This window comes from Mesocricetus auratus, unplaced genomic scaffold (genome assembly GCF_017639785.1).
Source record: "Mesocricetus auratus isolate SY011 unplaced genomic scaffold, BCM_Maur_2.0 Super-Scaffold_100028, whole genome shotgun sequence".
Classification (NCBI taxonomy): Eukaryota; Metazoa; Chordata; class Mammalia; order Rodentia; family Cricetidae; genus Mesocricetus; species Mesocricetus auratus.
This window is the reverse complement of record NW_024429209.1, coordinates 9,801,152-10,322,326: the sequence shown is the minus strand read 5'-3', so window position 1 is coordinate 10,322,326 and position 521,175 is coordinate 9,801,152. Positions and strand designations below refer to the sequence as shown.

At 47.6% G+C, this 521,175-nt stretch overlaps 11 protein-coding genes and 5 long non-coding RNA genes across 31 annotated transcripts; 6 read left to right on the top strand and 10 right to left on the bottom strand.

Annotated features, from left to right (window-relative positions):
* Positions 1 to 4,000: 4,000 nt before the first annotated feature.
* Positions 4,001 to 29,218, bottom strand: Pabpc1l (poly(A) binding protein cytoplasmic 1 like). Of its 2 annotated transcripts, none has more exons than XM_040732988.1 (14): positions 28,904 to 29,218; positions 26,695 to 26,888; positions 22,578 to 22,693; positions 20,231 to 20,370; positions 19,973 to 20,067; positions 16,992 to 17,129; positions 15,856 to 15,951; positions 11,648 to 11,896; positions 10,486 to 10,576; positions 9,793 to 9,909; positions 7,774 to 7,880; positions 6,590 to 6,683; positions 4,890 to 5,020; positions 4,001 to 4,552 (listed from the first exon to the last, which is right to left on the bottom strand). In XM_040732988.1, the coding sequence occupies exons 1-14, from the start codon at positions 29,094 to 29,096 to the stop codon at positions 4,484 to 4,486; spliced, it is 1,830 nt and encodes a 609-aa protein (XP_040588922.1). In that variant the 5' UTR covers positions 29,097 to 29,218; the 3' UTR covers positions 4,001 to 4,483. The 2 variants fall into 2 exon arrangements, with proteins under 2 accessions (XP_040588922.1, XP_040588921.1); XM_040732987.1 differs by having other exon boundaries at positions 4,890 to 4,994; positions 28,904 to 29,217.
* Positions 29,219 to 35,313: 6,095 nt separating this feature from the next.
* Ywhab (tyrosine 3-monooxygenase/tryptophan 5-monooxygenase activation protein beta) lies at positions 35,314 to 56,752 on the bottom strand. Its single transcript, XM_040732945.1, has 6 exons — positions 56,573 to 56,752; positions 43,005 to 43,306; positions 40,820 to 40,943; positions 39,355 to 39,518; positions 38,447 to 38,542; positions 35,314 to 37,645 (listed from the first exon to the last, which is right to left on the bottom strand). Exons 2-6 carry the CDS (start codon positions 43,302 to 43,304, stop codon positions 37,589 to 37,591), a joined length of 741 nt encoding a protein of 246 aa, XP_040588879.1. The 5' UTR covers positions 43,305 to 43,306; positions 56,573 to 56,752; the 3' UTR covers positions 35,314 to 37,588.
* Positions 56,753 to 64,502: 7,750 nt separating this feature from the next.
* LOC121134429 lies at positions 64,503 to 70,827 on the top strand. Its single transcript, XR_005871508.1, has 3 exons — positions 64,503 to 64,782; positions 69,852 to 69,969; positions 70,457 to 70,827. It is a non-coding gene; the product is annotated as an uncharacterized LOC121134429 (long non-coding RNA).
* A 16,552-nt stretch (positions 70,828 to 87,379) lies between these two features.
* On the bottom strand, positions 87,380 to 87,807 carry LOC101828409 (NADH dehydrogenase [ubiquinone] 1 subunit C1, mitochondrial-like). The gene has a single exon (XM_040732733.1). The coding sequence runs from the start codon at positions 87,780 to 87,782 to the stop codon at positions 87,552 to 87,554; it is 231 nt and encodes a 76-aa protein (XP_040588667.1). The 5' UTR covers positions 87,783 to 87,807; the 3' UTR covers positions 87,380 to 87,551.
* Positions 87,808 to 122,411: 34,604 nt separating this feature from the next.
* Positions 122,412 to 183,590, top strand: Rims4 (regulating synaptic membrane exocytosis 4). 2 transcript variants are annotated; one of them, XM_040732772.1, is made up of 6 exons: positions 122,412 to 122,615; positions 162,663 to 162,798; positions 176,952 to 177,064; positions 177,302 to 177,403; positions 177,897 to 178,036; positions 179,319 to 183,590. In XM_040732772.1, exons 1-6 carry the CDS (start codon positions 122,519 to 122,521, stop codon positions 179,535 to 179,537), a joined length of 807 nt encoding a protein of 268 aa, XP_040588706.1. In that variant the 5' UTR covers positions 122,412 to 122,518; the 3' UTR covers positions 179,538 to 183,590. The 2 variants fall into 2 exon arrangements, with proteins under 2 accessions (XP_040588706.1, XP_040588705.1); XM_040732771.1 differs by having other exon boundaries at positions 122,417 to 122,615; positions 162,660 to 162,798.
* On the bottom strand, positions 183,118 to 190,153 carry Kcnk15 (potassium two pore domain channel subfamily K member 15). Its single transcript, XM_040732769.1, has 2 exons — positions 189,480 to 190,153; positions 183,118 to 185,149 (listed from the first exon to the last, which is right to left on the bottom strand). The coding sequence occupies exons 1-2, from the start codon at positions 190,009 to 190,011 to the stop codon at positions 184,467 to 184,469; spliced, it is 1,215 nt and encodes a 404-aa protein (XP_040588703.1). The 5' UTR covers positions 190,012 to 190,153; the 3' UTR covers positions 183,118 to 184,466.
* A 14,238-nt stretch (positions 190,154 to 204,391) lies between these two features.
* Positions 204,392 to 279,295, bottom strand: Ccn5 (cellular communication network factor 5). Of its 2 annotated transcripts, XM_040732913.1 has the most exons (6): positions 279,225 to 279,295; positions 238,557 to 238,891; positions 213,531 to 213,623; positions 209,638 to 209,854; positions 206,599 to 206,853; positions 204,392 to 205,430 (listed from the first exon to the last, which is right to left on the bottom strand). In XM_040732913.1, the coding sequence occupies exons 3-6, from the start codon at positions 213,588 to 213,590 to the stop codon at positions 205,216 to 205,218; spliced, it is 747 nt and encodes a 248-aa protein (XP_040588847.1). In that variant the 5' UTR covers positions 213,591 to 213,623; positions 238,557 to 238,891; positions 279,225 to 279,295; the 3' UTR covers positions 204,392 to 205,215. The 2 variants fall into 2 exon arrangements, with proteins under 2 accessions (XP_040588847.1, XP_040588846.1); XM_040732912.1 differs by lacking the exons at positions 238,557 to 238,891; positions 279,225 to 279,295 and adding an exon at positions 213,822 to 214,108.
* Positions 279,296 to 279,388: 93 nt separating this feature from the next.
* Ada (adenosine deaminase) lies at positions 279,389 to 303,613 on the top strand. 2 transcript variants are annotated; one of them, XM_040733102.1, is made up of 12 exons: positions 279,389 to 279,539; positions 291,540 to 291,601; positions 294,384 to 294,506; positions 297,012 to 297,155; positions 297,738 to 297,853; positions 298,820 to 298,947; positions 299,523 to 299,594; positions 299,676 to 299,777; positions 299,989 to 300,053; positions 302,188 to 302,317; positions 302,771 to 302,870; positions 303,378 to 303,613. In XM_040733102.1, exons 1-12 carry the CDS (start codon positions 279,507 to 279,509, stop codon positions 303,389 to 303,391), a joined length of 1,089 nt encoding a protein of 362 aa, XP_040589036.1. In that variant the 5' UTR covers positions 279,389 to 279,506; the 3' UTR covers positions 303,392 to 303,613. The 2 variants fall into 2 exon arrangements, with proteins under 2 accessions (XP_040589036.1, XP_040589035.1); XM_040733101.1 differs by having other exon boundaries at positions 303,375 to 303,613.
* Positions 289,355 to 295,340, bottom strand: LOC121134593. Its single transcript, XR_005871697.1, has 2 exons — positions 295,273 to 295,340; positions 289,355 to 289,665 (listed from the first exon to the last, which is right to left on the bottom strand). It is a non-coding gene; the product is annotated as an uncharacterized LOC121134593 (long non-coding RNA).
* A 638-nt stretch (positions 303,614 to 304,251) lies between the features above and the next one.
* Pkig (cAMP-dependent protein kinase inhibitor gamma) lies at positions 304,252 to 369,824 on the bottom strand. 6 transcript variants are annotated; one of them, XM_040733105.1, is made up of 5 exons: positions 369,557 to 369,693; positions 369,342 to 369,472; positions 328,504 to 328,573; positions 309,650 to 309,819; positions 304,252 to 304,913 (listed from the first exon to the last, which is right to left on the bottom strand). In XM_040733105.1, exons 4-5 carry the CDS (start codon positions 309,794 to 309,796, stop codon positions 304,830 to 304,832), a joined length of 231 nt encoding a protein of 76 aa, XP_040589039.1. In that variant the 5' UTR covers positions 309,797 to 309,819; positions 328,504 to 328,573; positions 369,342 to 369,472; positions 369,557 to 369,693; the 3' UTR covers positions 304,252 to 304,829. The 6 variants fall into 6 exon arrangements, with proteins under 6 accessions (XP_040589039.1, XP_040589037.1, XP_040589038.1 ...); XM_040733103.1 differs by lacking the exons at positions 369,342 to 369,472; positions 369,557 to 369,693 and adding an exon at positions 369,740 to 369,824; XM_040733104.1 differs by lacking the exon at positions 369,342 to 369,472 and having other exon boundaries at positions 369,557 to 369,686.
* A 64-nt stretch (positions 369,825 to 369,888) lies between these two features.
* Positions 369,889 to 370,440, top strand: LOC106022408. Its single transcript, XR_001197405.3, has 2 exons — positions 369,889 to 370,131; positions 370,246 to 370,440. It is a non-coding gene; the product is annotated as an uncharacterized LOC106022408 (long non-coding RNA).
* Positions 370,441 to 384,011: 13,571 nt separating this feature from the next.
* Serinc3 (serine incorporator 3) lies at positions 384,012 to 405,264 on the top strand. Its single transcript, XM_005085003.4, has 10 exons — positions 384,012 to 384,168; positions 389,837 to 389,998; positions 392,337 to 392,530; positions 394,465 to 394,544; positions 395,902 to 396,039; positions 397,108 to 397,277; positions 399,531 to 399,621; positions 399,954 to 400,134; positions 403,195 to 403,419; positions 404,301 to 405,264. The coding sequence occupies exons 1-10, from the start codon at positions 384,130 to 384,132 to the stop codon at positions 404,437 to 404,439; spliced, it is 1,419 nt and encodes a 472-aa protein (XP_005085060.1). The 5' UTR covers positions 384,012 to 384,129; the 3' UTR covers positions 404,440 to 405,264.
* Positions 405,265 to 409,310: 4,046 nt separating this feature from the next.
* Positions 409,311 to 427,345, bottom strand: Ttpal (alpha tocopherol transfer protein like). Of its 3 annotated transcripts, none has more exons than XM_005085004.4 (5): positions 427,248 to 427,345; positions 421,536 to 421,998; positions 417,126 to 417,319; positions 414,691 to 414,801; positions 409,311 to 413,189 (listed from the first exon to the last, which is right to left on the bottom strand). In XM_005085004.4, exons 2-5 carry the CDS (start codon positions 421,981 to 421,983, stop codon positions 412,911 to 412,913), a joined length of 1,032 nt encoding a protein of 343 aa, XP_005085061.1. In that variant the 5' UTR covers positions 421,984 to 421,998; positions 427,248 to 427,345; the 3' UTR covers positions 409,311 to 412,910. The 3 variants fall into 3 exon arrangements, with proteins under 3 accessions (XP_005085061.1, XP_005085062.1, XP_021091549.1); XM_005085005.4 differs by having other exon boundaries at positions 421,536 to 422,001; positions 427,248 to 427,341; XM_021235890.2 differs by having other exon boundaries at positions 421,536 to 421,871; positions 427,248 to 427,320.
* LOC121134459 lies at positions 423,505 to 426,297 on the top strand. Its single transcript, XR_005871541.1, has 2 exons — positions 423,505 to 426,032; positions 426,146 to 426,297. It is a non-coding gene; the product is annotated as an uncharacterized LOC121134459 (long non-coding RNA).
* Positions 427,346 to 451,760: 24,415 nt separating the features above from the next.
* On the bottom strand, positions 451,761 to 453,186 carry LOC121134572. Of its 2 annotated transcripts, none has more exons than XR_005871672.1 (3): positions 452,881 to 453,186; positions 451,995 to 452,178; positions 451,761 to 451,855 (listed from the first exon to the last, which is right to left on the bottom strand). It is a non-coding gene; the product is annotated as an uncharacterized LOC121134572 (long non-coding RNA). The 2 variants fall into 2 exon arrangements; XR_005871673.1 differs by lacking the exon at positions 452,881 to 453,186 and adding an exon at positions 452,259 to 452,556.
* A 6,587-nt stretch (positions 453,187 to 459,773) lies between these two features.
* Positions 459,774 to 520,792, bottom strand: Hnf4a (hepatocyte nuclear factor 4 alpha). Of its 4 annotated transcripts, none has more exons than XM_040732843.1 (10): positions 520,633 to 520,792; positions 480,772 to 480,946; positions 479,783 to 479,877; positions 473,516 to 473,622; positions 472,695 to 472,850; positions 469,335 to 469,422; positions 467,817 to 467,972; positions 465,851 to 466,087; positions 463,598 to 463,750; positions 459,774 to 462,656 (listed from the first exon to the last, which is right to left on the bottom strand). In XM_040732843.1, the coding sequence occupies exons 1-10, from the start codon at positions 520,679 to 520,681 to the stop codon at positions 462,514 to 462,516; spliced, it is 1,359 nt and encodes a 452-aa protein (XP_040588777.1). In that variant the 5' UTR covers positions 520,682 to 520,792; the 3' UTR covers positions 459,774 to 462,513. The 4 variants fall into 4 exon arrangements, with proteins under 4 accessions (XP_040588777.1, XP_040588778.1, XP_040588776.1 ...); XM_040732844.1 differs by lacking the exon at positions 520,633 to 520,792 and adding an exon at positions 485,280 to 485,372; XM_040732842.1 differs by lacking the exon at positions 520,633 to 520,792 and adding an exon at positions 484,766 to 484,944 and having other exon boundaries at positions 463,628 to 463,750.
* Between the last annotated feature and the right edge of the window lie 383 nt (positions 520,793 to 521,175).

Below are 521,175 nucleotides of genomic sequence, written 5' to 3'. Positions count from 1 at the left end.
TATAGTCCCAAAGGATAGCTAGATGTGGCCCCTGCTGTCATATGGCCCTGTGAGAAGACAAGGAGTAATAAGATAACTACCTTAAGTATAAAGCTGAACCTGGCTTAGGCATCATGAAGGAGCTACCCAGCAGTCAGCTGTTGCTAGATGAAAAGGTTTGCACAATGGAAAGGTAAAGGTCTGTTAGTAGAGTATGAACTGAGTTCAGAAGAAAATGCTAAGAGCTGGGGATGTAGACCAGTGGTAGAACATTTGCCTAGCATGCACGAGGCCCTGGGTTCAAGTCCCTGCACCACAAAAAGTGAAGGAAAAAGCTGCCCGCTGTGGAAATCAGTATAGAGTTTTCTCAAAAAGTACCCACGGTAAGTTCCGGGGATACATAAACCCTGTCTTGCAGGGGGGACGACTAGCAATTACCACTCCCTTAAGACATGGTACATCCATGCTTATTGTGGTAGCATTCACATAAGCCAAGATCTAACAGATCAGCACAAACAACAGATGAATGGATAAAATACACACATACGGTGGGTGTCTTACTAAGTAGCATGTGTAAATGTATATGCCACAGTACACATCAGAACAACTTTGTGGAGTTGTTTCTCTCCTTCCATGAGGTCCAGGTATCAAACTCCGGTCACCTGGTGGATCATCTTGTAGTTTTATTTAGGCATAAAGAATGAAATTCTGGCTGGGCGGTGCACGCCTTTAATACCAGCACTCAGGAGGCAGAGGCAGGTGGATCTCTGAGTTCGAGACCAGCCTGATCTACAAGAACTAGTTCCAGGGCAACCTCTAAAACCACAGAGAAACCCTGCCTTGGGAAAAAAAAAATGAAATTCATTGCAGGAAAACAGATGGAGCTGGAGATCATGTTAAGCAATTAAACCAGATTCATGCTTTCTTATATGTGGAGTCTAGATTTTTATCTATAAATAAATCTGTGTGTTGAAGTGAACATTTGAAAAGAGGAAGGTCCTGTGACAGGAGAGCATGAGGGTGGTAAATCAGCAAATAACTGTGATGATGAAACATTTTGTAAGGTAAATATATGCTGACAATAATGGGAAAATATCCCAAAGGTAATATTAATAGGTGAGAGGTTGGACAAGAAGAACGTGAGTGCTCCCTACTCAATAAGGGAGGCTAATAAAGTACCATTCACAAAGTTCTCAACATGGGACAAGGCTGCAAGTTACATTGTTCTCACCTTAGTGACACAGAATGAAGTAGACTTGAATAAAAGGTGTCAGATTTTCGTTCTGATTGCTTGGAGGAAAGCACCACCAATACAGTGAAGTCACCAAGGGCTGCAGCCAGCTAGAGTCCAGGTGAGCTCACACAAGGATGACAATGAAGGATTTGCAGAATAGCGACATTGAAGAGTCGGGGTGAGATGATAGATTGCATATGGAAGATGAGAGATGGGAAGGGAGATAACAGTGAGAGTGGGGAGACCTTGGTTTTAGAATAGAATGAGGGGGAAGGCTTTCCTGAGAACACTTGAAGACAAAAACTGGAGGGACAGGAAACTAAGCCATAAACTTGCTTAGTTGTGCATTGGACTTGCTATTGACGGTTTGAGAACTAAGGGTAAATGGGGTGTCAGATCTGTAGTCCAGGAGCTTCCGCAAGTGGGTAGAGCTAAAGAAAAAGGACACTAGAGTCTTCGAGTATGATTGAAAACGGGGTTGTACACTCAGAGGGCAGGTTCTGTACATTGTGTGGGCAGCACAGTAGAACCAACCCCATTTAAAGATGAAGGTCAATACAATAGGGAATACAATATATTTATATACCAGAATATGAACTTACAAAGGATGGGGCGTCAGAAGCGCGTCCATCTTCCAGAGGAAGAAGGAAAAGAGTCATTTCTCTTTCACTTCCTTTTATCCTAAATTTCCTTATCCCTGCCCTAGGGATAGCTTTATGGGGTTCATCCCTACACCCATTGACAGAGGTGTGGACAAGCCAGCCCTGATATTGTGAGCATTGAAGAGCTGTCTCTGTTATTACTCACCTATCATGTGGTAGCATGGGTGGGTGAGAGATGCCCCCCCATCAACACCAGAGGCAGGTGGCAGAGCTGGCTCTGAGGTCATAAGAGTGGGAGAGCTAGTCGACTGTGGCTCTCGGGAGAGTGACCCCTGTGCTGGACAACACAGTAGAACTGGCCCTGAAGGTGTAAGTATGGGAGATCCAATCCTGAGGACATGAGGGCAGGGGAGCCGGCCCTACACCCTAATCGTCTCTGCAAGGGGTAAACTAGCCAAGGCAATGCAGGAGAGCTCACTCTGGTGAGGACAAGAGAATGGGCAGGCTGATCAACCCTGCAACTACCCAAGCCCAGAACCAAGGTTATGCGTTGGCCCACCTCAACATCCACCCCATCTGTGATCTGCTGGAGCATGTACTGAGACCGGTCGGTCTTGCAGACTGAAATCTACAGGATCTCCACAACACAGGGCAACAGCAGGATATCCTACAGGAGTCCCAGTGAGGGCCCAGCATGGATAGGGTAGCAGAAACCAGAGGCCTCGAACCAGACCAATGACTCTTTGCAATGAACACTTGCAAGTAAAGCTATATGGACCAAAAAAAAAAGGGGGGGGTTGTAAATTAGATGTGAGGAGGAGAACACAGAGAAAGAAAAAGGAATGAGGGTCAGGCCTGAAGAAATGCCAGCATTGAGCATCTGAGGAGAAGAGAGAGAAGTTATTTGGGGACCGGTGGTTGGAGATGTGAAGAGTTAAAATAGCATTCATGACGGGGTGGGGTGTGCAGGTGTTTCCTCACCACTGCTCTTTGGGCACATGGGTATGGAGAAGGCAAGGAGCTGAGGTCGGAACCCCTTAAGAAAGTGAACATGAGGGCTGGAGAAATGGCTCAGAGGCTAAGAGCACTGGCTGCTCTTCCAGAGGTCCTGAATTCAATTCCCAGCAACCACATGGTGCCTCACAACCATCTGTAATGAGATCTGGTTCCCTCTTCTGGCCTGTAGGCATAATGCAGGCATAACACAGTATACATAATAAATAAATCTAAAAAAAAAAAGTTAAAAAAAAAGAAAGTGAACATGAACTTCCCTGAAGAACCTTGGGAGCTCCCTATCTAGGGATGGAAACTCTTATCAAGAATGGTTATCTAGCTCTCGGCCTTAGCGCCATCTTCCTTGGGACTCCTGCGCCATGAGAAGTGGAGGAAGAAGCGAATGTGCAGGCTGAGGCCAAGAGAAGAAGGATGAGGCAGGGGTCCAGGTAAACCGGCGGGGCCACCTAGAGAGGCCGAGGAGCAGAGGTAAGGGATGCCGAAGGCCAGGACGAGATGCTGGTACACGCTGTTGGACTGTGTGCTGTGCAAGTCTCAATGGACCTGGAACCTCACCGTCTGCTCGCAGAGACACCACCTCCAAGACTTGCCGGCCTTCCTTGCAACCTAAACAGTCCCACTGGCCCTCCGCCCTGTCCTGGACCTGCTGCGTTCTGGACTCGTTCTGTTCTCACTCTGTGGCCAAGTGTAACCCATGAACAATAAACCATCTTTCTCGCTGTCTCAGCTGAAGAATCAAAAAGAAAGGAAAGGGAAGGAAAAGAAAAGAAAGGTAATCAAGTATTTTTCTATAGGATTCCTATTGCATTATACAACATTTGGTCAGCTGGGACTCACATGCAGTTGCTGGCTTCTGTGGTATTTATCTGGCCTGCAGAAATGCCACATACTTCAGATAGGCTGCCCAGAGCTTTAGTCCATTTGCTCAGCCCATTGCATGATGGTACCCATTTAACCATCTGTTGTTGACGGCCAGTTTGTAGTTTGGAGCTGTTACATGCCTAAAGCTCCGTGCAGTTCTCCTGCTCTAATATGCACACTGTCTGTGTATTTCAGCACTTGTTTGGGGCTCGGGTTCTATTCCTTAAAGCCGAAGTTCCAATCCAGTAAAATCTTTTTCTCTGCCTCCACCCTCCCTCCGACACAAGAAAGCCCCCTGGGAGGCAAGACAGATTTTGCAACGTTTTTTAATATACAAAGGAAAAAGATTAGCAGTGGACTGTGCGTCCAGCCTTCATTTCACCTCTAGAGCTCAAGAACAGAGAGGCCAATCAGGAAATAAGTTAGGGTTCACAGGACCTTAGAACCAAGAGCAGAAATGCTGTACTTGGCAGTCAAAGGAGTGAGGGTTCCATTTTCAATGGGGGAAGGAAAAAATTGTTCCCAAATATGTAAGACACCCAGTCATAAGAAGGTGGGCTATCTCACAGCAGACCAGGCCTTCAGACGGGCAGAAGGAAGCCAGGCAGTAAAGTCTGAGGCCTGGCAGGACAGCTGCGTGTGTCTCCTATGACTTCAACTTCACCAAACTCCTTGGCGCTTCAGTCACCAGCACATCACAAGTGAGTTTTTGGATGTCGGCCTCGACAGGGTCTCCTGAGAAGAGCTCAGCTGCTCTGTCGTGGGTCCTTCCGCCCCCAGCCACCCACTGTGTTCAGTTCCTGTTGCCTTCGGCTGACTCCGTTTCCTGATGCGCCCGCAACACTGCCACCGCCTCTTCTATCTAGGGGACGCAAGAGAGAGGGGCTTAGTGCAGCTGCCCAGTAGGGCCCCAGAAGAGCCATGATTTCACTTGCCTCAGCATGATAAAGGATTCATGGAGAACCTCATCCTCTGCGGCTCACAAGATCCCAGCCCCACTGCTACCTTCGCAAATAGAGGTAGCATTGCTGGACTCAACTCTGTCCAGTCAGAACACAGCTACTAGTACCGAAGATTCACTAGGGAGCTACCCAGAGCTTGTCTGTGGAGAGGCTGAAGTTGCAAACACTCAATCCAGCAGACTGATGGCAGCTGCCACACCCTAGCTAGGACAACCCTGCCACCCAGCCTCCACCTGCCTTGGCATGGAGGGACTCTGGGGACTCCAGCAATAACAGAAGCTCCAGGTTGTCCATCTCCAGCAGCATGCCCGTGATCTTGCCAGTCAGTGGGGCGCAGGTGTCCTGGATGAGGGAGTAGAGACGCTCCCCTGTGTGAAACAACCTCATAGCTTATGCACACACCTGCCTCAAAGCCCAGGACCCAGGAGTGGAGACATCACGGAGTGCAGCAATGAGGGCATCTGGGATCTTGTCCTAGAACCTGTCACCCCAAGCAAGCTATGTCATTTAACCTTCCTGAAAACTTCTCTTTCCACTTCTATAAAGTGGGCATAGCAAACCCACCTTGGAGGGCAATCTGAAGGGCCGAGTTGAATATTATATGTAAGGAAATCTGCAGCAAAGTCAGTTAAGTTTCAAGACTGTGTGTTCCTTTTGTGAGAAGTGGTTCTCATTGGACATGCTGGGATTCCAGATAGATGTGAGTCTCGACTTGAGACTTTGAGGTGTGGGAGGCAAGCACACAGAGTAAGTTTACCTTCCATTATTACAACCTAGTTTTGGTGTCTGCCTACCTTGACAACGCATGGAGGGACACTCCAGGATGGGGGTGCTTGAGTGGGAGTAGAAAGGTCTCCCCATAAGGAAATGACAGTGTTTACAGACAAAAGCCAATTGAGCCTACATTAGGCATATGTAATTTTCTTGTGTTAAGGAGGGGCATAAAGTGACAAAGTCTAGTAGGTAAGCTAAAGAAACAATGGAGTAGTCGCAATGAGGGCCTTCAGTGAAGGGGCTCAAGGTCTACATGGCCATGAAGTGAAGAGTGTGCCGACCAGGAGCAAGTTGCTCATTCATTCCAACATTAGCAACATCACATCCATGCACATGTGTGTGCATACGTATGTGTGCCTGCATGCCAGTATGCGTGCACATGGAGGTCAGAGGAGGACATCAGGTGTCCTGCTCCATCACTCTCCACCTTACTCCCTGGAGACAGTGTCTCTCACTGACCCTGAAGCTGGCTGTTCAGGTGGGTTGGCCACCAAGTTCCTGCCATCCTCCTGTCTCCATCCCCCAACACTGAGTTACAGGCATGCCTAGCCATGGCCAGCTTTTATATGGGTGCTAGGGATCCAAACTCAAGTCCTCAAGCTTACACAGGGAGCACTCTTACCTACTGAACAGATCCCCAAGCCCCATTAGTGCCAGCTTTTACGGGAGCCTGTCAGAAACTCTAGGGCTGGAGAAGGACTGCGCTTGGAGCTCAGAGTCCAGAGGGAACCACCTGTGTTAACCCAGCACATGGTTAGGTTATTTCCCCCCTCCTGCACTGGGCACCAGGAAACAGATGAAACTTGACCAGGGCTTCCCCTGGAAGAGGTGTGAAGACATGTAATGACATTCTGAACCCTATTTCCCAGTAGAAACCCATGGGCATTCTCCTGCTCTGCTTCTTGGCCCTGATCCCACATATCTCCTACCTCAAGTCAGAGTCAGATACCAAGCTGGAAAAAGCCTTGGGAGCATCAGCCCACCAGTACTTTAAGACAAGAGGACAAAGGCTTAGGAAGAGGCAGCCGGGGTGAAACTACCTCATACCTCAGTGAGGAAACTAGACCTTGTTCCCAAGTCTGTCTTCACTCAAGCTGTTCCCAGCAGGCTAGGCAGCTCTCAAGCCTCCTACCTTCCCCAGTGTAGGAGAGCCAGCCACTCACCAATCATTTGCTTCTGCTCATGCAGGGGTGCAGCAGCCAACATGGACACAGTCAGAGGCTGATGGCCAGGGACATACACAGCCGACTCCTGGACCTGCACACGGTGCCAGGAACACATTCCTTAACCACATGGATAAGAAAGGCCTCACACACTTACCTCATCGAGTGAATATAAACATCCAGGGAAGGTTCTGGAAGAGGGAAGCAACGTCTGCACAATTGGTTGGGACAGAGAATTCCTAGCAAGGGCATGGACTAGAAGACAGAGTTAGGCTCAAACAGAGATGCTGGGAACCAACGAAGAAGGCCCTTTCAAAAACACTGTCATGCTGGGTGGTGGTGGCGCATGCCTTTAATCCCAGCACTCGGGAGGCAGAGGCAGGCGGATCTCTGAGTTCGAGGCCAGCCTGGTCTACAAGAGCTAGTTCCAGGATAGCCTCCAAAGTCACAGAGAAACCCTGTCTCAAAAAACAAACAAACAAACAAAACAAAACACTGTCACATGAGAGACACACTTCACTAATCACTTTGCACTCAATAAAGCACTTTTCCCAGCAAGCTTTATGAACACATCAGCAGTAGGCATACATCTCGACAGTATGTGTGAGTGTGTTGAGACAAGATCTACATAGCCCAGGATGGCCTAGAACTCACTATTTAACCTAGGCTGGCCTAGAATTCGTGCCTCTTCCTTCAGCCCTCTTATATCTTGCTAACTTTTAAAGTACTGTTGCTATTTAAAGACTGTTGTTCATTTTGCAAGAAATCATTCAAACAAGACATATTGACATCCTAGACATGTTTCAATAATGTTGAATATGAAACCTTTGAGGGGAACATAAGGAGATACAGAGATAGCCTTTGTTTAATTATAATAAACGTTTTTAGTCCTATTATGAAGCTTTAACCTCATTCCTTCAGTACTCAGTATATTCTTAGAATTCCTACTTACAGAAAGTTCAATTTTCGTTTTGATAATAACCCAGACAAAAAGTTTGTAACCAGTCAATAAAATGTGATGATGGTTCCTTTCCCCCTCAGTTAGTAGGAATAATCTTTGACTGATTGCACATATTAGTAAATGAAATTTTATAAGCCAAGAAAAGCAAAGACCAGAGGGAAAACACCTTAGCCAAAGTTACAAGCCAAGATACCTAGAACCTACAGTGAGTAGGCAGCCTTACCCCATGGGCACTGTGTACAGCTGAAGCTCCTCTATGTGTCAGGAGAGGCTGGCCTGGAATAGAGCATCCCTCCCCACCTGATCCTGTAGTCTGGGTACCAATGTTGACTGTATAAAAAAAAAAAGAAGAAGAAAGTGGTTTCAAATAGCCACTTAGAAAAAAATAGATAGAAAATTTTGGTGGAGCAGTAAAGAAATTGAAACCTTTATGTACTGTAGACAAGAATATCAGGTATATAGCAACTATAAAAATACAATATGAGGGTTTCCTGAAAAAAATTAAAGAGTCAACGTATCTAGCAACCTCAGTTCTGGTATGTACTCAAAAGAATTGGAAGCAGGGTCTCAGGAGGTTATCTCCAAGATGTCTGCCAGCATTCATAGTAGCAGTTAATGTACAAGAGCTCACGGTTGGAAGCCAGCTGTGTGTTCATCAACAGCTCAATGCATAACCAAAATCTACATCTGCAGGAAACAGCACCATGCTAGGACACCACTGAGTCTTGAGGACACTGTGCTGGTGAAAGCAAGTCACAGAGGTCTGGTAGCCTGATTCCACTTCCGGGAAGTAACCATACTCAAACTCAAACACAATCGCTTCTCAGCCTTTTAGCTAAGAGCCACTGAAAATCCAAAGAGCCAATAGTGGAATGGTGGTCTTTTCAGGGACTAAAAAAGGACAAAATGAGGAACTATGGCTAGTGGGACATTCAGTTTTACAAGCGAAAGCATTTTAAAGATGATGGAGGCGGCCGGGCGTTGGTGGCGCACGCCTTTAATCCCAGCACTCGGGAGGCAGAGGCAGGCGGATCTCTGTGAGTTCGAGGCCAGCCTGGTCTACAAGAGCTAGTTCCAGGACAGCCTCCAAAGCCACAGAGAAACCCTGTCTCGAAAAACCAAAAAAAAAAAAAAGATGATGGAGGCAAATGCTGAAGTTCATACTCCACAATGTGAATATATTGTATGAAATTAAACTGTAACTTAAAAAAGTAAAGCTCGGGCTGGAGAGACGGCTCAGCAGTTAAGAGCACTGTCTGCTCTTCCAGAGGACCCGGGTTCTATTTCCAGCACCCACATGGCAGTTCGCACCTGTCTGTGGCTCCAATTTCAGGGCTTCTGACACCCTCACACAGACATATGTGCAGGCAAAACATGAACATAAAAGAAAAAAGAACTAAAACTCTCTCATTGTTCTTGCAGAGTACTGGGGTTCAGTTCCAAGCACCCAACATCCAACTGACTGTAACTCTAGTTCCAGGTTATCCAACACCCTCTTCTGACCTCTGTGGGTCCCACATGCGTATGATGCACATACATTGATGGAGGCAAACACTTATGCACATAAAATAAAAATAAAACTTTAAAAAATAGTAAATTTTGCCGGGCAGTGGTGGCACATGCCTTTAATCCCAGCACTTAGGAGGCAGAGGCAGGCGGATCTCTGTGAGTTCAAGGCCGGGCTGGTCCTACAGCCTCCAAAACAATACAGAGAAACCCTGTCTCGTAAAACCAAAAAAAAAAAGTAAATTTTACATTGTGTGTCTTTTACTGCAGTTGAAAAGTATAACAATGAACATGCATGTTGAAGCCTGGCAATACGTAAGACCAGGGACTTCTTCATCTGGCTCATTCATGCAGAATCCCGGGAGAACCCCCTGTGCTGAACACAGCGCCAGCACAGAAATACGAGGATATTGGCCAATAGATACTCTGGTCTTCCAGCCACAGCAGCTTCAATACTTGCTAAGACTGGAGTCCTCCTATCTGTGAACTCACCAATCCTCACAACAAAATGGGTCCTACTTTGAAGATTAAGTCGGCAGAGACAGCAATCAGCAAGGGACACAAAGTGACTCCCAAGGGCTGGAGGCCATGCTAGCGTTTATGTTACAGACAGCCTCCAAAGCTGACCTGGCTCAAGACAGCAGCGTCACTGCGGAGCCTGGTCTAAACTGCCCTCTGCTGCCAACCCCACCGACACCCTTCCATTCCGTATCCTGGCCTTGCTGATCACACTCACCTACTCTCTGTGTGTGAGGCACCTGGCTGGAGGCCTGGCTGGCACTGTTGAGGTGAATGCGGGGATGTTGCATCGTGCCGAGAGGCTGGACCACTGAGGCGGACGGAGGGCAGGTAGCTTATAGCACAGAGAAAAACAGAGAGAGGTTTGGGGTGATGGTCAAAGAAGCACACTGTGACCTGAAGCTCCCAGGGTTGGGGAGAAACTAGACATTCACAGCAGAGAAAGAGAGTCAATTTACCTAGACCAAGAACTCTGGGGAGGATGTATAGAAATCTGCAATGACAAAACCAGTCCGTATCTCCCCCACTTCCCCCCGGGCCCTGAAATTCTGATCTCTCACTTTAGTCCCAAGGGACTGAGTGCAAGCTTGGCTCTTAGCTATTCACCAATAATTTAGACAGAAGGGTTTCATTTCTTTTCCTCTGTTCTGCAAGAACTTTCAGCCACAAATCAGAGTAGCCTTTGGAGATAACTGACGATGGCCACTCTGTGTGTCCTTGTCAGGGTTGTCACAGTGCTTCATGAACATGTAATTTGGTCCCAACTTGGGAAGGGGTAACTGAGGCTCAGAGGAAGAAGCCAACACCGAGAAACGCAAAGCCAGGCTTGACCCCGTAGTTATACATCACCTTTACTCTTGACTCTCACACCCAAAGGCCCGGCTGAAGGTAGCAGGGCTGGGTTACTTACACGAAGGTCCGTGTGGCTGGACTGTCCACCTGGGGTCAGGCTGCATTGGAGCCATGGAGCCAGAACCATAGTACACAGCCTGTGCTGTAGACTGTGGGAGAAGAGGGCTCAGGGTGAGAGGGCCTTCGTATCTTTTCAGGGCTGCCACTGCAAGAACCACAGCATCCCCTGCAGGAGATAGCTCAAGCCTACAAAGCTAACACCAAGGCTCCGTTCTCCCATCTCAGGATGCCCTTTATCCCTAATGCCCTCAGAGCAAGTTCGCAGATTTATTTCAACCATTTGAGCCCAGTAACCTAGACAAACTATGTCACTCCAGTTTGTACAAGCATAACCAATTGCTAAAGGATGTTAGTAAGCCAGTGATCTTCAATCAGGCACATCTTCCTACTGCATTAAGTTCTATGATGTCATTCTCCTAGCCATACTTCTCAGAACACGAATAGCCAGGTCATGCTAAGGTGCGTGAGCAGCTATCTGAGTTGGGAAAATACTACAGGCACAACGGCTGTTTAAGAGAGCCAATACCCAGGCGGTGGTGGCACACGCCTTTAATCCCAGCACTTGGGAGGTAGAGGCAGGCGGATCTCTGTGAGTTCGAGGCCAGCCTGGTCTACAGAGTGAGTTCCAGGACAGCCTCCAAAACAATACAGGGAAGCCCTGTCTCAAAAAAACCAAAAAAAAAAAAAAAAAAAGAGAGAGAGAGAGAGAGAGAGAGAGAGAGAGAGAGAGAGAGAGAGCCAATAACTGGAGAAGATAATGTATACAATAAAGTAATTGAGGTTTCAATACTTTTTTTTTTTGAGATGGGTTTCTCTGTGTAGCCTTGGTTGTCCTGGAACCTGCTCTGTAAACCAGGCTGACCTTGAACTCACAAAGATCCACCCACCTCTGCCTCCTGAATGCTGGGATCAGACATGCACCACCACCGCCCAGCTTTAGGTTTCAGTACTTAATATAAGACCTCCCAAACTCATTTAACCAGAGAGCCCCTTCCACACAGCCTTCAGGAATCTCACACCGACGGGAAAACAAGAAAGCCCCTTTAAAGATGGGGTGGATGAGGCTTCAAGGGATTGGAGCAGCTTGCCCAAGGTGTTTTCAACAGAACCTATGTTTGTGAAGTTCTATCCCCCTGCGGGAGCTGCAGGCACACTGTCACCTGGGATACGGCAGACAGTACGTAGTTGGGGGGCTGCGGGAAGGAGCTCAAGACAGGGCGAGAGAGCTGCCGCCTGTACTGGTTGGTCAAGATGGCCTTCCGCTCCTCCTTGCGCTGCGCCAGGGCCACATACAGAGGCTTAGTACCCACAATGCGCCCATTCATCTCCGTCACAGCCTTTGTTGCCTCTTCTGGAGAGGAAAAGCAGACAAAGCCAAAACCCTTGCTGTGGCTACTTTCTGTCATCACCTAAAAGCAAGACAAGACAAGGGTTGCTGGGTACAGAGAGGCGAGGCTCCTGGGATACATACCTCTCCTCTGGGACTGCACCCATCACTGAGCAGACCCTGTGACATGCTGTGAGAGAGCTGTGCACCCCTCACGTCCCGAGGCCTACTGTGTGCCACACGCTTCAGCAGTCTCTGTCACTTACATCCAGACTCCTGAGGAGGGAGGGAGGCCACAGAGTTTCCCCTTCACAGGGGACTCAAGAGGAACTTGTCCAAGGCCACCGACCTGACGCCTCAAACACAGCCAGGACTCGAGACAATCTGGCGATTTCTACTCTTCCTCAAGGTGTGGGGCCAGGTTCTTCAGAAGTCTGCAAGAATTTCCCAGCTGCCCTTTTACAGTAACCGTATTATTTTGGAGGCTGCAGACTTCCAGAAAAGCTTAAAGAGCAGCACAAGGAACAAGGCGGCAGTGCGCACCTCTAACTCCAGCGCTGAGGAGGCTGAGGCCAGATGAGCAGCCTATGCTACATGCTGAGTTCAAACCCACCCTAGTTACACAGCGAGACCTCGTCTCCTACCTAACATCCCCCAATCAGAAAAGAAAAGCAGACATGGCTGTGTATCTCAGACCCAGTCGCTCCTCACTGCTGTTGACTATGCTACCATTAGCTTCTGCCAACTACAATGCTACTATCCCAACTTCAGGCTTTGCTCAGATTGTGGTTGTTTTTGTTTGTTTTGTTTTTCAAGACAGAGTTTCTCTGTATTGTTTCGGAGCCTGTCCTGGAACTCGCTCTGTAGACCAGGCTGGCCTCGAACTCACAGAGATCCACCTGCCTCTGCCCGCCGAGTGCTGGGATTAAAGGTGTGCATCACCAATGCCCAGCTAGATTGAAGTTTTTTAATTATGTATCTTCATCACTTCCCAAATCAGATGTATAATACATTCTTGACTCTTTTTAGGCCGGAGGCACAACAGTCCCTTTAAATAACCGCTCCAGTAGCGTTTATGCTGAGACACAGTGACTCTCAAACTGCCTCACCTCTTGGTTATAAAACTGAAATGGGGGTGGGTGATGGGGTGGGTGGGCATTGAGAGAATTGTGCAACAGTGTCTTTATTTTCTTCAGTTCAAAGATGGGCAACAAAAAATAAACATAGCAGTATTGCCTGTGACTTGCTGGTGAAATCAAATATTTTATGTCACACTAATGTTGATCTCAGTGTGCTATTTATTCTCACTGCTATTGTGATGGATCTTAGCTTAACACATTAACCACACAGCACATAGTGTTGTTGCTTTAGTATTTTTATAATTAGATTTCAACACAATTGGCTTTCTGACGATCTTATGAATTTTATTCTATGCAAATTATTCTTAGAAGGGAACCAAAAGCTCATCAGGACCAGATGTCACTGTGTGTGTGTGTGTGTGTGTGTGTGTGTGTGTGTGTGCTGCGCGCACATTGAGGCTGAAGAAGGATGTTCCACACCCTGTTCCAGAACTCTCTACCTTATTCCTGAGAAACAGAATCTCTCACTGTACCTGAAGCTAGACTGGTAGCCAGCAAGGCCCCGCCATCCTCCGGTCTCTACCCAACACAGCACTAGGGATACAAGCACATACTTGAGCAGAGTTAGGTTTTTACATAGGTTGTGGGGATTTGAACTCAGATCTTCATGTTTGTATAGCAAGCGCTTTTACCCACTGAGTCATCTCTCCAATCCAGGAATGAGAAGTCTTGATGCAAACATATTGTTAAGGACTTCTGTTAGCAGATAGTTTTTAAAAGGGAACAATAAAGTTAGTAAACCTAACACTTAAGTGGAATTTACTGTGAACTTGGCAGTGGCTTATTTACAGTAGACAATATATTTACCTTCATTTGATTTTTATCATATTTTGTATAAAATAGACATATATATATATATATGTATGTGTACATATATATATATATGTGTGTGTATATATATCCAGGGCTGGAGAGATGGCTCAGAGATTAAGAGCACTAGCTGTTCTTCCAGAGGTCCTGAGTTCGATTCCCAGAAACCACATGGTGGTTCACAACCATCTATGAGATTTGGTGCCTCTTCGGGCATGCAGGCAGAACACTGTATATATACATAATAAATAAATCTAAAAATAATAATTAGATAAATCCCCACTATACAACCTCTTCCTATCCCTGTTCCCTGTCTCCTCATAGTCGAGTCATTTTCATCCCTCCAGGAAGTCATCTCCTGTGCCAATGAGGCCCATCTTTCTCCATCACTGCCTCCCATCGTGTGGGTGTGTGCATGTTTGTATGTGTGCTCCTGTGCAGAAACACATGTTTGTATGTGTGCAGGTTAACATGCACGTCTCAACGGAGGCCAGAGGACAACCATAGGTATCATTCCTCAAGTGGTATCCACCTTTGTTTTGTAACAGGGTCTCAAGTTCGAGAGGATGACTGACCCTCAATCTATCTGGGATTACAGTACATAGCACCAAACCACTGCACACAGAACCGCACCACTGCACACAGAACCGCACCACTGCACACAGAACCGCACCACTGCACACAGCACCAAACCACTGCACACAGAACCGCACCACTGCACACAGAACTGCACCACCGCACACAGAACTGTACCACTGCACACAGAACTGCACTACCGCACACAGCTCCAAACCACCACACACGGTGCTGTGCCACTGCACACAGAGTCGCACCACCACACCTGGCCTTTTATCTTACCTATGCCCTTAGGATAGAACTCAGGTCCTCATGCTGGCAAAGCAAGCACTTTAGCAACTGAGCTCGCCCCAGTCCAGGCCTCCCATCTCACAACAGTGATGCATCTGATCTCATCACCAGGCCAGGAAGACCTCAAAGGTACAGATCATGGCTTAAGTATCTGTATATGCTTGCCACAGAACCTAGCATGAAATGAATAAATATCAGGCTATCTTACAATCACCTGGGCTGCTTTTATAAAGTCAAATGTCCCTAGGTCTGGAGAGATGCTCAGCAGGTAAAGGTACTTGCTGCCAGGCCTGATGACCTGAATTAGAACCCTCAGAGCCACACAGTGGAAGGGAGAGAACTGGCTCTCACAGGCTGACCTCTGAACTCTGGGCATGTGTGTACATACACATACTTAATAAAATGTAATAAAAAATTTTTTTTGGTTTTTCGAGACAGGGTTTCTCGGTATAGTTTTGGAGCCTGTCCTGGACTCACTCTGTAGACCAGACTGGCCTCAAACTCACAGAGATCCGCCTGCCTCTACCTCCCAAGTGCTGGGATTAAAGGTATGCACCACCAACGCCCGGCAAATGTAATAAACTTTTAAGTAAAAATAAAAGTCAAATGTTCAGGTCATGCCCTCAGAATTGTACATGCATCTTGTCTGACCCAGATGAGAAGCCAGGGCAGAGAAGCACACAGTCTATGCTGCACCTTCATCTTGTGAATGAGACATGGACTCTAAGCCTCCTTCACAGTCATGGAATTGCTGAGTAGAATGGCCATTTGTCACATCTTAGGTACTTCACAGGACTGGGCACACAGCTGGAACTCAACAAATGAGGAAGAATGAGGGAAGAGTGATGAGTGACAGCCTGGCTGTCTCATTTTCCAGAAAAGTAAACTGAGGCTCAGAAACTGTAAATTTTTTGGAACCGACATATAGTAGGTGTCAGTGGATGTTTGTTGAATAAAACAAGGTTATAGTGCATCAAGCCCAGCCCTCCAGCTAGATTATATGTTTGATTTCTTCCCGTCCAATCCAGACAAGACTGCTGGTGGATCTCCAAAAGTGTTAGCCAGTGCCAGAAAGAAGAACTCAACCCAAAGTGCCTGGAAGCCAAGCAAGAGGCTGGGGGCTGTGCAGGGGTGAGGAGCTGGGGGTTGTGCAGGGGGGGAGAAGCTGGGGGCTGTGCAGGGGGGACAGCGTGAAGGGCAGGGCAGGGAGTGCTGCAGTCCTCACCTTAGCACTGGTGATCACTCCATAGGCAGAGAAAACTTCCTTCAACCTCTCATCATTAATGGAGTCATCCAAGTTCTTTACATAAAGGTTCACACCCTGGAAGAAGGGACAGTGCTCAATGCGCCCTCCCTCTCCTCCCAGACAGCGTGGTGTGGGGTTGGATCAGCGGCTGGAAGAGCCACAAGGGACATGCAGGGCCCAGCCTCATGTAACTACTCAGTCTGTCCATCCCCAGCTACTGCGGCTCCCATGACGTGTAAGGCCTACAACCGCTTCCACACACCTGCAGAGTCTAGCAGCATCTCATCCCACACATGGGGACCACAGAAGGAGGTCTCAGACCTACCTACAGCAGGCTGTGAGGCTCAGAGCTCAGCCACACAGCTCTCCGAAGACTGGGTAGAACAGCTGTAGGCAAAACTCCTGACGGGCCAATTGTGCTTTAGTCAGAGTATAGGATAGCTGCCACTCTTCCATCTTACGTGACGCAAGGTGACACTCTAAGCCCTTTCATACATCAACCCTAAGATGAGGAAACTTCAATCCCCGTCTTAGAGATGTCAAAAACGACCTCTTGTGCCAGTTCTTTGTTGTGTGAGCTGTGTTGCCCACCATAGGATGTTTGCCAGAATGCCCCCCAAACCCCGAAATGTGGTAGCTGAAAGACATTGTCAAGTGTCCCTGCAATGAGAAGAAAGCTGTCTCTCACTGGCAACTATTACACATGGATGCATTACAATAGAGTATGCATGCATACACACACACCATGAACATTCTCCATAAAATCTAGTACTTGTATTTAAAAAATTTAGAGGGGTTCATCTCTAAAAAGTTACACTGCATTGATATACACTATTAGGTTTAATTAGTTAACTTGTAGAATATAGTGGCTCATAGCTATAATCCCAACATGAGAGAGAGAGAGAAGAGAGAGATTATTCCAAACAGCCCTTTGTGGTCCAGTTATATGCTACTTCTCCTCTGTCACAAGCCAGGTGGTGACATCTACCCCATCTGATTCCAGCCCCAAGCCATGTTTCTAGAAGGAGGGTGGCTGTGGGAAGGACTCTCATTCAGAGTGCCCCTCCACCCCACTTTCAGACAGAAGCCACAGCCTTTGTGAGGCCTGTCCTCACCTGGTAGCGGCTCTGCCTCTCCTGCTTCATCTGTTCAAACCTGCGCTTCAGCTCGCTCTGCCGCTCTGCCCGCTTCTGGGCCCGACCCACATACAGCTGCTGTCCCCTCACATCCTTCCCATTCATGTGGTCCACGGCCTGGAAGGCAGGAAGAGTACACATGGTGAACCATCCGGATGTGGCCCCATCTCCCATTTTGCCTTTGGGGCCAGAGGAGGCAGCTTACAACTAGGCTGGTCTTCCTAGCTGGGAATAAATACCAGGGAAAGGCCTCATAAAAGACAACCGCTTTTAAAAGATATTGCACAAGAGTCTAGAGTAAATTGTGGATTTTAAATTTTTCGTTACATTTTTATTTTGAAAAGCAGAATAGAGAAGCCTGTGTGGCAACAACATGACTGTAAACCCTGGCACCAGGAGACAGGAGCAGAGGGATTCAGTTAAGTACACAACTAGTTTAGTCTACTCTAGGGCTATAAGCTGAGACTCTGTCTTGAACAAAAAGAAAAGAAAAACAAAACCCAAACACAAAACTCAGAATTAATGTTAAGCTTTCCATATTAAAAAGTTTGAGGTTTTTTTTTTAAAGTATGTGTAGGTGTGTTTATCTGGGTGAGGGTATGAGTACCTGTGTGCAAGTGCTTACAGAGGCCAGAAGAAGACATCAGGTCCCCGAGAGCTGGAGTTACAGGGATTGTTAAGTCTCCTAATGTGAAGGCTGGGGATTAAACTTGGATCTCTCTAGTCCCATATTTAAATACCAAATATTTAAATGGATTACACTGAAAGGAACCAAACAGTAAAGGGCACAAGCTGTCTAACTCTATCCAAGTGACATTCTGGGAAAGGCAGAACTATGAGGCCAGTGAAAAGCTCCGGGGGCTAGAATATTGGAAAAGATGTTCAGAGCACGGGTTTAGAGAGTGAGAACACTCTCCATACTCTTCTACATTCATCCAAACCCAGAGCGTGAACAACACCAACCAAGAATGAACCCTGCTGTAAACTAGGGACACTCAAAAGGTGACAATGGTGCATGTGCCAAAGTAGGTTCATCAGTGTGACAAATGCGCCACTCTGGTGGGGGATACTGATACTGGGGGGGCTGTGTGTGTGAGGTGACAGGCATACGTATGAACTATCCATTCCCTCTATTCAGTTTGGCTGTGAACTTTAAATTGTCCTAGAAGGCCTATTACAAAATAGGCTAGACCTATTCTAATGCCACAACATGGGCTAATTTGAGCAAAAAAAAAATCATTCTTCCAAAATAACATCCTTCATGTTATAGTTTACAACACAGAACAATTCTTTTTTCCTTTTTTTTCTATAAAGATTTTTAGAAACATCTGCACTTCAATTCTGATTTTTCTTTTTAAAAGTATCTTTAAAATTTCTTTAAAGCTATTTTATTATTTTATGTGTATAAGTATTTGCATTTGTGTCTGTGTATGTTGCCCATGGGGGCCCAAAGAGGGTGTCCAGATCCCCTGGAAGTGGAATCACAGGTGGTTGTGAGCTGCCGTGTGGGTGCTGGGAATTGAACCTGAGTCTTCCTTAAGAGCAGCCAGTGCTCTTAACCACTGTGCCATCTCTCAGCTGCCTCAATCTTGTTTTCAAACATTAAAAAAGATTTTTTAATGTATGTGTTTGGTGTCTATCTGTGTCAGTATGCCACCTGTGGGTAAGTGCTTAAGAGGGCATCAGACCTCCTCCCCCCCAAAGCTGGAGTTACAGGTTGTGAGCTGCCTGATGTGGGTGCTGGGAACTGAACTCAGTGGCCTCTGGAAGAGCAGAAAGTGGGGTTTTTGTTTGTTTGTTTGTCTGTTTATTTTTTGGTTTTTCGAGACAGGGTTTATCTGTGGCTTCGGAGACTATCCTGGAACTAGCTCTGTAGACCAGGCTGGCCTCAAACTCACAGAGATCCACCTGCCTCTGCCTCCCAAGTGCTGGGATTAAAGGCGTGCGCCACCACCGCCCGGTGCAACAAGTGTTCTTAACCACTGAGCCATCTCTTCAGCCCCAAACTTTTTCTTCTCTTAAATGGCATGAACCTGTTAGATAACATAAAATCCTGCATCTTCGGCCAGAACACCGAGGAACCAAGCAGGTTCTCTCTGTAATCCACTTGAGAACTGAATTCCCCTTGTCTATTCACAGAAAGCATCGGAAGTCAGGTCCAAGAGCATACTGACTCAGTGTTCGGGATTTTTTTTTTTTTTTTTTTTTTGCTGGTGTGGGAAGAAATATTTGAGGGAGAGGAGGCTTCTTCTTAAAAAAAGGAGTCAGTTATTAGGCTACAGAGATGGCTCAGCAGTTAGGAGCACTGGCTGCTCCTCCAGAGATCCTGAGTTCAATCCCCAACAACCACATGGCGTCTCACAACTATTCATGAGATCTGGCGCCCTCTGCTGGCCCCTAGGCATGCAGGCAGAACACTGCATACATAATAAATAAGTGTATCTTTAAAAAGAGAGAGAGAGAGAGAGAGAGAGAGAGAGAGAGAGAGAGAGAGAGAGAGAGAGAGAGAGAGAAACCCTGTCTCATAAAACCAAAGGGGGGAAAAAATGAGGTCAGTTGGCCGGGCGTTGGTGGCGCATGCCTTTAATCCCAGCATTCGGGAGGCAGAGGCAGGCTGATCTCTGTGAGTTCGAGGCCAGCCTGGTCTACAAAGTGAGTTCCAGGACAATCTCCAAAGCTACAGAGAAACCCTGTCTCGAAAAACCAAGAAAAAAAAAAGAGTATTAGCAAATATGTATCCATAGTGAGGACTTTTGCTTCCCCACCTAAATGTTCAATTCTTTGAACTTCTAGGCTTAGAAGCCAACACAAACAGATAACCCTAGAGCCTTTGATCCTGGCATCCTGAGCCAGGGGAGGGTGTTTTCTTGCCCTCCACTTGCAGGCCCGCTCCTGATCTTCTGGCTTCTCAGTCCTGGCTTTGTACCTCTTCACTGGAGCAGGTCCACAGAGGCACCTACCTTCTGGGCTTCCTCATGCTTCTCAAAGTTGACAAAGCCGAAGCCCCTGGATTGGCCATTGCTGTCTCTCATCACCTTCACACTCTGCATCTTTCCTAGGAAGGACCGAACTGGCTTAGCAGGGGGTTGGGGAAAAAGGCCAGCGTGTTTACTTCCTTCCTATAAATCCCCAGGAAATCCTAGGGAAGTCCTCCTCCCACCAGACCTGGGCATGGAAGAAGAATAGTGTCCCCCTCCTCCTTTGGAGAACATGCCCACCAAACTGGGAGAAGAGGTCCTGGAGGCCCTGCTCATCCAAGTCCATGTGCAGATTCTTCACATAGATGTTGGTGAATCCCAGGGCCCGAGCCCCCAGCTCTGCCTCCCGCTTTTGACGAGACTTGAAGTGGCCTACAAAGCTGTGGACACATCAGCAGAGTAAAAGCCCAGGTTCATCATCCCTTCATCCAGTCCAAGCTCATCATCCCTTCATCCCCGTCCAAGCTCGCCTGGCAACCCTGGGTCACTTGGACCGATTGCTGTCCTTTAGTTTCCTGTCTGTTGTTGGGAACCCTGGCAGAGTCATACTCCATGGAATGCATCCAAAGCTCAGCAGTTTTCAATAGGCAAGAAGCCTAGAGCTCCACCTTGCACAAGGTTACAAGAACTTTCGTCTAGTGGCAAATGCACACAGAAGCCCGAGCTTACAAGAACGTTAATCTAGCAACAAATGCATACAGGGCAGATGCTCTAGACGGGGTAGCTGAGAGCACAGCAAAGAAGAGAGAAGAGCATGCATTTGGAATTGGACACAAGTTCGGATCCTCACTGTAGTTGCCTAGCTGTGTGATCCTAAGCAAGTTACTGAACCTCTCTGAGCCCCAGAGTTCATTTCTGTGAATCTGGGGTCCAAGTCACACCATGGGGGCTTTAATTATTCATTTAACAAGCATGGAGAGTACCAGAGAAGCGAGGGTGAGCTAATCAGACATCGTCAGTGCCAGGATCACTAGAGATGGGTGAAGACAGACTGTCATCATTTAAATACGACATTTATTTTAAATCTGGAGTTTCCCCCATGGGAGGCCTCACCTTCTGTGAGGAGTGGATGAGAGGTAGGGTGGAGGGCACAGGAGGAGGGGAAGGAGAGGGTACTGGGATTGGTATGTAAAATTTTTAAAAGTTCCTTTTAAAAATTTAAGTTTCTGAAAAAAAATTGGAGATTCTGGGCTAGGGATATAGTTTGCTGTTGGTGGCAGAGTGTTTGCCTAGCACGTGTGAACCCCTAGTTTAATTCCAAGCACAGCCAAAAAGAGGAAAAATCTAGAAATGTTTAAGTTTACATAAACACATCTAAGAATCATTTTTGAGAGAGAGAGAGAGAGAGAGAGAGAGAGAGAGAGAGAGAGAGAGGGAGGGAGGGAGGGAGAGAGAGAGAGAGAGAGAGAGGGAGGGAGGGAGAGAGAGAGAGAGAGAGAGAGAGAGAGAGAGAGAGAGACAGAGAGAGAGAGAGAGAGAGAGAGAGAGAGACAGAGAGAGGGAGGGAGGGAGAGAGAGAGAGGGAGAGAGAGAGAGAGAGAGAGAGAGACAGAGAGACAGAGAGACAGAGAGACTATGAGAATCTTGTTATGTCACCCAGAAGTCTGTGAAACTCCTAAACTCAAATAATCCCTCTGCCTCAGCAGCCGGACTACAGGCGCACACTACTGCACTTGGCTTAAAATAACCCTCGGTTAACAAATGCCAGACATAAGAAAGGCAGGTGGTATGTGGAACACAGGTTTCTTGGAGCAGACACCAGGACTTGAACACCAGGTGCCAGAGGTCAATACAGAAAAGTGGTTGCTATCTGAATCCAGGGAATCTCAGAACAAAGCAGTAAGATCAGTACACAGCTCCCTCCCCAGAGAAACTCCAGATCAAATAACCCAGTGCCTCTGGCAGCTCAAAACTCTCCTCTCTAGGCAGGGCTAGTCGTTCACACATGTAATTTTAGTACTTGGGAGGTGGAGGCAGAAGGCTGGGGAGTTCAAGATCGTCTCCAGCTGTATAGTATGAGGCCCCTGTGTCAAAAAGAAAAAAAAAACACAAAACAAAACAGCTGCCTTCCCTGCACAGTGCTGAATGTGGTGATTGGGCCACCAGATGGACAGATTCCAGACTTGGAAAGAAGAAGCCAGAGGCAGATTCTCCCCGGATCTGCGGCACAGTTTTCCCATCTGTAAAGTGGGATGATACCAAACTCGGACAGGCCTGCTGCTTGTCCAAACAGATGCCTGCCTTCCTGTCTGCCCCCAGATCCCATGGAACAACACACAAGACAGAGGAAAGAAACAGCAGCAATATGGACATTGAAAAATGGATGAAGTCATCAAGCCCATCGATGATTCGGCCATCAGCTATTCCCTCTAGAAGTCTTATCCATGGTTCAGAATAGTCCTTTGATGCCTACCAACTCCAGTTTTACACAAGAGTCCCAGAGAGGCCGAGCCACTCACCCAAGGTGACATTCCAAGGAAGAGCTCTGCCAGCACCTCGTGCCCATAGACAGTCGCAGAAGCAACACTCCCTATTCCACAGTTCTGCCCCTTCAGCCTCTGCCCTCCCGCCAGGGCCGGGAACTCACACTTTTCGGTCATTCAGCAACATCCCGTTCATGGTGTTGATGGCCTTCTGGGCAGCCTCATGGGTCTCAAAATGTACAAAGCCGAAGCCCCGCGATCCATGTTCATTATACACTACCTGGGTCACAGGGAGGAAGGACAGAGAGACCACCCGACAGGGACTTCAGGGAGAAAACGAGGACAGAGGGGTAATGACTAGTACATGAATGTTCGTTGGTGAGTATAAAAGACAGCTGTGTAGCTGGAGCTCGGTGACAGCCTTCTATAACAGGCACTAGACCTTGGGTTTCATCTGATGGGGGGGAGACAGATTTAACCTCAGAACGGCCCCAGTTTAGATTTGGAGAATGAAGTTTAGAGAGACCAATCCATTTGCTTGAGGTGACAGCATAAGGAGGAGCGGACTTAGGATTTCAACCCCATAGCTGCGCCCATCCTGATTGCAAACTGGAGATACTGTGAGCATCTCAGGGGAGGCTAGTGATATAAGCTGTGTACAGTTGTCCTGGTCTACTGCACACGCGGCTGGAGAGAATGTGGTGGGTTATGAGGCTGACGGTTATTTGAAAGAGATAACTAAGGGGCAGGCAGAAACCAAGCCTGTTTGGGTTAAAGTGGGATCTACAAATAGGAAGTTTTGAAATACGCAAACACACACACACACACACACACACACACATGTTGGCTTTTGTTTGTTTGGGGGATTTTTGAGGTAGGATCTTACTTTGTAGCTCAGGCTGGAAAGGGCAGAGCCTTATATTTTAGTTTCTTTTCCTAAAACTCAATTGTGACTAGGTCCCTTTAACTTCCAATGGTTTCAGCCATGCAGAGGAACCTGTCAGCTTGACAGGTTTAGGCTCCTCTGATGGGCCCTGCACGACAAATCCTGCATGGAGTTGGGGAGAAGGTCCTGTGGTTATGAGCACTGCTGCTCTTGCAGAGGACCTGTGTTTCATTCCATACTGGAGAGCTCACAACTGCAAGTAACTCTAGTTCCAGGGAACCCAACACCCTCTTCTGGCCTTCAGGGGTACTGCCTGCTGCACATAATGCCCACAGAGACAAGCAGGCACAAACACATACATAGAATAAATACAAGCCTCAAACTCCTACCCATCACAAACTCCTCTACCGCTCCACCCCCAAGCAGGGCCTTTTCACTTTTAGTTCAAGGTCAAGCCTTCCAGACTTAGCCATGTTGACTCTCCCCCACCCACTCTGGATTCATCACCAGCTAAAGACATATACTTATCTTGTTCCATGTTCCAGGAGAACCTCTCCAGGCAATTCTTAACTTCTGAGACTGGGAAGATTAGGGTAAATGACTGGTCCAAGGTCAACTATTCCGTAGCAATTTCATAATTGTTGTGTGTTCATATGGACGTTTCATGTCCCAGGCACCTTTTCATAGGCTGCACATAACTCCCACAGCCCTATGAAGGGAGTGCTACCATGGCCCCTTTTCAAGGAAGCCAGAGTAGGTGCAGAGTCAAGAAATGACAATCTTTGAACTCAGGACATCCGGCCGTACGAGTCCTCTTTCTGACCCAATGTATTATATTTCCTTGTTGCTATGCAGTTGGCTGTGCACTTAGGTGACCTGACTCAGATCATGTGTTCTTCTCATGGTGCCACAGCAATCTTTCCTGATTGGCCTAATGCCCCCCTCCTTTCTGGGCCCCTGACTCCTTAAGAACCTCAGTCTTCCCTGTTAGCCCAATTTCCAGTCATTCCTACTAATCTCAGCCAAGATCCCTGGAATGGAGGTAGAGACCTCATTGTAGGGACCTTGTTTCTAAGCAAGCCCACAACATAGTCTCCCGAGGCCGACAAGGACTTGCCTATGTCACACGAGGGTTGCTATCCAGTCTTTAGTAGCCCAGAGGACTCAAGGCCTGAGGAAGGGGGGAAGACAGATTTCCCCTTGCTTAATCTGCTTCAGTTAACTGGTAAATTTGAACCCACTAGTTCAAATTGGCTATAAAGCCAGGCACAGTAGCACACAGGAGACTGAGACAGGATAACTGCTTTGAGTTTGAGAGTAGTTGGGCTACACAGCCATACTAACTCACGGTCAGCCAGGCCTGAGGAAGACCTTGTCTCAAAAAGCAAAACAAAACAAAACAAAAAAACCCCAGGTAGTGTTGGCACATTAATCCCAATAGATAGAGGCAGGTAGATCTCAGAGTTTGAGGCCAGCCTGGTCTACAGAGTGAATTCCAGGACAGCCATGGCCACACAGAGAAACCCTGTCTCAAAACAAAACAAAAAACCTGAAAACAAACCAGGTGGTTGTGATGCAAGCCTTTAATCCCAGAACTCTGGAGGTAGAGGCAGGTGAATCTCTGTGAGTTCAAGGCCAGCCTGGTCTGCAAAGCTACACAGAGAAACCTTGTCTGGAAAAACCAACCAATCAAACCAACCAACCTTGAAAACAAACAACAACAACAACAAAAGCCCCACAAAATCATTCAAACCCAAAGCTTTTTTTGTTTGCTTCTGAGACAGAGTTTCTCTGTGCTGGAACTTCAGGCTAGCCTCGAACTCACAGAGATCTACCTGCCTCTGCCTGCAGAATGCTGAGATTAAAGGCATGTGCCACCAACACCTCCCTAAACCCAAAGCTTTTAATGTTAATCCTATGCATGTACTGCACTGAACAGCGGACTCGCAACCTTATTGCTCCAAACCTGAGGCCTCAAGCAAAACTCAGAATCCTCCTGGGGACACCTTAAGGAGTGGTAGGGAGGAATCCAGAGTGCCTACAGAGGCAGACAGCCAAGCACACAGAAAGAATGTGCTGAAGGTACGTAAGAGCTGACCCCACAACTAAGCTTCTTCCTCCCTCTGGTCATCAAAGCAAGGAGCAACACAACCCACCCCAGGTGTCAGTCTGCTCCTTTGAGTGGCAGACAGGCCCTCTTCACAGGGAAGGTGGGAGGGTCCAGCTGAGAGCTTAGGGACTGCAGGGGCTCAGATCAGTGTTCAGGAGAGGCTCAAACCCAGAGATCATGGTTCCTCTGCCTTTGTCCCTCTAGAGACCTCTTGGGGCACAACTGGCCATCCTTGGTGACATCTAGGACACCTAGGCTCTATCCACTTAGCACACACTGGCCTGCTGTAAAGTCTCTAGTCCTGTGTAGCCTCATATATAAGGTTGGAGAACTAATCAGAACCTTTCTCAAATCATAATTCATCCAGTACTTACTGAATGTCACAATGGGGGCAAATTAGTGTCCCCATGGATGCAGAAACTGAGCACATAGGAGACTCAGAGACACAGCAGTGACTAGAAATAATAACGACACTCAAATGGACTTTACGTTCTAATGTAAGAAAGTTCTTAAAAACATGACGTGGTGGGGGTTGGGCATGATACTCAGTGGTAGAGTTGGTTCCATCTCCAGCAGCAAGGGAAACCAGAAGCAAGATGTGTCTGCCAATTGCTACAATGTCCCCAATTAATAACTTTATCATAACCAGACACTTAATTCTGTTTTGTGGTTGCTGTTAACCACCCCCTCGCTTGAATGTGGATTGGTGTGTGACTGGCTTTGGTCTATAGAGAACAGGAAGAATAAAGGGGTCCTGATCCTGAGTTGAAGTTACAGGTAGCCTGGTGAGTTTCTGCTTCCAGTTTTCTGAGACCTGGCACAGCTGTGAGAAAGGCCTGGGCTAGCCTACAGGAGCATGGAAGACCACCCAGGAAATCCCAGATGTTTCAACTGACAGCCGCCCAAGCCCATAGGGCCTCCTGAGAGTTCCCACCAGGTTCAGGTTGCCTGGGAGGGAAGCCAACCAAGGCCAGAAATGCTCTCCAACTGAGCTCAACGCAAATCACCAATTCAGAATTATAAATTAAATAACAGTGTTGTTGACAGCCATGAGCTAGGGTGATTATTCCATGAGCTAGCTATTGTGTGTGTGTGTGTGTGTGAGTGTGTGTGTGTGTGTGAGTAGTGTGTGTGTGTGTGTGTGTGTGTGTGTGTGTGTGTGACCTAATGATTCTAAGAAGACAAAACCTGCTGTACCCAAAGCCTGTGAATGGGGTGCCGGTTGGTATCCCTCTACCACAGAGGTATCTGACATCAACTGACTCTCCTAGAGGGCCACACCCACCTTAGAAGAGAGGATGCTCCCGAAGGTGGAGAAGGTGTCATAGAGAGCCTTGTTGTCAATGGAATTCTCCAAGTTTTTGATAAAGATGTTGCCCATGCCAGACTTTCGAAGCCCTGGGTCTCGGTGGGACCACATGATTCGGATGGGCTGGCCTTTGATCATCTCAAAGTTCATTGTATCCAGTGCCCGTTCCGCTGGGGAGGAGGCAAGGAGGGAAAGGGGGGAGTTAGATGACATTTGTGACCCTGAGTCTCCATGGTGCTTACTAGGAGCGAGGGAAGGAAAGCCATAATCTGGTTCTCACTTGAGATATGAGCCTGGAGACTGAGGTGGATTAAAGCTGAGGGAATTAGTGTACATGGTACTCCCTGGACATTCTGGAAAGATCAACTCTCAGCAAGTAGCATGGATCCTGTCTTAGAGATGGGGAGACTGAGGCCTGGAAAGGCAGACCCAGGCTATTCTAGCCTTGAATGGACATTTCATGGATGAGCAGGTAAAGGAAAGGGAAGCAGCCCCCTCACCAGTCCCTCATCCCCACCTGTGAAGTAAGGAGATGGTGGTACCTTCCTACCCACACCTAACTGAAGCAATGGCACCAGCTGCTGGGCGATCAGCTGGTTGGGAAACAGAGCATGCATCTAATGGTACTTGAGTTGTGTACTACTTGGGGAACAGGTGTTTGGTAAATGGGGTGTGTCAAGCCACCTCTGCCTGCCATCCACCTACTCTGACAGCCTATTTTTTTGCACATAATGTGCTAGCTTCAGAGGCACAGAAGGGGCAAAAGGAACAGAGTAGAGGGAGCACAGAAATCTGTACCAACATACCCAGTCAGGAACAGAACCCTACAGTTCAGATCTCCCATCCCCGCACTGTCCCGGAGGGTCAGGTCCTGTTTCACTCATGAGCCTTGCAGAGGCAAGAGGAGGCAGAAGTGGGGTACAGTAGAGGGAGAGAACACCCTGGATTCTGGGAACCCCTCGACTCACCCAGGATGCCTGAACTACGGGGTCTTTCTTCATTTTGAGACAGGGTCTCAATACATAGCCCAGGCTGGTCTCAAATTAATTTTCTTGCCTGTAGCTGGGGGAGGCCAGTTCTTGCTTACTTTTCTGGAATGGTTCACAGGCTGTCACTTAAAGAGTACATCCAGTGTCCCAAATGGTCCTTCACACTCCAGTTCTCCATCCTTCATGCTACTGAGGAACAGGCCTTGGTCCCACTAAGGCTGATCCTACCTAGTGACAGCTCCAGCAAAACCCATGGCTCTTTTTTTTTTTTTTTTGGTTTTTCAAGACAAGGTTTCTCTGTATTGTTTTGGAGGCTGTCCTGGAACTCACTCTGTAGACCAGGCTGGCCTCGAACTCACAGAGATCCGCCTGCCTCTGCCTCCCCAGTGCTGGGATTAAAGGCGTGTGCCACCAACGCCAGGCTAAACCCATGGCTCTTAACCCTTGTCCTCCATTCTCAGCAGAGGCCCAGACATGCTCAGCTGACAACTACAAAGCAATCCCCTCCCCCCAGTGGCCGACAAAGCCGAGACAATGAAGCTTTTCCGGAATCAGGAAGGTGAGGCACCTGGTGTAGACCCCATGTCAGGCTACACTGGAGGGCAGAGATCCTAGGCTTCCCCATTCTCCACCTGCAAGGCTTTGGGCAGCCTCCTTCCAGGTGCTGTCAATCTCTGATATAGCCACTCTGGAATGGAGGCAGAACTCCAGTTTTCCTTCCACTTAGGCAACTGAGTTCAAAATGGTTGAACCATTTGCCCAATGTCACACAGATCCTGGATTCTTTTTTTTTTTTTTTTTTTTTTCCGAGACAGGGTTTCTCTGTATGATCCTGGATTCTTAATCCAGGTCTGCTCAACACCAAAGCCACTCAGCAACAACTGGCACACCCAGCAGTAATTGCCAATTCTCTAGATGCCTGCCTTCCAACTCCCAGTGTCTGGGTCTCAGTTTCCCTAATTGTGACACAGAAAATGGAAACAGGCTGCCCTTCTTCACCGGCTAGGATATGTTATACTAAATATCAACAATTAGTTACAGGCCCATTTCTGCCTAAAAGATAGAAAATCACTATTACTTAGCTAAGAGAAGTTCATTTGAAATAAAACCTTCCAGTTCAGAATAGGGGTTATCAAAAGGACATTATTTTGCCCAAGGATGTTAAAAGCAAGGTTTTACTCTTCTCTGGGGCTCACCGTCAGCAGGCTGCTGGAAGTTGATGTAGGCATAGCCCAGCGAGCGCCGGGTGGCCACATCCCGACACACGCGGATGGACAGAATAGTGCCGATGGGGGAGAACATCTCATAGAGCATAGCTTCGGTTACATCGGGGTGCAGATCGCCCACATAGAGTGAGGAGAGTGCGCAGGCCTGGCCACTGGGGTCCATGGTGTTCAGGGCACCCAGAAATGGGTCACCAAGCAGCCCCAGCACTGGGCGTGGCAATCGTGATGGTGGCTGCAGCCGGGCTCTGCTAGTCGACCTGCCTGCCTCTGTCAGCCCCTTGCCTTTACCACGCCTGGAAGCCAATCCCAGCGCCCAGCCCCACCCACCTGGGAGTCCTCAGGCTGGGAAATGCACAGGTGGCAGGCATCTCCCACCTTGCCTAGGGGGAATATGACAGGTCAGCAAGGCCTGGAGCAGGGCTGCGAAGAGTCATTTTGTCTTTTGGTTTGTTTTTGTTTTTGTTTTTTCAAGGCAGGTTTTTTTCTGTATTGTTTTGGAGACTGTCCTGGAACTCACTCTGTAGACCCAGCTGGCTCGGAACTCGTAGAGATCCGCCTGCCTCTGCTTCCCAAGTGCTGGGATTAAAGGCAGGCACCACCAACGCCTGGCTGGTAGAGTCATTTAGAAGATGCAGACAGAATTCAGGTTTGAACCTCAGGTTATTCGTTGTCTCTCTATATAAAATGGGGACAATTGCCTCTTGGGAACAATTAAAGGAGTCAGATTTTTGCCTTTTAGTTCAAACCAGAGAACATCCCCCCCTTCCCACCCCCCTTGCTCTGTCTCTTTGGTTTTTCTGTGTAGCCCTGGCTGTCCTGGAACTCATTCTGTAGACGAGGCTGTCCTAGAACTCAGTCAGAGATCTGCCCATCTCTGCCTCCCGATTGCTAGGATTAAAAGCATAAACTACCGCCCAGCTAAATCAGAGAATTCTTACAGAAATACTCTGTTTCAAGGTTTTGTAAAGAGTCTGAGGCTGGGGAGATGGCTCAGTGGGTAAAATGCTTCTATGCAAGCAGCAGGATGGGTAGGGGGCAGACCCCCAAAGCCCATGTAAAAGCTAGTAAGTATAATGGCAATGGGCACCTGTGACTCCAGCCCGGAGGAGATGGAGACAGGTGGATCCCTGGGTTTGCTGGCCAGCCGGTCTAGCCAAAACAGCCAGATTCAGGGTCAGTGTGAGACTATCTCTAAAACAGGTGCTGCACACCTGCACACAAAATCACATGCAGGGGCACACAGACAACTTTATCTTGCCTCCAGAAAAGCCTTCTCTCAGAACATCCCAGTCCAGTCTCTTCTGCACTGAGGGTACAAACCGAACAACTTTGTGTCAAGGGACTGAAGGTTGCATGTGACAATTTGGGGCCTGTAGGCTGTTACACAGGAAACCACAAGGCTCTGCTTCTGTATTATATATTAAGTGTTCATGTTTTATACATTGATTGAACTTAAACACATACAATTAGATATCTATATACTGTGTATATTTAACGTAGCTGTACAATATATTTTCAAATCTGCTCTTTTCTGTGGCTGTCCACTTCCCATCAGTCCCCCATCCCATTGGGCCATCTATAGTCAAGCCTCTGGAGAGAGCTGAAGGGTGAGTCTCATCCACATTGCTCTGAACTCAGCCCCTGGCTGCTACTCCCGTCCTCTCCCTTGTCACTGGGCATCTGTGTTCAGTGCGTCACTGTAGCACCATTTCTGGCTAGTGACCTTAGTTGGGCCATCATCTTGTAACAGCAGTCTATGGGTATGGGTGGCATCCCTTTCAGTACCTTTTTGAGTTTGACTGTTGGTTCAATTACTGGGGGGAGATTCAGTGACTCACAAGAATCTCAGCACAGCCTGCATGGCATTGGTGACAGGGTTTGCAGACACCACATGGTGTTGTTGTAAATGTGTGTACTGCCTCTGCAGTACTGGATGCTGGGTCATCCTCACAGAGTAGGCCACCAGGTTGTCAACTCTATCCTTACTGGGTAAGTTGCTTTAACTGTTACTGAAGTGGAATGAGTGGCAGATTCCAGCTGTCGCAGTGCTTTGTCTGTGGTTGGCAATAGCTGCTCCTTTCCATGATTAAGGCTGGGATCCTACTCAGACAGTTTTCTCAGGTTGGCTCTGCCGAGCCCCCAGGTGCAACCCTCTGTAACTTGCTCAGAAGCCTCAGGTATTTTTGTAAAAATTCCACATGGAACCCCCTTTTTTTTTTCTTTAAAAAACAAGTTCTAAAGAAGTTGGGGTTTAAATAGCAGTTGCAGAGGACCCATGTTCAATTCCCAGCACCCCCATGGTAGCTCAAAACCATCTGTACCTGCTGTGCTAGGGGCACCGGTGCCTTTTTCTGGCCTCCAGGGTCACTGAATTCTCATGATGTACATGCATGCAGGCAAAGTAGTCGTACACTTGAAATAAAAACAAGCAAGTCTTTTTTTGTTTTGTTTTGTTTTTCCAAACAGGGTTTCTCTGTGTAACAGTTCTAGCTGTCCTGGAACTAGCTCTGTAGACCAGGCTGGCCTCGAACTCACAGAGATCTGACTGCCTCTGTCTCCTGAGCGCTGAGATTAAAGGCATGTGCCACCACTGATTGGCTGCAAGACTTTTTAAATCTAGAATCCAGTCTTTTAAAGAAATAATTTATTTAACTTTATTTTATGTGCATTGGCGTGAGGATGTTAGATCCCAGGGAACTACAGATAGCCCTTAAGCTGCCATGTAGCTGCTGGGAATTGAACCTAGAAGAGCAGTCAGTGAGTGCTCTTAACCACTGAGCCATCTCTTTAGCCCCAACAAACAAGTCTTAATAAAAATAAAATTAAAATGCATTGGCACCTGAGGAGATCCCCAAACACCCACATCTGCTTACATCCTTAGGCATAGGCTATTAGAGAATTAAAAAAAAAACTATTTTTGTTTTAGTTTTAAGCTTATTTTTTAAATTATGTGCATATGTTTGTGGGTAGATATCTACATGTGAGTGCATACACTCATGGACGTTAGAGTTGTTGGTCCCCTGTGCTGCTGGAGTTACAGGAGGTTGTGAACCACTAAAAATGTGGGTTCTGGGGACCAAACATGCCCTTTGCAAGAGCAGTATGTACTCTTAACCACTGAGCCGTCTCTCCAGCTTTTTTTTTTTAACTTATTCAGGATTTCATACATGTATTCAATGTATTTTAATAATATCCTCCCTTGCTGGGTGTTGGTGGTGTACACCAACACTCAGGCAAGTGGATCTCAGTGAGTTCAAGGCCAGCCTGGTCTACACAGTGAGTTCCAGGACAGGCTCCAAAACTACAGAGAAACCCTGTCTCGAAAAACAAAACAAAAAACAACAACAACAACAAAATCCACCCTCACTCCCCGCTCCAGCTTCCCCCAAACCCTACCTCCATGTTCCTGACTTCATGTCTCCACTTTTAAAAACCCACTAAGTTCAACAGTGCTATCCATATATCTATGGATGTGTACCCATCTACTGGAGCATGGCCAACTTACCAGGGACCACACCCCTAAAGTAAACTGACTCTCCTCTCCTAGTAGTCATTGTGCTAGAGGTTGGCTGGCTTGATCCTGTGCATAGCTGCTGTGAGAGTGCAAGTCATGTCCACGACACACTAGAATTTGATCAATAGCCTCGTCAGGGATCGATCATAGTGTCTTACCCACCCTTAAAATTCTTAAGAATGGGGCTGGAGAGATGGCTCAGAGGTTAAGAGCACTGACTGCTCTTCCAGGGGTCCTGAGTTCAATTCCCAGCAACCACATGGTGGCTCACAACCATCTACAGTTCGATCTGGTGCCCTCCTCTGGCATGTAGGCAGAACACTGTGTATGTGATAAATAAATCTTAAAAAAAAAATTCGTAAGAGTGTCTGAGCTGGCTTTCACACTGTGCGGATTAACTTCCCACTCTTTCCTTTAGGTTCGGTTTGCACTCTTCAATGTTTCTAAATCTATAAAATACTCTGAGGCTATATGATGAAACCATCTTGCAGAGGGCAGACAGTACAGTAGGGTCCTGACGCACCATCATGTGACCAAACATTGGGTTTGCATCCTGATGACTGTAGAGCCAAACATGATTTTTTTCTTCCCTGCCCATAGCAGGGAAGAAGTAGGCTGTTCCTAAAGCAATGCCCTCCTTGGATGAAGGAAACATGGAGATTTTATGTAAGACTACAGCTCAAGTTGCACTATAAAATTTAACGCCACATAAACATTTTGAAAGTACGTTAATCTAGGATTACATCCCTGAAGGTGCCCGCCTTGTTTATTAGCTAACAATCCCATGACAGTGGGACTCTGGAGGGAACCTTGATGGTTTCACTCCTGTCGAATGAGAGCTGGTCTGGGGATCCAGCAACCAGGGGAACAGTGAAGCAAGTATTGGCAAGGGGAGAGCTCATCATTTGAACTGTTTTCAAAAGATCAATCCTGGGTATGGCAGCGTGGACAGGGGTGACATTTCTCTATTTAGTGCTCTATAATTCAACCATTATTCATGAGCTGTTCGTCTTTTTGTTGTAACATCAACATTATCTATTGTCAAATTACTCGTTGTGTGTGTCTATGTACAGGAATGTATGTGCACTCTATGACATCAGGTAGGGGTCAGGGGACATTTGAGAGTTGGCTCTCCTTCCACCACCATGTGGGTCTCGTAGATCAACCTTCAGGTCCTCAGGCCTGGCGACAAGAAGCCCCACCAGTTGAGCCACCTCAATGGACCCATATAGCAGACTACAAGGTCTATGTAGTCCTGGCTGTCCTGGAGCTCACTATGTAGACCAGGATGGTCTTGAACTCACAGAGGTCCACCTTCCTCTGTCTCCCAAGGGCTGGGATTAAAGGTGTGTGGCACCATGTCTAGCCTCTGTCTGGCTTCTTTACTGACCACACTGGACTGCTGAAAGTGTTTGGGGCTGGGTGGATACTTTATCCTTTAAAAATTCTTCATGGTTTCTATAATTTTGTCACACACATCCTGGGCAGCCTATACTGTTTGGTATTTATTGCCCCATGGCAGGGAGGTTAAATAACTTTACAGTACTCATGTCACCCAACAGGGCATGTCTGTGTGAAATTCACACCAAGTAGAAACTTTCCAAAGCGGCATGCAGTGTCCCTAGCGATACAGCTGCCACCCCACCTGGGGAGAAGTGTACAGTGCCTGTGGGCAGACAATTAGCCCTTAGCACAAACTTAGCACTCACCTGTACCAATCTCTTAGTCTACTCGCTGCTGCTCAGTTCTTGGCACCTTTGAGGGTTGCCAAGGTACACTCCAGTACCCACGACAGTCCATGTTTTAAACATTAATATGGGGCAGATAAATGTACAACTCATGGAGCTTCTAGTTCCTTCATATGCTCATTTTAATCTTTGCCAGTTCTGAGGTCGGCTGAAATGGTTCCACTCCAGAGCTTCCTCCAAAGCAGGGGGTGCAGCAGGAAATACCTGGCGTATCTTCTACCATCATCCGTCACACCCTGAGTGAGCTGATGCTTGGCTTTGAAGCCTTCCGACCCCTTAATACAGTTCAAGTTGTGGCCACCTCAACCATGAAATTATCTTTTTCACATTCCAATCCCAGTTTCCCCTGCCTCCTCCCCCCAGCCATTGCTCTCTGAGTCATCTCTCCAGTCCCCATACTTTTTTACCCATGGAGCCATCTGTATTTCCCTATTCAAGCTGTTCAGAGGCAGACTATCTTATCATTTTCCTATACTGACCCATCACTAAGGCACCCGCATGCTGAGTCATGGATCTTCCGTTCCTCTGTATTACCAACTCTTCCCATGGGTTCCCAAGTTTCTGGACCCCAGTCAACAGACTCAATTTGTAACTGTTCTAGCAGCTGTAGAAGACGAGCACTCCTGCCACTTCCCCTTCCCTTTCTCCCATTTAACTCAGAGCAAACAGCAGGTCACATCCATTCTTCCCCCTGCAACTCCTCAATGAGGAAATTCGGGGCTGACAGTCAGCAGCTTCAGTTGCCATGCCTTATTACCTACAGCACAGGTCATGCAACTGTCACTACTGCGTACACTCTGACCCACAAATGCTTTCAGGGACTGTAACATACTTCTTGTCCACCAGCTGCTTGTGGGGGGACATCTCTTATCTGGCAGACCCTATCTATTACAGAGGGAAAACTACCACCTGATGGTTTCTCTGACACTTGGCTCAGTTGTATGCCTTATCATCTATAGCTGGGGGCCATTAACTGTCCCTCCTAGACTCGCCTTTGACTTTTTGTTGCATGGGGTATCACAGGGCTTTTTCCTAAGGAGATACAGACACATCTATTCATTATAGGCCAGGAAGATAAGATACTAAGAGACTAAAGAAAGGATTCCATCCAAGTCCAGTTTGACAAACCAGTTAAGTTTTATTGGGGCACTGACAGGAAGGAGCATGGGCAGGTTCAAAGACAGCTGCATCACTGTTGAGTCCCCTGCACCACTTAGAAGCAGTTATGCCACCAGCAGTGTTGCCATCTGTGCCCATCAGCAGCCAAAGTGCTTACATAATCTTGTGAAATATGCCCTGCCCCTAAAAAAAGGAAAAAAAAAACCAAAACAAACCCAGGCCCATGCTGGTGAGAGCCCTGCACAGGTGATCACAGTTGCTCTGGTTCAAGATGGCAATGATCACACCCAACCTGACAGTCATACACATTCTTACTGTTGGCTCTAAAGGGTTAAACAAAACTACTTCTTAAAAACATTTTTTTAAAGAAAAAGCCCCAACTAGGTGTGATCAGAATAGTCCTGAGTGACAGATAGTGGTGACACATCAATCCACAGGCAACTAACTCATAAAATGTTTTATTTCACTTTTGAGTTTTTACATTTTCCTGATTACTCCGTGTAAGGTAAAACTAGAATGTTTAAAAGACATACACGAATCTAGTACATCAGTAACTGGGGGTTTTCTTTTTTCTTTTTTTTGCTATACTATTTTCACAACCACAGGTGTGCTTGCTAGGCAAATATAACCACCACAGAAGCAAACGTTAGGCAGAATACTGGTAAGGAAAAAACAAAGCAAAGAGCTACCAGATATACAGACAGGCTCGGTTCCACACTCACTACCGTGTTGTCAAGCGCCAAGTATTAACTGCACATTTTTCTTCAGCTAGAAAGGAATATTTTTTTGGTTTTTTTATTTGTTTTTTTTGTTTTGTTTTGTGTTTTGGTTTTAAATCAGTGCATGAGTTCTTTTCTCATTTCAGCAGATGGACAAACAGATGGACTCTGCAGCTACATGGAATGTCAAGGTAGAGGTGAGACTGTGAGACTGACAGGCCTGGCTGTTCTTGGTTCTCTCTATTGTAGTGTCCATGCAGCTTCCCTGGGTTACAGGTCTTGTTTAGACATGTCTGAGAACTAAGCTGGATGAGTACACTGGGAGATCTGGTCACAGGTACTAACAAGCATTATCAGGGCTGGTTGCAGTAGGGAGAAATCATGGATACTTAAGAATACTTTTTTTGATTTGAATCATGGTATGAAAAACAACTGTGCTGATGACATGAGGAGGAGAGGGGGATGGTGCTAGCAGGCCTTCTTTCCCAACACTGTGAAGCAAGGCTTTGCTCACCAATGTGCTCAATGCCTTGTCCCTGTCCATACAGTAACAACAGAGAAAGGTTTCCAAAAGAAAACACCCAACAAAGCAGAAAGCTGTAAATTTAAAGAGAAGCAAAGTCAACATTCAGAAGGACAGGATGGAAAGAATGTTAAATCTCAACGTTCCCACATTCCCAGCTAGGAAGAACCCAAGACTTGGAGCATCCTTCAGGCGTGAGACTGTCTCCTCAGAACATTATCCTTAAAGGATTCATCCAGCAAGCTGGTATGGCCATTCCTAAGATACACCACTCCCTCTCTCCTTTAGCTAGGGGGTTAATAGAAACAGATCTCTGTTTTCACAAGTTGCTAAACAGGGACACACTGCTGTAAGTTAAGGGGTTTAGTCACATATATGGTATGAGCAGGACCTTTTTTGTGGTGTCACAGCCCAATTATCAGCCAAAGAATTTCACTTTCTGGTTTTGAGTTTCCTCAGGAGAAGACACTGCAGATATCTGTGGTCATGAACTTGAGTGGCAACAGCCCATACTGATCAATAAGCCCTCAACCACAGGCAAACTTACCTTGAGTTACCAAACTCAGGGTGCCAATGGTGAGCCTCTCACCCTAAGTCCTGGCATCACAACAGAATGTCTACAACTTTCTGTACAAGTTTACAACAGAATTGTATTTTCAGTGACTATTTTGATATCAGATTAAACTTTCTAAAAAGTTATACATAATTCAGGTCTATTTTTCCTACCAGTAAGAGCTTTGCTAAGTTACAAAACCCCATAATCACAGTGTTCAGTTTGTAAAAATTAAACACACACCAATCCTTGTCAATGCTGATCAAAATCAAGACTTCAGAAATGCCGTGGCATTTAAGGGACCAGTCTGAGTTTCAGGTACAAATACCAGCTGTTTATCCCAGGGACCATTTTTGCTAGGCTTAGGCTGTGAAAAATCGAAAGTCAACATTCGATTTTTTTGTTTTGTTTATCGCACAAAGAGATATAATGTGGAGGATACAGAGCGACACCAAACAGATCACAAAGCATGACAGACATTAGTTCTCTCCCTCTCCAGCATCTCCTTCATCTCCCTGGTTTTCTGACGTCCAGAGCTGCAAGAGAAAAGGAAACAGAAAGATATAATAAAAGGTCATTAAAAAATTTCGTCAGGCCAGGCAGTAGTGGCGCACGCCTTTAATCCCAGCACTCGGGAGGCAGAGGCAGGCGGATCTCTGTGAGTTTGAGGCCGGGCTGGACCGACAGCCTCCAAAACAATACAGAGAAACCGTCTCGTAAAAACAAAAACCAAACCAAACAAACAAATAAACAAACAAACAAAAACAAAAAATTGCCAGGCGATGGTGATGCATGCCTTTAATCCCAGCACTCGGGAGGCAGAGGCAGGTGGATCTCTGTGAGTTCGAGACCAGCCTGGCCTACAAGAGCAAGTTTCAGGACAGCCTCCAAAGCCACAGAGAAAACCTTTCTCGAAAAACAAAAAACAAACAAACACAAAAATCAAGGTGACACAATATATTTTACCTCAACTACTAATTTTTTTAAATTTCATTTTACATGTATGGATGTTTTGCCTGCATGTATGCCTGTGTATCATTTACATGCCCTAGGAGGCAAAAAGAGGCCACCACACCCCCTAAAATGGGAGTACAGACGGGTTTGAGCTGTCATGTGAGTGCTGGGAACTTGGGTCCTCTGGAAGAACAGACTGAGAAGCACTGAGTCATTGTTTCCAGGTCCCTCACTCAACCTCGTCATTACCAGACAATGGTGACTGTAAAGACATACAGTTAGCAGTCAGATACAGGTTAAGGTAACAATGTAGAACTGTACTTCACTCTCCAATCTTGGATAATAGTAGACTAGGTAGGTAAGCAGTCTCTAGAGGTACTTACAGTGAGATTGTCCCTGAGTAGCTGCATGATCAGGGTGCTGTCTTTGTAGGACTCCTCATTCAGCGTATCCAATTCAGCAATTGCTTCATCAAATGCCTAAAACAAAGAACTATTAGCAAGGATCTGGACATTCTCTGCATTAGCTCTACTCTTCCTGCAGTTAAGAGGATGGGAACTGCCTTGCTCTCTTCTTGTGTGTCTGCCAGCTGTTTCGAATACATGACATGTATAAATCAAACCCCCACTAACAGTTACTCTTAATACATTTAATCTACAAGCTCTTTTAAATAATTGAATTTGCACGGGTATTTTGCATGTATGTCCATGTGAGGGTGTCAGATCTTGCAGTTCTACACAGTTGTGAGCTGCTATGTGGGTGCTGGGAATTGAACCCAGGTCCTCTGGAAAAGCAGTTAGTGCCCTTAACCACTGAGCCACCTCTCCAGCCCTGCGTAAGTTTTTAATTGCCAAAGTGGTTTCTATTTTTGTTCAACTAAAAGGGTCTGTACAAAGGTCAAAGGGGAGACCAGCAAAGCTCATCTTACTAAGCTTGATTTGTCTCAGGGGTTCAAGTTGTAGAATTAAGTGCAGGCACCCTTTCCAAATTAAAGGGATCTCATTTTCTTTCATGATGTCCTATCTTGGCACAAAGAAGATAATGCCTAATGCCCAAAAGCTTGTTGAGAACTACCACTTTTACCTTGACGGTTCTATCAATGACCCTAAAAGTAATTAAACTAAGCAAAACGAAGGTCAACACACATATCCAGATGAAAGCACCAAGTAATGGTCTTATTTATTTTCTAAAATCCCAGCTGCTAGAAAATGTTTAAAAGTCCAAGATAGTGCGGACAGCTCATAAATAGAAGGAAGTTCTTGGAAATAGCAAAGGGTCTTTCTTTGCTCACCGTCTTGGCCAGGCTGCAGGCCTTTTCAGGAGAGTTTAGAATCTCATAGTAAAAGACTGAGAAATTCAGCGCCAGACCAAGTCGAATCGGGTGTGTAGGCTGCATTTCTTTCTTACTAATTTCAAATGCTTCTTGGTAAGCCTGCTGGGAGTTCGACACAGTGGCTATAAAGAAGATAAAAATGTTAGCTTCTTAAACAGTCTGCATGACACATGGGATCCACCATCAAGTCACTTTAGTAAAGAAGGCTAAAGCAAGTGCGCCAGCAAAACAAAGGTCAGTGTCTGCACCATCCACCTTAAACACTTGCTGGTGCTGACACTGAGCACACTATTAAATGCTTTGGGAGGAAACGTCCATTATGATGAAGTCTATTAAAGCAGTCAAGAAATACAGAAACAGCCTTTCATAAGACTAACTGTGGGAAATACATTCTAGTAGAAAAAAAGGGGGGTTTAAGGTCAGCATAAATAAGCTGAAATTCTCAACTCACCTGGTATGTGACCTAGGGCAAGTAAAAAGCCCACACATGAATTCTGGTTTCTTTATTGGAAAAACTGGAGACTCACACCCAAATTCAAAGTGCTAAGAGGATAATGCAACCAGCCCCAATTACTTAGCACACAGCAGTGAGTAAAGCAGCTACAATCACATCACAGTAAGCCATGTGTTGAGAGAAATGCATCCCTATGGTGATCTCACACAGTGGTCTCCCCTCATCTGTGGATGCCTGGAACTAGACAGTACTGAAACCTATTATACATGCTCAAGGTTACTCACACAGGAGATTAACAGAACAGTTCAATCAACATACTGTAACGTAAGCTTGTACTTTGGAAATCAGTAAATTACCTGAACACAAGCAGTGCCATACTAGAATAGTCAAGTAACCAATATGGCTACTAGGTAAGTAAACCGTGGCTAACTTGGGGCAAAATATATGACTTGCATATCTTTGGAATTTTCCATTTAGATTTCAGACTACAGTTATAGTAACTAAAACCGGGTAAAGCAAAGTCATAGTCAAGGTGAACTAATATATTTTAGTTTTATCTATAAAAAGAGAACCATCAATTCTCAGGCAAGAGTTCACTAAATACATTACATACTAAACTTCTAATACCCTTCATATTTGTCCATTAGACATATTTGCTAACCTTGTGACCCCATGCATGACAATTCTATGGTCTCTGAAATTCTCATTGTGATCTTAATATATATAGTAAACAAAATAAAAATGGATTTTGTTATGAAATATTAGCCCTCCTACTATTTCTTAAAAACATTACTTACTGCCGGGCATTGGTGGCGCATGCCTTTAATCCCAGCACTCGGGAGGCAGAGGCAGGCGGATCTCTGTGAGTTCGAGGCCCGGCTGGACTGACAGCCTCCAAAACAATACAGAGAAACCCTGTCTCGAAAAACAACAACAAACAAACAAACAAAAAAAAAAAGCATTACTTACTTTGTTTATTGTCTCCAGATGCAACCTCAGAAAGATACCTAAAATAGTCTCCTTTCATTTTCAAGTAGAACACCTTGCTTTCTGGCTGTGTAGCATTGGAAATGAGATATTTGTCCAACAGCTCCTAAAAAGTGATTCACATTAAGAATTTTGAGTTGCATCTGAGATGTTAAAATTACATTTGAGATTCAAGATATAGACTACTGCTACTACTGATTTTTCTGAAGACTAAAAACAACAAAAAACCTAAACAAACAGGAAAACCTAACCAATTTTAATCCAAGCTGCTAAATACCGTTTAGTCAAATTCTAAGAGCAGATGCCTGGTTCAGGTAAAGTCGTTCTGAGCACCGTAAGGGCTGGCTATAATGCAACCACTACAGTGGGACGCGATATAAAAAGGATGGCACAGAGCTACACTGCTAACACAAATTAGCTGGAAAAGACTATCAACAAAAGAATCTCACTTTAGTATTAAAGTAAGTGTGGGTGCATGCACACAAAAATGTGGGGAAAGCCTTGGAGGATTCTAGGAGCAATGCTTCTCTGCATAATGGCATCAGAAGTGACTTTCACTTCCTAACTCTTCTGTCCATCTCTTAAAAACAAACAAAACCCCATTTAAACTTGTATTACTTCTGTAATTGTGTGTGGGTTTTCCATTCTGGGGGGGAAAAAAAAGCAGCAATAGAACAGCCAAGAACTCAGTTTAAAATTGATCTGACCTGGGTAGAAAACCTTTTTCTGATGCTTACTTTCTGTTTCCTCATGACCTGGAGAGGCTGAGGACCCCAAGCGCCAGATTCCTTGGCTGTACAACAGGGAGAGGGAGGGGGAAGGGGAGGGACCAGCATGGCCACCTTCTAAGGCAGTTATAAGGACAAGCAAGGTAACCTACATCTAGTGCTTAACACGTTGCTTGGCACGTAGTAAGCACTCAGAGAGTCTAGTACTATTATTAATAACAAATTCCTTTAAACATTTATGCTTACAACAAAAGTAGTTCTGAAGGAGTCCAAGCTTCGTATACAGAGCAATATTTTCGAAGAGTTGTTTTAGAATGTGGCATCCTGAAAAACTGGTTAAGAGGCAGTAAGTACCATGCTCTTCTTCATACTCTTTCAGATGCTCTTAAAAGCTGGTCTACATTTCAGGAATTATGAAACTCGCTTGCCTTTGGAATGCATGCCATACTTCATCTGAATACCAGATGTACCTAACATTCAGGAATTAGTGCACCAATTAACAAACCTCCAAACAATCGACAGGCAAAAAAGTTTAGCCATGAAACTTATCTTATACTAAGAATCCAATAAAAAGGGAGGCTCAAAGCAAAGCTTAGCTACCAAGGACTTCATTAATCAATGTCAGAGTGCGCAAGAGGCAGTAGTTGTTAACTCCTGTGGGTTAGGAGTGAGGGGTGCTGCATGACAGCTGATAGGTTTTCAAAAAAGGATGTCAAGGGAGGTAATTTGGGGAGACAGACAGTAAGGCAGGAAGGAAATCAACAAGTATTAATTCCTTTCCCTTCAAAGCAGCCCTCCTAGTTAAGTTTTACCTGATTTCAGATAGAAAATAAAATTCCCAGTGCACTCCAGGTATGAGGGAAAGAATACAAGCATGAAGTGCTTGAGGACTGGCAACCCTTCCACCCAACCCCACATGTAGTTAGAAAGATCTACCACCTGACCAGAGTGTACATAACACATGGGAGAAGCCCCATACCACCTTTGGTTTGGCTCTGGACTGTACATTGTGGTTGATAGAATGTGCCTAACCTTCAACATCAGATTGCTAGACTTTGCGAGGGCCAAAAGGCCTTTCTATCTCTTCCTTTCCAGAGACAATTCACTACCGAGACTACTAGAGCAGTCCACTAGTGACTGCATCTTTCTAATTATCCTCTCCATCTGGCCTCAATTTCTAAATAAAAATGGAGGAATGTTGATGAAATGTTCCTGTTTGTTGCAGACATTTTTGAGAGGAGAAGGAAAACATCCCAGAAAAGATGGACTGATCAGAAAGGACGATGAAAATGCTACCATATTCCTTAGATCAAGTTACACATGGTTTTCAACTTTTGAGTATAGCAGAGCACCTCCACGCTTTCCTAAGTTGTCTGAGAGTTTGTATCTGGACCATTATGCCTAGGGATGAATGTGAAAAGCAGAGGCGCTGCCCTCACCAGTACGTCATTGCAGATGTCCTGCAGCTCAGCCTCTATCTTCTCACGGTACTCTTTGCCCATCTGTTGCTTCTTCTCATTCCTCTCTGTTTTCTGTTCGATGCTGGAGATGACACGCCAGGAAGAACGGCGGGCACCTACCACATTCTTGTAGGCAACAGAGAGCAGATTTCTCTCTTCATTGGAGAGTTCATGTCCCTGTTCTGTTACAGCCTTCATAGCTGCAGCCATATCATCGTAGCGCTCAGCTTGCTCAGCAAGTTTGGCTTTCTGTACCAGCTCACTTTTGTCCATGGTCATTCCTAGAACAGCAAGAGCACAGAGAAAGCAATGTCAGGCTTCCAACATACTCAGAAGCATAGCCCCCAATGCCATCAAGAATGTGGATCATGTACTGAATATCTAGTCAGGACTGGGCTGAGGTCTTTAAACTTTAAATCATTTTGGTAGTTTATTATCAACAATCCTACATGGTAGGAATATTCCCACCCTTCCACCTTCTTAGAAAGTATAAATATTAATAGAGAAAATAATGTACCCAGAACACAACAAGTAAGCATCAAGGCTTTCTAGCCAGCCCGTCTCTTCTAGAGCTTGTTTGTTCCATTATCTTATCATCCCAACACACAGAAACTGCGTAAAAACTACTTGTTTTAAAACACTTATGTGTCTGTGCAAATGGAAGAGTGCACACATGGACACGTATGAAGAGAGGACAATTGCCAGAGCTGGTTCTCTCTCTGCACCATGTAGGTTTCAGGGACTGAATTCAGGTCATCAAGTTTGGCAACAATCTCCCTTTCCTGCTAAGCCATCTTGACAGCACCCTCAACAACTTTTTTTTTTAAGTTTACGATACATACATGTTCTTTAACTTTTAAAAACTGACCTCAATTTGGGGTTGGAAGATGGCTCAGAGGTTAACAGCACTGCCTACTATTCCAAAGGATATGCATTTAATCTCCAACATGTACACGGCAGTTCAAAACTGACTGTATTTTTTTAGAAGCAACCTTGCTCAACACCCAGCAATACAAAAGTCCCTTCTCACTGTCCATTTCCCAGTACCCCACAGCAGCTATGAGTCAAACTGCAAGCACTTTAGTTACAGTTCTCCAGGTCCAAAATGTAAAAACACTCAGTACAGATTCCTGGGCCCTCTTCTTTTATAGTAGTCACCTAGAAGTCCATGTATTTTAATATGTACAGTCCTCAAATGGTGACCTTCTATTAGCCCAAGTTCCTGAGTGACTCTGTTACACTGGACATGCAGTACAAAAAATAAACTTTTGGGAGGAGAGATGGCTCATCAGTTTAAGAGCGCTGGCTGCTCTTCCAGATGACTTGGGTTTAATTACCAGCACTCCATGGTGGCTCACAACCACCTATAACTCTAATTCCAAGGGATACAATGCTCTCTTTGGCCTCTGTGGACAACACATACACACACACTGCATAGACGTATATGCAGGCATACACGCATACCTATACACATAAATAAATATGAAATAAAATGGAGCCTTTCTGGTTTGGAACTATTTAAGATTTTTCGACACAGTCACACAGTTCTTTGACATTAAAAACCATCATGTTACCTTAGACTAAATTTATGTCCTTAAAAAGGAAATGGATACTCATTTATCTATAGTTTCTAAAACTTTCAATTATAAACACAAAGAAACAAGAAAACACATTAACTAAAGGTCCTGATGTCTGCTGCTTATGTAACTCTAGACTTATATAACATGGATTTTGGAGCAGCTAGGCCAATTTCAACAGGAAATGGATTACACAACATCTAGTCATTTGGAGGAAGGCACAGACAAGGAAAAATGAAACAGTTCCTCTTTCTGCATCTACAGCAACACCCACCTGTACTTCGGGTCATCACCTTTAGCTATTTCACATCTGTTATCAGGCCCATCCTCTGAAATTCCCAATAGAGACACTTCCTGATCTAGCATTTTCACAGTCCCTTGCCTTGGGCAGTAGAGACAGTGAAAAGAGTAGCAACTGACAGCAAACCCCTCTTCTTACAACATGTCCTTCTGCCAAAACAGTTGTCTTCATCCAAGTCTCACTTGGCCATGGCTCTCCTTCCACAAAGCCCCTACATCGACTTCCCCAAGAAGATCCAACAGTTGGTAGCCTCTAGAAAATGTGGCTGGTGCCACCTTTTGAAACACGATTATTTTGAATATTTAAAAATGTTATTTCACTTGCCTTTTGGTATCTATTTTTAGAGACGGCTGGGCTTGAACTCAGGGCTGCATGTGTGTTACACTCCAGCAATGCACAGCACCCCCAGACTTGTGTGCCACCAGCATCCAGCTATTTTTTTTTTAAGCCTGTAATGGACCTACCAAAAATTTGTTTTTATTACATTTGGCTGATATTTTATTTCTAACGTGAAAATATTTCTGGAAAGAATTCTGTCTATACCTGCTGGCTAATGTATGTCTTCAGTACTGAAATCATTCATATACGCTCCCAAATTCCTTCCTACACTGTGAGTTCCCACTCTCCCCAGTATCCTGCACACAACTAGTATGAGTGAACAGCTACTAAATGAGGAGCTCCTGAAAAGAAACCACCCCCTACAAGTTTGGTAGTATTCTCCCCTTCCTCAAATACAAGAATCCAAAGTTCCTGTTCCTTAAAAGCACACTCCCTCACTCCACAGATTTCTAAACTAGTGCTTCAGCCACACCTTCTCCTTAACTCAATACTCCTAAAGTCTCCTCTTTGGGTTAATCCATCACCTGAGTCTAAACCTTAGCTGGTTGTTTTCAAAGTCCTTCAGAACATGGCTTGTAAGGTTTTCTGATCCACTGATCTTCAACAGGTCCCTCTTCTCAGGTACACATTCCCATACACCCTGTAAGTACTGTGCTCAAACATGCAGGCCTCTTCTTCTAGAATGCTCTGCGGGCTATTTTCCTTTCTGCCCATGCAAACGCTATCACAGTCCATGCTGGTCTATGATACAGGACTCTCAACACACACAGAACCTGCTACACAGTCTAAGGCTTCTTTCTTTATGCTGGTCTATGGTAGATGGTGAAAGCTATCCCACTTAGTTTCCCACACACTATTCTAAGGAAGTATGCACATGTAATGCCTAAACTGCTCAAGTAAGCATCTGTTAAGTTTTTGAACACACATGACCAGGAGAACAAAGAAGACACATAAAGGCAACAGCACTGTATGCCAAAACACATTCTGCCATCACACAGAAAGGGATCCTGTTAAACTCAAGTCTTATGATTTACAAATGAAGACAGCAGACTCCTTAGGCAGAGTTGCTGTGAGCACAGGAACAAGGCATTAAAGAACAACAGATACGAAATCTTTCTTAGAAATACATGCTGCACAAACAAGTCTGAAGATCATTATTAGTTCTCCCCACGTGTCTATAAATCATTTTAAATCCAAAGTGTGAGCTTTTAAAAACTTTTAAAAAATACACAATTTCAAAAAATGCTAGGGGTGTTAGCTCAGTGGAGGAACACCTGTTGTGTATATACAAGGTCTTGGGTTCAACCCCCAGTATCAAAACAACAAACAAAAACCCAGAAGGACGTGAGTTAGGATTGATGTTTGCACAGAAAGTAGTTATATGCTAATACGAGAGTCATTTTCTCAGTGAGTTAAAATGGACATACATGTTAACTGTGACATTTTAGCAACTGCAAACCACATTTTTCTGAAATTACTAGGTAGTGGAAGCCTATCAGAAAGGAACGCAATTCTTCTGAGGCTCTAAATGAGGGTCACAGTCTTTATCTTTTTTTTATCTGCTTTCTACCAGGACAGATGAACTCCGTAGAGGCCATGGCCATGGCTGGGGAGGAAGGCACTGACATGCATGAGAACAGCATTTCCTTGAGCACCCACACGGTAATGATGGGTGTCAATCTGTCTGTTATAGGCCACTGGAAGCATCAAGTCATAGTACTGGCAGGCATTTGCTAATAAATGTAACAAATGCTTAGTGGCATACTGAAAACAAGTCAAATATCCAACAGTAGAGAGCTGCTTAGTAAAGATTGACAGTACAGACTGCAGGAGCCTCACCTCAACAGGAAACTACACAGGAAAGACACATTTAAGATGTACATGGCTGTGCAAGAAGGGGCTCATAGTACATTCCTAAAATGTTCCTAAAGAGCATATAAATATGATTAGAAAAGCCAACACCAAGGGGCTAAGGGTAGCTAGGTGGTGGTGGTGTACGCAGATCTCTGTGAGTTTGAGGCCAGTCTGATTTACAGAGTGAGTTCCAGGACAGCCAGGACTATTTTACAGAGAAACCCTGTCTCAAAAAACAAAAAACACACAAAAAAATTAAAATTGGATTCCATTGTCTACTATATGCCAAGAGTCACCTGACTGTATAGAACAGGAAACTATATAAAACTATATACAAGTGAATCCCCCATATTATGATACCTGTTTCTGCCGTGTTTAAAGTAAACATTAACAACAGCCAAATAAGATAACACACACTAAATGCTTAGACAGTGCTTAGAGTAAAAGTTCGTGGACAAGTAATTCTGACTTTTAAGATATCTCACAAAAACAAAATGCCTACAATCCAGTGTTGAAACAACCACAGAAATGACCAGTATGTCCAAGAATTCTTTGGATTATTCTCTCAGAGGAGTTGAAAAGAACTACCAGCAGAGTGCCCCCACACTCAAGCTAAAGCTATGATAAAAACACAGTGGGCAGTGGTGGTGCACGCCCTTAATCCCACCACTTGGGAGGCAGAGGCAGGTGGATCTCTGTAAGGTTGAGACCAGCCTGGTCTACAGAGCAAGTTCCAGGACAGGATCCAAAGGTACACAGAGAAACCCTGTCTCAAAAACAAAAACAAAACAACAAAAAACCCACCACAAGAAGGCAGTACATCCAAATCTTCTTGGAAAAGCAACCAACTATACTTAGAGGGAAGAGGTTAAAGGGATGTGTATTCGGGAACTGGAGTAAGAGTTCAGAAGTTAAAAGCACATAACGTTCTTACAAGGAATCAGTCTGACTTTCAGAATTCATTTCTGGAGCTCACAACTCCCTGTCACTCCAATTCCAATTCCGGGGACCTGATGCCTCTGGCAATCTGGGGAACGGGAAGCCACTCTCATGAGAAAGCATGTGCACACAAGCACACATAGAAATGCATCTTTTTAAAAAGGTAGGTGTGCTAGCTCCTTTTATGAGATGGTAGAAGAACAAGGAACTACAGTGGCAGAAAAAAATCCAGGCTCAGAAGTGTGAGTGGGTGGGGGCTGACCATTCCCTGATGCACCAGCCAGAGCAACCCCAGCACCATAAAGTAGATCAGGGCTGAAGGAAACTATGTCAAGCTACCTGCCTTGGGAGAGGGAGAAGTCAGGGTGATGATCAGCTGGTTGGTGGGCGTTATCCTGAACAAGTGAAGCTCTCCTGGCTCTCAAAGGAAACTACACCCTGAAAACACCTACTCTAAAAATGTCTGTGTGCCATTCCACACACAAAATGCAGTTTTGTAAAACTTTAATTTCATTCAAATGTGCAGAGTCTTTGCTGGAAACAGAGACAAAATATCTAAATACAATAGCTCTATGCCCAGCAAACACTGAATTGTGAAGAAAAACCACTGAATTGTGCTTCTTCCACAGCAACTGTGAAATTTTGTTTTTGTTTGTTTTGAGGTCTCATGCAGCCCAGGTTGGCCTCAAACTCCCTATGAAAATATGAGAATGACCTTGAACTCCTGATCATCCCATTCCTGAGTGTTGGGATTACAAGCATGCCCAGCCCCCATCTTTCACATAAGTTTTCAAGTTATCATTACTAATTATGCCCAACAAACCAACACTTAACTTAAAAAAACCCGCCAGTGTTGAAACTCTCTCAAAAAAACAAGCAAGCAAACAAAAACCAAAAAAAAAAAAAAAAACAAAACAAAAAAAAAAAACCCACCGGTGTAAGTGGTATGTGTAAGGATTCAGGCATTATGCTGGCCTGTCCCTGTTGGCCTGGTGGAATGCACTCAGGCAGTACTTTGGTCAGCCCCGGGTTGCATGGTGGCATAGTGCAAAGGACCCCTTTAAAAGAAAGACACCCCCCACACCCACTTACGCTCTCTTTCCCTCTGTTACCCTGGGCAGACAGGTCTTTCCCTGTCTCCCTCTTCTCCTCTGTCCTGTTTCTGTGTCTCTTTACCTCTTATCTCTTTCCCTTTCTAATAAAACTCACTAAGTTCTGTCTGCCTGGCATGTTTGTTCCCAGCCTCGATGACCCTTGCCTGCCATGGAATCCACCAAGTTTCTCCTCATGCTTTATCATAACAGTGTGTCCAAGTGAGAATAAATAACATGCACCACAATAAATTGATCTGCTGGCTATAAGTGATCAATTCAAAGACATATGCTAATTCTGATTCATAAAGGCAGCCCAACTGACTGACCTAAAGAACAGATTTCAAAGGTTTACCCCACCATTATAATGAAGCCACAAAATACAATTTACCAATTTATCTTACCACAGAGACACTTACACATCCATATTCACTGCTACTGTATTTACAAAACCTACGAAACATTCAGCCGAGGTATCCTATACTAAGCATACATACATGCGATAAATCGTATTCTGCTGTGAAGAAAATACAATACCAAAATTCACAGGGAAATAGATGAAAGTGGAAAATATTACACTAAGTGAGTTAATTCAGGCCCAGACCTCATCTCTGAATTTTTGGATTTGTGTTTAAGTGTCTATAGAGGTCAGAATGCTAGGAAGGGCCATGAGAGAGGGTCAGAGACTTTAGGGAGGAAGGGGGATAACATGGAAACAGGAGTGGGACTACTGGGGTGGAAAGGGTTAAGAGGGACTGGGGGAGAGAACTTAAGCTGAAGAAGCCTTTTCCTCCTCTGCTGCTTTTTGTCAGGCGTCTTATCACAGCAAGAGCATTACAACAAGAGTAAAACCACTTTCTGCATGGATTCTGCAGGAAGGAAATCATGCTGGGCTGTAACCCTGGTCAGAAGCCCACTGATAAAGGAGGTTCTAGACTGGGGGGAGACTACTATTGCTTTATTAAATAGACACGCTATCAAACCACCTTCTAAATGTCTATGCTTATACCAACAGATTAGTATTTGTCTCAACCTTGGCCAGAGACACTTCTTTTCTGACAGTGGTTAATGCAAAGACTGGTCAAAGTGCTGAAAAATAAGTGACCACTGCCCAACTGGGTCATCCCCAAGGCTCAGGGACACTGAAGACATCTGAAGACTTCCCATCAGAGCAGAGAAGAAGTGCTGTGAAACGATGTCTTCTAGATTTGAGGTGGCTGTTGCACTCATGATCCCTATCCATTGTAGTTACCTGTACAATATGAGCCTGCTAACATCTAGCATGGATGGGGAAGGGCAATGAGGCCCCACCTCCAGCTGAGGAGCAGTGAATAGCTGTTGGGGTAGGGGGATTTATTTTGCTTCAGGGGTGTAGCCACTGGTTAAATCATGTCTGATCCAGTAAATAACACACATCCATGGGGATGGGGATCTCCTTACTAGGAGACTATGGTATGGTACCTGTAACTTTGCACCATGTTCAAACAGTTGACTTATACATAAAGAGAACTTAGACACTTTTTAGCCTATGGTAGCCACTTTTCATTTTAACTGTTTAAAAAATAAATACCCCACCTACATTTAACTAGTTTTGAAAGCACATGGAGGCAAACATGGTGATAATTCAAAATAAATTACTGCTCCAGATACTGGAGCCCTATTTTATACTCCAGCACCAATGTTTCTAATGTTACCTGCAGGAATCGGTGATAATAAACAGTATTTCCTATTACCAAAATAATTTTAAAGATATAAATCATCAACAACCATACTACCATAAACACACCCACTCATTTAGGAAGAATACATCTGGTTTATGATGCTACATGTTTAGGAGTTTCTGTAAGCACACAATTCAACAGCACTGACAACGATTTCCACACAAAATTTAATGGTCAATGAGTAAAGGACATTCAATACACACCCCATTTCTCTTAAATCTACCTTGTTCCCTTTAAAACAACAGCACATATTAATTACTTAAGATTATTTCTAGAATATGACACTCAAACTTTACTGTAAACACCTTTATTAGCACCTGCAGTGGGCTGTAAAGCTTAAGTTAGGAATTCAGACTATTAATTGTCCTTTGGACACCCAAAATGCAATATGCCCACCACACTGAATTTCAAGCCACTTGATCACTGATGATTTTTTTTTTTCGAAACAGGGTTTCTCTGTATTGTTTTGGAGGCTGTCCTGGAACTCGCTCTGTAGACCAGGCTGGCCTCCAACTCACAGAGATCCGCCTGCCTCTCCCTCCTGCGTGCTGGGATTAAAGGCATGTGCCACCAATGCCCGGCCACTGATGAACTTTTAAAAGGTGAACAAGCTGTTTTTTCCTGTGGACAGAAGCAGGTAAGTCACATCTGTCCTATACAGACTGTATATACAGCCTATCTTAGACTACTTTTTTGGTTGCTGTTGATCTCACTCTATAACTTAAGTTGGCTGGGAACTCACTATGCAGCCTAGCCTCAAACTCTTGGTAGTTCCCCTGCCAGAACCTCTTGAATGCTGGGGTTACAAGGTGTGAGCCACCGTATCCAACTGGACCTTTCAAAGCACTACCTCAGCTCAAAACAAGACACAGCCCTAGGTTTTTTGATCACTAAATTTTTTCAGTTACCAATCATACTTAAGAGATTCAAAATGGGTGCTGGAGAGATGGCTCTGCAGTTAAGAGCACTGACTGTTGTTCTTCCAGAGGACCAGGATTCAATTCCCAGCACCCACATGGCAGCTCACAACTGCCTGTAGTTCCAGTTCCAGGGGATATGACACCCTCACACAAACATGCAGGCAAAATACCAATGCATATAAAATAAAAATAAATAAATCATTTAAAAAAGATAGATTCAAACTGGATTCCAACAAGTTCCTAAAATATTTTCAAACCATATCCTGCATATAAAAATATCAATTACCCATACAAAACCCAGAACAGCTAAAAGGCTAAGTAACAACACTCTCATTTATGGAGGAAGCACTTAGGAATTTGTATAAATTCATATAACACTAGATACCAATGATACATGTGGCACCATCTCTTCACATATGTAAAGAATAACTTACTCAGGGTCACACAGATAGCTATCCATTGCAGAGCTGGGATCCACCTCAATATTGTGTGTGTGGAGATCACAGGCTCATAGCTACTTTATTTGGCTTTTCATGCTAGTCAAGGCCATTCAGAAATAACTCTTCTAGTTGAGTCTTTTAAGGAAAACAATGAAATAAACAACCAGAACAGGAAAACTTACATAATCAAGAACTGGCCAGAACTTGAAGGGAAAAAAGTTTACTAACATTCTGCCAGAATAGCTTGTTTCTGTGAGGCCACCACTCACTTTCATCTCATTACAAGTTTCAGAAACATGTAACCGCCTCTCAGAAAGCAGCCTTATAAGTTGCTTTTAGCAGACATATCAGACCAGGAAAGGACTTCAATTCTGTATCTCCTCCTTTAACATTTTCCTTAGGAAAATCCCAAGTCTACCTCTAACTGTTTCTCATTTGAATGCAGATCTACTAGAACCTAGTAGTGAAGACAGACCCAAAGTTAAAGGGTTATTATGTAACTATATCCTCCTGGCCCCTAGCTAGTGTGAATTCTTATCTCTTTAGGTAAATGTAAAAAGCAGGGATTTTTTTTGAGGGGGGGAGCACGACAGTCATCAGAGTCTTACTATGCAGCTCTAACTATCCTGAAACTCACTATGTAGACCACACTGTCCTCAAACTTACAAATATCAGCCTGCCTCTGCCTCCCAAGTACTGGGATTAAAGTCAAAGCTGTGCTATAGTTTCTAGGGTTCCTCAATGACACAAGTGCTTTTGCCTGATGCCACTGATAGAGCAGGGGGCACAATTCTTACAGATGGAGTAACTTAGTAGCTTTTCTCTGACAGAGGACAGATGGTCCCTCTCTTCCTTCTCCCAAAGTAAGACTTGTAGTAAAAGTAACAATGAACAAGAACCCAGGAGGTTTTCTGCAGAGTGCCTGCTGGATTTCCTTCCTGATGTAAAGCAAGTTCTAGAAAAACTGGACTTTTCAGCAGCTTTCATCTGATCTATACCAGCAATATCAGCCTACAACAGCAGCATTGTATACACCTTTAAGAGCAGATGAAATTCCCGCTTAAATACATAAATAGGATGCATGTACAAAAAAGTAAGGTAGCCATGGAATCTACCACAAGTAAAATCCATCATTACCCAGAGTCAAGCGACCTGGCTATGACTCCTGATTTCAGCATTTATTTCCTCATCTGTGCTACATATATGTATATACTCAAACAAATTCAAATTTCTGCATCTCAATTTCCTCATCTGTACAACGAGGCTAACAGTATTTACCTTTCATTGGCTGAAGACTAAATAATTTAAGTGCTTACAAGAAAGTCTGGCAAACACAAAGTGCTACAAGTGGTGACTAGTGTGATCATACACTAACTTACCTGATGATACCTCGGTAGGTAATGATTAAGTAACAATGGGTAGATTCTGTATGTCTATGTTATAGGCTCATATGCTATATCTAATTTAAATGTTGAATTAAGTACATGTACAGTCAAAAACATTGATTACAAATCTACGAGATAAAGGCTGATCAACGGCTACTAAGTTATAGCTACATATGTCTTGCAAGTTCAGTTGTGCTATGCACTGCACCCTGACTACACAAAACATGTACCCTGTGTGCTGTATTTCTCAATGGGCTAGAAGAAAAGACTTTATTTTTCATCACAAAGAAATCATGTCTGGCCAGGCAGTGGTGGTACATGCCTTTAATCCCAGTGTTCAGGAGGCCGAGGCAGGTGGATCTCTATGAGTTCCAGGCCAGTCAGGTCTACAGAGTATATTCCAGGGCTGTTATACAGAGAAACTCTGTCTTGAAAAACCAAAAAATCAGCCGGGCGTTGGTGGCACACGCCTTTAATCCCAGCACTCGGGAGGCAGAGGCAGGCGGATCTCTGTAAATTCGAGACCAGCCTGGACTACCAAGCGAGTTCCAGGACAGCCTCCAAAGCCACAGAGAAACCCTGTCTCGAAAAACCAAAACAAAAAGCAAACAAACAAAAAACAAACAAACAAAAAAAAGAAAAACCAAAAAATCATGTCTGAGGAGATAGGCTGTTTAAACACCCCACAACATACACATATATCTTACATATTTAAACATCATGGTATGTATCCACTTACATTGATTTGTTTAATAGTTTATTTATATTAAGAAAATCTACATGCCAGAAGCTTATTTTAATTCAGTCTGGCACCACACATCAAAAGCTGTATTGCCAGCCCAGCACAGAGATGCACACCTGTAATCCCAGCACTAAGAGTCAGAGAGAAGACTAAAGCAGTGAGTTTGAGACCAGGCAGGGCTACACAGTATAAAGGTGGGAAAGAGGAAATACCGTTATCATTTGTACAGTCCAGATTAGAAAAAATGAACCTGCTATATGTACAGTTACATAATGATCATTTTTAATAGCAAATGGACAGAACAAGACTGTGTCTTTTCAGAAAGGGAGAAAGAAGAAAGTGAACTCAACCATTAAAATACAACAAAATCAAGGTTTATACTTAACAATTTACAGCTTACAACTGTGAAGACAGGGAAACTAAGAACCAGAGACAATTAACTTCTCATGATCACTGCCAGAAAACAGTACAGAGAAAGAACTGAATCAAATTTACCTAACATCATCTTCACTGCTCTGTTTTTGGATCCACAGCCAAGTGGGAAAAATGCACTTTTTGCAGCAGCCCAAATCTCTGGAGACCCTTGCCTAGGGAACAAGCATCAAGGGAATGTGCTCGGCCTGGTTTCACACAGGCTGCCTCCCTGATCCATACAGCTCCAAGTCTAAAATGGCTTCAACATAGCACAAGCACTGCATGATGGGAGACGTACAGAAGATTAACAGGGTAAGAGCCATACTCCAGGGGCTGGCAGTCCATAAATACTTGCCATAGGTGAAAGAGGATATTCAGTCTGAAAGTAGGTGTGTGGTTTAGGCCAAATCACCTCATTTCTCACAAAGACTTCATTTGTAAGATGGGTGAATGGTTTATCCTGTTTGAAGGCTGAGGCTAGGAAAATAATTCAGCAGTTGGTACTGAATTTTCAGCCTTCCATTTCTAAGGTCATGCTTAAAATTCTAAATTAGATGGAGAAAACCAAAAAAAAAAAAAAAAAACCAACCCAATATTCTCCAGCTGTATGCTGCTATGGCCATTGATCTTCAACAACAACAACAAAAAAAAAAAAAGAAGAAAAAAACCTCGGACAACCCTAAGAAATGAGGTTCGATGTATGGAGGTAATCAAGAAGAAATCCACCAAGAACCAAGTTAATATTTGTATAAATTCCCAGCAGCTAAATGTAAAACGCTGAGTAACCACGTGTTCAGGCCTGTAAACTGTCATGTGTGGTTTCACAGAAACACCTGAGATACGGTGAGAAATGTAATTTTCATATTCTCCTTAGTGCTGCACCTTTCTGCATTGGCTCCTGTGATATTACAGATTCTTAACATCTTGCAGATTGCACCTCCCACATCGGACAAGTAAAATCAAGAGTCGAATGCTATCTGGTCTCACAAAAGAGAATGTACTGAAGGCAAGGACAAGACTTATTTTTGCAGAGAGATTGGCAAATTCTCACCAACGCTGCCACCTTTGGAATCCAAGTTCTCCATTTGCAATAGACCCAGATGCAATAGAAAGAAAAGGGTCCACATCCCGCCCACTCCTTCCCCACTAACAAATTTCAAACAGTAAAAAAACAAAACAAACAAAAAGTGTTTGGAGGAATTTGGGGCGCAGACACACGAGGTTATGGCAGTAAATGACGACAAATATCATGAGAAGCCTCAATTCTCAGCCCGATCTCCCACCCACCCCATTGGGAATCCGGTTTGGGTCAGTAAAACGATTCCGATTAATCCATTTCTTGGTTTAAACCTCAACTCCGCTGTCAAGAGAATCTCAGGTACAGCCGAGTCTCCCACACCAGCGATGATGAAACAGTTTTACTGCAAAGTGGGAGAGGGATTCGCCCCAGCTGTCGCCAAGGTTAAACCCTTACTCATCCAGGGGAGTGCAGCAGGGACGTAGGGGCTCGGGGAATTCGCTCGCCTTCGGCTACATTTCAATTTTTGAAAGCCACAAAGGAGCGAGGTTGACAGGCCCAGAGGGATGGCTCCGGGCCCGAGGGGAGCAGGCAGGGGCGGCGCCGAGCAGAGGAGGTGCCGAGAGGAGTCCGCGGCCCGGCCGTCCCCAGCCGCACCCCGTACGGCTCGCCGAGAGAGAAGCCCGGGCTTCCCGCGGAGACGCAGGCCCGGCCGGAAACGGGGAGGGGCGGTGGCGAGACGGGCCGCGGCCGCCGCCCGAGAAGGGGCTTCGCGCTGGGGCCCCTGGGAGCCGCGCCGCACTCACCGTGGATGACTATAGCGAGCAAAGGCGCTTCCGGGAAGCTCGGAGGGCGGCGACTACGTCTTCCCAGGCCCACTCCTCAGGCGGTAGTGGCGGCAGCGGCGGCGGCGGCGACCGTAGCTGCAGTGGCGGCGGCGGCAGCGGCTACCCGGCTCCGGAATCGGCGGCGGCGGTGGCGGCAGCTGCACTTCCGCTCCGGCCACCACTTCCGCTCTAGCCCCAGTCCCGCCCCACCCTGAGTCGGCTCCTCATTGGGTGAGCGAGGCACGGGGTTGCCTCGTCCTCCCGAAAAGGGCGGTGGCAGCCTGAGGAGGGGAAGTCACCGAGAGCCTGGAGGGAGCGGTCGTGGGAGGGCGCAGGGCCTGGGTGGGAGCGAGGTGGGGGCGGACGCAGGGAAAGGAAGTGGGGTGAGGAGCAGGAAGAGGAGAAAGAAGAGAGGGCGGAGCTGAGGTGACCGCCCCAGGGCCGGGATGTGTGAGAACAGGGCGGCCTCCAGGAGGGAGGGTTCGGAAGCTTGGAGCATTCTTGGTCCAGGTTCGGGGTCATATGTTCCCACCCCACCCTGAAAATAATCCTCACGGAATCGGAGGCCCTAGCAGTCCCATTAGCTGTGCGCTAAGGGAATGCTTGTAACCAAAGGAGAACAGAAATGGCTCAGCCCTACATTTTCAGTTAATTCATATTTCATTCCTAAAGGTACTTACTGTTCCTTTCCTAGACCCAGGAAGCTATGTAAAGTGTCAGGAACAGAACACCCTCAAGATCTTAAAAAAATAAAAATAAAAAATAAAACCCTCTGTACATGGCGTTTTTCACTGAGATTCCCTGGTCCCCAAGTATCATTTATAGGAAAGCCTCAAAGACAGGAATCCGGGGCTCTCCAGACGGTTTTCACCGTTCCTTGAATTTTATTAATACTCCACTCAAGCCTGTTGACCCTTAAACCTAGCCCTTCAAAGTACCGCCATCACCACTCCCTCACTTTTCACAAATTCTGTGTGGCAGCTTTCTGAATGCTGGAAAGTACAGCAAGGGACAAGACAGACGGTTGCCCTGCTGTCTTGAAGCTTACAGTCCTCAGGAGAAAGAACAAATAGACCTTTGTCGTTTCTCCCTTACTTAGCTTAATGATAGACTTGTAATTCACCACTTGACTCAGAGCCCTGCCCCCACCAAGTGCCAAGTGATCTTTTTTTCAATGCCGTTCTGTGTGTCCAGAGATATAGACTCAGGCGTATAGTTCCTTGAGACAATCAGAGCTCCCCAGAAGCTGTCCTTACTGGTTGTCAGCACCCTAATTCATTTATGGAACTCCTTATTCTCCCAATGTACTGTTCCAGTATTTATAAACAGTTTGAGATTGTTGCTGAGGCTTTCTATTGTTGTGATGAAACACCATGACCAAAGCAACTTGGAAGGAAAGGGTTTATTTGGCATACACTTTCAAATCACTGTTCATCACCAAAGGAAGTCAGAACAGGAACTCAAACAGGGCAGGGACCTAGAGGCAGGAACTGATGCAGAAGCCATGGAGGGTGCTGCTTACAGGCTGGCTCAACCTGCTTTCTGATAGCACCCAGGACCATTAGCCTGGGGATGGTACCATCCAGGATGGGCTAGACCCTCCCATCAATCACTAATTAAGAAAATGCCCCATAGGCTTGCCTACAGTCAGGTTTAATGGATGCATTTTCCCAATTGGGACTTCCTTCTCCCAGGTGACTTAGCTTGTGTCAAATTGACATAAAACTATCTAGTACAGTTGCTGATTTTTTTCTTTTTCGTGTGTGTGTGTGTGTGTGTGTGTGTGTGTGTGTGTGTGTAGGCCTGAGTTTGATATTGGGAATCATCCTCCATCATTTTCCACCTTTTTCATTGAGGCAACTGGTCTGGGAAAACACCCATGTTGGTGAGTTCTGGGTTTGATAGAAAAACCTTGTTTCCTGGAAGCTCCTGCATTCCAAGGCAGGAGTTAGAGGTGGGAGGGCATGTCCCACCTGGAATGTAGGTGTTGTTAGGGCTGCAGAACCCAGACTTCACATTCATGTGGCAAGTGCGGTAAGCACCAAGCCACCTCCCCAGCACCACTGGTGCCTGTTTGTCTCATATATCCTGGGTTGGTCTCCATCTTAAAGGTGAACTTGAATTTCCGATCCTCCTGTCTCCAGATCCTGAGTGTTGAGACTACAGGGTTGTGCCCCAATACTTGTTTATAGGGCCCTGGGGATCAAACCTAAGACATTATGAATGCTAGGCAAGGGCCCTATCAACTATAGCCCCAGTCCAGTTGCTAACTTAAAAAATATCAGATTTCTGTGTGCAGAAATTGCATCTCTGCCTTGTCTGGAAATTCTGTTCATATTTCTGTATGGCAGCTGGGACCATAGAGTGGAGTAGCTATTTACTTTCGATTGGGTATGTATGCACAGATTTCCCAGGGAGTAAGGGTCCTCTCCCAGTCTGTGGGTTGTTTTCATTGACTTCATCTGTTGTAGAGACATTTGTTCTTAAGACTCAGACTGCATTCGATGGCCTGAAACAAATACAGCAACTTTTAACTTGAACAAGATGGGGTGTGTTGTGTAATGTAAAAAAATAATAATAGGTTTTAATCAAAACCACTGAACTAGAATACTGGAGGGGTTTCTTAATACCACAAGTATCCCATGGGGGATTTGTCTTTGGTAGACCAAAGACCAGTCACTAATGCAGAGTCTGTGCAGATTGCACCAGCTTGACTGTGGCAGCACTGTCTTATGCCCCCATCTAGAGAGTGGCCTAATGGGTTAGAGGTTTATAATGATTACACCACAGGTTACATCATCAGTACATGGAATGAACAGAAATGTTCTTTGTTGGGCCTTCCTGGTGCCTGCTAACGGGTTGCATGGATTAAGCCCTTTCGTCATCTCTTCATTCTAGGCCAGGGGTCAGCAAGGCACAACTGTCAACTGTCAGATTCAAAGGTGAAATATGATGTGTATCCCAGTTTGCTTCTTTCTTGCTGAGATAAAACACCATGACCAACACAACCTAGGAGGAAAAGGTTTATCAGGCGTACACTTCCACATTGTAGTCCATTGTGGTGATATATTGTTTATGATTTAATAAAGCTTGCCAGGGGATCAGAATGCAAAGGTAGCCACACTACTTAGCCATAGAAGCTGGGCAGTGGTGGGACACACCTTTAATTCCAGAACTCAGGAGACAGAGGCAGATGGATCTCTGTGAGTTCAAGGCTACCCAGGGCTACATGAAAGGGAATCAGTCTAAAAGAGAAACAGAACTCATGCCTTTAATCCTAGTGCTAGAGAGGTATATAAGATAGGAACAGGCATTCAGTCTTAGGCAATTAGTCTAATTAGGATCCCTCCCCCAGCTGAGGTAGAGGTAAGAGCTAGTAGCTGGCTGTTTTGCTTTTCTAATCTTCAGTTTGAATTCCAATATCTGTCTCTGGGTTTTTATTATTTGTGCTATAGTCTATCATTGAAGGAAGCCAAGGCAGGAGCCTTGAGGGAGGAACTGAAGTAGACATCATGGATGACTACAGCTTACTAGCTTCCTTCCCATAGCTTGTTCAACTGCCCACAGTAGGCTGGGCCCTTCCACATCAATCATTAATCAGGAAAATGTCCTCACAGACAAGCCCACATAGCTAATCTGACGCAGGTGATCCCTCAATTGAGGTTCTGTCTTTCTAGGTGTCTCTAGTGTGTGTCTAAGCAGCACAGTGTGGTACAGGACTAACCAAATGAGCCAGTGATTATGGGGACTTGGGAGAAGGACACATAACTATCTTGTGAAGAGAGAATGGAAAGTACATAATTCTAGGATCTCCCTATTCTAATGTGCATCCCCCTTGATGATAACATGTTACATTTCTGTGATACATCTGTGACATTTGGTGAGACAGTGTTGATTTACCTTTAACTGGTATTGATACATTACCTTTAACTGATAACATGTTATATTTCTGTGATACATCTGTGACATTTGGTGAGGCAGTATTGATACATTACCTTTAACTGGTGTTGATACATTACCTTTAACAACACCTAGAGTTTCACATCCAGTTGCTTCTATGTATTTTTAAAGTCTCATAGATCCTGAAAAGCAGGGCAGGTAATGTATACACCACTATCTTCCAAAAAATTTACTACCCTAAGAGTTCCCTGTGTTTCAGTCATTCATCACTACTCCCATACCCCCAACTTTTGGCAACTTCTGACATTTTATACTCTTTATAGTTTTGCCTTTTCTAGAGAGAGTTGGATCATGTAGTAGGTTGCATTTTCTGATTGATATCGTCCATGAAATGATATGGTTTAAAGTTTCTTTGTGTCTTTTTGTGGCTTGATAGCTCATTTCTTTTTATCATTGAATAACATTCCATTGTATGAGTATACCACAGATTGTTTATCAGTTAACCTATTCTTTTTTTAAAGACAGGATTTCTCACCCTATAGCCCAGGTTGGCTTTGAACTCACAGCTGTTCCCCTGCCTCAGTCTTCCAAATGATAGGATTACTGGTGTGAAACATCACATCTAGCTCCCATAACTCATTTCTTAAAAATTGACTTGTGTCACTGTGCGGTGGCGGCACATGCCTTTAGTCCAGCACTCGGGAGGCAGAGGTAGGCAGATTTCTGTTAGTTTTAGGCCATCCTGGTCTACAGAGTGAGTTCCAGGACAGGCTCCATAGCTACTGAGAAACCCTGTCTTGAAAAAACCAAAAAAGAAAAAAAATGACTTGTGTCTTCCATAAAGATATATTGAAATCGAAATTTTAGGTACTACAAATATTACCTTATTTGAGAATTATATGCCTTTAGTTGGGCGTTGGTGGCACACGCCTTTACTCCCAATAGGATAGGTATCTGTAAAAGGAATCTATCATGTGGATACAGAAGCACACAGACGACACTATGTGACAACAGAGGCAAGGAGCAGAGTTATGTAGCTACAAGCCAAAGAACACCAAGGAGTGCCGGCAGCAGTAGAAACAGAGGCCTGGGAGGAGTCTGCCCAGAATCTGAGAGAGAATACACCCCACAGATTTCAGACTTCTAGACGAAAATCACTGAATTGTGAGATAATAGATGTCTGTGTATCAAAACCACTTAGTTGAAAACACTTTGTTGTAGAGCCCTGGGAAACAATAGAAGCATTGAGGGAGCTCTTGATCTAGCCTTTGGCAATTATGACTAACACCACTGTGGATATGTAGCTGGACAAATTATGGTACATGGGAATGAGATGAAGTAAGTTAATTTTATTGAATAGAAAATCACTTACATGAGAAACCGATATCCCAGGGTCAGTACTTCGAGCATGCAGTATCAACTGTCTCCAAGACCCAACTGGAACCCCAAGAGAGCCAGACCTGCCTCTTCCCAGGTCTGTAACCCACCCCATGTACTCACCTGTGGCCATGTCCAAATGGGCGTGGTCAGAGCCACAGGTGTCTAGTAAGAGCTCTCACTACAATTTCCCTTTTAGTTTAAAGAAAAGATTCAGACTTTATACAAAACTATATACAAAGATGGCAAAATTCAAGTCTGCGCTAGGAGAAGGAAAAGGAAGAACACACTCCCTCAAGATCCAAAGCCAGTAGACAACAAGAGCAAACGGGAAGAACTACAGACGCTTATGTGCGAGTTTTATGTGGGCATCAGTTTTCAACTCATCTAAGGAAATATGTAGGAGCAAGACTGTTAGACTGTACATTACTATACATTAAAACTGTGTCTAGCCCAGCAGTGGTGGCATGCATCTTTAATCCCAGCACAGAGGCAGATAGATCTCTGTGAGTTCCAGGCTAGCCTGGTCTACAGAGCTAGTTTCAGGACAGCCAGAGATACACAGATAAACCCTATCTTGAAAAACCAAAAGAACAAAACAACAAAAACTCTGTCTAATGTGTGTGTGCACAGTTAAATGTACATGTGTATGTGTATACATTCAGGTTACAGGTGGACATTGGGTGTCTTCCTTTTTAAAATTATATATGTATAATGTGTATAGGGGTTTGATCTGCACATGTGGGTGCTAGGAATTAAACCAGGGTCCACTGGAAGGGCAGCCTGTGCTCTTAACCCCTGAGTCATCTCTCCAGCCTTGCATATCTTCTTCAATCACCTTTCACCTTGTATTTTGAGACATAGTCTCTCATTGAACCGCCACTCACTGATTCTTCTCTGCTGTCTGACCAGTGGATTCCAGGGATCCTCCCATTTCTACCTCCACAGTCCTGGGATTGACAATGTATACTATGCCTGGGTTATTGCATAGGTGCTAGGGATCCGAACCCTAGCCCCCAAACCATCTTTCAAGGTAACCGTATATTACAGCAGCAGTAAAGAGTGCTTCTCCCTGAGCATGCCTATATCTGGTATGTAAGACTTCAGTTTCTGTTGTGTTGTTTTCTAGATTTGCCATTGGTATTAGTGTGCATTGGTGTCTCATTATTGTCTTAATTTACAGTCCCCTAGTGTATATTTATTGCAGTGTCTATTTCCTTTTCTCCCCTTAAAAAAGAATTGACTTATTCTCTCTCTCTCTCTCTCTCTCTCTCTCTCTCTCTCTCTCTCTCTCTCTCTCTCTCTCTCACACACACACACACACACACACACACTGTGCAGTACTAGGTATAAAACTCAGGGCCTCACACATACTAGGCAATTGCGCTACCATTGAGTTATAACCCCAGTTCATGCTCTGTTTCTTCAGGTTTTATCGTCTTGCTCTAAGCATGCCTTATAATTTTTTCAGTAGGCAGACATGATGTATTGTGTAATAGACACTGAGGTAAAAAGGCCTGTGGTGAATTTATATCTTTCTGCCTGGAGTTAGGCTGTGTTTACTGCTTACTGTAACTGTGTCAAAGGCTTCAGTTTCCTCTTTAATTTGGCTCCCTTGTCAAAGTTTCCCTGGAAACTCTTTTGAGTGACAGCTTGTCTCTCACAGCTTTCTCAGTTGTAATTCCCTGTGTTTACATTGGAGACATACTGATACTATTTCCTATAGGGGAAACTTTCGGTAATCTTATAATAAGTCTCTTTCAGGTGGGGGCCTGTATTTCAGTAGGCCAGAGTCCCTAGACTGTAACTTCCAGATACGTTTTAGCCTTTCCTCCTTCTCTTTGGTGGGACAGGAAACTAAAGGCTGGAGATGTCTAACTAGCTTTCCGCTGGGTAGATGAGGTTCTGATAAACGTATTTTCCTTTGAAAGGGGGCCTCTGCCACAGCGAACACAGTGATATGGAAAGGAAGAAAAAATTCCCCTCTTCTCTTGTCTAGATCTTTACGGTGTAGTGGCTGAGCTCAATGTGGAGTGCTCTGGGAATGGGAAGTCCTCGCTCAGCCTCTAGAGACTCCCAACCATTGTATAAACACACTACTGTGTCCAGCTAAGGCTGCCCCGTGGCCGAGGCTGTCCCGTGGCCGAGGCTGTCTCGTGGCGGATGCTGCCCCCTGGCCGAGGCTGCCCCCTGGCCGAGGCTGCCCCCTGGCCGAGGCTGCCCCCTGGCCGAGGCTGCCCCCTGGCCGAGGCTGCCCCCTGGCCGAGGCTGCCCCCTGGCCGAGGCAGCCCTGTTGAGAGTGATTAGAGAGTCGTTTCTGTGACTCTCTAGTCACTCTCATTTTCAGCAGTAATTTCCCTCTTGATTCCAGTTCTCCACGGGCTCCGAGAAGAGCTGCCGTCTTCAATTTGTTCCTGCTTCTCTTGTGAAGATGGAGCCATGCCTTTTGAGATTTGGCATACAATTTGAGCAGAAAGTGGGAGTCATTCTATTGAATTTTTCATTGATCTAGAGGAGAATTTAAAAAAAAAGCTCAACCTCTTGTCTGAAGCTAAATGTTAGATTCTGTACATGTTAATTAGATGCCCAGCCCATCACTGGCCCGGAAGTTCCTTGAGAGCAGAAATGGTTCCCACATCCGAGCCTATGCTGGGTACAGAGGATGCTGCGTCCGCTCCAAATGAATGAAATCGGGGACAGGCGCTCCTGTCCTGCTGTGAATCCCATAGCTGTAAAGTTCAGACCTGGAGACTCTACGTGTGGAATATGACCTGGAGATGACATCATAAGGATTTGGAAGACTGCAGAAAGTGAGACAACCTCAGGGGAGGTTTCAGCCAAAGAATCGTAGTTTTGCCTCTTGTCTTCCATTCCTGAGGTGGCATCCAACAACAGGCTCCAAGCCTCTAATGGTAGGTTGGCTGGTGACTCGAAAACATTGTCTTTATCTGTGAACTACGGCCAGGAAACAATGTCACTCTATAGCAGTATTATTACTTTACTGTTGGCTGTAGATTCTAAGGGATGTGTAGTTTCCTTTTTTTTTAAAACAGTATTATTTATAAAACAGTGTTTTTTATTTTAATTAGCTAGCTAACTAATTAATTTTGAGACAGAGTTTCTCTGTGTATCCTTGACTGCTCTGGAACTCGAGCTTGTAGACAAGGCTGACTTCAAACTCAGGTCCACCTGCCTCTGCCTCCCAAGTGCTGGGATTAAAGGTGTGCATTACCATACCTGACTTATTTTAGCTTTTAAAAAGATTTATTCGCCGGGCGGTGGTGGCGCATGCCTTTAATTCCAGCACTCTGGAGGCAGAGGCAGGCGGATTGCTGTGAGTTCGAGGCCAGGCTGGACCAACAGCCTCCAAAACAATACAGAGAAACCCCGTCTCGAAAAACCAAAAAAAAAAAAAAGATTTATTCATTTTTACTTTATGTGTATGAGGGTTTGCTTGCATGTATGTCTGTGCACCATGTGTGCCTGGTGCCTTTGGAAGTTGGAGAGTTATAGACGGTTTTAAGATGCCATGTGGGTGTTAGGAATCAAACCCTGGCCTTCTGAGTGCTCTTAAATGCTGAGCCATCTCTCTGGCTTCCTGCTTTTTTTATTTTTCAAATATATACATATATTTGTGGTTGTTAGGGCCTATGCTGATTAGTTTTCTGTTAATTTGACACAAGCTAGAGTCATTGGGAAGGGGGAACTGTGAGGGTCAAAGCTACATTTTAAGTCTAAGAGAGCCATGAAACAAACAAAAAAATGCATGTGATCTGCAAGGCCCTTGCCTAAGGACAGATGTTCCTGAAATGCTGGAGGCTGTTGTTTATGGGAGACAACAAGTCACATGTTTTCACTTCCCTAAACAAGCATGTGTGTGTGACCCCTCCTCCTTCACTGGATATGCTTGGTCACCTGTGGGCGGGAGGTTCCTAGGCAGGATGTATGCTTGCCCCTGTTTGGACCTAAAGAGGGAACACTTAAACCTCTGCAAACCATGGCTTTTGGAAACCAGGAGATGAACCTGGCCAGAGGCCATCAGCAAGCCAGAGCTTGCTGCAAATTGTGGTAATGGTCTTTTTCTCACCCGTGGGATTAACAGAACCTCAGCTGAGAAAATGATCCCACCAGATTGGCTTACCTGTGGGTAAGCCTTTGGAACATTTTCTTGATTGATGTGGGAGGGCCAGCTCACTGTGAGTGGTGCCATCCTTGGTTGGTAGACCTGGGTTCTATAAGAAAGCCATTGGTGCCCGAGTGGTGGTGGCGCATGCCTTTAATCCCAGCGCTCGGGAGGCAGAGGCAGGTGGATCTCTGTGAGTTCGAGACCAGCCTGGTCTACAAGAGCTAGTTCCAGGACAGCCTCCAAAGTCACAGAGAAACCCTTCCTTGAATCCCCACCCCAAAGAAAGCCATTGAGAGTAAGCCAGTAAGCAGTACCCACCATGGCCTCTGCATCAACTCCTGCCTTCAGGTTCCTGCCCTGCTTGAGTTCCTGTGCTGACTTCCTTTGGTGATGAACAGCGATGTGGAAGTGTAAGCTGAATAAACTCTTTCCTCCCCAACTTACATTTTGATATGGTGTTTTGTTGCAGCAATAGAAACCCTAACTAAGATACAAGGCAAGGTCTCTAGTTCAGGCTGGCTTGAAATTTATTATGTAGCCAAGAATGACTCTGCTTCTGATCCTCCTGCCTCTACCTCCTCATACTGGGAGGAATCTAACCCGAGGTTTGTGCTGTCACCTGAGCTACATCCCTAGCCCCCAAAGAAAAATTATATATATATATATAATATACATATATTTATACTCATATATTTGTGGTCTGATTTATGATGTATGTTTTTAAAAGTCTCTGAGCAGTTACCTTCTGCTACTTATTCCAAAATATGCATTTTGTCTGCAAGATCATGACTCACAAGCTTTTAGAAATTTCTATTGAGTGGTTTGTTAACTAAAATGCTCAGTTCTTTCCCATATATCCCACATAACATTCCTTCAATTCTCCCAGTTTAAAAAAAATAAAAACAAAAGACTTGAAACAAATCTCCCAGGTAAATACCTATTTTGCCTCCTCCATATATTTCCTTTCACAATAATTATGTCATAATTTTAGCCAAGTCCATATTCAGTGTTTAGGTGTGTGTGTGTGTATGACTAAAAACAAGCAAACAAAATCATGCCTAGCTGTATTTCCTTGGTAGTTTTCTCATTATTGTGCAAATTTCTGTTGTCCTAAAGAGAAGCAAAGCTTTTGTTTCTTTGCTCAATTTTCCATATGCTCATTGAAAGGAAAAAAATATCATCTCAGGACTCCCAAGACCAAATTCTCAGCACAAAGATTTATTTATCCTAGAAGGACAGAGGACAGGAATAAGGGACAAAAACAGGAGCTAGAGGGAGAGGGAGAAGGGGGAGGGAATAAAGGAGAGGGGAGGAGGGGCAAGGGAGAGGTTAAGGGGCATTTGTCCCAGAGGGACAAAGGACTGTCTCTGGATATAGGGTAGCCGGATGTGGCACATAGGGAAATGGAGACTTATAAAGGTTCAAGAGGAAACCCTGTGTTACGATGAGGTGTTTGACTGTTGTGTTTTGTTTTGTTTTGGCACAGGGTTTCTCTGTAGCTTTGGAGCCTGTCCTGGAGCTTGCTTTGTAGACCAGGATGGCCTTGAACTCACAGAGATCCACCTGCCTCTGCCTCCTGAGTGCTTGGATTAAAGGCATGTGCTACCATTTTAATTGGGCATGTTAATTAGGTGAGCCAAATTAGGCTTTTGATTGCTAGGCTTCAATACTTCAGTAGCTGGACTTTGGTAATCAGCTTCAGGAGGAGGAGGGAATAAGGGAGTATATCTTGGTGGCTAGCTTTAGGACTGGAATCTGATGGGTTTTGGCAAGGTAGAGGGAATGGGGGAGAAGGACAAGGCCTGCCAGAGCCATACCAATCACACTCAAGCTGACCAGAGTCCCTTCACTCATCACTAGTCACCCCTTACTGTATCAATTTCCTGTGATGGTTACAGTTAGTTTTCAACTTGACAAACTCTAGAATAGCCTGGGAGATGAGCCTCTGGGCATGCCTGTGGGTTTATCTCCATTAATTTAGTTAAGGTGTGAAGAAAGTTAAGGCCCACTGTAGACCATTCCCTGGCTGAAGTGCTGAACTGTACACTCGGAGATGGGAACTGAGCATAGGCCGGTTCTCCGCTTCCTGACTGTGGGTACCAGTAGCTTCAAGTTCCAGGTCGCTTCCCTACCGACACACTGTATCTTTCTTCCTCCAGTTGCCTTTGTCAGAGTATCTTATCACAGAACCAGGAAAGGAAACTAAGACATTTCTTACAGCTGCACCAACAGTTTCTTACAAAATTTGTTCCTTGAAACAGCACCTATTTCTCCATCTCTCTCCCTATCTTTTCTGGCAGTGCTAGGAACTGAATACAAGGTCTTATGAATGTTAGACAAGTGCTGTGCCACTCACTGACAGACACCCTTAGTCCCAAAAACCCATTCGTTTCTTATCTCATGGTTCAGTAGATAGGAAAGCGTCTGGTGTGAGTCAGTTGGATCCCTCCCCTTGCTTTGAGACTCTACAGTGAAAGCGTGTCAGCTGAGGGACAATCCTTACTGATTTAGGTCTTATATTTGAATCCATTTCTAGGCTCAGGAAGTTGTGGCTTGAGTTCTAATTCCTCCAGCCACTTCCCTCTTGGCTGTGTTCCAGGCTCTTTGCTCCTGGGAGCTGCCTGCATTCCTTTGTATCCGCCCCTCCCTACACCTCACCCCAATGAGGGTGAGCCTGGAATCTTTGCCCTTTCCACTTTATGCCATCTCTCTGCCTTCCTCTTTTGCCATCTCCTCAATTCAGTCATGGTGCGTTCGAGTATTAGACTCAGGCAAGGTGAAAGTTGAGGACCAACACCCAAGGCTGTCCTCTGACCTCCACGTGGGCTGCTACACACACACACACACACACACACACACACACACACACACACACACACACACACACACACACTCAGTATTAGAAGCAGAAAGGGCTTGAACACAGGGAATTAGGTCTTGCAAACTCCGGAAAGAGCTGCAATCTAGGGGAACTCGTTTCCGAGTCACCACAGCTGTGTCTGAGAGGCCCAAGTTGTCATTGCCGCTTCTGAGGCTGTCACCATATGTGTTAGGCAGTTATGGCAATGTTCTCATTTTGCTATGCAGAAAAGCTAAAATTTCAAAGTAGCCTATGACACGATAATTTACAAGTGGTCTTTTATGTCTCTCCTCTCTGGTTCAGAGAAACCCACAAGAGGAATCCAAAACAGTTTTATAGTTCTTACCAATGTTACTAGGCAAGAGGATGTGGTGCTGCAGAGACCAGCATTCTCCTAGATTGCCTGAAATGACTTGTCATGAGAATGTCTACTGGAAAAGTAGACATTACATTGTAAAAATGAATAAATAAAGTTAGAAGATCCTGGGGGCTGAAGAGATGGGCTCAGTAGTTAAAAGCACCAACTGTTCCTCCAGAGGACCTGAGTTTGATTCCTAGCACCTGTGTTGGGTGGCTCGTAACTGCCTGTTACCTCCAGCTCCTGGGGATCTAGCGCCCTCTTCTGGTCTTCGTGTGCACCTACACACAAAAAGCATTCTAAGACAATCATGTTTCAATTTCATGATAGCTAGACCAGAAGAAATACATTTTCCAGGGTGTCTAGGCGTGTAGATTTCTACCCGAAGAGAGACTGACAAGGCACTGGCATGCTCCGGCTCTTCCTCCTGCTCTAGGAGCTTCACAGAGCTCTCTGCCTCTAGTCTCCCTTTTCAGAGCACCAGATGGGCAGAAAGAACCATTAATTTATAGGGTGTTTGTGTATGTATTTTAAGAATGATATTTTTTAGCATTTCATTTTAAGTAAGAAAACACCTGCCATATTCCTTTTAAGTGATTTATTTTTATTATATGGTGATGCATGAATATATTTTCAGTGTAAGAAAATGAAAATAAATATATAAGTTTCCTGTGCTCGTCAGCCTCCGATGTGCTCTCCCTGCTCCGGAAGTAACTTCAGATCAAGTATATAGCAGCACCAAGTAAGCGTTGTAGGTGAGGCTGTGCAGCAGTAACAAACATCCCCTAAACCTCAGGGTCTCATAGTCACACGGGTTTATATCTCTCTGTGTCAGGGGAGGGTGTACATGCGTGAAGGGGCCGGAGACTGGATTTATATCTGTGTCAGGGGAGGGTGTAAATATCTCTCTGTGTCAGGGGAGGGTGTACATGCATGAAGGGGCCGGAGACTGATGTCGGCGTCTTCCTTGATTACTTTCCACTTTATTCGCTGAGGCAGGGTCTCTCACTTCGAGCCAGAGCTAGTTGGCTACCCTAGCTAGCTAACCATTCCCAGGGATTCCCCTGACACCTCCTCCAAAGGGCAGGAGTACCAGGCAGCTGCCGTTCCCAGCCCAGCGTTTATGTGGATCACGCTTGTATAGGGAATGCTCTATCCACTGAGCAGTCTCCCCAGCTCATATTTACGTCGTATTCTTCACATATTTTTATGAGTTAGTTTCAGCTGTCTTTCTGGACACAGGTTGAAGAAGCAGCTGGTACTGCTGGGCTCATGGTAGGCGAAAAGGAAGAATGATGGAGCCTCTTGAAACTTCTGCTTGGAAGTCTCCTATGCCACTGTCACTCACAGTCCCGTAGCCAAAGCAAATCCGATGGCCACACCCGGCTGCCTTTGGTGGTGGTGGTGATGTGTAATCCTTCCTTGTGGAGAAGCAGAGAAAACGTTCCCATACTTCTTGTGGAACACATGAAATTTATTATGGTTCTGGTCTTTCTTCATGTAGTAGCTTGTCTTGAGTCTTTCAATGTTATACAAATAGACTCTGCCTCCTTTTTAGTCAGCTGCACAGCGTGCCGTGCAATATGAACATAGTTATTTTATTAATAAAGTTTGTCTAGCTGTTTTCTATTTGAGGGCATCTAGGTGACTTTTAATTTTTGACTCTTGTAAGCAAGGGTGTTGCCAACAGCCTTCCACTTGCCCTTTGTGCAGATATCTGCCCGTGTGTGTCTGATGTGGGTACAGAGACATGACATTGCTCGTGGACAGGCATCCATCCGCCCTGAGCCCACTCATCACACCAAATGCAGTATCCACACTGGGGGAATGTTGAAGGCCGTGTGAGAGGGGGCTGGTCAGAGTGGGCGAGTTATCATGCCTCCGAAAGCTTTGGAGGCCAGGGGAGCAGAGACTCCGGCAGAAGACAGTCACGTGGGGGAGCGCAATGTGGCCCCACAGGGAAGGCGCTATGGGAATGTCATGGGTCACCCTTTCCCTCCGTCTCCTACTGGGCTGACCTCAACCAGATGGCAGCAGAATCTGGTGATGTAGTCCATGCAAGCCTGCCTCCTGGGGCACAGAGGAACCTGAGGAAGACAAAGAGCAGACATGGAGAGGCAGACAGGAGGTGTCACCCCATGCCACCACCCCCCCAGAGAAAAAGTTCAGTTGCATGTCAATATCACAGGTGAAAAGTGGAACTTCACTAAAAAATCCAGTTTGCATTGTTCTCTCCATTATGACGTTGCATTTTCCTATTATTGTGTGATCATTGCCCTCTCACATTTTCTAGCAACTTCCTAATTTATTGGCAGTTTGCTTGCTCTGACTCCTGTGCATACACTTTGCTGCCTTCGTTTAAAAAATGAATTGTTTTCTGATGATGAGATGAATGAAAATATTTTATAGATCTGATTTTTCAGTGTCACTTGTACGCTAACAGTGTACTCCTGGCTGTGCTGGCACTAGTTATACAGCCCAGGCTGGCATCAAACTTGTGATAATCCTCCTGCTTAGCATTTTGGGGTAAGGTCGCAAGTGTGTACCACCATACCCACCCCAAAACTTGGTTGTTGTATACATGACGGTTTATATTGATTATCAACACTGTTAGCATCATCTTGGACAATCTCTGGGTATTTCTGTGAGGGGGGGTCTCTTGATTAGGTTAACTGAGGCAGGAAGATCGACCCAAATGTAGGTGGCATCAGTCTACGGGGGAGGTCCTGGGTTACAGACAAAGGAGAAAGCTATCAGGGCACAAGAACTGATTGCCCCCTGCTCCCTGACTGTATGCAATTAATCCACTGCCCCAAGACCTTGTGGCTAGTCCTTCCCTGCCATGATGGGCTGTACCCTGGAACTTGAGCCAAATGAAACTTGTCCTTTTCTAAGTAGTTATTGTCAGTCATTTTGTCCCAGCAATGTAGAAGTAACTAATATAGGATGTTTGGTCAAACTGCTAAAATCTTTTCATTCCCTGGTGATTGGCATGGGTTTAAATGTTTCTCTTGCCTGCCCACTTGCCTCACTCTCTCTCTCTTCCTGTAATGTGAGAGTGCCTCGGGAATGTTATTGTCTGGAAGCTGGGAGAAGAGCCCTCACTAGAACTTGGCCATGCTGGCACGCTGCCCTTTGATATCCAGCCTCCAGAACTGTGAGAACTTCTCTTGGTTAAGCCCTCAAATATTTTAAATTGTTTAGTGATAGTATTTTTTACTTTACATATTTGTTTTTTGTTTTTCTTAGAAGTAAAAAAAATTCTTTAGACTCCCTTGCAGCTAAGGTATGCAATCTGCTACTCATCTGTTTTCTTCGCTCAAAGCACAGAGAAGTGAGCAATGTCAAGAACCAACACTGTGGAGAGTTAGATTCTTCCAGCAGTGGCGGATGGAGAGTATTGGTTTGGGCAGAAGTTCCATCACTCAGTTATAGCATTATCTGATCCAGGAGTGGATGTCGAAGGACTGTTTTCTTGAGGACTGTGTTTTGGAGTTGGTGCTGGCCAGGGTGCATTTTTTAAAGATTTATTTATATTTATTATGTATACAATGTTCTGGCTGCATGTGTGCTCACAGGCCAGAAGAGGTACCAGATCTCATTACAGATGGTTGTGAGCCACCATATGGTTGCTGGGAATTGAACTCAGGACCTCTGGAAGAACAGCCAGTGCTCTTAACCTCTCCAGCCCATGGGTGCATTTTTTCTACTGATAGTAACAGCACCAGCAGAGAGTCCTCTCCCCTTCACCTAACATAAAGACTATGAAGTGTCATTGCTTGGGTGCTGTATTCAAGCTACATTCATGTGTGAGTAAGAGATGGTAGCTATCAGTAACATTCACAAGTTAGAATTTGGAGGCAGGAAGTTCAGAGTTGGTTTGGTGGCTTATTCCATGCAGTCTTCTGAGATTTGGGCTCCTTTAATCCTGTGTAAGCTGCCCTTTCTTCACTCACCCCATGCTTGAAACGACTACATCAACCCCAGCCATTCATTATATCTGTGCCCAAGACTGAAAGAAGGACGAAGAAACCAGGATCCAAAAGTGGAAGTGTGGGGTGAAGCCCTGATGTTTCTTTTTTGTTTTGTTTTGTTTTGGTTTTTCGAGACAGGGTTTCCCTGTGGCTTTGGAGGCTGTCCTGGAACTCGCTTGGTAGACCAGGCTGGTCTCGAACTCACAGTGATCTGCCTGCCTCTGCCTCCCAAGTGCTGGGATTAAAGGCGTGTGCCACCAACACCCGGCATCCCTGATGTTTCTTTTGGAAGGTTCTAGAACTTGCTATGTGACTATTTGGTTCATACCCTGTTGGGCAAAACTCAGCTTCATACCTCACATGTGGCCTATAAAGTATTTGGGAGATCTGCCATATATATATATTCTCGAGAGGTGGACCAAATTCCTAGTAATGAGAGAGATGACTTACCAATATATAAGTCAAAGCTCATGACTATACAGACATAGCTCTCTGTCAGTCAGTCTGGCTTTCCAGGAGGGGTGCCCTCTCCCATAATGCCTGGCTCTGCCCTCCGGGAGGGTCTTCTTCACCCAGCATCTTCAGGGTGAGAAGTAACAAAGTTTCACAGGTTTTGTAGCCTCGTTTTGTATTTTTTAATTATTTTACATTTTAAACTTTAAAAAAAATCTGTATGACTGTTTTGTGTGTATGTAGGCGTGAGCACTACATGCATGTCTGATTCCACAGAGGTCATGAGAGGGTATCAGATCCCCTAGAACTAGAGTTATGGTTTGTGTGGGTGCTGGGAATCGAACTTGGGTCCTCTGTAAGAGCAACAAGTACTCTAAATGGCCGAGCCAACTCTCCAGCCCCATTTCTTGATGGTTTCGGGACTCTGGATTTCTCATTGTTTTGTAGAAGAGAAAGGGAGAGCTTTCTTAGGGGACACTTTGTAGTGTCTGCCGCAGATGTAAGAAAAGTGCCCGGCTGTGTGCTCAGACCTAGGCTGGACAACATGGTGTAAGAGGGGTGGAAAGAGCGTAAGAGTGGGAGGCTGGGCATGTAGGGACCCTGCGTTCATGCACCTGTGGTTGCCTGCAGAAGATGGGGTCGGTCACTATTGGGACAAGAATGGGGGGAGGGGCACTTAAGGTCCTAGCCATAGCTGAGGCACTTCCGGGAACTGATGTGAAGGAATTGTTTTTATTTAGGAGTGTGGCTGCTGGTGGGCTCCCATGCTCTGGAGGCTGGCGCAACACCCATGAAGACACAGGCAGCACTAGACTCAATGCGTCATCAAAAGCAAAAGCAGAGGCCACGAAGGTGGGGGCTGTTGAACGGGCCAGTGGGGAGTGGAGAGGGGCATTGGAGACGGCTGTGATTGAGATACATTGTATACTTGTATGAAAGCATCAAAGAACAAACAAAAATATCCTTTGTTTTAGGAAAGGAAAGGAAAGTGCCTGGCCCACTTCTTTATCTGTGTAAAAAGCATTGGAGTCACGTCTAGAAGGAACAGTTCTAAAGACAGCCTTTACCAAAAAAAGAAAAGTCCTGTGTTACCCTCTAAGATCTTATATTCTAATATAAGATGATGTATAGCAGGCCACCTCAAAGTCCAGTGACCTACACTAACAACCATGTATTCTCATTCATGCTTCAGCAAGTTGACTGATCCTTGTGGGCTCAGCAGGCTTGGCCGGGCTCGGCCCTAAGCTGTAGGCTGGCAAGGAGGAGAATGGGCGGAGCGAATTGTTTCTAGACAGTTTATTGAGGCTGGTGGCACGCGCCTGTAATCCCAGCAGTTGGCAGGTGGATCCAGGAGGATTAGGAGTCCAAGTCCATTAGCAGTCTCTGTTATGAGACAGAGACAGAGAGAGAGAGAGAGAGAGAGAGAGAGAGAGAGAGAGAGAGAGAGAGAGTTGATCTACAGCAACACAATTGATTGTTTTACCCGTTTACTCTAATGTATTCATTTATTTATGGGGTTCAGATTTTCTTTTACTATTTGAGAATGTTGAACAATTCACCACAGTCACTTGCATATGCGCTTTACCTTTCTCTTCTTTATCTATATATTACTTCACTACAAACTGACCCAGATTCATTGTACTGTAGCAGAGTGGGTCTGCGTCATTTCACTGGGTGGATATGGACAGATCATTATCATTCTTTTTTCAATTATTTTATTTGTGTGTGTGTATGTACGTGCATGTAAGTGTGCAGGTGTGTGTTTGTGTGTGTGTTCATGTATGTTTGTGTGTGTATGTGTGCATTCGTGTATGTGTGTGCATGCATGTGTTCTCGTATGTATGTATATGTATGTGGGTACACACGTGTACAAATAATGCTTTCATGGCTGTCAGAGAACAACTTGCAGGAGTCAGTTCTCTCCTTCCACAGTAGGCTCCAGGGACGGAACTCAGATCGCCACACTTGCCTGGCAAATGCTTTTACAATTAAGCCAGCAGCTTACTGTCTCCATTACAACTCTTTAAAACCATACTCCACAACCATCGGAACTGTCTGTCAGTTTAACAGCCTCCCTCATGCCTCATGCAGGCAATCTCTGGACCGGTAGGACATAAGCACCAGCTCCATAAAGAGCACTGTGGCACACTGCCCGGATCTCCTGCTCCAGGACTCAGGCTTACTCGCCCAGATGTCAGGGGCACTGGCTGATGACAGCTCTTAGCTTAGTCTGTCTAGCTGGGGAGCTGACTCAGATGAGGACAGCAACTGATCCGAAGTCACACTCCTCTCCCAAGACAGTTTATGATGTATGAGTCAAGGTCCTGCCTCTTGCCATCCCACCTGGTATTAGCTGGCACCCGAAGGTACAGGCTTCCTGCTTGCAGATCTCCACGCTGGAGTCTTACTTCTGTGAATCCCTATTGCATTCTCAAGTGTGGTGGGCCTGGTTTTCTGTCCTTGCTCAGACAGACTGTCTGTGTGACCTTCAGTATTACAATAAACACTGTAAGGTACTGTAAGCCTCTGTGAACCTCGAGGCTTTGATATCTAAAGCTGCACTAATTACAGGATCTGCCTTTTGTAGTTACTTTGAGGATGAACCATGGCACACATGTTTAACTCAGTTGTGCTACGAACAAGCAATAACATGCCTATTTTGATAAAAATGTTTAATAAAGCTAATAGTGACAGAATAGCCGAGAGATCCAGAGCAGAGGAGATGGGGTCGTTTTGTTCTTTCCTGTTTTTTCATTGGCTTGCGTTTTCAAAACTTCTTCCAACCCTGCGGCAGAAATGGATCTGTTATGCTAACTTATGTCCAGCAGGTGGCGCAGGAGCACAACGCCACAGCCCTTGCCCTTTTATGTGTGCGCATTATGGCCTACCAGTCTCCTCCATCAACCATCCATCAAAGGCAGATCATTCCGTCACTTATTCTTCCATCTTTGCTCTCAACAAATGCTTATCGAGCATTGACTACAGCCAAAGAGCAGTTTCAAATCCTGTTTAAAGTGTCATGGTAACTAGAAAACATAAAGGAAAAAATATATTAAAATGTCCCCAACAGCCAGCTAGGCTGTTGAAAGATATGAATAAGTTCTAGCCATGGTTTTATTTCTGTTTCTGGGGTGGTGACAACTCATGCTCTGGGGTGCTTTAATATAACTGAATAAGTTTATTCCAGAGAAACTGAGTCAGAGAGCAAACGATTCCTTTGCAAAACCACCCAGGGCTTCCCAGAGACTATCTGCAGCTTTTCCCAAAGGTCATTGCTCTGAGACTCACTAAAATTGCCAAGTAGGAGAAAGAAGAGGAAAATCCATAAAGGGAAGGGGAGGGAGCGATGAAGGGATGAGGGGGAGGAGGGGTGAGGGCACTGGGTTCTAGAGCTCCATTCAGAGGTGACTTTGCAGGTCCTTGACCTGTGCAGACAGACCAGCACGCCCACCTGGATGCCAGGATACCAGGATGCCAGGCCCGATGGAGACAGCGAGTGCCTACCCTCCCTTACACCGACTCCCAAATTCTGGGAGACCAGCTTGCCTGAAGGTCACCTTAGCAGAGAAGTTTGGGGATATCAGGAAGGACACTGGGGATGGGGTTGTAGCTGGTTGGTTCTTGCTTAGCATGCATGGGGCCCAGGTTTTATCTAGTGCCAAATAAATCAGGTGTGGTCGTGCATGCCTGAAATCCTAGCACTGGGAGGGAGGTAGAGGCAGAAGGATTAGAAGTTCTAGGCCTTTGTTTTTAACCTAATGAATTTGAAGCTGGTCAGGGCCACATGAAATCTTGTTAGCGAGAGGAGGGGATGGATGGAAGAATTCTCGATGTCTAAGCGAGAGTCCCTTCTCACAAACACTATTGGAAACCCACTGTTTAGTGTCCTTTAAAGTGAATAATGCAATAAATTGGGCATGGTCCCACACACCTGCAACCCCAGCCCTGGGGAGGCTGAAATTGAAAGATCATGAGTTCAAGTCCAGGCTGGGTAACATAGCAAGACCCTGTGTCACAAAGGAATACAATCAAATAAATATGAATGCTGAGATGGCTCCGTGGGCAATGATACTTGCCACTAAGCCTGGTGACTTGAGTTCTATCCCCAGAACCTACATGAAAGAAGGAGATAACTGCTTTCTGAAGTTCAAGGTTGTCCTCTGACTTCCAAAAGCATGCTTTGGCACACACACACACAATAAATAAATAAATAAGTGTGAAAAATAAAATGCATGTTCAAGGAATTATGTTGTGGAATATTGCTTTAACTATACAAAGATGAGCTGTATTTGTTTAACTATGTAAAGATGTGTCACATTTGTTTCTGTTTCATTTGTTTAATTGCGCAAAGATGTTTTACCTTGCCTGCCTAAGGCACATGATTGGTCTAATAAAAAGCTGAACAGCCAATAGTGAGGGAGGAGGTATAGGTGGGACTTCTAGGCAGGGAGAGTAAGTAGGGGGAGGAATTTATGTTCAGGGAAGAAGAAAGAAAAAGATGCCAGGGAGACTCCAGGGGCCAGCCAGACATGGAGGAAGCAGGAAAACAGGACGTACAGAATGAAAGAAAGGTAAAAAGTCCTGAGGCAAAACGTAGATGAGTAGAAACAGGTTAAATTAAGTTAAAAGAGGGACAAGCCTAAGCTCAGCCAAGCATTCATAATTAATAATAAGTCTCTGGGTCTTTACTTGGGAGCTGATTGGTGGCCCAGAGAAAAATCTACCTATAGAGTTATGAGCAGAATTTATACATAGATGTGTGGAGTGGGGGAGGCAGACCTTAACATATACACATCAGTTGTCAACTGAACAGGAGGGGTGGAGTAAGTTTGAGAGATGGGGCTACAGAAATGACTAGGCAGTTAAGAGCCCTGACTGCTCTTTCAGAGGACCTAGATTCAATTCCCAGCACCCACATGGTGGCTCACAACTGTGGTGATACCTTGCTTGTACAAATAAAGCTTGTCTGAAGTTCAAAGGGTGGAGCTTGCCCCTAGCTAACCATAGAGGTCTGGAGGTCTGTACAGACAGACGGAGAAGTGAGATGGCTGGGCAGACAAAGGATATAAGCAGAACAAAACAGGAACTTGCTCTTTTTTTCCACTGGGAAGCTAATGACGTAAAGGTGGCTTTTGCTTGCGCCTTCTCTCTGATCTCTCAGCATTTTCCTCTATATCTGACTCGGGCTTTTATTGTTTAGGCCAATTAAAAACTCCATTGGCCTGGTGGTGGTGGTGCACGCCTTTAATCCCAGCACTCGGGAGGCAGGGGCAGGTGGATCTCTGTGAATTCCAGACCAGCCTGGTCTACAAGAGCTAGTTCCAGGACAGACTCCAAAGCCACAGAGAAACCCCGTCTCGTGGGAAAAAAGAACCCCATTTACACATAATCATTGGTAACTTCAGTTCTAGGGAATCCCATATCTTTTTCTGGCCTCCATGGGGGTCCAGGCATGCACAAGATACACAGATATATGTGCAGATAAAACATATATAGAAACTTTTTAAAAGTTTGAGAAATTAGGTTGAGCATCTAAGAATGGCACCCATATTTACACTGACCCTGGCATATAGGTGTCCCCTAGCTCCAAATATTATGCTACCCCCTAGCCTGATTGCCATTGAATCACAAGAATATGACCTCCCTGCCTCTAGCATATCTGCCAGATAATGTCTTCCTCTGTAGCTTTCCAATCCAAGTCCAAGGAAGACACAGCCAGCTGGCAGAGCCTGTTGCATGTGCATGTTACTACAGCTAGGGATGCTTGTGCGCTGGGAATGTAGCATTTCCTGGCATGCTTGTTGGTAATTGACTCTGGGTCCTAAGGAGTCCAGAGAAGTTGTGTAGAGATGAGAGGGAGTGCAGAACATCCATTTAACTGGCCCAACAGTAACATTGTTTCAGTCCTGGCACTCAAGTTTTCCCACCTGCAAAATGGAGTTAGTATTACTTCCGGAAAGCCTGGCCTGGAATACTAAAGAACGCTGCACCATTCTCAGGGTCGTGTTGTACTCCCTCCCTGAGCTTTTAGTTACATAAACCCACACCCTTCAGCCATTGGGAAGCCCCCTGTTATCCTGTTGGTTTTCCTACTTGGAACTGATAGCCGTGACCACTGCCAGCGTGGGGGATGCCTCCCAGAGTGGTTTTAAGCCATGACTGAGAAATGAGATGTACAGTTTCTGATCCATAAGACTTCAGTTCCTGGCAGCCACTACTGCCAGTTTTAACACCAGCCCCAGTCAATGATTCTTCGTGATGCTCTCTGACAGAGTTGCTGAGGCGGGTTTGTAAGAAGTGCCTGAAATAGCATCTAGGGAGTGGGCTTCATTATTTGGGGGCCATCGGAAGGGGTGGGACACCAAAGATAACAGAGCACTGTGGGTTTGAAGTAGGTCCACAGACAGCCTGGTGATTCTCCCTGTCCCCATCCTCCCTTTCAGTGCAGGGATGGACCACAGGGCCCCAGCAAGCTAGGTAGACTCTTTACCACTGAGATACATGCCCAGTCCTGCAAGTATCTGTTGAGTGAATGTTGAAAGGGGAGTAAGGAATCCAGAAAGAGCTCATGGAACAGTAGTGAGAGTTGCCCTCATCCTTCCAGCAGCCCACTGCAGGCTGTTAGAGCTGCAGATATGAACAAGGCTCCAACTCTGTCTTCGAGGACCAGCTAACCTGGCCCAAGAGAGGGGAGCCCAGGCACCCGCAGGACTGAGTCTGGTGATGGGAAATCTAAGAAGTGAGGGAGGAACACGGGCAAATGGAACCACTAGTGTAAGAGAGACCACTAATGCTGGTGTGGGGACACCCAGTCTTTGACACGAGGCTCCTTTACCAGGGAGACAGTAGGGTGTGGTGGGGACTGTGAGCAAATGGAAAAGGTACATTCTTTTCAAAGGGACACTGCTCTGAGGGCAGAGAAAAAAAGTCCGTGTTGCCTGGTTTTCAGTAATTTGCCAGGAAAGCCAGAAACTGAGGTTTTTATGCAAAATACTCCTGCGGCAATGAATATAAAACATTTAAAAATCATCATGTAGGCAAAGAAGACAAAAAAAAAAAAAACCATGTGTAATTCTTTCTGAATTCCTGGCCTGAGCCCGAGGCCCAGGATGTGACCTCCAGTCTTCCTGGGACGAGCAGATGGCTCCGCAGGGCACTTGCCACAGTTGGTTAAATGCAGTTCAGGAAGACGCAGTGCGACGTGCCAGAGAACACAAGGCATCCGAGAGGAGGCCACTGAGCTAGGTCCAGACAGGGCAGTCAGAGGGGACAGCCTGAAGGAAGGGGCTGGCAGAGCTTGGGTGAGAATGAAGGCGGCGACAAGGCCGCAGGGGCTAGGACAGACTGGGTGTGGCCTTGAGTGCCTGGCCTGCCTGTTCAACCATCTCTCAGGACTCGTGACTACAACTTCCGCTGGTTGTGACAGAAACACGGAGGCGGTTTTTATGCCCTCCCTAAATGATCATTTCTTGTAATTAGAAGGCCTTTTGGCTATCAAGCTTGGCAACGCTCTTCCCCCCACCTCCTCCTCTGCAGTTTTCTCCTTTGTCCCACCCCTCCATTTGTCCCATTCCTTTCCCAGGAATATTGAAGAAAACACATACTTTTGACCTTTATCTGAACACCTTGCGCTTGCCAGTACAAAGAGAAGCAATTTGCACAGGAGGGAACATCTCCCCCCACGGCTCTCTTTTCCCTGCACCCCGAGCCAAACACAACCGATGACTCAGACATGGCGGGAATAGCCAGCAGGACCTGGGCTGAAAGTCAGGAGTCGGGTCCAGGCCTAGCCCAGCAGTCTGATTCCTCCTGTGGCCAGGCATAAGCCTGGGCTACACAGGCTCAGCTGTCACATAAGCAGAAGGTTGGATGAGCTCCAGGTACCTAAGGTCACTGCTTCTGCGCCATGACTCAGGGCCCAGATCCCTCCCACACAGAGTGGGTCTGAAGTCAGTTCGGGTGTCGTTCACTTAGCCAGCGTTGGTCATGTGACAGTCATGGTGCCAGGCTCCCAACACATGTGGTTCTAGCTGAGACTGGAATATTGGTTGTTTTTCTTGCTTCTGTGACGAAACACCTGACAACCATGACTCAAGGGAGGGATGGTTTATTTTGTCTCACAGTTCAAGGTACAGCCACTTAGTTCATCATGGTGAGAAAGAGCAGAGCACGTCCCATCGTGTCCAGCAGGAAGCAGAGACAAATGCTCGTGCTCACTCACTTCCTCATTTTTACTCAGTCAGAACTCTCGGGTATGGAGTGGGGCTGCCCCCTGTTCAGGGTGGGTTGTCTCACATCAGCTAAGCCTCTATGAATGTCCCCACAGCTATGCCAGGACATTTGTCTCCTAAGTGATTCTAAACCCCCATCAACATGACAGGATGAAACATCGCAAGTCTACCACTTGTTGATTTGAGAAATAAACACATCACTTAATTATAGCATTCCAATTTTGGCTTTCCTGTTCACTTGTAGTGTTAAATGCATTTAGGACATCTCTGAAAGTGTTCACAATCTTTACCATCCCAATACCATTCAGATGCCAGCCATCTCTCCTGAGACTGAAGGCCATTCGTGAGCCTCAATAATATAAAAACAAGTTGAATGCTTCCAACATACAACAGTGCAGAGTAAACATTCCCATTCTAAGAGACAGAAACTGGAAGTTAGCAAAGAAAGTCAGATGAATCAACCCTGAAACAGCAGAGTCATTCCAGACTCTCAGCTCTGTGGGCTCTTGGTGGCATCCTCTGGGCTCAAATGGGCTTGGGCAGTGTGATGGCTTGAATGAGACCTAGATAGTGTGGCGGCTTGAATGCTTGATCCCTGGTTGGTGGAACTATTCAGGAAGGATTCGGAGGTGTGGCCCTGTTGGAGGAGGTGTGGCTTACCACAAAGTGGTCTTTGAGGTCTCAGAGGCCCATGTCACTCCCAGTTAGCTCCTCCTGCTGTGTGGTTGTGTCTCAAGATGTATGCTCTCAGCCCGTGCTCCAGCACCATGCCTTCCTGCCAGCCTGCCTGATGCCATGCTTCCTGCCTTGATGGCCATGGACTGTAACTCTCTGAAACCATACCCCTAATAAACATGTTCTTTTACAAGCTGCCTTAGACATGGTTTCTTCCACAGCAGTAGAGAATTAACTAAGCAGACGGCCCCACCCCTTGGCACTGCAGCCTATGGCATATGGAGCCTGTCTCTTGGGTGGCTCTTCTCTGTGCCTACAGCTTTCCTCAGTGGATATCCTGTTGTCCTTTCAGCTACAACGCCCTGGAGCCTCCATTGCCACTGGCTTTACCTTTACAGCTTCATGCAATGGCCTCCCTGGGACTTCTTGTAGGGACTAGGACCCTGATACACATTGCTTGACCTCTGCAGCTTTCTGGGAGCTTGGAGCAAGCCTATGTGACAGCATCATCACTGTATTCTACATGCCTGCAAAACTGGAACCACATGGACAGTGCACACTCTGTCAGCTCCAAAGGGAATTTGGTCCCCTTCTACCATCACCGTAGTGATGTGGGCATTGTACTGGTTGAACCTGGAAAAATCCTTCCCAAGCATCATTTCCAAGCAGGGGAGGCCCTTCTATGGTGCTCTCAATCCAGGCTCTCTCTTCTCAAATGAATTTGCATATTACACGTTGGAACCTTTGATGGGTAGAGTCTAGCCCCCAGAGCGTTTTCCTATTGTTGTAGTGTACAGCTCAAGATTTCTCTTTAAGGATACGAACAGACCTCTTTATCAGTTATAGCTGGTTTCTGCATGTCTACCTTGTTAGCAACTTCAATTTGCTTATGTTTCTTTCTTGGCCAAATTACACTTTTTTTTTTCAAAACAGGGTTTCTCTGTGTATCTTTGTAGACCAGGCTGGCCTGGAACTCACAGAGATCCACCTGCCTCTGCCTCCCAAGTCCTGGGACTAAAGGTGTGCACCACTACCACCGGCTTCAAATTACACATTAAAAAAATATGTTTCTACTCTCTCTCACAGTAGATCTGATTAAGAGCAGTAAGCAGTAACCATTCCACAGATGGGATGTTACTTGCTCTTGGAATTTCCTCTGCCAAATTAATCTGTTCATTACTTCTGAATCCAGTTTCACTCAGATTTTAAGGCCAGAGGCTCAATTCAGTCAAATCCTTTGGCAGAAAATAACACAATGGCCTCTAGTTCAGTGAGTAGGGTCCCTGTCCATCTCTGAAATCTCAAGTTGGGCCTCTGTCGTTCACATTTCTCTCAGCATTCTGGTCTTCTAAACTCCCACCAGAAGGATACCTTAAGATCTCCTTAGGACATTCAGGCCCTTCTCCAGCTTGTGGTTCAAATGCTTACACATTCCTCCCCAAAACCAGATCCAAAGGCCTGTAAACCTGGCCAGGTCTAGGAGCAACAACCCCATCCTGGGGTCAATTTTCTGCATTAGTTGCTTTTCTTATTGCTGCGATAATTACCTGAGAAATCAGTTCAAGAGTTAATTTTGGCTTGCAGATTGAAGGTACAGCAGTCACAGAGGGAAAGGTGTGGCAGTGGAAATGTGAGGTGTCTGTCACAGTGCGGAAGTGTGAGGTGTCTGTCACAGTGCAGGAGTGTGAGGTGTCTGTCACATTGAAGAAGTGTGAGGTGTCTGTCACAGTGCGGGAGTGTGAGGTGTCTGTCACAGTGCGGGAGTGTGAGGTGTCTGTCACATTGAAGACGTGTGAGGTGTCTGTCACAGTGCAGGAGTGCGAGGTGTCTGTCACATTGAAGAAGTGTGAGGTGTCTGTCACATTGAAGAAGTGTGAGGTGTCTGTCACAGTGCAGGAGTGTGAGGTGTCTGTCACATTGAAGAAGTGTGAGGTGTCTGTCACAGTGCAGGAGTGTGAGGTGTCTGTCACAGTGTGGAAGTGTGAGGTGTCTGTCACAGTGTGGAAGTGTGAGGTGTCTGTCACAGTGCAGGAGTGTGAGGTGTCTGTCACATTGAAGAAGTGTGAGGTGTCTGTCACAGTGCAGGAGTGTGAGGTGTCTGTCACATTGAAGAAGTGTGAGGTGTCTGTCACAGTGCAGGAGTGTGAGGTGTCTGTCACAGTGTGGAAGTGTGAGGTGTCTGTCACAGTGTGGAAGTGTGAGGTGTCTGTCACAGTGCAGGAGTGTGAGGTGTCTGTCACATTGAAGAAGTGCGAGGTGTCTGTCACAGTGCGGGAGTGTGAGGTGTCTGTCACAGTGCGGGAGTGTGAGGTGTCTGTCACAGTGCAGGAGTGTGAGGTGTCTGTCACAGTGCGGGAGTGTGAGGTGTCTGTCACAGTGCGGGAGTGTGAGGTGTCTGTCACAGTGCAGGAGTGTGAGGTGTCTGTCACAGTGCAGGAGTGTGAGGTGTCTGTCACAATGCGGGAGTGTGAGGTGTCTGTCACAGTGCAGGAGTGTGAGGTGTCTGTCACAGTGCGGGAGTGTGAGGTCACTTTGCACCCACAATCATGAAGCAGAGAGGTAATGCTGAAACTCCTTAGCTTCTTCCTATTTATTTAGCAGAAGTTCAGAGCACATAGAATGGTGTGTTGTGTCCACAGTGGAAGCATTCTCACAGGCATGCCGGGAGGCTTGTTTCCTAGGTGATTCTAAATATCCTCAAGGCAGCAATCACAGTTAACTGTACACCTTGTAAGGGTCCAGTCTGTAACGGGAGTTGCTACTTTGTACACCAGGGAGATGGGAAGCGCTAACACTCGCTTGCTGTGGCAAGGCTTACAGACGACATCTCAGAGAGGGTACTGTTTGAACCAAATGGATACAAACACCATCAGGTGTTAAGAGAGGGTACTGTTTGAAACAAATGGATACAAACATCATCAGGTGTTGGGCCTGCAGTCACAGTTACTGGGGAGGCCCAGGCAAGAGAACTCACAGTTCAAGGTCAGTTGGACAATGTAATAAGGACTTGTCTCAAAACTTTAAAAAAGTAAGGAAGTTGGCTGAGTACATAGCAATGGCAGAGCGTTGCTTCCCAGGCACCAGGCTCTAGGATCAGTCCCTACCATCCCCTTAACCGCTAACTGTATACAATAGCGCACTAAATAGCCCAGGGGAATTTCGTGTGAAAAGCACTCAGCATTTTCCCAGCTCTGGTCCCATTCCCCCAATTCCTCTGTTGAAATCCTAGAGTCCTAGGGCCAAGGCGTGGTATTGGGGATATGGAGCTTTGGAAGGTGATGAGCTCATGAAGGTGAGGATCTTACAAATGGAATAGGTCTCTTAGGAAAGAAGACCACTAGAAATTATTCCTTCACCGTGTGCACTTGAAGGTGAGACACTGGATTTTGGATTCCTGGTCTATAGATCTGTGAAAATAAAAGTCTGTTGTTTATAAGGCATGCAGTTTATGATAGTTTGTTATAGCAGCCTGAAGGGACGGAGACAAACCACTAGGCAATACATTCTGGCTACACCCTGAAGTTCACTTACCCGCACATCTTTCTCATCTCTTTTGACATTTATGCACTTATTTGTAGTTCTGTTTCTTCTCATAAATTTGGTAAACGTAAGCCTTAGTTTCTTGTTTTCCCTTTCCTTTTTTTGCACAGAATCTATTCCGTTGTGAGTTTATATCGGACTTTGTTTATTCATTCATTCCCGATGAACCCTTGGGCTATTTCTATGTGAGCAATGCTGCTGTGATGTGGAGGTAAAAACTCTTCCTTCAAAAGCTGTTTTGGTTTCTTTTTGTAATTACATTTCATTGCTGGGGACCGAATACTAGGCAAGTGCTTGCTCTACCACTGAGCTAATTCTTCCATCCACAGAGCTCAACTCTGTCAATTTCTGAATTGGAATTGATGGATTATATGGTAACGCACGCGTGCGCGAATGTGTGTGTGTGTGTGTGTGTGTGTGTGTGTGTGTGTGTGTGTTGGTACCTGTAGAGCTGGAGGTCTGGGCCATTGGGAGCTACCCTATGAGGGTGGGAACTGAACTTGAGTCCTCTGGAAGAGCAACAAGAGCTCTTAACTGCTGAGCCACCTCTCCAGTTTCTTCTATTTTACTGTGTGTGTGTGTGTGTGTGATTAACCATTCTCTTTTCTTTAATGACTGTTTCATTTCCAACACCAGTGCCAAAAGGCTAAATTTTATCTACATTATCTACATTCTCTCATGCCTTTATTATTTTGTTTTATTTTTTGGTGTGCACGTGTTATATGTAAGTGTGTATGTTTGTGTGTGTGTGTGTTGCATGCGGGACTGCATGTGCACATGTATGCACACATGGTTGTAAAGGGCAGAGATTGATATTAGCTGTATTCCTTGATTTCTCTCTACCTTGTTTCTTGAGACAGGGTTTCTCACTGAACCTGGAACTCACTGATTTGTCTAAATAGCTGGCTGGAAAGCCTGAAGGATTTTCCATTCTTCATCTGTGGTTACAGACGTGTGCTGTCACGCCAGGCTTTTATGTGGGAGTTGGGAAGCTGAACTCAGGTCCTCACAGTTTCCCATCAAGCCCATTACTAGCCAGCCCCCCACCCACCTTTATCCTAATCCATATGAAGTGATCTCACCATAGTTTTGGTTTAAATTTCCATAATGTCCAGCTCCATTTTAAAAAATTATTTCTTTGTTATGTACACAGAATTCTATCTGCATGTATCCCTATAGGTCCAAAGAGGGCACCAGATCTCATTACATATGATTGTGAGCCATCATGTGGTTGCTGGGAATTGAACTCAGGACCTCTGGAAGAGTAGCTAATATTCTTTTTTTTTTACATGTGAAGAACATAAGTATTTTTATTTGTTTAGTAATGCAAAATGGACATGTGAACTTGACTGACACATGTTCACATGTAACTTTCCCCTCATATCCACAACTCCACAGACTGGTGAATCCAGAAGAATGGCTACAATCATCTTATGAAGCAGACTATATTAATATCTCCAAAGGTTATTCCAATCCATTTCTTCTTTTATACTCCAAAATATCTTCATTATGTTGTTTGATGAGATAAACCCACAGGAAAACTGAGGTGCCCAAGGTCAGCCCAACTTTCAGCCAGTTAGGTTTGGCATTGGCCGGCTCCCGGACATAGAACTTTGACCGTGTTGGAGAGCAGCTCGGGAGCCGGGTGGGGGCCAGGAGCCGCGAGAACGGGCGCAGAGCAGCGGACAGCGCCATCTTGCCCCACAGACTCCGCCCCTTCTCGGCGTCAGCTGAGTAGCTAATATTCTTAACTACTGAGCCATCTCTCCAGACCCCAGCTTCATTTTTTAAAATTAAAAAACATCTCATACACAGAACAGTGCCATATCTTATAAGTACAGATGAAACACTATGTAAGTAGTTTCTGTGGTGATATCTTGCTTGTTCAAATAAAGCCTGTCTGAAGGCTAGGAAATGGAGCTTGCCACTAGCTAACCATAGATCACAGTATACAGAAAGACATCCCCATCAGTTTCCACGTGTGAAAAACCACTAACAGATGAGGTTTGAAACATTCCCAAGGCACCAGAGGCTTCCCCCATGCTCCTCCTAGTTAGCAGCCCTCACAGGTAACTATGCTGCAGGACACGTGTATCCTCAATACAGTCTGTGGCTACTGCCCTACTTTCCAGCCTCATACAGTGTCCCCTTAGACTCACAGAAACATTAACATCCTGTGCAGCCTCCTCATCTTCGTCTTGGAGAGGGTGATTCCAGCGTTGAAAGTTCTCCAAGTGTTGACATTCTCCAGGCCGCCTCCCCTCCCCTGTGGGTCCCCTTATCACGTCCGCTTGCAGCTTTCACTTTTGTGACCAGGATGCTGCACAGCGTAAGAGCTGCTGTCATTTCTCAGAGGTGAAAATACATAAGCCAAGCCCCTGGGACTTGAGTGGAAAATTGGAATGTCAATGTGTTTGGTGATAACAAGAAATACAATTGTTGAGCAGACAGGAATCATCTCCTCAGCCTGAAGGCAGAACCAAGGGAAAAGCCAAATGGCACTCGGGAGGGAGCAGGTGGGCAAGAGACTATTTCACAGGGTCAGCTGAGAGCTGTCGGGTATCAAACAATGCTCTGGATACAGGGAGAAGAATGCGTAAGAAGGATGGGCCCTCATCCATAGATCCCAAAGTTCAGGGGAAGGCAGGCCCTGAATGGATGATCAGACTTCTGGGTTCAAAGAGAAAAGATCTTGCATATGTTAGCCTTTGATTTCTCTCAGAACTCATTAAGATAACAGCCATAGATCTTGTAGAAAGGCAATTCACTAAGACAGCGGTCAACAAATGTTGACCTGTGGCCTGAATCTAGCTTGCTGCTAATTCATCTACAGTCTGTTGGGTGAGGATGGTTTTACATTCTCAAATGGCCATAGAAAAGCAGTCAACGGGGTAGTGATATTTTACGACATTGAAAATGATGTAAAGTTTGGACTTGAGGGTTCCTAAATCAAGTCATTTTGGATTACAGCCACATGTCCCAGCAGGTGCTCCATGCCTTGTTTGTGGGTGCTTTTCTGCCACAGTGACAAACACGTGCAGCAGAGGGTTTGCCAGCACCTGCTCGAGAGCAGCCATGTTCCATAGACCTCTATGCAGATAGGACGTGTTATACACTACCCAGTACAGCAGTCAGCCACTGCTACATGTGGCCATGGAGCACTGTAAAGGCATGTGCTGCCATGCCCAGCTCAACTGTCCTTTTCTTTAAAGATGTCTTAAGAGTCTTTTCTGGAGAACTTGACCAACTCAAAAGCAAGAACTTAATGATCCTTGGGCACTGGGTAGACGGATCTCCAAGACCCATGTGAAAAACTGGGCAGGTCGTGCGCCTGTAATCCCAGCACTGGGCAAGTGGAGACTAGAGAGCTAAGCAAAGTGATGAGCTCCAGGGTTAGTGGGTGACCTTGTACACACACACACACACATACACACATGTGCACACACATGCACAAGCACACACGTGCACACACACATGCACAAGCACACACGTGCACACACACATGCACACACACACACACTGACACTGAGGATCTGTGGTGCATGGATATATCTTAGCTCAGGGTTATTAAGCTCTGCACATGTACACAGTTTTCAATAAGTATTGGTCAATGTGCTTCACACAGACAGTAAGGATTGGCATGCATTTGGGGAAAGTGTGGAATAAGTCAGGATGAAACCAGTTTGAAGCTTCTGGCAAAGGCCCATGGGAAGGTTTCTGATTCAGTTAGGAAGCTCATGACACTGTATGAGAAGTGCAGACTTCATTTGCACAAGGTCTGACGGCTTGTAGCATTTCCACAGACTGCGACCATGCGCAGCAGCACGCAGCAGTGTCTAGCAGACTCACTCACAGACAGACACTGCATTTAATCTTAGCTCATTGCTGGTTTGAGGTTATTTCAAACTCTCAGCTATGCCCATCATGACCTTGAATTATGGTTCTTCTTAGACATGCTGTTCAAACACCTATAGGAGCACATGTGTTGTTATGTGACAGATTTGGTTTTTTAAAGATTTTGATAACTATGTCTCAATATGTAGGTGCTTTTCAGCTTACAATGGACCTTGCCTGGTAAACCCAGTACAAATTGAAAATATCATGAGTCAAAAATGCATTCAAGATGCTTAAGCTGCAGAAAAATCCCAACTTAGTTGTGAGGTCCACCATGGAGGACCTGAAGTTTCCTCCGGAGATACCCTGGGAGCTTTGGGTCACTCACCTGTCCCAGCAGAGAAAGAATATCATAGCACTAAGCACTGGCCTGGGAAAGAATCAAAATTCAAAGTGTGGTTGCTGCTGAGTACTTACTTTTCCACCATCATAAAATTAAAAAAAAGTGGGGATCATCTGCAAATTATTTCTGTTATAAGTTTATGTATAAAATCTTGTTTTAAAATATAGCAGAAAGGGGTTGATAGACTTCACCAGACTCCAAGGGGTAAAAAGGGTGAAAAAAGAAACCAGTGAAATATATCATTTGGTAAAGGGTTTGTCATCAAGCTGATGGCCTGTGTTCAGTCCCCTGGGTCACATGGTGGGAGGAAGGAATTAACTCTTGCAAGCCATTCTCTGACTTTTACATATGTGCTATGGCATGCTCATGCCCCCCCCATAAATAAGTAAATGTAATAAATAATGGTTTTTTCTCTTTTTTTTCCGAGACAGGGTTTCTCTGTATTGTTTTGGAGCCTGTCCTGGAACTCGCTCCCAGAATTCCTCTTGTCTCCACTAGGGCTGCCCGCATATGTGGTCACACTTAGCTTTTTACCTGAGTTCTGAGGTGAGGACTAAGGTCTTCATGCTTACTCAACAAACACTCTTACCCTCCGAACCATTGTCTCAGCTCTCAAACTGTACATGTGTTATAATTATCTTTTAATTTTATAATTAATCAATACATTGTGTTGACCTTTCAAATGAATAGGAGTCCCAGCAGGTTAATGTTATTATTGATTAATTATTAGTTGTTCTCAATGCATAGGAAAGAGAGCTGAGAGGCAGAAAGCTAAAGCCCAGAAGAACTCTGTCTTTAAGGGTGTCATCTCAGACAGTGGCAAACCCTGCTGTGTAGCCAGGACGGGCAGCCTCCTCCTTCTCCGTCTGTTGTGTTTACCTGTAAGCCTGCAGACTTGGTAACTGTAGGGAATTTACAAGGGTGCATCCAGTCTATACACTAAGGTCCAGCTTCCCTGAACTGCCCAGGTCAGAGGCAGCAATCTGGATTCTCGCTTTTTTGTGTGTTATATGGGATCAGTTGACTAGTCATTATACTAAGCCCAAAGACAGCAACTGACCAGTAGGTGTCTCCACGGGGCCCATGTGTACAGCCTTCAGGAGGAGCAGGAGCTATTCACATTGAGCCTGTCCTGGAACTAGCTCTTGTAGACCAGGCTGGTCTGGAACTCACAGAGATCCGCCTGCCTCTGCCTCCTGAGTGCTGGGATTAAAGGCGTGCGCCACCACCGCCCGGCCAGTTCTTTTTTCCTAAAATTGTTAAAAGAATCACTAAGCAAACATAACTGTGGCTTTCATAATCAAACAACAGATCAATGAAGGGGCAGGACCTGATTTCCTGAGTCGCCACATTCTAAGCGGAATGTCCTGTTTCACATTTTTATTGCAGTTATTTTCTCATTTTGTGTGTATTTGTATGTATGCTGATGCACATACATGCATCACAGCACTTGTGTGGAGGTCAGAAGTCACCTTGCAGGAGTTTATTTCTTTCTCCCACCATGTGAGTCCTAGGGATCCCAACCAGGTCACCAAGCCTAAAGGCATGTGCCTTTAACCACTGAGCAACCTTGCCAGCCCCAATTGTCCAGTTTTAGCAGAAAAACACATATGTGTACATACATGTAACCTTAAGATCACCAGGCATACAAGGAAATGGAACAAGAACCTGCCTGGAAACAAAATAAAGTGACAGAACCTGTCTCTAAGGAAGTGCAGTCTTTGACCCCAAAGACTTTAAACCAACTATGTTAAGCCAGGCATGGTGATGTTCACTTAAACCAGGCATGATAGTGCACACTTAAACCAGGCTTGGTGGCACACACCTTTAATCCCAGAACTCAGGAGGCAGAGGCAGGCAGAGTTCAAGGCCAGCCTGTCTACAGAGTGAGTTCCAGGACAGGCAAGGCTACACAGAGAAACTCTGTCTCGAAAAAGCAAAGAAAAAAAGTCAACTATCTGAAATGTGCTTATGGTGGTTTGAAAGAAAATTGCCCTGAAGGGAGTGGCACTATTAGGAGTTGTGGCCTTTTGGGAGTAGGTGTGGCCTTTTTGGAGTAGGTGTGGCCTTTTTGGAGTAGGTGTAGTCTTGTTGGAGGAAGTGTGTCACTGTGGAGTCGGGCTTTGAGGTTTCATATATGCTCAAGATACCACCCAGTGTCTCAGTTCACTTCCTGTTGCCTGCAAAGCTCTCAGCTATTTCTCCAGCACCTTGTCTGTGATGATAATGGACTAAACCTCTGAACTGTAAGTGAGCCAACATAATAAAATATTTTCCTTTATAAGAGCTGCCATGGTTGAAAGACAAACATTGTGTAGCAAATATTAGATGTAAAGCAAAGGATAACCAGACTACAATCCACAACCCCAGAGAAGCTGGGTAAAAAGGAGGACCCTAAGAGAGACACACATGAGGGCCCCAGGAAGGGAAATAGTTAAGATCTCCTGGGTAAACTGGGAGGGGTATAAGAGAGGGGATCGGGGATGGGAACATGAGGGTTTGAGATGACCGAGTTGTATGAGGGATGGAGAGGGAGAGCAATGAGGTATCTTGACAGAGGGAGCCATTATGGGGTTAGGGAAAAGCCTAGTGCTAGGGAAATTCCCAGGAATCCACAAGGATGACACCAGCAAACACTCCTAGCAATAGTGGAGAGGGTGCCTGAACTGGCCTTCCCTTATAATCTGATTAATAACTACCCTAATTGTCATCATAGAACCTACATCCAGTAACTAATGGAAGCAGACGCAGTGACCCACGGCCAAGCACCGGGCTGAGCTCCTGGAGTTCAGTTGAAGAGAGGGAGGAGGGATCGTATGAACAAGGGGGGTCAAGACCATGGTGAGGAAAACCACAGAGACAGCTGACCCGAGCTAGTGGGAGCTCCTGGACTCTGGACTGACAGCTGAGGATCCTGCATGGGACCAGACTAGGCCTGAATGTGGGTGACAGTTATGTGACTTGGTCTGTTTGGTGGGGGGGTGTCAGTGGGACCAGGACCTACCCCAGGTGCATGAACTGACTTTTGGAGTCCATTCCTTATGGTGGGATACCTTACTCAGCCCTGATACAGAGGGGAGGGGCTTGATCCTACCTCTAGTTGTTATGCCAGACTTTGTTGACTCCCTAAGGGAAGCCTTACCCACCCCCAACTTTGAGGTGGGATGGGGGAAGGGAAGGAAGGAGAACAGGGGTTGGTATATAAAATGATAACAATTTTAAATAATAAAGAAAGAGTGGCCATAGTCATGGTGTCTCTTCACAGCAATACAAACCCCAACTTAGACAGTACTCAAAGGGACAAAGGAGATAAGCCAGTGTGTGGAATTACACAGAAAGTCTGGAGCTCAGGAGCCAGCCAGATGGTTCAGTGGGTAAGAGTGCTTGGTACTGAGACTGACAGCCTGAATTTGGTACTGGGAACCTATGTAGTAAAGAGCCAATTCTTCCAAGTTGTCCTCTGACTGCTACACGCATGACATGGCACCCATATGCAGAAGACTGAGAGGTTCTTGTGCTCACAGATAAGCACTAGGGGAACCAGTAATGCTAAACACACAAGGTTGTCTCTTTATAGGGAGAGATTGATAGCATTTTTCCACCCAGAAGGCTGGGTGTGGATGTGGTTAATAGCCCAATGTCCTTTGCACTATGTAGCCAAGACCACACTGGGCCCTTCCCCAGACTGTTACCATGAGCTTGTTTCTCTCAGTTGATCTATAGAACCCATCTTTATAAAAGATGTCTCATGTACTTTTTATGTAATAATGTCTTAAGCTTTGTTGTGCACATGGAATTGAGTTAATTATCACCAGGAAAATTCTCACCAAATTGCACTGTGCTTAAATCTGGCTAAAATACACTAGGCAGTGGTGGCAAATGCCTTTAATTCCAGCATTTGAGAGGCAGAGGCAGATGGATTTCTGTGAGTTCAAGGCCAGTCTGGTCTACAGAGTGAGCTCCAGGACAGCCAAGGCTACAAAGAGAAACCCTGTCTCAAAAAACAAAACAAAACAAGCCTAAAATAAACAACTTGGAGTTGGACTCTTAAAGCATGAACCAACATCGTCTACTGAGTCAGGCTGAACTGAGCTACCTTCTTGCCTTCCTTGGATCATTACTCTGCAGGCTGTAGTGGTTGCAGAGACACCCCCACACCCCTCCACACACTTAAAAAGTTGCCACCCTTTGTTTCTTTTAAAAATGGAGCTTAAAAGTATAGTAGAAATTAAAAATATAATGTCCAAGCCTCACCTGGTCTAATTTCATCAAAACCTCTGGTGGACAAATTCTGTCACTGGTCTTCTTTCTGTTTTCCCTTCCTCCTCTTCTTTCTCCTCCTCCTCTTCCCCCTCTTCCTTCTTCTACTTCCTCCTTCTCATCCTTCTCCTCCTTTCTTCTTCCTCTTCCTCCCTCTTCCCCCTCCCTCTTCTTCCCTGTATAGCTCTAGTGGGACTGGAGACAGCTAGCCTTGAACTCACAGAGATCTGCTTGCCACTGCCTACCTAGTATTGGGATTAAAGGTGTCCTCATCCATTTCTGGTCTTCAACACTGACTATAAAACTCTGTTGGCATTGAGAACCTGTGTCCCACAGCTCTGGCTTAGGAGACAGAGAGTGTGGTTCTAATGTACAGGCATACTGAAAACTTGGGAAACACTAAGGTCTAGACTTCTACCCCAGGCTACAGGAATGTTCAAGGGTGTAGTAGGTCCTGGGTGTGGGTAGCAGCATTTTGAATACACTTCTTTTCCAGTTTTGATGACCAGAGAAATCTAGAAGCCACAGAGAGTCCCATGCTGTCTAAACTTCATGAAAGATTTTTAAACATAAATATAGAGGTTCTTTACCCACAGTGTAGGTTAATAAAATATCCTCTGATGTTCACCAGTGAGGATGCTGATCCTGGGTTCATGCCACCCTGATTTGTGATGGCACAAATTTACTTTACCCTGCAAGCCAACCACCTGCCTCAGAAATATTCATAAAGCTTCCACAGTGCGGATGCCCCCGGGCAGCTCCCCGCCTGGGGCAGCCCACTCCAGTCTCTCTTTGGATGTTTACTGTGCCAGATAAACTGTTGCTCAAACTGTCTGTCTTTTCACTGCATTCTTTTCTTCAAAGAGGTAAGAGCTGGGAGGCCCAACTAAGATGGTGCTCTCTGGGAAGCTCAGTCTTCCTTCCGGGGTAGGGAGCGGCTGTTCCATGACAGGATCATGGTGACAACAGCTCCTCAGCCAGCACAGCCCAGGACAATATTCATTTTGCTTTTACTCTTGTTTCTGTCTGGAACGTAGGTGAGATTTCTGGAAGTGAGGCAGCCATCTTGTGACTGTGAGGACAAGAGCCCCTCTCCTGAGGACCTAGGAGAGCAGCAGTGGCAGAAGTAACTTCTGTCCTACAGGATTCCTTTCAGCCTCTGCACCTCTCAAGACTGTCTCATTCTGTGACAATGGGAATGCTACTACTTGGTCAGATTTCTGTTATGTGCCACTCACTATAATCCTGACTGATATATTATCGCAGAAATGTCTCTTCTCCAACCTATAGCCTTGTCAGGTGGCATTAATAAGTACCTGTGGTGACCCAAAAATAGACACGAGGGAGGAGGGATTGGCCGGGACTCTGATCCTGAACTTGCTGAGCTATCACCTGTCCTGGCTGGGCTGTGAGCAAGTGTGCAGTGATTAGCACCCTCCCCACCAAGCAAGAGCGCAGGATACTGCACCTGCATGTTCACAAGGAAGCCCAAGTACAGCGCAGACTCTGACACCACTCGGCCTGTCTGCGGTCCTCATGCAGAACTGGGGAGCATTGCTTGGGAGGTTCTAGCCTGAAGAAGAGGCGAGAGAGCTGGGAAGTTGGCAGTGCTTGGCTCAGGTAAATGGTCTCCTTTCCCTGTCTTTCTGTGAGGCAGGCGCTAAGTGAGGGGTGGCAAGACCTGCTTGGGGCCCATGCTGGAGTGTGGAGGGTGCATTACTCCATCAACCCAGGTACCGCATTATGTGCGACAGAAGCAAAATATCGCTTGGTAGAAGAATCACAGGCAGGTGCACAGAATCATAAGCAAAGCTGGGGGACAGAGCTTGGCTCACCGGAAGCCCCAGTTCTGGGAAGTCTAGACAATGGAAACAAGTGTCAAACGGTGTAGCCTCAATGAAGGAAGGCAGCTGGTACCTTCTAGATGGCATCTTGGAGAGTGGTTTTCTAAAGCAACTAATTACCCCAGTACCAGAAGAATGGAGGGAGGAGAAGGGGGTGATAAAACAAGCAAACAAGCAGATGGATAGACAGACAGGCAGGCAGGCAGGCATGTTGGCAGACAAACTGTCACTGCCCAGTATGGAATTGTTGACAAGTAGGGTTATGGGGATGAGGCTGACCTCAGTTTTACTCTTAGCTCTGACCTTTGCTCTCTGACCTTTATCAGGTTAATTAAGCCTCAGTTTCTCTATCTATGATCAGAATGGGTCACATTTATTTATTTACTTATTTATTTATTGTCTTTCAAGAGAGTGTTTCACTGTGTAGCCCTGGCTGTCCTGGAATTCACTCTGTACACCCAACTGGTCTCAATCTCACAGAGATCTGCCTGCCTCCGTCTCCTGAGCACAGGGACCAAAGGCATGCGCCACTACCACTGACCAGCAAGGGTCATATTTAAAAACCCACTAGACTGTAACTCTGGGAGGCCAGGGATTTTTGCACCCCCCCCCCACTGCTCCAACTGTAGTGTCCTGCTGCCCACCTATCCACTGATGCTCAGTGTACGGCATCTGTACGTGGTGGGTTCTTGGAATGGTAGTGAATATGGCTCTTGCCCGGCTGTGTCACTTTGGAAGGGAGAAGGGAAGGGAGCAGAGACCCTGGTGCACACTGTAAAAATCCCCTATCAGATGCTGACACAGTGGCCTACACTGTAAACATACCCCATCAGATGCTGACTTGCTGGCCCTCAGGTACAGTCCACAGCTCTCATATGCCCAAACAGGATCATTGCAGCTAGACACATAGTTTCATGTCATGTGTGGGGTGTCAGCAACTACAGGGCTGCCTGCACAATGCGAGCATGTTAAACTCCACCCCTAGGTTTGACATGTTAAAGAGCCTGAAGTCACCACACCCCTATAGTTTACAGTGAACCATGACACACAGTAGCAAATAGAATAAATGACAGCTCCGGGAATGTGTGCATTATTTAAAAAATACACAGCAGGGTCTGCACAAGCAGGAGGAATGCATTTCTATTCTCTCTGTCATGTTTTTTATCTGCGTGTCTTGACAAGATGAAATGTTAAGTCATTCTGATCCCCAGGGGCACTGAAGAAACACAAAGCACGAGAGAAAGAGACAAACCTTGAAGAAACAGGGACGTGGGCACTTGTGACCTTTACTCCCACCAGTAACCAGCACGTAGACCTAGTCATTGTCATTCCCATGAACACCGCCTCTGTGGTGCCACAAACCCCCTTCACCATCTCAGCCCCAACAGCAGCAGCACATCTAACATCTCTGTCTCTATCACGTTTCCAAGAAAATGGTCGTCAGAGTGGTGACCACTGGAGGATGACTCAGACTCTTCCCCACATAGCCTGCCCAGCCCCAGTTTCTGTCACACTTGGTAACTGAGAGATTCCAGCTGCCCTCTTCTGAGAATTCCCCTCAGCCAGTGGAACTTTCTTGCGACTCCCATCCCCAAACACAGCCTGCACCTTGACTGAGTAGGGCTGAGAAGTCCTTCCCGACACCTGGTGTCATGCCTCTGCAACCCCGTGGAAGTTAGTGGGCACGCAGCGCCCTCTGTGGGACTAGGGCTCAGCTGGACCAGTAGGTTTTGTTTTGTTTTGGTCTTTTAAAATCACATGTTCTCTTGTGTCCTTCGCTGCTGATTAATATTTATCACCAACTTGACAGAACCCAGAGCCATGTGGGAGACAGACCTTTGTACATGTCTGTGAGGGAGTTTCTAGATTAAGTTAACAGAGGATGGAAGACCCATGCCTTGGTGGCATCAACCCTTGGGCTGGAAACTGGGACTGAGGAAAGAGGGGAACACAGCTGAGCACTGGCCCGGGTGAGCACTGTCAGTCTCTCTGCTGGTTCATCCCCTGGCTAAGGATGCAACATGACCAACTTCCTCCTCATGCCCCCGATGCTCTGGATGCTGTGCCTTCCCTGCCACGATGAACTGAACTCCCAGGCTCTGAGCAAAATGAAGTCTTCCTCCCTGAAGTTGCTTCTGTTGGGTATTCTGTCACAATGATGAGGAAAGGAACCCTATCGTGTTTGTTGAGAAGGCACTCAATAACTCATTGTATGAGAATGCCATTCCTACAGCATACAGCTGGGTACAGACTATACAATTCTAGTCCTTGACCACACTTACGAGGCTAAGACAGAGCCCAGCTCTGGAGAGACTTCTCTAGAGGTTTCCAGTGGTATATGAATCATATAGAAAAAGAAATGGTCCCAGCCATTCCAGGTGTCTTGTGGAATCGGGAAACAAGTAAGTTACAGGCACTTGGCAAAGAGAGTTGAATATTAATCATGGCTACGATATAGTGACACTCAGCTGAATTTGGGCCATGCTGTGCACTCCCCTTGTCTCATACGTATGACTGTCTTGAAGTCACCATGCCATCCTCATTTCCACATGGAACAAACTCAAAGAGCTGAGGTATGTCCAAGGCCACTTGGCTTGACTGGGCTCCAGTCCCTCATTTGTTTGCACCCCAGAGGCTGTGCTCATGAGACGGATCTGGGGGCCCAGACAGGAGAAGGACACAGGCACAGTGACACCCAGGAGCGGAGAAATGAAGTGGACAGAAAGAGTCCATCAGGACATGTCAGGTTTCAGGTTGCAAAAACAGAACTAGAAGTAGCTTCAATAAGCGAGGCTGTTTCTTTAGCTAAAATCCAGCCTCTACAGGACAAAATGCAACCTGGCATTGTGGCTAAGCAGAAAGAGGAATCTGAAAGCCACGTGTTGTCTTTGGGTCTCTCTCTCTCTCTTTCTCCCCACCCACCTACTTTTTCTATATTTTACTTATTATTATTACCGTGTGTATAGGATGTGTGTGAGAGAGAAGGGGCACGTGTGTCAGAGGAAGACAATGCTTACAAGTCAATTGTCTCCTTGCACAGTGAGCTCAGGGATTGGGCCATTAGGTTTACATGCCGAGTACTTTCACATGTTGGGCCTTCTCACTGGCCCAACCCTACTTTCTGTGTTTCCCCCTGAATAGAGGTGTCCTGCCAAGAAGAGTCAGGGGAAAGCTGTCCTAGCTACCTGGGGCTCTTTGTCTCGTCTAATTGTAGATGGCTGTAGCTTCTAAGGTTTCCAATAGACAAGGGCATTCTAATCCAGGAACTCATAACAGGTGATGAGTCTGTGAAGAGGCCAAGAGATGATAAAGACTATTCTAGTTGGGAGAACAGTCTAGACTCACTGTCCTTGCCCATTGTTGGATTCCTGCATCCCTCAGGGCCCTTCCTGGGAAGCATGTGGTGTGATGTGGGAGACGCATAGCACAAGTTTGACGTCACAGACACCTGCATTCAAACAGTGACTTTGCTGAGCCCCCCAGATCATAGCCTACTGGATCCTCAACTGCCAAAATATATCTGGTTTGGGGAAAATCATTTACCTTTCTGAGTCTGTTTCCTTATGAGAAGGGGAGGGCTGCCATAGTTACCTAGCAGAACTGTGGAGACACAGCAAACAGGGAGACACCTGCAACATAGTCGGTGCTTCTCCATCTCTGGCCCACCTGACTCACTCCTGCAGCAGAGTCAGCTAGAAGCTAAAGAGCTAGCGGGTAGCCATATCCTCACTCAGGGAGACAAGGTAGCAAGATATTAAAAATATCCCCAGAAAGCCCTAACTTCACTCTGCCGGCAGTCATGTAATTCTCAAAGTCATCTCCACCTACCCTGGCCAGTCTCCAGACCCATTAAACATTGATGGAACATCTATACTTATCTTCCCTTCCTCCCTCCAGTCAAGCCCTGAGCATCAATTCCCTCTCTCAAATAAAAAAAATTGAACCCACCACACCTCGGTGGAAGTCTCCAGGCTTACTCTTCTCAACTCTTGGTGAGCAATATGGAAAAGCATGAAGAACAGAGAACAACAACATGGCCAGTGAGGTGCCTGTGTGTACTGTCATGCTTCCGTGCCGTGTGACGAGGCGAGCCTGTGTGTACTGCCCATGCTTCCGTGCCCTGTGATGAGGCGAGCCTGTGGCTCCCACAGAGTCTTCATTCCCAACACCTGACACATCAAAGTTAGAGACATTCTAGAAAAGATTGGATCACTACTCTTCAAAAGTGTCAAGGGTTGAAACCCGAGTTAATTGAGAATCTCATAGGCCAGAGGAGACCAAGGAAATGGACATCTACACATAGGATGGTATTCTAATTAAGGAACTGGAAGAGAAAAAGACATCACAGGGAAAAATTAGAAAATCTGAATTAAATATGTAGAGTAGTTAATAATAGACATCCAATCACCAAGTCCATCTTTCAAGTTTTGCAGATGTACAATGCTTATGTAAAATGTTAACGTCAGAGAAAGAATAAAGGGCCAGTGGGAAGTTTGGGCCCTATTTCTGTAACTTTTCTGTAAATCCGCATTTGTTTAAAAGTCTAGACTTTAAAAGCAAAATCAAAAAGTCTGGTGCTGGGGAGATGGCTCAGTCAGGAAAGCGCTTACACACAAGCATGAGGACCTGAGTTTGGATCCGCAGCACCCACATCAAGAAGCCTGGTGTTGGGCTGGAGAGATACCTCAGCTGTTAAGAGCACTGGCTGCTCCTCCAGAGGACCTGGGTTTGATTCCCAGCACCCACATAGCAGCTCACAATCACCTGCAACTCTAGATCCAGGGGATCTGATAATCCCTTTCTGGCCTCCACAGGCCCAGGCACATATGTGGTGCAGACATCAATGCAAGCAAAATACCCATACACATAAAGAAGTAAATAAATGAATAGCTAAACAAATAAACGCAAAGACGCCAGGCACAGCCTTTCATGTCTGTAACCCTAGCATGGAGGCTTGGAGTGGAATGTGGGGGTGGGGACAGGATATGAGCCTATGAGAGGGTGTGGGTGGATGGGTGGAGACAGGCAGGTTTGGGAATGCATCCATCAATCAGTCTGGGGGCTGTGAGAGTCCCTGTCTCAGAATGATAATGTGAGAGCCATGGAAGGAGACATCCAACTCTGGCCTCAACGAGCCTGTGCCCCCCCCTCCCAGAGAGATATTATCTCTTTAAGCATGCTTCTAGAATACATTAACAGGCTGAAGCTGACATTGCTTTTACTATAGATCTCCCCTCTCCTCTTTCTCTCTTCTATTCCTCTTGGCTGTGGGAATTGGACCCAGGTCCTCGTGCATCCTAAACCATACATTCTGGTCTTAGGTGATGAGTGACTACCTGTAACCCAACATTGGTGCAGTTGAGCTGTATTTTTTCATCTTTCTCCAAACATCCTATTCCATATTAACTACATTAATCATTTTGTATTGTTGAGTGAGTCAGTTAAAGGTTGCTTTAGCCATGACTTATAGAAAACCCATGTACCCAGTGACAAATAAACAGCTAACCAAGAGTGAGTTAGGCAGCCATGATGTTTTAGTCAGGGCTACTATGGCAGCAATGAAACACCATGACCAAAAGCAAGTTGGGCAGGAAAGGGTTTATTTGGCCTACACTTCCACATCCATAGTCCATCACAGAAGGAAGTCAGGACAGGAACTCAAACAGGGCAGGAACCTGGAGACAGGAGTTGATGCAGAGGCCATGGAGAAGGTGCTGTTTACTGGCTTGCTCCTCATGAACTGCTCAGCCCGTTTTTTTGTAGAATCTGGGATCACCAGCACAGGGATGGCCCCGCCCACAATGTGCTAGGTGCTCTCCCCCGTCAATCACTGATTAAGAAAATGTCCTACTTTTTTTTTTCCTTTGGTTTTTCGAGACAGAGTTTCTCTGTGGCTTTGGAGGCTGATCTGAAAGTAGCTCTTGTAGACCAGGCTGGTCTTAAACTCACAGAGATCTGCCTGCCTCTGCCCCCGAGTGCTGGGATTAAAGGTGTGTGTCACCACCAACCTGCGAAAATGCCTTCCATCTTATGGTGGCATTTCTCAATTGAGGTTGCCTCCTTTCAGATGACTCCAGCTTATGTCAAGCTGATGTAAAACTAGCCAGCACACATGGCTACTGCTTCTATACCTTGAGGATAGAAGTTGCAGTTCTCCTTTGGTTTTCCTCATGATTGCAAAACCAACATCAAAAACAACTTCAGCCATCATGTTCTGCCCCATCCTCAGAAATAATGAAAAAAATTATATCAGAAAAGGAAAGTTTCCCACTAATCCTGGTCTGGATCCCATTGACCATAACGATTATATGCTACCTCTCGCTGCAGCAGAGGCTAGGGAATGTGTTTCTCTCCCAAATTAGACACATTTGATGGTTCTAAAATTGTTACTACTTGAGAAGATGCACAGGGGCTGAAGACATGGCTCAGTGGACCCATGTTTGGGTCTCAGCACCTACGTGGTGGTTGTCAGCCATCCATGACTCCAGTTCTAGAGGACCTGATGTCATGTTCTGGCTCCTATGTGCTCCTGTGTGCACATGGTGCACATAAGACACATAACATTATATATAAATACATATATATATATAATACTCGCAGTTGTAATTCCTCATTTTATAATTTATTTATTTGTATTTTGTGTACATTGGTGTTTTGCCTGCATGTATGTCTGTGTGAGGGTGTCAGATCCCCTGGAACAGGAGTTAGAGTCATCTGTGAGCTGCTATGTGGGTTCTGGGAATTAAACCGGGCTCCTCTGGAAAAGCAGCCAGTGCTCTTAACTGCTGAGCCATCTCTCCAGCCCTGTAAAATTTCTCGTTTTACATTAATCATATTTATTATTTACCAGTAATCTTAGATACCAAAGCTTTGGTGTATCCGAGAGAGAGTGATATGTGCATGCTTGCATGTTTGCATGTATGTCACATGTGGTTCATGTGGAGATTGTGTGTCTTCATGTTCCACCTTAGTTTCCTGAGACAGGGTTTCTCATTGAAACTGGAACTTAATTTGGTTAGTTTAGCTCACCAATTTGCCAGCGATGCCCAGTCCCTGCCTGGGATTTCAGGTGAGCTGTCATGCCTACGTAGCTTTTACATGGATTCTGGGGATTGAATTTTAGTCCTTGGGCCTGTGCAGCCAGCATTTTAGCCACTAAGATTATTGTCTGTCTGTCTGTCTATCTGAGGTAGGGTCTCAGAGCCTCAAACTCACAATTTTTCTGCCTCAGCCTCCTGAATGCTGGGATTACAGGTGTGCTGCTATATCTGGCTGTTTCTAAATGCTGTTTTTTTTTTTTAAATCTTCCTCTTCATTGTCAGTATTCCAATGCCATGCTTAAATACCAGGCTTTAGGGAATTATAGCTAATAGCTTCCCTCATCTCTTTCGGTGTCTCCACTGCCCTGGAATCAGACTCTTCAGAGAAAGAGAGCATCAAGGTGACCCAGCCTGGCTCCCTCATCCAGGCAGAAACGGTCCCTTTAAAAGAGAGAGGAGCAGAGATGGCTCACTGCCTTGAAAAGCCTTCTGATTGACAGCCAAGGGCTCCCAGGAGGCCTGATGTCACCACAAGCGAGCAACAAGCCATCCAACCAGCAGCTGAACGGTAAGTGGGCTCCTTGGCCAGGAAGGTTCCACGCAGCACCTGCTCAGCAGGACTTAAATGTCGGAGGGAGAGTGGTAAGGGCGCTGCCTTATGTCCATCCCAGGATCCCCAAGGCCTCTCTTGCCTCCTTCCCTACTAAGCCAGCCAGAGATGGCCTTCTCTCCTTTTTTATCTCTAGCCTTGGACCCTGACATTTAGTTCACACAGAGCTGAAGACCTTGAATAGACTTGACCACTTCCAGGGTTCCAGGATTAACTGACTTTCACGAGCATTCCTCCCTACCCCCACCCCCAGTTCTCACGAACCCAACACTATCCTTTTCTAATATGAGAACAATGCAGCTCACTGTAAAAGAAAAGGGAAATGTCAGCTAGTATATGGAGTATCATGTAATTTATGTTATGGCTAGGACTCATCATGGCTGACACTGTTCTGTTCTTTGCTTCCAGGATATTTCTATGCACCTAAGCACTTCTTTTAGGGAGACATAAATGATGTAAACCTATATAAAGCACACATAACTATACAACTGGGTTAATTTGTACTGTGTAGACACCCATTTGATGACAACCTAGTTGGAGACTCATTATATTCAAGCACCCAACGGCTTCCTGGTCCAAATGCTCCCTCCTCCGACCTTGACACCCACTGACCCGGCATTCCAATTTTTGAAATGGCATGGAGGCCTTTCAAAGATGAGAATGAGAGCTGGAGAGACAGCTCAGCAGTTAATAGCACTTGCTGTTCTTCTGGGAGACCTTAATTCAGTTCCCAGAAACCCACATCGGGTGGTTCACAACCGTCTATAACTCCAGCTGTAGGGGATACATTGGCATCCACACTATGTGCACACATATACATGTTGATACACACACGCCTACACATAATTAAAAATAAGTCTTTAAAAAGTAAGAATGGGATTGGGGCTGGGACTGGGGAGACGGCTCAGTTGATAAAGTATTTGATTTGCAAGCACAAAGATCCAGAACCCTCTCTCTGCAGCGCCCCTCTCCCCTAAAAAGCCAAGCTGCTTGTGGCAGTATGTGCTTGTATTCCCAGTGCTGAGAAGACAGATAGGAAGATGCTGCCTTGCAGCCCAGCCAGTCAAACTTGCCTAACTGTTGAGTCCCTGTCTTCTGTCATGCATGGTCATCCATAAATACATGTTCACCGCATACACACAAATATACACATAAAATAGATGCAGGTGTTTTAAATCATCTTTTACTTAGTAAGTCAGGGATATTTCTACAGTTGTTACTCCTTCAAGGTATTTTATTTTGTAATGGTGGGGATTCAGGGGGATTCAGCCCAGGGTGTCACGCATTCCAGGCAAGCACTCTACCACTGAGCTACACTCCTAGCCTCAAATCTTATTTTTCAAAACCATGCATTTTAATCATACGACTCTACGCCATTTCTTGCACATTGTACTCATTTCTGATTGGCTGTTATTTTAATCAAAACGGTGTGCAGCATCTTTTTAGTTCAGTGTCCCAGAAAACAGGACAAAAACTTAATCCAGAACACGGGGTTTCCAGTTTGGGGATTAGAGAGACCAGGGTTCAAGTCCCAGCCTGTTACTGGCCAGCTCCCTGAACTTAGCAATTGACACCATCAGGGTCTCAGTTTCCCCTTTTATTTCATCTCGGTCTCAGTTTGTACACATAGACACAGACCTGGCAGTACTTGTCACATCATTTGTTACTCTAAGGGTTGAAAGAGTCAAGAGCAAAGTGCTGACATATTGCTTGGCGGGGAGCGAACTCTCCATAAATGTTAAGCCACGCCAGGCGTTGGTGGCGCACGCCTTTAATCCCAGCACTTGGGAGGCAGAGGCAGGCGGATCTCTGTGAGTTCGAGGCCAGCCTGGTCTACAGAGCGAGTTCCAGGACAGCCTCCAAAGCCAGAGAAACCCTGTCTCGAAAAACCAAAAAAAAAAAAAAATGGTAAGCCACTATTATTCATCTTTGTATTCACTTCTAATTATTTCCTTAGGAAAAATTCCTAGAAGTAGGATTGCTGGATCAAAAAGAGCACTTGTCTTTGGGATTTTTTTTAATAGTCTGCCAAATTGCCCTCCAGAAACGCTGTGCCAATTCATAGAACTACCAGCTGCACTCGGAAGTGCCCTTACCATTCTGTCAACAGTGAGTATCTAGGAACAAAGAAATGAGTGAAGAAGAGGAAAGAGAGAGGAGGAGGGGGGAGGGGGAAAGTCTAACCCTTGCTAACCAGACAGGAGACATTCCCTTACTGTTGCGTAGCTTTCCCAGTCACGTTTTCCTTTTCCATACTGGTTGTTTGTTTCTCTTCATGCGGATGTCTGATGACCCATCTCCTCCCATTTCTCCCGTGTTGGGATGTGGGCTGGTGTTTCATCAACTGGACTCTACCCAATCAAAGCAGTCTGCTCTATTCAGCATGGACCATTGTTCCTGTGATGGGGTTTGACCTGGGTCTCAAGTTTCTACCATGCTGTCTACATGATTTCCTGTGGCCTCTGGGTTTGTTCTTACCAGCGCTGTCCAATCATCCCACCCACCCCAGATCTCGCCATCCTAAAATGGGCTGGTGCCCAGAATGACTGATAAGCTAGTGACTAATTTTGCTCTAAATGTTTGTTCGGTCAAGTTTAGAAGACAGTCTGAGTTGCGCATGAGAAATAACCAAGAAGGAAGTCTTGGGATGACACTTAGCCTTCCTTACTAAAAGCGATTCATCTCTGGCTCCAAGTTCCCATAACTGGCACAATGGAGCCAGTCTGTGGTTTTGCACACGTGCCTTCCTTAGGCTTCCATTCGACATCCTCCCCTCTCATCGTGTTTAAAATCTTATCTTCAATGTGATAACCTCGGGAAGATTTCAGGTCGGTATGATTTTCTGAATCTCATTTTGTTTCTTGAGTTGTTTTCTAGTCCCAGAGGTGCTTGACACCTGCCTTAGTTTGACATTCTTGGCAGCTGCCTTTCGGCCTCATGTCTCCCTGGTTCTGCCCTGGCCTGTCAAATCCACATTTCTGAGGTATTTGGAATCACCTAGACAATGAGGTGATGCAGGACAGTAAATGTCTTAAAACCTATCACCTCTACAAGAAGACACTCCCACTTATTTATATGGAAAGAAGTATTCTTAGAAAAGAAGAGTGGTGGTGCACGCCTTTAATCCCAGCACTCAGGAGGCAGAGGCAGGTGGAGCTCTGAGTTCGAGACCAGCCTGGTCTACAGAGGGAGTTCCGGGACAGTCAGAGCTACACCAAGAAACCCTGTCTCAAAAAACCAAAAGAAGAAGAATACAATGATGATGATGAGGGACAAAAGGCATCACCTAGAAAGCTACTGAACACCAGAGAAAACTTTAAACAAGATAGAATAACTGAATAAATGAAAAACTACCATGTCTATAGATGTGAGAAGTTGCAATGTTGCTGAGGTTTGAGTGGTCTCTAACTTTAGGAGGAAAGGGGTTGTATTAACTAAATCTAAACTTTCCATGGAGATAATCAGGGATGTAGCTCAGTGGTAGAACACATGTTGGGTGGACAGTGTGTGCTTACAATCCTAGCACTAGAGAGGCAGAGGCAGCCGGATCTCAAGTTCCAAGTTAGTTTGGACTATAAAGGGAGGACCTAGGTTTAACTCAGTATGGAAGGGAGGAGACGGGGAGGAGTTGCATGAGTGGTTGCTGAGACAGCTGTTTTAAAGAATATGAGCAAAGCTGAAAACTATCTTTCTGCCAGATATTAAGGAACACTGTGATGTTGTTTAATGTTCTTGGAGCATCTAACATAATCTTACCAAGGACCACACCCGGCAACAAAGCTAGGTGTACGGGATAGACATTTGGTCTATGAAGAAGCAGCCAGAGAAACCAGTAGGGAAAATGGATTATGTTAATGGTGTTGGTGAAAGTGGTTCTGAATGGAAACAAATACAAATGATTTAACAAACAATAAAAATTTAAAGGAAATCTTTTTGATATTGATTATGGAGATCTCGATTAAATAAGATACAAAAAGTTCAAACCAGGGGGCTGGAGAGATAGATAGCTTAGAGGTTAAGAACACTGATTGTTGGTCCAGAGGACCGGGGTTCAATTCCCAGCACCCACATGACAGCTTATAACTATCTGTAATTCCAGTTTCAGGGGACCCAACAAATTCACACATATAGGCAAAACATAAATGCACATGAAATAAAAATAAAGAAATCATTAAAAAAAGTTCAAACCAAGTTGGGTGTGGCAGTGCATAGCCTGGAGGCAGGAAGAGCTGAAGTTCCTAAACAACACACTCTCACAAAAACAGAAAATAATTATTTTCTGCACAGTAAAAGACATCACAAAGCTAGCCAGTGGTTGACAGAGAACACTTAAAAATTTTATTATTTATTTTCTATATGTACATGTGTGTGCATGTATGTGCATATATGCCATGTCATAGGTGTGTGTGTATGTGTGTGTGTATGTGTTTGCTGTGGCATGGGTGAGTGTGTGTGTGTGTGCATGCACTATGACATGGGTGAGTGTGTGTGTGTGCTGTGGCATGCATGGGTGAGTGTGTGTGTGTGTGTGTGCACATGTTCATGCATGCACATCATGGCATGGGTGTGGAAGTCAGAGCACAACTCTCAGGAGATGGTTCTTTTCCTGCACCTCCTGGTCCTGGGGACTGAACCAAGGTCATCAGTCTTGGCAGCATGCACTTTTATCACTGAGCCATCTTGTAACTTTTTTTCTTTTTCCTTTTGGTTTTATGAGACAGGGTTTCTCTGTATTGTTTTGGAGGCTGTCAGTCCAGCCTGGCCTCGAACTCACAGAGATCCGCCTGCCTCTGCCTCCCGAGTGCTGGGATTAAAGGTGTACGCCACCACAACCCAGCATAACTTATTTTCAACAATAATTGAGGATTAAAATCTGTAAGATATAGGAAACCCAGCCATCAAGAAAAAAATCTGCAAAACTTAATTTACAAAAGCAGGAAACTTATTCAAAGAATAGCAGGAAACTCAATAGATAACTATATAAAAAAGTGTAACTTATTGGGACTCAGAGAAAGAAAAATGAAAACAGAAATGACCTATTACCTAATACTCATCAGATTGGAGAAAAAGAAAAAAGACAGACATCACAGTGATGCTTGAGATGTGGAGAGGAGACTCTAACATCTTATAAATTAGTGTATTGATGAGCTATCTTACAGTATTCAGTAAAACCAAATTAATGCCTTTTAACATGGGCTACAACCTATTACTATATTGTGAAATAACATGAAGTTGAATAAACAAAATGAGACACATTGCAAGGCCCTTCTTGCAATAATGTAATAAGGATGATTAGTCCATGAAAAAAATGTACCCGCGTGTGTAGGGAGCCTTACCAGATGATGATGTAAATATATTTCTTTCTGAAGGTTGCAATATAAATTTTGAATAAAATAATTAAAAAATGACTGTTATCTCCACCCTCCCAACAGTCCCGCTTCTATATAGAAACTCTAGCAAAATTAAAGAGACAGGTATAGACACAGTGAGTTCCAGGTCTGCCAGGGCTGTGTAGAGAGACCCTGTCTCAGATAAAGAAATAAAGATACAGGAATGAAGATGTTCAACATGCTGTCATTAGTGATAACAAAGTGCTGGCAGCATATTACACCAGTCTGAAAATAACTTTCAATAGTGAAGAAAAGGTTAAGTAGCAGTTAAAGTGAATACATTAGTTATGTAAATTAATATAGATCTTAAAAATGGTATCGTTCGAATAAAAGGCAGCAGAATAAAATATATAGTGCAATAGCAGTAGCATATGTGGCATTTAAAAATGCCTTTTGAGGGCCTTCAAGATGGATTAATGGTACAATTGCTGCTCTACAAGTGTGAGGACCCAGTCCCACGCACACCCATGGAAAAAGTCCCATGTGATGGCGAGCGCCTGCAATCCTGGCACCGGAGTGGCAGAGAGAGGCTGGTTCTGGAGTTCACTAGTCAGCCGTCTAGTGAAACAGCTAGCGCCAAGTGCTGTAGGAGACCCTGTCTCAAAAATAAGGGAGAGCTGGCTCAGTGGGTAACAGCACTTGCTACCAGGTCTGGTGATTCAGGTCTGATTCCTGGGGTCTGCATAGTGGAAGGAGAGAAGGGACCCCACAACATGTCCTCTGGTCCCCACGTGTGCCAGGCACTCACATGCTTGCACCCTCACAAACACACCATACACAATAAACAAATGTGAATTTTTTGAAAAAAAAATAAGGTGAACATTGATCGAGGTAGATACTCTACGTGGAGCTCTGGCTTCCATGCGCACACACCAGCACTTACCCATTCATACACACACACACACACACACACACACACACACACATGAACCTTTTACAGTAATATTATATATTGTTTATGAATACACATATGTAAATAGAGGTTTTGGAATGGATTGTCTAAATTCATGAATTTAATAGATCCAGAGAGAGAGAGAGAGAGAGAGAGAGAGAGAGAGAGAGAGAGAGAGAGAGTGTGTGTGTGTGTGTGTGTGTGTGTGTGTGCGTGTGTGTCTCAGTGGTGAGGAATGAAAAGTTGCAAGTCATGGGGTTACTGATGATAGATTAAAAAAAATCACAAAGCAAACTGCTAGATTTTTGAGTGTGAGCAAGAGAAATAATGTCATCTGCTCCCAGAGAGAGGGGAGGTTGGTTCACATTAGCAGAGGAAATGCGTCATTTCTTATGAAAAGCCTTCAATACACTCATCGAGTTGGGCCTACAGTTGCTCTGCTGGGGTAGTCAGCACCCTTGTGTAGTAAGACTATTTTTAAAAATTTTATCGGGAGAGCAAAAGCCTGGGAATAATCTAAGTATCCAATGGTAACAGATACGCTAAATAACTTGGAATTATTCAATTGATTTAAAACAGTGGCAGGGAATTGTATTTTCTGCGGGAAAAGGTGGATGGTGGAAAAAAGACAAAACATGGGTCATGTAACCCTAGCAGGATGCTGTTATTAAATGTGACCTTGGATGATTGATGGACAAAAGGAAAAGGAAGGGTAGGTGACAGTAGTGGCGATAATGTGACATTTCCAGCAATGTTCAATGGGCAATATTATGGAATGACTTCCTATTCCCCCACTTTGCCATTCTCTTCATCAAACCACAGGGGCTGAGAAGGCAGCAGAAAGGGCACCAGTAGAAGAGTTCAAGCCATCATCTGATGCTGTTCACACCCCTGCTTCTCTGGGTTATCCATCCTTCACTCTATGTGTACCAGACACGGCTCCTAGTCTCTGCAACTCCTCTTCAGTACTCAGTGATTAATGTATTAGCCAGAGCAGGCAGCAGGTGCTACAAAGGGGTTATGGGAATAACAGGCACAGGTTAATTGGTAGGATGTGGTGGTTTGGAAGAAAATGGCCCCCAAAGGGAGTGGCACTATTAGGAGGTGTGGCCTTGTTAAAGTAGGTGTAACCTTGTTAGAGGAAATGTGTCACGAAGTGGGTGGGCTTTGAGGTCTCTTTTGCTCAAGCTTCCCTTGGTGTGACTATCAGTCAACTTCCTGTTGCTTGCAAGATGTAGGATTCTCAGCTATTCCTCCAGCAACACATCTGCCTGCATGTGGCCTTGCTCCCCATCATGATGATAATAGGCTGAACCTCTTAAACTGTAAGTGAGCCCCCCCAATTAAATGTTTTCCTTATAAGAGTTGCTGTAGTCATAGTGTCTCTTCACAGCAATAGAAACCCCAATTAAGACAGAGAAGGAAAAGGCTAATACAGGAGAGGAAAACAGGAGAAAGTAATAACACTAATGATGTCTGAAAAAGCTGCAGGGAAACAGTATTTTATAAACTTATATATATGTATGTATTGCATACATTTGTGGGCATATATATGCACGCACACACACACACACACACACACACACACACACACACACACACACAATGGGGTTATGCCACATGGGATGATGGTGCTTCTCCCAACAACTATGCACAATCTAACAAACTCCCAGTGTCCAGCATGAAAACCTCTCCTGGTGTTGTAGGTTAGGGGAATGTAAGAGTCTCCCAAAGCAATATGGGTATTGCCATTGCTCTCAGTTGCCTTCTAGAACTTAAAGTTAAAAGCCTATTGCAGAAGACACCACATTAATGGGACACAGAGTTGGAGGACCCCAGCTGGAGCTGACCCTAACCCTCTTCCTCAAGGAGTGGTTCTCATGGTTCTGCAAGCTTCCAAGGAAGGGGCGCAGATGGCAGTGCTGGCTGTGCCACTGTGTGACTTAAGACGTAATGATCTGTCAGAGCTGGGGGCTTCCAGCAACCGTCTTATCTATTCCCTTCTCAGATGTGGTGAGATTAAGGTCTAAAGAGAGTGGTTTCTTCAGAGTCAACCACAGCCTCACTGGGTATCTTGGTTTTGGGGAGTCTTTAAAGGGTAGGTTCAGAAAATTGCTTTATGGGGTGAGGGTGTCAAAGGTTCTGGACCTTGGAAAGAAGAGCTGACCTCCTTCACCACTGGGGCTCTCCCTGCTCAGCAGAAGAGAAGAGTGATGGCTTGGAAACAACAGATGGAAGGTCTAGGCATGCGTTCCCATTGGTAGAATGATCCCAGGGTGTTTGTTCTACCTGTGCTCCCATTGCCATCAATCCCTCTGAGGTTGCCCTTTATGTTACTGAAGTCACAGACAGCAAGAACCTACCCTGTACCTTGGCGCCTGTGCCTCAGTCATTCAGTCATTACTGACACTGGCATCTTGGTGCTGGGAGACAGACTCTGATTCTCTGGAAGAGTCATACCTGCTCTCCACAGCTGAACCATCTCTCCAGCCTCACAGAAACATACGTGCATGCACTATATTTGTGCACATGTGTAAGCATGTCTGTAGAATGCAGAATAAGTTCCTGGAAGGTTGCTGTGTTAGATGGCGAATTGCTCAGGTGAGTGGTAATCAGATTTAAGTGTTTTGATAAATATTAACAAGCTAGTCTTCAAAGTTTATTGTGTGACTGTTTTGATTTCACTGCTCTTTGTTATACAGTAGTTTCTTTTCTCTCAGAATGAAGGACATGAAATGAGCACAAGGGAGTCCAGACAAGAGCTAGCAATCGATTAGTGCTGCTCTCGGCCTGGGTCAGAGAAGTTTCTGCTTGAAGAGGGTAGCAGTTAATGCTCATAAGATCCCGAGAATAAATGACACTGAGTCCTTAGCCCTAAATGGGACATCTCTTTCACTCCCTCCAAAGCTCGGGGAAGACTGTGGAAGACAGGGCAGGAGGAAGTAAGGGATGGGGGCAGGAGGAAGCAGAGGATGGGGAGGGGTGCTGTGAACTGCTGTCAAGTGCGTATGGCGTGACCTTTGCACTCATGAGCTCTCAGTAGCAGTGGCCAGCTGCACAAGGCCTGGGCAAGACTGGGCCCACCAGCTGTCTATCACGGAAGTGGAGGGGTTCATGAGGCCCCGACCCCCGCCCTGAGAAACTATTGGCAGTGAATGGTTGCTGGGGAAAGAGGAGTCATTTCTCTTCAGTTATGTTACCACTGGTAAGCTGCCCATGCCTCGGTAACACCCAGTCCACGCTCAGGCAAGCAACCTTAATCAAACACAGAGGCTCACAAAACAGCAGCAACAAAACCATGGCCATTATTTCGGGGCTGTACCTGGCGGGGCTTTGTTTTGTGTACCAGAGCCACCATGGCTGCAGTGAAGCCGGACTCCATTCCCTTCCTCAAATAGTGAGTGATGGGTCCAGCACTAGAGATGAGGAGAATCTGTGTCCTTGCCCATGGCTTCTCACCGGTGCTGGAGAGCAGAGACTGGAGTGTTAGGAAGGAGGCAGCCAGAGGCAGTGGACTGAGTCCTGCAGTAGAACGGGTCCAGCTTTGTCCATACTCTTCCTGACCGTCTAAATGATTCTAAATGGTCCTTGTCAGTCTGAGGCTTTGGAGCATCCTCTAGACTGCATAGCTCTTGGTGCATTGAAAGTGCAGGTGCTCTGGAATCTCCCAAAGGAGGTAGTTATCCAAGGTCACACAGAGGGTGGTGACCAACATCTAGCCCAGAGGTGGCATTGAGTGAACTGCTGAAATGTCCTAACCACCATGATGTGGTAGCAATGGTCAATACAGGGCTGGGGAGACTGTGTAGCTGGTAAGGCATAATCGTGAGAACCTGAGTTCTGATCCCGAGCACCCACGTGAAAAGATGGATACAGCAGCCGGGCTGCAACCCCAGTACTGGGATGTGGGGTGGAGACAGGCAGATCTTGGAAGCTCATTTGTCAGCCATCCTAGCCAAATAGATGAGTTCAAGTTCAGGGAGAGACCCTGGCTCAAAGACTAAAGTGGAGAGTGGTCCAAAAGATGCTTGATGTCAGCTGCTGGCCTCCACATGTGCACACACCCACAGGAACATGCATAAACACACCCAAAACGTAAACACAGTGAGCACTTACGGGAGCATACAGCACACTAAGTGTTTCATATGTGTTGTCATGCACCCCAGCCCTAGCAAGCAGCTTTGCCTTTATTGCCCTCATTTTATGTTATTTTATTTTGTATGTACGAGTGTTTTTCTTGAACGTAGGTGTGTATACTACATATGTGCCTGGTGCCCTTGGAAGTCAGAAGAGGGCATCAGATCCCTTGGGAATAGAGTTAAGGGAGATTGTGAACTACTGTGTGGGTGCTGGGAATTGAACTAGGTCCTCTGGAAGAGCAGCCAGTGCTCTTAACTGCTGAGCCATCTCCCATCAAGCCCATTTTATAAATAAGAAAACTGAGGCATTGGGTTTAGTGATTTACCAGAGAGATAACTACAAAGTAACTATCAGTGTAGTTGGATGGATGAGTGGATGAAAAAATAATTCAGTAGATACGTAGTTAGAATTGGAGTTTATAAAAGTTCTTAATAGTGCCATCTAACCATCTTTGAGTTGTTTTAAACATTTTGAAGGCAGATATTACCCAAGAAAACACTTGTGTTCCCTCTCTAGCTGTCACCCTCCACGGTCAAGGTCACACACAGCAGCTTTCACACATAGCTTAGGATGCACTTCCATCAGCCAGGATGCAGAGAGACAAGAACAGAAATCTTACACTGTACATAAATATAGCCAACCCAGCCAGTTACACCCACACAGACACTGATACACTTAGAGACAGGCAGACATCGAAAAGGACATGCCATCAGGAGGAGACACTTAAGGAGACACAGAACCACATAAAGACCAGAATTCATGGACTATATGCCCTCAGATTCTCTCTCTCTCTCTCTCTCTCTCTCTCTCTCTCTCTCTCTCTCTCTCTCTCTCTCTCTCTCCCCCTCCTTCCCTCCATCCATCCCTCCCCCCTCTCTCACACAAATACACAAAGTACATACAAATGCCACGGTGTACATTGCATCTAAAACCAGACTGGACACACTTAGCACAAGGGTACAAACCTTGCAAGGACATATTTAGAGACAAGGTCATTGCTGCACAGATGAGGACATAGGTCTGCACACATAAGCAGACCTCTCTCTCTCTCTCTCTCTCTCTCTCTCTCACACACACACACACACACACACACACACACACACACACGAATGAACACAGGCACAAATGCACTCACACACACCTCTACCCCAGCAGGCAGAATACAGACACCGCCAAAGTCTGTCTTTTTCTTGCTGACCTAGCTGCACACAGACTCACTTTAGGCTTAGCTGCATTGCAGCCCCTTCTCATTTTCTCTAGGCCAAAGCCACTTCCTGGATTTTGTGAAGCTGAGGGCTCCTCCCCTCAGCTTAGGGAAAAGGGGCCTGAAGAAGAGGGACTTCACCTGCATGTCCTTTTTGTCTCTGGACATTTAGAAAATTACCATGTCTTTGTTCCTAAACCAATTTAACACATCACCTATTTCTGTTTATACAGTCTTCTGGCCCGGACCGTTGCTGCCCCCATACAAGTCTTGACCACATCCTTCCATATGGCCCTCCATGTCTCCTGCCAGAGGGACATTCTGTCTCAGCTGTCTGCCTCTGTTGAGATGGCATTTTGGTTCAAACCAAGACTTAGCTGCTAAGAAGAGGGAAGGTGTTCCCTCTGAACTCACTCCAATTCACCCCACCCCCAGAGCAGCCCAGGGATTGTTTTAAAATGTGGCCGGCTGGAGAGCTACTTCAGTGGTTAAGAACATTCTGCTCTACCAGAGGGTCTGGATTTGGTTTCCAGCACCCACATGGCAGATCACAACCACCCATAACTCTAGCTGCAGGATATTAAATGCCCTCTTCTAACCTCCGTGGGCACCAGACACTCGTGGTGCACAGACAGACATGCAAGCAAAACATCCATGCGTGTAAAAACTATAAATCAGAGGCCACCGAAGGTTTTATTTATTGCTGCAGCATCGGGGTCCAAAACAGTGCCAGGCTCCTAGTAGATAACATTCCCAGCTTGAATATCACTTCCCCAGGACAGGCTATTTGAACCCTTGGCAGACTTATGGTCTTCTTACCCCCTAACCCCCATAATACTATAAAATAGAGATATGATACATACCTTTCATTACAGTTGTAATTCATCATAATCAAATGTTGACAGAAGTTTCTGTTTCTCACAATTTTTGGAATTGTTTTGGAAATTTTGGAAGTTCTCGGGTGTCTGAGGGAGTTGAAAACTAGATAGTATAGTTACAGTTTTCCTTGTTTATCAGATTCAGTAAATAAACTCACTAAAGATGTGTTAAGTGTAATAGGTTTGAAAGAAATTAAAAGATAATTTAATAATGAAAATTAGAATAGAAAGTATATTAGGTACAAGACATTGGACTCGTCAAGAAAGAATAGATATGGTGTATTTTCTCTGCATTTGTCAAGTGCTAATGGACTAGACATTGTTAATGTATTTATTGCCAGTGTATATTTTATATACTTTAGTTTTTAGTTTTTCTTAAATTAGTTATAACTTTAAAAAATAGACAAAAAAGGGATCTGTGGTGATATCTTGCTTGTACAAATAAAGCCTGTCTGAAGGCCAGAGAATGGAGCTTGCCACTAGCTGATCATAATCAAACTATTGCATAATGTCAATAATCATTAGCATGTTGTAAACCCCACAGAGGCAGGGGCCAGGGCTCTTTTATTCACCCCTGTATCGTGAGTTCTTGATATAGACTCATATGCAATAGGCACTCAGAACTTCCATTCAGTGAATGCTTAGTAAATGCCATGCCTACTGTATACACTGATTTCACTCTGGTGTGTGTGTGTGTGTACACGTGTGTGAGCACCTGTATGCGTGTGTTAGTGCATGTATATGTGGAGGCCAGAGGTTGACCTTGGCTGTCTTCTTCAGTCATTCTCCTCCTTATATCCTTAGTTTTTGAGACAAGTTCTGTTCTCCAATTTGGGTAGACTGACTGGCCAGCAAGTCCCCTGAAATCCTCCTGTCTTCACCTCACCGGTGCTGAGAATATAGGCACATGTCTGGGAGTCTGAACCCAGGTTCTCATGCTTGTGCAAAAAGCACTTTACCAATCCAGGGGAGCCATCCCCAGATTCTTTATTTCTTTATGGAGAATTCCAAAAGGGCTCACCCAAGACTTCGTCTTCAAATTAAGGAGGGGCATTTAAGTTCAGTGGGCAGTGCTTCTTCAGCTCCCTTCCACCCATGGGCTGTGGAATTCTGCATTTTTCTGGTCCCAAAGCTTGTCGTAGTTTCCCAGAGGGCTTCCTCTCCCAGGGCCACACCCACTAGTCCCCATCCACAATCTCAAGTCTCCCCCTTCTCTCTAACTTGTTCCTCAAACATCACTCACACGGATCCAAGAATCTAGCCAATGAGACTTCTCACGGGGAAACCGAATATTTATAAGGGATCAAAGATTTGGGCTTATAAACCCAAACCCTATTCCTGGAATATTAGCCATGAACTAACCCAGAAAGGAGAAATCACACTAGAGGCTGACTAGACTTTCTTTTCTTAAAACAAAAATAGAGCCAGGTATAATGGTGTACACCTTTAATCCCAGCCCTTGAGAGGCAGAGGAAGGTGAATGTCTGAGTACAAAGTCAACCTGGTCTACAGAGCAAGTCCCAGGACAGCCAGCCAGAGCTACATAGTGAGTGAGAGACTGCCTCCAAAACAGAACAAAAATCAGTTTGTGCACATGGTGGGGGGGGAGGGTTGTGTGCATCTTGAACTTGTTCTTAGAAACCAAGAACAGGGGTTCTCTCCTTTTACCACGTGGGTCTGCGGGATCACACTCAGGTTGTCAGGTTTGGTGGTGCTCACCTTTGCACCCTGAGCAATCTCTCTGGCCCCCAGGCTGGGTTCTCTGGGGCGGCCTTTCTTCTCCACAGTCAGCTTCAACTGTGCTTTTCACCAGCAGCCCCCAGACTCTTGTCGGTTGACCAGGTGACCTGGATCTGACGAGCCGGCACAGGTCCAAGACAAGAGGCCTCTGTCTTCACGGCTCTGCCCACATGTGCCATACGGCACTCTCCAAGCCTGTTTCCTTCTCTCCAAGGTGAGCCGGTTGGTGGTATTTCAGGTCCCGTTGCTTGTTGTGTTCGGCACTGACAGGTGTGGACCTTAGAGCATAAACTCACACATGCAGAGCGCATGCTGTATCTGAAGCGACTGCAGAGCGCCAGGCCTAGGCACTCGTTTGATGGCAATACCCACTTGGTGAGATGCTGTCCCCATTTTACAGCCAAAGAAACTGAAGCCCAGAGAGGTTAATTCACTTGTTCAAAGTCACCGTTCCACTGTGGCATAATATATGGTCTCTAGATACCAACATGTGCTCGGGAAGGGCTCAGAGGGGCAGCAAATATTCAGTGTCTCTCATTGGTTGCCAGCAGGTGTCAGTTGTGGTCCTATCAAGTTCCATCTAGGATGGGCTCCAGGATGGTTCTCACACGGACTGTGGTCCAGGCTGGCTGATCGCTGGCAGCTCCATGGGGCTTTATTATGACATCTCCTGCATGGAATCTTCACTTAGCTAGGCATCTTGGGCAGAGGCTGGCTTTTCTCAGGGTGTGGAGCCTGAACAAGCCAGTAGGAAGCAACAGGACTCTCTGACCAACCTGCAGAAGTTCTATATGCTGTATCCCCCATTGTTTTACTGGTTGCAACATAGATATAAGGGGAGGGCTTGGAAAAACACTGTTACACATGTTTCTAAGAGTAGCACCCAGGTCCTGCTAATCAGTGGCGAGGCTGGAATTAGACCCTCCAAAGTTTAGCTCGGACCTGCATGTTTGATTTCACGCATAGCCTGCTTTCCATATTTAGGCTTGGATATTCCTCTTTGGGTCTCTGAGATTTCTTCTCTGGTTCCAGGTCAAGTTCCATGACCTCCCACAGTCCCTTCACATGTGCATCCCTGAATTAACTTGCCCTGGTGTTAGGAGGCCAACAGGGCAGTGGAAAAGACAGCCTTTGGAGCTGGATTGCCCCAGGCTCCAATCTCATTCCTTTCTTGTAACCTTGGGGACATCAGGTCCCCTCTATATAAGTCTCAGTTCTTTGTAAATATGGGGGAGGAAGCACTAGGATACCCTCTTCATAAGTTAGCACGAGGGTTCTTTCATCCAACCTACAATTAGTTAAATGAGTACCACTCTTTTGCCAGGTAGCCTGCTAGGCTCTGGGGTGGGCAGATAGAATGAATAAACAAGAAAGACATCTATCCTCCACAGACATGTGGTGAAGATTGCTGCTAGAGCTACACAGGAAACCAAGGGAGGCCATCCCAGGGAGGTGGCCATGAGGGGAGCCTTTGCTGCAGAAGTGACATTGGAGTGGACATCCGCGAGAGCAAGCCCTGTGGCTTTCCAGAGAGTGTTTCTGGCAGAAGGAAGAGAAATTCCACTGGGTCTGAAGCCAAGTGAGCCACAGGGAGGCTATGTGGGAGATGAGGACAGAGAGGCGTCAGAGTATGCAAAGTTAGGGCCTTGTAGACTCTGGACTCCAACTCTGAATGAGATGACAACCATGGAGGTTTGTGACAGGAAGTTTTCTAGGTATATTTTGGGTGTAGAGGAGTGGAGTCACTGATGGACATGGATACACATAAGAGAGAGAGAATGAGAGAGAGAGAGAGAGAGAGAGAGAGAGAGAGAGAGAGAGAGAGAGAGAGAGAGAAGAGAGAGAGAGAGGGAGAGAGAGAGAGAGAGAACTAAGATATATGGTGTCTGAATGCCTATAAAGAGTGAAGCTTCCAAGGCAGGGTGAATATATGCAGAACATGCTAACATTTCTGTTGCTCTCAAGGTGGGAATATGATTCTAGGAAAGGGAAAGAGGCCCCAGGAATGCCTTCTTTGTGTCAGGTACTCAGCGAGGTGACAGAGTGGAAAGGATGGCCCAGGGATCCCCACCTTGCATAATTCCCTTCTGTTTGACTATGTGTGGAACTAGGAAAAAACATCGCTGCTATGATCAAGATATAAGGCAATATGAAGGATAAAGGAGCCAGGTGGTGGTGGTGCACGCCTTTAATCCCAGCACTTGGGAGGCAGAGGTAGGTGGATCTTTGTGAGTTCGAGACCAGCCTGGTCTACAATGCGCGTTCCAGAACAGGTTCCAAAGCTGCACAGAGAAACCCTATCTGGAAAAATAAAACAACAACAAAAAATTATAAAGGAGGGCTGACCCTTGGGAGATAACCCAGTGGGGAGTTAGAGGAGCAAAGTGTGAGAAGGGCTTGGCATTCCTGTGGTGGTTTTGAAGATGGAGAGCCCATGTGCAAGCCTAGAGGGCCATTTGCAGACGCTGAGCTGCCAGCAGACATGGCCTTCGGTCCTACAGCCACAAGGAACTGAATCCTGCTTGCACCGAGAATGATCATGGAATCAGATTCTTCCCCAGAGCCAGCACTAACAGCCTTACCTGGCAAATACTTTGCAAGACTTTAAATAGAGAACCCAGTTGAGCTGTCCAGACTTCCCATCTAGACAGATTGCACTCTGATAAAGATCTGTTGCTTTTGGCTATTTGGCTGGCTATGGAGAAACAGAACAAATACACACACCCATCCAGAATGGAAGGATCCTGTTGCCATCACATGAATGAGGAAATAGATCAGTGAGATGGGGAGGCTTGTCCCAGGCCTCTTGGAAAGAAGAGACCGAGATGTCTTTCTGAAGCCACCTCTGATTGTTGCTTCAAGGAGAGGATGGGAGTCGCTGGAAAAGGGAGCCACTTCTGGTAGAGTGAGCTCTCAGGTAGGGAGGGCAGCAGAGAGTTGTTATTGAGCTTGTCTGTCTATACCCAGGCTCTGGGTGTCTGAGTCTGCCGGTGTGTGTCATTCCAGGGACTATGGAGTGTTTGCCCGTGTGAGCCTGCAGCCGTGTCTCAGGGCCTTCAGTCTGAGGGTGTCTGCCTCAGAAAGAATCCATCCCCGTGAGTGACTCAGACTATATGGCTGTGTCTGTAGGTGTGAATATTCTGACGGGGACTGTCCCAGTTTTTGACACACCGGTCATCGTGAGAGGAGGGGTGCTAAGTGTCTGAGGTGGTCATCTGGGGCTATGTTCTGCATGTGACAGACGTCCAGGGTGTCTGCAGATTTTAAGAGTATGTGAATGAGAAGTTGTGTGTCTGTCTAAACTTATGTGGGGTTTCTGGCATCTGAGGGTCTCTGCTGTGTGGGAAGACATGTCCCACCTGTTGCTCCCTGTGACTCTGCAGGTCTCTGTGTACCCTCTGAAGTTGACGATTGGTGTTATCAACCGCCTTGCCTCTAGGAGTCTCTGTGTGTCTGTCCAGGTGTCCCTCCGCTCTCCCCCCCCACACACACACAGTGTGAGGGAGCCCGAGATCTCTTTCCGGTGAATACATCTTTGCGGGTTCTTGTGTATCTGAGGGTCTCCGTGTGAGCTGGAGTCTTAGGGGGAATCTGGCACGTTTTTTGGATTTCTTGCACTGTGTGTCTCTGGACACATCTGGGTCTCTGGGTGAGGCCTGCTTGAACCCGGGTGACTGGTCACCCGCCTCTGGAGCGAGCCTTAGGACTCACAGTCACGGGTCAGAGCGGCCACTGGGGGGGTTCAACCGCAGCAGCTTGGCTCACACAGCCTTGTGCCGGGCTCGTGCACCTGCCTGGTTGGCAGCGGCGACGCAGCCCGCACCCTCGCAGCTCCCACGCCCCGCCCGCGGCGCCCCCTCCCCCGGGCCGCGGCGATTGGTTGCGGCGCTCGGCTCCGGCCCGCCCCGCGCGGCTGGCAGGCTGGGGGCGCCGCGGGCCAGAGCGCGCTGCGCCGCCACCACCGCCGCCGCCGCTGCTGCTGTCACCGCCACCGCCGCGAGCACCGCGCGTCTCCAGCTCCACGCGCCGCCAGCGTCCGGCCCTCTGCGCCCCGCCGCCAGCCCAGCCGCCCGCCCGCGGAGCCCCGGGCCGCCGCCACCACGCCGCGCGCCGTACTCCGCGTCAAGAATGGGGCGGCCAAGCTGCCCAAGCCGCCCGCCGCCGCCGCGGCCGAGGCTCCTGGCGCGGGCGCGGGCATGGAGCGCTCGCAGAGCCGCCTTAGCCTGTCCGCCTCCTTCGAGGCGCTCGCCATCTACTTCCCGTGCATGAACTCCTTCGACGATGAGGATGCAGGTAAGAGCGCCTCGGTCCACCCACCCCGGGAGGCTGTCCCGGGATACAGATGCCAGGGACCCTTGGGGACCCGGGGCGCCCGGGAGAGGCGGCCACTGTCTTCACTGTACTCCCCGTCCTGCCCGGATAGACAGTCAAGGGCCCCTTTCACTCCCTCGGATCAGCAGGGGTCTAGGATAAGCTCTGGTCCTGCCCCTCCGCCCCAGGGACCCCTCTATCATCTGTATTCACCCTTCTCGCGCAGGTGGGCCTTTGGGTCGCCTGGACTCAACTCTCCCTATTTATGTGTACCTACAGGACTTCCCCGCGACCACCGTCTTGTTTCTCGACCTGACTTGCCACCATCTAAGTCTGGTTATATGTCCCCTAGTCAGATCTTAGGGTTTAGGCCGCCTCACCCTGGGGCTTCCGACGTGTCTTCCAGCGGTTGGAGGTTGTGCGCAGACCTTACCTCTCCGAGGTCTTTGTCCTAGCTGCCTCTGGAGGCTTCCTGCCCAAGACCCCTGTTTAGATGCCAAAGCCTTGAGTGTCCCTATTTGCCTCTGTTCCCTTCCCCCACAGGCTGAGGCTCCAGACTCTAATCAGATTGGGGCGGGCCGCGCAGAACTGGCCCGGTGTCTGCTGGCCTTTCCTCTTTCCTCCCCAGGGAGGTGTGAGGCCGTTTAAGTGCTAACAACACCAGAGCACCCTCCAGTGTGTGCCTCTGACTCAGGTGTTCTTGTCCCTGGAGTGGCCTTTCTGGATGGGCTGAACCCGGTTGCCATCCCTCAACTCAGGTCTTCTGCTTCTGGGTCTAAAAAAAATTCCCAAAGGTAGCCACAGTCCAGGGGTGGGAGAGGAAACCAGCTCTCAGATATGGGGCCAGGCAGAGGATACAGAGACCTGTGAGTTTCGGTTTGGGGGTAAAGAAGGGGATCCAACAACAGGTGGGGTACCTAGGAGATTTGGGTGAGAGGTCCCCCAGAGAGTGCCAGGATTAGGAGTTGGAATCAGATTCATCTGTATTCCTCTATTCCATAAGCTGTGACCTTGGACAAGTCATGCCATCCGGAGTCTCAGTTTCCTCATCTGTAAAATGCAGATGCTGCTGCCTTAGACACAAGGCTCCCATGTGGTGGGAGGGTGGAATGAAATGGTTTTTGAACTGATAATTTAAGAGTATTTGAAGTCAATGAGGGGCGGGGAAGAGGAGTGTGTATGTGTGTAGGAACGAGTGGGTTCAATACTGATTAAAATACGAATTATCTCTCAAAAGGAAAAAAGCATATATGCACTGCCCCAAAAATTTCCTGCACAGTTTAAGGAATTCAAGAGCTCAGGTTCCAACTCCCCGATGGCTGGAGCTTTCTGGGTAGGGGATGTTATGAGATGGAGTGGTGGGTACCAGTGGGAGACGAGAAAAGGAGAGTTCCCCAGAGTGACTGGCAATAGTTGAGACCAACACCTGATAGAATTTTCTACTGACCTGGAGGCAGGAGTTGGGGGTGAAGATGGTTGTTACACATCAAGTCTCTGTACACACCATTTCACGCATCAAATAAGTGAGGCCCAGAAGCTCAGCTTCTTCCTCATAGCTGAGGAGTGTTGTATTATTCTAGGCAAGACCAGGTGAAGTGGAACTGGGGGGGGAGGGGTCCCTAATGTAGTTGCCTCTACTGCAGCTAACTCAGAGAGAGAAGACATCAGGCTAGCTGTAGAGGTGAAGGGGGAGTCTTGGGGTGTCTGTGGAGGGAGAGTCGGCTTGCAGGCCTGAACTGAACTCGAGAGTCACACCGGACAGATGTGTAGAAGCATCAGAGACAGGCATGGTTTGGTTTTTCTCCAAAGTCATGCTGCATGTTGTGGGTCAGGCACCTTGGTCTTATTGCAGAACTCACTCTAGTCAAAGATAGCTTCACTGAGAATATTAACAGTATCTCTAAACATCCGTCTATCTCCCCCTTCTAAGTGAGTTTCTTTAAATTCTTGTGTTTCGCTTGTAAGAGGCCCTCTTAGGCCCCAAATGCATGAGGATAGGGGTTGTATATCTGTGAGAATGTGTGTGAATGACTGAAGCCCTGGTGTGTGTGTGTGTGTGTGTGTGTGTGTGTGTGTGTGTGTGTAACCCAAGGTCATCTGGTGTCTTGTGCATAAAGCTGAGAGCAGAACCAGGTTTCCGGCTCTCTTCAGAACACCAGTAGCTTCTCTTTCTGGAGGAGGATTTTTTAAAAAGCCAGATCTCAGTGCAGAAAATGGTCCCCAGGTGAGGAGGCCTTGGGGAGCAGTTGGCAGCCTTGAGCTCTGTTTGGGCATCTCAGGCTCACTTCCTGCTCATCCCCAAGGCTGTCTCCAGCTTGGGAGGGAGGAGGGAGAAAGTCTACTTTCATATCTGGAAGAATAACGATGGGCCGGTGAGAGATGGAAGTAAGAACCATTGTCCTGATGCTTATTTTCTCTTGATTGTCTCGTTCATTCATTTTCTCCTAGAAGAAGAAAACTGGGTTTATTTCCTTTAAAACAGCACTGAGCTGAACTAATTCTTAAAGGCAGTCAGAATAGGTTTAGGGGTTGGTTTAGCCAAAGGAGGCCATCACAGACTTGGCTCCTCCTGACTCCCCTCTCCCACTGGCCCCTTTTACTGCCTATCTGTCCTCGGTGGCTCCATTTCTGAAGTGTGTCCCTGACAGGCTTCAGGCTCATCTGGGAGCCTCCCCTTGTTGCTGTTTCCAACCCATGTCGATACATCCTTCCCCATTCATTAGATTAGGCCAGAGCCGTCTTCAAGACTCTCCTGCTGTCTCCAGCTAGCTTCCTGAGTCATAAACTGAGGAGGAGACTTCCACTGGCTCTAAATGGGGCCGTGCACATCCCTGCCTTGGGCTTAGGAGTGTTGGGCAGTGGGTTAGGAAGAAGCTGCCTTCTCTTCCTGCATCTCTCCAGCACCCTTGAGCCCAAGAAAAGGATCGCTGCAGGTTGCTACGACGCCCGTCAAGAGGAATCTTCCCTCATATGTTCTGATGCATCTCTTATGATGCGATGCTGCTGCCTTGCCTTGTTCCAAGGACGCTGGGGCTTTAGAGAGGCCGCACTCAGGGACACTTGGGTATTTGTGCCCATGTCTTTGTTGCTCAGCCTTACTGGCCATGGATTTGCATCTAGGGTGGGGAGGAGCCAGACATGTAACCCTGTTCTCACCTGCGTGAGGACCAGAATATTAGTGCTCCCAGTAGACTCTGTTGGGTCAGTGTTTTAAAAAATATTATATGATGCATGACTTTCCAGGTGTTTAAGGTGCATTATTTTAGCCTTTCCCCATAACATCCCCATTTTCAGATAAGAAAACTGAGGTTTAGGCAGAGTAATTTGTTCAAGGTCATTTAGCCAGGAAGTGAGGGGGTTGGGGTTTAAATCTGGGGAAACTGGTTCAAGTACACTTGCTTTTAGGTATGTTGCTTGCTATACAATGAATGGTACCTGGCGTGAAGTGGGTCTCAATATTTGTTAGTTCGGGTCTGTCTCATTAACAAGTGAGAGTCATCTCTGAATGTGGCCATAAAGATTGCTATGTGTTTGGGCAAATCCCGAGTCTCAAAATGTTAGCCTTTGTCCTTTTAATGGACTAATTATGTCGTAGTTTGCAGAGGTAGAGCTGGGCTCACCTCCTTTGAAGTGCCTTAAAGGTGGGGACATCAGGGGGTTTGTAAGTCAAAGAAAGGTGGGAAGCTCTCTGGCTTACCATTTCCCTCCTCTTTCTAATGAGTTTAATTGCAGCGGACCCACAGGCGGTTTCCTTGGGGGATAGTTGGAGAGCTGGGATGTATCCCCTTCCTAGTAGATACCAAAAGAAGTTGTTACATCAGGGTCTGGACCTGAGGCTAGTGTTCCTGAGCCTGACCAAGTGATTTGTCGTCTGGTTCTCCCCCGCCCGCCCAGGAGAAGGGCGGAGAAGCTGGAGGAGCCAGCTCTGATTTGCCCATAGGATGGATGCTTCGATCCAGCTCAGGGAGGAAGTTACCATGGCAACACCAGCCGGCTACCAGTCCCTCTCCTAGCAGTTAAGGCCACATCTCGGGGCTGGAAAGCCCTTCATGGCACCTCCCTCTTCCGTTCAGACCAAATCTTTTTGAGGGGGTGGGATCCACAAACTAGTACCACAGCCCTCATCCCCACCCCCGGTTTTGAACAGAGGGAAATGGAGGTGGTTGCTTGAGTTACTCTGAGGTTGTGAAGCTACCCATTTCCTGCCAGACAGATCTTGGCAGGGGGAAACAGGGTTCCAGTGCCTGCCAGCACCCCCAGGCACCTGGAATGACCACATTGAAATCTCACCCTCCCTCCCAAATTTACAGGATTTGGGGGAGTTTTCTTTCCCAGGCCAAGTGCTAACTTTTGTCCTTGAAATTTGACCCGAGCTTCATCTGGGAAACAAAATGTCCTGCTGCCCGGCTCCTTCCCCTAGAAATGGTGGGAACAGAGTGAGTCCTTCAGCTCCAGAAGGGGGGCTGGGCTGTGTGCATGATACAGGGAGGCTCCAGTATATGACATCTTCATGAGGAAGGTGCCTTAAACCACGAGTCTAGGCTCTGGAGCTCCTCTCCCTCCCTCACCCCAGGGGAGGCCACATCCTGTATCCCTTTTCTTTTCTGTCATCTATTACCCACACCCCAGTTTACCACCTAGAGCTGTAATCTCCTTGTTTGTTTTTGAGAAAAGTAGCCCTAGCTCGCCAGGCATTCACTGTGTAGCCCAGACTTTCCTCAAACATGTGATGCTCCTGCCTCAGCTTCCTGAGCACTTGGAATACAGGTCTGCATCACCACAGCCTGCTTCATAATCCCCTGTAAGTTTGGGAGCTGGGCAGAATTCTTCTAGATTTGGAAAACTGAGCCCTGGCAGGGTGTCAAGCCCAAGTGCCTCTGTAGTTCAAGTTGAGCAGTAAGGTGAGCGTGTAGATCAAGGCACCTGAATCAAATTATCCTGAAGGAATCGCCTGAGGAAAGCCAGGTGCAAGGCACACACATGCACACGTGTGTGCGCATGCACCCCCCTTGTACATGCCTTAGGACTGCTGCTAGGGTTTCCTCTGACCCCGCCCCCCCAGCTCTTTTCTTTAGTACCCTCCTTGGGTATGTCCCCCACCCTCTAGTCCAGCTCCAACTTCCTTGGTTTACAGACCCCCCTCCAGCTCTGCTAGGTGGGGAAGGGGGAGGGGGAGGAACGATTCATCTACCTTGGTTCCCTTTGGGGGATGAGGCCCTAACTCCCTCTCTGCTTCTCTCCAGTGCCCTGGCTGGAGGCAGAGTTGGGGCGGTTGGACTGTGGAGGAAAGCAGAACTGGAAGGCAGCAGCCCCCCCCACCAGTTATTATTCTCTGTCCCCAGCCTTTCTTCTACCCAACAGCCATCCAGCATGCCCTTTAAAAACTATCAGGAAAGAACCCCTTCCTTTCTCAAGGTCTACACCATTCACTGTCTTGTCTTCTCGTGAAAAAAAAAAATCATAGAGTTTGAATTTAACTTCATGGCCTGTGGCCTCAAGCAAATCCCTTCATCTTCCCGAGTTCAGGGTTGGGGGAGGGATAATGATCTTGACCAGAGACATTTTTTATGTCCTTGATCTTTCAGGGAAGTAAAAAAGAAAGAAAGAAAGGAAAAAAGAAAGAAAGAAAGAAAGAAAGAGAAAGAAAGGAAGGAAGGAAGGACTGCAGGACTTCCTTGGTGGTCCCCTGCCTTCCACAATCTCAACAATCTCCTAGATTTCTATATCAACTGAGGTGCTGACTGCTGCTACATATATACCCATTTTACAGATGCTGAACCCTAGTCAGCTGGAGACATCCATGGGTGGTGATCTCAGTCCAACTGTGCTTGCCTGGAGGCTACCTTCCATCTCCGGAGATGAATTCCCATATGGAAAGAGGCTGTCATAATAGCAAATGACAAAGGCCAGGGTACAGGGGCCTGTTTGGCTTACATAAGCACTCCAGGGCCCAGCAGCCTGCTACAGACCACCATTCCTAGATGGTCCCCATCAGTTGGCCAGCAGCAGTGGCTGTGTGACCTCCTTGAAGGATCCAGTTGTCTGCCCTGGCCCTGAGGGCCCAGCCATCACCTGCCTCTGCAGGACGATGTAGGCCAGGACTAGATTATATTTAACGCTGTGCTATTTCTACTTGACAGCTCTGGAGCACCACTCCCCTCCTCCTTCCTCCCCCCTCCCCTTCTGATTCACTTGGAAACTGATGTCAGCGCCTTATTCTTAGCCCCCGTAATTGTAACTGCATCGAGCAGTGCGCACTTCATTAACAGTTTCTGCGGTGGGGGAGTGAGAGGGCTGGGTTGGCTGGGCTGGGACACAGGTGGAGGTGGGGACAGGGTAGCCACTGCTGGGACCCTGGCTAGCTGCCTGCTTTGGATGGACCAAACTGGGTGGGTTCCAGGTCTGGCTTTCTAAGACAAGCTGTCCTGGAAGGACCGTTGGAAAGTAGTGAATGGTCCCTTCTCCTCATTAGGCAAAGAAGGAAAGTGAGGCTCAGACTGGCAGAATGGCTTGCCAAGGTCACATGTTAACAATGGTCCAGAGTTTTGGCTCCTGAGTTGTTCCAGCATTTATTCACTAAGTTATTCAGTGCCAAACTACATTCTAGGTGCTAGAGATGTACTGGGGAGCACAGCAGACCTGGTTTCTGCGCTCATGGAGCTATGTCCTGGCCTGAGGCATATAGACAATAACTGTGTAATCAATTAAAAATACATATTTCCAGCCGGGCAGTGGTGGCGCACGCCTTTAATCCCAGCACTCGGGAGGCAGAGGCAGGCGGATCTCTGTGAGTTCGAGGCCGGGCTGGACCGACAGCCTCCAAAACAACACAGAGAAACCCTGTCTCGTAAAACCAAAAAAACAAAAACAAAAAAAAAATACATATTTCCAGATTGTGTTAGGTGACAGGAGAGGAGATAGCATGAAGCAGTCAGGGAAGGCTGAGGCGCAGTGACGGCAGAGTTGAAGCCTCCATGACAAAGAGCCCAGCTTTTCCTGGTAGGTGTTTCAGGACAAAGGCCCTGAGGTCAGGGTGACTCAGGGAACAGAAAGCAGACAGAAGTAGGTGGAGTCTGGCTAGGAGCTGGATCATCACAGCCTGGTAGGGAGTGAGCAGGGGTTTCTGGTGGGGGAACTGAGGTCCAGAGTGGGGAAAGAAATGGTCCCTGTGTGAGGAGGGACAATCGAAGGACTAAGAACTCCTCAGACCCATCTTTGGGGCAGGTGGCCATGACTCTGAGTGTACATCATGGCTGCCTTGGTGCTAGAGGTGGGGGAACTGTGGAGCCAGGCAGGCCGCTTGCTGCTTGCCCTGCTCGCCCTCCTCCTCTTCCTCACTGGACCCAGATCTGTAGCTTCTCAGGCTACAGAGGACTGAGAGGGATCCCCGGGGGCTTCCAGGGAGGGGAAGAGAGAGTGAGGCTTGGGGTCTGCAGACTGTTCCTTGCTTTTGCCCTACTTTTAACTCTCGTTGACCTTGGGGACCCTGCACTTAATTTCCTCCTCTGTAAGATGGACCACGACCATAGGTGACACCTCAAAGATTGCTGTGAGGGATGAATTATATAATGCACTTCTCCAGAGCTGGACACTTAGGGTTTTGGCCTTCGTGACTGTGCGTCCCATACCCAGTTTACAGCAGGTTTTAGCCAGTGGTGACTGCTCTGGTTGTCCCATCAATTTGAGCAATGAGCCCAGGAGTGCCTAGGTCTGTTCACAGGCAGTCTGTAGACACTGCCCAGATCCAGGGTTTCTTGCTCAATCTGGGACAGTCCTTGAGAGCCTTGATTCTCACCATCTCTCCACTCAACTCCCCCTCTCTCCCTTTCTCCCTCTCTCTGTCTCTCTGTCTTGTCTCTGTCTGTCTGCATATCTCTCTCTGTCTCTCTCTGTCTCTGTCTCTGTCTCTGTCTCTCTCTCTCTCTGTGTGTGTGTGTGTTTGTGTATGTGTACCTGTGCATGAATGTAGAGGCCAGAGGTCAACCTTAGGTGACATTCCTCAAGCACTATCTGTCTTGTTCTTTTGAGTCAGGGTCTCTCAGTGGCTTGGAACTCACCAAGTATGCTAGGTTGGCTAGCCATTGGACCCCAGGAATCTGCCTGTGTGCACTTTCTCAGCCTTGGGATTACAAATGTGTCTGCCATATGTGACTTTTTAATGTAGCGTCTGGGGATCAAACAGGCTCTCACACTTTTGTGGCAGGGGCTTTTCCAACAGAGCCATCTCCCCAGCTCAAAGGAAAACCTTTGAATGCAGCTCCCATGCCCTGGACTTCAGTGCTGCTGCTGTCTGCAGGCCCTCTTGTTTCTTCATGGTCTCCAATCCAGAAGAACCGCAGCTGTGTGAGGCTTACAGTCATCTCCCTGCATCCCCTGGGGAGCCATGTGGACAATGATGAACGCAGCGGTGTGACTTAGAAGATGCCGCAGGCCGAGGGCCGGACACAGGCAGCCCTGGGGTCTCCTAGGTCTAGCACCTTCTACCAGATGGAGCAGGGCACTGTCCTGTCCTGCACTGGTGAAAAGTAGGCAGGGCCATGTGTGCACACGCACGCACGCACGGTTCATTCGAGGACAGCCTCGACTGGGAAGAAATAAGTCAAAGCGATCATGGGTGTAGAGCGCTGCCAAGGGGCCGGCTGAGTCAGTTTATTGAGAGCTTCTGAGGCAGGACGGCCAGTTTCCAGGGAAGGGCTAGCAGGAGGTGGACCCTGTGAAGTAATACATTTCTTATCTGGCCCAAATAAAACTCAGAAACGGGAGACAGGGTGCCGAGAACTCTGAGCTGATGGAGTGCTCTCTCGGAGGGGTGGCTTGGGATAGCAGTGACCTGGGTCTGCATCGCTGCACCATGCCAGTTCTGAGTCCATTGCAGGTGACCGGTCTGAGCTTTGGTCCTGTGGGTTACAAAATACTGCACAAAATTGAGATCCTGTGAGGATTTGAGGTTGTTTGTACCACATCTGGAGAAACAGGAGCTACTGCCTTTCCTGTCACTGTAGACTTCCTAGAATGAGGCGACATGCCTTTATGGTTGGTTGGAAGGTGGGGGGGTGGGAGCAGGCCCCAGGCTGGAGTGGCAGTGGCTGGGCCTGGCTGGATGATGGTTCACTGTGTGCCCATGGAGCCCGAGAGGCTGTCTGAGGGGTCCGACGGGAGGAGTCTGAACAGCCATGAATCTTGGTGTGTCCTCTGGTCACGTCTGGTGTGTAGGTGTTCATGTGGGTGCATGCATGTATGCACAGGTGTTCATGTGGGTGCATGCATGTATGCACAGGTGTTCATGTGGGTGCATGCATGTATGCACAGGTGTTCGGGAAGCCAGAGGGCAACTGCAGGTGTTGTTCTTGAGGAACCATCTATTGTATCACTTCGTTTTTAAGTCGAAGTCTCTCATTGATCTGGAGCTTTCCGGTTAGGATAGACTGGCCAGTGAGCCTCAGGGACAAGGAATTACAGGGGTGTACATCACACCCATGATTTTTGTGGGTGTTTTGGGGTTAGACTTGGGTCTTTACATAGCAATGTTTTGAGCCCTCTTCCCAGGTGCCCCTGTCTCCCAAACAAGAGTCTGTTGGGCTTCATTTCCACACGAGCAGAACCTCCTAGAGAGAAAAGGCCTCACACCCCACTTATTTCCCACTCCAAGTTCCTTCATCCAGAGTTTCTCTGTAGCTGATCTTTGGTGGATGGATCGTTGAATAATTTTAAAAATAAACTCTCTGGAGGCAGAGGCAGGCAGGTCTCCGAGTTCAAGGCCAGCCTGGTCTGCAGAGTAAGTTCCAGGTCAGCCAGAGCTACAAAGAGAGACCTGTCTCAAAAACCAAAAACAAACAAACAAAAAACAAAAAAATAATGAGCATTTTGGGCATTCATGTATGAAGTTTCTAGAATTAAATGTATGAAAGCTATCCAGAGAGAAGTATCCTGAGCACACCATCACTGATCTTCCTGCCCCCAGATGTGCATTGGTGCCGACTGCACAACCACATCCCAGATGTGCACATTGATACCAGACTGCACAACCACATCCTAAATGTACGGATTGGCACCAGACTGCACAGCCACATCCCAGATGTGTGTATTGAAGCTGGACTGCACAAACACATCTGGGATGTGCGCTTTGGTACCAGGCTGCACAACCACATCTGTCACTGTTGTGAATGAGAGCATCTGTGTCGGAACACGCTGAATAGCACAGAAGGCCTCGAGAAACTGCCCACCCACCTCCCGCAGGCCCACTCCCACAGTCACCACGGCAGTTTTAATTTTTTCTTTTTTTTTTCTGAGACAGTGTTTCCCAGTGTAGCCCTGGTTGCTCTGGAACTCTCTCTGTAGCCCCGACTGGCCTCAAACTCAGATCTGCCTGCCTGTGTCTCTCGAAGGCACGCACCCACCATGTCCGGCTCACTGTAGCCATCTTTAAGACTTCCAGTGTCTCCTTACCTTCCTGTATCAAATGGAATGGAGTGCCTATGGTGGGTCCCTTTCTGAGCCAGGCACTGTGAGGGCTGCACAGGAGCCAGATAGTCCTGGGTACCTGAAAGAACAGTGGGAAGAGTCAGAGTTCACAGTCAGAAGGTGTGAGTTTGAATCCTGGTCCTGCCATGTATTCCTGAGTGACTGGGGTAGAGATCTGGACTCTGAGCCATCTGGAAAATGGGTTGTGTATCTGAGCCCCTTCCCACTGCAAAGGCACCATGAGGATTAAAGGAGTCAGTATTTATAGACAGCCTGGCGCACACTAAAAGTGAAGTGTGCTAGCGCTTCGTATTATAGGGTTTTTAAACCCTGAGATTGACCCTGGCTATCTTGGATAAGGACCAGAGAGACACCTTCGTTTGTCCAAAGCCTCACAGCAGGTGGCTAAGAAAGTCAGAAACAGTGCCAGTGTTCCTACACTCATGACTCAGCCTTCCCTGACCCCAGATGTGCCATGTGCTATGATGGATGGACCCTGCCTGCACCTGAACCATACATTTCCAGCACTCAGTGTCCCTGGAAAATGCCACTAGCAGTCACCCTGGGGCCGGGTGGGAAGATGTGTCACTGATTGGGACCTGCCGTGGAAATTAATTAGTGCCTCAGAACACGCCTTGAGAAACATCTTTCACGTGCCTGGGCCCAACACTGTGCTGGACCAGGAGTCTGTGGGGCCTGGGTTAGGCCACCCTCAAGCCCTCTGGCTCCAGGTAGCTGTAGCTTGTGGTGGGTATCAGTGCTGGAGAGGAGGGACCCTCAAACTCAGCAATGCACTGGGTGTCTCTTGCAAGGGAGGATTTAGCACATAGATGACACTTAGGACCCTTGAGGTTGTTTCTGGTGGAAAAACAAAAACTCTCCCTCCTGCTTCACGATTTAGCCTGAGCTTTGGGTTTGGCTGATGATGGGTAGTAGGTACAACAGAGAGGCCTATGGAGTAGACAAGAAACACAGGAGCCACCATGGTTGTTCAGCTGCTTGTACCAAGAGTGGCAGTGTCCTAAGCCAGTTTTCTGATCTCCTCTGTCAATAGCCCTCCAGCTGCTAAGCAGACGTACTTCCAGGGCCAGGCAGTTCCCATCAGCCAAAAAGGGGCTATAAAGTTAGGACAGCCACTTGGGGAATGAGGGTGATGCTTGGTAAAAGGGTATATCCAGGTCTCTAATGGGGTCCAGACATCTGCTGTCAGGGAACCTCTGACTAGAGTAGGGGGGAGCAGATGAGCCCTGCACTGTATTGCCCATGCCCAGGCAATGGCATGTCACCTGTCCATTCTGTGAAGTGGGCCTGATTATCTGGAGAGATCTATTTATGAAATGAGTCTTTGGCTTGACTGCTGTCTTGACTAGGGTTATTCACCACATGAGAGCTGGGGCCTAAGCCTGAACCCAGCCCAGTGGTCTCTTTTGCATTCTGTACTGCGTTTCTAGTTCTTCCAGAACATATGTGCATCGGATGCTTCTTTTTTTTTTTTTTTGTCTGAGACGGGGTTTCTCTGTATTGTTTTAGAAGCTATCCTGGAACTCACTTTGTAGCCCGGGCTGGCCTTGAACTCACAGAGATCCACCTGCCTGTGCCTCCCAGGTACTGGGATTAAAGGCGTGCGCCACCACCGCCCGGCTTCTTCCCCAGTGCCGCCCTGAAGGGCATCTGCCTTGACTTCTACTTTCCATCTTCCAGGCACAGAGTCCTCCATGCTGAGAAAGAATTGTTTCAGTCTACTCAATCTCATGGAAGCCCATGGAACTTTGGCCTGAATTGGAGAAGTGGGCAGGCTGCCTGAGGGGATGTGACAGCTTACAGGGAAGCTGATCTGTCCTAGGGTGACCTGGATTTGAGATCTCATTTCTGCCAGTTTGCTGGTTGGATGACCCCGGGGCAGTCATTCTCCTCTTGAGCCTTGGTTTCCTGGATGGCTGAACAAGGGCGTGGCTGTAAGGCAGCAGCTAGCCTGTGAGTTCAAGATGCTGCGTGAACCCAGAACTTGGCAGGGGTCTGCTCCGTCAATGGTGGAGAAACTGAGGATCTACAATGACCCCCTTGCTTGTGGAAGGAGCAAAGTATGCATAGAGAATGGTCTCAGTTTAGGGGTCATCTGCAGAGCAGCACTTGCCCTGCTGTCCATGTTTGGGTTTCTTCAGATGTAGACTCTGAGATGAGGATTCAAGCTTAAACAGCGGAGGAGCCTCATGAAGCTGTTGTTTGTTTGTTTTTTCCTGAGTTGAAAATCAAATAGCGATTGTGTATTGTTTATATAGTTTACAAAGGTGGTCTGTGATGCCTGGAAGGGAAGTGAGAAAGCAAGGCAGGGAAGAAGCCGACCTCTGAGTGACCTCTGAGTGAAGAAGACTGGGGCATAGCCTTGCTGGAGATTGTGGGCCCTCTCTAGTACAGGGCCGTACTGTGGGAGGCCAGACAGCAGATGGCTCTCGGTTGCAACTTTCAACCACACTGACTGTATGTAAACGAGCAGAGACTGGGTCCTAATAAAACTTTATTGACAGGTGAACTTGGTCTAAGGGCTGTAGCTTGAGAAGCTCTAGAGTGGAAGTCATGCTTGAATTGTCTACCGAGAACAAAGGAGCTGGGCTGCTTAGGTTTCAGCTCCCGTAGTAATGGGAGCTGTGGTGGGTGCCAAGGGTGGCTCATGGCTGCGTTTCCAGCCGGCTAGGCGGCGCTGAGAGCGGCCCATAGTCATTGTTTCCAGCAGAATGGGGGTAGCCCTCAAGCAAAGCAATGCAGGTGCTGGTAAGGGAGGTCAGGACAGCAGCGTGAATGGAGGCGTTGACAACAGCTCCCTGTAGCGAGGGATGGGGCACGCTTGACCACTAGAAGGCAGTGTTGGAGAGAAGGCAGGACAGCAAGTTCATGACGTGGCTTCATCACCTCCTATTTCTGTCTTTCCCAAGCATTCGATGCTTCTTGGCCCGAAATGGCTTCTCTTCACCTGACACAGTTTTGTTGTTTTCAGCACTCTGGATGGAACCCAGGCCCTCACACATGTTAAGGAAGTGCTTTTCCAGTGAGCTATTTCCCCAGTTTCAACTGATGATCTTGTTCTAGGTTTTCATGTCTGTGCCTCTGCTGGGCTGTCCTCTCTGGGGTGCCTCTTCCTCCTCTGGGGTGCCGCCACTGCCAGACTCCTCCACTTGCACTGTGAGTTCCCATGGTCCTTTGCTTTCCCCTTTCTCCAGGGACTTATGTGACCCCGTGCCCCACCCAGGGCACTGGTTTAGGACAGGCAGCTCTGGCTCCCAAGCCTCTTCCTCCCTTTCTGTCTCTAGTGGTTGCTGTTGCCACGCCCTGTTCTGGAGACCCAAAACAAACTCCCTCTCATTGTCTTCGTAGAGTTCGTAGTCAAACCGAAACAGGGCGTGGCAAGGGAGCTGACCCTGGGAAGAACAGAGGGGACGGCGCAGCTGATACCTGGGGAATGAGTACGGTTGGTCTTGTGCAGGCAGCAGAGGGTTAGAGTGGACAGGAGGCCACCGTGCCAAGCTCTGATAGGCAGCTGTGGGAACACGGGTGGAGTCCTGGATTCTCACAGTCCGTGTGACTCTTTGGCTTATCCCACTCTGTCTCTGTCCCTCTCAGGCACACACACATAGAAATATTAACCTAAGGTCTGTCTGTGATAGAACTATCGGCAGAGTTTGCTCTCCAGTTTGTGTCTTCCAGAGGTTCTCCGGTAAGATGGTGAAAACCGAGGGCTTCACAGTCAGGAGCCCCAGTCAGGCTTCCACTGGCAATCGTGACCTTAGCTATGTTATTTGCCACTCGGAAGAGATTCTCTTTCTTGCTGTGGAAAGGGGCGATGCTAATTAGCCCTACTCACATGGTGCCCATCACCTCACTAATGCATTGAAGCCCCGTGGCAGTCCTCAGGAGGAGTGACAATGCTCATTATACTATACATGGCGGTCCTAAGGAGGAGGAGTGACGATGCAGTGACATTGCAGACGAGAGGACTAAGACACGGAGTGACCGGCCACAGAGGCTGCCCAAGATCATACAGCAGCAGAGGCAGGATTCCTGTCCAACTGCCTGGCTCTGGAGTCTGAACTTAGCTTCTTGGCTTTGCTGCCATCTCGTAGGTTAAGGGTTAGGAGAGAGGAGCCTTCACCCAGCGCCTGAGACACAGTGCTCCAGAAATATTGACTCTTGTCATTGTCAGCAGCTGTTGAGGGCCCTGAGGTGGGAAAAGGACTTGGTCTTTGAGAGTCCAGAGAAAGGACCATGCGGCTGATGGGGTAGCACATTGGATCACACTTCATGGTCACCTCTTGCACCTCCAAGGGCAGTTGGAGCCCTTGTTGACTTTTTAGCAGGTATGGGATGTGACACTTGGGCTTGGGGTTTGCAAATCTTCCAAGACCTCTTTGGCTTCATGGGGAGGAACGGAGTCAGAGGTCAGGGTTGGTCCCTTTGCACATAGTGATTCTCCTCACATGGATGGGCCCTCAGCCAGGCCTGTGATGGGCCAATGTCCAAACTGCTGCGTGGGCCAGAGCTCTGGAGAGAAGGCAGGAGTGTGTCACTAGGCTGGTCTGGTGATGCTCGGAGGCAGGGAAGTACCGGCTGGAAGGCAGAAACAAATTACTCTCCCAGAGCCGAGGCCGGGCCAGTTCCTGCCGTGTTACATTATTAAATTTGTAATCTTCGTTCTAATACTTTCCAGCAGTGAATAAGAACCGAATTTAAAATGCCGGCATTACATTTCGGGAATGGGGTTCTTTGTCGAGAGCTCTTGAAACCCATAATTTCTCTCCAGAGGTGACTGTCTAAGTCTTTTTTAAAAAATTAAAATAATAAATAAAAGGAAAACTATTCTTTAGTTAAAGGTTGAAGCTAGAGGGGTGGACCCCAGCCGCATGGCTCCAGCCCCAGGAAGGGCTCCGAATCAGGCCAGACCTGCAGATGCTCAGGTCCGTCTTAGAATTTGAACTCCCAAATCTGGGCTTTATGGGGGAGGAGAGCGAGAAAACCTTCAGGCCTACCTTGGCCCCCAGGAGTTGTCAAACCTCTAGATTTGTATAAGAGTTTGGTAAAAACCAAGTCACAGTCTTGAAAGGATCAGCCGCTGTTCCTGTGACCTGCAGGTGGCTGCTGGTAGCCGTGATTTTGTCACCACCTTGGTCCCAGTTTTTTATCTGATGTGGGGTTGCCAGACTGCCTGGTTGCTCCTGTCTGACCCTTCTCCAGCCAAGCTCTGTCTCTTGGGTATGAGGAGTCTGAGAGGGATGTGCCCACCCACCTGGCCTTTTCATACTAGGCCAAGTTTCGGGTCTAGGGACCCCAGAATTCCCTGCTCACCCAGCCATGGGCCAGTGGGTCTATCCAGATCCCTTCCCTGTGTTCATCCAACTGAGGGTGGGCTCCGCCTCTGGTGACCTGACCTTGAAGCTGCTCTTCGTGTATGTGGAAACAGCATCCAGGTGTGCAGTGGAGGTTGGGGGTGGAGAGCAGGGGTGGGCTCTGGCTGAAAGCCAGCACCCTCTTCACTTCATGATCAGCCTCGGGGCTCTGCGGATTCTAAATCTGAACCTGCCCCAGCCTTCAAGGTCATTATGAAGACATATTACTCAGAATAAAAGGAGGGGACATATTTTATTTAGTAGCCCTGATTTATAACTTTTAAATATTTAGACTAAGTATGAGAACCTCATTTGTATCCCTGCCAGAGCCCTAGCTATTAGGGGCCTTCACATGACCTTTGAACCTGAGTGAGACAGTCCGCTTGCCTCTTCCGCCCTTGTGATCACATCTGAGGCTCAGGTGCAGGAGCCTGGCTTAGTCAGCACCTTTGTGCCCGTCAGAAAAAGGTGTCTCCCCACACCCCAGAACCTCCTCCAGGAGGGTGAGTTGGAGAAAGACCCCAGGTCCAGTATGAGCGGGATACCCCCAGTGAGCACCTCTGCCACCGCCCCCCTCACCGAGGCACCTCTGTTCAGTACACAGCCTGCCTGAGGCTTCCCAGCATCCTCTCCCACCAGAGCCAGGGAGGAGCCACGGGCAGGACCCCAAGGGAAAGTGCTGACATTCTGAAACCCTGAGCTGTTCTCAGTGTTGAAGTCATCCTTGTCCTAACAGGGACACTCTAAGCACCTCACCTCCATTATCCTATCAAGGCAGCCATTCACAGATGGAGAAACCGAGGCACAGGAAAGACAGGCTTGAATTTGGCTCAGGCTCATTCAGCAGTCATTTCAAATCCGCATCTGCCTGGTCCTTGAGTCTGTTAGTCTGACCTCTGTCCTGTGCTGCCCTTCCTCGTTTAAACTTTAGGGTTTTTTACATTTATTTGTTGATCTTGTGTATGGGAGAAGGGCCTAGCATAGTCTGCATGGAAGTCGGAGGACAGCGTGCAGGATTTGATTCTGTCCTTCTACCGTGTGGGTTCCAGGGATCACACTGAGGTTGTCATCGCCAGGCCACCTTTCACCGACGCAGCCAGTAGTCACGGGCGCTTGTTCCTGTGCGCTGTGTCCTGAAGGGGTGTTGCTATGGACCCAGGACCTCTACTACCCAGGGCAAAGACAACAGGGCAGGCAACTCGGGAGTGGGGTGGGGGTGGGGGATGCTCCATTGAGCATTGGTTGCTGAGAGCCACTGTGGTTCCTAAGAAGCTGTTTACTAACTGCAAGGTGCCCAGGCTTGGGCACAGGGTGGGCTTTCTGAGAGCAAAGCAGATACATTATTTATGTCTCTTGGGAACAAAGTTGGTATGGCAGAAAGTGGATACAGGTAAGAGGGGTAGCATGGTGGGCTGAAAAAGGACCCAGAGCTTTGCTCAATAACACCCTTCTTGGAGACCAGAATTACATCGTATTTTTAGGTCTTGTTGGTCTGTTGAGATGGGTGGGACTTAACCTCCACCATTACCGTCCTTCTGAAGTTCAGAAAACAGGGATGAGAGAGGAAGATATTCACACACTTCCAACAGGTAGGGTTGGACCTCGACTCAGAGCACCCCAGGCTGTGATCTTGTCCCAGCACAGCATACCTTTCATTCCCAGGAAAAGCAGAGTTGCCATTTATCATTTTAACTTTTGTGTGTGCGCGTGTGTGTGTGTGTGTGTGTGTGTGTGTGTGTGTGTGTGTAGGGGTGTTGCACCCTGTTTGTGAATATAGAGGCCAGAGTTGATGTCAGACCTCTTCTTCAATTGTTCTTCAAGCTTGTTTTTGAGGCAGGGTCTCTCATGGAATGCAGCACTCACTGATTTGACCTGGTGGGCTAGCCAGGAAGCTCCATGAGTCAAGCTGGGGCTGCTTCCCCAGTACTGAGGTTACAAGTGTCAGCACCACGTCTGGTTTCTACATGAGTTACTTTATTGACTGAATTATATTCCCAGCTTCACATTTTTGTTGTTGTTTTCTGAGACAGGGTTTCTCTCTGTAGCTCTGGCTGTCCTGGAACTCACTCTGTAGACCAGGCTGGCCTTGAACTCACAGAGATCCACCTGCTTCTGCCTCCTGAGTGCTGGGATTAAAGGCGTGCACCACCACTGTCTGGCTCCCGGCTCCACAATTTAAACTTGACGCTGGTTATAAACGCATGCACCGTTCCCACTGCATTTCCTGCTTACACACTGCACTCTCAAGTTTCATGTATGTTTCCTGGTGTCCCCAGTGTCTGGGGCTGCACACACAGCAGAGAGACACCTGCACTAGCTTTACTGGGTCTCACACGTTCAGGCAATGCAGGGTGTGGTCGCAGTGGAAACTTAGAGGAAAAAAAAAACAAACAGAAAAAAGCAGATAAAAAGAAAACAAAACCAACTCCAGAGCTGAGTTTAGACCTTACGCTTTAGAACCCATGTAAGGGGGGAAAATAAAAGCAAGCCAGGCGTGGTGGCACATGTGTGTTATCCTAGTACTGAAAAAGTGGAGACAGGTGGATTCCTGGGGCTCCATGGCCAGCTAGCTCAGCCTGCTTAGTGAGTTCCAGGACACTGAGAGACCCTGTCTGAAAACACAAGGTGTGTAGCTCCTGAGGAGTGACATCTGAGACTAACCTCAGGCCTCCATACACACACACACACACACACACACACACACACACACACACACACACACACACACACACACACACACTCACACACCAAAGGGGGAACATCCTAATCTAATCTTTTAGTTCAAAAGTAGAAGAAAGTAGAATGTACTGGGGCTGTTTTCAGAAGAGATAGACAGGAGGGGCGGGGCAGAGAGAGAGAATCAGAGAGAAACACACAGAGGGAAACAGAGAAACAGAAACACAGAGAGAAACACATAGAAACAGCAAGGACTGGAGCACAGCAAGACTTGTTTAAACCAAAACAGGCTTATACTATGATGCTGTTTTGTGAGCTGAAGTCACCACTGCTCACTAAAGGGCCTTCGCAGGCTGATCTCACTCGGATTTCTAGGATCAGGTCTAGAACTGAACGCTGCTGTTGGGCTGTTGGTCACGGGCTTTCCCGACTGTACAGGGACAGCACAGTGCATACAGCTCAGCCTGATGGGCCATGGTGCGTATCTCTCCCTGCTTTTCCAGTCTTTTTCTTGTAAAACCAATCAGTAAATAAAATGGAAAACTGACAGCCCTCCCCCAGGATTTTATTCTGTGCCTGGCCCTGCATTTCAATGCAGAAGCAGAAGGCTTGTGAACTATAAATAGCCCCAGCCTCTTCTACACAGTGGCAGGAAGCATTTGTAGGTTGTCTCCTCCCAACCTGGTGACCTGGATTACTTCCTCCCTGCAGTGGCTGTGTCCCTTGCCACCTCCTGTCTGTCCTGCATGGACCAGAGCAGGCCCTGTTTGTGAGTAGTTTGTGAGCACCTACACAGGGCCACACCCTCTGGGCTGGGTGCACAGGCGTGTGATAATAGTCCTGTCTTAACCTTCCGAGGCAGGAGGCAGGTAGATGTGGACACAGTGGTCCACAGATGAGACTTTTCTGGTGTGGAAGCTCAATGAGAGACCTTCTGGATCTGGGAAGTGGGGGAGGGGCTTCCTGGAGGAGCCCAGGGAGGAAGCAGCCTGGGAGGAACTGGTGGATCAGTGATCACGCTGGATACGGTCCTGTCCAGACCCCCTCTTCTCTGTTGCTGAGCAGACTGCATAGAGAGAGTGGACCCTGTGTTCTGTGGGCCCAGCGGTTCTCAGGGCTTCTGGAGTCCTGTAGTCTTAGGTGAGAGGGCTGCCCCACTTTTGCTGGTTCTTGATTCCATGTTTTTCTGGATTCCCAGCTCAACCTAGATACTCAATCAAGTATCTTCACGAAGCCTGGGAACTCATCGGGCCTCGTAGCTCCCCTGGTCATGCTTATGTTCAGTCACACTGGGGATTCAGTTTACTGTCCAGTCCCCATCCAGGAACTGCAGCTTGGTTTCTGATTTCTCTGATGAAGGGGGATGTAATCTCTCTTGGGTACCTCCAGTGATAGGGAAGGAGTTCATAGCCTCTTGGGGCACCTACTCCACCAACAGGCATCATCCTATTGTATCCAAAGTGACCTTCACCATCAGCCCTAACACAGTGATGAATGAATACCCCAGCATGCATAGTGGATACTTTTCTTATCCACAAAATAACTACTTTGAGAAGCAAAAACAAACAAACAAAAACATTGATTTCAAATACAGTCAGAAAACACTCCCTTCTTTATAATTGTCTAATCTATAGGCTGTGTCCTTAATCTCTTTGTCTGAGTGTCTACATGAGTAAACCGGGGGACATCATGGTTGGTACAGTCAGGTCACTGGAAAGATTAAGTGGGTGTGTACGAGTAAGGCCCTGCACTATCATTACTATTATGGAGGACTACCTTAGTTTTTTATTGCTGTGAAGAGACACCATGACCACGGCAACTCTTATAAAGGAACATTTTCATTGTGGTGGCTGACTTATAGTTCAGAGGTTCAGTTCATCATGGCAGGGAGCATGGCAACATGCAGGCAGGTGTGGTGCTGGGGAAATAGCCAAGTGTCCTCCATCTTGCAGACAACAGGAAGTCGACTGCTACACTGCCAGGTATCCTGAGCACATGAAACCTCAAAGCCACTCCCTTTGGGGGTCATTTTATTTCAAACCATCACAAGGACTTTTGGACGGTGAAATCAATATCCAAAAAGTTTTCACTGAGTGCTTAGTGTGTGACTACCTCTGTCCTGGGTGATGGGCGCACTGCAAGCAAGTTAACAAAAGGCTGTCATCGTCATGATGGTGGAGTGGGTAGCACCGAGTTATTGATGAAGCGACACTGGCCAAGTAGTGGTGCACACACGTGGCCCCAGCATCCGGGAGGTGGAGGCAGGAGGACCAAGAAGCAAGGCCAACTTGGGATACATGAGACCCTGTCTCAGCAAAACAAAGGAGTAAGATGGGAGAAAGATAAAGGTTAGAAAAGTTGGGGTGAAGGGTGGGTTCTAAAATCCACTCAGCTAGTAAGGTGGGAAACTTTGGCTCATCTCTTCCACATCTTTCTCTGCTTTTCTTTACCTTTATCAGATTTTTCCAACAGTCCCTATATGAAGAGAAGGGAGAGGGGCCTGGCAGGTCATTTTGCACTGGACACAGGGACTTCTTCAGCCTCAGTCCCCAGTTTCCTCTGTTTAGGGACAATTATAAGAACCTTCTTCTCTCTGTACACAATACCACTGGAAACCTAGCTCTGATGCCTTTGGGCATCTTGAAGGCAAAATGGGTCCTTGGGTGCACATGAACCTTGCTACTCAGTCAGCTTGGTCTCAGATCTGCTCTGTCAGCTGCAGGTGCAGCCAAGACCCCTTTCCCTGTCCAGAGCCCCCTCTCGACACTTACCCACTGTCTGAGCCCATGTCAAGGTTCTCTCAGATTTCTGAGGTTCAGAACTGGCACTGGATGGCTCTAAAATGTCCCCTCTACGAAAGTGTCCTCTCTGGAGGAAAGTAACTCTCAGTAGATTTTCAAGGGAGCCCATGGGATTAAGACCTCTGAGACTTGTACTCCTCCTGGTGTATATGGAATGGGACAGGGTGTGTTAGAGGAAGGCAGGGGCCCAGGTCCCGGCTGCTGGTGGCCCCACCCCAACTCTGCTGAATGCAGGCAATGTAAGCCTTGTTGAGCCTCAGCCACCCATCTGTGAAGTAGGCATAAGACCCAGAGGACACAGGGTTGCATTTACTGTCATCACCATTGTCAAGGTCATCATCACTGTGTGTCTGGCCTCCAGATTGGAAGTCCTGCCTTCCAAACAGTGCCTTCTCTCACCTTGGTTACATTGTTACAAGTTTATGTTTTTAATTATGTATATGCATATGTGTCTGTGTGGGGGTATGTGCACATGTGTGCAGGAGGGTGTCACATCCCCCGGAGTTATTGGCAGTTGTGAGCTGCCTAATGTGGGTACGGGGGATCAAACTTAGGTCTTCTGCAAGGACAGGAAGTGCTCTTAACTGCTGAGACATTTCTCTATCCCCCTTTCCTGCATCTTGATCTCATCTAATACTATTTCCCCTTGATCACAATGTCCTAGCCACTCTTGCCAACGTGTGTGTGTGTGTGTGTGTGTGTGTGTGTGTGTGTGTGTATGTTCAGAAATACATGTGCGTATTAGCACAGACAGAGGTCAGAGACAACCTTAGGTGTCATTTCTCAGGTGCCATCCACCCTGTTTTTGTTTTATTCTTTAAAATGGTCTCGTTGACCTGGAGCTGTCCAGTAATCCCCAGGTATCCCCTTGACACCCCCTCTCCAGAGTTGGGGTTACAAGTGTAAGCCACCATGCTTAGCTTTTTATGTAGGTTCTGGGGATTGAACTGAGATCCTGTGTTTGCCAGGCAACACTTTACTGAATAAGCCATCTCCAACTTGTTTGCGGAGCATTCTGAACATAAAGCTGCGATGGGGTTTTATGTTCCCTTCTCTGGGTAGATATTCACAAGCTTATTCCTTACTACCTTTGGACTCCTTTGGTTTTCATTTTGATTTTTGGTTCTTAGAGACAGAATTTTGCTATGTAGCTCAGGATACTCTTGAATTACACTGTGTAGTTCAGTTTGGGCTTGAACATGTGACAGTCCTTCTGCCTCAGCCTTTTGAGTGTTGGATTACAAGTATGTGATGCCACCCCTTGCTTCCTTCTCTGGATCTCTACCAGCCTAGCATGGTGAGGCTGCCTGACCCTCTGTGAAAGAACCTCCCACCCTTCACCGTCTTCATGTATGAGTTCTCTGGCTGATACTTGTCACGTCTAATGTTTGCTGACCTGGGTCTCCCCTGTGAGTTCCAGGGCCTAGAATAGTACTTTCCATATGAAACATGTTTAAAAAATACCTCATGAGTGTGCAAACAAATGAGTGGATTTTGTCTGGTCTGAGATGGGATCCTTTGGTCTCTCACACTCCATAGACATCTGTAATGTAGTATTTCAACAAATGGATAGTTCCTGGAGGCTCCCTGAGCCACAGTGAGCCCCGGGTTCCTGGGATAGAGTGTGAACTCCTCTGAGGCGCTAGGGACCTGTCAGGTGCCATGCATGGCAGGGCTCTCCTTTAAGCACTTCCTGCACTTGTAGCTGCCCCTTCTGTCCCATTACTGTCCCTTCCACCCAGATTGGAAGGGTCCAGGAACAAGGACTTCACCTGCTTAGTGCTCTGACCTAGGACAAGGGCACATGTGTGTGGATCTGGTGTCTGAATTGAAGAAGCAAGGCAAGGTTGGGACCAGCTGACAGAACTTGGGTATACCCGGGAAGGGTGACTGGCCCTGCCTGGGAAAACACAGGATAGAGACCTGAGGAGTCTCATAGGAAGTGAGGCCCCTCCTGTCCCTTGGCAGATTGCCTGATGCCTCACTTGGCTACCGGTATGGCAACTTGGTAACCATGGGAGGGTGGTGGCACCCCTCCCTTGGGAGCTGGGTGGTCCTTCTGTATTTCAGCTTCTACCTGAACCTGTGTCCTTGCAGTTAAAAACAGTCAAGGATGGGAGTACAAGGACACTTGTCTTCTGCCACCAACAGGGACTCTGCTCCCTCTTCTCAAAGAGGGCTACAAGACTACAGATCGGGGAAGGCAACACCTTAAAAAATCCCTCCATCTTATCTTAGAGGTGAACCCAAGCCTCTCTCCCCAGGCTAGTGTGACTCAAGATGAGCTATGGATGTCACCACTGGAAGGCTCTCTGGGGTAGGCAGACATCTGCCTGGAAGTCCCAGAGGCCCTCTAGGCTTAGGACCTTGGCAGACATCACCAGTTAATCAAGGCACTCTGTCGCAAGACCATGGTAGGCATCACCTATCAATCATGGCACTTTTTTTTTTTTTGAATCCAGACACAGTGTAAAAATCCTCAGCATGGGCTATTTTAGGCAACAGCTATGAGAGAGAGAGAGAGAGAGAGAGAGAGAGAGAGAGAGAGAGAGAGAGAGAGAGAGAGAGAGAGAGAGAGAGAAAGTTGACTATCATCAATCTACCAGATGGGTCAGAAATTTATATGATGTCACATGGGAAGTCCACGGTGCAGATCTGGAACCAGATCTACATTGCCTGAGTCCCCCACTAGGGCTTGCCCTTCTCTGCCCTATTGCTTCCTTTTTTCCATCAGAACTATGGTTTCTAGGTGCTAGAGAATAGCTTTTAACCCATGAATTACATGCACTAAGGATTTCTTCAGTGTATTGTCTGTCTGGAAGGTTCTTTTCTAAGGGAGGAGTGAATAGTATTCATCAGCTCTCAAAGAGGCTCCTTCAAGACCAAGAAAAGTGTTGAAATCAGAAAAGAGAGTCAGCTTGCTACTCAGTATGTGGGCTACAGTTCAATAGTGTTGGCCTCATCTAGGGGGTGTCAGAAAGGCAGACTCGCAGGTCCCACCCCAAACCTGTAGGGACAGAATCTACATTTAACAAGGTCCCTGAGAGGTACCAGGTTGAAATTCACTGGGCACATCAGTGTGGAGCACCTGCCGATTGCTGGCTCTGAGGCAGGCGTGGTCCGTGCCCTCATTTGAGAGAGTGGAGAGGAACAGGTGCCATAGCCGAGCGGGGCTGAGTAGCTCTGTGGGTCTGCCAAGGCCAATTCAAGGGATGTCTTTGTTTAAAGGGAAGAGCAAAACGACCCCAGCCCGCGTTAAGCTGAGTGTTTCTTGTGGGGAGGAATTCGTTGGCTCGGCGAGCTGCTGCACAGCAGGGCAGTTCAAAGAGGGACTGGTCTCGGGACCTAGGGAGCTGAGCAGCAGATATGTCGCTCATGGCTGGCATTTCCCACAGTTCCCAGCACTGAAGGCAGCTCACCCGAGGTGGAATTGCTTTCAAGGGCGCTGCCGCTAGGTGCTTTCAGCTGGTTCTAACTGGTTGCTCTCTGGGAAGCTCTAAGGAAGTTGGCCTTCTGTCAGCTGAGGTGCAAGCCTGCAGCACAGGAGATGGACGGCTTGCCTTGATGGGGTGGGAGGAAGGAATTCTCCCTCTAGCCCCACCCTCTGCCCTGCATCCATGTTTCCTGCTGTTGAGGGCTGGGCTGTTCTGGGACTTTCCATGAGGCCTTGATGTATGGAGAAGGAACTTATTTTCCTACCTAAAATCAGGTACATGCTTGGCAAGGCCAGTAATGGCCTGGGGCCAGGGCCTGGGGGAGCTGTGACTTCGGGTCCTGAGAACTCTCCCCTCAAGGGGCTGTGGTTATCAGTTCCCAGGCCACCATGTGCTCAGTCTGTGGTACTTGTTCAGCACAGCCTGACTAGCTTCTTGCTGACTCTGTCCTTTTGTGTGATAGTTGTATTGCCGATGCCCCCATTTTTCCTTTCAGGCAAACTGTGTATAAGGTATGGCACTTCTTGCCGGATGGTGGTGGCGCACGCCTTTAATCCCAGCACTTGGGAGGCAGAGGCAGGCAGATCTCTGTGAGTTCGAGGCTGGGCTGGACCTACAGCCTCCAAAACATTACAGAGAAACCCTGTCTCGTAAAAACAAACAAACAAACAAAAGATATGGCACTTCTTAACAAACTTGTTTGGCATAACACATAGCTGGCTCAAAACTTTCTGGTCCCAAGCTTCCCTATCCTCTTTATCTTCTGATCCCCTTGTTCTTTCCTCTCATGGACCTGTCACTGAATAGTAACCTGCTGGTCCAGGCCACCCACCATGGTGTTTTCATTCCCGGGTCCCTATGCAAGTGCATTCTGAGATGAAGGCTTACCTGGCCTTCCAGCAGGGGTCACAAGCTAGCCTCTTGCTCAGCTAAAGTGCTTACTGTCCCTGGCCAAGGCCTTCCCAACTCCCATGCTACTGTCTCCTTGATCCTGAGGGGTATGTGTAGAATGGAGTTAAACTCAGGCCTGAGCTATGAGTTGATATGGGTATGTTACACACACACACACACACACACACACACACACACACACACCCCTACCTCTTACTGGACTATAATCCACATACCATATAGTTCACCTGTTGAGTTTATATAGTTTACAGTTCTGTGGGTTTTTAGTACATCCACAGATAAGTAATTGTCATCACAGCCAGTTGTATGACTAATTTTTACCCACCAAAGATACTTTGTATTCATGACTAGTCAATTCCCATCTCTCCTCACTCCTGTCCTGGTAAACACTAGTCTTTTTATCTCAATAGATTTTGCTTCTGCATTTTGTATAAATCAGGTTACTGGTTTTGTGTGTGTATGTGTGTGTGTGTATGTGTATCTGTTGTCAAGGTTCATCTGTGTCGTAACATATAGCACACAGTTATAATCTATTGTGTGTATATGTGTACAAACCACAGTTTGTTTAGCTATTCGTGTCTTGATGGACCTCTGGATTTCTGGATCTTGTAAAGGAACCTGCTGTCAACATTGATGCTCCACACAGACTGATTTTGCTTCTTGCCTCTACCACTTCCTTGGTGTGGAGCCTTTGGCAAATTTTGCTTCAGTTCTCGGAGCTTGTTTCCTGAGTGTCAGAGAACTGGGAAGACTATGACCATCTCAGTGTCACTGGTAATTGTGGCTATAATTTACTCTATACCCTCGTCTTGTTATGACAGGAACTGCGCATATGTTATGCCATTGAATTCAGTCCCACAAGGGACAGGAGAGACTCTTTCACAGTTAGTATGGCTCTCTTCTGTGACAAGCTCACATGCTGCCTTGTCATCATGAATCATTTAGTGACTAGATGAGTTCTTTTTCCAGTGTGGGTGTCCAAGCTTCCCCATTCTCTGTTCCTTTGGCCTTTTCACATTATCAGGGCTATCATAATTCTTTCTTTTCCTTTTTAAAAGATGCTTCTTAAACCGTTGACGTATATGAAGAGTACAGTGACTAAAACACGCTCTCCATGGCTCTGTCTCTCCTGCTTCGATGCCACTGAAGCATCATTTCTCACACAGGATTTGCTCCTTCACCCCAGGTCCCAGAGTATTCCTGGGACAGGGCTCCTGCTGACTCTTAAATAATGTTGAATATGAGAAAAAACTAAACCTTTGTTCGGTAAGTTATTGAAATTTGGAGCCCTTTGTTACTGCCTCATAACCTAGCGGGAGCTGACAGATGACAGTGACAAAAGTGTGTGGTGGGTTCTATCACACACGGGAATCGAGGCTCATACACTCTGTAACTTTCTTTAGTTTTCTCAGAGAGTGATAGAGGCTGGGCTGGGGCTCAGTAGCAGAGCACTTGCCCAACCTGGACAAAGCCCTGGACTTGGTCCCCAGCGCTACAGAAGGGAGATCAGGGGAAAAGGGCTGCTTCAATGCTAACCCTGGTGATATAGCTCCAGAGCCTGTGCTGCTGGGATGGAAGTGAGTGGGCTGTTTGGTGGAGATGAGTAACAGGGAGTAGATGGAGCACCTGGTAAGTGCATGATGTCAGGCTTTGTAGTATGGGGTTGGGGCAAATCCTGGAAGGCTTGGATACTCTGTGTTCTGTGAAGCGTCCCAGTGCCAGATGGGGAATTAGAGTGTACCTTTGTCCACAACCCACTTCTTTCAATGTGTTTATTCAGTTGGTCCTGAGTGCTGGTAGAAATGGCTTCCTAAGGAAAGGTAGCCATTGGTGGGAACAACATTTTGGTGTCAGCTGTCTCCCAGTGACTGTTGCAAGGCCCTGTCTATAAAGACTGTATAAACAGTCATTTCTTGTTGGCTGGAGCAAAGAGAATAACTGCCTTCCTTTCTCTGTTGAGTATAGAGCCCCCTCTGCCATTGTATTTACTTTGCATCCAGAATGTTCCAGGCTTCAATGACCTTTTGAGTTCACATTTTTCCCCACCTTCTTCCCATGTTTCCCATTTGTCAACATAACCTTCAGTTGTACTAGAACGTAGTACTTGTATGGTCAATGAGATACTATTTTATTTGCATGGTCAATGAGATACTATTTTATTTGCATGGTCAATGAGATACTATTTTATTTGCAATTAAGTATAATTCAGCATTGAAATGATTCTGCTTTCAATCCAGACCCTGCCTCCGCCTCTGGTGTAAGATTAATTATCTCTCTCATAATGTTCTGCATACATCTCTGCCCTTATTCTATACTACGTTGTAATTATAGCACCGTGTGTTATAATTGCCTCTTTACTTGTCTGCCTCTTCAGGTAGACAGTTTCAGCAAAGTCTTGGTTTCATTCATCTGCATTGTGAGTCTTCAGCACAGGCAGTGGCACTGAATAGGTAATTATTAAAGATCCTATTGGATGCATGAAAATTACCTGCTGTGTCTCCCCTCCCCCACCTGATAGCCCCTCAGGATGGAGATTGTTCTCCAGACACTCCCCTCACCCCCCATCAAGAAAACCATGGCATAAGAAATGAGCCCAATGAATGTTTAGCTTATTGGATAAGTGCAAATAGAATTTCTGCAGGGTTAGAAAGCACAGTATGAATGCTGCAAACATTAGCCTGGAGACCCCGGCACAGTCCTCCTTTCCCTCTCGAGTGCTCACAGATGCCTCATTGCTTCCTTGTCTCTCCTCTCGGTGACTTCATGGTCTCTCCTTCAGACCCTATGTAATAAGGCCAGGGGCATTCTCCTTTTCCCATGCCTGAGGGTAGAAACAACCAGATCTGCAGTGAACCGAGATCCTGCTCTGACTTCAGCTTCCTGCCCACCTTGGGCAGGTACATTAGCTCCAACTCTCCTGTGAAAATGGCCCATACTCAGCATCAATGTGTGTGTGTGTGTGTGTGTGTGTGTGTGTGTGTGTGTGTGTGTGTGTGTGTGTACAGGTGCTCATGCCAATGCCTCATGAAGGATGTCAGGCATCCTGCTCTCTTGTCACTCACTTGAGCCAGGGTCTCTTGCTGAACCTGAAGCCAGCTGGTGGCCAGAAAGCCACAGAGATGTTCCTGCCTTCCACACCCCTATGGTTACAGATGTATGTGGCCACACTAGTATTTTTACATGAGAGCTGGGAATCCAAATTCAGGTCCTTATGCTGGCAGTCTCACCTTCTGAGACATTTCTCCAGCCCTGAAACATGATGTTTTGGGGGCAGCTGGTGGAAATAAAGTGTGATTTTGAACCACAGTGGATGAGACGGGCATGTCCCCCAGTCTTGAAATCATCCCTCCTGTGAGACCCCCCCCCAGTTCCAGCCAGGCCTTGCCCCTGGTGAGCATCATGACCTCTGCACTGGGTTAGCACCATGGACAGTTCCCATTGCTGTTGGGACTGCTGTTGCTTGGCTTCTTTCTATGCAGTGTCTTAGGCCTTTCAGAGCCATTCATGACTTTGTACCATGAGAGGATCAAACCCTTGCAGAATTAGCTTCTACATGCCGTTGGTCATCTAGCACCTCGATTCTGGGGATGCTGAAAATGCGTACTGTAATATCAGTGAAATGATGACCATTAGACCTGGTATTGGAGAACAGTTGATGATAATATACAGGTTAATGATAATATTCAGGGTTTACCTAATGCCAGATGGTTGCAGATGGGTGTCTATTCCTTCCTGTCCCACCCGGAGTGTTGTCTGTTCTCTGTACACTTAGCAGACCTTCCGTTTGGAGAATGCAGATGTGAGCCAAGTGGACATTCACCAACGATCTTGTCACCATTCTTCCCCACCAAAGATCCCCTGCACTGAATGCCATTTCTTCAGGATGTTGCTTTCTGATGAGGAAAAACCTCTGTGTTAACCTACCCAGTCCACAGCATGCTGTAGGGAGCCTTCTAAGTCTGTATCCCATGGCCCAGCATTTCCAGCCTTAGGTTTGTGCCTTGCAGAACTGAGCACAACCGGTCACCAAAAGACACATGCAAGAATAGTTTTGGCAGAGCCATTTGTAATATCTCCATATGGAGATTACCCAAGTGCTCACCAATAATAGAATAGATGAGAATTATTTTTGATACATTCGCATATTGTACTACAATGAAGAGAGTGAATGAAACCATTAGGGTGACAAACCTCATAAGTACAGTTTTGAGTGAGAGAAGCCCAACAGTAAAGAAAATAGATTAGGTGGTTCTAGACATTACAGGCTAAGCTGGGGAGATCCTTCACTTAATAAGGTGCTTGCTGTGCATGGGCATCGAAGGATGATCCCAGCAGGTGTGTAAAAAGCAGTGAAGAACATCTGTAAGCCCAACACTGGGTAGGCAGAGACATGCAGATCTCTGGAGCTCACTGGCCGTTCTAGCCAATCAGTGAGCTCTAGGTTCAGTGAAAGACTGTGTCTCGAAGATAAGGTGGAGAGTATTTGAGGAAGGCACACAGCATTGACCTCTGGTCTCCATACACCCACACATACATAGACCACACACACACACACACACACACACACACACACACACACACACACACACGCATGCATGTGCGTGCACATATACACACACAGGAAGGGGCGACACACTTTTGAATAACACAGTCTGTGCTCTTAGGCATCGGAACAGTTATGCTCTTCTTGTGGGGAGGTAGCTAGATGTGGGCAGGGGAAGCTCCTGGGCATTAGGAATGCTCTGTTTCTCCATCTGGCAGCTGATCGTATAGACTAGTACACTGTGTAATATTTATTAAGCTCTGAGCTCCTAAACACTGTATACTACATATACACTTTTCTTTGTGTATATTATAATTCAACAAACAGTTGTATTAAAAAAATTCCCTACTAGGCTGGGTGTGATGGGACACACCTTTAATCCCATCTATGGGGAAGCTGAGGCTGGGGGATCTCTGTGAGTTCAAGAACAGCCTGGTGTCTGCTTCAAGTTCTAGGCCAGCCAAAGCTACATAGTGAGACCTTGTCTTAAAAGCAAAACACAACTTCATCCGGGGGAGAAGAGGAGCAGGCCTCAGACTTTCCTGTTTGGGAGGTGGGGAGGTGGCTGGCCACCTTTGGAAGTATTCCACCCACCAGAATGTCGAGATCACTGGAGGAAAGGATAATGGATAAGCAGCAGGAATCTGGGGTTGTAAATTAGGACCAGGTCTGAAAAGCAGTGTGTCACAGCCTTTGATGTTCTGCAAGCCCTGGGTGCCTCCGAAGTTTCAATCAAAGAAGTGTGTTCTTTAGAAAGCCCATGCAGGTCACAGGGAGAGCTAGTGGGAAAGGACAGTTCTGTAGTGGACACAACATTGGGGATAAAAGAGGAAAATGACAGTAAGGTATTTTAAAATCTCTCTCTCTCTCTCTCTCTCTCTCTCTCTCTCTCGTGTGTGTGTGTGTGTGTGTGTGTGTGTGTGTGTGTGTGTGTGTGTTTCAGTGATGGGGTCAAACTCAGAGATTTATGTGTATTTTTTAAATGCTCCACCACTGGGCCACATCTCCAGCCCTTTATATTTTTTTTCTTTTTGAGGTAGAATTTCATTTCAACCCGGACCTTGGACTCTTTCTTTTCCTACTTCAGCCCCCAGAGTGCTGGGTTTGCAGATGTACACCACCATGAACAGCTTAGGAGGAAGCTGAAACAGTCTGGTGGGGCACCTTACTCAAAAGCATATAACTAATGGTATAGCTGAGGGCCAGGGTTAAGGGCCCAGGCAACCAGGCTCTGAAGACTTCTCCATGGCCCACACTTGAGGCCGCTAGACACCAGCACCTCCTGGAGATGCTCTAGATATCTCAGTGAGTGGCTGTGGACCAAAGAACAGAGAGCTTGATAGCCATACATGAGTTGTTGCATCAGTGACATGATGCCCCTCCCAGAGCCACAGGCATCCTGAACAGTGGAAGTATTGGTCTGGAGGGTCCTCAAGTTCACTCCAAATGGAGGCTAATCTGGCCTCAAGGGAAGGCAGGTTCTGATCACTCTAGATCAAAGGGGGGACTCTAGGTCAAAGTGGGGGGCTAGTAAGGCTCTTCATAGAAGTCACCAGGTTTGTGATTCCTCCGTCAGTCCTCAGAGACAGCCAGAGGCACTGTCAGTACTCTGAGCCCCACAGGTGGCTTCAGCTTTCAATTTTCAGGTGGGTTTGATTCAGTCAAGTAAGGCAGGGGAAGCTAAAGCCACTAGGAATATCCAGGCCTTGGAGAGGCTGGCCATAAAGGGAAGTAGCAGCCATCAGAAAAAGCAACAATGTTTCGGGGCCTTGGTGTTTCATCCTCATTTTAATTAATTGAGTCGCCTGGAGCTCTTGTACCTTGGAATTCACAGGCTGCTATGTGGACCTACAGTGAACACACAGAGATTTAGACTCTAGTTGGGGGATCAGTGGTAGTTAGGGATGGAGGGCTTAGGGACCTGGGACAAGTGTTATGTAACCTCTCAGCTTCAGGTTCCTTGTGTGGAAGACAAAGTGGGCAACATTCACCTGCAGACATTCAAATGCCAAGGTGAGAAGTAGCTCGCCACCCTCCATCCTCCACCCTCCACCCTCCACCCTGCACCCTCCACCCTCCACCTCCACCCTCCATCCTCCACCCTCCATCCTCCACCCTCCACCCTGCACCCTCCACCCTCCATCCTCCACCCTCCATCCTCCACCCTCCACCCTCCATCCTCCATCCTCCACCCTCCATCCTCCATCCTCCACCCTCCATCCTCCACCCTCAATCCTCCATCCTCCATCCTCCACCCTCCATCCTCCACCCTCCACCCTCCACCTCCACCCTCCACCCTCCATCCTCCATCCTCCATCCTCCACCCTCCATCCTCCACCCTCCACCCTCCATCCTGCACCCTCCATCCTCCACCCTCCATCCTCCACCCTCCATCCTCCACCCTCCACCCGAGACCTCCAGTGGCTGGGGATACAGGGTCTGTTGTTCCCACTGTGGTCCTGGCCTCCCACTTGTCCTGGTTTGTCTGATGTATGCCTGGATGTGTTACTGAACTACTACTCCAAGCCTGTTTCCTTGTTGTAAAATTAGGCTATAATGATTGCCTCTCAGAGGTATTGTAGATTGAGTTATGTGTCTAATAATGCACAGAACAGGGTAACAGCCCAAAATAATTGTGTCTGCTCTCATAATTTGTCATTATTATTTTCCTGCTTTTGTAAAGGCTCTTAGAAGAAGATGTGTTAAGCCCATTTCCCCTTCAGGTATGAGCAACTGAGTCGCATTCTCTTACTGGAGATGTGTAGTTTTCTTGGGGACTTGTCTTTATGCCAAGCCAGTGAAACAGCTTTAGTGGGTGAGCAACTGGTATCCTCAGTGCTGAATGGAAGCAAATGAGGACTAAGCTTACACTGTCACCATGAGGCCTTCAGGACTCTGCTCCAGTAGAGGTGGAGATTTAGGAGTTGGGTAAAAAAAAGTCTCCTTGGAAGAAATGCCCTTGAACTCTGTGGTAGAGACAGTCAATTCAGCTCAGTGGCTCATTGAGGGCTGGAGAGATGGCTCCATGGTTAAGAGCACTGGCTGCTCTTTTAGAAGACCCGGGTTTGGTTTTTAGCACCTGCATGGAGACTTATTGCCATCTGTAACTCCAGTTCCAGGGGAATCTGATGCCTCTGGCCTCTGCTGACACCTACACTCAGATCCACATTCTCACATACACATGTACACAACTACACATATTTTAAAAAATAAAAATAAATCTTAACTAAAGAAGGAATCTGAATGAGGGTATGTGCTCAGTATGTAAAGGTGCTTGCAGCCAAGACCCAGGCCCCATATGGTGGAAGTAGAGAATTGACTCCTGATTTACACACACACACACACACACACAGGACGCCTGGCGTGGAAATCAGAAAGACCTGGGTTTGACGTCAGCTATGGGTGTATCCTTAGCGTTACTAAGCTAACCCCAAACTTGCAGTTCTCCTGCCTGCATGTCTCCAGTCCTGGCGTTACCACTGAGTACCACCACACCCAGTGAGGTCACTTTCTGGTCCCCACTTTCTTCCTGTGTAAAGTGGAGTAGTAACAACCTCATGGTTAGTGTGAGAATTTGGGAAATAAGCAGGTCAATGGCACTGACATAGCGGTAATAACGCACTGGTGACAGCCACCCTGGTTGAGCGCTGACCTGTGTCACTAGAATTTCCAGAGGGTGAAATCCTATTACATTTTCACAGAAACCATTGCATTTATCTTTTATTGAATTTTGTTCTTTGACAACTTCATACACACACGGTGCATTCTGATTGCTGTTACTTCCATTTCTCTCATCTCTCACCCATGTTTAGTATTCCCACTGTCCCTTTCTTACACCCATGTCTTGTATGTGTGTACGTGTGTATGTGTGTATGCGTGTATGTGTATATGTGTGTGTGTATGTGTGTGTGGCAGACTGAGTTTAACCTGAGCAATCTGTGTGAGCATGAGTGTGGCGCTGTCTGTGGGAGCATGGTGGTTCATCCCTGGGTATACAGCCGAAGGAATATGTGCTTCTCCCTCAGAACCCATCAGTACTCAGTAGTTCTGCAGGAAGGCTCAGGGCACTGTTGGTCTCCTTCCAGTCTACTATTGGCTGTTGGCAATGCCAGTCTTGTGCAGACCCATTGCAGGTGGCTCCTGCTGGAGTGGGGTTGTGACTGCACTGACTGTGCCACACTGTAACCTATTCCATTTAACGCCCACAACACATCTAAGAATGTTGTGCTGTTACTCCCATTCTGTGACAAAATGGGCTGAGAGTGCCTGATATGGGCATTGTTTAAGGATAGATCTGGGGGCGGTGGTTGGAAGCTTGGTGGTAACGTTGAGGGAGGAAGGAGAGGAGAAGAGAGGGAACCAAGGTGGGGAAGTTGTGGGAATGGACTTGGAGCATGAGGAGCCCAGCCAGGCTAGGGAGACAGGGAGAGCAGGAGCTGTGAGCGAACTGGTGCAATGATTATATTTAATTCGTCAGAACAGGAAGAGCCATTCTGGGGTTTGGAGTAAGGTCATGGCATGGTTAGAGCTGTGATCTATTTGTGAATGTGTTTGTATTCCACTTTCACTTATATTGTGGACTAAATACACTTAACTATAAAAAATCCAAATGGCAAATAAGCACACAAAAGAGAAATAAACTCTCCTCCCCAGTGGACTAGATGGAGTCTAAATCGGTGAAGCTATTTGGCAGAGTCAGCTAAAGCGGAACAAATATCTACCTTGTGACCCAGCAGCTCCACTCCCAGCTACATTTCCAAAGGACACAGGTGCAGATCCCCCCCCCAGAGCCTTCCGCTAAAATAGCCGCAGCAATATCACTCCTCCATAGCTTCAAACTTGATGAGAAGCCAGCAAAAGCCCCGCCTCCCCAAAACAGCCCGTAAACAAGTTGTGTCAAGTGACTACAAACAGCAACGTGCACGGACCTCAAAGGTGGAAGCAGCTTAAGAAGGCAGCTGCTTCTCCCCAGAAAAGAAGGGCTCCTTACATAACCGTGAAAGCCACCCAAAAGTAATGGCTGCCAGTAGAGACCCGAGTGGCGGCTGCCCCTTAAACTACTGGGAAAGGTGCTGGGCTCCTTGAGGTCCTAGGAATGCTTGTTGTTGTTTGTTTTCAAATCTGTGCTAATTATACAACCTTATTTAGTTTGTAAAAATCGCCAAGCTACACTTATGGTCAGTTTCACTTACGCTTAGGTGTAAAAGTTATAAAAACTGATCTTGTACACACTCCTGCTAACATCTCCACCCCGCAATTACTCGCCATTGGCTTTTTTAGTTCATGTCTTCCTAGATTTTTCTGTTCATATGAATAAATATAAAGACCAACTGCTCGCTCGCTCTCTCTCCACACACACACACACTCACACGCGCACACATGCACAGCTATCTATAGCTTTACAGAAATGGCACCACATTTTACATACTGCCTGCAACCTGCTTCTTTAACTTAGCAGTCTGCTGAGGGAGCCGTTGTGTGTCACTGAGGATGTGGATGAAGTCTTTTATTGTGGTGATGTGTCATTTAGTTAACTGGTCCTTCATCGGTGGGCAGTCAACTCCGGTATCTCATTGATGTGAACAGGACAGTGGAGAACCCCTTGGTGCATAGTGTTGTGCTCTTCTGTGATTGCCTGTGTAGAATGGACTAGTCAGAGAGGAATGCCTTGGTCTGAAGTGGTGTTTTAATCTGTTAATGGCTTGTGGGTGGTGGATTGGAAGCGACTCAGAAGCCATTTAGAGTTCAAGCTTGAGGTAGCAGGGGTGCTTGGCTGTAAAGATGGACAGGAAGGGGGATATACAGTATAAGGGACAATGACTTTGCAAGCCCTGGAACACAGTGAATGAGTGAAAAAGCCTCTGTAATCCCAGGAAATTCTGAAGCTTGGTGGGGGGGTTGGGGGAACATGGAGTAGAGGCTTATTGGAAGAAGAAAGCCCTTAAAAGACTGGACTTTCTTTAGGTTGAGCCCAGGGACCTGGTTCTCTTCCATATGGTGATGAAATACAGTTTCAATAAACACAGGCTTAGGGACTGTGACTAGAGTGTAGGACTCATTTGCATAGGGTGGCTCTGAGGTTGTGGGGGAGTGATAAACCATTGATGGCAAGGAGAGAGGAAGATTAGATAGATAGATAGATAGATAGATAGATAGATAGATAGATAGATAGTAGATAGATTTTGGCAATGGCCTAATGTATGTCAAAGCCAGAAGGGCTGTGAACAGAGGCAATGGCAGGTGAAAACCCAGTAAAATTCACTATCAAAGACGTCAAAGAAAGACAGAGTCCATAACTCCAGCTCAGCTAGTAAAGCAGTCAGTGTCCTAAGTTAGTCCCCGTCTCTGCTGACCACCACGGATGTGCCATTACGTTCTGGCTCTTCCCAGGACTTAGCTTACCTGTGATTAATCTGCTTTCTGCTTTCTGCTCTCAACAGTGAGGTCACAGAGCCAGGGACCAGGCCACTTTGGCTCCATCTTCTAGTCCTCAGTCATCGCTGCCTTCTGTCCCTTCCCCTTGTCTCCTCCCCTTCCTCTAATAAATTGGGAGGGGGGACTTAGGATCCTGGGGGAGAAAATGCAGACTATACAGTCTGAATTGAATTTGGGGTACAGCAAAGATGAGTGCTTAGTGAAAACTAGGACATCCATACTCAGTTTATCAAACAAAAGGGTGACCAGCCCTGAGGGTAGCCAGTTGCACTTTTGGTGTCCAGGGTCTACAGAACACAAACTTTGAGCTCCACAATGGTAATTGTGTAAGATGGAAAGAGTTCTTTGCCCCGTGTTCATTACCTCTAGAAAGCCTCTTCCATGCTTAATCTACCAGGTAGTGACACTTTTGTCCCCGTTATCTGTGGAGGGGATGGTTGTCCCTGATTCCAGTGACTGTGTTCATGCTTTCCTAACTTCCCTGACTAAAAGCCACCTATCCTGATGTGATCTTTCTCAAGGTTAGACTGGAAGATGTCTCTTCTCCCAGAGGGGGGTTATGAGGAGGGACATTGTCTTCCTAGGGAACAAGAGCCTGAGACAGCATCAGCAACAGATGACTTATGGAGGAGTTGAGTAGCTGAGGTTAGGTGATGAACACTCCTGGATTGCTTGGGTACAGAGAGTCTCCAGGTAGAAGAGTGTAGCATGTGTGTGCAAACATCAGCAAGACAGCTGAGCAGGGTAAACTGGGAATGTCATGAGGTCATCGTCTCTCTGTAATGACTGTGGCACTTCTGAGTAGCATCTCCTGTATGCCAGGCATGGTGGCAAAGATTCCGTCATCAACCCCTTACAGGCTCCATCCTCCTAAAGAACCAGACTCCCTGTTTCCTGAATCCCACTGGCGTGAGGCGCGGGAGCCTCCCTGTGAGGCTCCTTGAGGACTACAGGCTGGCACAGACATGAAATACATCCTGGCCTCCTCAGCTCTGGGGACTGAACTGTTTGCCATGCATGACTCTGTATCAGCCTGTGAGGGTGACATGGAGGCAGGGCTCAGGGCTGGGGATTAGATGCCCGGGAAGGTGATTTAAGCGTGTCTGTAGGTGTCATGGATCTGAAGCCTCAGGGAGGGATTGTTTGCCCCTGTGCATGACTGCACTTGGCCTGCACCTGCTCGTGTGTAGAGGGACACCTCTCTCACCTGGTGTTTCTGGATCTGTCCACAGCTCTGCACAGGAACGGGAATGGAGATGACTGGTTAGAGAGAAGCAGGCTAGAGAAAATGAATGCAGACAGGAACACACATGTTCCTAGACACTGGTGACACACAGAGAAATGCATATTGCTACCTCTTCAGTGAGCTTTCTCCAGTGGGTGGGTGTGGGCCTTTTAAGACTGCACGTCTGAGCCGGGCGTTGGTGGCGCACGCCTCTAATCCCAGCACTCAGGAGGCAGAGGCAGGTGGATCTCTGTGAGTTCGAGACCAGCCTGGACTACCAAGCGAGTTCCAGGACAGCCTCCAAAGCCACAGGGAAACCCTGTCTCGAAAAACCAAAAAAAAAAAAAAAAAAAAAAAAAAAAGACTGCACGTCTGGTGTGCTGAGTTACCCTCAGACACATTGGACAGCGGCTAGAGACCCATAGAGACACACGAGGCACTCAGATGACACAGGTACGCACCAGGTAGCTGCTCTCAGACACAGACAGCAGTGTGGAAACACACACTCATATGGATACTTAGATTCCTTGCATTTTTGGGAGCATATTTATATGTGTTTCCATGACTATGCAGGCATTTCTGCATCCGTACACCAAGGACACATGTAGGAGACAGGAACACGTGAGCACACACTTTGGCAAACATACGTAGCTTTGATATCTCTGTGCATGCACATATGAGACTCGGATGAGAAGCCCTGATACCATTACAGTCCTGGGAAGAGGCCAGCAGATGAGGCTGGGGGTGACTTGGCCCACCTGGCAACAACATGCCAACAGGGATCACATGGCTGTATTCCCCAGTGAGTCAGTCAGCGAGCTCTCACTGATGAAGTCTGTGAGGTCTCCAGGCCACCTCCAGATTCTGGAGTGCTGTGGGAAAGGTCTCATAAAGAATCCACCCCACCCATAGTGAGCCATAGTGTCTGTGGGACCGGGAAGTCTTACCACGAATTATCAGGCCACAGGCCTCTGAGGGAGATCTTTTGGGAGCATATTCCTGCTCCTCCTTACTGGCTCTGTGAACCAGTCCCTGAGGTGTGCCATTGTCCTCTGACTGAAGGAGGGTGAATAGGAACCTCAGGTTTATGGACTCCTGGGGGCACCATGGTCTACCCAGCAGTCACCAGTTGGACACCCACAGTGAACACTGTTCTTGGCTCGGAGGCTTCCATTGGTGAACACACCTCTGTGGAGGCTGGCCAATAAAAAGCTATCACGTGACCACATCGGGTGGTCAGCACCAGGAAGAAACCTAAACAGGCTCTTAGGCAGAGGGGCTGACTGTGGAGGGGCTGGGTTGACAGGAGCTGGTTGGAGGCCTTCAGAGAGAGAGAGAGAGAGAGAGAGAGAGAGAGAGAGAGAGAGAGAGAGAGAGAGAGAGAGAGAGAGAGAGGGAGAGGAGAGAGATCACTGTGTCTCAAGACGGAGGCAAAGAAAGGCATGATGGGAAGGAATTGCAAGCACAAAGGCCATTTTGTTTCATCAAACCCTGCAGCTCTCCCATTTTACAGATAAACAAATGGAGACCCAGGGAGGCTGAGCCAAAGAGAAAGGCATTCAGGATTGGAGTCCTGCCATGTGGCTTCAAAGCCAGTGATCTTGGTGATCCTCTGGGTGGGTGAATTTGTTCTCTGGAGAATAGTTAGCAATGCCTGGATACATTTTGGTTGGCACACCTGGACTGGGATGCCACTAGCATCTAGTGACGATGGCTAAAGATACTGCTAGGGATTCCATAGTGAGCAAGACAACACCAACAGCATGGCAGGATGCTACCTACAGAGCCAGTTCTCTGGCATTGAGAGGCCCTGGCCTGACCTTGCAGAGCCCTTGAAAGAGCATGAATCATGGTAGGTGCTTAATGATATCCGTAGAGGACAAGGGGATCAATGGAGAAGACCGCAGGGGGAGACAGTGTGCAAATAAGCCTATCTGTTAACCGAGCTTGAGAGGGTGTTGCATGCTGGGTAGCTATGAAGAGCATCCTGTGCCCCAGGGAGACTGGGTACAGGTGAGCCAGTGGGTTTGAGGACATTGGTGGGCTGGGTTAGGGCTAAAGCCTGGCTGCCCTCAGCCTCTGAAATGCTAACCAGACAACTTCGTTCTCTGTTCCTCCTCCTCCCCGTGTCTCTCCCCGTCTCTCTTGGCCCTGTGCTCAACAGCAGACAGCCGGAGGCTGAAGGGTGCCATTCAGAGGAGCACAGAGACAGGACTGGCCGTGGAGATGCCCAGCCGGACCCTGCGCCAAGCCAGCCACGAGTCCATCGAGGACAGCATGAATAGCTATGGCTCAGAGGGCAAGTGAGTGTCGGGTCTCCACCTCCCTGCAGCCTTCCTGCTCCCTATCTTCTCCCTGGGGGAGGGATTAAGCAAGCCTGACTCCCAAGAACCCTTAGGCCTTGGCCAGTGGGATGTTGACTAAGCCTCTAGGGCCTTCAGATGACATGGGTAAGAGCCTAAGCTTTGCGCTTGATCCCAGCTCTACCACTTTGAATCTGTGTGACCTTGAACAGGGCACATACTTGAACCTCAGTTTCCTTATCTGTAAAATGAGGCAATAGCATCAACCACCTTGGGATTGTGGCGGCTAATGTTAGCTGTCAATTTTGCAGGCTATGGAATCACCTAGGCCTCCAGGCACATCTATAAGGAATTATTTAGTCTCTGGCCACGCCTGTGGTTTAATGGGATTGGGAAGACCCACACACAAAGTGGGCAGAGCAATTCCCTGGGTATGGGTCCTGGACTGTGTAAAAAAGGAGACAGCTAAGACTGGGCATGGTGGCACCTGTCATTAATTGCAGCACTGGGGAGGCAGAGGCAGGAAGATTGTGATGAGTTTGAGTTCCAGGACAGCCAGGGCTATGTAGTGAGACAGAGAGAGAGAGAGAGAGAGAGAGAGAGAGAGAGAGAGAGAGAGAGAGAGAGAGAGAGAGACAGAGAGAGAGACAGAGAGAGAGAGAGAGAGAGACAGAGAGAGACAGAGAGACAGAGAGACAGAGACAGACAGAGACAGAGAGACAGGGAGAGACAGAGAGACACAGAGAGAGATAGAGAGAGAGGGAGAGAAAGAGAGAGATAGAGAGAGAGAGAGGGAGAGAGAGAGAGAGGATGCTAACTGAGCACTGTGAGGAAGCAGCTGTGGTCCTGTGTTTCCCGACTGTGGGCACCATCTGACTAGCTGATTCAAGTACTGCTGCCTGAACGTCCTGCGGTGGTGGTCTGTACCCTTGAGCCTTGAGCTGAAATCAATCCTTTCTCCGGTAAGCTGCTTGTGTCACAGTGTTTTATCAAAGCAGCAGGAGGGAAAAAAAAGACATGGATGTTGTGAGGATTAAGTGTTTACAATCTTTGTGGTCCTGAGTTAATATGTATAGAGAGCACAGGACAGTGCTTGGCACTTGCTGCATACCTACTGTATACCAGAAAGGAGTCGCCGGGGTTCAATAATACCTCATTATTGTTTCCTTTTTCTTTAGTTTTTAAAACCCCAGCTGGGTTTTAAAAATACAAACTAGGGCTTGATAAGACTCATGTATGTCAAGCCTTGAGAAGTCTGTGCTGCCTGGCTTCTCGCCAGAGTTTCCTCTGAGACTGCTCACCAGGATATGCATACGTGTTACAAATGCAGATGACAGGCCTCTGCATCCCAGCCACCAGATCAGTGTGGCTGGGAGGGAGCTCAGAAGTCAGCTTTCAATCTTCTGGAGGAACCCATCTAGGCTAGGGGCTTCACCTTTATGGAGTCCTCAGAAAACTAGGGGAAGTTTGGGGTTTGCCTTCCCCATGAACACACCTGCAAACACACACACACACACACACACACACACACACACACACACACGGGTGTGCACCTGCATGCACTCCCACAGAGTCCCACAAACCTACTCTTCTTAGATTCCCCTTATGCCCATTCTTGAACTAAGAATCTTAGATTCAAAATAACTCCATACTGTACAGATGGCCCAGGACTCAGAGGGGTTTGGAACCTTGCCCAGGGCCACACAGCCACTAATCTGTGGAAGGCAAGAGTCCTCATGCCAGCTGGAGCTCACTCCACACCACCACATTGCTTCTTTTTTCCAGTTGTCCTTTGAGACAAGGAAGGGACCTGGGGTGTCTGTCACATTCCGAGGAAATTGAGGCTTGGGCAAGTTGAGGTCTGTATTATCTATCTGCACAGGTGTCTGCTGATGTGGCTATGGAAATGTAAATGAACTGAAATTAACTAAACCATCATGCTCCTCTGTCATGCTAACTGTATGCAAGTCCTCCTGGCGGCACGTGGTTCATGGCAGCTGTATTGGCTGGGGCAAGAAACAGAACACTTTGTCTTCCTGGGGGTTTTGCTGGTGCACTGACTGAGTGGCTTGCCCCTCACGGCTGGGGACTAGGTTCAGACTCCAGCCAGTTTGGGGTGGGAAGGGCCCAGCCTCTGCCCTTCATCTCTGGTCTGCCTCAGCTAGGACTCCTGCTGGCTAAAAGCCTTGTCCACCACCCCCATACTGGCCATCTCTGGCCTTATGAATGGCCTGGTCTTGGCAGCGCTGCTGTTCCACCCATCTCAAGGGAGCCTTTCCTGTGGGAGGGAAGACGGGTGGACGGCGGAAGGGAGAGGAGGAGAAATAGGAGGGAGAGAAGGAGGAGGGGAGAGGAGGGCAACAACCTGCATTGAGTAACCTAAGACACTTGGCAGGGCAGCCAAGCTTGGAGGAAGTTATCTAGGCACCCAGGGAATGGTGCCTTCCCACTGACAGGTGCCAGTCTGATTCAGGAGGTCTGAGGTCTAGTCTTGTCCCTGCTACTGGTACGTTGGATGTCTGTCCTTGGGTACATCTGTGATCTCAAGGCCACAAGACATTATGTTGACCTCGGGAGATTAAAAGAACCAGGTCTTGGGGAAGCAGCGTGGCGCCCTAGGTGGCAGCTGACATATTGAAGCTGCAGTCCTACATCATGGAAAAGAAAAGAAAAACAGTCCATCACAGGACTCGAGCGGAGGAAGCATAGCAGGAGGGTATCATGCGGAAGAAAAGGGGCGTTGTCTGCCTGTGGGTAGGAAGGGCTCTGCATGTCATTTGCTGAACTATGCTTATAGGGACAGAGTGTCCAACTGCACTATAGACAGGGTCAAAGTAGGCTCAGCAGTCGGGCAGCCTTGGCCTGTGGCTCATGTGTCTTAGTAGCCGTGACGCTTTGGGAAAGTTACCTCTTCTCTGAGCCATTTGCCCAATGTAGAAAGGGAGCAGTATGTCGGGCACAGAACAGGCAGTATGCCTGGTGGTGGTGGTGGCGCACCTACAAGAGTGACCCGCACACGGCTGACAGTGACAGCGGTCACCATCAGTGTTGTTTATTGTTAATTCAGCCACTGTGAGCTGTGTGTTTTCCTGTTTTGGGTCAATTGCCTCCTAGCAGATAGATGAGCCATCCAGATATGTATGAATCTACAGAGAGCGGATGAGCGCCGAGAATTTTAACTGTAGTTTAAAAAAAAAAAGTTTGGGGAGATTGGACCAAACTGAGGAAGGATCAAAGGCCTGGAAGGTACTAGTTCCAGCAGTGGGGGCAGAGGATAATAAATACACGACAACTTCATATGCCATATTGCAAGTCTGAAAGGAGAAAGGTAGAGGAACTTTGCGTCCCTGGTGGCATTACCAGCCTATGGAGCCACCCCAGAATTATCAACCTGTAGAAATCTAGACGGGGTTGACTCTTGTTGGAGGCCAGCCATGTGCTGCCACTTCACCCACCCCTGGGTGAAAAGGGGACAGGGAGTATTCATCTGTGGCCATCCCCTTCTGTCCCTTGGATGTTTGAAGAGCTGGTCAGTTGCCAGGCGCTGAAACAGGAAGGGATGTGAGTGTCCTCCCCTCTCCCCACCTCTGGGACTCTTGCCAGCCCAGCAGATGCTCACAGGGAGCCAACCTCACTCCAGGAGCCCCATAAAGCCGCTGTCCCCAGCACTCCTGTATTGGGCCACTGAGCACCCAGCTACCAAGCATGTAAAGACAGGGCTTTCCCACACAAGTTTCCATGTCAACACATGTGATTGGGCACCTGTAGAATGCTGGGCAGCTGTGTTGGCCATCATGGAAACTATGTCCTGGGGGAACTTCTAGTGTAAGGCACTGGCCAGTTATCCAGAAACCGATACAGAAAGGCAGGTGTGAAGATGGTGGCCGTTTTGATCCCAGCCGGGTCTCCAGGTAGAGAGATACATCTGTCTGTGAATGTGCTGTAGGCTCTAGGCGACAAAATGCAGTGGGTAGTGACTTCATCCCTTGCTGTTCAAAGTGTGGACTGTAGTCCAGCAACAACAGCACCTCCACCCCCGGGCGCCTCAGCCCTATCCACACTGCTGGGTCAGATCCCCAGCTGGTGTGTCAAGACACCGTGTCAAGACAGCCTGGCTTAATGGCCATATCGGCCATGTGAGTGCTGTGGAGAGGATTGGGCAGACACTGTGCCAAGGGCTTTGACCTGTGTTGACTCATTTAATCCCCACAACAGCTAGGTGGTGGCGTGAATGTTAATGGCCCCACTTACAGATGAGGAGATGCTAGGGGGTAACTGGCCCAAGGTCGCAGGGCAAAGAAACACTGAGCTGGGATTCATATCCAGGCATCTGCCCAATTACACTCGGCCCCTCCCCTCATTTCATTGTCACATCCACGAACGTTTCTGGAGGCAGAGGACACAAAGTCCCTCCCTCTTCCTTGTCTACAGGACTCCGCATGTGGCATGTTATACAAGTTGTGTATTATCTTTTGGAACTTGGAAAGAAGTTCTTTTTCCGGAGCCTCTTTCTGCCTCGACCCAGATTGGAGTTTTGTTTGTTAAGGATGGGGGGTTAGAGCCAGAGCAGGGCCATCTCACTCAGACAAAGGGTACAGGCTAGAGTTCAAGCCTGAGAAAGAGCCCCGAGGATACTAACACACACTAACTACACACATACCAACCCCCACACACTCATCCCTAGACACACATACCTATATCACATGCACACATATCTATATTCATACCTATACCACATACACACACACATACACACATATCTGCCCCTATACACACACCCAGATGAATATATCTATATCACACACACATACATGTATACACACACCCCACACACACCTACACACCTGAACATACATAGACACACACATGTATCTAGAAGTATATACCTATATCACACAAACACATACCTATACATATACATATAGCCTACATATATATATCTATACACATACCTATGCATATATATACATGCATACATGCACCATACACCACATATACATAGTCTACATATCACACACCAGACATTCAACTTTACACATATCACACATATATGCCACACACCATGCATACATCCTACATACACATACCACACCCCAGACATACACACCTACCTAAACACACACATCCCCACAAACATACCACACTTACACACACACACACACACACACACACACACACACACACACACACACACAAGCACAAGCACATACATCCCTCACCCCTGCCCCAGGCCTGAGATGCTTCCAACCAGACCTCACATGTGAATTCAACTGGAAGGAGAATTCAACTTGGAATTCAACTTGGGAGGAGATTCTGAAAACTATTGTGATAGACTGGGCAGGGAGGACATTTAATTGGTGTGCTGTATGGTGCCAGCTTCCTCCATGGGCATCTCAGTCCTGAGGAGGAGCCTGGCAGCCAGAAAGGAGCATGCAAACTCTCAGCAGGAAACTGCTACTCGCTGACTCCTCTCCTTCAGTCTCGTGCCCTTTCTGGAGTACCATGGTCAAGGGCCAAGAGAACTGCTTCCGGGTCCAGAGAAACACGGGCAAGACACACAGGGGGTGGCCTTAGAAGTGGCTCACAGATCAGTAGAGCCTATCACAGTGAGTGTACAGGACCCGGCCTCCCAGCCACCAAACCAGAACCCTGTAGACTACTCCCTCTCTCGTGTTGCTCACCTAACCTGCAGTGATGTGCCCACGTAACTGTCTCTTGAGTCATCCATTTCTCCCATCACCGAGGTCCCTAGCTGAGTGCCCGTTGCTCTTGCGCAGACAGCTGCAAGTCTCGTTTTTGGTCCATAGTCTGTCATCCTGCTCTTACTGCTGCTGACATCTCCCAGGCTCTCTCAGGCCACCTCCCTGAGCCCTCTGCTCACCGGTGTCCTGCCTCATGTCTCAGCATCCACGGCTCCTCTGCCTGCTCTCCAGTCCCTACCCCCTTACCCTCTGACTCACTCCTCCAGATCTCAGTGAAGGACTGGCACATTGCTTCAGCCCATGTACCAATGCCAGTTAAATGTGGTGACTCCTGGAGTGCTGTGTTGAGGACAGGCCTGGTCAGGGTGCTGAAGTTGATCAACAATGTCTTCTCTGGGCACAGGCGGGAGAATGGAATGGCTCACAAGTCTACCATTTTTCTGGCTGGATCAGCAGCTTGCACACGCCTGGCCTCTCCCACCACAGCATCCTCTGCTGACTGACCCACTAGACACTGAGTTCAGTGCCTGTCTAGCTGACCTACAGTTGGTGTTCTCAAAGTTTGATGACAAGATATGTATAACAGAGCAAATACACATACCATTCCTTTCTGTCCCCTTCATCCCATAAAAGCCAGGGACTTAGCATCCTCCCCGTCAGCTCCCAGAGCTGGCTTCCAGCACCCAGCTGCCACTTCCTTCTGTCTGTTGTTATCCTGAGGTGTCTGGGTCACTCTGCCCACGGTCTAGGAAAGTAGCATGTGAGCTCATGACAGGGTCATCACAACCCAGACTTGGGGTTGCATGATCACAGACATCCCAGGAGATCAGCAGACAGCAAGAACCCTGCCTCCTACCCTCCCACCTGTGCTGTTTACCAGAGTCGAGTGGAGGGTGTGACCCTGGGCCAGGAGAAAGGGATGCTTTTCTTCTTGTTTTTATAAGCACTAGGCTTTGCTGAGCAAAGTAACTCAAAGTTACTTCTTGTTTACTAGAAAGAAAGTCAAGGCCAGGAGAGGTGAACCATGAATCTCCCTGGCTAATGAGTGGTGGAGGGAGGATGTGACCCCAGGCCTGCCTGATTCCGGAGCTTGAACTGCAATCTTCAGCCTCTGCTCTGGAGACATGGGGACAGTACCTTGACTTTACCTATCTGGAGCCTCCATGGCCATGGATTCCAACAATCCTAGGGAAAATATTTGGGTGGAATATTATCTGTGCTGGCCATGAACAGCATGCACACATTTCTTCTTGTCATTTCCTCCTAAACCAGATGATAAGACCGGATAGTTACATAGAATTTATGTAGCATTAGACATTAGTAATCTAGACATGACTTAACGTCTACGGTAGAATGCTCATAGCTAACATGAAAACACACCATATACTTTAAGGGAGTTGAGCATTCATGAGGTTTGATATCCAGGAGAAATCTGGGAATCAATACCCTAGGCATGATAGGGGTCAACTGTGTCTTCTAAGGATTAAGAAGTTGAACACGGGCCAGATGACTGGGGTTCAAGTCTCAGATCAGTCACTTTTTAGCCAAGTAGTCTTAGTTGGATTACTGTTAGTCTTGCTTTAGCCTTCTCTAAAATAGACATTGATGATAAGTTTTACAAAGATTTTGGAATAAATGAGTTAACATTAATGCATTAATAGTACTAGGCTTGGATCATAAGTTGTTGATAAATGAAAAGCACATATTTGGCTCCATGCAGGAGCACACTCTCAGGGAGGGGCAGGCTTGGAAAAGACTACTTAAGAATTACAGTCTAGATCATGTGATGCAGGGTCTCTTAGCCCACGGTCAATTCTGTGAACGTGCTTGTTTTGAAAACTGGAATTTGTTACAGCACGATTGAAGTACTGAGGAACAATTTGAGCTTCACACAGATTCCACACTTGCTCAGTCAGGCGGGGTTTCGTCTGTCAGCAACGGGAGAAGGATACAGAAAGCTGCTTTCACCCAGGAATTCACACATTCCCCAAAACTGAGGCACCCAGTTTACCAGGTGTTAGGATCTGTGGTGGTACATTACCCCCACCCGGCCTCAGCCAGCCCTCTCTGCTGCTTCACAACAAATCACAGAGAGCAACCCTTTCCATGCTGCCAGCCATCTTAGGCTCCTGAGGGTAAAGCACCATATTTATTGTAATACTTAAGCACTTCTCAACCATTTAATGTGTATTAAACTCTATACCGTATTTACCAGGTTCCTGCCCCCCCACAAGCCTTTTTATGTGACACTGACCCATTTTCTTCATAACCTGTGATCTTCACTGCAGGATTTATTTTTCGCTCCCCAGTCATTTATAGGACTGCACATTTTGCCTTGTAGCAGAATTGTTGTAAGTGAGGTGAATCTGTGGGGAGGTGACTGGATGGATGGACATTGCATGGAGTAGGCAGTGAATAAATGGGCAAAAGAATGGACTTCCAGAACCTCTTAGAACCGCAGTCTGTAATCACCAAGAGGGTTGTACAGCCTTTTAATTTCTGATGCCATTAAGTCGGGTGATCCAACTGGAAAAGAGAATAGCGTCAAACCTGTAAATTACCCAATTACTTCTTTAACCACCAAGAACACAGGGTCCAAGCTAAGCTCAAAGGTTAATAATAAAAGACAAATGGACTGCGCTCCACAAACAAAACTAATAGGATTTGAGTTGCAGGAAATCTCATTTCACCATCAGAACAAAACAAAAGCCCAGTGGAACAATGGGAATGAGCCCTGCTTCAAGGCTCTGCCTCTGGCTGTGTGGCGCTGGCCCTGGGAGGAGCTGGCTCCTCAGGCCTTCCGCCAATCCTATGGCCTGTGCTTGGTCCCAGGCATCCAGATGCCTGGGAAGGACCAAGAAAATGCCAAGGAGAGGGGAGGAGACTGTGCCAGGCGGGGCGGTGGGAACTGGCAGCCATGATGTCTTACTAGGGCTGGTTTGGGAGCGGCTCTGTGTGCACCTGTGTTTTCCCACCCGAGCTCCCCAGCGATTCAGCTAGACAAGAACTCCTCATTCTCACTTGATATGTGACAAAACTGTAGCACAGAGAGGTGAACAACTCCAACGGCTGGAAAGACAGCTCAATGGTTAAAGTCACGTGTTGCCAAACCTGACAACCTGAGTGAGTTCAGTTCCAAGGCTCACATGAAAAGGGCCTATTCCTGCTAATTGTCCTCTGATTTAGACACACTGTGGTGCTATGTGTGATGCACACTTGAGTGTGCACATATACACATGCACACGCGTGTGCACACATGCACACAAATAAATACAATTAATTTTTTATAAATTTTACCCATGTTGCCCAGCAATGGAATATAAGGTGTATATCACACCATAAATCTTAATTGTTTCTCTTTATTCCACTAGCTTGGGAGTTTGGCAGGGAACATTTACTGATCTCCTGTTGCATACAAGGACTATTCTATGCAATATTGTGTGTGGAGCATGTTACAGTCAGAAGCTCTCTCGTGTCCCTTTGCTAACAGGTCTGCATGGAGCCTGGAAACATTTACAGCTGACACGGCACAGGCATACTGCACACAAGGAGAGTGATCTTGTTAACAGATTAGGATCACCAACTGAAGCACAGTGACAGTGACGACTTGCTGGAAGTCACTCGGCAAGCAGGTGGCCAGTGAGGCACACATAGAAACATGTTTGATTTGTTAGACTGCTTCTTTCCACACCGCCAGGGGAAAATCCCACGGTGGAGCATGACCTCTTGCTGGAATTGGTCCTTTGGCCAGCAGGGGCAAGGCACGCTGTGCCTCTTGCTCTATGGATGTTGTGTTTGCTAGCTCAGGGTGGCAGCTTGGTGCCTTGGCAGCCAGTGAGGCACCCTGGGATGGGAAATCAGGCAGCCGCCCAGATATTAGAAACAATTACTGCTAATTACCAGGCCTGCCAATTCCCCATTGTCTGCTTGCACTCCACCAGGAATCAAGGAGCAGGCGATGGGGATGTTGGAGGAAACTTTCAATTTTGGCTTGCAGAGTGCCTGGTGCCGCTTGGGGGCTGGGCTCCTTCCTGCCTTGAACCCACAAGGCCCCGCTACCTTTCCATCTCTCTCTGTTTTAGAGACCACATGCTCCTTACAGAATAGATCTTGGATCCTCCAGAGTGCTGGGGAGGTAGGGGAGAGGAACCCAGGGCCATAGAGCAAAGCCCACATCTTGGCTGTGAGTCTAGTGTTGGCCTCAGTGTAAGTAACTAAGGGTCTTTAGTTTTATAAGAGCGGTGAGTACACACTTTAATCTCCAAACATTTAAGTGTTTATTTTGTACTTTCTCTATAAAAATATACTGCTGGTGAGTGAAGATAGTAATACCCATGGGGGTTTAACTGCGTGGCCCCTGTGCCAGGCAGCCTCTCTTTCTGAAGCTGACCCAAAGACTCTGGTAGACTAGGAGGCCACCCCAGAAACCAACACCGGGGAGCAAGAAGAAACCTGACGGGAAGGGAGGGGCTCATACAGGGCAGAGGTCATGCTATGACCCCCTCCCCCAGCAGGCAGCCAAGGTTTGAGGAGGCTGTGGAAGATGTGTGGTGGGGTACCCTTTATCCCAGCTGCAGGCCACTCCCAATTGCCATCAGTGGGAACTGGGTTAACCCTTAGGGACTTCTCTGCCCTGCCTATAAGCAGAAGCAAGCATTGTCGCAGCCAGAAGAGAGGCCCTCAGACTGTGTGCCCCAGGTGAGAAAGGGCAGCTGAGAGGGCAGGGGTGCATGCTGGGAGGACAGGGTAGGTCAGTCTCTACTTGCCTGACTTGAGTGGTTACTACTCTTTCCCGCTGATCGAGAAGATGGGTCCACAAATAGTATGGACCAAGGGACTTTAAGGCCCAAACAAATTAATACGTGCCACCAATATCCTTAGACCTCTGGTGGCCCACAGTAAGGATTGCTTATTGGCTGTTACAGATCTCTGAGTCAAGGCTCCATTTTTCTGGTTTGTTGAAGCTTAATCTCAGGTGGTTCAGGGTTGTCCAGAAGGTTATATCTATATCCTAGACATAGAGAGAGTACATGTAGAGAGAATCCATGTCAACTCCAAAACAGGTCCAGGGGTGACAGCCAAAGCATGTCTGCCCTTGGTATCCGTGAGTTGCTTCTGTGGACTGAATCATCTTTAACTCAAAGATATTCGAGAAAAACATTCCAGAAAGTTTCAAAAGCAAACTTTGGACTTGCCTCACGCCCATCGCTGTAGTGAGGCCCACTGAGGGCCCGGCGCACAAACGCACACTGGGGCAGCACCTGCCGTTTCCCATGTCCTCCACGCCTGTGGTCCCACGAAGTGAGCACCTTTTGCCCTGTTCGTGTTACCTGTTAGGTAGATCTGCGGTGGTAATATCCATACTGCACATGTATGGAGCTACCTTGTCATTTTTCCTAAACAACACAGCATAACAACCATTGACATTATCGTGTGCAGTGGCATTGTGGGAAGCATCTTACGTAATCTGCCAATGATTTAAAGTTCATGGGGGAGGGCTGGGGGCTGGAGAGGCGGCTCAGAAGTTAAGAGCACTGACTGCTCTTTCAGAGGACCTGGGTTCCATTCCCAGCTGACCCACATGGCAGCTCACCACTGTCCTTAATTAGAACTCCAGGATTCCAACACCTTCACACAGATTCATGGGCAGGCAAAAACACCAGTGCACATAAAATAAAAATGAAAATGTTAAAGATCTTAAGAAATGAAGTGCATGAGGGACATGCAAGGATCTATGCAGACACGGTCAGTACATCCATCTTTTAAGAAGGACTTGGCATCTGTGGATTTGGGTGTCTCTGGGGTTTCTGGAACTGGAATCAATCCATCGTGGGTACCAAGGGACAGCTGGCTTAATAAGATGGAGAACACTGAACACACTGTTTACTTTGAGGCAAGCATCCCACATACCCCATTGTTCTCCTTCTTTCCATAGCATTTGTTACCTTCTTTCATGGTATATGATTGATGTTATTTTTGGATGTGTTCATTTACTTGTGTGTATTCATGTTTCGTAGGGACAAGTGTATGTGTACTGTGTATGTGTCTGGTGCCCACGGAGGTCAGAAGAGGGCATCAGGCTCCCAGGAACTAGAATTACAGACAGTCGTGAGCCAGTGTGGTGCTGGAAATGGAGCCTGAGTCCTTGCAAGAGTTACCAGTGCCCTCAGCCACTGAGCCATCTCTCTACCCACTGAGAGTATTTCTTGTTATGTGCCTGTGAGAACAAAAATCACTGTCTGCCTTGTTCCTTGATGTGGTCTATGTTCAGAACAGAGCCAGGAATGTGTAAAAACAACAACAACAAAAAACATACAGTGAATGAATGTATCATGTCGATGCTGGCTGGAATGCCTGTATCCTTGCAGAGTTATCAGTGCTGGGTAGTATTAGTAGAGTCCACTGTGCTGCAGGGACCACGGAGGAAGGATGTGTGGCCTAGGTGTCACCCATCACTCCAGTGTCTTCTGGCCTGTGACCATTGTTGTCTGCTCCTTGGTCACCATTTCTGTTGTCTCAGCCACATTCCTTTACCAGACCATCAGCCTCCATGGATCTTTTTCTCAAGTGCACATGCAACTTTCGTATCTGAGATGTGGAGAGACATTGGAACTTCAGAGACTGTCCTGGGGCCTCTTGAGAAGACACCCTGGCCACCATTTCTACAGGGCTTTATACCCATTCCTCGTCTCCACCTTCTAAGAACAGTGGTGTGAGCCCCACTGCTTTCAGATCCCCGCAGGCTGTCTGGGGCTTTCTGTGATCCTCCAGCATCACCAGCTAACCTGGGGACCATGGGTGTCAGCTCACTCCATCCTTACCAGACTCCCTCTGCTCTCCAGGCTGGGGACTTTGTATGTTTTTTGTTTGTTTGTTTCTTTTCTGGGGAAGACTATCCCATTTTTGTTCCTGTCTTTCTCAGTCTGTGTATCCTCCTGGGCCACCCCTCTTCTAACGCGACCTTCTGACACCCTGCCACTGGTGGGTGGGGGACACAAGGGGCAGTGGGAAATCATGCTAATGGATGTGGGGTTCTGTGCGTGCTGTGGCTCTGCCCAGTACGCAGGAAGGGAATGGGTTAGCTGAGCAGCTTGCCTGACATAGTGGAAGGTAGACCTGAGCAGCCCTGAGCTGGGCGCAAGCGAAGTCCACATGTTCTGTGAGGGCCTCTGTCACCCGTCTAGTCCTCTGGGGCACTCCTTTTAACTACCAGAGTTATTGAGTGACCTGGCTCAGCTCAGGCATCTGACCCAGAATCCTTCAGCTCTGCCCAAGAACTGACGTCAACCTTTTGCCGGGCAAATGTTTTTCTCATTTGATTAATAGTGGAAAAGATTCATTTGCAGGTTTTTGTTTGTTTGCTTAAGAAACAGTCAACTTCCTGGGGTCATGGTGAGGATGAGGTGACAATGGGCGGCAGATACCTTGTTCCTATAGATAGAGATCTGTTCCTATAGATAGAGATCTGTCAGACAGTCCCTCACTTCATCTCAGTACAAGAGACCCTGGAGAGGGGAGTGTCGCCATCCTGAGGTTGGAGGGGAGAAAGGGGAAGGTTAGAGGTAAAGCAGGAAGGGAAACTAGCTAAAACTGGTTTAACCAAAGGAATAATAGTAACTGTTTCTGACTTACTATTCAAAAGAGGGCAATGCCTTCGTTCCTGGGCTCTCTATACCAGGCACTCCGGTTCCACGTCCCCGGCCCAAGTCTGATGGGAAAGGGAGCTTCACCCTCCCCACAGTTCACAAAAGCTTCTGTATCAGATTTTCATTGACTGAACTGAGCTATGTCTGTCCTGGAGCCAGGCCCTGGCCAAGGAAAAAAAAAGGGGTGCCTCAAGAGCCGTCCTCCCTGCTACAATCACATGCCTTGGGGATGTGGGGCTCCTGGAGGAAACTGGAGGTTCTATTACCACAAAAGGGAAAGTGGGCATCAGGAAGCTGAACATCTGTCAGTAGCATCTGTCAGGGCCCAAGGCTTATGTGCAGGGTGTTGGTCATCTGGCCTCCCTTGAGTGAGCCTCACATTCATCTGCTGGTTCTGGTCCAGCAGCTGGGCAGAGGCATCATGTGTGATGTGATTCTACCCAGCTCCAGATGTAGCTGATGCTGCTGATCTCTGGACCACACTTGGAATATCAAGGCATTAAGCCTCCCATGATCCCTACAGCCACCCTGACGAGTTAAATCAGCATCCTTGGTGGGTGTGAAGAAGATCACCATGGAGCTGGGTGGTGGTGATGCATATCATTAATCCCAGTACTCAGGAGGCAGACAGAGGCAGGCCGATCTCTGAGTTTGAGGTCAGCCTGGTCTACAGAGTGAGTGCCAGGTTTGCCAGGGCTACATAGAGAAACCCTGTCTTAACAAACAAAGAAACAAAGATCACCATGGGAATAGGAATATTTTGATCTCTGTGTGGATCCCAAAGCACATCCTCTTCTTCTCACAGTCTTAACTATGGAGGCGTTTGCCTGGCTTCAGATGCCCAGTTCAGTGACTTCCTGGGGAGCATGGGGCCAGCACAGTTTGTGGGCCGCCAGACCCTGGCTACCACACCCATGGGTAAGTGTTCGAAACCCCATGCCCGTCCCTCCTTTGCCCTCACCTGATAGCTTCAGGCTCTGAGCACCTGGCTTGGAGCCTGGACCATACAGTCCAGCCCTCCACCGTGCCTACCTCTGAAGTGTCCAAGCTGTAGTTATGGGACTTAGTCTGCTCTTGTTTGGGCTGGGAGTGGGGTAGAGGACAATGAGTACCTGCTAGAGCTTCTAAGCCACTTTCTAGTGTCATCTCTTGCAGGAGATGTGGAGATCGGCTTGCAAGAACGCAATGGCCAGCTGGAGGTGGACATCATCCAGGCTCGGGGACTGACTGCCAAGCCGGGCTCCAAGACACTGCCAGGTGTGGGGACATCTGAGAGATGTGTCTGGTGTGGTCCACTGGACCAAACTTCTAGGAGATTTTTGTTTATGATTATGCCCCGGCTCCTAGTATATACTATACGCCCAGAGTACTTGGCATCCGGTGGGGCTCAGAAAGCGTGTGTGGGAGAGGTTGACAAATGAATGTATAAGTATGGCACGGTGGGCAAGTCATGGACTCATGGAAGAAACAAATAAGCAGAGAAAGAGAGGCTATGAGGACCACTAGAAGGAAAGCAGGCCCACTCTGACATGGCCTCACATGCTGCCCACCCAAATGGGACCCACAGAATACCCACCCAGACATGCCTATACGTGCTGCCCACCCTACACCCATTTGCCCTGTGGCCCTTCCCCATACTCCTGGGGATTCTCTGGTCCCCAGAAGTAGGTGATCAACCCCTCTCTGTTGTACCTATCACCCACAATTTGAGGGAGCAGCCTGAACCCTGCCTTCTGCCCTCTGTCCCCAGCTGCCTATATCAAGGCCTATCTGCTGGAGAATGGTGTCTGCATTGCCAAGAAGAAGACCAAAGTGGCCCGCAAGTCCCTGGACCCGCTGTACAACCAGGTGCTGCTGTTTCCTGAGAGTCCCCACGGCAAAGTCCTGCAGGTAAGGGTGCCCTCTTCTGGCCCCTGTAGGCAACACACACACACACACACACACACACACACCTGTACACATTCCACACATAAAATAAAAACCAGTTTTCTAAAAAGATTCAAAAGCAAAAACAAAACCCAGGCATACTGTGAGTGATGGTCCTGTCTGACTGAGGACGGTCCTTTAAGCCTGTTCTCAACCTTCCTAACACTATGACCATACAGTTCCTCATGTGGTGGTGACCCCCCCCAGTCATAAAGTTAACCGGTTGCTCCTTCATAACTACAATTTTACTACTATTATGAATCATTATGTAAGTATATGATATGCAGGCTGTTATGTGACCCTTGTGAAAGGGCCATTCAACTCTCAAGGTGGTCGCGACCCACAGGTTGAGAACCACCACCCTAGGTTTCACTGAGGGGGCAGAACTAAAGGCGAGGTGCAGGGCCGCAGATGAGGGTCCTGCAGCCACAGAGACCAGGAAAGTACCACCCACAGACCAGGAAGGAAGCTAACAGTGACTCAGTGTCCCCTTTATGAGAGTGCGTCGGGCTGGAGAGATGGCTCAGCCATTAAAGACGAGGCTCACAACCAAAACTGTAAGAGATGCTGCATGTGGGGTCCGAGGTTCCCTGTGAGGGAAGTAGGGAGAGGGACCATGTTGTAAATGTAGGGCCACCCTTCGAGGCCTTTGTTCAAAGTGGGGCCTTGTGGGACATGGAGCAGAGAGGACGAGCGAGAGGGAGGAAGGCAAGAATGGCATAACAGAGACACTAGAGCCAGAAAAGCATGGTCAGATGAGTGACTTTTATCGTTTCTTATCTGAAGCTGGGGACACACATGCCACAGAGTGCAGGTGGAGGTTAAATGACAACTCGCAGAAGTCCACCCCCCCATGTGGGCTCTGTGGGCTCTGACACTGAACTTAGGCCACCAAGCTTGGCAAGAGGCATCTTTGCCTGATGAGCTATCTTGCTGACCCCCCTTGCACGGTTTTTAACTAGATAGACTCTACAGGACTTAGCTGCATTGGCCTGAGGAACCCTAGGTTCCGGCCTGACAGGCATTGTTTTTCTTTTCACTGTGTAGGTGTTTTGCCTGCATATATGTTCGTGCACTGTTTGTGGTCTTGGTGCCCGTGTAGTACTGGGGATCAAACTCAGGGTCTTGTGCATGCTGGGCAAGCTCTCTACCATCTGAGCAAACTGCCAAGCTCTCAGTTGCAAGATGGAATAGTTACGTTTTGTTTTGTTTTGTTTTTGTTTTTTGTTTTGTTTTTGTCCTGCAGGTGATTGTGTGGGGAAACTACGGACGGATGGAGCGGAAGCAGTTCATGGGTGTGGCCCGAGTGCTGCTGGAGGAACTGGACTTGACCACCCTGGCTGTGGGCTGGTACAAGCTCTTCCCCACCTCCTCCATGGTGGACCCAGCCACAGGTCCTCTGCTCCGGCAGGCATCCCAGCTGTCCCTTGAGAGCACCGTGGGGCCCTGTGGCGAGAGATCTTAATGCCAGGGATGGGGAGGGGCTCCCCGAGATGGCCTGGAGACCACCCAGCCCTGACCTGGGACCCCAGGCCCAGGGGCACATTGGACATCGGAGGATGGGGTTCTTCCCCACAGCGGGGAAGCAGAATGGGGAGACCTGCCCCCCCTTGGGCCCCTCCTCGCTCCTTCACCTCCTACCCCTGAGACCTTCCCTCTCCCAGTGGGTTGGCTACACTTTCGACTTGGCCGGTTTTGACCTGGTGGATGAGGCTACAGTCAGAGAAAGACTGAGGTGGCGGAGCAAATACTCTCCTGCCCCACCCCACCCCACCCCATCCCACCTATCACCCCCCCTTTTGCCTCCTTGGAAGCTCGCTGCCCAGAGCCAAGTCCAGAATCAAGCCGGCCATCTCCATGGTGCCAATTACCAGCAAGTGTCTTTCCTGCGGCACCGGGTTCAGGCAGCTACTCCTGCCCCAGAGCTGACGGGGCAGTTTGCAAGGATCCGGAGCCAGCTCCCAGGGGCCCAGAGCTCCCCACTTGAAGGGGAGTGTGGGTCTCCCTCTGCCTGCCCGTGGAAGGAGCTTTGCCGCAGCCTGTCTGAGTCCATCCATCCATCCCCTCCTGCCTGCCCCTCTGCTGTAAGCTCTAGGAATTGGGGGCCAGCAGAGATGAAGGGAGAGGAGGAGGAGCCCCAGGCCTGGCACAGATTCCCCAGGGGCCCTTGTTCCATAGGGTTGCAACAAGCTGCTCTGGAGCTCTCGGTGGACTGGAAGGGACATTGTCATTTGTGATATGGTGGAGGACTGCGGGGACCTGAGTTTCTGGAACCCTGCACACAGGTTTCTCTCCTGTGCGGGGGTAGTGGGAGCCGAGCTTTGAAGAAAGCTGGGATTAAGTCTAGTGGCACCAAGGTAAGGGTTTCCCAAACAGGAGAACCCCTCCTTGTTGGATGAGATCAAAGGTCATCTTGCAATCCCTCTGCCTCTGGTCTAGGGTCTTGGGGAGGCATTAGAGCCCCTCCCATTTTAGTCTTTTTAAATAAACCATCCTGTACGAAGGGCAGAAGCCACTGCCCCGGCCTCATCACCATGGCTCAAGGAGGTACAACGGGAGGGATACTGAGCTATGAGTGTCAGAGCCAGAGGCTCCGATGAGGCCTGGGTAGCTGCCTTCTTGTGGCCCTCCCTAGGGCCTGCAGGAGCCCTTTTGCATGCAAGGGAGGACACAGTCTGGCCCTATAGAAGCACATTTCTATCTCTGTCCTGGGAGCCGCCCAGCAGCCTGTCACTCCTCCTCACCCAGTCCCTGCTGTGTAGGGTGTAGTCCAGGTTAGCTGGGTAGTTAGTGTTCTCGCCTGAGGCCTGTTCTTAGCTCAGATGTAGTCTTTTCTTCAAGCCCCAGGCTGGGGGTAGAGGGGAGACCCCAGTACATTCCAGAAGATTGCAGCCTCTCTCTAGCCTGGGCTGGGTGGGCTGCCTAGCTCCCCAAAGGCCAGCCCTTCCTCCCCACCTTCCTCTCTCCTCCCTTACGGAGTTGTGGCTCTAACTGTCCCTTATACTCAGCGTCCTGGGAAAGTACCCTTGGTATTGATTTGCTTTAGGATGCGCTCCTGAGGATGGCTGGGCCTTGTGAAGGGGCCTGGACTCCATTCAAGGGTGTCATTTTTCACCGAGGATGTCAAGGTTCTGTTGAATCCCACCTTGTTCTTCTTCTACCAGGGGTTCCTTTCACTTGGGAATTCTCCCCAGTCCCAGCCTGGCTAAGCTGTGAGTACCTTTAGGATTCTGATCCAGCTCTGTCACCTCCTCGTGGAGCTGTTGACACTGCACAGGGAAGGGGCTGTACACGAGCCCCTCTTCTCAGACCGATCTTCAGAGCGTCCTTGGGACTGTGGAGAGTCAGGCCCTCAGGACAAGGGAACAGGGCTCTGGATGGGGTCCCATTTGAGGCCCACAGTTAGCCATCACCCCGCCCCCCCCCCCCCAGTGTGGTATCTCTGCAGTTAGGCCATTACTCACCATTTGGAATATTTTCACCCAGTAGAACATCTTCCCTCCCCAGCTGTCACCGCTGTGGTTATTCAGGGTGGGACAGAGCCTGGCTGTCACAACCAGAGGGGGAGGGGGCTCAGCTCTGATTTGTCTGAGAGAGAGAAAGAGGGAGGGAGGGAAGAGAGAGAGAATGCAGGAGCACTGGCTCCAAAGCAATAACAACACCCTGGGGTGGTCGGTGAGGCCCCCTCAGTGATTTTCTTGTTTGTTCTGTGACATCTCACTCACCTCCTGGAGGGGTGGGGTGGGGGCTGGAGCCCCATTTCTTTGTGTCATTGTAAGCGTGTGCCCCACTTCCAAGGGGCTGTGACCACTGCGTATGGGAACCTATCTGTCCTCACCAAGGACTGGACAGGGCTTGGAGAGGGGGAATGATTTTCATCATTAGCTTTGGGGACTACGAAGCCCAGCCCGTGCCCACTGCTGTCTGCCCCTCTGTCAACTCAAACTCTGTCATCTGGAGAGGAGTACGAGGGTGGAGTTGGGATGCCTTTCCGGTGCTGGGTCTCTAGGGACGTTTCTTTTTTTCTCTGGACAGAGGCCATGTATAGGACAGCCATGTAAAGGGTCATCTCCATTTTCCTTTCCCAGAATGCCTCTGCATTCTGAAGGGCAGGGCCTGTGGATCTTTAGTCCATTTACATTTTGCAAAAAAAAGATACCAAGTTCCTGCCTGAGGAGAGCCATCCTGGGGTCATTGGTATGCCCAGTGGCCCTTCTCCTAGATCTCCTCTTCATTCACATGTCATGCTGAGCTGGGGCCAGGGCAGGAGGGGGGGGGCTGCCCAGTCTCATCCTTTCTACTCCTTTTCTTTGGAGCCTCCTAGTGGCTCCAAATTATGGTAGGACAAGCTGTAGCCTGAGGAAACCCAGGCCCCAGCGGGAAGTCATCTGGTTAAGGCCTCTCAGCAATATGCATGGGATGGGGGAGTGACAGAGTTGGGAGCTGCAGCAGGGAGGCCTGTGCTCAGAGGTGGATCTGCCACCGTCATCGTTTCCAGCTTCTAGAACAAGTGACACGGCCCCACTTGACTCTCTCTCTCCTGGGCCAGTGCCTTTTCTAGGCTTGAGTTGGAAGAAGAGGAGGCACCAGGGTGACCGAGATCTCCTGAGCAATCTCCCCAGTGATCAGGAGCTGAAGGATTTGCTCTAGGCCTTTTGTTCTGGGTCCCAACACAGGCTCTCACCTGGTTTATAGAGTGGGGGCTCCAGGCAGTCCTCACCTTCAGAAGGGTTAACACTGCTTCCCACAGAACTTCCCACAATGTGTCCCCAGTGATTTTACTCTGACCCTCACATGAGCTCCAATAGCAAGTCAAGGGAGGCTTATATTGTCAGCCCCATCTTCAGGAGGGAGAGCTGGAGGTCCCGAGAGAAGGGCTTGCCGGAGTGACTGAGCTCCAGCTCGTTCCCCAGGGGTCCGCAGCACAGGCGTGCAAGCACACAAACACAGTTAAGTGATTCGCCACCGGATTCCTCGAGGCAGGAGACTCTGGAGTACTTTGAGGTTCAGAAACAGCACAGCACCCCACACTCCCAAGGCAGAGCTGTTGCACCAGGCAAGGACACCTGCATTTATTTATTGAGCAACAGCACTACACCGGGCCCAGAGCCTCGGACCCCCTTCCTGTCCCTTGCAATGGCTCTCTTGGCCCTCCAAGAGGACCTGCATCTGTAGAACAGGACCTTGGTGGGCGGAGCGTTTCCAGGAGCTTACCTGACAAGCCCCAAGGATTTTTCATCTCAGTAAGAGAACCTGTGTGGCTGGGTAGAGGCTAGACGCTGACATAGGTGTTACCTGGCATCCTCCGGCAAGGTGGCAGGAAGGTGGGACTCCAGCGTCCTTGGGCTGGGAGCCTCCCTCCATTTACACACCTTCCCTGTGCCCTCTTGGGGAGCAGGAACAGCCTGGTCCTTTGGGGAGGGAGGGCTTTAGGGGTCTCTGAGTTGGAGTGGGTCACATTGCATTGTGTTCATGACCACATAGCTCATGTTGGAAATTAAAGTTTTTGGCTTTTCTACCCTGGCTTTGCTCTTGTTTTGCATCAGGACAGTTCCACCTGGGAAGATAAGGGGCACGTGTTTTCAGGACTGAGCGCTCTAGGATGCCAAGATGCCCCGCCATGGGCTTGTTAACACCCTCTATGGGCAGAAGCTAGCATCAGGAAGCTCTCCCACAGGTGCCCAAGTGAAGTAGGGTCTGCAAATGAACTCTGGTTCACTGACAGGAGCTGGGGTCCAGGAAAGTGATATGAAATCCCAATGACATGTTGCTGGTGATTGGTGGGACCCAGAATGAAACTTGTCCCACACCACTGAGCTGCTGTAGGTAGTGATAAGTGGGGGGGGTCATCCCCTTCATCCAAAGGGGGCTAGCCAGGGACAAGGCTCTGCTTGACAGTGGAGGCAGCCATTTGCACACAGGCTGATCTCACCCTTCATGCAGAGCAAAGGGAATGCCGTCTGTATGGTGCAGAAATTGCCCACTGTGAGTCATAAACTACCTTCAGCCTGTCTCTATTTCATGCTTTTAGCATGAGTATCCAGTCTCACGGGGAGAATTCTAGTGTTTAAAATAATGCCTTTCCCCTGCAAGACATCTTGTGTCCTCTTCAGAGCAGGAGCTAGCCACTTGTCATCCTTTGAGGGGATGACCTGGTGTCACCCTTCCTAGGGGCTGAAGGCCGCATTTTCTACAAGACTCGACTAAACAGTTTACACTTCCAGGGTGACTGTAGAGTCGGCTTGTGCTTTTAGTGCAGCAGTCATGTATTTCTAGAAGGGATGATCCACAGATTGTAATGGGAGCCTCAACCCCCTCCAAGCGGCAGGAAAGGTAGGTTTGCTAGCAGACGGGGCTAGATATTGGCCAGGCCCGACCCGGGTGGGTAGGACTGTCAGATGGACTTCCTCCGTGTTCGGCATCTCTCTGGGCTGCTGTGACAGTGGGGCAGGGCTTCCGGACTCAAGGGAGGTGAGAAGGCCGGGTTGTCACATGCCCAGGTCTCCAGCTGATGGATGCCATGAGAGATGGAGGCTGCCCCACTGATGCGGCTCTCGAGCGCCCCCTTGCGAAATGCGCTGGTGCGGCGGACAGAGCGCTCAGGGGCGTCAGCACTAGCGAGAAAGCGCAGGACCACCAGGTTGAGGAAGGCACCAATGACTGTGAGCCCCAGCAGGATGTAGAGGAAGCTGAAGGCCACGTAAGGTGGCTTCCTCTGCAGCGCCTCGTCTCTCTGCAGCGCCACGAAGTCGCCGAAGCCGATAGTGGTGAGGGTGATGAAGCAGTAGTAGTAGGCGTGGAAGAAGGTCCAGCCCTCGAAATGCGCAAAGGCAGCAGCGCCTAGGGCCAGGGTGGCTGCGCACAGCAGCAGCCCAGCCACCACCATGTTCTCTGAGGACACGTGCGGCCGCTGCAGACCCAGGCAGCGCTTGGTCGCCATCAGCAGACACCTCATCAGCGCGTTTAGACGCTCGCCCAGGCTCTGGAAGGTGACCAGTGTCAGCGGGATGCCCAGGAGTGCATAGAACATGCAGAAGACCTTACCGGAGTCAGTGCCTGGCGCAACATGGCCATACCCTGTGTGGGGAGAGGGATGAGGTACTGAGAGCCCAGCCTAAACCAAGGCACTTCCACCCCAGGGTCTGCCTGTCCCCAGCAGCTCCAAGCCCTATTTAGGTGGTCCCCATACTCTGAACTGCTGTGTGGTTATTCACATCCCAGGTGTCCCCCCCATCCCAGGACATAGATAATCAGCCTGTGGTCCTTCGGATCCACAGAATTCTGTTGGGGCATCTTCTATTCTCAGAGGTAGCGAAGGATGGAGGAAGCCCAACCCCGAAGCGTGGACCCAGTTGATAGGATGCTCTGGAGAGACTGAACAGTCCTGTGTCTGGCTGCCCTAGGGTCTGAAGGACTACACAAGGACGAAAAGAGTTTGGGCATTATGGGAGAGGTTCTGTGACTTGGTTGGCAAGTATTTGATAGATGCTCTGATAACCACAGTGTACAGAAAATGTGAATTCTAGCAAATTATGCTTTGGTTGGAAGGGATGGGAGACATGTCTTCTGTGGCTTCCCAGTACCTACAGAGAAAAGTCCCAGTTCTCCCAAGGAGCCCCCAGTCCCCCCATTTCCAAGCCTCACCCCTCCACTTGCTTCCTTCCTCCCCAGCCTCACCTCTCTCTGCTCACCATCCCCTCTCTCCAGACTCACCCCTCCTCCCATCTTCCCTCTCCCCAGCATCAACCCTCTCTCACCTGCCCACTCCCCAGACTCACCCCTCCTCTCCACTCCCCAGACTCACCCCTCCTCTCCACTCCCCAGACTCACTCACCCCTCCTTTCCACTCCCCAGACTCACCCCTCCTCTCCACTCCCCAGACTCACCCCTCCTCTCCACTCCCCAGACTCACCCCTCCTCTCCACTCCCCAGACTCACTCACCCCTCCTCTCCACTCCCCAGAATCACCCCTCCTCTCCACTCCCCAGACTCACCCCTCCTCTCCACTCCCCAGACTCACCCCTCCTCTCCACTCCCCAGACTCACCCCTCCTCTCAAATTCCTAGTCTCCATACTCACCCCTTTCGCACCCACACTCTCTATGTGTACACCCTGTTGTTTCCCTACCAGAAAGTCATTCCTACAAGTCTTTCATGTTCATCCCCCTTGGACTGCTTTCTCTCTCCTTCCCAGCCCCCTGCTCCCTTCAAATCCCTCCTCACCTTCTGCCATTCTGTTGGCCTTTACCAAACACCAACTGGTTCTGGAAGATTCTGGTTCAAGCACTGGTGCCCTAATAGTATCTAGGCATGTGTGGGCTTCCCTGAGTCACAGCTCACTGTGCCATTGTTGTGGAATGCGTGGATGTGTCTTTTTCCTGGGAGAGCAACAATAGTTTATATGGTCTTATAACCAGGGAGAAGTGAGGGGGCCCATCTCCCAAAGAGAATATCTCTCCTCCAGCAGACTGACCCCGTCTGCCAAAGGTAAAGCATACAGACCCCTAGACCTGTGCAGTTCTGCAAAGTTAGCCCTCCAGTATGTGCAAATGTGCAAAATGGTGTGCACACATGGGCTGCCCCTGTGGTCATAGCAAAAGTTAGAACCAGGAACACATCCATCAATAAGGGCCTGGTTAGGTCTGTCTCAGCAAGGTAGAGTACTACACCAAACCACAGTGGCCACATCACCATGCAGACATCTGGCAACACTAGGGAAGCTCCTGGTTGTCTTTGCTAGGGGACGGGAAAGGGGTAGCTGTGTGTTGCTGGCATCCAGAGGCAGAGGATAAGGATACTGCCAACATTTTACAGGGCACTGGGCAGGCCCCAAGACAGAATTAACCAGGGCAAGATGTCAGTATTTCCAAGGTTGAGAAGCCCTGCTGTTCATTCTGAAAAAAATAGCATGGCTCTTTAGGGTTAATATAAAAAAATAGGATGTCCTAAATCAGGCGAAATCAGGGTCTGGGATATAGCTCAGTTGATAGTGTGCTTGACTAGCATGCCTGATGTCCCAGGTTCAATTCCTAGCACCACATAAAAAACAAGCATGGTGTCACACACCTGTAAACCCCAGCACTTGGGAGGCTGAGGCAGGAATACCGGAAGTTCTCTGTCATTAATGCTACACAGTGATTTTGAAGGCAGTCAGGGCTATATGAGGCCCTGTCTCAAAAAAACCACAAAAGGTGGACGAAATGAAAAGAGTGGGGATAGGCAGAGTAGTATATATAGCACACTAGCCACACAGTGTGTATGGTTCTTGAAGGAACATGTACACAGAGCATGTAGCTGGAAATATGGGAGAGACAGGTAAGATGTATGTGACCCAGGAAGATGAAGGAATAGGCTCTTAAGAGACAGGATAGAGACTCAGAAAGACGAAGATGACACGTTTCCTCTTTCATGCGGAGTCTAGATTGTGAAAAAAGACATGAAAGCTAGAAGAGGATCAAAGAGGAGAACAAGAGAAAGCAGTGGGGGTGAGACTGATGAAAATGTCAGCGTGAAACCCATTGTTTGTACAATTAATATACACTAGTAGAAAAGACTTCCAGGAAAGGGGGCAGGAACGGGTTTCCTTTTCGTTCTGCACCCCTTGGCACCCTGTGGAATGCGGGGTGTGGACATATAAAATATTCACAGTCCCGATGTAACATAAGCATTTAAAGCCCCGTGGTTGGCTGTCCTTCCAGTGCGTGACCTGTGGGTCTGCCTCCCTGTAGTACCAGGGAGCAGCCAGGAAATGCTGCTTCCATCTGCTTGAACTCTGCCAGGTTTGAGCAGAGAGAAATGAGTAATAAAAACAGCGCAGACCGGGTGCTCACCATAGATTCGCTCATTAGGCCAGGGGTTAACACTGTTAACCCTGTTTTGTGATAAAGGAAGCAGCTCAGAGGAGGGACTGTGGGACTGTGCAGAGGTCCCAGAGCCTGAGCTGTTAGCCCCAGGTCCTCCATGCTTCTTCGCACCTTTCTTCTGCCAAAGCAGAATGGAGCTTCTGGACTCCAGGGACCTGGCCTTTTTTTTTTTTTTTTTTTTTTTTTTTATTTTTAACAAAAGTACAATAAAGCAGGTGGTGGCGCCCCCAAGTGGCCAGAAAAGCCAAAACATTTCCTATTTCTACATTATTTTGTTTGGTGTTGGTCGCGACACCACCACCACCCCGCACCACCGTTTCTTTCCCTAGCTTTTGTTTCAGATTAGCGAGGGAGGGGTAAAATCTGGCTGATAGGCCTTCAGCGAAAACAGGGAAGGGCAGAGATTTCAGAAGAGGCGCAACCTCTGTAGGCTCGGCAAAAGGGAGGATCTTGAGAATGGGGCTTGCAGGCAAGAAAGGGAAGAAGCATTGAATGGGAGCTGGGTTTACAGTTGACAAATAATGAATTATTACTAATGAATAGTGCCTGCATAGCCTATGCCACCATGCTGGGCCGTTCACACAACCTGACCTCACTTTAAACCTGGGGTTCGCCCAGCAAGGTAGAACATTTGCTTTTTGCCTTTGACAAAAACATGTGTCAAGGGGACACAGTAGCTTGCCTGGGAAGGCAGGTGGCTGGAGGTGCTCAGCTGTTAGTGTTGCAGGCTCCTGTGCAAGTGCATTCTCCCAGATGCAGGCTTCCGGTAGCTCCTCTGAGGCCACGGAGACACCTGGCAACTACAGCTGGAGCATGGTACCAAGTGGCTAGCTTGTTGGTCGGAAGGCCTGGAGAGCCTGTTTCTCCCCTTGCAGGTTCCCCAGGCTTAGCCCCTCAGGTCCTGGCCAGATGTGGTTATGGCAACAGCTGGAGTCCAAATGGTATGTCTACATAGGAGCACCTCTGGGTGCCCCCAATGTGAGTCAAAGCTTCGGTAATTGGTCATCCCCGAAACAAATAATTGGTGTCCTATTAGGCTCTAGGACACTAGCCGCAAAGCAGTCACAAGGCAAATGACAGCTCTGTTATACGGGGCTAACAGAATCATTGTTTTAACAATAAAAAGGCAATCTTATTTTCACAGTGTTTTCTGTGGGTCAGGCCCTATGCTAAAATGATCTGCACATGTAATAATGTCCACCACATCTGGCATTCCTCCCTCTCCCTCGAAAGACATGTTAGGACCCCTGGTTTTCAAAAAAGAACACCATGGCTCAGAAAAGTCAAGAAACTTATCTAAGGCTACACAGCTGACGGAATGGGACAAAGAAGCCCCACTTCTGTTCCCCAAGACCCTGAGGTTCCTTCCCACTACCCCTGTGTTAGCCTCGTGGCAAACCCTTACTGACTGCCCCCACTTCTCCTAGTGAGGCAACGGAGCCTCAGAGAGCTAACAAGCCCCTTCCAAAGACAGGGACGGGATGGGACCACACCGTAGGAGAGATCGAGACTGAGAGGGACAAAGGGGAGGCTCCGAGGGCTCACCGATGGTGGTGATGACCGTGATGGCGAAGTAAAAGGAGCCTGCGAAGCGCCACTGGCGGCCGGCACGGTGCGGCTCTGCCTGCAGCGCCAAGCGCTCCAGTTCCCGGTAGTCGTCGGCAGAGAAGCCGTACTTTCGGCGGAACTCGCCTCGCTTCCGGGCCAGCAGCCGCTGCCGGTTACGCTCGGCCTCGGACTCCAGTGCATCGAAGACCGCGGCGCCCACCAGCAGGTAGGACAAGATGCACAGGATGAGCGCGGCGGTGCGCGCGCTCTGCTTCCTCATCGCGTCTCGCGGGCTCCGAGTCGCGGTGTCCGTGCACCCCGACGGTGCCAGCTCCATCCCTCCGCGCCCGGCGTACAGCGGAGGGCAGATTCTGAGTTCTCCCGCTGCTTCCACCGTCCTAGCTAAGACAGGTTCCTGCCGGAACATCTGGTGCAGAGGCCCGGCCCGGTGTGCAGAGGGCCCGCCTCCATCCCGAGCTCGCCCTAGGACTTGCGGGCTAGTCACTTTTTCCTTCCTTCCGTCTATCATCTAGGAAATGTTTACCAAGCGCCCTCTGGTGCCCACCACTCTCTGTGAGAGTAGAACGGATATGCCAGCAAGCAGGGAGGGATGATAAATGAGAAAAAAGATAAGGTAAGACAGGTGTGATAAAGGATAAAAAGAGCGCTTGGGGAGGCGCGTGCCAAGCCATCCAGGAGTGGCCAGGGAGACAACATCCACGACACAAGTGTAGGTTCCTCGCCAAATCAGAAGGGAGGTGACTTGGTGGCAGGAGACAGCAGGAAACAGCGGTGAAGCTGGTGTGGCTGGAGCCAAGAGAATTTGGATGCAAGCTGGAGAGAGAGATAGAGAGACAGACAGAGAGAGGTGACTTCTGCAAATCCATTTTTAATTTGATTTTTATTTTACATTCGCCTGCATGCACACCTGTGTACTGCTTGCATAGGGCTCATGGAAGTCATAAGAAGGTGTAGGTTCCAGAACCTACACTGTTACAGTTTCCAGTTGTGAGCCATCCTTTGGGGGGTGGGAATCGAACCCTGATCCTCTGGGAGAGGAGCCAGTGCTCTTAACCGATGAGCCACCTTTCCAAACCCCAGGTTGAATCTTCAGGACAATTGAAAACCTTGGAAAAGCTGTAAACAGAAATGCACACAAGTCCGCCGTAATCTCTTTGTTTTTGCTTTTTCAAAAAGGCATCATGCCGTCCACACTTGTAATCGCAGCACTTGGGAGGTCGAGGCAGCAGACCGGGAGCTCAAGTCTTGACTGGGCTACTTGGCACCGTGTCTCACCACCACCACACCTCAGAAAAAGCAAGGGCTGCTGGGCGGGGGTGTGGCAGAGAGTGAAGACCACTGAAGAGGATGGCGTCACCCAGATACATGCTGGGGTGGGGGCTAGCCCAGGGTAACAGATGAAAGGAAGCAGATGGCCCTGGGTTACATCAGAGAGCTAGGCACACAGCAAGCCCTGTTGCTTAAGCGCCCCGGCATCAAGAGGCTTCACCAATCCAAGCTTTAGCCAGTGAATCCTTGCAGAAGTGACACACACTACTCCCGGACCTGAGCTCTAAAGCCCTGCCCGCCCAGTGCCACCCCATCCCCTTTCCCTATCTGAAAGCTGAACACAGCAACCAAAGAGCATATGAAGGCTGTGCTCTATCGGGGCCATCCATTTTGAACTTCTGATCCATTATGTCAGGGTCTGATTTGGGGGTCCATCTGTCACGGAAGGTGATATACTCTGAAGACAAGAGTCACTGGTGGATTTGGGTGTGGAGGTAAAGGGAAGGCCCCAGGGTATCACCTAGACAGCTAGGGGTTTGGGAAACCTTTCATTGACCTCACTTCTCAGGGAATACACGCCTGTCTCCAAGCAGCAAAATGGAATCCTACCTGGGGGCCTGTATGGAGACTTCTGCAGCACCGGTTACCCCCACCTAAAGTTGGTGGGGACAGCTGGCCCTCCCAGGTGTCTGCTGCAGCAAGACATGCATTGCCACCGTCATGACTGTCTCCCCATAGCCTGTCGCCCTTGCTTGTGCCAGCCACCCTCAGTTTTCAGTTCTTCCTTGCCTCGATTCAGGGTTTTCTCAACCCCGCTCAGCCAGCATCAATTGCGGCCCTGCCAGGGCCAGGTAGCCCCAGAAGTGCCACACAGGAATCCATGTGCTTAATCACCCCAACTCACTCCACCATCCTCAGGTGCTTCCTAACACCTCCCCAGGGGTCTCCTCTGAGCTCCCAGAGGCCTCTGAGTGCCTACCACCTTCCCTTCCTCCAGCACAACCATTGTATTCCATATATGCATCACCCCTAGGGATCAGCCTGTGGTCTCCAACACTCAGACCTGCTTCAAAGCAGCACACACTTAGCGGCAGTTTGAGGAATGGAAACTTTCATGCACAAGTTAGGAACGGCTCACCTCTATTGCTCCCGGAGCTTGGGCTGGTTCAGTTTCACCATCAGTGGAACGTTGGGTTTGTTTTTGTTTTTCAAGACAGAGTTTCTCTATATAATAGCTCTGGCTGTCCTGGGACTCATTTTGTAGACCAGGCTGGTATCAAACCCAGAGAGTGCCTGTCTCTGCCCCCCAAGTGTTGGGATTAAAGGCATGGGTCACTACCACCTGGCTTGGAATGTTTTTGTTTTTTACTTTTTTCTGTCTCACAAGGAACTGCAGTAGTATAAGAATGGCCCCAAAAGATGCCCATGCCTCATCCTTAGGGGTCTGCGAATGCTTTTGCCTGCTTGACAATGCTGAAGATGCTGATGGCATAGGTTGCCGGTCAGCTAGCCTCAACATGGGGGATGATTTCAACCTCTGGGTGGGTCCAGCATCACCACAAGTGTCCCTGTTACTTGGAGATAAAGGTGTCGCACCTGCTGTGCGGCCTGCATCCAAGAATGTAGCGAGGTGGTCAGGATAGATGACACAGAGACCGGTCGGTTGCTTTAAGAAAACTTTATGCTTCCCAAGTCAGCTTAGGAGGAGACCCCAGTCCGCTTAGGAGAGCTCTCAGGAGAAGTCTCCCCAAGAAAAAAGAGCTTCCCTTTTTAAGGACTTTTGCCATCCATTTACATACCATTCTTTCCACTTCTCACCCTCCTGGCTGGTGGTTTAATCTCCGGCCCCAGAATCGGGGAGACACCACAGGGGGCAGGGACAGGAAGAGGCATCTAGCCGTAGGGGGTGTGACAGTCATGGTATTTCAGTGAGCAAGCCCTTATCTGAGCCCTATGAAGCTTTAAAGCACTGAATTGTTTCCAGTAAACATTACACAGATGCCTGCTCCCAGGCCGAAGAGGAAGTGGGTTTCTGCTCAAGGTCTGGTGTCCCCACATAAAGGCAGGAGAGACACCCAGAGAGAAGGCAGCTTAAGCAATTCCTCAGCCTGATCACTGGAGGAGGGGCGCCAAGATGAGGCACAGCAGGTGACATCCAGGAGCTGGAAGCTGGAAGAAGCCGAAGCCAGTTCCCTGCTTTGTCTAGGGAAAGGGAGGAATGTGACCACATGGGCACCGTTATTCTAGTCCATGGAGGTCCATGTCCAGAGAACCAGAAAATTCTTCTATTTGGGGGGTGGGAGTGGATGTGAATGTTCAAGTACACATGTGGGGGCCAGATGCATGCACACGTATGTGCACATGTATGTGCACATGTGTAGAGGCCAGACATCAACTTTGAGTGGCACCCCTCAGGACCTATCCACCTTGTTGTTGTCTTGAAACAAGATCTCTCGTTAGGATTTGGGGCTCTCCAATTCAGGCAACTGACTAGCCAGCCTGCTCCAAAGGTCCTCTTGACTTGACCTCCTCACCTAGGACCTACACGCATGTGCCACCACACCTGACTTAAAATTGGGTGCTGGGGCTTGAGCTCAGGTTCTCATGGTTGTGAAGCAAGCACTTTACTTCTCCCAGAAGGTAATGTGGAGGGGGGTGAGAATTGGGAGTAAGTCTGCCCGTTTGTGATGATTGGCAGCTGTCTTCCGGTGAATGGGGAAGCCTGGGAGCAGCATCTGCTTGCCAACAGGGTTTGCCTAGGAGCATCTAGCCACTGTGGCTATCATAGTGAGTGGACCCTGGCCTGGAAGACCTCAGCTCTGGGGTGGATTTGGGGCTCAGTGCCTATAGATAAAGATCTGCACGCCCTCACCCCCAGAGAGTCAGGATGGCAGCCAAATGGCCCAGAAGTGGGTCGCTGACGCGGGCGAGCTAACACAGTTGCCGCTACTTTATTTTTAGTAAGGGCATCAGCAAGTTTTTCTGATTCTTCTCTGCGTTAGGGAGGCAGAAACCTGGGCAGAAGCCTCGGGGTGGGGGCAGGGCACCAGGCCCTTCAAGTGATGGTGGGGACAAGCAGGCTCGGGGAACAGCTTGGTCGTGGGGTAGGAGTCGGGGGAGAGAGTCCATGAGGATGACCCTGTGCACAGCCGAGGTCCGCAAAGACTTGAGTTCAGATTCCTACTCCTCCACTTTCTGCTTGCATGCCCACAGATAGAACACCACCACCTCTCTGTGCTTCAGTTTCCCTGCGTAAGGACCAATGCTCCCACGGAGGACAGCCGCTGTGGTATGCCGCTTCCCAGGTGCCCCTGAGCTGGTAGTCTTGTTTCCTTCCTTTTCAAAACTGCCCGTCTACCGATGCCAGGAACTCTGTTTTCGGAAACAAAGGAGAGGCTAGAGGCTCTGAAGCCCCGTGTGCGCTGGGCATTGTCACAGTGTTGCCTCCAAAGGTCGGGAAGGAGAAGGTGCCAACCTGCCGAGTCCCTGTGGTAATGGCTGAGACAGGACTTGAACATGGGGCTGCCCGAGTCTGAAGGGCACCATTCTTGTGAGGCAAGGCAGTGCCGGCCATTTCACTCTTCCTGGGGACCCTGCTGTCTTCATCTGTGAGGTGGTTGCAAGATAGGGCTGTCCCACCTCTGTGAGGCCCCCGTGACACAGAGCTGAGGGCTCCTTGTCAGATGTACCCACTGGGGTGGGTATAAGTGAGGCCACAGGCCCTGTCTGGCCCTGCCAGGCAGGTGACTCTGTCCTGTGCTTGGCATTTTTGGTTCAGCAGCTCTATTTTAAGCGGAGGTGGCTAGGGTTTGTGTATGTGTGTTTCTCAGCTTGGAAAGTCATCAGCTGAGCAGACACCAAAAACAGAACTCCCTAAGGCACTCCCTTCAGCTCCCCTCCTCAGCTCCCCTCCTCCTGTCTACCCTCCTGTTCCCCCTACTTGGGAACCTGAGAAGACCTAGTGATTTTCCTCTGGCCCCGTACTAACATTATACCCATGGCCCTTCAGTGAGGCCTGGGGATTCTTTAAAAGCTGCAGCCACTTCCGTGTTGGGGAGAGGAAGCTGAGTCCCAGAATAAGAAAGAGGACTCATCTAAGGCCACACAAAATCCGGTGGTGAACAGGGGCCAGAATGGAGTAGATGGTTATCTGAGACCTTGGGTCCCATCTTAGGCATGTGACTTAGCCTCTCTGAGCCTTAGTTTGTCCATCTTTTTGCCTCAGCAGGTGGGTAGGAGTATCTGCCTGTCGGCTCACACAAATGTGCTCAGTTCAGGGCCTCGCCAGCAAGTGGAGCACCCCTCCACCTACAGGGTCTCCCCTGCCCCTTCCTCTTGTTCATTCTGAAAGGCTTTGCAAGAAATTGATTCTTACGGTTAGAGAGAAGTTCAGTGATTTTCCAGAAGGCCAGCAGGCTCAGCCATTTCTTAGATAAGATCCCCATGTGTCCCTCTTAACAGAACTGACTGTTTTCACCCCAGGGGACAGCCAGTGGCTTGTCAGATCCCTGACTGTCACTCGGGGATCTGGGCTACACAGCATAAAAAGCTGCTTCTCACTAACCACACAATGCTGATGGTAGGATTGCATAGGGGATGTCCCAGAATGTTCTGGCACTGGAAGACAAGCATATTTTGGGAGAGAGAGAGAGAGAGAGAACTATAACTCACATTTACACTGGAAGGTACCACTGTTCCCAGGATAACTCACATTTACACTGGAAGGTACCACTGTTCCCAGGAGAATGAAGATGTCAACAGAGACAGGTGGATCTCTAGATGCTTGAGGCCAGCCTTGTCGACAGAGATAGTTCAACACAGCCAGGACCACACAGTAGACCATGTCTCAAAAGAAAAAGAAAAAACAAAACAACTACATAACATACCAAAAGAATAATGAGTGTTTTCAAATAATTCTCTACTTCTGTATGCACTTCTGAATTGTCACAGTAAAGCAGTTTTTAAAAATTGTTTCTCTCTGGGGTGATTTAATTGAGAATGGTCCCCATAGGCTCAGATATTTAGATACTTGGTGCCCAGGAGGTGGCGCTGTTTGGGTAGCTCAGGAGATGTGGCCTTGTTAGAGGAGGTGTGTCATGGGGGGGGAGCACAGTGGTGTGGCAAGGGGTGGAGCAGGATATGGGCTCTGAGGATTCAAAGACACAGCCATTCCCAGTTCACGCTGTTTTTTGTTTGTGGTTCAAGCTGTGAGTTCTCTCTGGAACCATAAGCTCAATAAACCTATATGATGCTTTGGTCATGGCATTTTATCACAGTAGCAGCTAAGTAACTAACATTTTCTAACCACTCCCCTATGTTTTTTTTAAATTGTTGTATCTTTGTTCAGAGTTGGAGGGTCGTTCTGAGTAAAGAGTGTCAGGGTCCTCTGGCCATCAACCAGGTACAGCTGCCTCACGTACTCATAAGAAAAGATGAGACTCAACCCTCATAGAAAGTATGTGACTCTGGGCCACCCTGCTACCTGCCAAATTCCAGAAACAGACCTGTGGTTTATCTAGGGCGCAGGCTTAAACAATAGAAGGTGGAATGTGAAAGATAAAGTTAGAGTCTGCAGTCAGGTTACCAGAGGACACAGGATGACCTACCCATCCCACTGACCTTTGCTCCGCCAGGCTCATTGCAGCTACAGCACACCCCCATTCCTTCCCCTCCTCCCTTCCCCTATATAAATCCCTTTGGGATGAATAAAGTTGTCGCCTTGATCAGACTCCTGCCTTGGCGTCCGTCCTTGTGTCCCCTGCTCCCCATCTTTCTCCTAGTGTCTACTAAATCCATGTTGAGTGTCCTGAAGGTCGGAACATTATTGGCGCCCAACATGGGGCCCAACCAAGTCGCAGTTCCCTGAAAAACCCTTTTTTGAATCACGTATTAACTTTTATTTGTTAGATTTTCTTTTTTGCTAACCATAAAAAATTTAGGAGGATCTCTGTATCCTCTCCTTTTAAATTTCATAGAATCATCCATACATATTTTCTTGGGTCCTAGGCTATGCTGTAAGCATCTGTTATTTTCTGTTGACTGGCTCTGAAGGCTTAAATCTTTCATCTTTTCTGTTAAGACATTAACCGACTGGCTGGATGGCTGGATGCTCCTTTTGGCTATATCTAAAGCAATTTAGGTAGCTTTTTAACTATATTTACAGAGAGAGAGAGAGAGAGAGAGAGAGAGAGAGAGAGAGAGAGAGAGAGAGGAGAGAGAGAGAGAGAGAGAAACCATGGAGCAGCACCTCTGTGCTTTATCCAAATCGCCACCCAGAACTATATGGTAGGACCCTACTTCTGAAGACACAGCACATTTTGGTTGCAGAATACAGAGAAATGAAGCTGGAAGTGGCATGAAAACTCCCTCCCTGGTGTGTCTGTTTAGTGACAGAAGGTGCTATGCATGCAGGCTTTCTGAGGGATAAAAGCCATCAGTGGTATTGCTCTGCCAACAACCCTGCATCCTACAGTACTGACTGGCCAGGAAATAAGTGCCCACTGTAGCAATAGTGGCATGCAAGTCACAGCAGTAGCCAACTGCTTTTGGATTGAATTTGAGGCCTTATCCACAGGAAGAAATGTGTGCCTGATACCGTAAACCTGCTCAAAAGCAGAGTTCAAGAGGTTCTGAGGGAGAACATACTACTGTTGTTTTGTTTTCCAACATGTTGCTAAACTGCCTTCTATATATCTGTGCTTATTCACATAGATCAGTGCTATTCTTGGCCTTGGCCAGAGAAGCTTCTTTCTGCAGTAACCATTAGTTAATGCAGAGATGCATAACTGAAGAAAGTGCAGGAATAAATGGCAACTGAGTGCTCAGCATGAGATGGGAAAATCTATATCACACACACACACACATGCACACGCACACACATGCACACACACAGATGCAGAGAAAATCACAGAGGAGGGGCAGAAACTGTGTAAGAGCTGGAGGATGCAGAGGAGGGCTGTGAAATGTTGACGGTAGGGCCACTGCACCATGAACTCACTGTAGCTGTGATTTCCTGCATGAGATCAAGCCAGCAAGGTAGAGCAGGACAAAGGCAAAAATCAGCCAAAATATCACAAGAATGATCTCTATGCCACTCACTCATATTCTTCTCCTCTGAAACTTCTTGAACAAAACCATCACAGTCCACATCCCCCTCAGCACCATGGTCCATGCTTCTACTTTAAGGTCCACTTAAAATGTTCAACCACTTTTCTAGTACAAAGTCCTCCAACAAGCAGCATGGTCAAGCCTGTCACATCAATGCCCCATTCCCTGGTACTAACACCTGTCCTTGTGAAAAGACACCATGACCATAGTAAATCTGATGAAAGAAATGGGGGCTTTCAGAGGCTTAGTCCATTAACATCGTGGCAAGGAGCATGGTGGCATGCAAGGTGCTGGAGAAGTAGCTGAGAGCTCTGCTTCATCCTGGTTCACAGACCGAAAGAGAGAGAAACACCGGGCCTGGTCCGGACTTTTGAAACCTCAAAACCTACTCACAGGGACAGTCTTCCTCCAACAAGGCCACGCCTCCTAATCCTTCTAATCCTTTCAAATGTAGCACTACTCCCTGGTGACTAAGCATTCAGATATATGACCATTTTTATTCAAACCACCACGGTGTGTTTTAAGAAAAAAGGAGGAAAGGATATGAATGTGTTGGGGTGTTTAGGTGAGTGGGAAGGGGGAATTGAGGGCCTTAGAGGGAGTGGGAGTAGGGAATGCAGGAAGCAGATAATCATGATGCATTATCTACATACATGAACTTGTCAAAGAATCAACAAAACAAGTTCTAAAAGAATTCAGTCCCTTCATTGCAGTAGACACTTCAAGTCTGGCCACAGCAGTGACTTGATGGAGAACAGAGAGCCAACTGCCTTATTGTGTGGGAATCAAGATTCATTAGACTCAGTGCGGGTTAAATGAAGTGTATCCAGGGAGATTACACTTACACAAGAGTTGGGTGGTCGCCATGGGTTCCAGCTCCAAGGATCCTTGCAGGCCGTTTCCTGTGACCCGAGCAGCACAAGAGAGAGCTCTGGGATCCATGAGCCCAGATCTAGTCCTGTCCTCCATCATGTCCTCACCTGTGACCACGCTCAAACAGACGTGGTCAGTGCTACAGATATGGGCAGGGTGGATATCTCACTACACTGCCTCATCATGGAACATTCAATTGGATGGCATCAGCAAAGAGGGGGAGAGTACAGACTTGGTAACCAGACTGGCTGGATTTGAATGCTGCTTCCAATCTTCAGTTATCCTGGGTCTCAGTTTATTCATCTGTGAAATGGGGATAAGGATCCAGTAAAAGCCCATATAGCCATCACAACTGGGACTAGGGGTTAGTCAGTTACTGAAAGCTGAAAGGAATTTTCTTTCCTTTGATGTGCTGGAAGTTGAACCCAAGCCTCACTCTCACTCACAATAGACAAGCTCTCTCTACCAATAGTCTCATTCTCAGCCCTTTATTTTGTTTTGAGACAGGCTCTTGCTAAATTGCTGAAGCTGGCCTTTGAGTTCACTGTGCAGTACAAACTGGCTTCCCGAGTAGGTGGGACTACAGGTGTACACTACCACACCTAGCTTGTGTGCCTTTTAAAGGAAGTGCTAGGAATAGAATAGATAAGCGATCTAACACAGAGACCCATTCCCCACCCCCAGGACATCCTTTTAAATGGAAGGTGTATGTTCGTTTATTTGTGGAGGGGGGGTTGTTGTTTGTTGGTTGGTTGGTTTTTCAAGACAGGGTTTCTCTGTGTAGCTTTGGCTGTCTTGGAACTCACTCTAGACCAGGCTGCTCTGTCTTCTGAGCACTAGGATTTAAGGTGTGTACCACCACTGCCTGGCACACCTGGAAGATTTTATTCAATTAGAAACAAACACGTGTTTTCCTTCCGATATATTCCTTGAGTTTAGATTCACACATTGCCCCCATCTGTGAAAAACACCCAGGGGCTGGCAGGCAGCTAATGGAACAACAGGAGGACAGAGTTCTACACTCTTGTTGCTCTTTCTTTTTAAAATTATTGTTATTGTTTTACTTGTACCCTGTGTGTGTGTGTGTGTGTGCATGCACATGCATGTGTTTGTGTGTGTGTGCATGTGTATGTGAATGCACATGAATATGTTTGTGTGTGTGCACGTGTGTGTGCATATGCGTACATATGTTTGTGTGTGTGTATGTATGTATGCACATGCACACAAGCGCGGGTGCCTTCAGAGACATTGGAATCCCCTGGAACTGGAGTTACAGACAGTTGTGAGCCACTTGATGTGGTGCTAGAAATCATACCTGGGACCCCCAAAGGACAGTGCATGCTCTTACCCATTGAACTGTCACCCCAGCTGCCCCCTGGATATTTCTTTCCAGATCTTTCGGAGTTGTGCCTTCCATGCCCAATTTTAAAGTGGTTTTTAAATCACAAGTCTTTATTGAGCTTTCATAAAAAGCAAATCTCTTCCTTTGTGCTCATATTTCACCAGCTTATGGGACGCCTAATTCAATTGCCTCTTTACAAAAACCAGTGTGGCTGGTGCAGACCAGTTTGGAAACAAACCCAATAGACTCTTGGCAAGCTTGCAGTTTGATGGCAGAAAGCCAGAGGAGACAGGGGTGCCAGAGAATGGCCTGCTGGCCACTCAGCAGGAGTGTGGTTGGAGTGTCCCATTCAAAGAGCCTGTAGAGCCTCGATTAGAGAATTCTGTTGTCACCCTAATTTTAGCAAAGACTCCATAGTGTGGTATTGACTCTGGGAGACACCTGCCCAGCAAGACAATTCATTGCCAGCCTGTCTTATAGCCACACGTGATTATGGGATGAGCCTCACCAATGGAGCACAAGTTAGAGTACGGTTCCAGGAACAGCCTCTGGGGGAGGTGTTCTCTATCTCTGTCTACAGTATAGATGCAGAGGACCCTGTGCCCCAGAAAATGGTGGGTCACCATGTAAGTGGCCAGGAGCATCAGATGAAGGAAAGCCATCATCCCACCAGAATGCTTGCCTGGTTTTTAAGGCAGCTAGCATCACACGGTGACACACTAACCATGTAAGTGATTGTGACAGTCAAATTAGATGATACACACAAAATAGACTCCTGGGTGGGGCTTCCTATTGTTTCAGGTTCCCAGATGAAGTCTGTCTTACAGCTGAGGTCAAATACAAAGTACTGAGAACCCTTATGTTCCAGAAAGTTCCAAGACTTACCTGCAGGCCCTTCTAAGAAACATTCTAATGGCTTCCTCCTCCTAGCCCAACCCCCCTCAGTCTACATAGTGAAGTCAAGGGCAAATTTCTAGGGCCAGAGAGCAGGTCTAGGTCCTGAGCCTACCTACATTGTACTAACTGTGAGACCCTGATAAAATTGTGTCAGCTCTCTGGGTGGCATTAAATGGTAATATCTGTCACCTCGTTGCCTTGTAATTCCCCAGATAAACAGAAGACTGTAAGGCCAGCTTGAATCATGGCTCCCTGTTCTATTCCACCCTCCCTCTGACCCTGCCTCCTTTTTCTCCCTGATTTCTGAACCCATCAATCACTATATGCATGGGTCTGTTCTTTGTCTACTTGGAAGCCAGAGGAGTTTTGCCTCAGAGAAAAGTGATACTGGGAGTCACAAGGAATAACAAGAGCCACGCAGGACAGAGCAGGCAGTCTGGGGAAAGCTTAGAGGGGACATGCCATAGCCATCTGGGGTATCTCAGCACAGAGGATCTGGAAGACACAGTAGGCCTGGGAACCGGGGGAATCTGGTCCATTCAGGCGGAGGGTTATCTCAAGGTCCCAGAGGGCTTTTAAGAGTGACTTAGTCATGGTTGTGCTTACAGAGGTCTTCCTTGTTATGCAGGGCGGCCAATGGGAGAGGGCACTCATGATGGGTCATCCATCGGACAGACAGGGTACCGTGACTCAGGGCCCGAGGATTAAATAATACATTCGGCACAATAGAAAAAGAGCAAAGTACCCTCCCCCAAGGGGGGATAAAACTAGCTGCCTCTGTCACCACCTCACATGGAAGCTTGCTGAGCGATCTTCAAATAGGCTGCACTTTTACATCTGGGCAACAGGGGGCGGCAATGACCTCAGTTTCAGGACTTCCATCAGCTGACGGACTCTCCACTGTTCACACTTAACAATATCACTGGCAGCAGCACCATGTCACTGGTTCCTCTTCCAAAGCCCATTTGAAACCACTAATAATACACAGATTTTAGTGAAGTGGGCACTCAGGGGACTCAGGAAATGCACCATCCTGCTTGGACCAGATGCTGCAGGGGGCGGGGAGGGGTCCAGGCTGTTCTTAAACAGTCAACAATTGACCATGTGTGCAGGGATAGTTGATAATACTTCAGTTAAAGTTAAGAAAGAAAGAAAGAAAGAAAGAAAGAAAGAAAGAAAGAAAGAAAGAAAGAAAGAAAAGGGAGAGGGAAGGAAAAAGACAAAATGGGAGACAAGCAGGGAGATTTAAAACAGAGAGGAGGGGAGAGACAGAGGGGAAGACTAAGAGGGAAAGGGAAGAGAGAGGGGTGGGGTGGGGGAGAGAGCACACAAGCTGTGGGTCTGACTGGCTCTGAGCCTCCCAGCCCTGATAGTAGCTGTAATTGTTTTCCAGTTTCAGGTTCTCCTCTGTAGAGCAGGAATCCCTTCAAGGTCATGGAGAAGTGCACCAGGACACAGTAAATGCTCACAAAATGGTACTTGGTGCCAACCCCAGGGCAAGGTCTACAGGGCCAGGTTCTCTAGAGTTGTTGGGCATCTCGGCAGGCTAGGGACTCTCTCTCTCTCTCTCTCTCTCTCTCTCTCTCTCTCTCTCTCTCTCTCTCTCTCTCTCTCTCTCTCTCTCTCTCTCTCTCTCTCTCTGTGCCTTCCACTAAGGGATTGGGTGTCTTGGCAAGCCAGGGATCTTGCTCTCTGCCTTCCACTAAGGGAGCCCCATCTTCAGTATCTCCAACATGCAGGAAGATGGGGTGCCCCAGTCCACAGAGACTGGCTCCCCATTGGGAGCTTCAGCTTCAGCCAACAAAGAAGTCTCCAGAGAGCAGAGGGTCGCAGTTCCCCTGCTGCTCCAAGCCAGCACTAAGGAAGTGAGTGCAAACCAGACAGCCAGACCCAGGAAGCTCAGCTATGAAAGACCAAGGGAGGAAGGGAGGAAGGGAGGAAAGCAGGAAGGAGGCAGGGAGGAAGGGAGGAAGGGAGGAAGGGAGGAAGGAAGGAAGGAAGGAAGGGAGGAAGGAAGAGAGGAAGGAAGGGAGGAAGGTCTTCATCTATGAGCCCAGCACCATCTCTTCACACAAGGAGAGCCCGTCCCGGCCCTCCATTGTTCTGATGACACAGAAGCACGAAGGCTGCCCTTGTCCTCCCTGTTTGGTGACTCTGAGAGACTGGCAGCCTTACACCCTGAGGTTCCTTCTCCTCCTGCCTTCAGGCCAGCTTTGGGTTTGACAACCTAGCCCCTGCCAGTGGCTGCTCTCACTTTCACCGAGCTTGGATCTCTAGTTGGTTTCTCAGATGGCCTCAGTACCTACACTTAGCGTTTCTTCTTTTTTCAGTCTGTTGAACGGGACATGCCACTCACTAAGGAACACGTGGCTTCAAATGTACGAAGCTCAGGGACAGGCAAACTCACCTGTGGAGATGGAAATCAGATAGGACGGGGCTCATCTGGTCACTAGAAGGGGACAGGCAGGAAGAGCAGACTTTTCTGAGGTGATGGAAACATTACATACCTGAATGGAGGTGTTGGTTACACGGGTGTGTGGTTGTAAAGGCTTTAAGACAGGTTTGTAGCTTGTGCATCTAACTGTGTGAATTACACGCATCTCAACAACATTTCATGGAGAAAACCACTACTTAAGCACAGAGACTATTTTTGTTGTTCATTTAGCTTTTGGTTTTTGATCAGGATCTCATTGTGTAGCTCTGGCTGGCCTGGAACCCAATATGTAGACCAGGCTGGCCTCAAGATTCATCTACCTGCTTTTTCCTTGGAGTTCTGACCTAGAGGCATGTGCTGCCACACACACTGACCAGAGACTTCTCTGATTGCCTGGCTTGATGATAACACCAATTTGAAATGTATTTGTTGCCAGGCATGGTGGCACACGCCTTTAATACCAGCACTTGGAAGGCAGAGGAGGCAGGTGAATCTCTGAGTTTGAGGCCAGCCTAGTCTACAAAGCAATTTCTAAAACAGCCAAGACTGTTACACAGAGAGACCCTGTCTCAAAAAAACAAAACAACAAAAAAGTATTTGTTGTTTGTGGTGGTGGTGGTGGTGGTGGTGTGTGTGTGTGTGTGTGTGTGTGTGTGTGTGTGTGAGCACGCATGCTCACGTGTGTAGGACCTCAGGAGCTGTCCATTGTTTTTTAAGACAGTGTCTCTCACTGGCCTGGAATTTATTAAGTAGCTATGCTGACTGGCCTTGGAGCCCTAGGAATCCTCCTGCCTCTGATTCCTCAGTACAGGCATCACGAGAGAGCATCACCACACCTGGCTTTTGTATGTAAAGTCCAGGTATTCATCTGGGTTCTCACGCTTTCCTGGCAAAAACTTTACCAATGAGGCTGTCCACCCCCACCCCACTTCTATTTCTAAAATAAACACCAAGCGGCCCATGGAAGAGGATGTAAATTTTATATTTAGGTGGGGGTTTTGTTTGTTTTGGTTTTGGTTTTGTTTTGACATGAAAACACAGGACACCAAACAAAATTCCACACGTGGTTGGGCTGTTTATCCCAGGTTGATCCTGCCCTTCAGAGGACACTCTGCTGTCCCTTGTCTTCCTCGTGCTGGAAAGCCCTGGTCTGCCAGGAGTGTGGAGCCGTGAACCTCCTGCTGGTCTGGTGCTTAAGAAACGTGTGTTCTTACGAATAGAGTGAAGTTCATGGGTCCTGCAGATACTCCTCGGGGCAGCATGATTTCACCTCTTCATGTTCACAGAGAATTCTGCCACTGAATTCTCCCTGGGCAGGCAGGGTATTCTCAGACCAGGGAAGCCAGGCCCATGAGTCCACCTATAATCTTGACTTTGGGAACAAGTGCACAGAAGTCCCAGAAGGGATTGGGAGTTTCAGGCAATCTGATGCCTGGCACCTCCTCATCCCCATTATCTCCAGCATAGTGGCCAGGCTTGCACAGCTCAGCTTAGCTGAAAAGATCCTTTTGGTGTTTTTTTTTTCATACTGTGCATGTTTAATAAGGAACTAGCCAGGAGAACCCAGAAGCCTGGATCAGAATCCCAGGCTGAATTAGAAAATGGAGCTGATCATGTGCTTCATCTACCTCAGACAGAGCAGGCATTCCTCAGTGGCCCTGGACAGTGAACACACCAGGACAGTTAACTGCAGCAAGAGCATGGAAGGAGATTTGCACCATCAGCCCAGGGCCAAGTCCTAGGGCCACCCACTGAGAATGGCAGGCTCTGTATCTCGTCCCCAGGTGGCTCTAGAAGGCACTGTTCCATGAGCTGTGACTCCTGGCTGTCAGGCAGGGTCTGGGCAGGCACAGGCGGCGCTGGATCTCCAGTTGGCAGAATCGGTTCTGGTTGGAAACTCGAGTGGCTATACCCAGCCCACAGGTGGTTGAGCACGGGCCCCAGGCTGTGCTAATATTTGGACAGGGGACATCAGCAGATGCAGGAGTGACAGAAAGTTGGTATCCTGGGGGTTGAAAAGGAGAGGGTGAACGTGGAGAAGTCGGGGATCCGCAGGCAAGTCTGCTCACTTGTTAGCCATCACAGGGTCCCTGGTGGAGCTGCTTAGCCTTAGTTTCTTCCTGAACTTCCTAACAGTTGTGGTTGAATAAAACAATTGCTGGGGAGTCTAAGTGCAGGGCACCCTGCTGTCATTGGACATGAGACAACTAAAAAGGGACATCTTTCCTTTTTTCTCCCCTCCTGCTCCCCGATACATGGTATCCTACAGACACACGTGTGGCACTGTAGCTTGGTGGCAATAATGCTGAAGGACTCAACATCACAGGTTCACCGTGGTCTATCTCTTCTCCTCTTCTCTTACGTTTGATAACATTCCTTCTAGCCCCGAGGACCAAGAGCACAGCTGGCAAAGACTAGAGAGACTTTCAGTCGTCACAGTCAATGTATACAAGGGTTTTTTGGGGGGGATTGACACTGGCATCCAGAATGTAGAGGCCAGGTTTGTCTTTCTGTGTCCCACAACATATCCAACAGCCCCCAACCACATAGAGTGACTCATCCCAAAAGTCCTGCCTGCTTCAGCTTTTACCTAACTGTTTACTAAATCCAAACAATCAAGTAATCATAATATTATAAATTGTCCACATGTATTAAATACCGTAAATATACGTTCTATGTACATCTATATTTTGTCACATTACATTAGTGTATATTGTATTTATTATCTACACTATATTTACCACTGCTGTAAGATGCACAAATTTAGCTCGAGTGTTAACACTCCTCCCTCTCTCCACTCTGTCACCGGAACATGAACTCTTTTTTTTAAGATTTATTTTTATTTTATGTGTATGTTTTGCCTCACATACGTATGTGTGCCTTGTGCATGCCTGGCACCGCAGTGGTCAGAAGAGGGCATTGGACACCCTAAGACTAGAGTTATAAAACATGTGAACTACCATATTGGTGCTAGAGACTGAACCAGGCTCCTCAAGCCGTATCTCAAGTCCATCGAACCTTATTTTAAATGATTTATTAGCTGAAATTATGTCTCTAAGTGGTTGCCTCTTTTGCTGTCAGTTTCTAGGAGGCTGTTGCAGTATCCCAACATCCTGTCCCCAACCCCAGCAGCTGAGGCCTTGGTGGCCTGGGCCTACCCGACACTCACTCACCTTGGGCGGTGTAAGGCTGGGTCCTGGGCATCACTCCCTGGTCACACACCCACTCGGGACAGCACCTACCAGGCACCTCCACTCTCCTGGGGCGTGGGCAGTCCCAGCTGGGCAGACGAACATCCTCACTGCACAGTGGCAGGCAGGTGAAGCCACCATCATTGCAGCGGCACAGGACCCTGCAGTTGGGCCGGAAGGTCTCCCCGTCCAGGTACCTGCGTCCGTTCACCTCACAGCCTCCATCCTCCTCTTCCACTGCACAGGGAGGAGAAAGCAGACCAGCTCTGGGTCCTGGGGCCAGAGCACAAGACAGGTGCCCTGTCCCAGCCCAGCTGCTCACCACGCCCCTCCCCCATTGGCCTTCCTCCCTAGTCAGCAAGACAGAGAAGCATCCAGGAGCCTGGCGTGGACCCCAGCTCTAAATTTTCTTAACGATGGGCCAAGCGATTTCACGTCTTGCCTCAGTTTCTCTATATGAAAAACAGTATATGTTGGTACTTATTTCACAGTGTGTCCTAGACGAAATAAATTGTAACAAATCTGACAAAATGAAGCCTTGGGTAACATCATGGGGCTCGCTTGGTAGAGCGCTTACCCAGCATGATCGAGGCCCTGAGTTCGATCTCCAGCATTGTATAAACTCGGTGTGGTGGCATGCTTGGTGGCACTCCTGCAACCCTAGCACTTGGGAGGTAGTGACAAGAGATTCAGAAGTTCAAGGCCAGCCTGGGCTGGAGACTCTGTGAAGTTAGTGATAATTCAGTGTTCATCAGTGAAGCTCACTGAGCCTGGGGTTTCACATAACAACCTCTCTGTCCTTTCCCTGGGTGGGGTCATCAATGTATGCCAAGGTTTAACATGTTGGCAGTGGGACTTTGCAGTAGCTACTTAAATTCTAGGAGCGGGCCACATTGCCACCTCCCTGGAGAGCTAGAGCCCAGAGTGCTCCTCCTCGTGTCCCCTTATTTCTCTAGAGAGGACAACTGTATCAGCTCCCTGTCCCAAATGCCTCCAGATCACAGCCCCTTGGATACAAAGACTAGATCTTCTGGTCTGGTTTCCAGTGTTTCCCTAGAAACCACACAGGTGTTTTCTGTGCCTTACTCCCTATCTGGCTTGCTACCTCTGGGTTCAACCCAGCACACCCATCACATGCACATGCACACGCACACACACACCTGACCTCTGCTACCTCAGCTTTGGGCCCCTAGTTACCAGAATAACCTGGTAAACAGAGGTGTGTTTAGGAAAGTCAACTAGAGGGTGATAATTTTAGCAAGTGTTCCTGACACCTCAGAGGCCATCAGCTGGGAGCTGACTGGCTGGGGGGCGAATGGGGCTGGGCAGCCAATCCCTCAGCAGGGTAGATGCTCTGTGAGAGGTGCCTTGAAATTGCAAACCCCATGAAACATCTCGGGATTCTCCTACCCAGCTGGACCCATGTCCAGCTGCCCAAACCCTTGTTTCTTCCAAGATTTCTTCAGGGTCCCCTCTGCCAGCAACCTCCCCTACCCTCCCATGACAGCAGCCTTCACCTGAGGTCCCCAGGCTCCCCTGAGCACAAGCCACAGGCTTGCCATCTGGGGACTCTCAGTACCCTTTCTCCCCTCTGGAAGTCATTGTCAAAGGTAGGAATCACAGAGCTATTTTTTCCCTCCCTCTACTTGCCAAGTGTGTGACCTAAGTAAGTGACTTGAGCCTCTCTGAGTTGAGCTCCCCCGCTCGCAAAATTGGGGCAACATTAGGATCTACCTCAGTGTCGAGGATAAAGCAAAATTGACTTGTAAAGCATTTCCCCATTGAACTTACTCAAGAAAGGACTCCCGTTACTGCCAGACCTACTAGAACCTCTGCCGTCATCCACGGACCACCACAGATGTTCGCTGAGTACCTGCTGTGGCCTAGACTGCGTGCCAAGCAGTTGTAACTCAGGATATGTGCACAAATGGGCAAACATCCTCCCCATTGGGGCACTCCAATGAAAATGAACACAGCCATCGAGCTGAGGTTGCGCTGGCTGGAGAAACCAAGGTGCCAGCGAGAAATTGCAGTTTTTAAAACATGGTGCCAGGGCCTCATGACTGAAACAGCGTGTGAGTAGGAATGGGAGGGAAGTCGGGAACTTCCGTGTGTATCTAGGGAAAGAGTGAGGCCCTGAGGCTGAAACCATGCGTTGGGTGTTCAAGGCCGGTGTGTCTGGAGCAGAGAACAGCAGCAAGAAAGAGAGCGAATGGGGTCATTTTTCGTCGCTTAGATGAATTGTAGAGATCTAAACCTCTGTTTCTCTAAAGTTCTCAACTGGGTTGACTTTGCTCTTTGGTGACCTTGCCAAGGTCACCACTGGTAGCTGATTCTGGCACCTCATAGGCACAGAGGGTGGTGCTGTCAGGCCACAGAGAGCCTTTCCCCAGCGGTGGCCCTGGTGCATAGTCACCAAATCCTGCCCCAGAGTGTCAGAGGACACTCAGGCCTGAGGGAGTGGTGAGGAATGTCACACTTCCAATGTCACTGGGGTTCACACTACAGCCCAAGGCTCTCAGTGGGGGATGGAGGGAGTGGCCGGTTACTTAATCTGACTGGAGATGGGGCATGCTGTCTAACGCCTCTGAGCCTCAGTTTCCCTGTTTGCAGCACTTGTGCAGCAGGACTGTGGGTCATGAACAATGAGTGACCAGCACTGTTTGTGGCACACACCATGCCCCATCGGAGCTGGCACCCTGGCTTTCCACAGGCATGTGCTTTTGCCTTGGGGCAGCTGTTTGCCCAGCTTTGGAGCTGTGACTTGGATGGGTGTGGATGGAAATCACCACCAGGGAAGTCCCAGCTGCGGGCCAGAGGGAAGAAGCAGGGAGTGGCACAGGAACCCCCTTGAGTCACCGGTTGAGCTAAATGAGCACAGTTCCTAAAGTGAGGTAGAGAGATACAGAGAGCAGGACTCCACTTTGACTATAGACCCCATGGTCTTTACACCCCCCCCACACCCCTCCAACACCCCCCCCACCCCCCCACCCCCACCATTAGTCCAGGAAACCTACTTACAGAGGCACGTGGCCTCCTGGCCACCAGGGCTTGCCCCAGGCTGACAAACCAGGCCCTGGCTGGAGTCGCAGACATGCAGACGGTCACAGGACTCTCCCAGCCGCCGCGCACACACTTGACAGCAGCCACAGCCATCCAGCACCAGGGGCACCCCCAGTGGGCACTGGGGTGGTGTCCACGGACAAGTACAGGATGTTGGACACAGCTGGGCCCACACCTGAGGAGACAGAGACCTCACTTAGCTTTGACTCTCGTGGAAGGGATGGAGACTCTCACAACTGGTCACTTCTTGGCCAATCAGACAGTGTGGGACCCTTATCTTGGCCTCAGTGTCACACAGAACTGGTCTTGAGCTGGGACTGTCCCATGGTGCTCTTCAGAGGCCGCATGACTCTGTGCATTGGAGCAAGGACCCCAGGTCAGAGTTTCAGTTCTAGGCTCTGCCTTATTGGCTGAGTTGACTGAGAGTTCCTTGAGTTCTCCAAACCTGGGCTTCCTCATTTGTAAAAGAGGGCAGAAAATGACGCCACCAACCCCTGAGCATGGGTAAGAGGTCAGCAATATAGTTCGCTTTTTTGGGGGGATGCACATGTATGTGTGGTATGCAGGTGCATGTGTACAAATGTGAAGGGATCAACATCCCATGGCCGCCTCTATCATTCTCCATTTTTATTTTGAGACAAGGTCTCTCATTGAGCCTGGTGATCACCAATTGGTTAGGCTGCCTAGGCAAGTGAGCCCTGGGGATCTGTCCGTCTCTCTGCACCCTCAGGACAGGTTGGGGTACAGACGTGTCCCACTGTGCCCAGCTGTTCCATGCAGGTGCTGGGGAACCGATCTCAAGTCCTTAAGCCTGCGCAGCAAGTACCTTAGCCACTGAGCTGTCTCCCCAGCCTCCTGGATGTGGAGATCATTGCTCATTGCAAAGAAGGCTACCGAGTTCTTACCTTCAGACCAAAAAATTCAAGCAGAATGTGGAGTTTCCTGGTCTTGGCACAATCCAACATGTCTCCCAGCCCTCGGTACACATCAGATTAGCCGGGAAAGGGAAAATACAGATTCCCAGGCCTTCTCCAGGACTCAGGAAACTAGAAGTCACAGAGGCGGAGACCTGCAATCTATTTAATAAGCTGGCTAGAAGCTTCTAGATTCGACTAGGTTCACAGACTTACTTTCTGGCTCAGGCCACCTCAACTCCCCGCCCCATCCCCCCACCTCATCCTCAGTCCCCACTTTTCTCGGCTCCCACACCACCCTGCACGGATGGGAAGTTGACTCCAAAGGGGAAAGTGATCTGGGAGCTGTTCCAAGCCCACCTCCCTGATGTGCACTCACGGCCCCAGAGGAGGAGACTTCTCCTATAACGGACGAAATCTGAGCCAAGGGCCGGGCATTGGTGGCACATGTCTTTAATCCCAGCACTCCGGAGGCAGAGGCAGGTGGATCTCTGTAAGTTTGAGGCCAGCCTGGTCTACAGAGGGAGTTCCAGGACAGGCTTCTAAGCAATACAGAGAAACCCTGTCTCGAAAAAACCAAAATAGTAATATATAGTAAAATAATAATAATAATAAATACTGAGCCAGGGGCTCAGTACCCATCCATTCAGGACCAAGGTTTCACCCCAATTACACAACTGCGCCTCCCACTCAGGACAGAAATACCCAAATGAAGTGCCTGAAGCCATGGACTCCCGAGAGGGTGGGGACCATGAGGGTACTACTCAAGATGTTCCTGACTGCCTGCCTCAGCTGTGGAGGATCACTCTTTAGCAGGAGTAGACAGCTTTACATGGAGGATTTGTGATTTAGGAAAAGAAAACTAAAGACTCAAAGCCTCCTGATTGGCCCAAAGGGGTAGTGATCCCTTTACTTCAGGAGCCCCATCCTGTGCAGCCCTGGACCCAGAGTTCCCCAAAACCTGCTTTCCAGGGCCCACAGTTCTCACTACGGCCAGCAGGGGCCGCCACAGAATAGCTGACCATCCTTGACCAGGGGCTCCCACCTAAGGCAGAGCATAGCAGAATTTGAGATTCCAAAGGGTTCCTGGACCAGCAGCCTCTGGGAACTTGTAATAAACACACACTGTCACCTCTCCAGGCCTTCTGTGTATCCTAAATGTGGGATATAATACATTCTGGGGTACCTCACTTGGAGCCAGACTGCGAGGAGGTAGGACTTCAGAGCAGGGTTTTTAACTCCCTTTGCTGACCAGAACTCTTCTACTGAGCCCCAGGCCTGCTGCAGGCCCCCGGTAGCTCCTGGCTTCTCCAGGTCCCGACTCCTGGACAACCCACTAACAACACCAGTTACTGGGTGCTGTGTGGGCAAGCTGTCCTTTTAGCACTCTCCTGTAAGGTATGGCAGCTGGTCTGATTTAAAGATGAAGAAATAACACTTGGGAGTCTGAGGCAGGGGAATTGCCTCAAGTTTGAACTCAGCCAGAGCTGTATAGTGAGTTCCAGGCCAGCCTGGGCTACAGAGGCCATTTGGTTCAAAATAAAGTCCAAAACAGCTCGAAATCAAGAAGTGAACAGCTGGAAAGTGGTGGGGATAGGACCAGAATCCAGGTTCCTGGGAAGTCTGAGCCCTAACTTACCTGTCTTCCTTCAGGGGCTCCTCCATTAGCAGCTGATCCCCTGCCTCAGCCTACTCGTTTGTGAAAGGACAGTGACAAGACAGGGCAAGTATTCTTGCCTGGCCATGGAAGAGGCGCCCCCTCTGGCCTCCCTGCTCTCCTGTTCCCTCTCTGTGTCCTCACATTCAAGCTGTCTCAACAGGGCTTCATTGTTTCCAGGTTCCCTGTTCCGGCCCCAGTCCAGAGCCAGGAGCCCATGGCCCGCCCAGAGACCTGGAACTCCTGTCCCCCGGAAGGAGGCAACTGCACATATCTCCATGACTGCATCCCCGGTTTCTGTGCCAGGTGCCAATCAACTTGCTGGGACCAGGAAAGAATGGCCTCACAGATGTCTCTCCTGTGGCGAATCTAGGGCAGCTCTCCCTCCCGGGGGGCCCAGCCAGCATCTTGTTCTGCCCATCCCCTCCCAAGATGGGAAGCCAGTTGTCCTGACCCTTCCAGGGAGACCTCTTGGGGCCAGAGAGGAGAAGTTTATGCCCATACTCCATTGGCCCCAGGCATTGCCCAGGTTGGGGTGGAGGCACAGACTGGGTGTCCTCAGAACACACCATCTCTGTCCCAGGCTCCATCATGCTACTCTTCTATTGTTCTATTTCTTTGCTGTGTGACTTTGGGCAATTGCTTACCCTCTCTGAGTCTCGTTTAACTAAAACATGAAAACACCTTGTAAGACTGTTGTGAATGTGAGACAAGGCAGAGCTATACACACAAGCCCATTAAAAAATGTTCCATGTGACACTGAGGAACATTTACCCACAGAGATGTCTCCTGCTCTCTCTGGCCAGGGTCAGAGGATCACTGACTGCCTGAGGGCCAGCACTCTGTGCCCTTACAGACTGTACTTTGCAATCAGACCCCAACTTCCATCCCTGTCCTGGTTTAGTGTTACACAACACCTAATCTGATTTAGTTTTTGCAGAGGAGACTGGAGGGTCCCTGCCTGGTCATTGTCCTCTTTAGGACACTCATCGTGGTCCAGGGCCTGTGCTACCCTCTGCAGAGTAAGTCTCCTCAGTGATCTAACCAACGGGGTTTCTGTACCCATTCAACCAAGGCTGAGGCTCAGAAGGGAAGGGCATATACATGCCTGAGGTCACACAGCAGCACTTGCAAGGAGCAGCGGTCTGCGTCCAGGAAGGGAGCAATCCTGGGCAGAGAGAACAACTTTATCCAGTGCAGGGACCCACTAAGGGTCCCTAGTTGTGACCATATATACCTGTGCACCCAGAATTCTACTTTGGAAGAGCAGGATTCCTTACCATTGAGAGTAGGCAAAGGAAGGAGATGGCCAGAAGATGGGTCAGCGGGGTGCCCCTCATGTCACCGTGTCCCTTGTGGAGCCAGCTTCAAACCTGGGAGGCAAGACCTGAGTCTTTATGTTCTAGAGGCTATGAGGTTCCTAATAGTTAAATACACGGGGGGGGGGAGAGACAGAGAGACAGACAGGCAGACACACACACACACACACACACACACACACACACACACACACACACACCACTTACAGTTCTAACTCTTCTCCCCATAGTCTCAGGAATGAGCCCAGTTACCTGAAGATGAGGCCGCTGAGGCCACCAAGAAGGCGTCTGACAGCTTGTGACGCCCAAGCCACCTCTAGTGCCAAGAGTTAAGGACAAGCCGGCAGGAGGCTCTCAGCTCCTCAGCTCCCAGAAGAAAAGCCTCCAGCCCAAGCCACTGCCACAGCAGCTGCAGCCTTGCCAGGGCCCCTGTCCCACCCCCAGGGGCCTGTGGAGACCAGAAGCGTCCAGCAAACACCCCTTTGCAGATCTGACCCACAGCGTCTTGAGGCCTGTGGCCCGAACTCTGGGCAGCCCAGACCCAGCCTGCGGTTTCTGGCAGGGAGACTGGCAGCCACCCAGAGGTGGGTGTGACCCAGAGCAGAGCTTCCCTGGCAGCCTGGCTGCTCTTGACAACCAGGAGTCTCGCTGTCTTGCCTCCTGGGCTTCAAAGGTGGCTAAGTGTGGCCAAGAGTGAGCAGGCTGAGCCTACTATGTGCTGCTGGCACTGGCTGGACCCCGCTGATCTGACTAAGACAAATCATCTTTGTTGAATTGCACCAGCTCTGAGAGGCTCTGTAGACTGGACACACAGCACAGACCTGGGAACCGGGCCCTGGGAGATGGGGGCAGCAATTGAAACACTGAGGGGACTCCCTTGCTCAGACTAAGGCTGGGGTACAACCTTCTGGGGGAGATGCCATTTCTGAGAACCAACAAAGCTCTGAGGCAGAATGTTCCAGAGGGAAGAGCATGATCAAATGCCCAGAGAAGGGACCCAGCACAGAAGCCCTGTCTATTTAGAGTCGAAGGTGCCTGGTGGCCATGCAGCCTCCTGGGCGCTGGACTGTGCGGGAGTATGTGGAGAATAAAACAGGATTCACACCACCAGCTGTGGGACATCTTCATTGTTCCAGCTATTGGGTGCAGGGAACATCCCTCAGGTTCCATCAGTGGGCGTGGGGTATAAAGACATGGGATATGAGGGCCAGGGCTACAGCGCAGTTGGTAGAGTGTGGGCCTGGCGTGTACACATCACTGGGTTCCTTGGCATTGCATAATGAACTGGACGTGGTGATGCACGCCTGTAGTCCCAGCACTTGGGGGCCATGGTGGTCCTTGGCTACATAGTGAGTTTGAGTCTAGAATGGCTACATGAGACTCTGCTTGAAAGAAAGAGAGAGAGAGAGAGAGAGAGAGAGAGAGAGAGAGAGAGAGAGAGAGAGAGAGAGAGAGAGAGAGAGAGAGAAAGGAGAGAGAGGAAGAAAGAAAGAAGGAAGGAAAGTAAGGAAGGAAAAAAGGAAGGAAGGCTGTGGCCCCCAACACCTCCACCAGTTACAGTGGAACACTCCTGTGAGCCCAGAACACTCCTGTGAGCCCAGAACACAGGGGGCTAGCCTGGACTACAAAGCAAGACCCTAACTCATTAGAAAACAAACAAGCAGGGAGTCCACATGCTCCCTCCTGGTCACACGCAGGCTGTACCTTCCTCTGTGAGTGGTAAAAGCCATCTCTGGTGTGACCAGTGTGGGGACTTGCTGTCTGTAGCTCCCTCCCTGGTCCTTCTTGTTTACTGGGTCTAAGCTGTGCCACAGGAAGGCATGACACCAGGGAAATTGGAAAGGGGGGTCACATTCATTTGGTTAGGTAGGGGGGGCAGAAGAATGGGGCACAGGCCCAGAGTCAGGCAGGTGGGGAGTGAGAAGCAGCTGGGCATGCTGAGGTGTGCAGTCACCCCTGAGCCAAGCTTGACACCCCAGCTTGGTGGTTCACTTGCTCTGTGGCTGTATGAAAACTCCAAACCCTCTCTGGGCCTCAGACAGACCTGCATGATGCCCATGCCAATAACCGTCTTTATCAAGACCAGAGTTTGTTTAAGACAGAGACATGCTTGGCTTGGCAGCTAGGCAAAGCCACGTGGCTAGCTTCCTGCCGTGAGATCTGCATAAAGCAATGGGTACAGATTCCCAGACTATTCCCCAAAAGGAAAGACTCCCTTTTTGTCTCATCAGCACGCCTTCCTTCCTCTTGTCTCTGGCCAGAGACGCAATGGTGGAGTTGGGCAGCCACCTTGGACCATGAGGGTATCTTCAAGATAGATCTCATGTACAGGGGGACATAAAATAAGACTTTAAAGGAGACTGCAGGGGCTGGAGAGATAGCTTAGAGGTTAAGAGCACTGACTACTCTTCCAGAGGACCTGAGTTCAATTCCCAGCAACCACATGGTGGCTCACAACCATCTGTAATGAGATCTGGTACCCTTTTATGGCATGCAGATATGAATGCAGGCAGAATACTGTATACATAATAAATAAATAAATCTTTTTTAAAATCCTAAAAAAAAAAGGAGACTGGAGCGAGGCATGGGGGAGCACACATATCATCCCAGTACTTATAGACTGAGGCAGGTGGATACCCAGTTTAGGTTAGCTTGGGTTACACAGAAAGGCCCCGACCCTAGTGCTACATATGTGCCTTGGAGGCTCCTTATAGACTTACTTCACACAATTAAGGCGGTAATGATATGTGCATACATATGACTGTATGTCACTATTGTTTTTCATATTCACATAATCCTCACAGGCCCTCCTATTTGAGCTGACATGAGTCTGAGTATTCTTGGTCGGGTACTGCTGATGTAAAAATGGCTTTGTGTTGTTGTTGCTGTCATTGTTGGTGACCACGCACCTGGAAGCCTTTCTGAATCCCATCTAATATTCCATGGATTTGTCTGGCCTCGTCTGCCTCCAGGGATGGCCTCTCTTCCTTTCTCTCCTTACAAGCCTGGCTGTCTGGCTCAGCCCCGGAGCACGGCAGCAGTACCTGCCGCTCCCGCCTTTTCCTGGCCCCTTAAGGACATAGATGCAGCTTGGGGGCATGAAAAGCTCCACGAGATGAAGGTAACGCTTTTCCATGAAGACTGTGGACCTTGTCCAAGAGCTGTGTGTGCTCAGGCTTCATGAACACTGGGCTATTTTTTCCCCCTTGATCCTCTGAGGCAGATATGCTGGCCAGCTCTCTACTGTTGATGTTTTCTCTGGGATAAACTTCCTGATAGTGAGGGAATGCGGTTATTTTTCTGGATTTAGCCAGTGTTTTATTTAGTGTCTCCATCTGTGCTCTAAATGAAATGGGCCTGCAACATTCCTTTGTGGGTTTATCTAGCTCTTGTAATGTTGGTCGCTTATCAAACAGCTCCTTAGGCAGCTTACCCTCCCCTTCCAGTCTCGCCGTGCAACTTGTACAACACAAGAATTGCTTCCTGGGGTCGGCACAGCTATGCCTCCAGCGCCCCCGGGGATGATGATCTGAGGTTGGGAGGGTCTTGACTGCCGCTCCAGATCTGGAACTATAACTCCTCAACTTCAATTCCTCCGCTTGTTCCTGGGCGAGTCTTCACATCTTAGTGTCTGTGTGCTTGAGAGTGAATGTATCCACCCTGGATACAGGTGTGGAGGCCAGAGTTGCCTCCTCTGTGGCTCTGCACATCATTTTTTGAGGCGGGGTCTCTCTCTGAACCTGGAGTCACCGTCTCTGCCTTCCAGTGCTGGCTCTGCAGATGAGTACTGCCAGACTCAGCTGTTTTATTTGGGGGATTCATATCCATGCCCTCAAGCTTGCACACACCACCCACTGGTCGCTCCAGGCCCCTCTTCTGGTGCCTTGTACCTTCCTAAGAATTGCTCGATTCCCCATCTTTTAGGTTTTCAGATGTGTAAGTGTACAACTGGTTCACAGAGGCCTTTAAATTACTTAATCTCTAGGTCCAGGTCATTGCCACCATTTTGCTATGTGTTTTGTTTACTTGGTGGAGGGGATGCTCGGGGTGGAACCCACAACCTTGTGAAATATGAGTAAGTGCTCCGCCCCTGAGACACATCCCAGCCCCTTCCCTACACTGTGCCTCTGCTCAGCCTACTCGGTGTGTGTCTGCTATTAATTTGGTCTTGTTTTGATGAATTCTTTTGATCTCTGGCTTGCTGATTCGTTCACAGAATCTCCTGTTGCACACAGTCACACTCTGTTTGGCCCTCTGATGCTGACTCATTCTGCATCTTTAGCAACAATGTCCTGTGCATCACAGAAGGGGCATGGGCTCCCCCCTCCAGACTGGAGGCTGCATCTCCAAAAGGGATGCCCCCATAACTTTGCCTCTGCTGCGGTAGGAGGGCAGCTTGAGGGAATGGCCACGTGCTTGGCTGAATGCAAACACCCAGCCCCCAGGGTCCCTTTGTATCTTCTCTTTCACACGTTCTGTAGGTTAGGCAGGAATTCAGGTGTCTGCTCCTGGTCCTGAGGTCCCAGGTGCCATGTAACAGGTCCCCAGGGACAGCTGTGGACTTGGACAGTTTACCACTTGGCTGACGTTTGAGCTGGCAGGGAGTGTGTGGGAAATGACACACAGAGGGCTGGAATGTGGTGACCATAGTGATACATATGGCCGTCAGAGCATGTAAGCCAATGTGAGCTGGAGGTTTCAGAGGGAGGGGACAGCAAGGAGATGGTGCCAAGTACGTAGCTGCTGGTGCACCGAGGGTTATGGTGGCACATGGCAGGGCTTTGGAAATTGGTATGAGGGCTTATTCTCAGGACAGCATGCCAGGGAAAGCCACAGATCCCAGCATGTAGGTGTCTGGATGAATCAGGGACTTGAAGAAGCCAGGCTCTACTCTATCACTGTGCACCTTTGGGCAAATCCTCTGCCTTTGTTTGCCTTCAGTTTCCTATCTGTAAAATGGGTGAGAAGCAATTCTTCATTTTCCAGGCCTCCCTGGCCACAGAGGTCTATGTTTTATGCCAGAAGAGGGCATCAGATCCCACTATAGATGGTTGGGAGTCACCATGTGGTTGCTGGGAAATGAACTCAGGACCTCTGGAAGAACAGTCAATGCTCTTAACCACTGAGACATCTCTCCAGCACCCAAGGTCTATGTTTTATAGACCTGCTAATCACTCCAGAGAGGTTTGGAGGGAGGGTCTCAGTAATATAGAGACCCACAGTGTAACTCAGAATTTGGGGTACTTCACTGAGTTGGGACCAGCTGACCTGGCACCAAGTCAGGGGGGCAATACAAAGCTGGGTTATTCCTACTCAATCTGAGAGCCCCTGTCTTGGTCAGAAGACCCCCATTCCAATGACTCACTCCTCCCTAGGGGTCCCTAGAGGTGCCACCATCCGTCAGTACACCTGTCCCTCTTCCCATCAATCCTGTGTCCATCCTTCCACTCGTGTCTATCTGACCCATGTGTCCATCCATTTGTATTCTCATCCATCCACCAACCCATCTCTCTGTCTCTCCATCCATTATCCATGTATCCATCCCACAAACCCAGCTGTGTATGTCATGCCTTGGGGTCAAAGAAGAATGGAAAGCATGTCCCTGTCCATAGTGAGCTCAAGGGGTCTTGGGACAGCGGCCAGCAGAGACAATCTCCACACAGTAAGTAGGAAATGCAGAGGGGAGAGAGAAAGAGAGGTCTACACCAGGATGTGACACTGAATTTGGAAGCAAGTGTGGGTGTCAGGAGGGAGTAGAGGCCTGGAGGTGATGGAATTGAGTCTGGAGAGAGCCATGGGGGGCGGGACTCAGGGGAGCTGCAGCTGAACAGGCCAATGTCAACGGAGAAGTGTGTTGGTCGCTGGGGTAGGAAGGATGCCAAGGCCTTGGGCACACTGTGGGGCTGCTCAGAGAGATAGAAAAGCTGTCCTGGGCAAGGATCAGAGCCCCACTTCCACCCCTGCCAGAGTGACATCAGGCAACTCTATGAGGCCCAGTCCCCAATGATGACATCACAAGTTGTCCTTTTAGCCTCCTGGGACTCTTCTAGCTTCTGAGTCATATGTGGTCACCAAATTGAGGACCATGTGAACATGTGGCCTGCCCTGAAGCTAATTGTTCCCATCCCTGCTGGGCCAGAGAAGCTTTAGCTGGGGGGCAGGGGGCTTGGTTAGAAGCCACTACTGAGGGCTCTAGCCATGGGTTGGCAAACACGCCAAGAAAGATCTGGGTGGGGTCTCAGGGTCCCTGGGTAGGAGATGGGATCCCCATTCTTTCTGTGGTCTCCAGGGTAGCTCTCCAGACCACAGACCCTCCACCCAGAATACAGCTCCTTGAAACCACTGTGTTTAAAACATGCCCAAGAAAAATGGCTTGAGATGTAGCAGGGGGAGGGTTCCTAAATGGAGCAGCCCCTAAGACCCTGTGAAGGAGTGTGTCTTATTTTTTTCTGAGACAGCCTCATGAAGCCTAAGCTGGTCTTAATCTTTCTGTCTCTGAGGATGACCTTGAACTTCTGATCCTTCTGCCTCTACCTTTCAAGTGCTGGAATTTCAGGTATGAGCTATTTCACCCAGTTTATGCAATGCTGGAATTGAACCCAGGTCTTCATGTATGCTAGAATAGCACATCACCAACTAAGCTACACCCCAGCCCAGAGAAGCCCTTCTAAATCCAAGAGTCCCACACCCTCCACACTCAGGAGATCAGACAGATCCAAAGACGGAAACTACACAAGAGTTCACTCCAGCAAACCTCTACTGACTCTGGTGCTGCCCACCCCCATGCTGGAGGCACACAGGGCAGCTGTGATGTAGCCGGGTCCAGCCCTGTGGGTCCTTGGAGGCTGGGGGGTTAGGATGTCACTTCTCCCAGGACATACAGGGCAGCTCAGAGACAGACGATCAGATCTCAGTTGGACTGCCGTCCCATCCCGACAGAGTGGCTGCAGGGAGCTGTGTGCAGAGATGTGCTTTGCAAGAAAGTTAACTGTGACAAGTGTATCCTCTCCTGATTGCCCTATGCAAGTACCTTAGTTAGGGTTTCTACTGCTGTGAAGAGACACCACAACCACGGCAACTCTTTTTTTGTTTGTTTGTTTGTTTTTGTTTTTTCGAGACAGGGTTTCTCTGTATTGTTTTGGAGGCTGTCCTGGAACTCGCTCTGTAGACCAGGCTGGTCTCGAACTCACAGAGATCCACCCGCCTCTGCCTCCTGAGTGCTGGGATTAAAGGCGTGCGTCGCCAATGCCCGGCTACATGGCAACTCTTATAAAGGAAAACATTCAATTGAGGTGGCAGTTTACAGTTCAGAGGTTCAGACCATTATCATCATGGCAGGAGCATAGTGGCATGCGGGCAGACTTGGTCCTGGCTACATCTTGATCAGAAGGCAATAGGAAAGGACTGAGTATCACACTGAATGAACCCGGAGCATAGGAGATCTCAAAGCTGTCCCCACAGTGACACACTTCTTCCAACAAGGCCACACCTACTCCAACAAAGCCATATCTCCTAATAGTGCCACCCCTTACCAGCTTATGGGGGCCAATTACATTTAAGCTACCACAGCAAGCAACAACTGACCCCTGCTCTGGGTAGAAGGTTGAGGGAAGTCCCTGGATAGAAGGCTCAGGGCCTACAGCATGCTCAGGGCTCAGAAGCATCATATGTCTGTCTGCTCATTCCACAGCCAGATGAAAAACGCTGACATGTGCTGATCTAGACAGGGCCCTAAAAGAGCAGTGAATGGACTCAAGGGGGCCAGTCCTTCCCTGCTCCTATAGAGACAAATGGTTCCCCTGTCAACTGCTGCTGTGACTGGGAGTGGATAATGGCCCCCCAAAGCATACCTGTCCGTCCCCAGACTGGGTCTAAGTCTGACTGACACTCATAACTTCCACTCCTCCATAATTTCAAGTCTGGATACAGATGTCCTACCTCTTACAGCAAAGACATACGGTACCTAGTATGAGTCCCAGGTGGTTCTGAGAAACCTTAAATACTAAATCATTTCATTATGTCAACATCCCCACAAATCGTACTGTTGCCATCATCCCCACTCAGAGGTGGGGAAACTGAGGCACTGAAAAGTTGCATTAGCCTCACAGGATTAGTTAGTGAAGGTACAACCAGAACCGGAAAGCCCTCGGTGTGTCTCCTGAGGGAACGCCACTTTCCCGCGGTACTTAGAGAGGGCCTGGTCCCTGCTCAGCCATTGCAGCAGGCTGCCCAGGAAAGGCCTAGAGAATTGCTGCCCCCTTTCCACTCACTGACCCTCACTCTCCTCTCCCAGCCTGGCCATGGAGGTAAACAGTGCTCAGCTGTGGCTTTTGATGGTTCCTGCCAAGCTGGCACTCGGGCCCTGAGGGTACCCAGGGCATCCCAGCCCAGCAGCTGGGCGACCTCAGGGCCAGCATTTCCGTAAACATCCCAGTGAGCCAGCCCCACATGGTTTGGCTGGCCTTGTGTGGTTTCCTATGACATGGCCACTTCTGCCCCCTCTGCCTATCTGGGCTTCCAGTAATGGAGTGTTTTCTCTGGAGCTGGTGGCACTGGTGGCATGGGGCCCCGGGGATTCACTGTCCACTCCTTTCCCTCCACGGGCCTTCTTTCCCTCAGTCTGGCTGAGGATGAGCTGCCCAAGGAACCCCAGGGGGTGTGGGCTAGATCTGGGGGTACCCTGGGTATCACCCCCTCACAAGCCTATATCTTCCTCCCTGCAGCAGAAAGGGTGGGGTCCAGGCAGAAACAAGTGTATCCAGGAGCCCGGGAAGATGGCCCAGTCAGTAAAGTGCTTGCTACATCAACCATGATGACTTGAGTTCGGATCCCCAGCTGGGTGTGGTGACATAACATAATCACAGCATAGAGGTACAGAGACAGGAGGACCCCTAGGGTTTGCTGCTCTGCCAGACTAGCCAAATCAATGAACTCAAGGTCCAGCAAGAGGCCATGTCTGTAGAAATAAGGCAGAGGAGGACACGTGTTGTCAACCTCTGGCTTCAATATATGTATACACAAATGTGCACATTCAACACACACACACAAATGGTGGGGGAAACCACTGTATCTTGAGATCTGCATGGAAGTCACCCCTGCATCATCCCAGAAGTGATATGTCACATATGCGCATTTTACTGAGGGGGGACTGAAGTATCAAAGAGTGAAAAATGGCTTTTCCAGCAGGGTACAAAGGTAGGAGGGCTGAACTGGGATCTGACCCCCATAAGGCGGACCCCGGGTCTCTGCACCCACTCTCTGGGCTAGCTGCATCTTTAAAGCTGGTTAGGACTCGGGAGGGGGGTGGAGCAGACCTCAATAGTGGAACACTTGCCTGGGAATATAAGGACCTGGGGATGGGGAAAGATGGCCGCAAGTACCTTCTAGATCAACTACCTGGCATTCGGACAGGAAGGCGGTGTGGAGGTTTGAATGAAAATGGCCCTCATAGCCTCATAGGGAATGACACCATTAAGAGGTGTGGCCTTGGGGCTGGAGAGATGGCTCAGTGGTTAAGGGCACTGCCTGTTCTTCCAGAGGACCTGGGTTCAATTCCCACCACCCACATAGCAGCTCACAACTGTCTAACTCCAGTTCCAGGGCATCTGATATGCCCATACAGACACAGATGCAGGCAAAACATCACTGCACATAAAAAATAAAATTATATACAAAAGAGGTGTGGCTCTGTTGGAGTAGCTGTGGCCTCTTTGGAGGAAGTGTGTCACTGGGAGTGGGTTTTGAGATTTCAAATGCTCAAGTCAGGCCCAGTGCCACTCTCTCTTTCTGCTACCTGGACATAGAACTCAGCTCCTTCTCCAGTCCCATATCTGTCTGCATGCTGTCATGACAATGGATTAAACCTCTGAACTGCAAGACAGCCCCAAATAAATGATTTCCTTTACAAGAGTTGTTGCTATGGTCATGGTGTTTCTTCACAGCAATAGTGAACCCTAACTAAGACAGTGGGGGACCCCACTTGTGGGAAGGCAAAGGGGTAAGTCAATTCCCTGCTCACCTTTGGCCTCTTCGCGATGTGTCAAACACTGGTGTGCAGGGCTGAGGGATATAGGATCTGAGTAGAGCCTGTGTGTGGCAAGATAAGGGACCACTCACATGGCCAGGGTGGAAAAACATAGAGAAAAACGAAGTCGTGCAAATAAAGAGGCTTAGTATAGCTCCGGGTGAGAGCTCGCCTCCCTAAGTCAAAACTATTCACTTCATGTCCCACTTCATCAAAATCAGTGTGTACCGTGTGAGGCTGGAGCCTGCTGGAGCCAGAAGTGAACCTCCCTCCCACTGAGTCCCAGCTCCTACCTACAATGGTCCAGGTGCCAGCAGTGGGAGGAGGCACGGAAGGAGGCCGGGACCAGGATCAGGCACCTGTGGCCCTCAGCAGCCCCCTTCACCCCCAGTCCACTGGGAAGCCGTCTATGAATCAGGGCCCACATCTTGGACTGAGCAGTGCCAGTGCAACGCTGATCTGGTATCCCGGAGTCTGGTCAGCCCCCGAGGGCTGCACCCTTTGCATACACACATGTTGATGAGGAGGGGCTATTGTGAGGATCCACGAAGACCCTGAACAGGCTTGTCGCCACAGCACAGTGCTCCGGGACCTTGTACAGAGAGATTGCCCTGTAAATAGGAGTTAAGATCATCCTCACTAACATTACTGTCAAAACTTAAGGGCAAACACTCTGACCCGGAAGTAGCTGACTGCCCAGAGATGCTTAAACAGCATCCCCCTCTCCGTGTCCTCGCATTCCTGTGACCTGACTTAACTGAGGAAGGTCCGTTTCCTTGGATTGGGCACTGAGGCCCCTGCCTGGAGCCATGGGTGAGTTCTCTGGTGGACAGATCCTGTTAGAGGTGGAAGGAGAAGGGTGTTCTGGGCTCTCCACTCCTGGCTCTGGAGGTTGATACCGTCTTGGATCTACTCTTAACGTCAGCCTTCCTCTAAGAGCATCTTTGGATGAGGCCTTGGTTTCTTCAAAATGCGCATGCCTATCCTTTAGGCCTCACAGGGCCATCATAAAGATTAGAAAAGGCCAGCACAGTACCTGGCACATGCCAAACACTCAACTGGTTGCATGTGGGACTTTTTTGTGGGGGATGGGGTGGGAAGGGGTGGTATAAGGTGAGTGTATATGGCAGTTTTCTGACATTGTTCCTCAGTCGCTGTCTCCTTTGTTTCCTGAGCTAGGTTCTCTCACTGGCCTGGGACTGGCCAAGTACACTAGGCTGGTTTGCCAGCGAGCCCTCAGAGACCGGCCTCCCCAGTGCTTGGATTACAGCTATTCACCACCACACCCAGTTCTGGTGGGGGTCAATTCAGATCCTCCTGCTCTCATGGCAAATGCTTTACTCAGGCTATTTATTGGCTGTCACTGTTCACATGACATTAGCACGGAGCAGAGATACAGACCTTGGAAGGTATAGGAGAGTATGGCAGTTATATCGCTAACAGGGAACAGGTGGCAAGAAGTGTGACTGCCTGGGTAGAAGAAACGGTGGAGGGATGCTAAGCAAGATCCAAGAGTGGCCATGGCGAGGAAATGGGTCTGCCTACTGCAGAAAAGCAGACAATAGAGAATGTAGGAGTTGGAACGGAGGCTGTAGGACAGAGCACTTCCCTAACGAGTGGTACCCTGGGCCCCATCTGCAGCGCCACAAAAATGAATGTTATTTATTATAAGTGCCTCGTTAGCCTTCCGCTGCCAGACCTGGTGCAAAACCACTTTCATAATCATCTCTTTTTTGATAATGTGAAAACAGTGGCTTTCCCAGGCTGGTGCCTGTCCAGTCCCATAGCTGGGAAGGCAAAGATGGATCTTAGTTCTCTTTGGTGTTAAAGCCCACTTTATCCTGAACTTCTGCTTCCCAGCTGAGGCTGGATGGCGCCAGGCTGCATCCCCAGTAGCTGGATTTCTATGAGAGCTGCTTAGAACCAGGACTGTTGAGAAAGCCAGTTTCTGGTCTCTAGGGTAGAGGCTGGAAATGCCTGTCCACATTCCTGGGTGTTAAGTCTGGGGATGCAGGCTCCCGCCATCAGCCATCACATTCCCCAGAAAGAATCTCTATTCATAACAAACCCCAAAGGTCACCGTCTGGGAAGGAGCATTCTGTCTCCACCCCAGGGCAGGAAAAGAAGGGCACGGGCTTCATTAAGAGCACTTGGGTTCCCAGAGGTGTGACCTGCTCCTGACAGCTTGGAGTCCCCTTCCTCCCTCAGGTGCCCCCAACAGCTGGTATCTACACGGGACAAATGAGCCAAGAGAGGAGTGCATGCATTACCCCCGGAGGGAGCCCCAGGGCACTCAGCCTCATCACCTCCTAGCTGGGTTCCTTTCCCATGCCTCAGTGTCCACTCCAGACCACACCTCCTGCATACGGTTGTCACAGGGAACCCTGAGAACTTTCCATTCTGTGACTACTTATTGAAAGCCCAGCACCAGGGAGTAAATCAGACTCAGCTCCCCATCTTGGGATGGTTGTGATTTACTTTAGAAAATGTTGGCACTAAAGAAACAGAACAAATCTCGGAGAATGTCAACAGCTGTGAAATTGAAATGATGGACAAACAGCAAATGTTTTCTGTATGTTTGAATTTTTTTAGAAATAAAAAGAAAGAAAAGAGAAGGGGGAAAGGGACAGAGAAAACAGGGCAGTAGTAATCACAGTTATTACCTCTCCCAGGCAGGACTGCTGCCTCCAAGAGGGTACCATATAAATACCTGACACGATGCTTGGCACATAGTAGGGCTCAACTAGAACTGGATCCAAGCCCTGCCTCTGCTTTTCCTATTTTGCAGGACCTTGGGCCACCTGTCCTCGAACCTCAGACTGCCCATCACTGAGGTGAGGTATATGGTACACATACTGACTGACAATGTAGCAATCAGTTGTTTGCCTCAGTAGACACCAACGGATGAAACTGATTATCACCCTATGCACATAATGGAGAAACTGGGTGAAGAGGAAATGAAATGCTGGAAATAAAGTGTGGTGTGCCATGCCAAATTAGAGAAAGCCAGGGATAGTGAAGCAGTTCACAGGCTACAAAAGATAGAAGAGACAGCATGTTGACATTCGCTGCAAGAGAGCAGCAAGTGTGTTCCCAGACAGAGGACCATACTGCTGTGGGGAGGGGGGTATGTTTTTTTTACAGCAGCTGAGGGAGGAGTAGTTTAACATTATCATTGTAGGACTCCTGTGTAAACTGATATTGGAGGCACAGGAGAATTGTGGGTCATTAAGTTGTTAAATGGTAAACTTTATGAGTTGTTTTCTTGAGTCTTGCCATTGGGGTAAGGCACTGTCGGCCACTGGGGTTAGGCTCCAGGTGGCTGCTTAAGACACCATGGACCCAGCTCCAAATAGTTGCAGCCTGATTGTTAAAACACAGTAATTTTTATTTATTTTTTGACCTTTTATCTCTATATCATCCAGCCCGCCCTTGTGGCACCCCCCCCCCCATGCCATGACAGAGCAGCAAGATCAAGTCATTGACAAGTGGCAAAGGTCATCTTTCTTCTGGAGCTGCCTTGGAGCTGAGTAGGGGTGATGGGCCCCTAATTAGCATTGCCAATCTACCATAGGATCATAGGACAGTGTGATGGTTAATACTGAGTGACAACTTCACAGGATTTAAAATCACAAAAGAGAGATGCATCTGGGGATGTCTGGAAGGGATTGTCTAGGTTAATGGAAGTAAGAAGACACACCTAACTGTGGGCAGCACTGGTCTATGCGGTAGAGTGCTGGACCACATAAAAAGTGGAAAGCTGAGTGAACCCCAGCACTCATCTCTCTCTGCTTCCTGACGACGCATGCAACGTGTCTAGACATCAAAGGCTCCCATCCTCACGACTCCCATGAGCACCCTGATGGACAGCACCCTCACACTAAGCCAATCAACCTCTCCTTCCTTCGGCTGCTTTTGTTAGGTATTTTGGTCACTATAATTAGAAAAGTAACGAAGAGGAAGTGTGTACCAGGAGTGGGATGCTAAGTGTGATGAGGTCCCGTGGTTCACAGGACTGAGGAACAAGTTTTCAGGAGAAATGTAGAATTTGTAGCTTTGGGCTAGAAAAAGCTCTTGAATGCTACAAGCAGAGCTGAATGGGACGTTTTGGTGGGAGTTTGGAAGACCAGAATCCTGGGGAAATGCAAGTAGTAGAGACCTGACTTAAAAGGTTTCCAGGGTGTTGCCGTTTCCTTTCTATTGAGGTGACAAAAACCCAAAATCAACTTGGGGAAGAAAGGAGTTTATTTCAGCTCACATCTCCAGATCATAGTTCATCATTGAGGGAAGTCAGGATAGGAACTCAAGAAGGCAGGAACTTGAAGCAGAAACCACGGAGGACTGCTATTTTTCTGGCTGGCTTGTTGGCTCACACACAGACTCATGTTTAGCTAGTCTTGTTATACAGTGGGCAGGGCTCTCCCACTGCAATTAAGACAGTCCTTCACGGGCGTGTCCACAGACAAACCTGATGAAGACAACTACTCAGTTGAGACCCCACCCCTTTTTTTCAAATGATTTGGGTTGTATCAGTGCTCCAGTTAGAGTTTCTGTTGCTATGAAGAGACACCACAACCATAGCAACTCTCATAAAGGGAAACACTTAATTGGAGCTAGTTTACAGTTTCAGAGGTTTAGTCCATTGTCATCAAGGCAGGACATGGTGTTGTGCTGAGAGTTCTACACCTTGATCGCTGGGCAGCAGAAGGAGTTTGTCCCACTGAGTGTAGCTTGAGCATATATGAGGCCTCAAAGCCCATCCCCATGGTGACACACTTCCTCCAACAAGGCCACACCTCCTAATAATTGAACTCCTTACGGAAGCCAAACCCATGAATCCGTGGAAGTCATACCTATCCAAACCACCACAACACCACAATCAACTCGACAGTTAATGCTAACTGGACAAAGGGGTACTAGGACTCCACAAGGAACTGGATCATTTTTGTTACATTCTAGCAGAGAATCTGGCTGGATTCTGCCCACATCCTGAAAACTTCAGTGAGGCTGAATACAGGAGTTGTGGACTTAATTGTTCAGTAGAGGAAACTTCCAGACAGGAGAGCACTCGGGCTGTGCGTGAATACTGAGTAATGCTCTCAGCCAGGTCACAGGCAGAGGGAGAAAAAGATGCAGCAAAGGTTGGGTGACATGGCTCGGGGATGCCAGGAGGAGACCTCTAAGCCGATAACCAGAATCCAACCCCCAGGCCGCACATGGTGGAAGAACAGACCTGACTCTTACTGATTGTTCTCTGCCTTCTTAAATAAATGTGATAGGGAAATGGAGAGATGGCTCAGTTAAGAGCCTTTCCTGCTCCTCCAGAGGACCTGGGTTCAATTCTCAGCAACCACAACAAGCAGCTCATAACCACCTGAAACTCAAGGGGATGAGATTGGTGTCTCTTCTGGCTCCCATAGGTACTTAAAGTCACACATTAATAAATATTAAACTATAAGAAATCAAATGGAGCCCAAAGATAAGATAGGGTAGGAGCAAGCTTAAAATGCTACAGGCAGAGCAGGTTTGAAAACCACAGTCATAGCTGGGCGTTGGTGGTGCACGCCTTTAATCCCAGCACTCGGGAGGCAGATCTCTATGAATTTAAGACCAGCCTGCTCTACAGAGCGAGTTCCATGACAGGCTCCAACGCCACAGAGAAACCCTATCTCAAAAAACAAAACAACAGCAGCAGCAGCAACAACAAAAGAACCATTGAAGAGAAACCTGGTACTTGGGGCTAGAGATGGTTCAGCAGTTAAGAGAACTGGCTGCTCTTCTAGAGGACCTGGGTTCAATTCCTGGCACCCACATGGCAACTCACAACTGTAACTCTAGTTCCAGGATATCTGACACCTTTATACAGACATATATGCAAGCAAAACACCAATGCACATAAAATAAGAGTAAGAAAAATCATTAAAATATATAAAAAAAGAAATCTGGTCCTCTGCACTGTGCATTGGAAATGCAAGGCTTTTAAAATATTTTTAACTGTACAAGGGTTCAAAGACTCTGAATTTATACTTTAGGACAGTCAATGCTGGAATTTTTAAAGACTGTAGGGAGTTCTGACATTGGACAATATGGGTTTTGCATCATGAGTCAGTCATGAGCCTATGGGAAAGGTGCCTTGCGGGATGGTAGTTACAGCTTTAAGAATGATTCGTTAGGGTGGCCTTGTGATGGTTAATATTGATTTTCAGCTTCACAGGATCTGGAATCACTAAAGAGAGATGCTTCTGGGCTTATACGTAAGGGTTAGTTACCTAGGTTATGTTAATTAAAGTGAGAAGATCCACCCTAAATATGGGTGGCACCATTTCATGGACTGAGGTCCTGGACTGCCTTAGAAAAGCAAAAGCAGCCAAACGCTACAAGCCATCTGTCCCCTCTTCCTGACTATGGGTGCCAGGTGACCAGCCAACTCAAGGCCCTGGCTGTGAATCCCCGCCATGATGGACAGTGCTTCCAAATTGTGAGCCAAAATAAACGGATCCTTCCTTAAGGTGTCTTTGCCAGTTATTTTAGCACAGCAACCAGAAAATTAACCCAAACAGACAGTAATGTATAGAATTATCCAGAAGCATGCCAGAGAAGGGAGGGAATGGCTACTGTAAGAAGTGCAAGTCCAGACTGTGGGACCACCATTTGGAGATGGAGAGGCCCTCAGTGGTGACATCTCTGAGATGGTGCACCAGTCAGAATTCTCAAGAGGAATATGACCAATAGAATGAATCTATCTATATAAAAAGGAAGGCAATTAGTCTGGCTTACAGGCTGTGGTCCAGTTAGCGCAACCATGGCTGTCTCCCAAAGAAAGGTTTAAGAATCCAGTAGCTGTTCAGTTCACAACTCTGGGTGTCTCAGTTGGTCTTCAGTACATGCTGGAACTCTGAAGAAGTAGGGATCTAATGCCAAAAAACAAGAGCAAGAGCAGCAGACAAAATCTTCCTTCTCCCTTCTGCTGCTAGCAGAAGGCTTGGTCCAGATCTAAGATTGATATTCCACTAGGCAGTGGTGATGCACACCTTCAGTCCCAGTATTTGGAAGGGAGAGGCAGGCAGATCTCTGAGTTCGAGGCCAGCCTGGTCTACAAAGCTAGCCCCAAGAGAGCCAGAGTTACGTAGAGAAACCCTGTCTCAAAAAAACAAAAACAAACAACAACAGAAAGAGATGACATTCCTACCGCAAAAGATCTGAATTTAAGGTGGATTTTCCCACCTCAGGTGATTTAATTAAGGGAAAAAAGTCCTTCACAGGCATATCCAGCTACTAGGGTTTCAGTTAGTTCCAGAGGTAGTCAAGTTGACAACCAAGAATAGCCATGACTGATGGTAAAGGCTGATATCTCTGATGGCAACGACCTGAGATGGTATAATACCATAGAACTTAATACCATGTTGTCTGGAAGGTAACAATTATGTTGACTGGTTTTCCTGTCAACCTGACACTAGCTAGGGCCACCTGGGAAGAAGAAATCTAAATCAGGAAAATGGCTCCATATGCCTGGCCTCTGGGCAAGTCTGTAGGGCATTTCTTGATTGATGACTGACCCGCAAGGACCCAGACCATTGTGAATGGTGCCATCCCTGAGCTGGCAGTCCTGGGTGTGTAAGAAAGCAGGCTGAGCGAGCCATGCAGAGTAAGCCAGCAAGCAGCGTCTCTCCAGGGCTTCTGCCTCAGTTCCTGCCTCCAGGTTCCTGCTCTGAGCTCCTGCATGGCCTCCCTTGGTGATGGATTTATAAGCTATAAGATGAAATAAACCTCTTCCTCCCCAAGTTGTGTTAGGTCATGGTGTTTTGTCACAGCAACAGAAACCTAACCAAGACACCGATGACACCAGAAGGTTCCGTAAACAAGGGCTGAAAACATAAAAACATAAAGCAGGATGAAAAACAGCAAGAAAGGGGCCATGGGAACCAAGGGAGTCCAAGTCCATCTGGAGAGGTTGCCCGGGAATTATCCCAGCCAGGAATTATGGAAGAAGGAATTTGACTAGCCTTAGAGAAGGAAGGGACTAAAAGTACAGAGCAGAATAAGAAATCCTGCTAGGAGGACAATGGGGGCCAACTATGCCATGCCAGATGTTTTTTAAAAAATGACTTGCACATACAAACCGTGAGAGGAAGAACAGAGCAGTGGAACAGACTTGAAGGAGAACCCCTACCTCCCAGGGAAGAGAGCAGGAAGACACAATCCTGTGGTGCCATGGTGGGGTGCTTGGGGGGGCTTCATTTTTCCTAAAAGCCCCCCATGAAGCAGGAGAGAATCAAGACAGGAGACAGGCTTATATGGTCAGTGTGTACTCAGCTGGTGTGTACTCAGGGGTACCCTGGAGTTCCTCTGGAGTCTAAGACTGTTAAGCTGAGTTACAGGATATTTTTGGAAGGCAGAGACAATGTACAGGCCCTGTAGGCAAGCCTGAGGATGGGTGTGATGGATCTTGCTGTGATGGAGATTTTTTTCTCTAGCTATAACACAGAAGACATGAAGTAAAGGGTTGGGTTTCTCTTTACTCAGATAAAGTCGTTTTGACAGAAGAACAGGACATCTTGAAAAGATTTTTATGGTAGTTGAGAAAGGACCTGCCTGGTTGGACATGGGTAAGGGTGAGCCTGGATGGCATAGGATATCTTCCACCTGGATAATTCCAAATCAGAAGCTATGCATAGGTATTCATAGTGCTATTTATATGCTTAGCCCTTGGGTCCCTTTAAAAGGGGCTGCTTTAAAGGTCGCCTGAATAACTGTAGGTCTGAAGGATCACCAAGTGCCCAGATGAATCAGATCAGGATGAGAGCTGTGGTGAGGAGCTGGGAAAATGTTGTTTCCTGGTATTATTTTGATTGGAGATGATTTCCCGCTGATTGTCTCTGGCCAGATAGGTGGTCAAGAGTTAATCTTTCTCTCATTAAACTGTTAAGAACAGCAGAAATACTTCATGGGTTACATTTCTTTTTTGTTTGTTTGGTTTGGTTTTCTTTGAGACAGGGTTTCTCTGTGTAGCCCTGGATGTTCTGGAACTCACTCTGTAGACAAGACTGGCCTTGAACCCAGAGATTCACCTGCCTCTATTAAAGGTGAATCAATAGTTTCTCTTTAGGGACTTACTTTTCCTTCTCTTTGTGTGTTAGTATGGATCAAGGTCTTGAGGACCATATAATTGGGAGACATGTCTTCCTCTGACTGGTTCTCCACTTGGAAGGATTGTGGGCCTTGCTAGTTTTAGCTCTGAGGTCTCCATGATCTTTCTGACCAAGTCAACAAATTTTATGAGATCAAATCTTTTTTTTTCAGAGTTGTAGGGTCCTTTGAGAAGGTCTCATTGTCCCCTTCATCCTGGCAGACCTCAGAGGACAAGGAATACGATATTGACCATTTTGTTTTGGCCTCATTAGTTTGGGTCTTCAAGCTTAGGAGCTAAATACTCGGGCAGCTCCACCCACATTGAAGATGAAATAACAGACTTTAGTTTTAATTTTTTTGTGTGTGACATTTAGACAAAGCTTAGGAGAAAACATGTTTTGAAATGACTGATTTTGTTAAGACTTCAGTTTCTAAGTTGGACAGACTTAGCAAAAAAAAAGTAATAAAACAAAATCTTTGTTCTTGAATTCAGTTATTGTAAATGTTATCCGGAACAGATCTTAAGAGACTTCATTGTTTGGAACAGAAGACACAGTCCAGTTTTACCTCTCATCATCGTGGTATACCGCCTTTAAGCCTGGACTTTGGCAAACATTTCTGGTTTGAGTTTCATCATTGCCATTCCATTTTGAAACAAAAGCCTTGTTCTACTGATCTTATACACCCCCTCAAAAATTCACTTTTGTTTTAACTTTTCTTTTACAGTCTTCATGCTTGTATGTTTTTACAGACAGCTACATAGGGGTGTTCACCTCCAGATTGTTCCTTTGCTCTTGGTATCCACAGCCTCAGGAACTTTTCTTAAAAGAAGGAGCCCAGGCCCACTGTCCTGTGGTTTGTGTTCCTTTGTGTGGTCTCATTTTTCTTGAGTGGTCACACTTTTTATCCAGGAGGAAGAAGTTACAAGGGGGTGGGTTTTCAGGGGTCACCGTTGACGGTCCTTACAAGAGGAAGTGACATCTCACTTCCTTTCCCAGGAAATTGCCCCTGTAGTTTGTCCAAGTCAGGAAGCCGCACAGAAAGAAGTTGAAAGTCCTCAATTAAGTCGCAGTGCTGCCCCCAGAGTCGCAGAAAGAGGCAGCAGGGAGAGCAAAAGTTAAGCATGCATTGTATCTGCTGTTGGCAGACATTCGGTGTGGTTATAGGTAGCATGGGGGGGGGGGGATACAGGGAAGGGATCCACTCAGAGAACAGCTGGAAGAGAATACATCCTGGGGTGGGGGGAGTTGACGGGAGAGTAGGTGTGAAACCCATTATGGGTTCCACTGAGGTGCAACTTCAACTCAACAGGCATTACCAGTACGTGACAGGCATTCGGTTTATCTGCAAGGGACGTAAGTATCACTCTAAGCTAGAACATCCAACTAAGGATGGAGGGCCTCCAGACTGTGAAAATGAAACTCAGGTTGACTCTGGGGCTTCCTGGGCATGGGGCCAGAGTGTCCAGTTGGGTCAGGTGGATGGACATCAAAAGAGACTCACAGACAGAAACCAGCTGTGGATTGGTCATGAGAGACAAGAAGACTAACACCCTGGAGACGTGAAAGCTTGGTCGCCTGCATGTTTCTTGGATCAGGAAATCTGTCTAAGAGAGAAGTGTCAGGCTTGCAAATGGTGGCACTGCTCCCTTCTGCAAGTGAATGCCAGAGAGGAGTGAGGAGAGTAAGGAAGGAGAAAGCCCTCATGATGGTGCGTGAACCCACCCTGCAGCAGCTGCCGCAGAAGGAAGGAAAGTGGCCCTTGTCCTCACAGACTGGCCCACGGGGGCCTAAAGGAGCCCCCTGGCTTGTGGCCTCACAATTGGCAGAAGTCTTAAAGACATGGCAGGGTGCTACCCTAGCCAGAGTGCCTCAGCGGTCTCTGAACCAATCTTCCTGTCCTCCCAAGCTCCAACATAAGTGACCGTGAGAGTCAGCACAGAGAGTTTCTGTCCCTATAGGCCACAAACATGCTGTAAAAATGGTCCAGGGAAGGCAGGTGATGTGGAAGGTGACAGACTTTACCAGGACATGAAAGCAAGGGAGAATTTGCTGAAATACACTATAGAAGAGGGTAGACCAGGTCCCAGTGAGCGTACCACATGACCGAGAGGGGACAAAACTGGAGGGAGAGGTGACTTAATCTTATTGTGAGAAGCCCAGATCTGAGGGTTTCTAAGACAGGTCTCACTAAGACTTGGGGCTTGCTGATTGGTTATACATTGATCATGGGCCCTAGGGATCCTCCGGTCTCCACCCCCACACCCCACAGCATAGAGATTATGGGACTGTACCACCTGCCTTCTGAAATTCAGATGCAGAGGAGTAAACTAACAGCCTCAAGCGGAAGCAGCAAGTACTTCACCGACTGAGCTATGTCCCCAGCCCCTGGACCTGATTTCTAATGACCCATGGCTCCTTACTCAAATGGACAGTCTCAAGAAGACAACTCCCATTGTAAAATGTACTTCTCTCTCTCTCTCTCTCTCTCTCTCTCTCTCTCTCTCTCTCTCTCTCTCTCTCTCTCTCTCTCTCTCTCTCTCACACACATACACACCCCTGTGTGTGCATCTAGGCACACAGGAACACATACATGCATGCACATTTACAAAAAAGAAAACTTGTTAAGACTATTCGTGTGTGACTGTGTGAGCATAAGCACACATATATGTAGGTGCCCACGGCGGCCAGAGTTACAGGGGTCTGTGTGCCACCTGGCATGGGTCCTAAGAACTGAGCTCAGGTCTTTGGCAAGAACAGCAAGGACTCCTAACTGCCGCCCCTCTCTCCAACCCCAAATTAATTTACTTTCAAAGCTACTGGAGGTGGCCTCAGGTGCCTAACCACCAGGCTTAACAAACTGTTTCCAATGCTTGAAACCCACACGGTTTAAAAGGAAATTCAGCTTCTAACCTCCACGCATGTGCCATGCTGTCAGCCCCAATCACCACACAAAATAGATTAATTTAAATGTAATAAAAAATTTAAAAGGAACTCAGACTCTGGGTTTTATGTGCGACATCACAGGTCAGGTCCCAAATGGCTGTGGCCTAGATATTAAGTGTAATTTTGACTGTAGTTGTAGCCTTCTGTCTTTATGTTGAGCGCCTCCATGTGCTCTAAGTATTGGACACTTTGTTTGTCACTGAGCAGTGGGTGGCACTCATATCCCACCACCCTACCCTCCTGTCCTGCATCTCCAAGATTTGGTCTAGCCTGGTCTGCACACTCTGGGCGTGGTGGGTCTTCATCCTCACTGCCCACTCTGGCCGGCATGTCATGAAGCTGTTCTAAGCCTTGACTGTCCCATCTGGACAATGGGCACAGAGGGCTCTTTGCTATGCTCTGCAGAGATGTCACAGCTCCAAGGAAGCAAAGGGCATGCCTCTTGTGTGAACACATCTCACAGGCCCCCGCCCAGGTTCCCATCAAAGCTCATGCCTACTCTCGTTTTACGACCTTGGAAATATCTTTGAAGTAAGGATGCAGGACTTTTGAATGGCAGAGCAATGGCTCCAGACTCACAGAGGAACTGACATGTGAGCCTGTGTGTGACAGCTCAGCTCCGTGCCACGGATGTGGGGAGAACTTAATCACTTTACTATGGTTTTGAGCGGTTTCCATGTTAACCAAGACGTGGGAAAGTAAACAGATGGCTGTGAGTCGACAGACCTCAGACCAATGTCTCTGAAACACAAAGGAATGTCCAACCTGCTTCTGGGGCTTCTTGCTCAATGGCGATTGGTACCAAGTGGGAAGCAGAGAGGCACTGGTGTATCTGAAGTTCATCCTCCAGTCCAGTCCTCCTGGCTGTGCAACTCTGGGCAAGTATATCACCCTCTCTGAGCCTCCTTAACAGTTACGTGTGGCAGTGGGATTAGAGGCTCTATTGCTAAGAACCTGGAAGCTCTGATAGTCACAGACTCTTCATAGCAGCAGTGGCCCAGGACAGAGGGTGTGGCTTCCCTAAGGGCTCCGGGTCAGGGCCCTTGCTCTGTGTGGAATCTAGATTCTGTTGCCCAGAACAGCCTCTCCTGGTGCCTGGAATTCCACCAGGAATGACTCATGCCTCTGGGAAGCCACTGGCCTCTGTCCACTGAGCAATAACAATAATAGTCTCCTGTGGTGGCTTCTCTGCCCAGAGCTTTCACACTGTGGTCCCAGCACTGCTGAGAGGAGGCAGGTAGGAAAGGGCAGCCAGCATCAGATCAGGAAGCCACATACTCAAAGCTGCAGAGCAAGTACAGCCCAGACTAGAGCCTGGACTCTGCTGGCTTCTTGGCCAGTATCTCCCCTCCACACACACAGTGCTTTTTAAAAAGCTATATAGAACAGATAACCCATAGAAGCTACCCAAATGTCCAATGGCCAATGAATGGACAACCAAATGTGGTATGTCCATACAATGGAATATTATTCTGTCTTGAAAAGCAAGGAAATTCTGACCAATGCTACAACATTCTGCTAAGTGAAATAAATCAGCCACACAGAAACAAACACTGGATGATTCCAGTTAAACAAAGAATTTAAAATAACCCAATTCAGAAACATTGAAAGTGAAATTGCCAGGCCCTGGGTGAGGGCAGGGGCACAGTTATTATTTGACGGATACAAAGTTTCAATCTTGTAGGAGGAAGAGTTCTGTGGGTGGGTGGACACCAAGTACTTAATGCCACCGAACTGTACTTTTGAAAGTTAAGGTGGGATGGGACACATTTCAGGGTGCAGCACATTCTCACTGTGGGTGAGGACCAGGCTTCAACTCCTAACACACAGAAAAACCGAAAAGTTAGGGCAGTAAAGTTACACTCTGTACACACACACACACACACACACACACACACACACACACACACACACACACACACACACGCATGTGTAGAGGTCAGAAGTTGACATCAGGTGTCTCCACTTCTCATTTTTTGATGCAGGGGCTCTCACTGAATCTGCAGCTGCCTGCCTCTGTTTCTGCTCCCCTGGTGCTAGTGTTTCTGACTGGTGCCACCAGACCTGGCTTTTCTCAGAGGTCCTGGGGATCTGAACTAAGGTCCTCGTGTTTGTGCAGCAATCACTTCACCCACTGAGCATCTCCCAGCACCAAGATTGAAAGGTTTAAAATGGTGTTCCCAAGAGTAAGGTGGTAAGCCTTAGAATTCCAAAGAACATGCACCATCAGCGGGTAAGGGCTCTGGCCATGCAAGCATGAGGACCTGGTTCTATCCATAGAACATGACAGCACACATCTAAAACCGTAGCATTAGAAGCCAGGGAGATGCAGACCCCAAGGGCTCACTGTCCAGCTAGCATAGCCAAAATGCTGAACTTCGTGTTCAATGAGAAACCCTGACTCACAAATTAAGATGGAGTGTGACAGAGAAAGACACCTGATGCTGAACTCCTGCTCCTACCTGGGCATATGTGCCCACACACTACACAGCACAGCACAATAACACACACACATACACACACACACACACACACACACAGAGAGAGAGAGAGGCAGAGACAGAGAAAAGAGAGACAGAGATGGACAGACAGAATACCTTAGTTTATCATGATTTATATCTGTTAGGACAAGCTAGGCCATGCTGCTGTAACAAACATCCCCCCTCAAATCTGAGTTTAGCATCAGACAAGTATCCCTGCACCATACTGCCCTCACATCATACTGTATCTACTTCTTCCTTTCTACCCTACGACTCCCTGTCTGCACCCCAAGCCCAGGATAAATCCACTGGCCCTGAAGCTCACTCATTCAGCTAGACTGGAAGGCCAGCAAGCCCCCAGGGTCCCCCATTAACTAGCTGGTTAACTTTTCTCAACACAGTGGCTCACCTGGGAAGCAGGGACAATCCCTCTGAGACAAGAAGTCAACGTGGATGGGAGCAGTTAGCATGAGGGCCTGTAGTCTGACTGTCCGTGTTTGAAGTTCAGTGCAGACTCTGGCACCCAGGTAGCAATGGCAGAAGCTTCATCTCCTGCCAGCAGGGCCCTTGGCTTGCCGAAGCCAGGAAGAAAGCCTTGCTCCAGCCAGCCTTGCGTCAGGGCTGGGGAATGGGTGGGATGGAGCCAGAGGCTGCAGGCAGTTGTCTCACGCCAGCCTGGAATACTTCCTCCCCAGGAATCTGTTTTCAATCAGTTGGTCTTTTTCCCCCTCTCTCAGTCCGACCCTGCCAAGGAACAAGCATGCAAACCAGTGTCAGCTCCCGCCTGGCTAACAGGAATCCCTTGGAATTTCTGCTTTTTAACATGGGACCCTGCCACCCACCACGGGCGTTCTTAGTCTCCACACCTGTGTACCTGTCCCCCACCATGCTAGCCTGTCTCCTTTGTCCAGGCCCATTCAACCCATGCCCAAGGCTAGGCCTTGGACCCTCTCCTGCTGCAGTCTCTCCCATCTTCCCTCTGCCAACACAACCCCCCAGTCTCATCTTGTGGGGGCCAGGGCTCCAGTCCCACCTTCTCCCGCTGTCTTTTGAGGACGGGACACTGGCACCCACCTCTCTGAATGATCTCAGATGATCATGTGTTGCTAAAGCACTTCCATGGCCACCGTACCAATGAGAGAAGTTGGTAGACCTCCCCCTTTGACAGATGAGGAGCCAGAGGCAGTGAGTGGCAGGTGTGGGGGTGGGGTGGGCAGGTCCGGCTCCCACTCACTCCCTCTGCCCCTCCCTGTTGAGCTGAGCACACAGGGGCTGCTCCCTCAGGAGAGGAAGGGCAGAGGGGTGGAAATCGGCAACTCTCTGAACTTGTTTTCTCTTCTAGACACACACTGAGTCTGGACCCACAGTGGGTCTGCATCTTGACCCCCACCCTGTGCTGGGAAACCCAAGCCTTTGTGGCAGACATATCAAAGTGAGTCCAGGCTCTCTGTTGCTAAAGCAATGCCGCTTTGCTCCCCCAAGTATGTCTTGACCTTACTTGTGGGTCTCCTTGCTCAACGGTGTGCTAGAAGAAACCTTGTGCTAACCCTGAGGGAGCCCAGGCCTCAACCTTTTGTGTTCTCCTCCTGGCCTTGACAGATGCACACCTCTCTTTCTGGGGTTACCCTGCAAGCTTCCTCCTCAGCCATTGGGAGTCCATATCCCATGCCGGATGTTGCCCCCCCCCATTCCTCCAGCAGCTCCTAGTGGACAGGACAGCCCTCCTCCCCGTATATGTGCATATAGCCCACATTTGATCTTGAAGCTCCACCCATCCCAATCTGATGCCTGACCCCTAGGGCTGTGCCCACAGAGCATCTGTCTGGCTCCTCCCCCTAGCACCTCATGGCCATTGATGGGGAGTGAGGAATTGAAGGTGGGCTGTTGGTCTTTCTCTGTTAGCCATTATGACCTGCTGGGGAAAGGCCAGCCTTCCAGGTTCAAGTGTCTGGTTTCACATCGATAATATTTAAATCACAAAGCCCCTCCCCTTCCCCTCTGGTTCCTTGTTTCTTACTAATTTCCCAGGTGCTGGAGAATCAATCCCAGAGTGTTGCAAGGTTCAAGTGCACTCTCAGGAGGCACACACCAGCCCAGTCTCTCCTTGGTTTATATTGCCCATCATTTCCTGGAAATGCTCTCACCTAAAATACCCAGCATTAAGCTCACTTTCTTCACTTTTAAAGGTCTTCTGAGTAGCCATTATACAGCCAGTACCACCATTCACTCACAGAATTCTTTCATATCTGTAGTGTAACAGGGCTCAGAGTGTGGATCTGTGTAGAGCACTTGCCTGGCGTGCACGAGGCAAGCTGTTCAATCTCTATCGCTGCAAAAACAAACAACCTCACCACCACCGTGTGTGTGTGTGTGTGTGTGTGTGTGTGTGTGTGTGTGTGTGTCATATAGACACCTCGGGTTTTGTAATGATAGGTACAAATTTCACAGTAATAGCACATCTAAATTAGGACCAGCCACAATTCCAGGGCTCGTGGCCAGTGGCTGTTACGTGAGTGAGGACTGATTGAGAAGCTATGGAGGTATTTCCATGTCTGTTACTGCACAAACATTCTTGACTCTGACAGATATTGTCAGATTGTCATTTGTAGGCAGTAGAGCCAGTCGCAATCCCACAGACAGTGCCCAAGCTAATCTCCCTTGGCCAGTCCCACCCTGGGTAGCTTTGCCTGCTGATTAAACAGTGCCAGCTGGGGCAGAGCGGCGTTAAAACACGGTTTTCTTCCTAGGCGCTAGAAGCATCTCTTTCGGTGTTAGAAGGCGTTGCTCTGGCTGTGGACTGTCAGCTTGCCAGGGAGATGGGTGCCTTTCACTTCCTTGCTCCTCTCTCCTTGGAGTCTGGGATGGAGCTGGGGTTGAAGGCTTGGTCCTTCACAATCAGTGAATTCTGCTGGCCAGCATGCTGAATGCTGGGCATTATCTCTGAGGGCATGCCACCCCCTGCTGGCCAAAATATGTTTCAGGTCTCTGACCAGGGCAGCTCGGAACCCAGGGGTGGTGTCTGGATTCCAGGTGAGCACTTCTTCCATCTGGGCTCACCACCTGCCCATCTGTCAAGTGGAAATAGCCAGGATTCCCACTCACAGGTTTGTGGGATGAGTGTTTAGGTAGGTGGTGGGTCCTGAACGCACTCAGAGGATGTGATGGACAGCCAGTGCCGGCCACAGGATGACTGACATTGCTGGCATCGCATCCGAGCTGGCAGTGACCTGATGGCTGAACTTCCGTGGCCCATCGCTCTCCAGCCAGTGTTGAGACCCCAGTTTCGTCTTCTGTGGAACGGCCTCCTCACTGTCAAGCAACGGGCTCAGGCAAACTGGATGCAGAAACCTTCACACCTGTGTAACCCTTCCTAGTGCCCAAGCCAGCAGGGGCCCGCCCTCTCCCCCACACCAGGCGAAGCACACCACATCCATTCAGTGGCCACCAAACTCTCCCTCCGCAATGGACACCTGGCAGTACCTTCCACAGACACGCTTCACAAGGACACTCAGTGAAGCCCAATGCCATGGTTTTGCTGGGTGAGGGACGTGTGTGGACATGCATATTCTGATCCCCACCTGTAGGGAGAGATCTTAGTTACCTGAGCTGCTGACCACGCCCGCTTTGGGCGTGGCTACGGGTGCATAGGGACCTGAAGGGAGAGCATGCTTCTCCCCTGCACAGTCCTTTATTCCCCATGTCCGTATGCACCTGTAGCCACGCCCAAAGTGGGCGTGGTCATCAGCACAAGTTACTAAGATCTCTCCCTTCACCCACCACTGGGCCTGATTCTCTTTGATGTTCAGCTCTTGCCTAAGTGACAATTACATTCAAATCATAGACAACTGCAACCAAAATGTCTTCCTTCTGCAGATTTAATAAACCCTGCAACCATGTGAATGCGTTGGTGAGGTCCTCCGAAGGCTGTGGAAGCAGATGTGTAAGGGGGTGGAGAACTTAAGGGGTCCAGAATCCTCGTTAGTCACCTCCAAGTCCAGCCCCCAGCACACTTCTGACTCTTGCTGGTGGTGTCTTCCTCAACTCTTTCCAACTAAAAAAACCTTTCAGGGAGGGGGGGTGGAGGTTGATAGTATCATCTTCCATCCTAGATTATTTCTGTAATATGGTGATAAAGCACCAGGGAGTTGGTGCAGATATTATATTCTTGTAAAGTACCTGCATGTGAAAATACTCATCGAATGGACTATTGTTATTAGAATTTTTATCTGTCTCTACCTCCCCAGCTTGGAAGAAGCTAGAGCTCTGCTCTCTTTGCCCACTAGAGGGCACCAGACATCCCCAACACGGCCTGCCCGTGCTCTGCACTGGCTAGCATGCCATCAGCTGCAGGATCCTTGTATCTTCCTTCCTGTGTTTCCTCTGCGATGCAATACCCATAACAACACTGCACTGGGCTATACTCAAGATGGAAGGACCTCATTCCCCACCCTACTGTGTTCTAGTTCTTCAACACTAAGCCTACAGCTGGGAGCAGCACCGAGTGCGGAAGAAGCACTTCAGAAGTCTCCAGCCCTACCCTGCTGGGGAGGTTTGCAAGGGAGGCCCTGGCCACCAGACTCAACCTGAAGAAGCAAGTTGAGACATGGTTCCTTTGATGCAGGCACAAGAAGGAACCCAGCCCAGACTCCTGTCCTACCATTCAAGGCATTTCATCACCACTGCCTGAAGCAAGGATGGAGAAACCGGCAGATGGAGAAGCCAGCATCTCTATGATGTCAGGAGGAGACAGATGGAGAAGCCAGCATCTCTATGATGTCAGGAGGAGGCCTTCATTTTTGGTCAGCTGCTTTTACTGGGGCCAGCTCAGGGCCAGGAGGGAGCCCTCCCTGGACACTGACATCCCTGGAATCCTGGTAGATCCGGAAGCCTGGAGGAGGTGTTCAGTCTCTACCTGGAAATCTGGGTACCAAGGTGGAGATGACATGTCACGAAATGAACCAGTCTCTATGGATTCTTGAATCTATGGAAAAGGCTTGTTTCAGAGGATGCAGGGCCACATGTGACTCCCTAATCTGCAGGTGTTAGTTTACAGTTTTCTGTTTTCTGTTTCTGAAAGGGCTCATGTGTCTAGGCTGGCCCCAGTCTCAATGGCCTGATTTGAGACTTTGTTTCGTTTTGTTTCTAGATTTGGATTTGGAGTTTCTACCTCCCAGGTGCTAGGCTAAGCAGTCATTGTTGAGATTTTTTTTTACGAGACAGGGTTTCTCTTTATTGTTTTGGAGGCTGTAGTTGTATGGGAAATTTTTTCCTACATGAGGTATTTTTTTCATTCAATGTTTATTTTGGTTTGTGTCCTAAGTATTTGGGTTTGGGTATTTTGTTTTGTTCTCTTGCGCTTTGAGGCATTTTCATGCACCACACTGCCCTAGAGTTAGCTTTTTGTTGTAATTGTTTACTAATGCTTTTCAACTTGCTTGTTAGGGACCTGTTGGGTTCTCATTCCTGTCAATGGCAAATTGATAATAAAAATTATTAGCCAGGCATGATAGTGCACCCAGCGCTCGGGAGGCAGACACGGGCAGATCTCTGTGAGTTTGAGGCCAACCTGGTCTACAAAGGGAGTTCCAGGACAACCAGGGCTGTTACGCAGAGAAACCCTGTCTCAATAACAACAACAAAAAAAGAAAAAGAAAAAAATATTTGTCGAAACTGAAGAAAATAGGTTTAAAAATTCTGAAAGAAAAGAAAAGCTACTATTTACTGGGGGCGGAGGACTGTCATAATTACTCCTTTAAGTCAAACTGTGATGACTTTTCCTGCCAACCCTAAATATGACCAATTCATCGGTTAGAATGTGAGGCACCACTGGGGCAAAGAGGTGAGGGCATTTCCAGAGGGGATTAACAGAGGGGGACAGACACACCCTGAATGTGGGTAGCAGCATCTCACAGTTGGGGAGCCCCAGTCAGTGGGAACACAAGCATTTCTCCCTTCCGTGCTCCAGGATGAACTGCTCAGCCCTGATGGCTCCTCCCCACCACAATGGACCCAACGGTCTAAAGCCACGGTCCCAGATGCCTCTCTCCTCTCTCACACAGCTCCTGCCAGTCATTGTGTCACCCCATGGAAACTCTAATGTTTGCTCCACTAATGGTGTCAGAGGTCACAGTCCGTGACTGCACGAGACTATGAACTTTGGCAAGGCATGATGGTGTTCCTCAGAGCTGACTTTTGAGACACAGTGAGCTTCCTCACATGGACCTAGAGATTGCCAACTAACTAGCCAGCGAACCCCAGGGATTCACCTGTCTCTGGCTCCCCAGCGCTGGGTTACAACTGCCCAGCTATGCCTGACTGTCTACATGGGTACCAGGAGTTGAACTCAAGTCCTGATGCAGGCATGGTCTCGTCAGTCCCTGTAACAAGCCGCTTTAACCATGACTAAGTGGATATTAGATAAATATATTTTCATCCTACTTCTGTTCCCACCTCATAGGTATCTTCCATATAACTACCCAGTCATTTATAATTATTAGAGGTAGGAGCACTGGGGCTTTTCAGTGTCTCAAAGCAGATAACTGTCGCCGTGGGAAGATCACTTTAAGGTTTATTCAGTAACTGTCTCCATCATCTTTTTCCATAGAAATTTTCTTCCTTTGGGATAAGCTAGTAGTTCCAAATTAGGAAAGAGAACCCAGGATTTGCCCCCTGGACATGAAGCAGGTGGAACTTGGCCATCAAGAAATGTCAATCAAAACCGCAATGAGCTACCTACCATGGAGATGGCAATAGCCAAGACAGACAATAACAGGAGTTGGCAAAGGTATGGGGAAAGCTGAGTTCTCCTGCACTAGAACAGGGTGGCAGAAGTGGGCAGTTCCCTTGGAAACCTGCTGGCAGCCCCTCTATGTATCAGAGTTCTGCCCTAACCCAGAGTTCTCGGTGCTGAGCAGAGAAATGAAACATGTCAGGACCGCCACATCAGGACAAAAGGCAAATAAACTGTCACCCATTCAAAACACAGTCTGTGTTTTCTTCTGTCTCTTGGTCATAGAGCCACTGATTAGACCACAAGGTCAGGATGCCCACAGCCTAGGAGGCCCTTATGACTGGACTGAGCTATACAAGGTGCCCACTCGAGATAAACAGAAATAAAGGATCATTGTCACTGAACAAAACCTAGATAAGCCCTCTATCCTCTCGTACTGCTGGTGAGTTTTAAAACCCCTAATTCTGGAGGTCTCACCCCGCGCATGTAGTGTTAGGCTCACTACCTGCCCTGCAGATAACACCTCTGAGCAGCTGGTTATGAAGCCCCCTGGTCACTTTGCAGATTAGAACTCTGAGTGTGTGCGTATGATAACAGTCACCTAGAGTATTTTAGAAAGTCACTTTTGCTAAAAACGCTGACTCTCTGCCCGTGCCTACAAGTACTGAGGGGACAAAAGGCTTAGCATCCGCCTTCAAACCATGCCTGTCCCCTTTGCTGGTTCAGCCTTTGTGCCAGGCCACTAGTCCTCCATGTACACACACTGATCATTTGGGAAATGCTTTTTCCCAAGACTGTAATGCAGACTGACCTCTGGAATTCCCTGCTGGAGCAGAGGTGTGTGTCTTTACAATGCCCTTGTACTCTCTGGGCTACTCAAACATGGGAGTCCTTCAGCCTTATCACGATTCAAGGACATTCACATAAAAAGAGGATGCCAGAAGCAACTGCTCTGAGCTGATTTGACTGGACTATTAACACGTACAAGACCAAGGTGTTTACCCACAAAATGAAGAATCTCTTTTAATACCACGTCCATGGGCTGGGGAGATAGTTCAGTCAGTAAAATGCCTGCTGTGTAAGCATGAGGACCTGAGTTCAAGCCCAGAACCCAAGTAAAAAAGCCAGAGGTGGTGGTATGCACCTGTCATCCGGGTGATGGGGAGGCAGAGACAGGAGGATCCCTGGAAGTGACCAGCCAGCCTAGTGCAATGACAAGCTCAAGGTTCAGTACGAGTACAAGTTCTGTCTCCAAAAATGAGATGGAGAGTGACTGAGGGAAATATCTCACATCAACACACATTCCTGTACACACATATGCACATATGCTCCTGTGTACATGCATACACACTCCTGTACACGTAACATATGTGATGGGGGAGGTCCTTCTGTATGATATGAACATATGTTTCTCTTATTGACTGATGAATAAAGCTGTTTCAGTCAATGAACAGGCAGGATATAGGCAAGCAGAAAGTATAGGCAGGGCTATCAGACTTGGAAAATGCTGGAAAAAGAAACGCAGAGAGTCGCCAGAGAGATGTCACATAGGAGTAACATGCTATGGTGATACATAGTTTAATAGAAATGGGTTGATAATTAAGGGAGAACTAGCAAATAAAAAGCCTGAGCCATTTGCCAAACAATTTATAATTAATATAAGCCTCTGTGTGTTTATTTGGGACTAAACGGCTGTGGGACTAGGCAGGACAGAAACTCTGTGTACACACATATGCACATACGCTCCTATGTACACACACAAATACAAACATACAAAACTGTGCCCAAGACTATTAGAAAATGACCATGCCTAGCCAACTTTCTTCTGTTGCCTCTGCACAGCAAACAGCCTGGTCACCTCTGCTCAGTGCTGCCCCCACTGGCTGGGGCTGATGTGGCAAGAGTCCCTGCAGATTTCTGCAGCTGGTGTGACTCCAGAGTGTTTACACCTACCTTTGATCTGCCTTTTGTGATTGTGACCCTGTCTCCGGTACCTTCTTTTTGAAGTCTTATCTGAGAGTTTCCTAGTAGTTCAAAGCCTATGCAATTCTTGGTTGGGAAAAATCCAGCACACTGGCAGTATTCCTTAACCAAGTATTTACATTTGGCATTGTCCCTTTGAGAAGCTTAATTAAAATGTTTGGGGATATGGAAATCAACTTGCTAAAGGTGTAAATTGGAGGATAATTTAAAAAGCCCTAGGCTAAGGGAGAGTCTGAGCCCTCCTGCGGCTGGAAAGACTAGATTCATCCTTAAGGTGTCCTGTGTCTTCTTTCCACAGACCCAGGTGAACCCACACCCGTTCTACAACACGCTGAAGTCTCAATAAAGGGGTTATGACTGTCTTCTTCATTGTAGGTGGCTTGTCTCCTGTTGCTCCTGTGCCATCAGCTCCTATTGTCTAGAACCCAATGTCTACATGAAAATGTTCTTCATGATATCATTCGTCAGAGCCATCATCTGAGAAAAAGACACATTAAATGTGGTTGGCCCACACAACAGAGTATCATTCAGCAATGACAAGGATGGAGTAGCAATTCACACTACGGTGCAGGTGGACCTTGACTATGCTGATATGACATGTCCAGCATTGGCAAATCCATAGACACAGAAAGTAAGTTAGCAGTCACTGGGTGGGAGGGGCTCTTCTGGGGGGCTAGGGATGCCTCCTGATGGGGACAAGATTCCTTTAGGGGATGACAAAATTCAATGTACACTGAACTGAACATTTCAAGTGTATGAGTCATATGATGTGTTGTAGAGAGAAGCCTTTTTCTTGTCTACCGCTTTGGTTTTTTCCCCACCAGTCGCCTGGGCTCTGCCACATTGTAGTCCCCAAATAACACACAAGATGCTGTATTAATTATGAAGCTGTTGACCTTGCTTGCTTCTTACTGGCTAGCTCTGACTTAAGTATCCCGTAATTGTTAATCTAAGTATTTCTCTTACGGGAGAAAAGTTCCGGACATCTTACTTCTCTGGTGGGCTACATCGTGACTCCCTGTGTTTCTCCTACCCAGAGTTCTCCTGGACTCCTAGTCCCACCTATCTTGCTTCCCTATTGGCCAACAGTGTTTTATTGACATATACACAGGACTTCCCCATCAATGTGTTACAATTTTATATATATAATATATATTGCATATGTGTATGTGTGCTCATGTGAGTGGAAGTGCCCATGTCTGTGTCCACACACGGGGAGGACAGAAGTTGGTGTCAGCTTTCTTCCTCAATTGCTCTCCACTTTGTTCACTGAGGCAGGGTCTCTTGCTGAATGCAAAGCCCACCGATTCCAGCTAGTATAGCTACCCAGCTAGCCCTGGGTAATCCTTGTCTCCAAGTGCTAGGATTACAGCTGGACCACCACACCTTCTTGACTGTTTTATATGGATGCTAAGGACGCTGGAGATCCCGTGCTTACACAGAAAGCATCTCACCCATTAAGCCAACCCCAGCCCCAGTAACATTCTTTCAAAAAGAGACTAGAGTCCTTGGGTGACAGTGAAAATATGCAGCATGACTTCCAGAACATGGACTTATATTAGGCAGTAAGGAACTCGCTCATCCTCTTTTGTCTTTCAGGGTGTTTCTATCAGGCTATTTCCCCTCATTGTGCAAATACGAACACTTAAGAGCCACTGAGGAACAGGCCCAAGATCACTTCAGTGGCAGAGCTGTGATTTGAACCCAAGTCCACGCTCAGTTTGAAGCACTGTTATCGTCTCCTGGGAGAGCATTGGCAGCTGGTAACCATGTCAGCTGAGAGCTGGGTGTGCAACAAGAAAGGAAACATGAGTTCTCTGAGCTGGGTGGGACTCCTTTCTCCCATGTTCGTTATCTGGTACAGGAAGCCAGAAAATGTGGTCAAGGCTCTTTATCTGCTGCTCAAGCCTGCTCCCAAAATGTCCCTGTTTGGGGCCCCTGGAGGAGAAACCCGGGCAAGAACTGCCCCAGTGATCCCCAGACTAGTTGTAAACAGAACCAACTCAGTCCCTCCAAGGCAGTACTCAACCCTGTCTGCCACATAGCCCCCAGGACTTCTCACCATTATAGTACAGAAATACCACACTTGCATAAAGGTATGCAGGCAAAAATGTCCATTGCTTGCTTATAGCAGTGAAAAATGGAAAGAACTTCAGTGTCCAACACTAGGAGGCTGGTTATATGCCAGAGAAGGCACAACTCAGAAGAAGTCTGCAAGAAAGCCAGGTACAGTGACTCGGTCCTATAATCCCAGCACTTGGAGAGTAGGGCAATAGGATGGCTGTTGGTTCAAGGACAGACTGAACTACAGGGCAAGACCCTATTCCAAGAACATAAACAATAAACAAAAAAGAAATCTGGGGCTGACCAGAAAGAAAGCTCAGCAGGTAAAAGTGCTTGTCACACAGTGTGATGACCTGAGTTCAATCTCAGGTGCCCACAGTGGAAAGCAATAACCAGCTCCCCAAAGTTGTCATTGACCTCCACATGTATATATGCACACACATACACATGCACACACACCACACACATACACATGCCACACACATATACCACATATAGATACACACATCACACACATACAGACACAGAACACACCACACACACACATAGAGACACAGACACACCACACACACACACCCAAACACACACACACCCCACATACACATACAGACACACACACATCACACACAGTACACACACCACATGCACATACACACACACCACATGCACATACACACACATCACATGCACATACACACCACACACACAAACACATATGAGCACACATACACACACACAACACAGGGAAGGAAGGAAGGGAGGGGGAAGGAGGAAGGAAGGAAAGAAAGGAAGGAAGGATGGAAGGAAGGAAGGCTGCAAGAAGAAAAGGTTTACCACTGTCTGCAGGAAATATTCATAATGCATGAAGGGAGAGGGCAGACAGACCCCTGTCCACCGCTGCCCTGAACCCAGGTTATCAATCCATTTGTGTGACAGTTTTTCTAATCCCCAAGAGCCTCAGGCTTTGTTCTCACTGTTTTACCTGCTGTTCCCCGTCCTAGAATCCATGCCTGCCCCTTCTAGTCTTCCCTCCAGCCTGGCTAACCCTGCTCCATCCTCAGGTCTCTTCCCTGGGAACCTCTCTCAGGCCCCCTGGGGCTAGCCTCCTCTGTCCTCTGTCACACTCTATACTGCTGTCAACTTCCACTGAATACCAGATGGGGACATACTGTCCTGCTGGCTATTGTCTTCTTTGTGTTTGGGTCTATTCATCCACCAGTGACTTCTGGGTAACCAAATAAGGGGGACCTGAAGAGCTTCAAGAGAACCTCACACAGGGCTTGGCCTGGGTAGCACAGGACAGCAGCTGATAGGTTACTTCAGTACTGTGAACTCTCTCTTGGGTCTGTGGGAAATGTACTACAGAGCACCTACAGATAGATGAGAGAGAGAGAGAGAGAGAGAGAGAGAGAGAGAGAGAGAGAGAGAGAGAGAGAGAGAGAGAGATGCCAAGCCCTTTTTTGTTGAGACACAGGTTCTCCCTCCCTCCCTCCCCGGTAGCCCATTGTGAAGGTTCTGTGAAGTCTGGGTGGAGGCTGCTTGGTGAACAGTGCAGGAACAGTAGCTATGAATGGCTGTTACTATAACAACATTGAGAACTGGGGACCCAGCTTCCTGGTGGCCTGGGAGGGTAGGAACTGGATGGGGTAAAGACAAAGGCTAACTACCCCCCCCTTGGCCCCAGGCTGGGGTGACTAGATCTGCTAGACCCTGCTCTGAGATCCCTGTCAGTAGGCAATGCCGGGACCCACACCGGGCTGGGAAGAACAGAGCCTCTGTGGGACCAGAACCAGGTGGCTGCTTATCTCACCTTCCCAGGCCAAGCTTGGGGTGCATGGACCAGGCAACAGGGAACTGCCAGATGGGCCCTTTCCCTTTGCAAGTGGCCTGCTAAGGATTTGACTGAGGGAAATCGGACGCTCAAGGTGTCACATACTTAGGGACATTCAGCTGCCGGGTGCCCTCTGCTCTTCTGGTCCCCTCATAGCCTACTTGGTGCTAAGGGAAGTGCTTCATGACATCTATCTGTGCAAGCAACCATTATCCAGTCCCAAAGAGAAAGGCAATTCTGACACATGTCACAGCACGGAGGAATCTTGAAGACACTGTGTCAGTCAAAACACATCACACACACACAAAATAACTGGACTATTTGTGCAAGGTGTGTGGAGCTATCAAGTTCATAGACGGAAGGCTGAGTGCTGGCTGCCAGGGGCTTGAGGAAGGGAGGTGGGAGCTACTCCTCAGTGGGTCCAAATGAAGCTTCTGGAGACTGGTTCTGTGACAATGCGTTGACTCAGCAAGGCTGAGCTGTCCTCCAAACATTAGGGTGGCAGTTTTGTTATAGGAGTTTTACCACAACTAAATATTTCACTGTGAATTGTTTCTCTAATACCACCTAGTCTTGCCTGGTGTGTGTTAAAGTTTCCTTGTTAGTCACATGTGTAACTGTAACTGTTGAGACTTGTGGTGAATGGACCTCTACTCGAGATTGGATCAGTGGTGTTAGTTCCGCCCCCACAGCCTGCAACTCCCTAATTCCAGCCACGGGGTATGGTGACTAAAGACACAGACTCTGAAATCAAAGTCTGTGTACTCTGTAAGCTAGGCAGGTTACTTAACCCCTCTGAGCTTCTGTCTCCTCGTGTACAAGCTTATGACTCTGCCTACTTCTAGGATTGCCATAAAGCTGAAGACCACATGGCACCTGGCATGTGAGTCGGTATCAGTCTCCCCAAGGTCGCTGACGTCTCCTTAAATGGCAGAGATAGATAGATAGACAGACAGACAGACAGACAGACAGACAGCAGGGATGAGGAAGATTCTAGACTTTGGAAAACAAGATATTGGAGAAGTCTTTGCAGGATGCCAGGCCACCCTGGGCAAGGACAAAACACCTGAGCCCTGCACCTCAGAGTTCTCACGAGGTGGGAGTAGAATTAACTACATCTGCAGCCCTACAGGTGCTCAGGAGTCAAAGGAGGGCTGTAGCCAGCAATCAGTTTGACAGAAGAACTGCAGTCAGGGCTTTCGCCATGACAGTAACAGCACAGGGCTGAAGGAGCACTCCAACCCCCAAGTCTTAGGCTCGTGGGAGAGGATTCCTGCTCTGCTGGGAGGTTCAAGGAAATACCATTCCCCTCCTTTTTTGGCCTTGATCTCACTAGATAGGTCCCAAAATCCTTTCCATGTTTGGTAACACAGGCAGCAAGAGTTTACACCATTCTAATAATAAAACATATTGAGCATGCTAAAGTTGCATAGTAACAATAAACATTAAGTTTATATGAGATCATCTTTTCATTCAAGTAGGCAATTGTGTAAATTAAAATGTACATCAATGTTTACCTTAATGTAAAGCATCTCTATAATAATTTCATCACTGTATCCTAGTTGCATACTTTTAGAATAAGCTACTATTGTATATCAATTTTAAGGTGTCATTTTTCCCATTAAAAAGTGAGATAATTTAATCTTTTCTCTAGCAGTTGATCAAAACTTCTTTATTGTTGGCTCCTGGGAAAGTGTCAGCATCTCCACCCGTTATTGGGAAACTAAATCTCTTTCACAGCAAAGCTTCGAGGCCAGCCAGACATGGTTGTGAACCCATTAATCCCAGGTACTTGGGGAGCTGAAGCAGGAGGACCATCATCAGAGCCCGAAGACCTTGTCAACATAGCAGGTCCCTGCTTCAAAATGCAGAACAACCCGAATACAATGGTTGTCACACTAGATTTTGCAGTGCTGCCAACACAAAACCAAAAGCTGTGAGCTTTCGAGCTGGGTTTCCTTGATCTTTAATCTTCAGGATTCTTTGAGCTGACACCGCCTATTAGCCAGCCCAGTGTCAGCATCTTCTCGTGTGACATATTTTGACTGTAGCTATTGTCAGAGTCAGCAATACTCCACAATAACTTCTCCGTAGCCACATCTCTAAAAATGTCACACATACACCCTGACACCCAAGGCGAGCCGAGCAGCCGGAAACAGCAGAGGGAAGTTGAAGGGTCAGAGGCGGCGTTCTCTGTCAGTTACTGTTAAAAATGTAGGATTGTGGCAATTCTACAAAAGCATGTGATTATGTCTGTGTTGGGCCCATCCCCCAGGCTGTTGGGAGGTGCCCAGAGCTGCACTGAGGTGTAAGTCTCTGATTTCTTCTGCCTCTCCTCAGGATGAAAGCCCTGCCCTTCCATCTTGACCACCACCAACAGCTGTTCCTCTTTCATCCCTTCATGCTTCTGTGTTAGCTTCTTCCAGGAGGCCTCCAGAGTGGGTGAGCTACCCAGCCCATTGCTACCTCTATGGCACCAGTAGTCTGTTTCTAGCTTGCTCTGCATCCATAAGACAGAGGCTAGTCAGATGGGTCAGTTGGTCAAGTATTTGCTACCCAGACATGAGGACTGGACTCCCCAGAACCCATGTAAAAGTGTCAGGTGTGGTGGTGAGGTTCTGCAGTCTAAGAACTGGAGAGGCTGACTCAACTGGTGAGTTCCAGGCCAGTGGTAGACCCTATCTCAAAGAAAGTGGATAGCATTCCTGAGGACACACACACACACACACACACACACACACACACACACACACACACACACACAGGACTCAAGCTGGGAATGTTGAAGTAGCCTGTTGTCCAGGTCTCCCAGATATTATTAGCAGATCTAGGAACTGACCCAGGATGAATGAATGGACAACTAGTGCAGGAAGCAGATGAACTCAGGTAGGGAAATGTAATTTCCTGGCAGAACTCTAGGTCCCTGCCTGACTGTGTCCCACTGTGACCCCAAGAGAAGGTCTTCTGGGTCCGGCATAAGTCTCCCCCATCTCACACGTCAAGAGGCGTGAAAGAGTGTGTGCACAAGTGTGAGCATCACAAGTGTGAGCATCATGGCTTCCTTTTCACAGTATCAAGGATCAAACCTAAAACTTGAGGCTTATTAGACCAGGGCTCTGCCATGGAGGCACACCTTTAGCTTGTGAATTTCAATCTTTTTTGTTTTGTTTTGTTTTTGTTTGTTTGTTTTTCGAGACAGGGTTTCTCTGTGGCTTTGGAGGCTGTCCTGGAACTCACTTGGTAGTCCAGGCTGGTCTCGAACTCACAGAGATCCGCCTGCCTCTGCCTCCCAAGTGCTGGGATTAAAGGCGTGCGCCACCAACGCCCGGCCAATTTAAATCTTTTTTAAAAACTCTCTTTAGTTAGTGTACAGAGTAAGGAGTTTGACTATGACATTTTCATATACAGGTGGATTGAAATTTGAGTGAACATGATCTCTGGGCAAGTTGGCCTCACTAGACAAAATATAGCCATACTGATTATGTTGGTTAAACTTTTTGACAGTTGATAAGAGTTTTCAAAGTGCTGACAGGATCGTAGGATATATTGCATGTAAAAGAGACAGTGAAAATTTAAAATACATTGAATCATTTTTCATCTTATGGTTAAACACATAGTATGAGTTAGGCATTGGAAATATGAAATAAATGAAGCCTAAGACATTTTGATTTAGGAGAACTGTTTGAATGCTACCAGTGTTCTTCAGGGCTGCTCTTGTTTTTTAGTTGTTTCCAAGTTAGAAAAATAGACACAATGACAGAAAAACATATTGAATTTGTAATGGAAATTAAAATGGTATGTGAAATTAAATGAGCATAAATATAGGTGTGGTAAAGATTTTAGCCTGAGTCCACAGTTAGGCACTTTAGGACTCATATATATATTGGCATAGCTAGAACTTAACAGGTTCAGTCCAACAGTTGTTATACATTTAAACAAAGCAGCAGCCTACAGAATGGGAAAAGATTTTACCAACCACACATACAACAGAGGAATAATAACCAATTTATATAAAGAACTCAAAAAAACTATCAAGAAAACAAATAACACAATTTAAAAATGGGATAAAGATCTAAACAGAGAATCCTTAAAAGAAGAAACTGAAACAGCTGAGAAACACTTAAATAAATATCCAACATCCTTAGCCATTAGGGAAATACAAATCAAAACTACTTGAGATTTCGTCTTACACTCATCAGAATGGCTAAGGTCAAAAACACAAGTGACAGCTCATGCTGGAGAGGATGTGGAGTAAGGGGACACCCATTCACTGCTGGTGCGAGTGCAAACTTGTACAGCCACTAAGGAAATCAGTGTGGTGGTTCCTCAGGAAGCTGGGAATTTATTTACCTCAAGATCCAGCTATATCACTCTTGGGCTTATACTCAAAGGACACTTCATCCTACCACAGAGACACTTGCCCAACCATGTTCATTGCTGCTCTAGTCATAACAGCCAGAATTTAGAAACAGGTTAGATGTGCCTCAAGAGATGAGTGGATAAAGAAAACGTGGTGCATTTATGTAATGGAGTATTACTCAGCCATTAGAAAATGAAATTTAATGTCCTCACCCATAAAATGGGATTAATGGCAGTACCTCCCTACACAGGACATGGGAGATCAGAGGACGTGCTCAGGCCCTAGAGACAGCATGGTGGAGTTTCATCTTTATGAGCAAGAGCAAGAGCCCAAGCAGAACCTTCCCTCCTTTGCAGATCTGGCTGTCCCAAGCCACACCTTCACACTGTCCCTTCAGAGTCAGAAACCTTAAGATCTCTGCTGATGCTTCTCTGTGGGTGTCTGCAAAGAAGATGGCTGTTTGTCGTTGTAAAGTAATGCTAGAATGAGTGTTCGCTCCTCCCTCCTGAAATGACGGGTGTGGGCCCACGTCCCCAAGAGCAGAGGTCAGAAGGCAGCTGTCCCTGCACTCGAGTTTTAGTGCAGATTTTTGCACGTCCTCTCATGTGTGCAGCCCAAGGAACCTTCAGTAATGCAGGCAGAGGATCTGGGAAGCAGTCACAGTGCCTCTTGTCCCCAAATCATTGCCACTGCCTCACCATAGTGGCAGCTGGGGAGTCAGGAGCTGGGCTAACACTTCCTATGTGCCATACTTCTCTATGTCTCTTTGTAAGGCAGCTGTCATTGTCCCCATCCCTCAAAGACAGAAACCAAAGCACAGCCTGGAACAGCTCCCAGCTCTTTTAAGATTTAACACTTTGCCAAGTAACTCTAGAAAAGACAAGGCCTTTCCTTCCTTCCTTCTTCCTTCCCTCTCTCCTTCCTTCCTCCCTCCCCTTTCTCCCATCCTCACTCCCTCCCTTCTTTCCTTCCTTCCTTCTTCCTTCCCTCTCTCTGTCCCTTCTTTCCTTCTTTTCTCTTTCTTTGCAGTTCTGGGAAATGAGCATGTGCTGGGCAGGCACTCTTACTATGAGCTGTGGTCCCCGCCTTTACAATTTAGTTTTTAATATCTAACATTATTTTCTACCCAGGAGCAAAAGTAACCATGTGTTATCTAGGGGTGAAACAAGAACTCATCTTCAGGGCTCACTGCCTATCTGTTGCTATGGAGTAGAAGCTGAATACATGTTTGTTGAGTAATATGAGAATACACCAATAGTAAGAAGTTTCACCTGTCACGTGTCTGCCCATGTAGAATGAGAGTTCATTTTCCTAAGATGAGACCCACCAGCCCAAAGGTCAAAAACTGGGATCCTGTCAGTGAGATGGTTCATGGACATTTGTTCTTCAATCCAAATGGTATCTTTAAAATTTGAATTTCTAGGGGCTGGGGATGTAGCTTACTCAGTGCTTACCCAGAAAGCACAGAGCTCTGGGTTCAATCCCCAGCACTAGATATGATAGCAAACGCCTGTAATCCCAGCACTGGGAAAGCTGAGGAAGAAGAATTTAGAAGTTCTAGGTCACCAGGTCATCCTCAGCTACTTAGTGAGTTCAAGACCAGCCTGAACTACGAAAGGACCATGTCTCAAAATAAATAAATAAAATAAAATGTCTTGATTTTATTCAAAAATCAGAAAATTGTAAATAAACTTCCAGTTTGTAGTGACACTGACACCTGTGTCCCTTTTCCTGCTGGCACAGAGTTAGGTAATATTTCCCAGTCTCCCTTGCAGTTAGGCCCATGGGAGCACATTCCAGCCAAAGGAATATGGAAAGAAGAATGATGCCACCTAGTACAAAACCTCCCTCACCATCATCTTCCCTTGCTTCTGGCCAGACAGAGAAGGCTCCAGAAGATGACAGCATCACAAAATGAGAAGACAGAGCTCCCCAGACAGCTGCCTGGGACTGTAGGGAACAGGAACCAAACCTTGGGAAAGCCAGCTCTAGTCTGCCTGTCTTCTCACTCTCGAGAAAGGCTCATGGCCTCCACCACTGAAGCAGGACCAGATACCAAGGCCTCAAAATCAATGAATTTGTAAATGAATCCCAGGGGGAGGTAGTGAGGCCATTTCTGTTTTAAACAGAACTGGAGAGCTAGCGAATATGTTTTCTGTAGGCCCCTCACAGTGGCTATGTTGGGGGAAGGTCCAGCCCATCTCCTAGCCACAGCAATCCTCTCAGGCCTGTTGAGACAAGCATTTCCTAGAGTGCTCAAGAAACACATGACATTTTCTATTCAGTGACTGTGGACACGCAGCAGGTGCTGGGGGACCTCCTGGGACTCTGCTGTCGCCCTCAGATGAGACAATTGCTTGAGACTAAGAGCAAATTTGCCAGAATTATTGCTCCTCCTTCACTCCAGGGAACCATCTGGCTCTCCCCCTCTACTGAGAAAGGGTCTTAGAGACTAGAGTGTGCTGTCTTCCCCTCCCACCAGCCACAAACACGACACTCAAGGGACCAGGAAGACATCACTACATGTAGGGCCTGCATAGAGACCACAGACCGAGTCCCTCAATTCTCAAGCTTAATTTAGAAAGGTCATGCTGGAAAATTCCAAGAACCCAAGGGGGTTGTGGATACAAAATTTCTGAGTTATCCTCAAGGACTGACTGACCACATGACAATGACACAATGTCATTAAAGTATAGTAAAAACAAATGTTGCAACCTATACAGCTTTAGGCCCACATGTTCCTAAACACAGGACGTTTACCACCAGACTCACTTGGTAGAAAAACTTTGATGTAGTTCAGCTGATAGAGCGCTTGCCTGGCATGCTCCAGGCCCTGGGTTTGATCTCCAGCATTGCATGAACTGGGCATGAGTGCTCCTGTAATCCCAGCACTTGGGATGTAGAGGCAGGAGGATCAGAAGTTCAGGGTGATCCTCAGCTATACAGTGAGTCCATAGCCAACCTGAAACATGAAACCCTGTTTCAAAAGAACAGTAGAATCCTAACTTGAGAAGATGTATGACAAAAAAGAAAGATGTGTGACTATTAAAACTGTATTCTCTGCAGAAATACCAATGTATAGAATTATGAGACATTAATATAGATCTCATAGGTGTAGTAAATAAGATATATCATGTGCTTGTCCAAACCCCAAAACACTCCACATCCCAAAATGCACTGGCACCTTGAGACATTAGGGTTTCTGTTACAAGCCTAAAGCACAGAATCTGTCTATGGCCATAACCCTGAACGTTCCCTACACCACCTAACACATCAACTCTCTCACAATCGTGTCAGAGGAAGTTGTCTAAGCCAGAAAACATTTGCCAGAATCAGCAAAGAGTCCGGGGTTATAGATTTAACAAGAATAGGATGGACGTCTACAGCTGCTTGGCTATTGGTGACAAGAATGTTGGTGGGTGGTTGGTCCCTTGGACTCAGATGTGATATAGAGAAGAAGTTCTTTCCTTACTTAGGAATATTCACCACATCTCTTCTCCCATTCCTCTTTGTTGATATGGGTCATATGTACCCCACACTAGTCTCATATTCAGTATATAGCCAAGGATGGCTTTGAACTTCTAACCTCTGCGTGCTGGGTTTATAGGCCCGCACTACCATTGATGGAAACCAGGGCTTTTACATACTAGGCAAGCACTCTACCCACTGAGCCACACTCAGTCCTTTTGCCACCATGATTTTAGTTTTAGAAGTAGTCCTATTGTAATAGACAATAGACAAATGACAAGAGGCTCAGCAAAGGCACATGTTTAAATCCTCTCAGGGGTCCCCCACTGCCGGTGACAACCAAGGAAACATTATATTTGAGAGTGACCAGTAAAAGGGTTGAAGTGCAGAGGGTGGCATTGGTCCCACCTGGGACCCTGAAACTGTTAGGTCAAGGGTGAATAAATGTCCCTCCCAGGAAACTGAGAGAATGCGGTGAAGCAAAACCTCTGTTTCTTCCAACCTGAAGGTCCTGTCTGGCTGGTCCCTGGGAACCAGAACCAATGGGCCAAAGGTTGAAGTGAAAAGTTGCAGAAGTGCATAACCCGTTATTTGAAGTCCAGTTGTTCCGGTCTTGCCTTCAGTGCTTCCCGTTTTGCCTGTTTCTGCCTGGCTCTTTCACCAGCCCATCACCAATGCCCTGCTTAGAGGCCTGGAAACCTCCATCCACCGGATGGTCCCAGCATCATCAGAGACCACACAAGACCACAGTACTTCATATTTTTCTCAAACCTCCTGGAAACTTGAGGATTACAGTTATTTCCAAAAAGCATCCAGAAGGGCAACAGAACAAAGCGACTTAACTATGGGTAAGATTTTAAATAGTCGTGACTAAAGGACTAAAGCTCATAACTGACCAAAAAAAAAGGCTTATTATTGCATCCAGACAGTCAGCATTAGAATTAGGACCTGTGACAATCAGACACAGGAATGCTAGGTTTGTAAGACTCTCACATTTGGGTTAATATAAACAGAAACCTCATGTGTGTCTTTTGGAGTTTCACGTGCTGGTGGTGAAGGTCCAGGAGATCCCCAAGACAGCCACAACTCAGACTGGAGAGAAGTTTTCAGGTTCTTGGAATGCTGGAAAGAACTCAGAAATGTGACAAATAAATTGGGAGGGATATTCTTTTAAAATGTCATTACGTGTGTGTGTGTGTGTGTGTGTGTGTGTGTGTCTGTGTGTGTGTGTCTGTGTGTGTGCATATGTGTGTGTGTCTGTGTGTGTGCATATGTGTATGTGTCTCTGTGTGTGTGTGTGTGTGTGTGTGTGTGTGTGTAGAAGCATACAGGTTTTGAGGACAGAGTTAGTTCAGTCCTTCTACCATCTGGGTCTAAGTATCAAACTCAGGTCATCAGGCTCTGTGACAAGCTCCTTTACACACTAAGCCCTCTCACCAGTTCAATAAATTCTTTTAAATTCTCATTTTATCAAAAAAAACATAAAAAATGTTTTTGGTCCTATGGAGTGAATCCACAGTCTCGAACATGCCAAGTGAGTATGGTACCACTGAGATGCATACTCCGGTTTCCTGCTATTTTTGAGTCAAGGCTTTACTAAGTAACCCATGCTGGCCTTGAGTTCACAATGTAGCCTAGGCTGGCTGACAAATCTTTTATTCTGTAAGCTGTCTTATAAAATAAAGGGTTTGGTTGGTATCTCCATGCACGTATACATTGTTACATTTGCTCACATTCACACACCATCTTTTTATTGTATTGTCAAGGTCTGCTGAGGCTCTTGGGGTGACTGGTGGAGCCTTGTCAACAGCCCCTTGGCTTCTTCAGTCTTTTGTCTCCAGCAGTTGTGACCTCTGCTGGGGCCAGGTCAGGGTTGTTGACTGGGTGGCTTCCCCTGAACTGTTCTGATGATTACCTTGGGGTGTGTGGGTAAGTAACAAGTATGTGTACTGAGATATTCACCCCCACCCCCACACACACACCTGTAGCACTGACCACGCCCATTTGGCCTGGTCACAGGTGCAGACATGCCTGGTTAAAAGGACTGAATTGAAGCTGGGAAGCCCCTTCTTCAGATCACAGAGAGCATCCAGGTCCGCATGCTTGGAGCGGGAGCCAGCGACCATCATTCGTTTCCTGTTAAGTTACTTTCTCCTAATAAAGTCCACTTCATCTTACTGGTCAAGCATCCGGCTGGAGAGATGGCTCAGTCATTAAAGGCTAAGCTCACAATAAAAAATATAAGAGTTTGGTTCCCAGCACCCACGGCTGTCTCTCCAGCCACCTAAATGGCCCCACTTCATCGATTCCACTTGATGTCTTTGAACTAACATACACCACCCTAAGACCGGTTTGGGATTACACTGCTCTAGACAATTCCAGACTAGCTAGCTGAAATGGTGCACCTTCTTATTACACCCTGGCCAGAGCTTCAGACAAGAACTTCAGTCAAGCATCTCCTGCCACTCAGAGACAAGCTACAAATGTTACAGCTAGTCCTCTCAAGACTTTTCCTTGCTTTTTTTTTCTACAGGATCCCATTTCAGCAGGAAGTAATTCTAAGAAAACAACGCCCCTTTCCCTACAAGTATGTGTGCACATGTGTGGGTGCACATGCCTGTGTGTGTGCACATGTGTGGGTGCACTTGCCTGTGTGTGCACACATGTGTGGGTGCACTTGCCTGTGTGTGTGCACATGTGTGGGTGCACTTGCCTGTGCGTGCGCACATGTGTGGGTGCACTTGCCTGTGTGTGAGCACATGTGTGGGTGCACTTGCCTGTGTGTGTGCACATGTGTGGGTGTGTGGGTGCACTTGCCTGTGTGTGTGCACATGTGTGGGTGCACTTGCCTGTGTGTGTGCACATGTGTGGGTGCACTTGCCTGTGTGTGTGCACATGTGTGGGTGCACTTGCCTGTGTGTGCACATGTGTGGGTGCACTTGCCTGTGTGTGCGCACATGTGTGGGTGCACTTGCCTGTGTGTGTGCACATGTGTGGGTGCACTTGCCTGTGTGTGTGCACATGTGTGGGTACACTTGTCTGTGTGTGCACATGTGTGGGTACACTTGTCTGTGTGTGCACATGTGTGGGTACACTTGCCTGTGTGTGCGCACATGTGTGGGTGCACTTGCCTGTGTGTGCGCACATGTGTGGGTGCACTTGCCTGTGTGTGCGCACATGTGTGGGTGCACTTGCCTGTGTGTGCGCACATGTGTGGGTGCACTTGCCTGTGTGTGCACATGTGTGGGTGCACTTGCCTGTGTGTGCAAGTGAAAAACCAGAAACTGACGTCAGGCTTCCTCTATCACACTCCACTTATTCTTCAGACAGCCTCTCATGGAACTGGAGCCTGCTGTTTCAGCTAGACTGTTCAGTCAGCCCGGGGAGCCACCTATCCAATGGCTGTCCACTGAAGGGTATGTCCTGGGTACAGCCCAACTTCTGTGGTCTCATCCCTCTTGGTCAAGAGAGAGGTGGCTTATGAGGATTGTCATCCTCTGAATTTTAGCTGGCTTAGAGGGTAGGGCCTTACCTTACCTGACACCCTTTTAATCTTGAAAGATCATTTGCCTTGATCTCTGAAACATGGTTGCTGGACACTCAGAATGGTATATTTCCTTCCTCCTCCTCCCTCCCTTCCCTCCCTCCCTCCCTCCCTCCCTCCCTCCCTCTCTCTCTCTCTCTCTCTCTCTCTCTCTCTCACTGCATGTGTGCATGTTTGTGTGTGTGTGCAAGCATGTGTGTATGTTGGATTTAAATCTTTATAATTTTAACTTTTCTGCCAGGTCCTGTTGCCCTTAATTATAAAACTGTTGGCTGATAGCTAGGGCTTCTTACTGGCTACCTCCCTCTAAATTATTGACCCATAACTACTAATCTATGTATTTCTACATGGCCTTATCTTACCAGAGAACTCCTGGCACATCCTATCTTCCCGGTCTCTACACGGCATCTCCTACTGGCAGGCTCTCTCTGCCTACCATTCCCAGAATTCTCTTCATTTCCTAGTCCTGCCTATCTTCCTGCTTCTATTGGCCAAACAGTGTTTTATTCACCAACCAATAAGAGAAACATATATACAGAAGGACATCACCTATCATAGCAGATAAAGCTTGGACACATAACACACTCAGCTCTCAGAAGAATGTGTATCTATAGTCAAGTGTTCACAAATACACCTTAATAACCTAAACAAGTGTTTACTAAACTGGAGTTATAGATTATTTAAAAGACCTTAAAAACAGAGATGCAGAGTCAGGGTGCTGGGGAGATGGATGGCTCATTGGTGAAGAGCACTGGCTGCCCTTCCAGGGGACCCAGGTTCAATCCTCAGCACCCACATGGTGGTTCACACCCATCTGTAACTCCAGTTCCAGGGGACCCAGTGCCTTCTACTGCGAATGCCTAGGAAACCAGGCACACATGCGGCACATAGACATACATGCAGGCAAAACATGCATACATGTAAATAAAATATTTTTGGTTTTATATTACCAACAAATTAACTTATTTGCCAATGACTTCCGTCCTATGAACTAAAAGGAATATGAACTAATTACACATGAGCATTTCTTTATTCATAATCCAGTTGGAATAAAACTCTTTTTAGAGAATCCTTTTTTGCAAACACATCATATACCATATACAAAAAGGCAGCATATGTATATACTATGCATGTATGCGTATATGTATATATACACACAAACTGAAATTATATAGACTTTAAGCTAAAACTTGAGTCCACATAAAAAAGGAATATGGTCAGACTAATCTACTCATTTTAAAAGGAATATTGATGCCAGGTGGGGAGGTGGTGGTGCATGCCTTTAATTCCAGCACTAGGGAGGCAGACAGGAGCATCACTGAGTTTGAGGCTAACATGGTCCACAGAGTGAGTTCCAGAATAGCCAACACTACACAGAGAAACCCTGTTAAAAAAAAGAAACAAACTCAAATGACCAATCAAACAAACAAACAAAAATGAAATGAAAAGGAGTGTTGAAGGCTAGGCCGGATCATGCAACCTTCAATCCCAGTGTGAGGCAAGGGTTGCTGAGAGTTCTGTAACCCAGCATTTGGGTTACAGAAGGTGGATCTCTGTGAGTTCAAGGCCAACCTGGTCTACATAGCAAGTTCCAGGACAGCCAGAGCTACATAGAGAAACCTTGTCTCAAAAAACAAACAATAAATAAACAAACCTCAAAATAATGTAAGTATACAAATCAATTTAATTATATTTATGACAGAACAAATGAGGTCATTTGTTTATAAATCAAACCTTAATAATTTTTAAGTGTTCTAAGTGGTTCTTTTTTGAGAGGGGGAAGGAGGGAGAGAGAGAGAGAGAGAGAGAGAGAGAGAGAGAGAGAGAGAGAGAGAGAGAGGGAGTCTGCGTAGCCTAGGTTTCTGTATCTCACAATCCTCCTGCCTCAGCATCTCCAAGGCTGGGATCACAGATCTGTATCACTGCCTGGCTGGAGGCCAGTCTTAAGCAAGCCTCACGCATGACTGGACTTTAAAGAGTCACGACTGAACCCTTCACCAGTTTTATCATTCGCTCTTACACGTCTGTGATCTGGGCAGCGCTGGCTTGCGATTACCTTGTTGAAGTTGTGTTTTCAAAAGAGGCAACAGAAAAAAAAACCAAAAGAGGCAACAGGAAAGATAAGTCAAATAGATTAGAAGCCTCTCAACAGCAGCCCTAGAGATGCATGCCCCCCACACACATGCACACACGCATGCACATGTGCACACACATGTGCACACATGCACACACAACATGCACACTGAAGCAACTGCAGGTTGCCAAATACTGTCTCAGGACACATCAAGAGAGACTCATTTTGATGACTGAAGCAAGCATTGGTGCTAGGGAAGCATTTGAGCTCAGCAAACAATGCTTCCTGGAGTTGCCAATGTGTCCGATATCCTACATTAAATGTCTCAGAAAACACCAACACCCAGGGGTGTGGGGTTACCCAAGGTGAGGGTCATCGCACCTCTGCATCCTCCAAAAGAGTTTCTGAATTGCTCCCAACCGTCACTCCTATGAGATACTGGTGGATGCATGGGGTGGGGTCAGCCACTCTGATGCTTCCGTTAAGACCCTAGCCACCTGTAATCAACTACAGTGGGCCAAGGTGAGCCTTTGTCTTTCTTTGGGGCCTGGAGACCCTCTTATAGATAAATCTCTAATGAGACCATTGCTGTTCCCCTCGGAGTTTTTAGCCTTCAACAAGTCAGTCACCACAAAGGCTAATGTCAGAGTAATGATAAAATGGCATGTCAACAGTTGCATAAAGTTAATAACTATCATGAACACAAATAAGAAACTAAAAGAACACATATATTAAATCAGTATATTCTCAGATATTTGGGGAAACTATTTTTAATAACATATCATCCTTTTTAGCCATAAGAGTTTTATAAAGCATAAACCTGGGGTGGGGGAGAAGGCTCATAAGTGTTTGTCTTGTAAGCAAGAAGACTGGATTTGAGATCCAGAACTCATATAATTCAAAGCCAGGCCTGGCAGTGTGGATTTACACTCCCGGCCCTGAGGAGGCAGACACAGACAGATCTCTGGGGCTCTCTGACCAGCCAACCTAGCCTAATCCATGAACTTCTGGCCAGTGAGAGACCCTGCCTCAAAGTAAGGTGGATGATGCCTGAGTGACACTTGAGCTTGTCCTCTGGCCTCCACACATATGTCATACATCTGCATGCACATGGGCACGTACATGCACCAACACACATGTTCACCCACACATATGTACAAGCACATACACAATTATAAAGAAGGAGAACACAAATTGTAACCATGTGCTTCAAGCTCTGCTTCATGGAAAGAACATTTATTCAGCCAGACCAGAGCTGCCCAGTCCAGAAACCAAATGTTAACAGATCCAAGAGGACACCGGTCAGACATCAGCACATGAGAACAAAGGAAAATAAGAAGAAAAATAGAGAAATGCTTCCTTTCCAGAGTGGGGCTGGGCAGCCCAAGGGGAAATCATTGGTAGAGAGGGGATTGTCCGTTGTGCTGAGTCTACTCATTTTTTGTGACCTAAAACGAGAGGATAAAGGGACCAGAGCACAGTCACTCCCAGATAGGGATTCATAGGACCTTATGACCTTACCCTGGGATTTACTGTCTGCTTTCCAAAGGAACGGGCAATTTTAGAGCCTGAATGTCCTCAATATCAGGGGACACTGGTTATGTTTATAGAGGTGGGAGGTTTTGGGGATGGCCAGGGCTCCAGAGTGCTGGTGATCCTCCCAGACAGGAGCAAGGCTTTTTTTTTTTAATGAGATGGGATCTCTTACAGTCCAGGCTGTCTTCTAACGTGCTATGAAGCCATGAATGATCTTGAAACTCTAATCCTCCTGCCTCTACCTCCCAGGCGCTGAGATTAGTATAGACAGCCGCCATGGCTGGCCTGGGTGAGGTCCTCAGAACAACCGCCAAGGGATAAATTGGGCAAGTCATCTGATAACTCATTTATTAAATGCCGTGTGGTGGAATCAGAGTGACCTCTGAAGAAAGGGGGATTCGGAGTGGAGGGGAGAGTGGTCCAAAGGCTGCTTTGTCAGGGGCTGAAGAACACATGGCTATGTCCACAGAAGTCAGATTTCAGAACTCCCAGAAGGGGTTTTCTGAACCATGAATCAAATGACTGAGAAGTTGCCAGAAGAAAGAAAGAATATGGGGGTGGGGTAGATCTCACGGTCAAGTGCACACTACGTGTAGGGTGTGGGCAGAGATCCACTAAGGCAAACAGAAAGCCAGAGCTTATGTGGTCCCTCCCTGATTTCTGGGTGATTCAAGACCCACCTAAGACCAGAGGCTATCCTCACCTGGGAGTGTCGATGGCTACAGCTGGGGAATTTCTCAAGGTGTCCTTGTGGAATTTGGCCAAGGGCTGCTCAGTGACACTGACTCAGCAGGGATGGAGCCATGCTGCCTGGCTTCTGTCTTGACTATTCCTTTCTCAGTGGGCTTCAGAGATAAGTCAGCCAAGTGCTGGATTCTTGAGTTACTGGGACCCAAGATGGTGGTGGCCGTCTCTCAGACCCTTCCGGGTCCCTGATCCCTGCAATCACCCTACAGATGGTAGCAAGATGAAGCTTCCCATGTGTCATTTGAGGAACCAGCTGGGACACAGAATAGAGGCTTTCCTTCGGAGAAAGTCTTGGCTTTGGAAAACTGGCTTCCTTAATTTGGGTTCCTTGAAGAGTGACTGTGTCTGGAAAGCACTCTGAGTCGAGTGTGGCTTATGGGCGGGGCTTTTCAAAGAGTCACCTCACAGTCAACAGCACCTCTGATGTGTCTGAGAAACTCAGTTATCTTAGATTGACTGACATACTTGAAGAGACATGTGGCCAGCCTTTGTATGCACCAAAGTCAGTCTCTCTGTGGTCATCAGAAATCTCACCCTAAAACACAGACTCTCACAGGATCATGCAAGAGAGAGCTACCTTCTCTGACATCCTTAAACTAGGAAAACCACAGCAGGAGGAGCTTCAGATCCAAGCCAAGCTGCCTCACATAGCTAACCTCTGTCAGAGAGAAGAGAGGAGAGGAGAGGAGAGGAGAGGAGAGGAGAGAGAGGAGAGGAGAGGAGAGGGGAGGGGAGGGGAGGAGGGAGGGGAGAGGAGGGGAGGGGAGGGGAGGGGAGAGAGAGAGGGCTGGTGAAGGAGGTCTTTGTACCAACAATGAGGGTGGCTACTTGTGAAAACACAGGTTCTTGTTTCTCACACTAAATGCTCCAAGTGGCACCAACGGGTCTATTTTGTTCTGTTTTGTTTTTGTTTTTCAAGACAGGGTTTCTCTGTGTAGCCCTGTCCTGGAACTCACTGTGTAGACCAGGCTGGCCTCAAATTCAGAGATCCCCCTGCCTCTACCTCCAGAATGCTGGGATTAAAGGTGTGTGCCACCACCACTCAGCTAAGAGGGTCTATTCTTACAGAAGAAAAATGAAAACACAAGAACTTGCTGGTTTGTTTGTTTATTGCTTTGGTCAACAAGAAAGCATAGTCATATCTCACTTATACAATCCAAGTAGTTACAGTGATAAGTGAGAATGAGATATTCTCCTAATTATTTATACACTAATGGAGTCAGCATGTCTACAGGGAACTAGGTTGAAATGGCTCAAGGTCCAGATTAATTATATAATCAGACTTTGGAATCCAGAAGGCCGTGTCCACTATCCCAGGACTCCTATCTACAAGGCCTGCTAGAATGCAGACACTTCATGTCTTCATAGATAAAGGATGTGGCCTCTCTGGCTGGATGACTGACAGCATTCCAAGGGACTTGCATTCACTGAGTCACTTAATCCTTACAATCACCAGCTGAGGTGGAACTTGGATTATATTCTTATTTTGCAGATGAGGAAAATAGGGCAGAAGTAAATGGAAATGACCACAGCTGGAGATGGTTGGAGCTGAGAACTGGACCTGGTACCCTGTCCCAGAGCCCACTCTGGACTCTCCAACACTGTCATAAAAATGCTAGGTGAATTCTACCAGAGAACTCCTACAACTGATAAACCCTTCAGTAAAGTGCAAATCAAAGACCACAATATCAACCCACACACCTATGAACACCTAATTTTTGACAAAGAAGCTAAAAGTATAAAATGGAAAAAAGAAAGCATATTCAACAAATGATGCTGGTATAACTGGCTGTCAACATGTAGAAGAATGCAAATAGATCCATATCTATCGCCATGCACAAAATTCAAGTACAAATGGATCAAAGACCTCAATAAAATCCGTCCACACTGAACCTCATAGAAGAGAAAGTGGGAAATACACTTGAATGCATAGGCACAGGAGACCACTTCCTAAAGAGAACACTAGTAGCACAGACACTGAGAGCAACAATTAGTAAGTAAATGGGACCTCCTAAAACTGAGAAACTTCTTAAAGCAAAGAAAAAATTTGTCAATAAGACAAAATGGCTTCCTACAGAATGGGAGAAGATCTTCACCAACCCCACATCTGACAGAGGGCTGATATCTAAGATATAAAAAGAACCAAAGAAACTAGACATAAAACTACCAAATAATCCAATTAAAAAGTGGGGTACAGATCTAAACAGAGAACTCTTAACAGAACATTCTCAAATGGCAGAAAGACACTAAAGGAAATGTTCAACATCCTTAGTCATCAGGGAAATGAAAATCAAAACAACTTTGAGATACCATCTTACACAGATGAGAATGGCTAGGATCAAAAACACCAATGACAGCTTGTGCTGGAGAGGATGTGGAGAAAGAGGGAACACTCCTCCACTGCTGGTAGGAGCACAAACTTGTACAGCCACTGTGGAAATCAGTATGGCGATTTCTCAGAAGATTAAGGATCAACCTACCTCAGTACCCTGCAATACCACTATTGGACATATACCCAAAGGAGGCACATTCACACCACAAGGACATTTGCTTAACTATGTTCATAGCAACATTATTTGTAATAGCTAGATCTTGGGAACAACCTAGATGCCCCTCAACAGAAGAGTGGATAAAGAAAATGTGGTACATTTACACAATGGAGTACTACTCAGTGGTAAGAAGCAATGACATCCTAAAATTCGCAGACAAATGGACAGAACTAGAAAAAAATATCCTGAGTGAGGTAACCCAAAATCAGAAAGACAAATATAGTATGTACTCACTCAAAAGTGGATACCAGACATAAAGCAAAAGATACCTACCCTGCGATCCACAGCCCCAGAGAAGCTATAACCCTCTCCCAGAAACAGAAGCAGATGCAGAAATCCACAACTAGCCAATGGGCCAAGCTCCTGGAGCACAATCAAAGTGAGGGAGGAGCGAGAATATGAAAAAAGGAGCCAAGACCATGATGGGGAAACTCACAGAATCAACTGACCCACGCTAGTGAGAGATCACTGACTCAGGTCTGACAAATGGGAACCTGCATAAAACCCAACTAAACTCCCTTAATATAGGTGACAATGGTGTGACTGGGACAATGTATGAGGCCACTGGCAGAGGGTCCAAGATCTAACACTAACGCACAAACTGACTTAGTGGAGTCCATTCTATATGGAGAGATACCTTGCCCAGACTAGACACAGGCGGGGGGGTGTAGAGAGGTGCCTTGGTCCTACCTCAAGGAGATGATGGGACAGACTTAGTAGACTTCCTAGGGGAGGCATTACCCTCTCTGAGGAGCAGACAGGAGGTGGGAGGCAAGGGGGGGGAGCAGGAGGAGAGAAGGGAGGAGGAACTGGGATTGGAATGTAAAAAAAAAAAGAAAAAAATGTTTAAATTTTTAAAAAGTGCTACCACATAACATGGGACAGCAGATAGCAAACATTGTGTGTCTGTTCTTATGTGTGTGTGTACACTTGTATGCTTATGTGTGTATGCTTGTGTAAGCATTTTTGTGTATGCTTATATATGTGTGCATGTGCTTATGTATGTGTATATGTGTGTTTGTGTATGTATGCTTGTGAGTGTGCTTACGTATCTGTGTGTGTATGCATGTGTGTGTGTGTGTGTGTGTGTGTGTAAGGAAGGGAGTGCATATGTGCATGCGAAGGACAGAGGTGGATGTTGGATCTTCTTCAGTTACTCTCTACCTTAGTTTTTGAGACAGTCTCTCCTGGACCCTGAAGCTCATCACCTTGTCCAAACTAGTTGACAAACAAGGATTTGCCAAGGATTTTCCTGTCTCTGCCTCTCCAGTTCTGGTTGGGACTGCAGGCACAATTTTTTTGAGGCAGGGTTTCTCTGTATAACAGTCCTAGCTGTTCTGGAACTTGCTTTGTAGACCAGGCTGGCCTTGAACTCACAGAGATCTACCTGCCTTTGCCTTCCAAGTGCTGGGATTAAAGGCGGGTGCCACCACTGCCCAGCTTTGCAGGCACAATTTTATGTGGATTCTGAGAATTGAACTCAGGTCTTTATGATTATGTGGAAGACACTTCACAACTAAGCAATCTCCCTATACCCCAGTGAGTAAGCTTTTAAGCCACATGAACACCCCCAAGATAGCACCTATAGAGTAATCTGGTAGGCATCAGCAGTTCTGGTTTTCCATGTCACCATTTTGGTTTTAGCACTGAAAACCCTGTACCTCAGGAAACTCCCCAGTCTGGAAAGGTTTTCCACTTAGTTCTTCATCTCTTCACCATAAGAATCACAGAAGGGGGGTGCTGTGGAGATGGCTCAGAGGTTAAGAGCACTGGTTGCTCTTCTAGAGGTCCTGAGTTCAATTCCCAGAACTCATATAGTGGCTCACAACCATCTGTAATGCGATCTGACATCCTCTTCTGGCCTGCAGGCATATATGCAGACAGAACACTGTATACATAATAAATCTTCAAAACAAAAAAGAATCACAGAAGGCCACTGGGGGTTTCTGGGGTCTGAAGATACATGCTATCTGCACCACAGTCTGCAACTATCTGCACAGTCTGTCCCTATGCAGGTCAGGATTCCCTCAAACTCATGATCCGGCTGCCTTAGTCTCCCATGTGCTGTGATTACATGTGTATACCATCATTCCTGGCTCTTAAGAACTTCTCACAGACAGGTAACACTCTTGCAGGCTCCTCTGGGGGACTGACGCTGGACTTCATCCATACTCCAGTGAGAACATACCTCTGGAGGGAGATCAACTCTAGCATTCCAGTTTAGAAATAGCATTCCCAGCCCCACCTTTGAGTTTTAATTCATCAAAGATCAAACTGACATCTAAGGAGTAGGCTAGGCCAGGAACTTATATCCAGCAGCTTAGGGCCTGCCCAATCCCATTCAGGTTCAAGGAAGAATAGTTAGGTCCTGCCCTTTAGCAAGGGTACAGGCCAGAGCTGAGATGAAGCTATGTCCAGATGCAGAGAGAAATAATTCTGAGGCATCAAAAGCCCCCAGAACTTAATGAGGAAGAGGCAGCCAGTCTGGGAACACCACAGAATATTCTCGAGCCTTGAGGTTTCCCCAGGCAAGAACATAAGCCAGAGGTTACTGGTTAGCTGTGGCTGACTGCTACCACTTACCTAATGTCACCATTCTCTAGGATTATGAGAGAATGACAAGGACACAGACACACACACACACACACACACACACACACACACACACACACAATGGCTGGGACAATGAAGGTGTGAGGTGATAACTGCAGACAGGAGTAATGAGCTTAAATGTGGATGCTACAGAACCAATAATGAATGGAGGTGGACAGGGATCCCAGGGCCCGAGACCTGGATGCTCCCAGGAGCTGCCGAGACAGACTTGCTGAGCTCCCGCAAGGCTCAGGGGTTGGAGGAACCAGGCTCCTCTGAACACCCAGAGGTGGAGGGCAGACTGCCATTCGAAGGGCTAGTTGACTATTGCTCTGAGGAGCACCTGGTCAACCAGGGCTCTTTTCACAGTGGGCACAGACAGGATGAGACCCTCCCCACCCTGATAAGGAGACCCTATCGTGTGCTCATAAAGGGCTCTTTTCCTTGATGAGTCCTCCACACCAATGCCCTTCCTGGTTTGCCCTCTTAATTTTTCCTCCTCATCACAAAGAGACTCAAAGACATAGTAAGAGAAGCCACACGGACACCAGTCCTACTTTCTTCCTACCCTCCTCAGTGCCCCAGACCATTTGATGGGACAAAGGGGCTCGTTGCCTTGTAGCATCCTCTTGGTCGTTTTATAGATTGCTGGGGATGAGACCCAGGGCCATGCCTGTGCTAAGCGAGCACTCGACCACTGAGCTAGGTTCCTGTTACCCTCTCCTTTAGCAACAGGACCTTCATTTCTCCCTGGGAGGATTGCTTTCCAGCCAAAATGCAGCGCACTTCCCAGGCTCCTCCGCAGTTAAGTCTGTCCACACAACTTCGCTAGTGAAAACTGTAAAGAGGTTCAGGGAACTGAGTCTTTGAAAGGAGGCACTAGTGGCTCTCTTCTTTTGCTGTGATCATGGAACTGCTGATGTGGTGGGCATTGCCTCAGCAGCTACAGTAGGCACTGGGCCTGGGGGCTTCACGGTGTGGATAACAGAACAGAAATGGGCTGAGCTGTCTTCACAGAGTCATGACTATCATGGCCTGCATCTGGATTTCATACATCAGAGAAAGAGAAAAGTGTCTTGTAACCACTATCATTTGGGGATTTCCTGCTGTGAAAAGATGCTAATCCTATTTTGTAACCTGAGGTGAGGTCCATCTTCTCCCAGGCTCTCTTCCCACTCAGATCCTGGGAGATCAGCCAGCAAGGATAGGGCTGTAGGGAATTCACACATCCAGGGCCAAATCTGAAGCACAGATGTTTTCCTTAGCTTCTGCAAAGTTTAAAGAATTAGAAAATACTCAAATATGTTCTCTGCTCTTATTATTCTTGGTGAGTTTTGTTGTTGTTGTTACTTTTGTTAGTTTGCTTATTTGAATCCGTCACTTGTGTACCCAGGCTGGCCTCAGGCTTACTATGTAACCAATGATAACCCTGAATTCCTGATCTTCCTGCCTCCAAATGTCTGAGTGCTAGGGTTACAGGCATGTACCCCCACTCCTGGTTTATCCAGTGCTGGAGACTGAACCCTGGCCCTTGAACATGCTACATGAGTACTATTCTGAGTTACATCCTCAGCCCTTGAACATATCTTAAACTTTGAAGTCCAGGATTCTGGATACCCTTTGATGGCTGGAGGATCTGCTGCTGGGTCAATATTTCAGCACAGCAGTATTTTGTTTATTCATGACAGGGTCACCTGTAGCTCAGGCTAGCCTCAAATTCACTACGTAGCTGAGGATTACCTTGAGCTTCTGGTGCTCCTGCCTTTGGAATGCTGGGATTATAAGCATGTGCCACCACAGTGAGCGTTCAGATGTGGCATCTGCTACCTCCTTGTGATGGTTCCTTTATCAAACAAGGACGCTCTCCTTGGTCTGAGAATGGGATTTGCCTATGGCGCAGACTATGAGCCAGATATGTCCATACAATGGCCCAGAACTAGGGATAAGTCTGGGCTTATTCCATGAGTTAGTGAATCTGTATCATCATCTCCTCTATACAGAGGAGGAAATAGGGGCTCAGGGCTTGCCTGAGGCTGTAAGCCACAGGCCATCATGAGTGTTGAGCATCTGTAACTGCTCTGTCAGCATTGACTCTGTAACCCTGAGACTCCTGGACCATGTGCTCAGCCTCACAGGGAAAGAAGATAAACTTAATAATCAATGTCATGATGTGTCACATTAGGAGGGGACAGCTTACCTGAAGAATTATGAATAAGCAAAGTGAGATGTCACCTAAGATCTCAAAGCCTGGTACAGAGTCAACCTGGGGAGCGATGTTGAGTAAATGAGGAGGCCACACTCCTCAGTCACCTGGCGTCAGAACAGAGCCAGGATGCAAACCCTGGGTTCCTGCCTCTTGCCCAGGCTCTTCCCCCAGGCCTGTCTGCTGCCAGCTGCCCCTGCTTTTCCCCAAGCACACTGCCTGCCATGCTCACACTCAACCCTGGTGCATCTCTCACCAGCAGCCAACCTTGAGCTTTGTCCTATCCCCAAATGAAGGGCTGATGGTGGTCCTTGCCCCTAGAGACTGCAGGGCCGCTGGGAGGATTAGATGACATCACACATGAGATGATACATAACAAGTGCTTAGTAAACAGTGGGAATCATTGGGACACATCTTGGATGAAGCTAGGAGGTGCCGGGAACTAACATTGCTTCCTGGAAGTCCTCACTTGCAGCCATCAACCTGACTCTGTTCAGATGCAGCTCCCTCTATCCTAGGGTATCACAATGACCAGAGCGTCCCCTAAAGCTCCATCACACACACCCCACAACACACAAGCTTACTCTTCTCAGACCTTGGCCTCAGCTTGGAGATCTGGAGAGAAAATGAACCCCCACTGGCTAGTCCAAGTCATAGGTCTTCTTTAATTAGTGTACATTAATCATACAAAATAATGGGAACACACATGCAGTGTGCTTCCATCACACGCATCGCTGCCTTCTCCATGTCTTCTTATCCTGACGGTCTTCTCCCTAATAACCTCCTTCCTCCACAGTCTGCACGGGAGAGAAAACGGGACTTACTTTCCTAACTTCATTCATTTAATTTAACATGATGATCTTTGGTCCTATCTGTTTTCCTTCTAATGATATGATTTCATTCTTCTCATGGAAACTTTTCTTTCTTTCTTTCCTTCCTTTCTTCCTTTCTTTCTTTCGAAAAAGCCTCATGTAGACCAAGCTAGTCTCAAATTCACTAGGTAGCTGAGGATGACCCAGTTCTTCTGCTCCCACTTCCCAAATGCTGGAATCACCACATTTACTCTTCACACGACTTCTTTATTTTATTTTAAATTATTTCTATATGTGGGGGTGCACATGAGTGCAGCAGTTTATAGAGGCTGAAAGAAGACATTAGATCCCCTGGAATTGGAGTTACAGGCATTTGTGAGCCAACCTACATGGTGCTGGAACCCAGACTCAGAACCTCTACAACACCAGCGTGTGCTGTTGACTACTGAGCCATCTCTTCAGCCCCCTCAGGGTTTTCTGACCTCAGGAAGAAGGCAGCAAGTCTCCTGAAAGAGGAACAAAAGGGCTTCCACAAGGAAGATACTTTCCTACTCTGACTGACTTTAGATGTTAGTGAACTACATTTCCCAGCACACCCCATGCCCCTGCAACTCTGTGGCCAGATTCACCTGTACCCTACTACAATGACCGCTACTACAATGAATTAAATGAGCTTCTCCTGAGCCTGGCTACCTCAGACTTCTCTTCCAACTGGCTGGAGCAAACATGACCTTGATATCACAGTGCTGTAGAATCTGCAGGACTGGAGGAGAGGACCACCCACTCAGAAGCACACTCAGAGATCAGGGATCAGTACTGGGCCAAGAATTTGTTACATCGTCTTTGCTACAGTAGTTACTATTGAAAGATTGTAATTTCTTTAAAATGTTTTAGTGTCTGAGACAGGGTATCTCTACACAGCTTTGACTGTCCTGGAACTCACCACATAGACCAGACTGGCCTTGAACTCACAGAGATTTGCCTGTCTTGACCTCTGCCAAGTGCTGGGACTAAAAGCCTGGCCCAGTAGATTGTTACATTAGCTGATTGGCTATTGCGTAAGCAATGTTATTACCAAAGCCTCTCTTGGCTTAGCTGGAAGGATTACTCCTAAGCAGTTTCCATAATGCAACTTACTAGCTAGAATTGGATTTATATGTATTTGAGACACAGTCACACTCTGTAGCCCAAATTGGTCTTAATCTTGTGACAATCCTGCTTCTACCTTCCAAGCACTGGGAATACAGGCATGAGTCACTCCGCCCTGCTTAGGGTTAGACTTGAGCTTGGTTTTGTAGGCAGGCTAGGAGAGCCAGGGTTCCTGTGTGCCTGAGAACCTACAGTAACAAACAGTGTAGTGTGTGCAGAATGCATTTAGGAGGGAAAGCATCTCTCTCTATCCCTCCTCTGCTCTCTACCTAATATGTGTTGTATGAAGAAGCTCAAGACCAGCCTGCTTCACCTGGCAAGGACCAGATGACACACTCAAATAGAGTAATGGAGGAAAGTTTAACAAATGTGCTGACTACAGAAGTGTGGGCTATGCCTATGTGCTGCCCAAGTAACCTGCACATCCCTCTACATGGTGAAAACTACTTCCCAATGACACCTGGATGTTCCCAGATCTGTCTCTCTGCTGCAAGTCCTATGCAGTCACTGGAGCAAGCTTAGCCAAGTTGTATTGAACTCAAGGCACCAAGAAGTTAATGGAAGATGTTTTGAACAATATCAGAGGAAACTGGGGGAAATATGCTTGTCTGCCATTCAAGGAGTCTGGGGTTTGAGCCTTGGTACTGTAAAATAAACACACAAGCACACCTGACAACGGAGGGGAGTGTGAGGTTATGCCTTTCACTCCCTGGGCCCCTGGTTGGATTAACTGCATACCCTACCATCTGCCAGAGGTTGAGTCCAGAGCTCAGACTGGCCACCTGCCTGCTACTGAGTTCTGTCACTGCCCTGTCCCTTTTCTACATCCCCTGGCTGTGCTTCCTTAGATCTCTTCAAATAAACCACAGACTTTGTCTCAGGAGCTGATCTAGGAAAGCCCTAACACCAGGGAGGGCAGCCACACATGGTGCAGTTCTTGGGGTCATTGTCTTAGAGACAAGGGCTAGAGAGGATGTGTAGAGAGAAACCCTCCAGAAGTTATGGCCTTGCCAGAAAGACAATTCTCTTTGATGAATAGGGGAGTGGAGGAAATAAGTGACCTGGCTTCTCCATCCTGTCACCCTCTGCCCCTCTGCCTGTGCCATGGGCAAAAGAGTCCACGGTGTTGTGTACACCATGAGGTTGCTTTTGGCAGAAGGGTGGTTCACGTAACCAGGCCTGTAACCCACACTCAGCTACTTCCTGGAAGTTTGGTCTGCTCTCTAGAGCAGAATTTGGACAGTCTGGGATCTTGAAACTTTTCTAGGTCTGGTTAGGATGGAGCACACTGAGGTAAGAAGCTGGGGGGCTTTGCAAGCAAGGAATGTAGCTGGGCTCCACGGGGCACTGATTGGAGTCAGCTGGTCTGCCGAAGGATGGCTTCACGGTACTTCAGATGGTGGGGTGCCTGAAAGATGGGGCTTGGCTCAATAGCCAACTGGACACAGACTTATCACCAATGACAGTGTCTTCTGGCGGCCCAAGTTCCCAGAGAGAAAAACCAAGAGGCCCCAGTGGAAGCTGAAAGAGCCCCAAACCCCTTCAGATAAGATAGTCTAGATGCTTCCTCTGCCATGTTCTACCAGCAAGACCTTCAGGCCCTCCCAGGCCAAGAAGCCAGAACCTAGACTCCATCAGGCAAAGACAGGACCAGCAAAGAGTTGTCACCTTTGGTGGAACAGCAAGTCATCTGCATGGCCCCAGCTTTCTCTAATGTGCTGGACTGACTTTGTAGAAGGATTTGACTGTCATAGTGCAGACCCAGATATAGAGTCAGAACCGAATTTAAGTACCAGCACTCTCTACAACACGCTAATCTTCCTGGAGTCCAGAGGGCAGTGCCATCTTGCGGGCTCAGGGACTTCATCTGTAGACTGATAATGGTTCCTGCATCACAGGGTGTGTGACAGATTGAATGGGATAATGTTTACAAAGTGCTTCCACGACACTGGATACCGAGGGTGTGCCCACATTGGGTGGTGGTGTTGTGTATCCAAAGTGACAAATCTCCCACAGAGCTACAATGTGTTAGGAATTTTTCTTTTTGAGACAGAATCTCAATAATAGCCCAACACCCCCTGCCTCAGCTTCCTGAATACTAAAGTTACAGATACATATTACCAACCCTGTCTTGGAAAGACCATTTTGATCCAACCCTCACTCTCTCAGTCAGTCCCGCATGCAACCCAATCCCAAATCCGGATTCCGTGGCGTACATGCAGCATGGCTCTGCCTCTATCATCTGTTCCCACTGCCCCCCACCTTCCTCAGAGCCCCTCTCATGTTTCCTTTTAAGTCGGGGTGCCCAGGTGTCTTCACCTCAAGGTGCAACGCAAGTTGTTTAAGAATCTTGCTAGAGTACAGCGCCCCTGCCTCTCAGCCAACAGCATGTCTCTAACCAGCTCACCTGTGATGTCAACCTGGATAACTTTCTAGATTTTGTAGCTAGAAGATCTTTCCAAATAAAGGTTTGCTGCTGTCTGGAAACCACTGAAAAGCCTTCACTTACTTCAGAGCAGGCCCATGGGAAGGGCCAAACCCCACTGTGAAACATAACATGACTTAGCTTCTACCCTACCTGCTGGCCTCAGCCTCCGCTCTCCAACCTCCTCTTCCCCCTCTTATTTATAGGTTTGCTTATTTACAGACGAAAAGTGGACATTGCATCTAGCCTAGTTCTGGGATACTGTCATTAAACTGATGTTTCTATGTGCCCCAGACTTCCCACAGATTTATCCTGTCCCACCCCTGGGATGACAGTGCTTAGGCTTAAGTGTATGTTTCCCTAGCTTTACATTCCTCCTCACTGATGCAAACAGCTAAACACACATATTTTTGGTGTTGTTGTTCTCTGTTCTAAAAGTTGACCAGTGTGTATGAAGTTTTCTTCCACTTATTCCTTCTGTCCCCATTCGGTGTTGTGTCTGCACCTGCGGGCGCTTTGTAGCCGAACTCACTTTACTGTGCGTCATACTCTGTGGAGCAGACAGTCTGGTGTGCTTCCCTCCAGAGTCATTGTGAGCATTCTGAATAGGTCTTGTTTCTCCAGCGTAGCTGCCCTGGGAGAGATAAACTCTGTGTCTCTCTGTTCGCCCCGTGTGTCTCCAGCCACCCCGGTGTCCTTTCAGTTTTAGCTTCCAAGAGTCTCTCACACACATAAGGAAATGTCCTCTGCGGCCCACCTACCCTCACACGAAGAGCTCCAGCCGTTAACTCCGCTAAATCTCCCTAATTACACACTGTCACCTTAGGATTCTGCAACAAGTGGGTCTATCTCGTAGACTCCAGCCTCAAGAGGCTCCGGGGCTAGGTGCCTCCAGCTCTGGCCTGCACACAGTAGGCGCCCAGGCAACAGTTGAAGCCTCGGTGCAGAAGGGACCGGAAAGGGGCCAGAGCTTGGCGGAGACACTGGGGTCACTCCTTCTGGGGGCTCACCTGGGAGTTTTCTAGGGTGTAGCCGCCGGGAAGGTCTGGGGTCCTGAATTCCAGGAAATGGGCGCCAAGGCTGCCAGCGGGCCAAGGGCGGAGCCCGAGCCCTGGAAGGCGGACTATCCAGTGTGGGCGGGGAGTGGGCGGGACCTGCCGGGGCAGCCCGGTAAAAAAGAGCGTGGCGATCAGCCTTCTCTGAGAGCCCTCGGGAAGCGACCCCGCCACCGAGCCATCGCGGACCCGGAGAGCTTCAGCGGAGGGAGCAACACCGGGTGCACACTCGGCACCATGGCCCAGACGCCCGCTTTCAACAAGCCCAAAGTGAGCGCGGAGGGGCTCTGTCGCCCGGGTTCTGCCCCCGGGCTGCCCTAGGGTTTAGCCGGGCCCAGCCCTGGGAGTCTTCACCCTAGAAGCATAGAAGGACTCCCGCTGGCGTCCCCCCTCGGCCCAGGCCGGTGCTTGCTTCCGAGATGTCGAGTGAGAGACGATGTGGCAGGGAGAGTCCAGAACCTGAAGGTGCCTCTGGCCGGCCTTCGGGTTCGGCTGCTGCCCATGCCCTATCCACTCTGTGTCTCAGCCTCGCTGTCTGCCAAATGGGCACCCAGTGGGTGGGGTTGCGCAGGGGTGTGAGCCTGGGGGGGGGGACCTGATGTCTGAACCTCAGTAGAATGGGGCCCAGGGTCTCTAACTGTTAAATGCTCGGTGAATGGCTTTATACTTCAGTGTTGTGATTCCTTTGTGAGCACCAGGTAACTTGGGTTTGTGGATGCACCTGTGGGAACAATCTGTGATCCAAGCCAGAAAGGGAAGCAAGGAGGCAGCTGGGTGCTGGGGAGGAATTCCAATGCATCCTGGGCCTTTAGCCACAATGGGTTTGTTTGGGATCAGGTCGTGGCCCTTGACCCCAGTGGAGGACCCCTTGTCTCTGCCCACAAGCTGTGGTTTCTTGGAAACAACAAGAGTCAGGGAGAGTCCTGGTCCCTAAGGCCAGCTTTGCAGCCCTTACAGATTCTGTCCAGTGAGGCACTAGATCCAATAGTCAACCAGGCAAACTGAACTGGTCAGCAGAGTGAAGGACCGAGGACTCCTGGAGGGATCAGAGACAGCCTTAGACTTACCCCTCCAAGAAACAGATGTTGAGTGGTGATGGCAGACATGGCAAAGGCATTGGTAAGAATCCCGTGTGTATACTGTGCAACATATGTGTGCCTGGAGGGGGAGGGTGGAAGGGCAGGTGGGCCTGCTCTTCCTGCAGGGAACTCACTCTGCCCCTCCTGTCAGAGGCTAGAAGGGCAGGGCAGGTCTTCCCGCCCAACCCATGCCAGGCTCCCTGCACATCTTGTCTGGTGCCCGGCCCCCTCTTTCTTTTGGTGGTCTGAATTCTCTCCACCCTTGGTCTGGGGAACCGCCTCTCCTGACAGGAGTGATGGAAGCTAAAGATGAATGGCGGCCACACTTCGGTAGCACCTACCCTTTCGTAACAGCTCTGTGAGGAGTGCTAATATATTATGATCTCTGGTGATGTCACCTGGTTCATGGTGTTGGGTCATTTCCTCCCCAGCCTCAGACTCCACACCTGGGGAAAGGACTTCATAGGTCTACTAGCACCAGTGTCCAGAAGTTAGAAAGCAGTGCTTGAGCAGAAAGGTAACATGCTGACTGCTATGTCTGAGGTGTGACAGGTTTCACATCATGGTGAGTGAGGAACACGGCTGTAGCTAGCGGAAGTGGGAAGAAGTCACGGTGATGAGAGTCTGGGCAGCCTGTGTAACTTAGTTTCACCAGTGGAAGCTTACTGAGGAGCCAGCCTCCACACCATAACTGCACACAGCCAGTGCATCCTGGCAGTGATCTGCAACGTAGCCAGTGCCATCTCCATGTACAATTGCGGAAATGGGTGCAGAGAGCATCACTAGGAGATAGCCAAGTTGGGAGAAGAGCCCACATTGAGAGCTGGCTTCAAAAGCCCATCTCCTAAGCCAGGCACCATGGTGCACATCTGTAATTCCTAGCATTTGGAAGGCTGAGACGGGATGATTTTATGATTTATTTACTTATTTATTTATTTATTAGTTCCAGGCCTGAACTGTATAGCAAGACCTTGTTTTGGATGAGAAAACAAAACATAAAAGTCAGAAATTTCATGCCCCTGTCTCTCCTGGGTGGGGTGAGATGGTGACTCACCTGAGTCAGGGACCTTTGCTGGGCTCTTGGAGTAACCACCAGCTGGGAGACCAGAGAACAACCCTGGGTGTCAGTTTTCACCGTCCAGCATGAGATAGGGTCTCTTTGTTGTTCACCTCTGGAACACCAGACTAACTGCCCTGTGAGTTTCCAGGGATTCTCAGGTCTCTGCCTCACATTTCACAAGAGGAGTAGTGGGGATTGCAGACAATGAGGTGCCAGACCTGACTTTCCTGTGGGCTCTGTGGATTTGAACTCAGATTCACACACTTGTGTTGCAAGGTCTCTACTCACTGAGGCGTCTCCTCAGCCCTGCCTTCCAGACTTAGCTGTGCACTCAAAGTAACCTGCCTTTAACTGTGCAGGCTGTGACTGAGGAGCTTTGGGTTGGGTAGAGAAACTGTTGTCTTGACCCTAAACGGTGTAACACTGCTGGTCCACCAGTCTGCTTGGAGGTGCAGTAGCCTAGGCACCTGCTCCCTGCTCTTGAATGCTTGCTTGCTAAGTATTGCTGGACACTGAAGAAGGTAGGTGTGTGTGTGTGTGTGTGTGTGTGTGTGTGTGTGTGTGTGTACACCAGTGACCCTTATCACTTCGTACCCATTTGAAGCAGGGTTAGAAAAATCCCATGGCTCCCGTTTTATGTTAAAGGTCCACGCTGACCTCGTGCCTCTGACTGTGATGGAAGCTGAGGATCGTTGGAGTGGTCATGGGTACTGGGAACCTTTTGCAGCTTCATTCATAGAATCCTGAAGGACTAAACAGGCAGCCCTCAGCATCCCATTTGCAAGTGGAGTTGTCTGAGGACCAGAGAGGAAAAGGAGCTTGCTCATAGCTGTACTCTCTGAGCATCCCACATCGTAGACTTTGAGGGAACTGGTCCAGGCTGGGGAGGCTGTTTCCATGCCAGCCTTTCCTCCTGTGAAGGCTCATATGTAGCATGATCCCGGGGCACCTTTGCTGTCTCGCACTTGGATATGTGTGTGTTCTGTACTGAGTGCGGTTCTAGCTGCTTTGTACGAATTAAGTCATATTTTATTCACAGCAGCCTTCCGGGATAGGTCCTGTTACCTTCATTTACATAGGAGGAAACTGACTCAGAGAGGCAAAGGAACTCAAAGTAGCACAACCAGAAAGCAGCGTGCTGGGCTACGACTCAGACTGGCCTAGAACTGAAGTAGGTGCTATTAGCTGCATTACTAATTCTTATGTCAGTTTTCTTTTGTGGGGGAGAAAGGAGAAGCAGGATGTTACAGAGCAAGGACTTAGAATCAGTGCCTTGGTCTTGGCCTTCTGACAGACCAGGGTAGAACCCCTGCTCTCAGCAGCAACAAGTCCTCAGGGAAGCAGGCCCTGAAACTTAGCTTCCTTAATAAGCTGGGGCAGAGAAACCACTGTTATGGGGCCTTAGGGAAGCCTACACCCCTATGGTTTCTGCAACAGTGCTTGGCTCTAAAGTGTGTGCTTCCTTCCGGGGGTTACAGTGGGTGCTTCCTGGACTCTGGGTCGTCCTCGCTTCTTGTCTTGAGCAGGTGTACTTCTTTGGGTTCTTGGTGTCTTTCTGTTACCAGAGCCACCTGTTAAAAGGAAACTACCCCTGGGAAGAGAGTGTCTCACCCATTTAGATTCGTGTGACAGTTGTTGGGGAGGGGACAGATGGGGATTTGGTTTCATGGAAGTCTTTGTTTGACAGAGCAGAATGATGGACCAGAAAGAGGAAGGGGTCTGTGGTCACACAGGGAGGCAGGGAGGCCAGCCTGACTCCTGATTTCATATCCTGGGAGAGGACTGTTCACCTGCCTAGGTGTCCCGAGAGAGTCCTCTGGTGGCACCTCCTGGGATTGGGGAAGGCAGCACTATGGGATAGCCTTGGACAAGGGGACCCCAAAATGAAGTTGAATGCCATATTTATCATGGGCTAGGGGTGTGGGTTAGCCATGCCTCAGAGTAGCTGCAGAGTTAGATAGCACTGTGGGGGCCAGGGCCAGGCCTGCACGGCTGAGTTCTGCTCTCCCACTTAATTACTGGTGTTAAGTAACGTCACTGTGCTTCAGTTTTCCCTGTTATATGGGAATTAAACCTGTACCCATCTCACAGACACCAAGTGTGACCTGCTTAGTGTGAGCACACCACTGATAGCTCCTGTCTGTAGAGACCAACAGCAACATTGTTACGGATCATCCTGGTCATCCTGGTCCCATTTTCCTTTCCTCTGCCTAGCACCTTGCCTTGCAGATGCAAGGGACATATTGTGATTAAAAAGCTCCTAGCTTTAGGCTCAGAAAACTTCCTGGCTGTTGTGTTCATTTGTTTGTAATCCTGCTGTGACCTAAGGCAAGCTCCTCTCTGAGCCTCAGTCTTATCACCTGTAAAGTGGGTGTAAACGGACTGCATTCCTGAGTCCTAAGATGTCCCTCAGGTGGAGATGCTTCCCACTGGCTGGGGAACTTCTGGGGTGTCTCATGAATAGCAGTAGAGAACCCTGCCAGGCCCCAAGGCTGCAGGAAACACCCAAGGGCTGCTTGGCTCCTTTCAGCCTGTACCTTAGAGCTACAGGAGCCCAGAAAAGGTTGAGCTGAGCTTGGAGGACTTCCAGAAGGAGGTGAGACTGAGACAGTTCATTGGCCTGAGCCTACCTTATTTGCTGGTTTCATCTTAAAAGTCAGCCAGGAGGCAGTTGGGTATGAGGGGCTGGCCCCTGACCCCCGCTCCACCCAAGCCATTTGCCAGGATGAGGTAGGAAAGAAAGAGTTGGGCTGACAGTGGGTACCTGTAGCTCCTCTGGGTTCTGGCCATGGTGCTCAAGGCCAGGGCCTGGCTACTCTGCCTTCCTCCATCCTGGATTCTCTGCCAGATCTGCCATTGGTGACATTAAAACTGGACGAGGAGGGGAACCAATGACATTCAACAGATCCAGAGCACATTTTCTATGCCAGGTGCTATGCTAGGCACCTAAGACACAATAGAGTGGCATAGACCCGGAATGACAGCAGAGCGGGAGGCAGGTGCGGTGGCGCACACCTTTAACCCCAGAGCTTGGGAGGAGGGACAGGCACATCTCTGTGAGTTTGAGGCCAGCCTGGGTTACAGAGTGAGTTCCAGGACAGCTAGGGCTATGTAGAGAGACTCTGTCTCAAAAAATAAAAAAAAGAAAAGAGAGAGAGAGAGAGGGAGGGAGGGAGGGAAAGAGAGAGAAGGAATGGAAGAAAAAGGATTGTGTGTTTAGGCGTTTAGGTGTGTGGAGGCCTGGAGACACATTGTCCTACTGGGGCCAAGATTCAGACCCTTGTCCTGGTTCTGCCCACTGTCTCCAGCATGTCTTGTGACCTGAAAGCACCTCTCCGGACCTCACCTCTCTTGGTACTTCCTTAGTTCCTCATACACAGTAATTATCTGTCAGTTACTAAGCTGCTTCCTGTCCTCAGCAACCCTAGGAGGGCTTCCTGCCATTCTCCCAGATAATGGCCAACTATGAGCCAGTCTTGCAGAGTGACTGCAGAGAGAGGCGTGACACTCCTCTCCAGAGAGGTCAGGAGGCTGGACCGAGACTTGGCACCAGGGTCAGGATGGTGCCGTGGCCGTGAGCAAGGCTGGACTTAGGCAGAGGACTTGGGCCCTGACTTGGCTCCGCTGTCGGTCTGTGCAGCTCTAGGGAGGCCCTTAAACTACTCTGAGCTCCACTTCACAAATCCATTTATGCAGCAGCAACTGGATCTAATGGGAACCTTGCCTGGTGGTCACGAGAAAATGTGATGAAGGGTCTGAGGACAGCGGGAGCTCTGAGAGCCTTGGCTCTATTGCCATGGTTCGTCCTGGCTGTGGTGAGGCCGGCAGGACAGTGGTTAGGAGCTCAAGGGCAGACTTGGGTTCACTGACTGATTTCTGACTCTTTAGAGCAGTGGTTCTCAACCTTCCTGATGCTGCCACCCTTTAATACAGTTGCTCATGTTGTGGTGACCCCCCACCCATAAAATTATTGATGTTGCTCCTTCCTAACTAATTTTGCTACTACTATGAATCATAATGTAAATGTCTGATATGCAGGATATCTGGTATATGACCTCTGTGAAAGGGTTGCTCAACCTCCAAAGGGGTTGCAATCCACAGTTGAGAACTGCTTTACATACTTCTCTGAACCTCAGTTTCCTCTTGTGTAAAATGGGTTTGGAGTCGTTGCCTTTAGGTTGTAACATACACAGTAGACACTCAAATAGACTTAATTTACTCCCCAACTGCTCATTTTCCTGAATATGGCCAGGGGGACAGGGACCCCACCTCAGGCTCCAAATGTGTACCTCCATTGCCATCTGGGTTTATGGATTGGCTTTTCAGTAACAGTTTTCTGGAGCATTCAGTGGGCTACCTGTCTAGATTCTGAGCTGTCTGTGCAGACGGTCTATGTGTCTGTTCCCCACCAACCTGCTCCACGTGGCAGCTTCTGTGGGTCACGGTGGACAACTGGCCCCAGAGGTGCTGTCGGCCCCTCGTGGTTCTCTGAGACCCTCCTCAGGGAGTTGTATATTGGACTCCTGCTCACCAAGCACCTACTGTGTGTACAGCATGGTACACCCTGTACAGTAGCTGGCTCCTGTCTGGACCCATTAACAGTCTTCTGTTGAGGTTTACACCCAGCCTGCTCTCCACCCGGGAAGCTAGAGAATGCTTTTAAGAGTTGCCTCCCTATTGAAAATATTTCCGTTGAAAACCCATCTCTGTGAACAATTCCCAGCAGGCTTCCTGATTCCACCACATGCTAACCCCTTGGTCCTTCTTTCTCTGGCCTAATCTGTCCTGTGAGTCTCCTTTAGGTGGGCCTTCTGGACACGCTATCTTGTATCCCTTGGTGTCTGATTTTCTTCACCTTGAGTTTTCTGTGTCATTGTAGCCTGTGGTTCTAACCTCAGCAGAGCTCTTGTTCTGGTAAGTGGGACAGGACAGAGCAGCCTAAGACAGCGTGAACGCTTCTAGAGCTGGCTCGCTGGCTATCTGCCTGGAGCTTCCGGGAGCCTTTCTGCTCATGATGGTCTCCTGGGGGCTGGCAGGTGGGGCAGTCACATCCTGACAATTGTCACTGCAGCAGAGAGCACTGTGGAGGCATCTCGTGTTGACATGTAAGTGCATTCTGTGTGTTCTTGCAGACCTCTGGTTCCCACTGATGGAGACACAGAGACCAGAGAGACCCTGCCCTGACTCACTGTCTGATCCCCCTTCTCGTAGGCCAGGCTTTGTTTTGCCCCCTAGCCCTCCTCCCCCTTTTCAGTAATCTCCTTCATCAATCAGTGTCAAATGTGGCCAACTTGCTGCCACCCTAAAAGAACCGAGCTGCTGTGATCCACATCTACCTCTGCCCCGTCCTGGGCCGTGTGTCAGCCATTCACAAGTATGGTTGATAGGAGAATAATCAAAGCCTTTTCCACTTTCTCACTTGCATTTATCCATGACTCTCCCTATCTGGATTCTACCCTTGCTCAGGCCTCTAGCATGGGGCTCCGGGGCATTCTTCTCAGCCTTTACTGAATGTTCAGAAAACAAAACAAAGCAGAAACAGGGTTGAGTTTAAAAAAGTGATTACCAGCCTGCTCGAGGCTCTAGCTTCCATTGCCAGCATCCCCAAAATACAGAAGCACAGAGTCGCACCACTGTGCCTGAACCTACCCAGGGGACTGGGACACCAATGACTTCCCAAAACTACCTCAGTGTCCTGAAGGGTTCCTACAGCCCGAGACTCAGGGGCATCGTTGTGCCCTCCCTGCCTTGACCTCTGGCAGGGCCTGGCTGTATGAGATTCCCGGGGCAGTTGTAACGGGTGACCACATGCTAAGTGGCTTTAAAGCCACTAAACATCCTGGGCTCCATCACCAGCACTGAAAAGACAAAATAAAGGCAGTTACATCCACCCCAAGCCCACGCACTACAGTTCTGGAGGCCAGGAGTCTAAAAATCAAAGTGCCTGCAGGGTGATGCTCACCCTAAAAGCTCAGGGAATCAGCCCTTTGCTCTTCCAGTCTCTGCTAGTGTCAGGCATTCCAGGGTTATGGTCTCATGGATCTAATCTCTGCCTCTGTGGTCACACTGTTGCTTCTTGTCCTGAGTGTGAAAACACCTCTACCTATGCTTCTAGGAGGGGAGAGTGTTCGGGGCCCACCTAGAGAGTCCAGGATAAGCTTTCCCAAGACTGTGGATGATTCTGTGTATTACCATCTAGGATTGTGGGTGATTCCATGTGTTACCATCTAGGATTGTGGGTGATTCCATGTGTTACCATCTAGGATTGTGGGTGATTCCATGTTACTAGGATTGTGGGTGATCCCATGTTACTAGGATTGTGGGTGATCCCATGTTACTAGGATTGTGGGTGATCCCATGTTACCATCTAGGATTGTGGGTGATTCCATGTGTTACCATCTAGGATTGTGGGTGATTCCATGTGTTACCATCTAGGATTGTGGGTGATCCCATGTTACTAGGATTGTGGGTGATCCCATGTTACTAGGATTGTGGGTGATCCCATGTTACTAAGGATTGTGGGTGATCCCATGTTACTAGGATTGTGGGTGATCCCATGTTACTAGGATTGTGGGTGATCCCATGTTACCATCTAGGATTGTGGGTGATCCCATGTTACTAGGATTGTGGGTGATCCCATGTTACTAGGATTGTGGGTGATCCCATGTTACTAGGATTGTGGGTGATCCCATGTTACCATCTAGGATTGTGGGTGATCCCATGTTACTAGGATTGTGGGTGATCCCATGTTACTAGGATTGTGGGTGATCCCATGTTACTAGGATTGTGGGTGATCCCATGTTACTAGGATTGTGGGTGATCCCATGTTACTAGGATTGTGGGTGATCCCATGTTACTAGGATTGTGGGTGATCCCATGTTACTAGGATTGTGGGTGATCCCATGTTACTAGGATTGTGGGTGATCCCATGTTACCATCTAGGATTGTGGGTGATCCCATGTTACCATCTAGGATTGTGGGTGATCCCATGTTACTAGGATTGTGGGTGATCCCATGTTACTAGGATTGTGGGTGATCCCATGTTACCATCTAGGATTGTGGGTGATCCCATGTTACCATCTAGGATTGTGGGTGACCCCATGTTACCATCTAAGGTCCCCCTTATACTGGTTCTAGGGCTTGAGATGCAGGCAACTCTGGGGGCCCATGGTTGCCCCAGTGTTCCCACCCAGGGAGGTCACTGCTCCTCTGTATGCCGTGTCCTCCAGTCTCCTCCCATCTCTGGCCTCTATTCCCCAGGCTCTGCCTCCCCTGCACTAAGCGCTGGCTTAAACCAAGGCTTGGTGCCAGACCCCAGCCTTAAACTCTTGTCTGTGGCGGCCTCTCTCAGCCTCCCTCTCTTGCCAGCTTCACACCTTATGCTGGCCTCTCGGGGTGGTGCTGCCCTGGAGTCCCCACTCTCAGCATTTCCCTTCCTCCACACACCCCATTCCCCATCGCATACTGTTTTCATCGCCTGAAATGCTCTTCTGCCTGCCTCCTCACCTTCACTTGCCCGTTTAGTTCCTGTGCAGCCTTCAGCCCTTGGTCCAGATTTGCCGGGAGGCTGTTTGCTGCCTAGCTACGTTTGTGTGTTGCTGTCTTTCGTGGCACAGTTAATGTCTCCTGTGGGACCGTCTTGGTTTGTAAGTGTGTACTTATCCACATGCTCCTAGTTTGTCCCTTGCTGGACTGTGCATGCCAGAGGAACAAGACAAGACTTTGTCTCTTTTGCTTGCTTCTGTACTCCCAGCAAATGAAAACTCCTAAGTGCTGGATATGGTGGCTTCATGCTCATAATCCAAACACTGGGCAAGCAGATGCAGGGGGATTGCAGGTTTGAGGCCAGCCTGAGCTAATAATGAATCTCAGGCTAGCTTGGGCTATATAGTGAGATTCTTTCTCAGACAGCAATTTGAGAGATAAAGGATCAGGAAGACCAAGGGTTCAAGGTCGTTCTTGACTATCGAAGTGAATTGGGGGCTATATGAGACTGTTTTACAAAGACAAACACAGATGGCAGGATTTCAGCAATTGCTGTATACCTAGAGCTTCATGATGGACCACCCACGGGGTTCACGAAGACCTAGGGGAAAGGTGCGCTCTTCTGTCCATGTGACATGAGAACCCAGAGGCGCGATGAGGTATCTTTCTCCAGATTGCAAAGAAGTGAACCAGAGGCTGGCTCCCACTGTGTGTGTGAGATCCCTCCCAGTCACATGGCCCTGGCTTCTGGGTGGATAACACCCCACTCCACCTAGGGTAAGAAAATAAAGGCTCAGAGAGGTGCAGTCACTTGCTTTAGGCAACACAGCTCCATGGGTGTGGAGCTTCAAGGTTAACCAAGTGGGGTAGCCTTCTTCCAGGTGGATGGCCTTAGGAGTGCTGGTCACCCTGAGGCCTTGCCTGCTAGAGGCTTTGTCACCTCTGCTCACTGTTGCCCTGGGCCTGGCTTCTTCTGCTGGAAGCAGCCTCTGTGAGAGTGCCTGGCACTGTCCCTTGGGCCAGCAGTTCCCAGATGTTCCTCTTTCCTGCCAGGCCTGCCAACCTTCTTACCTAGGTCACCAGATTCCAGACATGACCACACCTCAGGAAATACCACTTCTGGGTCTCCCTTGGTCCAGGAAGTTTCCTCCGTGACTTGGACCGGGCAGATACAAAGTCCCTTAGGTCACTGGCTCCTGGCACCTGTTGTACCTGTTAACAGCTCATGGAAAACACCATCTCCCAGAGGCAGGGACTGCTTCCTTTGGGCCACACCTATCCAGTCACTATCTAAAGTCTTGGTCATAGTTTTTGTAGAAGACTGTCCTGTCCCATGCTGTTCAGTTGAAGCTTAGGCCCAAAGAGGTCAAACATCAGAGATCAGCCAGACAAGGGTAGAGCAGGAAGCCTAGACAGATGGACTCTCTCCAAAGCCCCTGCTTGTAGTCTTGCTTTGTGTACAAGGTGTCATACGTGGGACTGGGCAAATAAGGGATGATCACCAAAACCCTTTCTAGAGGATTAGAAAGACTTAGTTGCCAAATATATCGCCTGCTAAGGTAGGCTGGACTAGCACCTGTTTGTGACACCGAGCCTGATGTTCATATATTTGCATTTACTTTGCAGTGCTAGGGTTGGAGTGCAGGAACTTCCACATCCAAGTCTGTACTCTACCACAGAGCTGTACCCTCCACTGGAGTTCTGACTTTTATCACACACAGAGAGAGAGAGAGAGAGAGAGAGAGAGAGAGAGAGAGAGAGAGAGAGAGAGAGAGAGAGAGAGAGAGAGCGCACACGCACATTCAGGTGTGAGTGTGTGAGTGTATGTGTTTGCATGTGGAGGCCAGAGGTCAGTATCAGGTGTCATTCCTAAAGTGCCACCCACCTTATTTCTTGAGACATGTGCTCACGCAGGGCCCCGGGGGCTTACCGATTAGATTAAACTGGCTAGTGAGCCCCAGGGACCCTCCCATCTCCATCTCCCCTGCTCCGGAATCAAAAGTGTGGACAACCACACTTTTTTTATGTGGGTGCTGACTGAACCCAAGCAAGTCCTCATGCTTGTGCCATGGTCCTTTATAAACCGAGCTGTCTCCCCAAGTCCCAGAGCCTGGCTTTTGAGGTGTCTGCACTCGGCTATTCCTGCTCAACTCAAGAGGTGACTGAGTGAAGTGTCTGGGAGTAGCAGCTCTGGTGGGCCGGTGGCCGGCTCCCACTGGGCCCATGGTTGGCCTCGTGGTTCTGATGACAAGTTTGGGGATTGGATTGGGGTTAGAGTGATGATTCTGTAGCTCCCCAGCTGTGGCTGAGGCAAGGGCTGTGTCCCTGCTTCCTTTGCTTGCTATGTGACTTTGGACAAGGCATTTAGTATCCTGAGCTGTGAACTACATAGCACAAGCCTTGGCCGCCCCTGCCACCAACACGTACAGGTGAGCTTAGGCAAGAGCATTCGTGTAAACAGTTGAAGAGGTGTATTGACTAAGTGTCCAGGAAGAGGGGGCTTCTGAAGGGGTCCTCGGGCTCTGTGGTGCCTCATGCCCTTTCTCTGTCCCTTGCAGGTCGGGCTCTGTGGTGTCTCATGCCCTTTCTCTGTCCCTTGCAGGTCGGGCTCTGTGGTGTCTCATGCCCTTTCTCTGTCCCTTGCAGGTAGAGCTGCACGTCCACCTGGATGGAGCCATCAAGCTGGAAACCATCTTATACTATGGCAAGTAAGTCCACGGACAACCACAGTCCTCTCGAGGATTCAGTGCAATGTACAGCACTTCTTGGGGGCCCTGGAGATTCCCAGGACTCTGTCCGTCCCTTGTGGGAGTCAAGCCAGCCCCTGACAGAGGATGGCCATGTCCTGGGGTTTTTCCACTCCAGCCTCCACAGGTTGGAGGTGGGAGGCGCGCATCCTTCCTCCCGAGCTGTCAGGAAAAGTGAGCCCCCTGCCCCAGCATCCTCCACTCCTTTGCCATGAAGCACTCTGTGTATGCTGGAAGGACCCAGCTCTTCCCCACTGCCTCTGGTATCTAGCCTCAGCTCTTCCTCTGTCCCATGAGATGGCCTCCCCAGGCATCCAGGTGCCACTTGGGAATTTGTCTCCCAGCTCTAGAGCACAGCTCCCCATCCTCTGGGAGAGTTCTGCTAGGCATTCTCTCCTCCATGTTGTGCTTCCAGCAACCTTTTCCTGCCCTGGGATGTGGCTGCTGCTCAGCTATGTGACATAATAAGCACACAACCCCAGCTGCGCTACACTGAGCTAACTTAGTGACTCCTTCCCACAGCTTGGGGGGGGCAGTTTTCTTGTTCACCTCGTGTTACAGATGGGAAGATGGAGCCACGGAGGCCAAAGGCTTCCTCGTGAGCACAGGGCAGGGTTCCAAGGGTCTGACAGAGTCTGTTCTACTATCAACAACACAACCAGAGATTTCTGTAAAGTCAGGCCTGAAAAACAAGCAGCTCAGTGCATATTAGGATGCCCTATAAAGATCACTCCCAGATGTCACGATCAGCATCTGTGGTTCCAGTGTCGGGGGATGCCTCTGCCCTTTGGTCATTTGGGGCTGGTAGCTATTGCCACAGAGCCTTGCTGAGGTCATTTGGGTGGGACACTGGGTTCTAATGGGGCATTATTAAATGGTCAAAGAAGGCTCATTAGTCAGGTCAAGAAGGCATGAGCATCCTTGAGTGAAAGAGCAAGAAGTGGATATTGGGTGGGGTGACTGGAACAATTTTTCTAGTCTCAGTGAGCTCTGGGCGGGGATGGGGGGTGAAAGGGTGCCTTGGAGCCTTCAGGCAGCAGAGGCCCTGGCTTACAGTGCCCAAGCCAGTGACCCCTTCTCCGTCTTGGTGACTGTGTTGACAGCCATCTCTTCCTCCTCCAGCTCCTGGGTTTCTGCCCTTCATAGTGCCTCTTACCTCCTTCCCAGGCCCCTTCCCCACCCTGTGGCCTCTCTGTAAAGTATATGACCTCCCTCTAGTGCCATCATTGCATTACTCTGAGCCACCATTGTCCCTTCTCTTGTCTATCTGCAGTCTGTCTCCAGATGCCTACGATGGCCTCACCATTCTCTGGGCTTTAGGGTTGCAGTCTGACCACTGTCTCTGAACATAGTTAGCAGTGTGTCCCCCTGGAGGCTCTCACCATGGCTGTACATGGCCTTAGGAAGGTGACTTAGGTAGCCTGCTCAGCAGCAAGAAGCTTAACCTGGAGGGACCAGGGGGTACCGAGAACCTGCCTTATGGGCCAGGAGCACAGCAGGGGCAGGAGCATATTCCCAAGGTAAATTTTGGGGACCTGGGACTGGTGAGGATTCATGATACACAGGCTGGAGCACAGAGACCTAGGTGTTAACCTACTGGGAAACTACGGGGACTAGGGCTTATTTTATGGCTGTGCTGGGAATGGAACCTAGGGCTTCTGCATGCTGTGAAGCTGAAGTTTGAGCCCCTTTATATTCCCTTTTAAATACACACACACAGACACACAGACACACACACACACACACACACACGCACGCACGCACGCACACACACACACCAATAATAATAATAGTGGTGATAAAATAGGAGAAACCAAGGCCTAGAGGGACACTGTGCACTGGACCTAAGTCACAGCGGGTGGAGACAGCAGAAGGAAGAAGGGACACCAAGTTCACACCAGCTTTCTTCAGTCCACAGGGAGGCAGAGCTCCTGATGTAGGAAGCAGACTCCAAGGTGCTGGGATAGGAATGGGGCAGAGTCCTGAGCTGTGCTGGGTGGGGCAGTCTGCTATGACATGCCAGTCAGGAGGGCAGAGTGAGGTCCTGAGACCAGCTCCTGCCCTGGGAATTATGATACTGCACAACAGCTAGTGTGTCTGAGCATATGTCCAGGCATCTATGCCTACCCCTGGACCTGATGAGGAAGTCCTGGACTTGCCATGGTACTCACCCTGACATCAGCCAACCTGTTAGTCCCTTGACATGTATCGACTTGTCTCTGGCTATACCACCCAGAATGCATTTACTCTCAGAAGCCAAGCAGGGCTTGGCCTGGAGTACTTGGATGGGAAATGCCATGATTTGTTGTGGCTTCTGACTACAAGTCTTAGAAGACCTCTACTCTGTTCTCTGGGCCTTGGAGCTCAGTTTCCTTGTCTGTCCCAGGGGAGAAGCTAGATGGAAGGATCCCCTTATTTCTTGCCAGGACTACCAGTCTATTCCGTGCTGCCTTGGGAGGCCTGGCATCTCACATTTTGTTTTCATTTGTTTTTAAATGTAGTTTAAAAATTCATTTTATATGTCTGAGTGTTTTGCCTGCAAGTACGTATGAATGTGTAACACACGCATGCCTGATGCCTGCCAAGGATGCTGGAAGGCATCAGATCTCCTGGAATTGGAGTTATAGATGGTCTTAAACCTCTGTGTAGATCTTGGGAAGCAAACCAACGTCTTTTGCAAAAGCAGCCAGTGCTCTTGCCCACTAAGCCCTGGCTGCAGTCCCTCACCCTGTTTTATTTTCAGGAAGAGAGGCATCGCCCTCCCAGCAGATACAGTGGAAGGGTTGCGTGACATCATCGGCATGGACAAGCCCCTTTCGCTCCCGGGCTTCCTGGCCAAGTTTGATTACTACATGCCTGCTATCGCGTGAGTTGCTGCCTCCCGATCCTCTTGTCCCAGGGCAAACCCATCCCTGTAACCAAGACCAGACTGAGGCACCCTGAACCTCCAGCCTTGGTTCTTATCATGGTGTGCACCTGCCAATCTCTCCTGCACCTTTGGACTCCTAATCTCTTACCCCATTCAGAGACAGAGGAGTCTCTGCTGAAGCCCTGTGCTGGTTGGGCTATGGGATGTCTTGTTCAGAACTCACTGCCCTTTAACACCTAATATCCCGAGACCCATGCCACCATCACAGATCTCAGAGAAAGAGCCCTTGGTCAAGAAAAGACACAGGTGCAGAGCAGGGTAGCGCCTGAGTCAGGTTCCCCACACCCCAGTCTACAGCTTTGGAGGGCAGGCCAGGCCAAGCACTGGAGTGGGAAATGGAGATGGAGTTGGGTTGTTCTTTGATGTCTTGTGTCACTGCTTGAATGAGGATCATTACAAGTCTCTGAAAAGGCCCACGAATTGTCATTGGAGAGTATCAGACAGAGAAAGGACTCAGACTCTGAAAACCTAGCCCAGCCTTCTGACCCAAATTTACCAGCTTCTCTCCGTGTCCCTCAGAGCGAACATCAAAGCCCACATGCCAGGTGCACACGCCAGGTGCACAGGCCCTACAATTTTGAGCCCTTACTTTCGGCAGACGCTGACTCCTCCCCTACCCTGGGGACTAACATACCCCAGCCTCAGGTCCTCCGTCTTTGTTCTCTCTGCCTGGAGTGCTTTTCTCTAGAAGCCCATGGGTTACCTTTTGCACATATCTTCCGTGTGCCTTCTCGGTGAAGCCTTGCTGACCGTGTTGTAGCATTCCACACCACTTCCTGGTTTATCTGTATCCATAGTGCTCCGTCTGATGGACTGTGTTTGACCTTTACCTGGCTCTCCTGTCAGAAGGTAACCAAAAGGCAGGGATCCTACCTCCTGTTCGTGTGTACTAAGGGTCTGGGTCTGGCATGAGGGCTCAGTGGGATCCTAGTTCCTGTTCACTGTGTATAAGGGTCTGGGTCTGGCATGAGTGTTCAGTATGCACTTGAAGAATGAGTGGAACCACAGCTATGGGAGAGCTGTGGGGTCTGGAGCTGGGAAAGGCAGAGAGTAAGCCCCTCCCTATGCAAGAGCTGAGACCCAGTTCCTCTGCCATCCATCGAACCTCCTCCCAGGAGTGACCCATTTCCCCAGAGCCGGGCCCTTTCTTCTCACTCGGGGACCATTGGGGCACTTGCTAGCCTTCCCTTGCTCATTCCCCCTGCTCTGGAGGAAGTCCTAACTAGGACAGTCCATTAGCATTTGACCAGTGCTCACAGAGGCCCTCATGGGCTACTTTGTGCCTTGCTGGAGGAGGCCACGCTCGTCAGCAGCAACTAATACACTTTACAGCATCCAGCTGATCACTTCTTGGCCCTTTGGCGAGATCAAGTGTAACATTTGCCCAATCCAAGTGCTGGTCTAGGTAAGGTTTCTGCTGTTTCGGACATTTGTCCTCACAATAACCCTTTGATATAAGTATCAGAGAGGGCAACTGACTAGCCCAGGATTACACAGACTATGTAAGTCCATGACTAAATAGCATTTGTCCATTCCAGAGTCTTGGATTCAGCCCTCTGTGTCCTTTTATCTTCCCTTCCAGCCTTACATCCATCGATTCAACAAATATTTGGCTACTGTGTCCTAGCCCTTTCCTTGGATGAAGTGCCACAGCCATGACAAGAGAGAGGAAGGGAGATGGGAAATAGCACTTTAAAAAAGCATGTAATGTCTAATGTCAAGTGGTGATCAGGTCATGGAGAAAGGATACCCAGAGAGAAGGTTGTCTGAGGAGGCCTGGGCAGGGTCTTCAGGTGGCATTAGGTGGAAGCAGGCAGGATGCTGGGGCAAGCGAGGCATCCTGAGATGGAGGGACAAGCTTGATGGTCCTCGGCCAGAGGACGAATGTGAAGTACAAGATGCTAGGGAAGCTGGTGGCTGCCATTGGGGCTGGCATGGAGTCAGCTCTTTCTACACAATTGGAAGTCATGGGGGTGGGAGGATGCTAGGAACAAGCCCCACGGTTGAGCCACACCCTTAGGCCCTCACTTTTCCTTTTAGGTTGGGGAAGGGCAATCAGAGGACAACTTTCAGGGGTCTGTGCCCTCCTTCCGCCCTGGGCAGCCTGGCAGTCAGGCTTGATAGCAAGCACCTTTTCCTACAGAGCCATCTCACTGGCCCTCCTGGTTTCCATTTCACTGCTGTGGGGAGAACGGAGCTCGGGGCAAACATGAAGACACGCCCACTAGAGGCAGCCAGTCACCCAAGGGTGAGGGAGAAGAATGAGTTTGTAGTTCAGAGGCCACAACCCAGGGCCTTGCCAAGTGGCTTGGGTCCTCTCTGCAGGTGCCCAAGTGATGAGAGCTAGGTTGGACCTGAGGAGGGTTGCAGGCACCTGTTTACTACTGGAGCTCCCAAGGAGCTGAGGAAAGTTGTTGCCAACCTGTCTTTTTCCCTTCCCAGGGGCTCCAGGGAGGCCATCAAAAGGATTGCCTATGAGTTTGTGGAGATGAAGGCGAATGAGGGTGTGGTCTATGTGGAAGTACGCTACAGCCCACACCTGCTGGCAAACTCCAAAGTGGACCCAATCCCCTGGAACCAGACCGAGTGAGTGGCAATGTTGGAGGGGGCTGGCATTGCCCAGCCAAGAAGAGAGGATGGAGTGCTAAGAGCCCTGGCCTTGGCCTGGTCCATGGCGTCAGTCGGAAGAGGCATGATCCGTATCCCTCTGCTTGTGGCTATATGTCTGCCTTAAGTGAAATGTTTGGCTAGCTGCCCATGACTCTGTCTGGCTCAGCCAGTGACTTCTAGAGGCTCTGCTCAATGAATGAGTCTGGCCCATTCCTGTCTTCTGGTCTGGACCTCTTGCATGTTAAAATATCTTGAAGCTCCCTTGCTTCTTCCCTCTGAATCAAGATCCTGATACATGTAGAAAGTGGCAGTTCAACAGGCCCAAATTTAGTTCCCTCTCCATCTAGTAACAGGGAGGGCTGACATCCCCACGCCATGACCCGGAAGTGCTAAGACAGCTCTAAGGAAGGAGGCCACAACCCAGGGGCTTGCAATCATGTCCATGTGTCTCCTTGGAGGACATAATTCAGGGGCAAGGCTGCTCCTCTTGCTCTAGTTCCATGACTGCCCATGGCCTTCCCTTGGCCTGAAGTCCTCCCTCCTCCTCTCCCCACACAGAGGGGACGTCACCCCTGATGACGTTGTGGATCTTGTGAACCAAGGCCTACAGGAGGGAGAACAAGCATTCGGGGTCAAGGCCCGGTCCATACTGTGCTGTATGCGTCATCAACCCAGTGAGTATCATTATGTCCTCCCTGGCCTAGCCACAGGGCTGGACTTGCTCTATCCCAGAATCCCCTACCCATGTGTCCAGAGCTTTCTAGACATCAGTGAACTCTCAGCAGCTCTGGTGAGTCTCCTTAACAGGGCATCTAGGTCTTCACAGTCACATGACTGACAGGAAGCTCACAGCCAAAGGAAACTGAACAATAGGGAAACATCTAAGACCACAGGACTCTGTGGTTTGGCCCGGTCCTATCTGAGCCAAAGCCTCTTGCATAGGTCATGTCTCTGGGGTGTCTGAGATTCCTCCTCTGTTAACGACATTGGCCAAACATCTAGGGCTCAAGCTTCAGCCTGCAGAACCCATTTCATGACCCCAGGCAAGTCACATCACCCCTCTTGAGCCCTCACACCTCCCCCAGGGATGGTCACCCTCACTTCGTGCCTGTACCCTAAGAATTGTTGGAAACCAAAGCCAAGAGCTGATGTGAGGTTGCAGGGTTTGCTACAATAGGGCATGGCCTGTATGTCTCTTCTCTAACCCTCGATGCAGCCTGGGGTTCAGACTCAGTCATCAGGCTTATGGTTTTAGCCACTGAGTTGTCTCGTAAGCTCACATCATAATAACTTTATAGGGCTCTTAATATAAAAGTGCGTGATTCGTTAGCAATGAACTATCATTCCTGAGTTATATTATGGGCTAAATATTAGATTTTCTGCATGGAGAGAAGCCTGCCGTGGGTGTTGATAAGTACTGAGGGAGCAGCCTCTGCCTCAGCAGACCCTCGCCATGTGCGGTGGTGGTGGTACTCCTCTGGGAAAGGGGACTGTGAGACACAGTAGTCAGGATCTGAAGACAAGACGCTGCATCTTATGTCTTCTCTGGACTCAGATGAGGGATTAGAACAGCCGGTGGGACAGCTGGGCAGCCCTACTCCCATACTGTTTGAGGACGTTCCATTGAACCTCTCTCCCAGACTGGTCCCTTGAGGTGTTGGAGCTGTGTAAGAAGTACCATCAGAGGACAGTGGTGGGGATTGACCTGGCTGGCGATGAGACCATTGAAGGAAGCAGCCTCTTCCCAGGCCATGTGCAAGCCTATGAGGTGGGCCTGAGAAAGGGAAAGATGGGCCTGGGGGAGCTTGGATGGTGAGCTTGGAGCCTCCTGAGTGCCCAAGTATGTCTTGGTTGGGGATAGGGACTCAGAACAAGGGGTAAACAAAAGTCCCTGTGTGGTGATGGGAGAGCTGTTTGAGTCTGCCTGTCTGTGATTTGCTGTGTGACCTTGGACGGAACTGCTGCTTCTCTGTCTGTGATTTGCTGTGTGACCTTGAACGGAACTGCTGCTTCTCTGGGCCCCATTTCTTGGTTCTCCCTTCACCCCTATAATAGGCCGTGGTCACATTAACCTGGCTTTCTCGCACTCCAGGGTGCTTTAGGATACTAGACAATGTGTTTAAACCCTTCACGTAGTATCCGTGCACAGGAGATAAAGAGTAACGATTGCTTCCACTGTGTTCATGACTTGGGAAACCAGGCCACACAGTCCCATGTACTTAGTAAAGTAGACTAGCCTGACTCTGAGGACATCCACTAAAGCTTAGACCCCCAAGTGTGGCAAAGACAGTGCTTTCTGGGAACCTCTCAGAGCTACCCCTGACCTGTTTCTTCCCCTTCCAGGGGGCCGTGAAAAGTGGCATTCACCGCACCGTCCACGCTGGGGAGGTAGGCTCTGCTGAGGTTGTACAACAGGTAAGGAACAAGGGACCCTGGGCCTCTTCTTCCTGGTTCCGATACCGCTCCTGGACTTACCTCCTCTCTGTTTCTCCACAGGCTGTGGATGTACTCAAGACAAACAGGGTTGGACATGGCTACCACACACTGGAGGACCAGGCCCTCTATACAAGGCTACTACAAGAAAACATGCACTTTGAGGTGAGGCGCTGTCTCTGGCTACCCCATGCCTATTGGACAGAGGTGGGAGAACAGGCAGGCTGAGTGGGAGTGGTCAGATGGTGGAGGTTTCAAGGGCTTGAAGCACGGGTGTCCTTGCAAAGCTGGCTAGGATGGTGCCACAGGAGGTGGCTCAGCCCCTCTGGGTATGGCCTGAGGCCCACTGTGCCAGCCACACACCTGCCCCTTGCAGGTCTGCCCCTGGTCCAGCTATCTCACAGGCGCCTGGGATCCCAAAACGGAGCATGCAGTTGTTCGGTGAGATCTGGTTCCTGGAACCCGTTTGGGTTTGGTTTTCTTCCGAAAAGGGGAGGGAATGTAGGAATGGGTACCTGGTCATCCTGGTTCTTAGTAACGAAGTCATGTTGGCTGGTTGGAAACAGGTGTGCAGACCCAGCTGTGGTCCCCACCTACTAAGTGGTAGAGCTGGGGTCCCATAGTTCATCAGCCACAGCAGAATGCCTCCTCCCAAGAGAAGCTTCTACATCCTTGACACCCAACTCTGTCTCCTGGGCTGTGGGCAGATGAGCCTCTCTCTGTGTCTGGGTGTTTACTGTTTTTGGTGCTGTTGGGCACTCCCCTGAAAGCCAGCTTGAAGCTTTTCCCTAGAATGTCTGTCTTCCATACTACCTGGCTCCCATCAGCAACTAAGAACAAGGCCTTCCTGGGCTGTGACCAGGCCTTCATCAGAGGCTCATGAGGACAGAGCTGCCTTCTCCTAAGGCAGGATACAGATGGCAAGAACTTGGGCTGACTAGGGATAGGCCAGCACTGGTCTATCAGCCAAGCTTACACAGATGGAAGGCTTGTGCTCTGATGACAAGTTAGGCTTCCTGAGTACATGGGGGACACCAAATGGCAGCTCTTGGAGGCACATGGGTCTACAGCACACTGGCTAAAGGTTCAAAGCGGCTATTCAAATACAGAGGTTGAAGAACAAAGACTCTAGGAGACGGTGGATGAAGAGGACTAAGGAGAGAACCCATAACAGTGACATTAACGGACAGGCAGAAACAGACAGAAGGAAAGTCAAAAGCATGGTGTCAAGGACAAGGAAGACAAATGAGTGGCCAAGAGTGCTTGCTGTCCAAGCGCGAGGACCAGGGCTCAGATTCCTAGCACCCACATAAAAGCCAGGCATGGCCGGGCACACCTGTGACCTCACGACTAGGGAGGAGAGTGGATACGGGAGATTGTTGGAGCTTGCTGGCCTCAAAATAGTAAGCTTCATGCTCAGGGAGAGACCCTGGTCCCAAAGAATAAAGCGGGAGAGGAAGACAGCCACCATCTCCCTCTAGCTCTGCACACCCACAAACATGGGCAAACATACAAACAAAACAGAAACAAAATTTTTAAATACTTTTTTTTAAAGTGTGGTGTCAGAATGAATGGTGCTTTCTGGGACTGGTAAGATGGCTCAGGATGTGAAGGTACTTGTGCTCCAAAGCATGATAACCCAATAGCCTATATGGAAGAAGCAGAAAAATGACCCACACAAATTGTCCTTTGACCTCCAAACATACACCATGACATGCACACCCACACCATCAATAAATAGAAATTTTAGAGGTGTTGGATACTGGACTGGAAAGATGGCTCAGAGGATAAGGGCACTGGTTGCTCTTACAGCAGTCCTGAATTCCATTTCCAGCAACCATATGGTGGCTCACAACCATCTGTAATGAGATCTGGTGCCCTCTTCTGGACTGCAGGCATACATGCAGGCAGGACACTGTACATTATAAATCTTAAAAAAAAAACAAGCAAAAAGCCGGGCAGTGGTGGCACACGCCTTTAATCTCAGCACTCAGGAGACAGAGGCAGGCGGATCTCTGTGAGTTCGAGACCAGCCTGGCCTACAAGAGCTGGTTCCAGGACTGCCTCCAAAACCACAGAGAAACCCTGAATCGAAAAACCAAAAAAAAAAAAAAAAAAAAAAAAAAAAGGTGTTGAATACTGCTATCCAAGCAAATAGGTTGTATCAAGCTCAACAAGATGGTGGACACGGTTGTTACATGAAGTCCGTGATGTGTTGAAGAGCCATATGGCAAGGAACTGTAGCCTCACTAGGAGAGGGTGGCAGGGTGCCAACCACACTTCCAGTACTGAGAAGAGGAAGCCTATAGGGCATGGTAGTTCGGGTACTGTTGCTTTCCTGCTCTCCAAACGGCCCTCCTCCCTGGCTGTCACTTCAGGTCATTCCTCTGCCTTTGCCTCAGGATTGGCAGGGCAGCTTTCCATCAGCTCCTGGGCTTTCTAAGTGTCCTCCTTGGTACCATAATGCAACCCTTCGTTTTGTCTAAAAGTTGTGTAAAGATTGAAGCGGGGAGAGGTGCAGCGATGGTTCTTGGAATAAAGGGGCTCTTTTCTCCCCGCTGGCTGCTCCCCCCAGCTTCAAGAAAGACCAGGCCAACTACTCACTCAACACAGATGACCCTCTCATCTTTAAGTCCACCCTGGACACTGACTACCAGATGACCAAACGGGACATGGGCTTTACTGAGGAAGAATTCAAGCGACTGGTGAGTGTGAGCTGTGGCCCTGACACTTGGCCCAGGTGTCTGTGTGAGGACTGCCTGGAACCTCTGGAGGCCCACAGTGGGTTGGCCAAGCTGAGCCTAGCACCAAAAGCCTTTCACAGAGATGCTTTGGCACTGGAATCCCAGCTGAGGAACCAGGTGGCTTAGCCTTTGTTTGGGTTGGTCCCTCTCCCCAGAAAGGTGTGTCTGGCTGTGGAAATTTTTGTGCCATTAGGCTGCTCCTAGGCTGAGACCTTGGTCTTGGGTTCTGATATTCTGAGTGAATCCCTGAAGGTCCTCTGCCCCACATCTAACCTCCTCACATCCACAGAGTATGGGGGACCATGGTCCCTGCTACAGCTCATGCTGTCCTGTGGCTCAATACAAGGCTCTTTCCCTGGCTCACACGATGCCACTCCCTTCCTTGCTCTTCGACTCCATTTTTTTTCCTCCTAGAACATCAATGCAGCGAAGTCGAGCTTCCTCCCTGAGGAAGAGAAGAAGGAGGTTCTGGAACAGCTCTATAAAGCATACCAATGGCCACCAAAGGCTGAAGGTACATGGCACAGCAACTGTCTCATCCCTGCCCTCTTTGACCTTATGTGTGCCTTGTAGCAGAAATCCTTGGGGGACCATATACCTCTGCTGGGGCACAGTAACAACCCCATCCTGACCCTCCTTGACTTTGTGTGTGGCTGGCACAAGTCCTTTGGGGATCAACGCTGAGAATAAGTGAGGACTGCCTGGCTTCTGGGCACAGTTGTCAGTCAGCCTCTTGCCAGGGTGACTGTTTCCTGAGCCGCTATCTGGACAGGCTTTCCGAAGACCATTCCCAACCATCAGAGCAACCTGGGTGTGACCTGAACAAGTCCACCCAGTCCTAGTTCCATGAGTCCCTTCATTTCTGTACATGGCCTTGGCAAACCACACATTCCCTTGCTTGCAGCCTGTCTTGCTATCTATGGAAGGAAGTCACTCTCTGGGCCTGGAATTCTGGGATTATCCAATGCCTTGTGTGTTTACAAGTGGTCTGACCTTTCTACTTCTCTGACTTGACCAGCAGGGCAAGTCCCCTGAAGATGACAAGGCCACTTCTCTGAGCCTCAGCCTGCGGATGGAATCTGCACAACTCTGTGACACTCTTACCTTCATTCCTTTCCGACCTTGGACTGGCCAAGTCTGTTCTCTGATGAGGTGTTCTGGCTAGGGCCCAGGGGCCTTGCCAATTGTGGGTATGAATCGGGAACCTTCCTTTAAGGCTAAAAATCTGGTGTTCAATAAAGCAGCTGGTGACTGATACCCTGTAGCACATGGTGAATGTGGTTGTGGGGCTGCTGGCTGGGGTGGGTAAGAAGGAAGAGCTCTGGGGCCCCACACTGGACCCTGGGCTGGGAGGAGCCAGGACCTTCCCAACAGAAGTGACATTTTTCCAGAGGCGTTTGAGCACATGCTCCTGAACTCTTGGCTTCTTTAATCAGAGTCCTTTGCAGTTATTTTTATTATTTTAAAGGCTTATTCATTTTTATGTAAATGGGTGTTTTGCCTACATGTATGTATGTGCATAATGTGTGTGTCTGGTGCCAGAGGAGGTCAGAAGAGGGTGTCGTATCCCCTGGACCTAGGGTTTAGATAGCTGTAAGGTTCCATGCGTGCATGTGTATTTCAGAGGGCACCTTGTGAATGCTGGTTCTCTCCTTCCACCGTATCAGGGACTGAACTCGGGTGTCAGGCTTGGCAGCAAGTTCCTTTACACAGAGCCAAGCCACAGGCCCCCTTTCAGGTTTTGTTGTAGCCGTGGGCTGTGTGAGAAAGAGGTGAGGAACGGCTCATCAGATGCCATGTGAGGAGCTGTGCTGGTCACTACAGGGCAGAGGGCAGCAGTGGAATTCTGCTGGCTGAGGATGTGGTGGTTAAAAGAAAGAATCTTAAGCCAGTCACACAAATCATCAGAGTTTATTTCCTGGGGCCTCTTGGTACAAAGGGCAAAGAATTGGTCATTTAGTTTTGAGTCCAAATCCTTTCCCTACATCTGGATCTGTGAGACTCCACAGGGGAACTTAGAGCTGCACAGAACATCAGAACTAAGCTTAAAACAAACCAAAACCAAAACAGAAAAAAGTGATTGTCAGCTCTCCCTTCTCTGCTGAAAAAAGTTATGTTTTTAAAAAATGTAAAAGAGGCTTTAAAAAAGGGCTAGGAAGATCTTTCTGACGTAGGCAGCTGGCTAGAGGGATGAATGGTGTGGGGACAGTCCCTGTCTAGGTGCAGGGCCTGGCTCGAGCCCCTCCTAGCTGAATAAATAACATCCCATGGTAATGGAATACCTGGGCACCATGGGGAGGTGGGGGAGTGGAGCCTGTGGGTGTGGGCACAGGACTTTGCTGGAGGAGGGGCCACAGAAGCCTCCACGAGGCCTGGGATATGGGCTCAGAAGAGGCTGCCGGGTTGTGCCAGGACTCCAGGTGCAGGAGGGGACAGCAGTTCTCTCTTCTAGCCTCTAGGATCAAGGGCAGACTCAAGACGAGGTGTTCGCATCACTGCTCTCAGGCTGACTGCTGGCCTCCTTGTCTGGAGTACTTCCCTCTGCCTGTCCTTCTGCAGGGGAGAGAAGTAAGCTTTAGACACATTTACACACTGAAGCACAGGGGGTCTGGAAGGACCAGGCAAACTAATCATGTGGTCAGCATCTTGAGCAGGCTAAGAGCTGGGGAGGAGGTGACCCAAGCCAGAGAGGCACTAACCTGCTCTCTCATGTCTCCCTCTTACCATGGAAGGGCCGGCAGGGATGCTAGTATAGTAAAGTCAGGGTTACAGACAGGTGCTAACAGCGTGACATGAGTGTGTGCTCTCTAGTGGGGGAACTGTGACTGGTAAGAAGAATGTGCTTAGTAAATGGGAATTTCGTTGAGGATAGTAGAGCAGACTCAACCAGTCTGGCTCAGGAGTGTCCACCACGGCCTGCACATCCCAACTAGAGGACGCACACATGGACTGCCTGACTCAGTAACCACTGCCAGCACCCAGCCAGAAACCTGGGCTGGGCTGAAGTGAGGGACAGCGGTAGGCTGAGAGGAGCAACCTGGCCTGCTCTCAAGTCCCTGTGTGAGCTGGGTCTCCTCACTCCCAGCATCTTCAAGCCCCACTGGGAGGCGGGGCCAGCAGCTACCTGACAGCAGTGTACCCAGCTTGTTCTCTGTCCTCAACCTCCCAGAGTCAGCATCCTCCACAGAGCCTGCTTAAGGGCAAAGCTCAATCAGTCGTGCAGTCTCCAGCCCCAGTGACACGGTGGTGCCACTGAAGGTCCATCTCATTCTGCCATCAGGCCAGTCTTTACGTCTGAACTGAGCTCTGGGTCTGGCCATTGCAGGCACAGACAGTCCACACAACAACCTGAAGGTGTGGTTGGGGTCAGGAGACCTATGAGAAAACAGGCTCATGGGGAGAGTTGATGGATGTACCTGTGACCAAAAGGTGGAGCGCCTCTTACTGCTGTCCAACATCTTCCACTGAGTGGCATTCTCTGCAGTTAGAGGCTTGTTGGCATGATGGCCTGCCAGTGCCTGGCATGGAGTCTTGGGCCCTGAGTGCTAATGAAAGCAAATACTGTGCCCAGAACTTGGCACTGTGGCTCAAGTATGTGCCAGTCTGAGCCTGCCTGGCATTAAGCTACCTCCTCTGAGGATGGTGACTGAACCAAGGCTCTATTCCACAAGGTTCTGGGCCTCTGGAGGCTTAACACCATGAAGGCAACCGAGGTAATATTTGCATCAGCAGATTAGCTTCGCTTTGAACTCCACATGGTCTCTGCTCTGTTACTCTGTTGCTAGAAACTGTAGCAGGTCACTTTGCAGTAACCAGCCTGGCAGGGATAAAGACATTCTAAACAGACTGTGTCCCTCACCTGGGTTGTCAGACTACTGAAACAACAGACCCCAAGAAACTAGGTATGCCCCCAGGATCTGCTGAAGAAAAGCCTAAAGCCTGAGCCAAACAGAGGGACTTTTCTCCTGGGAAGAGCTCTGCAACTTGTCAGATCCTAAGGACAGTAGACCCTAAACAGTGAAGGGTCCATGACTGGCAGAACCACACCTTGTGCAGGACTGCTTAGCTATGCATAATTCTGGCCTCTGCTCAAACCTGCCCTCATGCCAGGGTCCCAAAGATGAACCTGGAGGGGTCACCTGATGTCTGTGTTCTTCCTCCCAATGTGTCCACACTGAATAACTTGCCTTTTCCTGTTCTTCATATTAACTTGGCTCTTTAAATGTCTTTTAATTGATTTTATTTTGACATGTGAGTGTCTTGCCTGCGTGTGTGTGTGTGTGTGTGTGTGTGTTTCTTGCATGTACATGTACCACATGCATGCATGGTACCTTTGGAGATCAGACAGGGCACTGGGTCTCCTGGAACTGGAGCTATGTACAGCTGTGAGCAGCTATGTGGATACTGGGAACCAAACTTGGGTCCTTTACACAAGCAGCAAGTGGTCTTAACCACTGAGCCATCACTCCAGCTCCTAATTTGGTTCCCGTAATTGGCATACTTAGGACTGATATCTGAACCTGGCTTATTGGAGTATAGGATGTGACCCTAAGTCCTCTCTAACAATCATACCTCCTCTGTGCCAGCCCCAGCTTCCCCTTAGTTGAGGAGAGGGTCCTCTCCTATCAGCCCCAGGGAAGAAAGAAACTGCTACCCAGGGTCAGTGCATTGTCCTCTCCATGGCTAGCCTGTGGCTTCTCTTCCTCTTAGGCAAAGGAAAGTGACATTTGCTCCTTGTCCCTTGGAAGACACCAGGGACAGATAGATTCGTACACAGCACACTGGAGAGTGCTGACACACTGAGCAGGCCACAGGCTTGGGGAGACCACATAGCTAGGACCTCTTAAGCCTCTGAGGAATATGGTCCCATCCTACTCATTGTGCATTGGCTCTTGGAAGTTGTGACAGAGAAAAATTCTGGGGCCCTTGGCCTGTTAGGTCAGAATCTCAGGGGTGACATTTAAGGCTCTGTCCTCTATCTCTGTGACTCTGCTGGGCACTGAAATGCCTGGAGACATTTTATTGTGAGGCCTCCTCACAGAGGCTTCTCATAGCTGATCACTTTGCACCAACTCTACAAAGGTGCTATAATCCATGGTAGAGAGCACGGTTCTGTCTTCATGTCTCCTTTATAGACATCAGTCAGAGCCGGGCATTGGTAACACACGCCTGTAATCCCAGCCACTCGGGAGGCAGAAGCAGGCGGATCTCTGTGAGTTTGAGACCAGCCTGGTCTACAAGAGCTAGTTCCAGGACAGCCTCCAGAGCCACAGAGAAACCCTGTTTCAAAACAACAACAACAAAAAAGAGCTAGACATCAGTCACCATGGCTAGCAAGCATCACGTGTGTGCTGGGGGGAACCCAGACACCACAAAGACTCACAGTTAGGGTGAGCAGTGTTGTAAGGGCCTACATGAGGGGACCAGCAGCTATGATGGCCAAGGAGGGTGAAAAGCACCAAACAAAGCCGATTAGAGCTGACGAGAGCACAGAAGCCTTGAAGAAACTGTTGGCATTGTGCCTAGTGTGCCAGCTGGACACACTGCTCATTCGGCGGGGCAGTGAGCAGAGCAGTCACTGAGTAGGTGCCTGTCACGTGCCAAACACTGCTAGTCACAGAGGGCATGAGACAGCCTGGGCTGGAGCAGCTGGGGATTGGGGGGGGGGGGAGTGCTTACAGGCCATGGAGACAAAGGAGGCAGGGGCTCCCCTGCTAGAGACGAGCTATGGTCAGGGAAACCCCAGCATAAAAGGCACCACAGTGAGAAGCAACCACCACATATGGACCATGCAGTTGGTGACGAAGCCCAGCCCAGCTTTTGACAGCCCGCAGGCCTCTACTCTGGTTGGAAGAGAGAGCAAAAAGTGGGGAGTGAGAGTTGAAGCCGCAGATGGACGTAGCATGGGCACTGTGGAGGTGTCCACACCTGAGCAAGAAGGAGGGGCCAGACAAGGGAGGCCGACGGGGCCTCAAACAGGACAACTGGGTGAGGTTCTGAGGCTAAGAGGCAGGGCACTGTCTCATGGCATGGAGAATGTCATATGAACTACAGCCATTTTCTATTACATGAGAAGTAGGGTCCCTGTCCCCAACATCTCTGTTCTGTCCCCCTAAGTCACTTCTGGGCATCGAGGACCAAGAACTCTAGACTGGGGCCACCCAGACAAAGATAATGTTATGGCCCTACAAGGACTGATGCCCCTGGAGTTTCACAGGAGGAAGACACAGTGTACTGTGGAAGGGGCGTGGATGGCAAGCATGGCCACGGTGCCTGCAGCAGAGAACTGGGAGGGGGAGGGAGGGAGGGAGGGAGGGAGGGAGGGAGGGAGGGAGGGAGGAGGGAGGGAGGGAGGGAGGGAGGAGGGAGGGAGGGAGGGAGGGAGGGAGGAGCCTGTGGATCTGAGCTGAGTAGGGTGTCCCAGGCACTACTGGGTGGTTCCTCTTGATCTCGTCATTGGGTCATTCAGCCTGTGGTCACCAACTACCTGCCATGTGCAGGAAAAAGAGAAGCCCCTCTCTCCTGGAGCTCAGAGTCACAGAAACTTTGAGGGAGACATGGCTGGGGCAGCACCTCAGCTCAGGGCATCTGCTAAGCTGGACTGAGAGTAAAGGGACAGCAAGTGGCTCTAGCTCCACTGGGGATGCTCCAGATGGGCAACAGTGAAGTAAAGGCCCTGACAGGGAAGCTCTGCACCTTGACAGAACTAGACAAGGGTGAGTGGGGGAAGCTGTGGGTAACAAGGCCTGAGGAGAACCCAAGGCCAGGCAGGCTGGCAGCAGTGCATGACTTCCGTGGAGCACTGGAGAGCATCTTGGCTCTGAGGTGTTACCAGGGAGTCTGGGGCAGAAGCCTGGCAGGACTGGATAGCTAACAAGTCCTTCTGTCTGCTGTGCAAGGGCAGAGACCCCTGGTGAACAGCAGGTAATATGGGGATGGAGAGGATGAGGCAGAGGGAGTTAAGATATATCACAGAGTTCTGAAGTGTCCTAGATGCTTGCCAGTGCCCCCAGGACCAAGATGCTGGTATCCTCTAACACAGACATTGGCTAGGCTCTGCCACTGACCATGGGCAGCCCAATTTAAATACACTTCTCTGAGGAAGTTGGGACCTGGAGACTAGCAAGAGCTAGCAGAACACCACCCGACCTGCCCACTGGGATGCCCAGCATAGGCTCTGACCTGCCCCCTCACCACCCGACCTGCCCACTGGGATGCCCAGCATAGGCTCTGACCTGCCCCCTCACCACCCGACCTGCCCACTGGGATGCCCAGCATAGGCTCTGACCTGCCCCCCTCAAGTGCCAGCTCGCCCATGTCTCCAGCTAGCTTCCGCACGCTCACGGCCTCTGAGTCACCCTGGATGTCAGGGACTGCATTCCGACGGCCTGTTCGGTCACAGGAGATGAAGTCCGAGTAGGAGGACTCGACCTCCATCATGCCTGTCGCATCGCTCCTCAAGCCTGTGGGGACAGGAGCAAGAGAGCAAAAGTGAGGCACTGATATCCTCTGACAAAATGACACAAGTACCTTTTCCACTGGAATTGAGCACAAAGCACAGGAGAAAGGGAACCAAAACCACTGCAACCCCGGTTAGACTACTATACACACTGATAGAACAGCATGGAGCTGGGTGATGGTGCATGACTGCAATCCCAGCACCTGGGAGGCAGAGGCAAGATCTCTGTGAGCACTAAGCTAGCATGGTCTACAGAGTGAGCTCCAGAATGGCCAGTGCTATGTAGAGAAACCTTGTTTTACTGAAGAAAAAAATAAAAGAACATGTGTGAGGGCCAGAAAGAGGCTTAGTGGGTAAAGGAGCTTGCCACCACACCTCATGACCTGAGTTCAATCCCCGAAAACCATGAGGTAGAAAGAGAAAACTCCTGCAAATTGTCCTCCTCTCTCTCCTCTCTCCCTCTCTCTCTCTCTCTCTCTCTCTCTCTCTCTCTCTCTCTCTCTCTCTCTCTCTCTCTCTCTCTCTCACACACACACACACACACACACACACACACACACACACACACACACGAGAACATGCATTCACTCTTTATTCAAAGTAAACCTGATGACCAGAACTTCCACACTTACCATACCCTGTGCCTGGCACTGTCTAGGAGCTACAGAGAGAGCAAAGAACAAGTCAGTGCGTTTCCCACTGTTCAAAGTTAAAGTTCATTGTATTCAGCATCAAGCTGCCATTGCGTAGGTCATGATCATGTGTCCAGGGCTTCAAGAGAGCTACAGGGATGGCCAGGACCCAACCAAGACTCGGTCAGGAGATACCATGTCCATCAACATCCAAGAATGGTGTAGGACGAATCTGGGCATAGTGGCTTACACCATGCTGTAATTCCAGCACTCAAGAAACTGAAGCAGGAGGATTGCTGTAAGTCTGAGGTCAGCCTAAGCTATGCAGTTGCAATAGAGAGCTCTGGGATAATAGAATGAGACCCTGTCTCAAAGTAACAATTAAAAATGTAACAAGAGAGACAAAGAGTGTCCTAAGAAAGGAACAGCAGGTCCTGAGGCTCTGAGAAAGGACAATGGGGTAGAGTGCAAGAGTAGAAAGGTCTTGCAGGAGGGGACGAGGACACTGAGGACAGACAGAGGCAGACCACACCCTGGAGGGTTTAAGATAAGGTCATGAGGACAAATTGTACATTTCAAAGATAATCCCAAGTCCATGTAGAGCAGAGCCTAGATGGGAGTAAGTTAAGAGGCTTGTGGGAGGCCAGGTGTGAGAAGGCAGAGGGATCAAGCAGGCACTGAGACGGATTCTAGACACAACCCGAGGAACAAGGCACTATCTGGCTGAATTTTGGTTTTCTGACATGAGTCAGGAGGTAGACAGAGAGAGGCATGGCTACTGAAATAGGACCCACAGAGGAGCATGTGGGTACCAGGTGAGTGGAAAGCAACTGTTTACTAGATAGTTTCCTGGCCGGCTTCAAGTTTCCCATGAGCCCTCCAATGGCAAAGGTGAGGCAGGCACACGGAGGAGGCTGGAGTGGGAACAGAGATGTGAAATCAGGAACACTACAGCCCTGTGGTAGACAACACTCTGGAGCAAAGAGAACCATGGATGTAAGGAGGAGACACTGATATTTAGGGGTTGTGTCATACATCATATGTACATGTACGTATTGTACATCACAGTCTATTCTTTGGAGCAAAGGCCAGTTTCCCCACCTGTAAAATGAAGGTGTAGGTAGTTGGGGGGGGAGGGCAGGATACAAATTCTGTATAAGGCAGTCCCCTCAGAATCCAGCAGATGGCGCACCCTGTCTAGATTCCTTAGTTGTGACGAGGGCCTCGGCTAAAGGAATTCCTGGTAGTGGTTTCTTCTGCTTGCTAGTCACTCTGCCTCCCACTTCCTCTAGAGAAACTGTTCAAAGTCCCAGGACAGGTAAATGGTTCGTTGCAATGGTGATAACACCATAGTAACAAGTACAAATGACAATGTCACCAGTTAAAAGAGTGACAGGACAATCATTAGGCACTTGTTTTATATCCATCACTCTCAAGGGCCCTACCTAGTAAATAGCACTGTGTATCGCTTTATAACCTGACTTGGAAAGGTCTCGGGCAGATCCATGTGGCTCCCAGGCTCAGATGTTTCCCCATGTGACACCAGCTGCCCATGAGATGGGCTAAACTCTGGGCAGCCCGCATCATCTGTTGCAGCCCGTTTTCTTCATGAAAAGAGGGATTTGTGTCTGGGTTTCCAATGCACCAGACTGAAAGGCCTGAGCTTGGCAACTGAGCCAACCTGCTCTGTTGCTTCCTTCTAGGATGCTCTACTCAGCACCTGCTACAGAGGACTGCTCTATAAATAGGCCGGGATCACATTGCTTTTCACCCACCACCCACCCATTCTCTCCTCCTGCTGCGTATCTATGGGATGACAGAATGACTCCAGGGAAAGGCTCCGCCTGCCAGAACACTGCACTGTTTTTGCCTCTCTTCGGGATCTGATACCAGCAGATGGAGTTACCTGCTGATACGAAGTGCCAGCCTCTCTCTGGGGCACGCTCCCTGGGGCTCTGACCTTGCTCTTACTCTGTCTGACCCTAAGAGCTGCACAGACAGAAAACAGACACTGTTGGCACAGAGAAAGATCACCGCCAAGACCCAAAACCAATCCTGGAGAGCAATCGTCCCCATCCCTCAGGGGACAGTGATCCAAACACAGCCCTAGGGAGTTTTCAGCTCACACATAAACACCTAAAGCTCACTTTTCTCCAATTTTTCATCCTGTAGTGAAATAGGCCTGGAATCACAGCTACCCAGGGGGCTACGTGAGGATGATTGCAGGTCCAGCTAGCCTGGGCTACAAAGCAAGACCCTGTCTCAACAGATAGACAACCATGAGGAAATGTTCATGTATACTGTTAAGTAAAAATAAAATCATATAATCACATATACAAATATTTACATTATCAGTGATCTTTAAGTACTTAATATTTTCTCTGTTTTTGAGACAAGGTCTCATGTAGCCCAAGCTGGCCTTGAATTTACCATTTAACCACAGCTGGCCTTAAACTTCTGATCTTTCTGCCTCTATTTCCCAACTGCTAGGGTTACAGGTGTGCACCTCACCTAGTTTCTTTCTAAGTCTTCTTTAGGGAAATCGTTAGTTCTTCTTATTACTGATGGAGATGTGACTAATGGACTTCTGCATGTTAGGCAAGTATTCTACCACTGAACTACAACCCTACCCCATAAATTATCAAGCTTTAAGATATGTATGTAAGAATTGGGGGTATCCACTCTGCCCCAGACACCCTCCCCAAGCACAATATACCTTGGGTCCTTCCAGAAATATCTGTATCATACACAAGATTCTTCCCTTCTTTCTTTCCTTCCTTTTCCCTTAAAATTTTTATATGTTCATTATGATGGGGGGTGTGTGCTCACACACATGTAACATGGAGTGAGTGCAGGTGTAGAGGAGCCACACTGTCACACAATGGAAATCACAGGACATCTCGAGGAGCTCTCTCCTTGTGTTCTGGGTAGTCAGGAGGTCAGGCTTGTGAGGTGAGAGCCCTTACCCACTAAGCCATTTTGCTGGGTGTCCTTTCTTTTCTTTTGAAGAAAGAGTCTCATGCTGTGAACCACACTGGGCTGGAACTTACTATACACCCCAGGTGGGCCTCCAACTCACAGCAATGCCCTGCTCTAGCTTCCCAGATGCTAGGATTACAGGCTTGAACTATCTATCATGTCTGACCAAAACTTTATTTTTCATCTTGCTTTTCTTCATTCAAGTATATGTCTTAGAAACAAGTCCAAATTACCCTGAAACTTTGTACAATGTTTATATCAAAATGCTAAAAATACATATGCTGGGCGGTGCTGGCACATGCCCTTAATCCCAGCACTCGGGAGGCAGAGGCAGGCAGATCTCTATGAGTTCGAAACCAGCCTGGTCTACAAGAGCTAATTCTAGGACAGCCTCTAAAGCCACAGAGAAACCCTGTCTCGAAAAACAAAAACAACAAACAAAAAACCCGCTAAAAATATATCCAAAGTCCTCCCAGCCCTCAGCTGCCGTTAGCAGCTGCATGATCCTCTGCGGTCACTGCTGCAGACCAATTTAATTCCTCCCCACCCCCAAGACGGAGCCTGTTTCCTTAAAAGCAGAAATGCCACATCAAAGGTTCTGTGCTTTTTCACCGCCCTAAGTCCTGCCCAATTCTCCTCCACAGGCTATCTTATTTTTGTTCCCACCATTTCAACCCATCTTGTGCTGCTAAAATAAAATACCTGCATCTGAACCATCCTCAGCCCCGTTTCATGAGTACACAGTGTATACACAATCAAAATGTTAATGTCTGCAGGTCACTCTTTTATGACCTCTCTCCCAGAGGGCAAGCATGTTCTTTTCTTTGTTTCCCACTGTACCCAGAAGGACTTCTTCCCACGCCTGCATGCACTGGGCACTTCACTTACTGAACAGATAATGAACTAGTAACAGCCTGAGTCCTATTCCTGCATAGCCAGGCTGGGCCACATTCAGCACCCTGTGCACAGGACTCCACTCCACTTGAGAAAGTACGAAAACCGAATGGAGCTGGGGAGTGGGTCCTTCCTTCAGCTTCTCGGCTTGCTCCTTCTCGTTCTTCTAGGCCAGCACCTGAGCGACTGCTGCCCCATGCTGCGCTGTCCTCGTGCTCTTGTGTCCTCTGGTCGCTCTGCACATCTCTCCATCCATGACATGGCCAGCCACCTGCTCAGCACCGACTCTCATGCTGAGACAGACACTGAGCGACACCAGTAGGAACAGCATCATTCTGTTCCTTCTCAGACCTCTCATTTATTCGTTCTCCTGGGCAAGGAGCTACCTCCATAGCCTGCTGCCCAAGACAAAACTGTATGGCCCTCAGCTGACTTCTTCCACACAAGCTGGCCACGACAGAGCTTTCCTTTTGGCATTTTCATCCACACCCTACCTGCACATCAGGCTCACCCTCAGGTCCTTCATCCTCTGCTGGCATGAGGGACACTCAGAAAAATAGTCAGGCTCATGGTCACACCTGGCTCAGAAAGGATCAATGACTAAACAGAGTAAAGCAAAGCCAAGTGTGACTGTGCATGTCTGCACAGGAGACCGGAGGCAGGAGGATCACAAGTTTAAGGACATTTTTTACTATATACTAAGCTCAAAGCCTATATGGGCCACATGAGAACCTATCTTTAAAAAAAAAAAAAAGTAAGGCACATGCACTGATGCAGACACACATACTGACATGAGGGAATGCTTTCAATAAATGGCCACCAACACGTGGGTCTGTGTTGCTTTCTCCCCTTAGGCCTGGCCCATCCTGGATTTCCAGCAAAGCCATAGCTTTGATGCATTCAGGATCATGGCAGGGCCTGGCTCATAGTATATGCTCAACAAATAACAAAAAGCTTATGGCAGAGTCGAACTGAGAAGGACTCCAGAGCCTATCTAGAAAAGCCTCTTGCTGCCTAGAAACACTGAGACCCAAAGGAGAATGCTAAAGAGTCACAGTGGCTCCTTTCATCCCAGGAGGCAGAGGAGGTGCATCTCTGTGACTGAGGCTAGCATGGTCTACAGAGAGAATTCCAGACCAGTCAGGGCGACAGAGTAAGACCTGATCATAAGTAGGAGTAACAACAATAGGAGAGTGATCCACCCAAGGTTCTAGAATCTACAGGTCCTAATTCCTAGAGCCAGATGAGTGGTCCTGCTGGTATCACTGCAGTCAGAGGTCACAGGTGTGCTGTGGTAGAACTCATCTGCTGCATCTGTTGGGCCAGCTTCCTTACTCACCCCTTGGGGCATACTGGCTAGGGAGTAGCCAAACACTCCAAAGCTCCTGGGTTGAAGTGGAGATGCAGTGCTAATACAGGCTTAAGGGGGCTGGAAAGTTCCATGAGACGTGAGAGGTACCAATTAATAAAACATTGCTATGCCCCACTGTGGCCGAGGTAGAAGGAAAGCTTTCTTTCTGACATTTCACCCAGCACCTTTGTTTACTCTGCCTGATGGTGCCGCTGAGAGCCAAAACCCTACACCTCCTTCTCTGGTGCACTCACTGCTGGGTGGAATAGGAATTCTACCACAGGCAATCCTGGCCAGCATGTGCACTGTTTTACTTGAAAGACCTAACTCACAGGCCAGGTTTGGTATGTGATGAACTGTGGAAGGAGCAAAGGCTGGGTCCTGGGTCACCCAGCAGTGAAGGTCTGACCCCACCTTCACAGCCCTCCTCATACCGGAGGCAGGCAGACTCCCCGACCCTCCTTTTAGCCTCCTTTCCCCCATCATTATTCAAATAATAGAGTGTGACAGGCAAGTCTCTTCCAGCCTGCACATTTCATTGTCTACTGCACCTTCCGAGGGTACACACCGGAGACAAGACATTTACAATCTGGCACAAGAAAAGCATTGAGTGGGTATGGAAGGAGAGGAGAGGCTTCTCCAGCTGTACCCCTGGTTCCGTTACAGGTGGTAATTAAGGTCCGGGAAGTGACCTTGAGGTTAAACTGAAAAAGAAAAAGGTGGAGCACCAGGTGTGGTGACATCAGACTACAATCCCAGCACCTGGGAAGGAAAGGCATGAAGACTCCCAGAAGTTCAAGGCCAGCCTAGTCTACATATAGAGTCCCATAGGGAGACCTTCTCTCAGAAACCAGCCAATCAAACTAACAAAAATCCTACCCCACAGGAACGGAAAGTGGCTCAGAAGTAATCCAGGCAGAGGCAACAGCCCATCTGTGTGAAGACCATCTATCTGAGTCTGTGCTCCATGGGGTGCAAAGGACCAGAGCTCTCTGTCATATCCCTGGAGGTCTGGGGAACTCTGTGAGCTCTGGATGCTTACAGGGAACCAGGCTGACCCCAACACCCAGGCTAGAAGGAAGAAGCCCTTATATTCTGGGGTATTCTGGTGTCTCAGGGTTAGAGGCCAAAGCCACCAAAGGTGCTTACTCTTGTCCCCACAGGACGGCATCTCTCTAGTGTCTGCTTCTTTGCCTGGCCCTGTAAACTGAAAAGGCCCTGGGCTGTGCCAAGAGCTACAGTCAGCAGCTCTTAGTCTTCATTGCTAGGGCAGATTCCATTACAACTCCAAACTGCTGTCCAAATACATCTGAAAGGTCATTTCCTGCTTTGTTGTTTTTCCGTTAAAAAAAATGAAGTGTTTTGCAGAAGTTACAGAAAAAGCAAGCAGACTTTTCACAGAGGGCATAGGGTACAGGAGTGTGAAATGGTCTTGTGGAGAAAAACTGTCCAGCTTCTCTAAGGCCAGAAAGAGCTGTGAGTACCTGACAGAAAAGCCAGGATCTACTAAACCAACAGTCCTCAAACCATCTCTCTCAGGAAGCTGGAAGCAGACAGGCCACCAGGGCTGGCATCAAAGTGCTCCTGAGAGCGCATACAGTGCAGGACCCCAGAGCGCTCAGCACCCATGCAGAGAGTTACCCTGGGCACAGCTTTGATCAGAGGTACCAGCAGGCTCCCAGCCCTGAACAGGGAAAGCCCCAACTCACACGGTCAGGACACAGCAGTGAAGCCTGCTGTGGGAATAGTATGATGGGAGCAAATGTAGGATGCTGGACCAGACAAGACCATCAGTGACCCTGTACTGTTAGGAAGCAAGGACACCTTTCGGTTCAGTGACTTCTCTAGTCACTTTTCCTGGGGATGTGCTGACACTACACTCTCTGGATCTCCTGCCTCCTGCTGGGACCTGTACACCAGAGCTTCTTCCCCAAGTCCTTAGTCCTGTGATCTGTGTGCTCTTAGGGGGTGGAACCCCAGCCCCCACCTTTAAATACTATATGTTGATGACTCCCAAAGAGCTTCAAACTCTTAGAATGTATGAATCTGCTCAGTTTGTATGTCACTGGGCTTCCTCTGTCACCAGCAAACCTCACATGTCAAGACATGAGTCTGCCCCTCCCAGCTTCCCCCTTTCACAGGCTGCTGGAGTTGAGAACGTGGAGTCATTCTCCATCCTCCTCCTCTGCCTCCCACCTACAGTGTGTCACCTGATTTCATCACTTCTGCTTGCAAAACAGTTTCTGTGTGCCACTGTCTACCTGCTAAGTGTCATGCAGAGGCCCTCAAATGCAGTCCTGTGTGCCTCTTACCCCAAAGGCAATTTCCCATGCAGCCCCAGAGTTGTTCTGAAACAGGAGCTGGGCTGTGTGATTGATTCCTCTGCTGCATTCCACATCAGCAAAACCCTAGGCTCCCGTGTCAGCCGACGCCCATTCTGACCCCGCCCTGCCTTCCTCCTCCTCTGCCGATTTCCATCCCTTCTGTATTTGCTCTGCTACAATATAATTCCTGACCTCTGTCGGCCCCTTCCCTGCCCGGAAACTCTCTTAGCCACTCTCACCTCCCATGCACTGTAGGTAGACAGGTGACACCCTAGCCTCAAGTCTTTAAAGGTCCCTGCTCTGAGGGCCACAGGGCTCAAAACCACCAGGGTTCCTCTTTCTCACTGCTAAGGTCAAGAAAGTCTGGTGCCTAGAGGCTACTGCCTTGGACACAATTAGGGTTTTGAAGTCTAATTTCTGTCCCCAGAGTGGGCCTTATGGCCCTGGGACAAATGTGAAACACAGGTGCTAATAACTGCCTTGAGTGTGGCTGGGGGGATTCTCAAGGTTCACTAGACACAGAGGCTTTAAGAGGTCAGGTGGTCTCTCTCTGGCTGTAAACCAAGTCTAAGACGAAGAAAGCATCCATTATCATGGCTGTTTCTCAAAAGACAAGGGAGGCTCTGAGAAATCAGTACCTTGTCCAAGGTCACTGGCAGATGTGGAGCAAGCCCCAGTCTATAATCAGACTAGAGCACAGATGTGACCCAGAATAAGGCTTAGTGTCTAGTAAGACACTTTCTGTCATTTTTTTCTTGTCCCCTGCCCACCCAGCCACTCCAGTCTCTAGCCTCAAAGAAAGAATTTCAAAAAGTGGAACAGGAAACAGGGAAGGCTCAAGACAACGTTGTACTGTGCTTGCCAAAACAAACACCAGATGTACTTAACCACACTTAAGCAAAGTTCTGTGCTGAATTTTTCTCACTTCTGGTTTCTGGTTGAGTCAGTCTCACCATGTATCCCAAGCTGGCCTCAACCTTCTGATTCCCCTGCCTCAGCCTCCCTAGCACTAAGAGTACAGGCTGGCACTACCACGCCTAGTTTTCTGCATTGGATTTTGTGCTGGAGATCAAATTCTTTATAGTCTTTTCAGTGATGGTTGGTTGAGTCTATGAATTTACCTCAAAATTCTTAATACACAGCAATAGAAAAATAATGTAGGGTACTAGTTTTAAAAAGCTCACCCTCTTAACAGCTATGCCCTACCCTGCAGGGCTGTGCTGTGACTTATGTACAGTAGGGGGCTGGGATCTGTCAGCCGCTGGCATGAAATAACAATCGAGTCTCGCTGGATCCCAGCCCCCTACCATTCGTGCATTCCCTAAGCTTAGCTGGGGCTCCAGAGAGGAGCAGCCCCTGTACTGGGAGGGGAGGGCAGGAAGGGAAGTGAAGTCACTTCCAGGCAGGCTTGCCAATGTCCAGGGCTGGGCTGAGCTGCAGCTCTCAGGTGCCAGGTGGGCATGGTCTCCCAACCTTAGTGATCTCAAGTGCAAATGAAAGGGAAACAGCCCTCTATCTCTGAAGCAGTTGTACAACATGTCTACAAGTTGTCTGACACTCTGCCTAACAGGATTAACATCTAAAGGCGGGAGAAGGTTGGGATGTAATTCAGGGATGGAGCACCAGCCTAGTACATGCAGTCCTGGGTTAAAGTCTTAGATCATAAAGGAAATGAAAAAGATAATGGAGGGTCTAATTAAATCTTTTGGATGAGTTATGAACTGGCTTTGGGACTAACTTCTCTTCCTCCTCCTCTTCTGGGGATTCCACCCAGTGTCTTCTGAATGCCGCTAAGCTATACCCTAGTCTCTAATTTCTAATGTAAGATGAACGATGGTGTCTGATTTCTAGGATGAAGTTAGTGACCTCAGTCAGTATCAACTTGGCTCTCCTGGGATACCTGTCTTTAGCATTGTGCAATACAGGAAATTAAGGGTGCCACACCATGAGGAACGCAAACTAACTCCGGGAAGTGACACGAGGAAGCCTGAACTGCATGGATAGAGATGCAGCTGGCTATTAGATGCCCCTTGTTAATCCAGCCCTAGCCACTATCTGTGCATGAAAGATAAAAACCAGAATTACCCAAGCAAGCTGTCTGAAGTCCTGACCTACAGAAATGGAGAGAGATAGTAAGTTACTGCTGCTTCCACTAGCAGGCAGAGGTGATGTGCTATGCAACAGCAGAGAACTAGAGCAAACCTGAGTCACTTCCAGCTCAGGTTTCCTCTCCAGAGCCTCTAAGAGCCCATCAAAGTTACCCCCCAAATACACTACGTAGGATAAAAAGAAGCAAGATATTACTAGCTCTACAATATCCATCCATCCATCCATCCATCCATGTATCCATTCAAAACAATTTCACTAATCACTCACTTTGTGCCAGATTTGTAACTACATGTTACAGACATAAAAACAGCCAGACACAAGTCTGGCCTTGAGGAAGTTCATGGTCTAGTGAGGGAGACTGACTTGTACTCTTTAATGGGTGAACTATGTGGTAGGTGAATTCATAAAGCTGTAGAAGGAAAACACCCTACTAATTATGAGAAACCCTTCTAATGTAGACACTAGTGCATTAATGCATTATGCCCTAAGCCTTCCTTCAGGGTTTCAGATCACTTTATGAATATGGTTTCTCTGTGATACTGAGCATGTTGTAACCTGGCAACATTCTCAGTATCACAGAGTATGTGACTGTATGCCCTGTGCAAAACAGTTCCTTAGTCTTCTGCCTTTTCCCTAAAAATAAGGAAGGGTGACTGGCTCATTGGCTATGTAATCTACACAGTACACCAGTTTCTCCATTTGGAAAATGATAGCACCAAGTTTCTTAGGGCATTATGAGGGAAAAGTACAACAGCATGTGTGATGCCTTTAATGGTACTCCTGGTATTGGAAGTCAGACTGAACTGAAGCTCTTAACATAATTTTGTTTTGTTTGAGACAGGGTCTTTCTCTTATGTAGCTCTGGATGTCCTGGAACTCCCTATGTAGTCCAGGCTGGCCTCAAACTCAGAGAGAGCCACCTGCCTCTCTGTGCTAGGATTAAAGGTGTGTGCCACCATGCTCAACCCCAACACAATCCTTGTCATTATCAATGTCGCTGCTCACAATGGTCTTTCCATGGACTCAAACTAGTAAACTAATGTCATGTTCAGAGCACCTGGGTGTTGAGTGGAATGAAACTAAGAGCCAGGCTGTATATTCATGATGTGGCGTATAACACATGGTGATCACTGCTACCTGACGAAGTTCCAGCATTTCAACATTGCAGACCACACTCTCCAGCACCTTCTTACTTTCATTTTTAATTATTCTCAGTATTAACGCCTTTCCTTTTGGGAAATTTTGTGTGGGCTTTGGTAAAGGATAAAAATGTGTACAGTGGTAGCCTCTCCAAACAAAATAATTCTTTGGAAAATATCCTGCCACCATGGAATCAGGAATTCCATTGTGTCCTAATTATATCAAGAACAGGAAAGTTAGAGATTTACTAGACACATCTGATAAACACCTACAAATCAGATCCAGAGCCTGAGTCCATTAAGGTCAGGAGTTCAGTTAATAAACACAGAGAAGTCAGAATGGTACAGTATAATGGGAAAAGAGTTAAGACATCAGGACCTTCCCTTTTGGGAGCATTATGAGGGGAACAGGCCCATATAGTAAGACTACGAAACTGTAATGTTTGTGACCCAGAAGAGGTCCTTTCTGAAGGTCAGGCATTTGGATAAGGGCCTCCATTCCCTGGGGGTCTGAGGTAAGTTCTGTTTCATAAAGTAGTCATTCTTATCTCTAGCAAGAGGAACTTGTAGTCCTTTCATTAACTGGTGTCTATTGTCAAGGTCAACCTCTGATCTCAAGTCACACCCCAGAGCTCACATGCTCCTTGTCTCCCATTTAATCCTATGTGTAACTATAGAATATAAAAATATAGTCCATCCATCCCCTCAACTCTCCAAACCCCCCACATCCCTAACTCCCAAACTCCACATATCCTCTTTGGGACCTGAGCCCCTGCCAAATCAGGTCTTCAGCAATGATGGGAGTCTGGAACATCCTATAGCGCAGCCATGAGCTTCAGCAATATTAAGTCACCTATCTCAGCCCATGATCCTGGTACCTGGAAGTACAGATGGGTCACTGGACTGTGTGGATCTCCTCTAGATCAAAAGTTCTCAAATTCCAAAGGTCAAAGACACACTTAATACTCTAAGGAAAACTATGTACATTTACCAAGAAAATGTGTATACATGTGTGGTGGTCTGAAGAAAAAAAGAGGGGAGACCCAAAGGGAGTGGCACTATTAGGAGGTGTGGTCTTGTTGGAGGAAGTGTGTCATTGTGGGGGCGGGCTTTAAGGTCTCTTTTTCTCAAGCTTCTCTCAGTGTGATAGTCAGTCTACTTCCTGTAGCCTACACAAAAGTTGCCATGATCATGGTGTCTCTTCACAGCAACAGAAACCCTACAACACAAGGTACATAAGTTTCAAGCTGTGCCTGTGACTTAAGGTCCCCCCACAAAGCCCAGAAGTGTCAAAGTGCACGTGGCTCTAGCCCTCAGTACTCCAAAAGCAGCTGGGACAGAGGCTAGCCCTCCTAAACAGGATTTGGTAGAAAAAAATATCCTGGGAACTGACAGCTGCAACCAAGTCACTGCAAATATATGCATCTAGGGAATTCCCCAGAGGTCCTAAGTCAGGAGAGTCCTGGGAAGCAGCTGGCAGGCAGGGTACACAGGCTTTGCTGATAAGCAGCTGGAGAGTTCTAGTCTCATGGCAGCTTCCCACTAGAGACCTGGGCTCTGTAAGCACAGAAGAATCTGAGCAGAGGGGCTGGCAACAGGCAAGGGTTAAAATCCCCCAAATCCTGGGACTACTAGAAAGTAGAAGAGGAAAAGGCTGTAGATTCTACCCTGGTTACTAGGACAAGGGCTGAAAGGAGATGGGGGTGGGGTGATGTGTGGGTGCCAAACTGAGTCACAATTTCCACAAATTACCAAGGGTGCCAGGGGAGCAAATATGAGCCCATCTCTGAGCTTTGGGTTCTTCATCTGGGAAAACATTGCCCACTATGAGGACTGCTGGGGAAATGGTTTGTTTTTTTTTGGTTTTGGTTTTGGTTTTTCGAGACAGGGTTTCTCTGTGGCTTTGGAGGCTGTCCTGGAACTCGCTTGGTAGTCCAGGCTGGTCTCGAACTTACAGAGATCCGCCTGCCTCTGCCTCCCGAGTGCTGGGATTAAAGGCGTGCGCCACCAACGCCCGGCCTGCTGGGAAAATGAAAGGAAATGGATGCTGCTTTCTCCAAGTTCTAGAGGATTCAATACCTTTTCATGACCTCCACAGGTAATAGAGGCATCCATGTGGTACCCAGACACACATGCAGGCAAGACACTCACACACATAAAATAAATAAATCTAAAAATTAAAAAAATTCAAAGTCATCCTTGGCTACACAGCAGCTTCAATGCCAGCTAGGTCTACATGAGTTCTTGTCAAAAATACAAAAACAAGGAGCTGGAGAGATAGTTCAGAGGTTCCAGAGGTCCTGAGTTCAATTCTCAGCAACCACATGGTGGCTCACAACCATCTATAATGAGATGTGGTTCCCTCTTCTGGTATGCAGACAGAACACTGTATATATAATAAACAAATAAAATCTTTATTTTTTTTTTTGGTTTTTCGAGACAGGGTTTCTCTGTAGCTTTGGAGGCTGTCCTGGAACTCAGTTTGTAGACCAGGCTGGCCTTGAACTCACAGAGATCTGCCTGCCTCTACCTCCCAAGTGCTGGGATTAAAGGCGTGCGCCACCAACGCCCGGCTAAAATCTTTTTTTAAAAAATACAAAAACACCAGAGGTATTCCAGTACGTGGGAAGAGTGGGAATAGGACTACTACAAGTTTCAGGTCAGCAGGGGTGATATGGTAATATTGGGGAAGTCTTATGTCAATAAAGCACTGTTGGGCCAATAGGAATCTAGATAGGTGGGACTAGGAATCCAGGAGGACTCTGGGAAGGAGAAACACAAGGGAGTCGAGATGCAACGCCATGGGGTAGGAAGCCCGGAAACTTCTCCAGTAAGAGACATACTTAGATTAACAATTATGGGGTAATTACTTAAGTCAGAGCTAGCCAGTAACAAACAAGCAAGGCCAACAGCTTCATAATTAATATAGCCTCCTGTGTGTTTATTTGGGACTGATGCGGCTCTAGAACCAGGCTGGCGGAAAGGCTTTTCTCAAGGAAAAGGTTTCCGTTTACATGGTAAGACTCATCTCAGATAGCAAACAAACAAACAAAAAGCTGGAGTAGCAACACATGCCATAATCGCAACCCTTGGGAATTGAAGCAGGAGGACTAGGAGTTTCTAAGCCATCTAAAGCTATATAGGGAGTCTGAGGACAGCCTAGGCTACCTGGGACCCAATCACAGACCACCAAAAACTAAAACAAATTTAAAAACCCTCAACAATCAAACAAATATAAAAGAATCAACCACAACCAAAAAGTAACCACAAAAACCCTCAACAATTAAGTACTTTGTTCATCTAGTTGAGGTACTTGTTTTTGTTATAGTTACAGGAGTCTCATATATTGTTTTATTTAAATCTGTACTGTATATAATGATTTACAATTGACTTCTCCCACTGCTGGCCACCTTGCATTCTGTCTACTGTCTCTTCTGCCTCTGCTGTGGAGTCACACTTCTTTGGCTTTGATGTACTTTAGATGTCATATCCAAAAAGTTGCTACCAAGACCAATACTATGGAGCTTTTCTCCTTTGTCCTAGGACTTGCAGAGCTCCAGGATGTGGGGTGTGGGGTGCATGTGCCATACACACATGTATGGTATAAGAAGTATACCACTCTTTCCCATCTTGCTTCCTCACTTACTAAGAGACTGTCTGTCACTTTTTCCACTGCATATTTCTGACACCTTTATAAAGGCTAGCTGACATTGATTTTGTGAGTTAGTTTCTAGACTTTCTATTCCAGCACAGTGGCCTGCCTACATGTCTGTTTTTTAGGCTAACGCTACACCATTTTAATTATTTGTTTTATAATATAACTTAAAATCAGGTGTTGTGGTACCTCCAGCTTGGCTCTTCTTGCTCAAGAGTGCTTTCGTTATTTGTGGTCTTTTATGGGTCCTTAAGTTTTAGGATTTTTTTTCCTGAGACAAGGTTTCTCTTTGTAACAACCCTAGCTTTCCTGGAACTTGCTCTATAGACCAGAGTGGCCTTGAACTCACACAGATCCACCTGCCTCTGCCTCCCAAGTGCTGGGATTAAAGGCGTGCACCACCACCGCCCAGCCTAGGATTTTTTTCTTTCTTCTTTCTTTCTTTCTTTCTTTCTTTTATTTATTTATTTTGGCTTTTCAAGACAGGGTTTCTCTGTATTGCTTTGGAGCCTGTCCTGTAACTTGCTCTGTGGCTGGCATCAAACTCACAGAGATCCGCCTGCCTCTGCCTCCCAAGTGCTGGGATTAAAGGCGTGCACCACCAACACCCTACCAGATTTTTTCTTTTTTAACCTAAAAAAACCTTCCTAGAAGAAATCTAGAAACCATTCTGCTGTGGCTATGGTCAAGCACATACCTGTTTCTGGGAGAAATGCCACTAGAATTCTGATAAGGGCAGTGCTAAATGTGTACACTGTTTTGGGTAATGTGGACTCATTGGCCACACTGATTCTATCATGCAGATTCTTTAGATGGTGTGGCCCACAACCCTCTCTACTTGCTCCAGTGACTCCACTCAAGGGCATCATCCTAGTGGCCATGGCTCCTCCTGAGATGGAGGGCACCTACAATGTGCATGCCAGGTTAGGGCAGGCATTGTTCCCTTTCTCTCACAGGTGTAACAATGCCTCTCTCTGGAAACAAGTTGCAGGTCAAAAGGGAAATGCCCAGGGAGCCACACTCTGAGCTGTCAGGGACTCACTCACAAGGTAGAAAGGTGGCCTCAAGGCATCTGAAGAAAAGGCTTTAGGAAAAACACTAACTGGACAAGCTGCCCCAGAGCTTAGAGCTAGATGATCTATCAGTCCCCGAGAGAACACAGAGGAGCTGTGGCTCTTGTTTCTCCATGGCCTTTGGCATTTCTGAACTGTCTACAGGATTGCAAGGGCTAGAGTGGTCAGATGTGGGCTGTCTACTTCACCTTGTGTCACCAGGGGTGTCACCTCTTTGAACCTCTGGTTATTTGTAACATTTGTGTATTTCACAAGACTAAACTAAGTGAGGTTAAGAATCGTGAAAGTAAGGTGGCTGTGGTAGTACTCAAGCAATCCTAGCACTCGGGAGGCAGAGGCAGGTGGATTTCTGTAAGCTCGAGTCCAGTCTGGTCTACATAGCAATCCTAGCACTAGGGAGGCAGAGGCAGATGGATTTCTGTAAGCTAGAGTCCAGTCTGGTCTACAGAGGGAGTTCCAGGCCAGCCATGGATACACAGCAAAACATGGGTGTTTTTATCCTAATGCTTGACACCATCTAAACAAATACTGTTTCTAAAAGTCTTCAGTTATGGCCATGGCTAAGCACACACCTAGTCTTCAGTCAGTATTTGTTCACTCCTCCCTAAAGATGACGTCATGGGAGAGAGGACACAGGACAAACAGCAGCTAGTGAAACCCCAGTATCCTTGTGAGGATTTCAACAGTACATTATGTGACAGCAAGACAAAGGGATCTGCAGCCCTAACTGTTCTTGTAAAATATCCACAGTGGAATGAAACAGGAGAAAGGTAAAGCCTACCATCCTTTAGTAGACGAGGCAGCTGGTGCTCACAGCTACGAAGGGACCTGTATTGGGCTACTCTGCTTTAAACTAGATGACTCTACCCACCCTCCCACCTCATTCTCTCCAAGGAGATCACCTCCCCAGGCTGTGACCTTCCCTCATCAGGGTCCACTGGAAGGAGGAGCACAGGCCCTGAGGAGACATGATGAGAACAGATGGGGAGGGTATGGAAACTAACTTGGTCCAGTTATCTGACTCAGTAACTTATGCTTAGGGTAAATAAAGCCTGGACCATTCACAGCCATCTGCAGACTCAGGTCAGTAGTGGTTCCTTCTCTGCCCTTGTATCCTCAGGGGCACTGAGCCTCTCCAGCCTCTGGACCTTCCCAGTGCTGCTCCAGAAACCCTGAGGCTGCCATCTGTTTAGCGCACTCCTCTCCAGACCATTTCTAACAGTCACTCGTCTATCAACCAGACTCAAGCTCCCTGAAGGCAAAGACTATGTCTGCTACTTCTGCTGCGGTATCCAGTATCCACCTCACACATGCTGATAGACTGAGGTAAAAAACCCTTCCTGCCTGAGTCTAAACTGCTGCATTAGAGCTGTGCTGTTCCTACAAGACTGTCTTCCCCACCAATCCCTAGTCCAGGAACACAAAAGACCCAATGAGCTCTTCACAAAGAGAGATGAGCTTGCCACTAGGCTCTCTGCACCTTTCAGACAATCCTAGTTGTGGGGAAGACCCAGGTAGACATGGGTCAACTGGACACATGTGGCCTTTGTTTCTCACCCTGCCACAGTTACAGCCATGGACACCTGCAGGAGTGAGCAGATGTCTGTGGACCACAACTGCCAACTTAACAATGCATGGCAAGTCACAGGATTTTCAGGGTTAGATGTTGTAGGTGAAAAGCCAAGTGTGGTGTGGTGATGTACACCTTTCATCCCACCACTTAAGAGGCAGAGACAGGTGCATCTCTGTGAGTTCCAGACCAGCCAGAGTAACATGGGAATACCTTGTATCAAAAAAAAAAAGGAAGAAGAGAAAAAAGGAAGGAAGGAAGGAAGGAAGGAAGGAAGGAAGGAAGGAAGGAAGGAAGGAAGGAAGGAGGGAGAGACAAGCTAACAGCCATGCCACCTGCTTTAGACCATGTATCTCTATGCCAGAACACCTGACTATCTTAATAACTATGACCACCAACCGTAGGTAGAACACTTCCAGTCAGCCCATTCACACTGTGCATGCAGTTTGTTTCCAAATGGAAGGTGCCTGCCCCATCCCTCCTCACAAGACTGCTGGAGTGTGCCCATTTCTTTGGACTGGGACTGGGCTTTGCTTGTTTTAGTAACTCTAACAAAGTCTTAAAATAACAATTCCCATAACATGCCCTGGTTGTTGTGAACATGTCTTTATAACAGATACATGCAGAAAAAGTTGGCATCACACCCAAAGTTGCTAATCAGCTACGTATGACTCCATCTGTTTGGGTATATGGCTGAAGGAACCTGCTAAGACACCGGAAGGAAGCTGTCTTTCCAATGCTGTGAAGAAACTGCCTGAATGGGAATCAGGCCCATGACAATGCAGCATGACGTTATATAACTGCTACTAAGAGCCACCCTGCCTTTTCTTTAGGTGACTAAAATTCCCCCTTGAACTTCATCTAGAACCTATTGACTTTCTTTCAAGGAAGAAAAAGGGAAAAGACATGTAGGCAAACTTGGGATGTGATGGCATAGAGGCGTGAACTACATAGCTACCCACCTAGTTTAGTTTCTTGTTCCTGCTTGCATCTCTTCAGATTTTTCACTCTGGATTAATCAGTGTGGAAAGTCTAAGAAACCAGAAGAAAAGAAAACAAGATTAGAGCCAGACACAGTCTAGGCTATAAGCTGGAGCAGCCTTTGGGAAGACAAGTTTGCAGTATCTGTTAACATGAAATGAGCACATCCTTTGAGTGAACCCAGTGTTCAGGAATTGGTACCAGAGGTATATTCAAATGAGTAAAAGATACTGTGAGGAATTAACTGTCTATATGGAATGAAGTTAAATTCCTGGGTATCAGTATGCCAAGACACCACACGGCCACTTCAGAGTATAAAGAAGTGACAAGGAAAGAAGTTTATGTTTAATTGCTTAAAAGAATATTGCAGCTGAGCAGTGGTAGCACACGGCTTTAGTCCCAGCACTTGGGAGGCAGAGGCAGATGGATCTTTGTGAGTTCAAGGCCAGCCTGGTTTATAGAGCAACTTCCAGAACAGCCAGGAAGAAAAACGAACATTGTGAAACTGCATATATCACTGCTGCTTTTTTGTGGGGAACAGTCTTTTCTTCCTATGTAGGTCCAACTGGCCTCACAAGCTCTTCTCAGTGTTAAGGTGACAGGTGTGTGATGCCACACAGCTATATACATACTTACATGTGGGACAGTGAGCTGCATTTGTTCTTACTCTTTGGGGCAGGTAGGGAGTGGTGGTGGTGAGGATCAAACAGAAAAAGGCTTCTATTCTATTGTTCTGTTTGTTTTGTTTGTTTTTTGAGACAGGATTCTGCCTAGCTGGAATTCTCTGTGTTGGCATGCAGATTTCTGTGAACTTAAGGTCAGCAAGACCACAAAGTGAGAGCCTGCCTAATCAGTAAACAAGGTCCACAACATAAACTACCTCCCCTCTGGGAAGCCCACTGCAGCCAGCCTGGAGTGGCTGGCCACTGGAAGAAGATGCTTCAGATCACTACTGCATCTGCTCGCTGGCTGCTGCCAGCAGATGCTCTGGCTCCCATATCCCACGAGACAAGGAGCCCAGATAAGAGAAATGCGAATACTGTTTGAATCATTTAGACAGAGGAGAACCCACAGAAACGATAGAAATAAGAAATAAGGTGAAAGAAGCCAAGCATTCACCACAATTGCCTAAGTGCATCAGCCCTTGCAGAGTTCCCTGGAGGGCCTCTGCTCTCCTCTGCTTCAGGGCTTTGCTTCTAACTTTTTCTTAATTGGCAGTAAAGATTTCAATAAGATAGCAATGATGCCTCACCTCCTGTCTCCACATATTCTACACAGCACATTTTGCTTCGCTTCTCACTCACTCAGCCTCTGCCCCGTGCTCCTTCCCGGCAGCAGCCACCATGCAGGCCCCATGCTCGGGTCCTGCTGCACTGCTAACCTTCAGCAGTCTCATTCCCTCGCTGCAGTCCTCCCACTCCCTGTGCTTTGCCTACACCAGCCAACTCTCAGCTTCCCTAACACTCTACAGGGTTCCCTGCCTCCAATCTTCTTGCTCTCACGCTCCTCTCCCACCCTGGGTGCTCCTCCCTTAGTCTTCGGGTTCCATGACACCCCTTAACTTTACCCCTTGGCCCATGGTGTCAATGCCCCCTGACCCTCTCTAAGCACCACCTTTTTGAGGAAGCCCTGGCCCACACTCCCTGTACCTCACTTAGCCTGTTCACACAGTCCGAACACCTACTCTTGCTCTGGGTGAATTGCATATAGGAAGGACCACTCCTATTTTCTTTTACACCATCCATCTATCACCATGCCCAGTACAGGAGATGAATGAGTACTGGCTGACCACATGAAAATGTCAACATGAACTGAAAGTGTGGCTTCAATGCTACAGATCTTCTGTCTTTTCAGGCTTGACACCACTCTCCGGGCCTCTCTTGGGATCCATGACAACAGGCTTGTTTTACTGAAACAGGGTCTTTTTGTAAATGAGCATTTATTCCTCCCTCAGACTGTGAGCAATTAAAAATCTTATTCCTGGGAGGCTGGCAGTAATTATGTTCCAATCCTGACACACACAAAAGCCTATATGCATATAACTCTAGCTTCAAGGGATCTGATACCCTCTTCTGACCCTCATGGGCATCGAGACTCACACACTTGTTTTATTCCAAGTTAATTATATTTATGTTTACATTTGGTTATCTTCTATTCATTTATTTAGTTGAGATGTGGTCTCTCTACATAGCCCTGGAAATCATTACCTAGACCAGGCCTGCCTCCAATTCATAGAGCTCCACCTACCTCTGCCTCCTGAGTGATGGGATTAAGGGCATGCTTCACCACACCTGCTCCTTTTATTTTTTTATTTTTTAAATTTTCTTGGTTTTTCGAGACGGGGTTTCTCTGGATTGTTTTTGGAGGCTGTCCTGGAACTTGCTCTGTAGACCAGGATGGCCTCGAACTCACAGAGATCCTGCTTCTGCCTCCCAAGTGCTGGGATTAAAGGCATGCGTCACCAATACCGGGCTCCTTTTAGTTCTTTAACCCCAGGAAAGTTCTTTTGTTTGCTTGTTTTAAATTTCTTGTTCTGTTACTTTCTTGTATATTTTATTTGTTTGCCTCCTGTGTGTACATGTTCGTCAGTGCATGTGTGTAAGAGACAGAGACCTGGGGGAGGGTCATGAAGCTATCTATGATCCAGACACTTTCTAGGTCACAATTCAAAATTTTCCAGTAACCAGATTGTTGGCTACCATTTCGGCTGGTGTGTGTGTGTGTGTGTGTGTGTGTGTGTGTGTGTGTGTGTGTGTGTGTGTGTGTGTATTTTACATTTTTGGTTGCCAGCCTAGCCTTTAACAGCTGAGCCATCTCCCCAGTTCAAGAAGCTTTTAAAAAAGATCTTGGCCAGGGTCAGGCATGGTGATGCATGCCTTTAATCCTAGCACAAGGGAGGAATTTGAGTTTGAGGCCAGCATGGTCTACACATCAAATTCTGGGCCAGGTGGGACTACACAGTGAGACCCTGTCTCAAAACAAATTAAAATAACTAAAAATTTAAAAGGTCTTATCCCCTTCATATTCCCACCAAAGCATGGTCCAGGAGGCAGTTTTGACTAGCAGGGCAGGACAAACGGAGGTGGCAGCCCCTCCCCGCTCAGATGGTACTTCTGACTGTATAGTAGACAGCACCAGAACATGCATGCCTCCAGAATACACAAATGCAAGGACACCAGGCCCAGGGAGAAACAGATACCAGAAAAGTGAAAGCACTGGCTGAGCATTTATTTTAAGTATTTTTTCTGCACTGTCTAGCTTTCTTTCCTTAAATATGTTCTAAGTTTGTAACTAGAGAAGGAAAGCCATCACAATAAATGCTATAAAGACAATCCAGTTGGGCAGTGATGGCTCCTGCCTATAATCCCAGCACTCAGGAGGCAGAAACAGGCGGATCTCTTCGAGTTCAAGGCTACATAGAAACCGGTCTCAAAAAACCAAACCAAAAAACCAAAACCACCACAACAACAAAAACCCAACAGATTATCCACTGGAAACTTTAGACTCCAAGTCACCCACCCCTACAGTTGGGGTCCCCAATCCGGGGCCATGCCAGGAGGAGCCCCTGTATTTTGTGATGAGGAATTTCTTCCGTTCCTCTAAAGCATGGCGGGCAGGAAGGCAAGGGAGCAAGTGTCTTTGCTGCAGCAAGAGCTGCAGAGCTGAACACAGGAACTGGAGGCAGAGTGTGGGCTAAGAGCAGCTGGAGCTCAGAGCCTCTGTGGAGATCCGCTGCCTAGCGCCCCACAGTCTCTCCACATATCTCACTTGTACCACTGGCACGTGCCACAGTCACTGCTCACTCCCCTGCTGTCTTCCCTGGATCACAGGGCTTGGGAGGTAGCCCTGTGGTGGAGTGCTTGTCTGACATGAACTTGGTTTAAACAGCAATGTTTCGTTTAAGACAATAAAAAACAAAAACAAAACCACAGACAACAGCAGTAACCCAGGAATCATGTGGGATTTTGAGCAGGGCCTGGTAGAATATACCTACAACTCATAGCCTGAGGAGGGACAGCTTCAGCTATCTAGTGAGTCTGAGCCAGCCTAGACTACATAGGATCCTGTCTCAAAAAGAAGAGGGGTGGGAAGAGAAAACAACTAAAGCTGGTCTATAATCACCTATTCCTCTAGCCCAGTGCTGTTTTGTGGGAACGTGACAGCTAGCCCTAACTTGATGGCACTATGCCCAGGAAGAAACCACTCTATCCCAGTCGTTACAGACCTTTCTTGCTGTTATCCCTGGGTGATCTGGTTTGTGTGACAATTTATACAGGATTCCCCTGTGATGGCTAAGGAACTCAACCCAGTACTAGGCACCTCTAATTGCTGCTTACCTTTGTCCTGAAATGCCTGTGAGATCCCAGTGGCCTGCAGGTGTTAGCCCCGTGAGATAAGAAGAAATATGGTTTTACTGCTTCCTACAATGGGGATGAGAAACATCTGAGGGGAGTGAAGCCTTTCTCGTCCAGCTGTGGATTCCACAGAGCACAGATAACTGTGATGCCCACCTTTGATGTTCACCTTTATAAGCCCTTCCGTAGACCCCTCTGGCACAACAAGCTCCTGATTTGACTATAAGGCTGTTGCCTGTTAGCAGTAAGAATAAATCGTTTAACCTAAATTCAAACTGAGTCTAAGTCTTTGATCTTTCCCAGTGGATTGATTCAAACTCTACAACAATATGAGCCAGCCCCTCAACACAAACTTAAAGAATAATAGGGACCACATCTAGAAAGCACTACACAGAGCTGACCTAGAGCCCTGGGGCACAAGTGTGCATTAGCCACAGACACTTCCTTGCTTTGGGGCTCAAAGGTCCATTATCTTGTCCTACAGAGCCAAATGGAAGAGTGATTTCTTCAAACATCAGCAAAGCTTCTCTTACATTTGGGAAATGCTGGCTTCATAGAGTAATTGTTCTAATTTGCAACTCACAGTCTGTTGGCCTCCCAGCTGAGAGCAACTCCCAGAGAAACTGTGCTGTTTAGAGGAAGGTGGCCGCTAAAGGGTTTCCAGGAGGTGGTGAGCACAGCCTTAAGTAATGACTGTTTCTAAGCGTTCCACCTCTGACTGTGCTTAGCAACCACGTCTGGTGCCTTGAGCTCAGCTGAGTAGATTGGTGGGCTCAACATCTCTCAGCCACAGCTGCCACAAGCTCTTCCTTCAGCCACCAGGCCAGGACCCTCTGCTCCCAGGCAGAAGCACCCGCCTCTTCTTCTGCCTCCATGCTGATGGCTGACTTGATGAAGTTCAGCATTAGGTGTCCAGATGACAGAAAGCAGCCCTGAAGTCTGGTTTGTAGAGCAAGAGGCAGTCCTGGAGTGCTTCACATAAATACCATCCTATGAATCACTAGTGCTCTTCCGTGTAGTGAAACAGCAGTCTAGAGCATGCAGTTTGATTTTACTTTGTTGTTTTGTCATTTTGGTAGTGGTGGTTGTGGTGGGACTGGCCTGGAACTCTCTACATAGGTTTGAGGATAGCCTAAAACTCATGGCAATCCTCCTGCCTTAGCTTCTCAAGTGCTGGGATTACAGGTGTGAATTACCATGCCCCATCTTAAGAGTCTGGTACCAATCTACAGGTGCTAACTTACTGTATTTCATCCATCCCCCACGACACCCTGTAGGATAGGTGGAGTGTGATCCCAGCTTTGCCCAAAGGCAGACAGACAGGTTCTGGAAAAGGAATGAAGGTCTATCCAGGACCTCTCAGCTACATGAGGTGGTGGTACTCTTTCCTGCTTTCCCACCAAACTCTAGACTGAAAGCATAGGCAGACTAGACACCAACAAGTCTAGGGATCACAGAAGCCCTCAGAGGCGAAGGGCCAGGAGCCAGACAGCAGACTAGAATGCATAGCAAACAATGGGGGTTGGTAAAGAAGTAAAGCACATGGCCTCAGCAGTAGAGTTAAACTCCACTCTGCCTTCTGACTCTGGTACAATACCCCTCCAGCAGACAGAGAAACTGAGCCCTCGAGAGGTGATATGGACAGGACAGACAGCAGCTCCGGGGCAAGTTTAACAGTGGCAGAGATGGCCTAGTCTCACTCGGCACACTACCTCTATCGCCTGCAAGGTATGAGAACTTGAGCAAGTCACTTCCCATCTCCGAACATCTTTCTGTAAGATGGAGAAAACCTCTCCCACCACTGCTGTGAAGACAAAAAGGAATCAGCAGAGCTGAGATGCCCAGCCTTTCAGTGTAACACACACTTTGAAGATAAGAAACCCACACAAGAGCTCAACACACAGCCTATCTCCACTCCCAAGATGCCCTAAACTCAGCACATGTCAGGTGGCACATGTCAGGAAAAGCCCTGCAATAGCACTCTGATAGCTGCAACAAGAAACTAAAGCCATCCTCACCTCACATAAGAAGAAGGCATGCCACTCACACTTTCCACTCCTGCTTCCTGGCAGAGACTAGGTAGCACCAGCCATGTCCTTTCAGAGCATCATGGCCTCATTACCTCCTGAGGAGGAGGGATGGTTCCTATCCAGAGTCCCCAATTCTAAGGGCCAGACTGTGGGCTGAGGCATAGAAGAAAGGCCTAGCCTCCTAGTGCCCTGCTACACAGTAGCCAGAGTCCACCTTGGGTGGCACAGCCACTGGGGAAGTCTGCAGCTTTAAGACATGCCAAGTGACTGAGAACTCTCTGATCCTGACTTTACTTCAAACAGTTTCCAAACAATACCCTGAGGATCAGGGTCTCTGATAGCCCCAAAGGTAAAGAATTAACAAGACCTGGAACAACAGCTGATTTCTGCTTGTTCCCATCCTAGCTATGGACATCCTTTCTTCCCGCAGCAGTGGTGGCCAGAATAAAAGAAAGGGTACAGAGGCAAGTGCAGGGAATTTTTTCTCTTTCCACCTCATCTTTCTTGCCAAACTAAGAACTAAAGTGGTAGTTTCTAACTTGAAATGGAGTTGCTGAGGTCAGAAAGATGGCTCGGCAGTTAACAGCACTTACTCCTCTCCCATAGGACCCAGGTGTGGTTCCCAGTTCGCAGGCAGCTCAAACACCTCTAACTCCAGTTCTAGAGCACCCTACCACTGCCCTCAGGCCTCCAAGGGCTCTGGCTCTGTAATTGCACTTTCCATTAAACCTGACTTCTTCATCTATGCTAGGGCTCTGAACTCAGGTCCTTGTGCTTACGCAAGCAAGCACTTTACTCACTGAACCATGTCTCCTGCCCAGTGTCCTCTTGATTTTCCCACCCAGCCAGTTTTTAGCCAGTTTGGAAGACTGAAAACCAAGGGCACTCTGCTTCAAAAGCTACAATGGTCAGCCTCAGAAGAAACACACACTCCATCATCTGGTGCTGTCCCCTCATTTAGGTACAAATGAGAAAACTCATGTCCAAGTGCATCAAACACTTGCAAAAGGCCACATACTTTCCTTGGGTGGCTCTTTACTACATGGTGGTTTTATTTTTTGTAGTACTCGGGATGGAAACCTGGGAGGCCATGTGTATGGTGACAAGCGCCCCACCCTGAGCTACACCTGTTCTGTCCCTGCTTTTTGCTTTCCAAGGCTGGAATATTTTTCTTTTAGCTATAACTTCTCAAATATATTTAACCTGCTTGGCTCAAAACTGTCTCTAACTCCACTTCTGGCCTCTGTAGGTACCAGGCATGAAAGTGGTACAGGCAGATCCTGAGTATACATGCAGGCAAAACACTCATTCATACACATAAAAATAGAATAACTTTCAAATATCAAATCTATTTAATCTGCCAATCGAAGAGATGGGCCACAGCATGCCACAAGCAATCATTAGTCACCTGAGGACCTCAGCTGAGACTCACAGAGGGACCTAGAGGTAATAAGGGCCCCTCCCTTCCGCTCTGCACATAGTGACCTGCCTTGTTTAAAAACCTTGAAAACAGGCAGGACAGAGGCAGGCAGATCTTTGTGAGTTCAAGAACAGCCTGGTCTACAAGAGCTAGTTCAGCCTCCAAAGCTAGGGAAACCCTGTCTCAAAAACCAAACCAAAAAAGGAAAAAACAACAACAACAACAACAAAACAAAACAAAAAAAACCTAACCTGAAAATAGACTCCAAGAGAAAGAAACCATAGGGCTTATATATATGGTCAAGGAAGACAGCACAAAGTCAAGAGTAAAGATCACTCCTTCTGAGCCTGGAGCTCCCCACACAATTGCTACAGTATATGGGAGACGCCTCTGTGAACCTAAACAAGTTGGTATCCCAAATTTAATATATTACCAGCACATGAGAGGCAGAGGCAGGAGGATTAGGTTTTTCATATACCAATTTTATGTGTGAGAAATCTCTTTCAAGAATTTTGTAAAACATTTTCATTGGAATTTTTTAAAAACCTTTGTAATCAGAAAACGATTACAATTTTAGGGATAGTAATTTCTACAGTTAGACTTGACTTTTTAGCCTGCATGTAGGCAAGGAGATGCACTGAAGGCTGTGGAAACCTCGGAAGCTATGTGGTAAGAAAGTCTCCAGTGGGGATGGAGCCTGTCTTGAGAACAAGGCTCCCACTCTGCAGCCCTGGGCAGCTGCAAAGAAAGTTGTAACTTCCGAAGCAACTGTCCATGCATCATAACAGAAACAGACCCTTTGTGGGCGGCAGGCTGGGATGGGGTAGACAAGGCAGTGCAGTTGTACTCACAGGGGCCAAGTCTCCTCCAAGTGCAAAGGTCCTGGATCAGAACAGAAGATAGAGTAAAAAGCCAGGGTTCAAGCAGGGCTGTGCAGGGAGCAGCAGGCAGCTCGTCCCTGCCCTCTCTGTATCTCCTAAATGAAAAGCACTTGAGGTTTTAGAGGGTGTTTCCCACGTCTCTGGCCAAGTGAGTCCCCATTTGTTGTAATCCAATTCTCGGCCTGATGATGTCAACCACTCAACCCACTTGCTCAGTTTCCATCTCTGTCCAAGGGAGAGATCTATTTCCTTTGGACAATGAGCCAGGGTGGCTGTAACTGCATCCCAGGCCCGACACATTTATCAAACATCCTTCCTTCAATTTTCAACACTGAGGCCTCAGTGACAAAAGGCTTCCTATGTGGCAGGTCAGTCCCAGGACTCCAGGCAGGAGGTCCTCTGCTTTTCAGTCACTGGGGAGACTGGCTGCCTGCACTCTGCTGTGCTTCCATCCATTCCTTGGTGTATAAAGTGCTCCAGTAGGCAGGAGACTCTCTATGTCTCCTCCAGATCTGCCTCTGCCCAGTCCTCCAAGGTGTTTCATTTCCCTACACACAGTATGTGTGCCTTTTGTCCTTATGCACACACAGGACAGCTTGGGCCACACCACTGGTCTGTTGCCTGGAGAACTGGCTTCAGGTCTCAGCCCTGCCTCAAGCCAAGTCACTGACTGGGCCTTGGTTTCACCAGTGAAATGATAACATGGGTGTCTGTCCTGCCTGATATCCCACTGGAAGCCAGTGTGTGCAGAGCTTATTATCAAATGCATCTCAGAGCATTTTACTCCAGCCTACCAGTCATATGCCTGAACAGGAAGAAACTCCTTCTTCCCAAGATACTGCCTGGCCTTGTGGGCTCCTGGGCCCTCGCAGTGGAGTTAAGACATTTCTCTGGGAGAAAACTCAAAAGTATTCACTGAAGGAGTCCCGGGGGACATGAAAAGAGACAACATAAACTACTAGATAAGATAAACAAGTATGGAATGTGACTGTCCTTAGGGACAAATCCAGCAATGGTTAGGCTAGATCACAAGAATGTTGCATCTGCAGTGCACTCCGCACTCCAGCAGGGAGACGGGCAAAGCTCTCCACTCTTGCCTGTGAGAAGCAAAGGGATCTGCGCAGGGACCATGAGCATTGTCAGGAGTCAGAAGCAGGGTCTGGGTCCTACATAACTCACTCACTCTCTCTCTCTCTCTCTCTCTCTCTCTCTCTCTCTCTCTCTCTCTCTCTCTCTCTCTCTTCCTCCCTCCCTCCTCCCTCCCTCTCTCCCCCTCTCTGTTTTCCTAACTGTAAAATGGGATGCTAGTGGCTTCATTTTAGGATTATGAGAAGTGATGCTTACATGGGGACCGAGACAATGGTCAGTACAGACCAAGTACTGGGCAGATGTTAGCTCTCAATGTTGTACATCATCTATTTTGCTCTCAAAACACCCCTAGAAGAATTATTATTACTCTTTCCTCAATAAGATTAAACAGAGAAGTTATGTGACATGCCTAAAGTTACACAGCTTGAAAACAAAAGGGCCAAAATTAGTAACCGTGGCTCCTAGCTCCTAAGTCAGAATGAATGTCACATATGTGCCAATGCTATTCTTAAAACAGACATCCCAGCCGGGCGTTGGTGGCGCACGCCTTTAATCCCAGCACTCGGGAGGCAGAGGCAGGCGGATCTCTGTGAGTTCGAGGCCAGCCTGGTCTACAGAGTGAGTTCCGAGACAGCCTCCAAAGCCACAGAGAAACCCTGTCTCGAAAAACCAAAAAAAAAAAAAAAAAGACATCCCACCCAGCCTGATAAAGGGAACACTCCAGTCCACCGGGTCAGAGGGTGGGCTTATTGGCTTTGTTACCAAAATGCTGGGTGATTTTAACTACCTCTCCCAAAAGGAGCAGAGCCTATCTATGTTCGTGCTATTTCCATGGGGACAGGAGGTTATAGAACTCTGGGGGACATAACTCTTTATGGCAGATGGGGAAGGCTGTGGCCCTTTGTAACTTACTAGGAATTTTAATTAGTTCTCAGAAAACTTTGATGTTTATCAGTACTCCAGCAAACAGGCTCTTCATGGGAGGGTGTTTGCCAATCAGACGGCTTTGGAACAAGTTGGTGAGCTGTGGTAGAATAAAAACCAGCAGCCTGAGAATGCTACAGGAGCAACATAAACAAACGGGAGAGATGGGGGTCCTCCCAGCCCTGCCTTCCTCCCACTGAGGATGACCTTGGGCAATCGGTTTGTGCCTTGGCTGCCCAGAGGAGGATGGGATCATTAACAGCACTTTCCCTAATAAGTTCTTTGTGTGCACTGTATGTGAATACATGTTTGTGTAGATGTATATACATGTGTACACATGCATGTGGAGGCCAGAGATCTATGCTGGGTGTCTTCCTCAATAACTTACCACTTTTTTTCTTTTTAGATTTATTTATTTTATATGTATGAGTGTTTCATCTACATGCATGTATGTGTACCAAGTGTGTGCCTGGCCTGTCTGGATAAGTCAGATGAGGACACAGGATTCTGGGAACTGGACTTATGGATGGTTGTGAGCCACAGTGGGGTGCTGGGAACCTAACCTGGTCCTCTGTACATGCAGATGTCACTGTGAGTCACAGTGGGGTGCTGTGAACCTAACCTGGTCCTCTGTACAAGCAGATGCCACATCTACAACTTGCTCTTTGTGCCACAAAGCTACAAAGGCCACACTCTTTTAGACAACTGAGAAATAGAATACTGAGATTTACACATGAAAGTAGTTTCTTAGTCAGGTGGTACAGCAGAGGCAGGTGGATCTCTTAGTTTAAGCCAGTCTGGTCTACAGAGTGAGTTCTAGGATGGCTAGGGCTACACAGAGAAACACTGTCTTGAAAAACCAAAAGGAAAAAAAAAAGTATCTTGGATAGGTTATAGTGGCACACACCTTTAATCCCAGCACTTGGGAGGTGAGTTTGAGACCAGCCTAGTCTACAAGAGCTAGTTCCAGGACAGGCTCCAAAGCTACACAGAGAAACCCTGTCTCCAAAAAAAAAAGTTTCTTGCCACTATTTCTCCAATTATAATAATAATTGCTTATGTAAAATAACTGGACATCTAAGAAACAATAAAAAGGTGAGAAAGCTACCCATTCCCTCGGCATACAGACCTCACCAGACAGCCTCATAGTGCTCAACTCCAAACAAAAGAGTTTGGGAATCAGAAACATGAATCACAAGAGTCGCAAACACATGTTGAGTAGATTTGCTTTTGCCACATAGGTCAAGGATCAACCTTCCCCTCACTGTGGCTAATAGGATATAGGCCACTACTCCTGGCTTTTTACATATCTTCCAGGATCTGAACTCAAGTCCTCACAGTCGGAAAGCAAGCACTTTACTGAACCATCTGGTAATACCCTCCCAGAGGCAAAGGCCCTTCCTGAGGCTACACAAACCTACACATTTCACAGAGGCAGCCTGGTTGCCCTGAGAGTCTTACTTGCCTCTGCCACTCTGACGACCTTACCCTCTGGTTCTGGTTAATCAGACCCCACATTAAATGTCACTTTCTTGGGAAGGCTTTGTTTGGTGACACATTAGCTCCATGCTAGAATGATCTCTCATTCCTCTTAGCATGTTATTTTAAGTGCCTGCTGTGTGTTCTCCTACCAGACTGGGAAGGTTAAAAACATCGCAGATATATCCACTCCAAGTGTCTCCAATAGTCCTGGGTGGACAGACACACATGCACACACACTCACACCTCGTGTACTGTGAACAAGGCCGTCCCTCCAGGAAAGGATCATTAGAAACCAAGAGGTCTCCCTGCAAGCAGTTTCTAGGAGAAGTCAGTGCCAGCGTCAGGCATGGTGGTGTGCACCTGTGGGACATGAGGCCCACACTGCTGTAGGGAACCACAAGGAGGGTCTCAGCCTGGAAGAGACAGTAATGGAGGACTTGGGAGAGCTAATGTTGGCCAGCCAGCTCCTACCCCTACCCCTGCAACACATGGTTGCAAGTTCTAGAGAACTACAGGCAGATGGAGGGGAGGGTGTCTGGGGTCTTTACATAAGCAGGGGTGGTCTAAGGCTTCTTCCAGGAACCCAACCTCCTTATCATGACATCTGAAGGATCTCAGTCTACTTGCTGGTCCTGTTCCTGTGCCTTGAGGTAAGTCACTCCCTCCACACAGAGGGTGTCCAACAATTTCCTATGAAGACGACGCTTATGGGGCAGACAGCTACCTCCAAAGGGGAGGGTTTTGTAGACTCCTGTCTCTAAGAATTCTGAATACATTGTTTCCATAAAGCATAAAGAAAACGAACAAACCTGAATTCTTGAGAATTGACGGTACCAATGTGGAAGCCAACAAACACTTCAGGGGAAGGACGGGGAGTGAGAGAGGACAGTTTGCAATGCAGAAGGAGATACAAGGCAAAAAAAGGACCTTGATTGTAGAACAATCCTGGAATCTCAACATGGCCCCAATTACGAATTCCAGGAAAGATGGGGGGGGGATGATAGGAAAGAACCTCAGATTCAGAAACGTTCCCAGAGCTGCAGGAAGACAGTCTCCAAGATCAAAGTCAGAAGTGTAGATATGAGGAGAACATGGTTTACAGCCCCTTAATCCTGCCCACTTCAAAACACAAGGCAGAGGGATTTTGCAGAGGAAAGATGTTGTTTCAAAGTAAACAATGCAACTGGTTCTAAAGTCCCAACACTTGGGGGGCTGCGGCAGTAGGATGCGGAGCTCAAGGACAATACAGTCAGACTCTTTTTTAGAAATATATGGTCTTGTCTGGCTCTGACTGGAAAGACACATATGTTAATTGGAGAGCCTTGTTAATATTAAGGGCTGTTAAATTACTGAATGTGTGATAGTAAATGTTAAAAAGTGCATGTTGAGCCGGGCGTTGGTGGCACACGCCTTTAATCCCAGCACTCGGGAGGCAGAGGCAGGTGGATCTCTGTGAGTTCGAGGCCAGCCTGGTCTACAGAGTGAGTTCCGGGACAGCCTCCAAAGCCACAGAGAAACCCTGTCTCGAAAAACCAAAAAAAAAAAAAAAAAAAAAAAAAAAGTGCATGTTGTTGTTTGGGTGGGGGGGTGTTGGTGTGAGTTAGCAGCTGTGAAGCCCTGGCTTTGATCCAAGCACCACAAAATAAACAAGCATTGCATGGTGTAACACCTGCAATCCAAGCATACAGAGGTGGAGGCAGGGGGATAGAGGTGTAAGATCATTTTTACCTCTATAGTGAGTTTGGGTCCACCCTACACTATACGAGACTACATAAAATAAAAGGGCAGGTGATAAGTTCTAGGCTGACCAGAGCTACATAATGAGACCCAGTCTCAAAAGCAACAACAAAAAACTCATTCATTCATTCACAGTTACGCCTTACCTGTATTTTAAATTTTTATCTTTATCGGTTATTGCAATCAGCACTTAGCAGGCCCTCTTGCTAATGTCAACATCTATAAACCCATGTTTATAATCCCAATGTCCCTTCCGGATTAGAATTCTCAGTCACCTAAGGGACATTAATAGAACCACTGCTGTTATTGCCACTTGGATACATGCATATTTAGCTCTAATTCTCATACAATTCCCCACAGGCCCTGGTCTGACACTACCACGCCTCCCCTTCGCATCCTGTAGTTTGCTATAATCCAGAAAGTAATTTCACATACATTTTCTTATCCACCCCATGAAAACAAAGGGGCATCAGGACTATCCTCATTTGAAAAATGAAGAATACAAAGTGTTATGAATACGGCATGAGCAGGACCTTTGCGGATCCCATGGTGAGTGACAAACACATCAGGCAGACAGAGCTTAAGTGGGAAGGTTTATTGGGGGAGTCTAGAAAGGGAAGGGAGATGAGGGAGAGAAGAGAAAGAGAGGGAGAGAGACAGAGAGAGAAAAAGAAGAGAGAGAGAGACAGGAAAAGTCCTATATGCTCCTTCAGAGGAACAGCAGGGAAAAGAGAGGGAGTAGGCAGCGCTTGTCTCTTGAAAGGGACCTTTGCACCTATATGCAGGCTACTTAGTGACAGTGAGACAGTGACATAGGTCCCTGGGCTGGCCAGAGTACTGCCTGAATCCTAACATCAAGGTAAGTGATCTGCTCAAGATTCCAGACTCCCTGTTCTTATCCAATGGTCTTTCTACCAGATCTTAACATCTGCCCCTCAGCCCTCCATGGGCATTTGATTGACCTGCAGTCAGTGTAAGTGAATACAGCAGAGGGAGATCAAGAGCAGGAGGGAGGCAAAGGAGAAGGGGAGAGAGACCCCCTCCCCCACCCCACCTCCAACAAAGGAAACAGAGTAAGCAACCATGGAATGTCCTTGGTCGCTCTGCCAGCATTGTGCATGAGTCTTGAAGGGGCTCTGGAAATGCCAGCAGCTAGACTCTGGCACATAGACCAGCTGTTGGCAAAGACACAACAGCATACTTCTGATGAGCAGTGCCACTTTCTGGGTTCCAAAAGAAACAGCCAGGCATGCCTCTGCTCTGAAAAGACACTGCCTGTGCCTCCTAAATCTGCTTTAGTCCAGTCATGTGGCTCAGGGCTTTTAATTCTTGCCAAAATTCTTAGCTAGGGCTGGTCTAGAGCAGTGGCAAATTGACAAAGCTCCACAGCAGGCTGGGCCAGAGAGGAAGCCCAATGTGCAGCGTTAAAGTGGACAAACACCTGACTCCAGTCACTTAAGTCCTGGAGAAGCTGGTGGCTCTGCCGAGCCGAGGCCAGGATTTTAGGTGCAATGCATTGAGTCTGGTGCCGGTGCTGTTCCAGCCTGTTCTGGCATGTGAATAATGGCCAAACAGCAGCTAGGGGAAGAGACTGTTTACTTGAGTTCAAACTATTTATAGCATCAGCAATCTGCACATATTTGGATGACAAATCTCTGGGCTTCAAGTGAGCCCAGCTTTGCTCCTGGACAATTTCAACAAATACATTCCCTCCCCACACCACCCCCAGGCCTCTCAACATGTGTTGCCCTCAGGATATCTAACTTGAGTTGCTGAGCTTCAAAAGATTATAAAAAGAAATCACACTTCAAGAGCATGTGACTTTTAATTCATTTATCTATGAGTTTGAAATATATATTTCCTTTAAAACTTAAATCATAAATTCCAATCTATGCACATTCTTTAATAGTGTTCAAAGATCCCATAAATAGCCAAACAATACCTGAATGTGGGATATTCTGCTTGTACTGACACTCCCAAGACTGAAAATAACGTTTACTTTGAATCAGAGGGCAGAGCTAGTTACTAGCTGACCAAAATTAGCCATAGAGGTTTTGGAGGACTGAGGACATATAGAGAGACACAGGAAGTAGCTGGGGGGGTGTAGAAAGATTCTTGGCCTTTTGGGATAGAGGAAGGAGAGAGAGGTTGACACTGGTCACTTCTCTGCTGCTTCTCTGATCATTCAGGATCTTATTCCAATATCTGACTCCCATGTTTTTTTGTTTTTGTTTTGTTTTGTTTTTTGAAACAGGGTTTCTCTATGTAGCTTTGTAGACCATGCTGGCCTCTAAGATCTGCCTGCCTCTGCCTCCCCAGTGCTGGGATTAACAGCATGTGCCACCAACTCCCAGCTGAGTCCCGAGTTTTTATTGATAGAGAATAATTGGATAAATGCTTTCTCTGGCACCCAACATGTGGAACATACTTCCACATAGGACCTGAGAAAACTTTTTTAAAATTTCCAAACACACAAACACAGAATCAAACACAGCTTCCTAGTCCTGCAGTTTATCAGATGGGCCCAGTTGTACAAGGCTCCCAGCCACCACATACATGCTTGAGCCAGTCAGTGATATGTGTGGAGATGTACAGCAAGTTTACAGCTTGGCTCATGCAGCTAGAGAAGGCTTCAGGCATGCAGAAAAGTGGTCCATACAGAGAATGACCTTTAAACAGATACAGTAAAAAATGGGTATAGACAGTCATAGAAAAAAATAGTTTAAAAATAATAAAATAAGCCAGGCAATGGTGGCACATGCCTTTAAACCCAGCACTCAGGAGGCAGAGATAGGTGGATCTCTGTGAGTTTGAGACCAGCCTGATCTACAAAAGCTAGTTCCAGGACAGCCTCCAAAACAATACAGAGAAACCCTGTCTAGGAAGCTCTGTTTGATTCTGTGTTTGTGTGTTTGGAATTTTCCAAATGCAAATGGACTGGACATTGTTAATGTAATCCTTACCTGATAATTGCTTTTATTGCATATAGTTTTACTGTATTAGAGTTAAAACCTTTTCCCTTCTTATTTAGACAAAAAGGGGCAAATGTTGTGTGGGATATTTTGATCACACTCTGACAAAAAGTTTGCTTTAAATCAGAGGGCGAAGCTAGCTACTAGCTGACAAAATTAGCAATAGAGGTTTTGGAGGTCTGAGGACATATAGAGAGACACAGGAACTAGGGTGGGGCTTAGAAAGATTCTTGGTCCTCTTGGATCAAGGAACAAGAGAAAGAGGAGGTCACTGGTTGCTTCTCCTTTAGTCATTCAGATTCTTACCCCAGTACCTGACTCCTGAGTTACCAATAAAGAATAATTAAATAAATGCTTCAAAATGATGTGTTGCTATAATGTTGCCATGCCCAGCTCAAGACCTACACAGAGAACATTTCTTATGACACAGTTTGTGTAGGAGGATAAAGGTTTTCAAAAGTGATCCACAAATACGTAACCACATGTGTACCAAACAAACAGCAGAAGCATTACCCACCAACTCCAGAGCAGAAGCAGTCAGTACAGGATTGCCAATGCCCAGAGCTCACTGCACGCCCACACAAGAGAAAGGCGGAGCTGAAACAAAAAGCGTGCAGAACCTTCTACAGCTTTAACTCACAAACAGTGTGGCCAATGAATCTGTTTGGAAAAATTAGCTACCTCTAAAAGCTGCTTTGTTTTTAGGATTAAACATTGTCTAACTCTGAAGTGAGAAAAATGGTTGTTAGGTCTATATTCAGAGTGGCTATTTATGTTGGAGGCTTGCAGCTCTGTGATACAATGCAGCTACCAAAAAGAAAAAGCTTGTGTGAAGAGTGATGCTGGACAAGTAGTTTATGGAGAGGGTACACAGTTTGTCTGTTTTCTTACCCTTCCTTCTTGCTAATAACACTCACCAGAAGACAAAATGGAAAGACTCCAACAAACCTTAAAGTTTTGTTGTTTCATTTTGAGACAGACTCTGACTACATAGCCCTAGCTAACCTGAATGAAGCTCACTGTGCAGAACACAGTGGCCTTAGATCTGCGGCAATCCTCCTGCATCAGCCTCTAGGGCACTGAGATTAAGGTATATGCCCCATGCCCAGCTGTACTCTCACTGTAATGCTGAGGACGAGAGCCAGGTCCTCAGGCACCCTAGACAAATGTGCCACCTTTTACAGCCCCAACTTGCAATGTGCACTTCTTGGTCCACTGACTGCCAGTGTAGGTATTTATCACACCTAAGTAGAGACATCCATCTGTAACAGTGCTCACACAAGTCACCAGCTACCCACAGACCTCAAGGCTACTGCTTGGTAAAGCAGAGGCCTTATCTCAGAGACTCAGGATTAACTGAGACAATTTGAAGTACCCAGCACATAGTTTATGTTTTGTTGCTGTTACATCTGTAAAAGGATATACAAATTATCACATTGCCAAATGAGGACATCTCTGGATGGCGGTCAGCAAGAGGCATCCATTAAATTAGGCACTTCCGTGAGTCCTTAACTGTTAGACGTACATGTTAATGCCGTAGCCACGAAGGTAAGACATTGTTCTGTAGGAAAAGAGGGTGGGTGGAGGTGGAACTCAAGGGCACAGCACTTGCCAGCATCCACATCCACAAGGCTCTGGCATCACAAAAGGAAAAACAAAGAAGGGATGGAGAGAATAAAACTAAAGGAATTTAAGCCGGGCGGTGGTGGCCCCCGCCTTAAATCCCAGCACTCGGGAGGCAGAGGCAAGGCGGATCTCTGTGAGTTGGAGGCTGGGTTGGACCGACAGCCTCCAAAACAATACAGAGAAACCCTGTCTCGTAAAAACAAAACAAAACAAAAAAACTAAAGGAACTTAAACAGAGGAAGATAACAATTTGGGGACAGAAACAGGAATTGGAATTGGCTTAGTAGATCTCAAAACAAAATAGTTCCCAGCCTGGCAGTGATGCCACACTCCTTTAATCCCAGAGGCAGATCTCCTGGTTTGAGATTAGCCTGGTCTATATAGTGAGTTCCAGGATAGCCAGGACTATACAGAGAGATCCTGTCTTGAAAAACAAACAAAAAAAAAGGCAAACAAACACAGTCCTTTTGGGACTTAAGAAACTGGTCAATGGGTAGTGAGGCACCACCAGTGCACCAGGCTAACAACCTAAATTCAATCCCCAGGACTCCCAAAGTGGAAGGAGAGAAATCTATTCCCTCAGGCTGTCCTCTGTTTTACTACAACACACACACACACACACACACACACACACCCTGGATTTAAAAAAAGTTCTTTTGTTGTAGGTAAAAACAAGATGTCCAAAGTATTTATAGATTCTATTCACTGTGTCAGTGACATGGTAACAAGAGCATTACTTAAAAAAACAAACAAAAAACACCTAGGGTATTTATTGGGATGGCCTCATAAAATCCAAGAAGATATTATGACATATACAGGAAAGCAGCTCTTTATAATCATGCTTGCCTTCTACACAGGCTCTTGGCAGATGGACGGATCTCACAGCTAAGCACCATTTGAGTTCAGCTCTGAGAAATGCAATAGAAATAAAAGCTGCAGCTTTGAAAGTGCCCTGCAGGGCACAGAAGGAAAAACTCAGGTCCAGGGTCAATCTGTGGGTTACAAACAAGTAGAATGAACTAGGAGTCAGGAGGATGGCAGAAACTTGAGGTCCCTTCCTTAAGACATCAAAACCGCCAGCCAACTTCCCATGCTTTTAATGAGTGTGTCCTCTGTTCTTGATGAAAATTAAAAGAGTTGACAAATCAAGAAACAGAAAAGTGGCTCAGGAACATAGTTCAGTTGGAATGCTTGCTTGGCCTGCAGCTTCAACCCCAAAAATTGACAAGAAAAAACCAGAGATGAGAGAGGGAGAAGGTGGGAGAAAGGAGAGATGGACTGAGGGAAAAGGAAACAAAAGAGAAGGGACAGAGGTGACCTAAAGAAGCACATGCCACATGTTCACCAAGAAATCTACAGAATCCTGGGAACTCTGGGCTTCTGCAAACCATGAAACCAGGGATCTGGATCTCAAAAGAGCTGGGATACTTGGATTATAGACTTTTTTCAGTTACTTCATAGTTTTGAGACAGGGTCTTATGTAGCCCAGGCTGGTCTTAAACTAGTTATGCCCCTGAGGATGGCCTTGTACTTCTAATCCCCTTGCCTTCACCTCTCAAGTGCTAGGATTACAGGTTTGGCCTGCCATGGCCCATTCATGCAGTATTGGGAATCAAATCCAGGACTTTGTGCATGTCAGGCAAGTCCTCTACAAACTGAGCTACACCCCCAGCTCTTGGATATTTCATCTAACAAGTGGCTTTGAGAGATAAGGGGATAAACGTGATGGTCAATTCTGATCTTCAATTTGACTGGATTAAGACATAGCTGGGGAAAGAATGAAGCTCTCTCTCTCTCTCTCTCTCTCTCTCTCTCTCTCTCTCTCTCTCTCTCTCTCTCTCTCTCTCTCTCTCTCTCTGGTCTCTGGGGGAGTTGCGTTTTCAGAGACAATTAGACCTTGAGGGTTCTGACCAAATGAATAGTTTACTCCCTTGATGGATTCTAACATGGTAGCATTACTGGGAGCTGGTGAAAGGCAGAGAGTGGCAGCTAGCTGGAAGTAGGTCACTGGGAGCATGCCCAAGGTTGTATCTTGCCCTGGCTATTTCCTGTATCCTCCCTTCTGTTTCCTATGTGCTGAGAACAGCTCTTCTCTGCTGCACACCCCAACTGGCACCATGTTCTGCCCAAGTGGCCATGGACTGAGCTCCTCAAACTATGAAATCCTTCTCTTATGGTTAATTACTTATGCTAGGTATTTAATCATACACATAAAAGCAACTAATATGCATGGATGTTCAAATATATGGAGTGAAATGCTTTCCTACTTTCTGTGATTCCTACTCACTGTACATTATGTATCCCTTTAAGAATCTATGGGAAATGTATATTTTCAAGCAATTTTCTTTCAAGGGATCAATGGAATCTGATGATCATCTTTAGGTTTGTCACAGGTGCACAGATCACATGCAGAAACTGTCAAGAAATGGACATTGCTTGCTGCTGGTAATGGGCATCAAGGCACTTTTAGTTTATGCAGAAGGCACCACAATACTACCAACTTCCATCCACGTATTTATAAACATGTGTTGGGGGCCAGATGGCCCAGACCCCCAAAGACATAAGACACCTGCTGTGAGACCTTTTACAGGGTTAACAACAGACTGAGGGAAGCAGAGACCTCCATAATATGGCAGGATGTGTCAGAACACACTCATCAGACTGACCTCACCCCTCAATTTCCTTTTTGGCTCCGGGACTTACTAGCTACAAAACAACAGGTGGAAATGATTGACAGGAATACTGAATAGAAAAGAAAGCAGCAGTGCAGACACTATGGCACCATTGTTAAATACCCAGCCCGCTCTGCCTGTGAACCGCTGGACTTGGTCTACAGAAAAAGATCTCCAAACAAGAACAAGAATAGGTTTCTTGGGGCTGGGAAGCCAGATCAGTCCACGACATGCTTGCTGCACAAGTATCAGATCCCCAGCACCAGCCTTCAAAGCAGCAACCAGGGGTAGAAGGAAGTACCGGCAGTCCCAGGCTGGCCTTGGGCTGTCATTGAACTCAGAGATCTCTCTGCTTCTGCCTCCCAGTGCTGGGATTAAAGGCATGTGCTTACATGTGTGGATTCAGATATACTGTTAAACATTACTTCAAGAAAAAGGAATTTGGGCTGAAGAGATAGATGAGGGTTAAGAGGACTTGCTGCTCTTGTAGAGGGCCCAGATCCAGTTCTCAGGACCCACATGGTGGCTCACAACTGTCTAGAACACCAGTTCCCAGTAATCTGATACTTTCTGTCTTTCATGGGTACCAGGCAAGCACATGGAACATATAAATACATGCATGCAGGCAAAATACTTATACACATAAAAAATAAAAATAACTAAAGCTTTATAAACAAGAAAAGGGAATCAATTTCCTTTAATCCTCATAGACACTTTATGTACATTTTATCACTATTCTCATTTTACAAGTAAAAGCTCAGAAATGTTAACTTACCTAAAACTGCACGAGGAAAGAAATCAAGTTAGCTGTCTAAATGAAAAGACTTTTTTTCTTTTTTTCCAACACAGGTTTTTCTCTGCATAGCCCCTCTGGTTGTCCTGGAATTCACTCTGGAGACCAGGTTGGCCTTGAACTCACAGCCATCCATCTGCCTCTGTTGGGATTAAAGGTGTGTGCTACCACTGCCCAGAAGAAATACTTTTTTTTGACATTTATTTTTATCTTATATGTATTGGTTTGCCTGCATGTATGTCTGTGTACCATGTATGTGACTGATGCTGAGAGCGGCTAGAAGTGGGTGCTTGATCCCCTGGAACTGGAGTTACAAATGGTTGTCGGGTGCCATGTGGGGGCTAGGAAGTGAACCTGGGTTCCCTGGAAGAGCAAGACACCCTTAACCACGGAGCCACCTCTCTAGCCTCTGTATTTTAAAGTTTTACTAATGTACCATCTACTGCATGTGTTTGTGTTTATGTATGTGTGTGCAGACATGAATATGTACAGAAGCCTAAGATGACAGACATGTATATGTGTGGAAGCCACAGGACAACTTTTGAGTTGGTTCTCTCCTTCCATTATATGGGTCCCAGGGACTGGATTAGTTTTGGCAGCAAGCACCTTTACCTACTGAGCCATCTCATCTGTCCAAGGAAACACTTTAAAAATTACATATTGGGGAGCTGGAAAGATGGTTTGTTGTACCCAAATTCTGAACCCCAAAATCACCAAGAGGCCCATTTCCATGCAAAAGCAAAGAGTCTGTTATTGAAGTTACTTAACGAGCTAAAACCATTAGCTCGAGGTCTTCATCCCTCCACCATGGCAGATGGCTGGAGAGAAAAGACCCCAGCAAGGGATCTTAAAGGGCAGCATAAGGAGAGTGTCTAGGGGTATGAAATAGTTTCAGGACTGGTGCACGCCCAGGTTTGGGTGCCCTGTGTTGATTGGTCAACTGGTTGTCATGGCCCATAGGCCCTCCCAGGGTGGTTGCTATGTTCTGCATGTCACTGTTGTGCACTGTCTCACTGTTGTGCACTGTCCGTAAAGCACAGCCCCACCAGCTAACTTCTGATTGGTTCCTTGCCACGAGGAGGGCATCTGACCTCCTAGTGACTAGGACAGGAGCGACAAGATCCTGCAAGCACGTTAGCCTGTAATGGCTGCTAAAACGGGGTACTGGTCACTACAGGTTCAGTGGTTAAGACCATTGGCTGCTCTTCCAGAGAACCCACTTCATTTCTCAGCACCCACATGGCAGCTCACAACTGTCTAATTCCAGTTCCAGGGGACCCAACACCCATGGCAAAACACCAATGCACAAAAATAAAAATAATTGCTTAAAAATTACATATGGGGCTGAAGAGATGATTTATTGCTTAGAAGCGCTTGCTGGTCTTGCAGGGGATTAGAGTTCAATTCCTAGCACCCACACCAGGCTGCTCACAACCACCTGTAACTCCAGCTCCAGAGAATCTGATGCTGTCTTCTGGACTCCATGGACACCCACGTACACGTGCACATACACACATGCAGGTACACACACCTTTAATCCTAATGTTCAGGGGGCAGAAATTGGCAGAGCTCTGTGAATTTGAGGCCAGCCTGTTCCACATAGTGAGAGCCTATCCTAACCTTTATTCTCCTTAAGTAAAACAAAAAATTAAATGTTTGTGTGTATTTTAGATATGCTGAGGAAACCAAAAAAACTTTTTTAAAGAAAAGTTAAAAGGCTGAAGTTTTTTAAAAGCCAGGGTCTTCAGAGGGTCAGAGAGAATGAGACTCTTACCCTTACAGTGCATGTATGTTTTGGGGTTTTTTGTCTTTGTAGTTGTTTTTTGTGGTACTGAGACTAAACTTTGTCTCTTGTGCATGTGAGACAAGCTCTCTTATTACTGAGCTATACTCCCAATCATTTGAAAATATATAAAATAGTATTTTGGGGCTGGAGAGATGACTCAGTGGTTAAGAGCACTTGCTATTCTTGCAGAGTGGGTTTGGTTGCCAGCACCCACATCAGGTGGCTGACAACCCCGTACTTAACACATATACACTCGATAAATAAATAAATCTTTAAAATATTTACTTGGCCGGGCATTGGTGGCACACACTTTTCATCCCAGCACTCGGGAGGCAGAGGCAGGCGGATCTACAGAATGAGTTCCAGGACAGCCTCAAAAACAATACAGAGAAACCCTGTCTTGAAAAACCAAAATAAAAATAAAAATAAATAAAAAATAAAATATTTACTTATTTATTTATTTGGATATGGGGTCTAAGTTGATGAGGCTGACCTTGAACTCAGTCTATATCCCAAGCAGGCCTTGAACTTTTAAACCTTCTGCCTTAAGCCTGAGTGTTGGGGTTATAAGCCCACAGCCCAAACCTGGCAAGTCTTCTTGTTCTGATGTTTAGTTTTGTGTACCCGTATTGCTTTTATTGTTTTGTTGAGTTGTCAAAGAGAAAGTGCTATTATTACAATACATTATAATGGATGAAATGCAAATTTCCAGAGGATGAAAATTCAGCCCTGTGATGACTAGAGTGGGTATTCTGCTTTGAATGTGCATTATCAAAGATTTCTTTTTAACAATAATAATTCCTGCTGTGTGAAGACAAGGGAAAATAAAAGCCAAATGGGAAAAGCCAGACACGATAACTCATGACTGTAACTGCAGCCCACCATATGTTGAAGCAGGTGTACTGCCCTCAGTGTGAGGCCAGCCTGAGCTACAGAATGAGCTCTTGTCTCAAAACCAACAAACAGCAACAAGAAAAGATCATTTATTCTCGATCTGTTGAGACAGAGTCTTGCCCTATAGCCCAGATTAGCCAGTGACTCACTACATAACTCAAGGTAGCTTCGAACTCACTTTGCGGCCAAGACTGACCTTCAATTACTGATCTTCCTGCCTCTACCTCCTAAGTGTTGTAAAGCTGGGTCTGGCCATGTATATTCCAGTGAGTCTATGGTGAGAACGGGGAGCTCTTGGCCCAGCTAATCTTGTTTACACAAGGACTGACACTGTTGTCCTAAGTGAAACTGTCCTCCAACCTTCACATATACTATGTGTACCTGTAATCACACACATGAATAAACATGTGTGGTACCAGATGGGTATTTGCAGCACATACTTGTAATCCCAGCACTTAGGAGGTAGAGGAAGGCAGATCACAGAATTCAAGGCTAGTGTGGACTATATAGTGAGTTCCTGGACAGCCAGAGCTACATAGTAAAATGCCACCTCAAGGTAAAACTAAACTGATTGACGAGAGGGCGCAACAGGTATAAGCTCTTGCCACCAAAAATAAGGACCTGGGTGTGATCCCTGGGACCCATATGGGAAAAGATGAGAACCAACTCTTGAAAGTTCTCCTCTGATTTCTATATGCACACTGTGGCACATGGTATACCCACATAAACATCACATATATAAACAGGGTTATTTTTGTTTTGCTTTTTTTGAGATATGGCATCTTAGTTATTGTTCTGTTGCTGTGAAGAGATACCATGACCAAGACAATTCTTTTTGTTTTATTTTTTTTAGGTTTTTTGGGGGGGAGGGGGTGGGAAGTGTTTTGTTTTGTTTTGTTTTGTGTTTGTTTTTTTGAGATAGGGTTATCTATGTAGCCTTGGCTGTCACGGAGCTTGCTCTGTAGATCAAGCTGGCCTTGAATTCAGAGAGATCCACCTACCTCTGCCTCCTGAGCATTAGGATTAAAGGCGTGCTCCACCCAACTAAGGCAACCCTTATAAAGAAAGCATTTAATTGGGGACTTACTTACAGTTTCACAGGGTTAGTTCATAGACATCATGATGGGGAGCATGGCAGACAGGGTGCTGGAGAAAAGCTATGAGTTCCACATCTTAATCCATAGGCAGAGAGAGAAATTGGGCCTGGCAAGGGCTTCTGAAACCTCAAAGCCCATCCTAGTGACACACTTCCTCCAACAAGGCCTCATCTTCTAATTCTTCTAATCTATTCATACAGTGCCACTCCCTAGTAACTAAGCATTCAAATATATGAGCCTGTAGGGACCATTCTTATTCAAACAACTACACATGCTCTCACTATATGGCCCTGGTTGACCTGGAACTCACTATGTAAACCAGGTTGGCCTTAAACCCACAGAGATCCACCTGTGCGTACCTAAGTACTGGGATTAAAGGTATACACATATAAAGTTATTTTTGAGTTCCTTTGAACAATATATGCCTCTGTGTTACAAACATGTGCATATTCTGACATAAATGAGATTTATACCAGAGCTATTTGTAATACAGCAAAATGGAAACATGTCTAAAAATGTGGAGACACACATGCTGCAGTATCTTATTTATGCATGGTGCTCCTGTACTCCACGCCCCTGGCCCAGTCCAAGGGTGCCCTGTATAGCATGCACCTGACACTGGAACAGAAACAAGAAATAAGCTGAGATGGGCATGGTAACACACACTATAATCCCAGTTCCTGAGAGGCTGAGGCAGGAGGATTTCAGATTTGAGGCAAGCCTGGGCTACACAGTAAGGCCTAGTTCAAGACAAAACAAAAGGGAAAAAAGTAAAGAGGTAAGAGAGCCCTTGATGCTCAGGCCTGTAGAGGCTCTCCCTGGTAGGAATGAGTGAGACAAGCATGAGGAGGAAGGAGTGAAAAGGAGGGGAAAAGGCAGAGTAAGACCTGAAGGAAAAAAAGAAAAAGAAAACGGTGTTTCTAGAAAAGCAAGGTGAAACATTACAGATGGTGAGATGGATCTGTAAGACCAATGGGCTCCTGAGCCACAAGCGATCCCCTGAAGAGTGCTGAGCAAAGATAGAAGGCACTTAGACACTTAGAATTCCAGCCAATGCATACAAATACAAAACTAATTACATACAAACCTACATACAAACCAAGGAGCCTGTCAGGGGCATAGACTCAAGTTATTCCGCAGTATTTTTAAATACTGCTTCTGTGAGTTTTTTGTTGTTGTTTATTTTAGAAAAAAGGAAGTTGAACAGTCCATCTCTCCATACATTTTAATGTTTTCTTATTTAATTTTAACAGAAATTGAAACACTTCCTGAGCCAGGATCAGAAAATCAAGGTTAGCCTTGCCCACATAAGTTCAAGATCAGCATGGGCAACTCTCTCAAAAAACAAAAACAAAAAAAACAGTATTTTGCTGGGCGGTAGTGGTACACACCTTTAATCCCAGCACTCCGGAGGCAGAGGCAGGTGGATCTCTGTGAGTTTGAGACCAGCCTGGTCTACGAGAGCTAGTTCCAGGACAGCCTCCAAAGACACAGAGAAACCCTGTCTTGAAAAACAAAAACAAAAACAAAAACAACAAAAAAATCCAAACAATTCTAATAGCAACACTGAAGTTAAATCAGTATCCTTTAAGAACAACAATGAATGGGGCTGGAAAGATGACTGAGTGGGTAAGAGCACTGGTTGCTCCTCCAGAGGATCTGGGTTCGATTCCCAGCAACCACATGGCTGCTCACAACTGTCTGTAACTCCAGTTCCAGGTGATCTGATACCCTCATACCAAAGCACATGAAATAAACCAAATGAGTTATTAAAAAAAGAATAATGAATACAAATTTTTAAAATGACAAATCCCACTGTTCCCTTCCTAAAAACATTCTTTGATAAATTAATTTGAAAACTAAACACACACACACACACACACACACACACACATACACACACAAAAAAGACCAGTTCTGGGTGTAGCTCAGTGGTGCAGAGCCCTTGTCTGGTGTACATAAGTCTGGTGTACACCAACTGCAGTGGGTGTTGGGTCACAGAGTGAACAACATTAACAAACAGCAGAGTATTATGTTAATGATTTCCGGTGGATCAAGGCCAGCCTGGTCTACAAATGGAGTTTCATGACAGCTAGGACTGTTGCACAGAGAAACCATGTCTTTAAAAACAAAACAAACAAACAAAAAACGCTAACAATGTGTTTGTACATTTGGAAAAGGAAGCAAGTCTCAAGTGCTATAGGCAACAGAAATAACAACTTCAGTGACTCTTCTCTGTTTCTTCAATGGAGTGGTGAGGAAAGCCACCACTGGATCTAGTTTCTCCCTGTCCAGATTTAGGAGACTTTTCCTAGTGTGCGCATGTGTGAGCACGTGCCCCAGAATCCCAGCACACTTGTAGAGTCAAGAGGATAACTTGCTGAGGTTGGTCCCTTCCTGCTACTGTGGACACCAAGGATTGAACTCACGTCTTCAGGCTTATAATTTTACCCACCAAGCATCTCAGCAGCTTCCTCTTTTTTTTCTCCCTCCCCCACTCCTCTTTTCTCTAGAAAGGGTTTCTCTATGTAACCGTGTGGCTGTCCTGGAACTCGCTCTGTAGACCAGACTGGTCTCAAACTCACAGAGATCTGCCTGCCTCTGCCTCCCAAGTGCTGGAATTAAAGGCGTGCGCCGCCGCCGCCGCCGCCGCCGCTGCCGCCGCCGCCGCCGCCACCGCCACCACCACCTGAACAACTTCCCCTTCTATGAGACTTTCTTCAAAATGCAGGCTCTAGAAAGGGTTTTCATAGCCACCTTGAAGAACGAGTCTGCTGTATTTTGTGCAGACACTTAGGCTCCTACAGAGCATTGAGAGGTTTGTCCTCAAAACACTGACAGCCAAAAGGCTGGTGTCTTCTCAAGCTGAGAATCCCTGCCTATCTAGCAGCCCTTCTCCTAGGGACCTTGTTCCCAGTTTTTGGTTAGCAGTAAGGTAGAGCTCCACATCCCCAGTGATCTTGTGTCAGGTTAAGTCTGGGCTGCTAGCGCCATGAATACATACATGTGCCACAAGCTTCTCCCATAAGAAAACTTTACTCGGGTTAATGAAACTTCCCACTTAACGACTGGTCTCCAGTTCTTTGCAACCGGTCCTTGCTAATGTCTGCAGATTTATGTGTCTAGTGTAACCTCACTGTCATTCCATCACACCAGCTCCTGTCAGCTCTTCCCAAAGCTAGCTCTTCCCCTCCAAGGCTGCCACAGTCACACTTTTATTTTAGTCTCCAACTTTCTTTGACCATCCCACCACCCTACCCGTCTTTACCTTTCCTCCTACTTAACCCTCTACTGGCCCATTAGCCTCAGCTTTTGTGCTTTCTCCAGGAAACCTTCCTTCCTCGTGTCAGCCCTATGCAAAAGACATGTGCAGGCTAAGATAATACTATGTTCCCTTTACATTTATAAAGCATGTGGTTTGGGTTGTAGCTCAGTGGAAGAGTGCAGTCCTAGCATGCAAGAGGGCCTGATTGGTCACTGGGTGGTGGTGGCACTTTAATCCTAGCACTCAAGAGGCAGAAACTGGCAGATCTCTGAGTTCCAGGACAGCCAGAGTTTGAAAGAACCCTGTCTTGAAAGGAAAAAAAAAGAGTTCCTGACTCCTATCCCCACCAACACTGCAATAGTAAAAACAAACATTCAAGGGATGGGAGGCAGAGAAAGACAGGCGCACTCAGTTGTCAGGCCTGACAGCAGGCAGGGTTTCTGTTACTGCTGCAGCCTTGTTTAGTGTGTCTCGGATGATCAACAGAACACATTTAATGAATGATAAACGAAGACATAGGATATGAGTCATTCTGCTCTGCAAGCCTTCCCATTTTGCTCCTCTGATACATTGTCTGAATCCTGATCTGCATGCAGTCCTGAGCCCATCATGAGGGCATCACAGCCCTGGCTCCAATTCAGTTTTTGGTTCCTATCTCAGAAGGAAAATTTCCAAGTCCAACAGAAATCAAGGTGATGACAATTTTCAGAGAGCAAGACATTTCTCTTCTTCATATGTACACTTCTGCCACTCAGCCAAAGGCGTGAGTTTTTCCAGGCAAAATGCTAGGTGATGTTTAGGTACACAGTATCAATCACACTGGCTAGACTAGAGTGGCAGCCTTCCTAAGAGAAGTCAATGATGGCTTTCAACTTCATAAAATTTAAATAAAAATCTTTAAAAAGCTAACTCAATTCCCTCCCAGGCAAGATCATTATGAGGTAGTGGGAAGGAGAATGAGGGTGAGTCAGCATGAGTCAAAGCGAAGAGAACGCGCTTCTGGTAAACAGTTGCTCTTTTCCAGACAGGATTAGGATTACCCGAACCCCACTGCTAAAAATACACAGATAACAGGTGGTATACATTATATAAGTACTTCCAAAACAGAGACTTGGTCACCGACTCTAAAAAGGGAGCAGTTAATCAGAGTCAGCCGGGCCTTCCTGGGCCTGATTCTTCTTGGAGACACCCCCAAGAGCAAGCATTTGTTTCCACTGAAGCAACAGAGACCCAAAGTGCTCCCGCTGCTCTATAGCCCCCAAAGCCTAACTCCTCCCAGCCACAGTAGTAGGTAGGATCTAGGCTATTGCATTTGCTTTCTGAAGAACCTACGCCCTCTTGCTGGGGACGGAACCCAGGTCCTCCTGGATGATAGACCAGCACTCACCACTGAGCTATACCCTTGGTCATGAGACAGGACCTCAACATGAATGAAGCCCACACAGCCTAGAACTCCTGGACTCAAGCAACCCTACTGCCACAACCTCCTCATTTTGTTTGTTTTCATTGATTACTACTGAGGGGAGGCATGTGTCATAGTGTGCATTTTGCATGTCAAGAGGACAATTTTGTGGAGATGGTTCTCACCTCCCATCTTAATGTGGGTTCCAAGGACTGAACTCTGGTTGTCAGGTTTATGTCACCTTTAACTGCTGGGCCACCTCACTGGCACTCCTGCCACAGCCTCCCAAGTGCTGGGGTTCACCTCAAACAGAATGCTTCAGCAGTCAGTACCTTCTGAGCTGTGAGTGATAAGGGAGAGGGTGGGCCCAGCAAATTCCAAGCTACAAAAGTTATAGGATCATTGGTGCTGGGACCCAGCAATATGCTGACCCGCACCCTGACAATGGGTGGGACACCATATGGGCATTCAGGCAGATATTTAGGCAGCCATGTCATGGCTACATCACACATTTACAGGGCTGCATAAGGACTCAGTACACATGTGCAAGCTTCCTCTTTTAAGTGAGCACCTCCACATGTATGCAGTAAGAACAAATATCAGCCAGGCAGTGGTGGCGCAAGCCTTTAATCCCAGCACTTGGGAGGCAGAGGCAGGCGGATCTCTGTGATTTTGAGACCAGCCTGGTCTACAAGAGCTAGTTCCAGGACATCCTCCAAAGTCACAGAGAAACCCTGTCTCAAAACAACCTCCCCCAAAAAGAAGAAAAGAAAAGCTAGAGTCACTTGGGACTGTTTCCTCATCCATTAAGTTCAGCCCTTCAGGGAATATTCACCAAGTGCTTGTCACATGGTATATCCTGCTCTAGGCACTAGAAAGGAGATGGTGAACAACATGGCTTACCGTCTACTGGTCAAAACCCATTAGAGGAATAAAAAAATCATTTCAGACAATACAAAATTCTACAAAAGAAATTAAACAGGGTAATGGGTCAGAAAATGGCACCATGATTTCCAAATCCTCAAAGATTATAACAACTACTGACATTGCATAAGCAAATGATACCAAAATCTCTCCTAAGCCCTCTTTACTCCATGTTCATCTTAACTCACAGCTTTTGTCACTCTGCTCACTCAAGTTGCTTCCTCTGATCATTAAGTTCAGTTTTACAAGGATTCAAATGTCTCTTGGGTATGGATAATATTAAAAATTGTTACATACTGCTCTAATATATATATATATATATATATATATATATATATATATATATATATATATATATAGCTAGCTGCAGAATTGAGTTATGACCCTCCCACTCCAGACCCAAGCATGCTTGTTTAAAAGTTCCCTCCAAAAATCTGTCCTGGGTCAGGTGGGCTACCTGACTCTGTGACAGAAGAAGAAAACAGAACACTCCCCCACCACCCACCCACCATGTTCTTTAAAAAAAACTAAAAAGTAAAGTATCCCCACAGGGGGACTACTGCTTATCTCAAACCTCTTCTTGGTTTTGTTTAACTCTCTAAAGACTCCCCTCTTCCATCTCTAAAACTTCTGCTACAATCTAACTTCATTGTGTAAACTTTCTGACTCTCAGAACTTGTAAATTTACTAGGTGTGGTTTGAAATTTGTAAAATCTATAACAAAAAATTACTTTAAAACTTGTGAAAAAAGCCGGGCGTTGGTGGCCCACGCCTTTAATCCCAGCACTGGGAGGCAGAGGCAGGCAGATCTCTGTGAGTTCAAGGCCAGCCTGGTCTACAAAGTGAGTTCCAGGACAGCCTCCAAAACAATACAGAGACACCTTGTCTCGAAAAACAAAAACAAAAAAAAAAAGGTCCTCTGTTGTCACCTTCTAGCTAGTATCTTACTAGAAGGTGCATTGCTTCTAGTTCAGTTCTAGTTTAGTCTTGTCTTTCCAGTGGGTTTGTTTGCTTATGCTACAGACTCTGTAGCAAAGAGGATTTGTGCCAGCTCCCTTGAAAAGAAGTATCAACCAAACACATTGAAAACACAGGAAAAAGTTATGGGGGGAGGGATGAAGAGTTCAACATGCCAGTGAGGTTAATGGTGGCTTTAGGGCACTGCTCTTGTATTTGTTTGGGGTTTAAGGATTATACAGTTGGGGCTTAATCTCCTTGAAGTTTACAAATTACAAGATGGTATTGTACTATACTGTACAATATCTGTACTGACCTGCTCTTGGGGTTCTGACAGGACACACCCTCAGCTGCAGCCACTAAGAGCACCACCTGTGCTACATTCCCTTTAAAAGAGCCTTACCCACCTTTCATCTCTCTCTCTCTCTCTCCCCTCCCCTCTCCTCTCTCTCTCCTCTCCTCTCCTCTCCTCTCCTCTCCTCTCCTCTCCTCTCTGTCTCTCTCTGTGTCTCCCTCCCCCTCTCTTTCCTCTTCTGCTGCTCCTGCCCCCAGAGACTGGTCTTCCCTCTCCCTTCCCCCCTTTTTCCATTCACTTTCCCCCCCAAAAAAACCCCTCACCCAACTTCTGTCTTGTGGAGTCTTTCTCTGTTTTTTTTTATTACAATAGGTATAAATCACAAAGAAAGTCAACTTATGCTATCGAAAACAATAATCCAACATTTAATAAGGCAAGCCTAGATGGCTTGGAGTTTTTCAAGGAAATATTTAAGTTTTAAGACTTCATGAGAATTAGGGTCTAGTGCACTGGCCTTCTATGACCCAGGGGATGTGACAGCTGACTGTCCTGTCCAAACAAACACTGCCGACGTTTATTTGAACCATCAGGGATAGTCCATTTCTCTTCCCACAGAATCAAATTCTTATCTGGACAGATAAGTCTGTGTCTGTTTTGGAAGAATGTTCTGCATGATCAGAATTCTTTGTAGCACTGAGGAGAACACAGTCAGTTTAAAACTCAATTTTCATTTAAAAGAAAAATAAAAGACTAATCTTTCTGGCTTTGGGGAGAGTAACGCAGCAATCTGTGAATTGTGGAGCTACCTTTAATTAGGAGCTGACAAATGACTGTGAGAAAGCTGAACAAACAAGGGCACTTTACATTTCAAAGATGGTAAAAGAGATTCTGCTACAGAAGCTTCCCAACACTGCCCCTTACCAAGGACTCCTTAGGAAAATGATTCTTATTCCTTTATCAACTCGATTAATAAGAAATTTCAACTCCAGTGCACATATGGACAAGTTATAAAAAGAAACTGTTTTATGCATCAGGGCTTTGGTGGTCATGCCTTTCATCTTAGTGCTCAGTGGCAGAGGCAGGTAGGTAGATCTCTAAATTGGAGGCTAACCAAGGCTACTTAGTAAGAATCTGTACTAAAAAATAATGAAAACAAACCAATATTTTTTGCTTTTTTTTCCCAAGACAGGATTTCTCTGTGGCTTTGGAGGCTGTCCTGGAACTAGCTCTTATAGACCAGGCTGGTCTCGAACTCACAGAGATCCGCCTGCCTCTACCTCCAGAGTGCTGGGATTAAAGGCATGCACCACCAACTCCCAGCACAAACATTTTAACCAGGCATAGTTGTGTATGCCTGTAATTCCAGCACCCAGGAAGTGGAGAAGACTCCCACACACTGAAACCAGCCTGGTATACATAGCAAGTATCCGGTCACCCAGGGTCCATAGAGTGACCCTATTTCACACGCAGACAAACAATAAAACACCTTTTTAGCAAATGGAAAAACACTGTGTTATAACATTTATTTGCTGGGCTGACAAATGGATGTGGGGGTGAAAATCATGAAGTCTCAGAATGAAAAACCATATAAGGCATATTCCAGGGATATGATTCCCTCTAGATCAGAGTACTCTGGAGATTTATCCTTAATATTAATTCAGAAATACATTTACATGCATTACTTGTGATACTTTAAAGAGTTAGGTGGCTAAGATACTCAGTAGCCCCACTCTCAAATGAAGAAAAGTATAGCTTGGGAAGGGTGGCACCCAAGGTCACTACTTGAGCGCCTCAGTTGCCACACTGACCTTTCTCCTGCTGTGCAGGGTGCTCATGGTGCCAGCAGCAGTGGCCCCTAAGTCACACTCACCATACAGTGGGCATTGTTCTTTGCATTTCCATATGTCAAATCATGTACTGTTCACAATAGCCTTTCACTGAAGGCAGGCTGGTCTGTGGGCCACCAGCTCCTCTTTGTCTTCTCTGCTCATCTTACATGGCCTGCATCTCTCCCCAGAAAATCAAATGGGTACCCTAAAAGCCCCATGTTCTCTTCACCTTCATCTCAAATCATATTTTAAATATAGTAATTATTAAAGCTAGATGGTGGGTAATAGGGATTACTTTATACTATTTGCTCTTCTTTTGTTTAGGTTTGAAATTACCTTTTAAACATTTATGGGTTTTCCCCTAACACAGAATCTGATCCACTGATGAGGCCAGATGAGTAGCCTTCACTAACAGGGTTGCTAGAGAGGGCTCTGCAGTAAAAGAAAGGGACACTGATCCATTCACTAGTTCCAAGAACATAGATTACAACCCAATTACGAGCAAGGTTGGTTAAAGGTCCAGAGAGGGACTACTGTCCTCACCGAGCTAAGAATTTAACAACATACCCACACATTGCAAAAGTAATTATGGAAGAGACTAGTTAAGAGAAATGCTGTAAAAAGAAAAGTTCAGCAGGACGTTGGTGGCACAAACCTTTAATCCCAGCACTCAGGAGACAAACGCTGGCGGATCTCTGAGTTGGAGGCCAGCTTGGTCTACAGAATGAGTGCCAGGACAGGCTCCAAAGTTGGGGGGGCTGTCAAAGTGCTACAGAGTCAGAAAAAGAAGTAAATTCCACTATACAGAACTCTCCACAACAGTCCAAACTTTTGACAAATTACGCATTATTTAAATTCAGTAAGTGGCTCCAGGAGATAGGGCACTAAATGCAAAAGCAAGACAGGTCTGGAAAGCCATTCTTTTTTATAGTGCTATGGTGGCTCCTGGGGTGCGGGGATTGAGATTCTTCTGCAGTCTTTGTATCAAAACAGAGGTTACACAAGGTGTGTATGTGTGCTTGCATGCATATGTAAATGTATGTGTACACATATAGGTGCTCACATTGTAGAAGACAGAGGGGTGGGGTGGGGTGTGTATGCGTTTAAAGACAGGGTCTTTCACTGAACATGGAACATGCCAATTCATTTAGACTGGTTGGCCAGCAAGCCACAAGGATTCTCCTGTCTCTCTCCACTTACTTGGAGCTGAGATTATAGACATAATGGCCACACCTTACTTTTACATGGGTGCTAACGATTGCACTAAGGTCCTCAATCTTACCAGGCAAGCACTCTAGCCACTGAGCTATGTCCTCAGCTGACATTTTTCTTTATGATTTTTTTGTTGTTGTTTTGTTTTTTGTTTTTTTGTTGTTATTTTGGTTTGGTTTGGTTTTGGTTTTCCGAGACAGGGTTTCTCTGTATTGCTTTGAAGAGCCTGTCCTTGCACTCACTCTGTAGACCAGGCTGGCCTTGAACTCACAGAGATCCACCTGCCTCTGCCTCTGCCTCCAGAGTGCTGGGACTAAAGGCATGAACCACCAATGCCCGGCCTACGATTGATTTTTAAGGAGGCTGGAGATGCTCAGTAAAGAGTGCTTGCCGGGCGTTGGTGGTGCACGCCTTTAATCCCAACACTCGGGAGGCAGAGGCAGGCGGATCTCTATGAGTTCGAGGCCAGCCTGGTCTACAGAGCGAGTTCCAGGACAGCCTCCAAAACAATACAGAGAAACCCTGTCTCAAAAAAAAAAGAGTGCTTGCTATTCTTTCTCTTTCTATATTTCTAGTGCCAGACAATGTTATTCAGGCGGCCGGAGAAGAAAAGATAGTAATGGTTTCACCAAGCACCAGACCCAGCATACTACACAGCAGCCCAGTACAATAGAGGCATATTGTTATGGAAGTCCCCAACCACTTTCTGATTGGATTTGAGGCCTGGTTCACAGGAGAGAGTTCATGCCAGGTACTATAAACCTGGTCAAAAGACCATGGGTGAAAACACCATAAGCTCTAGAGAAGAACCTACTATTTTTACTTTTGCTAAATGTTTCATGTTGTCAACTGCCTTCTAAATATTTCTATCTATATATGTGTTGCTCTTAACTTAGTCAGAGCTTCTTTCTGTACTAGGCAAGTGGTTAATGAAGAGAGTCATAACTGTCAAAATGCTGAGAACAAGTGACTTGAGTACTGAGCCCTAAATGGGGCATCTTTATCATACTCCCCATGCCCAAGGCTTGAGGAACACTGCAGAAGAGATGGGGAAAAAATGAATGAGCCAGAGGATGGGAAAGAGTGTTGTGAAGTGCAGTCTTCGGGACATAACATGGCTTTTATGGTCGTGAACTCACTACAACTGTGGATAAATGCACATGCCCTAAATAATCAAGGCGGCAAGATCAGTCAGAATCTCATCAGGCAGCACTAATCGGACTCTAGTTACACACACACACACACACACACACACACACACACACACACACTTGTATACATTTATAAAATTGTCAACATATAAAGAAAGAAAGGAAGGTGGGACAGGACATGTTAGGGGACATCAGGGAGTGGAAAAGGGGTCGGTGAGGAGGACAGGATCAAGACAGAGTTTATACATTTATGAAATTGTCAAAGTATAAATCAAAGATTTTAAGTTCACCCTTGACTGCACCTTCTATGTAAAACACAGAATCACAGATGATGCCATCTTTGAGCAGTTTCTCCACAAATCAATGTGAAGAGAAAAGCTGGGAATCCAAGGTGCCTCTTTCTTTTTCTTTTTCTTTTTTTTTTTTTTTTTTTTTTTTTTTGGTTTTTCGAGACAGGGTTTCTCTGTATTGTTTTGGAGGCTGTCCTGGAACTCGCTTTGTAGACCAGGCTGGCCTCGAACTCACAGAGATACGCCTGCCTGCCTCTGCCTCCCGAGTGCCAGGATTAAAGGCGTGCACCACCAACACCCTGCCCAAGGTGTCTTTTTCTAAAAGATATTTGTAATTTATGTCTTCAAAAAGTCTTTGAGGAACAGGGGCTTGGGCATGGCTCAGTTGTTAGAATGTTTGTCTAGCATAGCACACTTGAGGCCCTGAGTGTGATCCCCAACACCACAGGAGCCTGTGCATGGTGGAGCACACTTGTAGGTTCTGAAGTTCAAAATCATCTTCCCCTACTTAGTGGGAATTCATGATTAGTCTAGGCTAGAGACTGTCTCAAAAGAAGCATGGAGCCAGGGCTGAGGGAATTTATTGCTCAGCATTTTATCATTTGCCTAGCCCTGGGTTCAATCTTCCATTGAGAAGGTAAGGAGGGAGGAAAGGAAGGGAGGAGGGAGGGAGAGAAGGAAGGAGGTAGATAGGGGGAAGGGAGGGAGGACATAGGAACTGAATAGAAAAGCTCAGATCTTATGCCTCAGGACTTAGAGGACATAGCTTCCAGAAGGGGTCTCCTGAATCCTCTCACCTTTAGTTTCCCCTCTGAAAAGGAGAATGATCCTGAACCACCTCACAGAGCTGCCTCGATTCGAGGACAAGAGAAGAGTTTGGGCTTGCATCTTTCAGAAAGTTGAAGTGTTGAGTTATTGATAAATGCCAACATGGCAGCCAGAGTGCTCTGCTCTGAAGCAGATCTCAGTTTGTGAAAAATTTTTCTCTCTCTTTTTTTTTTTTTTTTTTTTTTTGGTTTTACGAGACAGGGTTTCTCTGTATTGTTTTTGAGGCTGTCGGTCCAGCCTGGCCTCAAACTCACAGCGATCTGCCTGCCTCTGCCTCCCGAGTGCTGGGATTAAAGACGTGCGCCACCAACACCCGGCCTGGTTTTTATAGACTGTTTTATTGAGGGACTGTAGAGTGCTTGCCTAAAACACTCAAGGTCCTCGGTTCAATCCCCAGCAACCCACCCCACCAACAGAACAGGTTATACTGAGATTAGTGCATGAGAAATGCTTAATAGGATACTAATCCGGAAAGGCCTGCTATCTGTCAACAATGAGCTTGGCCCGCTCTCCACACTGACGCCTTCTGTCTGTGTTTGTTCGCTCTGCTCTTGCACTTCTGCTAGCAATAACCTCTCCCCCAGGCCTTCCACTCTTAGCTTCCGGAGAAAATTGTGTTACCTATCAGTTTCCCCTTCACTCCCGGGTCTTCTCAGCCTCTCCCTCCCACCAGCTCTATGCCAACTGCGTTTAAGCTCTCTCTCGTGCTTTGAAAACACCCTTCCCTTACTCCTCACTCGCTCTCCAGCCTCTCCCTCCCTCCACAGCCACCCTTCTCGAGCTGCCTACACTCTGTCTTCTCACATCCCACTCTTACCTCATCCCACTGATACATTACACCAAACCTTTCCAAGCTGGGACATTATAGATTCCGCCCCGATGTTTCACCACATCTGCTCAGGCAGGCTCCTAGTGACCCCTGGAACTTATGTATTCAGATAGTGCATTCTTACTTTAACTTCTCCTACTTGCCACCTCGGTAGCATCTAGCAAAGCTGGCCTCTGCCTTCTTGTTTTCCTCTTCCAGAATGGTTCTTCCAAAGTGTACAAAGCAGCAAAACTCAGATCTGGGCCCTTTTTAAATCTCTCTCGTTATCATTCAGTATTATTTGTTTTGTTTTGTTTTATTGGGAGGGGGTTGCTGAGACAAGGCCAGGCTGGCCTCAAAGTCCTATCCTCCTGCTTCAGCCTCCTGAGTGTGAGCCACCACAACTGCTCAGCATTGATATTCCACTTCCAGTGTGGTGAGCAGCTTTCACCACCATAAATAAAAATGCCAAGTGTGGCGCACGCCTTTAATCCTACACTCCAGAGGCAGAGGCAGATGAATCTCTAGGGGTTTTAGGCCAGCCTGGCCTACAAAGCAAGTTCCAGGCTAAACAGGGCTACACAGTGAAACACTGTCTCAAAATAAACTAATGAACTTGTGTGTGTATATGTATGTGTTGAAATAAGGTTTCACCTCCAAAGCCACAGAGAAACCCTGTCTCGAAAAACCCAAAAAAAAAAAAAAAAGAAAGAAAGAAAGAAATAAGGTTTCACGAGGCCAGCCTGGCCCTGGATTTGTATATAGAGAGCTTAAAGTCGTGGTCCTCCTGCCTCCACCTCCCAAGTGCTGGGAAGACAGACAGGTGCCACCACGCTGGCTCTGCACTGCCCCTTTACCATTCTCACCATTTCTCCAGACAGAGCTAACTCACACTACTGCCTGACCTCCCAACACACAGCCACTTGTCAGAGGCATAATTTCCACCTAAGCTCCAATCGCCATGACGAGGATCAACTGCCTCGTTACAGTGCTGCAGAGTGCTGGCATCTCATACCTGCTGTGGTTTGCATGTATCACCTAAGGGTTCACGTGCTAAAATTTCATTTCCACTGTGAGGTGGCAGCTGAACAAAGTGGAAACCATCTGAATACAGTGTCTCGGGGTGGGACTTTTGGGAGGGAATCTACACTAGACAAGATCATTAGGTTGGAGTTTTGTAACTGGATAGCAGTACTTTGTGAGAAAAGACCAAGGATGTAGCCCAGAGGCAGAACAGCTGCTTAATATGGGCAAGGGTCTCTTCGACCTCCAGCACCACAAAGAGGAATCCTCAAGTCAGGCTGTGGTGGCGCATGCCTTTAATCCCAACACTCTGGAGGCAGAGGCAGGAGGATCTCTGTGAGTTCGAGGCCAGCCTGGTCTACAGAGCAAGTTCCAGGACAGCCTCCAAAACAATACAGAGAAACCCTGTCTCGAAAAACCAAAACCAAAACAAATAAGCAAAAAAAAAAAAGCAATCCCCGGAAGGCCCCAAAAAATAAAATTCCAACTCACTAAAACTTTACTCCCCCTCCCAAAAGAAAAGTCTGTCAGGAAGAGCAGAATCTTCTCTCTCAAACATCAAATAGAGACTATTTCTACCTTTCAGACTCTCTTCCTACCTATAATTTTTGGGAGATACTCTACAAGTCGGGCTGTCTCCTCAGGACTGTTTTCCTCACACTGGGCAAGTTGCCAGCCTCATCTCCTGGCCAACACAAGGGCAGGCTTCCATATCTCCTTTCAGAGATACCTTCTTGGGTCATCTCCCTGGGACCACCACTCTCTCCCGGGAAGGTCTACAATCGCCCTCTCTGCACTCAGTTTCCTGTATGTGCTAAACCGTAGCTCGAATTATACCAAGTTCCCGTCCACAGGTCAGTTTCCTATGGGCCGGAGTGGCGCTCCCTAAGGGCAGGACGTCTCATTCACTTTTTTTTCCCTTTTTTAAACCGCTGGCGATCAGCCCAGGCCCTGGTTCTCAATAAATCCTCAATGATGTTCCTCGTAGCAACAGCAACAAGGAAAGCTCCCACGTATCGAGGATTTTACATATAAATACACTCTGTGATCATGTTATAAGACAGGTGTTATCATTACCCCCATTGTGCAGGTGAGAAAACTGACGCAGGAATAAGTCCAATCTCGACGGCCCCCCGGGGAGCGCCACACGCAGACGCTCTCTTCAGTTCCTAGTTACTCGACGACCAACCCTCATAGAAAAGGAAACTCTAAAAAAAAAATGTTATTTAGAAAGAAAACTTTCCAATGAGCCTCAAGAGACGCGTAAGAATAACAGCCGAAAGCGCACCCACCCGAACCCGGCCGAGGTCAGAAGGCTTCGCCGCGGGCTCCCGGGCCCAGGGGACAAAGTGCAGCCCTCCGTCCTTGCCCCGCGTCCTCGCGGTCCGTCCCTCGCCGGTCGCCTGGCGGACCGCTCCTCTCCTCTCCTCTCCTCTCCTCTCCGAGCCGCGCCCGCCCGCTCTGCCGCCGCTTACCTGCCTCCTCGTCGCCTCGCGGAGCCCCGGCCGCCGGCGCGAGCGCCTCCCCGGGGCCGCCTGGCGCCCGCTACCCGCCGCCGAGCCGTTGCCTAGGCGACGCGGCAGCTGAACTCCCGCGTCGCTCGCGCTACGGCGGCCCGGAAGGGACGCACCGGGGTGGGGGAGCGCTCGGCAACCACGAGGAGTGGGTGGAGGAAGGAGAGCTGTCTGTCCTGAGAATGAGACCTTAGCTCCCCCAGAGAGATGGCCCCAGGAAAGATGGGCGTGGAGAACAGCGAGGCTCTAGGGGAGAGCTTGTACTCGGACGCTGTTTGTATCTCTGTTCATCTTTGGCACTCTAAAGGCGGCCGTATGTGGAGTGGAGGGGCCCTTTGTCCCTACTTTGCTAGGTTAGTAATAAACTGAAATTTGCTTGTTTTTTAGTTTGCCTTTGGTTGGTTGATTTGTGGTTTCGATTTTCCTTTTCTTCGTTTCTTATTTTGCTTTCTTTTTTCTTTTTCGAGACAAGGGTTCCTGTGTCCCAGCCCTGCCTTCAACTCACTGTGTACCTCAAAATGACGTTGAGCCCTACCTCTAACTCCCAACTTTTTTATTGGTGCAAGAAGTGGAACTTGGGGCCTTCTCGCTTGCTTGGCAAGTGCTCTACCACCGAGCTACACGCCCAGCTCCTTGACTGGAAATAAAGACTAGAAAATGGATGTGGAGTGACAGATTTCTCTATTATGATCTCTGATGTGACAAATAGTGAATAGAGTTGGTTGGGAGGGTGAGAATTTTTTTTTTGTTTTTTCGAGAGAAGGTTTCTCTGTGGCTTTGGAGGCTGTCCTGAACTAGGTCTTGTAGACCTGGCTGGTCTTGAACTCACAGAGATTCACCTGCCTCTGCCTCCTGAGTGCTGGGATTAAAGGCATGCACCACCAACACCCAGCTGGGAGGTGAGAATTTGATTAGAATTAATTTCATCCTGGGAAATAAATAACCTGTAATCAGCAATTATACTTCCTGGAAAAATCTGCAGAATTTCAAGACCCTAAGCACAAAAGATGTTCTTAACTATTGTGGGGTTCCAATCCACTGAGAAAGACCAAAGACTTAGACTCAATTCAAATTTAGGGTAAATGAATTTATTTTTACTGCTAACAGACAACAGCCTTATAGTCAAATCAGGAGCTTGTTGTGCCAGAGGGGTCTACGGAAGGGTTTATAAAGGTGAACATCAAAGGTGGGCATCACAGTTATCTGTGCTCTATGGAATCCACAGCTGGACGAGAAAGGCTTCACTCCCCTCAGATGTTTCTCATCCCCATTGTAGGAAGCAGTAAAACCATATTTCTTCTTATCTCACGGGGCTAACACCTGCAGGCCACTGGGATCTCACAGGCATTTCAGGACAAAGGTAAGCAGCAATTAGAGGTGCCTAGTACTGGGTTGAACTCCTTAGCCACCACAGGGGAGTCATGCAAAACCAGACCACTTTGGAAACTGGAAAGGAGAGTAGAGTTGTTCTTGGCAAGCAATAACAGTGCCATCAGGTTAGGGCTGGCTATCACAAACTCCATTGTTATTAAAAGCAAGAGTTGAGACTAAATGTGCATTGCTAGGATATTGAACAATAAATGGTTGTACATCCATAAAAAAGAATTAAGAGAATCAGACTAGGTATGGCAGTTCACAACTGTAATCCCAACACTGGGGAGGCTGAGGTAAGACGATCACTGAGAGTACAGGACAAGTCTAGGCTCTAGAGAGAGTTCCACCACTATCAGGGTTAGAGAGAGATCCTGGCTCAAAAGTCCAAACTCTGCCTAAAATAATAGGATCCAAAGGAGCTACAGCTCTGGGCACAGTTTATGTGTAGACTTACCTGTCTTTAAGCTGGGGATGTAATAGGATCTCCTGATCCCTCAACTAGTTCCATTCTTGATTCTACTTTTTTTTGGGGGGGGGTTGTAACGTGTATTCTTTTCTGCCAGCTGCCTGGGTCCCACCACTGTCTCAGCCCCCAAATAACACACAAGACACTATATTAATTATGAAGCTGTTGGCCACTTGCTATGGTTTCTTATTGGCTAGCTCTGACTAACTTATAATTACACACACACACACACACATATATATATTGGGGGGTTTCTCTGTATTGTTTTGGAGGCTGTCCTGGAACTCGCTCTGTAGACCAGACTGTCACGTCTGCTGCGTGGCCTGTGTCCGAGAACGTGCGGAGGGTGTCGGGGATTGACAACACAGAGACTTGTTCAACGATATAAAGAAAACTTTAAACAGGCTCCAAAAAGGTTCAAGAAAACCTCCTAAGAAAAGCTCCCACCAGAGAAGCTTCTGCTCTCTCCTCTACCCTGGCTGGTTCTCTCTCTGACACCAGAGGTGGATGTGTGTGGGTTTTGAAGGTGCGATTAGTCTTTGGACAAGGTCGAGGTCAGGGCGGTTTCCGTGGGAAGGCCTTTTCCAGGAACTTATTGCCCCGGGCATTGTATCGTTTTTACTAGACATTGTCTTACAGCTGCCTACTCCTAGGCAGAAGGGGAAGTGGGTCTCTGCTCAAGGTCTGGTGTTCCCACACCAGACTGGCCTCGAACTCACAGAGATCCGCCTGCCTCTGCCTCTCGAGTGCTGGGATTAAAGGTGTGTGCCACCACCGCCAGGCTAATACGTATTTTTTTTTTTTTTTGATTTTTCGAGACAGGGTTTCTCTGTGGTTTTGGAGGCTGTCCTGGAACTCGCTTGGTAGTCCAGGCTGGTCTCGAACTCACAGAGATCCGCCTGCCTCTGCCTCCCGAGTGCTGGGATTAAAGGCGTGCGCCACCAACGCCCGGCTGCTAATACGTATTTTTATAAGGTCTTGTTTTACCAAGGATGCAGTGTCATGCTTCCTCTCTTCCCAGGATCACATGGTGACTCTATTCCTGACTACATTTCCCTGAATCATCCTTTACACCTAGTCCCACCTGTCTTGCTTCCCTATTGGCCAACAGTGCTTTATTTATTAACCAATAGGACAACTTCCCCCATCAAGGGGTGATGAGGGAACATGGTCTTTATATAGCCCTCACTACTTGGGAACTTTATATGTAGACTAGGCTGTCCTGAAACTGACAGAGATCTACCTGCCTCTGCTTTTGCCTCTGCCTCTGCCTCTGCCTCTAGAGTTGTGGTCTATGCTACCACACCCAACCTCATTCCCAGCCACCGGAAGAGTTCTTCTCAGAGACCTCTACTCAGGTGAAGCCAGGATTCTTGGGTTTACAGAAAAGAATTTCAGAAGCCAATATGAAGCATAGTTGGAATTTATTAGGAAGAGGTTTTTGTTATTGTTGTTTTGCTGTTTGGTTGGTTGGTTGGTTTTTCGAGACAGGCTTTCCCTGTGTAGCCTTGGTTGTCCTGGAACTCCATCTGTAGACCAGGCTTACCTTGAACTCACAGATATCCACCTGTCTCTGCCTCTGGAGTGCTGGGACTAAAGGCATCACTGCCTAACAAGAAGAAATGTTAACATTAATTTAAGCATGGGGGTTAATAGAGGCACCAGAGGAAAGGATAGGTGTGGATGTGGGCTCCCCAGCAATAGTCATCATAAAAGACCTGAAATAATCAGGCTGAATACCCCATGACATCCCGAGCTCAATAACCAGACAGTTGGATGCAAACCGCAAGAAGTTTATTGTTTACACAGGCGTCTGTGGGTGTTTCATCAGCCTTAGCTAGCTGAGTGTGCCGGGGTTTAGGACAGTTTCTGTAAGAAGTGGAGCCGCTGCAGGTGCAGATCTGGGCAAGCAATAGGGGTATTGTTAGAATGCAGGCATAACTCATCCTTCCTGGAGAAGCCACAAGGTCAAAATTAAACTTATCTTAACAGCCTGCCGGTGTCCTGCATCAGCACTCTGGACCAGATGTTCTTTTCAATCTGACCTTGTTCCCTGTCCAGGGGACCTTGGGGAATTTTCCACTGAGGCGACCTTCTGAGTCTCAAAAAGGGGGGAGGGGTGTATTGAGGTCTTTCAATCCCATTTGAGTGACTGAACTGTAACTCTACAAACAATTTTAGTGGCTTCTGAAGTTACATCTTCCCAAGGTTGTTAAGGAATCTTTTTTCTTTTTTTCTTTATAAGTGAGATAAGGTGGCTCCAAAGGTGTCTTTGGATAGGCTTGCAATCTGATTAAGTAAAGCCATGGGTCACAAAGGTTGCTCAAGGCAGGTAGGACATGCCTTCTACTCTTCTCTTTTTGTTGTTGTTGTTGTTGTTGGGGGGGGGGGTTCGAGACAGTGTTTCTCTGTATTGTTTTGGAGGCTGTCCTGGAACTTGCTCTGTAGACCAGGCTGGTCTTGAACTCACAGAAATCTGCCTGCCTCTGCCTCCCGAGTGCTGGGATTAAAAGCATGTGCCACCAATGCCTGGCACCTTCTTTTTGAGAGTCCTAGGAAATTGCAGGCTATAACTGGGAAAGAAAAAGGCTACATCCAAAGGTATATACCTTAGAACTTGAGCATGATCCATTGCTAGTTTAAAATTATTATTTGAAGCATCTCTATATAAAAGGAATAGTGTCTCTAGATAGGCAGTCTTTACAACAGATGTCAGTTGTGCTGGAGGATATTTGTTTTTGTTTTTGTTTTGAGACAGGCTCCCGCAGGTGGATCAGAAAATGGCTGCACTTCCCACAATTGTTTGTCATCCCTATTGTATAGACATAAAAAGACCATCTCATCCCAGTCCCAGAGCCTTAAGTGGCTTTACAAAAGCCAGAGCAAAGTGGCTACTTACTTCACAACAACACCATTTTTCTTCTTATCTAATGCCTGCAGGCCACTAGGATCTCACAGGCATTTCAGGACAAAGGTCAACAGCTATCAGAGGTGGCTAGTACTGGGTTAAGTTCCTTCACCATCACAGGGAAGTCCTGTCTAACTTATCAGTCAAACCAGACCACCCAGGGAAAACAGAAAAGGTTAGTAATGACTGGGATAGAGTGGTTTCTTCCTAGGCGTGCAATAACATAGTGATCAGGTTAGGACTGACTGTTACATTCCCACTGAAGTGCTAACTTTCAAACCTGACAAAACACTGTAAAACAACATATTTTATTGGGAGGTATAGCTGAGTGTTGTTACAAGTGACCTAAGAACTCTCATTTGGAGAAAGCTTTGGGATGAGAAAGATTAGAGACCCTTAAAAGCACTGACTCCAGCAGGGCATTGGTGGCCCACGCCTTTAATCCCAGCACTCGGAGGCAGAGGCAGGCAGATCTCTGTGAGTTCGAGGCCAGGCTGGACCGACAGCCTCCAAAACAATACAGAGAAACCCTGTCTGGTAAAAAAAAAAAAAAAAAAAGAAAAGAAAAGATGGGCTGAGGAGATAGCTTAGTTGGTAGAGTACTTATCTTCAAAGCTCCAGAACCTGAGTTCCGATCTGCCACAGCCATGTAAAAAGCTGAGTGGTGAGCCATTTGCTTACAATCCCAGTGCAGAGGAGACAGATGGGCATCTCTGTGGCTTGAAGGCCATCAGCCTAGCCCAACTGGTGAGCCCCCAATCCCAGTAACAGACCCTGTCTCAAAAAACAAGATGGATGGCTCATGAGAAATCACAACCAAGAAATGCCAAGTCTGTAGATACATGCACACACATAAACAAATTTGAAACCTATTTAGAAAAACAAAGACTTGAAAGCAGAAGGGGTTGCTGGGCCTGGTGGCACATGCCTTTAATTCCAGCATTTAGAAGGCAGAGGCAGGTGGATCTCTGAGTTCTAGGCCAGGCTGATCTACAGCGTTAGTTCCAGGATAGCCAGGGATACACAGAGAAACCCTAGGGGGGGTTGGCGGGGAACTGATAAACACATATGCATGCATGGACGGACATACACACACACACACACACACACACACCACAGTGAAAGAACAGTGAGTGGTTAACTGTTTAGGGCAAAAACCAAGTTGTGGGAGTTCCAGCTAACTAGGCTGAGCAGCAGGTGCCAGTACACAAATAGACAAGCAGCAGTGAAAAGCAGAAGAGGGTGTGGTGGTTTGAATGAAAATAGCCGCTATGGGCTCATATGACTGAATGCTTGGTCCCCAGGAAGGATTAGGAGGTGTGACCTTGTTGGAGGAGGATGGGGCTTCGACTGTTCAGAAGCCCACAGGAACCGGGTTGGTAGCTCACACCTTTAATCCCAGCACTCAGGAGGCAGAGGCAGGCGGATCTCTGTGAGTTCGAGGCCAGCCTAGTCTACCGAGGGAGTTCCAGGACAGGCTCCAAAACAATACTGAGAAACCCTGTCTCGAAAAACAAAAACAAAAACAAGCAAAAAAAGAGAAGCCCACAGGATTCCCAGTTAGCTCTTCCTCCCTCCCTCCCTCCCTCCCTCCCTCCCTCCCTCCCTCCCTCCCTCCCTCCCTCCCTCCCTCCCTCCTTCCTTCTCTTCCTTCTCTGCCTATAATGTGGATCAAACTATGTACTGCTCCAGTGTCTTGACTCCCTCTCTGCCCACTGCAGTGCTGCCCTCATGATGAGTGTGGATTCTAACCCCTTACACGGCTACTTTTGTCTATAAATTGCCTTGGTCTTGGTCTTATCACACCAACAGAAAAGTAACTAAGAAATATGACACATTGGTAAGCTTAGATAAAGGGGTTCAGTGACCCCAAGTCCATCTTCTCCTGGATGACAGGAGCTTTGAGACTTAATTAACATGAGAAACAATGGAAAGGGTTGGAGTATGCAGTCAACAAGGCAGGTAATCTTGAACAAACATGTGGTCTTGCTAGGTGGTTAGAAATTACTAGGTTTGAGCTGGGCAGCATGCCCCAAGCCTGTAATCCCAGCACAGGGGAGGCAGAAGAGGATTCCAGGGAGTTCAAAGGAAATCTAGTCTACATGGTAAGTTCCAGGCAATTCAGGACTAAATGATGAGACCCTGTCTCAAAAAACAAAAAAGAGCAGGGCACTGGTGGCAAATGCCCTATGAATTTGAGACCAGTGTGGTTTACAAAGAGAGTTCCAGGACAAAACTGAAAAAAAAGGAGGAGGAGGAGGAGGAAGAGGAGGAAGAGGAGGAAGAGGAAGAGAACTGGATTGGAGAGGTAGCTCAGTGGATGAGAGTTCTTATGCAGGGTCCAAGGAGATGGTGAAGAACCCAGACTGAAATAGTATATAACAACCAAGAGTGTTTATTATACCAGCATGCATGCAGGGTCATTCACCTGTACAAAATGGCAACAATCCTGAGAGGAACATGCAGGCTGCTTTAAGCACAGTTAAGGGGAGTTTCAGTGACAGCTATATAATTGGTTAAGCAAGCAGCGGTTACATTAGTATTTTTTTTAATTGACTGAGGTTTAGTCTTATCGTTTTTGGACACATCTGTACAAATTTGGATGTGACCCAGAAGGAGGGTTTGTCCTTGAGATACTGTGAGGCTGACTTAGGCTCTCTGTTTGTTCTGTCCCTCAGCCCTGAAGACCCTGAAATATAAGGGCCTTGTGTATAAATGGCCCCTTGTTGGAAAAGACACCTGTATTTGCCTTTCTCAGAGAGCTGCAACTTAAATTCTTTTGTAAAAAGCAGGAGGGTTTAACCCCTTCACTTATTACTCTTGTGGAGGACTAAAGTTCTTTTCCCAGAATCCTTATGTTGGCTCACAATCTTCTGTAACTCCAGTTCCCCAATCCAAACTCCTCTGGCTCCTCAGAAACCTGGCATGCATATAGTGGCATACACATTAAGTAAACATGAATAAACAGAAGAAGAAGAAGAAGAAGAAGAAGAAGAAGAAGAAGAAGAAGAAGAAGAAGAAGAAGAAGAAGAAGAAGAAGAAGAAAGAAAGAAAGCAAGGAATGGTGGAGTGGTGGTGCATGGCCTTGGCCTGCAGGGCACAACGGGTTCGAGCCCACGAGAACCTGGAATGAGGGAACAAGAGGTACAAAGAACTGACAGCAAGACAGAACTTCCATCAAGCTGCCTTTTAATCAAAGTTCTGTGCAGGCTTAAATAGGGCATGTGGCATTGGCCATGGGGTGGTGGTTGTTAGACCTGAGATGCTGGGAAGTGAGGCAGGGGGCTGTTAGGTGTGGGGATTGTTTGATATGCAAGATACCCAAGAGAGCAGGGGAGCTCACCAGGGAATTGTTAAGCCATGGGTTATCTCTATGGCTCCAGGCCATCTGTGGGAAGGTGCCTGAGTTTTGGAAAGTGCCTTCATGTAAGAAGTAGATTCAGTGACCTGGTCCCCAACATCTCCTCCCTTACTTTTTACTAATGAAGGAGAAGGGTCTGGACTGTCACTCTGAGAGTTGGTAGAGGAATAGGCAGTAGGTGTTAGTTATTAGGATCTTAGTGGGAGTATTAAGATGGCTTTTATGATGTCACCTTTATATTAGGGCCCTTACAGGTATGAAATAAAAAAGCCATGGGTGGAGATATCCATGACAGGGCCATGTCTGTCTTACGTCAGGGGGTCTCATGGACCAGGGGTGTTTAAAAGCCTCTCCCTGTCATTGATGATGACATCATATGATGAATATGATGAATATGATGTCATTGAAGATGACATCATATGATGAATATTTCTGTTTATCAGCTATCCTGTGAGCCCAGATTTTACTCATAGGAAGCTGGGGAGGGGACAGAAGATTCTTAAAAAGGATTGACAATATTTACAAGAGGTTTTAAATAACAATGATCGCTCCCAACAGTGCACACCTCTATTCCTAGCCCTTGGGGGGAGAGGAAGATAAATCTTTGTGGATGAGTTCCTGGTCAGCCAGGGCTACATAGCAAAACCCTGTCTAAAGAAAAAAAGAAAAGAAAAAAGGCAATCAGTAGGGTTGACTATCACTGAAGATTGTCCTCCCCCTCATAATCACTTTAGGCTCCCTCCCCTCTGTGCTGACATACATAAGTTAAAAAAAGATAGGAAAAGGATGGGGGATATCAAAATTAAGAATGCCATAGGAGACAGTAACCACAGACTAGACAAAAGGGAGGCAGCTGGAGGTAAAGGGTTGAGACCCATTTTCCTCCTGGTAAAACTGTGCTATTTTGTTGTTTGTTTTTGTTGGTGCTTTATGTTTTGGTGATAGGGTCTCATCCCATGTTGGTTTAGAAATTACTATGTAGCCCAGGATAGCCTTGAATCTAAAGATCTCCCTGCCTCAGCCTCCTAAAAGCCACACCTAGCTACAAGGATTGTTTGTTTTGAGACAGGGTTTCTCTGTAGCCCTGACTGTCTTGGAACTCACTCTGTGGATCAGATTGGCCTTGAACTCAGAGACCTACCTGCTTCAGTCTCCTAAGTACTGGAATTATTTATTTTTAAAACAAACATTCTCACACACTTGCACTTGCACACACATGTGTGTGTTCCACAGCACACATCTGGAGGTAGAGTACAAATACCCACACATAAATATATGACCAAACATATAGTCAATCTAATTTTTTAAAACATAATTTTGGTTGTTTAAATACCCATTTTTCTTATCGGTTAACTTTGTTGGATTAAACCACTGTTTCTGAACCTTCTTAATACAGTTCCTCATGTTGTGGTGACCCCTAACCATACAATTATCGAGGGACCAAAAAGAAAAATTAATAAAAGTTTAAAAACTTGGACCCTAAATCTTTACAGAGAAAGGGAACTTCTAATGGTAAATGAAAATTTAGCTCCTTAAATCAGGAGTACCATGTCTGGTGCCTGAGCCCCTGCTCTCAGAGAAGGGGAGGTAACTGGCTACCACTCCTGTTAACCTTCTTTTGCTAATTGTTGGTCATAAAGATTCCCTGGCCCAGGGGATAACTGACAGATTCTATGACTCTGTAACCCTTCAAGCCTGGCTTATCTCTCTCAAATATATCTTGCTTAAACTATATAGTTACTGCTTGACTCTGTACTTTGTATGACCTTAAGTAAACATGGAAACCCTGAAATTTGTAGCCTTCAACCTATAGTCTGCCCCTTTAAAAGCTTCTCTTTTTGGCTGGTTGGTATCTTATTTTCTCTACCATGGAAAGAGATCCAAGTTGGTCACCTTGGACAATAATTTAAACCTTTTGATTTTGCATCAGAGTGTCAACTCCTTGGGTTAGTCTCTGGGCTCCTCGAACCTAGCACAACAATTATATCATTGCTATGTCAAAATCAACTTTGCTGCTGTTATGAATCATAATGTAAATAGCTTATGTGCTGTAGTGAGCAGCCAGTATGTTTGCGGCTACAGGGCTACCATACTTTACATCGATCCGAGGCTCAGGGCTAAGGATGTAAAATGAAGACAAAGACAGCGGCTCATTCTTACAAGGAGAATGGCATTTGTTATTACAAGGGTAGAACCTTAAATACCAAAGGCAGGCATGGTGGAAAATCCCCAAGGTAGAAGCCTACTTTCCCAGGGCCCTCTGACAAAGGGTAGGCCAAAAACAGGAATTGGCATTTAGACAAAGGATGGACGGAAAACAGGAACTTGCTGCAGGCCTTTACTGGGAGGAGGGGATGAGAAGTGTTTAGCTACAAGCCCCTAGTACATGCGGTCAGCAGAACCCCATGGGGGAAGGGTGCAACAGTGTACCCAAAGGGGCTGTGACCCACGTGTTCAGAACTACTGGTTAGTATACTTAATTATTATGGTTTTTTTGTCTTTGTTTTTCGAGACAGAGTTTCTCTGTATTGTTTTGGAGACTGTCCTGGAACTCGCTCTGTAGAACAGGCTGACCTCAAACTCACAGAGATCCGCCTGTCTCTGCCTCCCGAGTGCTGGGATTAAAGGCGTGCCCGACAATTATTATGATCTTAAGTGTATTACTTCTGATGGCTAAATACAGAGAAAAAAGTAATATAAATCAAGTCTGGGTCACAATGACTAGACTTGATGCTGTTCTATGGTTCAGGAGTTTCTCTCTTTAATGGCTTTACCAGCCATCCTCTCTCCTAAAGATACTTTCCTGCCTACTACTCAGCCTCATCTGTATCAGATCCTAGGAAGGAGCCATTTGAACAATGAGGAAAAATTAATATTTGGCTCCTGCTTGCACAAAATGGGATGCTTGGTCCTCTGGGGAGTATGAAATAAAAGTTCCTGAAAGGGTGACACCTTACCCTGAACCTTTTGAAAGGCTGATTAAGTGAGGAGAACTTCAGTGATTGTGGAGACTGCAATGTCCTGGGTCCAGAGCCTAATTATGGGTTTTCCTTGAGCCATCTTTATCTTTCCTTGCTCACCTGTGTCTGACTTACATCCTGTGATTAACTTAACAGGCCTCTGGCTTCTTAGCTCCCACCAACCTAGAGGCCATGTCTGTCATCAGATAGCATCAGATCTAAAGTAGAGATTTTCCTCTTTGCTGTAACTTATCATCCATAGTTTGATTTGTTGCTGTGATAAGCACTAGGACCAAAAACAACTTGAGGACAAAAGGATTAATTTCAGTTTACAAGTTACAACTCAGGAAAGGAGCTCAAGGCAGGAACCTGGAGGCAGGAATTTAAGGATCAGAGAACAGGGAGAAAGGTCATTTACAAGTTTGCTGTCTCTGGCTTGTGTTCAGGCAACTTTTTTTTTTTTTTTGAGACAGGGTTTCTCTGTGTAGCTTCAGAGCCTGTCCTGGCACTCACTCTGTAGACCAGGATGGCTTCAAACTCACAGAGACTCTCCTGCCTCTGCCTCCTAAATGCTGGAGATTAAAGACTTGTGCTGCTGTCACCACCCAGCCTAGCCAACTTTCTTAAGTCCAGACCCACTTGCCTAGGGATAATATCACCACAGTGGGCTGGGCCCTCCTACATCAACTAGTAATAAAGATGAATTAGCCAATCTGACCACGGAATTCAGAGATATTTTCACCAGTGTATTTGAGAGTGCCTTGGTTTAAGACTTCATTATTTATGTGTTTTGCCTGGATGTATGTCTGTTCACTCTGTGTGTGTGTGTCTGTGTATGTGTATATGTGCGTGCCTTGTGCCCCAGAGGTCAGAACAGGGTGTCAGAGACCCTGGGAACTGGGGTTACAGAAGGTCTCATGGGTGGTGGGAATGGGACTTAAGTCCTCTGGAAGAGTGGCCAATGCTTGCTCTTAACTGCCCATCTGTCTCTTTTGACCTCCTGACTCTTTTTTTTTTTTTTTTTTTGGTTTTTCGAGGCAGGGTTTCTCTGTGGCTTTGGAGGCTGTCCTGGAACTCGCCTGGTAGTCCAGGCTGGTCTCGAACTCACAGAGATCCGCCTGCCTCTGCCTCCCGAGTGCTGGGATTAAAGGCGTGCACCACCAACGCCCGGCCCTCTTTTTTTTTTTTTTTTAAGGTAAAGTCTCATGTAGCTTAGGCTGGCCTCAAATTCTATACATGGAAGAGGACACCCTTGTATGACTTTTTTTTTTTGAGACAGGGTCTCTCTATGTAGCCCTGGCTATTTTAGAGCTCCCTCTGTAGACCCGACTGGCCTCGAAGTCACTTCTGTCTCTGTCTCTCCAGTGCTGGGATAAAAGGTGTGCATCGCTATGCCCAGCCTGACTTTGAACTTCTGATCTTCTTGCCTCTACAGTCCAAGCAATGGGATCGTAGGTGTAGGTCACTAGGCCTGGTTTATGTGGTGGTGGGGTTCAAACTCAGGCTCAACCACTCTACCAACTGAGCTATAATCCCCAGTCCTTGAATATACTTTTGTTGAAAAAATACCCTATAGCATTTCCCAGTACTCACTGAATGAAAAGAGTGCATGAGCATTCCAAGGTGCGGTTGAGAAAGCATTTGTTGTAGATCAGAGGGAGAGAACAGCCAGAGGCATCTGGAAGGGTCTAGGACAGGGACAGGAAGTGGATTGCACATAGCCAGCAGACTGAATTGGCCTTGAAAGGAGGGGGAGGGAGTGAGAGAGGGAGAGGCAGAGACAGAGAGAAATGGCAGAATTGAAAAGCCACACGAAGGGAAGGGAAGCCTGGAAGCCTGTGGCTGAAGAGGTTTAGGGTAGGGGCTGGGATGAGAAGAGCTGAGAAGACCCTCAGGTACTGGGTGAGGCTGGAGGCCTGCCTGCTTTGGGTATGCTAACAGGCACCACAGTTGGCGTTCTTTTGGACCTGACACTGGTCATATCACATCACAACAGGGAGCATTTGTTCTATTAGTCATCTCTTACCTGGGTCACAAATTCTAAGTTGTTGATGTAAAATCATGGCCCTTCTTTATTTTTATTTTTATTTTTTTTGGGTTTTTCGAGACAGGGTTTCTCTGTGGCTTTGGAGGCTGTCCTGGAACTCACTTTGTAGACCAGGCTGGCCTCGAACTCACAGAGATCCGTCTGCCTCTGCCTCCCGAGTGCTGGGATTAAAGGCGTGCGCCACCAACGCCCGGCATGGCCCTTCTTTAAAGGAAAAATTAGTTTATTTTGAGCCAATGTGACCATGGTCCTAGAACATGGGTTCAAAGAACCTTGAATGGTGTGACCAGTTCCACTGTAGGAGAGGGCATGTGAACTAATCTCTCTCTCTTCTCCCTCAGCAGACCGGCCTAGACCTCATTGTACAGCTCAGGCTAGCCTTGACATTTTATCGTGTCTCATTCTCTCCAATACTGGGGTTCCTGGCATGCACCACCACTTCAGGCTGCAACAACAACCCTGTCATTAAGATACAGGGTCAACACTGTAGTCCAGGCTTGCCTGGCTCTCTCTCTCTCTCTCTCTCCCCCCCCCCTTCTTCCCTTCTTCCTCCCCTTCCCCCCCTCTGGGGTTTCTCTATGTAGCTTTGGAGGCTGTCCTGGAACTCGCTGCTCTGTAGACCAGGCTGACCTCGAACTCAAGAGATCTGGCTGCCTCTGCCTCCCTTAGTGCTGGGATTAAAGGCGTGCACCACCAACGCCCGGCTGGAACTCTTTATGTATCCTAGGATAGCCTTGAATCTAGTGATGGGATTACTGGTCCTGGCTGCTTATTACATGATTTATTACATAGCTTGTTTGCCTAGCACTTACAAACATTTCACCTCTCCATAATCACAATGTACTGCCCAGCCACAATTAAACACTCTGTAGGATGTTTAATACAGATGCAGCTTCTTCAGAGAACTTCAGTTCGCAGGGGACATGGTGTGTGTGTGTCTGTGCACCTTTGTGGTCCCTGGGATCACCACTGTCCCAAGCGAACCCCGAGAGGTACTCCCTGAACCTTTTGTGGCCCCTGCAACTCCAAAGCCGTAGCTCCGCCTTCCTCCTCCTCAGCCAATGAGTCAGTGGGCCGTGGGCGGGGCCACTCGCTGACGTGCTGGGCGGCCTGCGAAGGGCGGGCCTTGTTTCCGGCTGGAGAAATCGTCGCGTTCCTGGGGCGACGTCTGAGCCGGCAGTTAGCCACCGCGCAGGCAGCCGCTCGGAGCGGTGGGTCTCGGCCCCAGCGTCACCATGGGGGCCGTGCTAGGCGTCTTCTCCCTGGCCAGCTGGGTGAGTCCCGAGGCCTTGGTCCTCCGGAACCTGGGGCGCGCGGGGAAGGGCTGTCAGGACGCCCGAGGCGGGCCCGACCCTCTCCGAGGCCGGCAGCTGCTCGCGGGGTCCAGGCCCCGGTGGGCGACGTCCCAAGGTCGGGGTGCGGCGGCTCGGCTGGCTCTCGGTGTGGGCGGAGGGTCGCGGGAGGCCGGGCCGCCATTGTTTACAATTTCGACGCCCCGCCCCCGCGAGCCTTCCGGACCCTGGGTTCCGCCGGAATGGGAGGCGGTCGGGCGACGCTAAGGTTCCAAGGCGGGGATCATGAGTGGGTTGGAGGTGGCGTCATGGAATTTAGGGTCACTGGAGTAATTTTTGTCTTCTTAGCTCGGCATATGCCAGTGCTCGGCAGAGTTGGTTGGGGGAGGCAGATTTTTAAGTCAGCCCCGCTGCACCTCGGGTGCCAAAGGAACTGGCTGTGGCCATTTATTTAATTAGAAGCGCTGAGGCCTCAAAGCCTAGCATTTCAACCCTTTTGAGCTGTTGTGAGGAGAAAGTGAAGAAATTATCAATCACTTTGTCAGTGTTAAACCATTTTAAAAAGTTAATTTTAGGGTCTGGGAAAGAGACTACACCGAATAACGAATCTGCCTCAAAGGAGCATGGTACCTTGACCAGTCTCTAATTTTCTGATTCTTGAACTGTTGGAATGAACCAAGGATTCAGTCTTTGCTGCCTGTCAGTGGCATGTTTTGGGGGGTAATGTCGCAGATACCGGGACAGCATCATTTCAAGTTTTGGTTTTATGTGAAATGATGCAATCCAGGCATTTATATCTAGAAGCTGCTTGTATATTTTAGTAATTCATTTTTTCCATTGTGGGGTTAGTAACAAGAGTGGAATGAGGGGAGAAAATAATAGGAAATTAAAGGCTGTGGAGAGCCAGGCAGGGCAGATCATTTGTTATCTCAGCACTTAAGAGACCCCCGTCTCAAACAGGAAGGTTTAATCTCCCAACTGCCAGTACCCACCCCATCTGCCATGCCCCTTTCCCCCAAAGGGCCAGGATATCAAGGAGCCACATCATGAAGATATCTGTCTGTCTGTCTGTCTGTCTGTATTTAAGGTTGAACCCAGGATCTAAACGCATCTCTTGAGTGCCCTAGCTACACTCCTAGTCTCCATGCTGGCTTCACACTCTGATTCCTGATTTAGCCACCAGAGTATTGGGATTACAGGTGTGTGCTACAGTCTGGCAAAGGATTTTAGCCTTTACTTTTTTAAAAAACTTTATAGCCCAGGCTGGCCTTGAATTTGCAGTAATCCTACTTCCACCTAGTGCTGGAAATATAGGTATGCGCTCCCACATGTGGCCTATGTTTTAACAAAATGCTTCATTGTTATGATTATCTGGGAGTTTTACTTTGTAACCCATTGCTGGGGTTACAGACGTGCACTACCTTGCCTGGTTTTTCTTTGTTTCCTGAAACGAGCATGAATATGGAAGCCTGAGTTCTTGATGATGAGTAACTTAGGCAGGTGATAGATCTTGTTCTTTGGACAACTGACTTAGGGAAAGAGGAAGAGGCAAAGGGGGATAGATATACTAGTGCGAAGACGGACTTTTGTCTTGAAAACATAAGTGAGAACTTTAAAACATCCCTTTAAATGGAGATTTATGGCCTCCTCACTTTCTAGAAGTTGCTCTTTTAAGTCCTATGAGGGAGGCTCTGAGACTTGAGCAACAGGAAGAGTTGAGTTGTCCTTTTTTGAAAGGGAAAAGACAGAGCATGTAGTAGACTGGCAGATTGCACAGTAGTTAACCGATTTCCTACTACGCAGAGGTGTAAAGTACAACACTAGAAGTGGCCTCCCTTCAAGGTGTTTATGACCTAGAGAAGCAAACAGGTGTAGTGATTTACTGGAACTTTATAGCAAAGGACCACACACCGGACTTGAGCAGCAGCAGTGGGTGGAAGCGGCAGGTCTAACATGGTGTTTCAGGGTTGTTGCCTTCTGAGTTTTTGGTTTGCTAGTAGTCCTCTTACTTTCATTTACTTGTAGATTTGGGCTTGAGGCCAATAATACCCAGGATGTGAATAATCCACCAAAGACAGAAAAGGACACTAGAGAGTTTATTACACTGTGGTATAGCTGCTGCAGGCAAGACAATAGAAACTGTCAGTCTTTCATTCTAAGGGATTTCTTTCTTGGGATGGCTCAAATCTGGCAGACAGTTTCAGTGTAGTGGTGGTGCCCTGGGTGACGGTCTGAGGTTCATTTCTTGATAGGCAGAATTTTTGTTATTTCCCTAGGAAATAAATTTTATAGGGTAGTTTGTTTGAATCAACTATCTGTGCATGGTAAATGGGTTAATGGAGGGTCAAGCTTCAAGCACAGTCCAAACCTAGAGTGCTGGGATTAAAGACGTTTGCTCCGTCTTCAGGCAGGAATGGCTTTTTTAACTACAGTGATATTTGAATGCCATAAAATAAATTGCAGCCAAAGCTTGTTAGGATTAACTCTTTCTGTTTCTGCTCAGAGACAGGAGGGGCCATGCTCTCTCAGATCAGCCCACTTTGAGGCAAAAGTAGCTTTGTTCTGAGATTAGAGTAGTTCCACAGCTCTGTTTTTGTTAGTATTCAGGCACCTGTGCTGGCCTGTCCTTGGGGACATGCCCTCAGCTGCAGCCACGAAGAGCACCGCCTGTGCAGCTAGCCCACCCCTTTAATTCCAGCACTCGGAGGTAGAGGCAGATTGATCTCTGAGTTCAAGGCCACCCTGGTCCCCAGAGCTAGTTCAAGACAGCCTCAGAAGCAATACAGAGAAACCCTATCTTGAAAAACCAAAAATAAACAAATAAATAAAAGGGCCCTGCCCACCTCCCATCCTCCTTTCTGTCACTCTCCCTCCCCCCTTCTCCCCCTCTCCCTGCCTCTCCTCTCCCACTGCTCCTGTTCCAGAAGCTGGTGTCCCCCTTTTCCCTCCCCCCCCCCCCAGACAGGGTTTCTCTGTAGCTTTGGAGGCTGTCCTGGAACTCACTTTGTAGACCAGGCTGGCCTCGAACTCACAGAGATCTGCCTGCCTCAGCCTTCCGAGTGCTGGGATTAAAGGCGTGCGCCACCAACGCCTGGCTCCCCTTTTCCCTTTCTAAGGTCCTTTTCCCCTAATAAGAAACCCCTCTACTTGAACTTTGTCACTCACAGCTTTTTAAAAATAACAACAGTCTAAATCTTCTAGCTTTAAACCTGTGTTGCAAATCAGTATCTAAACTTTTCCCCTCCCTCCATCCCTTTTTTGAGACAGTTTCAAGAGATAGCCCTAGCTGTCCTGGAACTAGCTCTGTAGACAAGGCTGACTTCAAACTCAGATTCACCTGCATCCGGAGTGGCAGGATCAAAGGTGTGAGCCATCACTGGCCAACTGTTTTACTTTTTTGAGAGAGCCCTGGAATTTGCTTTGTAGACCAGACTGACCTCAAAGTTGTAGCCATCTTTTACCTCTGCTTTTCAAGTGTAGAACTTATAGGCCTGCATCATCATGCCAGGGTCAGAACACCTGAATTACAATAGTTAGATTTGAACTATAATTTGGCTCTTTTGGACCGTGGCTGGTTGGTATAGTTCACTCTGCCAGTTGGGCATATTTGGACATACATATTTACTGCAATATGTTGAGTTTTGTTTTGTTTCTCAAGACAGGGGTTCTGTGTATCTTTGGCATTTGCTCGGATCTGGTGAGTCCTTTTTAAATCGGGAATTATGCTGGTTAATTTATATTCAGACATGCTATTGTTCACACAGTAACCTTGTCCAGATTGCCAGTTGCATTAGGCTCATTTTGCATCTTAGAGAACTAGGCTTTTAAGTTAGCTTGCCAGGCTCTGGTGGTGCAAGCCTTCAATCCTAGCACTTGGGAGGCAGAAGCAGGTGGATCTCTGAGCTTGAGACCTAGTCTACAAGAGCTAGTTCCAGTACTGACTAGAACAAAAAAAAAAAAAAGAAAGAAAAAGAAAGCTAAGTTAGTCAGCTTGCTCTAATACAAAAGCCTGATACATTTGTGAAAGTTATAAAGCTGATTGTTGAGACTCCTGTCATAAGACTAGAGTCATTCATTGATCTTGGTTTTGTACTTCAGTGTTTTAGATTGTTTTATATGAGAATATTTTGCCTACATTTATATATATATGTACATATATATATATATCATCTGCATGCCTGGTATCCACAGAGATCAGGAGGTTGGATTCTTTTTTTTTTTTTTTTTTGGTTTTTCGAGACAGGGTTTCTCTGTGGCTTTGGAGGCTGTCCTGGAACTAGCTCTTATAGACCAGGCTGGCCTCGAACTCACAGAGATCTGCCTGCCTCTGCCTCCCAAGAGCAGGATGTTGGATTCTTTAGAACTGGTATTAGGGATGGTTGTAAGCCAATATGTGGGTACTGGGAACTGAACTCCAGTCCCCTGCAGGAGAATCAAGTGCTCTTAACCGCTAAGCCATCTGTCTAGAGCTAGGCATCCACTGTTTATAGTTGTTTATATATCTGTATTAATGTATTTTACTATGATTTGATAACCTTAAGTATCAAGGCAAGTCAGGTACTTGCTTAACCAAGCATATAATGTCTTATTTTGTGGATGAGGTATTGTTGAGACAGGGTCTCTTTCACTATGTAGCCTTGGCTGGCCTGTATATTTGAGATCACTATGTAGACCATACTGATCTCAAATTCATGAGGTCTACCTACCTCTACCTCACAAGTACTGGGATTAAAGGCATGAGTCACCATACCTGATGATTACTGTAGTAATCATCACTTTGGGAGCTAAGGGTCTCAGTAAACAAAAAGTAGAGTTATGTTTGTGTTTTTCTTACATTGTTTACACAAAAATTATGCTCCCTGTGAATATAAGATTTTGGAAGTTTGTCTTATGTTTCAGGCATTGTGTAGGCTTATTGTAGTAGTAAAGTGTGAAAAACAATTTTTTGTTTGTTTTTGTTTTTGAGACAGGGTTTCACTGTATTGTTTTGGAGGTTGTCTGTAGACCAGGTTGGCCTCAAACTCAGAGATCCTCCTGTCTCTGCCTCCTCAGTGCTGGGAGTAATGGCGTGTGCCACCAGCGCCGGGCAAGAACGATTATTTTATTGAGTCTCTTTTACAGAAAGAAAGCAAGGGTTATATATATATAATTTGCTAAAGTGGCAGAAATTATATGGACTCTAAAGCCTTTGCGTTTTTGCTTTGTCTTTTGTGGTTTCAGACAGACTTCCTTTGTAGTCCTGGTTGCCTTCAAATTTGTGGTGCTCTTCCATCAGCCTCTTGAATGCTGAGATTGCACATGTGTGTTTCTGTGTCTTGGTTTTCTTAATTTGTAGCCCATGTATCCTGGAACTCATGAGCCTTCTAAGTGTCGGGATTATAGGCATGTGCCACATTAAACAGGATTCTGTTAAAACTACCAAACCCATTTGCCTCAACAGCAGTGAAGGATTCCCGCCCTCCCCCCCCCCAGTCAGGGTTTCTCTGTGTAGCTTTGGATTCTGTCCTGGAACTCTCTCTGTAGACCAGGCTGGACTCCCAACTTACAGAGATCCGCCTGCCTCTGTCTCCTGAGTACTGGAATTAAAGGCGTGCATCACCACTCACTGTCCGGCTAATGAAGGATCTCTTATCTGGTATTATTCTTACAGGTTCCATGCCTCTGTAGTGGTGCCTCATGTTTGTTATGCAGTTGTTGTCCCATCAGCAAGAATTCCACTGTAACTCGACTCATCTATGCTTCTATTCTCATCCTTGGCACTATTCTGTCTTGCATCATGATGACAGAAGGCATACAAACTCAGCTAAAGAAGGTAAGTAGAAGTTACAGCATAATTACCATGTTTTTTATTATTTTTTTATATTTTACAATAATACTTTACTGTCATATTCAATCAAGATCATTTAAAATATTTTTAAAAGATTTATTTTGTGTATGAGTGTTATACCTGCATGTGTGTATATGCATCAAATCTATGTCATACCTGTAGAGGTTAGAATATGGTGTCATGTCCCATGGATTTGGAGTTATGGATGATTGAGAGCCACCATATGAGTTCTGGGATTTGAACCCTATTCCTCTACAAGAGGAAACCCTGGGTCATCTCTTCAGCCCAGTAATTTAGGGCTTTTTTTGTTTGCTTTTTCGAGACAGGGTTTCTCTGTATTGTTTTGGAGGCTGTCCTGGAACTCACTCTGTAGACCAGGCTGGCCTCGAACTCAGAGATCCCCCTGCCTCTGCCTCCCGAGTGCTGGGATTAAAGGCATGAGCCAGCAATGCCTGGCTTGTGAGATAGGATATCTTGTAGCCTAGGACTGGCCTTAAACTATGTAGCTTAGCTGCTGACCTTGAACTCTTGATACTCCTGCCTTTACCTCTCAAGTATTGAGATTTCAGGTATGTGCCACCACGTGTGGTTTAAATTATCTTTGGATATAGTCAGGACACAGAATATGAGGTGTTAGTCCTCTTGCAGACATAGAAGAAGTCAGAATAAGCATTGTTGTAGTCTACCAACCCAGAGGAAACAGAATTTAGAAATGTTTTTTCCAGCCGGGTGTTGGTGACACACACCTTTAATCCCAGTACTTGGGAGGCAGAGGCAGGCGGATCTCTGTGAGTTCAGGGCCAGCTTGGTCTACAGAGTGAGTTCCCAGACAGGCTCCAAACAATACAGAGAAACCCTGTCTCAAAAAACAAAACCAAAACAAAAAAGAAATTTTTTTCCTTGTTTGTGTAAGCTTTCAATTACAATATTTACCTTTGGAAGGAATTTGTTGTAGCTGAAAATTTTTGAGAAAATTGAAATAACCTCAGGAATGTGGTTTGAGGCCTGAACCCATAGCCTCATCCTGTGTTCTACCACTGAGCTATACCCTGTCTTCAGAGACAGGGCTTACTAAATGACCCAGGCTTATCTTAAACTCACTATGTAGTCCAAGTTGGCTTGGAATTTGTGGTTATCTTACTTAGGCCTCCCAAACTTTGGGGTTACAGGCTTAACTGTCATAACCAGTCAGCTTTAAAAATGTGTTGTGTGAAAAAAAAAAGTGTTGTGTGTGTATTAGGGTTTCTGTTACTGTGAAGAGACACTGATCATAACACGACTTTGTGGTTTTTTCAAGACAGGGTTTAGGTTTCTCTGTGTAGCTTAGGATCCTGTCCTGGAGCTTCCTCTATAGACCAGACTGGCCTTGAACTCACAGAAATCTTGCATCTGAGTGCTGGGATTAAAGATGTATGCAACCAACACCCAGCCCACAGCAACTATTATAAAAGAAAACATTTAACTGAGGTGGCAACTCACAGTTTCAGAGATTCAGCATATTATCGTCATGGCAGGGAGCATGGTGGTGTGTAGGCAGACACAGTGCTGGAGAAGGAGCTGAGGGTCCTACATCTTACAGGCAACAGGAAGTCAACTGAGACACTGGATCCTGAGCAAACTTCAAAGCCCATCCCCCGCAGTAACACTTGTGGATGAGTGTCACTCCCTGTGAGATTATGGGGGCCAAATACATTTTTTTTTCTTTGCTTGTTTTTTGAGACAGGGTTTCTCTGTATTATTTGGAGGCTGTCCTGGAACTCACACTGTAGACCAGGCTGGCCTCGAACTCAAAGAGATCGCCTGCCTCTGCCTCCTTAGTGCTGGGATTAAACGTGTGAGCCACCAACACCCGGCTATATATATATCTATATATAATATATATGTTACATATATAAAGTGTACAAGTGTTTTGCCTGCATGTATGTATGGGCCTAGTGTCTTTGGAAGTCAGAAGGCGTTGTCTCCCCTGGAACTGGAGTTATGGATAGACAGTTGTGAGCAGTTTAAGGGTGCTGGGAACTGAATCCTGGTCTTCTGCAAAAGCAACAAGTGTTCTTCCATCTCTCCGCCCCAGCTTTTGTTTTTTTTTAAAGTGAGTTGTTTATTTTCTTAGATAATAAGATTGTAGTCAATTAGAAAATAAGTAATTTCAGTTCTCAGTCTTAAAATTGCTGACGAGGTCTCTCTCTCTCTCTCTCTCTCTCTCTCTCTCTCTCTCTCTCTCTTTTTTTTTTTTTTTTTTTTTACAAATTCTGCTTCTGGAGTAAGATAAGCATTGCTGTAGTGTTTATTCTCATGGCATTGAAATTCCTTGCCTCCTCAGATTCCTGGATTCTGTGAAGGAGGATTTCAAATCAAGATGCCTGATACAAAGGCAGAGAGAGGTTGTGATGTGCTGGTCGGTTTTAAAGCTGTGTATCGGATCAACTTTGCTGTGGCCATCTTTTTCTTCGCCTTCTGTCTGCTTATGCTAAAAGTAAAAACAAGTAGAGATCCCAGAGCAGCAATACATAATGGGTACGTAAGACTGGCTTTCGATGTTCATGGTTCCTCCCCTTCGGCTGTTAATGTTGCTATTTGCGTGGAAGCAATGGAATATTTAAACAGTGATTAGATGTATACATTTATTTATTAAAGGTGTGTGCTACCACTGCCCAGCCTATTTATTGTTTTGTTTTTTGGTTTTTTGAGACAGGGTTTCTCTGTGACTTTGGAGGCTGTCCTGGATCTCACTCTGTAGACTAGGCTGGCCTGGAACTCACAGAGATCCACCTGCCTCTGCCTCCCAAGTGCTGGGATTAAAGGCGTGCGCCACCACCGCCCGGTTTATTGTAATTTTTTGGTAGCTTTCTTTCAGGTGCCTATAGTACCTTGTAAAATAGATCAAACACAATGATTAGACACAGTTTTTCATTTATAGATAAGCATGTACTTGACACACACAGCCATATGCGAGTACACACATAGTATACAAGAAAGATTAAGAAAAGTACTAACGGGCTTCTGATTTGCGTATTCTCTTGCTGCCCTCCTGACCACAGTTCTCCTTTCACATCCTTTCTCATTTGGAAGCTGGTGGGAGCTTTGTAAATGTGTGTGTTACAGATGTAGTCACTGAATTCTAGAGAAGCTGAGTAGTTTGCCTAAGATGGTTTTGCTGAGATAGGTTGAAGATAGTATTGAAGTTCATGTATGTTCAGTTCTCAAAGCTTAATATCTCATGCTCTCATGCAAGCCACATTGGTTGGTGGCTGCTTTGGTTATTTGAGACAGGGTCTCATCAGCCAGGATCTCTTGGAATTGGAATTGGAGTTAGAGTTGTGAGCTGCCATGTGGGTGCTGGGAATTTAACCTGGGTCCTGAAAGAGCCGTCTCTCCAGCTCCTTCTGTCTTATTTTGTAAATGGAAAATCCGGGGATAATTTCTTTCATAAATGTAATGATTGATGACTTAAAATTAAATTAATGATTAAAGAACTTAAAATTCTAGAAAAAGCATTACCTTTATGTGCTAAAAGTAAGAAAACTCTGAAATTTACTCATGAATGTGAATGACTTCTCTTGCATGCCTTCTGTCACAGAAATCATTTTTGTTTTTGTTTTTTTTTTTCTCGAGACAGGGTTTCTCTATTGTTTTGGAGGCTGTCCTGGAACTCTATCTGTAGACTGGGCTGGCCTCGAACTCACAGAGATCCACCTGCCTCTGCCTCCTGAGTACTGGGATTAAAGGTGTTCGCTACTACCTCCTTCCCTCAGTGCTCTTTGTACTTTTTTAATTTGGTTTACTGAAACAGGATTTTGCTTTATTGTGTAGCTCATGCTGGCCTGGAATTAGGTATCTTCATACTCTAGAGACTGATATCTAGAGTAACTGGGATCACAGTCATATGTCACAAGGCCTGGTTTAATATATTTTGTATGAAATACTGAGTGGAATAGACTTGGGTCAAATGAAGAAACAAGCCTAGACCTTTATGCTATTTAGGCGTTATTTATTTATTTATTTTGGTTTTTCGGGACAGGGTTTCTCTGTATTGTTTTAGAGGCTGTCCTGGAACTAGCTCTTATATCAGGCTGGCCTCGAATTCATAGAGATCCGCCTGCCTCTGCCTCCGGAGTGCTGGGATTAAAGGTGTGTGCCACCAGGGGGCCACCTTAGTCTTTGGTTTTGTAATCAGAAATGCATTTTTCAGCCAGGCGTTGGTGGTGCTCGCCTTTAATCCCAGCATTCGGGAGGCAGAGGCAGGTGGATCTCTGTGAGTTCGAGACCAGCCTGGACTACCAAGTGAGTTCCAGGACAGCCTCCAAAGCCACAGAGAAACCCTGTCTCAAAAAAACAAAACAAACAAACAAACAAAAAAAACAAAACAAAACAAAAAAAAAGAAATGCATTTTTCTCAGTGTAAAATAAAGCTTAGCATTTCTCATAAGTCTGTTTTTGTATTTTAATAGGTTTTGGTTCTTCAAAATTGCTGCCATTATTGGTATCATGGTTGGCTCTTTCTACATCCCTGGTGGCCATTTTACTTCAGGTACTGCTGAGGGGTTGACTTGTACAACTGGGATTAAGAGCTGCATTTCTGTTAGTGATTTTATAGAACTGGCCTTTAAGACATGGTATCCAGTTGTATGACTACATATTAGGACAAGGATAGATTAAAACTAGGAGGTATTTAGACTGCTTCTCAGCTTTTCTGGAAATGTGCGTTAATTTTGTACTATTTAATCTCATTTGGTGAGAAAAAGTCATCAGAGAGCTTGTCAACATCAAGATCCAACACTCCCTGCTTCTATGACATGGCAACAGTGCTATCTGATAGTTTCCTATGTGGTTCCCCCAACCTCATAAAAGTAAAGGGAATGTCTTTTTTGTTTGGTTTTCTGAGACAGGGTTTTCTCTGTAGGGCTGGATGTCCTGCAGCTCACTCGGTAGATTAGGCTATCCTGGAACTCAGAGCTTTGCCTGCTTCTGACTCTTAGTGCTGGGATTATAGGCATACTCCACCACCCCCTGGCTTAGGAAAAGTTTTACGAAGTTATGTGAGGTTTAGTGAAGTGATTGAATGATACCATCTTGTCCTAGCTCTTATTTTGTGTCTACCTGGGCACTCCTCAGTCTTCCATTACCCAATAGCCAAATCTACCTTGGCAATACATTTGAACTATCTGTGAACCCTGACCATGGTCCAGATGTGTTAACCAAAATCATTTTGTTTGTGCAAGCTAAAACAAAACTAAATAATTAGAGAAAGTGTAAATAGAAAATAATTGTCATGTGATATCTGGAAAATATTGCTAAGCTCTGCAAAAACAAAAAAACATGTTACTCCAACTTCACTCAAACACTGTTGTGTTTTTTGTCTTTTAAAACAATGTACCCGTGAGCTTGAGCCCAAGAAGACATTTTGGAGGCATTAGCCTACTCTTGGTCTGGCCCTTTTTAAAGGACTTGTACTCTTAGCTGGTTTTTGGTAACTATGTCTGATGGATCATTTTACTAGGTTCCCTTTGATGCAATCTAAAACAAGTTTTAAAGGTCTCAAGGTAAAAGGCACTTGCCACAAAGCCTGATGATGAGCCTGAGTTTGACCCCTGGATCTCACCATAATGGAAGGGAAGAAGGGGATTGTCTCAAAGAAATTATTCTCTGATATCTGTCTAATGCACACATGTTCAACACACACGTAAAATGCTAAAGATGTGAAATGCAGCTGACATTCCTTAAAGAACATTTGTGAGTTTGAAATGATAATAATCATACTTGTACTGCTGTAGTGCTGTAGACAGATGTCTTTATGCCTCTTTTACTGAAGTCTGCTCATAAAGTTTAGTGGTCATTCCGAGAATGTTACTCTTACGGTGAAGAATAATTGTTCTTTTTGTTTACAGTCTGGTTTGGTGCTGGCATGTTTGGGGCCTCTTTCTTCATCATCATCCAACTGGTACTCTTGGTAGACATGGCTCACTCTTGGAATGAATCCTGGGTAAATCGAATGGAAGAAGGAAACCCAAGGTTCTGGTATGCTGGTAAGTGTCTAAACTTACTTCCAAGAGTCATAACTGTTACCTTAAGCAGGAGTATATTAAAACCTCCAGTTTTAAATATACAAACTTAATGTAGGGCTTCCTTTTTAAAAATTGTGGGTGTGTGTGGGGGTCCAGGGAGGGATGTTTACCTGATTTTTATATCTGTGAACCACACTTGTGCAGTGCCCATGGAGACCAGAAGAGGGTATCAGATTCCCCTAGTACTGAAACCCATGTCCCCTGGAAGAGGAGCCAGAAATGCTCTCCAACCCCTGTAGCTGCCTTTTAAAAAGCTAGTTTGTCAGTTAATTATGAATTGTGTGTGTTGCTGGAAAGGTGAATATAGTACATTCAGTCACTGGTCCCTCAGATTATAATATAAGGACCTCTGGATACTACACAAGCAATTTTTGATTCAGGTTCAATTACATAGCTAATTGATTATCTATGTAAATGGAAAGGAACTATTTTCCCAGACCAGGGAGATTATCTCATTATTTGTGATGGGAGCCAGTGGCTGCAGAATAAAATTGACTCAAAAAGGGCCTGTTTTGTGTGCTCCAGATGTCATCCCTGGCATGAAGCAGCTGTGGCTTGTTTGTGGAGAGGAGCTCTGTATACCTCAGGCTAGCCTTGAACTTATGATCCTTTAGCTTCTCAAATGTTAGTTTTACAGGTGGTGTTCATCCATCCCACCTGGCCCAGAAATATGCCATTGAAAGACCAGGAATCATTTAGAAAAGCTTATGTACATATATATTTAATATGTAATTCAGACATTACTCAAACTGAAATCACCAAATATTTTTAAATGAACCCATGAAGCCTGGGTTAGGTAATCCAGGTTGTGAGTTTATTTACTTCAAAGTGGATTTTGGAGTTTAATGGTGAATCATTTTGAAGCAATATGAAACTTTAACCTTGGGGCATCTCAGTTTTTCCTGCAGTTTATTGCTCACCATAGGAATGAACTAAGTATCTTTACTTTATAGCCTAGAAGAAAATTGATCTTAATTCTAGCCATTTATTTGGATGGTGGACGTTCATACCGTTTTTCTCCTTCCCCAGCTTTGCTGTCTTTTACAAGCTTGTTTTATATCCTGTCAATCATCTTTGCTGCCTTGCTATACGTCTTCTACACCAAACCAGACAGCTGCACAGAAAACAAGGTCTTCATCAGCCTTAACCTGATTTTCTGTGTTGGAGTTTCTATTGTATCCATTCTCCCCAAAATTCAGGTATGATGGTTTTCTGTTTTCTCTTGTAACTTAGAATTAATTAATGGTAGCTAGCTAAGCTTAAATTCCAGGCAATGTTTTAATGAATTTATATCTGTATTTAGCTACTTAAATATTTCTCTAATTATGGTTGTCTTTGTAAATATAACTTAGTAATCAGGTATGTGCTATTGAGTGACCATATATTTGTCTTGATTTTTTTTTTTAATTTTATATTTGATGTTCTAACATTATAGCTCTAATGGGCCTAGAACTCACCAGATAGTGTAGACCTTGGACATTGGGATATCTTTGGCGTGTGTCACCGTACCTGGTTTAGTTCCTGTATCATAATGACATTCATTTCCTGGTCATTAAAACCTAGATAACTTGTGGGTGGTGCAATGCCTTAGTGGGTAAAGGTACATGTCCCTGAACTTGATACCTAAGTTCTGTCCCAAGGACCCATAGGGTGGACCGGGAGAGCTGACTCCTGCATGACAAATATACTGTGGCACACATGCCTCTACACAGATGTAATAAATAAATTTAAACAAAACATAAATAGGAGAAAATAATCCTTCTCCCAAAATTAAGTAACTTGTAGTTTGGTGTGGTAATCTACACACACAATTCTAGCAAGTTTGAGTTTGCCTGTCTACATAGTTTCAGGCTAGCCAGGGCCATGGAGTGATACTGGCTCAGAGAACTGAAACCAAAGAAATAAAAACCTCGAGAGTTTTAAATGTTAAAAAAGCACATTTGTTTTTCATTGTTTGGCTTTTTAAGTCAGGGTCTCCTGTAGCCCAGGTAGGCCTTGGACTCCGCTTCCCTCTTGCTAGTGCTGGAATTATAGGCATGAGCCACCAAACTCAGCTTTCTTTCTAAGAGTAAATGGGGAGGTGACTTAGTTGATAAAGCACCAAGCACAGGGACCCGAGTTCAGCCCCCCCAAGCTCATGTAAAAAGCTGGGCATGGTAGTTGTGTCTGTAATCTGTGGTCCTACTGTGAGATGAGGTGGAGACATGAGCATCCATGGAAACTTGTGGCCAGCTAACCTGGGAGATGCAGTGGTGAAGATGCTGAGAAAACAAGGCAGGAACTGATAACCAGTGTCCTCTGACCGCAGAACACTTACAAGGCATACACCTGTCCTTATTCACACGCATGCACACATCATTACATATACATAACATACACACTTTTTGAGACAGGATTTCTCTATGGCTTTGGAGACTGTCCTGGAACTAGCTCGTAGAACAGGCTGGCCTCGAACTCACAGAGATCCACCTGCCTCTGTCTCCTGAGTGCTGGGATTATATACACTTTTTTACGGAATGATAAACTAAGGAGTCTAGAGAGAAGAAAGCTCAGCAACTGGCAGCAAATACTGCTCTTCAGGGGATTCATTTCAGGCCCAGCAGCCACATCAGATAGCTGATCACCTACCTCCAAGGGCACCCACACTCTAGTGGCATGCACTCACTTAGACACATAAACACACATGATTTAATTACTAACTGGACATGATACATCTTTAGTCCTGGCAATGCTAGAAGCTGGAGTAGAGTTGGGGAAACAGTATACAGAAAAAAAAGGAATTAATAAAAACAAAACAGGTGTTTCCAAGAAGTGGTGGATCACCTTCCTATTTTGTGGTAGAGCTGAGTGGACTTTAAGAGTCTAGAAAGTGGGGACTGGAGAGATGGCTCAGAGGTTAAGAGTACTGACTACTCTTCCAGGGGTCCTAAGTTCAATTCCTAGCAACCACATGGTGGCTCACAAACATCTATAATTTAGTCTGGTGCCCTCTTCTGTCCTGCAGGCAGAACACTACATGTGAAAAATAAATCTTAAAAAAAAAAGTCTAGAAAGCCTTTGTATGATAGCTATAAAGGAGTTTTCAAGATTATGAAATACTTTGCAAACCAGCAGTAGATGCATCTCCTTATTTTCTTTTTTTCAAGACAGGGTTTCTCTGTGTAACAGCCCTGACTGTCCTTGAACTATCTCTGTAGACCAGGCTAGCCCTGAACTCAAGAGATCTGCCTGCCTCTGCCTCCTGAGTGCTGGGAAGGAGTGCACCACCTGACTGCATCATCTTTCCTATTTTGTAGACTAACTGAACCTGAAGGGGTATCTGTCATCTTTTTAACTGTCAGGAAGAGTAAGGTTTCAATTTCTAACAATTCAGTGCATCCCAGGGAGGTGGCAGACTTTCAGAAAGTCATTCCTTACAGATCATATGGCATTGTTTTGTTTTGATTTCATAGGAACATCAGCCTCATTCTGGCCTCCTGCAGTCCTCCATCATCACTCTGTACACCCTTTACCTCACGTGGTCAGCCATGACCAATGAACCTGGTAAGGAAGTGTCATAACGCTTTGATAGACGTGTTCCTGTGGTGAGTCTACAAACTGAAGCTAGAGTAGATGTGCAACAAACAATAAAACACTTGTAAATGGTCAGTGTTCACAGTAGGTTTAGTAACTGACATAAAACTAGGGATATGCTTCTGTTTGGAAAACCTAAGCACAGTCTGTTAAACTTCACAAAGCCAATGTAGTCACCATAGACATTTATAAAACTTGAGATAGCTGAGTTTCAGGTTCTTCTAAGCTTAACTTTCCTGTGTTTCACAGCACGCCTCACACAAGAGTGAGCTGTAACGATAATAAAACATTTCTGTTTTCAGACCGTTCCTGCAATCCCTCTCTTATGAGCATCATTACACACTTAACTTCACCCACTGTGTCTCCAGCCAATTCAACTACTCTTGCTCCTGCCTATGCTCCGCCATTACACAATGGACACTCTATGAGTTTGGATGATTTTGGGGGGCTGACTATCTTTGTTATCTGCCTTATATATTCTAGGTAAGTTCTAGGTAAGAGGTACTTAATAGAAGATTCTCATGAAAGTGAATAATATGTTATTTTTAAGCATGGTAAAGAATTAAAACAATGCAGCTCCTTTTAATGAAAAGTCCTTTGTATGTGTTTGCTTACCCAGCCAGGCTTGGTGGCACTTGCCTTTAATCTCAGTACTCAGGAAGCAGAGGAAGGTGAATCTCTGTGAGTCCACAGAGTGAGTTCCAGGCCAGTCAAGGCTACACAGAGACACTTGAAAACTAAGGGTGGGGCGGGGGATTTTACACTAAAAAGAAAGTTCAGAATATCCTCTTATAATCCCTCCTGATTTTATGGCGGTACCTCCTTTGTGTGGAAGGCTAAAAATCTTCATTTGATTTTACATGGGCTGGAAATTGGGATCTTGAGAATTATCTTTTAGAAAAAAATACAATGAATTTGGGGCAGAAAGTGTTAATGAGAATTTATGTCCTTTTTCCTCATTTATATTAAGTAAAAAATTGTAAGTTAATAGTCCCTAGTACAAAACCACAGATATAACCTCATTTGTACCTATCCTTCCACTAATTTTATTTTTCCATATAATCTAATGTATTAGATTAATACTTTTAAAGTAAGAAACATTCAAAATTAGCCAAGATAAACTTTTATTTTTGTAAGTTGACAAAATGAGAGTGGACTTATATAAAATAGGAAATGAGAATATCTCCTTTTCAGTCTACTTCTACATGGATAACATTTTGATATATGATACTTTAGTCATTTGTCATTGTAGCTTAAGTAGCCTTTTACTTTATGTACAGACTTAAATTTTGTAAATATTTTGTGTGTATGTTTATTGAGGGAGCAACAGATGCACCATGGTTAATGATGAAAAGTTGTTAATGGACAACTTGTGGGACATGTATCTTTCTTTCCCGGTGAATCCTGGGCATTGAACTGAGGTTATTAGACTTGGCAGCAGGCTTTTTTGTTGTTGTTTTGTTTTTTCAAGGCAGGGTTTCTCTGTAGTTTTGGAACCTATCCTGGAACTTGCTCTGTAGACCAGGCTGGCCTCAAATTCACAGAGATCTGCCTACCTCTGCCTCCTGAGTGCTGGGATTAAAGGCATGTGCCACCAACACCCTGCTGGCCCTGATTTTTTTAAAGATTGCCTAGAGTAGTGATTGTGAGGCTGGCTGACTTACTTTTAGGCATTTTGTTGAGACAGGAGCTCATGTCCAGGCCAGCTTCACACTTGCTGTATAGCTGAGGATGAGCTAGAACTGGTCCTCTAGCCTTCCCTCCCAAGTGGGTAGGCATGTGCCCAAGCAATGCGCTCAACTTTCAGGAGCCGGACCTCTCCTTCCCACTCTGCATTCCAAGGGTTGGATTCAGGCTGTCAGGGTTTATGTGCTGAGCTTTTTTGTTTTATTTATTTGTTTGTTTGTTTTTTTCGAGACAGGGTTTCTCTGTAGGTTTGGAGAATGTCCTGTAATTCTCGAACTCAAAGAAAAATGCCTGCCTCTGCCTCCCGGAGTGCTGGGATTAAAGGCATACGCCACCAAGTTTTATTTTTTCTGAGACAGGGTTTCTCTGTGTAGCTCTGGCTTTCCTGGAACTTGCTTTGTAGACAAGGCTGGCCTGGAATTCACTTAGATCTACCTGCCTTTCTGCCTCTCAGGTTTTGGGACTATAGGCATGTACCACCATGCCCAGCCTGCTGCTGATATATCTTTTTTTTTTGGTTGTTGTTGTTGTTTTATGAGACGAGGTTTCTCTGTATTGTTTTGGAGGCTGTCGGTCCAGCCCAGTCTGGAACTCACAGAGATCCGCCTGCCTCTGCCTCCCTAGTACTGGGATTAAAGGCGTGCGCCACCACTGCCCGGTTGCTGATATATCTTACTGATTTAGTTTTCTTTTTTATTTTTGCAAAGTCCTAGGGTGACATTGAATTCTGCATTCTTCTCCCGAGTGGTAGGATTAGAGATGTGTGCCATCACTCTGAGTGCATTTGTTTTATTATCTAAAAATGACTTTGTTTTATGTGTGTATGTTAGTCTGCTCCCAATCCTCCTGTATCAATTAGCCTTCTGAATGCTGGCATTACAGGTCCACCATGGTGTAATTTGATCTGTAGAGATAGGTGCCTTTTGTATATAGCACCTTGCTGAAATCAGTTGCTGGTTATCTCTTGTCTAATTGCTATGGCTAGAACTTATGGTACAGTATAAAATAGTAAATTGAACAGTGGGATTTTGCTTTGTTGTTGATTTCGTAGGGGAACAGTTTTTGTCTTTCACCACTAAGTGTGACACTTGCTGGGTTTTTCCCCACTGGACTCCCATCATTTGAAAAAATCTATATTCCTACTTTGAGTTTTTTCCTGAGACAGGCTTGGCTGTGCAGGAACTTACTCTGAGAGATCTGCTTGCCTCTGCCTCTTGAGTACTAGAATTAAAGGCATAGGCCACCACCACCTGGCAATTGAGTATTTTCCTCTTGAAAACTGAATTTTGTTACGTGCTTTGTCTGTTGAAATGATCGTGTAGTTTTCGTCCTTTCTCTCTGTATTTTTCCTTTAGTCATTAACTGAGCATCTGCAGTGCTGGAAATCCAGAGGACTATAGCTGATGTTAAAGAGTTCTTTGAGTAGCAAGCAAGGCAGGGTTGACAAGCACTGGGGCAGGACACCTAGAGAGCAGTGAGAAGTGGGAGGAAGCTTCTCTCCCAGCCCTGGGAGGGTTGATACCCGGGAAGAGTCTCAAGAGGCCATGGCACTGAGAGAAGTGAAGGATGAGTAAGTTAGCTAGGAAGAGGTAGGTGGTATACTACAAGCATAGCAGAGGCACGTATGTAGTCGTAGACGAGACACTGGGCTGCATGCTTCTGGAATTGAGGCATAGAATAGCAACTACTAAGAGTACCATACCATAATTCGTAAGCAGCAGGTTGTAACTTTGGACAGGGCTTTCTGTGTCCAAAATAGGAACAGCCCAGAAATAACCTACATGTATGTGGGACAAAGGCATTATTTCATCTAAAATGGTCCCCTTTTGATGTGATTTTCTTGGGATCACTTTCCAGCATCCGAACTTCAAGCAATAGCCAAGTTAACAAGCTGACCCTCTCTGGGAGTGACAGTGTTATCCTTGGTGATACCACCAATGGATCCAGTGATGAAGAGGATGGGCAGCCTCGTCGGGCTGTGGACAATGAGAAGGAAGGGGTGCAGTATAGCTACTCCTTCTTCCACTGGATGCTCTGCTGTGCTTCCTTGTACATCATGATGACCATAACCAGCTGGTACAGGTAGGAGGCCTGGGAAAGGTAGCATACTCAGCCCTTGGGAGTGCCTGTAAATCTGTGTGACTTGTCCTTATCGCAGAGCCCTTCTCTCTCAGAATGAAGCTGTCTGTATTCAGTGTCCTTCTCTGGAGTCCCTTTTGTTTCTTATGGTCTACCTTCATATTTCCCATTTTCCTGGTTCTGCTACAGCCAACTAACTCCTGGGATTAAGAGCATGTGCCAACATGCCCTGCTTGAAATAGAACCCAGGAAGAATTCTTTGCAGTTCATATTCTTGGTGGCTTTTCTAGATGAGTTATTCAAGAAAGGAAATCATGGCATAAAACCATTCGGCCTGACAGTGATAGTTTTTTTTCCTATGCTTTTAGAGAGGCCATATTAAAGTATTCTGGTCAACATAATCATGTCCTAAGCAGGGACCATTCCAGGGAGACTATTTCCATTTTGCTAGTAATTAGAGTAATTCAGATGTACATAAGAATCTCGTTAAAAGAATAGTTAGGGCTAGGCGTTGGTAGAGCTCACCTTTAATCCCAGCACTGGGGAGACAGAGGCAGGCGGATCTCTGTGAATTTGAGGCCAGCCTGTTCTACAAGAGTGAGTTCTAGGACAGCCTCCAAACTCACAGAGAAACCCTGTCTCAAAAAAAAAAAAAAAAGAATAGTTAGGATTTGTCATGTTAGCAAGAAGGAAAATGCTGTTTGAGAGTCTGTCTGTTGGCCGTAGTAACTGAAAATAGTTTCTCAAGTCCCTACTAGGACCATACTAGGGTTAATCGTAGCAGCTAAGTCTCACTGGGGGGTTTCTTGGCATTGACCAGGGTGAGTGGAATGGGAGGGATTCTGATTTGTAATATTAAACTTCCCCCCCTCTTGTTTTCTTAGTCCTGATGCCAAGTTCCAGAAAGTATCCAGCAACTGGCTAGCTGTGTGGGTCAAAATGAGCTCCAGCTGGGTGTGCCTTCTCCTTTACCTCTGGACTCTTGTGGCTCCACTCGTCCTCACAGGTCGGGACTTCAGCTGAGCTTCGGAGTGTCAAGGACACTGCTAAACCTGACAGTCTCCTTTGCTGAAAACTCATATCCAGTCTACGTTTCATCAACTAAACTATTAAGTGAACGCTTTGCAAATTTGGCTGTATTCATGTTTATATCAAAAGGCAAGATTGAATAATGCTTAATGCAGAATCTGAGCTTTCATATATATACATATATATATATATACACACACATATGTATTCTGTGTATTTGTAAGGCTATAGCACAAAGGGAACATTTTTGTGTTTTAGCATGAACTACAGCTGTGCTGTGAAGAGAGAGAGTTCTTTATAAAGACCTGTAGATTCCTACATCTTCTGTTTCAAATGGAAGTTAGAAGATTGTTGGATAGTTGAAGCTATCTTTAATATATTTCTATTGTAGTCTCCTTAAAAACCAAAAAAGGAGTGCAGTAACCCACAGTTCCCTTGGTAAAGATCTTTGCTGAGTGACACATGCACACTGTTTCTTGCATAGGCTCTCCAGAGGTGTAGCATCTGGTTTTGGGCAAGGAATTATGTATGTAGGTCCTTTCCAGAAACACGGCTACTGATAAGGCTGAGAGAAGGCTATTGAGTTCCTTTACTTACTTTTTATACTACACTGATGCTGCTTGATAGAAGTCTGTGGCTTTGTCAGATATGTCATCCCAGTAAATGCTTTGTAGATTTGATTAAAATGAAAGTTCACTTGGGAAACACTGCAGTGTTATGTGATGACCTTGTTATGAGTGTAAAAGTCAGAGGCATGTTAGCTTATTAAATTTGCACTATCAAAGTACTTGATTAAAATAGATATTTAGTTTCTTGTTAGTTTGTTTGTTTCTTAGAAAGGGTCTTTTCTTTGTATCCCAGACTTGCCTGGAACTTAAATCCTGCCTTAGCTTTCAAGGTCTGAAATGTTAAGTCTGGGACACCATACCTAGTTTCTCAAGGCTCCTGCTTCAGTGGGGTTTGGTCAGTCGTCTTTGCTTGTGTGGAGAGTCAAAAGTGTCAATCTGGCATTTCAGGCAAATGCTTCTTCTCTTCTCTTCTGACACTTAAGATTTGATTAGTAAGTTAAGTCCTATGTTCATTTAGAAAGTAGCCCTAATACTTTCTCTGGTAAAGACCAAAGTAAGTAAGGCACTGGCAGCGAAAGCATTCCTGAAGAGCAGTCCATGAGAAGGAATAATACAGCAGGCTTTTCAACAGAAACTGGCCAAGGTTTGGTCTGCACTACTCCCTGTAGGGGTGAAGACACACGACAGACACACATTCTCCCATCTTGGGCTAAGTTAAATGAAAATGAGCTGACCAGCATGGGAAGTTCCTGTTAAATTCATGAGAAGAGGTCTCTGGATAGAGGCTAGTACAGTGGACTTCCTAGAGAGAGCGCTCTTAGGATTTGTTACTTTGGTTCATACCAGATACTGGGGCAACTCATCTGACATTTGAAAAGAATAGAGAGGGTTTGGAGAGATATTGAGAGCTTAGACCATTTCCACATTGGATAGGAGAGATGTCTGGGGGATTCTGGTTTAATCTGTGTAAATAGGTTCTATTTGGGACCCTGGTTGTATCAAAAGGATAGAGGTGGTCCCTTCAAATGATGACTAGGTTTGGGAGTCAGACCTTCTGAGTCTTTATCTGAGCTGTGCTATTGTCTAGTCAACCAATGCTTACTGAGTGCGTACTGTGCTTATGACCTTTAGCACACCAGTCTGATCCTCAATATCAGTACACAAGATTGAAGATAAAGTGTCTCAGAGTGAATCTATTTTAAGCACTTTTGACAGTAAGTGCCAATGTCACTATGGATAAAAGCAAGATTAGGCCATGAGTTGGTGGCACACACCTTTAATCCCAGCACTTCAGGCGGATCTCTGAGTTCGAGACCAGCCTGGTCTACAAAAGCTAGTTCCAGGATAGCCTCCAAAGCCACAGAGAAACCCTGTCTCGAAAAAACAAAAAACCAAAACCAAAAATACAAAACAACATACTGAAAATGTCAGAGATGTTCAGAATCTGATAGAGGCTGGACTTGAGGTGGTTTTAGAGAATCTTACCAGATATCAGCTAACTGGAGTTGGAGGCTAGGGAAGCTGGGTTTGACTGGAGTTACTGGAATTACTCTCCCTTATATTCATGTGGAAATTAAGTTACAAGAATTTGTGGGCAAATAAGCCTGGCTCTTGATCTTAACTGTAAGGCAGATACCCTGCTCTTAACAACGGGGCAAGTCACAGTCAGACCTTTAAAGACCCTAAATTTCAAAACATAATTCACCATTCTTTGCCTTATATGATTCAAAATAATGTAATAAAGTCCAATAAAGGGTATTTTCCCACCATGATAATTTTGAGGTTAATTTGAAATAACAAGTTCTCTTTAAAAAGAGAGCAGTCCTGCCTTTGCTTAGCTGCACTCTAGGAATGAGTTAAATCTGGCTGTTAACATGAAACATTCTTTCAAGATGCAAGTGAACAATTATACATCAAGTGCAGACTGTACACAGGCATGAAGAATGCCAGCATTTTGAGTAGTCCTAAAGCCATCCTTCACAACAGGACATTGTTTTGAATCATACCGTTCCAGATGAGTACACATGATACTTCATCACACCCCTATCTGCAGATCCAGGGCCCTGACTCAGCAGCCAGTGGCACATTCTAGGAATTTATCAAAGGCAGCAGCAGGGGCTGCCATTTCAGCCTAACTGCAACTGGGAGACATGTATCTCTGGCTGGACTAAAACTGGATATTTAGACCAAGCTGGTCTCAGACTCAGTGTTCTGTCTGCCTCTGCCTCCTGAGTGCTCCACTGAAAGAAATGTGACCTGGCTTTTTACTAGCATCTTCAGCTCATCTCTGTAGTGACTGGGGTCCAATCACGTAAGGACATGACATTTTTTTTTGAGACGGTCCCTCTGTGTAGGCCTGGTTGTTCTGGAACTCACAGAGATCCGCCTGCCTCTGTCCTAGTGTTGAGGGATTAAAGACATGCACCACCACTGCCCAGCAGGACACGAACATTTATTTTTTTTAAAAAATCCGCTAGGGGGCTGGAGAGATGGCTCCGAGGTTAAGAGCACTGCCTGCTCTTCCAGAGTACCAGGGTTCAGTTCTCAGCAACCACATAGTGGCTCACAGCCATCTGTAATGAAATCTGGTGCCCTCTTCTGGCCTGTAAGGATACATGCAAGCAGAACTCTGTATATATAATAATAAATCTTTAAAAAAAAAAGGGATATGTGATAATTTCCACTTTAAAAAAATCCTCTAAGGAGAGTGATGCCCTAAAAGGTATTATTACTAGCCCTTTCCCCTTATGGTGCTGAGGATCAAATCCATGGTTTTTTGCATGCTGCTTATCTGCTCCATACTAAGCCACAGCCCAGCCCTAGTTATCAACCTTAAACCCAAGCACATAAAACTCCTACTTCCACTGACTGTGGCAATGTTCAACCAGTGCTCTGTGCTTAGGAAGCCTGGAAAAGTTCTGCCTGAGACCGGGGAGAGGTACTGATCCTCACAAGTGCCTTAAAGTGGAGGTAATTGTCAGACAGTTCTCATCCTAGAGTGAGAAACAGACCCCCGCTCCAACACTGCAACATGAACATTTAACCTGTTGCATCACTGAAGCCTGCATCCTGTGCTAGTTTCTCAGCTGACTCAGCCACCCTTCCAGCCAGACTGGCTACAAGGACCCAGCTACTGTCTGCTCTATAAACAAACAGGTAGCAGCTTAGTGTGTGTGGAGTTAGTCCCATCCCAGTATCCACCATAGCCTGGACCTGTGTATAGGTGCTTCTGGGTGAAAATGTTAAATACAAACTCAGTCTCTGAGATGGAAATTTATGTGTCTGTGTGTGGTGGGGGTGGGTGTAGAGCCCTGACCTCTACAGAGAAAATTTTTGCCAGGTGGTGGTGGTGCAAGCCTTTAGTCCCAGCAGAGACAGACAGATCTCTGAGTTTGAGGCCAGCCTGGTCTGCAGAGCGAGTTCCAAGACAGGCTCCAAAGCTACAGAGAAACCCTTTCTTGAAACCCCCCACCCCCAAAATGGAGTCTCTCACTTCTTAGCTTTTTTGTTTCTCTTTTCAAGGCAGGATTCCTCCATGTAACAGTAGCTGTCCTGGAACTGCTTTCTGGATGCTGGGGTTAGAGGCATGCACCACCACCCTGCTACTTCTTAGCCTTTTGAGTAAGATGAAGTGGAGAGATGGGGTCTGGTGATATTGTTCAAGCTGACTCCAAACTTCAGCCTCAGCTTCTAGAATAGCCATGTGTCACTTCATTAGGCTCAGTTTCTCTGAAAGATTCCCATTCCATTCTTACGGCTTGGTTATGTGAGCGTAAGAATGAGTTGATGTGCCACTGAACCCCACCCATCATGCTCTGATACAAGATCATTGGACTGCCTGGCTTTGAATGTCATTGGCAAGCTAATTAACAATTTTGGGCCCTGTTTTCCTCACAGGGGCAATACACTTCATTCACGGTGTCTGAAGATATAAATGATATTTTGTGCTCTGGGTACTTGGCACATCTGTCCAGGCCACAGGAGTTCTTTAGGAATCATTAGATATCATTGGAAGGATTCAGGGTCAGTTCTGAGAAACATCTCAAGTCCTGGGACCTGAAAAATATATGCCTCTACCGCTGTGTGGAGCTAAATTCATTTTTCTTTATACACAACAAGTGTGTTCTAAGTGTTCATGATCTTCAGTGGCAGCCAGTGCCTGCCACAGTGCCCCTCCCAAGCTCATCTAGAGGGCAGGAAGATGTATTTGGGCCCATGGTTAGGAAACCTGTCTGTCTAGGTTGCCAGAACTACATTCAGGTTTTGTCTTAAGAAACAAAACCACAATACACACACTCAGCCTTACAGAGATTTTTATTGTTGGAGATTCAGTCATGCATACTAAAATTACATATTTCACCACTTAGAAAAATGCACTAGAAAAATAAACTTTGGTCAAAACAAACACTGAAGTAGATGAATCCACCATATGTGCCTATACTCAAGTCAAACTGAATTTCAGTTTGAAGTAAGGAACGTGACCAGGGCTAAAACAGTGGCCTAGACTGCTCAGGAAAACAGCCCCATTTCCGCCCATCAGAAGGGTGTCTGAGGTCTTGGCCACTGAAAAGTTTCAAGTATTTTACCTGTTGGGTTCCTGTGTACCATGCCAAGAAGGCGAGGAGCATATGGGAGACCCCAAAGTAGCCCCCACTTAACTGCCTGATGGGAAAAGCCTCCAATGAGATTGAAAACACACAGGACCCCAGGTAATTGAAAACCAGCAAACTTGTGATCGTCTCCAGCCAAATTATACTGGGCCTTCCTGTGGAGCAAGCTCCCATGGAGAAGTATTGGTGGTGCTTCTTGGTTTGAAGCTGAGCATTTGAGTCAGGAGAGCAGAAAGAAATTTGCAAAGTGAACAGACAGCAATACTGAGAAGCCTTAGCAAGATAGCTGGCTGTTCTGAGCAGCCCATTGGTGTTCCAGCCTGAATGACCATAGGACAGCTACACTTGCATCAACTGAGTTAAAAATGTTTTCCTTCCTAAAGGAGATTTCAAGATGAGGTATTGTAATGGTGCCACAACAGCAGTAGCTGTTGCTGCCCAAATGAAAGAGCCAAGTTTCATGAATGACCAGAAGGATGAAATGACATCTGCCTAAACTGCCTGCTGGGTAATAAAGCTGTCTCAGATACTCAGAGGGAATGCCTGAATTTTCCTATGCCCAGAGAAAGCCAAGGTCGGAAGCCAGCACTTCTGGCTGTTTCTGTAGATTTTTATCTTATCCCTCCATAATGGAACAATAGGTTTCAGGGAACTGAACTTAGTGGAAGTCTATAGTGGACTTGGTCAAGAGAAGAAAATTCTCATATTCCTAAACTAGCATATTTCAGCACCAAATTACTTGATCTACATTTGGAGGCTGTCCTAGAACTCGCTCTTGTAGACCAGGCTGGCCTCGAACTCAAAGAGATCCGCCTGCCTCTGCCTCCCGAGTGCTGGGATTAAAGGCGTGCGCCACCAACGCCTGGCTTGACCTACATTCCTAAATAACCTTGTTCTTAAAAAACAAGTAGAGTGTCCTTGTGACCAGAGAGCCATTTAGGGACAGGATTCAGAGTTCAGCATACAAGCCTCTCTTTCCAGTGATCAAGGGTGTCAAGTGGTACATTCAAGGCCATGTAGGAAGATAAAGCTGGAACCCACTTCTATTTCACTATCTAATTTTCCTCCCAACACCACCCAAAACCTTGAGTTTTAGGAAAAGTTCATTTTGCTGTCTGTGAAACGGGTAGAGATTTTCCCTAAAGTTAGATGCTCCTGAGTTCTTGCTCTCCCGCTGCCTCTACCAGTGTGCTCCTCTCCACTCAGGCTCTCCTGGACCCCTGCTGCTCACCTGCTGCCTCCACCAGAGTTTCCCCATTCCGCTGAGGCTCTGCGGCTCACCTGCTGCTCAGCACAGGAGCTGCTTTATTTTGCACCAGGAGGTCCTGGTCTCACAGCCTGCTTCAAACTGGATATGCTAAGACTGACCTTTTAGAGTCAGCAAGCAGCACAACAGCTTGTGGGGACAGCAGTCCCAGGCTCTCAGAGGCTTGATGGGAATGGCTCCCCCTTGGCTTAACCAGAAAGGCTTGGCAAACAACTAAGACAAAGCTAGTCATGTGACAGGATTTAGACCAGAGAACCTGGCAGGGTTGAGGAATTCATCTTTCCCTTTGTCTATTTTTTCTTTGTGCTCTCTCCCTCCTTAGGACATAAATAAGCTTCTAATAGATTCTCTCACCCAGGTTGCTGGGTTCAGAGCCATCACGGGTCTATTCAGGTGTGTGGGTGGTCATCTCTTTAGGCAGAAAATCTGGCAGGAGCTAAACCAAATAGCAGAAACTCGGTAGTAGTAAATGGTCTCTGGGCAGTCAAGAGGGGCATGTTTTGGCACTTAAGCTCAGTCAGGACTTAGAAGATCAAGGATTAGCATCTATGGTGAAAAGAATGTCCCCCAGAATTGGCATCTTTATGTTAAGTTTCCATTAGGAACTTCTGCAGATGTTTTAGGAAATTTAGTAACAATCGACTGACCTTCGAATCTCAAGGCCATGTCTGTAAGCTGTGTGGAATGCCTACTTAGTCCAGTAAATACACAACCAACAGCATATGCTATTTAACAAAATAATTCACGATGAATACCAAAGAAACAGGTCAAAATCCAGTAGATAAATTTCTTCACTCAATGCTGGGGTTAAGGCTAAAATCTTGTTATCTAAAGTGCCTAAATGCAAAACTACCATTCTGGCCAACTGGTCATTCCACGATAGACAAACACTTGGCAGGGCCTCCAGGTGAACCAGCAATAATAACCTGCCCCAGTGTGTTTCCAGACACAAAAATAGAAGAAGCCCAGATCTGGAAATTACTGTGACTGTTTCTACTACTAGTGTTTCCAAGGTGGAAGGAGTTTGTACAAGATTTGGCCAGCCCCACAAAAGCCATCCCTTGCAAATTTACCCATCATTCTGCAAAGGCAGTTGGTTACCACCAAAGGCCTGGCCAAATAGTGACACTCCTTTACATAAGGCTTGTGTATGTATCACCAAAAAAAAAAAAAAAAAAACCAAAAGAACAAAAACAAGAGCCAACCACCTCTAGGCAGTCATCTTTCCAAGCAGGAATCCTAACAACTTCAGCAGCCCCAGAGGTTCCCATTCCATATAGCTTCACCTTGGAGATGACAAAGCTGAGGTCCCTGTCTTGTTCAGTCACATACCTGACTCCGTAGCCACACAGTACTAAGAATCTAGGATTTTATGTTGACCTGCATGATCCCATGACGAACAGAGCTAAGGCTTTATGGGTTTGGGAAAAGTTTCTATTGCGAGATTCAACCCTGGAATCCCAGGGATGCTCTGAAGCACGTGGCTTCCAAATCTGATCTTTAAGCACTGCTTGGGCCCTGGTATTTCTACTTCTCAGTGTACAGTGCTTTCCAGGCCCAGCGCTAACAAATGGGGCCTGAACCTTGAACTTTGCTGAGAGCAACAGAAGCCAACACCTAGGGTTATTGGGAAAGAGACTCTCAACAGTTTCATATGTGGCCACTTTTCAGGATTGGCAGATTGCTTCAGAGTCATGATCAATCCAGTTGTCTTCTCGTAGCCATTTCAGGTGACTGACCCTGGTTGCTACCAAGATGCATAAGAAACAGATACAGGCAGCTTATCCAGACTAGCAGTCGAAACCATTTGAGAATCAGTAGGGCTGTTTGTTTCCTTGTCTTTCTTCCCTGGAATAATCCAGGTAGTCAAAGGTCTGCCTGTTATGGGCTCACCCTTGAATCTCTGTAGGCAGCTCCATCGATGCATAAAGATGGAGCAAGACTGAGGCATTGGCATCTTAAGCCTGTGTATTTCTAAGGAATGAAGGAATTATACATGGTGACTCTCCCGAAAGAGTGCTAATAGCAGGAGTAGAGCTGGGACTTCATGGCTCGCATGGAGTCATCACACTGCGCATCTGAGATCAGTCCTTCAGACAGCAGTGGCTGGTCCAGGAGACTGTCACAGGCAGGCACAGGCTGGCAGAACTCTTTTACAAAGTCATCCTCTGAGGCCAACAGTACCGCATTCCAGGTGGCAGTGTCCAGCTCTCCAGCTGTGCCCCCATACTCCTTGGGGAGAATATTCCTTGGAAGGTTTGTGTGGAGAGAGTTCAGGTCAGACCCGTGGAGAAAAAACTAAAACAGAAGAGTACAAAAAGCATAGACTCAGCAGCTGTGATCACGTGCACAAGAATGCAACTTTCAACATTCCATCATTGTAAAGAGAAAGCCTTTTCCTTGTCTCCGCTTGGTTTTTCCCCCCTGCCAGTCGCCTGGGCTCTGCCACATTGTAGTCCCCAAATAACACACAAGGCGCTGTATTAATTATGAAGCTGTTGGCCTTGCTTGTTTCTTACTGGCTAGCTCTGACTTAAGTAATTACCCCATAATTGTTAATCTAAGTATGTCTCTTACCGGAGAAGTTTCTGGGCTTCCTACCTCATGGCGTTACATCTCGACTCTCTGTGTTTCTCCCTCCCAGAGTCCTCCTGGACTCCTAGTCCCACCTATCTAGATTCCCTATTGGCAGGCAGTGCTTTATTGACATATACACAGGACTTCCCCAACACATCATGGTGTTGGCGGCAGGACCACCCACTCCTTTAAGGATCTATAGGCAGCTAATGTTTGCTGGGGACAGGGGAAGGGCATTTTCTTCAGTGTTATAGCCACTGGTAAGTGTCCATGATCCTGTAAATGGCCCTTTATTCATGACCTTGCAAGTGACCAGAACAGACAAAAAAAGACAAGGTAGAGGGGAACTACTTGACTTGAGGAGGAACAATGGGAGTGGGAGGAGGACAAGAGGGCAATGGGGAATGAAATGCCATAATGAAACATTATCATATGTTAATATATGCTAATTGTACTGGTTAGGTTTTTTTGTCAACTTGATACAAGCTAGAGTCATTTGAGAGAGAAGAACCTCAGTTGAGAAAATTGCCCCATCCAATTAGCCTTCAGGACATTTCCTTGATTGGTGATTGATGTGGGAAGATCCAGCCCACTGTGGGTGGTTCTGGGCATAAAAAATAACAAATAGGGCAAGGAACAAGCCAGGAAAAAGCATTCCTCCATAGTCTGTTTCAGTTCTTGCATCTAGGTCCCTGCCTCTAGGTTCTGGCCTTGGTTTCCTTCAGTGGACTGTGACCAGGGATATGTAAGCCAACTCTTTCCTCCCCAAGATGCTTTTGGTTATGGGTTTATCACAGTAATAGAAACCTAAGCGATGATAAATCTATCTGCTTGGTGACCCATTCCTCCCCTTTCCTAGATCCTCTTACACATAGAATGCAATGTTGCTCATAATGTCTAAGCCAGGAGACCAGGAAGTCTGAATAGATTACAGAACAGGGAGACAGCTTATGATAAAAATCCCGTCATTCAGCCTGGGCTACATAAGGCCCAGTAGTAATGCAACACCTTGGTCCTATTCTCATTGGCAAACAATGTATTCTTACTAGTTCCATCTTCCCCTCATAAAAAGGATAGATCATGTTAAGTATAAGTGCCTTATACTTCCAAATTAGTTTCTGAACAAAAATGATGTTGTTCTAGGTGTCACAATAAATCAAAAGTAAGAAAAAAAAATCAAGGGAGATTTTAAAAAGTATCAAGTTCAAAGGAAATCACTCACCCTGTTTGCTATTTTCTCCTTCAGAAATGGTTTTATGATGGCAAAAATGCCTTTAAATATCCGAGGTTCATTCACTATGTGGACTGCTTTTATCCGAATGGGAAAGCCATCCTGTTGGTCAAAGAAACGCCATGTTAGAACATGGGCAGTATATGAGAACCATCCCCTCTGTGACTACCCTTCCCCTCTAAACCATAAGAAGCACAGCCAGTCTGCTGTGACTCTCACAGCTGCCTCAGAGACAGCCCTAGTGGCAACAAAGAAGAAGACAGGTTATAAGGAAGTCTGAGTCAGAAGACTAGGCAAAGGTGGCAGGTAGAGGTGGCTACTATAGCAGCGAACAGTGGTCTAACATGACAGAGAAAGAGCTGGAAAACATCAGACCTTCCAGGTCAGAGCTGTTCAAGGGCACTTCCCAGGGCATACCAGATACGACGTGAAGCGGGCCTGCTTGGGAAATATGTGAGCTAGAGGAATACGCTGGCCTGCATAGTCACACGGATTTCCTTAGCCTGGCCTGGTGGTTCAGGCCTGTAATCATAGCTGTTTGCGAAGCTGAGGTAGGATGGCTGTGAGTTCAAGCCTGTCTGAGTTACAGAGTATGGTGTCTGAATGAGATGTCCCCTACAGGCTTGGGTATCTGAACACTTGGTCACAGTTGGAGGCTCCGTTTGGGAAGCTGAGGAGGAGTGACCCCCTGAGGTGGCCCTCCTGAAGGAAGAGCACACAGCCCCACACTGGTTTTAGTGTCCTCTGTTTTGTGTTTGCTATTGAGGTGTGAGCTTTCGGCTCCTTTCCTGCCACACCATGCTTGATTCTTCATGCCATGCTTCCCTGACATGGCAGGCTCTTATTTCCCAGAACCATACACAAAATAAACCTCTTTTCTGTAAGCTGCCTTGGCCATGGTGTTTTATCACAGCAACAAAAAGGTAACAAATATACATAGTACTTTCAAGGCCATCCTGGGCCACTTGGGGAAACCCTATCTCAAAATTTAAAGTGGGTTTGCTTTATTTTGTCTTATTTTGTTTGTTTGGGTTTTCAAAACAGGGTTTCTCTGTGAAATAGCCCTGGCTGTCCTGGAACTCACTCTGTAGGCCAGGCTGGCCTTGAATTAAAAAATCTGCCTCTTGCTGGGTTTACAGGTGCACCACCACCGCCCTGCTATAAAAACTGTTTTTACACACTAGCTCAATGGTAGAGCCTTGCCTAACATGCAAGGCTCTATGTCCAATCTCCAGATCCATTTAAATAAGTGGAGGTATAACTTTAAGTGCAGTTCTGTTCACAGGCTTTAATAAACTGATGTTTACAGTGACATTCACAAGAATGGGACACATTACATCACAGTTCCCAAACTTACTTAACTCTGGAATTTTAGGCCCTTCTGGGCGATCTTACATTAGTAGAAAAATACAGATCCAAACCAAACACTGTGTGTATATGTTACATGTCATACACTGTGTGTATGTGTTATGTGTCATACACTGTGTATGTATTATTCAGCAGGAGCCATCAAAACACAGAGCCAGGAGCTGGAAAGAATGGTTCAGCAGCTGAGCACTGCTGCTCTTCCAGAGGACCTGGGTTCGATTCCCAGCACCCACATGTTTACTTACAATGATCTGTAGCCCTAGTCCTAGGGAATCTGATACTTTCTGGCCTCCTGGAACACCAAGCACATATGTGCACAGATATATATGTAGGCAAAATGCCCATACACATAAAATAATTAAAAACAAAATGGTGTATGTCAGTGGTAGAGTGTTTGCCTAGTATACATGAGGTCCCAAGTTCTATTCCCAGCACAAGAAAATAAAAACAGCAGAAGCCAAGGAAAATCAGACTTGATGGAGCTGTGCATGGTGGTAGAGACAGGAGAACTGGGAGCATCTTTGGCTACATGTCAAGTTTGAGGCCTGCCTGGAGCACAAGAGAGTCTGTCTCACAAAACAAAATAAAATGATGACCAACACCAAGGTGGTCTGTTTAGAAGTCGAGTCACAGCAAGGGCTTGCATGTCTGTGAACCTCAGTGAAGGGCAGCTGTACCACTGGCACCTCACAGCTCACAGGAGGCAGCACCCAAGGAGAATGTCAAAAAACAGGAGCTCAACCTTTTAGCTGTGACACGTGGAGTAGCCCATGTGTTCTTTAGGTCTCTGCTACCCCATCTATCAAAAGGGAGATGAATTCCTGCCTCTCTCAGAGCCTTCCCTGAAGGACTCAACTGTAATGACAGGGTATGTGAACCATTAAGAACAGAGAGGTACCTCCCACAGGTACCTTCGGAGTCATGGCAAAGAGCACTGGAGACACTTCCCCCGGTAGTGGGAAGAAGTTTGTGTAGTTCCCACACGACAGCAGCAAGTGGGCAGGCCGTGGGGAAAGAAAGTAACCATAGAATAGGTACATAGTGAACAGGGGCCATACCTGAAGGATGCCAATCACCTTTTTGGCTATAAAAGGGCCGAAATGAGATGCTTTTGATAGGCTCACGCCTTTGTAGTCTGCGAGAATTACAATTCCGTTCACTTGGGTCTCTTCGGACTGAATGAGTTTTTCCAATGTCAAGTATATGGCTCGAATGTTCTCAGTGATTGGGTAGTTGCTCGGTATCCATCTGTCTGAGGTCACAAGGATAGACAGAGTTATGGAATGAATACAAACAAGTGCTCAGAAAAAGATGCATCTTCTAAAACTTCGGCTTTGCAATGGAAGAAAAAGACATTCTTGTCACCAAGATCCTGCCCTGAAGCTGTTTTCTACTCCCAAACTCAGCAGAACATTTGCAGATGAAAACACATCTGAGGTTAAAAGTGTGAGCTCTGAAGCCAGATATGCTACCCTCTAACTTTTACGAGCTGTGTGACCTTGGGCAAGATGCTTTAGTATTCTAACTCTGTCCTCTATTTCCCTCCTTCCCTCCCCACCCCATTTTGGTTTTTCAAGACAGATTTATCTGTGTAGCCTTGGCTGTCCTGGAACTCACTCTGTAGACCAGGCTGGCCTCCAACTCAGAGATCCACCTGCCTCTATCTCCTGAGTGCTGGGATTAAAGGCGTGCGCCACCACTTTCCAGTTGAGCCCGTCTCTTAAGTAAACAGGGTAAGCAACTACCTTCTTGGCCACCACTGCTTCCTACCATCAAATGTCATCACACCACCACCTGATTTTCCATTCTGGTCACACAGGTTGCACAGAACTGACTGGCCAATCTGGTAGACATCCTAGTCACAGCATGATGTGGTCTAAGCCAGGTGACACAGAGCCAGACAGACTCCATCTAGGGTGTGGTTCTTGGGAAAGGGAAGATCACTCATTCCTCTCATAGCAGTAAAGCTGTGAGTCCAGAGCTGGTCTGAGAATGAAGCCCATGCCAAGGCAGGCAGAGATGGAATCACCTCTCTAGTTGCCCCACACCCCCAAATCTAACTGACCCTAGATGTCACCTGAGCAAATGAGTTCTTGTTTCAAATGACTGCAGTGGGCTTTTGGTCATTTGTCATCTAAACAGTGAGTCCTAACTCACATATACCTGCAGGGTGTTACAGGATGGAGCACAGCTATGTTTCATGAGATCTTTTCTCAAATTCTTCCTTTCAGGATGGATGTTCCATTAATTTTGCATATTTAATGAGTCCTTTCTTTGGGAAAAGGATAAAATGGCAATGTTATTTTTGATTGCTAATCCCTATTCTTTCTCTTCTTACTATTTTTTGGGGGGGAGGCAGGGGTAAGGGGTTGAGACAGAGTCACTCTGTATCTTAGGCTGGCCCTGAATTTTCAGGATCCTCTTAAGTGTTGGGATAAAGGCAAGGACTGCCATGCGTAGCAGGAAACCAAGACCTTATGTCCTGTGAGACACAGAGACAAAGACATAAAGACAAAGCTCACTTGGGTCTGGGCTCACATCTATAATCTCAGCACTTGGGAGGTACTGGTAGTAAGAACAGCAGTCCAAGGTTATCCTCAGCTACACAGAAAGTCCAAGGCCAGCCTGGGCTACAAGAGACAGGTCTCAGAAACAAAAATCTCTCCCCAAATGCTGGGGAAGTGGAATCATAGTCTTCAGTGGTAAGATCCTCTTGCTCAGGTAAATAACTCCCAATGTATGCACACAGAAGCAACCCTAATTAAATGCAGTGAGTCACTCCCCACCCACCCATTCCCTGCAAGGGGTGATACAAGACATGAACAATGGAGGGCTTCTTGGGGAAGGAAGAAGGGACTTGGGGTTTTAGAGGGAAGGATGATGGATGATGAAGGACATGGGGGATCATGTAAAAGTGATTGTGTGTGTGTGTGTGTGTGAAATCAGGGAAGAATACATTAAAAACAAAATTTCATTTTGCTAAAAATGGGATATATGTACTGCGCACAAAATTATTTTTCAGTATGTGTATATATGTACCCATTTATGTGTAAGTGGACATGTATGCCATAGAGCATGTATGGAAGTCAAAAGACAATCTTAGGTTGTCACTTTCCATTTTTACTTGGGTTCCAGGGATCAGAACACAGGCTTTTACCTGCTGAGCCATCTCACTTACCCTGTACAAAATTCTCATAACTAACTTTGCCAAACCCGGTGATTAATAATGTTCATATGAATGAAGCCCACCTCTATATAATTGGATATCATCTTTTTAATTGTATACATCTCAAAAGAGCTTAGAAAAAAAGCAAAATAAAACCCAGTTAGGGCCAGGTGGTGGTGGCGAACGCCTTTAATCCCAGCACTCAGAAGGCAGAGGCAGGCGAATCTCTGTGAGTTTGAGGCCAGCCTGGTCTACAAGAACTAGTTCCAGGACAGCCTCCAAAGCAATACAAAGAAACCCTCTCTCGAAAAACCAAAAAACAAAACAAACCAAAACAAAAAAAACAAACAAACAAAAAACAAAAACAACCAAAAACAGGAACACAACTTTGTAGGTATGCATCCTCCTAAGAAGCTGAGTCAGCAGGGAGGGGCCATATCTCACCCAAACACAAGGAGGAGATTCATCTCACAAGCAAAACTGCATGCCAGGAGGAGGCAGAGGCAGCATGGTGACATCTGGCCATCTGATAACACTTCTGAGCTGAGCTCACAGTAGCAAGACAAAGCTTGCTGGCCAGTTTCTAGGTCTCTCGGTGCTCAGAAGTCTGCACTGCTTATTTTAAAATAAACACGTAATTTTGGAAAGTGCCTAGCCCAGCAGGTAAAGTGGCTCCAGCTATGTCTGACGCATGGCTCAGGGTGAAGAGAATGATCTAGACTGCAAAGACAGTTTGGTAAAGGGCTAGAAGTGGTGCGAGGCATCCAGGCAGAGGGAGACATACGGAGGTGGCTGTACCACCCGACACCCCTTCAGGTGAATCTGCAGGCACAGGGCTGCCAGCACGTGCTCCCTTTCTGGCCTGCTTAGGAGGAGTGCTGCAATCTTTCATTCTCCCCTGGGCTCTGCATGAAGGGAACTGCAGGGGCTGTGAGTGGAGTGCAGGGGTCCTTCCTCAGCTGTACCTGGTGCCCAACAGGATAAAATTGTGATCAGAAGCCCCCCATCCTCACCCCGTTTTAGCTATTCCCGGGCCACAATTTTAAATGCTCTCTTTAGGGAGCTTCCCTTGTTGCAAATAACCTGTGCCAAAGATCTGAACAGAGCCAAGACAGCAAAACAGGAATGTAGTTTCCATTCTTTCCTGATACCTAAGTTGCCACCTCCTCTCTTGTGTGAATAGTAAAGTTAATACACTAGAAAGTAGGATAAATGGATGTGATGTTTATTTACCTTTGAGTCTATCACAGTTCTTTGTGTAATGTTAAAAAGGTACTTTTTTAAAAGCTGAGTTTATGTTTTTAGTCCCAGCACTCAGGAGGCATAGACAGATGGATCTCTGTGAGTTTGAGGTCAGCCTGCTCTAAATAACAAGTTCTAGGACAGCCAGGGCTACATCGAGACTTTATCTCCAAGAATAAATAACATAAAAAGGAAAAGGAAGCTACACCGAGTAGCACTGTGAAGGGTGGGCATCAGCAATGAATCAAGAGGTTCTGGTCACAGCTCAGTGGTACAGCTGCGCAGCAGGAGCACACCACGTCCAGTCCCAGCACTGCAAGAACCTTTTGAATAAATAAAAATACATAGGACCTTGTCAGGGTTTAACCCAACAAAGGAGGGGGGAGTGGGCACCTTTCCAGGCTTCTGCCCAGACCACATGTCTCACTTATATCTGTCCTCAGCCCACTCAGAGGAGGCGCTGGGAGGGGCTTGGCACTCATGCCTGTACCCGAAGAACAAGAACAGATTCCTCAGCCCACTGCACTCTCTCCTCTGGAAATCTGAGTTTGCACTCACAGAAGTTGGCTGAGTGGCCAGGTGAGCCTGAGAGCTGAGTGGGCCAGATTTAGCTTTGCTGTCCTTCGGGGGGAAGTATGAAGACTCCGTGTCCAGCACAGGCAGTCCTGGGGTCTGTGCTCTGGGGTCTAGGGCCTGGTAGGAGTGGCAGCAACTTCAGTGTGGTGAATCTGGGAGCTGATTCTGCCTCATTAGGCCAAATATTCCCATGGTCCTCAGTCAGTCTGAGGATGGCTTTGTCATCTGTAGTCAAAGGAGCTTTGAGGCCAGGCATAAAGGTACACACTTAAAATCTTAGCACCTTGGAGGTAGAGGCAAGAGGGTCACGAGTTCAGGATCATCCTTGGCTGCACAGTGAGTCTGAGATCAGCCTGGACTGTTTTCAAAAGCCAAAACCAACCCCCAAAAGAACCTTCAGTAAAGCAAGAAAGTGAGGGAACTATGAGAGGAAGCATGGTAAGGGACAGACCCATCCCAGAGAGACCACACATCCCCCAAGTACCTGGCCGGATGCAGAGGACGTGGCAGCCCCTGGGATCCGTGTGGGGCAGCACTGTGAGGAATCCGGAGTTAAGAACGTCTTTCAGGGCTGAGGGCCTTAGGTTGCTGAAGACCTCTGGCCAGCTTCGCCGGCAGCCATGGTAGTTGACTAGCAGCTGCAGGGCCCGGTCGTAATCAAACTTTCGAGCCCGCAGGAAGCGCAGCAGGAAGGCGTCGTCAAGCGACGTGCTCAGGTATGGGTACTCTTTGCGCACCATGTCTCGAAGGGCCTGCACATCCCGGAGTCTCCATTCAGGCTTCTCCTGAAGCTCTTCTCTGGCTTTGGTGACCAGGTCCTCTGTCAGTGAGCACACATAGCGGGGCGGCTCAGGGGGAGGCAACGGCAGCTCATTTTCGGAGAGTGAGGCCACGGAGGGGCTGGTTCTCTGAGAATCACTTTCTTCTGACATTAGCTACCTGGGTCCCTGCTGACACACAGGCCACAAGTGAGGGTGATAAAGTGCAGCATGGGCCTTTGTGATGGCTCAACAGGTGACCTGATGCACTAGCCTAATGCCCAGAGCCTGATCCCAAGAACCACAGGAGACAATCGATCCCACACTCACAAATGTGCACACACATATATGTAATTTTTCAAAAAATTCTGTTTACTATTAGTATTGTATTTATTTTTTAACCTTTATTCTTTAGTCAGACTTTTTTTGTTTGCTTGTTTTTGTTTTTTTGAGACAGGATTTCTCTGTGGCTTTGGAGGCTGTCCTGGAACTAGTTCTTGTAGACCAAGCTGGTCTCAAACTCACAGAGATCAGCCTACCTCTGCCTCCCTAGTGCTGGGGTTAAAGGTGTGCTCCACCAACGCCTGGCTAGAATCTTTTTTTTTAATGTTTATTATATATATATAATATATATATATATAGTGTTCTGTCAGCTTGTTTGCCTGCAGGCCAGAAGAGGATACCAGATCTTACTACACAAGGTTGTGGTGAGCCACCACGTGGTTGCTGGGAATTGAACTCAAGACCTCTGGAAGTGCACTCAGTGCTCTTAACCTCTGAGTCTTCTCTCCAGTCCCTTGAGTCAGAATCTTTTCCTTAAATTTATTATTTTATGTTTATTGGTGTTTTGCCTGCACTCTGTGAGGGCGTCAGAAGCCCTGGAACTGGAGTCACAGGTGTGAGTTACCATATGGGTGCTGGGAATTGAACCCAGGTCCTCTGGGAGAGCAGCCAGTACTCTTAATCACTGACTCATTGCTTACATGGGAACCAAAGAGTGGGAAATGGGGAACTGGGAGTTTTGGACAAGTTACCTCAGGGAGGTAGGTCCCAAGGAGAAATAGTCTTGACCTGAGTCACATACTTAAGCAAATCCAACAGCCAAATACCATACCTTCCGTGGAAGGGTCTAAATAGGTGCTTGATCTGTCATTACATAAACTTGAATACAACCAACCTTGAGATTCAGACCCAGTTCAGAACCAAAACACACGTTCTCTAAAATACTGAAGAGAACATAAATTGAGTCTTTCCAGAGAACAGTTTGCCAACAATGAAATTCAAAACTAGGCTATTGAGAAGGTTCAGCCAGTAAAGTGCTGTTTGGATGCCCCAGTCTCCACATACAAGCCGGGGATAGCTGCACATGAGTCTGCCCCCACCAGTGCTGAGGGCAGCTGGGAGCAGCCCAGAGACAGGAGTATCCCTGCAGCTCAGTGGCCTGCAGATGTCAGTGAGCTCCAGATTCAGATAGACCAACTGCTCTCAATCTGTAAGCTCACACATCACACATCCTGCATATTAGATGTTTACATTGCAATTCACAATAGGAGCAAAGTTACAGTTATGAAGTAGCAATGAAAATAATTTTATGGCTAGGGTCACCTCAACATGAGGGACTGTTTTAAAAGGTCACAGCGTTAGGAAGGTTGAGGACCATTGAGTTAGACTGTCTCAAAAAATAAGGCCAGCAAGATGGCTTAGCAAGTAAAGGCACTTGACACCAAGCCTGGCAATCTGAGTTTGATTTCTGGAACCCACACAGTAGAAGACAAGTGACTCCCCCAGGTCCCCAGGTTGTTCTCTCATCTCCAGATCCACACTGGGGGCATGAGCATACACTCCATCAATCAATCAGTCAATAAAGTGGAGACTGATCACCACTGATCCACACTGGGGGCATGAGCATACACTCCATCAATCAATCAGTCAATAAAGTGGAGACTGATCAACGAAGACACCCAACACTGCCAACACACACACACACACACACACACACACACACACACACACACACACACACACACGAGCGAGCGCACGGGGGTGGGGGGGGGGGGAGCGCTTCATGAACTGACAGATGGAGGAGAAAGTCAAAAAGGAGTACAGAAAACAATCACATTTGTGTAGAAGAAATTTATAATAGAGGGGTTTTTTAAAGCCATAACTGCTTGTTTTTGTTTGTTTTGTTTTTTGAGACAGAGTCCCACTATGTGGCCAGGAACTTGCACTCCGCCTGCCTCAGCCTCTAGAGTGTTGGGATTACAGGTATGTGCCACCATGTCCAGTTTGTCTGAGTTTTTACAATGTAACTGATTATGGTGGTCACAGAAATATGCCACATCTATTGAAGTTTTACAATGTAATTTATGGTGGTCAAGGAAATATGTCACATCTACTGAAGTTTTACAATGTAACTTATTATGATGGTCACGGAAATATGTCACATCTACTGCTAAGGAAATGTTGCTGAAGGCTCAGCAGTAATCCCTTCAGAGACTAGACTAATAAGACAACACTTTGCACGGACCTTCCCACCCCAAGCCAATCCCCAGCCAGTGACTGACCAACAGAGACATGTTTCAGACTCTGTTGATCTGGCTGGATTCTTCCTGCCTAAAAACCTTCACAGGAGGCCAGACCTGCATCGCTGACTGGAAGGTTCTTCGTCACCCCCCTTCCCTTTATTTGTGTAGGCACTCCAATAAACACATACTACCTGTCCATTTGTTGATCCCAGGGCTTGCTTCTGGAACACCTGCACTAGCACACTATGGGATGAAAAACAGGACAGCTGCCTGAGCTGTCCTGAGAATAAGATGGAGCAGGACTCCCCAGCTGCAGAGCCTAAGTTTCTGTCCATGAGCAGACAGCGATCTTCCACTCCACGCTCAAAAAGGAGAGCAGGGGCCATCTCAGAGTTCTTGAACATGCCTGTGATGTCCTGGCTGAACTCCTCTGGTCCACTGCAGCTAGTGACCATGCAGGCCACTGCCTCCAAATCTCAGGATCACTCCATCTCTCGGATTCCAACCTCTAGCCACACCAGCTTCTTTCACTTGCTTCCAAAGATGTCCTCATTCTCTGCGTATCCTGGTCCCTCTCAAAAGTATGCTTACTCCATTCCTTCCAACACACACATAGATTCATTCACCCTAAGACCTGACTGGGTGGCACATATACATCCAACAAATATGTACCAACTTATGATGTACCAGGGTTTTTTTCTCAGGCACTGTGGATGCAGAAGCAAAGAACAAACAAACAAACAAACAAACAAACAAACAAACAAAAACCCTGGCTCATTGAGCCCAGTGGAGACTGGAGACAATTTCTAACATAATATACAGTCTATGATTATGAAGAGGAGGAGGGAATGGGACCAGGATTGCAGTCTTAAACAGGGCAGTCAAGGAAGGCTTGCCTAAGCAACATTTGAGCAAAGATGACAGGGTAAATACACCATAGGGTTGAGTAAGGGTATCTTTACTCAGGGTGCCTGGCTTTTCTGAAAAGCAAGATGCCCAGTGTAGCAAGATGGGGGAAAATAGATGGGTTCAGAGGCTTTCTGTGGGCTACTGGCCAGGACACTGTATGCTAGTAAGAACTTCAGACTTCTGTGCTGAGTGAGGAGGGGCAGAGAGGGTTTGGCATGATCCCTGTTTAAAAGGATCTCTCTATTGTCTCAAAAATGCACTAGGGCCTTCGAGACGGTTCACTTGCAGCTCCCGCCTGGCTACCTGGGTTCAATCCCCGGAATTAAACTTTACGAATTTTACAAAACCCATGTGAAAGGAGAAAAGCAATTCAAGGCTATCCTCTGACCTCCATGTGTGCGCATCCATGCTCCACAGGAAGGTATAGTGAAAAATAACTTTAATTTAAAAAGTGGGCTGCAATGAAGTGTTGGTATACAAGGCTCAGCAACAATCCAGGCAAAGGGGGACAGTGACAGGAATAATCCAGTCTTCACTCACTCCAGGCTGTCTGAGCTGCCTGGACATCAGCTCTTCGGACTAGGATGTCCCCAATTCTTGTCACATGTGTAGGTAATCAGCGTGTGATATTCAGGTAATACCTTGTAGCACCAAACAAGGTATTAAGACATACAGACCCCATGCATACTTTATTTCAATTTACTTCACAGAGGTGTGCTGAGCAAGGAACAGGACAATCCTGGCCTCACTGGATCCACCCTGGGCTGTTTCCATGGCAGTCACCAACAGGTAGGTGCCTGGAATCCCAGCCCACTGCTGCCTACCTGAGATTGTTGTGTTACAGGCTACAGAACTAGCCTTTAAAGGTCCTCTCCTTTCTTTGTCCACCCCTCCCTTGCCAGGGAAGACAAGCTAATGACCCGCCATTCTTGGAATGTCTCACACATCTGATATCCTCTGAATGAAATTTCCTCTCCTGTTTGCTGCCAACCATATAACTCATCCTCAAGGTCCAGCTGCAATGTCACCTACTCTGTAAAGCCTCCCGATGTTCTCAGGACGAGTCCCTCCAGGTTTCCACAGCTCTGGGCTCCTATCATTCTTAGAAACTTTTGTTCAGTGTCACAGGTGTTTACAGGAAACCTTCAGAGTCAGTTTCCACCCATTCATTTATCAAAGAATCACTGTCTGCCTCCTGTATGTGTCAGGCACTGTGCTGACAGATGCTAGGGATACGGTGGAAAACATAAAACCTTGCCTTGCTCAGCTTCCATCACAGCGGACTGATGGAAAGAGGTCAGACACGCTTGAGGGCTTTGCTTTGAATCAAGCACTGTACAGCCGGTTTCTCTGTGTCTTGCTGGGGATAGAACCCTGGGCCTTACACCTGGTTACTCTACCACGGAACTACACTGTCAACTCCGTATTTCATCTTCACGATATCGAGCCAGCACATTATCGCCACCGTGCCCCCTACAGTGCAAATCCCAACAGAGCAGAGACCTTTGCCTGCCGGGGTCACCACTGCCCCCAGTGCCGGTTCATACATAACAGCACTCAGTAAACATCGTGGGGGAAGTCTGGCAAACCCTGCCAGTGAGGCAGAGAGAAGTGTCAAGCCCCACCCTGGCCTCATCATCTCTATCCTCCACCTGCAGCTTCCTGTTGTATGCCCAAGGGCTCTGCAGTAGCTGTCAGTCGGGGAAACGACTTGACGGGTGGCCTTGGGAACAGGATACAAAACCTAGCATCCTCCCCACCTGTGCAGCATTCCCTTTCTCCCAAAACAACCGGAGGCCGGAAACCATCTCTCTCTCTCGGAGCCCCAGAGACCTCCAAGCCTTTGACAGCGGTCCAAGGCCCCTACTTCCGGTCGTCGCCCCCCTCCCCAGGTGTCCCCATTTCCTGGGGTCTCCCGCCCCTCTGGCTCACTTCCGGCAGTCTCGCCCTCTGCGGTCCCTATCTCTGTCCCCTAGGCGCACGCACGGGCTCGCGGGCACTCACCAGCCCGGCGGCAGGCGGAGCGCGGGTCACGGCGGCAGGAGCCTCAGCTGGCAGCGCGCGCAGTACCGACCCGCACTCCCCGGCCGGCCCGCCCGGCACTCGCGCCGGAAGTGACGTTCGACAGCGCGAAGGCGGCGCCCACCCGCGAACGCGCATGAGTGAGCTGTGCATCGTTGGCGTGGGTCTGTCCCCACCTGGTGGCCCCGGCTGTGTAGCCGGGTGTGTTGATGGGGAAACTGAGACCTGGAGGAGGAAAGAAGCTGCTTCCCTAGAACATACTGCCGTATGCCTAGTGTTCGACACCATTTTCTCCTTAAATCTTTATGTTTTTGCAAATCCCCTACTTCAGGACAGGGAAGAGGCAGTCGGTGCTGTGACCGGCTTCAGACCCAGACCTCAGGATTGGCATTCCAGAACTCCTCCTCAGCTGACATCTGGACTGGCTGCCCCATGTCAATATGCCATCAGCCGAACCATTTTGACCGAGTGTCCTAGTCTCCTGGCCTCAGTTCTTCATGAATAATAAGATTTTTTTGCCCTGGACTCCAGACTCAGAAACTACCTGTTTTCTGCTTTTGGGCTCACGCGCTTGTCTCCAGAAGGCAATACGCTGAAAAAGAAAAGGGGTTTGGTAGTTCCATGCCTGGCTCGTTAACTACCCTCACTACATACATATCCATGTTTTGTGCAACTGTAATTTGGGGGCAGATCTCTGAGGTGCCTCTTTCAGGTACAATTAGGACAATAAACCATTTCTAGAAAAATTCTGGTGGTCGAAGAGAATGTCAGGTCCAAAGGAATGACCTTAAGTCTCCTCTTCTTTTCCCTACGTTATGGATAAGAGGAGTCTTAGGCAGCCCTTAGGCAGTCCAGAAGGGATGTAAGGACACAGAAGCTTTGCCAGATGCCAAACTGCACGTGTGGGAGACGTGTGAAGTGGCCCAGGAATCCTGAGCTGTGCTTATCTGTTTGTTTTTAATGTAGGGTGTCATCATGTAGACCAGGCTGGCCCCCAACTCATGATCCTTGTACCTTTATCTCTTGAGTGCTGGGCATGTAAATGAGTACCAGTCACCCCAGGTTGCAAGTCATGAAACTTGTGATCCTAGGTTCTCTCCAATCCCCAACTTCTAGGTTGCCAAATAAAATATAGAACAGTCGGTTAAATTTGAATTTCAGATAAACAGAAGTCTATTTTTAAGACAGAGTGCCTTATGTAACATTTGGGACATACTCATACTTTAGAAACTGTTGTTTCTCAGAAAGAAACCTGTGTGTGTGTGTGTGTGTGTGTGTGTGTGTGTGTGTGTGTGTGTGTAAGAGAGAAGGGGGGTTTCGAACTCATAGCATTGTTTATGGTAGTCAAGAACTCTACTACTGAACTACATCAGTCTTTTAAAAACTGGTAGTAGTGCTATTTGTTTGTTTGTTTGGGGTAGTGTCTCACAGCCCAGCCTACCCTGGAACTTGCTGTAGTCTAGACTGACCTCAAGCTCACAGTCTTCCTGTGTCAGCTTTGCAAGGGCTAGGTTACAAGTGTGTGTGCTCATGCCTCTTTTATCAGTCATATGCAAATATTTGAGAAGTCTGGGCATTGTGGTGCTTGTGCCTTTAGTCTTAGCATTCAGGAGGCAGAGGCAGGAGGATCTCTGTGAGTTCAAGGCCAGCCTGGTCTAATATGAGTTCCAGGATAGCCAGGGCCACAAAAATAAAACTTCGTTTCAAATCTTTGTTTTGTTTTTGAGACAGTTACTCAGATTGGTCTTGAACTTCCAATACTCCTGCCTCAACCTCCTGAGTAGCTAAGACGATTATTTCACCATCACGCCCATCCTCGTGGCTCCCATTTAGACTATTTCACCATCACACCTGCCCTCCTGCCTCCCACTTAGAACCTTTGCAATTACATTGAGCCCACTTGTTATCCCAGAATAATCTTCCTATCTCAAGAATCTTAATAATGGGTGGCCCACAACCACCTGCCATGAGATCTGGTGCCCTCTTCTGGCCTGCAGGGAGAACACCATATCCGAGACACGTTTTTTTTTGTTTGTTTGTTTTTTGTTTTTTTTAACAGCTCTAGCTGTCCTGAAACTAGCTCCGCAGTCCAGGCTGGCCTGGAACTAACAGAGATCCACATGCCTCTGCCTCTCGAGTGCTGGGATTAAAGGCATGCACCACCACTGTCTGGAATAAATAAATCTTTAAAAAAAAAACCTTAATCACGTCTATAACATCTTTTCTACCCCATAAAATACTCATGAATTCCAGAGGCTACAGTGAGGACATCTCAGAGGGCAGGGCATGATTCAGCCACCCAAATCTGGTAATTTTTCATTCATATTTATTTATTTTATATTTATATGCTGCTGCTGCTGCTGCTGTTGTTGATATCTTCCTCCGTTAGACACCAAAGAGAGTTTTGGTTTTACCAAGAAGAACTGACGGATTTGTAAGGCTTGCCTACAGAGTTTACCTGGGGCATTCAGGACAGACGTAGAGCTGCTGTATTGACTGGAAATTCTACCTAGTACTGATGATGGTTTTCCATAACCAGACAGCTGGAGCCCCCTTTGCCTAACCTGAACACCCTAAATGTTGTGGATATTCCTCACCTGGGACAGAACTGCACACTAGCTAGCTGAGAGTGGTTGGATATGCAGAAAAGGAACGCTTCCAGTCACAAAATTCAGTTGTGTTGTTTGTTTTTTGAGACAAGAATCTCCAACATACGGAGATTCACCTGTTTCTGCCTCCTGAGTGAGTGCTGGGATTAAAGGCATTGGTAATTTTTTAAAGATTTATTTATTTATTATGTGTAGTGTTCTGTCTCCATGTATTCTTGCATGCCAGAAGAAGGCTCCAAATCTCATTATAGATGATCGTGAGCCACCATGTGGTTGCTGGGAATTGAACTCAGGACCTCTAAGAAGAGCAGTCAGTGCTCTTAACCTCAGAGCCATCTCTCTAGCCCCAAATCTGGTCATCTTATATGACTTATATGACCTTGGCCAAGCCATTCAAACTCTCAGAGCATCTAGATCCTTGTGATGGTGAGTGCTAATTGTTAACTTGACAGACTATAGAACCATGGGCATGTCTGTATAGCATTATATTAATCGTGTTCATTGAAGTGGGAATACTGCTTGGGACTATTCCCTGGTTTAAGAAAGGAAGAAATCAACAGGTGTGGTGGTGCACGCCTTTAATCCCAGCACTCGGGAGGCAGAGGCAGGCAGATTTCTGTGAGTTTGAGGCCAGCCTGGTTTACAGAGTGAGTTCCAGGTCAGGCTCCAAAGCTACACAGAGAAACCTGCCTCAAAAAACCTGTCTGAAAAACCAAGGGGGGTGAAAGAAAAAAAAAAGGAAAAAATAAAGGAAGAGTTTGTTCTGGTTTTGTGGGAATATTTATCATAACAGCAGAGAAGTAACTAACAGTCATCCCGAGGGGGGTAAGGGGTAATTAAATGACTCCTAAGACAAAAATAATAAACTTTCCTCAAGTTGATTGCTAGAAAAACTTTTAACCCTGTTGTCCTAGGTGTTGAGATTAAACCTCTCTTTAATCCAGAACCAGGCCTTCTGCTGGGAGCACAGACTGCAGTTGTAGATGCTGACAGCAGGGGGAGATAAACTTGGAGTGCATGGGAGCGTTCCTTAGTCGCAGTGAGCCGTTAGAGATGGAGAAAGGGTCTCAGATAAACAAGACAAGAGCAAGAGTTTCTTCATGCGGAGCAGCTGTATACAGTGAGGCATTGGGCTCCTGCCATCTGACTTATGCCTTACAATAACCCTGTGGACAGCAACAGACCAGATGTCTCTACAGAACAGGACATTCCACTTCAGAAAGCGATCTAAGATGAGTTGGATTTGAACTCAAGTCTATGGCGGCACAGCCCCAGCTTTCACTTTGTCCTGGAAACCATTCACAGTTTTTGTCTCTTTGGCTTCAAAGGTTAGAGAGCAGGCTCAGATCAAGAAAGGACAAGACAGTGTCCGTGATTATAAAACAATCAAGAGGTTGAACAGAGACGGGAAATTCTGTATTCTTTTCTGTCTTGGACACTCAGAAGTAATAGGCCTGGAATATCACATTGAAAAGACCCATTTCCATGTGTGTAAAGGAGGCTGTGAGCCTCGTGTAGGGGCCCCTTGGGAACCTCCAAGGAATGGGGTGTGCAGAGATCTGGCACTCTGTGACTCGGGATGTCTGTTAGCTATGATCACTCACTCCAGAGCAGAAAGGTCACCAAAGGGCTGCTTATCCTGTGTCTTAGCTTGGAAAGCAGCAAACAGCCTGCTCTCTGAGCTTTGTCTCACCTCCAAAGAAATAAATCCTGACATTGCTAGTGTGCCACTGTGACTAGGAGTGCCTGAGCTGTTTTTGGCTATCTACACTTCACTGGAATTTTTAGTATGATTCAAGAGACTATTATAAAAGAAAAGTGCCGGGCGGTGGTGGCGCACGCCTTTAATCCCAGCACTCGGGAGGCAGAGGCAGGCGGATCTCTGTGAGTTCGAGGCCAGGCTGGACTGACAGCCTCCAAAACAATACAGAGAAACCCTGTCTAGTAAAACAAAAGACAAAAAACAAAAAAAAGAAATGTACAAGCATGTAAGTGCAGCTTACAGATACCCACCCATGTTTTTGAGATAGGCTTTTGTTCTGCAACCCTGGCTGGCTTGGAACTCTGTGTAGAGCAGGGAGGCTTCAAACTTGTGGGAGCTCTCCTGCCTCTGACTCCCACGTTACCCTACCTTGCTATACATTAGCCTATTTTAAAATTACATGGGTTCCTTTTGTGTATGTGTCAGCGCACACACATCACCGTGCACATGTGGAGGTCAGAGGATGCTTACAGGAATCGGTTCTTTCCTTTCCCGGTATGGGTCCCAGGGTCAAACACAGGTCAACAGTGTGAGTGCCATGCCTGTCCTGAAATAAGTCATTTAGAGGTGGCTTGTTTTGTATTTTCTGTTTGTGGGTGTGTTGCTTGCATGTATGTCTGTGCACCACCCTCAGAGGACAGAAGAGGGCAGTGGGTTCCCCGGAGCTGGAGTTACAGATGATTGAGAGCTGCCACGTGGATGCTGGGAGATGAACCCTGGGCATCTGCAAGAGCAGAAAGTGCTCTTAATTGCTGAGCTATCTCTCTAGACCCCCTTGAAATAACTCTTGTTTGTTTGTTTTGTTGTTGTTTTGTGACTGGGCCTCTCTGTGTAACAGTCTTTGTAGACCAGCCTGGCCTCGAACTCACAGAGAACTGCCTGCCTCTGCCTTCTGAGTGTCGGGGTTAAAGACATGCGCCACCACACCTGGTAAAGGTATGAATTTAATCTGACTTTTTGCATCTCTTTTGTTCTTATAAAATCAAGGTTTTTTTTAATGTCTCTTTTTTAGTAATTTATTGTTATTTTTAAAATTTATGTGTATTGATGTTTTGCTTGCATGTATGTCTGTGTGAGGGTGTCAGATCTTAGACTTACAGTTGTTAGCTGCCATGTGGATGCTGAGAATTGAACCAGGGTCCTCTGGAAGAGCAGTCAGTGCCCTTAGCCATTGAACTGTCTCTCCAGTCACCTAAAATTAAGGTTTTAAAAAGTGAAGATCAGAGTTGGGCGTTGGTGGCACATGCCTTTTATCCCAGCACTCCGGAAGCAGAGGCAGGTGGATCTCTGTGAGTTCAAGACCAGCCTGGTCTACAAGAGCTAGTTCCAGGGCATCCTCCAAAGCCACAGAGAAACACTGTCTTGAAAAATCAAAAAAAAAAAAGTGAAAATCAAAGTGCTACCTAAGTATATTTGTACACATGTGTATGTGTGTGTTTGTACATACTCAGGTTGTATGGTTTCTGGTAGCAGTAGACACATAGTAAGCACTCACTAAATATGAATCCCATGTGACTCATCAGAAACAGCTGTCTGACTCCAGCAGCAGTGTGAACATGGTTAGAAATGCTTAGTCCTTGTCAGGGCTTACTATCTGCCAGCCACGGATCCCAGACCATGTAAGGTCATAGACTCCTCACAACAGGGCTCTAAGAATTACCCGTGGCCACACAGGAGCTGGCTAAGCATTTTGATTTTTTAAAAATGTTTTTAAAATATACACTTATTTATTGAGTGTGTCTGTGTCTGATATGTGTATGTGTGGTGTGGGTGTTCATGGGCACATTTGTAGAGGTCAGAGGTCAACTTTTTTGGCAATCACATTTTTCTTCTACCATGTAAGTTCTGAGGCTCAAACTCAGGCCACCAGGCTTGGCTGCAAGCTCCTCTACCAGCTGAGCAGCTAAATTGTGTCACCAACTTTGTAAACAGCTTCCCTTTTCCTGCACCTGTTAACCACCTAAAGGCGCTCATGGAGAGTTGGGGACTTGTGGGTCATTTCTTTGCCCCTGGCTTTGAACCTGTGACCTTCTCACCCATTGTAGCATACACCTCTTGCTCTTCATTAGTTTGATGGGGGTGGGGGTGGGGGTGGGGCGGCAGCATGCAGGGGAGCCTGGAGATTGACTCTAGAGATTCCTATGTATTGTGCCCACAATGTTTTATTTGGCATCCAGGGCTGTTTGCAAAAATAACTTGCCCTCACTGGCCACCTGCCCCCTTGGGCGTCCCGAAGTTCTTGGGGAGGGGGCAGGGCTGGAACTCAGAGAGGTAGAGGAACTTGCCCAAAGTTACAAAACAAGTAAATGACAGTGAGGGTTTGGGCGGCGCTGGAGTTTGGGGATGGGGAGGGCTCACTCTAGTTCTTGGGAGTCTAAAGAACAAAACATTCCATGCTTTTCAACAATCTCACTGATGGGTCTGACCCAGTCTGAGGCCAAGGGTTGCCCAACCAGTGGTTTGGAGCCTGGCTTGGCTGGAAAAGTGTCCAGACCTGGGCTGGGGGAGGGGGGGAGCCAGAGGCTTGGCAAGCACAAGAGAGACGTCTGACTTCAATCGGAGGGTCATGTGAAGCTTGTGACCCTCAGGCCTGGCATGCTTCTGTTTCTCTGTGAGCCACCTTCAGCTCAAGAGCTCAGAATCAGGCCCTAGAAAGGAGGTCTCTGAACAGGAGTGGGGTAGTGGCCAGGGCTTAGCCGTGTGGATTTCCCAGAAGAGGTCAGAGCCCAGCTATGTTTTTGTGGTCACAATTGATCTCCCTGAGTCAGCATGGCTGCTTGGAGGGACAGGGACAAGATGTCCTGTCTGTTCCCAGGGGCTTTGGATCCGAGACAGACTGAATATTTTCCAAAACACCCTACCCCTCGCTCCATTAATGCCAGCCTAAGAGCTCACCTCACCTTCCATTGTCCTAATACACAGTTAGACCTAGTTTTGACCACACACCTGGCACTGTGCTAGGCTCTCTGTGTGTAGTGAGGCTACTAACCCACAGAGCTACTGTGGGACAGCCTCAGCTCTTCTGAGTTCTATGTGGCAGGTGAGCAAACAGACTCAGAGGCAAGTGCATAAACTCAGCATTCGGAAGGCTGAGCTAGGAGGATCTCAAATTTGAGGCTAGCCTGGGCTATATAGTGAATTCAAGGGTTACACATTGTGACCCTGTCGAAATAAGGGAAGAGGAAGGAAAAGAAGAGGGAGGGAAGAAAACAGAGATCAAGTGACTTGTAATTGGAAGTCCCAATATGTCAGATCTGATGAGGCTGTGTAAATTCACTCCTGACATCATCACAAACCCGGTGGGTAAATATCACTGTCTCCTGAAGAAATGTGAAGAGCGAGGCTCAGGAAGGTGGAGGGAACTTGTACAAAGTTGGAGAAAGCTCCCCTGGGATAGCCATGATCAGTTTTCAAGGGTACAGTGCCAAACTCCCCACTGCTAAGAATTGGCCAGGAGGGACAAAAGTCCTTCCCCTATCCATTGGTCCCCCGGGATGGGAAGACGGAAGAGGGAAGAGCTGATCCAGCCCCCGCAGCTGTTTCCTGGGGAGGAGGGAGGAAGAGTTGGATGCAGGGACATCTAGGGCTGAGAGGAAAGAGCCAGAACACGTGTCTGCCAAGGTCAGCCCACACTCGAGGCTTTTCAAGGGTCGAGTATTTTGAGGGTCTTCTGCGGACCAGATGAGCAGAGTCTGTCTACAAGAAGGATTCTGCTTGGCTCCCATGACCAAATGTCTCCCGGAAGGAGCGAGTAGGCGGCAAGTCACAGGGGGTGGATCTCTAAGGGGAAAGCCCGTGCCACCTTCCCCTGATGTGCACAAGAGAAGTTCATCCGCCAAGGTCAAAGGCAGGAAAGGATGTGCACATGCCATCTCTGTGAGTTCCAGTTAAATTGGAGGTTTCCAATGCCTGCTGGGTCCTGACAGCTGGAAGACAGTCAGGCTGCTTATCCTCCTCACCCCCACAGCACCCTTGGCTTACAGGAAGGGGGTGACAGGCATCCATTCAGCAAGCCTGACCAGGCTGTGGAGGAGGCTTACATCTGGATCGTATTGGGTGCTTGTATTGTAGCTTGGCTGGGTATCCTAATGTGAGATTGTGAAGTTGTCTACTGAGCAGAAGAGCAGTGGGGGGTGGGCTGGTGGTGGAGTCTCCTCCCAGAGACCAAGGATATTTCTCTACAGAACATATTTAAAGGGGTTGGAGAGATGGCTCAGCAGTTAAGCGTACTGGCTGGTCTCCCAGAGGTCCTGAGTTCAATTCCCAGCAACCACATGGTGGCTCACAGCCATCTGTAATGAGATCTGGGGCCCTCTTCTAGTCTGCCGGCATACTCGAAGGCAGAACACTGTATACATAAATAAATAAATAAATATTTGGGAAAAAAGGACATGTTTAAAGGGATTCTTGGAAGTGGGCTGGGAAGATGCCTTAATTGGCAAAATACTCACCATGCAAATATGAGGACCTGAGTTTGGATTCCTAGCACTCACAAACAAACAAACAAACAAACTAAACAAACCCACAAACAAAACAAACAAAAACCCCAACCCAAAATGGTAGGACTGGAGAGATAGTTCAGCAGTTAAGAACACTTGCTCTTACAGAGGATTCCGGTTCCATTTCTAGCACCCACATGGAGGCTACCAACTGTCTGTAACTCCAGTTCCAAAGAATCTGATGTCCTCTTCTGGACCTTCACAGGCACAGCACACACAGACATGTATGCATCAAAACACCAATACAATAAACAAGCAAAAGCCACGTGAGGTGATGACAGGCAGGTCCCCAGGGCTTGGTGACCAGTCAGTCCATTTGAACCAGCAAGCTCTAGGTTCAGTGAGTGACTATGTCTCAGAAACTAAGGTGGAGAGTGGTGGTGGAAGACACCTGCAGCGTTCCTCTGGTCTCCATACATGGCTTTCATGCTCTCTCTGTCTCTCTGTCTCTGTCTCTGTCTCTGTCTCTTTGTCTCTCTCTCTCAAACACATATATTCTCTAGAAATGGGGAGTGGAAGATTAAAAAATACAGATCTGCTTTGATTGTGTCAAAGGTCAAAGGTGGGGTTTGTGTAATGGATTGCTCTCACTGAGTGGAAAATTTTCATTCCCTTCCCTCTTTCATCAAGGTCTCCCTGTGTAACTCCAAGCTGGCCACCTTCAGGGTCTGTCACATGATACTTCCCACTTAGAAGATCCTCCCTCCTGTCCTCCTCCTCCATATTGCCCCCCCCCAAGTGTACTACCTAGGAGCTCTACACTTGGACACAAGGGACCTAGGGTTCCAGGTTTGCATCTGATTAATAACAGATGATTCCTCCAGATTGCCGCGAGGATCAAACGAGGGCACACCCACACTGTACCATCAGCACACTGCCTGGCACCATAGAGCTCTTAGTAAATCTTAGCTGTTATCAGCCTTCCCCTGGCCAGTGCTTGCTGACTGCTCAAGTTTCTCAGCCTTTGAATCAAGCACTTTCCGCCCCGTCTCCATTAACTGACGTAAAATATGCCCAAAGTTCACCATAGAGGGGGAAAGAAGAAGACAATAAAATAATATGCACTCCACAGGTCATTCAAAACACCGAAGAGAGGCAGACACACACATCTCGTGTGGTTGTCAAGAGCTGGCTGTGATCATTACTGCTTGGGTCTTGTTTGGAGACATGGTCTCCATATGTAACCCAGGCTGACCTTAAACTGTTAAAGCCTCCTGCCTCACTCAGTTCCCCAATGCTAGGTTTATGGGCGCAAGCCACTGTGCTGATTTTTAAGGTGAAAGCGTTTTAAATGAAGGCAATGTCATGATGACATTGTGGTGGCGGTGCCTGGAAAGCCAGAGCATTTTCACATTGGCATCTGAATCCAGAGGAGGTAGAAAGGTTCCCAGCTGAGTTGCCTCTGGCACCGTTCAGGGAGGGTATCATGGCAAGGCTGAGGCTGGACTTGGGACCCATTGAGTTAGCGTAGGTTTGGATACTTTTTTATGTGGCCTTGAAACAAAAGAAAAGCAAAGAATTGCCCTTTGGAATCAAGACTTCAAGCTTGTAAACTGTTGTAGTCATTATGGAAATCAGTATGTAGGTTCCGCAAAATACTAAAAATAGATCCACCATATGACCCTGCTATGCCACTCCTGGGTACCCACCCCAAGGAAGCTATGTCAGCATTCCACAAAGCTACACAGGTTTATTGATACCCACTGTATAATAGCCAAGATATTGGATTCAGCTTGGGCACTCAGCTTGGATGAAAGGGTGCTATGACAGAATGTGAACACCTGGGGGCGCTCCAGCCAACCTTCAATACAGAGATACCAAGATATTTAATAATTAAAAGAAAACATGAAGGGGCCAGAAACATGGCTGGCTATTAAAGGCACTTGCCACTCAAACCTGAGGAGTTAGGTTCTGTCCCTGGAGTCCATATGATACAAGGATAGAACCAACACCTGAAAGCTATCCTTTGCCCCCCACTCTCAAGCCTCAAACTGTGCCAAGTGCGCCACCCCAAATGAATAAATGGGAAAGAATTTCCTAAACTAAAAGTAATGTCACCATCACTATTCTTTTCATGGACTAGGTTCTTCCTGTGAAATGTTAAGTTGTGTTTAGAGGGTCATAGGTAACAGGATTTTTGTTTTGTTTTGTTGTTGTTTATATAACTCAGCTGTTCTGGAACTCCCTATGCAGAACAAACTGACCTCAAACTCACAGAAAGCTACCTGCCTTTGTCTCCTGAGTGCTGGGATTAAAGGTGTGCACTACCATACCCGGTCCTTTCCTCATTTTAACTTTGTAAACACCCCATCCATTAGGCACTATTTAAAAAAATTACTTAAAAAGTGTGTGTGTGTGTGTGTGTGTGTGTGTGTGTTTGCTGTGTGTATGCCAGTGCTTGTAGGGGTCAGAAGAGAGCATTGGGTCCCTTGGAGCAGGAGTTACAGGTGACTGTGGATATTGGGACAAATTCTGATCATCTGGAAGATCAGCAAGAGCTCTTAACCCATGGGCCACCTCTCTAGCCACCCCCTACCCCAGCATAGCTAAACGTGGTTACTGAGGACTTTATATCACTTTTCTGGATTTTAAAACTGTTCTACAGCACAATTCATGCATATGACACTGCTTAATACTATTAAGTGCACAGCTTGGTAAAACCGGTGAGCAAGCTGGCTTGGGGGGTGGGGTAGGATGGTGGTGGGGTGTGGGGGGATTCAGGGCTTATATCCATGGCATTGGCTTGGCTTGGCTACCTTTCTCAGGATGACTCATCTCTGGAAAGCAAAATGTCATCATTTTGAACTTTGTCCTCTGTGTTTCTCCATATTGTTTGAACTCTTGCACTATATAGGTTCTGGTTTTTTTTTATAACTAATATGGGGTCTCCAGAGGGGGTCTCTGGCATCTAAGAATGAGCTGTGAGTTCTGAAAGGCATACTGGAATTCTCAGAGGGCCTAATGGCCAAGCTCCTAAACAGACTGACTTGGGGGAGAGCCCATTTCAGGAATTGGGGAGCTGGGGCCCAGCCCTGGGTCCCTCTCTAGGTCCCTCTTGACATGACATGAATCATGTCACAGAGTGTCCCTCAGAAGATGACTGCCTGATGCAAGGTTTTCCCTGCCTCTTTAACTGCCACTGCCCTCCCTCAGGCCTGGGAAGAAGTGAACTGATCAACTCTCTGTAATGTTTAGTGGCTACAGGTGTTTCTTCAGCAAGGGAAATACTGAGCTTGCCAGACCCAACCAAATGGGTAACACATGGTGGCCCATGGGCAGTGGTCCCAGAAATCATACCCCCCTCACCTGATATGTAAAGGAGATATCAGGCCTCTCCCCAAGCAGGGGATGATGGGAGTTTTCTGCCCATGTCCCCGTTTGTGACTGCAGTTCCTATCGGGGCTGGCCTACAACCCATAACTTCTGGGGCTTATTAGTCAGTATCTCACAGCTCAGTTTGCTGGGAGCCCTGTCATTGTCATTTCATACAAGCTTTGTCATTGTTTTGTCACCTTCTAAAAAACAGCAGTCTTTTAAGCAGGGTGTTTTGGTCATCTTTTACTTTGGAGTTGGGAAACCCCAACCGTATGGGTTAAGGGAAGGCAACAGGCCTTAGGGAATGTCTGGACTTTGTCCAAAGCTTCTGGGAAAGGCCAAGGTTTGAACTCCTAGTCCCCTCTGAGGTCCAGGCTGGGACCTGAGGAGGCTCAAAGCTGTGGGAAAGGTAGGAAGCAAATGTCATTCAGAGCCAGGGAAAAACCAAAGCGAGGTTCCTCTTTTCTGGAAAAGAGTGCTTCCTCTTCCCCGTCAGTCAAGGAGAAAGGAGTGGCAGTTCTTGACTTATGAGGATGGTTAGGGGCCCCTAACCTAAGAGTCTGCGTGCATTAGGAGTTGGGACTTGGATTTGACCCCAGGAACAACATGGGTGACTCCCTTGACATGTCCAGCTTCAGATCCCTCCGTGCTTGGCTGCCTCATGCCCTGGTGCTCTGGTCTCAACTCCCATCCACCCTCTTGCATTCCTCACACCACTACACTCCCTACCCTAGGCTCTACCTCCAGAAGGTTCCTTTCACCAGTCCCAGCTGACCCAGGCTGGCAACCGTGTCTTCAGCACACCCGCCATCAGGGTACTATTACTATGCAAACCAGAAAGGAAGGCCTCCCCAAGGAGATCCTTGTGGTAAAATCAATAATTTATTAAGATTTGACTAAGCACGCAGTATACAGTTCAAGCAGTTGAAGGGCCTCTCCCAGCTGCACACCCTCGTCCTCAGTCCTCCCCAACTGCCCACATGCTGCCAGTTTCGTGGGGTTTAGTGGCCTCAGAACCTCATGTGGCAGCTGTGTTTGCTTGTTTGTTTTTTAATTTTATGTGCCTTGGTGTTTTTACCTTCGTGTATGTGTGTGCGGCATGTTTTCTATTAGGGAAGAAGAGGTTGGGGGTCCCCTGGTGCTGGAGTTACAGAAAGTTGTGGGTCATGCGTGTGCTGCAAATGGAATCCAGGTCCTCTGGAAGAGTAGCCTGTGCTCTCAATCTCTGAGCCATCTCTCCTGTCCAAGCAGTGATTTTGAAACTGTGGCAGAAAAGCCATCCAGGCAGAGAGAACAAGAGCTCAAGGGTTCTGAGATTGTGGACCAGTGTTGCTGGCTCTGAGGGAGAGGGGGTCAGGTTGGTAGATGGCAAAGGGGGGGGCCTTTTGTTTTTGCTCTTGTTTGACACAGGGTCTTACCATGTAGCTCTGGCTGGCCCAGGACTCACTGTGCAGACCAGGCTGAATTCAAATTTGCAAAGATTCTGCTGTGTCTGCATCCTGAATGCAGAGATTCCAGGCATATAGCACCACATGGGGCTCGAACCCTGGATGGTACTCTGTGTAACCTGATAAAGTGAAAGTGAGACTAAGAGTAATTTGTGCTTTATATAAATACTGCAGAATGTGGATGCTGTGTTCATCTGGGGTATGGATGCCAGCAGGGAAGCAAGTGTGGGCTTCTAGTAGGGAGGGCCAGGGCCAGGAAAGGGAAGGTGGTAAGACGAGGTGGCTGTGGATGTTTGGGTTGGTAGAGTCGGGAGCAGAGAGACCCTCCCAAGCCCCACCCTGCTGACGCCTTGCCTCTGTCTCTAGTACTGTCTGAGTGATTACTGGATTAAAGTGCATCACTGTGATTTGATAGAACAGGCCCTGAGGATTTGTATGCTGAAGATGTGAACAGAGGGTCTCCACTTAAGGCAGTGACCACAGTGGCCTGCTACCTGTTGGGAGACTCCTACTTCCTACAGACATCTGCACCCATCGGCACCTAGGGATCACCCGTAAGGCAGCCTGCCTTGCCCCATCTCTTTCTGATGGGTAAAATCCAGAACCTTCCGAATCTCATTGTTTATTTGTCATAAAGCCCTTTACCCATGAAAGCCGGACACAGAAAATTCTAAGGGCAGGGATGGGGCTCAGTTAGTTAGCAGAGTGCTTGTCTATCACATACAACAAAGCCCTGGGTTTGATCCGCAGAGCCACACAAACGTTGTCTTTAGCCTCCAAGCATTGGACACCTGCCACGTCCCCCTGTCAGCTTGGCAACAGAAAAATGACTTGAGGACTGGGGATGCAGCTCAGAGGCAGAGCACTTGGCCAGGATGCGGGAGCCCAGGGTTCCAGCTGGGTTCCACCCCAGCACTGCACAGGGTGGGGAGGCAAAGGGCAACTCTAGGGAATGGTGAGGGACCCAAGCGCCTGCAATAGATGCCAGCATCTCAAGGCCACCAAAGAAAATGCACACAAAACAGTGGCACTGGCTTGGGACAGCTGGAGCTGCAGAAGTGACACCAAAACCGAAGCGGGAGCCATGGGGGGATGATCAGCAGCCAAAAGTAAAAGCAGACATCAATATCTCCCCCTCCCTGCCTTTGATCCCTGTGGAGTCTTTGTTTTGCCAAATTCCACCACCAGTCAAAAGGCAGGACACCTCCTGGGGCAGGAGGGAGGAACTGGAGGAGATCTGATGGTGCACACGTGGGCATCATGAGTGGGGGCTGTACCAGGTAAGACAGCAGCGGGGCATTGCAACACGTCTCGAAGGGTGTGAAGCACTGTGGTTTGAATATTGTCTCCCCTGTTTTGTGTGTTTGGAAAGTGGCCCCTAACACAGCAGAAATGGTAGGTGGAAACTTTGGGGAAATCCATTGGAGATGATCTGCTTGTGGGTTTATGGGTAATAAGTCACTGCAGAAGTGGTCTAGCACTATGAATCTATCTCTCCATGCAATGCCCTCCACCATATTATAACACTGATCATTGGCCTCAACATATACCGTGTTCATAGGCTTCCCAGCCTCCAGAACCATGAGCTAAGCATATCTCTTTATAGACTGTTATGTCTCCTTATTTTGTCACAGCAACAGAAAATGGATCAAGACACCAGGAAATAGGTATTTCATCACAGGGGAGAGCAGGCAGCAGGCTTGCAGTTACAAAAGCACCCGCTAACTGAATTGTTTATTTAATCATGATTGTTTGTTCCATTGATTGACTCTGCCGTGTGTACTCGGTGAAAAGTAAACATCTAAAATGGGCAAAAGGGCATCAAATGAAAAGCAGGTCTCCCTCTCACCCCTGACCCTGAATATCCTCTCCTTCCAGAAGGCCCTTCTGTCCAGTCTGCTTGTATTCCCCCACCCCGACTGCAGCCCCTGGGCCCCAATACTTGCCACACATCCCGTGTGTACACATTCCTGCCACGATCGCCATCCTTTAGTTACCACAGGAGGAGAATCAGGGGTTATCTCTCCCCCAAACTCCCGGCTGCCAACACTGTGCCACACAGAGAGATGTTTCAGCAGTTATCAGCAGTTGGCTGCTCTTCTAGAGGACCTGGTACCCACATGGCAGCTTGCAGCCATCTGTAGCTACAGTGCCAGGGGATCCAACACCCTCTTCTAGTGTCTGTGGGTATCACACACATTTGGTGGAGGTATCTGCAGGCAAAACACCCACTGCAAGTTAAAAATAAACACATCTTTAAAAAAAAAGTTGTTGAGGGAAGATTTTTGTGGATAAATGAGTCATAAGATGTTAGATCGCCAGACCTACAAGGCTGTGGAAACTAGACTTGGTGACAGAGCCTGGGAATCTATAATCAGTGTGCTGAGAGTCCCTGAAACTGAGACTCTGGTGGAGGGTAGAACCCTTGCCCAGGCTTCTTGTCTAAGGACCACTGGTGACTTAGAAGGTCTTTGTTGTGCTAGTCAACTGATTTAATTTGGGCTGGTGAGATGCGTCATGTAAACCTGTTCACCCAAGTTCAGTCCTCAGGACACATATGGTGGAGGGAGAAAAACGAGCTTGTAAATTGTTCTCTAACATACATATGTGTGCTGTAGCACACACACAGTCACATGTATTCACGCCCTACCCACACACATACATTGATCAATTCAATTTTAAAACCTCCAAATAGATTTAATATTTATTTTTTATCAGCACTAGGGAGGGATTGAACCTAAGAAATTGTGCATGCTAGGCAAGTACTCTACCACTGAGCCAGCTTCCACCCTCCTCCACCATTCGCATAGATGTTTATCTTTCAAACACATGCTTTTACAATGTGTGTTATATTTATTGAGCACCTGATGTATTTATTAACCAATATTAATTGAACATATATTTTGGTCAACATTAATATAAATGTCATGCTATGCAACCGGGGCTTCAAGATTAATTGCCGTGGTTTGAATCAGCAAGCATGCATTAGCTCATGGTTTGGGAATGCTGGGCTTCAGGAATATGGCTTAAGTGAGTGCGTCTTCCATGACAGTGCATGGAAAAGTGTCACTGGGCCCATGGTCACCAGCACGATGGGCTGGATCACTCAATCTAATGCAGCTCCTTTCCATGTCTGCCAGTTGGCAGCAAGCCTCCGTGAACCTCCATGGATCCCCGAGTCTGCATCATGGCTTCCGTATACCCCAGGGCGGGGGACCTTAGACAGGGAGACCGAAAACAGTTCCCAGAAGCTGCATTGTACTGCTTCCGCAGTCTGCAGCTGTCATTCAGGGAAGCCCTGTTCTCTCTGGAAGGACTATACAACGGCATGGATACCAGAAAAGGGGGCTCTTCAGGGTACATCGTGGAGACTACCTAACACAGTCATGTTGAACAAGACTGGCCAGCTTCCCACTCTTGTGGAGTTAGCACCCTTGGAGGGAAGGGGAGAGGATGATAATAAACCAGTAAGCAAATACACAGATGCTTTTGGAAGTTTTAAGGGCAATGAAGAAAATCAAACATGATGACAAGTTAGAACAGGGCTGCGATGCTAAGATCTCCAGCCAAGTCCAGCCTGCTGCCCACTTTGCAGATGAAGTTTGCTTGGCACTCAGCCATGCTCATTCCCTTTAGATAGCTTAGGGCCCTTGCAGGCAGTAAGGGCAGACTTAAACCATTACAACAGAGATTGTCGAGCTCACAGAAGCTCCTGTATGTAGCTGTATTTACAGAAGGCGTCTCCTGGAGACCACACTGGAGCAGAGACCCAAATGGGTAGGAGGAAGTGGCTGTGTTCAGAGCAGGGGAAAGGGTGTTCCAGACAACAGAGACCTCAGGAAAGAGCTGTGAAATGGGAACCCTTGGGCACAAACACACACAGGAAGTAGTCAAGAAGGCTGGCGTGGAAAGACCACATGTGAGGAGAGAATGTAGGGGAAAAAACATGATCTGCTTATTGGAGGGGAGGGCTCATGGCCCTAGTGAGTCTGAGGGGCATTTTTGTTGTTGTTGTTGTTGTTGTTGTTTTGCTTTTTGTCTTCATCCAGGCAGGTTTGTTTTTTTTCCTGTGCAGTCCTGGCTGCCCTGGAAATGGCTCTGTAGATCAGGTTGGCCTTGAACTCACAAAGAGACACTTGACTCTCTGAGGGGTGTTCCAAAAAAACCCTACATCTGCCCGGCAGTGGTGATGCATGCCTTTAATCCCAGGACTTGGGAGGCAGGCAGATCTCTGTTGAGTTCGAGGCTAGCCTGGTCTACAGAGCCAGTTCCAGGACAGGCTCCAAAAGCTGCATAGAGAAACTCTATCTTGAAAAAAAAAACCAAAGGAAAAACAAAACAAAACAGTAACAACAACAAAACTGTTCTTCATCTACTTACTTATTTATGTGAGGGCAGGGAGCACGCCATTGCACACTTGTGGAGGTCAGAGGACTGCTTGTAGAAGTAGGAGTTTCCTTCCATCCTGTCAGCGGGTATCGAACTCAGAACACCAGGCTCAATGTCAAGCCCCGCCCGCCCACCCACCGAGCCAACCCTGCCTTCCACAGATACTTTTGTTAGTTTGTTTCTTTGTCTTCAGACTTGAGTTTCCCCGGTGTAGCCAAGAACCTCCAATTCAAGATCTTCCTGCCTCACTCTAGGAATAAACATCTATGCCAAACTGAGCTTGAGTTTTGTTCTAAACCTGACAGGAAGCGCTGGAGGAGTGTCAGCAGGGAGAAGTGGGGTCGGGTGGGGCTGATAGATGGGCCTGTTCTGGTTTAGTCCCTCTCAACTGAGCAACTTTCCCAGAGCTGTGTGTTCCTGGCAAGACCCAGGTAAAGGCTTTTGATTACACATACGCACAAGCCTCTGCAAACCTTTCTTTCTACTTGTTTTTAAAATTTTTCATTTTATTTGTTTATTTATTTATTGGTTTTTTCCAGACAGGGTTTCTCTGTAGCTTTGGAGGTTGTCCTGGAATTCACTCTGTAGACCAGGCTGGCCTCAAACTCACAGAGACCCTCCTGCCTCTGCCTCCCAAGTGCTGGGATTAAAGGTGTGCGCCACCAACGCCTGACTTTCTACTCATTTTTATTTTTTTCATTTTTTGGTTTTTCGAGACAGGGTTTCTCTGTGGCTTTGGAGGCTGTCCTGGAACTCACTCTGTAGACCAGGCTGGCCTCGAACTCACAGAGATCCTCTACTCATTTTTAATCTTTTGTTCTTCCTGCCTTACTTACTCATCTAAAGCCAAAAAAAAATCTGAGGGGATGGGAAGTAGATTCTAGGGCTTTTCCTGTCACTGTGAAACTCAAAACAATCTCTCTTGAGTCTTACTTGCCTCAGCTGGATAATAAGTTCAGTCACATCTGTTAGTCTAAGAATGGCTTGTGAAAGGTAGGGCTGTCCCAGGCACACAGAAAGCCAGTGTCCTGAGAGGGGCATGAAGGCCATGTGACAGTGTCGTTAGGAGCAGGCTTAGCCCGACTGGTATGGCCATTTCACCTGGCATCTACAACCCCTCCTCTGCTGGAACCCTGAACAAGGCAGCTCATAGCTTCTCAGAGTGCCTCAAATGGCACAGCTGGTAGTAGTCCAGCTGGAACAAGACTTCGAGTGAGGAATGAATGACCTAGGGGCTAATGTGCAGCAAGTCAGGTCTGGGCAGCGAGAGAGCACGGGTTTGCTGAGAGTTGGCTCTGTTATTCATTGGTCCTCTGTCTTTGGTGACAAGGGAAGAGGTTGACTGAGGTGCTTTGGTTGTAAGAGGGACCAGCATTTTATGTACCACATAGAAAGGAAGAAAACACCGCCAGCCAAGTGGTGATGTAGTACTTTCTTGTCACTTGGAATTTCTATTTTACATTTGCTCAAAGAACTTTTGGAGCTAGGTGTGGTTTTGCACAAGTATGACCTGAGCCTCAAGATCCCGAGACAAGAGGATTTCCAGTTTGAATGTGGGTGGGGCTGCATAGCCAGACCTATCGTTACTGTCTCCCGAGAGACCTCTTTTTAATTTCATTACATTGACTTATTAGGAGGGAGTGCCACAGCTCAGGTATGGAGGTCAGAAGACAGCCTGCAAAAGTCGGTTCCCTCCCCTGACCATACTGGGGTTGAGCTCATGTTGGGCCTCGAGTGCCTTTACTCTTTCGCCATTGTGCTGGCCAGTTTTATGCCAACTTGACACAAGCTGTCTCCAGAGAGGGGGGAGTTCAACTGAGAAAATGCCTCCATAAGATGGGGCTACAGGTAAGCCATAGGGCATTTTCTTAGTGACTGGTGTGGGAGGGTCCAGCTCATTGTGGGTGGAGCCACTCCTGCTCTGGTGGTCCTGGGTTCTGTAAGAAAGGTTGAGTAAGCCCTGAGGACCAAGCCAGTGAGCTGCACCTCTCCATGGCCTCTGCATCAGCTCCTGCCTCCAGAATCCTGCCAGTTTGAGTTCCTGCCTTAGTTTCTTTCCTTCCCAAGTTGTTTGTGGTCATGATGTTTCATGATAGCATGCCTCCCGCCCTCAATTCTTAAAGATGATATTTTTTAGATCTTTGGATTACTGTTGTTGTTTATTTGTCTTGTTTTCTTTGTCTATGTGGTCTGGAGATTGAACCCAGGGTCTCGTACATACTGAACACACATGTGATAACACAGACATATTTATAAGTGTGTTTTCCTTCCTTCCTTCCTTCCTTCCTTCCCCCTTCTTTCTACCTGTCTTTTTTCTTTTATGTTCTTTCTTCTTCTTTTTTTGATATAAAGTCTTACCATGAATCAAGCTACACTGGCTCAAACTCACTAGGTAGCCCAGGCTGGCCTCCAACTGGATATCCTCCTGCCTCAGCCTTTCAAGTGCTGAGATTATAGGCTTGAGCAGCCATACCAGGCTTCTTAGTGACCCATGTATCTCTCTTGTTTATTCAGAAAAATAGAAGCACTAGGCTGGGAGTTGGTGGAATGATTGTCTAGCTGAAGGCACTGGGTTCCATCCCCAGCACTGCATAAAACAGATGTGGTGGCGCACATCTGTGGGAACACCAGACCTTGAGCAGAGACCCACTTCCCCTTCTGCCTGGGAGTAGGCAGCTGTAAGACAATGTTTAGTAAAAACATGTTTACTAAAAACGATACAATAAGTTCCTGGCCACTTCCCCTTCTGCCTGGGAGTAGGCAGCTGTAAGACAATGTTTAGTAAAAACATGTTTACTAAAAATGATACAATAAGTTCCTGGGAAAGGCCTTCCCACGGAAACCGCCCTGACCTCGACCTTGTCCAGAGACTAACCGCACCTTCAAAAACCCACACACATCCACCTCTGGGGTCAGAGCAGAACCAGCCAGGGGAGAGGAGAGAGCAGAGGCTTCTCTGGTGGGAGCCTTTCTTAGGAAGTTTTTCTTGACCCTTTTTGGAGCCTGTTTAAAGTTCTCTTTATATCATTGAACGAGTCTCTGTGTTATCAATACCCGACACCCTCCGCACGTTCTCGGACACAGGCCGCGCAGCAGACGTGACAATTGGAGGTCCCACTGAGATTGTGAAAGCGAGGTAAGTGGACGGGGTCGTCCCTTTTGCCAGCCAGGGACAGATGGGGGAAAATAGGAAAAAATGATGGGAAATAGTCCCTGGAAGTTTAAATTACAGTATCACATAAAAAAGTTACTTGGAGAACAGGGGACTATAACCATGGAAGGCTTTCTAAAATGGATTGAACGTGCAAGTCCATGGTTCATTATTGGGGGAGGCTTAAATGTCCCAGATTGGGAGGATGTTTGCCATGATTTTCAGAGAGCCGGTTGTGGTGGCACACGCAGGTAGGATTTGCTGAAGGAGGCAGAGGCAGGAGGATCACGAGTTAAAAAAAGAAAAAAAAAGGGGTAAAATAAAAAATAAAATAAAAAATCTCCAGTCTTTCGCCTGATCCACTGGGGTCAGGAAAGTAAAGGGGAACTGAGAGATCTAAAAGGCTGGCCAGTAAGGCTATGTGGATGTGTTACAAAGGGGTCCCAAGCTAGGGGTACCGGATTAAATCTCCAGGCCTTCGCCTGACCAAGGTCAGGAAAGTAAGGGGACCCTGAGAGATCACCCTAGGTTGGAGGGTGGATTGGATTAAATCTCCAGGCCTTCGCCTGACACCAAGGTCAGGAAAGAAAGGGGAACCTGAGAGATCACCCTAAGTTAGAGGGTGGATTGGATTAAATCTCCAGGCCTTCGCCTGACACCAAGGTCAGGAAAGTAAGGGGACCCTGAGAGATCGCCCTCAGTTGAGGGGGTGGATTGGATTAAATCTCCAGGCCTTCGCCTGACACCAAGGTCAGGAAAGAAAGGGGAACCTGAGAGATCACCCTCAGTTGGAGGATGGATTAAAAGTGGGTGAATTGAAAATTGGTAACGGTTAATAAAGGAGGTACTAGTATTAAGTAAAAGAAAAAGACAAAGGTATATGGAATGGAAATTTTTGTTTACATTTAAGTTCTATTTTGTGAGTCATCTCTAAAAACTTTTGGCCAAAAGCCTGGCCTCTCCACCTTGCATCTACAGAGTTACAAGGAGTAGGTACAGCTGTACCCCATGACTGTAGCTCAAATGGAGGAATGATAAAGAACATACAGGACTTTTTAACCCTTTTAGTTCAAGGATTGGCTGGAGTTGTTCTTTTACATAGATTTCAATTAAGGGAGCTTCATTGCAACAGACTAATCATGACCTAGGGAAAAAGGATGACTGAAAGATGCATGTATGTTCTGAATGTATGGTGTGGCCACACCGGTATGTATGAAATGTGATTGTGAATGCGTGAGTGTGAACTGCTTATATGATTAAAAGGATACTTAAATCCCTTCAAAAATAGTTAAGAAGCTACCTAGATTGCGTTAAATATAGCCAAAAGGAACATCCAGCCAGTCTGTTAATGTTTTAACAGAAAAATTTAAGATACAAATGAGGCCTTGTCAGCTAGTGAGAGTTCTACAGGTTAGATTGGGAAAGACTGCTCACAGACTTCAAATAATTTTCAAAAGTTATTTAGTAAGCCCAATTTACCTAGATAGTTAACCAAGGAGGGTAGACAAATCCTTCTACTGTTATGGTCCAGCTTCAACAGTTCAAAAAAGAAAACTTTTTAGAAAATAAAAAAGGGGAATAATGCCCCCAGTCCCCACATGACTCATCAAATAATACACTCCTCATTTAAAAATTTTATAATGTGAATGCCAGTGAGCTTCAGACAGATTCTGGCATGATGGAACTTGAGCAACCATTGCTCAGGTCAAATGGAGACATCCATGCACTAGACAGTGGAGAAGACCCTAATTTGGGGTCGAGGGCATGTTTGTGTTTTCTTGTAGGAAAAGAATAAAGCTTCGGCAGCTGTCAGACCAATTAGTGAGATGCATGGAGCAGAGAAAAACTGGACCTGAGACCATGGGAGCCTACCTAAGCCAGTTTGAGTGAGATCTCCTAAATCAGTGTTCCTGACCCTTGATGTCATCGAATCTACAGCCCAAGAAAGAAAGAAAACAGTCAGTTCGAGATTTCCAGTTTCTCAACAGACCTGCTGCATTAACCTTCCGGACCCGTGAGTTTTCATCCCGAAGCCAACAAAGAACTGGAAAGACTAACTGTCTGCCCTTGACACACCTTGAAACAACAGAATTCATTTTGCCAGTTTTCCCTTTAGGGGAAAAAAGGACCCATTTAAAATATTTGGACATTGATATGGACTATGAGTGGCAAAAGCCTCTTTTCAGTATTTGAACAGGACATGGTCACTTGAAATACCAGACTTGATGGTTCCTGTTTCTGGAATCACGACTAGGCCAGTGTATTTTTCTGGAGAAATGCAACTTGTCCTAATGTGACAACTATTGTTCATATTTTTCGTAATGCTACATGTGTAACATCAATGATTGTACCTAATGTATCTGTGCAAGTGTACTTTCTAAATGCTTTCCTGAGCAGGTCTTGAAACGATTGGAAACTTTATCAAATTGTAAATGTAAATCACATGCGGGTTACCCTTGTAACAGATGAAGGCTGGTAGAATGTTATGGCCCAGATCTGGTGATGGGTATGGTGATGGAGAGGCGCTATGTCAATGGGGGTCCTGGAAATGGTGGCAGTGGTGGTAGGCATTCTGGCTTTATGCCAAGCTCAAACGTGCCTTGTTCCAGAGACAAGAGATCCGTAACCAAGTATTGCTTAGCTTAGCCCATGGCAATCCCGATAGCCATGAAGGTTGGTTACAGATGATTTAAGGTTGGGGTATCTCCGATGACGGGCAACCTGTGGGGAAGACCCCTCCCACCTAAAACAGGGGTTCAAGGTCCCCCAAAGACGGGAAAGGGAGGGTGACCCTACTTGACCTAAGCCAGGAGTGCCTCATTTGAAAATAAAAAGGGGTGAATTGTGGGAACACCAGACCTTGAGCAGAGACCCACTTCCCCTTCTGCCTGGGAGTAGGCAGCTGTAAGACAATGTTTAGTAAAAACATGTTTACTAAAAACGATACAATAAGTTCCTGGCCACTTCCCCTTCTGCCTGGGAGTAGGCAGCTGTAAGACAATGTTTAGTAAAAACATGTTTACTAAAAATGATACAATAAGTTCCTGGGAAAGGCCTTCCCACGGAAACCGCCCTGACCTCGACCTTGTCCAGAGACTAACCGCACCTTCAAAAACCCACACACATCCACCTCTGGGGTCAGAGCAGAACCAGCCAGGGGAGAGGAGAGAGCAGAGGCTTCTCTGGTGGGAGCCTTTCTTAGGAAGTTTTTCTTGACCCTTTTTGGAGCCTGTTTAAAGTTCTCTTTATATCATTGAACGAGTCTCTGTGTTATCAATACCCAACACCCTCCGCACGTTCTCGGACACAGGCCGCGCAGCAGTCGTGACACACATCTGTAATTCCAGCTCTTGGGAAGCAGAGATGAGAAATTCATGGCCAGCCTCAGCTACACAGAGAGGTGGAGGTTAACCTGGACTGCATGGGGAAAGCAGAAAAGAAAGAGGAAAATGTAAGCAAAAACGTATTTATTAAGGAACCCCCCAAACCCTGCAGTCACCATCCAGCAGTCCCTGGTCCCTTTGCCTCCTAGAACTCCATTCCTGATACTTCTCACCTGTCACTGTCCACAGCGGCCCGCATCTCCCTCCTGCAGCATTTCTAGGAGGGCTGCTCCGTGGGCGTCTCCAGATACTCTTCCACAGCGGCTACTGCTGCAGAGACTCCAGTGTTCTTATCAAGAGAAGGTTTCCGGAAACTGCCGTTGTCCATGGTCCTTCCTCAAATGGCCTTAATGTCACCTGTGATGAAACAGAAAGAGCATTAAGAGCACAGGACAAAAAACAAACAAACAAACAAACAAAAAAAGAACAGAACCAACCAGGCCACAGCTGTCACCTGATCTAACTGACAGCCATTGTGGGGATGTGTGACTTAAAGACACATCCTAATTTCAATGACATCATAACATGGATATAGGTATGGTGGATTTTAAAAGTATGAGTACCACCCAGGGGCAGTATGGGCTAGGTCGGTGATGAGCTGTAATTCACAGGCCCAAGGCACTCAGCTTGGCACTGGCCACACCCTTGGCATTGCTCAACTGTCCCCTGACTCTTTGCAACCCAGGGTATCGCCCTCCTTGCAGGGCTAGCTCGGGTTTATGGCAACAATCGCTGCTCCTGCCAGACATGATCTCAAAGCCATAAAGAGTTTTACAGTTTCATTCTTCCCAAGATAAGGCTGGGGAGCCCTTCCCAAGGCCGGGCACAATCTCGGAGCTCAGGAGGAGGGGCTGGGCGTTGGGGACTGGTACAAGTTTTATGGCCTCCACTTCTCTAAAAATACCTCGTTCTCATAGCCTCAGCCTGAGTGTGCTGGTGAGGGTTCAGCACCTGGAGTACAGTGACAATCACTCATTCTGGCACGCTTCATTCATTCATTCATTCATTCATTCACTCGTTCTGAATGGTGTGTGGGACACAGCAGCTTGTGTTTCTTACCATGCCACGTCGTGCTGCCTATGCATCCAGACGAGTTGCTTCCCTTCCTCTGCACAATGAGAATTGTTTATCCTCCCAACAGCCTCAGCGAGGTCCACATAGACAGCAAGCATGTGTAGCCTATAGCAGGCCTACAGCGAAGTAGCCTGGAACCTTTGTCTTCACCACCAACTTTTACTTTGTTTGCTTTTGTGGGACCCTCTTCCCAGCCTCTCTGTAGTCTGGCCCAGGACAAGCCCTCACCTTTCACCTCCTTGCTACCTGTTCCCTGTCACACCCCAATCATCAAAATGCTTCAAGTCAAGATGTCGGAGCACTTCCAAACCTGGTTCCGGGAGCACCCCGCACCCCTGCCCCCACCCGCGCCTAGCAGCTCCAGCCCTTGGCAGCTGCTGCTGTCCCTGTGACTTTGCCTTCCTTGAACATCTCACAGATGCTCATCGGGATTCTGCTGAGTCTGCCTGCCTCTTTCGGGAAACACAATGCCTTTGTGATACATGTTGGCTGCACGGGTAATTTGTCCTCTCCTCTCCCTCTCCCCTTCCTCCTCCCTTTCCCTCCTTCTCTCCGACAGTGTTTCTTTCACTATGCAGCCCCAGAATGTCCACTCACCTGCCTCAGCATCCATGTGCTTAGATAACAGGCTAACAAGACCACCTCGCCCAACTCGATGTGACCTTCCCTCCCCAGCCCCGACCTCCCCAAAGATTTGGATCCTCAGTGCTTCTGTAGGCATTTCATTGACAGCTCACATAGCACAGACAAAGCTCAACTCAAGCCGGTGACTCATCCACTCCTCCCCATGTCATCCCAATGTGCCAATACCGCCCGTGCTGTTTCTTTTCCTTCATCCTCAGCATCAAGTTCTTGATGGCTCTCCTCAAATGTGATCTTCTCTGGCCGCCGCCTGTATTTGTTCTCTGTTGCAAACCTCTAAGGAGGTCAAGTGATGTGTGTTGGTTACCTCTGCCCTGCAGAGTTCTTAGGCCGGAAGAATGGGCCTGACGTGACTGTGTCCGAAAGCCGGCTGCCTCTATTCCTAACTACGGGCTCTAAGGAAAGATCCAGATCCTTGTGTTGCTGGCTGAATTCAGTTCCTCATGGACTGAGGTCACCATTTCCTTGCTGTTTGCCAGCAAGGGTCACCTACATTCTTTCTATGGAGTCCCCTTTATCATCCCTCCCATACTTCTTATTTAATACGCCAGAAATTGCTCTGTCTCCTTCAAGGACTCACTGATGAGGTCAGCCAGGTTTAGGGCCTTAATTAAACCTGTGAAAGTCCTCACTATAGGGCTAGAAAAGATGGGCTCAGTTGGTAAAGGAACCTGCCATCAAGCCTGATGCTTTGAATTCATTCCTGAGATCCACATGGTGGAAGGAAAGAACCAGCTTCAGTCAGGTGGTGAAGGCACACACCTTTAATCCCAGCACTCAGGAGGCAAAGGCAGGCAGATCTCTGAGTTCCAGGCCAGCCTGGTCTACAGAGTAAGTTCCAGGACAGCCAGGGCTACACAGAGAAATTCTGTCTCAAAAACAAAACAAAACAAAAAAAACCAAAACCAAACTAAAGAACCAACTTCTGCAAGTTGTCTTCTGTGCTCCATTTCCATGCCATGGATTCCATTGGCATTCCCTGTTCATATACTCACACTCATACACAAAATAAATAAAATGCCATAGAGCACACAAGCATCCCCTCCAATAAAATGACATGATGCACACAGACACCTCCCCAAAACAAATAGGATGCTATGATGTACATTGGCACACACACACATGATGCCATGATGCACACGGGCATCCCCCTATACACAACAAATAAAATGTACTTTAAAAACATTTTTAAAAGTCCTCTTGTAGCAGATAAATGAGTGGTAGATTGAAGAATGGGAGAAGATGTGTTAGGGCTGGAACCCTGGGGCCTGTTGTAGAATTCTGCCTACTCCTGTATCTTATATTCTGTGTACCTGACCCTCCCCTGCACCACTCCCTGCTCACTGCTTCCATGCTGCGTCTGCCACACGCACTGTTCTCGCGGTCTTTTTAAGCACACGAAGCAGGGCCTGGGAGTGTAGCTCACTCAACAGAGCACTTGTCTGGCACATATGAGGCCCTGGGTTCCGTTGCCAGCACTGAATGAGTCAGGGCTTGGTGGCTCATGTCTGTAATTCCAGCACTCAGGAGGTAGAGGCAGGAGGATCAAAAATCCAAAGTCGTCTTTGGCTACATAGCAAATTCAAAGCCAATCCGGGTTCTATGAGATCTAGTCTAAAAAGGGGGTGGGGTGGTGCTGCAAGATGGCTCAGCAGGTCAAGACACTTGCTACCAAGCTTAAGGACCTGAGTTCAATCCCCAGAACACACATGGTGGAAGGAAATGACCGATTCCAGCAGTTATTCTCTGACCTTCATATGCACGCCATGTCATGAAACTGCACAATCACATTAACGCACGCACGCGCATGTGCACATGCACGCACACACACGCACACACACACACACACACACACACACACACCTCACTTTAAAAAGAGTAAAAGAGTTGGTTGTGGTAGTGGCACCTTTAATCCCAGCACTCAGATGGCAGATGTAGGCAGATCTCTGTGAATTCAAGACCAGCCTAGTCTACCCAGCACAGGCTACACAGTGAGAACCTTCAAAAATAGAGTAATAAATTATAACAAAAGAAAGGAAAGGAAGAAAGAGAGGAGAAAGAAGGAAGAAAGAAAACAAGGAAGGAAGAAAAGAAGGAAGGAAGGAAGGAGGCAAGCAGGCAAGTCTGGCTGGTCTGGTGCTACCCTAAGATCCCAAAAAGCACCCAGCACATCTTGGGTAACCTCTGATTACTTGTTGAATGAAGCTTTAGGCTGTTCTCTCCTCTTTTGAAGCTGCTGTGGGGCAGACACATTTCATAGTACTTTAGTTTTTCCATTGTGATAGCACACCCTCCATTTTACCCTGCACAATGTAACCACAGTGATCTCTCTCTCTCCATCTCTCCCTCTCTCTCTTTCTCTCTCTCTCTCTCTCTCCCTCCCTCTCTCTCTCTCTCTCTCTCTCTCTCTCTCTCTCTCTCTCTCACACACACACACACACACACACACACTGGCCACATCCTTCCCTCTCCCTGCTTTGAAACCAATAGTTTGTTCCCATTTCCCCAGGATTCCTCTGTTCATCATCTGAGGTCCCATCTGCTTCTGGATGCAAGATGAAGGTCATGGAGGGATGCTGGGAGATTTAACAGATTCACAGGAATGGCACTAGGTGACATGGTCCCCAAAGTCCACCCCCTTTCTGGTCTTTACTTCCCCACCCCAAGACAGGGTTTCTCTGTGTAAGTCTGGTTGTCCTGGAACTCACTCTGTAGACCAGGCTGACCTCAAACTCATAGAGATCTGCCTGCCTCTGCTGGAATTAAAGGTGTGTGCCACCACTGTCCACCTGGTCTTTGCTTCTGAGAACATCAAGGAAAAGATTCCATTGGGTGAGGAGTCGTTAACATTATTGCGATACTTGTTAGCCACTCATTTCCCACTTTATTTTTGAGAGTGGGTCTTGCCATGCTGCCCAAGCTTGCTGAAAACTCACAGGCTTAAGTCATCCTCCTGCCTCAGTCTTCTGAATAGCTCAAACTACAGGCATATTGAGCTGTATTCCACTACAGTTTTCCGAACAAAGAAGGTAGGGAGGGAAGAAGGAAGGAAGGGAAGAGGGAGGGAAGGAAAGAGGAAGGGAAGGGAAGAGGGAGAGAGGGAGAGAGGGAGGGAGGGAGGGAGGGAGAGAGGGAGGGAGGGGCTGCTGGTATGATGACATACCTCCATAATCCTAGCACTTGGAATTCTGAGGCAGGAGGATTGAGAGTTTGATTCTAGCTCGGACCCTCAATCTTTACTCAGGAGACAGAGTCTCAAATGCCATATTAAAACAAGCAAACATGCAAAAGGAGAAGACATGAAAGTAGAGCTCTTTCTAGCCATTTCTGTCTGTCTACAGCTGAAAGTTAATTTTCTTCCCACTTTAATTTGTCAGACCTTTCCTTTTATAGCTTCCCTATTTATGTCCGTGGCTTCGAGTTGAAAGAATGTCTATGGACTGAAGGGAAGGTTCCGGGCTGGGAAGGTCCAGCTGTGCTGTGCCCAAGACCCAGATGGGGATGCGGACCTCCTCCCGTCTGTAGGCCTTCTGCGGCCTCTCCGACTTCAGCTCCACCTCAAGTGTGCTTTCATCTGCCTCACTATTGCCTCTCAATCGTTCCTTCAATGTGCACGCCACGCCCTCTCCCGTCCTTCCATCTCACCGCCCTCCTTGGTTCTTAATAGTGAGTTTCGTGTTGATTTTCCGTCTACACGTGAACAAGATGAGCTCTGGGAGGAAGGGAGGTGCCTCACGGTGTTCCTTCTCTGAAATCCCAGAACGCCTCATCTTGGGTCTTTGCCCATTGACCTTTGTCACTTTCCAGTGCTCTCCCCCTGTGCCCACTGCACAAAGACTGAGTCATCAGTGGCTCCCAGTGTCCTCATGGTGGCCTCTGGAGTCAGACAATGGGCACCTGACCAGCTGTCACACCAGTTAAGGGCCTTTGGCAAATCCCTTTCTTCTCCTGAGCCCGTTCCCTCACTTATACGACAATAGCTGCTCTAGTGAGTGGTGGAATTTCATTATGTCCAGCAAGCTAGGCAAAGAGGAAGCGTTCCAGGAGCATCGTACTTGACATCATGACGCCACTCCATCATCAAACAGTTGCAAGGGATTCTGGGACTTTGGTCCCTTAGACCTCATCTTGGACTTTACATAGGAGACACAGACTGGAGAAGTGTCAATCAAAGGTGATCTGGGCTCTACAACTGAGGAAGGTGACAACCTCATCAATTTGGGGTGACAGGTCACTCATGCTGCCTGAGAATTTTCTTTGGCTCCTTGAACTACCGATCACTCAGTGCTCTTTGGGTTTCTGGTCCTGCTGGGGATCATGGGGCAAGAAGCCTCTGGTTTGTGTCTTGGAAAAGAACCTTTGGAGAAAGGCTGAAAGGGAGAGCCTCCCAGAAGGCCCAGGTCTCAGTCAGCCCATAGCTCCCCACTTTTCTCAACTTTGAATGAGGGTACTCCTGTTTGTCACTTTACCTGATACTGTTTAGCAGCTGAAATGGGAACCAGATTGAGGCACTGGCTGCCTGCGCTGGAGGGCAAAGGGCAGGTGAGGTGGAGGAACCAAGGTCGGGGAATTTATGGCAGTCTGAGGTTTATGGTTTTGATATGCGTTTATTAAGCACAATTTAGGGCCGAAATGTTCTCCTCCCACCCCCACCCCCACAGCCATGTTGGCAGGAGTGGAGACAGGCTTATTGCAACATCATCAAAACACTTCCTGGTGTTCAGGGCTAAGGGGAGGGATGGGAAGGTGGAAGAGGCCTCTGGGCCCGGGGAAGGCAGTTAATGGGTGCTCCTGAAGATAGACAAGGAATGGGTAGCCTCTCCCCAGAAACCTGTGTGACTGTGGCATCGCTCAGAGCGGTGCTCCTAGTTTACAGCTGGGGCTTGCAGAGGCTGAGTGACAAGCCCACATGACACTGACCACAAAAGGCTACCAGTGACATTAGAAGGTCCCCATCCCTGGACGCCCTGGGGTGCTGGAGAAATGGACTTTCCATGAGAAAAGCCCTGGCCTCTCATTGGTCAGCGGTGATGGTGGGATGCCCTATTGTGGCCAGTTTTTAAGTCTCTGACACAATATTGGGAAAACATCTGGGAGGAGAGACAGACGCCCAGCTTCCACATGCTGCTTCCAGTACGCCCCACACGAGTGTGAGGATGTGATCTGTGGGGGGGGGGTGGCTGAACATCAGGCCATCTACTTAAGGGGAAAGGATCTAAACGGCCTTGAGATTGGCACACACATCATTTGATTGTTCTTGCTCTTATGACACTCTGGTGTCCATGTGTCTGGAAGGTTGGTGCGGCCCCCAAAAGAGCTCCATCTTGGAACCTCTGGCTATTCTACCCAATCTCTCCACTGCCCTCTCTCGTCTCTTCTCTCTTTATGGGGGGAAGACTGATTTCACTCTCCCTATATACCTGATACCCTGAGCTAAGAAGTCAGGGCTGAGGCTGGGGGAATAGATCAGTCGGTAAAGTGCTTATCTTGTAAACACGAGGACCTGAGTTCAATTCCCAGAACCCACATATAAAACCTGGATGTAGAATCACATGCTTATTTAACATGCACGGATGTTTTCTCAGCATGTATTTCTGTGCACCACATTTGCATCTTGTGCCTTTGGAGGCCAGAAGAGGAAGTTGGATTTCCTGGAACTGGAGCTATAGACAGTTGTGAGCCACCATGTGGGTGCTGGGAATTGAACCCTGGTCCTCTTGGGAAGCAGTCAGTGCTCTTCACCAACTAGCCATCTCCCTAGCCACTGGCAAATGCTTCAAATCCCAGTGATGAAGACAAGCAGATCCTCAGGGTTTGCTGACCACTAGCCTAGCCTAATCCATGAACTCCATGTCAGCGAGAGACCTCATCTCCAGAGACAAGGTGGATGATACCCTGGGAACAATACAAGAAGCCATTCTCTGCCCTCCTTGGGCATCAGCACATATATACTACATACACACGTGCAACCTTCCACATGCAAATGCGAATACACACACACATTCACACACACACACACACACAGGGGTGGGGTAGGGCAGGATTGAACTTCTACCACAGCCTTTCAAAGAAAATCACCTCCCTGAGCTTCAGTTTCCTTACCTATGTGATAGGAGATTATCTATAAAGTTTAACCTCTTCACAGGACAACTGAAAAGGAAGCATTCTTATGCACTGTGAACACCCCAGACTATCCTTATTCTAACACTAAGGGAAAAAGACACCAGTACAAGGACTTAGAAAACATACATGCCATTTATTTTGTTGGATAAACTTAGGTTAAAACACACAGGAGTAGGAGCTGTTATTGAGGGTTTTTTTTGACCTCTTGGGCAGTAATGGTGGGATTTGGGGATCAGGAAGGTGCAGACTAGTCTGATGGGGTACAGCCTGCCTTATGAATGCTTGGTGTGAAGTTCATGATTCCTATTTACCAGGGCAGGTAACAGAGTTCTAGCAAAGGCAACTGGGGTGGTTATCACAAGAAACAGAGGACTGTCACTTCTGATCCTCCCTTCTCTTGTGTCCACTCTCAGGAAAGCCTCCTGAATTCTGGAAGATTCTGAGAGTTCCCTGAAGAAAGGAGGGTGGTCTCAGGAAAAAACTGTAGTACCCACCCTTATCTGTCTCCAGCTTGTACTTAGTCCATCATATTATGTATTAGGACCAAAACTCAGAAGAAAAAAAAACTCCAACATAGTGTCCTCAGCTTATAGTCAGAAGAGTAAACTTTTCTTATTTCACATTTCCCATATTGTAATAGTTATTAATGCGGAATGGATTTCTTCTTCGGAAAGGATGGATTGGGGCAATGACTGAGCCCTGCTCCAGGAGACTGCTACCACTGAAAGCCAACATACCTACTCCTCTCATGAACATCACTGGGGATGGAGGGACAAAGAGTGGGTAAGACAACGTCCAGAAGGAGTCCAGCTGCCCTGTTTCATGCAAAGCAGTTTGAACAATCTTTCTGGAATTCCTGGGAGCACTGGAGTGAGGATGGCCAAGAAAGGTTTGAGGGCTCTGAGCATGGAAAAGTCTATCCAGAGACCCAGGGCTTGGCTTGAGGGATTAAGGACAACTCATCCTGACCATCCTGGACTGTGGGTATCTTTTTCTTTAAGTAGGTGTCCTTGGACTCCTCCATACCCTTTTGCAGAGGACCTGGCACTAAAGCTGGCATTTCTGGACACTGGGGTGCTAGATCCACCCATTCAGAAGGGTCAGCCTTGATGGACTGTGGTATTCAGTCTCTTAGTCCATTCCTCCCATTTATCACACCTCCAGTCGTGGAAACATTCCTTTTATTCCCATTGGTCAGTGGCACTTTGTAGGGGCCACTCATAGCCATCAAGAGTCAGGCAGGGGCTAAACGCTGACTGGTGGGGATTAGCAGTTCCAGAATGTGCCCTGAATGTAGCTCCTCAAGCAAGCCTGACCCAGGCTTCCTTATCCCTCTCCTGCCCCTCACCCACACCATCTCAGCCCTAGATGGCCAGACTAGGCCTGTCCTTCTAGGAAGCACACCCTTGCTGCTCCTTACTCACACTCGGGGAGAGGAGAGGAAAAAGAGGCCCGGAGTCATGAATCCACTTCTCTTCTCAGCAAAGAGGATTCTTGACATCCCAAGGCCTTGAGAACACCCTCTAGCTGGCCAGTTATGGAAAGAGCAAGCCTCTAGAGTGGACACCAGTAAAGGATGAGGAAATCTCTGACTTCCATCACAGGGGAGACAAGAGCTTCCTATGAGGCCTTTAAGATCCTCTACTTTCACCTTCTAAAGATTCTATGAGATGGTGGATGTCGAATGCCTACGTGTCATCCGCGAGTACAGAAGAGCTTGACACGCCCTGGGGAGAACTCTGACCCATCCCTTTGTCTCACTCCTACTCTGGCCTCCTAGCTCCCTCTCAGCAGTCCGACCTCTGAAGGATGCTGTCTTCATCTTCTGACAGGCCCACACTGCAGCTACTCCCAACTTCAGTCTAGCACTCAAGGTTCCAAGGTCCCCAATGTGTGCCCTATCTCAACTTCTTGGAAACTGATTTCTTAATTGTCTCACTCACGTGCTGTTCCTTGCTTCCGGGCCTCTGTTCGGGCTCGCCTCCTGCAAACTGGTCTGTGTCATCTGCTGTGCTAGCCAGAAGCCCACCTTCCCTGTCAAAGGAGAGGCAGAGCTTGCCTCTTTCTAGATGCCTCCCCATGGCTCCCAACCTCTCTCCACATTCTGTTGCGATTGTCACCCTTGGATGACTCTCTGCTGTACAGAACCATAAGGCTTATCGCTCCAACGTTACAGCCTAGTGCTGGAGGGAAGAATCATGGTGGTGTTGGCAGAGGGGGGATGATGACTCCTACCTACCCTCTGTCTCACCTGAGTCAGTGCTTACAGAAGGTTCTCAGAATGAATGGGGAAATGGTTGCCACATCTTCCTCAGCCTCCGGGAGGCGGCTTTGGAGAAGTCAGAATGGCCGAGGAAGAGAACAATGGAGGATGGGATAGAGGGTCACCTGAGATCAGATCGTCACAGCAGAAGAGGGGAGTAACACACTACAAGCTGCCTCAGCCTCAGAAGCTTTGTATCCAGACCCCCTAACCAGCACCAGGAAGGAAGAGGCCCCAGCAGGGGGAGGAGAAGGGAGTTGTGTTTGAACAAGGTCCTGCAGCGACTGCAGACAGTCATCCTTCAGGGGCGAAGAAGCTGAGGGAAGATACGGATAAAGATGAAGACAGTGGCTTCAACTTGGGAAAAATAGTCCAGGCATTGGAAACCTTCCCAGCCAGGGTCTCCTCAAGGCAAAGCCCTGCCCTCCAAGGTGTGGGGTCAGGGGTGGCGATGCGTGTGCACTCAGCCCGTGTTTCTGGCCCCCGCGCCCTTTCCATGGCTGCTCTGGGACTGGCCCTCTTGTCACGTCTTCTTTGCGGTGACTTAAGTTGCACGTGAGCCAGCAGAACCCCCGACCCCCAGCGGCTTGCTAGATGACTTCTTGCTTGGTGATTGTTGGTTGGGGAATGGCAGAGGGAGGCTTGACGATGGTGGCAATGGCTCCTGGCAGGAGCTTGTAGGGTTCAGACCCCGAGCCACTGGGTGGTGATGGCTGCGGGGTCTCAGGAGTGGCTAAAACAAGAAAGAGATAGAGATTGCTCAAAATTCCAGCCTTTGTGGGAATAACTGAAGAGCCCTGGGGAAGCTCTCCCACCTGCCGAGACAATTATATAACATAAGACGATGGACCTAGTCCCTAAGGTTGTTACGGCTCAAACATCTAGGAATTCCAGACCCTAAAATCTATGTTCTATGGGGCCCTACCATCCATCTGTCCGCCATTTGATATGGAGGCTCAGGCTTTCCCCAAACCAGGGTCCAGGTGTGACTGTTCCCAAAGGCAATATGACATGTGATAAATGTACTAATTTGGAAGAAAGAGCAGCAATTGAGGCCCTGGGCTAATGGCTAAAACTGGCATTTCTTCAATATTTAGGAGAAGAGTAACACAAATGAAAAGGCTTCATTCCCGTTACAGGTTGGGTGAGAGACTTTCACCTGCATGCCTGCTTTCATTTAGTAGACTACTACAAAATCCCTTTCACCCCAGTGGCCACCTCATCTCATTGATGATCCTGTTCTGTGAAGAGCTTGGCCCAATGACCAACTCAGCCACTGGAGATTTCCCCTCAGATGGTGGCCTAGTACAGCGGCAGTCCTACTTAATTGCCAGTCTTTTTCAGCTGTCCAAAGGGTGGTCACGTCCATCTGGGCAGCCTATTTCAGTGAACACTTTCACCTAGTGAACGATTCCATCTTATGGAATTTTCAGCCAACAAACATTCTCGATGGTCCCCTCACCTAGTGGATTGCCTCATTCAGTAGATTGTCGGTCATTTAGCTGAATACCCCGCCTCACTGAATAAACTGCTTTAACCCACAGCCTCCCTCTATTCCTTATTCCGAAACACAGAGAAGTATGTCCCTGGTCCCACCTTCTAGACACAATCTTCTCCTGACTCCCTTCTTAGACCCATCTGTATCCCTTATAGGGTAGAACCCAGGTTGCCCACCTGCCTGCCCCCTGGGTCGGGGCCACTCACACATCTGTCCATTGCTGAGGTGAGAGGGCATCGTGTTGGCAACTATGACATTGGTGCCCATGTGTTCCTGCATCAGGTGAGGGTGCAGGGGATGGTGGGCATGGGGTGCATCGCTGGCAGACCCTGTAGATAGAAATGAGGGCATCCGTCAGGACCGGAAGTCTTGGAAAAGGACCACAGCCTTGCAGCACCATTTTCCTCAGTAAGGCAGTCAGGCTACTCGTCATGACCAAGTGTCTCTTGGGCACTTATTATGGGGTTCAAAGTCACCATCTCAAGCCAACCTCAGCTCTGGCCCAGCTACCCTTCAGGGGGGAGCATTAGCAAAGGTTTGTCCTTTGTATCTCTGCCTCATCACTTACTCTGTGATACTCCGCCAACCCGGTTTCCATGCTCTGAACCCTCCGACGCTGCACTCAACAAGAGGATCGAGACCCTGCCTGCTTCCACGCCTCCCTCTCTCCTACTCCTTCACTGATTTCTAACTTCATCCCTTCCCTGCACTCCTCCCCTCCCTTTCTCTTTCCTTCCCTTCTCTTCCTCCCCCCCTCCCCTCATTTAACACCATTGTACCCTGTCTTCCAGAAAACATACCTTTTCTTGGATTCTATAGTTTTCTTGCTTTTCTCCCATGCCCCTGGCTGGTCTTTTCTAAAACCTCCCGTGACACACCTCTTTTGACTGCTATTGCTAGAAAGGCCAAGGCTGCTTCCCCTCTATTGCTGGGCTACCCACTCACGTACTTAACGGTCGTGATAGCCCAGTTTGGATATCTAACCCGGCTCCTGTGTCAAGTCCAGGATGGATCTTCTGGGTCATCTACTCACCACTCTAGACCCAGATTCAGGTCTTTCCCCATCTTCCTTGTCAATAAATTATTCCACCACTGTTTCCAACACTCAGAGCAAACATTCGGACTTGATCCTTTGCTTTTTCCTCTTCTGTCACTCCCTGCTTCAGCACCTGCTGAATCCAGAGTCTCCTCCTCCTCTGCCTGCTCCACTCCCACGGTCTAAGCCACCATTGTCTCAGATGGTAGGACGAGTACCATTCCTGGTGCTCCAACCGCTCCCTGCCCCCTTCAACTCACTAGTGACCCCTAGTCAGACTGGCTTGTTTACACTTTTACTTTAATTTCCAGCCTCTTTACAAAAGTTGCAGAGAGAATAAAATACAATTGCCCCCTTTCCTTCCTATCCCTCCCTCCCTTTCTTTCCTTCCTTCCTTCTTTCCTTCCTTCCTTCCTCCTTCCTTCCTTCCTCCTTCCCTTCCCTCATTCTTCTCTTCCAAAGTCTCCCTGTATTTCCCAGGCTGCCTCACAAATTCATGGCCCTCCTGCCACAGCCTCCCTGTTGGAATTACACAGGTTTGCTCCTATATAAAATTCCTTTTTTTTTTTCAAATCAGGGTTTCTCTATGTAGCCCCTAGCTGTCCTAGAACTCTTAGACCAGTCTGGCCCTGGAACTCAGAACTCAGAGATCTACCTGCCTCTGCCTTCCAAGTGCTGAGATTAAAGTCACGGACCATCACTGCCCAGCCTAAACCCAAATTTTTGATTCTGGCCCATCAAGCCCTGTTAATGACTTGGTTTTTAGTTCATTTCCACCTTCATCTCCTCCAGCTATCCCATCTCACACATGAATCTTACCTCAGAGCCTGGAACAAATGACTTCTGCTTAGAATGTTGTCCAAGATTTTAAAATCTAGTAGTTTGTACCCATCGGTCTTAGACACCACTTCAGGGAGAGGGAGGCATCAATTGGTCGACTCATTTTCAGGCCCTCACATGACCTGTCTATTTTTTTTTTGCTGTTCTTTTGGTTATTGTCTGTTTCCATGGTATTCTTTCCTCCTTACAACAGTCGTTGACTGACTCATGCTAGAGCCTTTTATTTATTTGTTTATTTTGCTATTCATTTGGTTATTGTCTGTTTCCATGGTATTCTTTCCTCCTTACAACAGTCGTTGACTGACTTGTGCTAGACCCTCAGCATCTGAACAAATGGACCTCTGTCCTTATCTCTATTTTTTTTCCTGGTGAGAAACCAAGGTCTCACAGACAAAGACAGATTGTCCAAGGCTCCCACTAAAGAAACAGTGGAGTCTAGAGGCCAGCTAGGTTCATGAGAAGCCTGACTCAAGAGACAGCATTGCAGATCTACAAAGAGATGGCGCCCCTACCCCCACGCTCCGCCCCCCACCCCCACCCCTGGGCTGCAGACCTCCTAGCAGCATCTCTTGCAGCAGGTTGTCGATCTTGGCCATGCCAAAGAGCTTGATGAACTGGATCTGTTCGATCATCTGCCAGGTGATGCTCTGCAGGGTCGGCAACAGTAGCAGAAGTTCACCAAACCGGCCCCGAGAGTCGTACTGGCGGTCGTTGATGTAGTCCTCCAGGCTCACCTGTACCTGCGACCTCAGCCGCTTGATCTTGCCCGGGTCACTTAGCCCCTTGGCATCTGCAGTGGGAGAGGTGGTCAGGAAGGGTCCAAATCTCCTAGCTTGTAGGCCCCAATTGGGCAGCTTATTGATCTTGGAACATAGGGAGTCTTTAGAAACTTAACTTATTAATGATTTTATTTATTTTTATTTTGTGTGCATTGGCATTTTACCTACATGTACATCTGTGTGGGGGTGTCAGATCACCTGGAACTGGAGTTACAGACAACTGTGAGATACCATGTGGGTGCTGGGAATTGAACCCAGGACGTCTGGAAGAACAGCCAGTGCTCTTAACTGCTGAGCAATCTCTCCAGTTCCATGAAGACAGGGAATCTTAACCAGTGCTGGGACAAGAATTTTGGGTCCTCAACAGCTAGCTTACTCCAGAACAAATAGTGGTCTCCTAGACCCAGGCAGAAATAGATACTAAGCCTGGTACCGCATGTTATAATCTCGATTCTCTTTTAAATTTCCTCATGCTATACTAGAGATCAAACCCAGTGTCTTGCACACACAAGGCAAATGCTCTTCTGTTGAGAGCCCCAGTCTCTCCTGGTCTCAGGGAAGGGGAAATAAGGAAGACTTGGCCAGCTCATGCAACTAGTTGCTGGAAGGACCATGATGTGAACTTGGGGCTCCTGGCTCACAGAGGAGGTTCCACCATCTAGAACCTGCGATTGTACACCTGTCACTGAGCAGTGACCACCTGCCCAGCCTCGAGCTTTGCACAACAGGACTGGAACTAGACTCTCACTCTCTGGTAAATGGGGAGTTGCAGGCAGAAAGACCATGAATTTGAAAAACATATATAAATTAATGGCTCTACAAGTCTATGCTCTACAAGTTCCTAGTTGTGTGGCTTGCTTGAGTCAATCAGTCTCTCTACATTTCCATCTTCTCCTTATTTGAAAATGGGGTGAAGATGGTTCCTATCTCACAGGTATCATGTCGCATATAATCTGCATAAAATGTTTAAAACTATGCACCTGGGAGTCCTCAATAAACGATAGTCATTTTCCTCTTGGCTGCTTTTATTGCTAGAGGTCATCTCTGAAATCAGGGACTAGCACCAAGGACAGCGCCTAGTGCCCATAGGATCCACACTCCAGCAGGTAAAACCAAAGATAATGAGAAATAAAGCAGGCTTTGTATAAAGATTTGACTACAGACATACCATGCAAACTCAGAAACAAGAGTCAACACAGTCAACAGGGAGAGGACAGAGAGAACCTGAAGAGAGAAGATGCAACATCCTTGTTCCAACAACTGAAGGGTAGAAGATGCTGCCCATAGCTGACAGGACAAGAAACAAAGTATACTGCTGAAAGCGCCAGAGGTAATCAACAAGAGACAGGACAACATTAACAATGGAGGATGGGAGAAAGGATGTTAAGGATGATGGAAAAGAAGGAAGATGGAAAAGGTAAAACCCAGGCTTTTGCCAGGTGGATCTCTGTGAGTTCGAGGCCAGCCTGGTCTACAAGAGCTAGTTCCAGGACAGCCTCCAAAACCACAGAGAAACCTTACCTTGAAAAACAAAAACAAACAAACAAACAACCCAGGCTTTTGTAGTCTGTGCCCTGTAAAGTGCTTCCTTCCTGGGAACCCTAGTCTGCCTGGTCTACTCAGTGGGGTTGATGAAAATGACTTCTGGTTGTCATGATAATGCAAGAGATTGTGAGCCTATAAGGAACGTGACAGCAGGTCTGGGCATGTGAATGACAGATTAGGAGATGTGGATGGTACCTGGGTCGAAGAAGATGATGGCTTTGAGGCAGGCATACTCATTGTCATCGATCTGCAGCTCCTGGAAGGGCAGGACCAGCTCATCGAGGATGCGAACGGACACTCGGCTCATCTCTGCTAGCTCCGGGCAGTGCCGAGGGACGATGTAGTCATTGCCTGGATAGGTGGAGGGGAGAAGATGGGTCTGTTGCCTTGGTTGTCCCCTATCACCCCTGTTGTGCTTTGCAGTTAAGAGTGTTCCTAGGAGAAGCTACCGGATCACCAAGCCCATTTTACAAATCAGAAATCTGAGGCCACTGGAGGAAGGTGAATGCCTGAAGTTCTGGGTAAGCTAGGAACTTGACTTTTTCAGAGACCTTTCATGTTCCCCAAACTCCTTTTACCTGCATGACTCAATATGAAGGAAAGCCAAGGCCCACTTGGGAGGCACTAAAGTGTCAAGGTTAAGGGACAGATTCCAGAACTGGGTCAACCCATCTGAATGGTTCTGCCACTTATGGCTGGGTGTGATTAGGTAACTTATTTGTGACTCAGTTTCCTCATCTATAAAAATGGGAATATCTAACAACTATTTTGGGATTGTTGTATTGAAAGAGGTCATGAACATTTGTCTGGTGGCTAGCATAGTCCTTGACATATAGGGTACCTTACACAAGCATTCCAAATAATAAGTATTTCCTAAAGGCCCAGGCAACATGGTCTAGGGGCTGAACCATTCCTAGCCACCTTTTGTTTCAACCCTGCAAAGAACTTTAAAATGTACTCAAAATTCCAGGGACAATGGATTACTCTCTAACTGGATGCCTAGGAGCCCCCCCCCATGCCTTTATTTCCTACATCTGAGTCGGGGAATCACCTGAGAGCTGGGTTCTGTAGCCTCATACTTTGGTCAAGTCTAAGAACAGGCCTGGGCTACATTTGTTTTAATTTTGCTGTGGTGCTGGGAATGGACATGTGCTCTACCATTGAGCTGTACCTCCAGGCTCCCCTTAAAGGTTTTCCTAAATTGCATTGTGTTTATTTATTTATGTTGGGGGAGCAGTCTGTGTGTCTCAGTGTGCACGTGGAGGTCAGTGCACAATCACGGGAGATGGTTTTCTCTTTCCACCACATGGGTCCCTAGGCTTGAACTCAGGTTGTAAGTCTTGGCAACAGGTACTGTTCCCATCTGAGCCATCTTGCCAGTCCAAGGTATTGCTAGTGCACTCCCAACTGATAGTTGTTAGATTTTTTAAAATATTTTTTAAAATTTTAGTTGAAGATAGGATCATGTTAGATTTCTTAGGCTGACCTGAGCCCTCTACATAGTCTACCCAAACATGTCTTGACCTTGTAAACTTCCTGTCTCAGCTTCCTAGATAGCTGGGATTACAGGCTTGCAACAGCATATCCAATTTGGGATGTTTCCGATCTTCCAGCCTGGTCCCTGTGTGTTACTATGGAGATACTCTTCCCTTGTGGGTGTACCAAGCTGGGTTCCATCCCCCAATCTCTGTCTGGGACCAGCAGCCTCCTCACCTAGAAGCAGCACGTCCTTGAACACCATGGATCTCTTGGTGGCTCCGAGCAGTAGATGCTCACCGGCATGGGCTCTGAGCAGGGCCACCTGGAAGAGAGACGAGGTAAAGTCTAGCATCTGCACCCCAGGAAGGTTGCTCAGAGTCAGATCAGTGGCCTTGGCAAGGCAGCTCTATGTCCCTTCTGCCTTTACTTACCTGAGCCCCCAAAAATACACCACAAAACCTCTGCCTTCCTCCCACGACAGATGATGCAAGGACTATGGGAAGGATTCTACAGAGACCAGGGAGGTGGAAGCATGTACTCTCCAAACCAGGGCACTTCCTGTTCACTCTGCTCTTGAACCGGTGTGTCTATCTTTGGGGAAAGAGCTGTGCCCTGGCCTCATCAGGGCATAAACCACACATGATGTGCATGCCTTAGACCAGATCCTCAAAAGGGTGTCAGCTTGTGCTCGATGTTTTAAAACTGTGGGTTCCAAGTTCCTACCAGTGTGCCAACTGCAGGGAACTCTAGGGAAAGTCATAGTCCTGGTTTCAACTGCCAGTGACTGATTCTATACAATGAGCAGGACCTGGGGTATACAGGCAACAAGCTTCCCTGATGATTCCAAAGCTCCAGTGAGTTTGGGAAGTCCCTGATGCTAAAGATCTCCACAGAGTCCGTACTGCTGTAAGAATCTGGGATTTTCAGAGACTATACATGAGCGCCCACATTGATGTTCTTACAATGTGCTCATGCCAAATAAAGGGTGTCGCCAAGCCCTGTCTTTTTGTGGTAGTCTGTGAAGACTGAAGTTGGAGGCCAAGTCTGGCTGCCTCACGGGACATTGTGCTCTAGAGCCATTGGTCTTAGTGCTTGTGTGAAGACCAAAGAATGGCAGCAGGCTGGTGGCCCCAGGGATCTGTGTGCTCTGTGGGAGGCTGCAGATAGCAAGCCATGCTGGGACCGTCAGGGACTGCTCTGTGCTCATTCACTGGATTGCTCATTCATTTAGTTGTCAAATGTTAGATGCCTACAATGTGTCATTCTTTAAAAAAATGTATTTGTGTGTGTGTGTGTGTGTGTGTGTAGGGCAGAGAACAGCGATTCTCTCCTTCCACCCTGGGGGTCCTAGGAATCAGCCTCGACAGCAAGCCCCTGTATCTGTTGAACCACTGCACCGCCCCTCCTAGATACTCCTTCAGACGGTGTGGGAACACAACAGTCTCTGAGCTCATAAACTGCCAGGCTGAGAGAGTCGGGGGAAAGGGGTGATAAAGTAGGCAAGGAAATAGAGGGGGACGGTGCTGCAGTGGGCAAGTGAAGGGGAAGAGAAGAGGGAGAGAAAGAGGGGGAGGGAGAGCAGTGAGACGAGAGGTTGCGTGGATGGGAAAGCAGGGTAAACCTCTCTAAAGAGGTGACTTGCTGGGCAGCCCAGAGGATCCTCAGAACACAGCGAACACACAGATCTTTAGTGAGACAAGTGAAGGGAAGAAATGAGAGGGGAATGAGTGAGGGAAAGTTTGGAGGTGAAAGAACAATAGGAAGGGATACGGAAGATGTTAATCACGGAGCATTCTGCCTGGAAGGCGCTGTAGTGCTCTCAACCATTAGTTCTGTGGCTCTCAGACTGCAGAACAGAGGACTGAGTCAAATCCCAGCCTGGTGGCCAATGTGCACTGGGCTTTAAGCCAATCCCTTTCTCTCCTATGCCTTAGATCCCTTATCCAGTCAGACCTGGCCTTCCAGATCCAGGAACTGGCTATCCAGGTATAACAAGAAAATGGTCCCTGTAACAAGTCCCTTGGAAGGCCATGTCCCCAAATCTCACAGGTAGCCTCAGCATGCTAGGCAGTATGGTCTCCTTATGTACCATGACTAGGTTCCCAGATGCAACCCTCAGACATGACAGCTGTGGGGTATGGACAGGCAAGGAAGCATTAATGATTGGCCCGTGTTACTGGCCACCCATCACTGCTCTCAGAGAATGCTCCGAGCCCCAGCCAGGGAGGTTTGGGTGGGAAATGGAGGTTAACAATTGCTCAGCTTGGGGGTATCTTGTTGTCCAGCTAAGTTCCTGGGAAGGAACAGGGGGGGTTAAACATTAATTCAGGCTCTCCAGCAGAGGGACAGGGCTGAAGCACGAGGAGGAGTGGGAGAAGGCAGGGGCAGCTTGGACACGATCCCTGACTGTCAGCGCTCCAAAGGAGAGATGTGTGTCTGAGTCCAGATCAAGAGAAGGCCAAGGAGCAGACAAGCCAGTGTTGACCTAGAGTGCCTCATGGTGTTTTTAATAGGTGTTTAAAGAGGCATGGGAGGACCGGATTCTGCAGAGAGGAACAACCACGGGACTGCACAACTTTTCGGAAGCACCGAGACTGTATGCCACAGGTGTGGTGGCCCACACCTTTAATCCCAGCATGCGGGAGGCAGAGGCAGGCGGATCTCTGTGAGTTTGAGACCAGCCTGGGCTACACAGAGAAACCCTGTCTCAAATGGAAAAACAATCCCCAAACAAATAATAGCAAGACTCAAGATGCTGCAATATCAAACTCATGGGCAAAGAGCTGGGGCTTTCATTGTCGGGAAGGCGAGTGATCCCTCCCCCTTATCCAGGCAGGGAAGATGTCCGGGGAGGCCAAGGGGAGTGTGTATTGGGAGCCATTGGATGGGGCATTTCAGAAACTCATCCATCCAAAGATGCGCACAGCTCTCCTACCCCCTGCACTTCCCCGCCCTCGACTCATTTTGGGACTCTGGAGAAGGTGCCTTGGAATATACAACGCTGACAGACCATGTTGGGGAAAAGCAGGAGACATCACACTGGGGCGGGCAGTGGAGTGCAGCTGAAATGCTGTTGCACCATCCTGGACTTTTCAAACAAGAACGGCCCCAGTTCTGACAACACTCCAGAGAGATAACTTCCACTTGGTAGATAAGAACACTGGGCCTTGGAGCAAAGTAATTCGCCCAAAATCTCCCAGAGCTTAGGCCAAATCTCCTGATCCCCGGTTTCAGATCCCTGTCAGCACCTCCAGGAATGCTGAATGATGCGCTGGTTCAGAGTCTGAACTTTGGATCCTCCCTGGCTGGTTCTAATCCCGGTTATGTTGGTTACTGGCTGTGTGACCTTGAGTAATTTACTTAACCTCTCTGTGCCCCGGTTTCCTCACCTGGAAGATGGGAAACATTCCTACTTAATAGCCCTTAGGGGGACTGAGTTAATATTTGTAGAGTGACTTAAATAGTTCTGGGAGCACATGAGTGCTATACATTTCATTGAATCAAATCATATCAGCTCAAGGTTATGTCTTTGGTAGGTCAACTGGACTCTGATGGCCCAGTGTCTACCTCTGCTCCCAGCACATGTGGCCTTACCTGGTCATCCAGAAGGAGCTCACAGAAGGCTGGGATGTACTTGGCCCACTCGACCAGAACCAGCAGCTGTTCCTTCATGGACTCACACACGTCTGTAATGTTGGCGATCTTCTTGGCCCGAATGTCGCCATTGATCCCAGAGATGGGAGAGGTGATCTGTGGGAGACAAGAAAATGCTGGGGATGGCAGGTTTTCCCTGAACTTCCTGTCCTTTGCACAGAGCCCATTCCCTAGGAAGTACCCTGTCTGTAACAGCTGGGCGTCATGTACTGCCAGGTCAGTAGGAAGCTCTGAGCACAGGGGCAGGGAGGACTCAGAAGCTGGGAGCACTCTGTTTGAACCATCCCCCACTGCCTACCCTGCTGCTTTCTCTTCTAGCTCCTCTGAGTCTCAGTAACTCCTTGGGTGTAAAAGAGGAAAAAGGCATCACCCTCAGCTCATATGTGAGGTCACCATGGCCCAGAGAGGCACTGTGACTTGCCTGAGGTCACGCAGCCAGAGGTTGCCTAAGCCCATTTGCTACCATGTTGCAATGATTACTTCTTTTTGGTTGGACTGCTCTTGAGCCCTCAAGGAGAGTAATTTGTGTGGCCTGTGAACAGGCCACTGAGATGAACTAGACAGTGCCCCCAGGGTGCCACACCTAGGCTCAAGTTCTATTTGTCACAAAACCAGTGTGCGGCATTGGGTTCAGTTTTCCTTCTTCGGTATCTGTGGCCTTTTCCGTGTGGGGCTCCAGGGTTTGGCAGGAGGAGGCTGAGGTAGAAGAAGTGAGGTCCCCCTGAAAGGGAGCCCGGGTAGGTGAGAGGGTCCCTTGGTACCTGCTGAGACAGGACCTCCGCCTGCAGGAGCGCATTGATGGACGGCAGGCTGCTGTCTTCGTAGCTTGACCTCCGCGTGCTGATCCGGTCCCGTTCATTTTGGACGGCTATGCGGAGGCAGAGAGAGGTAAGGAGGAGCACTGAGAGGAGGGAAGATGTTCCACTACACTTAAGGAGTTGGGAGATGTGGGAGGAGAAGGTTCAACCTGGACTGGGGCCGTCAGAGTGCTGCCGGTGGACATTTACCGTGTGTGTGTGTGTGTGTGTGTGTGTGTGTGTGTGTGTGTGTGTGTGTGTTTGAGCACGCATGTGCCATGGTGTGTGTGTGTAAGTCTGAGGACAAATTGTAGGCACTGGTTCTTTCTTTCTACCACGTGGGTCCCAGGAATGACCAAATTCAGGTTGTTGTCAGACTTGGTGGCAGATGTCCCACTGAGTCATTTTGCCTGTCACACGGGGGATCTCCTAACTCAGTTTGCAAAGCTTGTCACACACCAAAACATCCCACCTGCCCTATGTACAATAAGAAGGCTGAAGGAATGACAGGCCACCACCAGGGGCCGGTGAGTGATAACTCAGTGGAGAGCAGACCACAGTTTGAGCAGTACAGTGAGCATCTGCCACCATCCCGGATTCATGATCTCTGCCTGCAAGCCACTTCCCTTCCAAGCAAGCAATTCTTTTCTCCTGGTGACACAGAGATGACCCTGAGATTCCTGAATGCCAGACAGAAGTCCTGGGTTGGAACCTGGAGACCCAGCTGCCTTAGTGGACTGTCTGCTGGGAGGAACCCTGCTCTCTAGACTAACCTGGGATAAGAGGGGAAGGCAGTCTCTTTCCTTCCCACACCAGGAGCTCTCCAGAATCCAAGGACCAACGGCCTTGCCTCCCAGACCTCCAGCCACCATCCACCCCTGGCCAAGTGAGTACAGGCCTGAAGTATCAGACATCCTTTCACTGTCCCTCCTGTCCCCTGGAGTCTAAGGGGCCTCACTCACTGTGGAAGGAAGAGGAGGGCACGTGAGGCTGCAGAGTTCTCACTCTGTGATGACTAGAAAACCTTCCCCAGTCTCCCCATCTGTCTGAAACTCCGACCCCTCAGCCTGCTTCCTGCCTGTCTTCCATCTTGGGAACTGCAAGCAGTGTCTTCCCTGCACACAGACCCCCCCACTGGTTTATGGGTACACACACAGACCCCGACACTGGTTCAGGGGGATGCACACAGACCCCTACATTGGTTTATGGGTACACACACAGACACTCCCACACCCCCACACACACTGGTCCAGGGGATGCACACAGACCCCCCACACTGGTTCAGGGGGACGCACACAGACCCCCCCACTGGTCCAGGGGATGCACACAGACCCCACACACACACTGGTTCAGGGGGATGCACACAGACCCCACACACACACTGGTCCAGGGGATGCACACAGACCCCACACACACACTGGTTCAGGGGGATGCACACAGACCCCCCCACACTGGTTCAGGGGATGCACACAGACCCCCCCACACTGGTTCAGGGGATGCACACAGACACCCCCACATACACACTGGTTCAGAGTGACCTACTGTGATGCTCATCACACAGAAGACTGTGTTCTGCTCCCAGAGGCCCCACCACTCTCCCACGGGCTGGACCAGGCCCTCCTAGAGGTCCTGAGACCCGAGGCTCCTGGCTTTACCTTTGGGGTTGAACTGTTCTCAGGGGTCCCCCTAAACACATCCAGGTTGCAGATCACATTCTGCTCAGAATGGAGGTCCCACCATCCCATCAGGCTCCTTTGGACCCCTCCCCATCTCCCCATTACTATGTCCCTTTCACTCAGTCTGTTCCTGACACCTGCCTCTCCCTCTGTCTAGGTATCCACACAGACCACGAGTGTGCTCGGGGCCTTTGCCCAGCCATTCCTGATGCCTCATACCCCGTTTTCCATCACCTTCAATGGTTGGAGAATGACTCAGTGGTTAAGAGCACGTACTACTCCAGGACCTGAGTTTGGTTCCCAGAATTCGTATCAGATAGCTCACAAATGCTCTGCAGGAATCTGCACTCAAGTCTATGTCTGTAGACACACAATTAAAAATAAAGCAAGTCTTTAAAAGATAATGTCACCAGGCTAGCCTGGTCTGCATAGAGAGCTCCAGGACAGCCAGGGGGTATACAGAGAAACCCTGTCCCCCCAAAAAAGTTACCTCAGATGCTTTTTCAACCTCCTCTGACATAGCATAGTGCCCTAGGCTCTGCCCTCTTCTCCTGTTTGAAATTTCCCCGAGGTATCTATTGTAGCATTATTTGCTTAATTCTTTATTATCTAGCTCCAAAGCTCCCAAAAGCCAGACCTTCCTCTCTCTCTCTCTCTGTCACCCTGGCCACTAAAGCATATCCTGACACATAGTAGGTATGCAGTATATATGTGTGGAATGCAGATGTCACTGGATAAGACAGCATATGACTTCAAGGGACACTGACATTCCACTCTTCAGCTTCCTCTTGGTTTCAGAATGTTGAAATCTAGAGCCAGGAGTAGTGGCCTGTGCCTGTAATCCCATCATTTGGGAGACTGAGGCAGGAGGATATGGCAGCTTGGATCATAGATTTTGGGGCCTAGAAAGATGGCATAGTTGATGAGACAATGTATCACCACAGAGGATGCGAGTTGGTTCCCAGCACCCCCATCGTGGAGCTCACAGGCACCTGTAACTCCAGTTCCAGGGGATCCAACACCCTCTTCTTCCTTCTGAGTGTGTCTACTCGTTCCTGTGTGCACACACACACACACTCACACACACACACACACTAATAATTAATAACAGTAACAATAAATCTAAAAAAGAAAAGGAGAGAGAAAAGTGAGACTTTGTCACAAAAACGCAGAGACAGAAAAGTCAGGCAGCGTAGGACAGAAACCCCGAGGTATAGAAGCCCCCCCCCCCGCATGCTGCATCGGTTGTACCAGCCCGCCACACCCCTCCCTGGCAACGCAGCCTGCCCTGTCGCCTGCCCCCACTGGGCGCTGTGGGGAGGCGGGTGGAATGAAAGACTGTTGTCAGCAGCTGTGGGGAGAGCTCCTCAAGGTTAGCGTGGCCTTATCAGCGCCTGAGCGAGTTCAGTCACGGAATGATGTTTTCCTAATGTTTGCGCAGTATTAGCAGGGTCGGGGACCTAATGTAACTTCCATTGAATATTAACCGGCAGGACAGAGGCGGAGAGGACATGAGCCTGGCTTCCTAGAGAGCCCTGGGTGGGCCTGGGGGCTGAGCTGGGTTTGTGAGAAGGTCCTACAGGATGGGCCATGCTCCTACTGCACTTTTCGGTCTCTTTCTGATGCCAGGAGCTGGGCACTTTTGTCCTGGGTGTCCCTCTCCCTGACTTTAGCCACAGGACAGAATTTTCCACCAGCTGTTTGCTTGTTCGATAACACCCCCAGGCTCCCCCATCCCCAGTATTTGCCCTCCAGAGATGCCTCTGTGGCTTATCCTCTGCCCAGGATGGGCTCCAGGGCCTGTGAGACCTGGAGCTCTCTGTGTGCCGGGAGGTTTCATCACCAAGAACAGAATGTGCCACCCTAAGTGAATCTTTCCAAATTTCAGTCCAGAGAGCTTGAGGCTTCATTCTCATAACCTTGAGTCGTAAGTCTCTCCCCACCCCAACCCTTCGTATCACCTCTCTTGCCTCAGTTTTCCCACCTGAGAATTGGGTTGATCTTCCTTTACTAGCCCTAGCTGTTCTGGAAAACCTGTTTGCAGCAGGAGCAGGTGACAGGAAAAATAAGTGAAAAACATGTCCCTAGTCCCCCGGTCAGTGGCTTTGGGATCTTTCTGTTAGGTTGAGAACAGACAGGTACTGGAGATGCTATGACTTAGGCAGAGTGAGCAATATCTTTCCTAGGGCTTGCCCATGGCGGCCCAGAATGCTCTGCTCTCCTGGTCTAATTGTACCGCACAATCCCTCAATAATGCAAGTGTGTGTATGAACACACACACACACACACACATACACACACGTACATGCACACACACATGTACATGCACACAAACGTACATGCACATACACACACGTACATGCACACACAAATGTATATGCACATACACACACACACACACACACACACACACACACACACACACAGGAGCATTTACTGGCCACAGCACTCTCTGTCGGTGACTCAGTGGCCTTCCTGTCCTCCTGACAGGCTTATTTCCTAGCCCAAGAAGCAAGCAATTCAGTTCAAGGCTGAGCTAAGGCTCGATGGGTGGAGCTCCTCTTCTCTTGGGAGCTGGGGTCTAGGGTCACTTGGCTCTGTGGATCACTGAGTGGCTGGAAGCCTCCCTCAGTTTCCCCCTCAGAAACTGCTTAACAAGAGACACATGACCATATGCAGACCTACTGGGTGGCCATCTGCCCCATTGGGCTGTCTGCTTTTCTCCCATGTGCTGATCATTCTACAGGAGAGGCGCATTCCCAAACACAATGTCCTGTGGGCAGCCATTGTGCTTAGTGTCACGGGACCGGAAAACAGAGCCAGCTACCAGACTGAAGAGCACGAGGCCCTTAGGCTGCAGTCATTCATCATGTCATTCATACATGCACCGTGATCCCCTTCCACAGAGCAGTCAGTCCTCAATGAGAAGATGAGATGATCCCGGGAGTTGCCCATGGGAAGCAGCAGGGGAAGAGGGGGGCATAGGCCCTGCCCCCATCAGAGAAGCAGAGGCCTGACAGAACATGGTGTGTGTGGTAGGGTCCTTGGGCTCTAGTTTTCCAACAGAACTCCTGAACTTGCACTGAGGACCTGCAAGGATCCTGTGAGGGGCAGACAGTAAGAATAATCTCAGAACGGGAGAGCCGAGCCTGGGAAGGGAGGCTGTCACACTTAGCTCGCCTTCTGTCTTGCTCAGCGCAGGATAGGCTGGGTCCCAGGGTGTGTGTGTGTGTGTGTGTGTGTGTGTGTGTGTGTGTGTGTAGAGAGAGTGTGTGTGAGTGTGAGTATGTATGTGTGTGAGTGAGTGTGTAGTGTGTGTGAGTATGTGTGTGAGTGTGTGTGTGAGTGTGTGTGTGTGTTCCCACAGGACTAGATGGAGGGTCTGGTCAGAAGAGCACAGTATAGGCTGAAAGGAAATGTTAACAGGGAAAAGTGAGCTGAGAGAAGAGAAGAGATTTGGAAATGAACTCAAGTTATTTAGAAAAAAAGTTTAAAGTTTTTAGAAATTTTGTGACCTTAAGAGGAAAATAACTCTTTCCCCCCTCTCTTCCCTTTTCTCTCCCCCCTTGTCACCATGTCTCTGTGTCTCTGTCTCTATTTGTCTCTCTCTTCCCTCTTCTCCCTCCTTTTCACCATGTCTCTGTTTGTCTCTGTCTCTCTATCTCTGCCTGTCTCTCTGTCTCTGTCTCTCTGTCTCTCTCTGTCTCTGTCTCTCTTTCTCTGTTTTGTAGGCTGGCCCAGGGCCCTGCGTGTTTGCCAGGCAATGGCTCTACCACCATGCTACAGTTCTGGCCACTGAAAACAATTCCTAAATGAGGCCTGGAGGGCACAGTGTAGGCAGCACTGAGGTGTCCAAACTGTATGAACCTGGGCTTGGGACCTCTGCTCTTCCAGTAACTGCCATGGGAGCTTCAGCAAGGTGACTGACCACTGTGGTCCTCAGTTCCTTCTGGCATGAAAGGGGGACAGTGCTCATTCCAGCCTCCCAGAGCTGTCACAGGACTGAGAGAGGGAGAGCCGCTGAGGAAGAGCCAGCTCCATGTCTGACGGCAGGACCTGACTGGGGCAGACTTAGACTGTGTTCTGAAACTGCATGGAAAGGGAAAATTCTAGAGACTGCCTAACACCCAGGAAGGAGGGCTAAAGGAATTGGGGTGCTTGTCCTTGGGCAGGACGCCTAGAATAGGATGATCCTCTGGTCGAATTTGTGAAATCTTGGTGGCCGGTGCTTGGGTGTTTACCATGTGGTGTTCTATGCTTCTCCTAATGCTTTCAGTATCCATTAGGAAAAGCATCCATCTTGGCTGCCTCACGACCCAGCGGCAGTTGCTGGGAGCTGGAGTGAGTGAGTGGGAGCTTTATCTCTGAATCTTTCTCAAGACCCAGCCCAGCCACTCCCTGTGGCCAGATCCCCAGGCCCTCCCTCCTCTCAGCCATTAGCCAGTCACCCCAGGGCCTGTCGCGGAGCCATAAAGTACTGCTCGAGTTGTAAATGCCGGGTTGGTTGGAGCCGGGGTGCAGGTGGGGCAGGGGTGTAGGGAGGGCTGAGGCTCACCTTCCTTCTTCATGCCAGCCCGGAAGCACTTCTTGAGTCTGCAGTAGCGGCACTGGTTCCTCTTATCTTTGTCCACTACACACTGCCGGCTAAACCTGGAGAGGACGTGGGGTGGTAGGATGGAGAAACTGCAGCCTCCCCCTCTTAGGGCAAGATGAGGACCCTGGCTGCTTCTGACCCTGACCCAGCTCCCAGCTTCCCTGCTCCGTCTCTGCACCCCTAGAGTTCTAATGTTAAATCCGTCAGAAGCCAAAGGGGTCTACAGACTGTCTGAAAGTCCAATTTGTCCCACTCAACACAGGAAATAGAAGCCCAGAAAGGTGACATGTGACGTTGATCACTCAGATGACTGTCAGTGGAGATGGGTTAGAAAACATTATTCTCTTGGATACCAGAGCGTAGTTATTCCCATCACATCCTATGAGAGCCCACAGCACAAAGTAGGTTACTGGTTATGTCTTAAGAGTCAGTAGTTGGCTCACAAAGGGTAAAGGCCAGGTTATGGGGGAGGGATGGGTTCCAACACTGACTCCACTACTCAACGGGTAAATTCCTAGCTCTCCAAGACATAGCTTCCTCATTTACAAAATGAGGATAATAACTGTGACCACTGTGTCAGGACATTGATGGGGGCAATGAGATATTACAGGCCTGGCATGGGACTCAGCCAACCACTGCTAATATTTTACTGTTGTTATCTAAAATGGGAGATGTTTTTGAAAGGGATTTTCAGAATCTTGGGGGGGCGGTCACAGGGATAAGTGGAAAGACTTAGGGCCAATGCTTTGTTGGAACCCAGAAAAAGAAGCAGGTTGAAGAGCTGGTCCTATCCTCTCTCAGGTTGGGAGGCTACCTGGATCCACAGGTGCTAAGAAACCATCTTTGAAGGTCTGGAAGGGCAGATGCCTCAAGAGGGACCCTTAGAGGACATGAATCCCAACACACCCATGTCCCAGCTGGGTAAGTGGAGGCCCAAGCTGGCTCCTCACCTGCAGGAGTACATGTGGTTCTTCCTCACACTCCTCCTGAAGAATCCCTTGCAGCCGTCACAGCTCGAGGCTCCGTAATGTTTGCCCGTGGCCCGGTCTCCACAGATGGCACACAGGGCACTGACACCCAAGCTGTTGGATGAGTTGAGGTTGGCACCTTCAGACGGGGATGTGTCTGCACCAAAAGAGAGTGAGTGATAACCCAGGGGGGACAGAGAGTAAGGGGAAAAGCCCCTCCATCCTTCTGTTCTCAGAGCCTCTTGATTTTGGAGTCTCAGTTTCCAGCCTATATAAATCAGAACCAACAGCTGATCTCTTGGGGGCGCCTACAAGGACTTACTTCCCCACAGAGAAGGAAGCTATGCTCCAGCTGCCTCAGGAAGGAGCGAAACCTGGCCACCACTTAGCGTCAGCCACTTTCAGACTACAAGTTGGGAGCTTCAGAAAGGACAGCAACTACCCCAGCTTCTTCCTTATCAGAACTAGACCAGGAGCACCTGAGCTTAGCCCAAGACTCCACAGACTCTCCCAAGGAGGGGAAAGGTATACACCAAGAACATTCTTTCCTTTGCCCTGGGGCTGGGTGCTGACCACAGCCATCTCCCCATGAGAGTATGAGGACACTCAAGAACTCTGGTAGAGAAGGTTTCAGCTCGTGTGCCATGAGTCCTGGGCATTTGTACCTGTGCTGCCCTAGCTGCTTTCTGGTCTTGGGCCAGCTCCTTTTCCCAGCTCCAGTTTCCCCTTGGCCTCGATTTCCCCAACTATAAAAGGGATTAGTTTAACTGGTCTGGTTAGTTTTAGATTAAAGAAAAAAGAGTCAGCAGAAGATCTCTCTTTTTCTAAGGGCAAATCTTCCACCACAGATAAACTCTTTAAGAAATCTCTTCACAGGGGAGGTAAAAACAGGAGGGCTGAGAGCCCAGTGCTAGTCTCAGCTACACAGTAAGTTGGAGATCAGTCTGGCTACTTGAGACATTGTCTCAAAAAAGATGATAAACTCTATAATAATCCCCCCAAACAAAAGTTCATGCATGTTCACAACACCACACACACACCACACACACACACACACACACACACACCCCACACACACACAGGAGGAGGGGGCCTTTTCTATAGAGATTCTGCATATGACCTTGGATTCCTAGAGGAATGTTCTGTTGCAAACGGGAGAGGGCTGCAGTATGCTTAAGCATAGACTCTGAGGCTGTGTAGCATAGGCTCAAGTCCCCACTGGTCCTGTGGCACTGGGTTATTTTTTGTTGTCTCCCCCCCTTAGCAGATGGAGCCTAACCATCTCCTCAAGCTCTTCATAGGTTCAGTAAGTCTGCTGGAAGTGCTAGGCATATAGTAGGTTCTAGATCTGCGTCTGCAAACTAAACGCTTCCCTGTAGAAGAGAGCTCTCCCAAGAGGCATCTTGCAGCTGCTTCCTCATTTCTGCTGCCTCCTGGCTGAACCCTGCCTGGGACTCCTGAATGTTCACAGTGGAGCCCCCTCCAGCTGTGAATTATTCCCAAGGCAGGGATAATTGTTAAGCTTCCTTGGTGCCCTTTCTCCCTCAGCCTCTCCTCCCTCGACCCCCGGAGAGAGCTGAGCCCGCAACTCCGGACAGGGCCTGGCAAACTGTCCTCTTGCTGGGCAGCCGGGGTTGGGCATAGTTAGCCGGATCATCTCCCCTGAGGTCAGCAGGGCCACTTCCATTTCCCGGTTAAGAAGACTGAGGCTCGGAGAGAAAAGGGACTTGCCAAGTGTCATTACTCTGCTGCCAGCAGAGGGGGCTGGGCTTATGGGGTGATGTGCTGTGCTCCGCCGTGCTGCCCACGCCTGGGTATCTGTGAGGACCCTTCTGCTACTGTTTCTGAATTGGGGACAGGAGGTGGGAGCAGATATCCTTAGAACCTTCTAGCCTAAGCTCAGGATGGACCCCAGTCACTTTGGAGGACAACCTCCTATAACCCCAGCTCCAACAGGGCATACAGACCCTCCTATCATATGCAGAGTCCTAGAGACCACCCATGTTGAAACCAGGATCAAATACCAGGAAAAACTCTTGTAAACCTTATACTATGTCCTACCTGTCTCCATCTTACAGATAAAGAGACTGAGGCTGGGGAGGAAGGGTTTTTCCAGAGCTGGGGGTGATTGATGTGTCCTCAGGACACATAAGGGCTTGGCTGCAGGTACAGGAACACAGGACTCCTAGGTACTGAAGGGGCTGTGTGGTGACTGCGAGTGTGACAGCATGTGCTGTCCCTGTGGGGGTCACATGACACCATCTCTGGGCAGAAGCAACTTGTTCACCACTTCTAGTATGTTTTTTCCTGAGCACCTCCTCTGAGCTGTCCATCCTTCTGAAAGCTTTTGGCCAACAGGGCTGGAGTAAAGGAACCCATTTTCATACTGCACAAGAGACAGAGGAGGGGGTAATGTGCCCAAGGACACACCGTACACAGCAAGAGATATTAGGGGTGGGCAATTGCGGGACTGACCATGGACAGAGCCCACACGCTGCCTCCTCTTTCTAGCTAGATTGAGAGCAAAGCTTCCCAGACGTAAGCCTTGTAGCCTGACATCTGCTGTACAGTCAGGGCCACGGATGGAAGGTGGTGGCAGGCCAGCCTCAGCCAGGTGCCATCTCTCCAAGGCTAGTCTGGAACCTGGTCCCCTCCCTCTCAGGAGCGCCCCATTCCCCAGGAAGTCTACCTTCTCAAACCCCTGGCAAAGGAAAACCATTACCCTCTACAAACATATTCTCAGAGCTATTGCAGCAGATTGTGAACTGGGGTGACACACAGTGACCACAGAATTGGCTCAGAGACAAACACACACGTTACTGATGTGAATCTCAATGTCGGGTATATAGCAAGAATTAAGACCCTCACAACATAATCCTGGTGTTTTGGGAGGCTCGAGCAGAGGATCCCAAGTTCCAAGCCAGCCTAGGAATGTGTTCTCAGTTTCAAGCTAGCTCAGAACATATACTTTGCATAAAAACAACGAAACGAAACAAAAAGACAGCCAAATTAGGTGTGGTAATCCCAGTATTTGGGAGCAGGTGGGATCTCTGTGATTTTGAGGCCAGCTTGGTCTGTGTTGTGAGTTTCAGAACAGCCAGAGCTATGTAAAGACTCTGTCTCAAAATAAAATAAAACAAACAAAACCCTGTGCAATGGAGCCACACAACTGTGTGCATCCGAGAGCAATTCCCAACGGCACAGGGCTGTCTGCACATGCGCATATGGAAAATGCCATCCAGGACCACCAGGCAGGAAGCACAGGGTATGTCCACAAGTCCACATTCACAAACATGTTATAGGCCCAAGACCCACAGTCACAGACACTATACATACACACATATAAGCAAACAAGGAAAAAAATGCCCCTGGAGACACAACCACAGACCATTCAACAAACACATAGAGACGGAAACAGGACAGGAATTTAAAAGGGAGAACAAACATGCAGTTGTATTCTTGCATTTGCCATACCACCCATACACTTACATGGACACCTAGGACATGTGTGTAAACCACACTGCTGTGTTGGCTTTTTAGCTAGGAAGGCCAAAAAATCCCTGCCCCACAACCCCGAACTCCAGTTTCCCTGAAATGTAGCCATGCCTCCTGTCACCGTCTCTAGGAACAGGACAGAGGCCTGAAGACAGGACCATGTTGGGTGGGCTTTCTGCAGCTCCCCAGAGGAAGTTCACCATCATGGCCTGTTGCTGTAACCCTGGTGAGGAAGGCAGTGTGAGATCCCAGGACCTAAATAGGGAAGGTCTAGGGACAACTGTTTCTGTTGGAAATCCACCTGTATAGGCCTCCCTCACCCAGAATGCCTCTGGCCACAGTACGTGGGCCCACTTGCTCCCCCTGGCAACACCTGTACAAGCCTATAGGACCAACCTACAATTTTCTATATTTCTCCTCCCATCCCAAAGTTCAGTGTCAAAGACCCACTCCACACCTGGGCACAACTGCCCCCACCTACCATTGCCCATGGCCAACACCTGCACATTTTCAAACTCCAGGGTGGTGTAGGCTGGGTCCAGGGCGGCACTGTAGTCAGCCATATCCATGTCGACGAGGGTTTTAGAGAGTCGCATTCTCCCCTACCCACGGCTCAGCCCCCTGTCCTGCCCTGCCCAGGATGCCACCCAAGCCCCTGGGCTGAGCCCCAGCCCCCCGTCCCCGCCCTCTCCCTGCCTCCTCCCAAGTCCCTTCTCTGCCTTCTTCTGTTTCAAACTGTCCTCTGGGAGACTCAGCCTGGCGTCCTGGCCTAGCCTCTGCAGAGGGTGGAGGCTCTTGGGGAGGGGTGGGGGTTAATGGTTAATCACCCCCGTTGCTGGGTAGGCTGGGTGGAGCCGCAGGGATTTGGCTGTTTGTTGGTTTCTGACTGACACCTGGGGTGCTAATCACAACTGTGGGGCCCCAGCTCATTAATATTCAGTTACCAATATTCCAAGGCAGACACCTAACAGAGATGGCATTTGCTGGACCCTTACCTCAGCAGCCCCCAAGCCAGTGTCCCTCCAAGCTGGAGATCCCAGCTGACATACTTAGACACTGACACGTCTGCCGCCAAGAAGTCCTAAGTCAACCGCTTCCCAAGTCATTGACTTCCGTCCTGGACGCTGTGGCAGAGATAAAGCTGTCCCAAGGCCCTCAAACTGGGAATCTGAACCCCAGGCCCACACTTTGTGTCTTTTGAATCCTTCCGGCCGCCTTCCTGGTTCTCACCTGGCCCCTGATAGCTCCCAGCTGCTCCAGCTGGCCCAGATACCAGGGATGGTCCCCTGCCACACTGAATGTTTCCACAGCCCCTGCCCCTCCCAAGACAGTCACAGTCAGATCTGTAGGCCCGAAGACCTAGGCTTATGATCAGGCACCTACCACCTGCTAACTGTGACCCTGGGTAAATGATTTCCTTCCAAGCCTCGGTTTCCCTCTCTATCAAATCTACAGTCAGTCTGAAAGAGTAGTTTGGGCATTACATGAGATATAAAAATGACTGTCAAGGTACCCTGGCAGTGACGCTCACATTTAGTCCCAGCTCTCGGGAGGCAGAGGCAGGCAGATTTCTGTGAGTTAGAGGCCAGTCTGGTCTACAGAGCAAGTTCCAGGACAGCCTCCAAAAGCTACACAGAGAAACCGTGTCGCAAAAAACAAACAAACAAACAAACAAACACACACACACACACACACACACACAAAAACAAACAAACCAAAAACCAAAGCTATGCTGGCCAGTGTCTCACCCCCAACCTATCATTTTTGTTCTGCTATGTAGCCAACACAGTGCTCAAATTCTTGATACTCCTGCCTCACCTCCCAAGAGCCAGAAAGAACAGGATGTGCCACCAGGGCCAGCTAATTCATCTTCTCCTTTTGTGTCCCCTTTTTGCCTCCCCGTTTCCCTCTGCCCAGTTCTTCCTGTTGGGGCAGGCTTCATGGATGTAACCTGCACAGTCACAGGGGAGCTCTGGGTTCAAAACGTCTCTGCATGGCTCAATACTCGTTCCAGACTTTAAAGCTGTTTTTTTTTTCAGATTAAAAAATGATTATCTGTATGACTGTTTTGCCTGCATGTTTATCTGTACACCACATGCATGCCTTGCGTCTGTGGAGGCCAGAAGAGAGTGTTGGACGCCCTGGAATTGAAGTTATAGACAGCTGTGAACCCCCGTGTGGGTGCTGAGAATTAAATCTGGTCCTCTAGAAGAGTAACTGCTGAGCCATCTCTCAGTTCTGCATCTTCTACAACCCCTCTTTCTAGCCATTTAAAACCTTTTTTTCATTTCATCAGCCACATCCTTTACGAGATTTGACTATGAGCCCCATGCACCTGTCCCCTTGTACTTTTGTTTGGGGTCTGAACAATTATGAGATCCCCCCTGTGTTCTGTCGCTGGCACCTTTTTTAAATGTTGTTTTTCAAGACAGGGTTTCTCTGTGTAACAACTCTGGCTGTCCTGGAACTTGCTCTGGTCTATAGACCAGGCTGGCCTTGAACTCACCACCGCCTCTGCTGACACTTTTAAAATTCCCACACTAGCTGAGGAGAGAAGGTCACTAAAGGCTGAGTGTGAGGGCAGCAGCTTTAGAAGCCTCAGGGCCTGTCTTGCTCAGCGCATTGGAAGGGTAATTCGGAGGGCCTGGTAATGACACAGAGCGGGAATGAGAGACGGAGGCTGCTTAGGAATGAGTGAATGAACTAGAGAGGTGAGGGACTAGGAGACCTGGTAAATTAATGTGTGGCGTTGAATGAATGAGTGAAGTTCATGAGTATGTAAAAGGGTGAACAAATGAGTAAGTGAATGAGTGAATGAACCAGAAAGGTGAGGGACTAGGAGACCTGGTAAATTAATGTGTGGCGTTGAATGAATGAGTGAAGTTCATGAGTATGTAAAAGGGTGAATGAATGAGTGAGTGAATGAGTGAATGGATGTGTGAGTTAGAGTAGGGCATGAGGATGTGCCTTCACACTACAGTGACACAACCATCAGACGCCTTCTTTCTGCACGATTAGCTCTATTATGCCCCCTGTCCCTAGTGAAAAGGTGTTGGGAGAGTGTGGGGGCAGTTGTGGGGAAGGAAGTGCCTTGGTTTAGAAACTCTCCCTGGCAGCCCACAAGATGGCTCAGCAGGTGAGGCACTTGCTCCCTGGCATCCCTGCTCCTGTCATGTATACCCGCACATGGATAAAAACAAATAGAAACCATTTTTGCCACTATTCAAATAGCTCTTCAGTTCACATCTCTTCTCCGGGCAACTCTCCCTTCCATTATAGCGGGGGAAGATCCTAGTCTCATCCTCCACTTCTTAGCTGAAGGGGAAGGAAAGATTGGAACCTGCAGCCTACACCTTGAGATCCCCAAAAGGTCTAACTCTGACTGAAGACACTTTCGGGTCCTCTCCAGTTCCATTTAGCAGCATCTGGTCCCAGAGATCCTGGGAGCAGGGCTGGGCTGGGAGGAAAGGAAGACATGTGACAGCCCATCCAGAGCTACTCCACAGCATTTAACATGTCTGCCCTGCTTGTGACTTGTTCCCCGGGAAGAGACACAATCCCACATCTCTACAAGTGGAATGTGATCGTTAGCAAGTCAGAGTTTTATTAGCTAACAAACTAACAACGCGTCTTTTTATAGATGAAAATGTAGGTGGACTCCATTAAATTCAGTCTGTGATCAGCTAGGGTTGTCCAGGACACACATGTATAGCCAGAGGCCTGCTGAAAGAACAAGAGAGCTCACATGAGAAGCACTGCCAGCTGCGCAGACCGTGGCAGGCATGGCGTGCCGCACATTCCACACCCGTGTCCCACCCTGCCACAACTCACCCACAGCAACCTACTCACCCATCAGTCATGGACTGCACAACTGTCTCATTCATAAGTCCCTCCACCTTCAGCTTATTCTGGGTGATACCCTCCCAGCAGCTCCCCTTCACCTAGACACGCCCCCTCTGTGATCTAACAGTCCTGGAGTCGGGACAAGCTAGTTTGAATCTAGAGTCTCTGTAAAATGGACCTAACCTTCGGGGTTGGCTGTTGTTTTTTGGTGACGACTGAGTGAGATCATGCTGTCACTTAGCTGTCCTCCCTCACTGTCTCCAGAGATCATGGAGTCCAGCATATGTGGGTCAAAATCTGTCACCTCGGATTTGTCTTCAGCGTCAGGAAAATGGAGTGGGTTCCTTCCCACAGATGGGTGGCTGAGGGAGTAAGTGACCAGGGCATAAGTCAGCCCTCCTGACCCACAGATTGTATATTCAAAGACAGACATTTTGGATGGGAAATAGTAGGAAAAAACATGTCTGAGCTAGGCGTGGTGGATATGCATGTAATCATAGTGCTTGAGAGGTAGGGGCAAAGGAGATGAGTTAAGACCAGCTTGGAATATATGAGACTTTGTCTGTACAACAACAACAGGCCTGGAGAGGTGGCTTAGCAGGAGTTTGCCTCACAAAACTGCTGGTCTGAGTTCAATTCCTGGAATCCACAGAAGGAGAACCAACACCTAAAGCAACGTGTTCTGACCTCCACAAGATCATGCCCACCCCCACCCCACCTCTCTATCTCTGCCCCTGCCTTCTGTCTCTCTCTACCCACGAACATAAATAATTTTTATTTAAAAACAATAAAAGAATCCTGGGGAGATGTCTCAGTGGGTAAAGTGCTTGTTGTACAAGCGTGAGGACCTGGGTTCAGATCCCCAGCACCCCCAGGAAAAACTGAGCATGTTGTTTCTGATCTCAGGAATAGGACGAGGACACAGGAGGCTCCCGAGGCTCACTGTCCAGCCAGCCTAACCAATCAGTGAGCCCCAGGCTCAATGAGACCTTGCATAAAAACAAAGTAGAAAGTGATAGAAGAAAACACCTGATGTCACCTCCACACGTACAGACATACACATGTATACACACATCCCACACATACATGTGCATGCAGCTGAATAAACCACAAACATGTGGACACACATAGTACCAAAATTACTATTATTGTTACTATTACTATATACCTATGTCAACATGTACAAATAGGGGATATTTGTTTATTCGATATGGGGTTTACTGTGTTACCCAACCTGGCCTTGAGCTCCTGGGGGCAAGCAATCCCCCTGCCTCCACCTCCTGGGAGTTGGAACACAGGCAAGCACCACATGTCTGACCATTGTATAGATTTTTTTCTTGTCATTACTCCTTAACTAATTTAACCTAACAATTAAAAACTAGTTACGTAGCACTCCCATGGTGGCATACATAATTGGAAGATGACTAAAAATACAGTGAGGTGTGTATAGGTCATATGCAAATGCAGCAGGCATTGATATAAAGTGCCTGAGTACCTGTGACTTTGGATATCTGAGGAGGGTACTGGGACCTCCCTCATAAATGCCCAGAGATACAATGTACAAACAGATTGTCATCAATGGTTGGGGACTCCTGGCCCCCTGGCCACATAATCTTTGGATCTCAGAACCCCTACTCTGGGGAGCTCCTAGGTAGGGCATTTTCCTGCCTGGATACCATCAGTGTGGAACTTGTTCATCAGCTCAAGGAGTAGCAGCCTCTGGAAGAGATAAATTTAAAGCTTGCCGGCAGGCCCAACCCCTTCAGCTTGAAGATGGAGACAGGGTGTGGGCAGGGAAGAGGGTGGTCCAGAGAGGCTGCTGTCTAAGGTGTGGGCTGGGAGATCACATCTCTGATGTGAACACAAGTCAGGGGCCCTGCCACAATGGATCGTACCCTTCTCCCTCACTCTCTCTTTTTGAGACAGGGTTTCATGGAGCCCAGGCTCTGTACGTAGTCCAGGATGGCTTTAAATTCTGACCCTCCTGCTTCTATCTTCTGAGTGCTGGGACTGCAGGTGTGTGACCCTGCCACTTCATGAACGCTAGCTAAGCCCTCTGACCGAGCTGCGTCCTCAGCCCACAGAGCAAACTGTAGTAACAGCAGATGGCCACGCAAGCATGTTCTTGGCCTCGAGATAAGAACCGCCAACTCTTCTCATGTTTCCTGAGGCCCAGGCTGTCCTCACGTTAGAAGACCAAATGAGACCCAATGAGGCATTTGCCCAAAGGCCATGAACCATGTAGCAGAAGGGTTTGCCATTTGGACCAAGGCAGACTACGGGGCTCAAGGGCCTCTCCCTCTGCGGTGTCCCACTCCTAGGGTCCCTGGAATAACGACAGTATCCTGGAGGTTGGATCTGGCGCCAGCCGGTTTCCCTGTCTCAGTACAGCAGGGGTGTTGTCCTGAACCTGAGTAGCCACTGCCCCGTCTCTGGTCACATGCAGGTCTAGAGGCATACTACAGACATGCAGCCACCTGGGGCCACCTGGCGCCTTGGCTTCTCCTCTAGGAGCTCATCTCACCTCTATCTCCTCTCCTTCCTCCCCCACCTGCCACCCGGGGCGCAGTGCAGGGGAAACCAGCACTTTATCAAGACAAAGAACAAAAGTCGTGGGGGCAAGAAGCCAAGAGCCATCTCCACTCTGGGGTAGGTAGGGCCTTCAGCTTCGCCCCTTTGAAATTTCAAATTCCAGTTTGTGGACAAAGTCCTAACTATCTCACAATATAGGTCCCCAACTGCTGACCAAACTCCAGTCCAGGCAGCCACCTGGCCTGAGACTGGCCTGGCTTTGCCGTTTCCTTTGGAAGCTCCTAAGACCTGAGGGCGGGAGTCCTAGGCAGCTGGGACCTGCCAGGCCATCCTGAAGCCCCCAACTCACTACCCAGGGACCCCTGTTCCTATCTGAGAGAACCACCTCTGCTTGAAGCTGGAATCTGATGCTTGTTTGTGCCAACAACTGAAACCAGGTAGGTGTCCTCTTGGGAGCCTTTCCGCTCCTTTGTGAGCTCCTGAGCCCTGTCTACCATGGCTCAGTTCCATCGAGACCTCTAGGAACTTCAGACTGGAAAAACCATCTTGTAAGCCACCCATAAGTCAGATGGAGACCCTGAAGCCCTCAAGTGAAGGGTACTTGCTGCAGGTTGGGATTTGGGCCAAAGACCTAGGGCCTCTCACCAGGCCCAGAGGGGAGAAGGGACTTGCTTTAGGCTAATTAGTGGTGACAGGTGAATTCCGTCTTAATAAAGGGGACTCCATTGCTTTCACATCCCACAGACTGTGGATGACTGCATGTTACTTCTACTCAGTGACTGATGACCACTGGCTCCCTCACTGACCACAATATCTCAGAGAGGAAGCTGAGGGAGCTGGGGGCTGAAGGCCAGTGATTTTAGAAGGAAACAACATTCGTGTGGTTAACTGATAACTGGGCCCCATCCCCGGGCCTCCAGTGGCCTCTTCCTCCCTCTCTGTCCTCAGTGTGATTAAGATGAACTTACCTGTCTGCTAATCATTGCTGAGCCTGTTGGTCTTGCTTTAAAAAATTAACTGGGCATGAGTTTGCGGTTTGCCTCATCCCTAACCCTGAAAAGGCCCTGGGGCGGGCAGGAGTCCTTCTAGGTTATGCAAGAGGCCACTGGCCTCTCCACAAGCCTCCAACAGCCTCCGCTGCGCCCTCCGGAGGGGAGGCTTTGCTTAAGAGTCAACAGCCTGCATGTGCTCCCGGGCCTGAGCATATTTGCTCTGTTACCACAGGGAGATAAAGGCAGCCGGGGAGCATCCTGAAGAGGGATGTGAAGCAGCAGGCTTTGGTTCTAATGTCTCAGCCAGGGAATCTTAGGGGAGATGCAAAGGGAGGCTTTGCAGGCTGGCTTCTGGGGCTCCTGAGAGCTCACAGATGGGGCCAATGATGCCTTCTTAGATGAGATTATTATTTTTTTTTTTGGACAGGGCTTTTCTGTGTAGCCCTGGTTGTCCTAGAACTCACTTTGTAGACCAGGCTGGTCTTGAACTCATAGAGATCCGCCTGCCTCTGCCTCCCAAGTGCTGGGATTAAAGGCCTGCACCACCACCCGGCCTTAGATGAGATTTGTTGTTGTTTTGTTTTGTTTTCTGAGACAGGGTTTCTCTGTATTGTTTTGGAGCCTGTCCCGGAACTCTCTATGTAGACCAGGCTGGTCTCGAACTCACAGAGATCTGCCTGTCTCTACCTCCCAAATTCTGGGATTAAAGGCATGCACCACCACCAACACCTGGCCTAAGATTTTAATAGTTCATTTTTAAGCCAAGAAAGCACTGTCTCAGACCCAGTGGATGGGGAGCTGGAGAAAAAGAGGATGCATCCTTTCCAAGCACAGGCTGCTCTAGGTAGCCTGGGTCTGGGCCCTTGGGTGATGATTGAAGGAGAGGCTTTCCCTCTGCTGGCAGATGTCTGAGAACAACCAGAGGCCCAAGTCAGGGGATGTCTTCTGTGTCCTGCAGGTCTGTGAGTATGCCCAGCAGCAGATTCATGAAATAGAGGCTTCTCCTAGCTTTGGCTATGTCTTGTCCCTGGAATCAACAGGCCCCTAGAGAAAAGACACAGAACCCAGAGCCCTTCCCTGACTGTCTAGACCTTTCAACGTCAGTTTCTTTCCTTGTGAATTGAGAAAATGCCTAAGTTCTAATTTTCCCATGGGGTTGAAATAGGGCCAAAGATGCACAGAGCCAATGTGTGGACATTTGTGTCAGGGTGGGTCCCGGTCTTTATTCATGAACCCTCACACTGCTCCGGTGCTGGTGTGCCTTTACCAGAGGTTTGGGAGACCGCTGGCCCAGAGAAGTCGTGTACCCAAGCAAGCTCACACAGTTGATAGGAAATAAGATGCAGGACTCAAATCCAAGCTGACTCCAGAACCTGTATTCCTAATCCCGAGAGTACCCCAGCCTTCTAAGACTTTCCCAGATGTAGTAAGTACTCAGAGAAGGCTGGCAGGATAAGGACATGGAAGCAGTTTGAGCAGAAAACAGTGTGTTATGGGAGATGCTGATGGGAAAGGTTTAGGAGGTCTGGGTTAGTGAACTCTCTGGGGAATGGTCAGGAAAGAGGCCAGGATTGGGTCCCGTGGGCGGTGCTTCCTGTGGGTTGTTTGCCTACTTCCAGGTGGCTTATGACATCTGGGCTGAGGGTGTCACTGTCCTGTTTGTGTTCTGTGAGGTGACCTTGACCTTTGTGGGGGTTCAGGGGTTATGGGGAGCCCGAGTCCAAGTTGTAGTCTTGGGGATGAGGAATGAGTGTCCCATTCAGAATTCACCCTTAATCACCCCCGACTCCTGTTAGGAGGGACCCAGGGGACTTGTCTGAGGTCATCAGGGTAAAGTCAGTATTTGTGAGTTCTGAGATAGGCCAGGATCACTCTGTGCAGCTGCACAGGCTGCTCATTGCACAAAATGTTCCTGTCAAGAGGGCTGAGGTGGGGGATGGGGTGGGGGTGGAAATCCAGCCCTTGTTCCAAAACCCCAGGGCCTGGTCTATCAGGAGGGTTTTGCCTTTCTTATTTGAACAAAGGTTCCATGAAAGCCACTGAATGCCTTGTCCCAACTCTGTTTTCAGGTGTTTGAGGTCCTGGGAAAGGTCATTTCTCTCTTTGGTCTTGGTCTCTCATTTTAGAAAACCAAGCAGAATTTCCGTCTGGATAAGGAAATGGGACCAGTTGAGATTGTTTTGTATTTGAGACAGGGTTTCTCTGTGTAGCTCTGGCTGTCCTGGAACACGCTCTGTAGACCAGGCTGGCCTTGAACTCACAGACATCTGCTTGCCTCTGCCTCCCAAGCACTGCTATCAAAGGTGAGATACCACCACCGGGCTCACCTGAGATTGTAAAAGGTTTTTACACCCTGGGTCTTAAAGGGCTTGTGCTTAGTGGTGCTATGTCTATCTAGCATGTCATAGGCCTTGGGTCCCATCCCCAGCACCACACGGAGAATGAAAGATGAATAAAAACAATGATTCCAAGCCCTATCATAAACCAACAGACAGATCTTGAAGTTAGACAACCAGGCAGGCAAGGTAGCACCCACAAGGAATCACAGCAAGATCATTGGAATTCCAGGCCAACCTGAGCTACATCCTGGTGAGTGGAAGGCTAGCCTGAGTTATGCAGACACACTCTATCTCAAAACAAAAATCTTGGAGTCAGATGCATGGTGCTAGGTATCAGGAATTCCCAGAGAATTCTGGCCGATGGTCATAATTCAGAAGGTCTGTGGGGCCAGGGAGAGCTGGAAATGTCTTAATGTGGGTCCAGGTTTGACAATGAATGGGTCAAACCTATGGTGAGGCTCAGTTTCCTTATCTGTTAGGTGGGTCTGGGATAACTTCCAAGTCAGAACGCTGACTCGTGGGTGATGTTTACACCACACCTGATCCTGTCTCCAGTTTGTGGACCCCTGCAATTCCAGGTACCAATAGCTCTTGCTGTCATCATTGGCAACATCACATTGGCTTCCAGGTCAGGGATGAGATGGCATGGAGCTAATTCCTAGGTGGTGTATCTTGATCTCGGCTGCACACCTGTCCTTATGGAGGTCCATGTAGTTACCATTATTATTTACTATTTTGCCTCACTTGCTAAAGTTTTTGGACTTTAATCCTTGTTACATTGCTATGGCTTAAAACCAAGATACAGGCCGGGCGGTGGTGGCGCACGCCTTTAATCCCAGCACTCGGGAGGCAGAGGCAGGCGGATCTCTGTGAGTTCAAGGCCAGCCTGGTCTACAAAGTGAGTTCCAGGACAGCATCCAAAGCCACAAGAAACCCTGTCTCGAAAAACCAAAAAAAAAAAAAAAAACCAAGATACAGAACGGCACTGTTGAGAAGCCTCTCTCCCCTTGACTCCGTTCAGCACCTCTTCCAGCCTCGGCACCATCCACAGCCGTTTCTTACCTATTCTTGTCGTCCTGGAGCCTTGCACATATCCTGTGTTGTCACCCAGCTTCCTGCACTGTTCTGTCCTTTGCTTTTCTCACTTCCTGTGGGGGTCGGTAGTTTACTTACACCATTAGGGTAAGTCTTGGCCAAGGAGGCGCTCAGGCAGATGCACTCAGTTTCCCGGGGAACTAAGTTTCAGATCTTTCTTTTTCAACAAGGTTTCATAGCCTAGATTACTTGATGTCTAGTGGAGAATGGTCTTGAACTCCCGATGCTCCTGCCTAGACCTCCTGATTACAGGTGTGCACCCTCACATGCGGTGCTGGGATGGAGCCCAGAGCTTCACGCTAGATAATCGCTCTGCCAACTAAGTCCTTGGGGAGTCCCTGGGGTTTAAATTCCCCCTGGTTGCTGGATTGCCAGGACATCCGTTGTTTTGGATCAAAAATCCCCAGAGAGGCTAACAGGTGAACAAGTCATGAAGATGGGGACCCAGAGACTAGTCGTCCCCTGGGTGGTGCAGTCAGGGCTTGGTGGACAAGCCCTCTAGCACTGTGGAACCTGTGTAGACCTGTCTGCCAGCCTTGGGGTGAGTGGGCATGTGGTTGGGATGGAAAGCAGTTAGAAGGGAAGAAAGCAGGGCCAGTGAGACAGGCTGCTTCCGGCTCCTGGGGACAGAGAGGACAAAGTGACAGTGGGTTTTGTTTTGCTTATTTTTACCAATGTTCTCTTTAGGCTACCTTGAGATCCCCTCTGGATTCTTCACCTGCTTCAGTTTACTGACTTTAAGCAACTCAGTTTTCTCTCTCTCTGTCTCAGTCTCCCCAACTGCAAAAATTAAGATTAAAGAGTCTCTTGCTGAGGGGATCTGGACCCTATTTTGATCAAATGTCCTTCACCTATCAGGACTCTTGGCCTTTCTGGGCTGGGGCTAAAGTTTCCCACATACCCCTAATTCTGGACTTCTCCCTGGGTTCCTCATCTCTTCCCCACCACCTTGGGCTTCCTTCCAGACAGATGTAAACTCGGGAGCATACCTGGTGGGTCCTGGGGGAAGCCCTGGCCCCCGTCCGACATCCTCCTCCTAGTCCTGTGGGGTCACGCACAGTGGGCAACCTCCTCATCCTTGAACCACTTCCTGCCGCCACTCTGTCACCCAAGACCCTGGGAGGGCTGCTGGCTAGTTAATCCCTTAATACTGGTCACAATGAGATTTCAGGGATGGTGGGAGGTGGTCACCATGGAGACCGAAGACCTTTCCAGGACCCATGGGAGTAATCAGCCAGGCCTCAACAAGGGCCTCAAGTCCCGATGTAGACAGTAGTACGAGGCACAGAGGCTGCCCTTGGGGACCTGCTAAGACTGCCCACTGTCTCTTCATGTTCTCCTGCTAAACTGAGAGCCTGCACGTTTGTCCAGAGTCATGCTCCCCTCTGAGTCCCAGGCTCCCTGTCCTCCTTTTGGGACTCTGGCCCCCAGCTCAGTAGCTTTTCTAGAAGAGTACAGCCCCCTTCTGAGTCTGTTAGACTTGAGCTTGAAACTCTGCTTTCCCTTCCCAGTCCATCCTGGGAAGGCCAGGCACCTCACCTTCCAGGCCTCAGTTTCCCCACACGTAAGGTGAGTCACCCTGGCATCACCTGGGAGTCTGTTGTTGAGTAGTGACACCCAGTGACTGTGGATACACACCCGTCTACAGCCACCTGCAGAACCCCAGGGCCCTGCCCTGCTCTCTGACAGAGGTGGGGTCCCAGCTCTCTTCACCTTTGCAGTCTCCATGTCTCATCTTGGTCATCTTTCTCCAGAAAAGTCCTGATGACCTGGGCGGGCTTGGGGATCCTCCTCTCTCCCTCCACAGCCCCTGGGAGTTTTACATTGTATTTCCCCATAGTCTAATCAGATGGTGACTGCATCCTCCTTTGGGCTGTCTGCTTACCATTGTTTCTCGGGGACCCAATGGTGCTTAAAAGAAATGGGTTGCCTGAATAAATGAGGGAAGAGTTGAAGGAATTCACCTGTCCATGCAAGCATACGGCTTCAGCATCGTCATTAATGTGGAGGCTGGCCAGTGAGCAGGAAAGACAGCCGGCAAAAGCCTTCCAGTACAGGGTTGCAATTAGCAAGGAAATAAACACCATCCAGTGAAATTGTAACTTCACATAGCAACACACACTTTGTAGCATAAGTGTATCCTAAACGATGCATTAGACACACTTATATACTTAAAAACAAAGGCAAACAAACAAGCAAACACAAGGGGTGGAGCCTATGGGGTGGCTCAGCAGGTAAAGGCGTGGACTCCCAAGCCAGACTCGTAGAAGGTGAGAAACCATCCCTGCAGGTTGTCCGTGACCTCCCCAGGAGCAGGGGCCTGCGACCATCTACTCATGCTCTCTCTCTCTATCTCTCTATCTCTCCTCATCTCTCTCTCTCTCTCTCTCTCCCTCTCCCTCTCCCTCTCCCTCTCCCTCTCTCTCTCTCTCTCTCTCTCCCTCTCCCTCTCCCTCTCCCTCTCCCTCTCCTCTCTCTCTCTCTCTCTCTCTCTCTCTCTCTCTCTCTCTCTCTCTCTCTCACACACACACACACACACACACACAGCAAATAAGAATAAAAGTATAATTGAAAGTTTAAGGAAGGGCGTGGGTTATCTCAAGTCCAAACAGAACTGAGAACCCGGGGCTGTGTCCCACAACCCCGTGCTCCGCCAGGCCTGCTTGCATTTTGGTGGGAAGGTGGGGTGGGAACAGGCAGTAAAGGAAGTAAATTAAAAAGGAAGTGAATTTTAAATAGTGAGCGGCTGCCTGAGAACAAGGAAGCTGAGAGAGATGACAGCACCTGGTGGTCAGGTGACCTGGGACTCTGGATATGGGGAGCTGAGCTAGTGGACCTCTCCTGTCTGGAGACAATCTTACACCTCAATGAGAAGTTAGGAAAAGCGTAAAGTGATCCAGGCTGTTATCCAGGAGCAGCTAGCTAGTCTCAACGTTTGGGTCAAGACCCCTCTGGGTCTGAACAAGCCTTTCACGGGGTCGCCTAAGACCTTGGGAAAAACACAGATATTTACACTACGATTCATAACAGTAGCAAAATTACAGTTATGGAGTAGCAGCGAAAATAATTTTTATCGTTGGGGGGTCATCATATGAAGAACTGTATTGAAGGGTCTCAGCGTTAGAGAGGTTGAGAACCGCTGCTCAGGAAGGACAGGCAGGGGGCTACTGGCTGCTGAGTCACTTGCCAGTCTGCAGTTTTGCACCTTGGATCTCGGCTTTCGCAATCCTTTGCAAACCCACGGTCCCACCCCCCTGGGTCAGCCAATGTCCTTGGCGAGGCTGAGAGCCAGAGGAAAAGGGCCAAAGGAGCTGAGCAGGGAAGCGTGGCCACCTTACAGAGCTCAGCGTTCCGACACCCTCTTCTAGTCCATCCTGTCCCGCAATTGCAGCAGGGCGCTGCAAAGTCTGCTCTACAAATCTTCCTGACTTCGTCCCGCACCGCGATTTGGCCTTCTAGGGCTCCACCTAGTGGCCAATGTGGGAACTGGCGCTCAGAGACTCGCAGCAGACACAGGTTCCTCGGAGGCCTCACTCTAACCCCAATCAGTCTGTGGCCACCGCACCTTTGAGGAAGTCCCCAGGCTTTGTGTTGGCTTCAAATGGAAGCCTTCATTTGCATTCATTCTCATTTATAATGTATACATAACATTAAGTGCCACTCCCCCATCATACAAGTTACCACGGAGGCTGGAGAGATGGCTTAGTGTTTACCAGGGCTCTCTATCCTTGCAGAGGACCCTAGTTGGGTTCCTAGCACCCATGCGGCAGTTCACAACCTTTTATACCTCCATTTCCATGGGATCCAATACCCTTCTGGTTTTTATGGTTCCTGTGCACACATGGTACACATAAACTCACACAAGCATACACATACGTCACACACATGTGCATGCTAATAATAAAATAAAAATAAATAAAAGTTAACAGGAAGATATGAGTGAAAAATCACCTCTAATTGTTAGCTAGGATCATATTAAACACACTGGAAACTTTGTGGGATGGCTTCCTCCATTCCTAGATTCTTAACATCACCACCACCATAGTCATCACAACATGTCATACCTACCCCCATCAGTTCCTGTCTTTGTGTCCTCCTGTCCTTCCAGAATCATAAACAAACAAACAAACAACAACCCAGTCCATACCACCTCCACAGTAGCTAGAATTTTCGTTATGTTTTTGCTCCACTACAGCCAACTTTGGCACAATCACCATGTTTTCTGGAAGCCAGGAGGAGTCTTTATACAGCTCTTCCTTGCCCACTCTGGTTCCTGTGCCGTCTCCTCTTCACCCGAAACCTGAGGGTGGTCATGCACAGACATACCTGGCCTCAGATCTCTCCCCTCTTTAAACTTTTACAGTGTCCTGGGCGTTTATAAAGCTCATAAACTTCTGTCACAAGGATTTTACCACCGTTCTGCGCCTTCCTCAACCTTTATTCTCTGTCTTTGTTGTGTCTTCCTAGCTTGTCAACGTGAAATGGTCAGCGTGCTCAGTTACATGTTGACGATCTCTTTACAGGTTTCCAGCTCCCACTGAGGAGATGCCCGCTGACTGCGGTCCTCATGGTACACCCCACACCTTGGATAGGCTCAAATGAGACAAAGAAAAGGCAGCCATGGGAGGGATTGATGTGAGAGTGCCCACGGTGAGCTCATCAGGTAAAGCTGCCAGCCTCTCAGCCTGGTGACCTGAGTTCGATCCCCAGGACCCACATGGCGGAAGGAGAGAGGCAACTCCTCCCCTTTGACCCCCATGTGGTCACTGTAGAACACCCTTCCCCAACACATACATACGTATGTACGTACGTACATACATACATACTACATTCGTGCTTGAGGAAGAGAACGCCGTTAGGTGCCTGGTACATAGTAGACAATCAGCAAAAAGAATTCCACGCTTACAGTAGATTTTTTGCAAAGTGAAGTAAACAGTCTGAGAATCCTAAGCTGGGCATGGTGGCAAATACTTTAAAATTCCAAGTCAATCCTCCGCTACATAGTGAGTTCAAGGATAGCCTTGCACTATAGAGACCATGTTTAAAAAAAAAAAAAGAAAAGAAAAAGACAAAGGAAAGAAGTTCTTCAGTGGACCAATGAGGTGACTCAGTGAATAGGGATGGCTGCCAGGACCCCCAGGGCAGGAAGACGGAACCAGATCTCACAGGTCATCTCTGAGCTCCACACTTACCATTTACACACAGGTTCACACACAGTAAATACATGACGTGAAATGGTTGTGGGGCGGCAGATGCCCAGAGGCGCAGATGCCCAGCAGGGAAAGGTGCCCGATGACCTCAGCTCCATCCCTGGTACCCACACGGTAGGAGAGAAACAGTCTCTTGAACTGTTCCCTGACCTCCACACACACACTCATGCACCTGCACATGTGTGTGCACGCAAATAAATTAATAAGCCATTTTCTTAACGTATAACTAAAAATAGTTTTAAAAAGTTTTAGAGAGGAGGAACGCTCCTCCAGTGGTTTCCTGAGGACTGAAGCTCTCCGCTGCACGAAGCTCTCAGCTGTGGCTCTCCCCTTCCCTTGCTCTCATCTCCCGCTACCTACTCAGAGCTCTCATCTCCTGCTACCTACCTACAGAGCCAACGCCTAGCCCCAGCCCAACTCCCCTCAGACCCTAGATAAAGACTGGCCAGTTATGAAGAGACAGCACCATCACCAATAGGCATGGAATCTCTGTTTAATAGAGGGCTGCCAGGCTCACCCTCTCTGGCCCCTTGGAACAGGGGCTGGAAGGTCACGTGCAGGACATTGGTGGGTAAGAAAGGCAAATTGAAGGGTGCCTACTCTCTTTTACAGGCAGGTAGTAGATTCGTACTTCTGTTCTGTGACTGTGACACTTGTCTGGGCCAGAGAGATGTGAGAAAAAGCTGTGCCCGCCCCAGTCCGAAGCTTTGAGACTAAGTGGGTATTGAGTCACCACGGTGAGGAGCGCCCCCTGCTGACTAAGGAGGGACATGAACTGAAAGAGAGCCAGGCGTTTTGTCACAGACTAGCTAGCCATAACAGATCATCGGGACAGACTTCCTAAAAGCATCACATGTTTCCCCCAAGACCAGTATTGGTTCTATCATATATGAGAACCATCTCTAATGTTACCTACATACAAGTTTTCTTGTATAAAGTCACTTCTTTTTACTTAGATTTATTTTATAACTTTTTTTTTAGCTTTTAGAGGTTTCACGTAGCCCAGGCTGGCCTCAAACTTGACATACAGCTGAGAATGACCATATGACCATGAACTTCCGATCCTCCTGGTCCCACCTCCCTCGTTTGCTGGAACTACAGGCATGTGACACCAGGCCAGTTTTTAGGCGGTGATAAAGATGGGGCGCTCAAACATGCTAGGCAACCACCCCACCAACTGGGCTACATCTCCAGCTGCTGGGTTTATTTTCAAAGGAAGTGTTATTCCCATCAAGCGAAATGTCATTCCCCAAGTAGAAAGCAATGGAAAATAGTCAGAACAAAACAAACCATTTTGTTACATCCTGACTTAAAATTATTTCCCTTTAAATGCTTCTGTGTCCTTGGTCTATCCCATTTGTTAAAAAGGGAGGGTTCCCTATCACCCTGCAAAATAAGAACTCTGCAAAATAAAGTGGAGATGGTTATAAAGTGTAGCACCAGCACCATGCCAAGGCTGAATAAACAGACTCTGGGCCTTGACTTCCTGGCCTTGAAAGCATACACTACCACCACACTGGACCTGCGTCTGCTTTCTTACTTGCAAATATTGCTGGTAATGTGTAGGCTCCCAGAACCAAGTGGGGACTATTGGCAATCATGTAGATAAATGGATAGAACTGTTGTCTGGCACACTGTGAGTGCTACAAAGATGTTGGCTGCAAAACAAAGACACTATAAAGATCCAAATTCCATCAGGTCACAGTGACACACACCTGTGATTCCAGCACCAGTGCAGCCGAGGCAAGAAAATCAGGTGTTCAAAGCCAGCCTGAGCTACAGAGAGAGACTGGCATGGGCCACATTAAAACAAAGAAACAAAACACAATGATCCAAATGTCTTCGAATCAGAGCATGAACCTCATGGAGAAGGGAAAAAAATCCTCTCTGTATGATAAAAATAAATCCCAGGGATGCTGTGGAAGGGGGAGGCTCACTCAGTGGCAGGAGACATGACAGAGCCCTTGGTTTTATTTGGAGACAGCTCTAGAATGTCATGGGTCACTCATGAGGATGCTCTGCTCCAGCTGGAAGAGCCAATGCCCTCTGCACACTGTCCTGAAATGACCATATTTGAACACTGGCATTGGGCTTGAATTTTCAGAGGAACACTTAGGGCAGATAGGCTGTGAAAGCTGTGCCCTTCGGAGAATGACTGAAGGAATGGAGAGGAGTGGGCCGGGCACTGTGGGGCAGCAGAGAGGCAGTTCAGCGAAGGGCTGGGGTTGTGGCCTTTGAACTGTTACAAGCTCTTCAGGGCTTATTTGCTTCACCTACAAGATAGGACTCACCAATAGAGCCTCTTTATAGAGGGCTTTGTGGACTGATGGTGATAAGCCTTATACACCTGGCATGCAGGTGCCCAGCGTGCAGCTATGTTTGGGTTCAAAATGGGCCCGAGGCTCATTGGATTTCTTATCCAGTATGTGCAAATCCCCGAGTCTCATTCCAGCACTGCCAAACCAAGTATTACTTGGGAAATAAGAATTCTCCAGTTCCTACCATCCCGGAGAGTAAACCAGAATCAAAAGATAGGAGAAAAACCTGGGCCCAGAATAAAGACCTTACTATATGATCTGATTATCCTAACAGGGGGAATGCTGATGGGTCCAGATGTTAACTTCTTGTCACTGAGTAGGGGGTGTGTTTCAGATGCAAGTCCAGGAACCATGATGTCAGGGAAGATTGGTTGTGGATTCCAGAAGCAGGACAAAGCAATCTCTCCAGGGGTCAAATATCTCAAACAAAATACAACCAAACTCAAAGGCAGTGCAGACATGTGGGGACCCCACATGTAAAAGAAAGAGTTTAACAAGCTGGACATGGTGCTGCCAGCACTGGGAAGGTGGAGGCAGGAGGATCAGGGGTTCAAGGTCATTCTGGAACACGGGAAGTTCTTTAACTGGGTTCAGAGAGCTGTGTAGGACATGTGGACTCTTCACGGCCCAATAAAGATTACCTCGGTCTGCATTCAGGCCCCACGGTCTGCATAAGACCCTGAAAGAACATGGAGCGGGGCGGCAGGAGGGTGTTCTTGCCTCTGAGTTCTCCATCTTCTGTCTCCGGTCTGCATCTCTTACTCTTCTGAGACAATGAGCCCAGAAGCCATTGGCCCGGGATGCTTTGATGACCATGATCATCCAGCACTCTAGGTCCCTGGGCTAAGCTTACTAAGAGCCAAGAAAAGTTCCTTTGCTCTCAAAGAGCCCACATCAAAAGGACACTATCAACAGAGTGGAAAGGCAGTCCACTGGGAGGAAAATCCCTGTAAATCATCCAACCGCTGGTAAGAATACAGACAACCCGATATCAGAAAACAGACAACTTCACCTGAGGACTTCAGACAGACACTTCAAAGAAACGATCAAATGACCAATGCAACCATGGAAAGACTAGTATCACTGAACACTGTGTGTGGGAAAACTAAACCAACAAAACCCACCAGAGTAAGAAAGCCAGGTGTAGTGGTGCATACCTACAGTCCTTGAACTCGCAGGCAGAGAAAGTTCAATACCAGCCTGGGCTAGATAGCAATACTTTGCCTCAAAACCCAAGCCAAGAAGGGCATAGATGGTGCACACCTTTAAGCCCAGCAATAAAGAGGCAGAGGCAGGAGGATCTCTATGAGTTTAGTTTGAAGCCAGCCTGGTCTACATAGTGAGTTCCAGGCCAGCCTGGGCTAGAGAGCTTGTGTGGATGTAGAGACGTGGAAAATCCTGTGCTCTACTGTTGAGACTAGAAAACAGCATAGCCTCTGTGGAAAGCGGTGTGGTGTTTCTCAGACACATCCAGCTGTGATTTGTGTGTTCTCTCTCCCTCCGTTACCCTTCCCGTCACTCTCTTCTTCCCAGAAATCCTTTCCCTCTTCTTAATAGGCCCCTTTCCACTTTCATGTCTTTTGCATGTGTGAGTTTCCACCTTCATACCTTTTGCGTGTGTGTGTGTGTGTGTGTGTGTGTGTGTGTGTGTGTGTGTGTGTAGAGGAGATGGCACAGGAACCAGAGTGGGCTATTTACAGAAACATGAGCATCTCACCAGGGTACACCCCTGAAGAAAATATCTCTCCATCCTCCATCAACCAATTTAACTTTGAACACGTCATTGCAGAGAGGTAAGATCTCATAAGCTCCTCCTCCTGTTCGACTTTTGAGAAAGGGTCTCTCTCATGTTATCAGGGCTGGCCTCCAATGCACTGGAGGCAAGCATAGCCTCGAACTCCTCATTTTCCTGCCTCCACTTCCTGAGTTTAAAAGTGGATTCTTTCATTGTTACTACTATTACTATTTATTATTTTGTGTGTATTGGTGTATGGCTGTGTGAGGGTGTCAGGTCTTGGAGTTGCAGACAGTAGTTACCTAGCTGCTATGTGAGTTCTGGAAATTGAACTCAGGTCCTCTGGAAGAGCAGTCAGTGTTCTTAACCAATGAGCCATCTCTCCAGCTCCTACAAGTGGATTCTTATATGGTACAGGGGATCAAGTCTAGGGCTTCCTGTATGCTATGTGTGCATGCTTGTTTTGGTTTTGGTTTTGGCTTTTTCTAGACAGGGTTTCTCTGTGTAACAGCCCAGGCTGTCCTGGAACTCAGGAACTCACTTTGTAGACCAGGCTGGCCTTGAACTCACATCTGCCACCTGCCTTCAAAAGCATATTCAGTTGATTAATTTTTTTAAATGGTCTCCTGTAGCCCAGGCTGTCTTCAGACTGGCTATACAGCTGAGGATGACTTTGAACTTTGGGTGATGGTAGGTTTCAAAGTCAATTTGAGAAGGGAACTCACTTGAGGAGTTGTCCTATTGTCTTCAGTGATATGGGAAGACCCATTCTATATGTATGTGTACTTTCTGGTAACATTCTAGATAAAAGGGTGTGACCTCCAGGTCCCTGCCTTTAGTTCCTGCCCTGACTTCCATCAGTGATGGAGTGTGATCTGTGAATTATAAGACGAAATAAATCCTTCCCTCCCCAAGTTGCCTTGATCAGTTTTTCTATTACAGCAATAGGAGTCTAAGACAGACAGGTCTGCATATATTTGAAAATGAAAGAAATAAGAATGGCATTGCAAATCAGGCAATAAGAGGCAACCTGCTCTATGGCTAAGGTTAGACCACTGTTCATCCACATGACAAAAGTGTAATGATGTCTGCAGAGGTGTGTAAGTGTCCCCAGGTGTCTAGGTGTTGGAAATCTAACCACCAAATGCCTATGTTAATGATATTTTGGAGGAAGGGCCTCTGAGAGTTAGTTAGCATTTGATGATGTCACCACGATAAGACACCAGGAAAGCCCTCGGGAGGTGCTTACGCTACGCACTTCCCACTTCAGAACTGTGGCCCAAATGAACATCAGTTCTCAACTTGGACATGGTCTCTCTCTCGTGTCTACATTCCAGCACTTGGAAGGAGGATGCAAGTTCAAGGCCCACCTGGGTCATCTAGGGAGACCTGTCTCAAAGAGACAGACAGACAGAACGAAACACCAGTAACGACAGCAAGGTGGCATGGTAGCTCAGGGAGGTGAGAGTGCTTTGCTGCCAGGCCCGACGACACGAGTCCGATCCGCAGTATCCACGCGGTGGGAGGAGAAGACCAATTCCCGCAAGTTGTCCTCCGAGCATCACATGTGCCTTTGCATGCGTGTGCCTCCCTCACTCCAGGCACACAAAATAAATAAATGAATAAATAAACGTGCTTTATTTTAGGCTTTCAAGTTTTATTGTATGCGTGTGTTTCCTGTGCACATCCTATGTGTGACAGGTGCTCAAGGAGGTCAGAAGAGGCCCTGAGACCCGAGCCCTGTCCTCTGCAAGAACAAGTGTTCTTAACCGCTGGGCTGTCTCTCCAGCGCCTGTAGATCTTATTTTATGCGTATGGGTCTTTTGCCTGCACATCTGCTTATGCTCCATGTGTGTGCCTGATGCCCACAGAGGTCAGAATAGAGCATTGGATCCATGGGACCAGATTATAAACTACATAAATAGGCCCAGCGAGATAACCCAACGGCTGAAAACAGCACGCATGCCCGAAAACCTGCAGCCCATCGTAGAGGACAGAGTGAATCAACTCCTGAGGCTGGTCCTACCACATCCACACACGCACTGCGGCACCTGCCAACTCCTGAGGCTTATCCTAGGACACACACACACACACACACATACACACACACACACACACACACACACACACACGCACTGCGGCACCTATGTGCCTACACACACACACACACATACACACACACACATCACTAATAATAACAAGTCAAGAAAATAATAAAACGAACACAACCAAACTCAAAGAACATATGACCACACGGTAGGGTTTGGTAAGGGTGAAAGGTGAATCTATCCTTGTTCACAAAATATTACCATATGGGCATTTCTCCATATTTGAAAGATTTTCTACTTAAGATAAGAGAGAGACTTGGGGATGGCTGATCTACTGTCTTCCTGTGTATCAGCAACACACAATTCAGTAATATCATCTTGTTTGCAACAGGGTCTTACGTAGCCCAGGCTGGCCTCAGATTCATTACATACCCAAGGATGGCCTTGAACTCCTAGTTCTCCTGTCTCGACTTACCAACAGGAGTGTGACAACATTCTTTTTTTTTTTTTTCTTCAAGCTTTTGAGGCTGTCCTGGAACTTGCTCTGTAGACCAGGCTGGTCTCAAAATCAGAGATCCGCCTGCCTCTGCCTCCTGAGTGCTGGGATTAAGGGCACCACCACCGCCTGGCTGTGACATCATTCTTGACTTCATTTTTAAAGATCCATTGTTTAAAATGTCTAGAAAAAAGGGCTGGGAATGTAGCTCAGCTGGTGGAGGGTTTGTCTATCAAACATGAGGCCATGGGTTCCAGTCTCAGCATTACATAAACCAGGGATGGTAGTAAGGCAGACAAGCAAAGGAAATAGTTCAACTTGGGCCCCCATTTGGTTTGGAGTTATGTGTATCCCTTCTTGTAATACACTTGGTAGTCTAGTTCCCTCACCTGTACACGCTCCCTTTTAAGTAATACATCTAGCAACCTTGGAACACCCAGGGGCCCCCAACTGCATCAGACTACATGAAGTCCTATCTCTGCATATGTTCCCTACCCCTGGAAATATTCAGATTTAGTTTCTATACAGTGTATTTCCAGGACACTTGGGTGTAAAGGATAGAAGGACCGATCTGGCCTAAGTGACTTTGGGTATATGGCAGAAAGGCATATACTCTAGTAATATCTGGAAAACTCCCTATTTACCATCTCGTGTCTCTGCATAATTGGGTGAGCATATGATTAAAACAAATGCATTATGGGAAGGGGCATGCAAAGCAGAGAATGACTATATAGCCTATCCCATAAATCAAAACAGAGAACCACCTGTTAGTAACCACCTCCTCCTTCTCTTGAACCCCAGAAAGGAAACCTGGGACAACAATCAGGGCTCTTGAGTGTTTTCACTCACATGGCCCGCTGTCTGTCAATCATGACAATGTTTCCGTGGATAACCTGCACTGCCTCTTTGCTTCCAATGAAGTTATCTTACTGTCTCTGCACATCTGTGTGATCCTTGATTTTCAGTTCTTTGAAGAAGAGGCTGAGAGTCTGGAAAGACCATTGCTAACAGTAGCATTCACCTGTATTGAGCACATGGTGCTAGCACCTGGACGGTGGAGGCAGAGGATCAGAGGTTCAAAGTCATCCTTGGCTACACAGTGAGTTCAAGGTCACCCTGAGTTATACAGGACCCCTCCTCCCACAAACCAGCAAAAACAAAACAAAACCAACAAGAAAGCCTAAGTGAAACATCTAGAAACCCAGTTTTTAAAGCTAGGTTGTAGGTGTATGGAAACACATCTAAGAGACAGCACTTCCAGGACCAGGGGCAGAGAGAGCTATGCTGGCTTGACAGGAGCTCTGTGGGAGGGGACAAACTCACTCAGGGCTCTACACGCTGCCTGCCCAGCGCATGGCACTGTGTGAAGGCCTCTGAAGTCCATGCTTCTGCAGCAGGATGTTTTTCACACGGCTGACAACAGGATCTTTCCTGTTACTGCGGCGTCTCATGGTAAAGGCCAGGTAACAGGTGACCTCAAAGGCTCCTTCTGGGTCTCACCAGTCATCATTCTAGCCTGGGTTCTGACATTAACTTGTGGTCTGGCCCAGGGCTAGCATGCCCTGTCTAGCTGGGAGTGCAATATTAATAGGAAGAAAGGGAAAAAGGGAGGGAGGGAGGGAGGGAGGGAGGGAGGGAGGGAGGGAGGGAGGGAAGGGAACAGCATTAATGTTATTCCTCTTCCCTTAGTTAACTTTAATTTTGTAATTTTTAAGTGTGTGTGTGTGTACGCGCGTGCGCGCACGTGCGCGCGCGCACACACACACACACACACACACATGCTTGCACACTGGTGAAGTCCAGAGGCATTGGATCCCCCTCGAATTAAAGATAATAGTGAGGCATCCAACATGGATCCTGGGAACTGAACTCAGCTCCTCTGGAAAAACAAGAAGTGGTCTTAATGTTTGAGCCATCTGTCCAGCCCAACCTTCCACCTTCTTAAAAGAAGCTGGAAGCCAGGTGTACTGGGCCACAACCTGTAACCCCAGCCCTAGGGAGGTAGAGAGGCACGGAAGTAAGAAGCACAAGGTAACATGTTCAGGGGGCAGCCTGGGCTACATCAGACACTGTCTTAATGAACACCTGTATCCCAGCAGTTGGGAGGCTCGTACAGGAGAATTGGCATGAAAAAGAGGCCACTCTGGACTACATACAGACTTCCAAACCAGCCTGGGCTATGGAGTGGGACCCTGTGTCAAATAAACAAATCCAAATATGATCCTTCAATGTACAGCTGGGGAAACTGATCTTCAGACAAGACAGATGCCGAGGCCCAAGCTTGGGACTGCTTCCTGGTTCCTCTCGTGCCCACAGCTAAGGCCAGCAGGTTCACCAATGCCAGCTCCATCTCCTTGGGCTCTGCCCAGGACAGGCCTCCTGCGGCCTGCTCCCAGGGTCTTTCTGCCTTCCCAGCCTTTCTCAGGTCCATTCCAAGGACTCTGAGGGGTCCTCCCAGGTCCTCCCAGGTCCTCCTGAAGCGTGGCTGCCTCTGCTGCCTGTCTTGGGGAATCCTGGGGCCTTGGCAGAGCGGTGGTCAGCCTTAGACAGTCCAACGTCAGACTTTTCTAACAGCGGCTGTCTGGGAAGAGAGAGGCATGTTTACCTAGGGCATGGCCCAGGCAGGGGCTGTGGCTTCCTTCCCACACCATGAACCCAGCCAGTTGCTCAGTACACAGACCCTACTGTCCCCATCTGTGTTCAGTCTGCAAACGTCTATGGAGCACCTACTGTGTGCCGTCCACACTGCTTCACATGCCACTGACATCTGAAAACAAAACAACAGGCTAGACGGGCGGGGCACACCTGTAATTCTAGCTGAGGGCGGAGGATCTATCTGAACTTCAAGGCTGCCCAGGGCTATACAGTGAGACTGTCTTGGGGGTAAACAAGTAAAGCTAGGCTTGGTTGTATATGCCTAGAATCCCATGCTTAGAAATTGGAAGTTGGAGGATCAGAATTCAAAACCAGCTCCAGTCACCATAGCAAATTGAAGGTTAGCCTGGGCTCCTTGAGACCCTGTTTCTAAATAAATTAAAAATAAAAAACAAATTTAAAGAGTGAGAGAAAAAGGTAAAAGGGATTTGGAACAGATGTCAAAGGCCACGGGGGCAGGGGGGAGGGGGAGGGCAGTGTCAGAGAGTCAGAGAGACTTAGGGCTTCACCGCCTCGAGTAGGTTCCTGCTGAATCCTCTGGGACAGTGGTTCTCAGCCGTCCCAATGCTGTGACCCTTGATACAGTTCCTCATGTTGTGGTGACCCCCCCCCCATAGCATTATTTTTGTTGTTACTTTATAAACTGTAATTTTGATACTGCTATGAATTGTAGCGTAAATATCTGTGTTTTTGGATAGTCTTAGACGACCCCTGTAAAAGGGTCCTTCGAACCCAAAGGGGTTGAGACCCATAGGAGAAGAACCTCTGCTCTGGGGCTGGATGCTACGGGGAAAATAAACCTCAGCTCTTCGCTGAGGCCAGGACTGCACCAGATCTAATCTTATCCTACAGTCAACTCCCTTTGCCCCCAGGGCTAACCTCTTTCCACTAGACTTCTTATCAACGCCCCACCCTCACCCCTACACCACGAGCAGGAGACTCATCCCTCAGGCTAATTTGCATGTGCCGCTTCCTCTGCTGGAGGAGCCCTTTCTCCAGTTCTTCCCAGATCCGATTTCTTCTCATAATTTGGATGGGATCTCACGTGACCTCCATTCAGAGGTCTCCCTTGACCACCCAAATATAAGACCACCTCACATCTGTCCATCTCCATCGGTCCCATTATCCCCGAAGGCTGTGGCATTACATACTCAGTGAGCTGTTTGTCCCTTGTCTTGGGCACACTGCAAGTGCCATCCATCAGAGCCAGGGACTTCAACCTCCCCTTCCCTGTGGCGCCCTCGTGGAGAACTAAGAGATGTGCACCACTGCCCTTTGTGGTGATCTTTTATTTGTTTGGGGGTTGTGTTGTTGTTTTGAGTCGGGGTTTCCTTGCCACCCGGGCTAACCCTTCCTGCCTCACCATCCCAGGAGTGAGGATTACAGATGTGAGCCACCACACAGCTGCAGCTTCACTGTCTTCAACTGAAGGAGCTCATTGCTGAAGCTGCTGTGCATTCTCTCTCCATCAACCTATATAACACAGATGTTTTCCACACAGAAAGCTTCTGCAGTTCACAGAAGAATCTTGAGAATCCTGGAATTCCCTCTGTCAGCAGGGCTACCAGAATGGGGAACAGAACAGACATTGTTCACCCCTTTCTCAGAACCAGGAGCCGAGCAGGGGTGATAATGAAAATTTTACCTGTTGCAATGGGGTATTGGAGTAAAAAAACAACAGAGGCATCTTCTAAGCGGTAAGAAGGGGGCGTCCCTGGGATAAGCATGCAAAGGAGGTTTGTTCTCTGGCCTTGTTTGTTATATCATCTAGCTCTGCTCTCCTTCATACAAACTGGTTGGAGTTCAAATCCCAAAGCTGTGTGCTTTGGGGTGAGTTATTTAGCCTCTCTGAGCCTTGCTGTCTTGCTTGAGAAATGATATCATTATGGCACCTACCTCACCGGGCCACTAAGAGTTGAGTTACAAAGTGCTTTGGACAGCAGGGAGCCCCGCAGGAGTCATGAAATAAGAGGCTAGAAAGTGACCATCAGGACCCGAGGAGTCAGCCTCCAGCGTCCATCTGTCCTCCCCACAGCTCTCCACTCAGGGACCGATCGGCTATACTTTCTTTACATGCAAACACTAACTTGCTATTTTCCTTTCTTTGAAGGCACATGTTAAGTTTTTAAAAAGAATATGGACTCTTTTGTTTTTTTGAGAGCTTTTCTATTAATGTCTTAATATGCCATTTTAAGTCTTCCTAACTCAAGGCAAAGCAAATTCAGAAAGATTTAGAAGTGTTTGTCCATGTGCTGATACAACCAACCCTGTTCCCCATGGGCCATGATGAAAGCCGTGATGCTTGGAAATGTGATCATGAATCTTTTGAACATTTTGTCCTGTGGTTTTAAAGCCTTTTGATCACCAGCCTCGATTCAGAGCCCATTGTACTATGTATACTATATATACTGTGCATACTGTATATATGTTGTATATACAGTATATACTGTGCAGTGTGGTATACATACTGCATATACTGTGTATGTGTGCATACTGTATACACCATGCATACTGTATATATTGTGTATGTATTCTGTATGTACTGTGCATACAGGATATACCATATATGTATGCTATATATACTATACTGTATATATTATATATACAGTATATACTGTGCAATATAGTATATATGTACTGTATATATGTGCATACTGCGCATATTGTATATATAGTATATACTGTACAATGTGATATAGATATACTATATACTGTACATACTGCATGTACTGTATATACTGTGTATGCTATGCATAGTAAAAGCACAGGTCCCAGGCCCACCTGCCTAGGCTGGCACTGTGTCACCCCTGAGTGCCTTTGGTCATTTTGGCTGAGTGGCCTGATTAATCTGTGCCTCATTTTCCTCATCTGTAAAGTGGGCAACAACACTGTTTACCTCACAGGGTCACTTTGAGAATTAGGAATAATGCTTATAAAGAGTCCTTATTGGTATATTATTCGGGTCTTTGTTTTGTGTTTTTGGACAGTCTCAAATATTCTTGTCTGGCCTTGAGCTCACTATGTCTCACAGGCTGGCTTTGACCTCAACCCTGATCTTCCAGAGTGTTGGGGTTACATTCATGTACTGGGATTGCGTACCGCTAGACCAGTGTAGCTTCTCCCTGTGGCCACAGCACATGCGCACTTCCGGACAGTTGCCTCTTGGAACCTGCTGCCTTGCCCCCTTCAGGTGCTTGCTCCATATCAGCTAAAAAGAGGCTTAGCACACAGCAGGCCCACTGTTCCTTGCACATGGAAGGTGCACGGTCTCTAGCTACAGGAAATAACACCACAAAATTAATTAAGTAAGTAAGTAAATAATTAAAAATCCACTTTAGATGAGCGGTATTCCACCCTCATCACAGCCTTATGAAAGAGATGTCAGCCATGCTTCTAGGCATCAAGGGACTAACACAACACACAGAGGACTAAGGATCGTACCCCAAGTCACACAGCTAGACTTCGGCCTGACCCCAGGCAGGTTCCAGAACCAGCAGCTAGGCTACACAGCCTCTAGGTGCTGATGTGTGGGCTAAGCTCAGCTGGAGCATGGATGCCATTCTAATTCCAATTCCTCTCTAAGCAACACAAAGTAACTTGCTTAGAGATGCTGAGTCTATCACTGTGTGCAGGGCAGAAGTAAACAACCCATCTTAAAGCTAGGCAGGGTAAGCCGGGCAGTGGCAGCACATGCTTTTAATCTGAGCACTCAGGAGACGGAGGCAGGCAGATCTTTATGAGTTTGAGGACAGCCTGGTCGACAAAGCAAGCTCCCGGACAGCTAAAGCTGTTATATGGAGAATCCCTGTCTCGAAAAACCAAAAAATATTAGGAGACAGAAGCAAGAGTATCTGGAGTTTGATATAATTTTCAGTTCCCTAACCAATGCAAGGCTAGCCTGGATTACACTATACCCTGTTTCAAAATATGTCTAACAAATAAATAAACCTTAGACTGGAGGCTCCCTCCTGTCATCTTAACACTCAGGAGCACATGAGTTCAAGGCCAGCCTGAGCTATACTGTGGGTGAGACTCTGTATCCGAAAATCTGGGTTTGGGATCTGAATAAATTGGCTTGATGGTTTAGAAGATGTGCTGTTCTTCCAGGGGAACTGAGTTTGGCTTCCAGCATCCACAGTGGATGGGCTTACAAATGCGTGTTAACTCTAGCTCCAGGGGATCTGACACTCTCTTCGGGCCTCTTGGGACACCTACACATACATACATATATTCACACATACAACTACACATATACACACATGCAAATGAATATTAAAAAACAAAAACAAAAACAAAAACAAAAGCTGGTTTTACTGGCACATGCCTAAAGTTCCAGAGCTTGGGAGGCTGAAGCAGGAGGAGTGACAAGAGTTTGAGGTCAGCCTGGGTTACAATGTGAGACCTGTCTCAAAAACAAAAGAATAAAAGTTTCCCCACCTCAACACCTTGTGTCGAAGATCAAAAGGGACAAAGTGTGTGTCCAGTATCCTGTGTTTAACACAGAAGGGCCTCTGAGGAGAACATTTCTCTCCTGGCTAGAGGCCCATTCTCATGCCAGGGACGTGTGAGTCAGAAAAAATAGGAGGCTCAACTTCTGCACTTTAGCATACCTGGTTGCTTTTAGGGATTAGGTACGCCAGCACAGAACTGCCAGTGCAGGACCGAGACACTGTTCATAAAGGGTAGAGTCAATTGCTGCCAAGTGCCAATAAAGTCAGCGCAGTGTGCAGTCAGGCTCTGGACTTTCTGTAGGCTGACTTCTCAGCTGGAACTCTCTCTCCTTCTCCCTTCTCCTGAAGGACTCCTGCTAAACCTTTCTGGTCCATCTAAGGATAGCAGTCTGCTCTCCCAGAGACAAGAGGTCCCTGATCCTTTCCTCCAAGAACCCCTTGTATACCCATAGTTTGTTGCCCATAGCAGGCTGCTCTCTTTGGTCCCTGTTGGCTCGTTCACCAACCCAGCAAATGGAGCCAAGCTCTAAAACCACATTTGGTCTCCTCTGTGCCCCCTGTGCCTAGCAGAGTGTCTGGCACACCTGTGCCCCATCAGACAGTTGTTAAAGACATAATTGGATAAGAGTACAGTGAAGTAGTGGTGCAGTGAGCTTTAGGATGCATTCTGGGGATGCATTTCTCTCTTTTCTACGTGGGAGGAAGTGAGGCAATGGCTTCCAAATCCCAACTGACTGGGATGGCCAAAGTCACCTACAGACCTCAATAAAAATGACAGATGCTTGGAACTCACTCCAGGAGACCCTCATTTTCCAGATGTAGTGTTTAAGAAGTCTTCCCTGAGGGAAACCCTGTCTCAAAAAAAAAAAAAACAAGGAAGAGGAAGAGGAAGAAGAAGAAGAAGAAGAAGAGAGAAGGAAGAAGAAGAAGAAGAAGAAGAAGAAGAAGAAGAAGAAGAAGAAGAAGAAGAAGAAGAAGAAGAAGAAGAAGAAGAAGAAAATCATCTTCCCTGGGCTGGGGAGATGGCTCAGTGGAGTTTGGATCCCCAGAACCCACGTAAGGCCACATGCATCTGGAATTCCAGCATGCTCACAAGGTGAAATGGGAGGGAGAAGGGAACCTCCCTAGAGGCTGTGGTTTAGCTAGACTGGTTTGTGCAGTGGTAAATCACAAAGAGACCCTGTCTCAGACAAGGTGGAAGGAGAGGACTGACCCCCCACACAAACATGTACACGTATACACACACACACACACACACACACACTCATGCACGCACCCACGCACGCACGCATGTCCACACATACCAGAAAAGCTTCCTATGTGCAGTCAGGCTTGTGAACCTGAATCATAGAAGCTTCCATGATGAGGTAGGGTGGAAAGATGTGTAGAGGAGGTTGGGAGAATAATGGGAAAGACTACACTTCAGAAATGAAGGCTTAGAGCATCCGTAGATACTGGGCATGACTCTGTAATTGGCTAGCATCTGGGGTTCTACTCAACTTCGGATCCATCACTCTCAAAGGAGCAAAACATATTATAGTTTGCACCTTTCCTCCTTCACTGGCTCATGGAATCCTTACAAACAACGCAAGGTTTACCCTGATGGATAAAGAGATTGAAGTTGGACATGGTGGCATGCATCTACTACCTTATCTCAGGATCCACAAGGCAGAAGCAGGAGATCAGCTGCAAGCTTAAAGCCAGCCTGGGTTAGAGAGTAGATTCCAGGCTAGCTTAGGCTACAAAGAAAAATCCTAAACTGAGTGCACACCTTTGATTCCAGCACTTCAGAGGCAGAGGCAAGTGGATCTCTATGAGTTGGAGACCAGCCTGGCCTACATATTGAGTCCAGGCTAACTAGGACTGGTGAGAACTTGCCAAGATGCCCCCACAAGATACCGAAGTGTCAGTCGGAGGGATTAAGGAAAGAGTCCACTTTTGTACGGCTTGAAGTAAGACAGCCACTTGCCCAGAGAGGTACTGACAATGGCCTCTGACCCAAGGCTGCTGCTATTGGTCAAAAATAGCATGAAAAATTGGGGGCTCATTTGACACTTAGAAACAGATATACTACCCTAATGGAGACCTGTTGTTAGTGGCTAAGTGACTCCTATCTCCTTAACTATCCTGTCCTAAGCACTTGCAGGTGTTGCTGTTCTGGCTCCCTCACTCCATCTGACTGTCCATCCATCCATCCATCCGTCCGTCCATCCATCCATCCATCCATCCATCCATCCATCCATCCATCCATCCATCCGTTCATCCATTCACTTAGCCTCTCAGACTACATAGAGTCCTACCCTATAGAAACCTGTTGTATAAATAGTACAAACACAAGAAAAAACGATCAGACAATTCAGACCTGGCCCTCAAAGAGGTCAGAGTAGTAACGGAAATGATGTATCACTGAGGGGACAAAGTAATAATCAAGGTATACAAAGATAGGAAGTAAACAAAGCCAGGGGTCAGATTAGCACACAATGTGCACACCACGGCATCTTATCCTCACAGTTGCCCAGGATAGTTCCAAAGTCAGCTAGGAGCTAGATGCTGATACCCAAAGCAAACCCTAACTCTTGAGTCCCAGTATACCCCACTGTGGCAGACACTGCGCAGTAACTGTCCCTGATCCCATGTAACACATGGATGTGACGCATGTCTTGAGGGATGTGTGTTTAGAATCTAGAAACATTGTAAGTGGTCACAGCTGATGGGGAGAGACGTTATTGGCCTCTGGTACGTGCAGAAGAGTTCAGGGATGGTACCTAGCATCCTACAACACACAGGATAACTCTCTACAACAGTTATCCAGCCAACGTGCTGGTAGTGCTAAGATCCAGTAACCTGCCGTAACAGAACAACATGGAACAGTAGAGTGCTGCCCCCAAAAGAGGATCAAGGCAAGGCTGGGCTAAACCAGCCTCGACTTTCCCATTTCCTTCCACCTTGACTTTGAACTTTCCTTAATCTACGAACGTCTGCTGAGAGATATGGGGAAACTTGATTTTTAATTGAAAACAGCAAGGCAGGGGTACTCCAAGTGTTCTGAGGGAAACTCTTCTAGTCTCCTCCAGTCTCAGACATGCAAAGGTCAACATGATACCTGGTGCTGGGAAAGCACACAAGGTACAAAAGCCAACACAGTGAGGATGACAGAAAGGGCAAGAAGTGCCCAGAGCTGGCTGGCACTGAGGGCCACTGTTCTGGGGCTGTTCGTTAAAACCTTCCTGATGGATTCCGTGTGCCAGCCATCATGTGACACTTTATAAGACAAAGCCAAACAAACCCCTGATGTCCCTGACCTCATCAGGTTTATAGTCTAGTCAGAGGACAGACGTTCCAATTCACATCTGATCAAAGAGAGATTGTCTCTAGAGTGAGGTAAAATCAAATGTGCCGTGGATGGACTCGAAATTCATAAGTCCAAGTCCATCTACTGTCACCCCACTATAGAGACTGTCCTACTACAGCTCTAAATCAGGATACAACAATGACGTACTGGGCGCTTTGCCTGGGTCTAAGCACTCATGAGCTCCTTCGCTGGTCTGCTGATCCCAGCCTTCACCCATCAACCAGCCACTGCTGAGCTGACCTCAGGGACGGACACTGTTGGCCCCAGGAGGTGGTTTTGTTTTTTTTTCCTTTAAGTGTTTTTTTTTTCTTTTGTCAGAATGAGAGCCCTTCTGAGTTCAGGAAAGCTAACCATACAGCGTGAAGAAAGAAGGAAGAAGTTGGATGCTAACCCGAACTTATTTTATGAGAAAATGGAGTTTTAAATGCCCCCCCCCACTATTGCAAATGCTCTACTATCCTGGGACAATGGCGGTTTTTTATTGTTTGTTTTGTAGTTATGGGAGATGTATACTGTGACTCTGGCCATTGGAGCTCCCCTCCTCGTGACCCATCACATCTGTGGCGTGGCCAAGAGGATTCGCTATATCATATATATGACTATATCATATCTCAAGTCAGATATATATATTTTAAAATCCTGAACCTTAGTTTTTTGTTCTTTTTTCCTCAGAGATAACAATATTGTTTATTTCACATAACTATTGTGACCACTAAATGGGACAATAGATACAAAATATCCACCAATGCATATATATACACACACACAAGCATATACTCATTTAACTATCCATCCACCCATACATACATATATACATCCAATCATCCACATATCCAATCATCCATTCATCCATACATCCATAAATTTAACTTTCTAAACACACATCCGAGCATTTGTTCATGTATCCATTCAACCACCCACTCATCCAGTCATCCAACCATACATTCGGCCATTCAACCATTCATCCATCCAAACCATCTGTCCATCAATCATACATTTATTCATTCACCCATTTATTTAACTACCTAACTACTAAACTGTCCACATAGCCATTCACCCAACAATGAATCTATCCAATTATCCAACCATCCATCCATCCATCCATTCATCCATCAATTCAACCATCCATCCTTTCTTCCATCCAATTGTCCATATAGTCATCCAACCATCATCCAACCATACACACATTCATTTAACTGTCCATCAATCAAGTATTCATTTTTCCATAAATCTTTATTTATTTAACCATCCACATATAGCCATCCACTCAACCATGTATCTATCCACTTAACCATTTATCCATCCATCATTCCTCCATCCATCATTCCTCTAACCATCATTTTCCATCTATCTTTCCATCCAGCCATACATTTAGCTATCCATTTATCCAAACATCCGTCTATACACACACCCATTCATTTATTCATCAAACCACCCATCTATGCCAGCAACTCTATGTTGGATACTAGCACTTGGTAAGCACTGCAAAGAATCTGAAAAGAAGGGACATATGAACATCTTCTGAAGTATAGACTTAGAAGGCAGAGAGATGCTGTTGAGGGTGTTCTTACTGTATTGCCCTTTAGGAGGACTCTGTGGGGCCTCTTCTTCACCTTTAGTCTATGCTAATGGAAAGGTTGTAGTTTTCAAAGCCGAGTGCTGCCCCTTTCCAGAGCCAATTCCTCTGGCCATGAGTTCAACCAAGTCTTACATCTATGAATTAAAGTATATCTAGCTCTTTAACTATGCCCTTATAACCTCCAACCCAGTGAAATTAGCTCCATTTACAAAAGAGGAAGTAGGTTCAGAGAGGGAAGTGACTCTTCCAAGGTCACACTACTTGTATGTGGGATGGGTTCCAGGTCAATTTATTCTTAAGCTTCTGCTATTTCCACAGTGCCACATTCTCCTGCTCAGTAGCAAGTTAAAGGAGAGAACCCTCAGGCAAGTCAGAAGTGACAGTCCCTGACAAGTCACTAAGAATGATATCAAGAGCCTAATGACACAGGTCAGTGGGTAAAAGCACTTGCTGACAAGGCTGATAACCTGAGTTCGATCCCTGGGCCTCACATGATGGAAGGAGAGGACAACTCCTGAGGGTTGTATGCTGGCCTCTGTGAGTACATTATGATGCAAGCATGTACTCACACAAATAATAAACATAATGTATACTAAAAAAAGAAGGATGTTAAGTAATATTTACTGAGTCTTCAGTCTGTGTGATGTCGTGAACTTTACGTCCTGCCTCCATGTGACATTATGGATCTATGGCTCCAACTTTGTCTCCATGTCAAAGAAAAGAATGGAGGCACAGAAACATGAAATGACTCAGATGATTGTCCCACAACCAGAAACAGAGCCAAGATGCACAGCATTCCAGAGGCCAAGCTCTGTATATGTGTATGCACATATAATTTAGCATCATAAAATACTTCAAGTTATTATTTTTTAATCTAGAATGTGCCTCAGGGGGAAAACATTTTCTTGGATCTCTCTTCTCAGAAACAAAGCTGTCACCAGTCTCTTTGTGTCCTACCACGGAATTTTCTATGCAAATACAAACCCATGTGTACATATATAGGACTACATCCGTTTTGTTATCAGAAATATCCGCAGGCTTTTGCTGCAATGGAGACTTTCAGTCTGCACACACATCTGCATTTTTTCTTCAATAATGGGACAACATTCCATTATAAATTCACAGGTTCCCCATATGCTGGCCACCCGAAGCCTTTGTGGTGGTCATAGCACATTTCCCCCAGCTTCACACACCCAATGCAAGAGCACACTCAATTTTCTTGACCTCTGCAGGGTTATGATTTCAACTTCATCCCCATGGAGGATGGAGAAACCAACAGACTATCCCCCGAGGTTCATCCACTGAAGGTCCCACCCCAACTGGCTACATGGCCAGGCTCGGCACCACTTTCAGGGGATTTCACACACCACCGAAGTATCTGTCTGGGGACCCCTGCTTTCTATAGAATTATGGAAAGTTTCCCTGGGTGTTGGCTCTCAGAAAAGCCTTCTTCAAAAAGAACCGAGCCCTGGCCGCAGGCTCCTGCGGCTCCTCCTTGCACTTCCCACAGAGCCATGCCCTTGTTGGGGACTTTAGTGAGCAAGGCCCAGCGTCTCCTGAGATTCCAGTCATTCTAAAAAAGAACCCTCAGAGGGCCTTGGAGCCCATCAGAACCACAGGGTTGTCCTGTAGCCTCTCCATAGCCTGACCATGGTCCTACCCTGTCCATCCATCCCCCAGCCCCAAATATTGGCCTTACTTACCATAAGGACTCGTCACTGGAGCCCCGAGGGGCGCGTTCACACTGACCATGACCAAGGGTGCCCAGCTGGACACTGGGGGGCATGGAGGAGCTGGGGCCCACACACAGCGGCAAAGGGGCCACCGGGAGCCGGTCCACCAGGAAGGCAGTGAGCACAGCCAGCTGCCACCGCCCGGTTATCTTATTGATTCTTCTAATCACCCAAGGTGGGTGGATATGTTAAAGAGTAACCAGTCACTTAGGGAACCTGTGGCTGGGGATTGTCGCTTTTGTCATGGCAACGGCAACCTGGCTAGACCTGAGGTCCACTCAGGTCCCAGTCCTGGGCTCTGGGGTTAGGAGAACCTGAAACCAGATGTTGGAAACATCAGCCCTACAACTTGAGAGAAGGGGTTGAGCAGGGTCTGGGGAGTTGAGAGTCTGTGGTGGGTGGAGTTTTATGGCTCTGGACTACGGGTGTGGTGAGAGCATGAAAAGTGGGGAAGCTGAGGGAGGGGTAGAGGAGGAAAGGAGGGTGGAGAATTAAGTTTATTGCATACCAGAC

Bases quoted from the DNA above. Each gene is read 5' to 3' on its own strand.
- Pabpc1l (XM_040732987.1), bottom strand. From the start codon at position 29,096: ATGGACCCCAGTGGCCAGGCCTGCGCACTCTCCTCACTCTATGTGGGC. The intron at 9,910-10,485 runs GTAAGTAACCCA...CTGTGCTATAAG, and splicing joins CCAGCCACACGGACCTTCGT to CTACCTGCCCTCCGTCCGCC. The intron at 6,684-7,773 runs GTAAGGCTGCCT...CACCGTGTGCAG, and splicing joins CTGTACACAGTGCCCATGGG to GTCCAGGAGTCGGCTGTGTA.
- Ywhab (XM_040732945.1), bottom strand. From the start codon at position 43,304: ATGACCATGGACAAAAGTGAGCTGGTACAGAAAGCCAAACTTGCTGAG. The intron at 40,944-43,004 runs GTGAGGGCAGCG...ATCACTTTTTAG, and splicing joins ACATCTGCAATGACGTACTG to GAGCTGTTGGACAAATATCT. The intron at 39,519-40,819 runs GTAAGTAATGCT...TCTTCTTTATAG, and splicing joins ATCTGGAGACAATAAACAAA to CCACTGTGTCGAACTCCCAG.
- LOC101828409 (XM_040732733.1), bottom strand. From the start codon at position 87,782: ATGGCGCTGTCCGCTGCTCTGCGCCCGTTCTCGCGGCTCCTGGCCCCC.
- Rims4 (XM_040732771.1), top strand. From the start codon at position 122,519: ATGGAGCGCTCGCAGAGCCGCCTTAGCCTGTCCGCCTCCTTCGAGGCG. The intron at 177,065-177,301 runs GTAAGTGTTCGA...CATCTCTTGCAG, and splicing joins CCTGGCTACCACACCCATGG to GAGATGTGGAGATCGGCTTG. The intron at 177,404-177,896 runs GTGTGGGGACAT...CTCTGTCCCCAG, and splicing joins GGGCTCCAAGACACTGCCAG to CTGCCTATATCAAGGCCTAT.
- Kcnk15 (XM_040732769.1), bottom strand. From the start codon at position 190,011: ATGATAGACGGAAGGAAGGAAAAAGTGACTAGCCCGCAAGTCCTAGGG. The intron at 185,150-189,479 runs GTGAGCCCTCGG...CTCCCCACACAG, and splicing joins CACGGTCATCACCACCATCG to GGTATGGCCATGTTGCGCCA.
- Ccn5 (XM_040732913.1), bottom strand. From the start codon at position 213,590: ATGAGGGGCACCCCGCTGACCCATCTTCTGGCCATCTCCTTCCTTTGC. The intron at 206,854-209,637 runs GTAAGTAGGTTT...CTCCCTGTGCAG, and splicing joins CCAGGAGGCCACGTGCCTCT to TGGAAGAGGAGGATGGAGGC. The intron at 205,431-206,598 runs GTGAGTGAGTGT...TTCAACCCCCAG, and splicing joins CCAGCCTTACACCGCCCAAG to GATACCAACTTTCTGTCACT.
- Ada (XM_040733101.1), top strand. From the start codon at position 279,507: ATGGCCCAGACGCCCGCTTTCAACAAGCCCAAA. The intron at 297,854-298,819 runs GTGAGTATCATT...CCTCTCTCCCAG, and splicing joins CTGTATGCGTCATCAACCCA to ACTGGTCCCTTGAGGTGTTG. The intron at 299,595-299,675 runs GTAAGGAACAAG...GTTTCTCCACAG, and splicing joins CTGCTGAGGTTGTACAACAG to GCTGTGGATGTACTCAAGAC.
- Pkig (XM_040733103.1), bottom strand. From the start codon at position 309,796: ATGATGGAGGTCGAGTCCTCCTACTCGGACTTCATCTCCTGTGACCGA. The intron at 304,914-309,649 runs GGCAGGTCAGAG...CTTCTCTCCCCT, and splicing joins GCGAGCTGGCACTTGAGGGG to GCAGAAGGACAGGCAGAGGG.
- Serinc3 (XM_005085003.4), top strand. From the start codon at position 384,130: ATGGGGGCCGTGCTAGGCGTCTTCTCCCTGGCCAGCTGG. The intron at 384,169-389,836 runs GTGAGTCCCGAG...TTATTCTTACAG, and splicing joins TCTTCTCCCTGGCCAGCTGG to GTTCCATGCCTCTGTAGTGG. The intron at 389,999-392,336 runs GTAAGTAGAAGT...TTGCCTCCTCAG, and splicing joins TACAAACTCAGCTAAAGAAG to ATTCCTGGATTCTGTGAAGG.
- Ttpal (XM_005085004.4), bottom strand. From the start codon at position 421,983: ATGTCAGAAGAAAGTGATTCTCAGAGAACCAGCCCCTCCGTGGCCTCA. The intron at 414,802-417,125 runs GTATGGCCCCTG...TTTGACCAACAG, and splicing joins AGGTGATTGGCATCCTTCAG to GATGGCTTTCCCATTCGGAT. The intron at 413,190-414,690 runs GTGAGTGATTTC...CTTCTGTTTTAG, and splicing joins AGGAGAAAATAGCAAACAGG to TTTTTTCTCCACGGGTCTGA.
- Hnf4a (XM_040732841.1), bottom strand. From the start codon at position 484,880: ATGCGACTCTCTAAAACCCTCGTCGACATGGATATGGCTGACTACAGT. The intron at 473,623-479,782 runs GTGAGCCTCAGC...GCCTCCGCATAG, and splicing joins GGCTGGCATGAAGAAGGAAG to CCGTCCAAAATGAACGGGAC. The intron at 469,423-472,694 runs GTAAGGCCACAT...TCTCTCTTCCAG, and splicing joins AGCTCCTTCTGGATGACCAG to GTGGCCCTGCTCAGAGCCCA.